This window comes from Miniopterus schreibersii (assembly GCF_964146895.1).
Source record: "Miniopterus schreibersii genome assembly, chromosome: X".
Taxonomy (NCBI): Eukaryota; Metazoa; Chordata; class Mammalia; order Chiroptera; family Miniopteridae; genus Miniopterus; species Miniopterus schreibersii.
The window spans coordinates 97,209,894-97,786,609 of NC_138104.1; the positions used below are offsets into that span (position 1 = coordinate 97,209,894).

Sequence of the window (576,716 nt, forward strand, 5' to 3'; positions counted from 1 at the left end):
ATTTCAGAGGGAGGAAGGGAGAGGGAGAGAGAGAGAAACATCAATGATGAGAGAGTCATTGATCAGCTGCCTCCTGCATGCCCCCTAGGGATTGAGCCTGCAACCCAGGCATATGCCCTGACCCGGAATCAAACCGTGATCTCCTGGATCATAGGTTAATGTTCAACTGCTGAGACACACTGGCCGGGCTCACTTGCAATTTTAAAAGTTAACTAGTAGCCTTCCTTCTTGGTTTTATCCCTGAATTCCAAGCTTACATGATAATACGCACTGAAACATAGATCAAAGCCTAAGAATGTAGGCTGGCTATACACCAAAAAGGGTGTATGTGTGTATGCCATAATTTACAAATAATAAGATCAGGAAACTGAAAATGTTTCTATACTGGATGGAAATGCTAGGTAATAAGCAAAGGTCTTCAGTTATTTCCCCCATGACTGCAAAATGGGCTCTCGAAGAAGCATTCAATGTGAACAAAAGTAGTAATGAAAAGAAGCAATGATCCCAGCTTTTAGATGCAGAATACATGAAAGTTCTAGCAAGAGTACAGATTTAGATTCCAAAGGAGATTTAATGGTGATAACTTAATGCCTAGCTTTATTTACCTCTAGAACATAGCAAAATCTGCATGGAAACACATCACATGAATTACTGCATAATTTAAGAAAGTTACCCAGACTGCTAAGTTAGAAAACAAACAGTATGTGAGATGATGAGGGGTTTGGTGCTTTAGTTCAGTGGCACAGATTTATGTTATGGAATTTTTTAATGAACTTGATTAGGGACCATACATAGGGGGATGCAGCTGAGCGGACTGATTTTCATTCATTCTCATTCATTCATTCATTCATTCAACATTAATCAAGCTATAACTACATTCTCAACACTATGCCAGACATGGTAGGAAATACCAAGATGGTTTCCGTAAATAACTTACAATCCAGTTAGAAAAACATGCTGCACATGAAAATAATTACAATGAGGCCATACATTATTGTCAAATGATGATGAAAACACCTATGACTTATGAAGTACTTTTCTATGACCCAGGCATGGTGCTAAGTGCTTTATGTTCATCCTCTTAATCTTCATAGTCACTCTAGGAGGTAGTTGCTATTATTACCCCCATTTTACAGATGAGAAGAGTCTATATGAAACCGCTAAAACAGCATGCCTAAGCTCACACCACTTGTGAATGGCAGATCTGGAATTCTAAGTCAGTTTGAATTCACTGCAAGACCTAAGCTCATAGTAAAGAAAGTGTTATGGGAATTCAGAGAGGGCTAACAGGAGGAGCTGTGGGCACAGTTAAAGGAAAGGTAGGCTTCAGACAGGCAAGGAGGAAGAGGAAGGGCCTGTTGGGCGAAGAAGCACACAGTAAATGTATGGAGACTAGCAGTGGGCGTGTGTAAACAACCACTCCATTAGAGGAGCTGTCCAGTGGAATCCATCCGGGGACAGATTTTGGTGGAAATGAATACTGGGCCGAAGACTGCGAGATACAGGTAATTATAGGCCCTAGAAACTCATCTAAGTTTCAGCTTGTAGGCCTACAGATGAACTGCAGGGTGACTGGGAGTGGGGCCGGGAGCGCTAGGGACCCTGTCCAGGCTACCCCCCTTTCTCTTCCCTACTGGACTCCACTACTCAACTTCCGCTCGGTCCGAGACCAGCCCGCGCAAGGGCTTCGGGGAGGACGCAGTGGGCGGGTCCATTTCTCCCGCCTCTGGCGAGGTTGGCGCTCAACCCCCAGCCTCCTCCAGGCTGCTGCTTGCCCCGCCGGGAGCCCGTCCTCCACCCCCACCCCATTGAAAGGTTCCGCACCGCTGTGCGGGGGGGGGGGGGGGGGGGGGGGGGGGGGGTGGGGGGTGGGGGGGTGGAGGACGGGACTGGGGGCGGAACCAGGGGCCCGACTGTGAGCTCGCCTGGGACGGGCGGGGCCGTAGGCGCCCGAGGGAGTTTGGGGCGTCCCGGGCCCCTAGCGGAGCCCTGACCTACCTTGCTCGGCCGGTTCCGCTCCGCGCGGGGGGCGGGGCCGGAGGCGGGGCCACGGGCGGGGCCCAGGCCGACTCGGGGCGTCGAGGTGTCCGCTGCAGGCGGGTTGGTTTCCCCAGCCTCCGCTGCAGCGGGCAGCGGGCGGGGAGGTGCGGGGCTGCGGAAGGGAGCCGAGGGAGCCGGAGGGAGCCGGTTGCCGGCTACTCGCGCGGACCACCCCCTTCTCCACCCCCTCAGGCCGCGGCCCGGACTGTTCCGCTCCCGGGCGGGGGCGGGGCCGGGGCGGAGCAGCGGTGGGCCCCGGCAGTCGGGTAGGATCGGGCCTGGGGGTCCTCCCCCTGGCCACCGCACCACTGACCTTGAACGCAAAAGGCTCGGCGGGGGTGTTGCCACCCACGCCCGAAACCCAGTTCCTCGCTTCTCCCGCGGGGCTGCCAGAGCGCCAGCCCCGTTCCCGCCCCCGCGCCTTCCAGCCGCATGAAACTCTGGATGTTTTCCAGTCATACTTTGATTCTATCATTTTTGTAAGATCGGACCTACGACCGCCGGGCTCCATCCCAAGAACTGACGGAGACTGTGAGTGCTTGGGAACCAGGCCCGTTTGGCAGCCGCAGCCCGGGCGTCCCACCTCCTCGTAGCAGGTTGAGCGCCGCGGCCCCGGGAGCGTCGCCGAGATGAGGAGCAGGAGCAATTCCGGGGTGCGCTTGGACGGTTACGCGAGGCTGGTTCAGCAAACCATCCTGTGTTACCAGGTAAGGAGAGAATCATCCCCAGCCCCCTCTCGCGTCCGGAGGTTTTGCAGTTAAGAAGTTTCCTCTTTAAATTCAGTCCTGCTGGCCCATGATTACTGCCCCCTCCCCACTCCCACCCCATCTTCTACGAGTCAGGACCAAAAGACTGTGTGGCTATTCTTCACATAATTTTTTGCCCACTGTTTGGAATCAAAAACAGAAAGAGCCCCCTGGGTGCCCTGGGTACAAAATGCGCCTCTTGGCATTGACTCTGCTTCTTTTGCATGAGAGAGGAGGTGTGTATAGTTTGGACAGAGCCCACTGAGGACTTTGAACTCTGGACTTCGAGGACAGTAGACAGGACTGAAGAAGCTCCTGAGGTTTGCATCCCACTCTGGAGTGTGGGCGACTGCTGCTGTCCCTCTGTGGATCACCTTGTTAGAGACCCACCTGGGAGGGTGGGAGGGCTTACTCTGGTTGCTATTTTACAGATGAGAAAACTGCAGGCCAAAAAGGTTACTCCATATACTAGGGTCAGACCCAAAAATGGGTCTGCTCCCAAGTTCCAGGGGACCTCTGAAGCTGTCCATGTGGCCTAAAGTATGAGTATGCCTGCTGTTTTGTATTACTGGGCTAAAGTTATATGTGGACCCATCATATAAGACAACTGGACTATTTTTATTCCTAGTGAAGACAGCATCTATGTTGCTTGCCCTCAATCAACAGCAGCTATTTATAGGACCTCCTATCCCTGAAGGAAGTGGCATTCCATGGTTAGATGCCTGGCCTGCAAGTTGAGAGCCATGGTCACTCTCAAGCCACTAACCATTTCCCTTCTTAGCCAATTTCTCAGCCTTGTTTCCTCATTCTGGAAATATTTTATTGTCTACCTATTACATGCAAGGCACTCTGTCAGGTGCTGGGCCCACACGAAAGAATAAATTATTGTAGTGCAGTGAGATTTATGTATAGAGTATAGGTCCAGAATCCATTGTCTGAAATCCCTGGGGCCAGATGTAGTTTTCAAGTCAGAAATATTTGGATTTTTAGAAAGTTAATATGCATCTATTATATATTCTTTAATAATTGCAGTGGAGTCTGGGCAGCACCCCTTAATCAAACCCACTATTATTTCCACATCAGAATATGAATATTCACACTGAGTAGGAAAGTAAAGACTGAAAATAGTTTCACATCAGTTCAGGTCATCTTTTGCCACTAATTGCACTTGCTGCAAACTTACGAAAACACTTGAAATTTTCAGAGCTTATTGGCTTTTGAAATTGCACATGAAGAACTGTAGCTCTTGTCTTGGGAGGTTAGCCCTGTTTGGGGACCAGGGGAGGAGTCCTGGAAGAGATGATGTTCAAGTTCAGAACTGAAGAAGGAGTAAGCAGGTGAATAGTTAGTTTTTGCCTTCCTTTTTGGGATATATTATCATTACATCTACAACGTGTTTTAAAATCCCAGTTGAAAGGCTCTTCTCTTCATTACTGTGATGGAAGGGGCTATAAGGTGAACTGATACGGGTTGGTTCTTGTGTCACACCTGGATTTAAATCCCTAGCTCCACTTTGAATGGACGACACGTACTTGACCTGAGTCCATGCCCTCATCTGTAAAATGGGAATAACGCCTGCCTCCGTTGAGGTATTATGAAGAAAAAGTAGTGCCCAGTCTGTTGCCTGGCATCATAGTAGGCAATCAGTAAATAGTGAGTGCTACTGGTGGTGTTAAGACTTTGATATAAGCCACACATACCCAGGCCAGATGTCCTTGCCTCACCACCCTGGCCCATGATGCTCCCTTTCCTAAAGGCCCTGATCCAGCTACTAATTCTTTCTGGCCTTTGAATATAGTTATGTCTTCCATTGATGTGAGATCCTTAAGCATAGAGACCTCATTAGTTTTGTTCCTTTGCATCAAGCAGTGCTCCACATAAATGAAAGTTACCCTTAAGTCCTTGGTGATAAAATACTTCCTGCAGGCTCTGAGCTACCCTAATGAACCAGCTATTGATCCAGGTTTACGGTCCCTCAGACAGTAAGAACTATCTTCTTGTTAAAGCAAATCTGCAGCATTGGACTTTCCTCTCTAACATTTTAATGATTAAAAAGTTGTCTGAGCCCTTTGTTGTATTTATTTTGGGGGTAGTTGGTGAGAAGCCTTCATGTTTGCCCTCTTTTCCCCTCCCTGGCTTGCACTGTCAAGCTCTGCTGACTAACAGAATACTCCAAGTATGGTTCTCCTGGGAAATACCATGAGCCTGCACATGTAGAATCCTTCTCCTTCCCACCTTCCCCCATCCCACACCCATCCTCCCCCAACAACTAGTCTTTCCAGGTGTAGAACCCTAACCTATTTAGCGGTTTGTCTTTTTTTCTGAGTGATCTTAGGTACGTCACTTAACTACTCTGTAAAAATGAATGAGCAATTTTTTGTTACATATATTTTACCACAATAAAAAAGATAAATTAACGGTTTCTAAAGTTTATGCTATATCTCCCGATCTACGGTAGATATGTGCAGATGTTTATGAGGCATTTTTCAGTGTCAGCTGGTACAAGCTCTGAACTCTGTTTCTGATTTGCTTTTTAAATCAAGATGAACTTATATTGATTTCACTTGTTAGAAATCATTCAGTGTTACTATGTCAAACTCATAAACATTTTTCTGTTAGAGGCAATGGTTTGTTCATATCAGCTAACATGTCAACCAGTTCCTTTTTCTGTGTCTATGAAAGAGAATTTTTTCCATTAGTCATTTGCCAAGTATACTTGCTGCTAAATATTATTTGAATCTTCAAGCAAAGAAGGAAAGAGCTATGTTTATTAAAAAGGTCCTTATGCAGGTTTGATTTTATATGTTGAGAGAATATAAATATGTACTCTAGGAAGTATCTTCAAATATTTGTTGACTTAAAAAAAAAGAAATTCTTAGATTTATTTTGGCCCAGGTAAGAAATACTAACTTTGTACATTTCTTCAATTCAGCTCTGTTTGAAGGCTCATTTGTAAAAGTGTTCAGTACAAAGTGGTGATAAGAGAACATGGATCAGAAAGAAAAATGATGATCAAGGCAGTGTTCCCTGTAACTTGATTATTTGGTATAAAAAGCAGATAATTAAGAGACCAAGACAGTAACTAAATAATGCTATCTAGCCGCAATGGAATTTAAAGTGAGAAGAATGGAATGACTAAAACATGGAGTAATGGAAAAATAGTAATAATTTTAAAAAGATATAATTAAATACTGGAAAGTAATAACATGGCAGAAGAACGGGAGGAGACTGGAGTTAAAGTATTCTAAGGCCCTTATCACATTAAGGAGGAGCATAGAGGTATTATATATTTTAAGTAAGGAGTTCACATTTAAGCATTAGCATTAAAGTAGTATAAGTGGAATATATAACTTTCTGAAAAATATATATCTTTATTGATTTCAGAGAGAGGAACGGAGAGGGAGAGAGAGAGCTGAAATATCAATGATGACAAAGTCGTCATTGACTGGCTGCTTCCTGCCTGCCCCCAACTGGGGATGGAGCCCGCAACCCGGGCATGTGCCCTGACCGGGAACCAAACTGCGATCTCCTGGATCCTAGGTTAGTGCTCAACTGCTGAGCCACCCTGGCTCGGCAAATATATAACTTTTAAAACAATGGAGGAACAAAGAAAATTTGATAACTCCACGAGACGGAAGGAAAAAATGCTCGGGGAGAATAGGAAGTAAAAAAAAACAGACATAGTAAACGTAAAGGACAAAAGAAGAGTGCAAATAAGTCCAACTATATTACTAATCACAATAAATGTAAATTTTTAGATTAGCCAGAAAATAGAAATTATTTTTTAAAAATTTTAAAGATACATGTGGTTTATAAGAGACAAAACCTAAGACAAAGGATACTGAAAGGTTGAAAGTAATTTAGTGGGACAAGATACTAGGCAAATGCTAACCAAAAAGAAGTTGTTGTAATTATACCAATATCAAACAGTAGATTTTGAAATTTTTAAAATATATATTATTAGGGATAAAAATGTTAATACTAAATGATAAAGGAATAATTCACCAAGAAAATAAAGCAATTTTAAACCCACAGAATACTAACAACATAGATTCAAAATATATAAAGCAAAACTTGACCTAATTATAGAAGTTAAATCCATAATCATAGTGGAAGTTTTTAAACTTCCCTCTCTCAGATACTAATAGATCAAGCAGAGAAATATTAGGACATAGAAAATTTGAGCACCATAAGAAACAAACTTGATCAAGTGTGCATACACAGGATTCTGTGCTCCACCAATAGAAAATAGTAATTTTTCAACCTTGCAAAGTATATTTTTTTAAAAATTGATGACAAATTGTTGTATAAAGAAAGTATCAAATATAGTGAAAAATCAACTTCATGCATACCACTTTTTTTTTTTTTTGCCAAAATGCAAGAAAATTAGAGAGCAATAATAAACAATTGCTAAAGCTCTCCCAAGTATGTCTGGAATCTTACTAAGCCCATTTCTAAATATATCTAAATAGGTCATGGATATACATGTCATGAATATATACATGTTTCATGGATCTAAGAAGAAATTAAAATGGTAATTATAAAATATCTACCAACATAAATTTATGGAATATGGCTAAAGTGGGATTTGAAGAGAAATTTATATCCTGAAATGTATATATTAGAAAAGAAGATTTAAAAATTAATGAACTCAAGATTGAGAAAAGGTCAACAGAATGCACCCAAGAAAAAAAAGGAAATAAGATAGAAGCAATAATGTAATATAAAGCAAATAATAAATATTGACAAAACCAAAAGCTGTTTTTTAGAAAAGACTAATGGGTAAACTGTAGGGCAATAGGAAAGGAGGGACAAATAAACAATATAGGAGATAATGAAAAAATACTATGAATAATTTTTGGCAATAAACTTGAAAATGTAAATGGACAGTTTTCTAGATAAATGTTACCAACATTAACTCAAGAAAAAATGAAATCTTAATTAGACCTATAACCATTAAAGAAATTGAATGAGTCAAAAAGTCCTAGTCCAAGATGGATTTACAGACTAGGACCACGGAACATGGTTTATTTATTCACTTATCTTTGAGAGTGAAGGAATTTGGCTGTTATTCTGAGTGGGAAGGAAAGCCATGAGAGAGTCTGAATATTGCTTGAGAAGAATCACTTGTGGAGAGGGGGGGAAAATCCCCTTTCCCTCTTCTGGTTATTTTTGGGTTACCAAAATCAAATCAACAGGAGGCAGATTGACAAGAGAAAATCAAATTTAAGTTTGTGCCCACGGGAACCCCACATACACGAGAGTGTCAGAGACCCTGAGTATATGAGAGGTTCAGAGATAGAAAGGGGGATCGAGGTGTATAAAACAACCTCAGCTAGGGATGAGGGTAAGGTGTACTGGGGGCTTCAAAAGGTCATTGCAGGATGATAAGAAGAATAAAAAACAGTAAATTAGTAAATTGCCCTATAGATAGATCAAAAGAAGTTATGCCTGATAATCTCTATGGGCAAGGCCTGTAATTCAAATTCTTCTGGGGACCTGAGGTGGGCAGAAGTTTCTCTTGAACTTGAAGCTAAAATTGCCTTTGGCTCAAGGTAATCTGCATAACACTGAAGTACATTTTGAGGCGGCTTATTCTGAACTTTCACATACTCCATCAGCTGCATGGAACATTGACCGTAAGGGGCCAAGGAGCAAAGCAGGGTGACCAATTAGGAAGTTCTTCAATTGGAGCGTGATGGCTCAGACAAGGGTGATTGCAGTGGAGACAGCTGAGAGTGGTGGAATTTGGGAGAAATTTTGAAGATAATCACCAGGATTTACTGATGAATTGGGTGTAAGGTGTGTGGGAAAAAGCGAAGTCAAGAATGACTCCAGGATTTTGGGCTTGAGCAACTGGTAGGATGGAATTGCTATTTACTGGGATAGGGAAATTTGTAGAGAAGCAAGTTTGGGGAGGAAGAGAAAGAGTTTAGTGGAGTTTGAGGTGACTATTAGGCATCCAAGTTGAAATAGTAAGTAGGCAGTTGAATATATGAGTCTAGAAGTCAAGGAAGAGGTCTGAGCTGGAGATAAAAACCTGGGAGTTATTGGTACATATGTGGTGTTTAAAAAACTATGAGGCTGGATGAGATCACAGGAGTGAGTGTAGACAGAAAAGAGATGATATTCACAGAGGAGCTTTCCCAAAATGGAGAGATCCAGAAGTTGGGGAGAAACCACCAAGGGGGACTGAGGAGAAGCAGAGTGAGAATTACTGGAGCAAAGCCCTTGAGTGAGTGAGAGGGGATGGAGTGTAGCGTATATGTGGTAGGTGACCTTAGAGAGGAGCACAGATAGTTTATCCATCAAAACAAGAGGGATGGCAGGGTACATAGGCACCATGTTCTCTTTCAATTGTTTCTACTTTCTCAGCGAAACACAAGGCAGGGTCATCAGCCTAGAGTGAAGATATGGAGGAGTTATCAGAGAGAAGGAGGGAATGATGGACCGGGGATTTCTAGTATGATTGGTGGACAGCATGGGGGGGGTCATTCATTTCGAGTTCAGTCAGTATGGCTGAGTGTTTTTCTCCATTCAGCTCCACAGGTGCACCCCCAGAGCAGGCAAAGAGTCAGGTTTAACCAGAGCAGGGGCTTGGCCCCATGAGTAGAATGGAGTGGGGGGTTGGGGGGTAAGGGATTAACAGATAACTCCTATCTTAAATAAATTGTTTCAGATAAAAGATAAATGGGAATAATTCCCAACTCCTTTTACATGGCCACTATCCCAATATAACATAATCAAACAACATAATGAGAAACAATATTTGTGGAAGAAATTAACTTACGAATATCAATGCAGAAATACATAGTAAAATAGTAATAAAATTAACCCAACAGTGTATAAAAATGTACATTATGATCAAGTGGAGTTTACCCAGGAATACAGGGAACTTTACTATAAGAAAATCTACTAATGTAATTTGAATTAGTAAATTCAAAGAGAAAACGGTGTGATCATCTCAATAGTAGTAGAAAAGCATGTGATAAAATTCAGCATCTATAAATGATTTTTAAAAAGCACCTCTTAGCAAACTAGGCAGTCAAAGGAATTTTATTATCCTGATAAAGGATAATGTTAAAATCTACAAACATTATAACTAATCTGATGGTGAAAGATTAGAAACAATATCTTTAAAGCCAGGAACATCAGGGATCCCCATTATCACTCTGTCTATTCACCATTGTAATTGCTACCCATGCAACTGACATGAAAAAGAGATGAGAGGTGCCCGGCTGGTGTGGCTCAGAGGTTGAGCATCCACCTGTGATCCAGGAGATCGAGGTTTGATTCCCAGGCAGGGCACATGCCGGGTTGCAGGCTCGATCCCCAGTAGGGGGCGTGCAGGAGGCAGCAGATAATGACCCTTTCATTATTGGTATTTCTTTTTTTTTTTTAATATATCTTTATTGATTTCAGAGAGAGGAAAGGAGAGGAAGAAAGAGAGTTAGAAACATCAATGATGAGAGAGTCATTGATCCGCTGCCTCCTGCACGCCCCCGACTGGGGATCGAGCCAGCAACCCAGGCATGTGCCCTGACCAGGAATCAAACCTGATCGCCTGGATCCTAGGTCGACGCTCAACCTCTGAGCCACGCCCGGCCAGGCCATTATTGATATTTATATCTCTCCCTCTCCTTTCCTCTCTCTGAAATCAATATACTTTAAAAAAAAAAAAAAAGCAAGAAAGAAATGAGAGGTAGGCATAGAAATGTCTTTTCCTAGATTGCTGCTTATTAGATTTTTCCCTCCAGGTTTACAAATAATGCACAAGCTGCAGGCTGCCCTGGTCCTAAACATTTGTACCATCTCATGTGACTGCCTGACAGTTTAGAGGGAAATGAACTGAGTAGGTAGCCAAGCACTGCAGGCATTTACTTCATTCCAGCTTTGTTTCAGGTCCTAGTGCTCAACTTACCCAAAGTTTCAAAACTCACAGAAACCAGTCTCGGCCCCTTGTGTGCAAATGGCTTCACCACTCTTAAGAAATTTTAATTCTTTGCCTCTCACCAATTCCTATACAGTAAGGTGAGGTATATCTGAGATGTCAATCCTAGCCTGGTGTAGTGGAAACTTACAGAACACATTCAAATGCAGTGGGGCCTTCTCTAAACACCCATCTTCCTCTGTTCCCATGAGACATGGCTTTTTAGCCTCTTCATAGCCCTGATCCACCCTCTGGGTACTTTGCAGAAGATGAATGTCCCTTTTAAAACATGGTGCTTGTCAGTGACAAAGTACACCAGATGTGCTCTGCCAGGCTGGCAGTTCATTGAAACTCCCTTCCCTTATTCTGAAAGCTCTACTTCCATTAACACAGCATTGGCTTTCGGTATCTGCTGACATGCTCTTGGTAGGTTGCTGTTAAAACTTGCAGTCAGTATTGTACAGTTGAAGTTTCTTGTATCTAAGTATTGGGGCAAGATGTGGCTGGGCCACAGTGTAACTGCGGGGGTGGAAGAGGGGGCCTGATTTGGAAAAGAGAGGAGAGGTTCTGTTTAAAGATTTGTTAGAGCCCTGGGGCTGGGAGTGTATGTGCACAAGGAGCTGAGTCAACTCAAAAGTGTGGGAGTGAGGGCTTATAAAATTAGTACAGCAGACATTTATTAACCATGTGAGCCCAATAAATAAATTCTTGTTGAATTCTGTCTAGTTTGTTTTGACCTATTGTTCAAGTCCAAAAGCATTCTGCTGTTCTTGTATTGGCTCAGCATCCACTTTGTGGCCCATGCATGCCCCTTCCTTTACATGCACACACCCTCTAAGGAGCAGTCGATCTCATCATTTCAGCATCTCTGCCCTCTTCTGTTGTTAAAATCTGCCCCACCCCTTGCTTGTTCTGAGATTCATCTTTGTATTGCCTCCAGCCAAAAAGATTGTGTAAGTGGTTTCTTGAGCTTGTATGATGAAGACTTTAGCTTTTAAAAAAAGTTTCAAGGAGATAATAATAATGTTGAATATGTTTTTAAACCACACACACCACCCTAGGGAGTCATGTACCCTATCCTCTCAGTTCACCCTCCATCACTGTACCCCTAACCCCCATGAAGTTCACTGCCCCGCCTTCTGCCTTCTCAAACTTCAACTCTGTCCTGTGAGGTTACTATTCTCTCTGTCACCCATCTCTTCTCTTTGTCTAGCAATAAGTCATTTCCTGTGTTTGAAGCAACTCCGTTTTATTCGTGTTTCTACTTTTAAAGCAAAAATGAGGCTTTATCTCCTGTTTGAATCATTCCCAAGGTTCTTGCTGTACATGCCTGATTCGCTTCCTCAGGGTTTCCTGAAGAAAGATTGAACAGAAGAATGTGCAGAAAAATAAAACAAGCATTCATAAAGGGAGAATGACTTGTATTAGGTATGCATAATACAAATGTAGATAGATAATATCTCCACTTGTAGTATTTTTGAAAAGATATTTCAGGCTATAAATCAGTAATAACATAACCCTTATTTGTTCATTTATCTATTTAGCACCTAACTAAGCCAGGACCTTGGGTTACAGTGGTAAACCAAAAGGCAGACTTTGCCCTTAGGAAGCTTAAAACATGGAAACAGTACTTAAGATTGTGCCAGAAAGATATTCCATATTTTTTATTGATTTTTTTTAGAGAGGAAGGAATATATATATATATATATATATATATATATATATATATATATATATATAGAGAGAGAGAGAGAGAGAGAGAGAGAGAGAGAGAGGGAGGGAGGGAGGGAGGGAGGGAGGGAGGGAGGGAGGGGGAAACATCTATGTGAGAGAAACATTGATCAGTTGCCTCCCACACACATCCTACCGGGGGATCAAACCCACAATCTGCATATGTGCCCTGACCCAGAATCAAACCTGCCACCTTCTGGTGTATGGGATGATGCTCCAACCAACTGAGGCACACTGGCCAAGGCAAGATATCCCATATTCATGGATCAGAAATCTTAATATGGTTGAGATGGTATTACTCCCCAAACTGATCTACAGATTCAACACAATCCTATCAAGAGCCCAGCTGCCTTTTTGCAGAAATTGACAAGCTGGTCCTAAAATTCCTATAGAAATGCAAGGGACCCAGAATGGTTAAAACAATCTTGAAAAAGAATAAAGTTGGAGGACTCACACTTCGTAACTCACTTCCCTTGCAGCAGGGGCACTGTTCAGGCCTCGGCTCAGGCCTGTGCTATCTTAACATGGCATTGGGCCACTACCATTGACTCTTTGTAGCTCTCATAGGTGCTGTTGACTGAGATCTGCCCCATCCTTTTCCTTTATGACCCCACACCTGTCACCTTAGGAAATAGTTATCAAGTGGTAGAGTGGCTCTTATTACAAAATTTGTCACTGATATTAATTTATTTTTTCAGGCAAAGTACACAGAGAGTTTAGTAAAAGAAAACAGAAAGGGATGATTTATCTAAGTGAGCAAAACACATGCCTGAAGAAGGGGAAAGGCAAAGAGCTGGGGGTAGAGAGGATGCAGAGTTGCCAGGGTTTTTGTTTCAACCATATCAATGGGACAAAATTTATCCACTAGCAGTATTAGCAATAAAAATAGAAGAGGACGCCCAGGCATTGTTTTTTCCTAATAAAAATAATGATGGTTACATTGAGCTAACTCGTAGGTTCTTCCCCTAACCATGTATCTTCATCTGATTTCCTGAAATAATCATATGAAAAAGAAATAATGTGAATGAAATCTGTTCAAATAGGTCAATAATATTAATATAGTTTGCAGTTATTGAGCGCCAATTTGTGCTGCTAGACACAGTCCAAAATGCTTAATACAAATTAATTTCTTTAATCCTCACAAACAACCCCATGAGTTCCAGACACTAGTCTAATCCCCATTTGATAGATGGAGAGACAGTGAAATAATTTGTTCAGGGTCACAGCTGGATTGTCGTAGAGCTTTGAGCACAGGCAGTCTGTTTCCAGAGGCTGGGCTCTTAAGCACAATACATTGAAGGTTATGTGTGGGTATAGGTGAAATTAAATTATATTTTTAGGAGACTGGAAAGCAGCATATGGCTAAAATAACATATCTGAAGCCATAGGCTTAGCCTGGACAAATATACCTACCTTCCTCTTGTCTGCAATTTGCCTGTTTGTGTTTAGCTTGTAAAATTGCATCAGATATGGAGGCCTTTTGTTCCCCTTCCACTGAGATAACTAATATAAGCAGAAGAGCCCAGAGCTCTAAAGAGACAGACCTGTTAGGTGGTTCACAAAAATCAGTGAGCTTGAATGCAGGTGATACAGCACAATGCACCTCTAACTAGGGGAGTAACTCAAAGACAAATCTACTGGGTCCTTCTTATAAGAAGGGAGAGCAGACCGGGGATCGCAAAGTATCTCCCAGTCTATGGTTATTTCTGCTTTTATGAGTCACATCAAAATGGAACTTCCCACATCTTCCAACACAATACGTTATTTTTTTTTTATAGACTTAGAGAAGTAAGTCCTAGTCAGCTTGGGCTGCTCTAATGAAATACCACAGACGGAGTGACTTAAACAGCAGAAATTTATTTCTCATGGTTCTGGAGGCTGGGAAGTCTGACATTAGGGCAACAGCACGGTTGGGTTCTGGTGAGATCCCTCTTCTGGGTTGCAGACAGCTGATTTCTTGATGCATTCTCACATCAGAAGGAGAGCAAGTGGGCCCTCTGGCCTCTTCTTATGAGGGCACCAGTTCCATTCATGAAGGCTCTGCCTTCATGACCTGATCACTTCCCAAAGGCATCACCTCCAAACACTATCACATTAGGAATTAGATTTCAATGTATGAGTTTGGGGGAGACATAAAGTATTCATGACATAAGTATTCCTTTTGCTGGGTACAGTAGCACCCCAGTTTAGCATGGCTTGTGTATGCAGTTTTGAATGTGGAATCGCCAAAACACTAGACTGCTACTTTGTAGTAGAACAAGGGGTTCAGACAGTCTAGTTTTGGGTGGGGATGAACTAATCCACTTCAACAGTTAAGCCCAAACTAAAGAATAAAAGAGGTGACTTTCAGTTAGCAGGACAGTAACATTTCATAATCCAAACCACACTTGGCTCTGTGTGCAAGCAGTCACTGCTGTGTCATCAGAAGGCCGTTTGTCTCTCTGGACTCAGGGTTGATGGGTACACCAGGAAGGGGCTGAGTCCTTTCCCTGCATTCCTGATCACGTCCTGTCCTGGATTAGCCAACTGGCCTCAGAACAGATAAAGATGCTTATGTTATACATTGTTGGTGCATAGCAATTTTTTAAAAATAACTCCAGAAGTCCACTATTGGAATAGACTTGTACTTTCACTCAGCCATCCCTAGACTTCAGTTCTAATTGACTTTAAAATCATTGATTTGTAGTTGTTCGCTGTAGAACTGTCAATACACTGAATGCTGTTGCCCCTGAGGGCAGCATCAGTTGAGTTTTAGATGTTTTTGAAGAGAGCATAGATTAAAGGAGAGAGTCGAATATTTAATTCCTTAGGTAGGACCATTTGAAACTCTGCCAATGTTTCTTTACCTGATAATCTTGAAAGTACCTAACAGAGTTTTTTCATGAACCCTCTTGTAAATAATTTAGTGCCCCTTTTTTAAGCTGACAAGGCTCTGATTGTTATAATGTATTTTTATTAGATACATATTTTTTGCATATTTTCAGAAAAAGTCAACAGAAGCTTTATGATTCCTCCTATCTTATCTATTTTATTTCTAGGAAGAGAGTTTATTAGGACTGACTTTTGAAAAATAATAGCTTTATTGAGATATAATTTACTTACCATGTAATTCATCTAAAGTGTACAATTTAATGGTTCTAATATATTCACTACAATCAACTTTAAAACATTTTCATCACTGAGAGAAAGGGAAAAACACCTGCTAGCCATCACTCACTCCCCATTTCCTCCCACTCCTCCCCTACCTCCAACCCTAGACAACTACTAATCTACTTTCTATCTCAATAAATTTTCCTATTTTCGACATTTCATATAAATGAAATCATACAATATGTGATCCTTTGTGACTGGCTTCTTTCACTTAGCATCATGTCTTCAAGGTTCATCCATGTTGTAGTGTGTGTAATTCATTCCTTTTTGTTGCTGAATAATATTTCATTGTTTGTATAGAACACATTTTGTTTATCTATCAGTTAATGGACATTTGGGTTGTTTCTTCTTTTAGGCTATTATGAATAATGCTGTTATAAACATTGTGTATACTTTTTGCGCGTGAAGGTCTGGCTTTTTGGTGACTTGGCTGGCCTTGAAAATACTGGTGATATCATAGCTAAATAGGAACCCCAATGTCCTCTTGCTCAGCCTCCTTTTTAGGGACATAAAATGTCTGGATTACAGATGAGGCAGCTGAGGCCCAGACAGGGTAGGCAGCTTCCCTGGGGAAAAAAGAGATAGAGTGACGGAGTGGGGCCCCACTCCCAAGTTCAGTGCTTCACCAATTCATGTGGAAACATGAAGGCAGAAGACCTAAAGCCCACAGTGCACGTATTTGTAAAAGTCTTGCAGGCTTTCCTGTTTGCTCTTTCTTCTGTTTGTTATTTCCAGTGGTGTGATCTGGTCTGAAAGCAAAAGAACAAGAACTTCAAAGTGAGAATGTTCTTAGAGCTCTTCTTAGTGATGTCCCTCTAGCCCAAGATCACACTTCCGGTGGCAGAGCAAGGACTGGAACTCCTGTCTCTTCACTTGTCATCCTGACCCTCATTGTGCCCCCTGTGGGCAAGTATTCCTCGTCCAGGAGCTGGGTGAAGGGTGTTGCTGAGTCATTTTGTGTCTCTTCTCTAAAAGAATCCTGTCACAGGGCTGCTGTCCGCCAGTCATGAGCAGAAGGATGCCTGGGTGCGGGATAACATCTACAGCATCCTGGCCGTGTGGGGCCTGGGCATGGCCTACCGCAAGAATGCCGACCGTGACGAGGACAAGGCCAAGGCCTACGAGTTGGAGCAGGTAATGCTGACTGGCAGCCGTGTCTTGGTCACTCAGCACCTTTTCCCTAAACTGGAAAGCCTACAAGGAAGTAGTTTAATGTGTAAAGCAGTTTGGTGCAGACATTGGCTCCATTTCTGCTATAGAATGTTTGGGGGAGGCACTTAAGTGGTCTCAACCTCTTGTTTGTCCTTCCCTTTGAGATTTTTCCTTCCAAAAAATAATCACGCCGAATAGGAAAATAAAGCATTCAAATTTCTAACTAGCTCCATTTCTCTCACACATGTTCTGTCAATTTTATGTATGCTTATATAAGAGGTTATATAAACTTATATGATTGTTTTTTAAAAGTCAGTACGCCAGAACTACACATTCCAAAGAGTATACTCCTTTCAGAGTAGTCGTGTTGAATGCATACTTATCCAGACAGTATTGCCATTGTTTAAAACATGTTTGGAATTTCCCTTAAAAATGCCTTTCTTGTTCGAGCCATTCCAAAGCAGTCTTATTAATTTATAGTCACCCTCTAACTTTGACCCACATTGGTGTTATCCAAGTTTTGTTCCTATGTTACCATATAGCACAATGAAGTCCTTTTATTGTTTTCCAAAATCAGAAACCAAGATACCCACCAAAGGAAAGATTTACCATCATTGAATATGTGAGAAAATTATCTGTCCCTCAGCACAGGAGGTATTTTCAGAATGTTTTGAGTGATAGCATTGAAGTAGGGAGCATTAACACATAAAAGAATAGTTTTCTTGGCATGAGAGCCTTTGGGATTTATCTTTGATTCATACATTCCTCATTGTCCCTTACAGCCAGTGGACCATCAAGTCCAGGGAGAGTTCTTGTGGCCCAACTGGTGCTTGTTTATAGCAACCAAAGTGGGCATGAGTGGCAGGCAGCCTTAACAGCAGTAGGGAGGCTAAGAGAGGAGGCCTGTCTATGGGAGCAAGAGAAGTACAGTTTGGATTTGACTAACATGCTGAGTGTGAGGTGATAAAATCACCTGGTCTTGGAGGTAAGGCAAGAATGGGTAGTTTTTTAAAATGTGTACAGCAAGCACTGAATGTTCTTCCAAGAAGTTGGATGGCTATTAAGTAAACGAATCATTCAGTTAACAGTATTATAATTTGATGTCCATGTCCTCCAAACTTCCCATCCTCCTTTGAGACATGATCAAAGTAAAGCCATGCCTGTCTACACACACACACACACACACCCCTCTCTACCTCTCCTCTATAAACAATTTCTGATCCAGGTTAGAGGTGACTGGATTTGCTGTTCCATAACTGACAACAGCAAAGTACAAACAGGCCACATTGTTTGATTTGTTGAGTGTGGTTAATAACTGAAGGAGACATCTCCTTTGATTATGGAAAGTAACACGGGATCTCCCAGTGATCCTCAACAGGGATGCTATGGCATTTGGGGCTTAGGGAACATACTTATTGTGTGAGACTGCCCTTGCTTTGCAGGAAACTTAGGGTCCTTGGTCCTTACTCACTAAATGCCAGTAGCCCCACCTCCATGATGACAAAAATGGCTCTACCCCCACATTTCCAGATGCTCACCCACTCCCAGGGGATGGTAATGTCACCCCCAGTTGGGAACCACTCTGCTTCTTCATAATGGAAAAATAACTTTTCTTTATTTAAGGGGAAGTGAAATTGATAAATGTTTATGCTATACATTGTAGGAAATGTTAATTATTACAATGTTAATTATACCTTATATTTATGAGAGAACATTTTCTTCCTCAAAAGAGTATATGACATAAAGTGAGATTATATTTTAGAATCCTAGGATTTTAGAGGCAGAAGGATCAGAAAGATGATCCTCTCCAGACTTTTATCTGGTGATCGGCTTTTGTGGCCCTTCAGTACGCCCTCCCCTGCAAACCATGTACGTTCTGTAAGACAGGAGATGCTCGTGGCCCTGGGTGGGAGCTTCCTTCAGCCAGGCTACTTTGAACTATCCTATTCTCCAGCCACTTGTGAAGTAGTTTTATAGTGTTGTTAGTAGGACACATTAAGACCAGTCTTCTAATATTCACAATTAAGACCTGAATTGTGAAGGAAATGAGAGGCCACATAATGTATTGAACAAGAGCTCAAACTCTGGAGTCAGATGGCCTGGGCTCTGTCCTTGCTCTAACTGCTGCCAGCTGGGAGACTTTAGCAATGTTACTTCATCTTTCTCAGCCCCTGTTTCTTCATCTATAAAGTGAGGTAATAATAATACTTATAAGGTTGTTGCAAGAATTACAGAGAATCAGGTAAAGTGTTTTGCACAATGCCTGGACATAGTGTCTGATCACTGCTATTTATAATGATAATAAGAATTATAATTATTGATTACAATACATATTATTAAGAAACCTTGGCAGCTATGTGCAATTTTGTAAGAACTTTATTCAATAGTCCAGTAATGGTGACACAAATGGCTATTTTGGCACAAAGCAACATTACTTGGGACAGGCATGGTGCACTTAATTCATCCTTGCATAACAAAAATAAATTACTAAGAATTGTGCCATAGAGCTCCAGGGTACTAGGCTTCTACAATTGCCTTGCTAAAATATCAGTGAGTTGTCACTGGATTTCAGAGCCGGGAGGTGCCATCTGGTCCAACCCCTTTATTATAAGTCACTTTGTCAAGATTTTCTTTCTTTGTGATGCAGTGGAGCGATGGAAATAACTAAACAATGAGAATACTTGTATACGCTGGGGATCTGCCTTTTCAGGGAAGTCTCTGGGCAGTGCTGGCTTACTGGCCATGTGGTGAGGTTTTCATGGAGCAAAAGAAGCTGGCCTTGTTACTGATCCCACTTTATTTCTACAGAACGTGGTGAAACTCATGCGGGGTCTTCTCCAGTGCATGATGAGACAGGTAAGCAGAAAATGACAAATGTGTTTGTAGGTAGGTCATCTGAGTGGGCATTTTGTCATTTTCATGATGACAACTAACATTCTTAAAGCATTTTGAACTTTTCAAGATGGAGAAAAATTGAAAATATTTTACTTTCACCTTTTTTTATCTTTATTATTGAAAGTATTACAGATGTCCCCCTTTCTCCCCCATTGATCCCCTCCACTCAGCATCTGCCCCACCCCCAGGCCTTCTCCACACTATTGTCTGTGTCCATGGGCTATGCATTTATGCATGTAAGTTCTTTGATTAATCTCTCCCCATCTACTACCCCCCCACCTTCCCTCTGAAATTTATCAGTCTGTTCCATGCTTCTATATCTCTGAATCTATTTTGTTCATCAGTTTATTTTGTTCATTAGATTCCACATTTGAGTGAGATCATGTGATACTTGTCTTTCTCTGACTGCCTTATTTCACTTAGCATAATAACTCTCCAGTACTTTCAACTTTTAAAGTTATCTTCAATACTTGTATTATACTATACAACCACAGACTCAAAGGATGCTGTGTCACAGAATCTCTTTTGAAGAGTTACTTGTGTAAAAGGAGAACATTCTTTAAAAAAAAAAAAAAAAATGAGGAAGAAAACATTTTTAAAAGCTACTCCTAGAAAGTCACATACTATTATTTAGTCCATTGAGTTTATAAAAGGGTTTATTTTGAGTTGAAATGCTTGAATTTCTAAAACTTGACATTACTATTTACTGGTATTTTCAGTGAGGGGTAAATAAAACAACTCATTGAGCATATACTGTATATGGAACTTCATATTAGGATCTGCAACATATGCAAAGATGACTATGATACCATCCCAGCCCTTAATCAACATGTGCCTGCTGGTCTTCAAAGACAGTTACTCTTTTCCTTTTAACATAACAGGCCTTCTTCCTGCCCTCCTCCTCTCCCTCCTTCCCTCTCTCTCTCATTGAGTACCCACCATGTGTTAAGGCTCATGCTGGGGATATGCAGATATAGAAACCCCTTGGCTTGACCACTTGCCGCTGAAGAACTTGTTAAAATCCCACTGGGCTGAGACATTCCTAAAGATGGGCAGGAAGAATCCCACACACAGCCCCTCTTATGTGGTCCTTACTAGTGAAAATTCCCTGTTTTTCATCCCTCTGGCTCCCAGAGGTAGCAGATAAGAGGTCTGCATCCAGGAGATTGACCCTGGGTGTGGCCTCTGCCAGCCATGAATCCCTTAGCTATGCAGAACCAGCTTGCCTTCTCCCCCAGGTGGATAAAGTGGAGAAGTTCAAGCACACTCAGAGTACCAAGGACAGCCTGCATGCCAAGTACAACACTGCCACGTGCAGCACCGTCGTAGGCGACGACCAGTGGGGCCACCTCCAGGTGGATGCCACCTCCCTTTTCCTCCTGTTCCTGGCCCAGATGACTGCCTCAGGTGAGCCAGGGCCATTTGAGCCCATTGTATAGGGAGTGACAATCCAGAAAGGGACAGGGAGGGGCAGATATTGATCAGTATTCAAAATAACCTGTTTCTGTAAAGAAAAACCCTGCTTCTTTATAATATTATAAGCACAGACTCTGTGACATGCGAACAGTCTCCTGAGCACTTGCAGAATGAGGGCTGTTGAGCCAGTTCTATTAGCATCTCTGTAGTTGATCCCAAAGCTTCCTTTCTGTCACTGTCACCTAGTTACTGGAGCAACCTAGATCAGATCTACCTTCAACAGTTCAAATATCTGCAGTGTCATGCCCCTTCAAAGTTTTCTTCTCTAGGACTATATCAGTGGATATGCTACAATTAATTTAACTATTCCTTTATTCCTTTGCTTTTTGCCGTTATAACTAATGTTGCAAAACCAACTTTGATCCCATATCTATTTGCTTCCTTCCATTAGCTAGATATCATTCAAGGAGTACAGAAGACCCCACACCTCTTTCAATTCTTTCTGCTTGTAGGCACACACAAAAAATGGACCTTCCTTCCTCTTTGAGATTAGACATTGTGTTACAATTTACTTCAGACTTAGTTTTTGATGCTTAGTGAGAAAAATGAAAATGGGGTAAAAGGATTCATTTTCCTAGTGTGGTATCTGTAATTGGCAACTCTCTTTACAACATTACTTCATAATTTCATTGTTTTTCTTTACTAGGTTTACGTATTATTTTCACCCTCGATGAAGTGGCCTTTATACAGAATCTTGTTTTTTATATAGAAGCTGCATATAAAGTTGCTGTAAGTATAAACCCTGGTAGTATTTTCAGTTGTCAAAAAGAATAAAAATCATATGGTTCTTTGGGGCTGAGCAGAAAGTTAGCATGATTAGAGCTGTAAGATTATGTCACCTCCACACACAAGTGCACCTTTTTGTCCTGGGATGCAGTTGCAGAGTTCATGGTTTTGGAATACACCACATGCTCTGTTTGAATCCATGATTCTTATTTTAAATAAGACCTTAAAATGTCCTGTGGCATGTACACAGGCTGGCCTGAATCTGGATTAAGAGCAGCAGCAGCAGCGCCTTGGTGGGAGCTGCTGTGCTGTGGGGCTCACCCCAGGCAGCCCACAGGGGGCCCCAGCCGGATGTGTGCCCCAGATCAGATGTGTGTGGGTATAAATTTGTATAAACCCTAGCTCCTCCAGAGTTGGCTATAAGGGTGATAAAGAAAGGTAGAGTTTGGTTTGAAAAAGAAAGCCACTGTGGTCTAAAGCACGGGTGAACAAATTTTTTCTGTAAAGGGCCAGAGAGTAAATATTTTCAGCCTTATAGTCCCTACAGTCTCTTTTGCCGCAACTCAACTCTGCCATTGTAGCACCAAAGCAGCCATAGACAACACATAAACATGTGAGCATGGCTATGTCTCAAACAGGTTTTATTTACAAAATCAAGTGGCAAACTAGATTTGGTCCAAGGGCAGTAGTTTGCTGCCCCCAGGTCTAAAGTGGTGACTTTCAACCACGGGCAATCTTCCCCTCCCAGGGGACATTGGGCAATGTCTGGAAATGTTTTTGGTTGTCATACTAGGGAGGGTGCTACTTGCATCTAGAGGGTGGCCAGGGACTCTGCTGAGTATTTTACAATGCACAGGATAGCGCCCACCATAAAGAGTGACCCGGCCCCAAATGAGGTTGACAAACCCTGGTCTAAAGGAACTGGAGAAGTCTTTGTGGAAAAGGTGGGACTTTAGTTGGACTCTGGAGGATGAGTAGGGTTAGACAAGCAGATGGGAGGAAAAGGGGTGTTTGGGGTGAGGGAATAGCATGAGCAGTCAAAGAGGCAGGAATAGGCTCTGAGTGTATATGTGGGGGATGCCTGGGGAAAGGGGGTGCATGGTGAAGTAGACTTAGGGTCAAAGTTGAGTGTTGGACAATGGTAGAAAATAAAGTCCATTTGTGGGTGTGCAGGGGTGGAGGCCAAATAATGGAGTTACGGCCATCCAGAGAGAAAGATCTGAACAGCATCCACTAGGGTTGGATAAACAGTTTGTCACTTTAGACTCTTAAGCAGGGAGTGAGCTGATGAAAGCAATTTTTGAGTTGGAATGAAGATGGATTGGAATGTGGAAAGACCCAGATGTGAGGAATACTAAAGGAAGGAGTTCTGGGTCTTGGCTCCAAGGCAAAGAGTCTAAAGTTGCCCTAGTGTGTCTAAGTCAGAATTTTCACATTTTGAAAATGTTCATCTTCGGAGACCAAGTAACAGATACTGAAGTTTTGGCATTGGCCCTGTCCTTGTTGGGTTGTAATCTTTCAATAGTGCACATAGCATTATTTCAAAAACAGTATCCAGTGCTTGGCTTTCTTAAGAGAAAATATGAATTATAAAAGATAGATATGCATGTATCAATTTCTCTATATGGATACAGTGCTCTCAGCCAACTCATATTAATCAGTTTAAAATACCAGGGAGAGAGGAAACAAGATGGCGGCGTAGGTCACAGCTGCACCCGCCGCCTCCACAACGACATCAAAATTACAACTAAAATACAGAACCACCATCACTCAGAACCTCCTGAGATCTGGCTGCACAGAAGCCCCACAACCAGGGAGCTGAAGAAGCACGGAGACCGGGGGAGATGCGGGCGGGTCGGGGCTGAATCAGAGAGATGCGGCGGCGGGCCCACACCCTCTGCAGTTTAAACCCAAGAGGGAATCTCGGCGGCGGAGGTTTCCCAGAGGAGTGACAGGTCCCAGCCCCACAGCAGGCCCCAGCCCAAGGCTCCAGGGCCGGGAAGAGACGTCCCCACAACTTCAGGCTATAAAACCAACGGGGACTGTCCCTGAGAGTCCCAGAAGCGGCAGGAGCCCCAGCAGCTCCTCTTTAAGGGCTGCGCACAGACCCACTCAGACGCACCCCCTCTGAGCCCAGCGCCGGGCAGCAGCCTGAAAGGACCCGGGACACTCGGGGAGGGACTAACCTGCCTGGAATCCGGGCGACAGGCGGAGGGCGGCTTCCTCCCGGGCAGAAGGGCTGGCGGAGGCCATGGCTCACGGGGCGAGTCCTCCCAGCACACAACCAGGAAGCAGGCGCCATATTTGAATCGCCAGCACCTGACTCCCACCTTTGGCCCCGCCCCGTGATTCCCGGAGGCCCCGCCCCTCCCCACCTGCAGCTCATCCAGGCCCTTTCCAGGGGCTTTTCTGTTCAAGTGGCCTCTCGAGCCTCATGCTTAGGACTTTCCTAAAATCTCTCAAACAGGCAGGAGTGTGCCCCATATGGCTTGATAAGTGGCCCCAGGCCCTGCACTAGCGGCAGCTGCATTGGCTCATAGGTTGGCCTCTCCTGGGCACCTCCAAGCCCAGCACAAGGAGCAGCCAACTTCGGTTTGCTGAGTAGCTCATGCTGGGTGGCCCTGGGCAAGGCACTGGCACAGGCTGACTTTGCACCTCCCGGGAGGCCCCAGAGACAGCACCTGGTCATCAGACTCGACCACATCCACGAGTGACACTCAAGGGGCGCACTTGGTGAACACCAAAGCTCCACTGAAGTAAATCCTGCTCCATACCGGTGTCTCCAGCACAGCAGCTCTCTGGCTGTAGCTGCAGCTGGTCCTCACAGGTGATTGGCCTGGGGGTCAGTTCCTCCCAGGGACGCCAACAGCAACCAAGGCTCAACTACAACAGGACAGTGCACACAGCCCACACAGGGGAGCACCTGGAAGGCCCAGCTCAGGGGACTGGGGAGGCTGAGCCACTGGACCCTACAGGACACCTACTACACAAAGCCACTCTACAAATTCCAGGAGACATAGCAGCTCTACCTAATACATAGAAACAAACACCTGGAAGCAGCCAAAATGTGGAGGCAAAGAAACATGTCACAAAAGAAAGAACAGAAGAAATCTCTAGAACAGGAACTAAATTAAATAGATCCAAGCAAGCTAACAGATACAGAGTTCAGAATTTTGTTTATAAGGAGGCTCAACCATATTAGTAAGAGTTTTAAGAAAATAACTGAGAAAATTGACATAATAAAGGACCAATTTGAAATGAAGGCTACACGAACTGAAATGAAGAATAATTTACAGGGAATCAACAGTAGAGTAGAGGACGCTGAGAATCAAATCAGCAGTTTGGAACATGAGGAAACAAAAACACCCAACCAGAAGAGCAAAAAGAAAAAAGAATCCAGAAATATGAAGATAGCATAAGGAGCCTCTGGGACAACTTCAAAAGGCCCAACATTCATGTTATTGGGGTGCCAGAAGGAGAGGAAAGAGACCAAGAAATTGAAGACCTATTTGAAAAAATAATGACGGAAAACTTCCCCACCAAACCAGCAGTACAGGAAATGTTGAAGGGTCTTCTTTCAGAAGAAGCTAATGAACAAAAGAATCGGACGATCTAAATCAATCCAGAGACATTGACGCAGGCAACAGACGATCATATTTCAGAGGAAAGAGGGAAGGGGGGTGGAGGGTGGGAAGAGATTAAGCAAAGGAGTTATATGCATATATGCATAACCCATGGACACAGTCAATAACGGGGTGAAGGCCTGGGGAGAGGGTGGGAGTGAGGTGGAGGGGGTCACTTGGGGGGAAAAATGGGACACCTGTAATACTTTCAACAATAAAGATAAATAAAAAAGTAAAATTTTAAAAAAATAAAATAAAATACCAGGAAAGTTCAGTATTCTGTGCCTTGGTTTTGACTTGCGCTCCTGTTACTTGCTGAGCATTTTTCCCCCTGAGAGGTAATGCTAGAAAAAGATATTAAATTATTTTAAGTGGTTTGGTTGGCTTCAAGTATTTATTACCCATTTGTTAAAGTTTCTTTATTCCATCTTATAATTTAATATAAGTTCAAAGGAATCAGCTAAATTGAGGGGCAGCATTTGATTTTAAGATAAATAAAATACAGGGTGTCCCAAAAAATGTATAGACACACTTTGAATAATTATAAAGGCAGTGTTTATTAAAATACATTTCATTTTCAAAATTGAGCTATTAGCTTTAAAGTATGTATACATTTTTTGGGACACCCTGTATTTTCTTCTCTATAAATCAGGAGTTTCTTACAGATTAATAATTTTTAGGAATAAAAAAATTGAAAGCACTTTTGCATGCATTTTTGGTTCCACCTGAGTATTTAGTTCCAAAACTGCACAAAGGTAAAATGAACTGAAATTGAGAATGAATACTGCCTGAGTGTGTAAAACCATTTCGAGACGAGATGTTCATGTTCCATTATGCCTGCGGTAACATAAAGGAATCATTTTTCCATAGCACTCCTTGTGTTCCTCTTTCTCCTCTGATTCGTACCTTTTTCTCCTGCAGGATTATGGAATGTGGGAACGTGGCGACAAGACCAACCAGGGCATTCCAGAATTGAATGCAAGCTCTGTAGGAATGGCCAAGGTGACAGCACATCCTCTTTGTTTTTCCTTCTGTGCGTTTTTACTGCTTTGACTTGGTTCTCATTAGAAGTTTGGATTTAATCTAGTTAGTATATTTTTCAAAAGTCAACAGCAAGTATGAAATTGAAGGGGCGCATGCACCCCAGCCAACTGAAATTCTAGGTAAAGAATGTAGGTTTCCTACACTGAAATTTGAATGTGCTTGAAAATCAGTGCACTTCGTCCTCATTGTCCATTGTTATCATCCACGGGTCTAAGCTCTTGCTGTTGTTCAGGAAGCTGGGTGTAGACATCCAGTCTTCTATTCTGGGTCATAAAGAAGGCTGAAGAACATGACCGCTTTGTAGGGCAGGGCTCATAAGTTCAAAAGCCTATAGGATCAGGCAAGTAACATTTATTTATTTTTTAAATATGTCTTTATTGATTTCAGAGAAAGGAAGAGAGAGGGAGAGAGATAGAAACATTATGATGAGAGTCACTGATCAGCTGCCTCCTGCACGCCCCCTACTGGGGATCAAGCCTGCAACCCGGGCATGTGCCCTGACCAGGAATTGAATCTCAATATCCTGTATCATAGGTTTATGCTCAACCGCTGAGCCACACTGCAGGGTGGCAAGTAACATTTAAACAAGTGAAGTTGGCCAGATAAGAAAATATCGAGGAGTATTGGGGATATTGGGAACATTCTCTAAAGGTATTCCAATTCAAAATCATTTCTAAAACTTCTTTAGGCCAAACAAAACAGGCCTTTGGGGCAGATTCAGTCTACAGGCCACCAGTTTACATCTATTGCCCTAGACATTTAGCATGCCTCCCTCTCTTCCTCCTCAATACCAAAGTGTGCTTTTGGACAGCGTAAAGACTCCAGAGCTAGAATTATTAAAGCAACAATAAATATGCTGTTAAGAGAACAGATTGATGGTTGCCAGAAGGGAAGGCTGTTGGGGGACTGGGTGAAAAAGGTGAAGGGATTGAGAAGTACAGATTGGTAGTTACAAAATAGTCACAGAGACGTAAAGTGGAGCATAGGGAATATAGTGAGTAATATTACAATAACTATGTATGGTGCCAGGTGGGTACTGGAAATGTCAAGGGAACACTTTGTAAGGTATATGATTATCTAACCACTATGCTGTATACCTGAAACTAATATGAAATAACATTGAATGTAAACTGCAATTAAATTTTTTAATAATAAAGAAAAATAAATAAATAAAAACTATGTTCTGTTAAGGTCAACTGACAGGCAACATACTTAATACTAAAGGAATTAACTTTCTTAAGTGCCAAATATGCTAATGTTAGGAGTTAACCACTAAAATAGATGAAAGAAAAGCCAACCATGAATTTAGTGACCCCTGCACACACACATACACACACATTATTAACTTGTTAATATTTAATTTTTGGTAGAATAAATTCATTTTGGGAAATATTTTTCTATTTTCTCCTGCTTGTTCCTGCAATGAGCTGCAACATTCAGGAAAGCTCTGACTACTGAAAATAAGGATAGACCATGACCATAGGACTCTTTAGCTGATTTTAAGGATGTGTTTCATCACCTTTGGGAAAACATGTATGCTAGATTACTTAATGAAAAAGGAGTATCACGTATGGGAGTTCACTAGAAAGGAAAAGTAATTAAGACTTGTGTTTGTAGGCAGCACTTGAAGCAATTGATGAACTGGATCTTTTTGGAGCCCATGGAGGACGCAAGTCAGTGATCCATGTCCTGCCCGATGAGGTTGAACACTGCCAGGTAACAGCTCAGCGTCCCATGTGCCAGAGAGCTGGGGAGACTTGTGAAGGGAAGACCCCAGCTCCAGTTTTCCTCACCTTTGTAGCTTGGTGGTACTTGGCTTCTTTGAGCTTTAGTTCCCTCATCCATACAGTGGGCATATTGGGCCCTTCCCCTTCTGCTGCACAAGGTGGTCCTAAGGGTGAGTAAAATCAACTTAATTTGTCAGAGCACTTCGTAAGCTAGAAAATACCATGCAAACATAAGACTCAACAATGTTATATATATGGAGTCAGCAATCAAGACACCTTGTTTTGCTCAAATAAAATAAAATCTGTTCTTTTTGTTTTGAGCACATAGGCAGTTTTCTCTCAGGTTTATTTCACGATGCCCCCAAATTGAATGACTAGCAAGCACTAGTTCACCTGGAGAGGGGAGAGGGGATAAGCAGAATGGGTAATGGTGTAGAGATGAATGATAGAAATGGCAAATTAGTAGAACTTTCATGAAATACAAATGAGAGAAGGGAGTGATTTTGATGCAGATTAGGGAACTCCATTAAGTGGATAGTAGGTAACCAACCAAAGTCTCATTTAGTGAGGGCCCTAGTACACAGTGCTAGGGCTATGGGAGTCAGATACATAAAAACTTGTAAGCAGAGAGCTTCTAGTGGAAGTGTATGCTTCTGGACAGAAAGAGCCTAGTAAAGAGTAACTAGCTAAAGAACTAGGCTTGGTGTGCAGGGAGAGGTCAGTTGGATATAGAACATGAAGTTTTATTCTGAAGCTGAAGGGCCCCCCATTTTTATCTCACTCTCCAGCTCATTCCATTTTCCCCCATTAAACATTTATTAGTGGGGAATCTGCGATTTCTTGGGGTGTGGTTTAATAGAGTCAAGCTGGTGTGCGTCTCAATAGATGTGTAGTCTAGTGGAAATTATGTGAGCTTTGTAGCCAGCTGGGCCTGGGTGCGTATCCTAGATCTGTCGCATACTAGCTGCATTCCTTTAGGCCGAGTCTTTCTACTCAGAGTCTTAGAGTCTTCATATGTGAATTGGATATAGTACCTGAATTCCTTCTTCATATGGGAGATTTAATAAGCTTATGTTTGCAGGGGTCTAGCCCCATGTCTGTATATGTTAAATCTCAGGATTAGCTCCTTCCCTTCCCAAGCTTTTCCTTATAATCTCAACTTCCTTTAGTTTACAGTGCCTAATCCAACCGCCTTATAATTGAGGCGATATTATAGTGTACTAAGTAACCCATTCTCTCTGGGACTAAACTAATTCTACTGTTTACCATTTTGCCTGAGCATTCTTGTGGTCTTCTGGATTTGACTTTTTCTTTAAGTGGTTTCTCAGTTACCCAGTCCAACTGGCCACACTCCATAGAAGCCAGATATTTCTCTGTACTGGCTCTATATGTGTATTCTTCTCTGTCTTTCTTCACCATCAGGACATCCCAGCCTGCTGACACAGGTAGCCCTTAGTTCCTCCCCTGCATGTCCCGAAGGCCTAGCAAAGTCAACAGAAGGCATGGAGGAAGGGAGACAAGCAGTTCTCAGCACTGGCTCTAGGCAGTACCACGTTCTCCCTGACCCCTTATTCTCCCCCAAGGAACAGGGATCATTGGCTAGGTGGGCAAGTTCTCCCATCAGGGGTCATGTTGGTAGGACAAAGCTCTAACTATTCAGTTGTTTCTTTGGGGCTGAGGTTATGATCTCTAGATACTGTATGTAACTATTCGTGCTTCCCAGGATAAAGCCACCTCTATTTTTCATTCAGTCTATTCTGTTCTCCATGCTGCCAAGAGCATCGACATCTAAAGAGATTGACGCTGGACTTCTTTCTATTATTTCTTTCCCGGCCTTTGCAGTGGAAGATATGAACCTTGTGAATGTGACCAAAAATGAAATTATTTCCAAGCTCCAGGTAAGCACTGATCATGCTGGTTAAGTGCTCTGTGTTAAGTGCCATTTTCACACTGTGACTTGCAGCAGCCTTGGTTCTCCATGGAGTCAATGGCTTGATTTATCTAAGCGGGTTCATAGAGTAAGGTATCCAAAGCTGAGTCTACAGGTGACAAAACTAAGTCTCTTAGTGATCAACTAACTTGGTTGTCTTCCTAAGTAACAGAGCTTGAACTCAGGCCATCATCCTTGAACCCCAATTCATACCACTCCTGTACTTCTAAGGCAGAGCTTCTTAAGTCTTTAGAGATCACAGGCTCCTTTGAAAATGTATTAAAAGCTAGAGTCCCTGCCAGAAAAAAATGCACATGTTTCAATATCCTCAGACTTTACACACAATATTAGGAGACTTGGTGATCCCAAAGTTAAATTGAATTTTAAAAAAAAAAATCCCTGCTCTGAGTAACTATGTAACTGTGACACATTATATCAAAGTGAGAATGTTATTAAATATTCCAGCCAACTGAAGTTATCAGTAAAATTATCAAAGAATATGTTTCCTAAGCCAAAATCCACATGTTTATGATCTTACTTAGATTCAGTGAAAAATGCTTTTAGCCCTTGGAAACAAGAGGTTAAAGGGTCTCCAATCATATCCCCGAAAGAAGGTGGCTGTCTCAGTCAGGGTTCAGTGGAGGGAAAGGAGCCTCTTTAGGTAGTTGAAGCAGGCAGAGAATTAATGCAGGGAATGAAGTGTTTCTAGGGTAGCAGATTCGAGACTGGACCTCCCCAGGACTCCCAGAACCATCCCGGGGCTGGCCGCTAGGGGTGTGCTTGTCTCCACAGCCTGAGCTAGAGCAGCCCACACACACTTAAACTGGGAAATGGTCACCCAAAGCTGCTATCCAGGGACTAGGAAGGTAGATGAAGAGAGCAGTGCTACTGTCATTCTTTCCTGACACCCAGCTGGACAGGAACACTGGAGCCTGCAGCAGGAAACCCGCAGTAACAGCCCTAAGCCGCAGGATGCCCCACCTGCCTCCCTGTCAAACTTGCAGGATGCAGGCTCCTTTGCATCCAGAGCCCAACTGCAAGGAGTCTGGAATGTCCTTGTAGCTTTCCAGTCTTTCAACTAGAGGCAGTCCCATCCAAGTATCTGAATGGTGACTTCTCCAAGCAGTGAGGGGCCCTTGGCATCTTTGCATAATGTGGCAAATCAGAATGGAAGGCTGGTCATTCACTGAACTCTCAGTAATTACTCACACCTCTGACAGTCTAATGTAATGTTCTGGCATTTCCTTCCAAACACTCATCAAACTTGAATTTACTTTGCTCAGGACTTAAAACTAACTTTTTGTACTGATAGCAAAGAGCACTTGGTACACATTTCATTACTAAAAAATTCATGAGAAAGGGAGCAAAGAGTTGACTGGAAATTAAAATCAAAAGGCAAAGAAAATTTTCTGATTTCCTCAAATGTACTTATTTTTGTTTATCTTCTTAGGGGCGTTATGGATGCTGTCGCTTCCTTCGAGATGGTTATAAAACCCCAAGAGAGGTTGTATTTAAATAACGTTTCTTATGATTCCGTAACTGCTTCATATCTAAGTTGCCACTGTGGTGTTCTCCCTCTATTGATTATAATTGCATGTTAGAATGTTGGAAAGGGAAGTCTTAATTTTGGAGTCAGCAAGCCTGGGGCTAGACAATAGAATAGTAAGATCATCCGGAGGACAGCAAGCTGGTGGTTTAAAACCATCTTGTAGACAAGGACAAACAGTTCTGTGACTCACATGGTTTTTAAAATACCAACCGTGGCTGCCTCCTTGGGTTTCTTTGCCATAGTGACTGATATAATATCAATAAAACAGTCTGCCAAGCACTGTGAGAGACAAATTGCTATTTGTTAGAGATATAGGAAGCTTGATATAATAAATTGCCAAGGAGTGTTGTGTATATTTCTGATTTACTTTTCTGAAATTTTACCATGAAAAACTGCCCAAAATATCATCTCCCCATTATAGCAGAATCCTAATCCTCAAAGCTGTGTTGAAATAGACAAGCGAGGGAAACCCAGTGAGGTACAATGGTATTATGTATATAATCTGAAATCACCTTTTAGAAGGTTTACCTATTTGATTCCAGGACCCAAACCGATTGCATTATGACCCTGCTGAACTCAAGCTCTTTGAAAACATTGAATGTGAATGGCCTGTGTTCTGGACGTATTTCATAATTGATGGCGTCTTCAATGGTGACGCTGTTCAGGTGAGAAAATGCTGGGTGTTGTGTTGATAATCAGCATTTTTATTCCACTGGTGTACTGGTTGTTATTAGAACATAAGGTTATGCAAGAATTTAGGGCACCGTTTCAATGATCTCTTGCCACTTAACAAACTTTCCCAAAATTTAGTGAATTAAAACAATAACTATTTTATTTATTTGCTTGTGATTCTGCAGTTTGAGCAGGGCTCAGCGGGGACAGGTCATCTTTGCTTCACCTGATGTCAGGGGCTGGAGGATCTCCTCCTGAGATGGCTTCTCTCGAATGGCTGGCAGCTTGATGCTGCCTGTTGGCTGGGAGCTCAGCTGGGCTGTTGGCCTGGACCTTGGTCCTTCTCTGTGTGGCTAGTTTGCGCTTCTCACAGCATTGTGGTCTCTGGGGAGCTAGGCCTTTCACATGGTGGCGATCGTCTTCCACCAGAAAGCAAAAGCAGAAGCTGCCAAGCTTTCTGAAGGCTCAGGCCTAGAACTGGCAAAGTGTCACTTCTGTTGCATTCTGCTGTCTAAAGGGCCATCTCACATTTAAAGGGAGGGGACTACGCAAACACCTGAGTACTAGGAGGTGGGGTTCATCAGGGAGCACCAAATAGTCCACCACAGGTAGGTTTTGTTTTGGGGGCTGCAAGCTTGAAATGTTACTGTTTCCCTGTTGTTTATTCTTACTTTTATGCTTCAGTGATTATCTTGGGTCTTAAGTGTTCTGTCTTTTTATCCCAGAACCGAAAGATCTCAAAAGGACTGAGTTGGAATTTCAATTGTGAATAAGCTTGACAGTGATCAGAAACAAACAAACAAAAAACCTAAGGAGACAAAAAAGACTGTGCTTATACTTTATTTTCTAGGTCTCACAGAATTTACTACCCTTACACCTATGCTATCTCTTCTACTTGCTGCCCAATGACATTTAAAAAAATGAGATACTCCTGGTCATGCTTTGCTGTCCATAAATTTCAAAGAGAAGAAAATGAGACCTGGAAAGCATTTGACTGGGCTCTCCAAAGATGAAATGTGTTAAATAGCTGAGTAGCTGGTTAAGGCTTTTTTTCCTCTTTCTTCTTTTCCCTTTTAATACATAGGTTTTTATCAGTGCCTTTTTAATTTAATGGAAATGTTTACATCTACAGCTTTCATTATACTGAGTAGTACATCCTAAGAATAGGGGTACATAGATCATAGTACCTACACTTTCTTTTCCTCACATCAGATCCATTCAGCAAATGTTTCTTGAGCAGTAAATATTTGAATGAAGGCCTTTTAGTGGAAAACTACTGATAGGTAGAAATGGGATATACTACTTAAGATCTGGCCTGCACTCCAGTAAGCTTATAGTCTAGCTGGTGAGACTAAATTAATTAATTAATTTATTTATTTATTTTTAGAGCGGGAGGAAGGGGGAGAGATAGAGAGAGAAAAAAAAATCTATGTGAGAGAGATCCATCGATCTGTTGCTTCCTGTATGTGCCCCAACCAGGGATCGAATCCACAACCTAGGTATGTGCTCTGACCAGGAATCGAACCTATGACCTCCCGGTGCATGGGACGATGCTCCAACCAACTGAGCCACACCAACTAGGGTGAGACAAAATTTAAATATGTGAGAAGTTAAGAATGAAATATTTAACTTGTGGGTTAAAGACCACACAGAAGAGACCAGTTATGTTTAGCTCCTCCTAACACTTGCTGTCCACAAGAGTCCCAGTTTCTCCTGCACTCCTTGAGCTGAAGGTATTTGTGTGTTTCTTGGCCCTGTGTTCTACTCCTAATCTGTTTGTTGCCAAGATAGCTGTTTTTCTGTGTTGCACTGCTGTTACAGCATCCCATGGGGGATGGGACTGTTTTCCAGGTCCAAGAATACCGAGAGGCCCTGGAGGGAATATTAATCAGGGGCAAGAACGGGATACACCTGGTGCCAGAACTCTACGCCATCCCGCCTAACAAGGTAACCAGGCACTGCTTATCCAGAACAAAGTGACGTGGTGCTTGGCCTTTTCATATTTCCCATCCCCTTTCTATAACTTACACTTTTTCTCCAGGAGAAGTGGTTTGTAAAGCCTTCAGTAGTGTTCCTGTCTATCACAGGAGTTACGGCTTTGGAGCCATGCTTGGAAAGAGCTGCCCAAGTGAGGTATCAGTGGAGGACCTTCAGAGGCTACCTGTCCCTCACCTGAGTCCAAGGCCAAATGAGCCCCCAAATGCACAAAACACTGTTGGACACCATGCTCCCACACACATCCACAGAAGAAGACACCAGACAGAATCTCCCGGAGGAAAGGGGGGAGATGTTTAGAGATAACTGAGAATCTCTTCCTTTGAATCAAGCCATTCCAGAGCTTGAGCTCGAGTAATCACTTAGAAGACATTCTATATTAGGGAGAGAGAAATTGGCCAATTCCAAGAAGATGCCTAAAGAGTTTTTTTCCTATCCAGTTTCCTATATTGGGCCATGATGGACCTATATATATCTTGGTGGGAAGATTTCCCTATATGGGTCTCATGTTTAGAAGAAAAGAATTCTCGATTCAAGACTGTTTGTCCTTCAGATGGTCCTATTGCTTCAAACCTTCTTTATTGCATTTGCAGGAAGTAGAGACTTCAGGGAGCAGCATCTTCCCCCTAATTGACAGGGCCTACAGGAGACCGTAATCCAGCAGAGGTTGTCATGCCACAGATTGGGTTTAGGGGTTCTGTGGTTGAATCAGGCCCACAAGCAAATGGTCAGGGGACTGGCAGGGCCTCTGAAATTGTGTGCCTCCACCCAGAGAGGCTGTGGGACCTGTTAGGGCTTAGATAGTACTGGGCTTCTCCTGGGACCAGACCCCAGGGCCAGGGCCTCCCCACAACTCCACGCTGCCTCCTAATGTGTGGTACATTTCCAGGTGATGGAGAGTCCCTCACTATACAGATCAGGCCATGGAGCTACAAGGGCTCTTTTCTCTCTAAGTGTCAGACACCTAGGTATCCTGCAAATGTATTCATTTTACTATGTGTGATATGCATGTGCTGGTGGGGAGGGGCTGATCTTGGGGGCTGGGTAGTTATTTCCCAGCAACTACATATTCAGGTTGCCCCCTTTCCAGTACTGAGGCATTTAGCAGAACAAAATTAGTAATGGGAGGTCACTTTGAACCTGGAAGCAGAGCAAGTGGAAATAAATGACTTCAGGGGTATTTTATCTGGTTTATGGTAGAGAATAACCATCTATCTGTGTTCTATTAAAAGGTACATTTTCCTGACTGTAGTAAATGCTGGGTATTATAATTTATATTTTTCTTTCTGATGGACAGTACTGGCTACACATTGTAAAAAATTACTCTGCAACTTTTTTCTAAACTTTACACTGACCTTTAAGCGAGACACCTATTTTGAACACTATTTTATGTTGACCACAGTTTGTCTTGGCTGCTTCCAGAGGACACCTGGGAAGGTTCACCCATCATATCAGTGACATGTAGAAACCGCTGCAGACAGGGCCACCCAGACCCATATGCCACCTTTGTGCAAATTATAAAATAGGACCTCATCCTTGGAGTGGCCACAGCCCTAGGCCAAGGCGACATCCAGCCTGGATTTCAGCCTCACTCATTTCCTTAGCCAGACATGCTGTGCAGAGTGCCACCATCCATTGGACAGCTTGAGACTAATGCAGGTTTGCCCAGCAGATGTGTATCAAGCAGCTGCTCCGGGCCAGGCACCAGGCTAGGTCCTGGGGTACAAAATGGTTGCAACACTAGCCCTGCCTCTGCAGGCTTGCAGGCTAGTGAGTGTCGGAGGAGCTAGTCCCGGGATGGAGGGCAGACACAGGAGTGGGGGTGGCAAAGGTCTGCAAGTAGATCAGAAGGATTGGGGTGGAGAAGGGGGACAGGTGCGGCCACAGGGAGGCAGGAGCTGGCGCGTGGGTGGCAAGAGGGCAGAGCCAGGTGTCTTGTGATCTGGACACCTTGTCTGCCTGCTGTTCTTTGCATGGACTGTTTCTCATTCTAGATCTTTGCAGTCTTTCTGAACACTACTTAACATTTCAATAACTTTAATATACAGTGTGGTTGTAAAAGTAACCCTGCACACTGCAAAACGTCCAGGATTCTGTCAAAAGATGTAAATATCTCTAATCTTACTCCCCAAAGATAACCACTCTGACATTTTGGAGGATCTCCTTCCACACTATTATCCTACTTGATTATTTGATTACTGGCGATGTCTAATTCTGTTTAGTTTATGAGCTTAAGGTTTTCTTAATATTTACTACAGCAGATTTTAAAAGTTTTACTAAGTATGTTAATAACACCACTGATTAACCCACAAAGAATGAGTGCCCTCGCAGTGCGATTTTCCCCTTTGGAGAAGGATAAGTGTTTCCTACTTCCTTTGCTTGGCTGATGTTTTCTGGAGGAAAAAAGTGGTCACTGACATTACCTCCAACCAATGTGGTAATGAATAAAAGCCCAAAGGTCAGCATGGATTTTACAGCAGAGAAAGTTGTAGGCTAATTTTTACAGTGCGTAGCCAGCACTTTCCATCAGAAAGAGAACTGTAGCTTATTTAGATACATCAGAAGCCCCCAATGGATTCAGCTTTTTGAATCCCAGATGGAAAATTCATGATCTAATAGTACAATTATTTTTTTCTCAATAAACAGTGCCACCTTCTGGTAATTTCCTTGTGTGAGCACACAGAGTTTATGAACCCCTGGGGATGGCAAGATAGGAGAAGCCTTACTTAACATCCAGTGGTGCACTCCCAGGGCAGAAAGCTGATATTTTAGATCGCCGTGCCCGTAACACTGCCAGATGCAAGCGTGAGCTGTGATGCTTCCTATCGCCTGGAGCCTTCCAGTGCCTGTCTCTGCTTTTTACCATCAGTGTGCCTGTGGGAAGAGCACTGGCCTGGAACCAGGCCTAGATTTGAGTTCTGCCTCTGCTGCTTTTATTGTGACCCCGCTACCACCCACGCAAGGGTTCAGCCTCCTCAGCGCCCCAGTTCCAGCTCTCACGTGGAACTGGCCTGGAGGAGTGAATGAGTAGCATTTTGAAAATCCTCAGCGTGCTCCCCAGTGGACAGTGGCATTGGCCTTTTGATCCTCTGACATGCTGACTTTAGGATTTTCTCTCTTTGCCAGGTGGACGAAGAGTATAAAAATCCTCACACGGTGGACAGAGTTCCTCTGGGGAAGCTGCCCCATCTGTGGGGTCAGTCCTTGTACATCCTCAGCTCACTCTTGGCAGAGGTAGGGGGCTTGGGGGCTCCACGGGTGGGAAACTAGAAGAGCACAGGGGCTCTCTGCCCGGTGTGGCTGTGTCTCTGGCATCTTCATTGCTTTAAAGTCAGTTGCTCTGGAACTATCTGTTACCATTGTTCTTTTTACTTACACAAGATGATGGCCTATTTGACTAGCCCTGGAGGTGCTGAAAATGTAATACTTTTGTCGGTGGCTCTCTCAGTGGTTTACTGTGTTTCAGAGAAAATAAGCAGTGGACTTGAAATATCTAAAGGAGTAAATAATGTTTTGAGCCCCCAAATATTTTATTTTCAAATTTAGGTGAAATTTTAGCTAATCAGTATTTCATAGTGTTAATGCTCCTTTTTTCCTAGGGATTCCTTGCCACTGGGGAAATTGACCCCTTAAATAGAAGATTTTCCACTTCTGTCAAACCTGATGTCGTAGTACAAGGTTTGTGAGTGTGTTTACTATTTTTATTTAACTTTGTAAAAGCCATGTACTTTTTGCTTGAATTTTTTAATTGAATTTATTGGGGTAACATTGGTTAATAAAATTATATAGGTGTACAATTCTATAATACATCTCCTGTATATTGTATTGTGTGTTCACCATCCCAAGTCAAGTCTCCTTCCATCACCATTTATCTTCCTTTACCCTATTCCACCTCCCCCCACTCCCCTTTTCCTCTGGTAATCACCATACTATTGTTTGTGTCTATGAGGGTTTTTTTTCTTGATCTTTTCACCTTTTTCACCCAGCCCCCCAACTCCCCTCCCCTCTTACAGCTGTCAGCCTGTTCTCTTTATCTACGAGTCTGTCTCTATATTGCATGTTAGTTTATTTTGTTCATTAGATTCCATATGTGAGTGAGCTCATATGGTGCTTGTCTTTCTCTGACTGGCTTATTTCACTTAGCATAATACTCTCCTGGTTCATCCATGCTGATGCAAAAGGTAAGATTTCCTTCTTTTTTTGGCCGAGTGGTATTCCATTGTGTCAATGTTCCACGGCTTTTTCATCCACTCATTTACTGATGAACACTTAGGTTGCTTCCAAATCTTGGCTATTATAAACAATGCTGCAATGAACATAGGGGTGTGTATATTCTTTTGAATCAATGTTTTGGGTTTCCTGGATATATTCCCATGGAGCTGCCTTATGACCCAGTGATTCTACTTCTGGGAAAACCCATGTATTTTTAATGCAAATTTTCTCCCCTAATTTTCTATTTTATTTTTTAAAAGTGTGTATGTTTGTATGCTTTAGCATATATTAATTTGTAACATTGTAGCAGAACACATTACTCACTTGTTTGTGGTGATGCGGGTGGCATGTGCTAGCATGGGAGCCATGTCCTTTTGGAGCAGGGGCACAGGTTTCTCCTGGTTCCCCCATGCGGAGCTGTTTCTATTCCTGACCCCACATGAAAAGAACAGAAGACAGGTTTAGAATAAATGCAGATCCAGGGGAAGGCAAGGCATCATATGAAATGGGGTAATTTGGCTTGGGATCTGTTGAAGACCATTTCTAGAAATCTCTTATCAGACTGTCATGTACACTGTGAGCAGTTGATAAATAATGCATCGTGGGTGTTGAGGGGAGGCGAGGCCAGAGAGAACCAGGAAGAGCAGCAGTACAAGTGCTGTCATTTTCAAAGCCACCTAGTTCGTGGAGATCATGCTAATGTGTGTCTCATAGGCCAAAGAAGACATTAGTCAATGATGCATATATCCATGTAAGGAGACAAGGGTCCCAATATAATGCAGACTGTGTGTTCTTCTTGTTTGCAGTTACTGTTCTGGCAGAAAACAACTACATTAAGGACTTATTGAGGAAGCATGGGATAGACGTCCAGAGTATTGCTGACATTCACCCAATCCGAGTCCAACCAGGCCGGATCCTCAGTCACATATATGCCAAGCTTGGTAGGTTTGGGGAAATGGCGCATTTTTGGCCAGGAAGCATCTTGTTTCTAGGTTTTGAATCGGGGGGAGACTATGACATGTATAAATTCTAAAGAATTGGGTAAAGCATAAAGCAGGTGGTTTAACCGCTTCTATGCAGAGGAATGGCAAACAAGCACATTCTCCTCATTCCAGTTCAGTAAATGTCAGCACAGGTTGGCCATGTGATCTGCCAGATCTGTTGTACAATCTGCAGCCACTTTTGAAAATTCACAATTGGAACAGTCATTTGTGTCTTGATAATGTTTTAATTTTCATCTGTAATCTCAGAAAATGCTCATTTACCCATTAAAATAAGAAGGGGTTCTCTTTACTTTTTCTAAAATCTTTGTTTAATAAAAGTAAACATTAATAAAGACCTTTTAATAGTTTTATTCCATATAGGCGTTGAATCAAGTACTATTCATATACATGCATGAAATTCTTTGTCCCATCTAAAGAAATTTTAAATTCTTTGTCCCATTTAAAGATATTCAGGTGTTAGAAAAACCAAACTCCACAGTGGGTTGTTTGACATAAAAGTAAGTTCGGTCTTAGCCAAAGTCATTTGGATTAGATGTTACTGTATTTACTCTAACACAAAATTTCTTTTTGTTTTTCAACTAGGACGGAATAAGAATATGAAATTGAGTGGACGACCATATCGGCACATCGGCGTCCTTGGAACATCTAAACTATATGTGATTAGGAACCAAATATTTACTTTCACACCTCAGGTGAGAAGAGCAGGCCAGTAGTAAGCCAACAAGCATCTTTTCATTAAGCTCTTTTCTGGCTGGTGAGCCACTTTGATTGTGGCCGAATGTGCATGCATATGTTCAAATAGAGACATACAGGATGCCACCCATTACTCTAGTACAATTCTTTACTCACAGTAGGTGCTCAATTAATGTGGCTTGAATCGAATTGAGTTCGTCATCACTTCTAATCATGAGTAGTAGTGAAATTCATACCACTTTACAAATTTGTTAGTAATATGTCACTTGACTCATAGCCCTTGTGCCCCTAATCGAAAGAGTCCCTCACCCTTGCTTAAGTTGTCATTAGACCCTCTGTGTAACACAGAGCCAGTCTGATTTTCATGCCCCAACCCCCTTGATGGGATCCCGAATATATTGATTATAGAACTTTCCTTCAGAGTTTCTGTTTCCAAAGGAAACTTGTCCTCTGGAACCCAAACCAAACATTTTCCATCCATTTGGGCAGCTAGGAACACCAACTGTGGTGCCACTTTGTCAACAGCCCTCCACTACCTAGGCACACAGTCAGTCAGGGGTGAGTAGCCCCACGTTGCTCTTTTTCACCCTAACCCACACTGTTCACATAAATCTTGTGAGTTATTTCCTTTCGTAACAAATTTCAGACCAGAGCATGTACTGAGCATGGACTAGTCCAGAGGCCAGAAGAACAATCTGATTTTCATCGACATCAGGCCACAGTGCCTTTAGTTCACATTAACCAGGCCATCAATCAGGTAAACAGTCTCCACATCTCAGCTGCTCTCAGTTCCCTCGCTTGGAAAGCATCCCGAGCTCAGCAGCCCTGGAGGAGTAGGGATTAAGGAGTTATTGATTTCCTTTCGGAGACAGTGGTGTTGGGCCTGGTGCTCATATCCTCATCGGAGGAGTTGTAAATAGATCTAGCTGTGCACCTTTCCCTTCCATGGCTCCTGGGAAGGCGACAGGTCGATTTGTCTGATTGCGAGCAGAGCCCCATGATGGGCGGATTACAGCCAGGATTGAGCTGCTTCTCTGGGAACACAGCACAAGGATTAGTGCTGCCGTGAATGCCAGCTGGGGTCGTGTCCAGGGAAATGAAGGGCAGCCTCTCACTTGGCCTGTTCTGACTTGCAGTTCACTGACCAGCATCACTTCTACCTGGCCCTGGACAACGAGATGATCGTGGAGATGCTGAGGATCGAGCTGGCTTACCTGTGCACCTGCTGGCGGATGACGGGCAGACCCACGCTCACCTTCCCAATCACGCACACCATGCTCAGTAACTCCATGAACTTGATCTGCCTGATTCCCATCTCGCTATTGGTTTGGGCCCTTTTTACAATGTTTAAAATGGCTCCCATGGACAGAGCTAAGTATTGAAGGGGGTTCTCAGCAGTTCAGTTTCTTAGCTCAGGAATCTTCCATGACATACGTATTTTAATTAGGTCTTGTTGATGGAAACATTTCAGTGCATGTCCCCTCCCCTCGCAAAAAAAGTATTCCCAGATTAAGTAGAGTAATTCATCTTTTTCTTTTTTCCCTTAGCAAATGATGGCTCAGACATTCATCCTGCAGTTCTTTCTACAATTAGGAAACTAGAGGATGGATATTTTGGAGGAGCTAGGTAATTTATGATTTAAAAAAATTTGAAGTAGTGTTGCGGAACCAGAGACGTTCCCCTTACGGAAAGACCAAGCTGCACTCAGAGGCTCGGGGTTCAGGAGGTTTCTTTTCCGCCAGCGGGCCCAGAGGAGTGCAAGTCCAAAGTCTGAGCCCGGAGCACAATCGGGCAGGGAGTTATATACCGTCCATGCTTCCACCCACCTTGCGGTAGGAGGGTGGGGCTAACCTATCCAGTTTGGCTCCCGAGGGAAAGTGGTGGTGGGGGGGGGAGACTGTGGGTCATTTTAGACCGAGTTTTCCCTTATCATTAGCATTGACCTTTCTTAAAGTTTTTTGCTGCCCTTCTCCCATTTTTCATGTCAATTGCTGAACATAGAAGCATGGTGCTTTACAGTAAGAAGGAAGTTAAAACTTATTTAGTCCAGTGACCTGTTTCTAGTAAAAGGCACGGAGGAAAACACCCAGTGCCTAAGATCTAGCAGGTGCTCAATAAATGCTCCTTGAATTGACTTGAGTGTACTGTCACCTTAAGAATAATTCTCAGAACTTTACAAATTCCTTAGTAACCCTCAGAGGAGAGCACCTGAATGGGCCTGCCTAGACCACTGTCCCCTCATTTTCAGTGCAATGATACCCATTCTTTTGCAGGCCCATAGTAAGGCAGATGCTCCCAGGTATTATGGTTGAGTATCTTGAGTGATAGGGGACTCACCTCCCAGGAAAAGCCCTTTGGTTTTTGTACCCTCTGACTGTCACAAGGCAGAGGTTTTCTCTGTAGCATCTATGCCCTGATCTCTCTGAATTCCCTGGGATATGCCAGAGGGGCCTCAGGAGAATCTCACTGTGAAGCCAGCCCCTAGTGAGAAGTGGCCTTTCCTACGATCAGAGAGGCTTCCATTTGGTCCTTGATGGAGTACCAGTTGCTAAATTTGTTTGGGCCTTGAAATCAGCCCTTCTCTCACATCCTCCCACACTAGAGACCCTGCTGTCACAGCAATTTTTCTTAAATTGTGGTAAAATGCACATAACGTAAAATTGGCCATCTAACCATTTTAAAGTGTATAGTTCAGTAATGTTAAGTACATTCACGGTGTTGTGCAACCAATCTCCAGAACTCTGTGCCCGTTAAACAACTCTCCATTTTCCCCTGCCCTCAGCCTCTGGCGACCACCATTCTACTTGTGGTCTCTAGGTATCTCATCTAAGTGGACTCATCTCGTATTTGTCTTTTTGTGACTGGCTCATTTCACACAGCCTGATGTCTTCAAGGTTGAGCCACTGTATTTCTAAGTGCTGGGGTGGCACCTCTGCTCAGAGCTGGCTGCAGGTTTTGCTGTAGACTTGAGGTGACCCTCACTCTGAGCCTCCCCTGGCCTCCCGGTGAGACAGTCCCCAGCATTTGCCATCTACATTTCCAGCACTAGCATCATAACTGCAGTCAGCACCCACATTCAGACATTTTACCTCGAGTATGAATAAGTTGCCACCTGGTATACAACATCATAACTGAGAGAAAATGTCATACGCCCATAATTAACTGTTTTTCAAAATAAACTTTTTAACTGAAATATAATCATTGTCAAAGGGACACCGTCTGCAGCTAACTGAGTACTTGCAGTGTGTTCTTTGTTGCTTTGGATGCATGTCACATTTAGCCTTCACTTTGCCACCTGGGTGATATTCCCACTTTATGGAGGAGCTGTCACCTCAGAGAGCCAGTGCACAAGACAAATAGGTGCAGAAGCTCTGTGTAAATCCAAAACCAAGCTGTAACCCCATGTGGAGCTGGCTGAGGGCTTACTGGCATCAGGAGAGCCTCCCATTTACAGGGTTTGGCAGCGATTCAGAGAACCAGGGAACAAAACAGGAATGCCTAGGCTCCATCGGCTACCTTTCCTACTGAGTTCTTGATAGTGTCAATGTAAGAAGCATTCAAACCTGTAAAGAATTTTTGTGAGTTTATTTGAGCCAAACTGTCGACAATTGCCAAGAAGCAAAATCTCAAAGGATTGAGATAATGCTCCAGATAATGGCAGTTTTGCACCTTGCCTTATACATTACAATCAAAAGAGAAGATGTAAGTGGGTTACTTGAAATTTATTAGTGATAAATTAGGGAGGCAGGAGAAAGCAAAGTGGGAAAACCTCTGGGGTTGGATAAAAAGTAAAATGATACATCTTTTACGTAGTTGGGTACAGGATAGTTAACAGTCAACAGTTAACACAATAAAAATAACAATGAAAGGAATTGTAGTCTCTGGTGCATTGGTAGTGCCGTGAGGGGTCCAGGGAAAGGGAAGTCACCCTGACATTCCAAAGGTACAATATGGTAGAAGCAAACGACAGTAGACAGGCTCAGTTAAGGTAAAGATTGACCTTTGTCAGGGAAGATTCTAGCCTAGGACATGGCTACCTGCCATAAACTGCTTTTAGTTTAAAAAGTTTTAATTTCAGACCATCCTTTGTGGTTACTTTAGGTCTCTGAGTTTGCAAGGCCTCCACCCAGGCCTTCCCTGAGCTTGTCAGATTAGCACGAGTTATAATTGAATAATAGTTACAATTGAATCTCATTTTCCTTTAAGTCTGAGGCTTTTTAAAAAGCACTCACCCTAGATGCTCGTCTCAAGAGCATGGACCCAACCAACTTGGGTAGCCTGCTATCAAATTACTGCCTTTCCACCTTTGACCTGACTGACCCCTTTCAGCTTCATCAGAGGGAAGCTTTCCATTGTCTTTTTTCCTGGCTCCACCTTACCCACCCCAGTTTCTCAGCCTCGGGGCAAAACCATGACTAGGACTGACCCCAGGGCTCTAGGAGGGGAAGTTAATACGTTATGAAGGGAAGGCTTTTCTTGACCTCAGGCCTTGTTTATGATGTAGTCCACTTGCCCACTGAAGCTCAAGCACCTACAAATTAATTTGCAACAATGAATTCATTTGCATCAATGCTTTTATTTACTCCATAAATGGTTCTCTCAGTCATTTCAACTAAATCGTAATCTGATGCTGGTAGCTCCAAAGCATCCTATTGTTTTCTGCCTCCAGATCTAACATTTTCAGAAGCACACAGAGCAGGCTTTCTTTCCGTAGGGTGGACATCCCACCACACCCGGAACCTGGGGGTGGACCCACAGAACGTGGAGGCTGCTGCCTTTGCAGCAGGGCCCCGTGCTGCCAAACCCAGCTCCCAGTTTTCAGTGGAACTTTTCCTAGCCTGGTAATATACTAGGGAACCTGCTATATACTAGGGCATCAGGGTAATATATGCTGAGCATCTGCTCTGGTCTGGGGATGGCCCACCCTTCACATTCCTTCTAGACAGAACTTGGGCTCTGAGACGTGCCTACCTGCGCCTGTGTGACCCTGTTGCGTGGTAGGAATGCAAACAACAGCACAAGTACACCCAGAGAATCATTCCTTATTGTCCAGTCATTTTAGAGCAAAAATCTTTTAAAGGTTGGTCTGGTTAAAAGTGGTTCGCTCAATATGTTTTGTAAAACTTTGGTTGGTTCAGTAAAATAGATTTCTGTTCGTGTTGGGTTTGGGAGTAAGAAATTAGCGTGATTCGTTTTGGCTGTTAATATGCTGTGTGATTCCACTTTATACTCGCTATTGAATTTTCATTTTAATTTCTTGGCTGACTACTGCAGAGTGATATATTTATTGATACTGGCAGAAGTGCCACCTGGTTGTTGAAAAGTCTTTCCATGATTCATTAGTGAAAGTTTGTCCACATGCACCTATATCTCTAACATAGTGTCTCCTTGGCAGAGTAAAATTAGGGAGCCTTTCGGAATTTCTCACCACATCTTTCTACACGTATCTGACCTTCCTGGATCCAGACTGTGATGAGAAGTTGTTTGATGATGATGCCAGCGAAGGGAGCTTCAGTCCTGATAGCGATTCAGATTTGGGAGGATATTTGGAAGAGACCTACACTCGAGGAATAGGTAGGAATGCTTTTGCAGGTGGTTCACTGAATTTACTGACACCTTAGCATTGTGGTAAAATTACCCTAAGGCACAAGCACCAAAAATGACTAGTAATTAACATAACAAAAAAGGCTTTGGAGGGGGGGAAACAAGATGGCGGCGCAGGTCACAGCTGCACCCGCCGCCTCCCGCAACTGCATCAAAATCACAGCTAAACACAGAACCACCATCGCTCAGAGCCTCCTGAGATCCGGCTGCACAGAAGCCCCGCAACCAGGGAGCTGAGGCAGCACCGAGACCGGGAGGAGGGGGAGACGCGGGAGGGGCGGGGCTGAATCAAAGCCGGGGCGAGGGGCCCACACCCAGTGCCGCAGGTAAACCCAGGAGGGAATCTCGGAAGAGGAGGTTTCCCGGAGGAGGGAGGGTTCCAAGCCCCACAGCAGGCCCCAGCCCAGGGCTCCAGGGCCGGGAAGAGACGTCCCCACAACTCTGGGCTGTGAAACCAGCGGGGACTGTCCCTGAGGGTCGCGGAGGCTGCAGGAGCCCCAGCAGCTCCTCTTAAGGGCCCGGCACGAACTCACTCGGACGCTCCCTCTGAGCCCAGCGCCGGGCAGCAGCCTGAAAGGACCCGGGACACTCGGGGAGGGACTAACCTGCCTGAGATCCCGGCGACAGGGGGAGGGCGGCTTCCTCCCGGGCAGAAGGGCTGGCGGAGGCCATGGCTCCTGTGGCGAGTCCTCCCCGCACAGCCGGCAGGCAGGCGCCATGTTTGCATCGCCAGCGCCTGACCCACACCCTTGGCCCCGCCCCATGACTCCCGGAGGCCCCGCCCCTCCCCACCTGCAGCTCATCCGGGCCATTTCCAGGGGCTTTTCTGTGCAAGTGGCCTCTCGAGCCTCAGGCTTAGGACTCTCCTAAAATCTCTCAAACACCCAGCAGCTGCCCCATGCGGCGTAATAAGCAGCCCCAGGCCTGGCACTTGCGGCAGCTGCACTGGCTCATAGCTGGGCCTCTCCTGGGCACCTCCAAGCCCAGCACAAGGAGCAGCCAACTACGGTTTGCTGAGTAGCTCATGCTGGGTGGCCCTGGGCAAGGCATTGGCACAGGCTGACTTTGCACCTCCCGGGAGGCCCCAGGGATAGTGCACCTGGTGGTCAGACTCGACCACGCTGGATTACAGCCCTGCCACATCCACGAGTGACACATTCAAGGGGCGCCCCACCAAAGTAAATCCTGCTCCATACGGGTGTCTCCAGCACAGCAGCTCTCTGGCTGTAGTTGCAGCTGGTCCTCACAGCCGATTGGCCTGGGGGTCAGTTCCTCCCAGGGACGCCAACAGCAACCAAGGCCCAACTGCAACAGGACAGAGCACACAGCCCACACAGGGGAGCACCTAGAAGGCCCAGCTCAGGGGACTGGGGAGGCTGAGCCACTGGACCCTACAGGACACCTACTCCACAAAGCCACTCCACAAATTCCAGGAGACATAGCAGCTCTACCTAATACATAGAAACAGACACCTGGAAGCAGCAAAAATGTGGAGGCAAAGAAACATGTCACAAAAGAAAGAACAGAAGAAATCTCTAGAACAGGAACTAAATTAAATAGATCCAAACAAGCTAACAGATACAGAGTTCAGAATAATGGTTATAAGGATGCTCAACCATATTAGTAAGAGTATGACGAAAATAATTGAGAAAATCGATGACATGATAAAGGACCAATTTGAAATGAAGGCTACATGAACTGAAATGAAGAATAATTTACAGGGAATCAACAGTAGAGTAGAGGACGCTGAGAATGAAATCAGAAATTTGGAACATGAGGAAACAAAAAACACCCAACCACAAGAGCAAAAAGAAAAAAGAATCCAGAAATATGAAGATAGTATAAGGAGCCTCTGGGACAACTTCAAGAGGCCCAATATTTGTATTTTGGGGTGCCAGAAGGAGAGGAAAGAGACCAAGAAATTGAAAACCTATTTGAAAAAAATGGGGAAAGAAATAGACTTACAAGTCCAGGAAGCACAGAGGGTCCCAAACAAGAGGAACCCAAGTAGGCCCACAGCAAGACACATCATAATTAAAATGTCAAAGGTTAAAAAGCAAAGAGAGAATCTTAAAAGCAGCAAGAGGAAAACAGTTAGTTACCTACAAGGGAGCCCCCATACAACTGTAAGCTGATTTCTCAAGAGAAACCTTGCAGGCCAGAAGGGAGTGGCAAGAAATATTCAAAGTGATGAAAAACATGGAACTACAACCAAGACTGCTCTACCCAGCAAAGCTATCATTTAGAATTGAAGGTCAGATAAAGAGCTTCATAGGTAAGGAAAAGCTAAAGGAGTTCATCACCACCAGACCAGCACTACAGGAAATGTTGAAGGGTCTTCTTTAAGAAGAAGCTAATGAACAAAAGACTCTGATGAACTAAATAGATCCAGACACTGACACAGGCAACAGACGATCCTATTTCAGAGGGAAGAGGGAAGGGGGATGGAGGGTGGGAAGAGATTAACCAAAGAAGTTATATGCATATATGCGTAACCCATGGACACAGACAATGATGGGGTGAAGGCCTGGGGAGGGGGTGGGAGCAAGGTGGAGGGGGTCAATTGGGGGTGAAAATGGGACACCTATAATACTTTGAATAATAAAGATAAATGAAAAATAAATTAATTTTTTAAAAAAGGCTTTGGAAACTTGTAGGCATTAAAACAAATAAAATGCCACTTTAAAAACCTAAACTATATAAGTGAGGCTTTTTTAATCCTAGAGGGCAAAGAGTTTCAGGAATGAGGACTTTTCACAAAATATTTTTTAAAGACAGAAACACAGGGTTCGAATTTTCAAAAGAATGGTAGAATGATCTAGGTTTGGTTGGATAGGAGTCCTGAAATCCTATGTGCAGTGGTGCCTCGGTTTTCGAATGTGATCCGTTCCGGAGCCCGTTCGAGTTCTGAAACGTTGGAAACCGAGGGATCCACAGCCGACAGCTGGGCCCCATGACCTTGCCCTCAGCGGGAGCCGCAGGGATGTTCGGTTTATGAGGCGGGTTCGAAAACCGAAGCATTGCCTCCCGGGTTTACTGCGTTCATAAACTGAAATGTTCATCAACGGAGACGTTCGAAAACCGAAATACCACTGTATATAACATTTCCCAAACTGAACAGGATTTAGGGTTGAAGTGATCTGTTTTTCGCTTTGGGATAGTATTTGGGATTGGGGCTGGGGTTCCATAAGGCTTAGCTCACTCATGACAAATTCAAACAAAAGTATCAGATGTCAGCTGCCGGCCCTCAGATTGTTTTACACATTCAGTTCATGTTGGTATGCTGTGATATAAACACTATCTTGACCTGTATTTTCTTTTCCTAGGGTGAAATTTTCCCAAACAGTAGCTTTATAAACACATACATTATCTGCGTAAATCTCTTTACTCTCCAGGGGTGGGGTGGGGTGCAAATATCTATATCAAAATGTTGCCTTCCCCTAAAGCGACTCAGTGCCATGTGCTATGCATCACCACTGTTACGCCTTTAGAGTGTTTCTACAGCTTGTTTTCCTTGGCTCCTTTGCTTGCCTCTCCAGTTACAGAAAGCCAGGATGAACTTGACCAGTACATCAACCACCTCCTGCAAAGCACATCCTTGAAGTGCTACCTGCCCCCTCTCCGTAAGAAGACTGCAGAAGACAGCCATGTCTTCAGTGCCATCCACTCCACTCGGGATATACTTTCTGTGATGGCAAAAGCAAAGGGTTTGGAAATTCCCTGTATGTTATTAACTCTTTTCTGCCTGTTAAAATAACTTTTTGTTTTTATCAAAGTAATACATGAGCATAATTGAAAAGTCAAAGGATCTGAAAAGACAACCAAATGCAGATGTTTCCTGCCTCTCCTCTCCCCTCACTGCCCCCAGGCCTCCTTGGAGACAACCGCATTCAACTCGCAGTTGCTTCTTCTGGCATTTCCATGTTTCCACATTTCTAAAATAATGTGTGTATACTGTCTTTGGATGCATTGACTTTATTCAGTATCTGTTGACTTCCACTTACGTGGGGAAGATTTAGCTGTCAAATCACCACCCCTCTGCTTCACTTTCCCGAACCTGCCAATGTAGTTGTATTAAAGCTCAGTTAAATCAGTACTCACTCTTTGTATTATTGTGTGTATGCAAATGTTATTCCCAACTGAGCAACATAGTATACCATGATTATATTAGCTGCCCTATCTTTTAATTTGCCTTGCTTTGTTTTTATACCTTCCAGTGGCTTCTCAATACAAATTTCTACCAGGTCAATCATATCCAGGAATTTCCCAGTCTCACTGCTTTTTTTAGAATCCAGAATCTCTTCTATCTGGCTGATTGAGCCCTAGCCTGTTACATACTTGGGACTTCTCTCTACTGTAACCCTTGGGGTCTCCTTTGCTTATCTCTTCAGTTGGGTTCCCTGTTTCCTAAATCTGTCATGTTCCTCTTTCTCAATTTATTCCTTTGGTGGAGCACATTCTAGAATAGTTCCAGTAAGTTGAAAAAAAAATGATATAATGGAAGAGGGTATGGTGATGACAGCCCTCAACTTGTTTGTTTCTGAAGTTCACTGCCCCTTTGGCCTGGTTGCCCTCCACGTCCAGGATATAGATTTTATCCTGGGATCTCCCTTCACCATCACCTGGAGACTTCCTTGAGACTTCTTTGTCTCCTGTGTTGGCTCTCCTGTTTCTGTCTCAACTTTTCCTTTCTTAGCTTACTCTCTTATTTTGGTGGGGGACAACCAGTAGTTTCCTGAGAAACAGTGCACGGTGGGTGAAATTGTTGAGACTTTGAAAGTCTGAAAGTATCTACAAATACTTTATATCCATTTGAGAGTTTGGCTGGGTGTAGAATTCTAGACTGAAAATAAATTTTTATTCAGAATTTTAAAAGCATCGTTTCATTATCTTCTTTTATCAGTGTTGCTTTTAATAAACCTAAACTCATTCTGATTTTTGATCTTTCAAATATAAGCTGTTTTCTCTTTGAAAATTTTTAGGATCTTCTCTGTTCCCAGGTTCTGAAATTTCAGTGATGTGCCTTGATCTGGGCGTATTTTCCCCCACAGTGTTGGATACTCATTGGGCCTTTTCAATCTGGAAATTTATGTTTTTCAGCCCTGTAAAGTTTTTCTGAATAATTTCTTGACTCATTTCCTTTCCTACATTTTCTCTGTTCTCTCTTTCTGGTACTCTATGATTTCAGTGTTGACCTCCTGGAGAAGTCTTTATAGTTTCTCTTTTGTCTTCCATTTCTTTGTCTTTTGTTCTGTTCTGAGGGCAATTGCTTCAACTTTTTGTTCCACTTCCTCAATTGAGTTTTCTCACTTTTGTTATCGTGTTTTAAATATTTGTTCTCTGAATTGCATCAGTTCTTGTTTCATGCATACAATATAATTTCTTATTACTCTAAGAATGTTAATGACAGAGTTTTTGGTTTTGTTTGTTTTTTTTTACATTTTCTTCTCTCTAAATGGTTTCCATTTCCCCCAAGTCAATTTTTCTTGTTTGTTTTTGTTTCTATCTTCCACATTAGAGTCTTTCCTTCAGTGCAGGGTGCTCCTTAGTTATCTGCTCATGCATGAGACTCTCAAAGCGTGTAGGTGGGGCCTGTTGGGTTTATGGGTGTAGGCTGGGCACATTTCCCAGAGATACTGTGTTCTCCTCTTTGACAGGTAAGGATTTGATCCTTATTCCCCTGAAGAATATGCCCAGGCCTTCAGACATGCCAGTCAGCCCCCCACTCCAGGGACCCTCCCCTTTACCCTTCCCAAAAAGACCCTCTATTCTTCTGTGAGGGGGGACAAGGCAGTTGCCAAGCTGTGTGGAGTTGAGGAAGGCACCTAGGGAGCTTGCTGCTTCTCACACAGCAATTCTCCAGCCTTCCTTATTCTGGACCACCCCCTGTGGACACCCCCCCCCCCGTCCCCCAATTCCAGAGGTACATATGCAGCAAGCTCCTGAGACTTCTGAGGATCCTCTGATGTAAATCTGACTGGTTCTTGGTTTTTCCCATTGCAGACTTGGGCTTTGGTTGCCTAGTGTTGGCTAAATCAGTTATCTTTCATCCATCAGCTTTCCCACTCTAAAATGTTGTTACTATTATCTTCTCCCCTGCTTTATCTTATTCTTCAGGATTTGTCTTTTTTTAAACATATTTTTTCTGTAGTGTTAGTTGGGGTTTAAGGGGAAGTAAAATTAAAATGTATGTTTAATGCACTAGTGTAACCTGGAAGTCTATAGCTGCCTTTTAAATATGCTTCATCTTTACCTTGAAAACTTCCTATTTTCCCAAGATGATATGATATAGCCTGGAAGACACAGATGCTTAATGAACAAATATTGATAATGATAACATCCAAAGGTGGCTAAAAATAGAAGCCGTAATGCCCAGCAATGGCAAAGTGAAATGCATATTGGACAGGAAGCCTAGGCACCTAAATTATGAGAAGGCCAGTGACCTTGGACAAGTGGTCTACCCTCTCTGATCCTCAGTTTCCTCATCTGAAAGAAAAAGAGGTTGGGCTCAATCATTTCTAAGGCTCACACCAGTCCTAAAATGCTATGTAATTTTTTTCTGAATTCCAGGAGGGAAAAGTGAAATTTTACTCTTTAAAGCAAGATCCATGCCCTGCTCATGTGTTTCCAGCACATAATGTGGCTACATGATAAATTCTTGTTGAAGTTAATTAAACTAAAGAAGTAATCATTCCTTTAGTTGGTTTGTATTGAATAAGGAGTAACCACTGTACCTCTTTAAAGAAATATTTTCTCCTTTCTCCTGCTCAAAAGAATTCTCTTTGTTCTTTGCTTTTCCAGTTGTTCCCATGACTTTGCCAACTAAAGTTCTAAATACCCACCGTAAATCGCTGAATCTTGTTGATTCTCCTCAGCCACTCCTAAAACAGGTAAAATATTTACTCATTTTTTTAATAAGTGTAACATTCTTTGTTGCTGGCATAGCCTCAAGAAGTCTTTTAAATGGTTAAACTCAAAAGAAAGAGTGTATTTCCGTGTGAACCCACTCAGTCGTCTAGAATCTGCTTTGTGTCAGTCTGCACGCTGAGTTTGACGCAAACCTCTATGTCTGGCATGTAGGAAAAGTCCACTGACTTTTTGCACACTTATCAGAATCTGTGTCACACTGGAGGAAATAAGCTAGCTCACTACCTAGCCCTGTCCTGTTTGCCAGCCAAGGCCGGGCTACTTGCAGACTGGGGTACAAAACCAGAAAAGTTTCCTCAGGGGAATAAATCTCAGGGTGTTCCCCACTGGGTCCCATAATGTTGTTTTATCCAGAAATCTCCCTTGATTTTCTCCCACGTGAATAGAAAGATTCAGTGTCTAAAATATTGAAGAATATTTTAACCTAAGCTCAATTTTAGGTTGTTTAAAATTGACATACTTTTTGCATTTGTTTTTGTTTTAAAATATATTTTATTGAAGTATAATGTTTATAGAAAAGTGTATAGAGTGTAAGTATACAGCTCAATGAATGATTACCTAGCCAACAGAGGCGAGTAAATGACCAACCACCCCTGGTACCCCTCCCAGTCGCTTCCACCCCTCCACTCCAAAGATAACTGCTAGCATAAATTCTAACACCAGGGGTTAGTTCTGTTTTTGAACTTGGTATAAATAAAACTCATATGTATTTTAACATGTTCAGTCCAGTCTCTTGCAAACATTGACTAACACAGTGAATCACTGATAAAAAATAGTAAAGCACATAAATAAAAAACTACAAAAGATTCACTGAAAACCTGGAGCACAGCCACAGAGTTCCAAGACCAGGTCGATGAGTCACTTCTGATCTGAAGGTTCGCATGCTCAGCTCTTCTCCCCCGCTTTTTGACTTTTGTAGGGCCAGACCCCTGAGGATGACTTCCAGTGGCCCAGAGATGACCATGGTGATGTGGACTGCGAGAAGCTGGTTGAGCAGCTGAAAGACTGTTCGAACCTACAGGACCAGGCAGACATTCTGTACATTCTGTATGTAATAAAGTAAGTTTCTGGTCTTTACTAGGCCAAGCTTCCCCCGATCTCCTTGATTCTGTCCCAGTCTTCTTGGCCTTCCAGCAATCTGGGGCATGACTCTATCACCCAAATTACCCAGGATCACTACAAACAAACCTCCATGCCTTTTTCTGCCTGCTCATGCTGGCCTCTCAGGATGAGGAGGCTGGTGAGGCCAAGATCTCACCGTTTCCTGAGGTTAGGCTTCTGTTTCAAGTGGACAGAGGGATGCTTTGGTAAGACTCAACCCAATCCTGAGACGGAGGCAGTGGGAGGGCCCCAGCACTTGGCAGAGGACTGGCGGTGTATTCCCCTCCCTGCCAAGTGAGCTCTGCTGCATGAGAATCCAGCCTGCGAACATTCCTGGCCACACTTCTGGGGTTTTCTCTCTCAACAGGGGCCCCCGCTGGGACACAAATCTCTCAGGACAGCATGGGGTCACAGTTCAAAACCTCCTCAGTGAGCTCTACGGAAAAGCCGGCCTGAACCAGGAGTGGGGTTTGATTCGCTACATCTCTGGCCTGCTCAGGAAGAAAGTGGAGGTCCTGGCCGAGGTCAGAGCCACTGAGCTGGCTGTCCGTCTGTCTTTTCTAGCCCCATGCCCTCTTCTTGTTATGAAAACTGGAGACAAGCACCTCTTATTTGTGAAGAAAACCAGTTATTTAATTTATAGGTGGAGCTGGTCCTCCTTTCCTGACCTCCCACTGCTCTTGGAAGGCGAGCAGAAAAAATGAAAATGAAGTTGATTAGTTTTGTTCCTTCTTAGCTGCAGCAAATGGTTTACCAAGAAATAAAATGAAAACTCTCTGTGGCCTGGCACCCTCTTAAACAGAGCTCTCTCATTTCTGTACATCCACAGTATAATCATCATTAATATTTTTAACCCAATGGCCCTGCAAAATCAAGAACCACTTTCTAAGACATTAGAGTTCAGTGATATGGTAAGGGGATGGTATTTATTATATGTGAATAATGGGGAAACTGAAAATTTAGGATTTTAATATGGTTATTAACCCTTAGCATTGGTGTCTTAGGACTCACGATTGCCCATCCCCTTTGTGGTATATCAGGGAATCCACTGTGTTTGTTGCAGTGGATGGGCATTAAATACCCACTAACAGGCCCTGCAGAGCCAGGCCTGGAGCCACATGTTGAGAGCACAAAGATCATAGGGATGCAGCCCTGCCTGGGTTGCTCAGATTTTTCAAATAAATGGTAACATGGGTCATAAAGATTGTAAAGGTAAACTTATGACCTTATTGTCGGTACCCTTCCCCTTTGACTTTGCTCATCTCCTCCTCTCCCCCTCTCCCTCTCTCCCCCCTCCCCCTCTCTCCCTTTCCCTCCCCCCTCTCCCTCTCTCCTTCTCCCACTCCCTCCTTCTCTCCCTCATGCTTTCCCCTAAATGAGTAGGCCTGCACGGACCTGCTGTCACACCAGACGCAGCTCACAGTGGGCCTGCCACCAGAGCCCCGGGAGAAGATCATCTCTGCGTAAGTGCTCACCCGGGGGCCTCAGGGTGGTGGGGGCCCTGGAGAAAACATCAGTGCCGTCCACCGTTCAAGAAGAGGGTCTCTCGGGAGCTTCCAGCAGGAAAATAAGGATCTTCCGCGGAGGGCGAGGAGACACCTCTTCGGTATCTCTCATGGTGCTTGTGTCTTGATATCCCTTCCTAGGCCCCTTCCCCCGGAGGAGCTCACAAAGCTCATCTACGAGGCCAGCGGGCAGGACATTAGTATCGCCGTCCTCACACAGGTCAGCTGGCGGGGACAGGCGGGGCTGCGGCCTTCCGCGGGCTGCAGGGGCCTCCGCCTGCCCCGCTCTCTGAAACGCCGTCTCCGTGTCTGTGTCAGGAGATTGTGGTCTACTTGGCCATGTACGTCAGGGCGCAGCCCAGCCTCTTCGTGGAGATGCTCAGGCTCCGGATCGGACTGATCATCCAGGTGATGGCCACGGAGCTGGCGCGGAGCCTGAACTGTTCAGGTGCGAAGCGTGGTCGGCCCCAGGGGCCCCCCCAAGCGCTCTGGAACCCCGGCTCCTGTGCCTGTGCACGTGCTCCTGCGTCACCTGCTTCTCTAGTTTAGATGCACCTTCCAGCCGGGCCACCAGCACAGGCAGTTGAATTTCCTATGTCAGGGAATGAGGCCTCAGAATCTTCTGCCTCGCTCCTGACATCTCAGTTCCTTACTGCAGCTACTTGCGATGAGGGCATCGCCTATTTAGTAACACCCCTGCTGGGAGAAATCCTAACAACTGAAATATGCAAATCAACTGCAAGCCGCATCCTAATATCAGGATCATTACAGGGTGGAAAATATGCGTCTGAGAGTTAAGAAAATACACAACTTAAACAGTAGCATTTAGAATCACCAAGGATCAGTACATGTCAGCCCTGAAGCAGTGGGGAGGTAATCCTGAGCAGGGAGACCTGCCACAGCTTCCTTTGTCACCACCCCCAAGGCCCACCCAACTCTACCTTCACCTGCCAGCAGCCTTGTGTCTGGGACACTTACAAGATGCTTGTTTTTAGGAGAAGAAGCTTCTGAAAGTTTGATGAACCTCAGCCCTTTTGATATGAAAAACCTCCTGCACCATATTCTAAGTGGAAAGGAATTTGGCGTTGAAAGAAGCAGTAAGTAAATGCTCATTTTACCGCTGTGGGGAGGGGAGCAGAGGCCCCAATTGAGGCATCCAGTGTCGCCTGAAGCTGCTTCATTTATATACAAATCAACATCAGTAACTGCTGTTTGGAGCATTATGTATGAGGGTAAGGTTCCTACTTTACTGAGACAGACAGAGTCCCAGAGGCAAGGTTCCAGCTTGTTGGGCTTTGTGACCCCTTGTAGGCTTGCTGGGACAGCTGTGGTCCCACGTGGGTGTTGTGAGCACACCTCTGCACCTTGGCCTGCCACCTTCCTCCTTCCGCCAGGTCCAGGTACTGTCGCTGTGCACATGTGGGGGGGGGGGGCGGTTGAGGTAACCAGAGTGTCAGGACGAAAGGCTGTCTTTTCTGAACACCTGAGTGCCCCACCTTTGGTTTGGACAGAAGTGTCCTCAACCAGACCCCAGTTTCCTTTATGGGGCCAGGAGAAGAGCCCTCTGCAACATCACAATACCTTCCTGCTGAGTGAGTTTGCTTTGTCCCTGGGTAGCCCGTTCAGTTTTTATCTGTACCAGCACCCTATTTGCAGTGTTAGGAAATATAATCACCCAAGTCCTGGTAGAATACTGCTCTCAAATGCTCTCTAATCATAATTGAAGCAATTACCATTTCTCATCATAATACAGCAAAATGATTTGTAGACACATTTTTGCATTTATTTAATCAAGCCAAAGAAATGCAGTTTGGGCTGTCATTCTTTTTATTTAATAAGAAGGACATTGGGTACTTCATATTTTTCCCTAGAGTGTGGGCCAGCCGACTAACAAAGATGGCATGGTACCATCAGATGGGTTTTGGTGGTTTTTCTCCTTTCCTGAAGGAGGTGTGCTCGAGATCCTTTTCCAAAAGTAATTTTCAGTTCTTTCAAGTGCCCAATCCTTGAAATGTAAATATATAAAATAGATATTTAATGTGTTCTGCTCATGAAAATAATATACATGCTTTGACACAGATAACTACTAAAATTTTATCAGGTATAAAGCCATAGATGCTTATAAAACTAGGAACAGAGCAATGTCACTTGAAAGCCATAAATATGTCTAATCGCAAGCAAGGCCAGAAGAGGTCCTGTCTTTTGACATATAACATCATTTGTTAATTGTCTTTTGCAGTTGTTCAATTTTATAAATTAAGAAACTTGAATAGCCTTAGAATTTTGATTAAATCCTGAGATGTCTGAGATAAATATTACCAGCTAATGCTCACCCCATACAGGCCCCACTGTTGCCTCCCAGACCCTTTTGACTTCTTTCCTGGTGTCCCTCCTCCCTCTCAAGCTAATTATGATTTTCTTTGTGAGTTCCTCCCTCTCTGCTGTGCTTTAAATGTTGGTGCCCCTGGCTCCTTATTTGTCTCTATTCCCCTGGACAGTGTCCTCCACTGCGAGGCCTCAGGGGTAAGTTTGTTGTAGGGAAGGCGGGGCATGCAGGGAATGCTCCCTAAGGAAGTGACCTTTCAACTGGGCCTGCAGGAGAGGCTGTGCTGGGCAGTGAGGAGCAGGTAGGACTGGAGGGAGCAGCAAGTGCAAATGCCCAGCACCTTATGGACGACCTGGAGTGGAAAGCTAAGAGGAGCAGGTGGAGTTCAAGACTATAGGGCTTTGTGTGCTGCTGGGAGGATTGATTGGGTCGTACCCTGAAGACAGAGCTAAGCCTGGAAGGATTCTGAGTGGGCAGTGACATGATCACACTTGCCTTTTGGAGTGATCACTGTGACCACAGCGTGGAGAACCAGTGAGTAGGAGGCAGGGCTGCCGACAGGTATAAGTCCTGCGGCTGCTGCAGCAGGTTGGGAGTGAGATGATGGAGGCCTCCTGCCCCTTCTGGGATGGCCGCAATGCCCTGACCCTCGGGCATCCACATCTTCTCTGCCTCTAGCCCTTGGTCGGCTTGTTCTCCTAGGACTTCCCACTCCAGCCCCAAGGCCCTTAATCGAGTGGTCTGTTTTCTACAAGGAAGGTGTGCTTTCGGAGAAGTGAAGAAGTTATTTTTTTAAATATCCAATTCACGAAAGAATTTTATGACCTCCCAGTGTTTTCTGCATGCTCCTTGAGCGATGTTCACTCTCATCTATTCTCTCAAACACATACTGAGCCCAGGCTGTGTAGTAGGTATGGTTCCGGGTGCTGGAAACAACACTGACCAGGGCAGATGAGGCCTCCCCTAACGGAGTTTATGATCCAGGTGGGGAGAGAGATGCGGATAAAAATAAGCACATCGCATGTATTCCTTACTCAGGGTGAACGCTATATAGTTTCTAAGAACCCCGTGTGTCTCCCCTCCAGTGCGACCTATCCATTCCTCTACATCCAGCCCTGCCATCTCCATCCACGAGGTAGGACACACTGGAGTCACCAAAACCGAGAGGAGTGGCATTAACAGGCTGAGAAGTGAGATGAAACAGGTAAGAAGACCTCTCAGTGGCAACGGTGCCAGGAGACAAGTGGTTTTCCTACCCGGGCTCACCTCAGAAAGTGGCAGAAACCCAGGGCATGCAGGGCATGGCCTGCTCTTTGTAGAGAATGTGAGATCCCTTCTGTCCTGGAATCAGCACACCCCGTACCCAGATATCCCAGAGCTGCCTGCACGTGCTCAACCTTAACTTGAACGCGTTGTGTAGACATTACAGAAAATGCCCTTCCCCTTGTTTGCCTCTGTTGCCCAGAACCGCTCTTTTGAGTGTGCCACGGCCATTTAGAATGTAGAGTCACACAAAAAGTAACCACATCATCTCTCCATCAGATGTGCCCTTCAAATGAAATAACCAGAGGAATCTAGAAACGGAATGGAATGCTCGTGATACCTGTATTTTCCACCAGCCACAAATGTCTCTTTTCTTTGTTCACCTTTATTTAATTCACAATAAACTCCTTGTGAACTCACCCCACAAGACTACAGGTCAACAGCTTTTTAGTCCTAATGTTCTGGTACTGTGCTAGGACTTGCCCATGACCTACAGTAGGAAATAGTTACCTTCTGACCATGAAATGTGCTCAGATTCTCTTCTCCATTTCAAATGATGACCCACGAGATCCGGGAGACAGTAACGGGTCACAACCTGCACTTGGGCCAGTGCTTCCCTGGGTTGTCTAGAGGGTGATGGGAGTAGCAGGGCACCTTTGATTCGAAACTGATTTATTTCCTGATGTATTTTTACTTTCAGATGACTAGGCGATTTAGTACCGACGGACAGGTGAAACATCTTTGTTTTGTTTCGCCCTTTACCGTGCTTGCCTCATGTTCTTTCTGGCTTAAATGTGGAAAGCGAGGCTGTGAATACAGAGTGTGAATGTTCGGAGGACGGTTCTGCCCATGAAACAGGCTTGGGTGGAGGCGACTCCACAGCTGTGGCAGGCAGCCCTGGGAGCAGGCAGAGTGCTGGACTTGAAAGCAGGAGAAATAGCCTTAGCCAGGCCTTTAAACAAAGTCCATTTATTAAACTCTTGGGTTTTATAGGGTACTGTGTGAAAGAGATGGTCCCGGGCTTTGCCCCAGTGGGAGTTTCTGTTAAAAAAAAAAAAGGAGGGGGAAATAAAAAGTAAAATGTGGTCATTGGCTATATCAGTAGAAACCTGGATGGTTTACTCAGTGGTTAGAGCATCAGCCCTCGAACTAAAGGGTCCCGGATTCAATTCTAGCCACGGGCACGTACCTCGGTTGCAGGCTCGACCCCCAGTCAGGGCGAGTGCAGGAGGCAACCAATCGATGTGTCTCTCTCACGTCGATGTTTTTCTCTCTCTCCCACTCTCTCTGGAAAAAAAAAAAAAAGCAATGGAAAAACTGTCCTTGGGAGAGGATAATAAAAAAGAAGAAAGAAAGTATACCACTATTCCTAACCCTGGAAGGAAAAAAATGGAAGGATACTGTTCTTTTATATCACCTTGTTCCATGTTTCCTCCTCCTTCCTCCAGAAAATTGGAGTCATGTTCCTAATGATTTAATGTCTCCATGACTGAGAGAGTGTAGAGGAATCATATGATATCATGCAGGCTCTCTGTGTTGTCCCAGGGTAAGTAAGACACATGTGCTCTCTCATTCAAATTTATGTTTTCCAAGTAAGGAACGGACTTTCCAAAACATGTTCCTTTGCCAGCCACTCGGTGGCACTGTCCTGCTGGTTAATCATCCCCATGGCACCTTCCCTAGAATATGGGTTGTTTCTTCTGTCTTCATTTAATGTTGTCCTTGCCTATTTTGGGGACAAAATGATCACCTTTCTTCTTTGATGGCTTCGGTACAGTTAGCCAAGTACAAGTTTTCTACTTGGCCACTTCCATCAAAGAAACATCTTCTCTATCCGAAATTTAATAGATGCCATGGCATTTGAAATTTCTGTCCACTTTCGCAAGAACACCAAGCATGGGTGCACATGTGTATGACAGGCACTATTAAGGGTACAGTCTAGATTTTTAGATGAGGAAATACTTATTTGGCCAAAGGTCATCATTCTGATCTTATTCATTCATTTAACAAATATCTATTGAATGCCAGTAGGTGCCAGATGCTAAATACTGGTTGTGGATATCGTGTTGCTCTCTGTAGATTTTCACAGAGAATCTACCTAAAAGATTGGCATTTCATGGCCGTGACTTTGGAAAATAAATCGATTCTTCACTTGATGAGGAACGCTCCGCATCTGACTGGCATGTAGTACCGTTCCATACTGAGAGAAAGAGCGTTTCCCGGGCTCGCTGCCGGAGCCCAGAACTCTGCCTGCCTGGTCCCTGGGGCTGTTTGCCTGGCTGCTGAGTGTCCTCTGCATTTCTTTCTGCAGGTGTTTTCCACACTCTTCTGTGTTCCTCCTCTCTGCTTGCGTCCTTTGGTGTCACTGCACATGACTGAATGGACTCTCTTTGTCTTGTAGCTCTTTTCTGTGAGCCAGGCCGCACCCAGCAGTTCGCATTGCTCCAAGTCTATGGTAAACCATGCACCCCAACCCTTGTCCCACCGCTGCGCCTCCTTGTTTGTGGTGTCTCAGTCCTCTTGTAGCCCTTCTCATGCTCCTACCTCACCCCAAATTCCTGAAGATCTGAACAGCTCTAAGTGTTTTCATTTGACTGTCTTTATGAGGTGAATCTAGAAAGAAAGCTGAGAAGTTCTTGAACTGAGCCTTTTCTGTCCAGGAGCTTCTGGAACCTCTGGGGCAGTGGTTCTGGGCCTCTCGCTGGAGCTCTAGTGGTGAACCATTGCCTGCAGGTGCTCATGGGCACTGTGCACCCATAATGCCCAGCTTGGCATGAGGCCTCAGACAAAGTGGGGGACAAGGAAGTGTTGGAATCACTGAGGCAAGTCTGAATCTTTGTCCTGAAATGAAAAGGAGGAAACCAGCTGAGTCATTGATGAGTGCGGCTGTAATTACTTTTATTTGTATCTAATTGTTGCCGTATTTAAATGGCAATAATGAGCCCAATGGAATAACCCAGCCTAACAGCCTTTTCAAAAATAAGACCCGCTGAAGTCAAAATGAGTCCACAGAGAATACTCCTGCCTCGTGCCCTGGTAGCGTGCTTAACATTCGGATTTCATTTTCAAGCCTTTCCGCTTAATGTTGTGCACTGAGAAGTGAAAGTGCCCGATAGTCCAAAACAAAGGTAATGTGTAAGGATGTGGGTTATCCCTTCCCGGCCCGGAGACCATGCACTTAGGATCCGTCCACGGGAATAGGCAGGCCCAGAGCCTTGCTGCGGGGAGGGAGCACGGGATGGCTTCACCCCATCTGTTGCTGGGGGGTCCCCCACATTCAGGCCTGGTCTCAGAACAGAACTGCTGGCCCTACCCCAGCGCATCCCTGGAGGAGGCCACAGTAAGTCCAGCCTGAGGCAAGGAGGTGGGCAGGAGATGACGTCTCTCCCTCTGCTTCTGCAAAGCGTGTGTTCCTGGAGCAGAGGCAGCCATCGCCCCAAATTAGGATAAAGCCCTGTGCTGAGTACAGAGTAGAGAGCAGATTGAAAAGGCCAAGTGCATATACCATACTCCGAGGTCCTCACTACTAAATGGGGATCCCCAGCCTTTTCTTTTTGTTTTTGGCTCCAGAGCCTCCCCCAATGGCCCAACCCCCACCCCATGTTATGTGTTGCATTCTCTGTGGCACGTGCAGTATGGAGAGGTGACTGCCACTTCTGGGGCATTGCAAAAGTGGATACTTTGGCATTTGTCTCCCTGGGTTGCAGTGTCTCTGGGGTACTCGCCTGCTCCGAGAGCCCGGTGACTCTCTCTGGGCACTGTAGCAGCAATGCCAGAGGCCTTGGCAGTGACCACTGACCCGCATGGGCATTTACCACCAGCCAGGCGTTCTCTTGGGGTTTTCTGTATCTTCATTCAGTGAGTGCTGCCAGACAGTCCGATAAGGTCAAAACCTCGAGCCAGTGTCAGGGTCAGGGATTGCCGCAGCTGGTGCTGAGCTGGGTTCACAGCTGACCCCAGAGCCTGCACTCCCACCTGCTTGGCCTCACTGTCAGGTTGGGGTTCTTGCTGCTGCGTTATCTTGTGGGGCCAGACACAGTGCACCAAACAAGTTCAGGAACCAAACCAGTACAGGAAAGAGTTAATCCAGCTTCAAGGACCAGTCAGGCTCCAACCAAGGAAGCACATTCCTCTCTGGGCAGGTGGTGATCTGGTGTTTTGCCTGGTTCACTGAGCTATGCTGCAGCACGGACTGTGAGGTTTCTGAAGGCCATGCACTGTCTTGCAGAGGTCCAGCACCCCGTCCTCGCCCACCGGCACGTCGTCGTCAGACTCAGGCGGGCATCACATTGGCTGGGGGGAGCGGCAGGGCCAGTGGCTGCGCAGGAGACGGCTGGACGGCGCCATCAACCGGGTGCCTGTGGGATTCTACCAGAAGGTGTGGAAGATCCTTCAGAAGGTGAGCTTGGCCACTGTACTGAATTCTGCAGGCCCTGGGGCTGGGGAACACACAGTCCCAGGGAAATGAACTGAGCCTGCTCCCCACCCTATTCCCTTTGTGAGATATGGTGCAACCTACTGGTGTGATCAAGTAGCATGTGGTTGCAGAACAAGAGAACACACAGCCCCTGACCTTGGGTAGCTCACAGCCTAGAACGGGCTTTCTCTACCTTGGCACCGCTGACATTGGGGGCTGGGGAATTCTTTTTTGTTGGGGCTTCTCTGTGCATTGTGGAATATTAACCAACATCCCTGGCCCCCACCCACTAGATGCCAATAGCACTCCCTCCCCCAGTTCTGACAACCAAAAATGTCTCCAGACATTGCCAAGTGTTCCCTGGGCAGCAAATCACGCCTGGTTAAGTACTGCTGGCTGGAACCGCAGCAAGGTAGATGAGGTGACAGCCCAGGTTGTATGCGACCACCTTTGACATATTAGGAACATAGAAAAGTCAGAAGATAGATAAGAACCAGAGAAGGCAGGGAACGCTTTGGATGAAAACACCATGACATAGATTACCCAGAACTGCCCCATCCCTTAGCCTCCTGCACGATCAGACAGACATGGCATCCATGCCATTCAGCGACAGAATCTAGCAGTTCCCATCTGCAGGGCACCACGTCGGGTCCTGAGGGCTTCTAGGCTGACTCCAGGGGGTGGAGGGAGGTAGAAGAGGGTAAAGGGGGTATAAATGGTGATACATAGAAGCTTTTAACTGAGGACGATCCCCCCTTCCCTCTGGCAAGCACCATACTATTATCTGTGTCCAAGAGTCTTGCTTTGCTTAATCCCTTCACCCTTCTCACCCAGCACCCAGCCCCTCCCCTCTGACGGCTCTGAGTCTGTTTTCTATATCCATGAGTCTGTCTCCACTTTCTTGTTAATTAGATTCCACATATAAGTGAAATATTTTATTAACCAATGTCACCCCAATAAATTTAATTAATAAATACTAAAGCTTATGTGGCAAACCAGGAACAATGGGCATGACCAATTTTTCCCTAAGCTATTTTTGTTAGCTCATTTCAAGTAGGAGAGGAGAGGAAAGTCATCCCAAGCAAGCGCGTACAACAACCCCTTCCCAAAGCCACTGTCCCGCTCAGCTGTGCTATTTCTGTGGACCCTTAGGGAGCCTTTGGCCTCTGTGTGTGAGGATGGAGGTCTTCCTCACCGAGCTGGGCATGGGGAGGTCAGAGCAGTCCCTGTCCTCATGCAGCTGGTCTTCTGGTCCCCACGTGGGATCAGAGCCCTCAGAGCCCACAAAGGCCTCTAGTTCTCCATTCTCTGCGTCTTGTCAGGAGGCATGAGTGTTTGCAGCCGCTCTGTCCTCAGCCCTCTGGGACAGCGGTGGGCAGCTGCTGCCAGCCAGGACACTGGGATTTAGAAGGCGGCCAATTAGATTAGAACAAACTGTTCCTAGAAAATCTGCCCACTCTTCCTAGGGCATCATCCGGACTTCCACTGGCTCAATACCAAGACACTTTTATTATGAAAAAGCATTTTGTATTGAGTTGGCGCTTGATATTTATATACATGGGTGTGCGTGTGCGTGTCTGTGCATGTGCTCAAGTTTTTTGTGATTGCTGCTTATTATAGAAATCTCAAAAATAGATGCCTCACAAAGGCACAGAAGTATCACTTCACCAGCGGGAGCCATGAAAGTCTCCCTTTATATGGCACCAGTGGGGGCTTCTCAGGCAAGTGAATGCGGAGCTTCCACAGAGAAGGACCCGGCAGCTCCTGGGGCATTGTTCGTGCGAGATCTGAAACATGCCTGCTGGTTCCCTACAATTGTTCCACCGAAAACACAGCCTGTGGGCAGCAAGAACAGCTCTCTAAAAATAAATGACAGTCTGGCGTGTTCCAGCCCTCACGCAGGCTTCCAGGGCAGGGCAACTTGAGTGTGTGCGCATGTGCATGTGCACGTGTGCACACCTATCAATCACGCTCTGGACTCCGACTGAAATGTGATGTGTGTGTTCTTCCCACAGTGCCATGGTCTGTCCATCGATGGTTATGTGCTCCCATCCTCAACCACACGAGAGGTATGATGGGAAAAACCCAAACACCGGCCTACCATTTCCACCAAGTGCTATGTTTCACGGGCTCTGACCACTGATGCCTCGTTCAAGCTTCTTGCACACATAGGCAGGCCATCACACTTATTAGCACCACCTTTTCTCCTTCCTCTCAGAAACAACATTTCTGACTGTCACGGTCTTTAGATTTGAAACCCTATTAAGAGAAAAGAGCAAAGCCACATGCCACACTCATCTGACCCATGTGCAACCTCCTCTGACCCGTCTCTCTGCTGAGAGCAGTTGTCTTCCCTGGTTTCTTTTCCCCTACTCATTCTTTTAAAAACGGATTTTTTAGTTTTTACCCTGCCCAAGGCAGCATGCCATGTGCTGCAAGAATTATGATGAAGAATGAGAAATATGAAATGATCCCTGCCCCTGGGAAGTCAAAGTCCAGTGGGTTAGGTAAACAAAGCTAGGACAAGGCCAACTGCCTCCTCGCAGAGCAGAGCTTCGGCATCCTGCTCCAGAGGGTTCCTGCAGGCAGAACTAGGACAGTGACCAAAAAGGAGGCAGCATTTGAGCTGAGCCCCAGACCCAGTGGGTGCTGTGGTTAATGTTGGTGACAGGCTGTGCCTGTCCTGGCTCACTCCTCACCCCTTGGAGGGTCCCTTTGGCAGATGACTCCACAGGAGATCAAGTTTGCTGTCCACGTTGAGTCGGTGCTGAACCGTGTGCCCCAGCCCGAGTACCGGCAGCTGCTGGTGGAAGCCATCATGGTGCTGACACTGCTCTCAGACACGGAGATGAACAGCATCGGGGGCATCATCCACGTGGACCAGATCGTGCAGATGGCCAATCAGCTGTTCTTGCAGGACCAGGTGGGTGTGCCCAGGCCTGCCCAGTCACCCCACAGCTAAGGTGGGGACAGAGGAAGGGTGGCTAGTTTGGCTGGGATTTATCAAGGCTGAAGATTCTTAGTCCAATAGGAAAGAATGTTCTCAAACAAAGAAAATGTCATCATAGATGGTGAAATATGTCAACCATCTGGTTAGAAAATGGCACAGTGGCCACTTGGGAAATCTAAAGACCTTTAAAGATAGACAGGCTCTTTTCAGCATAGGTTTTAGTGCAAACACCATCCTTGCTCGTATATGGCCCTGGGTAGACAAAACCACTTATTGTGCATTAGGAGAAGCCATCCTCTCGTTAGAGTCAAGGATGCCCTATAAACCGGGGCATGTGGAAACCCAGTGCAGTGCCCGGAGCAGAGGCCCACATCCTCCCTGGGTGCTGTAGGTTCTCCTTCCCTAGACCCGGAGCTCCATGGGCTGTGGGCCTGCAGCACACAGACTCATCACAGGGCTGCAAGAGCAAACTGTGCTCATTCTTTCCTCTGCCTTTCCCTCTGCAGATGTCGATTGGCGCCATGGACACCCTGGAGAAAGACCAAGCCACAGGCATTTGCCACTTCTTTTATGACAGTGCTCCAAGTGGGGCTTATGGGACAATGACCTACCTAATGAAGGCAGTGGCTTCTCATTTGCAGGAATTGCTACCCAATTCAGGCTGCCAGATGCAATAGGCACTCTGAGTCTGTCACTTGTCCCCTAGCTTCATTGGGAACTTTCTTCTGTTGCCCAAGATCCCCTCTGCTGTCACAAAAGCATGTCCCATAAGAAACACTGGCAGGGCGGAGATGGCAGTGATCTGAAACCTGTATGTCCAAGACAAAGAAAGAGCTGAGGAATCCTGTGCTCCCCCAAGGAGTGGCATAGGATCATTGTCTAGATCCATTTTGCTGGAACGTTTTATAATAGCATCTGGTCTTCTGGAGCCTGAGGAGGAATTGGAAACTGGTCTCTTTTGAGTGCAGTGTGAACTAAAAAGACAGCTTAAATTGGCTCTCATAGAGAGTTACCGAAATAGGTTTGGTGAGCTAAAGCACGTCTTAAAGATCCTTCCAGTAGCAATAGCTAGACAGGCAGACCTTGACAAAGAGAACATCATAACAGGATGTAGTCTGTCTGGGGACCAAACTATTTACCAAATAGAACAACTTTATCTTTCTGGGGAAGTTTGTTTTTCTTGTGGCTTTCTTTCTTTCTTGACCTCTTGTTTTATTGGCATAGCTGCCTTCATTCATTTTTGGCTCATGGTCTTCAAGGATTTTATCCTGACTGCCCATGAGTTCGGGGCTTCTCCTGCCTTCTGAAAAATCCCACATTTTCCAGAATCTAGCAAAACAAAAAATTATGGCAGGGGAGGAGCGAACTGTGCTTATAGGTGGGCCAGCTATTGTTTCGAGGCTCATGGGAACAGGAAGTCCCTCTGGAAGGCCTATGCCCCCCACCCCCTCACTCTCCATCCCCGGCTGTACCTCCCCTTTGCTCTGGGGAAGCCAGGTGATGGGTATGCAGTACCAGACGCCATGGAAGTTGGTGGTGGTGTGCTCCCTCCAAAGCAATGCTTCCCTCTTATGATAAAGCCAGGCTGGGGGCTGGGGACTCGAGCCCTTCCCATCTTATTACTCTCCGGTAGGTGTGGTTGGTGGTCTTGATATTAGAGGAGCCAGGACAAATCCTGACTGGACAGGGCCTCGTCAACCTTTTGCCAATGTCCTGGGGGATGGAGTTTCTCTCCAGGCATTGTCTTCGGGGTTGGGGTGGGGACAACAGGCAAACAGTTTCTATAAATAATGGACTTAAAAGGACAGTCAACTGGTGGCCACATGGTGAGCTCTGGCTGGTTAAGTGTGATGGGTTGGATTTGCAATAACTCTGACTCTGAAATGGGGATGTGGTCATCAGATCTTTGCTTGGAAGTTTAAGTGACCGTGGAGAAAGCCAATGCTTTAGCTGCTTTGAGGGGACATCACTGTGCCTGACACCCCTCAGAGTCAAGATGCAGTACTGACAGTTCTGGAAGGAGAAGGAAGTTCCTGACACTCCCTGCTGAAGAGCCTCTCCTCAGTTCCAGCCAGATACTTTGCAGTCGCCCCTGGGAAAGACCATCCAGAGCACAAGTCCAGGTATACCTGCCTGGACTTAGTGGTATACAGGCACTGTCCATTTCTTCAAAGGCACAGAACTTTCCCGTATGAGGTACAGAGTAGTTACTGAAGGAAAAGGCCCCAGAATCTCTCAGCTTCTGCTCCCATGGACGTCCACGGTCACCGCTCCTCCTTCCTTCACCTTTCTCCCCCCCTGCCTCCCGCCCCCACCTTTCATGTCAGTATGTAAAACCATTCTCCTCAGATTACTAGATCCTTCCATCATTGATCAGCATGTGTTGATGATGTGGGAGTGTGCCGGTGTGGGAACACAAAGAGAAATGAGACGTGACCCAAGGAAGGCTGGTGTGAAAAGATGACCATGCTTTAGTGTGGTGGGGCCAGTGTTTGGAGAGTCAGACAAGGTGGGGCCTGCCCAGAACACTGGCACTGGTGGGGCAGATCCCAGCGACAGTGTGGGCACCGTGCTCCCCTCCCCCCAAGTTCCTGCAGTGCCCCACAGCCTTCTAGTTCATGCCTGGGCTCCTTTGGGAAACCTGTTTGATCCCGTTTGCCTCTGAGGTTCTGGGGGGGGGGGTCACAGCCACCCAGATTTCATAGCAGCATTTTCATAGCCTTTATTTTTCGTGTCCTTCACACACGCTTGCCAAAAACAGGGCTCATGTAATCTACCTGATAGATTCCTGGGTGGATCATTTCCAACACATAATATAGGAGAGGTACAAGCTGTGAACATTCCGCTTGCTTCTTGGAAGAAGGCTCAGGAAGAGTTACAGCCCTCCCAAATGATCCAGGTGCTAATTTAGAACAATCACCTGCCCTGGATGACGTGCGACAGCCACAGATGCTGTGTTGGGGCTCACCGACCGAGACACGGGCCGGGAGAAGAGCCATAATAAGCAATTCAGCCGAGCCGTCGATTCAGTCTTTTGAAACCTCTTTCAAATGAAATCCTGAAATAGTACTGCATTTCTACAGGCGTCAAGCTGTCAGCTTCAAAGAAGGGGAACAGGCTTCTGAGGCTTGATCCCTTTCACGAGCAGCTGAGGCCCACGCGGCAAAGAGGAACAGATGTTGGAGGGGGCTGGCGGACGCCCTGTCCCGGCCATCCTGTCCTGGCCTCCTGGTGTGGGTGGGCGGTGCGCTTTCCTATCTCCTTCCTCGGAGCAGAGAGGCCAGTTTCAACCTTTGCTGAGACTGGGGGCAGAACGTTCTGTCTCAGAGCCAAAAAAAAAATTGAACATCCTCAGTGAAAAGCCGCCAGCTGCCCCACCTGCTGCTCCCCCTGGCTTTGAGCCAGGTGAATCCAGCAGCAAGGAGGAAGGTTCTGTCTCTGAGTCCAACTAGCCTTCCACCCCAGCTCTGACCTGGGTGAGTTATTTAGCCTTTGTGTGCCTCAATTTACCCATCTGGAGAATGTGAAGAAGCCTACAGACTGGCACGGGAGTAAGCACAAGGGAATCACAGGACCCCCACTCCCTCACCTCTGGCAGTCGGGGCCCAGGGCCTTCCCATTCACAGGAAGCCAGCTATGCCTGATGGTGACCAGGGCCGGGCTCTGCGGGTCATGCCCGTGTCTCCCGAGTTGGCCGTCTGTCAGGAGGTCAGTTAGAGCTTCTGCAACTCTTGAGGCACGGTGAATGGAAGGAGAGACTGTTACCCATTAGCTGCCTGCATAGAGAGCATGTAAATGCTCTCTGTGTAAAGAAAGAAAAAGAAAAAAGACCAAAGATCAGGAGGCAAGAGAAACAGTTTGTCAAGTGATTGATGCCAGTTACTTCTGGACAAGAAGACAGGAGGCTCGGCCTCCCTTGATGTAAATTACAGCAGAACCATCTTTCAGTTCCATTGACTCGTGCACAAGTCTGGCAACTAGCTTTTGTCTTCTCTGTTTCCTTGTTGTCAGAGGGCACAAAAGTGTCCCACTCTCTCCCTTGGCGCCATCCTTCAAGGTGACTTATGCTTTTGAAGTCCCTGCCATCTGTTCTGTGTCTCAGCACTTTTCATGCTCCCAGAATTCCTTCTGTTCTCCCGGACTTGGCCACCAATAGCTCTGCTTGTGAGGGGAAACTAAAGCTACTGTCACCCTCTTAGAGCCCCCTTGTTCTCCTCAGAAAGCCATTTAGGAAAACCCATGTCCCTGAGTTACCAAAAGAGCTCTCTGAGGAATGAGAAGACCTGAAAAAAGCAAGAGAGACTGTTCTTGAGTCTAATGCATGGAGTGTTTGACTGATGGTCTGAGAGAGGGAAAAATTCCATCGGAAAAAAATTGTGTGTGTGTGTTTTTAAGGAACATATGTGCAATTTTGGCAAAAATGCCTTCTTAGAAAGACTGGAATAATTGGAACCAATGAACTTTGAAGTCATGTGACTCATCCCTCTGCCTTATTGCAATATGTCAACTATTCTGAAAAATGAATTGCTCAGAAAGCATTTATTGTGTGTTGCTCAGCATCAGAAACATAGAGTAGGGTGGTAGGAGATGAAAAAAAAATGGCTCTTTTGTTTGTGAAAACATCTAGGGAAGGACACTTCCCAGCCTCCTGTGGAAGCATTCCTAGCACTTGGCCTACCAGGATCTCCATGCCTCAAACCTAAATCCTGAGCAGCTTGGCCCCATCTCTCAGCGGGGTGGCCACAGATGCTTCCACCTCCAGCTGGTGTAACAGTTGCCAGGCTTTGCAAAGGGCACGGCTTTGGGTTGTCCACATGGGGCCAAGCTGCATCTGAATTGGGCACGGGGCACTGGTTGTGCCTTCCACGTCTCCTTTTCTGAAAGAGCTTTATAGATACAAACCCAGGACAGACACACCAAGAAGTTGCAGTCATTAGCTCACATCTTTCATGGCCTCAGTGTCACCCTTTGGCACTGTGTCAGAGTTCTTATTTGCAAATTACAGCAACTCTGGCTGGGTAGGAAATATGTTCCTTAAAGAATATTGGTAAGTCACATGGTCACCAGGCTTGGCACTTCCCGGCGTCACTCCTGGGAGCTCCCAGGCTCACACCCTGGGGCTTGCACCACAGGTGCCCCCACGCCTGCCACTATCACTAGGATCATTGCCTCTGCTCTTTTGGAAACTAAATATAGAGGCTGCCACCTGTCACCAGAGTGGATTTCACACAACCGCTAGCTGTCAATTCAGTCTCGGGCAGGTGTGTTGCATCAGCTGGTGGGGAGGGTACAGGTTGTTAGCTGAGGGGGAGGTTGGAAAAGCCAGTATCTTCTAGTTCCTCCTTCTAAAGTGGAGGCAGAGTTGGCTTCATAACATGGGGGATCCCCCAGACCCAGGAAGGAGTTCCATGCCGAGCATCCAAAACGAAGTGGCCACTTCAGCCAGGACTCTTGGCTTTTATTCCTTTGTCCAGAAAAGAAGGACCTGTGCCTCCCCCACTCAGTCTGCCCTGAGAATTGACCTAAGAGGAGTGAAGAGGTGTGTGCAGGGGACCGCCAGGCTTGTGCAGGTCATCCCAGTGCCCACTCGGATCAGCTAGGACAATTGCAGGTTCTCCCTTTGGGTAGAAATGTTACTAAGTCCATGTGGCTGGATCGCTGCTGCTGCCCAGACCGCCAAGCAGGCCACTGTCCAGGGCTCAGCTTCCAAGGAGCTATCTCAACCCTCTTGCTGGAGCCCTGGAGGAATTACCTGGTCTCACAGTTTTTCGTGACCACCAGCCCAGCCCCTTTAGCCTTTTTCTGGACCCTGAGTGACAGCCCTTCTGGGACAAGACACAAATGATCATTGCATCTTTCCTTCTAAGTCTTTACCCAGCTGGGGGATTTAAAAATAAAGAATTGGAATTGCTTGCAGATGTAAGCCTCCCTCCTGACATTGTGGATCATTTCCCTCAGCTGCCACTCGGGATGTATCCTGGAGTTCTCGCATGCATCCGAGTCACTCTCCTGGGCTCAAGGGAGCGCAGCCATCAAGGCGAGCTGCCTCTCTCTGCCGCTCCTCTCACTCTCCTGTGACAGCAGCACCAGCTCCCACAGCTGTTCTCTCTCCCTCCTTAACCACAAGAGATCTGGAGCTAGCCCTGGCCAGGTGACTCAGTTGGAGCGTTGTCCTGTACAACAAAAGGTTGCAGGTCTGCCCTAGCCAGTTTGGCTCAGTGGTTAGAGCATCGGCCTGTGGACTGAAGGGTCCCGGTGTTCGATTCCAGCCAAGGGCACAAGCCTCATGGGGTGTGGGAGGCAACCAAATGATGTGTCTCTCTCACATTAATGTTTCTCTCTCTTTCTCCCCCTTTTCCACTCTCTCTGAAAAGCAATGGAAAAAATATCCTCGGTTGAGAATTTTAAAAAAAGTTGCAGGTTCGATTCCTGGTCAGGGCATGTACAGGGAGCAGGGATGGGGGTCAGGGGGCATGTGGCAACTGATTTGTGTTTCTCTTTCCCCCTTCCTATCTCTCTAAAATCAATAAACATATCCTAGAATGAGCATTAAAAAAAAAGAGAGAGAGAGAGATCCAGAGCTAAAAGGGCCCAGGAGGCTCCAAGGTGGCTCTGAGAGGGCCTGGAACACACACACCGCTGGGAGGCAACTCTTTGTGCCGGGAGATGAAGGAACAGCTAAGTCTGCTCTTGCCATGAAGAGTGGGAGCTTGCGCTGACCCCAAAGCCTGCACCTCCAGCAGTGTCTGGGCTTCTCATCTCCCAAAACAGTGAGCTGCTGCGTGCTGTAGTGATCACACACACCCGCCATATGTGTTTCTGTCTCCGGTCCCCTGACTGGGACCGGAGACAGCTTTTGCACTGTCAGCACACATTGATGTGGTTTGCGCTATGCTTGGCAGTCTGCGGTGTAGACAGCTCCAGGCCTAGTAAGGGAAGAGACAAAATAAGCAAGTCAACAGGGAGAGACGGGTGAAATTAGAGCCCAGAGCCAAAGAAGGGTTACTCTGAGCACTGGGCCAGCAGAGGTTGGAACCAGGGCAGGGGCTAGGGGCTAGGGGCTAGGGGCTAGGGGCTAGGGGCTAGGGGCTAGGGGCTAGGGGCTAGCGGCCAGGAGAGGGGGGATTGGAGAGGCCGTAGCAGAGCCCTTTGTCACTAGATGGGATGCCAGGCACCAGTCTTCCACCAGGACAGGCCCTCTTTTCTCAGCAATGCAAGGAGGAAGAAGGAGAAGGCCGCACTGGTGCTGCTCTGGAAGGATTTGTATGGGAGGGAGCCTGTTGACTCCTCAAAACTCTCCCCTGGGTGTGATGCCCCCACCCCCAGCAGGTCAAGGATGACTAAACTACTCCCCTGCAAAACTGGGCCTCGGGCCACAAGCTTCTTAAAAATATAATCCATCGTATTGTACTTCGTCTTACTGATAGATGTCAAGGCGTGGTGCTGGCTACGCCAGCTGGGTGAGACCATCTCCAGATCTCCTTGTAGCTCAGGCAAGGAGGCTAAGAAACCAGCCCCTGACTCCTCCTCCCTCTCCCTGCCCAGACAGTAAGCAAAGGAGCAATCAGGTGTATGTGTCGGGATGACAAGAGCGATGGACAGGACAAGAATAATGTAGAGAAAGGGCAAGGAGGCCTATGAGTTGTGGGGTCTGTCATAAGGGATGATTAAAGAAAATCTCTGATAAGGCAGGATTTGGTCAGAGACCTTGAGGAGGTGAGGTACTGAGCCAGGCAATACGTAGGAGAATAGCATGCCAGGCAGAGGGAACAGCCAATGCAAAGGCCCGAGGCAGGAATGCATCTAATATGTTTGCAGAAGGGGAAGGAGGTCAGAGAGCAGAAGTGGAGTCATCAAAGGGAAGAACTTAGACTTTGGCTTTGTGGGGAGGGGGGGGCCAGTGGAATGATACAATTATTACCAATCCTTCCAGAGATATTTGTTTTACAAGGAAGAATGGAAGAGGGGAGAGGAGTTTCATTGTACAGCAGCTTTGGAAGCACTGCGTCGGGGGGGAGCAAGTGTCAAAGATGATTTAACTCCCTTCTGCTGCTTTGAGAAGCCCAGAAGCTCCTGGAGCAGCCTCTGCTTTGCTGCTGTTTAGGAGTGAGAGTCTGGTAGCTGGGAAGTAGAGGCGATGGAATGATTGGATGATGGGAATTATTCCTGTTCTCTTCCTTAACCCTCCTTCCCCATCTCAGGCCTAACCCCATGTGGTCCCCCGACCATTTTCAAGCAAACATGCACACTGTGTACCCAGCCATTGCCTGCCTCTGCCTGCCACACTTACAGCAATGGGGTTGCAATTCCTGTGCTATGAGGGTCTGCAGAGGAACACTGGCTGGGAATTTGGCCCCACTTCGCACCCTCAGGCCCAGCCTTGCGTGCCCTTGGAGAAATTTCTCTTCATCCGATCACAACCCAAGGGACTTCAGATCTCTCCTTTGCCATCTGCAAGCACCTGCCTGCCTTTCAAGTGGGGCGTTAGAAAGCACTAAAAAGACTGGGCTGAGGCCTTCCAGGCTCTAAAGGCTTCACATTCTGCAAGTCGTTCAAAGGCTGCTTCCTCTGCACTTTAAATAGATGTGCTGTGCTGAGTTTTAAATTTGACACATTTCTTTTTTTGAACTTAAAAAAAGCACAATGAAAATCAAGCAAGCAATGCAGTGAGTCATCCTTGGGAGGAAGGCAGCAGCTCCCCGCTGAAGGCGGTGGTCAGGGGAACATGCCAGGAGGCTGGCCGGGGTGTGCACCTTGAGGGTGGAGAGAGTGGGAGTGTGGATGGGAACGGTTGAGGCCAACAGTATTGGCCCTGGGGAGTCCCTGGAATTAGTGACTTTGTCTTTTGTGGGTCTCGTGTCTGGGCAGCTCTCAGGTGTGTTGGAAAGACGAAGGTGCAGAGGTTTAAACTGGGCATCTGGTCAGATATTGTTAGCACACTATTATCATGGTACATTTGCTTAGTTAGATGACTGTTGTTAGCTCAGAATTTTACAGATGAGGAAACCGAGGTTCAAGAGGGCTTGTGAATTTCATGAATTCTCCTGCATTCAATAAGAACTAAAGCCGGTGATTGGAGACTCCATGTTTACCCAGATCTGGGCAAAGAGTATTGCATTTCCCTTTCAAATTGACCTCAGAAGAGAGACTCTTATTTTCTTGGATCACGCAGAATTTGGATGGTAGATATGTAGAGAAATGTTGCAGGGGATGAGACTCTCAGTTTACTGTACAGGGATGGAAAAGCCCAGTATAGCCAATGATGATCCAAGTCCTGTTTGCAAATGGGCAGCTGGGTGCAGCACGAAGCACTCCGCCCAGCTGAAGACCCAGGCATGCCCAGGAGAGGTATCGTGGCGCCTGGGGTGTGCACAGAGCTCAGAGCTAGACCAACAATGCTCTGGGCTTTGGGCCTCAGTCCAAGGCCCGCACCTAAGTAGCCCTTAGACTCTCAGCTAAAGTGGGGAGGTCAGGTCCTGCTCTGCTCTCTCTAAAGGACTGTTTCAAATCAAAAGAAATGTGGTTAGTGCTTTGGAAACTCCACAGCTCTGAACAACTAGTGTATCTGTTATAATGTAGATATTGCCATCCGGTCAGCCTTTGGCAAAATTGGAATGGAGGCAGCATTTGACTTAAGGAGTGGCACCTCCATTTGAGCACCTCCTAGGCCCCCTGGCCCTTTATCCACCACATGCTCTGGGATCAGCTGCGCCTGAAGTCAGATCTCCACAATGCTGCTTAGAGCTGGGCACCCTTGGATTATGCATGGTCTCTTAGTGCCTCAGTTTCCTCCTCTGTGAAATGGAATGGTAAGTGTATAAACTGTTCTTATTGGGTGGTTCCAGAGATTAACAGATAATGTACTAACAACAAGGAATATATAATGTTATAATATATATAAGCTATTGTGCATGGCAGAGGCTCAGTGACAGTGGCTGCAGTCACACCCCACCCCACCCCATGGCACCCCACCTATATCTGCAGACTCCTAACCCCAGGGAGGCACCAAGAGTTACTCTGATTTTGCAGGACAAGAAGCGAAGGTTCCAAATGCTCAAGTCATTTGTCTAGGGTTTCACAGCCCCTTGGTGGCAGAGTTAGCCCCATGTAGCGTTGCCAGAGTGAGCAAATAAAAACAGGATGACCAGTTAAATTGGAATTTCAGGTAAACAACGAATACATTTTTACTACAGGCATGTCCCAACTAATATTTGGGACAAGCTTACACTACAAAATTATCTGGAAATCAAATTGAACTGAGTGCTTGTATTTTATTTATTTATTTCTTTTAAATGTCTTTATTGATTTCAGAGCGAGGAAGGGAGGAGAGAGATAGAAACATCAGTGAGAGAGTCATTGATCGGCTGCCTTCTGCACGCCCCCTACTGGGGACCGAGCCTGCACCCCGGGCATCAAACCACAACCTCCTGGTTGATGCTCAGCCGCTGAGCCGTGCCAGCCAGGCTGGGAGCCTATATCTTATATCCGGCAACCCTGAAGCTCAACAGAGGCCAGTTGGGTGTGCATTTTGCATAATGCCAGATATTAGGGGAACGTGCATCAGTTTCAATTGAAATGTACACTAATGCTTTCATGTGGGGTGGGGGGACTGGGATTACTGGTTTGGTCCCATCTCCACCTTTGTGAAATTAAACCCTTCAAATGCAGCAGCTCCAAGTATTCTCCCTGAAGGCGCAAAGCAATGAGGAGTGAGGAAGGCGCCGGTCCTTGCAGGCAGGCAGCCTGGGTTTCCCTCCACCCTCGACAGAGAGCTTTGACTGAATCCTGTTTCTCTCCCTCAGTCCGTCGCTGTAAACACCCACGCTCTGGTGCTCCGCGCATCTCAATCCAGCCTCTGCATGAAGGGAAGCGCAAGAGGCAGACACTGCAGTGGGCTTAGACCAACCATAAGGTTTTGTCAGCTTGTTTGAGGAGGCTGCCCTCCTTGTTGAGGTCCCCTCAAGAGCTGCCCACCACGCGTGATGTGACAAGTGGCACCTGCAGCAAACCATTTCCAGGGCCCTCTCTCACTCGCACTGGGAGGCACTTCAGCTGGTGCACCCTGGGGTAGTAAGGGCTGGGGCGCCCTCCCAAGGCTCACTGAGGCAGCAGTGCATCAGCTATAATTAAATCAGACTGTGAACATACTGTTCATGGGAACCTTAGCAGAGCATGAGTCATGACGGTGAAGTGAATCACCCTGCCACAGAATTTCTATTTATATTTGCTTCATTTGGGGTCTTTATACTTGGGCTCAAGATCCGGGGCCCTCTCTGCCCATATTTTTTCTCCCTCTTTGGGGAAAGCCTCAAGCCAGTGCATGGCTAAGGGCCCAACTGGGCAGCTAGGAAAGAGAGTGAGGTGAGAGTGGGGGGGCTGGTTGAATCATCTCACCAGCACCAAGGTGACGCCCCTGGGCCACTGGGATAGAAAAGGAGGGCAAATTTGGCCATTTTAACTATTGCTAGCATCCTCAAATTTTTTTAAAGTAAATTTTGGTAAAAGGGAAGAGGTTGAACTCCTGGTTAAAATGAAGTTTCCAGATCCTTATGTAGTTTTTGATGAACTCAGCTCCCAGGGTGGATACCAGACAGCACAGCCTTCTGACCACTCATAGCCCCAAGACTCATAGCCCTCTTCACACGCCAGCTGTAGGACCTCTGGCAGCTGGCTTAAGCTCTCTGTGTAAGTGAAATGGGAATGATGATAGTATTTACCTCCTAGGGTGGTTGTGAAGATGAATGAGTTAATATGCATGAAGTGCTTAAAAGAACGCTTGGCTTAGAGGAAATGCTATACGTGAACTTTTATCACCATCACCAACACCACTGCCATCATCAGACCTGCAGCGACAGTGCTGATGAATCCTGCCTGGACACCTGACAGGCAGGATTCACAGACTGTGGGAACTGCCAAGGGCCTTTCCTGAATCCTTTTTTTTTTTTTTTTTAGAATTTTTAAAAAGTATGTTTTTATTGATTTCAGAGAGAAGAAGGGAGAGGGAGAGAGAGAGAGAAACATCAATGATGAGTGTCATTGATTAGCTGCCTCTTGTATGCCTCCTACTGGGGATCGAGCCCGAAACCCAGGCAGGTGCCCTGACCTGGAATCGAACCATGACCTCCTGGTTCATAGGTTGAAGCTCAACCACTGAGCCATGCCAGCTGAGCCTGCCCTGTCATTTTTATTGCAGGTGAAGAAATGCAAGCTCCATCTCACACATTTTTAGCAACTGAGCAGGAGCACAGCTATCTTCTGTCACCACATCTGGTGCTCTCTGATGTGTTCCCTGGAGGTCATGTTGCACTGACATTCTTGGAGAGGGGAGCAATGTTACTTTGAGCCACACCAGGCTGTGTAGGCAAGGTCCCACAACCACGATGCAACCACCTTCACTACTCAGCATACATATTTAGGCAGCAGAAGTTCCAACAATGTCGTTTCATCTGCATCCTCACACCAATCCCAGGAGGTTAGCAGGGCAGAGGACCTGCCCCAATTGTGGATTTCCTGGGAGCTAGTTAATAAATACCTATTTAATCCAGTCAAGACCCCAACACGTAAATGGCCTCAGGGATCTACAACTTGTTTCCAACAAATTTTTTATCACCACATGTTTTCTATACTTTCAAAGATTTTTATCTACCAAGGTACCAAGTGATAAGTAAATTTGCTCTCCTATAACTTATTAATTGGAGACCAACATAATGGCCAAATGAAGTTTCTGTTCACCAAGAGATAAATGGTATTTGGAAGCTGAGGAGCTGGGATTCCTTCCAAAAACAAGGAGAGGTGACATTTTTGTTGGCTCGAGATGTCTTATTGGAGCTCCATGTACAGTCTCTGGAGGGCTTCATAAAATGACAACATCTCATGGACTCCTGTTAAGATGACTTCCCTCCCGGGAGGTTAAGGGGGGTGGCGGGGGCTAGTATTAGAAATTTTTTTAAGTTTCCTGGCTTAGGTTAACACATAGCAGATGCAACATGCAAAGAAAAGAAAACAGGTATACTCATTGTGAAAGAAGGTTGCCAGATAAAATACAGAACACCTAGTTAAATTTGAATTTCAAATGAACAATATATGTCCCATATATTGCATGAGACATATTCTAAAAACTTATTCAGTTTATCTGAAATTCATTTTTAACTGGGCATCCTGTATTTTTGTTTGCTATATCCAGCAACCCTGACAGAAGAGATGTAAATTAAAAACTTTTAGAATTAATAACAATATTTGATAAGGAGGCCGGATATCAGATACATAACAACAATAAGTAGCTTCTTTTTTTTTTTTTACTCTAACAAGGAGTACCTAGAAATACAAATGGGGATGTTTTGCATTTATAACAATGGCAAAAAAAAAAACTATAAAATATTTAGAAATAAATTTGAGAGCCATAAGACTAATAAAAGGAAACCTATAATACCTTATTAAAAGACAGAAAGTAATTTATGAACAAATAGTTCTCAATTAAAAACACTTAATATCATAAAAATATATAATTTCCCAAATGTCATATATAAATTAAATTCAATTTCAATCAGAATCTTAGCAGGGATTTTCTTGGAATTGTATAAAATTATCTTAAAGTTCATATAGAAAATAAATGTCTTAGAATGGCTAAGAAAACTACAAAAAAACAGTGGAGTGGGACTTGCCTTACCAGATAGGGAATTCTACAAAGACACAAAAATAAAATCAATATAATATTTGTATGAAAATAGACAAAAATTAATGGAAACATCTAGAAAAATCTAGAAATAAATAGTGGTGTGTTTGAGAAATTAGTGTATGACAAATATAGTCATTCAATTCAGTGGAAAAGCATGGACTACTCAATAAATGAGACTGGTACAACAGGGTATCTATATGGAAGAATATACAAATAAAACACATATAATAGTATATAAAAATAAACTCCTGGGTGTAAAGACTTAATGCAAAAAAATGAAAACCTTGCAAAAAAATCCAAAAGAGTAAATGTATCACCTAAAGAGCTTCTGTAAGTCCAGAAGTTATAGACTTTGGAAAGACCTTATTATAGTCCTTGGAAAGACCTTATAGCCATGGAAAGACCTTTTGCAAGTCCAGAAGTTATAGAAGCAAATATAGAGATATTTACTATTTAAAATATAACAACTTTTGTATGGCAAAGGTAACAAGAACAAAGTCAATTGACAACTGATGTGAATTAAAATTTGTAACACAAATGACAGAGGGTTAATTTGTAAACTATACAAAAATACCTTACAAATTGATACGAAAAAGATGAATAGCCCAACATAAAAATGACCAAAAATATCAATATACAATCCACAAAAAAGCAAGTCCAGACACATGAAAAGATGCTCAGATTCTCTAGTAGGCAGATCATATAAATTAAAGTACTTATGAGATGTTTTATACCCATCAAATTCACAAAGCATAGAACTATAATATCTAATGCTGGTAGAAATGAGGGAAAAGGGAATTTTCATAAATTGCTGATGGAAATGTCATTGCCAAAGATTTTTTGTAAGACAATAGAACAACAGCTCTTAATTTTAAAAGACAGTTACTATACTAACTAGCAACTGGACTTCTGGCTGACTATCCCATTAGTAGGAATGGATTGGTATCCCTATATAGGGACACATGTTCAATATTTATTGCTTTGCCTTAGTGGTCAAGAGCTGAAAACAAAGTAAACATCTATTAAAAGCAGAATGGCTGAATAAAGAGTGGCCTGACGTAGCACTGAATTATTATAAAGCTATTAAAAAGAATAAATTAATAAGCAAAAATGTTCATGGCAGCACTGTCCAATAATAACCCCAACAACTATCACTAGTAGAATGAATAAACAAATTCTGGTATATACACACAATAGGATATTATACAGTAACCAGAATGAACAAAGTGCAACTACTATGAATGTCATACATATAATGTTATATGAAAAAGTATATACTGAATGGTTCCATTTATATAAAGCACAAAATGGGATAAAAAAAATCTATGCTGTTAAAGTCAAGATGATGGTTACCCTTGAGTGGGGGCAGAGGGTGGGGTGTGGTACATGGAAGGTTCCATGATGGAGATGCTGGGACACTGGTAACGTTCTGTTTCTTGATCTGGGTGGTGATTACATGGTTGTATTCACTGTGGAAATTCACCAAGCAATACGCTCATAATTAGTGCATTCAAAAAAGAAAAAGAATTAGAGCCATTGCAGTTTGCAGGGATTTCAACTAGGTATTATTGGTTGAGAAACGCAGAGAGCAAAAAAGGATGTATAATATAATCCCATTTTTATACAGCTTACAACAACAAATCCATCCATCTTGAATATGTATTATTGTGTATGTAAAAATATACATATATGAGGATATATACATAGGCCTATATAGGTTTATATGGGACAGATAAAAATATGGAAGCGTGAGGGAGAAGGAACGATTAAGGCCATGCTTCTATTGGGGGAGGAAAGGAAAAAGGAAAAAAAAGCGTCCCTGTTAAAAAAACGTATATGATCCCATTTATGAAAAAAAAAAAACCCACAACATACAAGAGGAAAATTATTTAGAAATAAGTTCTACCAAAGTTTAAAAATTGAGACCCAGTAAATGACACATGTTGCATAATTCAAGCACCATGGCCTATTATGAACTTTCAATCCTTGTCCAGATAAAAATATGAATCCTTAAGATTATTAACAAATAGTAGTGAATACTAAAAGTCTATTTATCAGCTTCTAGAAGTTTAGTGGACTCAGACAACCTGAAAATCCTTTTACTATAATCACCTAGAAGTACTGGGTAAAATGTAACGTAATTATTTTAAGTACAGCTAGGCTCACAAATAATAAAAGCAAATCCCCAGGTGCCAGAAACAAATAGGGCTGTGACAAAACAGAGAGGTGAGTGCTTGAGCTAATGGGGGGGTGGTAGTATTTGTCTCCAGAACCTAGGGGTCTGGTGGCAATTCCCACACAGCAGTAGCAAATGAGGCTTTGGGAGGTAGGGACTTGGAGCTGAGAACTTTGCATAAAGCCAAGATCCTCAAAGGACTATTCTATTTATGAAAAGATTTAAAAATGAGAGACCACAGGACACAGGGCTTTGGGTGGGGAAAAAAGAAAAGCTCTCTGAGAATACTAAACTGCAGGACCACAATTCACATTGCTTTTACTCTACCCACATTTCAGAAACTCTAGACTAAAAAATAATGAAAGAATTATTCCTCAAGCAGTGACATTCCTGAGGCTCAATGCAGAAGCAAACAAAAACTTCTCTGAAGATGTGCTTCCACATCCCAAATATCATGGGATTTTCACACACAAAAATTACAAGCCCTGTTAATGATGAATTCACAATAAAAAATGACAAGGTACAAGAATGAATCCAACCTGATCAAGAGTCTGCTCATATGATAAACATACAATTACACCCCCACAAACTCCAAATACAGAGAGATAACCAGAATGAGATTATAAATGAAATACATATAAAATGACTGACGAGCACTAGATAATTTGGCTCAGGGGTTAGAGCGTCAGACCATGGACTGAAGGGTCTCGGGTTCCAATCGATGTGTCTCTCTCAAATCAATGTTTCTCTTTTTCTTTCTCCCTCTCCCCCTCCTTTCCACTCTCTCTGAAAAGCAATGGAAAAAATATCCCCTAGTGAGGATTAAAAAAAAAAAAAAGATTGAAGACTAGAAAGAAAATAACCCAATCATTAGAATTAAACCCTACGAAAAAAGAGCAAGCAGAATTTAAAAACAGAACCAAAAAAAACCCCATAATATGTTAGAATGAATCTTTTAAAAAATATTACAAGAATGATGAGAAATTCTTTATTAAAAGACATTAGCGAAGACTAAAATAATTGGAAAAATACACCATGTTCATGCATAGGAAAACTCAATATAGTAATGATGGAAATTCTGTCCAAATGAATCTTTAAATTTAATACAGTTTCCATAAAAATCCAACAGGGGATTTCACAGAATTGACAAGCTGATCCTAAAATGTGTACAGAGGATTAAAGGATCACAGAAATTTTGAAGGAGAATAAAGATGGTGAAGGACTCGTAATACCAAATATCAAGACTATTATAAGCGGAGGAAAACAAGATGGCGGCGTAGGTCACAGCTGCACCGCCGCCTCCCGCAACCACATCAAAATCACAACTAAACACAGAACCACCATCGCACAGAGCCTCCTGAGATCCGGCTGCACAGAAGCCCCGCAACCAGGGAGCTGAAGCAGCACTGAGACCGGGAGGAGGGGGAGACGCGGGCGGGGCGGGGCTGGATCCCGGAGACGCGGCCGGGCCCACACCCGGTGCCGCGGGGAAACCCAGGAGGGAATCTCAGCGGCGGGGGTTTCCCGGAGGAGGGAGGGGTCCCAGCCCCACAGCAGGCCCCAGCCCAGGGCTCCAGGCCGGGAAGAGACGTCCCCACACTCTGGGCTGTGAAACCAGCGGGGACTGTCCCTGAGGGTCGCGGAGGCCGCGGGAGCCCCAGCAGCTCCTCTCAAGGGCCCGGCGCGGACTCACTCGGACGCTCCCTCGGAGCCCAGCGCCGGGCGGCAGCCTGAAAGGACCCGGGACACTCGGGGAGGGACTAACCTGCCTGAGATCCGGGCGAGAGGCGGAGGGCGGCTTCCTCCCGGGCAGAAGGGCTGGCAGAGGCCATGGCTCCTGTGGCGAGTCCTCCCCGCACAGCCGGCAGGCAGGCGCCATGTTTGAATCGCCAGCACCTGACTCACCTTTGGCCCCGCCCCGTGATTCCCGGAGGCCCCGCCCCTCCCACCTGCAGCTCATCCGGGCCCTTTCCAGGGGCTTTTCTGTGCAAGTGGCCTCTCTGGCCTCAGGCTTAGGACTTTCCTAAAGTCTCTCAAACAGGCAGCAGCGTGGCCCCAGGCCTGGCACTAGCGGCAGCTGCACTGGCTCATAGCTTGTCCTCTCCTGGGCACCTCCAAGCCCAGCACAAGTAGCAGCCAACTACGGTTTGCTGAGTAGCTCATGCTTGGTGGCCCTGGGCAAGGCATTGGCACAGGCTGACTTTGCACTTCCCGGGAGGCTCCAGAGACAGTGCACCTGGTGGTCAGACTCGACCACCCTGGATTACAACCCTACCACATCCACGAGTGACACACTCAAGGGATGCACTTGGTGAACACCAAAGCCCCACTGAAGTAAATCCTGCTCCATAGGGGTGTCTCCAGCACAGCAGCTCTCTGGCTGTAGCTGCAGCTGGTCCTCACAGCTGATTGGTCTGGGGGTCAGTTCCTCCCAGGGACACCAACAGCAACCAAGGCTCAACTACAACAGGACAGTGCACACAGCCCACACAGGGGAGCACCTAGAAGGCCCAGCTCAGGGGACTGGGGAGGCTGAGCCACTGGACTCTACAGGACACCTACTACACAAAGCCACTCTACATATTCCAGGAGACATAGCAGCTCTATCTAATACATAGAAACAAACACCAGGAAGCAGCCAAAATGGGGAGGCAAAGAAACATGCCACAAAGGAAAGAACAGACGAAATCTCTAGAACAGGAACTAAATGAAATAGATCCAAGCAAGCTAACAGATACAGAGTTCAGAATAATTGTTATTAGGATGCTCAAGGATATTAGTAAGAGTATGATGAAAATAATTGAGAAAATTGATGACATAATAAAGGACCAATTTGAAATGAAGGCTACAGGAACTGAAATGAAGAATAATTTACAGGGAATCAACAGTAGAGTAGAGGACGCTGAGAATCAGATCAGCAATTTGGAACATGAAGAAACAAAAAACAACCAACCAGAAGAGCAAAAAAAAAAAAAAAAAAAAAGAATCTAGAAATATGAAGATAGTATAAGGAGCCTTTGGGACAACTTCAAGAGGCCCAACATTCATATTATTGGGGTACCAGAAGGAGAGGAAAGAGACCAGGAAATTGAAAACCTATTTGAAAAAATAATTACAGAAAACTTCCCCTACCTGGGGAAAGAAATAGACTTACAAGTCCAGGAAGCACAGAGGTTCCCAAACAAGAAGAACACAAAGAGGCCCACACCAAGACACATCATAATTAAAATGCCAAAGGTTGAAGACAAAGAGAGAATCTTAAAAGCAGCAAGAGAAAAGCAATTAGTTCCCTACAAGGGAGCACCCATACAACTGTAAGCTGATTTCTCAACAGAAACCTTGCAGGCCAGAAGGGAGTGGCAAGAAATATTCAAAGTGATGAAAAACATGGAACTACAACCAAGATTGCTCTACTCAGCAAAGCTATCATTTAGAATTGAAGGTCAGATAAAGAGCTTCTCAGATAAGGAAAAGCTAAAGGAGTTTATCACCACCAGACCAGCACTACAGGAAATGTTGAAGGGTCTTCTTTAAGAAGAAGCTAATGAACAAAAGAATCTGAGGAACTAAATAGATCCAGAGACATTGACGCATGTAACAGATGATCATATTTCAGAGGGAAGAGGGAAGGGGGGGTGGTAGGTGGGAAGAGATTAACCAAAGAAGTTATATGCATATATGCGTAACCCATGGACACAGACAATGACGGGGTGAAGGCCTGGGGAGGGAGTGGGAGGGAGGTGGCGGGGGTCAATTGGGGGGGATGGGACACCTGTAATACTTTCAACAATAAAGATAAATTTAAAAAAATAAATTAAAAAAAAAGACTATTATAAGCTGCAATATTTACACATGAGGTATTTGTGAGATGATAGACCAAGAGACCATTGGATCAGAAGAGAGAGAGCCTAGAAATAGAACTTACTATATGACAGAGGTGGCATTTCAAATTAGTGGGGAAAAATGAACAATTCAATAAATGCTGCTTCTACATCACCCCCTCCCCCAACTTTCCAGTGGATGGAAGAGCTAAATGGTCTTGAAAAGCTAAGTTTTTAAAACTTTTTGGAGAACATAGTTGATTCTCGTTACTTGCAATAGTTATGTTCTGTATAATCACTGTGACCACTGAATTTGCAAATTGTTCCTATGGAAAATACAGGGTTTGGTCCCTCTGAGCCTCTGGTCACATTTCTGTCAACCGATCAACAACATAACCTTGTTTAATGTGTGTTTCTGTTGAAAAACACCTCATTTAATATATATTGTTGATTTATTAACACTGAACTCAGGGCCAGCAACACTATAACTCACTCCTGAAGTTTATCTAACACATGTTATTTTCTTTGTAAGGCACCGCACCACTTTCTTGCACTTAGGGACACTAGACAGCACTTCAGCACTACATTTGGAGGCCATTATGAACCAAAATTACCAACAAAAAGCACAAAAATGCAAAAAAAACACCCCAAAACCAAAAATGTGGCACTAAATAGACTCTAAGGACGTTTGTTTACAGCATGAGAGCTGGAACAAGAAGGCAGGTCGTTGCTTTGTTCAACCTCAGCTGGAACATATGTGACTCAAAGTGTTCACTGCTTTGCACACGGCCACCATAAATACTGATCTTAGGTTATAAATAAATTTTAGGGAGTAGGTGAAGTTGCAAATACAAAATCTGTGAATAATAAGGATCGACTGTACCTTTATGATATTTCCATGGTTGGGAAGGATAGTTTCACTTTTTGAAAGGATGCAAAAAGTACGAATTATAAACAAAAAGACTGACAAACTGGATAAACTGAAATTTAAAAGTTCTGCTTGAAAAATATGTGTGAGAAAGAAAGTGAAAAATCAAGTCACAGACTGGGAGAAGATACCTGCTTCCCAAATAAAGAACAGTGGGCTAGCATCGGGAAGAGCTTTAAAGGCCCTGGAAGTCAGTAAGACAAAGACAAATAGCTACAGTATTATAATAAGCAAAGGATAAGAACCAGATTTTCTCAGAAGAAAACAGACTGACCAACAAACTAATAAGATGCTCAATCTCATTTGTAATAAAAAAATACAAATTAAAAGTGAGATATTTCACAACTCTCTATAAACACACACACACACACACACACAGATGGGGTGGTTAAAAGTAAGTTTACAGTTGTTCATATGGAAAATAATACAATAATTAAAAAATAATAATACAAGAATAAACTGGTTTGCATACTCACAACTGTAAACCTACTTTTGCCTACCCTTGTTTGTGTGTATATATATATATATATATATATATATATGCTTTGTAAAACTGAATTGTGATTAAGCACAGCTCATGTCAGGCAGAAGTTTTACAACATTAAATGACAATCTTTAATAAAATCGAAGTACATTTTTAGGTAAAATTTCCAACAAAGGTATATAATGAGTTACAGAGATAAGAAGCCCAAGGGAGAAAATGAGAGTTCCAGAAAGAACCTAAATAAGCAGATGATATTTAGGAAGGAACAATGAAAGACCCATCTGGTACTGCCAGAGATTGGACATTTCTTAAAACCACTCTCCTGGGATTCTCAGTGGATTTTCACGTGAGATAATGGGGCAGCTCTGTGCACATCCGGTTGTATGCATGCAGAGCACTCAGGTGGAGGCCTGGAGTGGGGAGTGGTATGGAGTAGAAAGCGTCAATGGGGTAAAAAGGGGACATCTGTAATATTCTGAACAATAAAAAAGAAAAGAAAAAAAAGATTCTGTTCTTCTGGAAGCACTCTCAGCGCCAAATTCTGTATCAATCAGGGTTCAACCAGAGCCAAAACTGTAGGCTATATATATGTACAACCAGTAGGAGAAGTGACTTATGCAAATGTGGAAGCTGGCTAAGCAGGCTCTACAAGGCTGTAGATACCATACCTGATGCCGGACCTTGAAGTCCATAGGGCAGGCAGTCAGGAGGGAAGATCAGAAGCAGGCTCAAACCCACAGGCACTAGCCCACTGCTACAGCCTCTGGCCTTGCTGATAAGGCCATTCTGCAGAAACCAGAGCCCTTTGTCACAGAACTAAACACACACACCTGGCCCAGGAGTCAGAGAAGCTGACAGGATCCAGGGCGACATAGAGCAATTGCAGGCCTAGCAGGGCTTCACAGCAACGAGGTGAATCGGCAGCTCAGCAACAGTGTGTAGGAGCTACACAACGGCTGTGCTTCCCTTTGCCTTCCAAATCTGTCAAGAATCTCCCTTGCAGCCTACCTTAACCAGAAACAAGGGAATTCTGAGAAATGTAGTTCAGCCTAGTCAAATTGACACATTACAAAGCCATCACATTCTTTAATGGTTATGTCTCTTCAGACCCTCCTTTTGTTCTTGAGTCAGCTTTAGTAAATTATATTTTTCCCTAGAAAATTGTCCATTCTCCAATTTTTTTAAATTATTGGGATAAAGTTATTCACAGTATTCTTGTTAACTATTTTTAGCAATTTCTGTTAGAGCTCCTTATATCCCCCTTTTCCTCATTAATACTGTTATCTTCTTCTATTGCTTCTAGTTTAACTGAATTATGATCAGAGAATATAGTATCTTTGTTATTGATTGCTTGGTATTTGAGATATTTTTTGTGGTCTAATAATGGGATTTTCAACCAGTGTGCCGCAAGAATTTTTAAGACTTGCAATACCTGACTATTCAGTAAGGGGCACTGATCTTTTTTCCCTTAGACTGTCAAATAAACAATGACAACAGCCAACCCAACAATAGCCTTCTGGTGTGAATGAATCAAAATTATACCTTTTTTTGTCAGATCAGCAAAAATGTATATTTTGGTGTGCTGCGGAATTTTAGTAATTAGTTTATGCGTGCCATGAGATGAAAAAGGTTGAAAATTGCCTGTCTAATAAATGATCAATTTTATAAATGTTCCACGTGTGCTTGAAAATAATATGTATTCTCTAAAATTGACTGCAGAGCATACACATACAGACACACACACAATCAGGAGAATTAATTGGGTTGTCCAATCTTCCATATACTAATTTTTAATTTACATGGTTAATTACTGATAGAGGTATATTCAAAATCTCCCTCTATTTCTTCTAGTAGTTATGTCAATTTTTGCATTACAAATTTTAAAGCTCTGTAATTAAATGAATATGTTTATAATTATTATATCTTCCTGGTGAATTGCTCCTTTTAGCATTCAGTAATGACCTTTTTTTTTTTTTATCCCTAATGATATTATTTGCCTTAAAGTCTATCCTGTCTAATGTTAATAGTGCTATTATTTTAATTATGCTCTTTTTTCCTGCCCAATAGGGGTTTCTTTTACTTTCCTAGGAGCTCAGTTATGCATTTAAAATATATTTGTTATATTTTATTCATTATTTTGGTGTATATAGCAGGTAGCGTTGAAGGATATCTACTGGCATATTGATAGATCTTGAAGTTCTCAAACTTAGAGGAAAATTAAAATATACTTGCCTTTAAACAGAAATCTCTTATTGTATTTGATATGTAATCAGAATAGCAGGATAAACTGCACAATGTATGCATAACCAAGGTGTCATCTTACCAATGAAGGTGTTAAACCATAGTCATTGCAGGGCTCAAACTTAAAGTATTCACTTTGTATCTCCAATAGACAACAGAATGTTTTTTCAAATAATACATTCCCACAGCTTACCCCAAGAATCTGATATGGCCCTCATCTCTGAAGGGTGGTTCTCCCACAATTAAGAATCACTGGTTTATGGTATTGCCAAAAAAGATTACAGTTGAAAGCTGGAAATATTTTATTATATTAATAGTTCAGTATTCCTCCTCCTATTCCTTGGCCACTCAACAGATGGTGTAGTTTTTTCTGTGTTCTATGCATTTCTTTCAGTATGTTTCCAAACTGCTCTGGTCTCCTAGTTAGTGAAGATCAGAGACCAGCACTAGGCTCAAACCCAGTTTCTATCTAGAAATGTGTGAGTCCTACCACTGGAACTGACATTTAACCTAGTCTTAACAAAACGCTTACTAGGCAATTCTAATACCCACATTATACATCTGCTCATGGCGGAAATTGGGGTCTACTTCTTTCTACTACTGGTTCTGCAAAAGATTGTATTAGTGACTGTGTTCATAAGGAGAGAAAGACCTACTTCTTGTTAAGCAAGCTGGGTTTTTGATTTGCTCGAGTTGTCTAATTTGTGTACTACATAGAAAGCCTTTAAAAACTCATTAAAGTCGATGCTTCCATCTTTGTTCAAGTCCATTCTTTCAGCAAGCTCATCAACTTGAGAATCATCAATATGAACGTGGTAGTGACTACTAAAAAGTTTCCACATGGAATGAAATTCTTCCATGGAGATCAGACCTAAAAGAATATAAGGGAAAGAAAGCTGTGAGTGTTCATTTTAAGACCCACTGAAGGAAGGCGTGTGGAAGCCACACTGATTGAATAGTCCCAATTAGAAGCTCACTAACATGCAGAGGGAAAAGATACCCTGGGACTCAATAAGAGCATTGCAAACGATGGCCCTGACATTTTTTATAGGCAGTAATTTACTTTTGTGTTTTGATTATTAATTTTTTTGGTGTTCAATGATTTCTTCAGTTAAAGATTATCTGATGATTTTTTTAAAGTTTGAAAATATGGGTAGTGGGCACATAATGCAATACACAGATGATACATCACAGAATTGTAAACCTACATAATTTTATTAACCAATGTCACCCCAATAAATTTAATGAAAAAAATAAAGTATATCTGCAAGCAAAAAAAAAAAAGTTTGAAAATAAGTAACTGTGTGCATCAAAGCTAGGCAGAAAATGAGTTTTCATAGCCCTCAGTCCCAAAAACAGAATCAGAACTCCAGGAGTAATTTTTATTGCCAGGAGTAACTATGATATTTAAGTGGACAGTGAATTATCTTTTCATCTGTGCTGGTGACTTAAAAAAGGAACTATTCTTGTCTGACTAACTATATAGGACCATATGGTCTTGAATACAGTTTGTAGCCAAACTAAAATAACAATAATATTAAAGATGAGTCCCCCCTACCCCACCCCGAGTTAAATCAAGTTTGGATAAAGAGTGCAATAGATGAAAACAGGGTTCTGGTTTCAGGGAAACAGATTAGCCTTTGCTTTCTACTGCTGGTGAACTAATCAAACTCATTTACCTGAGTGATCAGAGTCAATGACATTAAAGATTATTTGTAGGTCAGATCGGTATCTGTACAGAGTTTCAATTATAGCTGACTGAACCTAAAATAAAGATTTTCTAAGTGTTAATACATACAATTAATAACAGATCAATTTTAGTAAACATAACAAGCACAAAACATCATCACCAATTCAAAATAGGGGATTTAGATAGCCATTTCAAAACTGGCATGCCTTCCTTGGAGGCCCAACTCTCTTTAATCAGATAGAAGACCATGCTCTACGTTTAGTATGCACTCCTCAGGGGACAGGGCCAAAGGAATCAGGAAGCAGTAAATAACAATAGCCAACATTTACTGAGAACACCTTGTGGTGTACCAGGCTCTGCACTGATAGCTTTTCTGTGGGTTGTTTCATTCAGTCTTCAACACAGCCTCAAGGGACAAAACTATTATTATGTCCATCTTACAGATTAAAGAACAGAGAGGTAAGGTAAGTTTCCCCCAAGGTTCACATAGCTGACAGGCGGGATTTGAATCTCAGCTGCCTGAAGCCAAGGCCTGTGAGCTGTCACCATGGTAAACTGCCCCTTAAGTGAAGCCCAAAATCTCCTTCCTGTGGATATTTGAGGCTCCCACCTGCACTTTTACTTCCCTTCTCTGCTCTTGACTTCTCATCTCCCCTGCAAACAATCACCTCAGTACTAGTTCCCATCAGCTCACTTTGAGCCCAATGTTATAACTAATTGCTGACAAGTTGTTAATTAACAAGTACTGGGAAGTCTGACAACTCTCCCTGGGGTATTTCCATTTTAATAAAGGATTCTAAACTTTAAACTTTGAAAGTCCTTAGGGTATCAGTTGTCATGTCAGTAAGTCTATACACTCACAGTTTAATAGGGAATATGTTGAGTATTTTAAAGGGAGTGTTATATGAAAGAATGGATGTCACATCTGCATTTCTGGACAGCACTAAAAGAATCACATATTTGACATGGATCTGCTTGCAGAAGCTTTTTCTTCTTTTTGCCTATCCTTAGAATGCACATTTCCTGAACAGACCGCAATGCACCTGGGAGATCCCCCCTTAGGCTTTCCATAAGATTGCCACTCCCAACAATTAGATGATTCCACTCCCAACTTTTCAAAGGACTGAGCCACTCTTACAGGTTGCCCAAAGGGTGTTTCTCTCTAGCTAGGTTTTCACTGGGGCTGTTACACTTGCCTCTTTCACAGGTTTTTGAATGTGGATATCGTGGAAGCAGGACATGTAGTCAATATTCCCGTCTTGGTCTGTGATAACCAGATGTGAACTCAAGGATCTCCATGGTAAGTTCAGCCCCAAAACGTTCTCCATGGAAAAAGCCCATTGGCCAACAGAAATTTTTCCTAACAGTAACAACCGAAAATAAAAAAGAAAAGAAAGAAAAGAAAAGAAAAGAAAAGAAAAGCAAAGAAAAGAAAAGAAAAGAAAAGAAAAGAAAAGAAAAGAAAAGAGAAAAAGAGCCTATTAATTGGTTGATTTAAAAAATGTAACCTCCCCTGGGGAGCCAGGGGCAGCCTGGGGTTTCAAGGCCTGGGTGCCTCCTGTTCCCCTTTTCAATTTGTCCTACCGGGCCCCACAGCTCCAAGGGAGGAACAACTAAAGAAAGCCTTTGGTGTTCCACAGCTCTTCCTCTTACTTTTATGTGTAAGCCGTCAGACTTTGGGTGTTAGATTTCTTTCTCCTTTTTCTGATCAACAAAGTAAAGTATGTTTATAATAGGAGATTTGAAAATGCAAAAAGGATATAAAGAAAAATTATATAAAGGATAAAAGATTACTTCTATTTTTAACATTTTGGCATATTATTCACTTTTCATTTATCCAGGTAATACCTTTTTATCCCCTAATATTATATGTAGTTTTTCAAAATATAAATCTTTATATTTCCTGATTATTAAAGATATGCTCATTTGAAATGATTTTGAATAAACAGAAAACAAATAAAACAATCTTCACAATTCATATAACCTTTCTACTGCTGGTAGACACTGGATTATCTCTTGTTTGGAGCTATCACAAACAGTGCTGATAAGAACATTTCCGTGCATGCCCCTTTGGTACACTGAACCTACAGGTCAATTTGGGGAGAATTTATATCTTGACAACATCTGCCCTGGAACACAGTAATATCTACCCATTTATTTCAATTAGTTTTCACTTCTCTTAATAATATTTTAGAAATCTCATATATCATTCATTTGGTTTTTTCCTTGGTACCTGATTATCTGTTATGAATGCTATCTTTGAAGGTTTTCATTATCTAAAAGTTAATTGCTAGCTATACCGATTATCAATTTATTCCCACTCAGCTCCAAATGTACCCTTCTTTGTCCTGTTTTGTGATACTGGAACTGAACCCTGTACATATTTCTTTTTGGGGGGCAGCTGGTATAATGTTAGGCTTTGTCAGCAGAGGGTACAGGAAGAATGCTCTAAGACACAGCAGAAGAAATGGTTCGGGTATGCTTTGTTTCTTGTTTCTACAGTGTAGTATGGCTGCCAGAGGTGTGTGGGAAATATAGTAGCACCCACTCACTAGTGAATTTTACTGTCACTACAGTGGTGCCTCCCTTGCCAGCAGTGTGTGGAGACATAGTGGTGCAGAGCCCAAAGAGAGTTTCGCTGGCACCACAGTGGGTGGCTTCATCCTCTCCTGTCCAGGCCCTGTAGCTGCAGACCAACTCTGACCTGAGATACCTCAGTGAACTTCTACTCCATGCAGTGGGCCACAGTCACACCCTCTTCAATGAGGTTTGAATCTTAGCCTTGATAGGGAGTAGGGGACTCTTTCAAGTTTGTTCCTTCCTTAGGTGTCCTCTCTTAGCCTTAGAGATAGTAGCTGTTCCCTACACTTCCTATATTCTTTAGAGTTCTTTTTTAGTAATTAATCCCTTTTTACTAGTTAGTAATTCTTTATAATAAGTTTCAGTGTTTCTATCTCCTGAATTGGCTCTAATATATAGTAATATTTTTTCTTTCCAATACTTATGGTTTTATTTAACTTGTTTTATTGCACTGGCTAACATCCCTAGTAAAATGTTGAACAGAATCTTGACAGTGGGCATCTGTATTAGTTTCCTATAACTGTTATAACAAATTACCACAGACTTAGCGGCTTAAAATAATAGAAATTTATACTCTTAGATTTCTGGAGTTTAGAAGTCTAAAATCAGTTTCATGGAGAGAGGAGATGCAGCCTAGAGATTCATCATACTTACTGTGAGGCTGGTAAGTACCCTACAATTCTGTATCCTCTAAAAATGTAGCTGTTTCTAACAGGCAGGCCTTCCAGAGTGTCTAGTCTGACATATTACCAGAATAGAAGTCAAATTCAGGGTTGTTGTTGTTGTGTGTGTGTTTTTCAAGTTGAAAGAAGCTTACTGAAAAGGAGGAATATGCCTTTTTCCAAGCATACAGTGGATTATATTTTATTTTTATCTCTATCATTCCTCGGTAGTAAAAATAGAGAATTGAAATCTTAAGCAAAGAAAATGAAAACTGATCTGTATGTAACCTGGTACGTTAAGAAATGGTAAGCATTACATAATTTTCTTACCTGACTTATTGCGGTCTTGAAGTTGGAAAACACGAATGAGGTCAGTTTTTCGTGAAATCATTCTCTCTTTCAATATCCTGATAGCACTACTTTCGATGGTATTCACCCTATGTTAAGAAAACAATTACTAAGTGAAAGTTACATAAATTATCCTGTTCTGTTTCATTTTAATGTGCTGTGTACGACTCACCAGTTTCTACTTTAAATGAATTGCCTAACTTCACACATACCAAGTTACTAGGTGTTGCATATGTGTATATGTATACATGTATATGCATGTTTTGTGAAATTTTAAAAGGATTACCATTGGTGTTTTCTTTTTTACTTCAAGGTCACATGAACAATTATTGTCTGAGACTATCCAAGACAATTTTGAAAAGGAAGGGAAATAAAGAAGGACTTGCTATAGCAGATATTGAAATTTACCATAAAGTTACTAACATAAAACAGTAGTTATTGACACAAGAGAAGACAGATACATGAGTAGAATAGAAATTTCACAAATATAGTGAGCTATATATGAGAACAGTATATATGACAAAGGAGGTGTGACAATTCAGTAGAAAAGGACAATTTTTTTAAATGGTGCTAGCGCCCAGCCGGGCGTGGCTCAGGGGTTGAGCGTCCACCTGGGATCCAGACGATCAGGGTTCGATTCCCGGTCAGGGCACATGCCCAGGTTGTGGGCTCAATCAGTGACTCTCTCATCATTGATGTTTCTATCTCTCTCTCTCCCTCTCCTTTCCTCTCTCTGTAATCAATAAAGATATAAAAAAAATTTTTTTAAAATGGTGCTAGCATAGTTAACTAACTGAATGCTAAACTTCTACCTCAGACCATTTACAAAAATAAATTCAAAATAAAGGAGGAACAGAGAAACAAAGTAGTCATGAGTCATATACCACCCCCAAAAAAGCAAAATGGCAGATGTAAATCCAACCGTATCAATAATAACATCATATGTGAATGGACTGAATAAATTAAAAAAACACTGGTTATAAGACTAGTTTTCTTAAAAAAACAAGAATCAACTATATGTTTGTCTGTAGGACACACACTTTAGCTTCAAAGATAGAAAGAGTCAGACGTAGATGTACCATGCAAACAACAACTATAGAGAGTTAGGGTGGCTATACTTTTATCCATCAGCTTAGCAAAAATTAAGAATAGGGTAATAATATCTGAGACTAATGAGGATGTGAAGAAACTGGTATGTTGTTTTTCAGATCGTTAATTGTTACAACTCTTGGAGAATCTAGCAAAATTTTTAACATATAAATCCATAAACCTCATATTTTGAAATCTTACATAAAAGCAGCACTAAAACTTATGTATACACACACACAGAGAAATGTTTGTTATAGTATTGTTTTTTGTGGTTTTTTAAAAATATGTTTTTATTGATTTCAGAGAGAGGAAGGGAGAAGGAGACAGAAATAGAAACATTAATGATGAGAGAGTCATTGACTGGCTGCCTCCTGCATGCCCCCTACTGGGGATCGAGCCTGCAACCCAGGCATGTGCCCTGACCGGGAATCGAACCGTGACCTCCTGGTTCATAGGTCAGTGCTCAACCACTGAGCCACGGCAGTCGGGCTGTTATAGTATTGTATTTAAGTGCAAAACCCTGGATCCATTCTGGATAGCCATCATTTGAATAAGATTTAGTCACTTTGTAATTGTTATGGCATATGTACACTACAGAATATTATGTGTCCATTAAAAAGAATGAATCAGGTCTATATGTACTAACTTGGAGTGATGTTCATGATAGAATCTTTAGGGAAAACATTGCAGAATAGGTTGTGTAGTGTGATTCTATCTTTATTAAAAAAAAAAATGCATGTATGGTGTTTACTGACTTTCTCCTCCCACTGGAATATGCATTTGATGAGAGAAAGGACTGTTGCCTATTTTGGTTATTGCTATGTCACCTGTGCCTAAAACAGTACATAGTAGGTACTCAATTTGTTTTTTATTCAATGAATGAATAATTGCTTGCCTATTTTTGTAGGAGCAAGGGAAAGAGGGTGGAAGGTTCCACACCAGGCTATTAATTTCAGTTGCCTATGAGGAAAAGATTTATTGAAGAGTAGGGGAGAGGAGATCATTAACATTTTTTATACATCTTATTTTTGGTCTCACTTCTTTATTTATTATTTTCTATTACCTTTGTTGTTGAAAGTATTATAGATGCCCCCCTTTTCCCCCCCTTTGATCCCCTCCTCTCTGCTCCTGCCCCCTCCCCAGGCCTTCACAGCACTATTGTCTTTGTCCATGGGTTATGCATACATGCATATAAGTTCTTTGATTAATCTCTGCCATTTCTTAACAATAAATGTATTCTTTTTATAATGAAAAAATCTTAAAAATATAATGTTAAAGGGAGAAAATAAGACAAGCTATGAATGCCATCACACAGAAATGCATGCAACTCTTGTCATATACATTGCTGGATAGAGAAGAGACAAAGAAACAGGGAGGGGGAGCAGAGAAGGCTGTAGGTTATGGGGATGGGTGGGGATGGGGACCTTCTTTTCTTTATATTCACTTAAGGACTGTTTGTGGATGCTGACCACTTTATCCATCTAAAGGGATGTATGAATTTAAAAATTGCTCCTCTCGATGCCAAATATAAATGTATTCACTACTTGGTGTCTGGAACTATTTCCATTTTGTTTATACCAATGAGTAACCAATAAGTAGTTGTCTTAACTCTCTTGGCTGCTCTTAGTCACTCTGCATTGGTTCTACTTGGTCACCAGTACCAGTGTTCAGAATTCCCCTTAGAGTATACACACCTTTGGTGAAGAGGTCTTAAGCACGTTGCCTTTGTTACTTGGTACTGGAAAAATCGAAGGGCTGTACGAAAACCCACCTTGATGTAAGCTCCTCGATTACTGCCTTCTTCATAATAATTAGAAGCAGAAAAAACTGTAATAACCTAATTAAAGAAAAAGAGGGTCAGGTTCACACAGAGTTAGTTCTCAAAATGTCCTTCAATAAAGTCAGAAATAGCTCAAGTCTTACAAAAGAAAAAATCAAAGTTCAAAATCCATACAAATCATCCAAGATTGACAAGATTTCCTGCGATTCCATTGCAGAGAAACATGGCTTTTAAATCAGAGTCCCCACAAGTACTGACTTCTAGCCCTCATCTCCATAGTGTATGGCCTTGTAATCCTGTGTACAATTTCAGCTTTGTATCTTAAAATCCTCCTTAATGCTCGGTTTTGCAAATTCTAATTTTCCAAGGGGGTAAAGCATTTATTTTCTTTCCTTGTGATATTTGAACATTCAAAAGAAAACTTGTCTAGCATCACAGTCTTTTTCTTTTGCTTCAAATGGACAGATTTAGAAGACTCAGGGACCCCCACAAAAACAGTGCTTTAAGGGCAGAGAAATAGTGGCTAAAATAAGGGACCACAACCACTCTGTTAGCCTTGGGGCTGTGGTGGAAGATGGGAGGGTAACATCTGTCAGTGACAGGAAACCTGGCTTCGGCCAAGTTCTGACTTAATGAGCATGTCACTTGAGACAAGCCATTGCTATTTTCTCTCCATTTTCTTATTACGAAAAAATCCTAAATAATACTTGTCTTAACCACCTTGCAATTGCTAGTATAAGCTTCAAATGAACAAATAGAGTTAAGAAAAGTAAAAGTGTTGAAATAGAAGGAAACGCCATGCAAACTGGTATTCTTTTGTATTTATCACTGTTGAGTATTAGAAAGAGGGACATCCTAGGACAACTGGGGACAAGAAACCAGTTCCTCAGTCCTCACCTCTTCTAGCCTTATCACACACCACACTGCAGGAGCACAACACACTCCATTTTAGTGGCTGCAGCTGAACTGGCCCCAGCGAGTGACTTCCTAGGGACCACCTACTCAGTGAGTGGAAGGGAAGTGTGTTTTGTTGCTCCGTTCTGCACCGGGAACGTGCAAAGGTGCGCCAACTGGATTCACTGCTGCCTTTTATGTGCTCAGTGAGGATAAGTGCATTCTCAACCCCACTGTACCGGAGAGTTGCCTTGAGATTAGTAAAAGCCTTTCTGTGTGTGTACTTAGTGTCACACATCAGAGTTTCTATCTTTGGGTTAGGGAAGATTAGGGAAATAAACCAAATATCCCTTAGGGTAAGGGACAAAGAGGTCCCTTGCAACAACTTGCGTAAACCCTACAGTCTCCTATTTATGTCTACCAAAAGTGTGGCCTTCTCTTTCTGCACTAGGGAAGACATCTTTCCATGGGCCTCTAGGTGAGACACATCCTGTAAAGAAAGACTGTGCTTGGGGCAAGGGTGTCTGTGATGATGTCACCAACAATGTTAGCTTACCTTCCCTTCATGGCAGATTTCATACCCATCCGGCTTACATTCGTGAGACCTAATGAGCAGCTTCAAGTGGTTTTTACTAAGAAATGTGGAGGTAACATCTGGCCCAAAATAGCAGCCCCCTCCTCGACATGTGTTTGGATAACAGCCTCGTTTCCCTCTAGGATCACTCCACAGAATATCGATAACCTTGAAACAACAAACCAGATTAGGCTGCTACTTACAAGTGACAGTTTATCTTTCTAGATTTCAACTTCTTTTCCAGAAATACTAACCCATGTTATTCCAAATTCTATTTCTCATTCCTCCTTCAAAATTGTTTCATATTTTTCTCCTCCATGAATCTTTTCAAGAATAATTTTAATGCCAAAGCCACCCCAACCCCTTTCTGCTCATCCCCAATACCCAATGTTGCAATAATAGTAACTAATGTAGCAATACTTAGTAATCATGAAGAATCAGCTCTTGACTTTATTTTAAAAATCCATCACAAATGTTTCACAATTGCTGAATCTACAAAAGGTCTTTTCTCTTAAAAGAACCTCATTGTCATGTTCAAAAGAAAAAGTAGTTTCCCCACAATGAATACACATTAGGTGGTATTCTTAATATGTCCAAAGAGATAAGGCAGGTCTCTCAGTTGTGGCTTTGGCCCTGATGTTTGTACTGTTGAGTACATCATGTGAGGAAGCCTTTTTCCCATCACAAATATAGACAACTGCTTATCCAAGAATACCTCCTAAAGCATCCGCTTCACTTTATGCCCTCTTATAAGTACATCTCAGTTTCAACAATACATTTAGCCACTGACTGGTTTCCACAATGTGTTCTCCTGAATCCACAAGTATTTTATTAGCATAACATCTCCTTTTTGGGCTGAAATAAGTAAATGCAGGCTACATGATGCCCAGGACCAAAGTCCCAAGTTTCTAAGAATATTTTTAGTAGAAAATTAGGGGCTTCCTGTTTGTAGCTGCAATCTATGTATATGTTTTCCTTATTCAAATGTCTCCTATAGGAGCTTAAACAGTAGTGACAAAAACAAACTTTGTCACTAAAGATGTGCAACTGTGAGAAAACTCTCTGGGTCTCAGTTTCTAGATCTTTCAAATCAGGAGTTTAGGCCAGATAACTTGTAAAGTATCTCAAAGTTCTAACAAACTATGATTCTAAGAGTCTATATTTTCCATGTGTTTCTTTTGAGGGCATGAAAAAGCATGCATTTTAAGTTGTACAGTTACTCTAGTGGGTCTTAAGAAGATCAGAAGTGTTAGTCCTACTAAACATGACTGTATAGCTATTTATAGGTTTGGCATAGAAAGGGAGCTAGAAATCACTGAAGGAAAAGACAGTAGAGAAAAGAACAGAACTGGTTGGAGAACTGCTCTGGAATGAGAAGCACCTGATCAGAACTGGAGCAACCCTGCACCAGGCACATTCCAGACACTTTCAGAGTTTTTGATGATTGCTTAAAGTGAGATTAAAATCACCTAAAGAGAATTCTCCTTTCTCCCCTACTGAATTCCAACACTGGCATGACCCTACCCTACAAAGAAATACAATGGAACCCATTTACTTCGCTGGTGTTTATGATAAGAATAACACTTGCATTTTAAACTGAATCATATCTTGCTCTTACACCATAAATTCGTGTTTGGACGATATGATCTGCCATTTAGTATAATAAAGGAAAAAATATGGAACACAAAGTTATTTTTTATAAGGAGGGATTAAGATTTAAATTCCTACATGAGATACAAGTCATTTATAGCCAAAATTACCCCCAGAAAACCTCTTAAATTACCCTTAAAGCACAGTATATATGATTTGGTCTATACAACCCTATACAGCAACATGGATGTGTGATATATATATTTTTTAAATATATCTTTATTGATTTCAGAGAGTGGAAAGGAGAGGGAGAGAGAGAGATAGAAACATCAATGATGAGTCATTGATCGAGCCCGCAACCCGGGCATGTGCCCTGACCAGGAATCGAACCCCGATCACCTGGATCCCAGGTGGACGCTCAACCGCTGAGCCACGCCGGGTCAGGCTTTGTGTGATATTTTATATTAGATGAATAAATTGAAAAAGAAGTCACTTAGGATATAAATAATTAAATTTATTTTTAAACCTCTCTGGTCTCCTTATTTTTGCAAGTCTGTCCTAAAGGAAGAGTATCCCACTTGTCTCTCTATAATAACTTAGCTATGAATACATATATCCCCCAATTCTCAGTGAACATAAGGTAAGACAAATGATGTATGTGAATGTCAAGAATGATGTATTTCCTGAGAATAGAACACATAAAGAACCTATGATCTTTATTATAAAATAGCTAATTGTGAAATCTGTTTTTATCTGGAAATTTCAACTCTAGGAAACTAAAGTATACATGTCCACTATGTGCCAGGAACTGGGGAAAGAAAATTAAAGATACAACTGAAATTATTAAAATATTGAGAATGAGATTCTGGTCCATTTTATCCTGTGTCAACTACAGTCACATACAAGGAGTCTGTAAGATGCCTCATCTATATTGTTGGGGTGGGGGAAGGTTCTACTATAGAATAATGACCCCCAGTCTTCCCCCTCCCACTTCTTAAAGCTACCTCTCTCTATAATCCTAACTCATCTAGGTTTCCAGAGACCATGGTATTCTTTTTATGCAACTCTAATCTCTTTGGCATGCTCCTTCTTATTAACCATAATCCTAGCAGTGGTTATTCTAACCTTTGGTCTTTGGAATTTAGATGTCAAAATTTAAGGAGGCGTCCTTTCCTACTTGCTTAGACTTACTTGATTTCTAAATACTTTGGATGCACAAGCCAGTGACAAATTCTCTCTTATTAACCCTTTTCTTTCCCTATCTCTCCACCTCTCTTTCTCTCTTTCTCTTCATTGATTAGAGTATATTTTACATCAGAAATCATGTTTTAGTCAACATTTTCAGCAATCAAGGTAGGATACAGAATTAAGAAATAGAAGCTTCTTGGGGGTAAGCAATTAGAAGAAAGCTGGTAGTTCCATGATACTAGGAGTAAGAGTAGACCAGCTAGAAGTTTAACAGATAGAATCAGGGTATGGGACAGATGAGAGTAGCCCTCTTGGGGCCAGAATAAGTCTCAAAGATTGTCGACACCCTGCTCCTGCAAAGGAGTCTAACTTTAATGGGATCAGATTGTGGAGCCCCAGGGCACTGTTAAAAACAATAGCAATTAGAGTGAAGGCTAACAGCTGGGTTTGATGCAAATAGAGGCTGATGGGCCAAAGCTTAAAGGGGAAACCAGGAAAAGAGTCAGAGAGCCTACCTAAAACTACAACCATCCTTGGTAGTCAGGGAAACTGTGTGCATGCCCAAGGCAGCAGCACCCTGTGAGGAGTGACATCAGAGGTTACACACTGAACTAGTCCAGACAAGCCACTAAACAAATAAATGAGCAAACAAGCATACAACAACAAACCCCAGAATAGCATGGGAATATCTATGTAGAGTTACTATGATATATTACCTAAAATGTTCAGTTTTCAACAAAAAAATGACAAGACATGCAAAGAAAAAAATACACAGGGAAAAATAAGCAGGCAATAGAAGTTGCCTTTGGGAAGATTAGATGTTAACTTAGCAGACAAAAATTTCAAAGCAACTGTTATATATATGTTCAAAGTCAGATATATAAAATACTCCACTCAACAAGAACAGAATATATTTTCTTCTCAAGAGCACATGAAGCATTCTCCAAGACAGACCATATGCTAGGCCATAAAAAAGCCTCAATCGGGTTTAAAGGGATTTAAATCTCATGCAAAGTATGTTCTCCAACCACAATTAAATTCAAGTAGAAATCAATGAGAAGAAAATGAGAAATTCACAAATATGCAGAAATTAAACAACACAATCCTAAATAACATATGAATTAAAGAAGAAATTCCAAGAGAAATTAAAAATGCTTTGAGATGAGTAAAAATGAAAGCACAACATAGCAAAACTTATGGGATAGAGCTAAAGCAAAGCAGTATGTACAGGGAAATTTATAGCTTCATTAAAAAAGGAAAAAAATCTCAAATCAGTGACATTACTTTCACCTTAGGAAACTAGAAAAAGAAGAGCAAACTAAATCTAAAACAAGCAGAAGGAAAGAAATAATAAAGGTTAGAGCCAAAATAAATAAAGGAGAAAATAAAAAACACTAAAAACGCAATAAAACCAAGAAAACAAAAGACACTCAAATTACTTAAACCAGAAATGAAAGAGGGGACATCACTACTGACCATACAGAAATATATACAGTTGTTCATATGGAAAAATACAAATTAATAAATAATAATACAAGAATAAACTCTGTTTCATGTACTCAAACTATAAACCTACTTTTGCCCATATATATATATTTCAAATTTAGGCCAACAAATTAGATGAAATGGACAAATTTAAAGGAAGACACAAACTATCAAGACTACCGCCTGGCCGGGAGTGGCTCAGCGGTTAAGCGTCGACCTAGGATCCAGGAGATTGGGGTTCAATTCCCAGTCAGGGCACATGCCCGGGTTGCGTGCTCCATTCCCAGTCGGGGGCGTGCAGGAGGCAGCCGATCAATGACTCTCTCATCATTGATGTTTCTATCTCTCTCTCTCCCTCTCCTTTCTTTTCTCTGAAATCAATAAAGATATATTTAAAAACAAACAAAAAACTATCAATATACGAACTATTCAAGAAGAAAAAGAAAATCTGAATAGAACTATAACTGGCAATGGCTTCTTGGATACAGTATCAAAAGCACAAAGCAAAAGTACTTATTTTACTCTGACTGAGTAAAAGAAGCCAGATACAAGATTTCATGTATTGTAACATGTCTAGAAAAGGCAAACCTATAAAGCCCCAAAGTAGATTAATGGTTGCCTAAGGCTGAGGGGAGCAGGGGTAGGGGGGCTGGAAGAGTGAGGGGTGGGGAGGAAACTGAGAGTGACTGATAATAGGTGTGGAGTTTCTTTATTAGGTGATGAAAATGTTCTAAAATTAGATTGTGGTGATAACTGTACACCACTGTGGGAATATCAAAAACCACTGAATCATATACTTTAAATAAGTACATTATGTGGTATGTGGTATCAATAAAGCTGTTAAAAATATAGCAATGAATTCAGAGAAAAAGATATGATCTGCGTATAAAGGTAAGTCACTTTTTATCTCTATATTGTAAGGGACAACATCATCTATGCTGCGTCTGCTTCACCACTTTGGTGAACAGTTTGATTACCTACCTGTTCCCACTCGTGTTTTGTTAAATATTCAGAAGGGGATCCACTTAATCTGACTCCCCCAGACATATGTCCTTTACTTTTCTTCAAGTCAGTAGAACTTTCTTTATCTATTGGAACTGGTGGCATCAGCACAGATTTCATCTACAAAACAAATTCATGCTTTAGTCAAACACTATGAATATTAAAGTGTGCTGCATGCAGAAACTTCAGTACCAGTTGCTATTTCTGTCTATATTGTTGTGCCTCAACCCAGTGAAAAACACATGGTCAACTTTTCCATCTCACCTACTTCCTTTATCTTAGCGACCCACTGATCTCTAGAAAGTGGGCCTGTTCAATTCTGTTTGTACATTTTTCAAATAGAGACATTGCCCTACAGGGAGTTTCCCATTAGAGTTTCTAAAAGACCCTAGAGGCACAGCTGTCAGTGTTAGACGTGTTCTGAGGCATCATCATAGGAAATGGAAGATGCTAAGGGAAAACTGTCCCTCTCTGAGCCTTTATCTATACAGGGGGCTAAGAGAGAACCAATAGGCTTTGATTTCAGAAACATCTCAAGAATAGCTAACTTTCATTTTGTTGTGTTTTCCTGGAGAAATGAAAGTACATTTGTGTCCAGGAAAGTTCTCAAAGGGGACATAAGTTGAAAACTTTGGAAGCCCTTCAACTTAAATACAATACAATGTGGTCTCAATCTGACCCTGCCAGCAATTGGTGGTGTTCTCTAATTCTACTAACAAAAGTGATGCATTTCTTTGCAAAATAAAATGTCTTTCTGGTAGTATTACTATTATTATAATCCCTCCTACATTCCCTTACATAACTTGAGACTGTAATTTTACACTTGTTTTAGTGTGTTTTATACTTGTAGTACCCTACCCTTATACAAAACAATTTGAAACAATGCTTCTGTTATATTGGTGGCCTTAGTTCAGTGATAGACAATACTCTGTGGTAGGCCCTTAACTTCTTCTATAAACTAGGGTGTATATGAAATCTTACCTTTATTTTTCAAAAATAAAATTGACTCTTATTCTAAGGTCCTATCTCATTGAGATGGTTGGAAATTCAATCTCAGCTATTATTGGTAAGTTCACAACCTTCCCTCCCCATCTCCCCCCAGCAAATGTCCCCAGGTTTTAGGCAGAGAGGAATATTCTGGGAGGACAGTCTGGACTTGGGTCCACACAATTTCTGCTAAGCTCATTGGGCAAGGTCACATGGTCTCTTAAGTACTCATGGCTCTGCTGTTTTCAAGGCCACTCAGGATCAGGATACTTTGCCCCAGCCCCTTCCTAAGGCCCCACATCATCATTTTTTCCTAGAGGACCTACTAGCCATTCCTTCCCCCAACCACTGCCAGGGAGTTTGAAGAATACTAAACTAGAATCTTAATCTTATAGAATATTCCTTCTCTGTCCCTCTGCACTGACCCCTCTTCCCAACCTGCCCACCTCAAAAATTGCCTTTTATGAACCTAGAATGGAGGTTGTCTTCAGGTTTCCTCAACCCTCCCCCTCCCCTATTAACAGTTATACCACAACAAGTATAAACCAGGAAGCATGGTCACCCTACACTTGGAGGGTCCTAAGGGATGGAAAAGTAGGGGTAATAAAATTGGATTTGAGGCCCTGGCCAGGTAGCTCAGTTGGTTGGAGCATTGCCCCCATGTGCCAAGGTTGTGGGTCCTCTCTCCTTCCTTCCTTCCTTCCCTCCCTTCCTCCCTCTCTCTCTCAAATCAACTTTTTTAAATGAAAAATAAAGCCCGGCCAGGCGTGGCTCAGCGGTTGAGCGTCGACCTGGGATCCAGGAGATCACAGTTTGATTCCCGGTCAGGGCACATGCCCAGGTTGCGGGCTCGATCCCCAGTTGGGGGCCTGCAGGAGGCAGCTGATCAATGACAATTCTCTCATCATTGATGTTTCTATCACTCTCTCTCCCTCTCCCTTCCTCTCTCTGAAATCAATAAAGATATATTTAAAAAAAAGAAAAAGAAAGAAAAAGAAATAAGTAAATGAATGAATGAATAAATAAAATTGGACTTGAAAATCTACTTTCGTATCTCATCTGGTAGAGTTCCAAAGGCTTGAACCTACTACTTTTATTACAGTTCAAGTATATTTAATACAACTATGTGCTGCCAGTTCAACCTCATTCTACGAGGAGTAAAAGCTATAAAAAATATATAAGTCAAATTTCTATCTTTAAAACCTGTCTTAGGAGTAAGTGGAACAATGACCCTCAAAGGGTATGAAATTTGAGGTATCTCGGGAAAATTCCTGATCTACAAACTTCTCCCCAAGGTCTGTCTTCATGACTGAAATTCAAACCTTAGTCCAAAGTATCAGGAAAAAAAGGAGAGTTGGAGAAGAGAGCTCTATGTTCAGAGCTTACTCTATGATGTTTTCTTCATCTAAGTAATTATATTTAATCCTCCTAACAATTCAGTATGGTAGCTAACAATTCAATATTTTTAGCTTCAATGTATAGGTATGGAAACTGAGACCTAGACAACTTTGGCTTCTTGCCCAGTCACCCAGCCAGGAAGTGGCAGAAGCAGGATGTAAAGCTAGCTATACCTGTCTGATGTCAGAACCTCATGGTGTTTACTAAGTTAAGGTGGCTCTCAACTTAGGGTTTCCACAGAAATAGTATTGGGCATTCCAGATATATGATCTTAATATCTGAAAAAGCCCTAGAGAGGACTACCTATTCAGGCTAATCTCAAGGAAGGAAAATTTTTCTATCTGATCAATTCGTAGTGGCTGCCATGGCTAATCAGTGCTGTTGTCATAGGACAGGTGGTGGTGGAGTGCCCCTTCCTGCCATGTGCTCGCCAATGTCTGACTGACAAAAACATCATGTTCCCTTGCTCTTGGCTATAATCATACCTACTCAGTATGCTAACACTATCTCATGTTGGTCAAAACTTCTTATTGGCTTGACTATTTGCTGATACCATGATAAAGATGACTTAAACTTAGGGCAGCTTTAAAATTTATTGCAACTGAGATACTTTTGAGAGTAAAGGGAAGTGCTATTAACAACTACACCAAGACAACAGGCATAAATGAGGAAGTATGGTCCTCACTGGGTGAGGCTGGGGGGCGAGGCGGGCTATGCAAAATCACCACAGAATCAGAAAAAGGGTTGTAAAAATGTTTTTATCCAGTTTTGTCTTAGGTTTGCACTGCTTTGATCTTAAATCTCTTAGGACATATTCAATAAAAATTGATTAAGTATTTACTACATCTTAGATGCTGGGAATGCTGGGGTTTTATCAGTAAACTAGAGAAGAGGGGGAAGATAGTAAACAAACAGTACCACAGTTCTTTATTTAATTTTGCTAACTGTTATGAAGGATATATACAATGGCCTAAGAGCATGTAAAAGGGAACTTGATCTAGTCTGCACGTTGTGGAAACGCTATGCAGAGGAGTATATTTAAGCTGAAATTAAAAGGATGAGAGGTTAGCAACAATATTATCATTCATATGTATATAAAGGTATAAGGGCTCCAAAAACTCAAGGTGAATAGGAGTCACATTTCTGTCTACATCAAATTAAATTCCAGCTCTAGACCCCACTTGCCTAGATTGGTTGGAAGTAGGTTATCAGCCCTGAGGGGTAAGGGTTTGTGTTTTTCACTAGGACCATATATGATCATCTGGCTCCAGGGCTGCTATTGGTCCTCATGCCCATGAGGTACCCCCTAAGTCCCTGGTCTGGGGACCTGGCTGCTATAGGAGGAAGACAACTCCAGACATTCTGCAAAGCCCAGCCAAAGGAGCCTTTCACGAAGGGTGGGAGCTGCACAGACCCCACACAACCACTTCCCTCAGAGGTTTTATACATGTCCCTGGTCTGTTTCCATTGTTTTTAATACGATTACTTAGGTTTAAAAATATTTCCAAAAATATTACCCTGCGCCATTTGGAGTATATTATAAGGGAAATCATATCAATTCAGAAATCAAGTGCTGTATGGTTCCACTTATGTAAGGCACCTAGAGTAGTCAAATTCATAGAGACAAAAAGTAGAAGGGTAGTTGCCAGGGCCTGGGGAGAGGGAATGGGAAATTAGTGATAATGTGTATATAGTTTCAGTTTGAGAAGATAAAAAGTTTGGAAAATGAATGGTACTGATTTTGGTGATGGTTACAAAACAATGTGAACACCTTTAATGCCACTGAACTGTACACTTAAAATTGGTTAAAGTTGTAAGTTTATGTAATGTATATTTTACCACAATATTAGAGATTTTAATTTTTAAAAATCAGGATTTTTCACTTTTAGAAACTATATGAAATGCCAACATTTCCTTATTTTCCCACTTTCATCATGAATTTAAAATTTTCCCATATAGACCTGGCAGGTGTGGTTCAGTTGGCTGGAGCGTCATCCTGTGCACCAGAAGATGCCGGGTTCGATTCCTGGTCGGGGCATGTACCTAGGCTGCAGGTTTAATCCCCGGTTGGGGTGTGTACTGGAGGCAACCAATGGATGTGTTTCTCTCACATCTCTCTCTCTCTCTTTCTATCTCTCATTCTCTCTCCCTTCTTCCCTCTCTAAAATCAGTTTTATTTATTTATTTATTTATTTTTTAAATATATCTTTATTGATTTCAGAGACAGGAAAGGAGAGGGAGAGAGAGAGATAGAAACATCAATGATGAGAGAGTCAGTGATCGAGCCCACAACCTGGGCATGTGCCCTGATCGGGAATCGAACCGCGATCGCCTGGATCCTAGGTCGCAGCTCAACCACTGAGCCACGCCCGGCCGGGCTAAAATCAATTTTTTAAAATTTCCCATATAGAGAAGTTACCCATTTAGTTCCTTACCATACAATCATAGATTTTCTAAAATTTGTACCAATCTTTTCAGTTACAACAGCCACTCAAACACAAATGAGTACAAAATAATAAATGAAAAAAAGACGTATATGTCCCCTTATAAATCTCTGAGACAAGATTCATGTAAACAGCCTTCTTACTTTGTTTCTCTCTATATGATGTAGTAAATTCAAATCTGTGGACTCTGATATCCCACCGTGCATAATCAGGATTTCATCGTCAATAATTGTACCGAGTGGCAGCCAGGCAAAAACGTCTTCCAAGACTTGTAGGATTTTTTTTCCATGTATCTGTAAGTAAGAGCTTGAATGAGATTCGTTTTTCTGATGGGTTCAAGTTTATTGAATATTTTCAACGTAGGAACAAAAAGGAAAACTGTTTTCATGCCACCCAAAGGAAGTCAGCACAGGGTCACTAATGCACTAGCATGCATTAATCATGTCTTTCTTTTTATTCTGTATTTTTGAGACTGCCCCTTCCAGGGCTAGCTAATTCTCAAAGATAGTAAATGACTCGCCTTTCATAGGCAAGCCAACCAATTAAGAGCCCACACCCCCAAACACCTCCTTTATGGGGCTGAAATTACTCAAAATAGCTAATCCTAAACCTGCTTACACTGCCTTCCACAATCCTTCCCAGGGAAAACACAAGAAACAGGCTCTCCCTCTCACTGCCTCTGCCTTCTGCCCAACCGTGGTGCTTCACCATGTGGCCCCCCAATGTGGTGTGCTGTGCCTCCTGTTTCCTGGTAACTGTGAATAAAGCCTTTTCATTTAGGACAGCTATTTTCATATCTGCATGTTTCACCATACCTGAGTAAAACAAATCCCAGGTACCTTTAAAACAATGGAATATGTCTGTATCTATGCTGAAATTTATAAAAGTCACACTGAAAAAGCTTGTTTTAGTCCAGGAAGAAAATTAAGCCTCTACCATGGCCAGGGCTTCCTGCTGCGCTTTTATTGCTATGGATTCTGACTAGTTCACCCAACACCCTTCCTGAAGGCTCCTTTTTTACTTGTATGGATAGACAGCAAAGAGTTTTTTTTAAAAGTATGAGTCTTACCTTATATTTATTCAAGACTTCTTTTGTGAAGCCATACCTGGAGAAAAAAAAAGAGGGGGGGATTTAAGCTATTTAATTAAATGTTGATAACTGCTACTTGTGTGAGTCATGCAAAAACGGGAGGCCTTGACACCTCACTATCACAAATGTCAACAACTTAAGAAACTAGACTTTAGTTGGGACTGACTATTACTTACCCAAGTGTTTGCTAGACATGATGGGAAAGAACAAAAGCAGCCAATGACTTCACCCCTATCCTCAAGGAGCTTGTAGTATACTTGGCGAAAGAAGATAAATTTTTGTGAAACTATCACGAGACAACTTAAAAAATATGTGGTAAGCATAGGTGTGTTAGTGCTGCAAGTATTCAGAGAAGAATGTGGAAGCTAGGGGAAGCTGTGTGGGAAAATGCTTTTAGTTTACATAGAATTTCTCAGACAGCCTATATCTTATAGTAAATGAATGATATGGAGAGGAAAAAAGACTGAACAAAGACTAAGAAAAGCTTAGAAGATAAACAAGTTGGCTCTGTATAGTCTCTCTGATATAATTCATGTAATGGTATTGAAGATTTTAATAGAAAGTGTCAGGAATTTTAGAGCCTGAATAGCAGTCACTAAGGGAGATTTAATAATGGGAATTTTCTTCAATTACTTTTCCTTGCCTTAGCATAATAGTATATACCCTTAATACCCAACACAGTGAAGTTGGAACACAACATAGTCACTCCAGGTTTCTATGCAAATCATGATATGTCAGGCTTCTACAGTGTAACATTATGTTTTCTGAGATGATTTCAGTCTTGTACTCACCAAAGGTGTCCATGTTCTTAAATCCAATGGACACTTTATAGTCTTCATCTTTCTTGCTCTTTCTAAAACACTAAATACAACTGACTACACAGTCCTTCTGGGAAATTTTTCTTCTCTTGGATTGTGTGACAGTAAACTCTCCTGGTTTTCCTCCTACCTTTCTAGCTACTGTGAATTTCCTTTGCCAAGTTCTCCTCTACCTTGCCTTAAATGTTGGGAGTTCCTTCAGATTCTGTCCCAAGCCCTCTTCTCCCTTCCCTCTCTCCCTTGGACATCACATCCTTGCCCAGGGCCGCAGATACTATCTATATTCCAATACTCCAGGACAATGCTCCAGCCCACACTTCATTTCTGAGCTCTGGACATGTATACTCAACAGCGCCTCAAATCAGCTTTCCCCAAACTGAACTCATCATTCTCTCTCATCGTAACCTTCTCCTCTTTTCATGTTCCCAATATCTGTGAATGATGCTATGTACCCCCAAACTCAAGCCAAGAACCTAGAGATCATCCTTGATTCTCTCCTCTTTCAAGTCCTTCATACCATGTCACCAAGCCTTAAAATCATCATTGCCTAAACTCCTCTTCTGTCCACTTCTTTGCATCTCTATCCCCACCACCCTAGTCTAAGTGAGAATCCATCATGTACCTACTCTTCAACTACTTCTTAACTGGTCTCCCCATATACACTCTTGCCCCTCTCCAATTAACTCTCCTGCTGCATTTAAAACACAAATTTTATTATACTCTCCAATGACTTTCTGTTGTCCTCAGAAGAAAATCCAAATCCTTTTGCATGATCCAACCATTTCTTATGTCTCCAACCCTATCACACACCATCCTGTCCATCAATCTCTGCTCCTGCCCTCCTGAAGTTCTTTGAAGTCTAAAAAGTCTTGTCTTAAGCTTTGCATATGTTGTCCCCTCATTGTGAAACACCATGGCCTTCTCTTGATCGCCTAATTCATTTTTCAGGGCTCAGACTAACGCCATACTTCCTTGGGAGAACCTTCTGTCACCTCTCAGACAAATTGGATCCCCCACTTTACAAACTCACCACACTTGAAAAACCTGCTCAATATGTGTCTTGCCTGCTAGATGTAAATTCTATGAGGGCAGTGGCCATGTCTCTCTTTTTTTTTAAAAATATATCTTTATTGATTTCAGAGAGAGGAAAAGAGAGGGAAAGAGAGAGATAGAAACATCAATGATGAGACAGTCATTGATCGGCTGCCTCCTGCACGCCCCCCACTGGGGATCAAGCCCGCAACCTGGGCATGTGCCCTGACCAGGAATCGAACCCTGATCGCCTGAATCCTAGGTCGACGCTCAACTTCTGAGCCACGCCCGGCTGGGCAGCCATATCTCTTTCATTAACCATTGTAGGCACTAAATAAATATGATTGGCTAAATGAATAAATGAAAGGATAAATGTCATGCTCAAATAAAAGTATTGAGCTTTATTACATATAATGAGCCTTTAACAACAGTCTTGAAATTTTTTTCTTCAGTCTTGGCATTTGCTTCCATACCTAAGAATTAGAATTAAAATCCTGTACTCTGGCCAGGTACCAAAATGCCCAAAAGACAAAACTAATCAGTTGCTGAGTTTTGATCAAGGCACCCAAAAGCCCAGATCCAAAAACATGAAACGTGCCATGCCTTCTTACTGCCCTTGGGCAAACTGGTTCCTGTTTCTCATAAAACAAGCAACAAAAATAAAACAAAAAAGAAGAGGAGGAGGAGGAGGAGGAGGAAGGAAAGTGGTGAAAGAGGAGGAGGGAAGAGGAAGAAAAAGAAGAAAGAAGGGAAAGGGGAACATCTATTACCTATTGGACCTTCCAGTAAAAATTGGTAAACCATTTACCTAATCTGTATTCCTCAAATCTCCAGCGAGTCAGATAGTTGGAATGGCATGTTACAGCTGTTCTCCAATATGTGCATGAACAACTGTACCAGAAATGATTACCATGTCATAAAAAATATATACATCAGTGAATAACACAGTGACTAGTTTCAGAAACAACACATGAGACAAGGCAAAAGGGTAGCAACAGAATGATTCCGTCGAAGCCTGCTCATAGAACCTACCACACCTCCAAACCTGGCCTAGCACATCGACCCAGCACACAATCTGGACTGTGAAGGGTGGGCATGGGAGGGTAAGAAAGAACCTAACAGAAGGGGGAAGGATGAACAGAACTGGAAGAAAAGAACAATGTACACTCACTCAGTAGGAGACTAGGGGTTCTAACGGGTAAGAACTGAGATTATCCTCATCTCTGCTTCTCCACATTCACCTCTCTTTGCTAGGAACTAAATATGATAGAATTTTCCAGAATGGGAAACAAAAGAGGGAATCTAAAGGCCTAGGTTACCTCATATTCATCAAAAAATCTTCATGGTTCCCTCTGTTTAAGCACAGGTCATCGCCGTAGAGAAGAAAACTCACAAACAGGATCATTAAGATCTCGATGGAATATTTTCCTCGATCTACAAAATCACCATTGAAAACATATGGGTTGTACTGTGAGGGGAGGCCGTTCTGTGGAAGAAGAAGAAAGGGGAAAACAAGCAGTTACAGAAATGTACTTTTAAAGTAAGGCTTTGGACTTAATGTCCCTGTGAACATGGAGAAAGAAACTGAATCAGTTCTTCCATTGGGAAAAATCTGCTCAGTTGCTTGAGTCAGTTTTATGCTTCCAGGGCGGGCATCTCCTGCAAGGGACCTTGAAATTGAAGAATTAACTTGGTACAGGAAAATAATGGGGGCTGGGGGAGGGGTTACTCATTCTACCCACCACCCACTATGAGTTTTCTCTGAAAGGAGCTGATACTTGTCCTATAAAAAAATGTCTATTCTTTTTTCCTTTTCCCTGGAAAAGAGGGAAACTTCTAAGTGGCCCTATGTTTAACTTCTCTGGGCTGTGTGTGAGTCCTTCAAACTGCAAAAAGAGGATGACACTACACCCCACCCCCAGATCAAATGAGAATGGATAGGAAAGTCCCCAGGAACGTGTAAGAAAGGCACCGTGTAATTGGGAGCAGGGCTGAGATACCAGCAGTACACTCTGATACAATCACACTCAGTACTGATAGCTGGTATGTGCTCTCACTGCTCACTGACTAGGCCATATTAGTTGTTAAATATTTTGATTATCACTCCTGGGTATGAGATAATAATTTTAAACACAGTGTTAGCATGAAAAATAACTGGGATCAGGACAACGGTCTGGTGTTTATAAGAACTATTGATTCCTTTACTTCTGTGCTACTAAACTCTAAGACAAAACAAACATCTCATGCCTACCAGGCCTGATAGAGAAAAGGTTGAATGCATCTCTATTGCACAGTAAGATTAGTTTAAATGTTTAAAAAATACATTACAAAGAGAAAGTGAAAGTACTCATCTATCCAAATGTATGTCCTTTCAAAAGTTACCTTCAAGAAATAATACACATATTCTAGTCATATTAATCCTTTTACAAACTATTTTGAAATTCCTCTTTTGTTAGATTTCAAATTATGTAAGAAAATCTTACTACTTTACACTCACTGTCCTAGTGTTTATATACATTTGAATTATTCATATCAATATAATAAAAATAGTTGAAAAAATAATACCGGTTACAACATATAACTTAGGGATTCCAGAAATCATTACGCAATATGATTGAACATTATGCAATGTTCTGAAGGCAACTGAAAACAAACAAGCAATCAGTAGTACAGTGTTCTGGGTAAGAAATAAGAAGACTTATTCTCTAGTCCCGCTCCACTATTACCCATGTGTCCTTAGGCAAGTTATTTAATCTTTATGAGCTGTAGTTTCCTCATCTGTAAAATGGGGACGATAACTTCCATACTTACTATACAGGACTACTTTTGAATTCAAGTGAGGCTGTGTGGATAAAATTGCATAAAAACCATAAAGCATCGTATAAATTAAGAGATTCATTTTGTTATGAACTCCGTGTTATTTCTAATTTTAAGATCCCATTATTTTGCATTTTCTTATACATTAATTCAAGGAACTTTATTCACACTGGCCTTAGGTAGCATAAGCTAGTTGCAGAAATATAGGCTACTACTCATCAAAACTAAAGAAAAAGTGAAGGTTTCTCCATCTCTCATGCTCTTCCTTCCCCCAGCCTTCAGCTGTCTGGGATGAGGAAGCTGGAGGAGTCTGAGAAGTATTGGAGGCTAGAGACTCTGTTGGGGTATCCACCCCTGAAGAGGGCTAGAAGAGCAGCAGCAGAGAGCCCTGGGGTGAGAACATAGAAGAACTAGGCCTGAGGGGACCTGTGGGTCCCTTGATTAGGGGAGACTTTGACTCAGACCATGTATGTGGTCCTGGTTCGGGGATCTTACTAGAAAAAGCATAGAGGAACTTCTTCCATGTCTCTCAAGCTAAAAGAACACAAACACATTTAGGGACACCTAGGAACATAGAGACTTTCTCTTGATGCAGGAGTTGTACCTCCAACTATGGAGAGGCTTAACCTAGCTTAAGCAGAAAATAGAAAATGGAAATAACCTAGCGCTTAAGGATCCAGTAACCAGAAAGAGGCAGACCAACCTGACCTGCTAAAGTCCTGTCCCCTAATGAGACAGGGCTGCTGGAGAAGACTTTATTTAAAAATAAATAAGAGGAAAATAAAGAATAAAATGTTAATTATTGACATTAAAATGTGCTATTCAAATTTAAAATATCACTCAATTAGAGCTAAGTAAGAGAAAGAATGGTTGGAAAATACATTATTGGCCTTAAAGAGCAAGCAGATAAAAAATCTCTCACACAGAACAAAAAGGAAAATGATGAAAATCATGAGTAAGAGATTAGAATTCAGAGCCAAGAGAACTAAAATGCCAATAATAAGCATTCCAGAATCAGGAGAAAGGAACAGATGGAGAAAAGGCAATAATTACATAAACAAGAGGGGATTTTCTATGGTTAAAAACAGGCTTCAGCTTGGCCCACATGGCTCAGTGGTTGAGCAGCAACCTATGATCCAGGAGGTTGCAGTTCGATTCCTGGTCAGAGCACAAGCCGGGATTTCGGGCTCGATCCCCAGCAGGGGGCGTGTAGGAGGCAGCTGATCAATGACTCGCTCATCATTGATGTTTTTCTCTCTCTCCCTCTCCCTTCCTCTCTCTGAAATCAATAAAAATCTATTTAAAAAACAAACAAACAAACACAAAAAACAGACTTCAGCCTGAAGTTTGAAAGAGCTCATGACTCCTATGCACAACTGATGGGGGAAAATATCCTATTACCTGGTAAAAGTCTGAGAAGCTGCCAGACAGAAAGAACAAATTACACAGGGAAAAGGCTCATCCAGGCATCAGACTCCTTACCTGTAGTAGTGGGAGATAGAAGATAGTAGAATTAAAACTACAAATTAAAGGGAGAAAAGGACTATGAACCAACAATTCTATATTGGCTAAGACATCATTCATTTCTCATGGTGATAGAAAATACTTGCAGATATGTGAAATATCAAATGCCAACAACATAAATGTTCTTTGGGGTGGAAGAAAGACATGTGAATATGTAGTAATCTAATAACCACAAGAAATGAACATGTATTGCTTGCTTTTTATGTACTAGAGACAGTTTCAGGTGTTAGAAACACAGAAGTAAACAATACAAAGTCCCTGCATTCAGAGAATATAGCATCCACATGTCCTATAGAGGAAAACACTCAAGAAAATACTCTAACCAAATAACAGCAGTAACCATAAAAAGTCCTCAAGCCAGGAAAAGAGCAAAAGGAAAAAATACAGATGTGAACAATGACCCTTGCAATATATAATTAAATATAAATCAATAGTGATAGTGCAGGGACTTGCATTTAAGTACTAAGAAACAGAAAAGGCATACTATGAAGGAAAACCTAATAATGGTCAAGAACTAAAAATATGGCATGAGCAATTGCTAGTACTTGCAGGGAGCAGGGGTGAAGGGAGAAAAGTAAAACTCTCTACAAATCTCATCTGAATGTGGGACATATATGGGAAAGTGTGAAAAAAATACATTTATCTTATTGGAGGAGAGAGAAAATAATGGTGGGAAAATAAAGTTATAGCTATTTGAGAAACACACACACATTATTTACTAAAAATGTCAGGAATGGGAAGTTAACCAATGAATGGGAATTCCCATTCATTGAATGGGAAAGTGCAGTAAAACTGTCAAAGAAAACAACAATAAAAATAAAAAAACTTCACCAAAACAGCACAAAGGAAAAGAAGAGGATGAACCAAAGTGAAATAAATAGTAAACAAAGTAGAAAGAAGAAAGATTTTCAAAAATATCTGTTGCTATACTAAATGTGAGTGGATTAAAATTTTACCTTTAAACTAGTAAGATTACCAGACTACATTAAAACACAAAACTCAGGTATAGTTTGTGAGAAAAGAAAGTTGAAAACAGGGTAAATGCAACAAAGAAAAAGCAAAAATTCAAATATAAATACCAAAGTGGAATTTAAAGTGCTAAACAGTATCACAAAGTAACATTACATCACATTAAGAGGGACTTTATGAAAAATATGTAATTCATAAACTTGTATTAAATACAAAAAAGAACAAGTTTTTGCTTCATGTATTTGACTACTACAAATGCAAGAAGAAATTGTTTAAAAATACAAACAGTAAAATATTCAGATTGAACTATTGGTTTAAAATAATATCACAAATTCTTTGACACTCCCTTTAAAAGGTGAAGCCTGTGCAGCTGTAAAAAAGAAGGATCTCTTCTCTTTGAGGCAGCATGGAGGGAACTGGAGCATATTATGTTAAACGAAATAAGCCAGTCAAAGACAAATATCACATGATCTCACTCATATGTGGAATATAATGAACAAAATAGATCCAGAGACACAGAAGCATGGAACAGACTGATGAATCTCAGAGGGAAGGGGAGAGGGGAGGGGAAGAGATTAACCAAAGAACTTATACACATATATGCATAACCCACAGACACAAACAACAATGTGGTGAAGGCTTGGGGGGAGGGGCGCGAGGGGAGGGGGACAATGGAGAAAAAAAGGCAACATCTGTAATACTTTCAACAATAAAGATAATTTTTTAAAAAAAGAAGGCATGAATAAGCTAATAAAACCATCTCAGTTTTAAAAAAAAAAAAAAGGTGAAGCCTCATTTGCCATCTCTTGAATGTAGGCTGGACTTAGTGATTTGCTTCTAATAGGAAAAAAACCAGAAGTGATGGTGTACAACTTTGGAGACTAAGTTAAAAAAGACACTGCAACTTTCTGCCTGCTTTCTCTCTCTTAGATCACTCACTCTGGGGAAAGCCAGCTGCTATGTCATGAGAATACTCATGAACACTATGGAGAGGCCCATGTGGCTGTTCTGCCAATAGCCAGAAAAGAACTGAAATGCTGTGCCTACAGCCCTGTGAGTTAGCAATCTTGGAAATGGGTCTTCCAGCCCCATTCAACCTTTCAGATGACTATATCCCTGGCCAATAGTTTGACTGCTCCATTCATAAGAGACCTTATGCCAGAACCACCCAGCTAAGCTGCACTCAAATTTCTGACCCAAAGAAACTGTGAGGTACTAAATGTTTGTAGTTTTAAGCTGCTAAGTATTGAGGCAATTTATTACACAGCAATATTAAAGATCAGAAAACAAACACAAAGATTGAAGATATAAATAAAAGAATTATAAACAGGTAAAATATATAATTATCAACATCCATGGCAATGTACTTTCACAATCTAGAAAAATTGAGGATTTCCTTGAAAATTAGAAACTACTAAAACTGATTGAAAAGAAGTAGAAAACTTAAACAGTGCATTGGCTCCATGTGGCTTTATAGCAAAGCTCTCTCTCAATTTTCAAGAGCAAACAGTTTTTTATTTTTAATCCTCACCTGAGGATATGTTTTAAATTGGTTTTAGAGAGAGAGGAAGGGAGAGGGAGGGAAACAGTGATGTGAGAGAAACATTAATCAGTTGCTTCCCATATTCGCTCCAACCAGAGATTGAACCTGCAACCCAGATATGTGCCCTGACCAGAAATTGAACCCATAGCCTTTTTGGTGCACAGGATGAAGCTCAACCAACTGAGCCACCCCGCTGGGCAAGAGCAAATAGTTTCAATGTTATTTAAACCAATGGTTCCTTTCCTTGGTTGCACATTAAAATCACTTGGGGAGCTGTTTAACATACGCAGGTGTCCATCAGAATCTCTGGGAGTGGGACTCGGGTATCAATATTTTTTCCCCCAATTCCTTGAGTGATTCCAATGTATAGCCAAGTTTGAGAACTGGAGATTTAAGTTCCAAACTATAGAAAAAGATGGAAATCTCTCCAGTTCATTTCATAAAACCATAATATCAAAATTTGAGAGAAGCATTCAATAGTCTAAAATTATACTTATTATATTTGGATGGTAAACATGTTCTCAGTTGTGACGACAAATTTTCTTGTATTAGAACTTACTCATCTCCAGTTAAACCAAACTTTGTTTATAAGTATTTTATTTCTACTATGAGCAAAGAATAACGAATTTCTTTAGTCAAACCTAATTTTAAGCCAAAAATAATAATGGTCAACTGGGCCATCCATCTTATACAGCACGCTTGACACCCAATGAGTTTTAACCTTTTCAAAGTCACACACGTTGTCAAAAGACTGAGATTTGTGATAATGAAGATCATTCAATAGAATATATCGGTCTCTGAAAGTGATTCTAAAAGGAGTTCTAAATGTGTATACATGTTGAGCCTCTTACGTCAACTGCTCCCAAGAAAGCAAGACTCATTTGGATGTATAGATTTGCCCTGTTGGTTCAGGATTAGTCATATTACTTTATATAGTCTGAGTCAAATACGTTTTAGTCTTAGAACAATAAGGGAACTGGAAAACAGATAAAAGGGTGAGGAACTAAGTCTCCTGGGACATAAGTCTCTAGAATATTTAGGCTTCTGATTACTGAGATTTTCTGGGTTTCCTGCAAAGAAGCAAAAACTACTGCTATGCCCATTCTTCACTTAGTTCCAGAAAACCAAACTCTGGCTTATTCTGCAGCTGATAAACAATAAACCATCTATGACAATGGAAATGAGGTTGACAAATATTGAAAACCCAGGGTAACCACAACTCTGAACAGCATTCGGATGACCTGCCTGGCAAAAAACAGCAGACTACAATTAATTAACTTGAACAGAGACAAAACAAGATGTTTCCCTATATTGTCACCTATTTCCTACTGAAGCACTTTACAACAGACATCTAGAAGGTACCCCAATTTTTGTGGACATTTTTGCGCACATCATACAGTAACTTCTGGGCCTCAACTCCACATTATTTCAATTTTTATATCTTTTGCAAATCCTATTTTAGAGGTCTGTTCTTCTAATTGCAACATGCTACAGTTAATCTCCAAAGGAAAAGAATTGACTACTGTGGCAGAGTGAAGCATATCAGTGATAGAGAAAAAAGAAAATATTTAATGAGCTTCTCCACTGGAAAATCACAGGCATGGGGGGGGTGGTGAGGATAGTAGGGAAGACAAAAAGGAAAAAACAAACCAAGGTGGCACAGCTTCCAATGGACAGTGTCAATATGACACCGACAGGGATAAGAGTTCATTAGCTTCCCTCTGTCCATGTGCATCTCTTTTTCAGCTTCAGGAGGTCTCCATTCACAGCATGAATTTAACAAAATAATTTGCCAATACTTGATCTAAAATTTCAAGCTTTGTTTTCAGTGAGGAAAAATGTCTTACAATGTTAGCAAGGCTAAGGCTCTGAATGAAGTATTTCAAATTGGTCACTCCAATTAAGCAAAAGTGGCTGATTTAAATTAACTTGTTCAGAAAATAAAATCTAAAAATATGGCCTAACTAACGCTATGTAAATTGCTTCACTTGATGATACTGGAGCCATATAAAGCTCAGATGCCCTTTAGCACAGGTTTGACATGGTTAACAGTGTGGCACCCAGAGGAAAGAATTCTTTTCAAACCCAGATAGGATTGTGATCTGAAAATGTCTGGCTTAAGGTGCTAAATGACATAATTTTTAAGAACAACTAAATATTAAAGAAACCAAGATCTCAAAATAATCAAGAACAATCATTAGTGTGAATCTCATCATTTATTGCAGTGCATCACAAAAAGTAGATGGGAATAAAATCTTTTCCAATCCTTCAAAACTTTCCTTCATGATTTAGGCACTTACTAAATTACTAAAATTCTTTGATTGTCTTAAATGTCACCTCCTCCAGGAAGTCTCCCATGAGGTTAGATGCCCCTCCAATGTGCTCCCTTGGAGCCTCATGCTTATCCCAGTCATAACGTGTCCCATCCTGAACTGTCCTGTTGTTTTATTAGTCGACCTTCCTTCACTAAACTGTGATGTCTTTGGAGCCAAAAACTGTCATACAGTATCACCAACCCTTAGCAGAGTACCTCATTCATAATAGGTGTTTAATACATATACATAAAACAAATGAACTTCATATTCATCTTTGTATCATTCCACAGTTTATATAGTGCCTTGAACACTGTAGGGACCAGATAGAAGTTTACTGAAAGCATAAATTAGTGGACAGATTCCCTTTTACATATGACTTGGATAACAATAGAAGTCTTAAACCAAACCAACCACTTGAATGAAAAAATATGGCGAGGTGTCTCAGGGGGACCTTCCTTATAACTCTTCCTCTCAGGCTATGCCTTTGGTTGGCCTTGGGCCAGCCCCAGCCCTGCAGCCTACTCATCCTATACTGTATAAAAGAACTGATGAGGAAGAAATTGTCTAGCAAAACACCATCGTAAAGATGAATTACAATTTTGCCTGAATTCAAAGCCTGAGGTTTTCCTGGTTTCTATTTTGGGTTGATGGAGAAGAATCAGTCAGAGCATAATATAAACTGGGTCATTTATAGCTCCAAAAATCTCCAACAGGATGTAGTTTGCCAAACTATTCCCTGTCATTCAAGTGCAATCAGAACTTGAATAAACTAAAAATAATTTTCATAAATAAAATAAAGAGAAGTTGATAATGTTAATAAATAATAATAAATTTATTTAATTTTCAATAATAAATTAAATAAGGATCAGTTAAAGCATGGTCACTGGCTGCTTCTAAACAGAAGACAGCTAGCCCGTGGCTCACAGTGAGGCGATTCAATACTGTGTGCTCCAGAGGCGAGCACCACATGCAGGGCATTGCCGGTCACCGTGATGCAGCGCGTTGCTGATGCACTGAGTATCACAGCGAGAATCAGCCACCGGCACGGAAACGCGACCATTTCCTGAAGCAATCAAGTGATTGCTTGGGTCAGAGCACCTGTTGTAATCCTTGCACAGGCAACCTCTGTATCTGATGCCAAAAAGAGAAATCCACCCCTCCCCACCTTTCTCCTCATTTTAAGACGTTCTTCCTTTCCTCCTCATCTACTTTCCTGGCCCATTACTCTTATCTCAACTAATCTTTCTTTTTTTCCCCCGCTAAGACCCAATAATGATACTTGGTAATACTGTAAGCATTGCTGAAATGAATTTTCCAGATCACTGAAGCTTATTCCTTTAAAAGCTAGAATACGTTTTAAAATTACTTGAACCACTTTGGCTGTGAGTTTTTAAAAAGTGCCATTTGTTTCTTTACTTCTTAACAAAGTATACACCCTAGAACTTGAAACCATCTTGACCATGCAGGCACATCAACTAAGCATGCCCTCAGGCCCCTCTGAAAACTACAGATTCCTCTTCCCTATAAACACAACCCCAGATCCCTGAAGATTACTACTTCGTTTCCTGTCTCATTTTTAGAGTTCTAGATCTCCTGTCAGGAAGAGCTTTACTTTTCATCACTGTCACTGTATCTCACTTTCGTCTTTCCCTTCCCACTCCCTAACCTGGTAGGGGAGGTGGGCAGACTGGCAAACTTGCAGGAAACCTGTCAGATAAGGTTTCACTGATATTTGCTCACTGGTCTTTGAGTAAGGGCCTAGGGCCTCTCCTGTGAGTAAAGAGCACTGGATTTGTGACAAGAATTTCAAGAGCTTAGAGACCCTTTTTACTAAATTCTGGGTTTTTGTAGAAGTGATAAGTGAAGATAAAAAATAAGTAAAGTAGATGGGAGTTTGACCTCTGGACAGGTGGGGTATCACAGTCATCTCTGTATTCATGTAAAAACATTGTTTCCTGAACAGTTTGTATTCAAGGATTTAGGAAGTACTATCGCCTATACTCTGCCATCTATCATCATTCCTCATTTAAACTTCGGATTAAAAAAATGAGAAAGAAAAAAAGGCAAAATGCTGATTTTTACAAGTTAGAGATCATCAAATAGCATAGCTTCCTGAGACATCTCTGTCCAGCCCTTTTCTTTCTCAGTCTTTAACTTAGGACACTCATTGCCCGGAAGCTAAGTGACTCACCATCACAGTAAGCACACCAGGTCATTCTTCCTTCTCAGACACCATCTTTTCAGTTTCTTCAAGTGGAACCTGCTGTCATCCAGGCCTCTTCCCTCAATTTTCCCCTTTAAACCAGGCAATTTCAAGATTCTGGTGCATGTGGTTTATTCCACAACTAAGATGCATTTTACCTGCTTCTCAATCAAGCCTGTAAAATTCTAATTCATGGCTCTTGCAGACTTCTGCTTTCCAAACAACCTCACCCCCCCTACCCAAATCCATACCAAATAATAGTGCCCACTCTTTCATCACTGGGCTCCCCATCTCTACTTCCTGAACACTGTCATTGGTTAACTCAAAATATTTCTTGCTTTCATGTAAAAATTATGTTTTCACCTTTAGTTCTTTTTATAGTACTTCTTACCACCCACCTCCTCCTGTTCAATCTTTACATTAGCACCTTCCAGTTTTATATGTTCCATATAGTTTTACCAATGGAATTAAAGGAACATGTGGGAATTCTCTCTTTTCTCATATCTACTCCAGAGGCCTTTCCCTGATCACACCTTAATATCTTCAACTACCTCTTGAGAAATTTTCTTTTCTAAATGCCTTGGAAGTCACTTTCCCCATTTAATTTACTCAACTATTTTCTTTTTTATGTATTTCTCAAAACCACTAGAGAAACAATTACCAGGTTTTCTGTTGTGGTTATTCCCCACATATCTCTGCCCCCTCCACCCTCTGCAGACTGTAATTGTCAACAATAGCAGGACTGAACTTCTGAACATTTATATGGTGCTATGTAAAGTTACACAAATGCCATTCCCCAAACTGTGCAACTCCTTGGCGTCCTCTCACCAGTCTATCGTTTCTACCTCTACCCACAGCTTTCCAGTTTGGCCAGTAGAATCCCCATTTCATGGTAAGTAAACTCCCTTCTGCCTTCAACTCATTTGGAAAGACTTCCCTCTGGAAATCTGGGCCATCCTTAAAGACGCTGCTGGACTCCTGGCTCCTGCAGCCCTCTGGAAGGAAAGGACCCATTCTTCCACAGGGTGGATACCTCAGGGTCAGGTGTGGGGGAGGGTCTACTTGCTCCTTAGCACCACTCACATCACCACTTTGCCAGTCTCAGGTAAAAGCCTCTATTCCTTCCAGGCCCACCACCTGTGACTAACCTTCCTTCGCTTGCTCCCCATCTCTTGGTCCTGTCACAAACCCATTTAATACACCTGCTTTCCATGGGCTTGACCTCTTCATGTCTACTATTCTCTTTCATTCACTTCAGCTACCCACATTCTGGACCCCAGCTTGGACCCATTCATATCCCCTAGGATCACTCCCCTTGCAACTTCCCACCCATCCTGCTTTCTAAGGCCCTCACCCCAGTCAGCCTGCTCCCTGACCTCAGAGAACATGCCAATCCATCAATCCTCCCATTTTTCCATTGATTGGCCCATCCTGGCTTCTCTTCCTTCCCTGCCCAGCTTGGGTCTGGGGCTGATCTCTAGAACTGCTCTTTTACCTGCACCCTCAGCTCCCTACCAGCAAACCTTTGGCTGGACTTCCTGATACCAAGCCATTACCTGGGCAGCATCCTATTTCCTCTGACCCCACGCTCTGGCTATCATGCTCTAGAGCCTTGCTTAGCCCTCCCACAGTCTCAACTGAATTGCCTCCTAAGTGCCAGCTCCATTCATCTATTCCTGGCTTGGTCTACTCCATTCCTTCCAAGCTTCCATTCTGAACAAACAACATGGAAATCTTTCATTTCTATTATAACTTAGTACTTAAAAATGCTTTTGGATATTTATATTATTTTATTCACAAGACAATCTCTTATGAGGTGGAAACTCAAAAATATTGCAGCCAAAAGAAAAATGAAGGTTTATGAAGTTACGTGGCTTACTCAAGCTCTCAGTCTCCAAAGAGTAGAATTGATTAACCATCATAATAATCAGAATCTATTTTATTTCCATCCATCTGAGACACCTATGCTGTGCCTAATTATTCAACATGCTAGTTGTGGGGACGACACATTAATCAAAAAGAGATAAAGGGGTACCAATGTGAAGGCAGGGGTCACCACAGGATCGGTTTTTTACATGCATTCATTCCAGAAGCAAACATTCAGTTGATAACTGCTGGCTCAGAGAGAGAACTGACTCCAATCCAAGAGATGCAGAGAAACTCCATGCAGACCAAGCTGCTCTGTGCCCTCTGTGTGGGCTCCCACCACCAAAACCCAAGAAATGAAGAGGAGTCATGGCACTGGAAGACCAACTAAGCCCCACAATGGTAAATCAGGTAGAGAAGAGAGCAACATGGAACTTACTATGGGGGACTCCTTTCATACATAATTACTGTGCATTGGAAGAGAAGACTGGTATGTGATATGCTCACTTCTGAACAAAATAAAATAAAGCAGACTGCTTCCCTCCCCATCCTGTGCCATGTAGACATTTATGATGTAATAAAGACCATAAATACAATCAGGTACAAATCTTAAGGGCTATAGAAATAACAATAATATTGAACAAAGACCCAAATTAAGTTAAAAAATTTTTTATGAAATACATGTAAGAAAAACCCAAAGGATATACAAATCTTTCAGCCTCTTGAATAAAAATTATTATATTACATCTGTACTTGTATATATTCCTAATTAAACTAATATTGTTATCTGCCCTAGGATTGCCCTCCCCCAACAAAAACGCAAATATTTAGCAAAATAATCATTTACCTTGGAGAAGATCAAAAGGAGATCATCTAATTTTCCATGTAAATCCCCTAGAGTGCAAATGAAAAATCACTATTCAGTAGGAAACAAAATGCCCATTTCGTTACAGAATTTTAGAACTGAAATATTGCTAATATACTCCAAGCATTCTTGGAGCATTGGGTTTTTACCCTATGATGATATTAATTCAACAATTTGGTTCCATAGTACTCTATGGAAACTTTGTCCCCTTTTCTATAGGGGACAGTATCTAATATCACAATTATCTATTCACTCCAGCCATTTACTCAGTGCTTACCTTCCTCTGTGCCAAGAAGTACACTATGGGTTTGCATTAATTATCTTGTTCACTCCTTATAACCACTCTATGAGACGGATATTATTTTCATTATTTTCATTTTACAAATGAGGCTCAGAGTAGTTAAGTAACTTATGCAAAGTTACCCAGCTACCAAACATCAGAGCTGGAATTCAAACCCAATTTTATCTCACTTCAAAACTGAAGCTCTTAGCAATTATTCTAGAGCAGCAATAGTACCTATCTTGGCATTAAACCCCCAAGTGTTTCTTCTATACCCAGTGTATAGCAGGAACTCAATAAATACGTTTAATTGCTGAATACGTAGCTTTTTAATGCCATGTTTTAAATAATATGTTCCAGCAATAGCATGTGAAACAAAAATTATGAGTAGATAGCTTACGTTCTTTTAATGAGACAGTTATAGGAAATGAAAATGAAAGCATGGCGTTATAAAACTCAGCCAACTAAGGGAAACTATATGAAGATATGAAGCCATTAATTAAAAAACACGAGTGAATATATGAATATTCAAAATTCCTTGGATAACTTTTTCTCGGTAAATATTTGTCTTTCATAAGCTCTAATCATAAATATTTATTCTTTGTTTCCAACTTAATTACCAAATAGAATTTAATTTAGGAAAAATTTTCCTCAATTTGCTTAAAAACCCACAACCAAAATCAAGCAAATACATGCAACAAAAGACTCCAATTATAATGGCAATAATAAAATTCAACTACTTATCACCAGCACTTATTCATAAAATGACTATAATATTAATGTTAAGAGCAATTAATACTGCTGTATACTTAAATCTCATGCTTTCATATGGTCTCACTCTAAATCTAAAAAAATTAAAATAAAAGGACTTTTTTACTTATCAGTTAAATATATTTTTTTACTTATTTTATTTTCCTGATTGTCTTCAGGGTGACTCATCTTTTAAAGATTTGGGTAGACAGAACTGTTGTAGTTCTCATGCTAAAAAATGAATTGGTTTCAGCATATTAAGAGTGGAGGCTATAAAAATACTTTTAACTTCTACTTGGGCAGCAAATGATAACAGTCATATCATGGAAAGATAGCTACAGAATGATATTTCCACTGCAAACAAAAACATGAGTGCAGAACTGGTTATCATTTATAGTATAACTGTAGACTAAAATACGTCCTATATTTCTTTGTGTATGTGTGTTGTCCTTGCACGGGGGACATGCTAATCTTCTCTGTATCATTCCAATTTTAGTATATGTGCTGCCGAAGTGAGCACAAAACACCTCCTATATTTAATGTATGTTAAGAACCATGTAGCATGTTTAGATGTGCATAGAAAATATGCATTTGGAAATTAAAATAATGGTAAAGTTTCATCACAATTTCTTTCCCTTTCCTAATACTGCCTTAAACAGAAGAAGTTTTTGAAAATATGACCCTAATTTTAAATTTTATTTTAAATAATGGCCAAATTTTTCTAAGTTCCATGGGGCTATTAAAGACAGAAAATAATTCCTATGCTAAGGGAACCTACTGGCCTTGGCTTTTCCTTCCACCAATGGTGCTATGTGGGAAAAACCTGGAAATAAATGCCCAAGATGTGGGGATCCTGAAGTGAATGGAACTGTCCCATCAATCTATATTCCCTAATTTTTGTTTTATGATGGAAAATGAAACATCAGTCAGAGAAGTACATGATGTGGATTTAGGATAGCAGATATTCAGCTGGCTCTAACCAGAGGACCTGATTTTTAATCCTGACCCTGCCACCAACTAGCTGAGTGAGCTTGGGTAGAGGTGAGAGGTCATTACTACACAGAAATGCATGGAAGGTGGTACATTTTTCTCTCTGGGTCTCAATTTCATCTGTGCAAGCAAGTGATAGACAGGTGGTCTCTGTAAGAACTCCTCATTTCTTACACTATGTAATTTCAGGATTCCGTGCCCTCTAATTCATTTCTTCCAGATCCTTTTATCCAAAGCTAAGTCTACAATGGCAACTGAAAGTATACTGGAAACCTATGTTTGGCCAATTACATGCACTCTGATAGCAAATCTAGCCCTGGCTCCATGGGCTTCATGGACAGGCATGGCTTCCTGAGCCTCATGACTCCAAAACCTTTGTTTCCATGAAAAGTAAGAGCTGGTGAGGCCTTGAATAAAAGGCCCCCATTGCTGAGAAGTCTCATCTGCTAGGCAGAGATGTGGTGGCCTGATTAGGTTGGAATTAAACCATTAAAGACTTCAAAAATCTGAGTCAGGGCATGTCATGAAGTATGTGCTGTTACATCAAGTCCCTGTCACCACTATCAGATGCTAGAAATGGAAATGGTTTAATTAGATTGTCAAATCCATTTCTACCTGCCAGAGTAAAAGAAACATGGGCTAAAAATTGATTTGGAAAATAACAATCACTGTTTTGTAACCTAAAGGCTTAATTAGAAGTTAAGGGAGTTGCTGTTCCTTCCACGCACTCCATTCTCAGACAGTTGCAAGCATGCTGAGCACCAACTGTGTTGAATTTCAATGTGTACTGTTTCTTGGAGCAATATCCTGCCAGGCTGGCCTATAGGATAACAAAATCTCAATCTTGTTATTTAGAAGAACAAGGAACAGATTTCTGGGACATTCCCACTCTTCTAAAAGCTGCAGAGACCAGTTGGAAAAATCTAAAACAGCAGCCAAGGGCCGAGAAGAGTTTAATCTCCACCCTGCCTTGGGCTTTTCTCTTCCCAGCATAAGTGGCACGCAGAGGCCCACCTGGGAAAAGCAGCATGGAACAAAGATAATGAGAGCTAGACGGAGGGCAAAGAACACTCATTCCACCCATGGGTGGTTTTCCGTATTAAAATGCTGCCTGCCTTTATAAAAAGCTATGAGTTCTTTAATTTCTCACATAATTAATTCCTGCCAGCTGGTATGCAAAACAAAGACAAGATGGGGAACAGTATTATCATGATAGATAACTCTATATTAACACTTTTCCCTTAACACAGGCCAATTTATGCAGTTTTCAAGTTAGGCAAATGACGTGGAACCAAGAGGCTCCAAAATATTAATTTGGCAACTCTGCTCTGAAACTTACCACAGATTGTTATCTCTTTGGTGGGACAAGTTCTTATATGATTAAAATTTGGCATTTGCTTCAGGGCTTCCTTAGTTTCGAACAGTATCTCTAAGACATAATAGGCATGGAGTATCTGTAAGGGCAAAGCAGAGGAAATAGGTATGACGAACTAGGAAGAAAGGCATGGCTGCATAGAAAGCTATAAAGGTGGAGCACGTGAGCACATTTCAGGTAGCTGTATTTCAGGATCATCTCTAAATTATTCTCAAATGGATGATTCTAGCACAGTATCTGGCATATAATAACCCATCACTAGAGATTTGTAAATTGAATGAATGAATGGTTCCTAGGACATTTATAATCTCATGCTTTTAACTGACATCACCCATTCACAGAACATTTCTGATTAATATTGGTCAGTAAAGCCCAAGAGAAGTGATGGAGAAAATAGTAGACTCCCTTGCCCTAAGGAAGTGTGCAAATAAATATAAATAAATAAATAAGCAAATAAATAAATAAATAAGGAGGGTAAAGAGAGAGAATGAAAATGAGAAGTAGAGAGAGACTGTTGAGGAGGGGCTGCTTTGCATTTGTTTGGAACATTCCGCCACCTGGGATGGAAAGTAGGTGGTGGTACTGGGTTCTGAGAGATCTCAAAAGGAAGCCAGACAAGCCCTTAGAACTCCGGAGCCAGGCATTCCAGGTGTGGCTCAATTGTTGGTACACAGATTGTGAGAGTTTACAGAACAGCAAGAACATTTATATTGTACAAGTCTCAGTATGAAACATATACAAAACCCAAATAAACCATTTGGATTATCTCCTATTATGACCATTCATTCCATTGCTCTCCTCCTGTTAAATTCTTGATGACATCATTGTTTTGAACAGATTTACTGTTTTCTCCTTTGGGGGTTCTGTTTGTTTGTTTTAAATCCAGTGTGTTGTTCTCCCCTTTTTTAATTATAAAATATTCCAAAAGCATAAGCCAAAAAGTAATATAGCCAATGCAAATTTAACAGATATTAACACCACTTTATGGGTCAGGACTGTTGGTAGTCCTAATATAGTAGCCACTAGTCCCATGGGACTAGTTAAAATTGAGATATGCTGTAGGCGCAAAATACCAGATTTCAAAGACTTAATATGAAAAAAAAGTAAAATGCCTCATTAAAAACTTTTAATAGGATTACATATTGAAATGACAATTATATATGATGGATTAAATAAAATATGTTATTAAAATTAATTTCACCTGTTTTTTTTTTACTTTTTTAATGTGACTACTAGAAAATTTTAAAATACGTATGTGACTCACATTATATTTCTACTAGACAGCACTGATTTAGATTACTGAAAGCTGAGAGAGGGGTCATATCTACATATGGTTCAGTTACTGCTTTGGGTATGGGATTCAGGACAGATGGAACCCTTTGGAACAATCATGACTCATGGTGTCCCGAAATTTCCATTTTCCTAGCTATTAAAATAATAAAATTGTTTTCTATTCCAGACCCCAAACACATATGATTTAAATTTGGAGAATTTTCATTATTAATTTTTTTAAAAGACAGGAATCAAGATTTGAAGTAATATGAAAATTAGGAGGAAAGAGAAGGGCCCCTAGCTGTTGATTAGTGGGGAGAGACCCATCTTTCCTGTCTATCCAAGAACTAGCAGATTGCTAAGGATTTTCTCCACAAAAGCACTCTAAATCCTCAGTTTTCTTTTCTGAATCTTGTCCTTAGTTAATATTTGTATTAAGTTCTGGACATGGTATATGAAAACTTGGAGAAATAATTTGAGGCCTATTTTCTTCCAGAGAGGGTTTAAATTTTCTTTTGGCAAGTGGCTAGGAGCACTAGCTATCTAAAAGGATCTCAATTCAATCTCAGGAATTAGAGGATTAAAACCTTTGCTTCAATTCCTAGTCTACTTCTAGTTTACTCTTATTCGTAGGGTATGTTCTTAGGGTCCTCACCTGAGAATGAGGGTTTGGGGGTGGTCAGAGAAAATAATGGAGTAGGTAGCTCCAAGGCCCATCCCTTCACAGAAATACTTAAAAATAAAACAAAACAAAACAAAACAAAAACAAACAAAAAAACTGTCATAATCAACTGTCAGAGCTCTGGAAAAAAGTCAAAGTTTATAACTACCAAGCAAAGGCTAAATCAGAAAAAGGCAATTTAAAAATGGCTCAGTGCAAGCAGGAAGTAAAGGCTAAGACAAATTTGAAAACAGCCTGGCCAAGCAGTGAAGGGGTGTACCAACACAGAGCCAATCCACAAAGGCTGGGTTTTTCTTTTCTTTTTGCTTTGGTTTCTTTTTTTTTAAATAGCTCCTGGGGTTCAAGGAAATTCTGTCAAGATACTAGCTGAACACAAGCTAAAGGAACAGAAATATCAGAGACCTCACACACAACTATATCTAAAAGACATTTATGGAATGCTCCACCCAACAAATACAGACTACACATTTTTTACAAGTGCACATAGCACATTCTCCAGAATAGACCAGATGTTGGGCACAAAACAAGCTTCTATAGATTTTATTTTTTAATTGAATTTATTGGGGTGTCTTTCTTCATATCCTATAAATCTTTCACCTCAATAGATTTTAAAAGATTGGAATCATGCAAAGCATCTTCTCTGACTACAATGAAACTAAACAGAAAATTCACAAATATCTGGAAATTAAACAACATTCTCTTAAACAAATGATGAGTCAAAAAAAAAAGTCACAAGGGAAATTAGAAAATATTTTGATATTGCCCTGGCCAGGTAGGTGAGTTGGTTAGAGCATCCTTCCAATACACCAAGGTTGCAGATTCAATTCCCAGTCAGGGCACATACAAGAATCAACCAATGAATGCATAAATAAAGGGAACAACAAATCGATGTCTGTCTCTCTCAAATCAATAAATAAATTATAAAAAAAGAAAAGACTTTGAGATGAGTGAATAGGAAAACATAATATATCAAAACTTATGGGATAAAGCAAAAGTGATGCTCAGAGATAAATTTATAGCTATAAATACCTACATTAAGAAAGATCTCAAGTGAAAAGTCTCACTTAACACTAAGGAGCTAGAAAAATAAGAGCAAACTAACCCAAAAGCTAGCTAAACGAAGAAAATAAGGATTAGAGTACAGATAAATGAAGTAGAGAACAGAAAAATAGTAGGGAGAATCAACAAAACTAAAAACTGATTCTTTGTAAAGTTCAACAAAATTCAAAAACCTTTAGCTACATTGACTAAGAAAAAAGAGAGAGAAAATGAAAATAACTATAATCAGAAATGAAAGTGGGGACATCCCCACAGACCTTAAAGAAATAAAAAGAGCCCTGGCCGGTGTGACTCAGTTGGTCGGAGCGTTGTCCTATACACCTACAGGTCTCGGGTTCGATTCCCAGTCAGGGCACATACCTAGGTTACGGGTTTGATCCCTGGTTGGGGCAAGTACAGGAAGCCACTGATTGATGTTTCACTCTCACATCGATGTTTCCCTCTCTCCCTCTCCCTTCCTCTCTCTAAAATCAATAAAAGCATGTCCTTGGGTAAGGATTTTTAAAAAAATAAATAAATAAAAAGAATTATGAGACTATTATGAACAATTGTACACCAACAAATTAGATAACTAAGATGAAATGTACAAAATCTTAGAAACATACAAATTACCAAAACTGGCTCAAGAAGAAACAGAAAATCCAAACAGACCTAGAACAAGTAGAGACTGAATCATTAATCAAAAACTTCCTAACAAATAAAAATCCAAGACCAGAGAGCTTTATTGGTGAACTCTACTAAACATCTAAAGAATTAACACCAATCCTGCTCAAACTCTTGCAAAAAAATAGAAGAGGAAACAATTCCTAAATCATTCTATGAAGTCAGTACTACCCTGATACCAAAGCCAGATATAGACATCACAAGAAAAGAAAATTCATCTCAATATCACTTATGAATAAAATACAAATCCTCACAAAATACCAGCAAACCAAATCCAATAGAATTTTAAAAGAATTATACACCATGAACAAGTGGGATTTATTCCAGGAATACAAGGGTGATTCAACATAAGAAAATTAATCAATGTATACACCACAGTAATAGACAATGTGCTGTTGGCATAAGGATAGACACACCACAAGTGGAATCAAATTGGGAGTCCAGAAATAAATCCATACCATTAATGGATTTATTAATTTTGGCCTATTAATTTTTGACAAGGGTACCAAGACCATTCAATGGGGGGGCGGGAACAGACTCTTAAACAAAAGGTGCTGGGAAAACTACATATCCATATGCAAAGAATGAAGTTGAATAGAAATTAACTGAAAATAGTTCATAAACCTAAATGTAAGAGCTAAAGCTATAAAATTCTTAAAAGAAAACATAAGGGTAAATCTTCATGACCTTGGATTTGGCAACAGATTCTTAGATATGACACCAAACGCACAAGCAACCAAAGAAAAAAACAGATAAATTGGACTTCATCAAATTTAGAAACTTTTGTGAATCAAAGGACATTATCAAGAAAGTGAAAAGACAACCTACAAAATGGGAGAAAATATTTGCAAACCATGTATATGGTAAGGGATTTATATCCAGAATATATAAAGAACTCCTACAACTCAATAATAAATAGAGAAATAACCTGATTTTAAAGTAGGCAATGGATCTGAATAGATTTTCTCCAAAGAATGTGTACAAATGGCCAATAAACATGGAAAGATGCTCAACATCTTTAGTCATCAGGGAAATGCAAATCAAAACCACAAGGAGATACCACTTCACACACAACTAAGATGGCTATAATAAAAATAAAATTTAAAAGAAAACAGAAAATAATAAGTGTTGACAAAATAATTTGAGAAATTTGGAACCCTCATGCATTGCTGGTAGGAATGTAAAATGGTGCAGTTGTGGAAAATGGTTTGGATGCTCCTCAAGAAGTTAAACATAGAGTAACCACATGACTCAGCAATTCCACCCCTATGTATATACTCAAGAGAAATGAAAACATATGTTCATGCAAAAACTTGTACATGAATGCTCATAGCAGCATTGTTCATAATAGCCAAAAGGTAGAAAAAATCCAGAAGTCCATCTATTGATGAATTGATAAACAAAAATAGTATATCCATATAATAGACTATTAGCCATAGAAGAAGTAATAAAACATGCTGAGACATGAATGAACCTTAAAAACATTATGCTAAATGAAAGAAGTCAGACACAAAAAGCCACATATTATATGATTTCATTTGTATGAAATATCTGGAATAGACAAACCCATAGAGACAGAAAGTATAATAGTGGTTGCCAGGGGTGAAGGAGAAGGGAATGGTAATGGGTATGACACTTCTTTTCGGGGTGATGCAAATGTTCTGGAATTAGCTACTGGTGATGGTTGTACAATCCTGTGAATGTACTAAAAACCACTGAATCTTATACTTTAAATGATGAATTTTATGGTGAATTATATTTCAGAAAAAGAAAAAGGAAATGCCATAAGTTATAGATAGAGAAGAGGTTTCTGTTCACCTGAGGATACTTCTATTCAATGGGTTAAGAAAAGCAGAGGGTAGCTCATTCAATGTGAAGCTTTTCCCCAAGGGAATGCATTGCTGCTGCAGTATTTTCATTCACACATTCCACAAACAGTAATCGAACACATTATGTACAAGAATCAAGGCAGTATTCGCTTCCACTTACCTGCTGCTTCTTAAAGGCCTCAATCAGTACATGAAGAGAAGTAGAATTGAGTGGAAATTGCACCCGAGGACCACCATAGGAATCTGGGACCTCTATCAGCCCTATACAATCTTGCCTATCCCTGTCCTCCTGGAGGGCGCAACCAAATAGCCGATCTGCTAATGCTGGGAAAAAAACAGAAAGGGGGGCAAAAATCAACATTCCCATACTCAAATGCAATAAACACCTTCTTAAGTGTCTAGCTCATGTAAGGCACTGTGCTAAATGTTATGAATACTGTACTGAGATATCCCACATATAACCACGAGGAATGATTTGTTCTAAAACCAGTAGGTACACGCACATGAATCACCATCATCCCTTCCTGGGTGGACATTTTACCAAAGCACTGAGCTCACCAGTGGGGAATAGAGGGAGAAGCACAGAGAAAACTAGTCAGTCACGGTATTTTGATGCTCTGAAGTTCTAAGTCTACATTTTTTGCCCACTCTTACATTTCAGATTTTTACAAATGGGGTTGAAAACATAACAATGCATTGTATTTGGTTCAAACATTTGCTGCTATCCATGATCTACAGAAAATTAAACTGCAACATTTAATTTTCCCCCTATTAAACACTTCAAATTTTACTTAGCTATAATTGATTTGTCTCCCTCTTCATATAAATACAGTTTTTCTGACGTGATTTTCTTTTTCTTCTTGGTAACAAAGCAGATAAAGTTAGGTGACAAACCACCGGCAGAAATCCAAAGGACATCTCTCTGAGAGACACATCTCTATATAACATTGCCTGCACTGCCCATTTCAGTAGGTGCTGAGATCCAGAGTCCCTTTCTTGCTAGACTGCCCATGAAATGATCAGCCCAAGAACAGAAATCTGGCCAAATCAAGTGGAGAAAGATGAAAGGGGATGTGGCAGATTGATTGCAACAGTGACCCCAATTCCCTATCCCAAACTCTGACCATGTTCTTCTTAATGTGATTTTGAAGCTAGTCTCACCAAGAGTCTATTTCCCCAGCCCTTGAAGCTGGTCTGTGACTTGTATTGGCCTAAAAAGTGTGGTGGAAGTGTTACATACCAGTTCCAAGCCAAGACCTCACAAGGACTTGTTTGTTTCCATGCTCTCTCTTTTGAAACCATGCCACTACCGTGAAGCCCTGGCTAGCCTACTGAAAGCTCCAACACCATGTGGAGCAGAGCTGAGTCACCTTAGCCAAGGCCATCCTAGATCAGCCACCAGCCAACAGACCTCCAGACACATGAGTGAACTCCAGCTAAGACCCGAAAAACTGCCAAATCAAGCCTGCCAAGAGCAGCAGATGTGCCCAGCTAATCTGTAGACTTATGAGCAAAAAGAAATGTTTATGACATGCTAGTGAACTATTGTGGTTGTTTAATACACAGTATTATTACTTAAATGCAATAAATACCTTCTTGAATATCTAGCCCATGTTATTTAAGTAACAGATAACTGATACAGAGGACAATGACATACTCTTCAATGCATTAACACTAAATTGCTACTAAGGCCATTAATCAGAAGTTGTCTGTAAGCAGTTTCTATCATTTTGAATATTTAGAGTGGACATGTTTGGAAGGTATGATGTTAGAAGATGTAGACAGAATATGTTTTTTTCATGATTCACTTATTCTGAGAGATTACAGTTAAGAACTAAACTTGAAAATTTTTTCCAAAGCCATATTTGGTAATTTTAAAATGTTTTCTAAATTACTGTGTATCCAATATTTTTTTCCTAAGAAGTTGAATTTAGGAGTAATAATGTCTGTCTTCAGTGTGGTCCAGCAGGTTATTTTTCTTTTGGATTTGGTTTGAGATTTGACAATAGCTTACTTCATTTTATGTTTGAAAACAAGAAATGCAGAGCATCTTGGTAAATTTTATCTCAGATTCATTATGTAAGCAGTAAAGCCTAAATAATCTACTGAACTATCTTAATGATCAAGCCACTCATTTCTACTTGGTAGTCATTCTTAGAGATGCATCCTGCTCCAAGGGAAAACTTTCCTCTTCTTAACTCTACACACTGAAATATCAGGCTCCTCTTGGGAAAACAACAACAACAAACAAAACTAACACAACCCCAGCAGTTTCACTATATCATCTTACAATTGACTTACTGAGTATTCCCAACTCTGTGAGATATAAACAAGAAACAACTTTCTTTTCCTAATCCTTGCATTTGTCTATGATCTGTCAATTCTCCCTTTCTCATCAGCTGACACATCTAGTGATAAACATATGAAAAAGCACCATTTCCCTAAATCAATTCTTGGTCATAACTACTCAATATGTGGCTCAGTTGGCTGGAGCATCATCCCTGCACCAGAAGGTCCAAGGTTTGATTCCCAGTCAGGGCACATACCCAGGTTGTGTGTTTGATCCCTGGTGGGGGCAAGTGCGGGAAGCAACTGACAAATGTTTCTCTCTCACATCAATGTTTCTCTCTTTCTCTTCCTCTCCTTTCCTCTCTCTCTAAGAAAAAAAATCAATAAAAACATATCCTTGGGTGAGGATTAAAATAATAATAATAGAAAATAATTTTTTAATTTAAAAAGATGCTGCTATTTTAAAAAAACACAAAACAAACTACTCAATATGAAATATCAGTAAATATCAAATCATAATCCTTTTGCTGGTTTTTAACCACATATTAAAAGAATAACATAGATTCTCTTTCTAATGTATAGCTAATGTAGGTCATATAAAAAACAATTAAAAGCTTTAACATTTCAAATGCAAGCACTGTCTTTGTGGGCTATAACTATTATAACTAATAATAACAGTTTAATGAATGCCAACAATATATGAAGATTTGTGCAACATGTAATTAGAAATAATCCTTATATATTTGTTTTACAATTCTGTCAACATGAATCTAACCCAATTAAATATAATAAAATTTTGAATTATAACCAAGTAATATCTTTACAAGCTGTTCAAAAGAAAACACCTTAAAAATGCCCCCTATACAAAATCTTTTCTTTTACCTAATACAGACTCGAAATCTGGATAAGGGAAAAATTTAAGCCCATAATTTAAAAAAAACAACAACAAACAATTTCTGCCTCTACCACCCACATGTCACTTTGAAAACAAGCTCCAGATATTGCTGGAAAAGGAAAAGCACCAATTGAACTTCATTTATACTTATTTCATTTCTAAATTATGAATCTGAATTAACACAGTTGGGTGTCCATATAATAAACTCAATAGTTTACAAAATGACATTTCATAAAATTTAACACCTGTTCCTGATCTTTAAAAACTCAAAAAACTAGGAATGAAAGGATACCTCCTTAACATAATTTTTTAAATTTAAATCAACAATAATGGTTTTTCTATTAAATCATTAACAAAAGAAGGATGCCTACTTTCACTGTTTCATTTTAACAATTTAACAAAACATGAAGTCAAAATAAGAGGAGTGACTACTGGACACAAAGATACAAAAATAAAGTTACTTGTGGCGAGTGTGATTAAATATATACACTTGAGAAAATCCATTGAAAAACTCCCAGAGTTGATAGAATTAATATAATACAGAGGTTAAACATACGAGTTTGAATCACAGATTCACTGCTGATGAGATGAATAACCTTGGGAGGTTATCTTCTCAGCATCAGTATTCTCATCCACAAAAAGGGGATGATAATAATACTGATCTCACTGGTTTGTCATGAAGACTAAATGGAAAGATATATTTAAAGTACTTAAAGACATGGTATATGGCAAACATTTAATAAATACCAGCAATAATAATAGTTTCATTATTGTTATTCAATAATAGCACAATACAAAATAAGTAGATATAAATCAATAGCTTTCCTAAATACCACCAATAATCATTGAGGAGATACAATGGGGAAAATATCCTATTCATCAGAGCAACAAAAAATATAACACCTATCCTTAACAAACTATTCCAAATAATTCAAGAGGAGGGAAGGCTATCAAGCTCATTTTATGAGGTCAGCATTATCCTAATCCCAAAACCAGATAGATACTATAAAGAAAGAAAATTATAAGCCAATATCCCTGATGAACATAGATGCAAATTCCTCAACAAAATATTAGCAAACCAAATCCAACAATACTTTAAAAAGATTATACACCATGATCAAGTGGGATTTATTCCAGGGATGCAAGGTTGGTACAGAATCTGCAAGTCAATTACGTGATATACCACATAAACAAAATGAAGGATAAAAAAATCATATGATCATATCAATAGATGTAGAAAAGGCTTTTGACAATATCCAACACCCATTTATAATGAAAAACTCTCAGCAAAGTAGGAATAGAAGGAACACATCCCAACATAATAAAGGCCATATATGACAAACCTACAACAAATATCATACTCAACAGGAAAAAACTAAAAGCATTTCCTTAAGATCAGGAACAAGATAGGGATGTCTGCTTTCACCACTCTTATTCAACATAGTACTGGAAGTCCTTGCCACAGCAATCAGGCAAGAAGAAAAAATAAAAGGCATCCAAATTGGAAAAGAAGAACTAAAACTGTCATTATTTGCAGATGACATGATACTGTATATAGACAACCCTAAAGATTCTCCCAGGAAAATATTAGAGCTGATAAATGAACTCAGTAAAGTAGCAGAATACAAAATAAATATTCAGAAATCTGTTTCATTCTTATATACCAATAATAAACTATCATAAAGGGAAATTAAGAAAACAATCCCATTTACAATTGCATTAAAAAATACCTAGGAATAAAGTTAACCAAGAAAGTAAAAGACCTGTACTAAGAAAATTATAAGGTAATGAAGAAAGAAACTGAAGAACATACAAATAAATGAAAGCATATACTGTGTTCATGGATAGGAAGAATTAACATCATTAAAATGTCCATACTACCCAAAGCAATCTATAGATTAAATGCAAATCCTATCAAAATACCAATGGCATATTTCATAGAACTAGAACAAATCATCCAAAAATTTATATGGAACCACAAAACACCCTGAATAGCCACAGGAATCTTGAGAAAGAAGAATAAAGTTGTAGGAATCACACTATCTGGTATCAAACTATACTATAAGGCTATAGTAATCAAAACAGCATGGTACTTGCATAAAAACAGACACACAGATCAATGGAACAAAACAGAGAACCCAGACATAAACCCATGCCTATATGGTCACTTAATATTTGACAAAGGAGGCAAAAACATACAACGGGGTAAAGACAGTCTATTCAACAAATGGTGTTAGGAAAAAGGGACAGATACATGCAAAAAATAAAACTAGACAACCTTCTTACACCATATACAAGAATAAACTCGCCCAGCCGGGCATGGCTCAGTGGTTGAGCGTCGACTAGGATCCAGGTGATCGGGGTTCGATTCCCGGTCAGGGCACAGGCCCGGGTTGTGGGCTGCAGCCGATCAATGACTCTCTCATCATTGATGTTTCTATCTCTCCCTCTCCCTTCCTCTCTCTGAAATCAATAAAGATTTTTTTTTTTTAAAAGAATAAACTCAAAATGGGTTAAAGACTTAAATGTAAGACAACCATAAAAATCCTAAAGAAAACATAGGCAGTAAAATCTCTGATATTTCTTGTAGCAACATTTTTTCTGATATAACCCCTTGGGCAAGGCAAACAAAAGAAAAAATTAACAAATGGGACTACATGAAACTAAAAAGTTTTTGCACAGCGAAGGAAACCATCGACAAAACAAAAAGACAGCTTACTGAATGGGAGAACATATTTGCTGATACATCTGATAAGGGGGTAATATCCAAAATTTATAAAGAACTCAAACAACTCAACACCAAAAAAACAAACAACCCAATTTAAAAATGGACAGAGGACCTGAATAGACACTTCTCCAAAGAGGACATATATATGTTCAATAGACATATGAAAAGATGCTCAAGGTCACTAATCATCAGAAAAATGCAAATTAAAACCACAATGAGATACCACTTCACACCTGTCAGAATGGCCCCATCAACAAATCAACAAACAAGTGGTGAGGATGTGGAAAAAAGGGAACCCTTGTGCACTGTCGGTGAGAATGCAGATTGGTGCAGCCACTGTGGAAAACAGCATAAAGGGTCCCCCCCAAATTAAAAATGGAACTGCCTTATAATCCAGCAATTCTACTTCAAGGTATATAACTAAAGAAACACAAAACACCAACTTGAAAGACTAAATGCACCCCTATGTTCATTGCAGCATTATTTACAATAGCCAAGATATGGAAGCAACCCATGAATAGACGAGTGGATAAAAAGTGGTGGTACATATATACAATGGACTATTACTCAGCCATAAAAAAGAATGAAATCTTACCATCTGTGACAGCATGGATGTACGTAGAAGGTATTATTGCTAAGTGAGATAAGTCAGCCAGGGAGAGACAAATACCCTATGATTTCACTTACATGTGGACACTTATATTTGTTCTAAAGAACAAAATAAATGAACAAACAAAATTGCAACAGACTCACAGATACAGGACAGAGGGGAGGGGGGTTGGAGGACTGGGTGAAAAATGTGAAGGGATTAAGAAGTACAAGTTGGTAGTTACAAAATAGTCACAGGGATGTAAAGTACAGCATAGGGAATACAGTCAATAATATTATAACAACTATGTATGGTGCCAGGTGGGTACTGGAGATACTGGGGAGAATACTTTGTAAAATATACTGGGGTGGGCAAAAGTGGGTTTATAGTTGTTCATATGGAAAAATATATAATCCAAAAATAAATAATACTACAAGAATAAAACTACTCTGTGTTTCATGTATTCACAACTGTAAACCTACTTTGCCCATCCCTGTATGATTGTCTAACCACTATGCTATACACCTGAAACTAATACAAAATAAAATATATAGACACAGGCAATACTGTGGTGAAGGCCTGGGGTGGGGAGTGGGTGCAGGGTGGAAGGGGTCAATGGGGAAAAAAAGGACATCTGTATATTTTCAACAATATGGATAAATAAATATGCATATGTACACACACACACACACACACACACATACATACATATAAATAAAATACCTGGTCTGATAGAACATTTTGGCTAATGTGGGAAGCAAAAGGAAAAGTCAAAACAACACTTCCATACACTCTGTCCCACCCCCCACTTCCACCAGTTTCTGATTAAACCTATTGCTATGTATAGCAGCTTTGGCTATATACCTGTGGGAGGAGGCTGATATGGAAAAGCAGACTGGAATGGATGTGTAGAGTCTCTCCATCAAGCCCTATGAAATGCTTTTGAGCAACTAAAATAGTAGGACACAGAAAACATCTGCTTCCAGGTTACCTCTCACCTTTGGAACACCCAGAGGTCTCAAAATACTCTGTGCCTCAGATTAAAACCATTAATCTGGTCTGATATCTGCAAATGTGAAGTGTAGTTGTATCCCTAAATATACCTTGCTTAGGAGTCAGAGCACTTATGCCAAATAGGCCTAAGTGGAGGTTGTCTGGAACCTTCCTACCAAAGAGGGCCATCAGAAAGTAACCTACAGTAATGTACAACATGGTGACTCTAGTTAACAATACTCTAGTGTGTGTTTCCAAGTTGCTAAGAGAGTACATTTTAAAATTTCTCACCACACACACACAAAAATTGTAACTAAGTGAGGTGGTGTGGACGAGTTAACTAACTTTATGGTGGTAATCATTTAATAATAAATAGACAAATAAAATTATTACATTGTACACCTTACACTTATACAATATTATATGTCAATTATATTTCAATAAAGCTGGAAATAATTTTTAAATGAAATCGACCTACAGCAATAATCTGCAAATTTCTTTTTCTGCTCCACACAATAATTAAATCAACATGATTCTAGCATTCTATAATTGAGAGATGTGTAAGAGAATAGATGGCCCAGAAATATGACCTATTACACATTTTTAAATAAATGTATTATGGAGGCATTACAAATCATGGTGAAAAGATAAATTATGAATGTGTGGGAAAAATTGGTTAACTACTTTGAAATTTTCTTTGTAGTTATATTTTTTAATTGTTCTCAACCACCAGGCATCAAAATTTCCTTTTTTAGTTTAATATAAAAACATTCAAAATTTATGAAGTGTTAAATTTTTTATAAGTCAAACCATTAAAAATATAGAAATACAGGCATAGCAATCACATTTTAAATATTTCAGGGCCTCCTAAGTTTAAAAGCAGAAGGATTCACAAAGAAAAGGATACTAAGACTTGAAAGATATTTTAAATAATTAATGAATGAAAATTTTCTAAATCTGACAAAGAATATAAACTCAGATATCAAGAAGCTCAGCAAAACCCATGCAGGATAAGTAAAAATGAAACCTCATCAAGGTATGTTATGGTTAAAATGCTATTTTCCAATGTTACTTAGGTTAGTTTTTTCTTCCCCACTTCCTTCAGGTGATTATGTCATCATTTGTAATATAGTTGCGTTCATTTGTCATGGTGTGTATTCTATTTTGGCAACATACACACATATACACTGTCTGTTTTTATCTTGTTGGAGATTTGAAACATTATCATGGTTGTAAGAGTCAGAATTACAAAAAGGTATACTCAGAGAAGTGTCATTCTCCCCTCGCTCCTCTACCCAATCCTCATTCTCCCATCCTTTCTTCCCTGCTCCCACTCATCCCCCCAATACCCTGTCAGTAAACAATGTCATCAGTTTCTGGTTTATCCTGTAGGTTTATCCTGTATTTATTTTTGCACAAACAAGTGTGTATATATGTATATATGTGTGTTGTGTATATATATTTATATATGTATATATATATATATATAGATTTCTTAAACAGGATAAACAACCAATCATAAAGGAAAAAAACTGTACTACACTGAAATAAAAATGTATGTTCATCAAAAACACCTTTTAAAGACTGGGGGGTGGATAAAAGGCAAAGACTAAGAAAATATATTTGTAATACATTTATCTAACAAAGGTTCATATTCTTATCATTAGAATACTTATAAAACTCATACACATTGCTAAGGAAAAGACAGGCAAAAATTCGGAACAGGCACTTAACTAAGTAGTATGTGCACATGACTGATAAACATACAAAAAGGTGAGCAATTTCACTGCTCACCAGGTAAATGCAAACTAAAGCAGAAACGTGATACCAGTACATACTCGCCAAGTGGTTAAAATAAAAAGAAAGACAACTTTAAGTGTTGGTGAGGATATGGAACAATTGGAACTCTCATACACTGGTGGCAGTATCAGTTGGTACCATTTTGTAAAACTGTTTGTCAGTATCTAATAAAGCTGAACATATGCATGTCCTATAACCCAAAACTTCTACTCCTGGGTTATGGTACATCTTTATAATAATGGCCCCATTGAAACATACTTCCTTGTATCCATATCCCTTTATAATACACAATATAATGCTGCTGCTGCTCCCTGCAAGAGATGGAGCTTTCCTAACCCCTTTGAATCTGCAGCTGGGCCTTGTGATGTGCTTTGACAGAATGTAGCAGAACTGATTTTTGTGAGCTCTAGAGCATAGACCTTAAGAGGCCTTGCAGATTCTGCCTTTGCTCTCTTGGGATCCAGCTGCCATGTAAAGAAGTCCAGGATATCCTGCTGGACAGAGAAACTGCATGAGGAGAAGTAAGGTGCCCAAGTTCACAGCTAACACCAAAAAGTCCCAGACATGTAAGTAAAACCATTTGGACCTCCATGCCCCAGCCAGCTAGGATGAGTGAGCCCAACTGATACTATCTGAAACAAAGACAAGTCATCCCCACTGGCCCTGTTCAAATGCCTGACACCCACAGGGTCATAAAAAAATGGCTATTATTTTTAAGCCACTAAATTTTGAGGTGGTTTGTTATGTAGCAATAGATAACTGAAAATGAGTACACAGCAAAAGAAAAGAATACATATGTTCACCAAAATGGTCATGTACAAGACTATGCATAGCAGTGCCATTTAAATTACCGAAAGTGAAAACAACTCAAAAGTCCATTAACAGTAGAAGGAATAAATTTTGCTATATCCATAATATAGAATATTATTCAGCAATAAGAGTGACCAAATTACAACAACATGGATGACTCTCACAAATACTATGTTGTGTAAAAAAAGCCAGACTCAAAGCTCTATGCTTCCATTTATATAGTGAAGTTCAAAAACAAGCAAAATTAATCTGGGATATAGAAGTCAGAAAAGTAATGATAGGGGTAGGGGTGGATGGGTAGCAATTGGAGAGGGACAGGGGCGTTTCTGTGGCTCTAATAATGTTTTATTTCTTGTTCTGGGTGCAGGATACAAGGGTATGTTTACTTTGAGAAAAACTATTGAGTCATATAATTTGTGTGCTTTTCTGTAATGTAAAGTTTGCATAAGAAGATTAAGCCACTGTCCCTTCTTTGATAAAATTTTGAATATATTTTTTAATCACCTGCAGAATTTTTTAAATGTAGATTTTTTTAAAAAACATCAGAGACTGAGTAATTATCTCTGGGCTGGAACCCAGCCATCTGTGGCTATGAATCTCCATAAGTGATTCTGATGCACAGGCCAATTTGAAATATTAGGTCATCAGCAGAAAGAGTGCTGCTTCATTTCATCAATATTATATTCCCTCTCAGAAATATTTTTGCCAAAGAATATGAAACAACTCTCTTCAAATCGCAATTATCTAAAAGAAAGAAAATGGCAAAATACCTACTTCCACCCACTCCCACTCCTCAGGTTTGGCTATTCCACCATTCAAAAAGCTTCCACAGATCATTAAATGCTTTAATTAGTTTCACGCATATGTACTTAGCTCAAAGCATGCATTAAACCATCATTCTGCTGCCACTTCAAAGGGTGTTCACTAGATTATTTAAAATATGCTCTTAGATGCCATAAACATTTTTAATTAGAAAAAAAACAACACAAAAAATGGTTGCCCCAAATTAAGGAAAAAAGTTTTAAAGTCTAACATCTACCTTGAAGATAGCAGGCAAATCTTAATTTGCAGGAGAAATGTATGCCTTGTGAAAAACTATTATTTTAAAATCATTTTTGAACCACACCTATGTTGCCTGTCTCTAGATATCTATGCAGAAAACAGAAACCTGATGGAGCCAACTGTGTTTAATCCACCATTTCCCCAAGATTTATTTCATAAAATACTTAAGTTTCATGGACAAAAAATGAAACCCTCCTTACTAAGCTACTATTGTACATCAATAGATTGTGGCTCAGAGAAGGTATTCAACAAATTAACATTGAATGAGCCCATCAATAGATTGTGGTTCAGAGAAAATATTCAACAAATTAACACTGAATGGAATCATCAATAGATTGTGGTTCGGAGAAGGTATTCAACAAATTAACATTCAGTTTTTTGAAAGTGAAAGAATTAAGTGGTCAATTTAGTTGACACCCATCAGAGAAGACAAAAACCAGCTAAACTGATTCCACCAGTTGTTTGGTGTCACATAGACAAGACAGGTGGGCATCTTTTAAATTGTTTAGTGTTCTCCCTTGATGAGAACAATTCGATATTTAATGACTACTTTTCAAAAGACTAATTTTTACTTACTTGGATCTTTCTCTTGTATATGTGCGTAGTTTTCCAACATGAAGGAAAAGAAATTGGATAACTGGACAAAATAAAAACACATTAATCAATTAATGAACCCCAAGCAGCTACTGTGGTAAATGCTATTGGTTTTTGTGCAAGTCCCCTTTACTCTTCTAGGGCACTGATCTCCCAGCTGCAGTAGGGTCCCACCTCTACCTGCCCCCCTCCTCCCAAGGATTGCCCCCACAGATGAGCATGAGCAGTACCTTCCCGAGTTGCACAGGATATCATATATCTGTCCTCCTTGGGGGCTGCCCATAGAAAAGGACTGACTGAAGCAAGGGTATTATAGCTCAGCCCCACACGTTCCTTGCCACTGGGTGGGATAAACTGTGATGCATTTCACACTTCAGAGCTCCCAATGGGATCAGGCTGAGGTCAAGCTTCTCCAGAAACCGTATTTTTGCCTAATTTCTTCCCCTGTCCAATCCTGCTTTCCTCACTCCTTGTGGGTTTTTCCTGAGAACACTCTCTTAGGAAATCACTTGTACCAGAATCCCTGTCTCAGATTTTGCTTCTAGGAAACCAACCTAAGACAGCTACTAGATTTTGTTCATTAGGATCTCTTCTTTTCCTTTGGGTAGTGAGATGAAGAGTTAAGGGATACTCTTAAATGTCAAATATATTTGGGAAATGAAATAAGGAAGGAGAAAGAGAGGGAAATATGGAAATCCACCAGCATTCCAACCATCATCTAGATGCTGCCTCTATACCTACCAATTATCTGCAAAGACCTGCATTTATACAGCACAAATAACTTCTCCAAGCCCTGCCTCCCATAAAAAGTGAACACTAAGGAACCTTATCAACATGGGAGTGGGTCTGGGAGTTCAGGGAAGGAAGGCTTTCCACACAAATATCAAAATGTATAAGTTTAATACTGTTGATGGGTTTGTCAATTAAGAGTTAATAGAAACCACAGTGAAATACCACTGCACCCACACTAGGATGGCTATAATAAAAAAGACAGATAATAACAAATGTTGTCAAAGATGTGGCAAAATTGGACTCCTCATACACTGCTGGAGGGAATGTAAAATGGTGCTTCTGCTTTGGAAAACAATTTAGCAATTACTCAAAAAATTAAACACAGAGTTACCAGATGACCCAACAATTACACTTCTAGGTGTAAACCCAAGAGAACTGAAAACATATGTTTCCATAAAAACCTGCACACAAATATTCATAGCAGCATTATTTATAATAGCCAAAAAGTGGAATCAATTCAAATGATCCATACACTGAGAAATGAATAAACAAAACGTGCAATATCCATACAATGGGATATTATTCAGCCATAGAAAGGAATGAAGTACTGATACATGCCACAGCATGCATGAACATTGAAGACATTATGCTAAATGAAAGAAGTCAGACACAAAAGGATCACATTTTCTGTGATTCCATTTATATAAAATGGTGAGAAAAGGCAAATCCATAAAGACAAAACAGATTAGTGGTTGCTAGGGGATGGGAAGAGGGAGGAATGGGGAATGACTGCTCATGAGTATAACGTTTTTTGTGGGGGTGGTGAAAATGTTCTAAAATTTATTGTGGTGATGGTTACAATTTTGGGAATATACTAAAGGCCATTAAATTTTACACTTTAACTGAACTGTACCTCAATAAATCTGTTATAAAAAAAGAGTCCATATTAAAGACTGTACTAGTACTAGAATGTGTGCATCTAAAGCATACCAATTTGAGAGCTCACTCTACCTCTATACTCATCACTATATCCTACAGTGCTTAAAAGGCCAGCCCACACTGTGAGTTCCCAATTGGGGCAAAGGGAGAATCTCATTGAACCATAATATATCATTTTTATAGCTGCCAAGAATAAATCCAGCAATTTCTTTGATACTTTTTGAAATTTTCTTAATTATTTTTTAAAGATTATGTGATAAAGTTACATATAAATATGATTGTTGGAAACTACAAACAATACCAAATGAAAATGAGAATTCCTCTCCGACCCACCAATACCACTCCTGTCCCCAGAAATAACCACTGGAAATACTTCACTGCATAGCTTTTTCCAGACTTTTGCTGTACGTTTAGTTTTCTTTCATATATATTGTTCTACAACTTGATTTTCTTTTCATTAACAATTATATTGGAGATCTTTCTAAGACATTTTTAATATTAAAAAGTACTTTTTTCTATCAATAAGCACTAAAGCTTGATTTATATATCATTTTTTGCAAGCTTGAAAAAAGCCTTCCTCACTCATCTATATTTTCATCTAGAACTTTCATAGGTTTGTTTCCAGGAAATTCTTTCAGTTTTTTACTCCTTACAGTGTTTTTTTCTTCATAAAGTAAGAGCTTCGCTTCTTACTGGGACATGTCCCCAAAAATAGAATAAGACCATTTTTATTAGCTAACTGTACATCTGGCAGCCCTCTTAAAAATGTGAACTTCAGAACTGAAAATACCATTCCTCATCCCAAATCATACTCTAGCTAGTTCCAACACAATGTTACTATATCTTCCATTAAAGCCTTTCACCAAGGTTCCTCAGCTTAAAATTGCCCCAATGTGTCATTCTTTCAACAGCAAGGGGTAAAGAGAGGCATTTTACCAAAAGAAGAGACAAGCTTACAAAACAGACCTGTAATTGACCTTGTTCATCGGCATATTCAATGGACTGGAAGATGGTAAGAGCATAACGTTGTCTGGTCTTCAACCGAGCTCTGTAACCTCGGTACCAATTTTGGATGATCAGTGCGGCTTTTATTGCTGCAGACACACAGGATATAAAAGTCAGAGAAAAGCAGTTCTTATGCAGCTATGGGGGGAAGGGGGGGAAGAAGGTGCTTCAGAAAAAAAAATATCAGTCCACCTGGATTCCTTGGTTCTACAAACATAAAATCTACAAACAATGAGATTTACCTTCATGTTTTTGTAAAATGTCCTCAAGTCTCAAATAGTCATAGAAGAATGATGGCATAGACATTAAGAGTAGAATTTTTGGAGCAAGACTGCCTGAATTTGAATCCCAGCTCTGCTAATTACTTCTATGTGACTTTGGGTAAGTTATTAAAACTTTCAAAGCCTCAGTTCCCTTATCTGTAAAATGGGGATAATAGCACTCACCTATTGCATTACTTAAGCCTATAAAGTCTACATATGTCTTATGAAGTAGCAATTCCATTCTTCACTATATACCCCAAAGCAATTCTCACACAGTCCATAAAAGAGACATACGGAGATACAACACTGCTTTGTGGCAGTGGGAAGTTTGACACCAACACAGCCTGGCTGTCTATTGCTAGGAAGGAGAAAGTGTAACTGCGGTGGGTGCATACTATAGAGTATTATGCCACAAGTGGAAGCAATAGATTAAATAAAACCATAGCAACATGAATAGATCTTTAAAAAATTGTGCCTCAGTTAGAACAGTTATTAAAAAGTTAGAGACAGAATGAAATATAACATGATACTTTATATAAATTTAAAGTACACATACACAAAATCACAATATACATTTCATAAGAATATATACAAAGGAAAAAAGATAAACACTAGCCCTGGCTGGTTTGGCTCAGTGGTTAGAGTGTCGGCTCACACACCAAAGGGTCGCAGGTTCAATTACTGGTCAAGGGCATGTACCTCGGTTGTGGTTTTGATCCCCGGCCCTGGTCAGGGCTCGTGCAGGAGGCAACCAATCGATGTGTTTCTCTCACATTTATGTTTCTCGATTTTTCTCCCTCTCTCTCCCCCTCCTCCCTTCCACTCTAAAAAATTCAATGGAAAAAAATATCCTCTGGTGAGGATTAAAAAAAAAAAAAAAAAAAAAAGATACACACTAAACATAATAGATTGGTTATTTATGGGGGTGTGAATGAGCATCGGGTACATGGATAAAAGGGGATAAACAAGTTAATTAACACAAGAAAGTGTCTTGCACAGACCAATGACAACAATGCACAATGAATTGAGAAGTATGATTCACTCCACCTTTTGCACCTGAGATTCAATTAATAAGCGACAGATGGAAATGAACAAACCTCCCTCTTCATAGAGTTACTATAAGGACAAAGTGAGATACTGCAGGTAAAGAGTTTAGCCCAATGCCTGATGAAAGCACATGCTAAATAAGTGGCAACTATAGTGATAAGTATCGTCTTGTTTGTGGATTATTCAGGCATACTGACTCTTATAGTAGCCTTTGAACCATCCTGTAGCTTCAGTTTTGAAGAAAGAGATCAGGTGAAAGATGGGATTTAAAATATAGTCTCTTATGCCTTCCTCAAGTTTTAGAGTGAAGAGCAATCAACACCAGCTGGCTCCTTTTATTCATGCTATCATTTTTCCCAGTTAGCACATAAAAATTAAGAGTTGACTATAATGAGAACAATTTCAGTTTTGAAAGCAGGAAGCCAGCCTCCAGTCCCAGCATGCTTGGTTTAGTACTGCTGTGGTACACCGAGTAGACACTAATCATCTGAGGGTGTTTATTTATGAGCTCCCTCAAGGCTCTTGGGTTTCAGAAACTCGCATTTCATTATTCAGCTTTCAGAAAACCCCAGGAAACAGACATAAGGTCAAATATCAAAATCTTTATAGGGAAAAACCACAGGAAGAAGAAATCAAGTAAGTTGTTCAATATTGCAAAGCAAATAATTGGTAGTACCATGGCTGAAATCTCATGTTCTTATCATATCCTTATGGACAGTCCAGGCTCACCTTAAAGGTCTGTTCTGTGGAACAGTCACTGTCATGACCAACCAACCTACACCTCAGGGGTTTTCTGTTCACCAAGCACAATGCTCCAGTGCTATTTACTGAGGGTCAGGCAACAGATTCACTCCTGCAGTCCTTGCCACACTGTGAAGCTGAGAGAGACTAACTTACTTAAGGTCATTTAGCCAATAAGTGGAAATGGACAACAGGAATTGAATCAAAGTCTCACTAACCCCATAGCCCAAGCTCTTAACCTGCATAAAGCTATTGGCCTTTTTCTGCATCTCAGTTTCTTCATCTGCACAATGATGGAGTGAAATAAATGACCTCTAGTCTCTCCTATTTACTATTAGCAACATCAATAATAAATAATCATGCTTATTATTTCTACAATTGATTTTGAACAAAATAGCTGCCATATGTTAAGGGTCTACTACAAAACATTAGTCTCAAGTATTATCATCTCCATATTACACATAAGGAAACTTCAGGTTTAGAGAGGCAAGGATCTTGCTCAAGTCATTTACCTAGTATGGACTAGATCTTCTAAGTCCAAACCCTGGGCTCTCTCCACAATATATATAGCCAGTTACTTCCCCTAATCTACTTGCACCTTTCCTTCCTTTGAATAATAGCCACCTTTTATTGAGTGCCTACTATCTGCCTGGCACTAAGCCAGACACATTACATATACTACTATTTCTACTCCTCCCCCACAAGGGGAAAGACGCCATCTAAGTCTCCTCTCCCATCTCTGCCTTGCTGAGACCACAGCCTGCTCCTCAGGGGAGGAGTTACTATTTTGTTTGGTAAGCACACAGTACATTCACAGGCTACTTTTTACTAGCGGGTGTGGGTACTGGGCCTTGGAAGGTAGATAGCCATGCTCAGTTCCCTGACTCTTGCACTTCCTCTTCTACTCCAAAGTCAGTAAGCTGAGCCAGCCCTGGGCCCACTTGGGAATCCACCATCTCTGTTTAGGCTTGCATTCCTGTACCTGAGCCCCTACACCTGAGCATGAATGCCACTTACTAAGCTATCACCTCTCACTCCATGCTTCTCTACTCTAGTCGGCTTGCTGGTGCTGAAGGCTAGGACTCTGCAGGCCACATTTCCACTTTGCCAATTGTTCCATGTTGGCTCTCTCAATAGGGGCTTTTGAGGCTGGAGGAGGGACAGGGGACACACTCCTTCCTGTTCTAGTATAGCCTAACAAGTGCTCTTCGCCACCACCGCAGATTCTCCCTGTTGCAGCCATTGGATCCAGTCTGCAGTTTTCCCAGCACTTGCAAAGCCAGCTTCAGGGCAGCCCCTCAGAGACACTGGCACCATCTGAGCAGTCCCCCTTCCCCTTCTCAAAGGTCTGAGTTTCAGTTCTGCAGGACCCCTTCTCCAAGTTTCTAAAGTTTAACAATTCCAATCTTTTCCGTTTTTTCTCTCAGCCCTAGAGGTGGTAACTTTCGTGTAGTAACTTTCCATATACCTTAGAGTTCTTTTTCAGGGACCCTTTCAGTTACCTAGTAACAACTTGATTCCTAGTTGACAGTTCAATTCTCTATTCAAATCACTCTTGGCTTCTGCCTCCTTGACTAAACCCTGCCTGATGAGCTAGTCCCATGGGGGTGGGAAAAGGAGGCCCAGCTTAGGCCTCCAGCCTTTAGCTCCCTGGGTGCTCCAACTCAGGCCCTTACTAGAGTTCTACATTGCGATTTTGAGTACTTGGGCAGCAAGTGATAAAACAGACTTTGATCCTGAGCTTGAATGCCACTTACTAAGCTACTGTTGCTCCTTGGCCATAGAATTCTCACAGCACCCTCTCCAGGAGAGGGAAGGAGACTGGCAAAGCGGAAATGGGCATAGAAACATCAGACTTCTAAAACTTCACCACCACAGGGCACTCTAGCCAACTCAGGACCCTCCTCTGGATCAGAAACCTCCAAAATGCCAAAGGGCAGAGCCCAGATACAGACCCTACTCCAGAGGGGCCACTGCCTCCATAACTCCCAACTCTGCGCATAGAGGAAAAGATCTGTGCTGTCTAGTTCAGAACTCGTTAGACAGCTTAGATCTGCTTTGTCCAGTTCCGAACTTGTTAGACAGCTTAGATATGCTTCTGGTCCTGCTGCTTCATGGTGTAACAGGGCTTGTCTTCCCTGTCACATTAACTCCATGCAGAAAAAGCCAAAAGTAAAAGCTATTGCCTTATGTGTCGCAATGGTCTTCTATTTTTGTTTCTAGAAGGAAGCAACAGCATAGGTTTAATAAGTTACCTGGCCAATTTTCTATGTCCAGAACAGGTGGTTTCCCTATTGCCAAGCTGGCTTTTTTTGTTGTTATTTTTTAAAGGATTATTTCCATTGGTGGTGATCACTGTCATGGTATTTTGCAATAAACTAGATATCCATGTAGGGGGGGTCAATGAGCAAAACAAATGACAAATTCAGAGCATTTGCTTTGTGGTGACAGACACTGTCCTTGGTGCTTTATATGGATGATTTGATTTGATTAATCCAGCCAACAATCCTATGAAGTTATCCTCATTTTACAGATAAGGAAACTGAGGTCCAGAAATAACTTGTTTAGGGTCACATTGCTTATAAGTAGGAGAATGTAGAGTCATATCCATATGTCTGTAATTCCAGAAACTGGGCTCATAACCATTTTGCAATACAGCCCAGTCTGGCATTTGGAATTGGCCATGAAAAATAAGAGTATGTAGAATAATATCTCCCTCCTACACTGCCCCACCATGTTTCCTATACCTTTTGCCTGATCTCTTGTTCTCTGTAGCACTTTTTACCATCTGACATTCTATATAGTCACGTTTGTGCTTATTGTCTATCATCCCCTACTAGCTAAGCTACATGAGAATAGGGATTTTATTTTGTTCACTGCTATATCCCCAGCACCTGGGGAAAGGCCCTTCTAGGGCTATTATAATAATACATAATAATATATGAGTAACGTGTTAATATAAATATTAGTAATATATTAATTGATTAATTAATATAAAGTGCTTATGACATTCCCTGGCATACAGAAGTACTCGATAAATGATAGAATACTTTTTTTTAAAAAAGGAGTAACAGATAATAATTCTCTCCAGGCTAACAATTTCTAGTGCCCCCAAAGACTTTCTAATTAGACATGATATTTCATTAAATATGACGCTCAGTGGTTGAGTGCCAACCCATGAACCAGGAGGTCACGGTTTGATTCCTGGTCAGGGCAGGTGGCAGGTTGCAGGCTTGATCCCCAATAGGGGGTGTGCGGGAGGCGGGTGATGGATGATGTTCCTCTCTCATCGATGTTTCCATCTCTCTATCCCTCCCCCTTCCTCTCTGTCTAAAAAACTATTATGGACAAAACAGGTGACCATCTTAGAACCCTAGAACCAGGAGCAAGAAGAGGTGTGCCAATCACGACCCACAGGGCTCACTTCCTTAGAAAACATAGTCCTGGCTCAAGAGTCTTCTTCTCAGTAAGGCCTTTCCTGAGCACCCTTTAAAAAATGGCACCCCTCCCCCATTGCCTATCTCCTTCCTTATTTTCTCTCCACAGCACTTATCACCATCTGATATAGCATATATTTTACTCATTTGTTATTGTCTGTCTCCTTCCACTAGAATGTAATTCTCCATAAAGCCTGGGATTTTGGTCCATTGGGTAGCTGCTGTATCCCCTGTGTCTGGAACAGTCCCTGAAACATAGCAGATGCTCAATAAATATTTGTTAAATGAATGAAATTACTGTTTAGTTAAGACTTTCTGTCTTGTGTTTCTCCTCATGCTAACTGGTACAGCTTATGTTTGGTTTGGTTTGGTTTTTTAAACAAGAGTTTATTTAAAAGATAGTTCTTCAAATAAGAAGTTTGATATTCAAAATGATAAAGCATTTATACTCTGCTTTTTCAAATTCTGCTGGTAGAGGCCTCCTGAGAAGGCACCAGGATGAGCAAATATTTAATTTAACTTTAAGGAGTTGGACATCCAGTCAGGAAGAGAGAGAGGCACAAGTGTGATATAACTGATTAAAATGAACTAAAATGAACTGGAAAGAGAATGAACTGTCTAGTGACAAAGGCTTTAAACAAGGAGTAAAAGCATCTATTACCTCAGCTATTCAAAGCATGATGAGAATAGGACATGGCTCAACTCTGGGACCACGGTTTTCATTGTTGGTTTTGTTTACAGATATTCTACATCTGCTGGCTGCTAGAGTGTGTGATTGTCACAATGAGACTTTCAACTTCACTGGAAAAAGCTCAAAGCAGGAGATGGTCACAAAGCCTGCTTCTTGGGCAGCAAACAAGGCAAGGACCCCTATTGAGGCTCACTCATCCACAAACTGTGACATCCCTACCAAACAAGGGCACAGCACAGCCTCCTTGTCCCTGAAAAGCATTTTTCTTAAACAAGAGGTAAATGAGAGTAAAGCATGAGACCCAGGGTCCAAACAATGGCAGATAATTTGAACAAAACTATACACTTTCCCCAAATGACAAAAGAGATCATAGTTTTAAAATTCTTAGAAACTTCTGCGGTAAGAAAAATAAATTCTGGATTTGTAATCTGGAGACTTCCATTTTGGTCCTGACTCAACCAGGTGCCAACTCTGTAACCTCAGGTTAGTCACTTTACCTCTCTGGTCCTCAATTTCTCATGTGAACAATGAGAACCTAGGATTTTGTGATCTCTACAACGCTTTCCAGTTATAAAATACTCTAATTCATCCCTCTTTTTTAATGCCACAGCTGCAGCCTATTATTGCACATAGCGAAGTTGAAAATAACCATTCAAGGACGAAATAAGATGTGTAAATGTGAGCATTCAAATCAGAAGCTTCTGGACAAAGAAGACAAATTCTAAAGACTATTTAAAAAATCTGAATTATCCTTGTAGAAAAATCGAAGTCAAGTCACTAATATCCTTGATTTTCCCATTAAGGAATTGTAGCCAAACTTTGCTAGCAATTGGTCTAGGAACATTAAACATTTCGCCTATTACTTTTCCTTTATTACCTAAGATATGATTATTGTATATGATCTGTCAATTGGTTCAAGTGATAGCCAATAGAAAATAAGGAAAGATGGATGGGGGAAAAAAATGAAGACAAGATGGGGGTAGAAGACAGACACATGGGAAAGGTCTAAGGCCCAGAGGTTTCACTGAAGATCAAGAGATTAGAGAATGAAATAATAATCATAAAGATTGCAGAGGTGGAGCTAATCCAGGGGGCCACAGGGCCAGGAAATGGGAGTGAGCAGCTGAAATAGAGTGGAGGAGAGGCTCCAGGAGTTTAAGAGGTTGAGGAACTGGGATGCCAACATGTTTGAGATTATTCATGTGTACAGTGAAGATATTCAAGATGATGCCAAGACGTGGCCATGAGTCTGCAACGAATGAGGAAGTTGGTGGATGACAAAAACAAGGAAGGGCTAACAAACAGTACCCCCAAAGGGCATAAACCTAGGTTGCAGCCACTGCAGGACTGGCGTATCAGGAGGACACTCTAACCAACTGAGCTACCCAACCAGGGCTACAACTTACTTTCAGACAGAGAGGGAAATGGAGATGGAGAGAGGAATGGAAGAGAGAATGGTAAATTGCTAACAACTGGTGAATCTAGGTAAAAGGTATGTGGGTGTTCATTGTACTATTCTTTCATCTTCTCTGCAGGTATGCAATTTTTTAAAAGAAGTTGGGGGCAAACCTATATAGTTTTATTAACCAATGTCACACCAATAAATTCAATAAAAAAAGAAGTTGGGGGCAAAACAAAACAGAATGGCATAAGAAAAAATATATATATCCAAACCCCCCCCAAAAAAAAAAATTAGAGGAAAGGCACTTGAGCATGTTAAAGCTTAATGTGGAAAAAGCTGGGGGGGGGGGTAAGCATGAGAGGTAGAAGGAAAAAAATCAATGCCCCCCAACCCCACACATACACCTGCAGCTGTAGAGCATACTGGTAGTCTGTGAGTGACAAAAAGTTTAAAGAGTATCTTAGTTGATGTCCCATTTCTTTCAGGAGGAAAATGAGGAAGGTCCTAACACAGGGATTTCTGCCATGCCCCACAGTACCAATAAAGACTGCTTGATGGCAATTATAACTGAGAATCCTCCAACAACAACAACGAGAAGTATGGCAAGGGCCCCTCTAAACTTTCAGAAAATTCTTTAGAGAACAACAAAGATTTAGGAAACAATGTCAGTAAAGAACCTAACATTATTAAGAGGGAGGGGGTTGGGAGATATGGGGCTAGGAGTGGAGGGAGGGGATCTCTCAGGCAGTTCTGAATGGCTTGACTGTTAGATATTTAAACAACTAAATTAACTAGATGCTATTCCAAGAATTAAAGAAGTATGTGGTGGCAATTTAGTATTTATTTTCAAAATCTTAAGTAAAATTAGAGAACAAATATGTTTTTAAAGAACAATCTCTATTAGAGAAATTTTTCATTTGTCATGGCTTAAAACATCAAACTTCAAAGCCAAAAAATCTAGATAGCCTTTTTAGGCTCCTCAGCACTTAGAGACAATGAATAAATACATGTCTAAGTAGTCTCAAGTGAAGAAATAAAAGAAAATATATTAGAGTGCTCTCAAAGTGTTCCATGGGAAAAAGAAAAAGGTAATAGATTATTCATTCAAAACCCATCGATATAAAATTTTAAGTGTAAAGTGAAGTTCAGGAGAATGAAATAGCAATGTTTAATTTCTGCTTTTTGGATGAATTCCAATTTTACAAGTCAGGACAGTGTATCAAAAGGAGCATGAACTGGCTGAAAAAGGTGAAGTAATTAAGAAAAGGAAAACTCATGGACACAGACAACAGTATGGTGATTACCAGAGGGAAAGGGGGGTGGAGGTGTTATCGTAATTAGCTAGTTAATATTAATAAAGGAAAGAAAGCAAAGGGAAGTCAGACATTGTAAGCATGGCCACCTGGGAAGCTTCACCAAGAAGCTACAGCTTCACACAGCATTGTTCCTCCAAGGGGATTAACAGCCCTCCCGTCCCCCATACGGTACTGGACAGTTGTGGGGAAGAGGGGGTGCAGGAGAGGTGTTTGCCTGTCAGTCTAGCCTGGGAAACAATGGATTGGCTGGGGGATGGACTCCATCACAAACATGCGAAATCTTGCAAAGTTAATTGGTTAGTTTGAAAAAGCTCCTGGTTAAAATCCCCAGAGTTCTCTCTGTCTTCTTTGCTCTAGCTCTCTCTTGCTCTGCTATCTGCACTCACCCATGTGCTCCTCTGTTCTCTCTCTAGAGCCATATGGCCTTAAGCAGCAGTAGGGCTCATGGCTGTGCAGACCCCACAGGCAATGGACTGCAGCTGAGAACACAAGCTAAGCTAGCCAGATGCTGGACTGGACTGGACTTTAATATGGAGCAGAAATTCTGGGCAGTGGTCTTAATTTTTGGCTCTGCCAAAGACAAGATTGGACTTCTTCCATGGCGAGATGAACAGAGATGGGACCTTGGAGAGGAACCCCCTTATTTTACATCATCAATAAAGCTTTCCACAAAACCCTGTCCCCCTGTGGGGGCTTCAGGAAATTCATTTCCTCGCAGGACCCCAAGAACTCCACTTCTACCAATAACAGGAGGAAGTAGAAGAGGGTAAAAGGTGGATAAATGGTGACAGAAGGAGACTTGACTTGGGGTGGTAAACACAGAATACAATATACAGATGATGCATTATAGAATTGTACACCTGAAACCTATATAATTTTATTAACCAATGTCACCCCAATAAATACAATAAAAAAGTTTTTTAAAAAGTAGCATGGACTTTGGAATCTGTCAGAGCTGGTTTCAATTCAGGTTTAGCCGCCAACTAGTGCATGACTTTGGGCAGTTCTATAAGTCTCAGTTTCTTCATCTAGAAAAGAGACTAATCAAATCTTCCTCCAAGAATTTTGGTGAAAAATAGAAATAATGGATGTTGTAGGCACTCAGTAAATGATAGCTATTATTTTTCTCTTCCCCATTACACATCACAAAAGAAGTGAAATAACAACAATTATATAACATCAGTGCTACTTTACATGGCAGGTGGATAGCCCACAGGAAGGGGATAGCCTCAATTTTACATGTAGGCTACTCTTTCTCAAAAATGCCATGAGCCCAGCCAGTGTGGCTCAGTTGGTTGGAGTGCCATACCATGCACCGGAAGTCACTGGTTCAATTCCCAGTCAAGGCACATGCCCAGGCTTGGGGCTCAATCCCCAGTAGGGGGTGTGCAGAAGGCACCCAATCGATATCTCTCATCGATGTTTTTCTCTCCCCCTCTCCTTTCCTCTCTCTGAAATCAATAAAAACATATATTTTTTAAATTCCATGACATTCCAAAGGCAGAGTACTATGGTAGGGATGAATGACCAAGGAGGGGAAAAAAACCTTCACACTAGACAGACTATGAGAAACAGGAAACAAGCTCTGCTACTTACTAGCCATGTATTCTTGAGCAAATCCCCTTGCCTCTCAAAGCCTCAGTGTCCTTTTCCACAAATTGAGAACAAACTCTTCACAGGTTGTAAAGATCAAATGTATGTGAAAGGGCCTGGGCAACTATAAATGGTGATGAAAAAAAAAAAATTAAATTAAATTAAAATTTTAAAATAAAAAAAAGCACTATGCAAATAAAAGCTACTTTTTTCTTTTCTTTTCTTTTCTTTTTTTTTGCATTCTCAATTCCTGGCACATGAAAAGTGCTCAGTAAAAGATTTCCCAGGTGAGTGAGATGAGTGAGTGAGTGAACTCTCATCAAAAAAACTAAGAGGGCTATCTCATTTTTTGTGATTATAAAGAAAAGAGGTCTTCTTAGCTGTCCCAGGGTCCATAGGGCCTTTGCTGCTTAGCTGATGACCCTGAGCAATATTATGAGCTAGAACAACCAGTCTTTGATTGGAACCAAGCTAGTTGTTCTTTTGGTCATTTCTCATAAGATCATAAGATTACAAAATGTTTATAGCTGTAGGGTCGTTTTCTGATAAATAAAGAGCATTCCAGGAGTCTAACTTCCTACTGGATACTTTCCCTGGAATACCCCACAGGCAGCTCATAATAAACATGTCAACATCATCTTCCCCTCTCAGACCCCTCTTCCTTCTCCCCGTGTGCTCCTCCTCAGAACCACCCAGTAGGCTCAAGACAATAATCCAAACATACTCCTTGATTCTGATCTCTCTCTCCCCCTCTCTTTATATACTTTATACAAGTAAATTTAATAGTTAAATTGGGAGTTACCATAAAAGGGTGTGTAATGGTTGGCAGCAAAAAACACTGTAGTCAGCCCTAGCCAGTGTGGGTCAGCCGGTTGGAGTATCATCCCATGTATCAGAGGGTTTCGGGTTCAATTCCCGGTCAGGGCTCATGCCTAGGTTGCAGGTTCAGTCCTCAGTTGGGGCTTGTACTGGAGGCAACCAACTGATGTTTCTCTCTCTCTCTCTCTCTCTCTCCCTCTCCCTCCCTCCATCCTTCCCTCCCTCCCATCCATTCTCTCTGAAATACTACTCAGCCTTAAAAAGTAATCAAGTACTGATACATGCTACATGGATGAACCTCAAAAACATTCTAAGTGAAAGAAACCAGTCACAAAAGGTCATATTGAGAATTATTCCATCTACATGGCATGTCCAGAATAGATAAGTTCATAGAGACAGAAAACAGATTGGTAGTTGCCAGGGGTGGCAGAGAGAGAGATTGGGAGAAATTGCTTAAATAGATAAGGAGTTTTACTTTGAAGTGATGGAAGTGTTTTGGAACTAGCTAGAAGCAGTAGTTATACAACATTATGAAAGTACCAAATGCCACTGAATTATTCTCCATGAAATAGTTAATTTTATGTTAGTAAATTTCATCTCAATAAATTATTTTTTTAAAAAGCAATCCAAAAAATGTATGATATTTTAGATCTTTTGAAAGATTTATTTCATGATGTGCTTACAGATTTGAAAGAGTTAGTGCACCTCTCATGTCTCTGTTAGAGATCAGCTTGCTGACTCACCAGCACAATTCAACTAGGAGAGAGCGTAGCATTTGAAACCAAAAGTAAAACATCTCACACTAATTAGTATGGAACACTCGGCATCCTAAACTCTCCATACTAAGCCTGAATAAGCTTCCAAAACCAAGATGTGAAATAGAAATTGGGAAAATTATCTATACCTAGATAACAAAGGACTGGAGTTTAAGAGCAAATTATTCACATAATTGTCCCAGCTTGTTTTTATTTTAATTTGTTTGTAAAGACTATGTTTCTTAAACACTCAAGTGAGTTTCAACTAGTAGCTATGAGAAAGAATCTCAGTACAAAATAAAGAAAATATTTAAGCCTCTAATTATATGGCGGCAGTAGGGGGCATGTCATCAATTTAGAAACAACACCCTTTTGGAGAAGCAGATGATCTAGCATTTCCCAAATTCTACCTACAATATTCTAAAAACATGAGGCAAATCTCATAAAGTTCTGTGTTGAATAGCTATAAAAAATAATCTTATCACTGAGTTATAAAACCTAATAAAGATTCAATGATGTTACTAAATGTTACATACGTATGAATATAGCTATTTATAAGCATACTGAATAAACAGATATAAATTTACAGAGATTTTCTTGTTCCCTGCCACTGAGTTTTAAATTGAGATTTTATATTGGAACATTTCCAACTGAAATCAAATCAAACATAAAATATCTCTTAGATAATACTTTATGGCGCATCATGAATTCAAAGCTACATCTTCTTAACGGTAGCTTCCAATGTTAGCCCAAGACTTAACCTTCGGTTCAAGTGATGATGCCTTGTGCAAAATCACACAGGGCAGGCAGCGCCAGAACCAACCATGTGAGTAAATGAGAAAGGGGGACAGGTAATTGGCTCACTCTTCCCTTTTCATCAGGAAGACAGGCACATTCATAGCACTCACTTTTTGCAGATTTCTTGGCTTTAGGTGTTGAACTACCACAGCCCATGTCTTCTAGATGGTGTAAAATAGCTTCAACTTCTTATTCCCAGATGGTGTGGAGAGCTGTGAGGAGCCACTCCTTAGCTAAGCCACCTCAGTCGCAAACCCTGATGGGAAAAACACAGGAGGGAAGCAGCACCGTTAACAACAAGGTATCTAAGGACTGCAAGGCAGGATTCATTTTTTTCTTCTCAACTGCCACTCATCATGTGATGTGGAAAGTGATCAGACATAATCTAATCCTGGTTTATTTTCCACAACACAGCGGCAGCAACAGAGCAGCTATAGATTGCTTTTCTGCTACACATAAATTATATTTTCCTCATGTCTCAGTCAGATCAAGGTCTGCAGAAAATAAAGCATAAAAAACAAAAAGAAAAATGGAAATGTAAGAGTGTACAATTTTCTAATTGAAATACAGGGAATGGGATATGAAGGATCTGACATTATTTAACAGTTTTAGTTTTCAGCTCAAAATAATTAAATCTGGGCTTTGAAAAACACAAATTAGCCCAGCTGGGCGTGGCTCAGCGGTTGAGCATCGACCTAGGATCCAGGAGATCGGGGTTCGATTCCCGGTCAGGGCACATGCCCGGGTTGTGGGCTGCAGCTGATCAATGACTCTCTCATCATTGATGTTTCTACCTCTCTCTCCCTCTCCCTTCCTCTCTTTGAAATCAATAAAGATATATTTAAAAACAAAAAACAAATTGGACACTATGAGTTAAAAGCAGCATATTTAAACAACAATGCCAAAATTCAAATCAAAGTGAGTTCTTTGACAATATTTCTCAGAATCAGTTGGGGCACTTGTTTACAAAAAGGAGGCTCAAGGCCTCCCCATAAACTAAGGCATCAGAATCTGTTGGAGTGCCCTTTTTAATTAAACAAGCTCTCCCGGTGGTTCTGAGACTCCTCCAAGTCTACCCTCCGCTAGCTCACCAGCCTTTCTCTGAAGAGTTAGATGAAACTGCTAAAAGGATCTTCCACAATCACTTCCTGGGAGTTCTGGACAAAATTCCTTTCCTCATTGCTTTTTGGGGTGATGTTCCTGAAGGGCACCAGAAGTTTTGCCTTTTGGGATATTGATTTTTAAGTGGGATATTAAGAGAAACAAAAGACTCAGAAAGAACCTTTGACTCTCCCCCTTTCCTGCTAAGAGATTCAGATAGGAAAAAACCTGCTTCGGGAAGAGAACCTGAGCATAATCACCTTAGTATTAGACAGGAAGACTCCAAGCAGGTGCCTGTTTACTAGACTACCCGTGTCTCATTGTTTCTGGGCTGCCTAGCAAATGTATGTTCCCCTCTCCCTCCACTACCTGTAAATTGCCTACTCATTTGAAATTTCAGACCCCCTATCTCCTCTTTCTTCTTTGCCCAAAATGACATATATACCCAATTTTACTTTAGTCTTTGGGATTTCCATGCTTATATGAAGCCCTTGTGCACATGTATTAAAATTTGATTTCCTCCTGTTAATTTGTCTCTGTTGATGTGATTATTAGCCCATCTAGAAAAACCTAGAAGGTGGAAGGAAAATTAATTTCTTTTTTATCTCCCACGTTTCCTTTATTTTTTGATGCTCCAAACCAAACTGATCTTTTCTTAATAGGAACAAAGTCAGAGAACAACTAACTAACTAGGGATGCTAAGGGCATGTCTATTTTTCCATTAGCACTACACTGAAAGCTTCGAAATTTCAACTCAACTGAAGAAAGGCGAAAACTAAAATGAGCAAAATATTGGAAATATATATTTTTAAAATAATAACCTTAATAAACAAATATTATAATCAGAGCTAGGCCTAGTTATTTTATGTGTTGAATCAATCAACCCTCTTAAGCTCTGGGTTATTTGCAAATTTGATAGGCATTTCTTTCATATCTTTCTTAAATGTGAACAAGGTCAGCTCCAAAGGCAAAACAACCCTTGTGGCATTCCACTCCAAACCATTCTCCACAGCTCCATTACATTCATACCCTCTGAGGATATTTGTGCAGTTAGGTGATAAATTCACCCATCATAACTATCATCTTACTTATCTATGAGACGTCCTTGGAAATTTTGCTAAATATTTTAATGAAATTAAGATATATACTTTGACACCTTAACATTCCAGGCTATCCCGATATCAGAAGAAGAAAAAGAAGAGAAGTTGAAGGGGAAGAGAGGGAAAGAGGAAGGGAAAAAGGGGGGGGGAGGGAGCGTGGAAGGAGGAAAATCAGTTTGGCATGATTTTTAATAACAGAATTATAGATGTTTAAAGGTAGGAGAGACCTTTAAAATTACCTAGAATTGACAGAAAGTGCAAGGAAGTTAAGCAACTTGCATAATTGTCATATACAAAATATGGTTATCAAACTTTGTTGCATATTAGTTATCACCTGGGGAGCTTTAAAAACTCCCAATGATCAGACAGCACCTTATTAAATCAGAATCTCTGGGGGCTTAAAAAAACTGATGTCTGGGTTCCCTTGGGTGGGGCTGAGCATCTGGATATTTTAAAACTCCCCAGATGATTCTAATTGCAGCAAAGTTTGACAATCTCTAATAGAGACAATGTTTTAGCAAACCCATGATGATGCCTAGTGAACATCACATTCTCCTCTAAATGCTTTTTGACTTCATCTGTTTGGAACCAGATTTTTCCAAAGGTCATGTCAGGCTTATAAGGCTGTGGCTTCTGGCATCTACTCTTTTCTCATGTTTGAAATTGGGGCACTATTTACACATCGCCTGCCTTCTCTCCATACTCAGAAATTTCTCTGAGGTTATCTGCAGTGCCTATGAGAACACAACTGCTGTGGTCTTCATCAGCCTTGGAAGTAGTTCATCTAGTCTTGCTGACCTTATGCAAGTGCCTAGATTAGTGCTCTCCAACATGAGTACCACAAGACTTACCAGAGGAGATTATTAAAAATGCAGACTCCTAGGCTTTATTGCCAATACTGGATTCAAGCGGTCTGGGGGCCTGGGAATCTGCGATTAAGTGCACCTTTCAGGGGACTTTGATGCAGCCACTCCCTGTATCTCAGTTTGAGAAATACTGCTCCCTACATCTTCCTTGGGCTTCACTTCCATCTTCATGTTATCTTTTCTACCCTTTTTATGAATACATAAGAGTTGGGCATTGAATAGGCAACAAACACTGATTCAACATTAGGAAGTGATAAATAAAGCAATATCTCTCTTCAAAGGCATTTGGTTCTCAGCCATGCCTCAGTTAATTCGCTACACAACAAAAGTCCATATAAAAGATTCATCAGAAACTAAAAAGCATCATACATGAGTATATTTCTGCTAGATTGTAAGCTCCCAGGGTATCTTTCTTTCTAAACACTCCTTGAATCTCTGGTACCTACACAATGTCTTTAATATAGCAGGTATTTGATAAATGCTGAATGAATGAATGGATACTTCTAAGCCAGAATCCTTTAAAAAAATAACTAAAAATAATTATTAGTCCACCATTTTGTGCACAGATGCTGGCTATTTGATTATAAACCTTTTATTAAACCAGAAAATGGGTAGTACTTATACAACCCTTTTTAAAGAAAATTTTAAAATCATGATGGAAATGAAAATTGTTCTAGAATTCTTTGGTTATTAGAAAAAATAGTTTGTTATTTGAATTTTTACACTACTAAATATAATTATTAAGCAAGTTATTTTTAAAATGTTTCTCCCTCAGGTAACATGAAAGAAAGAGAGAGGGGAGGGGAGGGGAGGGGAGGGGAGGGGAGGGGAGGGGAGGGGAGGGGAGGGGAGGGGAGGGGAGGGGAGGGGAGGGGAGGGGAGGGGAGGGGAGGGGAGGGAAGGGAAGGGAAGGGAAGGGAAGGGAAGGGAAGGGAAGGGAAGGGAAGGGAAGGGAAGGGAAGGGAAGGGAAGGGAAGGGAAGGGAAGGGAAGGGAAGGGAAGGGAAGGGAAGGGAAGGGAAGGGAAGGGAAGGGAAGGGAAGGGAAGGGAGAATGGCCCTGGCCGGGCAGCTCAGTTAGTTAGAACTTTGTCCCAATACGCCAAGGTTGCATCCGAGCATATGCAAGAATCAACCAATGAATGCATAAATAAGTGGAACAACAAATCGATGTTTCTCTCTCTCTCTCTCTCTCAAGTAAATAAATATAAACTTAAAAAAAGAAAAAGAAAAAGAGAGTTCATTTTAATTTTCACAAAAACAAGCACCGCTTAAGGTCAGGTGCTGCTTCCTACTCCCACACACTGCCCAACCTAGACTATAATCATCCACTTAAAGGCAGAAAGGGAAGCAAATTTTTAAACAGCACATGTGCCTTTGAGGACACCTCTGCCTAGCTTTAAAGCTGATAAAAATGATGTGGGGATTTTCCATTATTCGGGAAAACCTAAGCTTCTTCCATTTCCGGCCCTCTGTCAGCATTAGAAAAGCATTTAGTGTGCTAAACAAGTCTCTGAAGAAACAGTTTCCTGGGGCCTGAAATGGGTTCTCCAGCTCAAGAAGTGGGGAGTGTCAGCAGCGTTCACACAGACCCAGGGACATGAACCAGTGAAAAGGTGGCTCTTGACCAAAAAACAGCTTGAAACTTGCCCAGTGCCACTGCCCCTACCAATATATATACCTAGGATGGTTTTTAAGCATAAACATAAAATAGTGACTCCTTTTGGTGCTCACTTATAATTTGCAAAAAAAAAAAGGTTTCTAAGGCTTCCGCTAAAAGGTTTTCACTGAGCGTGTGCGGAGGAGGGGTGAGGGGGGAGCAGTGGAGGGTTGAACTGTTTGATGTCCTTCAGTTCTTTTCACCCTAACCACTTTCATTTCCAAAGGTGAAAACACACAAAAAAAGAATAAAAGATGGCCCTTGGAGCCAAGCTAACCTCAGCTATCAAGTACCCTCCAAGCACTAGCCCAGTCTCCCCAAGTTGTTCTTATTCATGATTTTATTTTAGAGCGCATCCTTATTGAACCTTCACACCTTGACTTTGATTCCACCTCTGGAATTCTAGATGTGAACTGTGTGGTTTCCCAAGCTAGAAACTCAGCTTTTCCTAGAGAAAAGTCAGCTTTTGTGAGAAATTCCTACTCTAGCTCTGGCCCTGAGGAAGCCAAAACTAGAACCCATAGTCATTCAACTGTGGGCACCACTGATGGAGGACAGATACCGCTTCAGGCTCACCCTACTGCATGATCTTTGGCCTTTACCAAAACAGGGGTTCTGTAGCCTGATGCCTGTATCCTAAATATAACTAAGGGGCATAGAGCAGAGGAGTCCCTGGCATACCATGCTAGAGAGGCCCCTTCCACCGCTACCTTTCCAGTAAAACACTGTAGCATTTGCTTGTATCTGGGGTCCTAAATGAATAAGGGGAGATCTGTAGGAATGAACTACTGATTCTTCCTGGGTCTCATTAGATAAAAGGATAAGAAAGGGAGGAAACTATACTGGCCACCAGAAGGTTTCTGAGGGTATCTGTTATTTCAGGCAGGATTGTGATCAGGAGGCAGCTTGGCCTAGTGCCACGTTTTCCAAAGTGTGTTTGTGGAAGTGTAGTTCTACATGGTTTATAATTCTAGGAATAGGGCCAAAAAAAAAGTCCCACCATCAAATAAGTTCAGGAGAAGTAGGTTTACACAGGTTTCTTTACTACAGGACTCCTCAGAGCCTTCAATGCGTTAATGTGCACTGTGAATCTCTAAGAAGAGCTATAGCGTCCACTGTTTCCCAAACAGCCTAGCAGGGGGCCCTTTTCAGGGAAAGCATCTCAAAAACATCTATGGTTCCTAACTGCCTGATGCTGGCCCAGTGGGGCCTGCGGTTTAGAAGTCAGACAAACCAGAGTTTAAATTCTTCTCAGTCATTAATTCCTCTGCACCTCAATTTTCTCATAAGGAACTAAGGAGAGTAACATCCCTTACATACATACTTGTACTCAGGACTAGTGAGCAATTTTTTTTTTTTTTTTTTTTTGAGAGAAAGAAAGAGAAGCATCGATGATAGAGAAACATCAATCGGCCACCTCCTCCACGCCCCCTACTGGGGATTGAGCCGCAACCTAGGCATGTGCCCTGACCAGGAATTCAACCAGCGACCCCTCAGTGCATGGGACTACGCTCAACCAACTGAGGCACATGGGCCAGGGCAGGAGCAATTCTCAGCTGGTGAGTTAGGAGGGGCTATGCATGGGTGGGTACCCCCTGTGGCAGAAGTGTTCAAATGAAACTTATGTTTGCTCAAATCTCCTCCTTCCAAATGCATTGTCCGGAACCTTCAATAGAAATCCCTTGGGTGTCTAAAAGTTCTTCTATAATTGCTGATTCACAAGATATGGGCTCTTTTCCCCCGAGAGCACTAAGATCTGAAAGAATACTATACCAATAATAATAATAATAATAATAATAATAATAATAATGGCTAAAATCACCACTACTTATTAAGGGACTACTATTTACCCAGCACAATGGGTGCTTTGTTTTTCTATTATTACAGTTAATCTTCACAGCAACCTTCAAGACGGCATCATCACTCCCATTTTACAGATGAAGAAACTGAGACTCAGAAATTAAATACTGTACTCCATGGCACAGCTGATCAATGGCAGAACCGAAGATCCTCTATGTTTAATCTTAAAGAACAGAAATGTCTGTCCACTAAAAGGTTCGCTATGCCTTGGTTTCAGGATCCAATCTGATCAATCTATGTAAGCACTAAATCACTAAAGAGAATTCTTGAACGTTGCAAGGAATTTTGTTCCCCTTTCTTATAGACAGATGGAAACCCTGTGGTGCTGTGCAATAGCCAGAGGCCAAGGGAGCTAAAAAAAGACTTCTGAACATTCTGAACATGAAGTTGCACAATGGGGTTTGGGGAACACCCTGTGAAGAGCCTAAAAGAGTTTCTTAAAGTATCCCTTTCCCTCATTTTCTAGCTCTCACCCAAGTGACCACAGAGTTTTTCCAAATATCATGTTCATTTGAAATAGGCCACGACCCTTCAGGTTGCAAAGTCATTTTAAGATGATAGCAAGTGATTTGCAATCAGCATCTTTGAGAAAAATCAATCTGAGAAATTGCAAGGCAATAAAATAAACTCCAAAGAGTACACACTCCCTGTTCTGTTGCTACATAATATATATTTATAATGTAGACTTCTGCTTCCCCAAAATACCTAAGAACAAACAAACATATTACCTGGTTCTTTTGCTTGGCCAGTGCAGAGGTTTTTCCTCACCCCCCAAAAAAAACGTTCTCTATGAGGAATGCTGAGGTCTGAAAGAAAAAAGATAAAATTCAGCTCTCTCTGGAGCACCCCCTACATAGACACACGCACTCCACACATCTCACATCTCTGCAGCTCTCTGCAGGATGAGCTCCGGCTTAAATAAATCAAGAAATAAACACACACCCGCACACACAAAGAAATAACCCAAACAGGCCACGGCTGCTCTGCCTTTCAGCCTGGAATAGGAGCCCAGAGCCACAGATCCGGGAGAGGCTGGGCTCTGGCTAGGAGCCACAGCTTTCTGCCCCAACCCTGCCCTGTTCCGTGCTCGGAGATAAGGGATGTGCTCAAGTAATGGACTGCAGTCACATGACTGCTTCCAGGGGGACTGGGCTCTGTATGGGCAGGACCAGGCCGCAGTTTGCATAAATAAACTGCATCAGTACAAAGCATAAAAGAGAATTTTGGCAAATAAGGGCAGAAAAGCATTCAATGGCTGGCTCTTTAGGTCAATCAAGAATGATTTCTAGGAAACATTACAGTAACCTGGGTACGATTAAGAGAAGGAAGTGGAATCACTAAATGTTCCTCCTTAGGACTTGAAAAGGCATGGGTTAAGGGGGCAGCTGTTGGGTGCTGTGCTGCAAATTTATTTATATGACATTTTTATTCCTCCAGCTATTCAATTAGCTGCTTGTTGGAGAATCCATCTGTGAAAGAGATTCACCTCCCTCCATCAGCAGAAAACAAAAGGAAAGTTGAGTTGTAATTTTGCTGAGTTTGAGAAGGAAGAAGGAGGAAGACACACTTGAATAATCGAAGTGCGGATGTCAGTACTGGATGCCACTAGTCACTGTTCGGCTGTCTTTTGAGGCAATCAGGGGTGACCTGTTCCCAGAGTCTCACGCTGACTGCAGCTGCACTGACAGCAATTTTCCTCCCAAACTCTTCCTAGTTGGTTACACAGCGTAAGGCCTTAGCTTACTGGCCTTAGGCATCAAGAGTTAGGATTTAAAAGACTCCAGGCATAATTATTTCATAACCCCACCCAAGCTGCTCTTTAGCCAATTCCTTTCTGCAATTGGGGGCCACAGGAGATCCAGTAAAGCAGTTACCTAGCTTGCTATTTAATCTAATGGAGTCACTTTAGAAATAACTAGAAAGGCAGCTCTGGGCTTCTCTCCTCCTATTAGCATATTAAATATTATCAGAGGACCTCATTATCAGATAATGCAACTGTACAGGTTTCCATGGCAGGGACTCCAAGACCAGGACCTGATGAGGCTGCCATACACATTGTAAATGATAGCATAATTAGCCAGGCTCCCTAAAAAATAGTGGACAATGTCACTATATGGCTGAGTTTTCGGCCAAATGCCTATTCAATCCACAGTGATTAAATGATGGCTATGTCTAGTTACAGTTGTTCAAATGTCACCTCCTCTGTGTGAAGCCTTTCCTAAATCACCAAAGGGGACTTAGTCACTCTGTCTTCTGGCACTCAAAGCCATGTGTGTGGCCAATTATAGAACTTCCCAAAGTGCAGTGTAATTTTGTCCTTTTACATATGAAATCCTGAAGGGAAAGGATCTATTTCATGCCTCTTGGCATTCCCAGCACCAAATATTTGTTTAATCACAGAAAGAAAGAAAAGGAGGGAAAGAACTCATGATTTAGGTGATTATTTTAATGACCATTTTCTGGACCATGAATTGGATTGGCTGTGCCCTTTATGTGACTTGTCTAAAACTTAGAATATGCTTAAAATGAACTTCATCATATTTTTCCATTGTACAAAGAATGACAATGCTACTTTGAGCACCACAGAGAGTATTATGATCAGCATCCAATTATTAAATGAATGAGTGTTGGTGTATGTGAATAAATCACAATAACGATAGTACTTACCATGTTCTAGGCACCTACTAATTTTACATGTGTTAATCTTATTTAATCCACACACCATGGTATGAGGCATATACTATTATTATCCCTATTTATGCATTAGGAACTATAGCCCAAAGTCAAACAGCAAATCAGTGGCAGAGTTGGGATGTGAACCCAGGCACTTTGACTCTAGAATCTCTACTTATAATCATTACACTACACTGCCTCAGTCAGCACCTTGTATGTTCGTAAAATGCTGTTTCCAGCTTCTATTCAGTTGTTATCTGGCTTTCCTCCTGCTGAGGATGGATGTGTTGTCCTAGCCTGAAAAAAGGAAAAATAATGAGTCAATTTATCTCTCATACGAGAACAGCCAACAGAAAAGATGAGAGCTCATTTTCCCCCCAGAAAAGGCCATAGCAATACCAAATCATCCCTAACTAAGATGCCCTTGTGCTGTTTCATTCAATTCAACACATTTTTATTGAACACCTCCTATGTGGCAGGTACTGTGCTGAGGGATGAACATAAACAGTGAACAAAATGGAAATGATTAGGTGAGGCACACACATAGGTAAGTGAGAAATTAAAGCCTGTCTCCCCTATTGGAATATAAGCTCCAGGTACCTAAAACAGTGCCAGACACATATATTTATTACATGAATAAATGAAAGCAATACAGCGTGATAAGATCTCTAACAGGACAGATAGAGGATACAGAGAAAGAGCCCCATCCCAGAAAGGGGGATTAAGGAAGGCTTTCTAGAAGTGATACCCAGGCTGAGACCCGATGATTGAGCAGCCAGAATTAAGAGTTAGCCAGAAGAAGAGGTAAGGGAGAGATGAGGGTGTTCTTGGAGACATGTATAATTTACAGTTCTTACCGAGGATGTGAAATTGGAGAGGTGAAGTAAAAATCAGAATAAACTGTGGTCCTAATTATAATGCTGCAGTTAGACTTCCCACAGGCTAGAGAAAAGTGTCTGTCTATTACGATTGAAAAATGGCTGCTTCTCCACCTCTGTAGGCAAGATTTACTCTTTCTTGGCTGTCTTGGCTGTTTCTCTTTCCTTTCTCACTTCCCCACTCCCCTACTGGGTTTGCCTTCACCTTCCAAATAAACTCCTTGCTCTCAAATGCTTGTCTAAGGGTCTGCTGCTGAGGGAACCCAAACCAGCACCTTGGTTAGTCTACAGTAGTAGCAAACTATGGAAAGATAGAGGGGATGGAGAAGGCTGGTTACCTCACAAGGGAGAGACTGGGCATTGCAGGCCAACTTGTCCTATTTCTTTTTTAAAATATATATATATATATATATATATATATATATATCTTTATTGATTTCAGAAAGAGGAAGGGAGAGAGAGAGAGAGAGAGAGAGAGAGAGAGAGAAAGAAACATCAATGATGAGAGTCATTGATCGGCTGCCTCCTGCACGCCCCCCACTGGGGATCGAGCCCGAAACCCAGGCATGTGCCCTGACCGGGAATCAAACTGCGATCTCCTGGATCCTAGGTTGATGCTTAACCGCTGAGCCATGCCAGCCAGGCCAGCCTGTCCTATTTCACAAGCTTCCTAGAACTAGCCACAGTTCCATTTTCTACCAAGGAAAAGTAATTCTAATGAGTCATAATCCCATGGGGAGTATGCTAGAATCTAGACAAAGCATCTGGATTTGGGAGTAGACTGAGAAAACAACATGTGCAGATCTGTTTGGTAGTGAGTACTTAAGGTGTCTGTCCACTTGTGCTCCCTGATACCTCAATGCCCGATAGCACCAAAAGTGGGTAGCACAGATGGGGCTGGCCTCTCAGCAAGACTTCTGGTGCTGGGGCTAGTGGTGGGCAATCATACCCTCTCCCGGCTTCCTAGCACCTGGTAGTCTCCAAACTGAGGTACCTACCCCACAGCAGCAGCACAGATCTGTTGGAGAATAGAAAGCAAAACATTAGAATTTGTATTTTTATCTATTCTCTTATTCTTTTTGAATTTTCTATTTTTATGCATGCTTTGTAATATACACAATATATGAGTTCAGCAGTATTAGTTGCAAATAAATAAACAGACCTGTATTAGGCATCCATTCTCAGAAAGCTTTTACTGTGAGAGATTCACAATCAAAAACATTCGAAGAATCTTGATTTAAAGAACCTGTTCCCTTTTGAAGAGAGAGAAGGAATAGCAAGTAATATTACATTTAAATAAAGAGAAAGAATCACATATATTTTTAGGGATAAGTTCAGGGTATTGAAAAACCACTTTAAGTAGGAGAAAAGGGAAGCCAGATTTGGCAAGTAATTAGGAAGTCATTCAAAGAAATCAAAGGTGGGTTACAGCAACCTACCGATGTACACAACATGGATGAATCTCAAAGGCATTATGCTGAGTTAAAGAGGCAGGTTTAAAAGGTTGTGTACATTTATATGAGAGTTTCAAAAAAAAAGAAGAAACCAGCAGTGATGGAGCACTGATCAGTGGTTGCCAGGGTTGATGGGTAGGGGAGGGTGTGACTGCAAAGGGATAGCAGAGGGAGTTTTGGAGGGTGATGCTCGGTATCCTAATTACGATGGTGGTTACACTCATCTATCCATGTGTCCAAATTTACAGAACTGTACAGCAAGTCAATTTTACTGTACACTAATTTAAAAATAAATTTTTCAAAAAGCTTTAAAGAGCTGGCTCTGGTTTATTGCCTTGGGTCTGCAGATATTAAAGTCCCCATGGGCTGACTTTGACTGCCAAGGGCCCTTTCTAAGTCACATCCAGAAGCAGTGTTTTCAGCTGTAAACTATGAGCACTCAGGAAGACACTTGCCCTTGCCTCTGATTTTACTTTTAGCTCTCTAACCACGGGAAAAACTCAAAGAACAGAGCTTCCAACCAGAAAACACAGCCCATCCACTCTTTACTCAATGGATACTTACCGAGCATGTTCCAGCTATAAGGCAGGGACACAAAGATGAGCGAGCTGTACAGGTGTACAGTGTAATGAGGGACATGGGCCTGTCCACAAATAATTTCAAAACAGGAAGTGTAGGTCCAGAGATAAGCCACTTACTATTAGAGTCCAGAAGTATATCAGTTCAGTCAGGACAAGTCAGGAAATGTTTCAAAGAATATTAAAAGGTGGGAAAGGCATTCCAGGGAACATGGGAGCATGTTATATCTGAGTAATGTTTCCTGAGACTGGGGGCTAGAGGGCATATAGAGTGGAAGACGGGGACGTGAACCTGGAGAGGTAAGTTGGTGCCAACTGTGATCGTTCTTGTAAATCGTAACAAAGAATTCAGAGTTTAACTAGTCAGTCGGGGATTGCAATTACGAATGCTTACATGAGCTGGGGCAGATAATATAAATGAATAAAGCAGCCTAGATGGAAACAATGGGACATTCTAGAGAGTTTTGTCTAAATGAGGCAGCTGCTACTTACTGGTAGCTCCCTCTTAGGTTGCCATCTAGAAATCCTGGCCCAGTGTTGCCCGATATAATTTTTCAAGAGAAGCTGCACATATTTTTATGTAAAATCTCCCTATTTTTAAATGTGAGTATATCTACAAATTTAAGATGCCATCGATTATAAGGTGCATCACTATTTCATGTACCAATCAAAAGAAAAAAGCCGCCCGGGGCTCAGCGGTTGAGCATCGACCTAGGATCCAGGTGATCGGGGTTCGATTCCCGGTCAGGGCACATGCCCAGGTTGTGGGCTTGATCAGTGACTCTCTCCTCATTGATGTTTCTATCTCTCTCTCTCCCTCTTCCTTCCTCTCTCTGAAATCAATAAAGATATTTAAAAAAAAAAAAAAAAAGTGTTTTAAAAAAAAAAGAAAAAAGCCACCCATCAAACTATGACACTCTATTGATTTTAAGCACATTCCAATTTCAGAGGTGCTAAAATGTGAAAAAAATGTGCATCTTAGAATCAATGAAATACTGTAATTCTCATTTCCTCAAAACACTGTATAAACTCCATGGATTTAGAGTGAGGCTGCCAGATTGCAAATTCTGTTTGAGTGAAGGGGAGTCTGAGAGTAATCTGATTTGATTCAAACTTTAGGAAGATCACCCTGAGGGTCAGATGGTGATGAACTGGGAAAAAGCCAGCCATAAGATGACCAATGAGGAAGCTCCTGTCACAATCCAAGAGATAGATATAAGGGCAGAATTAAAGCCCTCGCAGTGGGGGTGGAGGGGAGAGGCCAACTATAAAAGCCTTTTAGGTACAAATTGGCACTGGTCCCAGACTAGGTATAGGGAGCAAAGGAGACGGAGATATCAGGAATGATTCCAGCCCTGGCCAGTGTGGCTCAGTTGGTTGGAGCATGGTCATGTGCACTGAAAGGATGCAGGTTCAACATCAGTTGGGGCACATACCCAGGCTGCCAGTTCTATCCCTGATCTGGGTGCTATGGGAGGCAACCCATCAATATTTCTCTCTCTCTCTCTCTCTCTCTCTCTCTCTCTCTCTCTCTCCCTTTCCCTCTCCCTTCCTCTCTCTCTAAAATGAATAAAAACATATCCTCAGGTGAGGATTAAAAAAAAAAAAGAATGATTCCAAGGTTTCTAGTTTGGAATAATAAATGGATTCATCACTTATTTAACACTACTTACTGAGTTTCTACCTTGTGCCAGGCACTATGCTGGGTGCTAGGGGTACAACAGTGGTCCCTTCTCTCTTGTAATTTATAGTCTTGGTGATGCCATTAATTACAGAAGAGTATTAACAGGTACAGGGGTAGGACATGAAGGGGGACAAGTGTGTTTATGGTGGAGAAAAATGACAAGCTGAAATATTCTATACACAGTAGAAGCCAATGTTTAGAGCCCAGGAAATAAATCAGGTCTGCAGATTCTGATTAAAGAGATCATCAGGGTACTGGTAACAGCTGAAGTGATTAGAGGAGATAAAATAGCCAGGGAGAGCTCGTAGAGTAGGAAGGGAATAGGAGCAAACACAGAACCCTGGGGAATAGAGAGACATTAAGGAGCGAACAAAGGAGCAATCTGGAAAGGAAGAGGCCCAGGAGAGAGGGATAGCTGCATACCAAGGGAAACAGGTATTATCAGATAATCCAACATATCTTCTCTAATTACTGCATAGAAGTAATTTACCTTGGCAACGTACAATTCAGATTTTCAGAGTTATGGGTGTTTTGTCTGAATTCCAAATCCACTTACCAGAGCTGCTTCTTATTTAGAGAGTTGTGATATTTTTAAATATTGCCACAATCTGTCCCTTTTGCTTGCATGTGCTCCTGTTTTGCAGTATCTCAGTTTGATACCTAGCATGAGTCAATGGCGGAACAATGGTAATTCTTCCTGATTTTCCTTTTGTGGGGGCTATAATCTGCCACCCCAAGACAAAAATAAAACAAAAAAATATATACATTTATGCAACAACTCCCTCTCATGTCAAAGCACTGGAAATTGGGCAAAACCATCTCGGCATAGATGGTGGAGTCCCTTTGCGAGACCACCATGAGGTTCTTGGCCCAGAGCTCCATAATAGGTGAGCCCATGATGTGGCAAGATACTATGGCCCTCTGGACTTGTTCAGAAAAGCCCTCCATTTTTTATTTATTTATTTTTTTGATCCGCACCAGAAGATATGCTTATTGATTTTAGAGAGGGGAAGGGAAGGGGGAGAGAGAAAGAGAGAGGAATCAAAGAACACTAGAGAACATCAATTGGATGCCTTCTGTACGTGCCCTGACCAAGGATCGAACCTGCAACCCAGGCATGTGCCCTGACTGGAAATCAAACCCGCAACCTTTCAGTATGCTCCAACCAACCAAGTCACACTGGCGAGGGCAAGCCCTCCATTTTATAGGAGAGGTTAGGTGGCTCCCAAATGTCACAGTCTTATGACTAGGTAGCCAGTACTCTTTCCATTACATCAAAGTTACCCAATTCCACCCTATAAAGATAGCTCCAATATAATATATATTAAAGTACAATAAACTCCATACACAAAACATAAAGTCCACAAGAGTTGGCCCAACAACTAAACACAGGAAGGTTAACTTTCAACCATATGTTTCCATGACTACCCAGATTTCATTACATTCATCTCCTTTAAGAGTTCTAACCCTTCCATGTTATATCAGTTCCACACTCCTAGATACTCACTTGGCTGGTTGGTAAGTCTTTCAGCCAGGGCTGGAGGCTCAGGACTCAATCCATCCTCACGCTCATGGGTGTTGCTTGAGGAGGACTGAGCCTCAACTGCAGTTTACCAGAGGCAGGTGATTATACTGTTCAATAGGTTGCCCTGGCAACCCCATGATGTCAGCTGCAATTATGACATCATCACCTGCCAACATAAGGTGAACACAACCTGCCTGCAAAAAATACTTCCTGCTTATTGGAAAGGCGGGTACAAGGTTCTTTCTTTTTGCCACAATTACCCTTGTCAACCATTTTTGTATTCATAAACATAGAAAACAAAGAATAGTTGGTTTGGAGAAATGTTGAAATTATTAGCTAAAACAAGGCCTGGGAAAGATCCATGGCTTTCTTTGCAAAACCCTTGCTACTATTGCCTCAGATGACTAACAGCTTATGGTGGAGCCTTTGGAAAAGTTTTAGGGAATTTTCTTTTTTTAAAAATTGATTTTAGAACTGGAAGAAGGGGGAAAGAAAGTGGGGGAGAGTGGGAGAGGGAGGGAGAGAGAGAGAGAAACATTGATGTGAGAGAGATACATAGATCAGTTGCATCCCGCTCCCAGCCTGACTGGGGATTGTACCTGAAATCTTCCGGTGCACCAGATGATGCTCCAACCAACTGAGCCACACTGGCCAGGGTTAGAGAATTTTATTTAAGAGCACTTATTCTTGTCTTGGTTTCATTCATATATTCATTCAAAAAATATTTGTCGAGCATGTATTGTGTGCCGGGCACTGTTCTAGACCCTGAGGACATACCAGGTAACAGAACTGACAAGATCTCTTGCCTCATGAAGTTTATAGCCTTGTGGGGGAAGGAAACATTCATCAAATAATTATAAAAATTGTAGAGAAGTAGGTGTATCATGAGAGTGAGTCAGGAGGTAAAGCAAAAAGGCTTCTCTGAGGAAGTAACTTTTGAACTGACATCTGCAAGATGAACACAGATTAATTAGGTAAAGGTGTTGATAGGGGGATAGAGTCAAGCATACACGTGAGTTAAGGCTTAGTGACCTGGAGCAGATAAGTGGATTCCATGATCTAGGCAGGGGTGGGGAACCTTTTTTCTGCCAAGGGACATTTGGATATTTATAACATCATTTGCAGGCCATACAAAATTATCAACTTAAAAATTAGTTATGAAAAAAGCTCCTAGATTTATTGAATTTCGAGTCCTGCCTGCAGTTGCCTTGGCAGGGTTAGACCAAATGACTTCTTGGGCCATAGCAGGCTGTAGGGGGCCATACGTTACCCACCCCTGATCTAGGGACTTTCAAAGGAGAATCCAGGGCTTCATATCTTAGTTTACTAACGCTGAAGTTAGTATTTTCACCAGTATTCCAAAGAGTACACAATCTGTGGTTCTTATTTCCATAAAACTCTCTAAGACAGTGCTTCTCAAACTTTAATGTGTTTATAAATCACCTTGGGGTCTTGTTAAAACAGATTCTTGGGCCCAGCCCCTTATAGGTTCTGATTCAGTAGGTCTAGAGTGGCGCTCATGAATCCGTATTTCTATTATACTTTGAGCAGCACTGCTCTATGACTCAGGATGATTTTTATTTGTTTAAATCTCTATTTCTTTTTCAACCCACCCTTTCATGACTTTTAAAGTCAAACTATATTCTACAACGTTCTTGTGATTTTGGGGGGTCAATTCAATAGTATCACCAGAACAAAAGAATGTTGTGATATATAAATAAAACAATGCCATAAGCTAATGATTTCAAATATTTGGAAATAATGAGAGAAATAACAATTATCAGCAAACTGAGGTATCGGTAGTGTAGTAAAACTTCACTAACCTATCCCAGTGAGGTGAACTGTCATTCTTACTTGTGAAAAGTCTGATTTACAGAGCAGTTTCAAGGGAACGTAATATAAATTAACCTGATGTAACTAAGGCCAGGAAATTTCTATATATTTAATGACTCTTTTACTTAAACAGGTAGATAAGAGCTATTTGTAATGAACACCTTCATATTATGAATGAAGCTCTGGATTTTATAGTGTATGAGATAAAAATAATCTCCCTTTGCCCTGGCTGGTGTGGCTCAGTTGGTTGGAGCTTCGTCCTGTACACCAAAAGGTCCCAGGTTCAATTCCTTGTCAGGGCACATACCTACGTTGCAGGTTTGATCCCCAGTTGGGGTGCACATGAAAGGCAACCAATCAATGTTTCTCACATTAATGTTTCTCTCTCTCTCTCTCTCCTTCCTCTCTCTAAAAACAAACAAACAAACAAAAAACTATCCTCAGGTGAGGATTTAAAAAATAATAATAATCTCCCATTTTAGGTTTCTGTTTCTTATTATAGAACACAATTCCTGCTGATCTGCCATGTTCCTGGTGGTGTGGCTAAGTGCAAAGGACACTGAAAATGAGTTGGTGAGAGACCCAAGATTTCTCTGGATTGCTTTCCCTGAGAAATTTTGAAGTTAATGTAAGGCCTAGAGCAAAATATTGTAATTTTTAAAAATTAAAAATGAAGTCTTCTGTGCTTGGAAGAGTAGGAGGATTGAGACAGGGGACCAGGAACAAGTTCTTGACATTTCAACAAAATGTCAGCTCTGCCTGCGACTCACAACCTAGGGAACTTGGGCAACTTACGTAATTTCTCTGAGCCTCAGTTTTCTCATTTAAGAACTGAGGATAATAATATATAAATGGAATACTCTAAGTGAAAAATTCTTCATAAACTATAAAGTGCTAAACAAATATTAACTACCATTTCTAGGAGAGGCCTACAATTTCCGAGTGGATACACATCCTAGAGAAGAAATGTGGTCTGGCCTGTGGGTCAGGATGTGCCTTGGGAGCATAACAGAATGTGGATCTAGAGTCACACTGCCTGGTGTCATATTCTAGCTCCATTGCTTAGCAGCTATGTGCGAGCTTGGGAAAATTACATAACCTGTCTGTGCCTGTTTCTTAGAAAACCAGGACAGTAATAGTACCTACCACACTGGGTTGATATAATAAATGAGTTAATACACATTGTGGCAGCCACTGATAGTTGCCTAACCAATATCCATTCTCCCTTTCTCCCTTACCAATAAAACACCAATTCTGTTGTAGGTGGCAATGGGTACAGCCAACAAAACTTGATTTGCTAGCTTCCCTTACAGTTAGGGCTAGTCATGTGGCACAGTTCTGGCCAATGAAATATAAGTAGAAATTTACTGGCTGAGGCTCCCAGAAAAGCTATTTTCCTGATAAAACAGACCAGACTCAGCTGTCATGAGCCCTTTCCTCTTTGCCCTTCCCCCATCCAGCCTGGAACAGGACACAAAGCCTGGAGTAGGAGCAGCCCTCTTGAGCACATTAGGAAGAGAGAGAATGATGTTACAGAAAGACGGGAGGAGCCTGAAACATGAATGACAATGTGAAGCTGCTTCTTTCCTAACTTCGTATCACATGAGATAAAAACCAACCCTCTGTGTTAAGTCTCTGCTATTTCATTTACCTTATTACCTGCAGCCAAACACATTCTCTAAAGCAGTTTGAGTGCCTGGACTCATAATAATTCAATAAATGTTAGCTGCTATTATTGTTATTATTTGCCCACCCTTCTGGTTCCTAACCAGGTGGCTAGCAAATATTCCCCTCGCCTCCTTGCAATAGTACCCCAATTTTCCTTTTTGAAATCAACTCTCTCCCTATTCTCAACCCTGTGGTTTCCATGAGATTGACACCACCCCCCACTCTAAGTGTGGGCCCTGATTGAATTAAGCCAATTAGCATAAGCCCACTTCCAAAGTAACAGTGACTGTCCAGGGATGGGCACACATAACTCAGGCCTAAGGCAGTTAGCACATCAACTTTCGGCAAAAGGGAGTGTTCCCGTGAGCACTGATCACACAGCTAAAGACAGGCAATACAAGTGAATTTCAAGGCTCTGGAGAGAGTACTGGGACACAAACTCACTCTTCTCCCCCAAAATGTGGGGCTCTAAGCAAGGCTGTCATCATGAGGAGAGTCAGTCTGAGGGGGTGCAGCTGATACACGGAGAAGGGCAAACCAAGAGAAAGGAAGGGAAACAGGGCTGGAGCTCTGCATTGTGAACCTCTGGATGAAATTTTACCTTTGGAATTTTCAAGTCAGTTTCATTTGAGACAGGTTTCGTTAACTGGGTTTGGATTGAATCTTCTGTGACTGGCAACCACAGATTCCTTCTGCTACTGTTAGCTGAAAAAAAAAAAAGAATTTAACGTAAAGTTTATATACCTAGAGGGGAACTTTCCAAACTCTGGTCTAGTGCATCTATTTAATCAACTCTATAGTCAAGTACGATATTAATTCACACCCAAATCACCTCTCCAAAGGAAAAGAACAGCAATAAAATCTGCAATTTGCAACTGTGTAAATTCATTCAAATATCTATTCCAAAAGAAAAAAGCCCAGCCAGTTGACAATGTTTTGTTTCTGTTTTTTGTAAACACGTCCAGGAGAACTCCTTTAAGAATAGATGTGCATCTGGGTTTTAGAATAAACGTTGGACCCAGAGTCAGACACTGGAAATCTATGACTAATACTGAAATAATATTCACAGACAGTTGTCATGGCAGCCTGCTCATTCTGTACAAAATAGAATCCACTTCGTTTTAACAAGATTTAGCAGAGGAAAGCTGCTAGCCCACAGACAGCCTCTGAGTTAACCTACTAATTAACTTTGTTTTTATTATTACATATAGCCTTCAGAATATACCCTAATTGTATCCCCAAAATCACAAATACTTAAAATCACTAATAAAAATACACTATATAATTTTTTGTTTAACACCTGCACCACTCCTGAAATCTTCCCATCAAGCTCAGAGGCAAGTCCCATTGTGTGCACAGTTGAATCCACTTGTAAATCTAAAGGAGACATTAAGTGTTGGGGAAGTGGAGGGAATAGCCAATTTCATTTCTGTCACCAATTACCACTTGCTAGATGCTGCTATCAGACATTTTCTTTTAAGTGGGGTTCTGTAGGAGTGGAGAGTAGCTAAATTGTTCTGTGCTCAGTTACCTAGTCCCAGAAGAGTGACTTTAAAAATTAGAGGCATCTCAAGACATATAAATAAGGGAGGGGGAGACAAAGCATTTTGAGCTGATCTCTTTCTCTCTTGAGTGGCTATCTCTATCAAATCTAAGCCGTTGAATGAGTTATGGGTGATTTGGTGGATTACAGATAGCTGGTATTGAGAGGCAATACCATATGAGGCTATCTTTACTATTAGACTAGTTTCTGCGTATTACCATGGCCCCCTCCCCTCTGCCGTCTCCACGTCTGAGTTTCTTCTTTAAGAGAAAGGAGACAGGACCTAATTAAAATCCATTAACATCCTAAGTTAGCAAAACTACATGAAACCATTATCATCCATTCACATCTTGGAACAAATTAGTCCTTTGGGTTAATTAATGTTCTTCAAACTCCTTGAAATGCAGCTATATCATACACTTCTTTGTAAAACTCCCACACTGCCCAACACTGTGCTTCTAGACATATTGAAGACATGTGATAATAAACTTAAATCAGGGGACTGGGACACCGGGCAGTTCCTCAGTAGCTGGTGGGCAGATTAAACACACCGTCAAAATGGTATGTGTGTTACATGCCATGGAGTCGCCTCCAACTCCCGCAGGAGCAGGTGGAGGGCTGGGTTTCGATAGGAATGCAGACAGTTCATCTAGGGTGGGATTTTTCAACCATGGCACTATCAACATTTGGGGCCAGATAATTCTTCGTGTGGGTGCTGCCCTGTGCAATACAGGATGTTCCCCAGCATCCCTGGTCTCTACCCTCTAGATGCCAGTAGCACCCCAACCCCTCCCCCGGTCATAACAACTAAAAGTGTCTACACACACTGTCAATAGCCCCCAAGATTTTTAGTCCCCCCAGGGGATATTATGGGTTGTCACAACTAAGGGAGGGATGCTGTGGGCATCCAGTGAGTAGAGGCCAGTGGTACTGTGAAATGTTCTATAGTACAAAGGACAGTTCCCCACAACCAAGAATTACCCAGTCCCAAATGTCAATAGGGCTATGGTCGAGAAGCCCAGATCTAGAGGAAGAGCCCCAGTCTAGATCTATGAGGGAACAGATATAGGTAGGTGGACAGATGTGGGGGGTACTTGTGGAAGCTCTCTTCTGATTGCTTCCATTTTTTCACTGAAATAGGAAGCAAGTTCATCAGCTATGAGGTTGTGGAAGGAGGTACAGGAAGTTTAGGGAGAGAAGATATGAAACTGTCCTTTAGGAAGGTGGACAATGAATGGACAGGGGAAGTGGACATGATTCTGGGCCGCATCACTTGAGGTAAGTAGTCAAGAATTTAATATGAAACCCATAAGCCTGAATGTGTGTCCTTGTACATTCAAGGGTGGAGTAGGGAGAGAACTGAATTTAGCAGATTGCAGTCTTGCCAAAGCAACAAAATAGGCAAACGAGTGATAAAAATGACCACAGAACTTGAGCAGGGTAAGATAGAGGGATTTAAGCAGCTATGAAAAGGTAGGTGGGCAAAAAGCTGCAAATATCCATTCCAATAGACTAGTTTGAAATGTTTTGAACATGATGAGCCGCAAAAGGGAAAAAATTAGATGAGCTCTATCGTACTAAGGTAACGACTCACTTTCCTTAGTAAATGCAGTACTTGAGTACTCACTGAAAGACATAGTACAATTGTTTCTAAATGAAACCAGGTCCACTGAGCTTCCTAACTCAGGTCAGTGTTTGGGACAGCAGTCTTTTTGGTTGAGTTACCCTCCATCAGTGAAGCCAAACACTGGGGAAGCCACACTGAACATGTGAGAAATCAGAGGACTCGAAAACCTTAAAGTGACTTCTAGTCTTTATTTACTAGTTTATGTATTTGTCTTATAGTTGTTGGGATGCTTATGGGCATTCCTGGGGCTGACAGGCCTCACAAATCCAACTGAACAGACTAAAGTGCCAGGCAAAACTGTGGCTATTTGAGGTACTATCCACTACTCTGGTGGTTTCCAGGTGAAAATCATCAACAGTTGTTTCCGTAGGTTCTTGGTTCCTTCTTTAGTGGATTTCATTTAAAAATTACAAAAGATAAAAAAAGAAAAAATATTCATTTCCTCACTGGCATGCATACAAAATATTACAAGAGACCATGATACTCTTAAAGGAAAAACATGTAGCCTTTGTAGACAGGGGCCTCCAGAAATCACTTAGGTTATCAGAAGACTGAGTATGAGCCCAGCCCTGCCACTCACCAGCAGAATGGTCTCAGGTAAGGCATTCAATATCTTCTGCTTCAACTTCTTCAGCTGAAAAACAGATAGTAATATTTACTATGGTTACCTCATAGGAATGCATGCGAAAGTGCTTTGTAAACCATACTGCACTTCACTAATTATCGAGACTGTGACTACACCTTGAGGGCAGTGGGGAGTGGAACAAGTCTCCCTCCCTGTCAAAATGGAGAAAAGCAAGAAGAGTATTTCACTAAATGCAGAACCCTGTGTTGCATGCATCAGAGGTGCACTAGCTTCTTTTCTACATGGAGTGTACGTGTGGGAACTTGACCAAAGCTTGCACTTGGTAAACCCACCCTTACAGCAAGGGCAGACAGAAAGCTGGAGGGAGAGCAAAGCATTCCCTAGAAACACAAACCAAAAACACAATTGGTGAGTATAATTTTAGGCCTGATTCTTGGCAGCCTTGTTTGAACTTACAGGGGTTTGGAAACAGGTGGGACATACTTATTACTGAGCATCCCGGAGTCATTATGGCTCACTGACTAGGAGGAAACATGGAGCTTTCATGAAATCATCCTCCGGCTGGTGGCTGTGCACTCACGGTCATCTCATGGCTTATGACCTAAGCACCAAGTGCTCAAGAGTCCTCTCAAAATATGTGAACAAGCCCTAGCCAGTTTGGTTCAGTGGTTAGAGTGTCGCCCCTCTGACTGAAGAGGCCCAGGTTTAATTTTGGCCAAGGGCATGTACCTCGGTTGCAGGTTCCATCCCCAGCCTCGGTCCGGGGGCTTGCATGTGGGAGGCAACCAATCGGTATGTCTCTCTCACATCGATGTTCCTATCTCTTTCTCCCTCCCACTCTCCGAAAAGCAATGAAAAAAATATCCTCAGGTGAGGATTAAATAAATAAATAAATAAATAAATAAATAAAATCTATCAACAAAAAGGCATTCTGGAAGGGGCCCCATGATGAATATTATAGGGCGCTAATTAGGACATAGGGAACCTGGTACAAGAGAACCCAAGCACTAACTGGAGGTCTGCCCCTATTTCTGTGCAAAAACTGACATGATCAAAACAAAACAAAAAAAAACCTGACATAGCAGATAACTACCTCCGTTTTCCCACCTGGAAAGTTGGGATAACATTTAGACCCAGAGGGAGGACACTAAGGCTTGGGAGGTGAACTGACTAGTTCAAGAATACACAGCTAGTGAATCACCAAGAGAGGACTAGAATCCTAATCATGCCCCCCAGATTAGTGCACCTTCCACACACCTATTTCTTTCAGGAGCCTTCCCAGGAAGACAGGAGTTGGCTGAAGGGGTTGCTTTCATACAACCAGTATCATTTCTCCATCATTCTGCTAGCTTCAGAGGAAGACTCCAGGAAAAAAGACAGCTGCAGCCTTCAGCAATGCCCCCCCACTCAGCACTTAAAGATCCCCCCCCCAGGCGGTTTTAAGTGGTTTTCAAGCTTGAGGATGGCGAGCAGTCCTAGGATGGTGACAAAGATCCACCCAGAGGCATGGAGGGGTGTGAGGGGGAGGGGAGTATGAACAAATGGTACTGACAATGAAAACTAAGAACGAAACTATACAGGCACCCTTTGTAATGGAGGGTCCCAGCACTTTTTAGGGACCACAGTCCTGGAAGCACAGTGCCAGGTTCATGGGTGTAGCGCTCTGAGGTCACCGTTTTGGAATTCTTAATAACTTATGAACAAAAGGCCTGGCACTTTTTATTTTTCACTGGGTAACTCAAATTTTGCATCCCTCACCCCAGCCATAAAGGGGGTGACTTGTGTTAGGTGGGCCAGGTACAGAAACTCACCAGGGAGGAAGCCCCGGATGCCTAGCAAGGGGTGAAACTGGGAAAACAAGAACTTTGTCCCCAGGGTAATCTATCCTGCCTTAGCACGTGGCTGGTCATGCAGTTTAGACCCCCTGAGGATTAGACCCCCTGAGCGTTCCTTCCTAAAGATAAAATCTAGGCCTCAGTTGTAGTTCAGCTCTAGGCCCAGATAAGCAGAGAAATCACACAAGTAGTGCCAAGGCTGACTGAGGACCAGATACATTGACTAATAACCCCCTGCCCTGGCACTGACCAATCCGCGGCCACGGAAACCCTGAAAGAGCGCACCTGGAAAGCTGATGACAATTCTATTAAGACACTCCCTTGAGACCGCCCCTAAGATTCCCGCCCACGCCCACCCGCAAGAAAGAGAAAAATAGGCTCAGGACAAAGGACCCAGTGGGCACTCCCCCAGGGGAGCACACCAGGGCCAAGCCATCTCCATCCCTTGTGAGGACCCTATGAGACTTGCAAGAGGAGTGCAAGAGGAGAGCAATGGGCAGCAGCAGCTCCTCCCGGGCTTACCCCCTGAACCTGTCTCCAAGGCCCCCTTCGCTCTCTTAGACTTCTCACTGAGCCAAAGCAGCCCACCCTGGGTTCTCTAGTTGCTTCTTCAAGGCTTTCTGGTTTCTCTGTCCCAAGTCTGCCATCATGGATTGAATACCCTTTGGCTAAGCGCTGTGTAGCCCTTCCCTTTGGACAGCCCCTCCCCTTTTAATAAATTTAATTTGTCCTGTCTGAGATGTCTATTTAGCCTGCCCGAGTACCCCCCCCCCCACGTTAACCTTTCATCTAAAAAGGGGAGGTCTCTAGGTGGTCTCTAGGTATGACTGGATTTCCTGGTATGTGTAATCCTGGAAATCTCCTTGAAGAAATTTGTCCCAGGCTAGGGCACAGATAAGAGAGTGAGCTTGTTCTTTAGTTAAATCTTTAAGTGACTCTGGAGGGTAGTTTTGAAGGTCCTGTAACAAAGAGTCGTAAAACTCTCCCGCCCTGGCTTCCATAAGGCCGATTAGTCAGGAGATTAGTTAGAAGAGCAGGTCTACACCATTACCCCAACCCCACCCCAGCCGAGAGCAAACAGGGCTGCAATATCGGGCCGCTCTCGGGAGAGTGCAGTGGAGTCGGTCAGGGGAGCACTAAGAGCCTACAGGGGCCTTTTCCAAGCCCGGAAAAATAAATGCCGATATAAAAATGACGCCCGCCCCCCAGCCCACCCCACGCCACACGCCGCCTCAATCTTCGGCTCCCAGGAGCGCTCCTGTCCGCCCTCCAAACCTCGAGAAGCGGCTCAGTGTGCCCGTGGGGAAAATGGGGGAAGTGCGGGCCCCAGTTGAGGGAAGCTGCCTGAGGGGCTGTGCCCCCGGGCACGGTCCGCTTCCACCCGCCGACACCGCCTCGCCAACACCGCAGCTGAGGGAAAGTTTGGGGACAGGTGACTAGCCGGGAGGCGCTCTAGGCCGGGGGACACCTGGTCGCAGGGAGAGCAATCGGGCGCGCAGAGAGGGCGAGCGGTCCACAGGCTGGAGCTTGAGCTCTGCTGGCGGCGAACATCGGATCTGGGGAGGGGGCGGGGCCACGGCGGGGGGTGGAGCTATGGCAGAGAGGCGGGGTTTCCGCGGGGGCGCTGTTTCTGACCGTAGACTATGAGTAAAAAAAAAATAAGAGCGCTCTACGTAGAGGTTCCATAGTGTAGTGGTTATCACGTCTGCTTTACACGCAGAAGGTCCTGGGTTCGAGCCCCAGTGGAACCACGGCTTTCACGTTTTCTTTTAAAACTGAGTTGTCCGGTGGAAAACTAGAAAGCAGAAACGACGTACCCTTCTTTATTTCTCCCTTTAAACAACATTTTATTGTAATTATTTTTTAGAACGCTTTTATCGCAGAAGCATCATGGCATAGCCGGCTCCTCCCATCCCGGCCGCCGTCGCCTCAACTGAAAAACAGCAGAGATCGGAGCCAGGACCGTCGTAGTCCCGCCCCCCACTTCCCTCACTCCCCCCCCACTCCCCCCCCCCCCCCGCCCGGCCCCTCCCCCCCTTTCCTCCGGTATTCCTGGGCGGCCTCAGAAAATCGGGAGCTCGGGGAAGCAAAACCACCCAGCACACCCTTTTCCCTGTAAGCCAGGTCAGGTCGGCCCTACAAAGCCTCCAAATAAAATATGGCAATACCACAGCTCTGATTGCTGTTCAATTATTAAAGGGTTATTACTTATTATTAATAATTATTATTTAAAGTTTTCATTAAAGTTTAAAATACAGAGCAGAGAAAAATAGTCCTTTTCTTAGTTAAAAAAATGATAAAACAGTTTTTTTCTTTTTAATACACCAGGCGAATGTGTTGAATACACCTTCGTGTGTTTAATGAATCCATACACAGTACAGAATAAATGTCAGGCTTGTAGACCCAATAAACGCTGATTAAACAGCGTTTCTCTAGTTCCTTTTTGTTCCTCTTTATTAGTTCATTACACTTGCACTTTGAGGGGTTATTTTTATCTTTTTAATAATGGCTTTTTTCTTCTTTGACAAGAGGAATGAAGGAAAGGCATCTAGGACCCTGAGGGCTGAGGTGGGATAGTGGTGGCCAAGAACTAAAAAGGCAAGGGGAGTGCAGTCTTTTTCTCTGCGTTTTCCCCACCTAGTTTTGCTCATACAGTGTATAAATTTGCATCCTTTCCTAACTCGAGAGTATGACATATGATTGCCCCTGTTATTACAATTGCTTCATTCACTTTTAACTTTATTTTTTTACCATCTTAACAATTTTTAAGTGTGCAGTTCAGTAATTGTTGTGAAAAAGATCTCCAGAACATTATATATGTTTGTGTATATATATCCATTTAAGTCTCAGACTAACTCTATGAAGTAGGCATTATCATTATCTTACGGATCAGAAAGTTGAAGCACAGAGACCTTAAGTAACTTGCCCAAGGTCACATAACACGTGGTTGAGCTGGGATTTGCATGCAGTCCGGCTTGAAAATCTGCTCTTAACCCTACCTGTTGCACTGAACCCCCTAACCTTGGCCATGTAGATTGTTTCCAATTTTTTTGTTATTATAAATAACATAGCAACGTACTTTAGTATTTTCCTGAGTGAATAGGTATGAACATGGAGTCAAGTTGCTTTCTAAGAGAGGAATCCATATCATTTTCATAGAAGTTGAGAATGTTAGTGCTTATTTGACAGGAAATTGCTCAAGGTCACCCACTAGGAGATGATGGCAGAGAAAGAATTAAAACCTGGGTCTTCTGATTCTAGTTTCCATTTCCCTCCACTGCTTTCCTTACATTTAAAGATAGATAGAATAAAACCAACATTTTCCTTTGCTAAACCAACCTCAGTTGACATTAGATTCTTCTCTAAGGCAACTATGTGGGTTAACTTGGTGGGGCTAAGCCAAAGCCCTAAGAACCAAATGGCATACGGTGCTTAATGAGGCTAGTGCTGAAGTTAAGCTCCTGATCCTGGGGAAGCTCTCCACTTGGATAAGGTAGAGCTGCGGCCAAGGACAAGGGGAGAATGCCACACAAGGTAGAAGTCTTCTTGTTTTTACTTCTGTTCGTCTATGAAGGTATGTGCTAGCCAACCATTAGCATTCCTTGAATACTTAATTTAATTGAATTAATAATATAGCTGATTAATAGAAATGCAACCTGAAAGATTAAAATATTATTAATTAGCAAAGCATGTTAATTAATATGTGTTATTAATGAACAACAGTTGTCTTTGTGTGGATGCAGTTATCTCTGTCTCACCACTGGCTTTCTGGCTCTGTGAGGAGCCTTCTGAAGTTCAAAGGATGCTTAAAATGGGTCAGAAAGAAGGGTCTCAGAAATTCTATAAAATAACTATAAATTCAGTGATTAGTAGGAAAGTGTGGCATGTTCTTGAAAATTTTTAGGAGTCAAAGTTAGAGTGATTGTAGAGTTTAACCTTCCAAACCAGGACACTACTGAGAGTAGAAGAGGTTGCTATTAATAATTCTGCTGGGATAACAGGTGTAAACCTGGACTGTCCCAGGCAAATCAGGACGTGAGGTCACCCGAGTTTAAATATGGATTAACATAACGTGCCGAGTACCACTGGACTCTAATAGAAAGAATAATCCAACTGACAGAAACGCCAAAGACTCGGTACACTCAATTACTTTTAAATTGTTAACTATGACCCCAGCAGGAGTGATACGCTTGAATAAGTAGAAATTAAACACAAATCTCTAAAATGTCATCCAATTCAACTTTAAACATTTCAGTCTTTGGAATAATACTCTTTCATGCCTCTCTCAGCTCTCAAGGACCCATCAGCTCAGAATTTCTTTTTAGGCTCATCCTGAACAAAATATCTTCTTTACGGTCGTTGGGTATTTATCTGTGTAACAGAAAATAAATAAGAAAGGGAGGAGGCGGCCTCTCCAGTCTGTGAATGGCCTGGTAGACAGGCATGACAAAACTCACACCAAGCAGACTCAGAATTCCTGGTGTAAATCATTCTCCTCTCTACCCTCTCATATTTTACTGGTCATATTTTACTGGTAGAGTACTTGCTTTCATGAGTCCCCAATCACATGGCTTTTGTTATTTAGCCACATCTCTCAGTATTTGAAAAGACTTGTAAAGACATAATTGCTACATCATTTTGCAAACCCAAATATAGGGTGTCCCAAAAAATGTAATTATAAAGGCAGTGTTTATTAAAATGCACTTCATTTTCAAAATTGAGCTATCAGCTGTTAAAGTGTGTATATATATATTTTTGGGACATCCTATATATTTCTAAGTAGAGATCATTCAGACTAATTGTCTGTCTTTTTCTGCTTGCAATTAAGAGTCAGCTACTTGTCCCAGTGAATTTTTTTTTTAAAGAATAGTTTATTGATTTTTTAGAAACAGAGAAAGGGAGAGGGAGAGAGAGAGTAACATCAATGTGTGAGCACAACATCGATAGACTGCCTCCTGCATACCCCCTACTGGGGACTGAGTGCACAATCTGGGCATGCGCCCTTGACTTGGAATCAACTGGCAACCTCCTGGTGCACAGGATGATGCCCTACCAGCTGAACCACACCAGCTAGGGCTGTCCCAGCAACTCTTAAAACTTTAAGATGCTTTTGCAGTTTTTTTGTTTTCCTTTTCCTCTTTGCCCTTTCCTCAGCAAGAAAACTGAAACAGTCTTTCAGATCTTAGATCCCAATACCTCTGGTTCTCATATGTCCGCAGGGCTCGCCCTCAGATTTCATTTGCCTGTTCACTCAAGAACCCATCCCTGAGTACCTGCTACGGGCCAAACACATGCTGAGTCTAACAACCCTGCTTTGTGACCACCCCCCCCCCCCCAAATGCAAAGAAACACTATAAAAGTTTACCAACCCATTTTTAAATTAGACATGCTCAATTGGGGAGTATCTACAATAAAAGACATGCTGTCAGGAGGCATAGAGCCCTGCATTCTTTTCTGTTCTACTGCTTGCCAATCTTTGTGCATGGCTAGGGAGCTCCAGAAATTTACAAATAGAGAATCCCATCTATCCAGGTGGAATGGAACATGGTCCAGTGGGTAGGTTTGAGAAGCTTAAATTCTCTTAGCCACCTAACCAAGGCCCCCCACCCTCACATGGTGTGGAAGGAAAGAAGCCAGCCGAAAGTGACCAGTGCTCTACCCTGAACTAGAGGGATGCTCCAGGAGGCAGAGAAAAAAATGCAGATTACAATTACTGCACTGGATGAGCTTGCAGTCCAGGTGGAGGAAGAAAGTACAAGGCACATAGGAAGGATGTATTCTACCGCACACTTGAAACCTGAAGACAAAGGTTCTTCGTCTAATTTACTCTTCGCTGTATCTATTCCACCGTGGCAGTGGCTCTTTACTACAGTGAAATAAGGTAAATGGATTGACTTCATTTATGCATTAGATAAAGGCTCACTTGGAAATGCACTAGTCATCAGAGTAAAGCACTACTTATGTCTTATAACTGAAGCTAGCTTCTATTTATCTTACATTGTACATTTTGGTTTCAAAGCCAACAAGGATTTTAAAAACATCCACCTGGAGAAACAAGATGGCGGCGTAGGTAACAGCTGCACCCGCCGCCTCCCACAACCACTTCAAAACCACAACTGGCCCGGCCCGGCGTGGCTCAGCAGCAGAGTATTGACCCGGGACCCAGGAGATCGCGGTTCGATTCCTGGTCAGGGCACATGCCAGGGTTGTGGGCTAGGCAGCCGATCAATGACTCTCATCACTGATGTTTCTATCTCTCTCTCCCTCTCCCATCCTCTCTCTGAAATCAATAAAGATATGTTAAAAAAAAATTACAACTAAAATACAGAACCGCCATCACTCAGAACCTCCTGAAATCTGACTGAACAGAAGCCCCACAACCAGGGAACTGAAGAAGCACCGAGACCGATAGGAGCGGTGGAGACAGGACTGAATCAGAGACTCGCAGCGGGCCCACACCCGGGGCCCCGGGGAAACCCGGGAGGGAATCTCGGCGGCAGGGGTTTCCTGAAGGAGCAGGGGTCCCAGCCCCACGGCACGCCCCAGCCCAGGGCTCCAGGGCCAGGAAGAGAGGTCCCCACAACTCCAGGCTGTGAAACCGGCGGGGACTGTCCCTGAGGGTCGCAGAGGCCGAGGGAGCCCCAGCAGCTCCTCTCAAGGGCCCGGCACGGACTCACTCGGACGCTCCCTCTGAGCCCAGCGCCGGGCAGCAGCCTGAAAGGACCCGGGACACTCGGGGAGGGACTAACCTGCCTGAGATCCGGGCGACAGGCGGAGGGCGGCTTCCTCCCGGGCAGAAGGGCTGGCGGAGGCCGTGGCTCCTGTGGCGAGTCCTCCCCGCACAGCCGGCAGGCAGGCGCCATGTTTGCATCGCCAGCACCTGACTCTCACCTTTGGCCCCGCCCCGTGATTCCCGGAGGCCCCGCCCCTCCCCACCTGCAGCTCATCCTGGCCATTTCCAGGGGCTTTTCTGTGCAAGTGGCCTCTCAGGCCTCAGGCTTAGGACTCTCCTAAAATCTCTCAAACAGGCAGGAGTGTGCCCCATACGGCTTGATAAGTGGCCCCAGGCCTGGCACTAGCGGCAGCTGCACTGGCTCATAGCTGGGCCTCTCCTGGGCTCCTCCAAGCCCAGCACAAGGAGCAGCCAACTACGGTTTGCTGTGTAGCTCATGCTGGGTGGCCCTGGGCAAGGCACTGGCACAAGCTGACTGTGCACCTCCCGGGAGGCCCCAGAGACAGTGCACCTGGTGGTCAGACACGACCACGCTGGATTACAACCCTACCACATCCATGAGTGACACTCAAGGGGCGCTTTGGTGAACACCAACGCCCCACTGAAGTAAATCCTGCTCCATAGGGGTGTCTCCAGCACAGCAGCTCTCTGGCTATAGCTGCAGCTGGTCCTCACAGCCGATTGGCCGGGGGTCAATTCACCCAGTGTCGCCAACAGCAACCAAGGCTCAACTACAACAGGACAGTGCACACAGCCCACACAGGGGAGCACCTAGAAGGCCCAGCTCAGGGGACTGGGGAGGCTGAGCCACTGCACCCTACAGGACACCTACTGCACAAAGACACTCTACAAATTCCAGGAGACATAGCAGCTCTACCTAATACATAGAAACAAACACCAGGAAGCAGCCAAAATGGGGAGGCAAAGAAACATGTCACAAAGGAAAGAACAGAATAAATCTCTAGAAGAGGAACTAAACGAAATAGATCCAAGCAAGCTAACAGATACAGAGTTCGGAATTTTGTTTATAAGAATGTTTAAGCAGACTATTAGGGAAATAACTGAGAAAATCGATAACATAATAAAGTAGCAATTTGAAATGAAGGCTACACAAACTGAAATGAAGAATAATTTACATGGAATCAACAGTAGAGTAGAGGACGCTGAGAATCAAATCAGCAATTTGGAACATGAGGAAACAAAAAACACCCAACCAGACGAGCAAAAAGAAAATAGAATCCAGAAATATGAAAATAGTATTAGGAGCCTCTGGGACAACTTCAAGAGGCCCAACATTCCTATTATTGGGATGCCAGAAGGGAAAGAAAGAGACCAAGAAATTGAAAACCTATTTGAAAAAATAATTACAGAAAACTTCCCCTACCTGGGGAAAGAAATAGACTTACAAGTCCAGGAAGCACAGAGGGTCCCAAACAAGAGGAACCCAAAGAGGCCCACAGCAAGACACATCATAATTAAAATACCAAAGGTTAAAGACAAAGAGAGAATCTTAATAGCAGCAAGAGAAAAGCAGTTAGTTACCTACAAGGGAGCCCCCATGCGACTGTCAGCTGATTTCTCAAGAGAAACCTTGCAGGCCAGAAGGGAGGGGCAAGAAATATTCAAAGTGATGAAAAACATGGAACTACAACCAAGATTGCTCTACCCAGCAAAGCTATCATTTAGAATTGAAGGTCAAATAAAGAGCTTCACAGATAAGAAAAAGCTAAAGGAGTTCATCACCACCAGACCAGCACTACAGGAAATGTTGAAGAGTCTTCTTTAAGAAGAAGCTAATGAACAAAAGAAGCTGATGAACTAAATAGATCCAGAGACATTGATCCAGGCAACAGACGATCATATTTCAGAGGGAAGAGGGAAGGGGGGTGGAGGGTGGGAAGAGATTAACCAAAGAAGTTATATGCATATATGCATATCCCATGGACACAGACAATGACAGGGTGAAGGCCTGGGGAAGGGGTGGGAGCGAAGTGGAGGGCGTCAACTGGGGGGAAAAAATGGGACACCTATAATACTCTTAACAATAAAGATAAATTAAATAAATAAATAAATAAATAAATAAATAAATAAATAAATAAATAAAAACATCCACCTTAGTAAATTATATCAGTCAATTACCTGGTCACGGTTATTATATAAAAACAAAAAAAAATTACCAAGCTTCATCTTACAAGTGAATGTGCTCTTTGCTGGTGTGTCAACCTTCCAGGGACAGCAGATTTTTTTTTTTTTAAGCAGCTTGCTTGAGATGTAATTTACATACCATTAAATTCACCCGTTTAAAGTGTGCAATTCAATGGTTTTTAGTATATTTACAGATCTGAGGAGCACACGATCTAATTTTAGAACATTTTCATCACTCCAAAAAGAACCTGGTAGACATCAAGCACTCACTCCCCATTCCCTCCTCCCCCCGTCCCCCCCAACCACTGATCTACTTTTTGTCTCTATGGATTTGACTATTTGGGACATTTCATTTAAATGGAATCATATAACATATGGTCTTTTGTCTGTCACACAGCATATGTTTTTTAGGTTCATCTGTGTTGAAGCAGGTACAGATAACCGATTTACCCATGAATATGTCTGTGGCCTAAAAGAGTAACACTCTCACATCAGAAGCAATTTCCTTCTTTCTTCTTCAGGGAGAGGGACATTATTTCAGCCTGCTGTTTCTCTCCCATGTCTTTTTCTTGTTTCTCAAGTAGATTGGAAGCTGGTTACAGTTTTATCATTCACAATTTTATGCTTTTCTCCTTGGCCTCATCTGTTTCCATGGGAAGGAAGTTCTGTATTTAGTGACATCCAATCAAAGAAACTAAAGGGGTCTTTCCTATGTGCATCTAATGCATACCTCTCCTCTTGGGCTTGCAAGGTACATTTGAGAAATAGCTATTCCTTGAATTTCCTTGCTGTGGTAACAAGGGTTTCCCCATGGAGTGGCCCTTTGGGCAAAAGAGCAGAATGACCCCGTACTGCATGACTCTAAAATTGGTGAGTGGCAGATATTTCAGTTCTAGCAGAAACTCATAACTTGTGGAGGAATCTCAAAAACCACTCCAGTAGGGAGAAAAATCCAAAGCCACATAATCTAAACCTTTTATTCTTTTTACCTTTAAAGGCTGGACTGTTTTCTTTTGCTTATTCCAAGAATGTTATTTTCTTTTTTAAATTTATTGATTTTTTTAGAGAGAGAGGGAAAAAACATCAACTTGTTCCACTTATTTATGCATTCATTGGTTGTTTCTTATATGTGCCCTGAGCAGGGATTGAATCTACAATCTTGGCGTATTGGGATGACACTCTAACCAAGTGAGCTACCCAGCTAGGGCAAAGTGTTGCTTAGCTTCTGGTATTAGAAGATGTTGTAGTCAAACATGCTTTTGCTTTTGTTTGCCAGCCTTTTTGATTAGTCATCTGGGGGACTACAGCAGCCACGTTGCTGCTTCCTTGCTGACAGCTCTTCCTGTAAACTGCTTGTTGTTCCTTCTCTCTGCTTATTTCTATAAAGATCTGGTAACTCAGAACCCCAGGCTACTTGCAGGCTAATGCTTTCTGGTGAGGAGCTGGGGAGATGGAAAACTCCAGAAATCTGCCCAACCTCTGAGTGAACACAGGAAGTGGCTCTGAAACCAGGCCTCCTCTTAGGTCTTCCTCTCCACAAGTAGACAGTGGCAAGACCTCCCCCACCTTTACTTTGTGCCTTCTGCTTTGTTTCTGCAGAACGTGGAGCCCCTCCAGGGTCCACCCAGGTAATGCAAAGGCAACTGGACAGGTCCTGAGCTTCATTTGAACTCTGGGTTTGCTCAGTTGCCGCTGCATAGACCCTCTTCAGTAACAGACACGGCCTCTGAGCCAAATTGGTATGTTTATTAAGGATATACTGTCAATGACCAGTCACCTCACCTTTGGTCCCCCCAAAAGAGGGTCTTGGCACAACTGATGTTTGCCCAACTGACAGGGCCTTTCTGCATTTTGGGCATCCCCAGCTTCTCTTGAAGATGGGGGGTGGAGCTGAGTGCCTCCTGGAAGAACAGTCCCCAGATCAACTAGATGCCAATTGCTCATTTACTGCACAGTTCTGGGGGAGCAGCTGCGGGACTGAGGCCATGGGCCCATGTACACATTAACTGTGAGGAACATAGGGCACCAACACCTTAGCTGGACTTTCCCCTGAGTTTCAGAAGCTTCCAGCCAGCTGCCCACTCAACCTCAACACTTGGGTGTCCCATTGGCCTCTCAAACAAAACATCTCCACCCCACTGCCCCCAAATCTCTGCTTCCCCTGGAACCTTCTCCTCCCCCAGTAAATGGTAGCTCTATTCACTCAGGCCTCAGGCAGTTCAACCTTTTACATCCATCCACATCATCTGACAGCAAATCCCATTGGCACCACCTTCCAAAGACAGTCGGAATCCAACCACTTCTCATTACCTCCGCTGCCCACCACCCTGGGCCACGCCGCCGTCATCTCTCCATCGGGAGATGTGCCCATCACCCACCCACCTCGGGCTCTTTCTAGCTCATTTGCTCATTCATTACTCCCCCACTTCCCCACATTAGACTGTAAATTCTATGAGGGCAGGTGTTTTTCCTGTTTTGTTTACTTATACCCCCAGCACCTAAAGCTGGGCCTGGAATATAGTAGATGCTCAATGAATATTAATAAATGAATGCTTTGGGACCAGTCATTATTAGCTATCTTTTATATCAATTTCTATAATTGTACAGGTGCTTAGATAAACCTATGGGCAAGAAAGAGGTGGGACACAAAGGCCAGAGCAAGGGGTCAATATTGCATGTGGGACAGAAAAAGTCCTCTTCAGAGAGAAGGGGATAAGCAGGCAGAAAAATTGGGAGGGGAGGGCATTTGAACCCAAGAAATCACATGGGCAAAGGCATGGAGGCAGGAAACAGCCCGACGCTTTCGATGAACTGCAGGTAGAACGGAGTGCAAAAGAGAAATCTGGAAAGGTGGGCAGGAGCTAGATCACAGTCCCCTTAAGGAGCACATTAATACACCTATTTTAAGAATGAGGAAATGGAGACGTGCAGTCATACAACTAAGAAATGTTGGAGGTGGAACTCAGACCCTGGCAGTGGGGACCCACCATAGGGTTTGGCAGGAAAGTGAGAAAATCGGGTTTGCATTCCACTCCGTTGGCATCATGAAGGATGGATGAGGCACGGTCTCTTTTTAGCAAGGAGAGGATCCCGGGGGAGAGGGTGGGGTCTAAGACGGGAAGCGGCAGGGGGAGAGGAAAGCAGTCCCCTAGCAGACGCTGGATGTGGCGGGTTAGGAAAAGAGGCGACCAGGGGGGTCCCAGGCTTCTGGATGGGGTAATAGGTAGACGGTGGGGCCATTCAGTAGGGTAAGAAATAGAGAAAGAACAATCTGAGGAAAGAGATAGAGTTTGGTTTCTTGTTTGTTTTTTTTAAAAACAACCTTTTTTATGTATAACCTACATACATTTATTTAAGTACAACAGACATACAAAAGAGTATAGGTAAGTATACAACTCAATGAATTTTCATTATGAAACACACCCAAGTAACTAGCATTCAAATTGAGTAACAGAATGTTACCAGACACCCTCTCTGAGCTTCCTACCTGCCACTCCCCACCCCAAGTGTGACCAGGACCCTATGTTTAGTGGCATGGATTACTTTAGCCTGTTTTTGTATATGTTAAATGTATTCATATGGTATGTCCAATTTAGCATCTGACTTTCCACTCACCATTGTGAGCTGCAGCATATTGTGGAGTTGTAGGTAATCCCTTTTCGTTGCAGTATAGTGTTCCACTGTGTGAACCTACCACGGGTATCCATTCTACTCTTGACGGGCATATGAATGTTTCCAGTTTGGAGTTTTTACAAATACTGCTGCTATGAATAATCTAGTACATGTTTTTGTTTGTTGGAGAACATATGTATGCATTCCTGGTGGGTAAATACTTGGGAGTGGAATTGCTGGTTCATAGGACACATATACGTCCAGCCTCGCTATAAATTGCCAAGCAGTTTTTCACAGAGGTTAGACCAACTTCCACCCCACCAGCGCCATATGAGAGTTCAGGCTGCTCCATGACCTTGCTCACACTTGCTTGGGCCAGTTTTACATAGCAAGAGACATTCACGTGGAGATGTCCAGTAAGGCATTCAATGCAAGCGTGGGAATCTTGGGTTTAGCGACATTTATGGAGGCAGGAGCAGGGTTCTCAAGAGAGACTGAGGAGGATTATACTGAGGAGAATGGCGGGAGAGCCAGGTGAGCAGCGTGACGGAAGCTAAGGGAAGATGGGAGGGACTGGCAGCACCCAACGTTGCACCACGAAGACAGAAGCTCAGTGTTGGAAGGAGTCCATCGAGTGTGGAAGTCAGGAGTCATTGGTAATTTCCTTTGCCAGCACAAGGCTTGGCCTCCTACCAAGCTGGTGCTCCCTAACTTCCATTCCTACCCGAGGGGGTCAATTCTGCCCGTGGTCTAAGAATGAGTAAGCGGTGGGCAAGGGCCCTGGGGAGACAGCAGTTTGCTGACTGCTGGGGAAGGGTGGCCCTGAATCTGCCCGGGCTAAAGGATACGTCCCCTTGACTCGCGCTGCGCCCGGCCATAGCCCAGCGGAGCGTTCCCCGCGCCCCACCCTGCCCTCGGTCTCCTGGGTCCTCAAGGCCTTGCGCGCAGACAGCGAGGCTTCCCCTGCAGAGTGGCCAGGCAAAGGGGGGTTGTGGAATGGGCAAATATGTATTATTTAAATAAAGGCACAATCTGAAGAAGAGTTTTATCTTTGTGATGAAAACCGTGAGACCATTCCTTTACTCTCTAAGGCAATCTGAAAGTGTTTGGGGGGGGGCATCAGATCTAATTTTTAGATAGGAAAGTGGCTAAGGCAGGACTTTTATTTCCTGCTGTCTGCACTCAGGTTTTGTTTGAGATTTTCATGTATAGGTATGTGTCGCTTTTACAATCAGAAAAGAAATGAAGGTGTTGTGTTGAAAGGGAGAAGCGGCGCTTGGGTGCTTTAAATCAGGGCTGTCTAATGGAGCCTCCTGCGGTGATGGAAGTGCTGTGGATCTGCGCTGTCCAGTGCAGTGGCCGCTAGTGACAAGTCCAGTAAGCGCTTGAAGTGTGGCCGGTGTGACTGAGGAATTGAATTTTGAATTTCGTCAATTGTAGATAAGTTCCATTCAAATAGCCACAAGGATAGTAGTTAGGGCACTGGACACAGCGCAGCTTTAAACAATCAGTTTATGCTAATATACACAAATTATTTTCCTATTCAAACTGTGCATTCATCCTTTTTATTCACCCTTCCATAAAAATAGTTTAGTTTTATGTTAAAATTTGCACACTTTCAATTTCCCCACCTCATTTATCTGGTATTTATACTGATTGTGCTTGGAGATTTCCTGTACTTAATAGACAAGCCTGAAAAGCATTTTGTAAACAATGTCCTAACCCTAAATAAGCGACCTAAGAGTGTCACAGAGGGGGGACTGAACCCCACTCCCGACTAGCACACCGGGCAGGCAGTAGGGGGAGGAGGGAGTCAGTAAGCGAGGGGAAAATCTCGCTCTGTTAGTGTCAAGTGGAAAAGGAATGGCAGGAACATTGGTAGATAGTAGGTTCTCAAACATGTTTTTTAAAGTATGCACAGAAAAAGATGGGAAAGATTTACACTTAGATGTTAATAGTATCGCCTTGGAGGTTAAAAAAATATATAGGTTCATTAATGTATTTTCCAAAATTCTATAATGAACAAAAATAATACCAATTATTCTTGTCTTTGTTTCACTGTCCTGTGCCTGGTTTCTCAGCATCTGTGGATGCTGACAGACCGCTACTTAGTCTGACTTCTTCCAGAAGGGGCTTTGTTAACTTTTATGTGACTTCATTTCACTTTTCCATGTAAAGAATCATTTTGTTGAATTTCTCTTTTTTCTAACTTGATTTTTCCTCTCTTGTCCTCTTGCTCAGCCACGCTGGGATTGTCGTCTACTGAGGTATGTTACAGTAAGAAGGCTGGGATTTACATGGATACTGTTTCGGGAGATTTTCCTAGCCAAAAATGATATATAGGGCTATGGCTTTTTAAAAAATGTCATTTTCGCCCGGCCGGTGTTGCTCAGTGGTGAGCGTCAACCCATTCTTGGTCAGGGCACAAGCCAGGCCTTTGGGTTGGATCCCCAGCAGGGGGCGTGCAGGAGGCAGCTGATTGATGTTTCTCTCTCATGGATGTTTCCATCTCTCCCTCTCCTTGCCTCTCTCCCTAAAATAAATAAAAACACATTTTTTAAAAATGTATTTGTAAAGATTATTTTTTTCTGGTGGTGGCAATAGCACATTATCTGAGCAAGTTCTGTGTTTCACTGACAGAATGCAAGTAAACCAGGTCTTAATTCAGATGGTGTAACCTTGAATCTTTTAAAACTAGATTTTAAAAAGAACCTCCTGGGGATGTAAGGAGCCTGACCTTGGACTAGGTCTCCTCCAAACCCTGAAGAAAAGTATAATGGGGTGAACACTGCCCCTTACATGGGTGTGTCTGTGAGATTATTAGCTGCTCGCCCACAGCGGCAGACACTTGTTTATCTAGACTCACAGATGAGCAGCAACTGTGCCTTAAGGCTGGGTAATGATTCAGTTGTGCTGTTGCGTGAAAGCAGCAGTAGCCAATAGTAATGAGCAAGCTTTCTGAGCACAAGCTTTTCCAGTAGTGTTGACCACAGTTACCTTTGACTGTGGCCTTTCTGACACTCCTGCCTCTCTTGCCTCCCACAGGATGAAGGTGAGGACCCCTGGTATCACAAAGTGTGCAAATGCGATTGCCAAGGAGGTGCCAATGCCCTGTGGTCTGCGGGCACCACCTCCTTAGACTGCATACCGGGTGAGTATCCCCTCTCCTTGGGGTGTCCTTAGGAACACATTGTTCCTCCTTTCTTTCAACCCAACTGAATTAATCCCCCAATGCCACGCTCTGGGTTTTCTCCGGTTAGCCTCTGAGCTTCAAATCTCACATGGCCACTGCTCCGCTAAACTGACCTCATGATGCCCTGGCCGGTTTGGCTCAGTGGTTAGAGTGTTGGCCCTTGGACTGAAGGGTCCCAGGTTTGATTCCGGCCAAGGGCACGTACCTCAGTTGCAGGTTCGATCCTTGGCCGTGGTTGGGGTGCGTGCAGAGGCAACCAATCGATGTGCTCCTCTCTTTCTCTCCCCCCCTTCCACTCTCTCTGAAAAGCAATGGAAAAAATATCTTCGGGTAAGGATTAAAAAAATAATAGTAAAATAAAAGAGGTTTTAAAAAAAACAGTAACAAGAGCACAAGAGAGTGAATACCTTTGTTTAGGGGGTTATGTACCCCAAATCTTCTTGCCCTTGCTCTTCTCGCCCTTGCAGTGGCCACATCCAATCCGGCCAACCCTCTCTGTCCCCAGTGTGAATGACAGCAAGCACCTTCCCTAGCCCACCCCCCCAACTTTACTGGGCACAAGCCTATCTTCCCTTTGTTGGACCCCTGGGGAGTGTTAAATTGTAGCTTCCTGGGGAAGCTGCCCAAATGACATGCCTAAAATATCTGGCCTTCTTTTTGCTCCTTTCCTATTATTAATAACTGGTTAATTATAACAGTATGGATACTACTGTACCTGGGTAGCCACTGCTCACCAAACAGCCACGTGCGTCCCTCCATCCCAGACCCCTCGCAGTCAAGGGGCTTCATCTGAGCACAGGGCTGCTGGTGCTCAGCTCTCCAGCTCTCCGTTTTCCTGCTTGAGAAAGTGGCTCTTCCCTCAGCCTGGTTGCCAGGGAAATGCCGTGGAGCAAAACCCCCTCCCGACCCACAGTGGCCAAGTCACCTGAGTGAAAAATAAACCTTTGTCGTGTTAAGCCTCTGAAATTTCCGGACGGTTTGTCCTGCAGCATAACATGGCCTGTCCTGACTAATGTGAATGCCTGCCTGCCTCTAAGGCAGCGGCCAGCAAATGTTGTCTGTAAAGGACCAGACAGTAAGTATTTGTGGCTTTGTGGGTCCTGTCTTGTCAACTTCTCAATTCTGCCATTGTTGCTCAAAAAGCAGCCACTGACATGTAAAAGCATGTGCACAGCTGTGTGCCAATAAAACTTTATTTACAAAGCAGGCCGTGGCAATATTTGGCCCGAAGGCCACAGTTCACGTACCTCTGATCCAAGGAGTTGTTATGGGGAATAAATCGGATGAGATATTAAAGCACGTTGTGCTGTACCTGGCAAATCGGAGCTCCTTTTCTTCCTGCCTCCTAAGAGCTCACACTCTGGCTTTCAGAGGCTGGAATGGCCCAAATTTTTGTTCTGCTCAGTCCTTTCCAGGCTCAGAGCCTCTTTGGCAGGAAACTGTCCTTGCCACCCCTCTCCAGAGTTAGGAGAGCTAGGTAACGTCATTCACTTTACATAATCGCCTAATAATAGCTCCGGGAGAGACAGGTTTTGTGAGTATGCCTGTGAGCTTCTCTTCATTATTTCATTAAATTTGCATTAAAATAGCAAATTGTGGGGGAGAGAAGGGGGGTAGTCTACAATGGCTTTTGCTGCCTCCGTTTTCCTATTTACTAAAGGAGTAGAAAGTCGTTTCTGAACCCTGTCTTACGGAAGGGAGCAGTGGGGTCCCCAGAGCCAGGAGAGCAGTGTGTACTGTGGAGCTCCGCGGGCTCTCCCGCTGCCCGGGGGTTCGTGCCGCGCTATGTGTTGGTCCGATCTGCCCAGTCAGTACTGAAGCACCCTCCTTAATAATCCACTTAGAATTCCACCCCCTTTTATCACGTGCCTATTATGTGCCAGACACCGATGGGGAGACAAAAATGAAGGCATTGTCTCCACCCTGGAGGGGTTTACCATTTAGTGAAAACAAATGTTCTCTTCACCAGAGGCAGGAGGCCTACTCGATTACATTCTGAGGAGGTTCTTTCTAAGGAGAAATTGAAAAGAGATTATTTATGCGGATTGGATTCATTGGCCCACTCATCTGTGAAGCCGAGGAGGGCCTTGTGTTTGAGGAACGTGAAGACGACCCGGGTCCCCCAAGCTATCTCCCTACACAGTTGCCGTGAACTGGAAGTTCTGAAATCAGAAATCCTTTAGCTTACCTGTTTTCCCCCAACCCGTTTTTGTTTGTTTGATTGATTTTGTTTTTATAACAATGTGGATATTGCCGAGAAGGAAAAAACACAGCCTTGGTGTTAAATGGTTGATTCATTGGTGTTAGTTGGCTTTTCCGTGAAAGGCGGGATTCAGGGCAGCAGGACTAGCCCCAGCCTTCCAGAAGTCACTTGCCCAGCAGTGCCTCAGATCCTTACTGGAACTTCAAGAAGGGTAGTCGGCGTTCCTGGCCCCTGTGACTCAAGGCTTCCGGCGGACTCTGATTTAGGTGGGAGGAAGAGCCTAGAAAGCACAGAAGGACACGGTCATTCATAGCTGCCAAAAAGCAGCTCCCAGGTGCACGCTGGCTCTTACTGCCCACACGGGAGGAGGCTAGGTGCATTACGGCCTCCTAGTCCTCACCTTAACACCATCACAAATATGAAAAGGTCTGTCTTTTCCACCATTAAGCCAAGATTACCTCTCGGCGCTCTGAGAGGTGGGAATAGGGTAGGGAAGGTATCCAAGTATAAGAAATCCACTGACTCAATGCTTTACTTTCATTCCAGATTCTATATTTCTACATTATATTCAAGTTTATATTCTATTCTTCTGTAAATATTATTCTATATTCTACTACATTGTCATAGATATTCAAGTCTAATACATGTGCATAATAATATTGATGTCTCTCTTGACAAGAACGTCCCTGAATTCTCTTTGTGGCCCCTGAGGTTAACATCTTTTATAAGCATGTCTGGCCTGCATGCCTACAAATTGAGAACTTACCTACTGAGTAAGAAAGGCTAGTATGTTAAGTAGCCATAGTCTGGATTAGCAGCACACTGTGAATATGCCCTTATCCAGCTAAGTATCAAAACACTGCTCACAAGAGCCACTTGTGCAACAGAAGACGCACGTTTCTCCTTAAGAGTAAAGTGAGTATGGACATAAGCCAGTGGGACTTCTCTGGGCCAGTCAACTTCTACTTTCTCCCTGAGCTCACTGCTTCCTCTTTCTGCTATTTTCTCTGCTTAACCCCAGCAGCCACCCAAGAGGGGGCGATGACGTTTGTTCACCCACCCATCCTTCATTCACGCGAGCAATACCTCCGCAGTGCCTACATGTGCAGGCATTCTGCAGGGCTCAGAGGACAGCATGGTGGGCAAGACAGACCAGGCTGCTGACAACGAAATAATCACAGGAGGAGGGACAAATGACAGGTGCAGGGTGCCTGGGAAGACAGCACCTGGAATCCTTTACCCGGCTCAGGGTGGGCAGAGATCTGAAGGATGAATAGAGGTGAAGGGGGAAAAGAGGGGACAGGAGTGTCACAGGCAGAGGGAACAGCCTCAAGGGAAGGCCTCCAGGCCTGCATGAGGACCTGAAGGCGTCTCAGCGGCGACAGTGGAAGGAGGAAGAACAGGGGAACGGAGTCAGGAGAAATAGTAAAGGAACTGGAGCACAGTTCACTTCACAGCACGCAGGGCACAAGGAATGTTACATTTTCTATTTTTCCAAGTTTAGACAACCCCAGTTTGAGTCCCACTTTGTCATGGCCTGTGAAGAGTGTAAAGACAGGATTGTGGAGGGTCGTTCCTCTCCCCTTTGCGCTACATGAACCTCCCAGGGGCCTGCAAGGGCTGCCTGGGGCAGGGCCTAGGCCCAGGCTGGGTTATAGGCTCTCGGCCCGGCCCACAGCCCCACTTGAAGGTCAACGCCTTCTCCCTCTGAACCAAACTCAGTCCTGGGGACCTTCCCAAGTTTCCTGAGAGTGTCCAGAGCTCAGGGCTCCCAGGACCCATCCTTGGTCCAGTCTCATCAGAGGAACCATTTCCTGGCTGAGCTCAGGCCCTTACCATGAGCCCCACCCCCAGCCCCACTTGGTAAGAATCAAAGCCCAGAGCCCTGGCCAGCTCGCCCTCTGGGACAATCAGCTGATTCCTTTTGAGGCCTAGACCTTCCAAATCCAAAAGCCTGGGAGATGCTATGTTGCAAACAGGCTTCTCTCTCAAGTCACACACACACACACAGAACAAGCATGCCAGACTCAAGAAGACATCACTCTATTCTCACAACTTCGCCCTGTTCTACCAATATGAGCTGCTGCTCTTTGGCCAGGCACTACAAGCTTTACACTCTACAAACGTTATTTCACGTAATCCCGCAGCAACTGTATGGAGGCAGGTTCGACTGTTGTGTTCCTGTCACAGATGAGGAAACTGAAGCACAGAGACGTTAGGCAGCTTGCCTAAACTCAGACAGAGAGCGGGATTCAACCCCAAGTTGCATTGCTCTAAGCCGGCAATCTTGACCGTGGCTGCCCATTACGGTGACCTGCAGCTCTACTCCATGCCCAGGTCCTGCCCCAGACCAATGACATGAAAATCTCTGGGGGTTTGACCCGAACATCAGCTCTTCTGCAACTCCCCAGGTAATGCCCAGGCCGAGACTCATCAGGGAGTCTCTGCTCTGTGCTATGGGCCAAGCCACAAGGTTTCTGGGTTAGCAGCTGGGTAACTAGAGGCGCCAATGCCTGAGGCAGGAGCACTGCACAGGGGCAGGCTTGGGGCTTGGATGCTGAAGGGTTCAGTTTTGGCTCTATGGGTATGAAGTATCTTTGGGTTACCCAGATGGAACTGTTCACCTAGAAAATACTCAGAGGGCCTGGGAGTCAGGCATGGGCTCCCAGATGCCTGCTGCAACCATGGGGATGGTGAGATCACTGCTTCCCCTGGAGAGTGTGGGCAAGACCCATGTCTGGACAAGCCCTCACAGGCCTCCAAGGCCATTGCCCCTGGCCAGGTTCCTGCATGTCTATAGCCCACACTTAATTGTTAGATGAGGTAATTGGGAAGAAATGGCAAGAGATATGAAGGGGAACAGAGAGACTGAAATGCCAAGAATAAAGTTGTTGGGAGAGGTGGCGATGGTTTTTCCTTCCCCTCTGCCCCCTCCCTCCAAGCTGGTGGCCCTGGAGCAAGAAAGGGAGATTATGGATAGAGGAGACTTAGAGATATTCACAGTTAGAATATAAGTGACCACCGAGGCCCAACTGAAACCCAGTTTTCTGACACTGGGACCTTGTCCCTCTATCTGGTGGCACAAGTTTGTCTTCCAGGTCAGAGCAAGGTAGAGGTGGTAGAAGAACCCCCAAGGCCATGGGCACTAGGCCCCTGAATCCACCAGCCAACAAAATGCCTTCCCTGGCAGGCTAAGGTTTCCACAACATACTTTGAAAGTGTGCTTGTTAAAAATTGACCACTCTGGGAGTGGAATCCTGGAAACTGCATTTTTAATAAGCCCCCTTGACGATTTGGCCACGCAAGGCAGGAGCACGTAGCCCATAAAGTGTTCCTGTTCCCTCTCCCAGGAATTGACATTTTAATGGGTACTTGATAAACTGCAAATGGGAGTTGGCCTATTTTTTTGGTGCTTTGGGTAGAAAGGCAGCTAAGCCCCCCTGGTCAGAGTTGTGAAGCTGTCCTTTTGTCTTTGGCTTCTGGGGACAGGACATGGCTGTCCCTGCAGGCATCCTGGAGCCTCATGATGGGGATCAAGCTTTTGCATGCTTCATTCAGTTTTACTGACTTCTAAAACTTAATCTCTAGAAGAACTCAGCTCTCATTTTACCGTGGAAGGTGATGATGTCCCAATAAATATGTTCAGCTCTTCAATATGAACCCAAATTTACACAAAGAAAAAAATAATTTGCTTTACCTACTTGAAGTTTATCATTCACAATCGGGAAACTAGGAGAATGTATTTACATAAGCTTATCATTTGTTTTCTATAGAAATTCAGGTAGAAACTGGGTTTGGCTATAAATAAGAGGTCCCCTAAATTGTGGCTTATTGAATTAGCTTTGTTTTTACTCACATGGTAAAAAGACTACGGGTAGGCATTTGCTTAAGGGTACCAGGGCTGAGGTCTCTGCAGTTCTCTTGGCCTTACCCCCATGGCGCAAGATAGCTACTGTTGCACCAGCCATTAGGTCTTGCTTCTGGCCAACAGTTAGAAAGAAAGGGAAAGCAAAACCTGATCAGAAATCCCCAGCAAACATCCTCTTATATCTCACTAGTCAGAAATTGTATCACATGACTTCTAACTACAAGAAAGTCTGGGAAGATTGTTTTTTTTCTTAGCTTGCTACATTGCTGCCCGCAACAAAATTAGGATTCTTTAGTCAAAGAGAAGGGGAGAATGGATACTGGGTTGGCAATTGGCAGTCTCTGACCAGGTAAACCAACACTAAATGTGAGAGGAAATATGAGAAGCAACAGACAATTAACATCTAAGAATGAGCTTTGGTTATTCTTGTTTGGGCAAAGCAGTTCCTTTCAACTGTTCTCTATTCAACAGTCACTCCGGCACATTTCACCTTTTTCTTTCATTAGACTTGTGAGAAAACTGCAATTTACAAGTGGGAAGTCAGTCTCAATATATAATTGCCCTTCTTGCCTCTTTCCATTGCTTTTTTCCTATAATTGCCACCAGATGCTGCCCAAAGACAATTAGGGACCCTGATGTCATCCTGCAGGATGGCTAACCCTGTGTTAATGAGAAAAATAAAGAGTATGGCATTTAAGGGTGACATTTCGCCGCAGACCTCTTGGGTTTTAGGTCTGTATGCTTGTGGAGGAGGTGAAGTGTTTCGCAAAACTACCCCCACCCACCGCTGGGCTCTTACGAATGTCCTGAGCGTCTACGCAATTCCTTTACTTCATCTTCTAATGGGATGGTTTGATTTGTCATTTCGATCATGTCATGGTTGTTGAGTATTGTGATGCAACCCAAGTGTTTTCATGAGCATTGTTTTTCCTTTCCCAGAATGCCCCTATCATAAGCCCCTGGGTTTCGAGTCCGGAGAGGTGACACCAGACCAGATCACCTGCTCCAACCCGGAGCAGTACGTGGGCTGGTATTCGTCGTGGACTGCCAACAAGGCCCGGCTCAACGGCCACGGCTTTGGGTGAGCAGGGCTGGCCGCTCGGCTGCTTCCTTATGCGAACCGAGAAAGCAGGCCTCGGGGACGAATGAGTGGCACGGAACGCATTTAGTTATTCGACAAACGTTGACTGGATGCCTTCCGTTTGCCAAGGTCGTGGGTACAGCCCTGAACAAGGTGGATGAGGTCGTGACCTTTAATAAGCACACAGTGGAGAGAGGGAGAGGCTTCTGAGCACATAATCATGCAACTGATCACTCAGTAAGTGTGATGGGTGCTGTGGAGACGGAGGAGAAAGGCCCGGTCCATTCGCAGCACCAGGGAAGGGCTTTCTAAGGAAAGGATCTTTAACCTGAGACTTACAGTTGGCCAGGTGAGGGGGTGGGCACAGGATACAGCAGGCGCAAAGGCCCGAGTAGGGAAGGCCCCTTAAGGGCATGGACGGGGACCATCAAGAAGGCCAGCAAGGTTAGAGCCCAGGTGAGGTCAAGCTGGAGAGGGAGTCAGAAGTCAGGTCATGCAGGGCCTTTGAAGTCATGCTAAGGATTGTGGTCCTCACTTTAGGGACAATGGAAGGACCCTGAAAGTGCATTAGTTAGAATATAGGCTTGTGCTGCTGTAAAAAGAACTCCAAAGCACAGAGATTTAATGTAGAGGTGTGTTTCCTGCTCATCTAAAAGTTTCATTAGGCAGCCTGGGGTCTTATGGCAGCTGGATGCTCTCAGGGGTCCAGCCTCTCCCTACCTTCTTCTTTCATCCTTAACATGGAGCTTCCGTCTTGGAACCCACATTCTAGTCAGTAGGGAGAAAAGCAGAGCAGAGCACACATACTTTTCCTTTAAGGATTCAGACATAATCCGACTGGCCACTTCTACCCATATCCCATTGAGCAGAATTTAGTCTGATGGCCCCGTCTAGCTGCAAGGAAGACTAGGAAATTAGATCTTAGCTCGGTGGCCATTTGCTCAGATAAAACTCAGCAGTTCTGTTACTAAAGGGGGATGGGAAGAGGCAACTGGGAGACAATTAGCAGACTCTGTCAGAGAAATATTTGAAGTTGGGGAGTATCACAATCAGATTTGTGTTAAGAGAAAAATCTGGCTCCTGTGGGGAGAGCTGTATAGTTGGGGGACAAAGGTAATCCAGAGAGACTACTTAAGCTATGGTGGCAGTCCAGGCGACAGCTGAGGACTAGAGTGGTGGCAGTGAAATGGAGAGAAGTAAATGACTTTGAGAAACACTTGGAGATGGAGCCAATAGATGGATTGGCTGTTTGAGGTGACAGAGAGGAAGGGGCCAAGGATGGCTGTCAGATTGCTGGCATGAAGACCTGGGAAGACAGGGGTCACATTCAGAGAGATGGGTAGCACTGAAAGAGGGTTGGGGTGGGGATAATTCGGAACTCACTTTTGGACTTGTTTCATCTAAGGCATCCAGGGGAAGTTGGCTAGCTAGCAATTAATTCTTGGGATTTGGAATTTAGAAAAGGTTTGGGATGGAAGTAGAAAGTCAGAGCCAACCAAGGAGCAAGTCTGGAATTAGAGGAGAAAGCAGCCAAGAACTGAGTTCTAAGAAACTAATACACACACACAAAAGTGGGGGAGCTAAAGGTCTCCACAATGTATGAGGAATATAGCTAAAAAACCAAATCAGTTCCATCAAGGTTGGTTAGCTTATAATTGTTAAAAGCCCTCTCAGAGCCACTCAGCTCCGTGTTCTACACACGGTAGACACTCCCTGAAAGCCACACATGACAGCACATGAAAGAGATGCAGATATGTATGAAGAGAGTGAAATTAAAGAAAGAAAAGATTCTCGGCGAAAGAAACATCAGGAGAGACTGATGAAAAGGGAAGGGGCCTGGTGGGTGCAATAGCGATGCATTGAAAAAAGACATGCTCAACCACGCCCCAAAGGTCATTTCAGCTGCACTCGAAGGCATTTCTTTGACAAATTAGTTGAACCTGACAATTTTTCCTCAGGAGGTGGAGGTACAGGAGAGAGAAAATGATGCGAATGTCACAGAGGCTGGGCACCTCTTGGAGACTGCAGCTCAGCCCAAGCTTAGTGGGGGCTCTTCAGGTGCTGACATCCCCTCAAATGTCAGCATGTCCAGGCTCTTCAGAGCACTCGCAGGGAGAGCAAGGCCTCTGCTGATTCACTGTGTCCCCGGCAGGTGTGCCTGGCTCTCCAAGTTCCAGGACAGCAACCAGTGGTTACAGATAGACCTGAAGGAGGTCAAGGTGATTTCGGGGATTCTCACCCAGGGTCGCTGTGACATTGATGAGTGGATGACCAAATACAGTGTGCAGTACAGGACTGATGAGAGCCTGAACTGGATTTACTATAAGGACCAGACCGGGAACAACCGGGTAAGTCAGGCCTACCCCAAACCACCTTAGCTCACACTCTCTGGGGCTCTCCTCCTGCCAGTGTCCCTGTGTTCCTGTCGCTGTCCTCTGTCAGAGCACTGACCGCAAGGCATGTGTCTTTCTTGTTGTATCCCTGGTGCCTAGATTTTTTGCGAATGAGTGCCACTCTTGCGTGCAAAAGAAATCTTTGTCTGAATTCTCATATCAGCATATAGTTGCTTGAATAGTCAAAGCCAACCATTTGCACCATTCCAAACTCATTGGATCGTTGAACACTTTGCGCCATAAGTCTGACTTGATCTATTACTGATGCAGGTAGGTCCTGGTCCATTGATGTAGATATGGCCCCTCCTCACTATTGATTGAGAGTGACAGCTGGGGAGCTCTAGACAACCCAATAGGTTAGCCACTAAAGTACAGACATGTTTAAAACATCTCCAGAAGTGCAGACACAGAGGCCCTTAAACTTTTATATGCCAGTAACCACTGAGCGCCAAGACCCAACTACTATTGTTCATCATAGACTGGACACAATAGACTCTCTTTCTCTCTCTCTCAATATCTATCTATCTATCATCTATCTATATCTATCTATCTATCTATCTATCTATCTATCTATCTATCTATCTATCATCTATCTATCTATCATCTATCTATCTATATCTATATATACATAGATGTATATAATGTATATTTATGATGAACTAAAAATTTACTAGCTAATTGGAAATATTAACTGTCCTTCACCTGAGATGACTTCCCCCAGCTAGTTAGAACATGTAATCAGGTTAAGTAGACAAGTGCAGCTGAAAATCAGAAGGCTTTATACTCTCTGATGCCAATTTGTATAGCAAGACATTCATGGGTTGAGATTTTAAGGAGTTTGAACACAATAGGTAAAGCCATCTTGATACTTGGACATTTTATTCCATTTTTGTTCTTACTGGCTTTTCAAAATGATATGAGGATTCTTTTCAAGCATTGTGTTTCCAAAGGCCCTGAGGTTCTTTGCAAAGTGCCTTTTGGGCACTTGTGTGCAATGTGGAAGAGCCTGTTCCATCTGCCCTCTTCACTTGGCTGCTGCCTTGAATAGGTTCAAGGGCAAATGGGGTAGAAAAGGGGGTGCAGGTTGTTAATAGGAAGAAAGGTAAGATCATGGCATATGAGGTCCTTCTTGTTTTGTGGATGGATGAGGCCAATTTTTTCCAAAGATAATACCAGAAGGGAATGAAATGTTTTGGTGTCATTGGGCAGAACACTATGACTCTGCAAAGATTGAAAAGAGCGATTTCTTTGGAAATACAGCCAAACATCTGCTGCACCTTTTATATTTCACCCACTGAATCATGCCATGTTATATCCTGAAAGCCACAAAATAAACCTTTTTCTCTCTTCTCTGGGCACTTCCCTCCTCCTTCCAGAATCTTCCCTCTAGTTTGTCTTTTTCCTTTAAAAAACATTTCCAAGTGTAGAAAGTACTTGCTATTTGTATCGATGTAGAGACACCCCATTAAGCTTTAGCTCACAACTCACGACTGCAGAGCTAGCTCACAAGCTTTTCCTTGAGCCCCACTTTGGACGCTTTTGGAACATGGGAACATTCCTCTTGTGTGATGTGATCCTTTTCAAAATTCTTGTCAAAATGAAAGAATTAAAGCACAAAATCAAGAGGCAATTTTTAAAATCAGAGCCATCCAAGCGGACTCTCTGCGATGATGGAAATGTTCGTATCTGCAGTGCCCAATGTGACCGCCACTAATCACATCAGCCATTGAGCACTTGAACCACGCATGGCACGGGTAGTGCGACTGAGGAAGGAAACCGTTATCTGATTTGAAGTCATTTAAGTTTAAATAGCCACATGTAGCTACTGGCTACCATACTGGACAGTGCAGTTCTAGGCGTCCACAGACTCAGAGAGGTCCGGCGAGTGTAGGCACCAACAATCACTCAAGGTCAGAGTTTGTGGGGCGTCTGCAAATTCTCTGTACTTTTTAATCACTTCCTGAGGCTTTCCATTGTCAAGTTGGGGCCAGCTCCAGACAGGAATTGGTCTTCCTTTTCTCTCCCCTGGTGTGACAGTGACAGGGTTTCACCTCTCTCCTTAGGTCTTCTACGGAAACTCGGACAGAACGTCCACCGTCCAGAACCTGCTGCGGCCCCCCATCATCTCCCGCTTCATCCGGCTCATCCCACTGGGCTGGCACGTCCGCATCGCCATCCGCATGGAGCTGCTGGAGTGCGCCAGCAAGTGTGCCTGACACCGCGCGGCTGGGCCTGCGGGGCCCTGGCACACCCGTGACAAATGGGGCTGCATTGTGCAAGCTCTTTTCAATGCATAGATGGGTAGAGAATATTTCTTTCCATTAAGATCTAGCTTCCAATTTAAATAAAAGGGAGGGAGGGAGGGAGGGAGGGAGGGAGGGAGGGAGGGAGGGGGGGGACATCTTCCCCATTCAGGGCAAAAGAAAATAAGAACAATAAAAATGTCCCTAAAAATAATCTTCATACAAAAGCCTAAGCAGCAGGGGTAATTTGCTGCTCTGTTTTGTTTTGTTTTGTTTTATCGCAGCGACACTATGAAAGGTGCAGTCCCAGGGGAACACAAAGCAGCCCTGATAATCTGAAGCTTCTTTTGCTTTACTATATTCAAAACAGGAACATGTTTCATAAAGCCTGGCTTTGCATGCTGGGTTTCCTTTCATTAAGTCATGGCCATTTAGGACTACAGAGCACCGGGGACACGGAGTGGAAGGGTGGGGGTGACTGGGCAGTGGACATGAGTCCGGTGGGTGTGAGCGCGTGTCCCAGTCTCCTGAGAGCCATACATGACCAAAGGTTCCAGGTAGGAGCGCCTCGCCTGCTGAGCTTTCACCCCCATGTTCACAGGGATTGGGGGGTTCCAGCACTCTCAGTACATGCAGCTCCATTCTGCAGGCCATTCAGGCAAATTCTCCCAGGCTGTGGTCACCATTTAGGTGACTTCACAGGACAGATTGCACGTGTAAGCAGGTTTCCCTATATTTAGGATCCCCAAATGACCAGAGCACACCTGAATTCCCCTTTATCTAGGGCTACTGTTTTCAACAAGCTTAACACATTGAAAACAGTTGGCCCAGGAGCTATCACTGGCCATGCGGAGGCCCATCAGCTCAGGACATTAGCTTTGTAGGAAGGGGTCAGGACCTACGTCCTAAGGGAGATGTGACTACACCCCGGTGAGCCCACCTTCCAACTTCTGCCTCCTTGCCTTGGCACACACAAAGCTGCCTGTCCCTGATGCTGCAACCTCCTTGGGAAGGAAAGGGCCGGGAACAGGCCTGGCCTTCGCCTTCTGGAGCTCATTAAGCAGGGAGCTTGGGAACAACAATCGAAGTCTCTCTTGTCATTTATAGCTCAGCCTGAGTTTTCGGGTCCTTCCCTGGGAAAGGTTAATGACATGGCGAGTGGGCAGGAGAGGATTTGAAAGTAGGAGATGAGAGGAGGTGGAATCAGAGGACGGGGGCCCTCCAACGAGACTGGGGAATTCAAGACTACCCTGGCCCTGAAGCAGCGCAGCCTTTGCTAGCAGCTCATTTCTCCGAGTTGTTTTCAAATGTCAAGCTGACTGACTGGACTCACACCGACACGATCCTGGACCTCACATTCACCTTCTCTGTGAGTGGGCAGCCTCCTAAAATCCCCAAATCTCTTTCCTGGTGTCGTTGGGCTTAGAGGAATTTCATATTTAACCCAGCTTCTTTCTACCCCCCACGCTGTATACTTGAACCTGGAAAAATGCTTTTCCCTGCTTCATCTGCTCTCAAATATAAAGAAATCAATTTAGAGTGGGGGGAAATTCTTCTCTGGTCTTAGAACACATGGACAAATGCATTTTGAAAAGAACGCCCGATTGGGTACCCTAACTGGGCAAATGGAATGAACTTTTATCTTGACGTGCATGGTCAGAGGAAAGCCTGAGAGTTCAGGTCCTCTACAACCTGTACTCCAGACCCAGGAGGGAGGTTGAATTAAGGGGAAAAAAGAATGAAATAGTACAAGGCAGGGATCAAAGTCTTCCAAATAATTGTTCAGGTTGGAAATTTTTGTTTTAACAGCTTTATTGAGATAAAGTCCACACACCATACAAATTTCACCCATTTAAAGTGTACAATTCAGTGACTTTTAGTAAAGAGTTGAGCAATTATTATCACAATCGATTTAAAAAATTTCATCACCCCAAAAAGAAAGCCCGCACCCATTAGCTATCATTCCACCAAGCCTCTTGCCCACCCAGCCTTAGGCAATTCTGTCTCTGTAGCCAATTCTGGACATTTCTTATAAATGGAATCATACGCCATGTGGTCTTTTCTGTCGGGTTTTGCTTAGCAGTGCTTTCAAGGTTCGTTCCCGGTGTAGCATGTACCAATACTTCACGCCTTTCTCTTTGGCAGAGTCGCATTCCACTGAATGGAGAGACCGCATTATGTTATCCATTCATCCGCTGACGGGCAATTGGATTATTTCCGCGTTTTTGACTATTATGAATAATGCTACTATGAACAATTATGTACAAGTTTTTGTGTAGACATATGTTTTATCTTGGGGATATATACCTAGGAGGGGAATTGCTGGGTCACATGGTAACTCTATGTTTAAACTTTTGAGGAACCGTCAGACGATTTTCCAAAGAGGCTGTACCATTCTGCACTCCTACCAGCAGTCTATTAGGTTCTAATTTCTCTACACTTGTTATTGTCTGTCTTCTTTATTATCGCCATCCTGGGGTGTATGGAGTAGTACCTCGTGGTTCTGATTTTCATTTCCCCTTGACTAATGATGCTAAGCATCTTTTCATGTGTTTGCCGGCCCTTTGTGCACCCCTTTGGAAAAATGTCTATTCAGATCCTTTGCCCATTTTAAATTCAGGCTGTCTTTTTATTAGAGTTGTAAGAGTTCTTTATTTTAGATACACTTCCCTTATCAGACATATGATCCACAAATATTTCCTACTCTGTGGGTTGTCTTTTTACTTTCTTGATGGAGTTCTTTGAAACACACATTTTAAAATTTTGATGAAGTCCAATTTATTTTTCTCTTTTGTTGCTTGTGCTTTTGGTGTCATATCTGGGAAATCATTGCCAATTCCACATCATAAAGATATACTGCTATATTTTCTTCCAAGAGTTTTATGGTTTTACTTCTTACATTTAGATCTTCGATCCATTTTGTGTTTTTATATATGGTACAAGGTTGGGCTCCAACTTCATTCTCTGCATGTGGCTATCCAGTTGTCCCAGCACGATTTGTTGAAAAAACTACCTTTCCCCATTGACTGGCCTTGGTATCCTTATTGAAAAAAAGCAACTGACATAAAAGTGAAGGTTTATTTCTGGACTCTCAATTCTATTGCACTGATCTATATGTCTATCCTTATGCCAGCACCACGCTGTTTTGATTATTGTAGCTTCAAAGTAAGTTTTGAAATTAGAATGTGTGAGTCCTCCAACTTTGTTCTTCAAGATTGTTTTGACTTTTGTGAGTCCCTTGAATTTCCATGTGAATTTTAGGATCAACTTGTTTTTTGCAAAGAAGTCACCTGAGATCTCACATTGGAAATTGCTTAATACTTCAAAATTTAATAAATGAGATACTGAAATCTGTAAAATGTTTACCTTCAAGTAATTTGTTTACAACAGCATATGAATTTTTTACTTCATTGAATTCATGACAGAATGTATAAAAAATAAAACTTTTATTGAGGGACACCTGAAGCCTAACAAAATTTTGCTATTAAAATATGAACTATGTTTGCAGTATTATTTCTTTTGTGGGGGAAACTTTCAATTAAAAAAATATATATGTACAGTGTAGCAAAAACTCATTCTCTTACCTAATGTTAACATGTTTACTTTTATTTTCAGAAATGCTAGAATGTGATTTACACTTGTTGGAGATTTTTTTAAATTGTGGTAAAATATACATAACATATTGTAGGAGATTTTAAAAGAGCTAAATTAAATGCTATGAACAAAAAAAGTAGCAGTAAGTGTTGCCAAGATAAAGAAAAAAAGGCTGAGCTGATTTGAGTATTTAGTGTGGGGGGAGGTTACTTGGATAAAGCAAAGGTATTTCATTATTATTGTTTGTTTCTTGTTGTTGTTAATCCTCACCTAAGAATATTTTTTTCCATTAATTTTTTTTTTAAGAGAGTGTAAAAGGGAGGGAGTGGGGTAGAGAGAGTGAAACATCGATGAGAGAGAGAGATTGAAATATCAATGTGAGAGAGACACATCCATCGGTTGCCTCCCACATGTGCCCCAACTGGGACGGGGATTGAACCTGCAACCCCAGTACGTTCCCTCGACCTGGAATTGAACCCGCGACCCTTCGGTGCAGGGGCCAACACTCCAACCACTGAGCCAAACTGGCCAGGGCACAAAGGTATTTCAAAATAAAGATGCCACTATGAATCCAGTGTCAGAACCTAGAAGATTGCACACCTAACGGGAGCCTTTGACCAGATGTGTAGAAGCCCATCTTTCTGTCTGCCTGCGATTGCTGAGGCCTGCTAACAGCTGTACAGCTGTAAAGGCTGTTGCTTCCCCTGTGATCCAGAGTAGCTCCAAGCTACAAGTAACTTTAAGTCACAATGGTTCTTAACCTGGACAATTTTACAGGGCTGATGTGAAGATCAAATAGGATAAATGTATCTAAAGTGCTTAACGAGCTCTCCATAGCTGGCAGTCAAAATTCAGTGACACTGCTTTTCAACTCCACAGGGCTGCCCACTGGGGCACAAATACTAGCAATAATGTTGTAATAGCTAATATTTACTGAGAATCTACCAAGTGCTTTGCAGGTTAGCATGTCATCAAATTGTCAAAACAACTTATGAGGCAGGTACCGTTATTATTATTTCCATTTAAAGATAAGGTAACTTGCCTAAAGCCACACAAATGTAGGATTCCACTCGGGCAAGCTGACTCCAGATCCTGTGCTTTTAACCACTTCACCAGTCTCTGGACCTCGAGTGACCTATTTCACTGAAATGTTCTGTTCTCAATCAAATCAATACCACCTGCTGGGAGATGGAAAGGTGGGAGAGGGAGCACCCATGTCATGAATCCCATGTCAGTTTCTGCACATGGAGACACAGCAACTGCACTGTTTAGTAGTGAAGGGCAGGCTTTACAGTGAACATACCCAGCTCCAAATCCTCGCTGGCCAACCTTGGGGAAATTAATGTGAAGTACACAGACCTCAGTTTTGTCAACTACAAAATGGGGTTACAAAACCCATGTCATTGTGCTATTGTGAAAAGCAAATGTACAATAAAACACTTGGCATTGTGCCCAGCCATAGTAAGTGCTATGAACATAAAACAAATTACAAAAGCATAACTGAAATCACTGGTTACCATGACTTAAGGTTAAACCTGAAGCAAAGAAGTGGGTGGCATAGTGCTTATAAGAATGCCAAGCGCTGGGTTTTAGTTGCTGTCCTTTGTTTAGAAAGATAAAGTTGGAGAATATTTAGATACGTTAGCTCAAAATTTAAGTTATTTCCTCCCTGATTGAGCATTTACTCAGTGGGACTTCTCATCGTTAAAGACAAAAGTGAAGGCCTAGAACAGGTTCGTAAATCCGGTGCCTGGCCTGTTTTTGTAAATAATTTTACTGGAACACAGACACACCCATCGTTTTCAAATGCTGGCTTAGCACAATGACAGCGGTGAGCAGTTGAAACGCGATGGTTCACAGAGCCTCAAATATTTACTATCTGGCCCTTTACAGAAGAAGTTTGCCAACCCCATGCTCTAAAACACAAAGAAATCCTTATTAAGCTGCCCATCTTTGCTTTCTCCATGGCACTGAACAGGAGGCCAGCATCTCTTTTCCATCTGCCCGACCCACCAAGTGAACGTGCAAAGCAGACAACACTCAAGTGTAAAAGAAACCAGTTTGCAAAATGCCAGAAGGGGAAAAAAGCTTTATAAATACAAAAAATTATCAACATCATTAAATAACAGGATTTGCCCTGCTTTACATTAATTTCGGTCCCTTAAACTGATTCCAACTTCAAAGGCCCATTACCCCTCATTTGAATTCCAACAAGTTCTTTACAAAGAAGGAACTGACTAGAGAGCTGCTTGCTATTCAAACTCCAGGGACAACAGTGCTCATAACTGGGATGGCCTGGCAATCACATCAGTCAGTGCAAAATCTGCATTTTATTAAAGACATTTGGGAAGATCCATTCAAAAATACATTGTGCTCAGTAAAAATTAACCATTTCATGCTGATAATTAAGGTTACCACGGAATAGATATTTGTATAATATTTACAGCAACCATAGAAATTTTACAGAAGTTTAGAATGGAATACATGCCAGAAAAAACTTGATAAGATGTACGAACACATGATACAAAGAGTTATAGAAACACTTTACAAATGGTTCATAATTAGCTTGTGAGGAATTTAAATATTCAACACTTTAAATTCAGTTTGGATTCAAAAATTAAAAAGATTACCACCACAGCACACCCTTGCCACAGTAAAAAGTATGGAATTACACTTTATGGATTTATAAAGTCTGTGCAATTAAGAATTTCCACTGATTCTTCAACTACCATAAATTTGGATATTACATCATTCTGGCTTATCCCTATTTTTGTTTTCATGCATGAGCAGGGTTCTCAAAGTCACCCCGCCCTGTGTCTTCCCAGATACCATCTTCAAACTTCCTAGAGATTGAAGAAGCTCGGAATAGTCTTCTAAGTATATACAGAATAACTACCTGAATTCAAAATGGCACACAAACAATCCTTGGAATAGGAATTAGGGGCCACTATTTTGTTTGGTTTAATTGTTTCTGTTAATCTATCCAAGTTTACAGTGAGAATTGACTTCTTGCAATCACAGCATTACCCCTCCAGCCTGACTCCATCAGTGACCAAAGGGGAAACAAGGAGAGGGAAATAGACTGAGAGGACTATATATAACCAATCGTACATCTCTAGTGAGAATGGATTTTATACAAACTTTGCTTTCCACTGTGGAAAACCTAAGCCATCTCGGAGAACTTCAGAGTTCTCCAGAAGGAAAAGCATATTTTTTTTTCTTGAACCTCTGAATGCTTTGCAACTGGAGCTTTTGACAACTCTGGCGATAAACACTTTAATCCCCCAACAGGGACAAAAGTCAAGGCATCTACCTTTTCTATTCCTGGGTTTCGTCTGATTGACCCTGAAGCAGAACATTAGGACAAGCTTCTGTGCCTGAAATGAATCACATCAGGCTTTTGGAAAAGTACAATCCCAAACCAAAGGAAGTCCTGAGGAATTCTTAGCAGTCTGTCAAAGCGGAGGGGATGGAGGAACAGATAAGGCTGCTTTCTCCCTGATACTCTGCGCTGGAAGAGTAACAAACAAGGCAACTTCTAACCTGCATACAACACGGAGACCGATTTTTTCAGATTCCAAAGGAGGAGGAAAATATGACCCAAGGATCAAATGGGGTTCAGAGAGCTGAACCTTGTCGGTAATGAAGGGCCTCAGAAGTGAAACCGGTTTCACTGAACGCAGCTCTCTGGCCCTAGAAATCCAACGTGCAACTATTACAAATTTTTTTCTGGCAAAACGAAGGAAAGACATACCTCCCTCAAATTTGGGAGTAAACAGTTAATGAATGAAAATACAAGGCAGGTCGTGATCATATTTAATAGCCTATAGGAAATACACAGAAAGGTGGGTCAGTGCCCGGAGTGAAAAAAGGTAGAGTCAGGACCAGGCCTAACGCTGATGAATTAACAAAGCACTATGGGAAACGAATATTCACGTAGTAACTGACTTCGCACAAAAGTCTATGATCTTTTATAGTACATTTGATTAAAAAAGAAGAAATACAATAGAATAGGGCAGCAGGCCCAGAGTTTCCTAGCCACCTTACCTTCACCACATTGTGTGTATACAGACAGACGAGGGACTCGTCCTGTCACATTTTCTTGTATTTACTCATGGTTTCTAAAACAGAATTTTTTACCCAGCTGAATCAGACCTCAAGATATTCTATATCTCAGCTGGTCAAGACGCAAAAGGAAAAATCAGAACCACTTACAAGTTTTTGCTTTGTAAGTTGGCCCTTTAAGTCTCTGAGAAAACCTTCTTGTGAGATTCTGGCCCTGGGGACTAGCGACAGGACACTTATAACATTTGTACTGTCCTTTCTGCTGCCCCCTTTAAAGAAACCATTTATTTTTAACTGTAAATAACTTTTCTCTGCCTACACACTTTATTAGTGATGAACTGAAGGAGGTAAGGAAATAATTCAGTATTTTCTGACTTGGTTCAGTGTATCACACCACATTCCCAGTTCATAAAAGGATGAGTCTGTGGATCTTAGTGCTCACGTGGAGCTCAATATCCCACTATAATGCAGGAAGTAACGAACTTCTAGATATAAAAGCAGTGCTCTCCAGAAAAAAAATGTTCTGATCAGGAGAGAATATGCAGATTTCTGAGTCCCAGCTGAGCTCTAGGAATAAGTCTTAATGAGTGATTGCCCTTGCTGAAAGTTGGTCACCACCAGGACCTAGGTGAACAGAAATAAACAGCGCCTTCTACACACTTGAAAAGTAATCCTCTGGCCTTTAAAAAAAGCTGTACACTTATGAGTCATTCTCAATACATAACTAGAAGAAAATAAATGGCTTTTTTCCTTATTTACTCTAAAAACTAGTTTAAGAAGTGAGGATACTATGATGTTAACTAAGAGGAGCTCGGACGGGAAAATGGGATAGCATTTCCTAGAGAAGTCCACTAATTTTCAGAATAGGAACATGCTAAACTGGCTAACTCTACAACCACAACATACTTTATAATACATGACGTGACTAGAAACTAACCAGCGTAGCTCTGAGCTTAGAGTGAAAGTACAACTGCATATGGTGAGTCTTAAAGCAGGTTTGAAAACGGATTTGATCAAAGCGTACAGCACAAATACTCCTCTAAGAGCCACATCACAACCACCAATACAGAATTTTTTGCTTCTAATCAGTCTGTCATATGTCGATATTTGTAAAGAGCTATTAAATGACCTAAATTAAAAACAAAGACACTTTCTTTTGGGAGACACAGCTAAAAGCCATGGATGCCTTTGAGCACTTGGTAAAAATCATGCCAATCTGCCAGGCTGCTGCTCACTTCTAATATGAGCATCATGGCTCTATGAAAGATTTTCTAAGGATGCTGACCTAGAATTTAAGTTTTTAAACACCTATAAAGTAACTGGTCTCCTCCCAAAGAATGCACCTTTCAGCAGGCCCAAGACAATGGAAATGAACAATAGGAATCTAGGGGTTAGAAATAGTGGTAGAAGATTCTGTAAGAGAATGGGATGCTGAAGAATTCATACCTGCATTTTCCTAGCTTGGAGAGACAAGGCCAGAACTGAGCTCCGCAGACAGATGGAATACGGTAGAGCAGGGTTCTCAACCTCAACACTACTGACATTTGGGGCCGGATCATTTTTTGTTTGTGGGGGTATCCTGTGCATGTAGGATGTGTAGCAGCATCCCTGGCCACTACTAACTACATACCAGTAGCACCCCACCACACCCAGTTGTAACAACCAAATATGTCTCCTGACATAGCCAAATGTTGCCGGGAGGCAAAACCAGCCCTGGCTGAGAACCCCTGCTGTAGAGACAGCTCTCTTGAGCCCCTTAGTATGGACTACTTTTGGTCTGGGGCTCTCGAGAGAGGCTAAACCTCAGATTGAGACCAAACAAGGTTCAGTGAAAGTTCATTTAGAACTTCTGAGAAGAAAAACGAGGATGGTGGCAAAGCAAAAGTAGAAAAACAGCAAAGCAGAGTTTCTTTTCAAAAGGAGATCAGTGATACTTTGATAAGACAAAGTAATTGATAGGCCTTCACTCAACCTTTTTATTCTTTAGGAAGTTAGGGCAGGTAACAGGACACAGATGTCATAAAAATTTCCCTTCCTAAAGAAAATGCCAGCTTTTGTGACTTTAAATCAAGTTCTTATCATGGATGGCATCTCTGTGAGGTCAATAATTCATCACAGAGGAAAATAACAGTTAGAAGCTAAGAGAGGACCCATTAGATTTGAGAGGAAATTTGACAATTCCCCTGTGCGAGTAGGAAAAGCATTATACATGCTAGAAATGCCAATTGTAGTTCACTTTACAGCTCACTGAGGCCAATGAAAAGTCAGAATGGACAAAAGCTGAGAAGAGGATAAGAGCTACCTCAAAAACACGAGTGGAAAACACTGTAGATATTTTCTGGCTCAAATCTGGGAATGTACGAAAAGTATGTATTGACTCTTCATCAGTTAGGTTTACTTTGCTCTAGGTAGAAGGCAATTATTCTAGCCCTTCTTTGAAGAACCATCAGGAATAGAAATGATCTGCAAACATCTGAGATCCCAGTGTTAGCAAGGATGAAAACATGGGAAACCAGCCGCTAGGTGACGACGAGCCTCAAGTGCCACAGCGTGGCAATGTGACTGCGCAGTTCCCAAGCGCACAGCACAGTGAGAAGTCTTTCCAGAGGAAAAAATGTAGTTTCTTGTTTGCAAGGGGGAATATAAGGTACAGCTCTAGTATGAAAAAGAAGAGTTATACACCCTTTTAGAGTCATTAGTATCCAGGCAAAAACTGCTAAGGGTCCACATCATTTATATAACTGAGCAGCTGCCTGGGAAAAGCCAGAATTCAGAGCTACTCGAACAGTACTGAACTGGTGAAAGAAACAAGATATAAAAAGAACCAAAGAGCATGCAAGCTATTGGTTTGAATGAAATTGTTTCAATGATAGTACCCAGTTGAGTTTCATTTTAGTGCCTATTACACTTATTAAATTAAATAAAAAGCACCTTAAAATGACCTCTATATATAATCAATACACATCATTATAGTAGTTATATAAAAATGCAATATGCACACATTTTAAGCTTCAAAGAAACTAACACTTTTTCTTTATAATCTTCATAATCATCAGAACTATGATTCTCAAAATCATGGGGGAGGGGAAACAGTAACAGCACATTTCAGTTACAGCTGACTTGATTCAGGGGCTGACGCTCTCAGAATCCTGGGACAAGTAATAAATACCAAGACATTACCTCTTTAAGGGGTGGGAGGGAACCCTTAAAAATATTATTGCTAAGAGACTACTTCCAAAAGTCTAATGCTCTTGATGGAAAATGGTGTTGAATGATCTCCATCAAGGGCGGCCCAGGGACATGGGGCTATAACCTTTGTTGGCCAAAGACCTCGATGACACTTGGGAGGAACTTGGGAGTTGGAGGAGATCAAGTAAGAGAAAGATAAGTCCTGTTCTGGCCGTGTATATGTGTATGTGTATGTATGTATGCATGTATGTATGTATGTGTGTGTGTGCGCACCCGCGCATGCACATAACTTTGTTATATGTAGACAGTCCCGGGAAGAAAAATTGAGTATAGCAATTTTCTCTACATCTAGAATTGCTTCAGGAGCCTTTTAAATATCTTGGAAACAGCAATAACAAAAGAAGTCTTTAGAAATAGAAATGCCACACATGTTTCTACCCTCCCCCCAAGAGTCTCTGGTACAGTGTATAGGATACAGGATTCAGGATTCAGGTTTTAGGAGCATAGAGCTGGTATGCCAGGTCTGCAGGCGGGCCTCTTACAAACTTACAACCAGGAATGTTCACTGGCAAATCTTTGGTCAACGCTCTACACTAATGCTAAGTAGAAGAGCACATTCTCTCTATAAAGACCCATGAGCAAGCCTGGATCTGTTCTCCCTCAGGTGCAAGGAATGTCCCTGGACATGAACAGGAGCCAACTGCGTGAGGATTGAGACGAGGCCTGCCGTAGTTCTCACTGGCCTAGCCCACTTTCTTCCCCTGTGGGTTTGCAAGGAGATGCAGCATCCTGTTTGCTACCAAGGAGCATGTCTAGAGGCTACTGCTGGGGCCTAAAAGTTGAGCAAGGTTCTTACTGTTACAGTCACATATATAGCCACAATTCAACTCCCTTGATTAGAAGTAGAATACTCACTTCATATTACAAATGTATAAAAATATGGCAGAGTGTCGTAACGATACTTTCTTTAAATGATTATATTTATAAAACAGACACATATTTATCATATATATATTTATATATAGAATAAAATACTCCTGATGCAATATATAAATGTTACTGTTCAGTTTTTATAGAAACTACTGTAGCTGTCCCACTGCTTCACAATGTTCCAAACAGCTCAAAATAACTTTACATTTAACATAAAAGGTATGGTTATAACAGTACAATATTAATTAATTATAAATAAATGTTACAAATCCTATCAAATATGGAAGTTTAGAAAACAATTTAAGACATACAGTTAGTTCATCTGCTAACCCTTCAAAGGGATACTCCTGGATTACAATAAACCCCACATTTAGTCTAGGCAGAAAAAAATCTGTGGTAAGGGCATCGGTCAACATGGTTTTTTCTTTCCCTTGCAGTGCCAGAACACGTCCTGGCTTTCCCAAGTTCAACAGGGATTGCACTACGGCTGAAATGTAAGGGGAGAAACTGGCAAGAATGTCTTCTTCCTCAATGGCACACTCTATCCATTCTCACACAAGACCCGTGGAGACTGGCGAACTCTAAGGAACTCCTGTGGCTCTAAGATCCCTGACTAGCATTTGTGGCCGTGAAGAGCCACATGGCTCCACACATACAATATTGCACACACCTTCATAAAGCTGAAAATACTGGTTTACCACCCTGGCCCAGCCCATTCCCCACCCCACCCACCAACCCCCTCCCCTGCCCTCCCAACTGGCTTGTTCCCCCCACTCCCACCCCAAGCACACATTACAAGGCCGTCTCTTTTAAATCATTCAGATTTGGCATTCGAGACCGATTTGTTCTGTTATAAGGGTGCCCATTTGGCCCACTCTTGGCTCCCAGCTGTTCAGAGTAAGAAGGCCCTTCTGTGGCACTCCGGGTCACAGAGGACACGTGCCAACCAGGGTCCATCTGACCTGGCAGCTGAAGGGCTGGCCTGCCCTTTGGTGTCGGCTCCTGCCGGATGTTACTGCTTCCGCCAGAAGCCTGGCCCAGGGAGTGAATCCGAATTTCTGAGAAGGCATTTTTGACTTGTTGAGCTGTTAAGGGCTGGAAGCGGGGGTCCGCCGGAGCCGGGTGATTGGAAGCTGAAGAGAGATGCAACAGCTTGCGCAGTGATTTTAATGGCTGGCTCTGGAAGACAAGAGGAGAGTGTGTAGGGTAGACTGGAAAGCTGGGAGGAAACAGATCTGAGAAGACGCCACAGAGCCAGGGATGGTGGGCCCTGGGGGGAAGGAGGGCCTAGTTCAGCCTTACCTGTTCTTTTGTTCTTTTCCAGACAAGATTGAAGTTATTTTTCTTTAATAAAAAAGTCTAGAAATCCAGATAAGAAATCTAGAGCTGGTGTGGTGGCTGATCAAAGGCTTAGGCCCCTTCTAACTGGCTGCTTCCCACCTTTCGAGAGGAGGAGGATCTCATGCTTAAACCAGCGGGAAGAAGCAAAAGAAGGGATATGACTCTCCCTTTTGAGAAGATTTCCCACCAGCGCCACCCACCGAAAGCTGCCACTTTCATTTCAGTGGCCAGGACTCAGCCATAAGACCATATCTAGCTGTAAAAGAAACTGAAAAAAGGTAATGTTTTAATTAGCGAGCAACACACACGGCTAAAATTTATATATCTCCCTCTGTTTTTTGTTTTGTTTCCTTTCTTAGCTTTTTATTATTTAAAAAAAATTTTCAATTATACTTTTTATTCAATATTATTTTGCATTGGCTTTAGGTGTAGAGCATAGTGGTTAGACAATCATATACTTTACAAAGTGTTCCCCGCTCTGTTCTTATCTTCCTGATTTTCCCTTTCCCCGAAAAGAGCTTTTTTGGCAAAAGAAGTGGTTATACAAAGAAGGTTCTGAAGCCCTATACTCTTCATTTTAAAATTGGGACTAGAACATCAGGCCCTCACTCAGAGCCTTGTGCTCTACATTTGGATACATATGCAATAACTTGGATATTTGGTTCTCTATACCCTTTCCACCCTCCAGCCTACATTAATTATGTTATAAGCAGAAAATATAAATTGTTGGGCAAATACACTCAAAATTTGGAGAACTCCTTCCAGCAACTCTAAGTAACAGCTTACAATTAAAGAGTAAACAGCAAACCTATAAAAATATGCACCCTCTTCCTCCAAATCACAAGTAATCCTAGAACCCCAACAGCTCATGTGGGTTGTCAGAAATTACAGTATAGAGGAATAATGGATGTGTAAAACATTGAATGTGATCACGAAACAAGTTAGATTATGTTACTATGCTCATTACAGGATACTGAAATGATACAATATTTTTAAATTTCCAATCAAAATAGTTGTTTAAAAGCAGATAAACCTCAGTTATCTGAAAAATTTACGGATTCGGTTTCTGCTTATTCCCCCATTATGACAGAGATGTGAGTGTACATGCCGTCTAATATGTACTTAGTATAGATTTCAAGAAAGCTTATTGCATCTTTCAAGGCCCAGTTCATATACTACCACCTTCAATGAAACCTTAAATCTTCCCACTACCTCTTCTCACCTTCCCCTACATTTTGTGGCATGCCTCACTTTTTACCACCAATTATGGTTACTTACGGATTTTGTCTCTCCTCGGCCACAGAGTATTGGTGGGCTGAGCCATGTCTTGTTCATCCCTTTAGCTCACCTGCACCCCTACCCCCATCTGGGTGAAGTCTAACAGAAGACCACTTTTTCCCTTAGTAACGCAAGATCCATCTGGACCGCCACGATGCACCTGGCTATTAGTGAGGGTATATTCCGGGGAGACTCTCAGCCTTGTTGTAACATTGAGAGGCTTATCTCTCAGCCCTGACCCATCCCCTTAGCAGAGATGATCACTGCAGTCTAAGAGTCTCAGAGTGATGCATGTGCCACTCACTGGAGTCTGTAGATCGGAGATCTTCTCAGGACGCCACTCCTTTGGTCTGCTGCTTGGGGTGTTAACAGAGTGAATGGCTTTCTGCAATGTCAGAAGATCGGGGCCTTCAGAATTGGGCACCTAGAGCAGGATATAGACAAGGATTCCATCAGGAGACCAATAAGCCTAATTAAGATATGCAACCACACCCAAGAGGAAAACAAAAGCAAATCAGACCAACCCAAAATTCAACCTCCCCAAGGACCCCCAAAACAACAACAAAAAAGGAAAAAAGAAAACCCCAAGGAAAAAAGAGACCCAAACTCTCCCAATGTTCACAATGCAAGTGATGCTAGTTAAATTCTGCTGCCCTCTTAATAATTTTCCCTGCATTAGGAAAAATTGGCAGATGTCATGCAGCTTTGTTAAAACCTCAACCCTCAAAGCATTCCCATGCTGTTAGTTTCAGTCGCTGTAAGAGAGAGCAGTTAAATTGGGCTGTACCAGGAATTGCTGTCGTATCCTCATTCCACATTGCAGTTAGGTTATGAACCAGTTCAATAAAACAAAAATTTGTTCCTGCTGGGAAAATGATCCAGACACTGTGTTTGGTGGTACTCAAAGAAGTCGAGCAGGTTTTCAAGGGTAGCAAAGTGCAAAAGTATGGTTTGAATCATAATCACAAGACACTGCCCAGTAAAGAATCTGGGTCTAGCATTATGCACGACGAGAATGCTGGAAATTTGTGCCACAAATTCCACACGAATGCAATTGGTCCGTTCACTGATTTTGGTGCACACAGTACAGTAATGCCAAAGGCCAAACAAGAGCCCTGGCTTTAAACCAAGTGACCAGCAAAGCTAGAGCCAGGCAAGATAAAAGCAAATCACCAACTAACGGAAGCTGTTTTTTCATGGAGCCGGCTAGCTCACTCAATTTGGTCAATTCAACTTGGTTTCAAAGAAACAAACTGCCAACCAAGTGTTAACAAATGTTGTGAGCCAAACAAAAAGACATTTGTGAATTACAAATGTTAATCAAATTCTTTACAGGAAATAAGGGGCTTTATGAATGCTGTCTAATCAGACAACCCAAACTAGCCTTTCACTAGTTTGTTTGCTCAATAGCCTTTTATACTTCAACCTCCTTAACTGATCCAGAAAATCCAGAATGGCAAAGAATTTATATCTCAGTGAATTTATGGAACTGGCTCAGGTACTTAACTAGCACAAAGAGAATATGACCCCATGAAAATAAAAGACATGCTGTTGTCATCAGTAAAACAAGTTTACTGGAGCAGTTTTCAGGGCTACCATACGTAAAAATGGGTACCATGGGTGGAGTGACTACAGGAAGCTTTTTCAAAGAAGAACTATGCTTTAAATGATTCTTTGAATTAAAAAGAGGAAAGAGGGATTTCTTGATGCTTGGATTCTCCCCGTTGGTGGAATCTGTCTGCAATATAAGATACAAATAAACTAATTGCAAAAGAAAAGAAAAAAAGGTGTTCTCACTGAAACTTCTAGCCCTCAGAAGCCCTCAAATTGTTAAATATTAACAGTCACTGAAAGAATGTCTGTGCTGTGTGTACATCTAGGGGGGGTACTGTGTCACTTCTCACCTGGACATAAAGAAGCCAACCATGTAATTTAACACATGCAAAAAACTTCTACATATATAGAAAACATGTGGTCATGATCAACACCTATAGAAGTAATGCCTAGAGGCCTACACACACCACTCACATTAAGCTTACAAAACACTGAAGACTTATTCATTATCAGAAATATAATTATTATAAAGAATTGTGTTTAAAGAGCTATTGATGAACTTCGATCTCTTTCTAACTGCTAGAGAAGACTTCAGCAACTAAATAACCTACCATCAATCTGCCTATTAGGGAAAAAAAAACAAAGATACTGCAGACCCTTTTGAACGTGGTCAACTCTTGAACCAGACACATCACTTGGAAGAGGAAGACCACTGTCACAGGATCCTATCGTCAAGGAAGAAGCCTGGTTCTAAGCTGTTGGAAATATTCACCCCATGGAAATAATCTGCCGCAAGTCAGAATATGGGATTTCAAAGTGAAGAAACAGAAAGTTCAGTCTTTAAATTGAAGCATGATTACCAGTTGAGGTAGATACTAACTCGGGTACAACTACCAAGTTGGCAGTCACCATATGCTCTTAAGGCTTATGTAACTCTCTGGATTTGGAACTGAAGCCAGATTTTCCCAGGCAGCTTCCAGATTTGCTTAAGTCAAAGCAGGCACCTTTACAACACACAATTATTTTTTGGCACCACTTTTCCCTGTTGTGGGGAATCTCAGTTCTCAGAAAAGAATGGTGAGGGTATTCCGACCATCTTTTATGGGTGCATGTATGAGAACATCTGAGTGAAACAGCCCATGAAGTTTCCTGTTTCCATGACTGGGTCCCAAGGAAGAGTTTAACTCGCATCACTATAGGGGCCACAAGAGAGCCCTCAGGAACAAGTGACCTAAGGCTCTCCACAGAGGTGGGTTGGTGGCAGGGACTGAGCCTGGGCCTGCTAGTCAGGAGAACCCACCTCTAGTTCTCTCAACTGATAGTGCGACTTCGGGCAGGTCACAACTTGCCTGGGTAGTTCCTATATCAGCGAAATAAAAGGGTTAAACTAGATATTTAGGACCCATTGAGGCTTTAAGATGTCCTGCTTCTCTAAGTGCCCTGGGCATCAGATTTCCCTCTAGAATCTTATGCAAATGCCACAAAGCTTTAAATCTTTTGAAGCTCAGTTACCTAGTTTCCTTTTACTGAGTTCTAGAAAGTGAAAAAAGCTAACTTTAATTCTATTTCTGCTCATTCGAGGCAGAGTTAAGGAAATGCCAGGCTTAGGAACCTGAAGTCTGGCAGGATATACTAAGTGCTCTTTGGAAATCTTACTCTAGATACCAAAGTCCTTAAAAACATTTTTTTTAACTAAAAATCCAGAGGTACAAAAAAACTTTTGGTTTGGAAGGCTTAACGCATTGTGGCCTGTACAGGTATTTTGCAGTTACTTTACATATCAAAAATGTAATGTATGAAAACCTTAAAAAAGGAAGTTCAAGTGGAGAGGATGTTAGAGAATAATACTTTTGCTATTTACCCTAACCTGTACTTTTTCAACATCTAAAATTTGAAACAGATCCTCAATAATAGTCAGTCAACATGTATATATATACTCGACTCAGGCCATGATGAGCCAGGGGCTTCAAGTTTAATGTTGGTCTAAGACAGACATCAGAAGCCAAATCTGCCCTGGCCAGTGTAGCTCAGTTGGTTGGGCATCATCCTGGGCACCAAAAGGTTGTCAGTTCGATTCCTGATCAGGGCACATGCCCCGGTTTCTGGCTCAATCTCTGGTAGTGAGCGTGCAGGAGGCAACTGATCAATGTTTCCCTTACATTGATGTTTATCTCTCTCTCTTCTCCCTTCCTCTCTCAAAACCAATTTAAAAGCTCTTTAAAAAAAAAAAAAAAAAAAAGCCAAATCTATACATAAAACACTTTCAGTCCCTTGGTTTCTGCCACTTTCTTCCACTTAACCACCCCACAAGTGGCTATAGACCTGCGGTTAAAAACAAACACATCAAAATAAGAGTGGTTAAGAGGCGGCAGTCTAAATTCAATGTTCATGATGGACAAATGTTCTATAGACAATGATAAAAGATTATTTTATTACCACTGTAAATATTTTGGGCTTTTCTACTTTAAATAAGGTTTGTTTTGTTCATCCAGTCTAAATAACAAATGTAGTAATATTTGGTTGAGTGACATTTTGACTTGAAATTCTGCTTTAAGTGGGTTTCAGTTAGAGATATAGGCAGTTTTTAAAAAATAAACACTTCAGGAATATCATACAGCCATTAAAATGAAGATAATAAAACTTGTGTAGTAACATACATGTTGTGTGTATTGATAAATATACTATTAAAAGCCAGAATACAAAATTGTACTAAAATGATTACTATTATTTAAAACAAACTAAAAAACCACCTTTCTGTCATAAACAGATGCATAGGCTAAAAAGCTAAGAGGAAATATACCAAAATCCTAATACTAGTTGTGATAGGGTGTTAAGATTAGAAATGATCATTTTTGTCTCAACTTCTCTGTAATGAGCTCATATTTATTTTATAATGAACTATATAAATTCAATAAACAAGCAAGCGAAGGAATAATCTAGAAAGGTAATCTAGAAGGATTAATAATACTTCTAGAACATCTGTGAAGTAAAAATCCTTATTTCGGCATCTCATCTTTACTAACCATTGAGTTATAACCCTAGAATCCTTTTTCCTTTTTAAATAAATGAGTCAATCACATGTGAAGTAAAAGTAGAAACAAAATCATATAAAATGGTCCACTCAACATTGTGTAGTCTGGAAGATGTCATAAAGCAAAGAGGAAGCAGGCCTCACATGGGTAAAGAAGTGTCTGCTGGCCTGGAGGCCTGGCTTCCCCATGTTTTCTCGTGTCACTAACCAGCAGAATCCTTGCTTGGGTAGTTCAGTGATGTGATATGCACGGTTCCATGGAGCTGGCCCTGGGTTCAGGCGGAGGGCTCCCAGGAGCTAGACTCATTGCATTTCACAGTTCAATCACAGGACAAACATGTCTTCCTACTAAAGCAAGCCCTGAAATGTCAAATACTAGTTCCTCTCTGTGACTGCAGTGCAGAAGGGCACTTGTCAACATGGGACTTGGATAACCAGCCAGGGGAGAATGAATGATGGTCAGTTATGATTTTTAAGAGTTAAACATAGAACAAAACCATTTACTAAGTTTTCACATATCTTTAACCCCCAGAGAGAAATAAATCCTGTAGCTTCATAGTTTTTACATGAATACAAATCCAAATAGATAAGACGTTTACTGAGAGAGGCTTGAAAAGTGTTCTCTCTCACCCAAATTAAATTCTTCTATTCCTGGAGATTCTGTTGAATCTAAAAAAGGCTCTGTGACAGGAGGATAGTTGTATAGAATTTGAGAAAAAAACATATACAGTGTATACATGGCAGGTCTCAATAAGGAAATAATTCACTGTGATTGCCAGGTACAAAATGCAAAGTACCCAAGGACTAACGTAGACTTGTTTGCCATTGTCCTACATATAGAAATTAGCCATCTACTTACTGTTTGAGATTTCTTCTTTTTCTTTTTCATTGACCTGAAAAAACCTTGTTTTTCCTTTTCCTTGAGCTGTTCGGCATGACTGATGTTTTCAGGACTTTTCCTAAAAGGGAAGACATTTTTATCACATTGATTTTTTAGTCACTCTCCTACCATTATATGACAAATATAATGAAGATGAAAATTTCATGACAGCAGGTTCAAACAGCCATGAAGATTCAAGTACACAGGTAAAGAGCATCTAAAAAGTACAGGAGGAACTGAATGTAATCAACCGTGGTCAAGGATTTGCCTCTGGCATGGACTCATTTGAACTAGCAATTTGAGCATTATTACAAATGACCTGTAACTCATGCTGTTGAAGACCTCAGAATTAGGAGTGTGAAAAGCACATGGTCTGAAGGATGCCTTTCTGCAACCCTCCGAAGGGAAGAGCAGAAACATTTTCATTATCTTCATTTTTCTATTTACCTTCTTAAAACCAGCTCAACAAGTTCATTAATAGCGGCTTGCCAAGGTACTGATCATAAAAAACAAATGAAAAATTCAATGCTGCTACAGGAATATCATAAATAAAAGTAAAAAATGCCTGAAGCTGGAAAATTCCTTTATAAAAATCTTATAGCCATATGTTAATACTAAAAAAAAAAAAATAGATAAGGGAAGAAAAAATGGACAGGAAAAAATGCTTAATACAAATGACTCTTCTGGAAAAAAAGCCTCTAATTGAAAATACTGACATTATGCTTCAGACCACCCACCCATTTTAATACAAATAGGAGATATTAAAAGACAGCAAACAAGACACCTTGGCCCCAACAAGTTGGCTATGTGTATGTTAACAGAGGCCATATATTACTTAATTTAACCTACAGTATTTAAAAAGCAACTCAACTGGTGTTATTTTTCAAAAAGGCACATTCCATGGGCTCTACTTTATATTTGAATATCTATAGAACTATGGGAAACAGCTTTCTCAAATGATTGGATTCCTACTGCTATTCCCTAAAATCAAGAGTAGAAAAATTAAAGGTGACAGAGTTTGTTCATATTTATGGTTTTAGGACACCTAACAGTGAATAAGTTACTAGAACATCTAAGAAAACATGAGCAAAGCAGCATCCTTTACTTGATTAAATATGTGTAAAGGCAGAAAACATCTCTATAAATGATTGCAGATTTGCACCATAGAAAACACCATGAAGCTATTAAAAATAAATCACATTGCCAAAGAATTTTCATTGATATGAAGGAATATTCAAACCACAGTACTAAGTAAAAATAGCAGGATTCAAAACTTTCTACATAATATGAGCCTAGCCATATTTTTAAAAAAGGAATATATGTGTACATATACATACATTTTTTAAAAGGCAGAAAGAAATAAAATAAAATCTTAATAGCTATCATTTCTGGGTAAGAGAATTATTTTGGTGATTTATAGTTCCTTCTTTTTAATTTCAACACCAACATGTACTGCACAGTGATAAAAAGGTTTTACAAACCACAAAAAAATTTATTTGAAAAGCTAAGAGCTCAAGATCAAAGACAACAAGGGAAGAGAGGGTGATGATGGTGCAGGGTAACAGAGAGAAAGAGAGTAAAAACCATGACTGTTTGAAGGAGCAATGATCATCTCTTCTGAAGTGTTTAGCCTAAAAGTTAATGGGAATCCCAAGGAAGTAAAAGCATGTACTGTAGGCCCATGTGTTCCTGAAACTCATCAGGACCTGCAATTTTAAACATCATCGAGAGAGTCCCAAGTTCTGAAGTGAAAGTTTTATAATACAACACAACCAATAAAATGACTAGTGTTGAAACTCTGAGTAATCCATTTACAGTTTTGAAAGACAGAAAGCTTCAGACATGATGGAATGAGTGAGAATGAAATAAGTGAAAAGTTGATTCTTTAAGTACAGTGCTGGGGAAAACATCCTTTCCCAATGACAGACCGGGCCTAGACCCTGAGAATTCGGTCAAACTTTCTTACGACAAGTACTCTTGAGATTAAGGAGATGAAACCCTCTTACATGAGGCCTAAAGACAGACTGCCCTAAACTCAGTTCCAGGTCGCAGCATTTAGTCCTGTGCGGGCTCTAGGACACGCAGCAGAATAGCATTGTTTGCTGGAACCACAAAAGCAGGACCCTTAGGATTGAAAGGAACCTCAGAGAGCATCTAGTCCAACTAGCAATGCTAGTTTTAATGTTCTGCAACTTCCAGAGGTTAAAAAATTATTTGCTTATGATATAGCCTGTGTCCTTCTATACTGGGGTCTGCACAGCACGGTATTCAGATGAACAGGTAGAAGCTTTTACCAATCAGAATGAAAGTCTAACAAAATCTCAGGTCTGTCGAGGGTAAGTAGTAAAGGTGCTTTCTGTCAATCCAGGAAATCTTTAAGGGGGACATGTTCATCAAGACTACAGCCCTAGGAAGGGAATGGGTGTTACTATAAGAATGTTAATGCTGGTGAGAGAGGAAATGAAGGCTTGAAACCCTGGTCCTAAGAGGAGCAGGATGTGAGACGGGCAGAGTTTACCTAATAAGATGAAAGTGAGAGGATGGAGGCAGAGGAGGGTAATGAAAGGGAAGGAGCAGGACAAAAAACCAGTGCTCACTGTTCCTATGACCCAAACACAGGGAAGATGAATCAAAGGCCTTCTGCAGTCTTTTCAGAGGCAGTGGGTAAACTAGAGCCTGGGGGGAGGGGGGACGGTGAGGAAAACATCTTCACACTGAAGCTGCACAGAGGTGGTGGGGCCAGGATCTAGGCAGGGAGAGATCCCAGAGGCCAAAACAGAAAATAAATTACCCTTGAACTAGAGGATGAAAGCCAGGAGTGAAGCGTGGGTGTGCATGCACAGAAGGAAGTCAGACAAAAGAGAGAGAGCGAAAATGGGGGGGGGGGACACAGAGAAAGAAAAAACAGAGGGAGAAACTACATTGAAACATACACATGCAGAGAATTAACAGAAAAACCAAAAGGAGAAAAGCCTGGGGGAGAGAAAGAGACAGACGGAGATGGAGAGAAGCTGCCTGGAACACAGGCCCCTGAAAAGCTATGTGTTGTACTAAGAATGAAGAGAGACTTGAACATTTACAACCAGTACTGCACACAGTAGGTAAGAGTGTGCCCCATAACACAGCAATAGACGGGTCCAAGAGCAGTAGCACAAGAGAAGGGTAGGTGCAAGATCACATCCATCTCAGGGACAGGAGCTGTAAGAAGGCCCACCCAGCTAGTCACCTGGCACATTACCCAGGGCTGATAAAAGGCGGGTGATGATGGTGCCGGGTAACAGTCCGCTTCGTGAACAGTCTCGGGACTCAAGCATCATCTCACAAAGAAGCTATTTCTCTAAGTGGTCAAGAGGAAAGAGAGAACTCAAAAGACTCACCTCAAAAAAGGGAAGGAATTAAAACCGCCTGAATCAAAGTCAACCAACATTTACAGAGTCCTTTGTATGCGCTTGGCTCTGCGTTAGGTGTTGAAAGTAGACAGAAAAATAAAACAAGGAGTGTGACTTCAAGCTGCTCACAGACTCAAGGCAGGAGCCCCGCAGGTTTGACAGAGGGTCAGACTTCGGGGGCTTTAGCCTAATTGTTCTGGGAGCAGTGTGAAGGTGAACTGAAGAGGAGAAGGGAATTAATTACTCTGTGACACTTTCCTTGCCACCTCCCCTCCTCCAGCAGAGTCACTAGGGTGCCAAGTAATGTTTGAGAAGAGAAAATCAGAGAATAATTTGTGACTTGGGTGGCAAGCAATAATGGATACCAATATATTAATAACTTTACGAGAAGAAAAAGCCTGGGATTGTGCAAATGAGTGACAGCAATTCTTCACTTAACTCCTGGGATTTCTAATTAATTTGGCTTACTGTTTAATGTCAATTTTTAGCCCAATTTTGACAGCAGCCTTTCTAAATATATTTATACATTTTGTCTTCTTAAGCAAAGCAAGAGCAGCCTATTTTTATAAATGTAGATTCTGGATAGCTGAGATGGCCAGAATAACCACTCTGGATAGTATACTACAATATCTATTTATCACTTTAAAATAAGACATAGTAGCTTGATTTTTTCATTACAAAAATGTATACACTGTAGAAATATCCTCTTCCCAAAAGAAATGTAAAGTACTACTGTCAAGGAGAAACAGAGTGCCCTTAGGAAAGTGATAATTTAGAAACAGCAATTCACTGTTACCATAGCAAGTCTTGTTCATGTTTTTGTAACAATTATCAAATTGCATTTCTCTCAAATATACACAGTATGGTGAAACAATGAGATTGCTTGTTTAAGAAAAAATATCAAGACAAGTCAAGCTTAATGAATGACTTAGCCTAAGTTACATGTGATGCACAAAGAAGCATCATAGCAGCACTATCAGGAGGGACCATGGGAACAAAAGAATATGGAAATTCATCACCGGTAATTCTGGAACTCTCTCAAGCCTCCTACCAGCAGCATCAGATTATAGATGATTCGATGGAGGCTGGTCTAATGTTTAACATCCTCTAATTTTAACTGTGCCTCTAATTTTTTTAGAACAACTGTTTTCAGGTTTCTACACACATACCCAGGTCTACTCAAACTGATTATCAAAAAGAAGCGGTACGTTGTGAACATCACCTACACCACATATGGACTCAGTTTTGATCTGACCTACCTAATTTTCACAGAACTCTGTTAGTTTGCAATTGACTTTTAAACTGTCACCACTTCATTAAGCAATGAACAAGAGGGAAAACAATTTCTTCTGTAATCCATATTCTCATAATTTAGACACTATTCTCATGGCTTGTTAAAGACACACCTGAAAACTGTCAATGCTGGTAACTAAAATACGTGGTACCTGTGCTCCCAGGTTAATGTATAAGAGATCCTGTCTACAGTCACATGGAGAGAGAATGCACCAAAGTTTATCAGCAAAGTAAGTGGAAGGGAGACACCTGACCAGTCATACCGAAGTTAGAGGACATGACCGGTAAACACTGCTAACATTAACAAGTCCTTGTTCTAGATGCTTTTGATGTTTTACCCCAGTTACTGATCACAGTAACCCTATGAGGGAGGTGCTTTTCCAAGCCCTATTTTACAGATGAGGAAACCAAGGCGCAAAGAGGTCAAAGTCACATGGCCAGAAGTGACATTAATCAAGATACCCTATTTCCAAAGTCTACCCTCTTAGTCACTAATGTTAACACTCTCATTTTATAATTAAGGCAATGGATGTAAAGTGTGCTTATAAAAGAAAAAGTATTTATAGCTTTAAAATAGTTTTTTAAATTGTTTTAAAATAATTATTTTCACCATTGGACACAGTAACAATGAAACCTTGATATAACCCTGCCAACAGGGTCCAAATTGTGAAACCACATAGAGTTGGGAGAACCAACCCAAGGCCCTCTGTGACTTCTGGCAACAAACCCCACAGATGGGCTCTCTGACAGGCTGGTCTTATTCTAAATTCAGTGTGTTACAGTGATGCACCATTTAATTCTACTGGTGGAGAACTTGGTAGGTAGTTCTATGAAGTACACATAAGTGCCCCTAACATCTGGATTCTGGGCAGTCTTTCTGGGCAGCTGAGAATACAAAGTCCACATTACTATTTTTAAAAAGTCCTTACTTTCAGACAGGTCTCCTAATAAGACTTGATATATGTTATAATTCTCCCCCTAAATTTTTATTACATATGACACAGAAAGATAAAAGGATTAGCAAAGTTGGCACATCCTTTTAATGTCTGGCTACCATTACACTTTTGAGGTAGCATAAAGAATTGTTCCTCCACTCCTATCTTTTCACCCTGAAAAAAGTAAGGTGGCACAGAGATGAAAAATATGAGCTGTGGAATCAGAATCCATGTAGGTCTAGATCTTGGCTCCTGTTACTGGCTGACCAGCACCAAACAAGCTCCTTACCTTTTCTAAGCTGCTGTTTTTTCATCTGTAGAATGGGAGCCACCCCTGCTTGAAAGGCTGTTTATGAAAACTGAGTGAGATAGCGCATATAATTGCTAAGCAAAGTGTCTGCTATGTGATTCAATAGCAACAAAAGAGGAGACAGGGAAAGACCTCAATCATGTCAGAAGAGTGCAATGGAAGACTTATGAGGTACCTCCTGATCTAGGGGATTTTTTTTTTTTTTACATATTTAATATAAATGCTGAACTTGAAAGAAACCATTACAAATAATGACAACTCATATTTTTCCTTATCAAACAATTTCTCTTGAGAAAGGTCTAGCAGGAGGAAGAATGCTCAATGTTTATCCAGAATTTCTCTGAAATATCAGATCTCCAGTTAGAAAAAATAAGAGTAAAAACAAACCAAAATACTTACCAAGTTTCAAATGCTGGTTGTCTTTTTGAGTGGTTGGTTCCAGAACTGCTGTCTGATGGCAGAGAAGAAACTCTGCTTGACACATTATTATCATGGAAAGAATTATCTGGGCGTGGAGATGGCACTAAATAAAAAAAGTCACTGATGTACTCTTTTGGTCAAAGCAGTTTTCAAGTTATTCTATTGCATTTTTTTCTGACATAAATAAAATATAAACAGATAAGTCAAAATCCTCATCTGCCCTCTAGATAACTTTTGTGTTTTCTGAGGGTGGAGGCATTCCAGGGAACATTCTCCCTACTCCCACTGCTTACAAGAGCAACTTGCGGGAGGGTCAGTTAACAACAGGAAATAGCCCGGCCGGGCGTGGCTCAGCGGTTGGGTGTGGACCTAGGATCCTGGAAATCGGGGTTTGATTCCCGGTCACAGCACATGCCCGGGTTGCAGGCTCGATCCCCAGCAGGAGGAGTACAGGAGGCAGCCGATCAATGACTCTCGTCATTGATGTTTCTATCTCTCTCTCTCCCTTCTTCTCTCTGAAATCAACAAAACTTATTAAAAAAACAAACAAAAACAAAACAACAACAGGCAATATATATCATATCACTGGGCAATATCAACTGACCTGTCAGCTGATAAACTGAAAAATATTGTTGGCTATTTAAAGGTATGAATATGACAGCCCTCCTTCACTGTTTTGGCATTCTTTGAAGTTGAAGCTTTTTTACATCATAGCCCCAACTATGCAAAACCTATTCTTAGTCTGAAGTGATTCTTTTTGTTTGTTTGTTTTTGTTTCTTTAAATCCTCATCCAAGGATATTTTTTCCATTGCTTTTCGGAGAGAGTGGGGAGGGCGGTGGAGAAAGAGACAGACACATACACACACACACATCGACTGGTTACCTCCTGCATTTAGTGATTCTTAACAGAATATGTGCTGGAACATACAAACTACCGTTTAAGCCTTGATACGTGGGAGGCAGCATCAATTTTATATTTTTTAAACTAAATCCCAAAGAAATTAGGTTACTTGCACCAGAATACAATTTTTTCTTTAAGTTCTCAATCCAGGAATAAACAGAAAGATAAACCAAATTGTATTTGAGTAAATACTGCTGATTTCTAGGTGAGGGTTACTATTTTTTTCTGTCAATTTCTAAGCTTGATCATATATCAAAATATATTGCAAATTTCATCACAAAAGGAATATGCAGGCTGTATATCAAGATAAATGACACCATTTCACTTGACTCATGACCAGTAGGACTGAAAAGGGAAAGTATTCTGGAAACATCTGTCATTTCAGTGATACCACTAAATCTTCATCCAGTTAGATTTAGTAGCATCATTGAAATGGCAGCTGTCTCCAGATGTTCACCTAGTCAAATCTTTTCTTTCTATTTGTAGACTTTCTAAACTAAAAATGTTCTGCCTGCCAAGCCCTGAAGTGGATTATCAGAAAGATAAGTGAGGGGCTTTGCTGATATTAACTGATTTAGTTTACTTACAATAAAAATAAAACTGTGGTCCTGGATTAATTAGAATTTTGTTAACATTCCACAGACAGACATCTATAGAAATAACATATGCATGGTCCATTTTAGGAGTAAAACTTATAGTGATAAAGAAAAAAAAGCTTTTGCTAACATATACTACAAGATTTTGTTTCAATTCACTTTAACGTGAATTAAAACTTTAGTTCCATAAGATTCTAAAGAATCATGGTATGAAAAAAAGGGCATTAAAAGGTATATTTCATGCCTTATGCTTTTTCTAAAGGTGGGGCTGGGAGGGAACAGAGTAGCCTAGTCATTCAATATACATTTAGTCCTGAATAACACTTGTATGTATTTATTTAGCTTGGGTTCCTGGTTAAAATGACCAAGCAGCTGTCCATTCCCCCCCACTCCCCAATTCCTGCCCCTTTCCAGCTGTCCTCTCAAATTAACACCATAGTGAGAAGCCAGGCAATGCGGTTGTGGGCACTGGTAGAAGGTTTTGAAAAGTTAAGCCTCCCAGACCCACGACCTTGCCCCACCCTGGTGGGCTTGCTATCTTTCTCCTTACTACAGGCTGGGGCTCCCCAGGGCTCCCAGCCACTCTGTTACTACACAGCTCCTCAAAGGGGATGCCTTTCTCTGTCAACATCTCCCAAATCCATATGGCTCCCAAAGCATCTGTTTTAGATGCCTATTAAATATCTAAGTACATTTTTAAGGCTGTGCAAGTACATTTGAAGGTTTTCTTTCATTCAATCAACAAATTTTAATGAAACTGCCAGGCTGTATGCTAGTAAATGAGGGTGAAAGAGGAAAAGGTAAAGGGCCGCACAGCCTTGTGAGAGAGACATGCAGACAAAGAATCAGTACCGTGTGCTCTGTGTCATGTCAGAGGAAAAAACAAAGAACCACGGGTGGAACAGGGGAGGAGACACTTCAATTTGTCTGAGTGAGCAGGGAAGACATCACACTGCAGAGGACCTCATAGTAGAACCTTAAAAGGGACAGAAACAAGCTATCCACGCAGGGGGAAGAGTGAGTTTCAGGCCAGGGGAAGGTGTGGCCTGTGTGAGTCCCACGGGCTGGACACCAGAGAGGAAGAGGAACAGCTAGAAAGGATGGCAGGACCAGAGCATGGAAAGTCTGGAATGCCATCCTAGGGAATTCAGATTTTGTCCTGATGCCAATGGGAAGCCGCCAGAGGACTCTCAGCAGGTGAGACATAGAGGACTATGGGTGAGGTGGTGGGAGGCAATGGGTTGCCTTGCTCTATTTTTCCCCCTGTAGCGTTTATTACCTTTTAATGCTCTATATAATTATTGCATTTAGTGCTGCTCTCTTCCCATGAGGATGTGAGCTCTGTGAGGTTAAAGACCTTCAACTGGCAATATTCACTGCCATGTTCTAAACTAGAACAGTGCCAGGCACACAGGGTGACCTCGATAAGTATTTTACTACTTAATTGAATCAATGAGTGGTGTGGTCAGAATACAGCTTCAGAAGGGTCATTCCAGACACTGTTTTGATGGTGACCTTGGAAATAGGAAGACTACTCAAAGAAGCCAAGTCAGAAGCCTCGAGGATCTGAAAACAGCAGGATCCGAAGCCGGGAGAAGCGCTGGAAGGTGACAGCACAGGTGAATCACACTGACGTGAAGCCAGGGCAGTAAAATGTAGTCAGGGGGTGTAGTGAGGGGCAGAGGAGAGAAGACCCTGTTGGGTGTCAGGGGCCAGGCTTACCTCGGTAGAAGCTGCCAACTCTCCTCGGAACGGGATCATTGTATAGATGTCTATTTTCTTTGGGGACAGTGCCATCATCAGAGTGGGGGTCATGATATGCTCCACCCTGAGAAAGGAAACAAGTTTATATAAAGTGAATAGCCTGTTAAATTAGAATAGTACCTCTTGATTTATAATTTACTCCAGGATCATTTAAAGAGAGAACTCAGAATTATGGCATGAGGAAAACTACTTTATAAGCCAGTTCAAATTATTTGTGGAGGATGGGTATGGATAAACTTTAAAAGATGGGCTGTAATGATGTTGAACAACCAATCTTTACAGACAGGTTTTATCATACAAGGCAGCAACTCTGGAGAACTCAGACCTCAGATTTCTGCCGTGTGTGGAAAGCAGAGGTGCCTTCTCTGGAGGGTTCTTTCACAGAAGATCTCGCCACAGTCATCTCTGGAGGGAGCTGTTCCCCAGGCTGAAAGTCAAATTGAAAAGCATTAATAGAAGTGTCCTTATAAATGATGAAAATCACCTAAATTGCCATGGGCTTTATTTGGTATAACTAGTACCTTAAATGACTAAAAGAAAAAATATTCGTTGGCTAAAACATAAATTGTCCTGTAAAACAGTGAGTCATCTGATGAATGTAAAATAAGTAAAACAACTGTCACACAGATGGAAAGTGAAATTCTCATTAAAGTTAAGGCAAGCAGGGAATGAATTACCCTGAAAATAGTTCAATTAATTATTAAAAACAAAGAAAATTGTCTTCCTAATATCTAGATGGCCGCGGTTCTGCGCAGCACTCTAATTAGAGATTCTATTAGTTAATCCAAAATTTCTCTAGCAGATTTTAGGCTGAGTTCTCCAAAAAGTACTGTATAGATCCAAAATTATTTTTCATGAAGGATTTATATGGCATATTCAGATGAAAACTCAAGTTCTTTGGATATATCAAGGAATAGAATCAGTACTCTTAAACATTTATCTTAAAATTCTCTACCTACTATAGTTTATATACTTAAGTTCTCTTCTGAATCTTCTCTAGGATAACAGTATTTATATTTCATGTATTTTCTTAAGCATAATTACGATGCTGCTCATCTCAGGAGACACTATCTGTTTCTCTCAAGGAAGTGATTCATGAGCTAAGAGCAGCGCTGGGCCACAGTGGTGTTCAATGAAGGGAAAAGCAGCATTTTCTACCCTCAGAAAAAAAGATTAAGGAACAAAATTAGCAAGCCATTAAGAGGAGTTAGCTGCATTGCATATTATCTTGAGCCTTATGTGATGTATCGAAAACATTTTATTTAAATTTTAAAATCTGAGTCTATCTGTCTTTTTCCTCCTCACTCCCCAAATGTACTATGAAAGGATTCTGGGCAGGAACTCATCCAATGTAGCCGTTCTTCTTTCTACTTTATGACAAGATCTCATGTGAATTTTAGCACCTGTATTGTTTACAAAGGCCTCTAAAACAGTATTTTAGAAAACAAATGATTTACATCTAACCTAAACTCTTAAATGACAGTGCCAGTCCAGGCCCCATACTCCTGAAGGCAGCCACGCCACTCTGCAAGAGAGCGAGTCCCCTCATTTATTCATGGATTTAGTTACTTGTCAAGCCGTCTGCTATCTCTGTGCCTTTAAACTTGTGCTGTCTTGCAGCTTGGCACTGTACATCCCGAACTGGACCTAACGTTCAGTAACAGTTGGATCTGTGCTTAGCCCACAGTAACTGTTTATAATTAGCTTATTTCTACCCTGTTCACAAAGTCTTTTTTCTGGAACTCTCAAAGAGCCAGTCCACTTGTCCTTTTCCCAAGTTCAAGCCTTTTGTTTTTCTTACTTCTGTTTACACTATGCTTAGTGCTAGCATACTTTACCTGGGTTTGACCTTAATGTCTATGGGTATCTGCCAGGCTGTAGAGATCTTTGTAGGTCCTAGAGGTTCTCTCCTCTCTAGAGGGACTCCTTGGGGACCCTTCCGACCACTGCTCTGACTCTAATCATGGCATCTCCTGCCCCTCCTCTCACCTGGGTGCTGGACGGTCGGTCGTTCCAACCTTGTGGAGAACGCCTCTGCTTAAGGGTCCAGGGCCACTTCAACCCCAACATGTCAGCATGATACAGTACAAAGAACGCTGGCTAGGGACCTGGACATTGCCTCAGATCCCAGCTCTGCCCTGAACTAGTAAACTTGGGCAACCCAGCCAACTTCTCCAAGCCTCAGCACGCTCATCTGTGAACTGAAGGGGTTGATTTCTGTGGCTCCAAAAGCTCTCTCATCTCTGAAAAGGTGCTCCTAGAAAAGCAGCCTTGAAGGCTTTCTTTTTCTCTATTCAGTGTTTCAATTCACAAGTCCTGTTGTTTCCACTTCTGAGGAGTCTTTAAGACCCACTCTCCGTTTTCCTATTGGCACTGACAGTCCAGAACATTTTCTCCTCACTTCATGATTGGATTATCGCAAAAGCCACCTGAAATCTTACATTTCCATTGCAGCAAGGTGGAATAAGCGGCAATCCCCACAGCACACCAAGCTACTGAACGTCTCTGACCTTCCTCTTAGCTCTTTTCGCCCTCCCTTAGAGCCCCTTTCCATTGTCTTCCCCTAGTTAAGTCCCAGAAGTCTCTGCTTAGATAACACCTTCCCTGGGGGACTCCCACAAGCCCCTGGCTGACTATGCTGCTCCTCTCCCTACCGCACATGGCCAAACACAGCCAAACGGTATTATAATGAGCTATATGTTGGCAGGTGTGCGACCCTCAGCCCAGCCCACACACTCCAAGAGGGCGGGGACCACATCTTTCATCTTTCTTGTCTAATTAGAGCGGATCACGGTGCCTCCCGCAGTTAACGCCTAATGCATTTTCATTCTCTAGCCTTCCAAAGTCTCTACGTCCTAGCTCAGAGCAAGACCTTCAGTCACCCCTAAACTCATTTCTGACTGCTCCTGCTCACAACGCTCTCTCCCTGTTCTCAACTCCTATTTATAGCCAGTGCCATAGGAATGTGGTTCCTAATTAGTCCATTGTTATCATGTATAATTTAAAATCTTCCCTGAGAGAAGTTTCTCAAGGGCAAGCACCCTAACTCAGACTCTTCTGAGTGCCTGAGAATACCCAGCACACGAAGCCGTCCCACGTCTCAAGAACGGCCCCCACCAGCAGCAACAACTAAAATCTGTTCAACACTTACTCTGTGCTGAGCACTGGCCATGGTGCTTCATACACTGTCTTTAATCCTCACAACAACACTCAGGTGAGGAATCTGAGGCACACAGAGATTGTATCACTTTCCCAAATTCATAGTTTGAAGCACATTGCAGAACTGGGATACAAACCTGGGTCTGCCTGGCTTCCCAGCGGAGCTCTTAGCTACTTTGCTACACCAATCCCCTCTCTCCAGCACTCATCTTGCTAAGCCTTCCATGACATTTTCCATCTGTATTTTCTGGAGTTCTTACACACGCTGATGAACCTATTTTCATAGCCTCGAAAAGGGGAGGACTTTCCCTACATGAAACTCTTCCCCTTCTGACAATGGCTTTTCTCCACCTTCATTTCTTTGATGCAGGTGAATGTTTAATATTACAAAACTAAAATTAAAAAAACACACACCCCAAACTGTGTTCTGTTGCAAGAATGCTGCTGCTTTTAAACAGGTCAGTGTCAGTTCTAGAGTCTGAAGATCAATAAGGTGGAGGAAGTATTATGCTAAAAACACTGCCTTGGGATTTAAAAACAATCCAAAGACTAAATATTAACATTTACCCTGGTCTCCTGTTAAATTTCTCTCTAGTTGTAGATAAATTTAAAACTTTTCAATTCAGTTAAGATACTGAATAAGGTCTTAGCAAAGGGTTGATTTAAGCAAAAAGTAGTTTGGAGGATTAGAGAAAAATCCCCATAAATTCTCACTGAATTTTGAAAAAATTAAAAATTAACCCATACAGCCAATTCTATACAAATCAAAATAGGATGCACTCAACAAAATATGCCAGAAAGAAACATTTACGGAAACAGGTTTCTGAAAACAAGCTTTTTGAGTTCTGAGTACTCAACAATTAGCTTAAATACTTCAATCATTTTGAACCGATTAGTCCTTCAAGTGTTGCTTCCCTAAATGCATCCTTTCAAGCAAATATAGCCTCTTCCAGTAAAGAAAATTGCAGACTGATCCTATTTTCCCCTGCACCACCTTCCCATGGTGAGCCAACAGATCGGGTCACCGCCCTCAGCTGTACCTGGGGTGACAAGAGCTGTAGGCTGTTGGCTCTGGCCGCCATCCCTTGCCCTACGCTCAAGCTTCCGTCCAAGCCTTTGGCTCTCACTTTGTCCCGGGTCACATACATGGAATGTCTATGTGGGCGCTGCTGGGAGGAAAAGGGGCTGGTGTAGCCCAGCCCATAAGAAAAGGATTCATGAGGTGCAGACAGCGAATGAGAATGGCTGCTGTCCACGTGCTCTGGCAACTTCAACTCATCCATCGTTTTTGAATGCCTGGCTGTGGTTCGGCGTGAGTCCAGAGTGCCCTCGCTTCGGTTATTTCTCCCCGAGGGGCTGAGCAAAGTTCTTGTGTCGCTGTGCCTGGTGGGAGTCGGGCTGGTCGGAGAGTTCAGGTCCAAGCAGCTGGATGGGAAGTACCTACTGGTATTGGACTCTGAAATTTGGGCTCTGGATTCAGAAAGGTTGCTCACAGACTTGGAGTCACTCAATGCCCCATGGCTTTTGGCCTTGGTCCGGTAGGACGGACTCCTAGAGGACTGGGGAATGGTGTCAATATAGCTGTGTCGACTCTGCTTTTCAGTGGGCTGCAGGGTCCCGGCTTTGCTCTGAGAGCTTTCCATAAACGAGTGGCGGTTCTGCTGGGATCTGCTGTTCGACTTGAGGTACTTCGTGCCCGGGCCTTCCGAAGGCTTTGGGTCAATGTTGAAATCAAACTCTGACTTTGACTTGGCTTCTTTTGGGCTGAGAAGGTGTGGTATGTTGTTGTTGGTAAGATCTTTGCTGGTAGAGCCGGGCTGGCTGCTTGCTTGGTAGGTTTTGGTGTGCATAGGACTAAGAGTAGCTCCAGCAAGGTTTCCGTTTAGGAAGCTTTCGTTGGCAGGTAGGCCTTCGTCAGCTCGAGGCAGACCCACACTTAGGTTCTGGATGTCCTTGCTGTTAGATCTGTGGTGAGACTGCAAAGCAGCACTTTTGCTGGCTTGGTTTCTATGTCAAAAACAATCCAAAAAAGAAGTATATCAGTTTTCCTCAATAGCAGACACACAAAAAGTATCATTTAAAAAAAAAAGAACGAATACCTAAAACACCTCAAAGACTAAAAACATTAAGTCTCTCAAACTAGGGTCAACAAACAACAAGTAACCATAAACAGTAAGTGCCTTAGATCAAGTCACTCCGCAACAGAGCGCTGGTCCTGATGAAATGATTTGGACATCCTTAAAAGCTCAGCTAACTGGCTGCCAATAGTTTCTAACTGATAATCTGGGAAAAATGCTTTTCTTATATTGCTGCTCACATGAGTGTTGCTTATAAAACACCTGCTAAGAAGAAGAGACTTAAGCTATAGATAAACTCTTTATGACTCTTTTGTCTGCTGAAATGTCAGAAGGCAACATTTACACTTGAAGGTCACTGTGCTCGGTGAACTTTGTTTTTATTTGTCAAACTCAAGGCCTGCCTCAGAGGGACATACTCAGAGCATAAACACACAGACACCAGTGTCTCTTTTGTCCTTAGCCTGTATCATCAAAGAATGAAAATTCTAGGAATCTACTCAATAAGAGAAAATGAGACTATAAAAAGAAATGTAGACTGCCTGGTGAGGTTTGTTGGTGAACATGATGACCAATGTTTATATTTCAGAGAAGTGGTAATCCTTGGGGTACATCAGATACCTCCCTGTACGTTCAACAGAAGTAACTGGACCACAGGGATCTAAAGAGTTTACATCTCTCCAAAAGGCATAATTTATTCTCTTCTTCATTTCACACGTCATTATTCCAAACTGACTGAGGCCGTCTTTTGGATTCAAAACTTCATTTCCTACTTGGTTTAAAATATAAAATATAACTCTAGAGGAAAACCTTGTCCTCTACTTGAAAGCTGAAACTGACATTGCAGCAAGATCAATTTGGTCTACTGTAATTATTTAAATGATGAAATTGTACTTTGAGATAGGTAAGAATGCTTTGAAGTAAAAAATAATTCCTGTTTTCCTGCCTTCAGAAAGCTTAGCTGCAAATATTGTTATTGCTAAAGATGGTTTGATTTGGGAGAGTTCGGTTCCCACACTAATTGGCAGGACTGTCACATTTTCCCCCCTGGAAATGGTAACCTGAAACCATGCCTTCCCATTTCCCTGAGAACCCACTTGCTCAGGCATCAAAGGTAAGGGTCCTTTTCCCCTCCCTCCCTTTCAGAGTGTTGGAGTATCTGGTATCAAGCAAGCCTGTACTAGTGTGGAAGGCCCCATTCCCTAAATGTACTCACTAATCTCTCACAGTCAGGTCACAAGAATTCCAGCATAAAATGTCACTTAAATACAAACTAACTAAATGGCAGATCCCAGACCTAGAAAGAAATTACAAAGAAAGGCAAGTTTCGCTTTCTGTTAAATAATGTCAACAGAGTTTATCCCCTGGTCAATAAGGGACAGTTCCCAGAGTCGTCTGTCAATTTATATTTCAGTAACTAGAGTATCTTAGCCACTTTTCAAAACCCCAAATGACGATAGACAGATAATCTCACCCATAAATGCATATGATTCAATGTGTTGGTTATTCTCCATCTGCCCAACTCTCAACCCATTCTCCACTCCTCTCTGCCCCGTCCTGGGCCTCAGGAGCGCAACGCTGTAGATTGTGTCACTCAGGCTCCCTTGCTGTCTAACTCCCAGGTGGACTTAGCAGTGCAAGGGCCTGGGGCCTGTCTTCCCTGCTCCTTTCCGGCATCAGCACCCTGACTCAGATCGTAGCTGTGTCCCTCCAGACTACAGCTCCCACAGGGTGGCTCCTTTCGCCTGGCTTCCCTGGGTTCTCACAACCCTATTTTCCTCCCCTTTCTCCTCCAGGCCTAGAAAGAGTAATAGCAGGTATAACACACACAGACAGCGTGAAATGTCTGAAGCTCCAGCCAGGAAAGGATAGAGAAAAGTGAAGAAGGCTGCTACAGTTTTGAAACTCTTGGAAATATTGCTTTCAATGTGGAGCATGAACCCACACTCGAGGAAGAACATACTGTTAACAATGTAAGATACAATTTCTAATGTGAAAATGGAGACTATAAAGTTAGTTAAGGTAGAAACATTTGTCAGAGTTAGGTTTACCATAAATGTACTAAGAGTCTAAACTGCTATCCTGAAAGTCTCTGCCTTGGTATGAATCTGAAGGCATTGAGCTTTGCACATAATTCCTATGCAGGAAGGGTATCAAACTGTCTTCATTGGAGCCCTGCCAAAGCACAACAATAAAAAAAAAAAAAACCTGCTCTGAAAATTCAATCTCTTTGATACACAATTGTAAGCAATCTGTGTTAAACTGCCAACCACTTAAGAGGATTTAAAATATAAACCCTTCTGAAATGACTGGAAGGATGGAAGGGAAGGGAAGGGAGAAGGGAGAAGGGAGAAGGGAGAAGGGAGAAGGGGAAAGGGGAAAGCGGAAAGGGGAAAGGGAGAAGGGGAAGGGGAAGGGGAAGGGGAAAGGGAGAAGGGGAAAGGAGAAAGGGGAAAGGGGAAAGGGGAAAGGGAGAAGGGGGAAGGGGGAAAGGGGAAAGGGGAAAGGGGGAAGGGGAAATGGGGAAAGGGGAAGGGGAGGGGGAGGGAAGAAAGGAGGAAGGGAAAGAGGGAGGGAGAGAGGAAGGACAGATGACCAGTTATTGGTTACAATAACTTTTCAAAGCAAACATCAAAGATGCAAAGCTACACTTTTATGAAGGAGGTTGGCTAGCAGGACTGGTGAGAGGGCAGTGACGGGCAAGCTGAAGTACCATCCCACCATGTCCAAGGTGAGCTGAACCACCAGAGAGTCTGAAGGAGACTTAGGCAGGAGCTAGGTAATGCAAGAGCCCACTTCGTCTCCTAGAGAGACATGAGTTAGGATGACAGAGGACAGGGTGTGTGTGTCTCAGGAACAAGGCAGGGGAGTGTGTAATTGGCAGCAAACATGATATGGTGCCATGAACATTTCTACAATGGTGCTGCAAAGTCCAAGGAAGTCATGGTCTGTGCAGAATTAGTGTCCTCAAAAAAGAAGGGCTTCTATGGAGAAAATATGGACCATAGACAAGTGTGGAGAAGACATTTCCAGATACATGAAAATTGAGCTAATATATTCAATACAGTGTCAAGATCTAAAAATGAGTTCTTCCAGAGATTTTTATTTACTTATAAATTCTATTCTCATCTGCTTCAAAAAGGGATTTGGGAGGATTCCTCAAAGACCTATATAAATGGTATCCTCATCACCACACACATCCTCCTCGACAGATCCCTAAAAGAGGGTTCCCAAGGCGAGTCTCAATCCCCACTGGGGACCTCTCTCAAGTGAGTCACTAGGGGACAAATATACATTTCATGGTATGGATTATACCACTAATCACTACAGCACGAATCAAAATTCGGTCTAATATATATATATTTTTAAATATATCTTTATTGATTTCAGAGAGAGGAAAGGAGAGGGGGAGAGAGAGAAACATCAATGATGAGTCACTGATTGAGCCCGCAACCCGGGCATGTGCCCTGACAGGGAATTGAACCCCGATCACCTGGATCCTAGGTCGACGCTCAACCGCTGAGCCACGCCCGGCCGGGCCAGTCTAATATTCTTTATATCATTAGGATTCTTTATCTTTGCAAATGTAACATAGAGGAGTCAAATGACCATTACAGCAGAAGGGAGACAAAAGCACCTGAACTGGGAGTGATCCCAGATAAGACAGGCATAATGTGAAGCTCCTCAATGCAGAGGAGCAACCAAATGATAAATACTATTCCTTGACTTAGTGTACTCAGATCTCATGCAAACAGAAAACAAAGTGAACACGAACTTGGTTAAACAGAATTTGAATTTGCTCCCAGGCTTTCAAACAAACAAACAAACAAACAAACAAAACAGGTAAGAATGGTTTCTAAGATGTAAGGGAAACAATACCAAAACCGATCATTTTAAAGAGAGTAAACAGCTATAAAAAAAAACAAAAACCCAAAATAACAAAAATCAAAAAACAGTCACACCATTGCAGTTAAGCAGACAAAATATAGGATAAGTGGTTATTGGTAATTTATGGATGCACTCACAGACCTAAAAAGTACCAGGTCTTGAGCTTTCAAAATTCTATTACATTAAGAATCATTGTTCTACATGGAGATAAAAATTGGGGGAAAAGAAGAGAAACTTATATTCAAAAATCTTCATAGTAAGACTTATTGTTTTTTATTTCTCTTCTAATAGTAGATGAGAGAGACTATTTCCTATCTCCCATAGTTTAAGCAACACTGGATGACAAAGCCAGCTTCTTGGGAGAGGAAGGAAGACGAGGAGCCCATGACAAGCACACTGCCCTCCTGTAAACGCAGCGAACAGAATCAGGGAACGGCAGTTCTGGAGAGGGAAGCTGATTGCAGGGTCCAATCCCTTGTGACAATCCCTGCCCCCCGGAAATAGAGGCTGTTTTTATTTTGTTTTTAAAGATTATGCTGCAAAAATTACATCTTAAAAAACACTAATTTTAATCACTATCTTCCAAACTGACTTTACTATTTCCACATTCTTACTCTTATGAAAAAAATAACTTCTCAAATCAAAACTTAAAGACAAGAGCAACAAATACAAGACCCTTCCATAGGGCCAGACCTATTTGGTTGAGTTGCAAAGATGGTCCTAGGTATCTTCCCACCCATCTGTGTTTGGTATCTTCTCCCTCTAGAAATCCCCTTGCCCTAACCTATCCTTCCCCAGGGATCACAGAATCTTCTGGGTACCATTTGCAAAGAATTTTCTAGCTCATGAGGCTAGAATCCTTCTTAGCCGCTAACCCATGCTAACTTTCCCAGGGAACACATAGGTTTCCATAATCTACTTGTTAAAGATAAGAAAATCTTTAAGACCCACACGACTCTTAAATTGTGGTTTTGAATCATGTAATAAGCATAAGGAAGATATTTTTGAATAAAGAGGGCTTTCCTTCTTTTCTCTAATTGCATCACTTAAGCACCCACCTCCTCCACCTACTTGTAAGACCAATACTGCATCTGTATTTCCTTAAAAGGGAATATTTACCTATTAGATAAAGTACTGCTTTCCACGTGGTAAGGTTTTCTTTTTGCTGACCTTGAAGGCGAGCGATCCAAAAGTCTCTGGGTTTGAAATGCAGGGTGATTCAAACACTGTTCTGTCAAGTATCTTTCAGCAGGGTCCAACTTCAGTAAATTCTTATGAAATAAAGTTAGGATTGGAAAGAAAATTACAACATGAAATTTAATGTCTTAAAAACCTTATCTCTTTTCTTATAAAAGAAATGCATGGTCATTGCAGAATATCTAGCAAATACAGTTTAGTCCAAAAAGTTTTTTTTTTAAGGGACTATCTAAATCACCCATAATCTTACCATTGTTGTCTGTAGATTTGCCCTCCAGCCCCTTTTTAAGTATCACATATCTTTTCTTTTACAAAATCTGGCTCAGATTGTACACTTAAGTTTTGTATCCTGCACTTTTCATTCACTAATCAAAACATTATTTACATCATCATTCTAACATTTTAAATATTTTTGGAATAAGTATATAATCACATGAGAGAATACACATTCTTCATCTTTCTCCTGTCCCCCTCCATGGAGGCAGCCCACGTTACCAGTTTCTTGTGCATCCGTACATATCTCTATCTGCTCTGTGCATGTCTCTATCTGCTCCTTTTATTTTACCCAAATAGCATACACACAATGGTCTGCACTTAGTTTTCTTTCAACTGGACATTAGATCTTACAAGATCATTTCATATCAGTAAAGAGCTTCAACTCTATGGATGTACTTTTGGGTGTTTTTAGCAATTCCCTAATGATAAACATTTCAGTTTCCCTTCTTTTATTAGTATGAGCAATATTGCAACAAAAAACTTTATGACATGCTCTTAAATGACTATATAGAAGTTTGTGGTACGCATATAGCACAATTAATTAACCATGCTCCCACTGTTGGACACTTACATGGCTGTCACTTTTCACAGTTATAATTAATACTGTGATGAACACCTGAAATCTTTGCATATATCCACGATCCCTTTCAAAGGATAAACTAGAGATGGAACCGGTAGGTATGCAAACTTTTAAAGATTATTTTCTATGTGTTGCCAAATTACTCCCTAGGAAGTTTGTCTCAAACGATACTCCTCTCAGCAATTGAGAGTCTACCAATTTTCTGGCACTCACATCAACAGGCAGTATTGCTCTTTTTAGTACTTGTAAATTAGGTATTTTAAAAATAGCATCTCATAGCTCTTTTATTTTTTAATTTTATTTTATTTTACTTTTAATATATCTTTATTGATTTCAGAGAGAGGAAAGGAGAGGGAGGGAGAGAGAGAGAAACATCAATGATGAGAGAGTCATTGATCAAGCCCGAAACCGGGCATTCTCATAGCTATTTTAATTCATATCTTTGATGACTAGTGAGGTTGAATACTTTTATGTTTATTAGTTACTTATATCCTTTCTTTTCTTATTTTTCTGTGTATCTATTCTAACTTATGTGTTCTTTATTCTTTAAGGTACTAACCCTTTTACTTTGCACATATTCATTTCTTTTACAAATAAAATGTTCTCCTCTGATAATATTTATCTTAGTAATTGGACAAGATTTTAAAAGGTGAGTCATTATTAAAACTAGTTGGTTTTATTGATGAATTAAATAAATATATATAAAAACATAACCTACATAACCTAACACAACTCAATAGAGCACAGTGAACTTTGCTCTGAGTGACGGGCATTGTCCTTCAGAGAAAGGAAAAAGGGTAAAGTTCCAGCATTCCCAAATCCATCTCTAGATCCCTTTCATTGGTTTTGCCAACAGTAATCTCTTTGTGATCCACTCTCGAACACTGAGAGTAAATCTAGATTTGCTCCCAATAAGCCAGAATTCAATTTTAGACAACCACCTTTAACCTAGCATCACAGAAAGTTTGAGATGTGATCCTATCATATACTGAAACCTTCACTTTGGGCCAGAATCTGGAAACCCAAGCCATTGCTTACATGCAAGTGGATTTACATTCATGTTGACCCAGATACAACTCTAAAATTATCTCAATTCTTTCTTCTTCCTTATTAGAAAACAAAAACTGTAGAGGTATGTAACATGATTGTGGTCTCACTGGCAGTTAAAACAGTGAACATCAAAATGGTTTCAACGGCAGGATACTAATTAAAACAAAGGAAAGTCAGCCTCTGAGTAGTATTTTAAATTAGAAATACATTGAGATCTTTCAGAAGCCAAATATCTACTGGCATGAAGGTGCTGCTTTAATTTAAGATTATGAACAGTAGAAATTACTACATACATGCAAAGAACTATTTTTATATTTATGAATATAGCTGTTAATTTCCAAATTACCTGGAAGGATGAGGTCATTATGAGGAAAGCATAAAACAACATAATTTTTAAAAAACTAAAATAGAACCCATATAATTATGTAGCTATTCTTTAAGTTATCAGGGGCTTGGGTTAATTCTGGAGACTTGTATCCCCGCTAAAATGGCTGACATGTATAAACAGATGCAGAATGGCATGGCCACTTTAGGGACTTATATATGGGCAAAATTATCAAATCTACTTTAGGGAAAAGGCACAGAGAATACATTTCTCATGAAAAGGTAGATGGTAATGTTTATGTTTCAAATTCATTTTCAAAAATAATTAAAAGACAAAAGGAATAATTCTATTTATATTACTATTCAATAATAACAAGGCAATATTAATCTTTGGTGATAGAAATCACAATTGTGGTTTCCAGGAGTAGGGAGGGGTGGAGTGTAAAGTCTGAGAGAGGGTCATGAGGGGGTTTCTGGTATGTCAATAATTTTCTGTATCTCAATTTGGGTGGGGTTACACAGATATGCTTACGTTACAAAAATTAACTGAGATGTACACATAATTTGTATACCTTAGGAATATATTTTTCAATAAAATGGTTCTTTAATGTTCAGGAAATTCAAGGGTAAATATATTAAATAAATAGGAATCAGATTGTTTAACTCCCAAACTGATATAATTGCAGAGATTCAGGTTATCATTGTACTTTTATCTGTGCTAGATTTTACCAGGTACCATACACTGATGCTTGGTAATTACATTTGGTAATGATTTAACAAGGAAAGTTCAATTATTTTTAACTATAAAAAGACAAAAGGCAGAAAACATGAAATTGCATTTAACTCAGTTCTTCTACTGTATTCTATTACATTTTTAACATTACCAAATAATTAAGATCCTGATAAATAAATATTGATTGCATGAAAGAACATATTGACAAAACCCAACTGATTTAAGAGATAATTTATGCCTAATTAACTTGAAAGAGCCTTGAGGGTTCTTTTTTTAATAGCATCTCTCAATCTGTGTTCAGAAGAACACTAGTGCTGTGGAGTTTTATTTAAAAATGAAAAAGTATTCGGTATTTAATTAAATTTGGGAGATACTGGGTGAGAGAGAAATGCTTCTTTGCAGTGGGATTTCTGAAAGCCTTTATAGGTTAATGAATATGGTATGTGGCCTTTTCCAAAAGCTACACCCCCTCCTCCACGCTATTTAGTGTTCCTTGGCACAGATTAACATAGTCTAAAGCACAGCAAAGTTCTGAGAGCACTGCTCAGCAATTTCCAACTGTGCTAAGTATGCCTTTAAAGGCTATGCACAGTGTAACCACCTCTGATTTTGATGGTTGTCTGGGCATAAAACAAACGCGATCCATTAACAACTGTTTTTTAAAGGTCTACTATCAGCCCAGCCAGTGTTGCTTAGTGGTTCAGTGTCAACCTATGAACCAAGAGGTCACTGGTTCAATTCCCGGTCAGAGTGTGTGCCTGGATTGGTGGGGGGCTTGTGGGGGGCAGCTGATTGATGTTTCTCTTTAATTGATGTTTCTATCTCTCTATCTCTCTCCTTTCCTCTCTCTCTAAAAATAAAAAAAATAGCACTGCTTATGCACTGGCTGGCTGTAATGAAAGCTGGAGAAATATGAAAAAAATAGTTCTCACTCAAGGGGCTGACTGTCTACCAGGGAAGAAAAACATGAATAAGAACTGTGAGAACGTTTTCAGTAGTCCAGAGCAGGAAGACCTTCTGGACAGGGGCACCAGCGACAGGAGGAACACTCAGGCCCAGTACAAGCAGTGCTGTCAATTATATGTGTCAAAAGAATAGCCAGAAAGAGCCAAGTCTGGGAGAGAAGAGGCCAAGTTAGAAAAAGAACAGAATTAGGCTCACTGGTAAAATAATCTTATGGGAGGCTTTAAATATCATGTAAAAAATTGAGAATCTCTTTTCTTTCAACATTCATTTAAAGATTTGTTTTAAAACCTTATGCCTGAGCAGCTCTTGAGTGCTAAATCAATTTAATTATTTCTTTATATTTAGATTGTCATTATTCTGCCCATTTTTGGAATATAATTTAGGTATCTCACAGTCCTGTCTAGATGGGATGTTATAATACCAGATACTGCTGCAATTTTAAATAATTTCCATGCCTTTTAACATGATATAGTCCCCCATTATTCAGCATTATACATCTATTAACAAGATATTTAATTCATAAAAGCAGGCTACGGTCACAATTAAGACACAAGAGAACCCACAAACCAAAAGGCATTTCATACAGACAACACCAACTTGTCCCACCTTCATTAAGTCGAGTAAAACGCTGTTTAAAATTCCAAGGTATCTTCTCTCCAATGACTGAGGATGGTTAACAGCTGGAAACTAGAAGAACATGACACGGGTGTTAGCACAGGGGAAGGGGATGTGTGTGTACGTACTGTCCTTGCTAGAAAAGCAGTTACTGCCCTAGTGCCAATCAAAGTCACACTGATTTCACATGTTTATTACTTTTGCCATCTATGTATCTGAAGTATGGAGTCATAGAATTGGGTGTTAAATAACAGGAAAACTCACAGGTAAAAGATACTGACAATACTGAAGCACCCACAACAAACCAAAGTATAAAAATTTGAAACTGTATTTATCTAGTATTGTCTGCTTATATAGAGAATTCAGTTATGGTAGTTTATACAGAATTTCCCTGCTTATACAGACAATTCTTGTCTTTTTCACAACAAGATATCATTTACTTCTGAAAATTAGACAAGTAAAAAAAGAGAAAAAGAGAGGCCAGTTCCTCAAAGGCCACAGAAGTAGAAATAGTGAATTCAGGCACGCACTGTTATTGTTTTTAATATACTCTTTTCATGACCTGTTTTCAATCCCTTCCTCTATGTAAACTGGCACAGAAGGCACACAGGCTCCTAAATTAACAAATGTATTTTTAAGTAAAATGAGGGCAAGAGGGCAAGTTTATTTAGATGTTCTGCCCTTCCCTGCGCCAACTCACATTTCACAATGTCTAAGTGACGGCAAAGTGTTCGAGCCCAATTCCACGAACTCCCTCCCAGTGGGGGGGCTACTTCGCTTTTAATATACATTTCCTTTATACCAACATAAGAACATTTCAAAGTACCGAAATCCCTAAACATGCTAAATGAGCGGATGGGAGGACAGGGCATACGGGAAAATTCAAACGAGGCCTTTAGGAGTGACTGTGATCTCATGCCCACTCCGCCGGCAGGGCGGGAGAGAGGGTGGCTGAGGCCTAGCCCCTCACGCAAGCGCTCCCAGTCACGCGGGAAAGCAGTTAGCGCTGCACTGCGCAGCCATAAATTAAATGCCACGTGGAGCCCACAGAAAGGGGAGACCCAGGTGGTTTGCAGCTGTACAAGAAAGAATCCATAGCTAATATTTGAGCTAGGTTTTGAAAGACAAGAAAAATGTGAAGATAGAGAAAAGTAGGACGGCATCTTCTACACAGAGTAAGTAGAAGAAATGCCACGAGCTTAATTAACGCAGACACAAAGGCAAAGATCTTACACTGATTTCTGAGGGAAGTCATGCTACATGAGGTATTTTAGCAATTATCAGAGTTCTTATTTTAGAAACGAGGAAGGTGACGATCAAAAAGTTCAAATAAATTGTTCAAGGCAAGTCACACAATGAACAAGAAGCTGAACTAGTTTGCCCCCAAGTCTACGGTCCAAGCCACACTCCTTCCAAACCTAGACGCCTCTCCTCAGGGAGGTACAGAGGATCCTTTGGATGTTGTCAGAGCATTAATTACCAGCCAGCCCAAAGAGAGAGAGATGCCCGTCTTGCTGTGATAAAAGACTGTACTGGTACATCTTACTGAATATTTTGCTTATGAAGTCTGTCTTATGTTACCAGATACCCCTTCCTTTTTATTCCTCAGACTAACATTTCCTTGATATTAAATGCTGAAAGTCAAAAGGTATTAGAAATATTATGATAAAAAATGACCAAGCAAACTCCTAACTTAAAAAATGTATGGGCTTTTGAAAGAAAGCTACCATTCGAATTTGAGGTAATTCAACAAATAACCAAAACTCAAGCATAGAAGTTTAAAGCATCCCACTCAACAAGCCTTCCTTCCTTCCTTCCTTCCTTCCTTCCTTCCTTCCTTCCTTCCTTCCTTCCTTCCTTCCTTCCTTCCTCCCTCCCTCCCTCCCTCCCTCCCTCCCTCCCTCCCTTCTCTCCCCTTCCCTCCCTTCCCTCCCTTCCCTCCCTTTCCTTCCTCCCTCCGCCAAAGCAATGCAATGAGAGCACCTCCTTACTGAGCATTTGCTATGTTTCAGACACTGGTCTGCACATCTTTCATATAACATTTAACCTTCACAACAACCCCATTAGGTGGAACTTCTGTTATAATCATTTTACAAGGAAGGAACAGAGGCCCAAGAAACTTGCCTAGGGCCATTCAAGTAGTAAACATGGAGCCAGGCTTTGATCCCCACAGTCTAACTGCAGAGAGTATGCCCTATACTATGGGAGAGCAACTGTTACTCTTTCAAAATAATGCACACACCATTAGAGCAACATCTTGTTCATTTGCCAATCTCTACACAACTAAATCAAAATGCAGATAACATAAACTGGTTACTGGTGAGTCCATGTTTCGTATCAGTTGCAGGTCACACACCCTATGAGCTTAGCTGTCTGCTGCAGTCAGTCTCAAGTAAAATGATAAAGGAAGGCTGTCCCTCAAAAGATGTTAAACCTCTAAAAAGATTAAAGTGCTTTAGCTAAAACACCACACTTTCACACTAAAATGTGAAACTCTTAAGGTCTATAAAAATCAAAGTGTCATGAAAGTAGCAATTTCTCTGAAGGATATTTATAAGCAGTGTCGTAATGTGCTCTCTGGCATTTTATAGATAATACTGTTCAGTGAGGAAGTCTGTGAACAAATAGGACCACAGACAAATGAGTGTGGCCTACCTAATCCAAATGCTACTTGTTCTTCAATATCTATTTCAAACTTCCAGTTATCTAGAAATCATTGTTTAGTGAATCTAGTCAACTATGATTTCTAACTTTCCAGAATGTTTCACACTCCCATGGTCTCAACCATCTTGAGATGTATTAAAAAACAGTACAATGTAGTAAAGAATGTGGTACTTTATTATATACCATGCTTGATTATAAATTATAGTGTTTTCTAATTATTTCATGCACAAGCATTTTAACTCTTCAGCCAGTTTTGTAAGTTATTAAGGCCAGGTACCATGACAGATCTGTTTATACTCTCTTCAGAGAATCCAGCATAGAGCCTCCTCAACTAGGCAAAGAACAAGCAGCCAGTAGGCAAAATCTTGTGCTCTAGAAGTTAGTGTTAAAATCCCGAAGTCAAATATTCAATCATTTAATACTATTCCATCTAGTAGGCACTATTCTAGGTGTGCTGCGAATATAATGGAGAACATGATAATTCACTTCCTCGAGGACTTATTTAAAAGTAACTGCAGTGAGTGCGTGCTGCAAGAGAAATGACCGAAGTGCTGCAGGAGCACAGAAGGGAGAGTCATCAATTCCCTTGGAGGAGTCTAGAAGGGCTTTACTGGGGGCGGGGGGGGGGGGGGCGGGGGGGGCGGGCGGGTGGCAGCAGTGGCACATCTGGCATGAGTCGAGGAGGAGGGAGGAGGAAGAGCTTTCCAGGAAGTGAGGTGAGTGTTGGGAGCATTATAGAAATGAAAAATAGCACTATAGCCCAGCCGGTGTAGCATAGCAGTTGAGCACTGATCTAGGATCCAGGAGACCGCAGTTCGATTCCCAGTCAGGGCACATGCCCGGGTTTCGGGTTCGATCCCCAGCAGGGGGCATGCAGGAGGCAGCCAATCAATGAATGACTCATCGTTGATGTTTCTATCTCTCTCTCCCTCTCCCTTCCTCTCTCTGAAATCAATAAAGATATTTTTAAAAAACAAAACAAAATACAGCACTATAGAAGCAATGTGTCAAGGAAATGGTGAGGAGGTCAATGTGGCTGCAGAGCAGGGACAAGGGTCGATGAAAGGGTAGGAGACGACGTTAGGGGGCTAGGAGCAAGGGGTTCTTACTGCTACCCTAAGGGAGCTTAAACTTAATCAGCTATCCTGTAGGGGCTTTTAAACACAAAGATGAAATTAAACTTATGGTTTGAGGGAAGAGCATTCTACAGGCAATGTGAAAAGACTGAAGTGAAGAGAGAAAGTTGGAGTGATGAGTTTGGAAGCAGCTGTCAACAGGGCAGGTAAACGGTGTAAGAGTGAAAGCAGCATTAGAGTAGGAGAGAAGGGAAACAGAGTTGAACCTGAGTGCTGACAACACAGATTGGTTCAAGGGGTCATTCAAATACTTACTGAGTCCCACTAGATGTGCTGAGCTGTTAGGTGTTGGAAGTAGAGTGATAAAACAGATGATTTCTGCCCTTAGGGAGCTTATATTCTAGTGGTTGAGAACCAGTCAATTAATCGTTAACAAGTAAACAAAAAATACATATCATGATAAGTGCTATTATGGGGAAAAAGGGTGCTATGGAAGATAATAGAAAGGAGCTGGGGCGGCATGTTGAGGGGGCATTCTTGAAGCTGAGATTTATAAAATGAGAAGGGGTTACACAAGGGAAGTGCCTTTACTGGAAGGAGGCACAAGTCTCAAGTCCATGAAGTTGGAAAAACCTTGGAATGTTTATGAAAGCCAAAGAAAAAGAAAGGCAATGTGGTGAGAGTTTGGAGAAGGAAGGGAATGGAGAGCGGTATGAACTGAGGTCAGGGAGCTAGAAGGGCCTGGATCAGGCAAGGTGTCATAGGCTATGGGAAGGACTTTAGATGTATCCTCAGCAAAACAGGAATTCATAAATTATGAATAACTTTATGTATGAATAGATTTCCCTTTCTGCTAGACTGAGGGTGAGTCCTACCTATTGTCACATCTTTAGCATCTAGTATGATAAATGCTTAATAACTGTTAAACTCTGTACACCCTAATTTATGGTCACAATTTGGCTAATTTTGGGCTTACAAAAGCAAAAATAAAAGGAGAAAAGAGAAACTTGCTGGAGGTAACTCAGATTTGGAAGAGAGAGAAAAAACTGGAAGGAGATAAGAAACTATGCACTTCTGTTCACTCCTTTCTTTCGCATTCAGGAGTGGGTACTGTGTTGGAAACTCATGGGTGAGGAGGGGTGCTCTTCAAAGGGAAAAGAACTGAGGTCCAGAAAATCAAAGGATGAAACAAAGTGCTCTGCAAATGTCAAGAAAACATGGTTTGAGCATTATGCACAATGGCCACCACCAATTGGCATGCGGGCCCAAACTGGGTAGATGACAACTAAAAACGTAGTTTTGGGGGTAGATGGAAGAGAGAAGCAGCCTAAAGCTGGCCACTCCCATAAGGTGCGTCTGCAAGCTGGTTGTCCCTCATTTGGGGAAAGTTTATACTTTAAGACCTTTTTTAGTATATTCTCTGAGAAGTTTTATACAATGTTAGTCTAGAAAACGCTGCCAAGACCATATACGAATTTGAAAAGAAGACTTGATGTTTCACTGTCAACAGACAAACAAGAATTAGCCACAGGAACAGCACCCTTAAATCTGCAGAATGTTAAGTGTTCATAATCTTCCTCGAATCACTACAATGTGTTTGCTCAAGTAAGCAACAGCCATTTGTACAATTGTATGTCTTTTGGGGATGCTTAATATTTTGGATAAAGAAACATTCAGAGGTAACCAAAGTTTAGAATATAATAATACCCACACTAGAAAAGACTGAAAAATTGGAACATACAAATTTGGAAAAACATAACCTGTTCCCACTTTCAAATTCAGACCACTTTTGAAAATTCACAAATACTGTATATGATTCAAAAATAAAATGTTATAACGGGGATTATAAACATTGTAATGAGAAAGGGAATAGCTAAGCATTCCATTGTGTAATGAACAATGATTTAAATACTGCTGTGCTGGTTCCATTTTGGGTTTTCGCAAAACCTCTTACCCGGAGCCCATGGAATCGAGGATTACTGTAGAAGAGCTTCATCTGCTCAGATGGAAGTGGTCCTAGCACCTTCTGAATAGTAAAAAGTTGGTCAATTTCACTTTCTCCGGGAAATAAAGGCTGTCCATCACTAAGCTCCCCAAGAATACAGCCCACTGACCACATATCTACAGATTTTCCATAGGGAGCTCTGAAAAGCAAAGGGAGACATTATCTTGGCAACTGAAGACATACATTTTAATAATTTTCAAATTATTCTGAACAAATTCATGATTTAAAACACGTATATGTACTTGAAGAATTAAAAAGTGTTATGTGGAAAAAGGGAAGGCTAAGAAAAGGAATTATGGATATCCAAGTAAAAATTCAGAACACAAGTGAATAAATCTATGCTAACAAAACCATCAGTTTAATAACAATTTAGAAAGTATACATTAAGTTGAAATCTATTCACATCTGGGTGTATTTGGAACATGAATGGCTTAATAAACCTTAATACAGTGCACACGTCTGATAATACCTCACTTGGGGAATGAAATGTTACCAAGAAATTTATGTTCTATTTTCAACCTTTTTCATCTCATGGAACACATAAACTAATCACTAAATATATGACAAAACAATAGGTATAATTTTGATTGATTTACAAAAAATAATAATTACCTGCCCTCTTTGCTCCAAAGTGACTTTCATTAAGATGCAACTCTATTACACGACCTATATATTTATGGTTCAAGAGCATTCATACCACACAGCTATTGTTGTGTTGGCTGTTGTCATTTTTTTATTTGACAATCTAAGGGAAAAGAGGCTAGTGCCCCTGAATAAATAGTCAGGTACTGCGTGTTTTAAAAATTCTTGCAGCACACCCGTGTGCCATGGTACACCGGGTGAAAATCGCTGTTCTAGGTAATTATCCTTTAGCTCTCTAAATGTCAAAAAGTTACATCCTATCCATTTTTTGAGTTCAGTCTATTAAAATGTACTACTGAATTATGTGTCTTCTTTTTTTTACTATAATTGATTTTATTTTTTTAAATTTATTTTTATTGTTGACACTATTACAGATGTCCCCTATTCCCCCCTTTGCCCACCTCTTCCCAGCCCCTTTCCCCCTTCTTAAACAACAAGCACTGAATATTATTTAACCTCTGACTACATGGTCATAATTTCTAATAGCAAAGATTGTGCTAAGTTCTATTGTATTATTTACTTGAATCTATTTTTATTCTATAATGGGGCCTTATGATAGCTATTACCCTTAAAGCATTTTCCATTACTTAGGGGTTTAGCTCTCTTCTAGGATATGAGTTTACCAAAGGGCTTTAGGAGTGTTACTGTTATTAATAAATAGAGGATATACACAAAAATCTAGGCATCACCAAAACAGCATTATATGTATACCCCAATATCGAATGCCTTAAGTCAAATTATATATGGCAGATTAAGTAAGAAATCATATTTTCCTTAGTTTCAAACATAAATAATCTATGCTTTAAGAAGGGAAAGCCAAAATACAGTATCTCAAAAAAATGGAATAAAATTCTAGAATACCATAATGATATAGTAGTAATACAAAACTTTTAACAAATACTCTACATTAAAGCACTGTTAACACTGTACAGAATACGTTTCTAGGACAATAAATCACTGAACAATAAGTCAATATTTTATTTATCTCATTTCCTTCCCACAAAAACCTAAGAACCATCCTAGAAAACTTCATGTAGATTTTTTTTAGTAGCTTGTTCGAGAAGGAAAGATACTGATTTTTCTGTAATACCTATGACAGAGTAAATTGTGCTAGATGGAGAAACCTATGAAAAATCTCCACATACCCAGAAAGATTCCACATAACCACTACATATTATTTTTCTTCTGTCAACTGATTTGAATAATTTATACAGCTGAAACTATTTTGAATGTCAAAGACAAAGTCTTATGAATATACAAAAATGCAAATTCTTAATCTTAACCAAATATCAACTGATATCAATGGAATTTTTACACAAATAATATGGTTCTTCTACTACTACTTGCAATTATTAATTAGTGATATTCAAGTTGGATCAAATAAGTTGGAGTCCCTATCTACTTTTGGTAGCTTCCACATACAACCACAGTTTTCTGATAGGTATTATTAGGAGGCAAATACTCCCTGAAGTTTTGCAACAAGGCTGTCCTCAGAATTATCTTGTTGGGGCCATCTTATAGACAAAACCATATTATAAGGAGTCTCTCTACCATATTTGAATCCTCAGGTGGGGTTCTATGAATGATCTAATTTATACTCATTTCTTCTCTGGCAAACACTGTCCAGTAAATTCAAATTACAATCTGTCCCAAAAGAAAATGGACTATGCATCCCAGTGCATCCAGAGGTACACAGAAGAAACAGATGAAAACAACCTCTGTGGGCATCCACATTCTTAATGTAAAAGATTATTAATGAAGATGGTGGCAATAATTCCCCCCATTTCCGTACATCTCCCACTTTGTAATGTGACCCTGCCACTCCTCGCATCAACAGCTGGAATTTATTTCTTGATCCCTTGAATCAGGTCTTGACCATGCAATGTGCTTTGGCCAATGAGGCAAAAACCATGCAAACAGAGGCTTGAAAACGACTTTTGTTTTGGGGCTTGCCCTAATGCTGCAGGAAGTTCTGTTATCACACAAAGAAACTTGAACTACACTAATGGAGGATGAGTTCCCATGGGACAGAGATGGTCTGTCTCAGCTGAGGCCCCATAAACCAACCAGCCTCCAGATCACCCACAGACTGACTGTAGCTATATCAGGAACTCCCCACTGAGATCAGCAGAAGAACCATCCAGCTGAACTCAAATTGCTGAATCCCCCAAATCAGTGCCACTCAGAATGGTGAACAAATAAAATGGTGTTGTGTTTTATGCCATTAAGTTTTGGGGTGGTTTGTTACACTGGAATAGGCAACTGGTATTTAATTAACTGACGTTATTTTCCATAGATGATCCCAGAGCTAATGATATAGGATCAGAAGATATGCAGATGTCATTCAATTTGGGAAGGTAACTCACCCAAGTAAGAGTTCTGGGGACCGATACCACCTGGTGGCCACATACTCTGTATAATTAGCATTATTGCCTTCTGATAGATTCCGAGCAAAACCTGAAAGATAGCAAAGCCCAAAGGTGTAACTGAAAAATAAATAATAATTTCATGCTGGCAAAATATGTCAGTGCTAGCAATATTTTATAGGAACATCAAAAGAACATAATGACTGGTATTAATGGGCTGTTTATTAATAGCGTCCTTGTTACTTTAAAAGGTTAGTCCACTGTTTATATGTCAATTAAAAATATATATTCACTAAAAAAACTAGTCTCTCCCTCTGATAAAAAAATCCAAATTTTCAAAATCATCCCATGTTTTAATAAGCATTCACAGTATATTTTTAAAATAGTTCTCCCAATAAATACAAAACTTAAGAACAAAATTAAGTCTCACAAAAGCCAGAAGTCAAAGCTAAACTAGCATATCACAGATAGTCATTATATTTTGCAATGTGGAACATTCGTGGTATTTGTATAACTACTGTTGCTGATCAGTTCCAGCCATTATATAAACAAGTAATGGTTGGCGATGGAAACAAAGCAGGCCAAAATTATTTTCATCTCCAAATGTGACTGAGAAGCATATTAGAGGTATCTTAATTACCTTGTAGACTCTATTACTATTTCCCCCCAAAACCCTTTCAAGAGGTTTTAGGGTCACAAAATAAACCAGCAGGTAAGTTAATTATACATCTAACTCACCAAAAGCAATATGGATTCATTGTGACTAGCTATAGAGAACCAGAACATTAAAATTAGGGGTAAAAATTAAGGTGTATATCAGTTTTGCAAAATAGTATTTCTTAAAATGCAACAGTAAAAAATAAAAACCACCACCACCACCAAAACAAAAATACCCCTAACTTCAGTTAATCAATACTTCTTTGTAAGATACAGTTTGAAGAAATATTCGCATTTTTGAATGGGGTTGTTCCAGCTAAACAAAGGAGCTACATGCTCCGGGAGGGAAGGCAATTAGGAAGTCCTCACAGGGGATGCCCAGAGCACAGTGGTGCTGCCGTGCAGAACTTCTGGACCATTTCAAATGGTCTTTTCTTTAAATGACGCTAGACCAGGGATACTCTTTTCCTATTACTAACCATTCTACAGGCATCTTTTATAACTTGGTTAACAAATTTCAGTAACTCTGGAGTTTAAGCAGGTCACCAACTCCATAGTTCGTGGACACACAGTAAAGGGTCTATGAGGTGCACAAAGTCTCAGTACTCGGTGGTTACCACAATTATGGATAGGAAGTCAAAAAGAGATATTATTTCTGAAAATCATAATGCTAAGGAAATGCTAAAAATGCCATGATCAAAATCTTTTCAACATAGTGTTCAGTATTTTCTTTCTATTCTGCTAAGCACTTCTTAAAATGTTTAGGATACAGCAGGACTCTTCTCTGCAATATTCCTTATCATAAAGCATGAAGAAAATTAAGTTCTTCAAGCAAGCAGGTTCAAAATATTCAAATTATTTGAAAACATTGGGTAAAAACAGCTACACATGCTCCCATTGCTACACTGGACAAAATCGGTCATTCTGAAGTGAATTCTTGGAATGTTTCCATGTCTCGCTTGAGTGCTCCATCTCCTAAGTACTGATCTAACTTTTGTTTACAAAAAGAAGTGTCTTCTCATTTATATGGAGGTTTACATTGTATGTGATTATATTTGAATATCTGAAAAAATAACATTTAAAAAAAGTCAAGTTATTTTTCAACATATGGATTAGACAAAAGCACAATTTACAAAAGTGACTCATGACTTAACCTATATTTTTAAAACTTTTCTGAGTTATTTTAATTTAAATCTTTAATAGTATTTAATACAGAGTTTTATACATGGGAAACAATACAGAATTTTTTGCTAGAAAACTTGAAAACTTCCTTATACACTCAACCAGGAGCTGGAGTATTACAAATCAATTACTAATCTCATTCACTGAACATTTAAAGAGAATAGAATTGTTCTTAACTGTCTTTTGAACTTACAGATATAAAACTTTCATATTTACACCATACACAAGTGTGTATTTACATAGGCATATTTTCAGTGTTTATGATTATGCCTAAAACAATTTCTATCAGCACTGAAAAGACTTTTAAAAATTTTTTTATCCTACTCAAACCAGAAGGCTACAGTGGTATTTCCTAGAAAACTCCTTCTGGGGTCACTAAGTGTTGGACTTATGAATATATGCACATGCATGTATTTGTTTTGAATTTTCATTAAATAACTACCGCATGATTAATTTTTAAAAAGAGTAGACAATACTATGTAGAGCAAAGAGAGTACAGTACTCTTCCTGAAATAAAATTTTCAACATACGACCCAATGGAATGTTCCTTTGCTACTTTAAGTCAAAACATAAAAAATACTTTTAATATGCCTGTAATAACTACCTAGGTGTTATATTAACTTAATTCTGTACAGTAGTACCCCCACATTCCAAGACACACACCCCCAGGGGATGCCTGAAACCACAGATAATTCCGAACCCTATATGTGCTGTTTCTTCCTCGACATACATACTTTTCACTTAAAAGCTTTTTACAGCTTCTCTTGTGCATTGGGGCCATTATTAAGTAAAATAAGGGTTACTTGAACACAAGCACAGGTGTACTGAGATAGTCGATCTGATAACTGAGACAGACACTGTGATTCACATCCCAGGAGAGATAGAGCAGGAAAGCGTGAGATTTCATCACACTACTAAGAACGACACACAATTTAAAACTTATGCATTCGTTATTTCTGGCATTTTCCATTTAATATTTTCAGGCCTCAGCTGACCCTGGGTAACTGAAACCACAGGAAGTGAAAATGCAGATAAGGGAGAACTACTATACTTCAAGGACTCAATTTCTTTTCAACTTACCGAAGTCACACAGCTTCAAAACATCATTGTGGCTGATTAAGAGATTTTCTGGCTTTATATCTGGAGCATTAAGATTAAAAAACAATTATTTAAAAATGTCCCATGTACTGCTGATTGACACCATTAGATCACTATAACAGCAGCTAACTAGAAATATCCAGTGATTTGAATAGAAACCTACGGCAGTGAAAACAGAGTAACACATTTTATGTTGGTACATAAAAGTTTTCATTAACTTCTCTTCTTGAGGAGCATGCAGACCACAATTTCAAAAATATTTCCCCCCTCAAATCTTAAAGGCATTAAATTGCATTTCTGAAAGGAATTTAAGAATGATTGAATCTAGGCCACCACATTTTAAGGAACTATTTTTGCTTTATAAAATACTAATAATACAAATTTTCAGAGACAGAATATAAAATGCTTACACCCACAAGATACCTGAAAAACCCACATGAGAGCAAGTACCTAGTATTATATTTACTAGAGGAAAAATACATATAAGATACATTTTCTGTTATGATTTTCTATGTAATTTCTATATTTACATATCTCTTTAGCTTTTCTATGTGGTTCACAGTTATAAATCTCTAGTGCTGAGGCTATATTGAATGAGTCAAGTTAAGATTTCTCATTTTTTCCATGGATCTTTTGAAAATGTGGTGGGAGTTGAGGAGTAGAAATAAGTAACATAGAAAATGCAGTTTAATTCCTCCCTTGGGAGGCATCTCACAATTGCATTTTTAGAGTACACATCATCTATATCACATGGTAGAGATGAAAATGGAGAAAGGGAAGGGGTAGAAATGAAATCTGTAGATTTCAGAATCATGGTTTCTATTGCTAATTCCCAACCATTGATTCACTATACATTTAACCAAATCACTGTATCACTATGGAAATGAAGCTAAATCAGTTCCTTATTAATACCCTCAAACTATATAGTATAGACTGTTATTTTACCCTAGACACTAGATTTCCAGCTGACTTGGAAATCTATCCATGCCACCCTTGACAAGTAACTGCTATGAAAGTCAAATGCAAGAGAATTATCAACTGTCTCTAAAAATAATAGGCGTTGGCATTCTTCATAAGGTATTCTTAAAGTGAGACAATCTTTAAAGTGATATCCTTGTGTGTCTATATAAGTCAATTAAAACTTAGCATTCACTTATTTGATAATTCAAAGACAAGAAGTGGATATAGCACACATCTTTTAGCTTCACTGTTATATCAACTTGTGTCCCATTATTATAAAACTCTGGAATGCAAGTGAAATTATCAGAAGATGAATGGTGTGGAGTTAAAGACGGTGCTGAGAAAGTAATTTCCCTTTTCATGGCAATAAAGGACAAAACAGGTTATGGAAGTATAATCATGGCCTTTATGTGAGGTTAATCATGCGTGCAACTTGCAACAATGGGCACTTTTCAGTAACAGGTAGAGGAAATTAGGAGGTGAAGGTACAGACTGGAGATCTTGGTCTCCAGGGGAGTGAGCAACGACTGGGGGGGGTGGGGGGGTCAGTGACTTAGGGATTATCTCTAAAGCCTGATTGGGGTTTAACATTACCTGGTCTACCTGAAGGACCAAAGGCAATGGAGAGCCCCCCTCCCAGTAAGCTCCGAAGTTCACTTCTGTTGAGTTCTTTATAACACTGCGTGTTTCTACAGTTGAGAGTTAATACAGTTATACAAACACAAACATCTCACCATACTATCCAAGCAAATTTGCCGTGCATCCTTTTTGTGATACAAAAGGAGACTTGGAAGGCAAACAAAATACTTTCAAAATGTATTCAATTTAAATGCAATGTCAGTGTCTATGGAAATATTATTATGATAGTAATATGTGAAATATTTTATTGTTAACTTTATTTGATGTTTTCTTTAATATGTTCTATTTCAAAAATTCCATACTTACCCCTATGAACAATATCATTCTTATGGCACCAGTGAATAGCTTTGATTAGCTGATAGATATAACTTTTTACTTTTTCGGGTGGAACTCCATTTGGCATTTCTTCCAGCAATTCAAGCATATTCTAAAAATCAAATAGGGAGCCATTAATCTCCAAAATTAGGTAGGCCCATAAATCATATATTAACAGTTTTAAAAAGCACCTTGGATGATAACTCATCCAATACACAGCTTGCATTTAAAAATTTTTCTGCTTTTCATCTATAACCTTTTTCATGAAGCAGGATATTATATTAAATCAAGGTTCTTTTTAAAGAGAATTTCCTACTCCCCAGTATTGTCCCAAATAATAACCCTGTGCACTTTTCACTCTCCCTAAAACCTTTCGGGCATCATTTTACCAGTTTTCAAAGGAAACAATACAAAGTAGAGATAAGACAATCTAATGTATAAAGCGGGGGGGGGGGGAGGTCATTTTAATAGTGCATTGTGCATCTTTAATATAACTTTGCAATAAAATCAAGCCTTGAAAATATTCCTGGGAGACCTTGAGAACAGTCTTAAAAGAAATAATCCCTAAGATTAGCAGTGATCAATACAATCAGTATAAAAATTAAAACAGGCTAGAAAATACTGCTGAAATAAAAATTCACAGACTCCAAAAAATCAGTCTTGAAAAATCTCAGTCTGGAGTGACCATTCGAAAATTTATGGAAATTTTTTATTAAGTACAAACTCCAGTTAACCAGCCTCACTAAATTCCCAGATTAACCAAACATTCTCCATTCCCTCTGTAAAGCACAAGGCTAAGGCTCACAGCACTGTTCAAGTTTACTGTTTGTAGATGACCATCTAGGACAATAGTTCTCAAAGTGTGACCTGTGGTTCTCTGGCGGTGGTCTCAGACATTGCAGAGGGCTCATGAAGTCAAAACTATAGTCATAATAACACTCAGCCTTTTCCACTATGCTGGCATTTACACTTATGGCACAAAGCAACGATGCGTAAGTTGGTGGGTAGCATGAATGAAGGCTTTGGATTCTTCAATGCCACACCCATGCAGTTAAAATAAAAACAAGCCAGTTTTCATTAAGGATGTCGGTGATGAAACAGTAAAAATTACCACTTTTATTATATTTCAATTCTCGAGTACATGTCTTTTTAGGGATCTACATGATAAAGTGAGGAATACACATAAAGCACATCAAAGTGTGATGGTCGTCTTGAGGAAAAGCACTTGGGCAATTGAGCTGCAAACTGAACAAGCCACTTTTCTTGTGGAACACCATTTTTTACTTGAAATGACTGACACTCAAACGTATCTATGTTATTTAAATGAGTTCATAAATCGTTTTCTATTGTTCAGTCTGACTTCTAATATGAGAAATATTAATATATAAAACTCACATAAATAAAATGCTCTTAGGGTTCCCAACAATGTTTAGAAGTGTAAAGGAGTCCAAAGACCAAAAAGTTAGAAAACCGCTCTTCCCATACAACATACAATTTTGTTCTCACCAGTCAAGTCGTGTACATATAAACAGTCAGCTTTTGTTTACAACACAGCCATACCTATTTATAACAGATGCATTTGTTATTTTAATATAACTAAATATCATATAAACCAATGAAATAATGTTTTAAGGAAAGAGAGTTGCTATTTATAAGAAAATTAAGTTTCATACTTTGGAAAGACTTAGTAAGGAAAGCCAACAAACATACTAGCCTCTAATCAAATGTGAATGCAACAATCATGAAACACTGGCAAGGATGGGGTGAGGTGGCGCTCAGGAGTCTGCACTGATCTTGCTTGGTGATGTTTTGAAGCTTTTGCTTCACTTTAAAGAAGCTGGCACAGGATATTGTAGTAGATGCATCATGGGTATGATGTATGCAAGAAAGACCCATCAGAACACCAATCAGAAGATTAGTACTCAAAAGGCCTTGACCCTACCTCTGAAGGTGGGAAATCTATATTTATTTATTTTAAGTTCAAGGAAAATGTTTAAAGTACATATACACCATTTTTTAAATGACTCTCCACTTGAATTGCCTTTTTCAATTAACAAATGCATAGGAGGTCCCAAAGGCACAGGAGGACTAGAAGGGCTTTGTAATAGAGAAAATAAATTGTCTCATTTCAGAGTCAACACTAAATCCCTCCGTGGCAGAGAGGAATTCACTCTTCTCTCACTCCACAGTAATACAATTTGTAAGCAGATGTATAGGTGGCCAGAATGAAGAGTAAGTACATTGCCCCTCTGCCTTGCAGCTAATGTGGCCATGCAACTAAGTCCTGGCCAGTGGGATGTGATAGCTGGAGCTCTATCATGACTGTGAGGACAAGGGCCCATCTCAGGGGTGGTGAGCAGGAGGCAGAAGCAACCGGGGACTCCTGCGGCTGCCGAGTTACCATACCAGCCCTGTACTGCCCACCTTTGCACTTGTATGTGAGAAAAAAATTTGTTTCGTTTCAGCGCCTGTGATCCTGCATCTGTTACAACCCCCTACCCTTAGAGCATCTTGCTCCTTGCCCTTTTGAGAGTCATCAATCCTTAGGCACTGCCACTGACGGGACTGAGTGATGGTCACCTTCCACTGAAAAAACACAGGGCCAGGGCAAGAATCCCAGACCTGGGGGTCAGAGGACTGGAGTTCTGATAGCAGCTCTGCCTCGTACCAGCAGACAAGTCTTAGATATAACAGACTGTCTGAAACAAAGAGATGATTTCTGCATTTGTTCTTACTAAATGTTATCAATCATGAACAATCATGAGTAGAAGAGAAATAAAAAGGATAAACTGAAATAGCTGTCAGAATTTTATTATTTGGCAGTGAACACTGCAAAGGGCATGATTATTTTTGACAACTGAAAAATAATTTAAACAGCATCTGAGTTTACAGCAGTCCTTTTTTTATAACTTTAAAAAAATATAAAATTTCAGTTTTATTTTGGGAAGGTCCCTTAGGAAAATACCTAAATTGACACAGAAAAAGAGACCTTAAAATAAATTTTAGGGGGAAAATCCTCATAGAACAGTGTTTACAACAACAAAGAGCCTTGTAAGTTTTCAACTTTTGCTTGTAATGAAGCTACTGTATATTTTTTTCATTAGAAAAAGAGTGTGTAAAGGCTGAATTAATTTGGAAGCCACATTACTGGTCAGCCATCCTAGCAGCACTGCTTCCCATTTCAGGACGATGACAGTGGTGGTGGTGATGCTGTCATTTATGCCATAGAAAGCACCTGGGACTGACCTGGAGCAAGCATAAACTTCTCCAGTCTCAATCTTCTTTAGGTAATAGCAGGAAATCAGCAGAGCCACCCATTTAATGATCAAGGTAACCTTTAAAGGCCCATCTGGCTCCAGTTTATTTTCCTCTTGTTAAGGCACAGATTTAAGTCCTTGACAATAACCAACTGCTGTAGGTCAGCTGCTGTCCAAGAAAATCATAGGCACATAAAAAGGACTCCTGCAGTGTACGTTTGCCCTTAGGTCCCATCATTAAAGCTGTCACTAACAGTTAACAATTTTTAAAAAGTATACTAAAGCCAAGTACACAGACAACCCTAATGTGTGATTTTCTTCTTTTCTCTCATGCTTCCCATTCCGTTACCTGTGGTCTCACCTGCCTACCTCCTCAAGCCTCTCCTTATGCCTCCTGGCACACCTTCCCTCAAATACAGCCAAAGCACTGGCAACTCACAAAGGCTGCTCATGAGCCCACCCATTCACCGCCATCAGTCTGATTCAGCCACTCATCCTATGCTTGTGAGGTGTCTCACGAGTACCTCTACCATCCTGTACCATCACTGCCCATTTATTTGTCTCTCCCTCAGTGGCCTTGCTTAGGCTTAATTAAAATAAACCAAGTCTAAAAATTATTTGCTGAACACAGATTCTCAGGCTTCAGGAGCCAAGTCTATACACTGTTTAAACTTAACATTAGATCTATACAGTTAAATTGCATAAAACCCGTCAGTATATTTCAGGACTCCTCTAATGATTATGGGTAATGCTTTCTATTTTGAAAGTCCTCAGATTGTGAGAACATTGACAAATCATACTAGATAATACTTCCTTGCCTGGGTCAGAAACAGCCCTAAATAGAAGACCCAGGCAAATCTCCACAGCATCAATGAGTGACTTACTTTTTCAACATACTCGAACACCAAGTATAATTTCCCCCTCCGACGAAAAGCTTCTTTCAGCTCCACGATGTTTTCCTGTTTGAGAGTGCGAAGCATTTTAAGCTCTCGTAAAGTCGTTTCCTTGACCTCTTCATTTTCTAGAATGTAAACAACGGTGAATAGAGTAAATTAAACCTTTCAAACTACTGTTCAAAAGAATTCTAAGAACTCTGAAAACATACTAATTTCCCTTTCCAATTTGAGCACTTCTGCGTAAGAAGTCTAAGGATGACATTTTAAATGTCACCTTTTCTTCTTCAAAGGATCAAGAGTAAGAAGCGTCAAGAAAAGGCTTACTTGACCAGCATGAACTTAATTTCCTGCTTGAATGTGCTTAACCTCCTTATTGTGAAGTGCATGTGTAAAACAGAGACTTCCAGGTACCACAGATGAACACGTTGTCAGTTTAACTGTACTAGTACACTCTGAGGAAGGAGTTTAAAAGGGTAAAAAGGAATCAACCATATCAGTGTACAGAGGTGCCTCTATGCAGCACCTGTAGCGGTTGATGTTATTGAGTTTGGCCTGAAACTTTGGCTTAAAAGAGCATTTCATTTCTCAGGCTGCATGTGAGTCACCTCAGTGAGCAGAGGCCCAGTGCCAGGCATCCACAATGCAGTGCACAGTCAAGTTGCAGGGAATTCTAAGCGTGTCTGATCTTCTCTCAGAACAGCAGCTACTGGAGGTTCCTGCCATCCTCCTGTGGCAGGTCCATCTGTCCATCCCAGATGGTGTAGCTGTACTGGGGTGGAGAACTTATGCTGAACCAACATCCCTTCCATGTCATCAACGTCACTCATGATAACCCCCACAGACATGGAGGAAGGACGGAAGTCACATTAACCTGAATGGATTCATGAACAGGGCTCCAGAGAGGGGAAGGTAATATTTCGTTTTAAATGAGTTTTTATGATTAAGCCAGGGAAATTCTAACGACCATGCTTACGTACATGTACACAAAGATACAGTTTCATAATCCCTTATCAGTCTAAAAACTGAACACTTTTTCTAAGTTTATGGCAAATCTCTTTAAAGGCAAAACTTAACCGACATGAGACCACTTGTAGTCTTTGTGTATGCATCCCACTTAGTGTGAATATTCTTATGCTGTGCTTTAGAAGCAGTACCTGATTACAGCGTGCCAAAGTAACATGCCACGTTTTCATTCTAAAATCCCAAACTTATAAATTCTGAAACACATCTGGCCCCCACAGTTTTGGGTAAGGGTCAGAATCCTAGCTTGGGAGTCTAAGTTGTGCAACCCTCAGGTTCAGGCATGCCTGGGAGGGGGGAGAGAAAATGGAGTTTGGGGCTAGAAGTGACAAAGATTAAGGTGCCTACTAGGAAGAAATACTTCCTAAGCAAGATACACAGGAGGAAAAAGCCTGAAGGGGCCAAAGGGGGAGGGGAGATCCAAATGCAGTACCAGGAGTACTTTTCAGATTATTTTCTATCCCAACTCCCGGTCAAATTGAGTTTAAAGAAAGGAGAATGGTTACACAAATGAAAAGATTCTCCCACTTCAGCAAGAAAACTGGTGGAGAAGGCTGGAACTCAGATTAGGAGAGGGCAGAGAGAGACACTGCCTATCAGAAAGAAGGCAAGAACTAGCAGTAGTTAAGGCCAAGAGTGGGCTTAGGCATCGAAGCAGCCCAGCCCACGTCAGGGGTGCTCACAGAGCCCACATCAGTGGAAAAGAGCATGACACAGTGGGGCCACCACCTGGCAGTAGGGAGGAACCATGTGTGATGTGATCCGAGGACTTCCCAAAGCAGCTTAGAGGGTGGGGCAGGGGGTGGGGGATAGGGCACAAAGGTCCAGGTGTTCTGCTAGTTGGGGCTGAGCCAGAGAAGTGGTGTCTTGTGACTGTTAGAACTGCTAAAGCCTAGGGAACCTTAAAAGCCTTCAGTCTTATGAAGAAGGCTAAATCTGCTTCTCTGCTATCCCATCTGAGTTACTCTCCAGGTTGGGGTAATCAAACAAAAATTCACCTACCTTTAAGACATAGAAAGCCGCACAGATCTCAGTAAGAAGCAACTGGTCTTGATTTAGCAACTAGTAAATATATTGATGACTCATGACCTGGTCCCTGCCTACTTTTCTATCCTCACCTCATGCCCCCCTTCCCCTGTCCCTCTCCCATTAGTCTTTCAGTTCCCCAAACAGCCTCAAACTTTATTTTTCTACCTTCGGGCCTTTGAACTTGTTCCCTCTGCCTAGAATTCTCCTTCTACTCCAGCAATGGCTCCTGCGTTTTAGCTTAAATGTCACTCCTTACGAGCCGTGCACAGAGCACTAAACCAAAGCCGGCCTGCATCCCCATTAGTCCTTTTCACAGAACGCTGAAAGTTTCTTTGGGACCTTCACAGGATCTTTTTACTTATGTACAAGTATTTGTTTGCTTACTGGTTTACCATCTGTGTGGCCAACCCTGCAAACCGAGAGCTCTAGGACAGGCCTTCGTTCTTCTGTTCAACCATATGCACCCAACAACCTAGGACTGTACCTGTCACAAAGAGGGGACAATAGGTCCTTCCTACAGGAATGCTTCCACTGGTGCCATGAGGAAATCTGCTCATATGTGGCTTGCTCCTATTCCCTTAAGACATAGGAAGCAGAAATGCGAGCGCTAGATTTCCTATGCTTTTAACCAACTAACACTGTGATGTGACTTTCGGCAAGCCACTTCACTTCTCATTCATAAAATAAATAAATGGGCATCCGCCACACACAACCTAAAAAAACCCCGTGGCCTTTTCTAAATCTAATAATCTATGATTTCTTTTTATTAAAATCTCATTGATTATGAGCCTATAAGGTTCATTGAATGTTGGTTCGTTGTTATATATACATCCATTCAAATCTATGCTAACTCTACTTAAGAATGGTTGTAGAGCAAGGAGAAAGGAAACTGCAAAAAGCAGCTCACAAAATCACTTAATATGTAGTGCCCAACCCACATCATCGAGCAGCCTATCTGTGTCAGGAAATGAAGGCTTCTCTAATTTGTGCCACTCAGAGGTATTAAAAGTTGAAGCAAGCATTTCAGCACTGAGATTGTAATAAATAGGAATGGCCAAGGAATGGAATTATTAATTTCCTAAGTGCAAGCAAATTGCACACTCTTCATTACTGGGTACATCCTATCGTTTTTGTTTCTCGGAGTATTTGTAAGGTTCCTGGCCAGCTCTGGAGTTTAGGATGGAAACTGGGGCACTAAACAGTCAGATGATGGGGAAAAGAAAAGCGCATTCCATTGACCTGTGCTTCTCTCCCCAGGGGTGCAGGAAGTAGCCATGCTCTTCGGTGACACCGTTTTTTAAAGGTGGTAGCGGCGCCCACTGAAGTGAGCACGAAAATCCCTACCTTACTTGACAGAGCCCCATGGATTCTTTACTTAGGCCAGGCTCCTCCAACTTACAAATGAAGAAACCAAGTTGAGAAAGAAGAACTTCCTCAGGGCAAGTGAAGAGAATGTCACACTGAGTGGAACACAGGGACATAGGCAACATGGGGGAAGGCAGGGAGCGAGCTATGGAGAGTGAATTGAACAGCCAGGTTCAGGTCTAGACTCTGCTACTGCTCAGCTGAGTGGCAAAGCAGCATGCTATGGCTGGAAGAAACACTAAATGAAGACCCTGTGGTCTGCGTCTTAGTCTCAGTTAACCACATACTAACTGTGTAGCTTTGGGCCTTTGGATCCTCGGATGTCAATTGGGGTTGGGGTTCTACTAGGTGATTCAGAAGGTCCTTCCAGCTCTCAGAGCTGGTACTTCCCTGCGATTCCTGCTGCTGTGCACCCTGATGGACTCGGTCATCAGTCATCACTGAGGGGGTTGAGCTTAGTACAGACAGCAACTTGGACAAAGTTGTATAAATTCTGGGTAGTAACTAAATGGCAGCGTAGAAAAAGGACATTAATTTAAAAAACAAACAAAACCCAAAACTACTTCTAAGCTTGCAAGAAGGAGAGTTAAAGTTGACACCCCTAAAAATCAAGACGAGAGATCCACTAAAGTAAAAGAAAACAATTTTTAAGAAGATCATAGGAGCAAAAGAAATGCAAAGGTAAGTGATGAAAAGAGAAAAATCTAAAGATGAGCTGAATCTCTATTGTAACTCTATTTTTAAAGAACTGTGGGCTTGGAAAAGAAATCCAGAAATAGCTGTAACCTACTTTTTGAAATCTCAACCCTGACATTCTTGTATAGCCAAAGAGGCCCCCCAAAATGGAACTTTAAACAGGTACACTGGAGGGGGGGGTGTCAATTCATCCTTGTATAAAACCCAAAGGATACCATGTTTGAGTCTAGTTGCCCTGACTGAAGAAGGAACATCAATAGGAGGGCAATTAACATGGCGAGGACGGTTGGAGAGTGGCGCTGTCATAAATACCAAAAAAGATGAGAACCTTTAAATCTTCAGAGAGGAAGGCATGGTAAAGCACAATAGAAGTTTATTAAATCAGGAAAGGTACAAAATGTTCACCAAATCCTAGAAGAATCCCTGAAGTTTGAAAGAGATCTATTTTGAACATTAAAAGCAAGTGTGGTGAAATCATGACTAGCAGGATGTTCAAGCTTAGTTAACTGAATTCTCTGTTTAACCAGAGTTTGGAATGTTAGTTTCAAGGCCTCTCTTAGAAATCAAGTTCTTGAATTTAAGGACCAAAGATTATAAACTCTTAGTTTATACCATTATACAAAATAAGATTCCAGAGTTCCTCCATCCAGAGGCCAGGATAGAGCTTTCTAGTGTCTGGCTAAAAATAAGAATAAAATAAATTGGAAGGAAAAAATGGATGATCAATTAAACATTTTTTCATGATTAAGAAGAATAAATATGTCCATTCCAAGAGAAAAAATATTTGGCTACAGGAAACAAAAGCAACAGCAGGATATGAATGCAAGTAATTGTATCTGATATCAAAGCAGAAACACAGCCTAAATTCCATCTTAATTGAAGACTGCAACACGTCCCCCTGAGAGTCAGTCTCCTTGCTATGTGACAAGTGGAGAGGATCCCCCATCACTCCATTACCTGTACATTCAGAGAAAGACTGAAAAGTCCAAAGCAAAACGTGTTGTCACATCAGAAGATCCAAATGTATATTTCGAAAATAAATTCTAGACCACAGGATGTCCTCAAGTAAAGGCTGAACAGGCAATGTTTTTAATTCTTGTTGGTCCAAAGCTACCTAGTCTAAATCAGTGCTCTTGGATTATTTAATAAATCAACGACAGCAGACACATATACGTGTGTGCGTGAGAATGACAATCCAATAGTGATAGAGGATTATCATCTGAACATCAAATATCATTGTACAAGACTGGGCTGACAGGAAGGGTAGGAGAATTAGGCTAATTTTAACCTTATACATAGTCTTAAAAGTATCTTTTAACTAAATAATCTCTGGTATCTTTTTGGTTTGTGGTCATTTTTCTCTTCTAAGAAAATCCAAATACTGAGCAGAACAAATTCTGTGGAGACTTCTGATTGGTTAGGTGTCTATTACCTAATGCTTCTCCGTGGAAACTTACATTAATTGACAAATTTATAATACCATCATTCAGGGTATGATTAAGAATTCATTATCTGAGACTCCACATTTATGATAATGTATAAGGAAGCAAATATCATCAAAACAAGAAAATATTAACTAATGAAGTGATCTCAGATAAAAATGCCATCAATCAAACATTAGTCCCTTTTAACAGGAGTTTTTGTCGTCGTCCCCCCTGCCCCCCGTGTGTCCAAGTCTTTCAGGGAAAATCATAGGCAAAGGCAACTGATAAATGACCTGACAGAGTTACAGCAGGAAAAAAACACCTGACAAGGATGAAGACAAAAAAACGGACATACAAAAATGAAGAGAAAACTGAGAAAGCCTTTTGTGTATATTTTTAATGACTCTCTTTTCATTGTGAAAGCCATTCATTGGCCTAGCCTACAATTTTACTGTAAAAATTGCCCCTCCCCCCAAAAAGAGAACATTTGATTCTTTCTTCTAAGAAACAGCACAGAGTTGCTATTATAACTTAAATTGTGTTAACTATAAGTAAACTTATTTTTGTAATTTTAATGTGTTTTTCCCAATCTAACCTTTTATTTATGATGAAATTTTGGTTCCCATTTAAAATAATGATCTATTGCCCGGCTGGGCGTGGCTCAGCGGTTGAGCATTGACCTAGGATCCAGGCGATCGGGGTTCGATTCCCAGTCACGGCACATGCCCGGGTTGTGGGCTCCATCCCCGGTCAGGGGCGTGCGGGAGGCAGCCGACCAATGACTTGCTCATCATTGATGTTTCAATCTCTCCCTCTCCCTCCCCTTTCCTCTCTCTGAAATTAATAAAGATTTTTTTTTTTTTAAAAAGGTAATGCATAAATTTAAAATATTTAAAATAATAATATAATGATCTATTATCCCAGGATAATAAGGACCTCTTGAACTAAATAGTGGTCTACCTTAAAATGTAGTTTCAAAACATTTTAGACAAATTTATGGATACACAGATATTTAACAAGAAAACAGGACATAGTCATAATCCCTTTATTTTTAATCCTTACCTGAGGATATGTTTTTATTGATTTTAGAGAGAGGAAGGGAGGGAGGGAGAGAGAAACACTGATGTGAGAAACACTGGTCAGTTGCTTCCCACATGTGCCCCAACTGAGGATGGAACCTGACCAGGGATTGGACCTGCAAACTTTTGGTGTATGAGACGACGTTCCAAACATCCGAGCCACCGGACCAGGGCCATAATCATAAACTTTTAAAACTAACAGAAGATAATATATACTCTCATATAATATCCCTTGATTGTCATTAGCGTGAGAATACTTAATAGGCTTGAACATGGGTCAGATCCAGTTCAGATCCTATTATGGTTTAACAATGTTTTTACAGGGTTATTTCATTATGTTCACAAAGATTTAAATATTGGATTTAGAAAAGTCACTATCGTAATATCAAGAGAATATCTCAGAGTAATAATAAAAGAGACTAATGAGAGCTATATGACAATAAGGGCAATATTATGAAACTCTTTTTATTAAAATTGATCTGACTAAAATTTATGACAAACCGTTTCAGAATAAAGTGGTTTACAGAGGGGCTAAATGGACATCCTCATCTATGTACACTTCATACTCCAAAAATGTTCACCACACATTCCCCCACTTTCCATCAAGCAAGATACTACTCTGGCAGGAGGAAAAGGGTGAGGACAGAAGAGAGTATGAGAGCTCCCAGAGAGCTGGAAACAGTAGGAAAGTGTACCTAAAATACGGCTGAACTAAAAAGTTATGAATAACTGGATGTCTTCAGGTTCTACCCTAGAAATGTTTAGGAAGTATCCCTCTAGAAGTATGTATAGGTGTGCCTACAAAGGTGTCCATCTGCAAAGTGGGTGGGTGTACAGAGCAAGAGCAGAGCAGACTCGCTGGACACCATGGACAATCCAACATGGAGTCAGTGAGTCCTGACAGTCAAGTGCCATGCCAAGGCTGAGGTGACGGGGTGTAACGGGCATGCCTTTGGGAGGGCCCAGGATGCCCCACATCCCAAGTCTGGGCACCGGGATAAGGACTCCATCTGGACCCATATGAATGGCTCCTCCACCCCTGGTGGGCTGCAGGAGCTCAGAGCTCCAGCCACCCGACGCTCGAGCCCGGCTGCACCCCGGGTCACCCAGAGCCCCGCCGGACTGCAGCTCCACGGGGCGCACGCTGCCACCGCCACCGCCACCGCCACCGCCCGGCTCGGGACTGCCGCCGCCTCTCCCTGCAGGCGCCACCAGCGACCAGGACTGCGCTCTGGGCACTTGCTTGGCTCGCTTCCCCTCTCTGCGTGCAACCCGCGTGAGACTCTACTGGCTTACTGGGGGGGGGGGGGGGGGGTGTCTCCCTAATAAACCTGGTATTGTGGAAAGACACAGCCGTGTAACTCCTTTTGAGGGTGCTCCCTTGCTCATGACAGTGGTTGATAAGGCTGCACGCCTGATAATGGCTCCACAGTGATGAAGGCAGAGTTGGATTCATGTGTTGTCAGCTCAGTGAAATAAGGGCTGATCAGATGTTTCCTATGTCTACACTATTCATGCACTCCCAGGACACTACAGCTAGAAACAATCTCACCTCAAAATTATACAAATTCGTTCAGACACTGACTGCTTTTTACTCTATTTTTTGATTGTTTGTTTGTTAATTCTCACCCGAGGATATTTTTCCATTGATTTTTAGACAGACTGTGGGGGAGGGCGACATTGATGTAAGAGAGACACATCGATTGGTTGCCTCCTGCGCTTGCCCTGAACGGGCCAGAGATCAAACCTGAAACCCAAGTACATGCTCTTGACCGGGAATTGAACCTGAGACCCTTCAGTGCGCGTGCCGATGCTCTAACCACTGAACCACACAGGCCAGGGTGCTTTTTACTCTATTTTACTGCTATTTAGTTACAAGTCTTAATTCTACTAATAGGTTATAAGCTTCTTGACAGCATCTGCATCTGATTTACCTTCATAGCTCTTACAGCACCTCGTTCAATGCTCAATGAATTTCAACAGATAAACCACTGATTGCCACTCTGAAGATATAACACAGGTACAAATACATCGTTTAACTGAAGCTAAGAATTGGTATGCAGAAGATAGAGGTTATAAAAAACATGGTACTTAGTTTTTTTAAAAAGCAATAGCATACATGTCCTAGATTGTACTGCTTTTCAAAAATTTGATGACAAATATTATTTTTGGTGGTAACTGATGCTTGATGATGTGCCTTAAAAGATGAATGTGCAGCCAGAAGCCTTTACTCTCATGTGAAGGTTATGCTTGATCTACTGTTGCAACCACTCTTTTTAGTAGATCATCATTGTCCCTTGGCCACCTGTGGTTAGCCCAAAGCCACAGCTCAAAGAGCTCATTTCCAATGGTCTCAGAGTGGGTTGGCCTGGGCTATTATTTCCTGTTCAACCACAGGTACATCATTTAAAGCAGTTTCTTTTTTTTTTCTTTTTTTTTTTTAGAATAAGCTAAAAGCATTTTTTTATTGCTTCTCTTCAAGGCTGCCAGGACAATGGCTGCTCAAGTTCCTGGCTGGTGTACATGTGCTCCAACAACCAGCACATCAGAGGCGGGTTACATCATATCCCACTGACTAGATGCAGCAGGACTCTGTCACTGAGCCCTTTTTGTTCTTTACCATTTGCTAAGTCTCTAAGGTAAGGGTGATGAAACTGTTCACAAACATAGAGACTGCTGTCTACAGTAGTCAGTTAATGTGTGCTGATGAAGGTAGGCTGTGACTGCTATTGTCATACTTCTAATTAGATATGAAGGTTGATGCTATGCTGGTGACTCTCATGCCTAGAGCACAATTTTTCAAATGGCAAGTTGTGACTCATTAGTGGTGAAATCAATGTATGTGATGCCACAATAAGCATCTACATGAATTTATATGAGCAGGAAAGAACAGAAAATGGAGAACCTCACATTAGTAAACTAAAGCAGTTTTGTGACACTTTTGCTTCAGTTATATATAGGATGTTATGTATGCTGATACTGGGTTAGAATGTAAAAAATACTCCACTATGGGTCTCTGTAAAAAAAAAAAAAATTAGAGAAATGCTGCCTAGAGTTGCTCAAACACCATGTGTGCCTTTATGGTCAGTTTTTCTACTTAAGGATATCTTTAAATGGCCAAAAGTCTACATTCAAAACCCAATAAACTACGGAAATGCTTTATTTTTTGACACATTACCATTTTTTGTACTTTTTTTAAAAAGGGTTTATTATAACCTTTCTCACCCAGCATGGGATAGTACTCTATTTGAAATGGTCTAGACATGTGACCAAGCCCTCCAAATACAGTATTTCCCCTTGAAAAGCTTTTATTCACCCAATAACTTTTATAAAATCATTCCCTTGATACCATCTACATACCACTTATTTTTGTATTTCTGACTGACTAGAAACCAGAAATCACAGTACTTGCTACTTGTGTGAACCCACAGAAATATTTACTTCAAATCAGTTTTCCATTTTAATATTTGGAAAAAACGTAAATAGCATTCCTTCTATCCAGCATATGAAACAACTTTTCCAATGTTGACTGTACCTTAAAATACAAATGTTTTCTAATATGAAATTTGAAAAGATTTGCACAGAAGGAACTAAAATTTTCAAAGCAAAGCATGATAATAAATAAGCTATATTTACTTTCTAAGACTGAAACTTTATAATTTCAGGAAAACAGTCTAATCAGCTCAATCCCATCTCTTCCACATTCTATTAACAGAAACTAAAATATATATATATATATAGGAAAATATATATACCTTCACTATCCTTGAATTTCTTGATTGCCACAATTTCATGTGTTTCCTGCAAAGGAAAAGAGGCAGAAAGAAAGTCATTCTCCCATGTTTTTCAAACTGGGAATCCCAATTGCCTGGGGGGAGGTATATTCTGGAACAGAGTAGCAAGAACCCAGAGAGTAAAAAATAGATCTTCCTCCTCCCAGTCCCTCACTTCTCGGTTCCAAATTTCTTTCTTACCACCCTGCAGACATTGTCAGGAAAGGAAAGGAGAAGGGGAAGCTAGGGAGGGAGTAGAGAGCAGAGACAGTGAGAGAACATGGATGAGCTAGAAATGTCAATGTGTTGAGGTTAAATAAAAGTGCCAAGATGACTGACACTAGACCACCAACTGTACTGCCCTCTGAAACCCAGGGACACATTTTAATTGGGCTTCTAATACCAGAGACTACAATACTTGGCAGTTGCTGGTAGCAGAATGCCTCCTCCGAATCTCCTCCTTCACTTACCTTTTCCTAACGAACCTATCTAGTTGCTCACCAGCTCTTCCCTATGGGTGGTAATTTCAAATCCAAAGTGGGACAAACATTTGTCACCAAATACCAATCACGCCCCCCCCCCTTTATTTAGCTCTCCTGAACCAACAGTAATTTGTAAGCAGAACCGTGTTTTAAACTGAAACATTGCAAATCTTTTTTTCTTTTTCCTTTTTCAGTTGGAAGAGAAGAATCTAAGGGCTGGAAAGGAAATGGAAATGCTAAGCACTAAGTACTACTAGGCTAAATAACTCAGGTCTAATTCAGGTCTATAAAAAGCTATTGGTAAAGTAAAATACAGAGTCCTCAATGCAAACACGTCATACAGAAAGGTCTTCTGAATGACTCAGGCCTGCTTTTAACTCTGAGGACACTTTCGAATCTGTAGGATCACATTTTTTAATAAAACATTGTCCCGACATTGAACTAAAGGCTTCAAAAAGGGACACAATACCAGGCAATAACCAACAGAGTACAAATCATTAACATTAAAAATATGTGCTTTTCACCTAAGTTTCTTACAAAAGCAAGAGGAATCATGAAGGGGCGCCGGGGGAGGAAAAGTGACCATTTTAATCACTATGCTGAAAGATGTACCCTGAGTTATAACTATGTGTGTAAATCAAACCTATTTCTTGGTTGCCCATTGAAAAAAGAAAATACCAGCTTTCATATTTGTCTTACAGGGGGGAAATTACCTGAAAGTGTCATAGGCTACTGAGGAGAAAGATTCTTAAGGGTATTACATTTTTGTTTTTAATGGAGGAACAGAGTTGTAAAGGAACAGGCACTTTCTGATACCGTAAATCTCACTATTGAGGAGTAACTGCAAAGTCAACGGAATACGGGAAATGGTGGGCTAGAATATATTAGTATAGGTCACAGCAGGTGACTCTTCTAGGTGTGGTACTCTCAGTACACTCAGTACACTATGGCACAAGGGAAAGAGCAAACCCTGGCAGGAAACTGCTCGCAGCACAAACTAAGGGGCCGCGTGACATGCATCCAGGAAGAGGGTAAGGCTGCTCACACCTCAAGAGGTTCTGGGCAGTGCTTCATGCTATGTTGCACTCTATACTCGGAGCTCCACATACATTTTGTTTATCGCATCCTAAGTGTTAAAATCTTACCTGATTTTATAAAAGGTCTTGCTTGGTTCAAAATTGTCCACTGATATGACTACAAGTTCAAATTTAAAACTAGTACATTTATACCATCTTGAATAAAGAAATTCATTAGCTTTTCCCCCTAACATCTCATAAATGGAATTTATTGTATATAACAGTTGTGTAAAAGGGGGTCAAATAAAATGAAATGTTTATTATTTTATTTATCCTTTCACCAATACCATGGAAATGTTCTCTCCTCAACACACACACACACACACACACACACACACACACACTACAGTTTCTAAATTTACTTAAAAAATGAAGCCAAATATAGACAGTTTTCTACATAAAATCAATTCAGTGTTTGGTGGAAAACACATGTAATTAATGGCAGAAGATGATGCTGGAAAGAAGGTAACATTTCACTTTCATTCAAACTGCTTGTGAAAAGATACGAACTCATTACAGAAAACAGAAAAGACTATGAAGGGTATAAAAAGAGCATAAAAGGAGTATAAAGAAGAAATAAAAAACCATTTATATAACCCTTGTTAACATTTTGGTATATTTTCTTCCAGTAAGTTTTTCTCAAATTAGAATAGTAATATTGTATATTGTTACATGTTGCTTTTATTTCACTTAGTATTGTATAAGGTACATTTATCTGTCATTAAATAATTTTGAAAAACACCATCTATAATGGATGGCTATTTAACCACTCTACCAATGAACAAACTTCAATATCTGCATCTTTATTTCCATAAAGTAAATTCTGTAAGTGATATAACTGGGTCAAAGAGTATAAAACAGTAAAACAGTATCTGGAGGGGCTATAGTTCTCAAGATGTCCACTGATAAAAATCATGCCTCAATCACTGTACAACTATACTGGACAGAGACTTATAACCAAACCTCACTCCTGCCACTGACTATGTAAAGCTCCTAAATGCTTGGTTTATTCCCAGAATCAACTGTCCTTTCTTAAGATGTTGGCAAACTAACTAACTGGTATTAACAATCATAAAATTTACTGTTATTTAAAATGCACTTACATTATTTGATTATGCTCTGGAACAGTGAATTCTCTAAACGGATCATTCACTGTATATGGAAATAGCAGGGGTCACTGTTTTAAATGTTTTGCCCTGTAATTCTAAATATCCAACATACATTATAAACAGAAAAAGATATTGATTTTACTTTACTATTCATGGATTAAACCAATGCAAAGGTTATACTCTACAATTCATTCTCTAACTACTCTCTGAGAAGGCCCTTCATTGAGAGAAATTCTTTATTTCTTCATCCAAATAGCAGGGAATATTTTAAAGTATATTAAAATATTTCAATCCACATTTTGAATGCAAACATCCCAACAGTCTGCCTTCACACACTGCTCATATCATACATCTAAGAAGTAATAGAGCCACATATAGTAGTTTTATTATTGAAAAGGATATATTTTGAAATACACACACACACACACACACACACACACACACACTGGGGGAGGCAACATTACTTCTCTTCCGTGTTTTTCTCAAAAGTACATATTAGCACCAACAAAAATTTCCAAATAGTTTTCTAAAAATGTCTGTTATAATATTTTATACCTAAAAGTATGTGCAAATTTCAATGTTTACATCTTTATCTTTATTCTGACTTTTTGCACAGGAACCTAAAACAACTTAGACAAATTAAGTTACTTTAACATTATGAGCAAAATTATAAAATGGGAGTAAATTCAAGCACAGGATGCATTCCATGGTAGGTAGATACAATGGAGCGAATATGTGTTTGCCAAGCACCACAGAAATACAAAACATTATCCAGGACATGCAATGATAAAAACTAGGCTGTGTTCCAAGAAATCCCTTAGATCTTGACTTGACTTGTATTATTTCTTACTTGTAAACTACCATAGTTTGCCATTCCTAATAGTCAAATCAACTATTAAATTGAAGTACTTCAGACAAAATCAGGAAGGAAACAATCTATAGCAAAGAAGAAGAGCCTTTCGGTCAGCCAGCTAAGAATTGTCCACTGGGCCCCTGCTTTATGAGGTTGTACGTGACATCCGAGCTTTGACATAAGTAAATGAAGCACCTCATATATACAGATGCTTACACACTGGTGTTGTAATAATGCAAGACATTAAGTTACGACTTAGGACAAAAGTTAAAAAAGTACAACAAACGTTATGATACACCACAGGAGTTTAAAACAAATGGATCATGTAAATATACAGAAAAAATGTACACCTCTTTCAGATTTAAGTTGAGAATATGTTGGTTTATTTGCTTCTGATTTCTCTTTTTGAAATGTAAAATGTCATAAATAGACCTTCGCTCATCCCCATTTCTTTTCTCCCAGAGGTAACTTCTATCCTGAAGATGGTATGTACCATTCCCATGAAGATTTTTATTTCTACAAATGACTTTACCCATAAGCAATTTTACTACTATTTTGTACAGTGAAAATCATGTTAACTAGCATGTTATTGTATGCAACAGCTTTTTTTTTCTCTTTTAAGAACGACACTGTGTATCTGAGATTTAAACATAAATCTACTTCAGTGGAACTCAACTGGGGACAACTGTGCTTCCCCCCGCCCCACCCCCAGGGACATCTGGCAATGTCTGGAGACGTTTTTTGGTTGTTACAATGGGGTGGGGTGGGGGACTACTGGCATCTAATAGGTAGAGGCCAGGAATGCTGCTGAACATCCTACAGTGCACAGGACAGCTCCCACAACAAAGAATGACCCAGCTCCAAATGTCGAAAGTCATGCTGATGTTGAAAAACCTTGGTGTAGTTTATTCATTTTGACGGTTTTGTGGTACTCCACCACAAACACTCCCCCTTAAAAGAGAGACTGACCACTTGCTGAGCAGATCAGGTAGAGCTTTTGCAAAGACTAATATACTGTGAAAAGATATTTTGGTTGCAAACGTGATGATTAAAAGATTAAATTTTCAAAAATTATTAAAGCTATTAATCATGGCACTGAAATGTCTATACTCATCTCATTATCATAAGACAGCAATTACTTCCATAATCACTTCTGTAATATAGCTCCTTCAAAATATTATAGTGAAATATACCCAAAAATATATTAAAAACATTATTTACTTTAAAAAAAAAAAAATCCATCAAATTTGGCCAAAAACAATTTAGCAGAGTCAAACAAAGTCTACATCAATATCTAGCAAAACTGCCACAAAGGTTCACATTTTCGGGATATTGTCACAGGAATATTGGTGTCAACTCTGAAGTGTTCGTAACATGTATGGCTAACAGTACTTCTAGAAAACTCTTACATTTTCCTTACATTACAAGGAAAACCCATAACGCATTTACTTCATACTCAGCCTCTAAAAAGAAGATAGACTTACAAAAATATTAATACATTGTCAAGAACATGAGAGAGCATGGAGCCAAAAAAGGAAGATGTAGGAAGTGGGATCTTACAAAGACAAAATCATGCAGAAAACAACTGCCTCCAAGCTCAGTCAGTAATAAAATTCCTATGTAACAAAATCTATTTTCTCATTTATTTCCATTAGCACATCAAATCCCTTCTACTCCCTCTGGGCTAAATTCGCTCTCCACAAATTTTTATTGTGATATAAAAGAGTAAAAGAGTGTAAGATATTTAGATAGAATGCCTAACCATTTCCTCATCTTAGCCCTCTGAACTTGGTCTTGTCTCCTGTCCCCAAACCCACGAAGTCTATCACCAAGAGCTGTTGATTTCTGCCTCTTAAATCTCTTTCAATGTGGCCCACTGCTCTCTACCCAAACACTACCAATCCCACATAGAGCCCTTGGCATTCCCACCTGGAATACTGCCTGGCCTCTTAACCCTTCTAATTAACTGATTTCAGTGCCCCATTTTTCCCTTTAAAGCTCTCCCCAAACTCCCCTGCCCTGAGGATTACATCAAAGCCCCTTCATGTAGGCAGCAAGGTCTGTCCCAGGGGCCACTGCTACGCTCTCCAGCCTCCTCTCCCCAGGTCTCCCTTGCTTGCTGAGCCCCCACCATCCTCACCTCTCTTGCCACACAACTGTTCCCTTTTCTCCTAAAAGCTTTGCCCTCCCTTGCTCCATTCAACCCTACATTACCCCTCAGGTCTTGGCTCAATCCTCACTTCCTGAAGAGGGCCTTCCCACAGTCCCGAGTCTAGGTCTGAAGCCCCATATGTTCTCTTAGCAAATACCTCCTCTTTATAACTTTTATTAAAACAACACCTTTACATATTTTTATGACCACTTGATAAAGGTTTGATTCTACCACTGGACTGCAAGCTAGTGGGTAAGAAATAAATGCGTGACTGGTCCAAAGTGAGCTGAGCGAGAGAGAGAGGAAGATCCAGTGCCTATGTCTCAAGGTGCTGCACCACCAATTCAAGACTTACACCCTGCTAGCCGGGGTCAACCTTCTTTTAGGACATCATTTACTAATTCCACTACAGCTTAACAGAGAAACACCTTTTCCTACCACAATTTTAAAAAGGAAAAAAAGACAGGAATTTTAAAAAAGGAATTAAAAAAAAACAAGAACATAATACAAATATACACATTTAAGTTTTTTTAAGGACCGTATATCATTAGGAGGCACATTAAAATAGATGTTTACTTCTTTTTTAGAAAGTTTCAAAAAAAATGAAGATAATGAAAGAAACATAAGATCCTTCAAAACTTCATCTGGCCCTCTCCAGAAGTTCTCTAGTAGGGAGCAATTTGAATAAGCTCTTAAAGTTCAGAAGGAATTATACTGTCTTGATTAAATACCTCTTTTGCTACTTGGCTACTCTGGCCTCCTGTAGATCCTAAAAAATGCACTGTAAAATCAATATTGCTTTCTTTCTGTTAACATTTTCTTCCATAGCATTACTATAAAATGGTTGCAGTTACTAAGTCGCCAATATTTATCAAGTTATATCAGAAGGCTTACTAACTTAAAAAATTATTACGTATTGATTTATTTCTCCACCTGGAACAATAAGGACTATTCTTCACCATCACCTCTATTCCATTCTGTGACAAAACTAGTAAGCTTTCCTCTAGTTTGACAAAATATGAAACAGAGACGTCACATAACTACTAATATCTAACATTTGTGTGATATGAGACATTCTCAGTGACAGAAATAGTTACAACCTAATGCTTATGATGCTTACAGTGCGGCCACATGATCACTGAATCCTCAGTACAGGCATGCTACAAACATGCAGGCATCCTGTATGAGTAGCACTTTGGGGAAATGAAGGAAAGGGGGTAAAGTTTGGGCTAATGTGGAACAGAAAGAAGGGAAGATCCACTAGAGGTGAGTTGTAAGAACATGAATTTGGTGGGAAGAGAAAAATCAAAAGGAGAGGCTCTCTTGAAAATGGAAGCTACATTCTTCTTTTTTTTTTAATCCCCACCTGAGGACATGCTTAGAGAGAAGAAGGGAGAGAAACATCAATTGGTTGCCTTCTGTACATGCCCCAACCAGGGATCGAACTGCAACCCAGACATGTGCCCTGCATCAAATTGGCAATCTTCTGGTACACAGGAGAATGCTCAACCAACTGAGGCACTCTGGCCAGGCTCTTTTTTTTTTTAGTAAGCTACATTTTTAAGGAGACCACTGGAATGCCCAGAGACTTAACTTGAATTATTTTTATTTGAATATTTGAACATTAAAAGTGAACACATCCAGTAAGACTGTGAGACTTTGGGGCAGATGGATGGCTGACTTCTGAATGCCACAAATATAAGAATAAAAAGTGTAAATGTCTAGGGCCATTCAGTTGATAATGCAAACAAGCCACACACCCAGAAAGCCTTTGTAAGTACTTCTAATATGGCCCAGCATAACTGTTAGTGGATCAATACCTACCTGAAAGGAAATTGGCTGAAAATGTCAAAGAATGTAACAGTGATGAACTGAGGAAACTAGTTTCATAGAGAACTGTACACTTAAAATGGGTACATCTTATTGTATATAAGTACATTCTTGTATGTAGATTATACATTATACCTCAATAAATTTATAAATTACTACCCTATATTAATATTATAGGTTAGGGAACTAATAAAATGTTCAAAAAATAAAATGTAGTTATCACAATGAAAAATGAGGCACCCAAAGAAAAATTTTCACTAATCCTCCCTGGTAGAGCAAATTGCAACTCTTTTCAACAGAGACAGGTGAACTTAAAAAACAATTTAGTTCCATATTTATAGATCATATAAAGTTGACATCTACTTGACTTTCATATAACCCACACTTTCGGACACTATATACAAATGCTCGCAAACCACCCAACTCAGACTATAGTGTCAGCAAATAACTGGATGTTTCGAAGAGTACATGGTAATGATGTCTGCCAGACAGCATTTCATTTTAGTAATATTAACCATCACGTCATGTAGTTATCGTGTAATTGTGTCAAAATTTTATTTCATTTTGCCCTTACTTTATAACAATGAGAAAATGAAAATTCTACTTCTAGTGATCAAGTAATTGAGACAAAATAGCATTAATTAGGCATGCCAAATGCAGGCAATCAACAACCACAATCAGACAATCATTGGACTTAAAATGTATTCGATAGTGAACAAAGAATACAAAATTTAAATTTAAACACTGACAATACATCCTCAAACACTAACTCAAAGATGTGCCAATAAAATATAGCTTTAGCTTTTAAATTTCCTATAATTAATTTAGCATTGCTTTTTAACAAAGAATGTATTTAAACAGGCATGGATGATAAATCAACATAACTTGAAAACGATATGTGCTTCAGATAAATCACAGTGGGTAAGTGCCTGTGGAAATTTAAGAACCAACGGTAAAAGCCTATTAATTTTATTAACCAATGTCACTCCAATAAATTTAATTTAAAAAGAAGAGCCAATGGGAGAAAAAATACCAATTAATAGTTGACTTTGAGAGAAATTATACATTATTCTCTAACAAAACATGGCAAAAATTTTCTATTCAACACTGTTTATAAGGAATAGAACAAATTGTTAAGAGTATACTACCAAGTACATAGAATATGTATGTAAATGAAATTTGATTCCACATTTTAAACAAATAAAAAAATGTAAACATTTTCACTGAAAAGGCACGGAAAATGGCAGCATGAATTTTTTCTGAACAGAGGAACTTGGCTACGTTATAACTGCCTCACAATAAGCCCCTAAAGTAGGATTTAAGTCTAATGGCATGAATAATATTTACATAATGACTATAAATCGTGTCCTCCTAGTTATTCTACCTGTATTTGAAAAAAAAAGGGGGGGGGCACCTAAAGCAATAGAAAATATCACAAATGTATAAAGAAATGTGACAGAAAAATGTGTATAATAAAAATAATCTGGTTAAATTTTCTCTCAAGCCCTAAACAACTGAACAAAAAGGCAGGAATTTCTAACAAAATTATTATTTCCTAGTTTCAGAAACAAATAAGAAAATCTGGTTATTAAAAGACTATACTCCAAATAATTTAAAATATAAGATATGAACTGGTTAAGTCATTTTTCACATTCCTGTTACCAGAACTATGTTTTCATAAGAAAGAAAACAAAGTGTTTCTAATTAGAAGCATTCTGCAATTACATTTAATTTTGCGATACCTTTTAGAAGCCAAGAAGCACTTCTTTCAGACTCAATCTTGATTTCAAACAAATAACAATAAAGCAAAGTGAAACTCAAAGGTTGTTACACATCCATAAGAAGGGTAAGAACTTCAGATCTAGAGCCAAACTGCCTGGATTTGAATCCTGGCTCCACCACTACTAGTTGCATAATCTTAGGCAAGTAACCTTCTTTTCTGAAAATTGAGTCTAGTAATATCACTCATTCCTGAGGTTGCTATTAGGATTGAAATGAGAAGATACAAGTAAAATGCTCAATATTATTGCCCTTATTACTACCATCAGGGAGAAAGCTCAACAAGTTCTACTTTGGGGCATTCCCAAATCACCAACAAGTTTCCAGGGAACTCTCAGAGCACGGGATTTGTCCCTGAGGGGCTTCCTCTGCCCTTGGGGAGAACTAACAGTCCTTACTAGTATAAAGCCCAGACTCACCGAAGCTGCAGAGCTGAATATCTTGACCAACAGGCTAACGTCAAGGAGAGCTGATGGTTTTCCAGGACTGGCGGATCGTCCAGGACTGGGAGGATCAGGGGACTGCGGCTTCTGCATGATGCAGAGCGGTGTCCAGAACTCTGGACAGAGGTGGTCCTTCAAGAGATTCTTCCAGTCTGATCATTAAGCTCCACAGCCTAGTGAGCTGGGGCCAGAAAAACAAAAACCACTGGAGGGGAGCTCCTGGCAAAGGTTTAATGGTAACCTGAGTAACAAGCAACGGTAACCATGGTAACAACAAAGGCTTTGTTACCTCATTTGCCTGATACCTCATAAAGCAATGAGGCTTATGAGTCAATGGCAGGCGAAGGAGCTTTAATACCACAACCAGGTGTTGTGGAGCTGGATTTAGTTTTATTTCTAAAATAAAGAATTGTGTTTTCTACCTGAGTGTCATAGGGCAAATAAAAATCTATTTCCCAACAACAATCAGAAAGAACTTATGCACCCCTATACTCATAGCAGTGCAATTTACAATAGCTAAGATCTAGAAACAGCCCAAGTGTCCATTAGTAGATGAGTGGATAAAAAAGCTATGGGACATTTACACCATGGAATGCTATGCAGCTGTAAAAAAGAAGGCTCTCTTACCCTTTGGGACAGCATGAGTGGACCTGGAGAGTATTATGCTAAGCAAAATTAGCCAGTTAGAGGAAGACAGGTATCACACGATCTCACTGTGTAGAATACAATGAACAAAATAAACTGATGAACAAAACAGATCCAGAGACATAGAAGCATGGAACAAACTGAGGAATCTCAGAGGGAAGGTAGGGGTGGGGGAGTGAGTGGGGAGAGATTAACCAAAGAATTTATACGCATAAATGCATAAACCATGGACACAGACAACAGTATGGGGAAGGCCTGGGGGTGGGGTGGGAGTGGGGTGGAGGGGATCAATAGGGGGGGAAAGGGGACATCTGTAATACTTTCAACAATAAAGATAAATTTTTTAAAAAAAATCTATTTCTGCTCAGCCAAGCGTGGCTCAGCGGTTGAGCGTCAACCTAGGATCCAGGCGATCGGGGTTCGACTCCCGGTCAGGGCACATGCCCGGGTTGTGGGCTCGATCAATGACTCTCATCATTGATGTTTCTATCTCTCTCTCCCCCTCCTTTCCTCTCTCTGAAATCAATAAAGAAAGATTTTTTTAAAAAATAAAAAATCTATTTCCCAGGTCTTTGACCTCTACAAAACTGTGAGGTCTTTGAAGGTAAGGACTATGTCTCAATCCTATCTATAGTCCCTGGGGTCAATCACAGTGCCTGATATGTAGTATATATGAAGAATGAACTGATGATTTTATCATATAAATGGTTGTTTACAGAATTTTCACACACACATGGAAACTTCCAGTTTTGGCAAAGATGGAGTAGCCCTATTCTTCCCAGACCCTTCCTCTTAAAACTAAAAATCCCTGTATATAACACACAAACAAGAACAGGAAGACGACTGCCTAGGGACACTGGGACTTGAGGGAGGCCATGGCAGTGAGTTCCTCAAGTTTCTTCACTGTCTCCCATGTATTCCTGATAGAGTTGCTACAGAAGCCCTAACCTGGAACTGACAAGAGACAAGTATAAAAAAGTGCCAAGAAAAGCCTGTTTCCAACAGCCAAAAGGCCAGGAAAAAGATGGGCTAACAAAAAAACCTTTTTTTTTTTTTAAATCCTCACCCCTGGATATTTTTTCCATTGCTTTTCAGAGAGAGTGGAAGGGGGAGGGGGAGGGAGGGAGGGAGAGAGAGGGAGAGAGAGAGACAGAGAGAGACATAGAGAGAGAAACATCGATGTGAGAGAGACACATCAATTGGTTGCCTCCTGCTCTTACCCCGACTGGGGCAGAGCCTGCAACCAAGGTACATGCCCTTGGCCAAAATCGAATCTGGGACCCTTCAGTCCTCGGGCTGATGCTCTAACTACTGATCCAAAACAACTAGGGCAACAAAAATCTTTTAGGCAACACACTACTCCAGGCAAACATCAACAGAAAAACTATACCACCACCCCACTGAGGTTTCAGTGGGTAGACACTCTTATTCTGTTACTCTCTCTGTCTCTCTTGGTCTCTCCTCTCAGAGGAAGCAGGCAGCAGCTCCAACTCCCCTGCCTGTTGGTGGGGCTGAACAGGGAGCTAATCTTCCAGTCCCTGCCTGGCAGAAGCAGGCAGTGCACCCAATCCCAGCCTGTGATGTTGGCAGATCAGTCAGCTCATCTTCCATGTCCCTCTCCTCCCATCCCCGGCAGCAGGGAATAGTACTCTGGCCCCTCTGCCAGTGTGGTGTCTGCAGGATGAAGCAGAGGCAACAAGACAGTGTGAATTTGTGGTCCACTTTCACTGGGAAGGTGTTAGCAGGGCCAAGTGAGGAGCTGAACATCCATATCACCCGTCTACAAGAAGGCAGTGGGAGTAAGAACAAAACTTCTGTGGAGGTGCTGTCAGGGGGACCAAGCAGGAGGCTAAGCGTACATGTCCTCCTGGCCCTCAACAGGGCGGCTGCCTGGTAAACAAAAAAGTCTCATAATATCCAGAAGGACCAAGATACAATAAACAATCACTCCTTATGCTAAGAACCATGAAAGTCACAGCTTGGATGAAAAAAACAAGGGACATTAACACCAAGATGAGTCAGGTTGGAATTATCTGACAAGGGTTTTAAAGCAACTCTAATAAAACTACTTCAACAAATACCCCTAGGCACAAAGTAGCCCCAACCAAAGCCTGCTCTCTCAAGTTAAAGGACCAGGAAAGAGCAGTATAACAAGACGGAAAACTTTTAGACGATAACCACTCCACTCCAGCCAAAGGAAACAATGCAAACTGTGGCTCCACTCATACCAGTAAAGGCGGAGCGAGGAGTATGTGCAAACCCCTGCCAGGGTAGTTTCAGTGGAGGCCACTGGAGAGCAGTAACAAGGCACTCGTGACCCTCCTAGCCGGGGTGGTCAGCAGCGGCCAAGTGGGGAACCAAACTCCAACCCACACCAGTAACAAGGAGCTGCTCCCCAGTGGTGTCAAGGGAGGTGGAATGAGGAAACTGAATTACCATCCCCAGCTGGCACCACCTCTCTTACCAGAGCACTGTCAAAGGAGACAAATAAAACAGAAGATTAAATAAGATCCAAAGTTTATTGACATAATATCTAAAACGTCCAGATTTCAGTAGAAAACCACATCATACGAAGAACCAAGAAAACCTCAACATGAGTGAGAAAAGACTATCAAGAGAGGTTGATACAGAGATGTCAGAATTATCTGACAAGGATTTCAAAGCAGCCATCATACAAAGAGGAAGTCTCAAAGGAAATTTTAATTTCACAGAACTTAATGAAAATACATTATACCAAAATATGTGGGATGCAGCTAAAGCAGTACTGAGAGACATTTATAACACTAAATGTATCCATTAGAAAAGAGGTAAGGTCTCAAATCAATAATCTAAATTCTTACTTCAACACTAGAAAAAAAATAAACCAAAGCAGAAAGGAAGGAAGGAAACATAAAAGCAGAAATCAATGAAATTTCAAACAGGAAAACAATTGAGAAAATCAATGAAGCAAAAGCTCGTTCTGCAAAAAAGATTGATAAAATTCATAACCTCTAGCAATACTGATAAAGCTAAAAAAAGAAAGGACAAAAATCATTAATATCAGAAATGAAACAGGAGAGACCCTTACAATCTTGTAGCCAATAAAAAAATATGAAAATATTACAAACTTTACACTCATAAATTTGACAACTTAGAAGGGATGGATCAATTCCTTGAAAACTACCCAAACTTAACCAAGATGAAATAAACAACTTAGTCATATAATTATTAAGTAAATTGAATTTGCAATTTAAAAGTTTCCAATAAAAGAAGGCTTCAGGTTCAGACGAGTTCACTGGAGACTTCTACCAAACACTTATATCAAAACCAGACAAAGACAGCACAAAAAAACACAAACTATATATATATAGACTGACATTTCTCATGAACTCGGACACAAAAATTCTCAAGAAAATATTAGCAAATCAAACCCAGTGATATATAAAGAATAACCATGTATCATGACCAAGATGGATTTATTCCGGATATGCAAAGCTGATTCAACATCTGAAAACTATATCCACAAGAAGGAAAATCATATGATCATATCAGTTGATGCAGTAGAAGAATTGGACAAAATTCTTCATTTGTGATTTTAAACTCTCTGGAAAACAAAGTATAGAAGGGAATTTCTTAAACTTGCATGTAAATAGATAATTATCTCAAGATAAAAATTTTAAAGAAAATGAAGCGAGCAACATGTGAAAATGAATGTGAAAAAGGAAGTGAGGACTTGAGAGGATATCTGAAAGACTTCACTGAACCAGGAGACTGGGTTTTTCAAATGACACTGTATAAACTGTCAGAGCAGGATGCTGTGGATTGACAGGTTTAATGTTTAAGCTGTCCCCGTCTTCTCTTTCCCCTAGTGCCCTGTGGAGTGGGAGGGAGCTTCTGATGAAGAGTAGATCAATTAAAAGAAAAAAGAAGCTACTTTTGCACATCTGGAAGTAGTGGGTATATCTGTCACCCTGCTACATGTAATGAAAGATGCCAATACTAAAACCTTCTATAATGTAGTCACAATTCCATTTCTACAAATCCAATTCTAGTGTATTTTGCTTAGATTAAGATGTACCAAGGAAGAGGTCAAAAGACTAGGAAAGACCAGTGCAGTCAGAAGCTCTCAGAGGAGGCAGACGTGTGGGTGCTCTCTTAAAATTTCACTGAATAAAGAACACTCTCTAGAATATATGATGGACTAGGTCTACACTGCCTGCAATAAAGCTGAACATGACAGTAGCTTACTGTGAAATTTTTAATTAGTATTTCTCATTGTAAAAAACTGCTTGTGTAGCTCTCACGCCATAACAAAGTATTAAGCTTGGGATTTTCACCAATCATCTGTGAAGAGCTTTAAAAAAGGCATATGGAGAAATGGTTAGATTTCTTTAGTGTAATTTCAAACAAATTAGTTACATGGGTAATACTCAAATCTCTTTCAATCTATCTTGCATTCCAAATAAAATCTTATTAAAAACATCAAAAATGTTGATCACCCCAAAACACAGACTACAAAATCTGAAATACTGTTTAAGTAAGGTTTATTACGTAGGATAATGCCAAGATCAGTCACTGGAAAATTCATGGGAGAACATTTAATAGTACAGCTCTAAGTATTTCTTTTAAGTTTCTCACATTAATGAGTGCTGTTTACTGTGCTAAATTCTATCATTCAAGCATCAATGATTACATTTCAGAAAAGGAAATCATTCAGGACATCTTTCGACAAAACAGAACAAGTCATAATGAACAGAACCAGGATCCATAATAGGAGACACTGAAGGGGGAGGGTTAGGAAAAGGAGTGCTTTACTTTTTTCACAATAGGAATTATGTAACAGAAACATCATATGGGCCCACACCACAAAATCTATGAGAAAGGCTCAAATTTGAACACTGTGTGTGCACTATTTTATCTATGTTCATGAGTTTATACTGTATCTGTTTGCACCAATACATGGCAAGTATATAACACTTTCACCTACACTGAACCATTCTAAGGGAGCAGGGGAAAGAAAAAGGCCTTATTATGCATCACCTAGTCTACGTTTTATTTAGAATGTAAATTCTTTGAGTCAACCACTTTAAAAACCAACATGTACCTTGGTTAATCATTCTCTCCACCCTCCTACTCCAGGAGCCCCAGAAGAACCCTGGTAGTCTAATGGCTTTATGTCTGCTAAGCCTAGCAAATGAGCTTGTTGAGCACCACCTCCACTGCAACAAAAGTACACTCACTCTCTACTGCACCTTCCTTTTCTTTAACAATTGAGCAGAATCCGAATGCTTTCAAGCGTGGGTCTAAATCTCTCGGTCATTACACTGCTGCTGGCATGACTGCTGGCTCTGCAGAATGGCTGCTGGTCTACAATGGCTATGCCCAGTAGCTAGGGTTTTTTTTTTTAAGAATTCTGCTTCTCGTGAGAGAAATCAAAAGGCTGTGCACGCCTGAGTTAGAGATGGTGCTTCCTGCCTTCCCTATTCAATCTTGCTATGTGCTGTAATTAGCACTATTTTGCTCATTTCTTTGTTGTAACTGCGGCAGGAAGAACTGTTTCTGTTCCCAGAAATCAGATGTCCCTGGGAGTGGACGTGGTACAGAAAGGGAGAGTTGGTGAGTAGCCGCTGGAGGGGCCTGGCTTACCAGAAGTATCATGGTAAGGGCTCACTCTCCAGATCCTTCACATGGTCTTTAATGACCTTGAATAAGAGAGAATAGTTCGATGACGTTCAAATCAAGAGACACCAAGGACACCACCAGCGTGAAAAGGACAAAGATGCTTTTCTCTGTGGGGTGAGCAAGGAAGCAGTCCACCTGCCGCAGGCGAGGGTCTCATTTGCAAGTGTAAACCTCATTCAGGCTGAACCCATGGGTCAGCAGGAAGGCCACCTTCAAGACAGACTTAAAGAAGGTACTAATTGTATAGATTCACAGCAGGCCTCCTCTCATTTCCACCTTGCCTTGTTCTTCAATGCCATGCTTGAACTTTTTTTTTTTTAATCCTCACCGGAGGATGTGTTTTCATTGATTTTTAGAGAGAGAGGAAGGGGAACAAGGAGACAGGGGGACAGAGGAAGGGAAGGGGGGGGGGACATCCATGTGAGAAACAGTGATCAGTTACCTCCCATACCTGCCCTGACCAGAGACTGAACCCACAACCTAAGTCCGTGCTCTGACCATGAATTGAACCCTCAACCCTTTGGTATACAGGACCACACTACAACCAACTAAGCCACTTGGCTAGGGCCATACTTGAATTTTTTTATTTCCTTTACCTGCAAGCGCATCTCAACAATGACACCTTCGGTTTGGGCAACTTGGAGTCCCTCCTCTTTCTTGCTCAACTTCTCTTTCTTTCACATCACAGAGAACACCTGCACTAGGTACAAGAGTGTGGTGACAGACACAAATGTGATCTGCAAGACCCAGAAGTGCACGAGACATTGGGAAGGACTTTCACGGCGGACGCTTTCACAATGAGGCTGTCGAGTGTTACAACAAAAGGTAAAATCCTCAGCCCAGGCTTATTCAACCACTGTCCTCAGTAACAGGATTCAAAAAATGAAAAGACCTGAGAGCCACACTTTCTCTGCAGCAGTGGAGTAACCCTGAATCCTGTCCAGGAGTTGGCCTAAGGAGCTCCAATCACTCCCGTTGCCTGTTGCCGTCCTTTCACCTGAAAGAAGTGAGGTAGGCAGGCCAGCGGCTGCCCTCCTTGGAGGGTGAAGTAAAGTGAAAACGGGAGCTCAGGCACTCAAAACTGTGCCAGGCTTAGAGGTCTGCTATTCTTTGGTACCCTTCTTCATTCTTCCTCCTAATGAAAGACAGTTGCTGACACCCGATAAAAGCTTAAGTGGGTTCATTTTCATACATGGTGAGTAAATACTCTTAAATAAGGATGTACATATACTGATAATGGCACAAGTGACGCAAATGGGGGAGCAAAACAGACACATCTAGAAGTCCCTTTCGGAGTACTGAATAAAAATATCTCCAAAGACAAGGACTCAAACACAGAAACTGAATTAAACAGCTCACATGCATATATTGACTGATTCATCTTCAGGTGTATTAGGGTCATCATCTCCCAAACAGATGATGATACTCATTCAAGCATTTTTTATTCAGTGCCTACCTAGGTGCCCGGTACTGTACTGGGCACTGGTTCTTACTGTTGAGTAAAACCCAATTCCCGCGGAACTCATAATGGACTTGGGGAAATAGAACTTAAAATGCAGTATTTCATTAAATCTAAGGCACAACGCACTGTAAGATAAACCATTATTTTACTTACCATTCAAAAAGCAATCCAAGCATCCAGTATAACATGTGCCCCAATTTCAGAAATGGGGGGGGGGGGCTATACATCTTAGAATTAATAAAAAAGGCTGAGTAAGTGAATATACAATTGCAAATTTAAATAAGTCCCAAGAAGGAAACAAATAGGCACCGACAAGAGATTAATACAAAGAAACCAAGATCAGTCTGTACAGAGTCAGCCAGGTGGAGTGTAAAACCGCCGCATGTGAAGAAAGCAGCATGGGCAAAAAATTGAAGAGGGAAGAAATCACTGTACTCAAGGAGCCCAAAGGCTGGCAGCACAGTTACAGGTTGAGGGCAGAGGTAGCAGACTGGTGCCAGAGGGAGCTATGTTAGGCACCCACTTGGCAGCAGCAGAGAAGCCCAGAGGCAAACTGTGAGGCTGGGGCAGGACTGAGACCAAGGCCATGGAGAAATGGCTGATGGCAGTTGGAGGCTCTAGGGAACAGGATGCGATTCAGGAATGTACAGAGCAGTGCAGGGATGAGGATTCTACGTTAATGTGCAGCCAGTGAGTTTTGGTGGTGACAAAATGTAAAAGAGGATGTCAAGAATCATGGGACTGGTCCTGAGAGTCTCTGGAGAGGGAACAGATGATCAATGCTGGTGCTGTGGTCCTGAATGCTGTCGTGAATGAAGGAGCACTTTGCAAGGGTAGCTGCCATCCTCCTTAGCAGGAAGTAGCAAGATCAGAGTGTAAAAAGAGGAGCTGTGGCTCCTTTTACTCTGGCAATTCGAAGTCAGGTCCCTACCAACAGGAGCCTCAACTTAAATGCATATTTACTGAATGTGGGCCATTATCTTTAGTTGTATTGTTAGCACATGGAGGCTTTATGGTTAAGAATAAAATATTGATATACTGTGTTCATTCTTGTAGGTTTCTTCTAGAATATTATTAAAATATACCTAGAGCTTTTTTTTTTTTTTTTTTTTAATTTCAGTAGGAGCAACACTGATACCACCCACCAAGCTGTTGAGGGTGGGTAGAACCTGGCACAACACATAACTGTCATTACTGAAGATCTGCTCTTCTTTCTTTCTTTCGTCCCAACAGCCCTATTTCTTTATAAGAAATGTTTCTAAGCAAAAGCCAAGAGAAAGCTTTCTACCTCAAATTCACATTATGCTAGACAAATGGATCTTACCTTAAAATGAACTGCAGCTAACTGATTACATGGCAAAAAAACACACACACTAATTACTTTCAACCAAGTCCTTCAATACAGCACCAACCCATCCCTTTTTAAAACAAATTTTATTTAGTATACTAAGATATTCATAATACTTAATATTTTAATTCTCCCTCTTTAAAGTAATCTTTAATTCCCAAAGACATTCATTTTAAACAATTAGAAAAATTAAAACAGGAAAATATTTATTAAAATAAAGATAACATGAATTTGCCAACTAATAAGCAATCTTAAATATCATGCAGCTAATTTGTTTCTTGCTCTAATGGCTGTTCCTCACAGTTGATTCAGTGAGAAAAAATAAAACTTAAAATGAAACATCAACAGGGGCAAGGTTAATGTAATTTAAAATGCCTCCATCTCCCGAGGTTGGTTACAACTGTTCTCCAAGGATAAGAACTGAAGTCTCTCCAACAGCAATTTTTTAGTAAGTAATCAAATTATAATGCTATAAAGTGCACAGTCTTTCTCGGTTGCTTTAGTAACACAGTTGAGTCAAATTGTCCTCTATCACACAGATTCTGAAAGTAATATTGTTAAGCTAAAGTCACCAAGATCCATAGTTGATAATTACTATATTCTTCAAGGTTAATTGCAAATAAATTGTTGGCAGCATAAGATTTAGGCATTTATTTTCATTAGTTTTTCCAATTTAAACAGTGGTTAGTCTCAGAGGTTTCAAAGCCCCTTAGAAAACTGAGTTACTTCTTCAGAAATATGTGGGGTAAAATAATAAGTGAAGGTTAAAGAAAATAACCCACGAAACTTCTTTAGCATGGTTTATAGACAGTATCTGATAAAACAAAAAATAGTGTTGGGGTGAGGGAAGAAAATCAATAATTCTAGATAATTTAGGATCGTTATTAGCACTTTATAGATCTACATAAAGTTCTTAAGTTTTTCATATATTTTGTTCGAAAAAGTTCTTACTGAGCACTTTGAAAATATACAGATCTGAGATTCAAAGGGATGAAAATAACTGAGAATGACTCATCTCAGCTAAGCAAATGGTTCATGGAAACTTAAAAGTCTCTTGCTGAACACTATTTTTAAACTGGACAAGATAGTCCCAATTTTAAATTATAAATGTAAGACTTCAGGTTTCAGCTCCAACATGTAAAGTGCTTACATATCGCCACTCCTGTCCTTACAACAACAAAAAATCCCTGAACAAACTGAAAACCCACAACTTTTCCTAGGCCTGTCAGAGAATTGAGGGCATAGGGCAACTGAACTCCTGAAATCTGGAGAGAGCAAATATAGACTCACATCCAAGATCAGCTTACCTGGAGCAGAAGGTGCTAGAGTAATCACTGGGAAGAAAACTTAAATGGTAATTTTGACAAAGGCCTGTGAGTAAGAACTCCTGGGGGCCCAGTCTCAGGAGGGCCTCCACACTCTTGTGGCTTTACCTCCAGGAACCTCACCAGATTCTGACTGTAAAGATCCAAGAATGATCTCCACCCCTTTAGGAAAAGAAAAGTAACAATTTTGAATGCACCCAGGGTGAAGATGTAATAAAAATTTTCTCCCTTTTGGGTAAGGGGAAATGGTAAGTAACCATTTTGAAGTATGCCCAGGGGAAAAACAACAGCTTTGAAATAAGCCCAGAATGTTATCCATAACAAAGGCCAACACTCCAAAGTAAAATTTACCAGAGCCTTGTATGTTGTCCTGGGAGGGAAAATTAGCCAACTACAGCCCCGTATAGCCTTCTTGTTTCACCTAAAAGCAAGGGGGTGAGGAGAGGAAGACTAAGAAATTAAGGTCACAGTCCAGGACTCAGGCCCACCAAAAGACTAAGATTTGGTCCTAGGATTACAGAAGATGTCCCCAGCCCCACACTCTACCACCACGTCACCAGGGTCCTAGTACAGTAATAGTGGATTACAAGTGAAAAAGTTGCAAGAAACAAACTTTATTTAAAAAGGAGTTCTTAGGGAAACCCAAAGACAACAGGAAGAAAATAAAGAAAAAAATATATAGACACTAAAGGAAACTGAAACCTCTGGCACCTACACCCACAACAATCACTGAACATAGCCCAGCTCCTAGCCAAGTTAACATAAAATCTTACACTGAAGGCCTATTTACCTTAGGTCCTATCAGCCAAAAGATCCTATCTGGCTTGTAAAAAACATTAAAAAGCATGGTAAAAGGCAAGAAAAAGACAAAGAGAGCATCAGAACCAGACTCAGATATGGCACAGACCTGGGGATAATCCAGGATGATTTCAGGTAAGAAATTTAAAATAACTAAGATTACTATGTTAAGAGCTCTACTGGAAAAAGTAGACAACATACAGGATCAGATGGGTAATGTAAGCATCTACAACTCTAATGAAGAATTAAAAGAAAATGTTAGGAATCAAAAGCACTATAACAAAAAAATAATAATACCTTTAATGAACTCATCAGTAGATTGGACATAGCCAAGGAAGGAATTGGTAAATTAAAGATATGTCAATAGAAATTCCCAAGCTAAAATGAAAAGAGAAAAAAGAACTTTTCAAAAGCAGAAGAGAATATCCAAGATCTGTGGGACAATTACGAAAGATGTAACTAGAATACCAGGAGGAGAGTGAGGAAACCAGGGAGCAGCAGTATTTGAAGGCATAATGGCAGAGAATCTTCCAAAATTAATGACAGGCACCAAACCACACATCCTCAAGATAAACACCAAAATATCTTCATGTAGCCCGGCCGGGCGTGGCTCAGTGGTTAAACGTCGACCTAGGATCCAGGCGATCAGGGTTCGATTCCCGGTCAGGGCACATGCCCAGGTTGCGGGCTGCAGCCGATCAATGACTCTCTCATCATTGATGTTTCTATCTCTCTCTCTCCCTCTCCTTTCCTCTCTCTGAAATCAATAAAGATATTATTTTAAAAACAAAAAATTAAAAAAAAAAAAATCTTCATGTAAACACATTACATTCAAACTGCAGACAGCCAAACAAAAGAGAAAATCATGAAAGCCAGAGGGAAAAACAACTTATTTATAGAGAACAAGGATAAGGAGTACATTTGACTTTTCTTTTTTTTTTTAGTATGTCTTTATTGATTTCAGAGAGAGGAAGGGAAAGGGGGAGAGAGAGACACATCAATGATGGGAGAGTCATTGATCGGCTGCCTCCTGCACGTCCCCTGCTGAGGATCGAGCCCGCAACCCGGGCATGCGTCCTGGCCAAGAATCAAACTGTGATCTCCTGGATCCTAGGTCAACGCTCAACCACTGCACCAGGCCAGCTGGGCACATCTGACTTCTTTGTCAGAAGCCATGAATTGAAATATTTAATGTTGAAAGAAAAAAAACAACCAACCTAGAAGTATCCAGTAAAATTATCCTTCCAAAATGAAGGAAAAAGACATTCTCAGATAAGCAAAAACTGAGAAAGAATCTGTCACCAGTAGACCTGCATAGTAAAAACTGTTTTTAAAACTTCTTCAGAGAGAAGGAAAATTATATTCATCAGAAAGTCCGATCTACTCAAATAAAAAAATTGCACTGGAGAAGGAATAAAGGTAAAATAAAATCTATCTTTCCTATTCTTAATTAATAGATAATTGTTCAAAGTAATAATAGTAACAATGTATTTGCTGATTACAGCATATGGATAAATGAAATGAATGACATCAATGTTATAAGGGATGAGAGGAAGAAATTGGGAAAATTCTGGTATAAGGTACCTATATTACTTGAGAAGCACAATAGAGTTATCTGAAAGTGGACTTAGATAAGTTGTAAATGTATATTGCAAACTCTAGGACAACAATTGAAACTTTTTTTAAAAGAAGTATAATAGACATGCTAAGACGGGACAGAAAATAGAATCATATAAAAATGGTCAATTAAAATCAGAGAAGGCAGAAAAAGAGTGAACTTTTTGTTTAAAAGTAAGAAATATAATAAATACAGAAGTTACAAACACAGATGATATTAATCCAAATATATTAATAATCACTTCAAATGTGATTTAAATATCACATTTGATATACCAAATATCATTTTAAATATGCCAATTAAAAGAGAATATCAGAGTGAATTTAAAAAACACTTTAAATAGAAAGCTACAGATAGGTTAAAAGCAAAGGGATGAAGAAAGATATACCCTGTGAAACACTACCCAAAAGGAAGCTGCAGTAGCTGTATCACTTTTAGACAAAGCAGATTTCAGAACAAGAAAAAGCATCAGGGATAAAAAGGGGCATTACAAATTGATACATTTTTCCAAGAAAACATAACAATCCATAATATGTACGCACCAAACAAGAAAGCATCAAAATACAGGAGGCACATAATGATAGGACTGAAAAGAGAAACAGACAAATCCAATATAATTGGAGGCTTCAACACCCCCCTATTAGTAACTGACAGATCCATAAGGCAAACAAATAAGTATGGATATAGGTGATTGAACAGCACCATCAATCAACAAGATCTACTTGAGATTTATATATTATTTCATCCAACACCAGTAGAATACATATTCTCTCCTCAAGCTCACATGACATATTCATCAAGGTAGGCCAAATTCTGAGCCCTTAAACAAACAACAAAATTTAAAGAATAAAAATCATATACAGTATATTCTCACACCACAATGGAATTGAAATCAGATATCAGTAACAAAAAGAAAGCTGAAAAATCTCAAAGTATATAGAGATTAAAAAACACACTTCTAAATAATGTAGGTCAAAGACAAAATCAAGAGGAATTTAAAAATATTCTGAACTAAATGAAAATACAAATCAAAATCTGTGTAATGCAGCAAAAGCAGTGCTTAGAGAAAAGTTTATAGCCCTGAATGCATATATTAGAAAAGAAAACAGACCTAAAAATCAGTAACCTAAGCTTCTATGTTAGGAAATAGACAAAGAAGGACAACTTAAGCCTAAAGCAAGGAGAAAGAAAGAATAATAAAAATTATAGCATTAACTGATGAAATTGAAAAAGGGAGCTCAGAAGTAAAAATGAATGAAAACAAAAACAGGTTATTTAAAAGATAAATAAAACAGATAAACCTCCAGCCAGGCTAACCAAGAAAAAAAAAGAGAAGACACAAATTATTATCATCGGAAATTAAAAGAGTCATCACTACCACCACATGACATTAAAAGGATAATAAAGGAATATTATGAACAAATCTAACTTAAATAGACCAATTCCTTGAAGATGTAAACTACCAAAATGTACACAAAGAATAACAGATAATCTGAATAGGCCTACAAATATGGAAGAAACTCAATCAATAATTAATAACCTTTAAAAAGTCCCATACCCAAATGGTTTCACTGGTGAATTTTACCAAACAAGGAAGAAATTATACCCATTCTCTATAATCTCTGCCAGACAACAGAAGCAGAGGAACACTTCTTAACTCAATCTATGAGGCCAGTATTACCCTAATACCAAAACCAGGTACAGACATTAAAAGAAAGGCAAACTACAGACAAATATCTCTCATGAACATAGATGTAGAAATCCTCAACAAATATTAACAAATCAAATCCAGCAATGTATAAAAATAATTATATACAATGACCAAATGGGATTTATTCCAGATGTACAAGGCTGGTTCAACATTCTAAAATCAATTCATATAATCTACCATCATCAGCAGACTAAAATAGAAACATCACATGATCATATCAATTGATACAGTATAGCATATGACAAAATTCAACACCCATTTGTGATAAAAACTCTCAGCAATCTAGGAATAGAGAGAACTTACTCAACTTGATAAATAACATCTACAAAAACCTACAGCTAACATCATACTTAATGATGAGAAACGATATGCCTTCCCACTAAGCTCAGGAACAAGACAAGGATGTCTCCCTCTCACCACCTGTACTCAATATTGTGTTAGAGGTCATAAATATAATAAGGCAAGAAAAGGAAATAAAAGGTATACAGATTGGGAAAGAAGAAATAAAGCTATTTTGTTCATAGATGACATGATTATCTATGAAGAAAATTCCCCAAAACCTACAAAACAAAAACTCCTGAAACTAATAACCGATTCTAGCAAGATCACACAATACAAGGTTAATATACAAAAGTCAATTGCTTCCTATATACCAGCAATGAACAATTAGAATTTAAAATTAAAAACATAATACCATTTACATTATCACTAAAATAAAAAGAAGTACTTAAGTATAAATCTAACAAAATAATTGCAAGATCTGTATGCAAAAAACTACGTAACTTTTGAAAAAAAGCAGAGATCTAAATAAATGGAGAAATATTGCATGCTCATGGGTTGGAAGACACAATATTATTAAGATGTCGATTCTCCTCAACTTGAGCTACAGATTCAATGTGATCCCAAGTCCAGTAAGCTATTTTGTGGATATCAACACACTGATTTTAAAGATAATCTGGAAAGGCATTTTTCTTTATTAGTGATATGAGTTTGTTTCTAAGAAGGCTTTAGTGGAAAATTCATTTAAAAAATGGGAAAAAGTTTCACACTATGATTTCAACTACAATCTTTTCTCAGATTTCTCTCTCCCAAGCTATATTTTAAGCTTCCTGACAAACAAAACATGATCTTATATTTGTTCATTTATACATGCTAGACTATATTTCTCAAAAATAGAAATTACATCTTATTGATTTTTGCAGAGCCAGTGCCTACCACACTGCCTGACATTTTGTAGACACTCAATAGATTTTTCTTCAACAGGTATTTGTTTGAATTTTATTTTATAAGGTTATGCCTATAACACAGTGCTATTAAGTATAAGAGGTAGAAAAAAATTTTTAATTTTTAAAATTAAAATGCTTTAACTTATAAAACAAACCTTTAAATTAAGAAGTAGTAAAGCTCAAAAGCATTGTATAGCTTCTAATAGTATTTCAGAGTTGGGTTCCTTTTTTGTAGAAATAGATCACCATGCACTACATTCCAGTCACTGATTTCAACAATGCATAGGAGCGCCCACTATATGGGCATTTGTTGATCAGCTCCTTTTCTTATATTATCAGTGAATAAGGGTGGGCAACAGTAGGTTTCTAGGTGTGAGTATGCAAGTTTGTTCTTGTATTATTATTTATTAATTATTGTATTATTTTCCACCTGAACTGTAAACCTGCTTTTATCCACTCCTTTATATATTTCAGGCCTGTATAGAAAAATGATTCATACTAATTTTTGCTCCTGAAGTTTTGGGGGGAAAAAATCACATTAAAAAGCCAATATAAATCTCAAGCACAGACTTCATCAGAGACTAATGAAATTACTCATGTTAAGATGGTGTAGGAAGAATGCTCTCTTCTTTGAACTAATTATTTTTTACGATTAGCAGAAAAGGGGGCTTTAAAGTCCATCTAGTACCCCAGACAACTCATCCTCCAGATTGGGTGGTGGGTGGTGGGTGGGGCCGTGATCATTTAGGAACCGAGAACAGTCACTGTAAGAAGGGTGAATGAGGTCAAGTCTTTGTGTAGACAATGCATGCAGAACTAACTGGCTAGTTCTAATATGACCATTCCCTTATCGCATTTACTAAAAAACAAACAACAAAACAAATCCAGATTAGGATGATGAGGATAAAGGCAACCAGGACGCCTGCAAAACCCCCAAAATCTTCTAGTTCCCTAAAGAAGTAACTCTCCTGGAAATTGACACACGAGCCATTATGTCTTTTACTGATAACAAGACAACAGAAACATAGGTCGTTTTTCCTATATCAACAGACTGGCAGAATTGAAAACACAAAATACAATACAAAAAGGACGGTTTTAGTGAGACTCTTGTAGTGTTCCAGAGACTGTTCCACGATTAATTGGATCGGCAACAAAAACCAGGTCAAGAAAGGAAATTACACAGAAATATGGTTCTATGAGTGCCTGTGTAAGAGCTAACGGAAGGTGTTTTCCCCCATGAATGATTCCTACTATCTTTGTTCCTGACCTGAAGTCCAGTTTAACATTGGCATCTCATTAATCTCTACAACCTGCAGTAAATTAATGCCATTTAGGAGAGAGTAATTACTTCAAAAATGACAAAATAATCAATACTGAAATATTTCCGGCTTCTAACAATCTTTATGAAAAACCCTGTCTCTCTTTAATTTTCTTCAAATGCTAAAAATTTTGCACACAAAAAGCAAAAGAAAAAAATCACACTTCTTACTTAAATAACGATGAAAGTAATGACAAAGTAAATAATATAATTAATCCCATATATTCAGTTTCTCATTGCTGACTGTCTTTAAGCTTTGTTTTAAAAACTCAATTCACAAGTAAAACGTAAAACTAAAAATTAAACAAAAACATTAGTTTTATTTACCGTAGGAAAAAAACTGAAAAAGTAAAAGTTTTAATAGAAACTTTGTTTTAATAGAAAATAACTGTGTGGTTTGAGGTGGCAGACTATAAATAATAGGTTAAATTGGTGATGGTTCATTGACTTTTCCTCAAATATCTTCTTAGTTTGAAAAATAAAAAGTAACCAAATCATCATTTAGCTTTTTGGTGGAAAAACAAAATTAATCTGAAAAAGAGGAATCACTAATTCAAAATGTATAATACTTGCTAAAAAGGAAGCTTCAGAGCAAAAGACAAATTGTGAATATTAAGTAATAGCAAATAGCCAAAGAATGCCTTTTAGTAGGGAGAGGTAAGGGCATTTCTAACTAGGGAATATTTCATCAAATCTACTCTTCTTCCTACTCTTATCTCAATCTCTTAAATCTCAAAGGGGAGAAATGGCATAGTCCAGATTTTATTCATGTTTTCTCTCACTAACCTCTTGCATTTGGCATTCAATGTACCATTTCACTTCAAGAGGCCACTAACAAATGGCACTGTTAAATGAAACTGATCTATCTAGTCACCCCTCAACATCACAGATCTTTTTATGGATTTTTACACTATTGATGAATACCACTTTTAAAAACCTTTCTTCCTTGCTTTCCAGAGGTCAGCCTCCCTCTCCTTTCAGTCTGACCATTTTAAGCATGCCCTTCACTCTGCTCCGCACTCCCTCTTGGAAGGTTCCTATCATTTCACAGTTCCACCTCAGGCTCGAGTTAGCTATTTCCAGAGTCAGATCAAAGCCAGTTTACCAGCTGTGTAATCTTGGCCCTGTTATATAACCTCTCTATGACTTGGTTTCCTCACCTGGAAAATGGAAATAAGAGTAGGGTTGTTGTGGGGTTAAATGTAAAACATCTACTGGAGTGTCTAGCACATGGTAAATGCTCAATATGTGGTATTTATTAATATCAGGTTCAGTATTCTGAGGCCATTTTATTCTTTATTATGAGAGCCAAGTTCATTATTTCTCCCCTCAAACTTATACACCCTTTATAAGTTTTTCAGTCAAATAAATGATACCAATGGTTTTCCAGTTTGCCACAAATCTTTGGGATTGTCTTTAATCCCTCCATAGGGACCTACTACTCTGCACCAGCTCTCTGCAGTGTCCTTCACTTTTGGTTCTGTAGTTTAAGTCAACTTTATTATTAATTGAATACTTATAGGCTATACCTTAACACTGGATAGTTCATGGCGTTGCATAACTCACTATCTCAAGAGCATATGGCACCTATTACTTCACAACAAACAGAAACTTCTCATAAGTCAACTCCAGCCACAGGAAACGAACTATATGAACCAGCACTTCCCTGTCCTGGGCTCAGCTGCATCACTCTCCTGCCTCTATGTGGCTGCACAACCCTCTTCCTCTAATCTCATCTCCATTCCATTCTCCCTACTTTGTAGTGAGGATGACCTTTGGGCTTCTACAGAGAAAAAGTATGCTGTAAAACATGCCTCCCCTTTCACAGGCACTTCAAAGCAGACATGCAAATTAAAAAAAGAAATCAGCAATAGATATCTTCAGGGTAAAGGTCTAAATCAGAAGGTCTTCCAAATGCGAGTAGTCATAAAGCGCCATAAAGAGCTGGACAGTCGTTGCTAAGAGTTTTCACATACATGCCAATGTGTGTATATATATATAAAACAATTAAACAGAATCCATCAAAAAGAGAGTACCGTTTCATTCTTCTCTTTTAATTGGGCAGCATTTATTTCAGTAAACTAAGAAGTACGGTCTTTGACTGGCCTTTGGTGAACACAACATTTACTGTGTTCACAAAAGACAAGATATATCTTTTTTATAAACATGACATCGAAATTTCTTGCAATGGTACACAAATTAAGAATGTAACTTTCTTTCAGTCTTGCTCAAATATACAATATGTTAGGAATTATTTAATTATATATACACCCAGAGTGAGCCCTTTCAAAAAGAGAACAAATTTATGCATAAGTGATCACGACGCCCACCTACGCATAAATAATCATACATTTTTATAAGCATTTTGTTAAATTTTTAAAAGGTATGCGAAATACATGGGCATGATTATTCTATATATAATGATACAATAGAAAGGACTATATCTATTTTTAACTATAACATGAGATTTCGTGGTAACCCATTTGTTTGATCCTGAAGCATAAATCTTACCAAAAGCATCAAATTCTCTATTTTGGGGTAAAGGTGTAAAGATTTGAAGGTCTGATTCTAGCTGAAAAAAGAATATACTATAACAGGTCTAATGACTAAACAGCTGCAGATTCTAAAAAGAGTTTTTATTACTCTGAGTGAGGCACTAATTTATGTTTTAAATTTTCCATCCAGCGATAACTTTTTAGATGCATGAAAGGAAAAAATAATAAAGAGCTGGCCTGTGAGTCCCTCACTTAGTGAAGGGCAGTAAAAAGAGATTTTTAGATGCAACCTCATTTTTTAAAGTATCTCTTCAGACAAACTGTAAGCCATACAAGGTTAAGAAAACTATGTTTTACTCATGTTTGTAACTCAAAGTGCCCTACATATAGCCACTAGGAATCAACGTTCACATTTAGAGTTGGTTTCCCAAGAGCAGAGATGCCTGTTCTCATCCATCCCTTCACTCTGGGCCCATCTTGCCAGCACTGACAGTGTGCAGTGTGAACCACTTCTTACTACAGGTAACACACATACTTGAACAAACAAGTAAACCAAGTATATGGAAAGATAAAAACAATATATTCAACTAATAAACTTTTTTTTACATAAAAGGCAGAAGGAGAGCTTAGATAAGGTCAAAATTTCTTATCGCCTCAACTCTTGCCATATTTTTTAAATGGAGGTATAATTGACATTCAACATTACACTACTTTCAGGTGTACAACATAATAATTCAATATTAGAATACTTACCATCTAAAAGTCAGTCTCTGAGTAAAACATGCTCACCACTGAGCAACAGCTATGGAAATTTGAAATAACTTACCTAAATAAATGCTGATTATTATCATAGTCAAATAATGTATATAACACGATTCATTTCAAGGCTGTTCAAGGGTGACCAACTAGAACCAATAATCATAACCATACACTATTATCCCAAGCCCTATTTTATAATCAAATACCTATCCACTATATCCTTCAAAGTCTAGATTCAGATCCATCAAGCATTCTAAATTATTGAGTCTACATGAAAAATACTGACTGAATGAAATTCTTCATTGTTCTTAAGTAAGTGAACATAAATTCATCACTGCTTTGATTTCTTCCCTACCACCTCTTCTCTTCCCATTAGGCAGCTTTGCACCTATACATAGGTCAGCTGAAAAAATAGCAGAAGATTGTAAAGAACTAATGACTACCTAATCATGATAAAACTTGTCCCAAAGTAGTCTCCTTTCTCTGGGTTCACATATTAATTCTACTCAACAAGCAGCATCATTATAGCCAGACAGTTTTAACGATATGCCCACATGCACAGTACACTGCATTAGGTTCAAAACAGTAAAACACATAAAATATTTTCTTCTTATACTTGCCTTGTGTCTGCATTTAAGTACAACTCCATAGGCTCCTTTAATAAAAAGAAGTAAATAGTTAGCAGCAGTATACCAATTATAGCTCTTGTAGAAATCGAAGTTCTATTATGTTTACATTGGTTATCAGTATGTGTTATAATAAGGATTCCTAAAATGACAATATTCTGCAGTGATAATGCAATGAGCTACATACAAAGAGAGCATGGATAATTACTATATATTTTTTTTATAAACCAAGTATAAGCAACACATTTCTTCAACATGTATTTTTAAAGGTTTCTCTTTTGAAAGAAAATTTCACTTGAGACATTTTTAAATTGAAGCTTAAAATATTCTGGAGACAAGATTTGGGCACAAGAACTTTAACACTAAATGAAAATCAACTGAAGAGGTTCTTGGAAACTTAAAATTTAAGAGTAGTGATTTCCTAATAGTAAGCTCAAACATGGAGCCTACCAAATATGTTATGTAACCTAGCAGACATTTAAATCCTCTTCCAGGACACTGGAATGTCTTTCCTGATTGGCAAAATAGTATGGACCTCAGCATTCCAATTAATAACTAGTAGGAGTTGATATATTTTTGCCATAAATACTCATTTCAAGGGCACAGGCCACAAACAGTCCAAGAATCTCTGGCCAATTATAGCCACCCACTCCCACTTTGTTTGGTATAAAAGTAGTTGATGAGATTCAACTACTTCCTTAGAGGTAGAGCACAGAGTTGACAGCAAGGTACCCAGGAAACTGAGGTTAAAGTTTTATTGTAAAAATCTAATTAGGAGAATCAAAAGGTAATGTATGATAGATAACTGAGAAATGTCAAGAACACTGACATTAACAGACAGGCAAAGCCTCATGCATCTATGAGAAGGGGATTTTAGAGACATGAAATTGGGAACTGTGTCTCCAACAGAGTCTAGGGGAACACAAGTCTCCCCCACTTTAGTGGAGATGGATGAATGTTATTATCACAGTTAGGATGGGACCAGCCGTTACAGGCATCCAACTTAGCTTCACAATCATAGGCAATCATCCAGTCCTCATGCCAGTTTTTCAGTGGGGTAAAAATGCACTGACTAGGCTACAGGAATTTAGAGTTGGCTTGACGGTTTTTAATTTCCTTAATATATGTGTGTACTTCTTAGTCAAAAAGCATCTGAGGTAGTTTACAAAGAAAAAAAACATATAGCAGTGATGGTTCTGACTACAACTTAAACTGACATAATCTGACTTATACAACAGTCTGGTAGTTTTAGTTCATCTGAGCCAATCCCTGAGAAGATAATCACTTAAAGGTACAAAAAGAAAAACAAGGTTATGATCCAGAAAACTTAGGACCAGAATCTGGAACATTCCAGCCGTGTTATACTCTACGAAGTGACATTCTCCAGTCAGTAGTTTATTGCCTAAGTCTCTAATTGTAATACTTTTGGAAAACAACAACAACTAAACAAAATGGCAGCTATTATAAAACAGATAGTAGGTAAGATAAGGAGAATAAATTTTATTTACATAATTAATATTAATGAAGAGAAGGAAAAGGAGTTGACTAGTGAAGGAAGAAGGATCCATTCCCCTAACATGGTTTTGACTTCAGACCTTGAAGCAAGTACCCAATGATTAAACTGTGTTTCAATCCTTTTTATTTATTTGAAAAGGATTTGACAACTTAATATTAAAATCTAAAACAGCTTTACTCTTCACACTGGTAAATTTTTAAAACTTCTTTTGAAATTTAAAATTTATTTGAAAATTCTGAAATATGAAATTTCTCTAACATTTACTTTAAAGATATAAATGCTAAGAAACCGTAAGTAGAGTCACTTATCCCATTAACAGAATCATTTATCAAAATCTCCATAAAGTTATCTTTAAGTCAAGAGCAAAAATTACTAAGAATAAAAAATCAGAAAGACTTACGAAAAATGAATTACCATATTTCATCTAACCAATGATGCCAATTAAACCATGACAAGCTACTGATTATAACATACATCTAATTTCAAAGATATTACAATATGACTAAATTGTGTGCCTCAGAATTTATAAAATGTGGTTTGTCATTCCCAAAGACAAATAGAAGTTATTTATTTATTTACCATGCAGTAAGTAAAATTTAACTTATATAAATAAATTTTAAGTTATTCACAATAAGCCTAGCTGATATAAAAATAAAATGTAGCCAAAAAATTATTGACTAAAGAAACCATGATTCCTAATGAAAAGAATTAAATGAAGGCAGCCTCAAGAAATCCCTGATTTATTAAATTTTAAGGGGTTTTAAAATGTTATTAACTTTCAATTGGAGAATAAGACCAAAGAGTTGAGAGTAATTTTATTTTTAATATCTTACTCTTAGGCCCATGTCTAAATTGATGCCAATTAAATTAAAAGGACCTGAATTATTAACTTTTTTAGTGGTAGGTATAATTGTACATTGCTCAAAAACTCAAGGAATGCTAAACTTACCTTCACCTACAACCCCAAGGATCTCAAATTTATTCATCACATTACCAATGTTAGGAATCTTCATGAAGACAAACTCCTCTTTTGATGCGAGCCACAGGACATGGCATCAGAAAGGAACTTCTGAGGAAGTTGCCCAGTAAGTAGAACAAAAAACGGCCGAAGGAAGAAATTCTCACAGGTTCGCAGGAAATTTCACATATTTCTTCTAATAGGAAGTATTAGATGATTCCCTAAAAGAACAAACAATTAAAAGCCATAAGTTTTATATCTCAGTAATCAAATAACCTGGCCTATCTTTTTACACAGTTCTTTTAAAACCATGTTAATGTTTCACATACTAAAAAAAAGAATAATCATAGGAGGGAAGAACCCAAAATGGAACACAAATGTACTTAACTGTACTTGAAATGAGTATCGTAAATGCACCGAAGGGGGCCGGGGCGGGGGGGGGGAGATTAACCCTAGGTAAGTTGAAAATAGTATTTCAACAACATACTCTCCTCGAACTAAGACAAAAAATAATATAATCACATATTATACTCTACTTAGATATTTGTTTTACACAGAGATATGAAATTTCTTTATGTGTATTCTAGGATTGAGCAAATAAGTATATACAGTAGGCAAAAGTAGGTTTACAGTTGTGAGTACACAAAATAGTTTATTATTGCATTATTATTTATTAATTATTATTTTCACACAAACAACCATAAACCTACTTTTGCCCACCCCTGTATATTATGGATAATGAGAGTTTGGTCCCTTATTCCCATAACAGCAAGTTACAAATATGAAAAGGCGGAAGGAAGGCTTGGAATTAGAGTTAACTATATAAGCTCAGTTCTTAATATAGAGAGATACAGAAACAGATATGTGTGTGTAAATATGCAAAAAATATACATACACACATATATTCCTTAGCTCCGTCCGGGGGGCCTGGAAGCAATGACACTCCAGTAGCCAAGAGCACAGCTAATGCGCCAGTAAAAGGAACCAGGGTTCCTGGAAGAAATGGCTGATTTCCAGGCTACAGCTGAAAGTAAGGAAATGCTCAAAGAATAATGGGGCATGTCTAAAGGGCACCGGAGTCAGCTTGAAGAGATTCCCACTGATCAAATGAGGAACATTTGAGCAACAAAATAAAAATAGTAGCAGATGCCCAGCTGGCATGGCTCAGCGGCTGAGCATCAACCTATGATCCAGGAGATCCAGGAGATGGAGGTTTGATTCCTGGTCAGGGCACGTGCCCCGTTTTGGGCACGATCCCCAGTAGGGGGCATGCAGGAGGCAGCCGATCAATGACTCATCTTGATGTTTCTATCTCTCTCCCTCTCCCTTCCTCTCTGAAATCAATAAAATATATGTATATTAAAAATAAAATAAAAAATAGTAACAGATTATAATCCATAGAATAATAAAAAAAATACACACCCAGTCCTTACTGATATAAATAAGTGGAGGAGAAGAAAAATCTTTTTCTTAGAGTATAATTGCAAATAATAAATTTGGTGAAGAAATTAGAAAAAAATCCACCATTTGGCAACTACCCTGGCTATAATTATTTCAGGCAAGAATCATCAATACATGATAAAACTAGTGGTTGAAAGTTTGATGGAAAACAGGATATTATCTAGTCTCAAAGTAGCTACCTATAAGATACCTATCAATTACCAAGGGAAAAATAGTAATTTCATAGTGAAGAATCCCGCCAGACACTACCTTAAGTGATCAAGGTTAACACTGTTAGTAATAGGACAAGCGAACACCATATGTCTCCTGATAGGATGCATCACAACATACTCCTGTGTCATTCCTTCTGAAAAGGGAAAGCCTGAATCTAACCAGAGACAAGCCCAAGCTAAGGACATTCTACTAAATAACTGGCCTGTATTCTTTAAAAATGTCTGTCATGAAAGACAAAGAATGACTAACTGTTCCAGAAAAGAAAATTAAGAGTCATGAAAACTAAACATAATGCATGATCCTGGACTGGATTCTGGACAAGAAAAAAAAATATTTTTTGCTATAAAGGGTAACCGATAAAATTTCAATATCTAGAGATTATATAATAATAATGTATCAATGATAATTTTATTTTGATAATAGTATGGTGGTTATATAAAACAATGCTCTTGCTTTAAGAAATGACAAAATGGGTGAAGGTGGTCAAAAGGTACAAACTTCTAGTTAAAAAAATAAATAAGTCCTAGGGACATAATGTACAGCATGGTGCCTATAGCTAGTACATTGATGGTAGGAATGTACACTGCGACAAGCTTTCTAAAGAGAAATATGTCCAGAATTAAATGCTTTTAAAATGTTCATATCCTAGATAAAAGTATGTGAAAAAAGCTACATCATTCTTAAATGTAAAATATTAGACACAGTCCCTTTAAAAATTAAAAACCTGACAAGATATCCTACAATTAATACTTATTAACATTATTATTAAACATTATCCTGGTGGGTTCTAGCCAGCTCAGTAAAATAAGAAAAAAATAAATGAATAAAATATATAGGATTAGAAAGAGGGAAACAAAATAGTATTTACAAATATTATTATCTACATAGAAAATTCAGAGGGATTTACAAATTATTAGAATTATAAGTGTTGGCGAGGTAGTTGAACATAAATTTAATATATAAATATCAACTGCATTTGTGAACATCAACAAGAAACAAAATATAATTTTTAAAAATCACATTTACAACAAAAAAGTGGCTTAGGATTTAACATGATGTTCAAGGCCTCTATTCAAATTTATATATACATATATATATATATATATGTATATATAAAGATGACCTAAATAAATGGAGTTATCCCAATTTTAAGCTAGGAAGAATCAATAGTCTCCATATTAACCTATATAGTCAATGCAATCCCAATCAAAATCCCAGGGTTTTCTGAGGAATTAAGAGAAGCTGATTCTAAAATATACGTGAAACACCAGAGTTCTAAGTATAGTCCACACCCCCCTGAATAAAAAAAGGAAGAGGGCTTAGCCTTGAGGGTAGGATCTGGAAGTGTGCCCTACCAAATATATTGAGGGTTACAACTGAGCTATAGAAATTAAGACGGGATGCTCCTGGCACAGATATAGACAAATTAGCCAGTGGAACTGATGTGAGAGCGCAGCAGCAGACCATACTTACTTAAATATCCCTACAGCTCCACTCTCACCTCCCCTTGAACTCAGCCTGTTCTTTACACAGAAGTCTTCAGGAGAAGTCAGATCATGTCACTTCTCTGCTCAAAACTCTCCAATGGCCTCCCTTATCATTAAGAGTGAAAGTCCAAGTCCATATAAGCCACAAGGTCTTAACTTGCCCTCCTCTGACATCATCTCTGACTAGTCTCTCTCTTGGCTTGCTTTACTCCAGCCACACTAACCTCGTTTCACTTCAATATATAACAAGAAAGTCACAGTTGTCCCTAATCCTAAATATTTCTTTGTCACTCTAACATTTACTTTAGGTCAGATTCTTATTAACTGACTTTTCATCCAACATTTACAAACAATGTTTTTGAAAAAAGGCAAGAGAAAGCAGACACTATATTTTAGAAAACTTTAATGAAATCACAGATTTTAAAAGGTGACTGTGACATTTAGAGAAAATACTGTCACAACTTCAGAAAAAGTTAATAAATATTTATTTTATTCATTTATTAAAGTATTACTGACTGCCTAACATGTTTGAGGAAATGGACAAATAAGACACATAAGGCAGTGGTGAACAACAATATAGGCAAGGTCCTTGCCCTCATGGAGCTTTACATTTTGCTGAAGGAGGAAAAAATACAAGATTATTATCAGATACCGATGCACATTACGAAGGGAGAAAAGGACTGATTACTCAGAAAGGTGTCTCTAAAAACGTGGCATCTGAGGTGCAATATCAGTAACAAGGAGCCACCATATGAAAATCTAAGTCAGTCACATTCCAAGTAAAAGATGCTCAGAGTGCTTAAGGATGAATCATTCTTTCGTTTTCTATGACTGATCTGGAAGAACACCCAGGAAACGTAAATATTCCACTCTCTGTCAGTAATGGTATATGGCTCATTTCAAAGGAAACTAGAGATGAAAATTAAATCATTCCCACTAAGAAGACTCAGCACCCCAAAAGTTCTGTATGTAAGTATATGTAAGGAACATTTACTCCCAATTCTCTGTGGAAATCAAATGCAACCTGGGAATTAGATTTTAAATGTGTGAGTAAATACACAATATAGGTGTCAAGAACAGTCTTTTAACTACTAGTATTCACACTGAGGGGGGGAAATTATGCCAAATTAAATTTAACTATATAAACAAAAAGGAGGCAACTTAGTAGAGCCGACAAGCTCAGGGAGCTACTTGGAAGGCTGACAAGCTCTGTGACCAAAAGTCATCCCAGGCCCATAGCTTACTTAGCAAAGGTCACCCTTTCCCTTCAGTGAGCCCCGCCCATTGTTCTTAAGCATCTAGGATAACACACCTTTGGAGTATCAGAGTAATTTTCTTTTCCAGACCCCGGGCAGGCACAACTGCTGGCACCACAGCACAAGACCACAAGACTCCTCGTTGTTACATACTATCTGTATTTACTGTAAATATTAAATGTTAACTGTCCTGTACCCACCAATATGAAAGAAATATGTGTTTCTCCATTTTACTTTTTATCCAATCCCAGGGATTTCCCTGCTTTGCTTACTCCCACCTCAATCTACCACCGATGGATTCCATGTAACCTTCCTTACATTTTCTCCTTTGATTCTAATGTATAAAATGAGCTGCAACAACTGCCATTCTCTAGAGCATTTTCTCAATCCCTTGAGATCTTGCTTCTGAGCATGTCCTCAAAATTTTGGCTCAAATAACTCATATAATATTTTTTTTATAGATTTGGACACTCTTACATCAACAACTACAATTTTATGTGAATAACACTAATCTTTAAGGCATAAAAACTCAGACATTTTAGCTTCAAATATCTAAATAATTTGGATGAAATGTCCCTTTGAGGACAAATATAAATTCTGGAGGGAATACTTTTAAAAACAGCCCCAAAATCCCAAAGACTTAACAAGATTGTGAAGAATTATCTGGCTGAAATAAAGGCAAAAGAATAGAACCCAGAAAGGTAATCCAAACCACCCAAAGTGGTTTTAACTTTCTGGCACTTGAAGGTCCAGGGAAAAAAAGGGGGAACAGCTTGCTCTTGAAACCCTTACAAATCCATGGGCAAAAAAGTCAAAGGCAAGAGCCTTTTAAAAGGAGGAAGTTTAGCCCGGCCGGGTGTGGCTCAGTGGTTGAGCATCAACCTGGGATCCAGGCGATCAGGGTTAGATTCCCAGTCAGGGCACATGCCTGGGTTGTGGGCTCGATCATTGACTCTCATCATTGATGTTTCTATCTCTCGCTCTCCCTCTCTTTTCCTCCCTCTGAAATCAATAATTTTTTTTTTTTTTTAAAGGAAGTTTGATAAGCCACCACTCATTTGAAGCAGAAATCCTAAAGAGCTATACTCCCAGGATAGAGGAAACCAGAAAGAAATCACCCCTTGGACAGACTGAATTATAGCTTTATGTCATCTGTGTGACCTAAATAAACCTCTAACTGTACGTTGGATTGAGGTGGTCCCACATTCAGATTGGTGGTGCCACCAGCTAGCTGTCTGATTGAAGCTAGTGGGTAGGGTGGGGGTGAGGGTGAAAAAAAAGCAAGTCTCTACAGAAGATACCATCAATCTAATCTAGGCCTTAGAGATAATTTCTCCTTTACATTATGCAGTACATAATAGCCAGATACACAAGGTAATAAAACACCACTAACAAGAACCAATATAAATGACTAAAGCAGAAAACAACCCAGAAAGACGTAATATTAGAATTATCAGGAACAGCTGATAAAACTATAAGGTTGAATTAATAAAAACTCCAGGGTTGAACGTTTTGACAGGACTTGAAGATCTAAAAGGTAAAAGAACACATTTGAAAAAATAAATTAGAATTATAGAACTGAAAGATAGAATAACAGCAAAGGAATTCAGCAATTTAAAAGAGAAAAAAGCCCAGCCGGGCGTGGCTCAGCGGTTGAGCATCAACCTGGGATCCAGGCGACCGGGATTCAATTCCCGGTCAGGGAACATGCCCGGGTTTCGGGCTCGATCAATGACTCTCTCATCATTGATGTTTCTGTCTCTCTCTCCCCCTCTCCTTTCCTTTCTCTGAAATCAATAAAGATATATTTAAAATAAAAATAAAAATGAAAAAATATCAGAATATAGATGATTTTTAAAACTTGACCAAATAAACATAAAACTGTAGCAAAGAACTGCAGAATATTTTTTTTTCCTCCAAGGACATGCAGAACATTTACAAAGACTAATATTGTGCTAGCCCATAATGCAATCCAAAACAAATGACAAAGACTAAAGTGCAAGGATATTCTCTCTCCACAATGCAAGTATGCAAAAAAAACAATCACAAAAGAAATAATTAAAAATATTCATGTTTGGAAATTAGTACATTCTTAAAATAATCCATAAGTCAGTCAAAGAAGAAATCATAAAAGGCATTTAAAAATATAAATTTATGGGAAGAAGCTAAAACAATGCTTGGGGGGAACTGAGAGCCTTATATATGCACATATCAGAAAATATTTTTTAGAAAGTTAATAAACAAAGCATGAATCTCAAGAGTTAAAAAAAAAGAACAGAAAAATAAATGCAAGGACAAGATAAAGAAAGAATATAACAGCAGAAATTAATGAAATGAAAAACACATGAAAGAGTTCAGAACATGCATCCCCAAGATGTGCTACTTTGGCCTATGGGTTATTTTGAGCTGAAGGCAATAGAGACCCCACAGGCTCACAAGAAGCTTTTACCTCTCTCTTAAATAATTTAAATTGGGGGCCTTGCCCATAATAAGACTTATCACCAGAAATAAATTTTCATGACCTATCTATAGGGCAGGGCAAACTTCTCATTACTGAACATCTGCTCTTCTTATAGTCCTGCAAATGACCCTCCTCTCCTCTGAAACCCCAAGGTATCTTATCTCATTCCTTGACTCAGGATGCCATATACAGGGTGTCCCCAAAAAATGTATACACACTTTGAATAATTTATTAATTCCAATGGGTCAAATCTGAAAAGAAACAAACATCAACTGAGCTATCAGCTGTTCAAGTGTGCATACATTTTTGGGGGACACCCTGTATGCCTCATTTTACCTTTCTGTCTCAGAACCTTTCATGTATGTGAGGTCTTTGACTCTCTCACAATGTATGTGGGGTTCCCATACATACATATATAATTAAATTTGTTTATTTTCTCTTGTTAATCTATCTCATGTCAATTTAATTACTAGACCAGGCGAAAAAACCCAGAAGAGTAGAGGAAAAATTCTTCCTTCCCCCCACAAACAATAAAGATATCAAAAGAGCAAAGAGCTGGATCTTAGAAATCAACTTTGGAACTAATCAAAGAAAAAAAGAGAACTCAGCCCAGCCAACATGTTTATTTCAGGCTTATGATATCCTGAGCAGAGAAACCCAGCCACTCCATGACATACAGAAGTGTGGGCTATGTCTGGGTGCTGTCTTAAACTGCTAAGCTAGTGGTAATTCATCACAAAGCAACAGAAAACTAACACAGTATCAGTGAATTTATATAGTTTTAAAACAGGCAAAGCTGAACTACATTTTTAGGGATGCATATGTAAGTGATAAATCCATAAAAAAAATAAATGACCAAGAAAGTGTTTCTTCTAAAAATCAGGATATTAATTACTTCCAGGGAGGAGTTGAGATTGAGAAGAGATATATAACGAGATTGGGTATGTGGCAAAACAGCTGCAACCGATAAAAGCTACAAGCGCTGTCAAGAAGGAAGACCATCAGCCACCAGACTTATGACTTAAAACAGGCAGTAACCAGCTCAATCCAACATGGCAACTAATTTCACCTAAATGTAACCCCTAGTTTCATTATACACTCATTGTAATACATTAGCATGCTAAATGGACACCCATGCCACCAGATCTGAAACAGAAAGTCCATATAAGGACATAAAATGGCCAACAGATCTCCTCTGAAAAATCTCCACCCCTTTCAAGGGAAGATCCTGAATATTCCTCCCCTTTATTGAATACCCTACCCCCACCCAATTAAGTAAATCTCAATAAAGGAAGCAAATTCTGCTAAGGGGGGGGGGGGTGCCTCCATCTGTGGAGTGGCCCACTCTCTGTCTCACTGCTTCACTAATAAACTCACTTTCACTTTCAACTCCATGCTAGCTCAAGTTTGAATTCTTTCCTTCGTGAAGCCAAGAACCCAGAATGGGTTGTGGACTCCTGGGTCCCTGGACCCTGGGTCTCCAGACCCCTGGAACACCTGCATCAATAAAAGGGCTTTCTGGGACCATGATAATGCTCTATTTCTTAACTTGAGTGATAGATAAATAGGAATTAATTACAGTGTATATTTATATTTTATGTATTTCTACACTGTTATATTCTACAACAAAACAAGTTTTTAAGAATTCAAACAGTAATACTGACAATGACATCATATATAAATAGTTCCTTGGTCATTTATATGGAGGCAAAAGATAATTTTTATCAAAGAAAAACATTGACCAAAAAAGTTTAACTATTTCTCTCTAAGGCTCAGACTCCACAAAATGTACAGTGTCTAGTGCTGGGTATCAACAACAAAACCAAGAACTCCCTGTGATGGATAATTGGATGCTGACCATGCCCATCCATGCCACCAGGTAAGGAGCTGGTGAGGAAACTGGAAGAGCTGGGCCTCAGTAAGAGATGACTGACATCCAAGTGTCTGAAGACTCTTTGCAAAAGAGGGAGTAAAACAGGTCATTTGAATTATTTCAGAGGGAAGAACTAAGATCAGTGGTAGAAGTGAAAGGAAATAGGTTTCAGCTCAGTAGTGACTGGGCAACGATGAACCATTAATGGTTACTCATTCATTTTATAAATATGTCAGATACCTACAGTGGACCAGTCTACTTACAGATGCTTTGGAATACAGCAATGAACAACACAGATATGGCCCCAGTTCTCATGGAGCCTACTGAGGGAAGACAGGCAAACAAGATCATTCCAGACAGTGAGGAGACTTGATACCCCAAAATATGCCTCTAGCAAAAGGATTATTTTGAGCTAAAGGCAATCAAAACCCAACAGATTCAGGAAAAGCTCTTCACCTCCCCCCTGAACTGCCTAAATTTACACTGAAAGTGGGGCCTGTAACAGGAAAAGAGCTATTACCAGACACCTTTTATCTACATAACAAAGCAACCTTTGTTTTCTAAAAATCTCCTCTGGAGTTTCCATAAAACACCTTCCTCCCCTTTGTATGCCAGACCCCTACCCCTTAGCTCATGAAGTTATATAAGCTTCATTCAGTTACCTGGCTGCTCTTTGTATCTTAGTATATTCTTATGAAGCCCCATACCTATAAAATTAAATTTGTTTTTCTTCTGTTAATCTGTCTTATGTAAATGTAATTACTTAGACCAGCAAAGAACCTAGAAGGGAAAATTTTTCCACCCCTACAACAGTGACATGAGTTATAAAGGGGGGAAAAGACACAGTCTTATGATAGAGTTATGGCAATTGAGGAGGAGTCCTTTAGATAGGATGGTCTGGGAAGAGATAAGATTTGAGTGAAATGTGTTTAATATAAAGAAGTGAGCCATGGGAACAAGGATGTGAAAAGAGCACTGGAGGCAGTACAAAGAGCCTTACAGAACTTGAATTCAAAGCCAGTGAAGATCTGTAATCTGAAGGATAGCTGACAAGGGGACCAAGAGGGGGCAGGAAGAGACCACTGGAAGCAGTTTGGACTTGGTAGAAAAGAGTTCTATACTAAACTAGATATGCTCTAAGGTCCCTTCCAAAACAAAGATTTAAGAATCTGAAAAATCATTTGAGTTTTTGATTACTAACCATTAATTTCATAACAACAGAATGCATTTTAAAGCGAATTTGTCTTGCACTAAGAAACACACCTAGAAACACACCTAGAATTAAGTAATCTTGTCTCTGCATTGGCAAGTAAGCAGGTATCTACCTACAAGAACTGACAAAAACGTAAAGCTTATAATTTATTTCATATATTATTAGCACTAAATTTAAGAGCTGCCTGGGCCTTGAATATTTCCTTTGTTGCTGAAATTATAATCTTCATCTCAAAGGACCTTTTCTTCTTCCAGAAGAGAGTACAAAATCAGTTGAGTTTTGTTTTTGTTTCTGGTATTGTTTTATACATACAAATGAGAGAACCATTTTGTCACTGAAAAGTGCAAAGGAATGAATTTGGTACATGACAATTTCTGTTATAATAAGCGAGTTCAAATGGCTTGAAAGTATCTTAAAACTTGTGATCCATGTATGGAAGGAAATAATTTCTATGGAAAGCACAGCCCTGTGGAAAAATACATCCTCATTACACTCTTGCAGAGAACACTCCATGTTGAATCTAAGCGAGGAGATAATGCACTCTCACTTGTTTCTGTGTTTTTTTTAATCTTCAGCCAAGGACATGCTTATTGATTTTAGAGAAAGGAGAAGAGAGAGAGAAAGAAGAAGAGAGTGAGTGAGTGAGTGAGTGAGTGAGTGAGTGAGTGAGTGAGAGTGTGTGAGAAAGAGAGAGAGGGAGGGGAGGGGAGAGAGGGAGAGGGAGGGAGGGAGGGAGAGAGAGAGAGAGAGAGAGAGAAACATCTACACAAGAGAGAAACATGGATCGGCTGCCTCGCTTACTCTTCCTGACCAGGGATGGAACCACAACCCAGGCATGTGCCCTGACCAAGAATTGAACCTGCAACCTTTTGGTGTACTGGACAATGCTCCAACCAACTGAGTCACACTAGCCAGGGCTATACTTGTTTTCTTCCTAGATGGGACCACCTGACCAATAATTAATAGGATCTTCATTATGCTGTATTCCTCAAATAGTGGTGAATCATTTGATTCATACACGCATTTTCTATAATTCAGTTCCCATCATTAAATCAAACTGATATTTTAACTATCATGTGTAACATACAGTTTAATAGCATAAAAATTTCAAACTACCAAACATGTAGATTGCCTTCCCACCCTTTTCCTTTGGACTTCCTTAACACCAATTCAATGTATCTCCTATCCAGCTACTTAATATTTTTCCCAGCACTGCCAACCCTATTCAACTCCCAGCCCTTCCTGAGAATCTGAGGGACTCAGGGTTCAGACTGGAAAAAAGATCTGTGAGTGCTAAAAAAAATAATTTTCCTTCCATCTTCTAAGTTCTCCTAGCTGGTTTAATAATCAAATTAACAGAGGTAGATTTTTTTTTTATTTTATACAGATGCACATTCTGGAGTGCCATAATGAGACCCCCCGAGAGATTGGGCAGTTGAGGCTCATATGTTATTCTGGAGCTAAGGAGAAGGGGAGGAAGGGTAGCGGTTTGGGGAGGAAGGCAACTCACATGGACATGGAAAAGCAAATTGTTTCGTAAATAAATGTTTGCTGAGCCATCTTAAACAATGAGACACTGAGAAGACTTGGAACAAATGGACCTCCCTGTCTGTCACACATTAGTTTATATTAAACTAGTAATCTGATGCTATCTCCCTTCCTGGTGCAGGTCCTCTGTCTAAATTCCTCTTAGGCAGTTAGAGAAGAGGTCAAAGTTTTTTCCTGATTCTTCTGTTCTTTAATAACTAGCTTAAAATCAGTATCCCGAAAGACATAGTTTGGAGTGTCAGACTCTGCTTCTCTTCAGGGCTAAGTTGGGATCAGAGAAATTCAAGATTCATACTAATACTGTATCATTTAAGACACACTATTGGTTTAAAGGGTTTTGAAAGCACCCGCACGGTGCTCGCTTCGGCAGCACATATACTGAAAGCACCTGCATGAAAATGTAAGTATCAACTTTTTCATGGTTTCTATGGGATAATTTGTTCTGATCTCCAAATTCTAAATAACTAAATTTAAAATAAATTTAACAGAAGTTGCGGACCACCTAAGATTTTGCTGGGTTGATGTGGGTAAGAATATGTGGTCTAGCCCAGCCGGGCGTGGCTCAGGGGTTGAGCATTGACCTAGGATCCAGGAGATCAGGGTTCGATTCCCGGTCAGGGCACATGCCTGAGTTGCAGCCAATCAATGATTCTCATCATTGATGTTTTTCCCTCTCCCTCTCTCTTCCTCTCTCTGAAATCAATAAAGATATATATATATATATATATATATATATATATATAAAAGAATATGTGGTCTAAGTTATTATCCTTTATTCCAAATAAAATATTCTTCAGATGAAAAAGGACAGAAAGAACTAAAGTCCGAGACCATCTGCAGACCACTTTGTGGCTCATACGAGGTGGCCCCAGGCAGGGCATAGTCAGTGGCTGACTTATAGCTGGCAGGTCACACCACAGAAGACCAAATCAATTTCTTCAAGTCCATATATGGGAAAGAAGCTGGAATTGAACCACTAGCATGAAGCCAAGAGACCAAAGCAATAAGGAAAACCCAAGTCTTTACTCTACACATAAAAGGTTTCTACTGCTCAATAAGAGGGGCAGAAATCCAATTTTTAAAATGGACAAAGTGATATGAACAAATAGTTCACAGAAAAGGAAATACAAATGGCTTTTAAAAATTTTTATTTATTGATCTGAGAGAGAGACATCGATTTGTTGTTCTACTTATTTATGTATCATTGGTTGATTCTTGTATGTGCCCTGCCTAGGGATCAAACCCCCAACCTTGGCAGACTGGGACTATACTTTAACCAACTGAGTTACCCAGCCAGGGCCCCAAATGGCTCTTAAACATATAAAAAGTTACTCAATTTTACATATAATAAAAACTGAAGATTAAAACTACACTTAGAACAATTTTTCAAATTAGCAAAGACCAAAATTAACATACCATGTTGATGAAAGCATGAGAGAATTAAGCTTGCTCACACACTGCTGGTGACAATGTATACTGATAGAATTTTTTGGAGGCCAATTTGATAACATCTTTCAAAACTAAAAGCAAACATATTCTAATGACACAGCAATTAAATTTCTAGGAATTTATCCACACACGCGCACGCGCGCACGCACACACACACACGCAGTGAGCAAATATTCACTGTAGCATTGTGTATAAAAGCAAAAGAATAGAAACCACCTAAATACACATCAAAAGGGGCCTGATTAAATGAATTGTGGTATATCTATTCAGTTGTTTTAAGCTAGATTTGGAAGTGAAATATGTATATACTCTAATAAAGCATTTCACAAATGTAAGTTTTCTCACTAATTTATTTTCCAATAAATCAAAATTCTACTTAAAACTGCATTCTAATTTAATATCATTTGTACCTGTTTTGTACACTGAGGTTTATTGTGTAATTCACTAATTGAGAAGTATAAAAGTACATGGTAGAGTTTATTGGTCCTGAAGACATCAAGAGATTTCAAACACTGTTAATAATCTGGAAAAGTCACAAAGGCTGCTTGCTTCCAGGCTAAACCATGTTAATGCTGCCACAAATTGAGTTTCTTATCATGTCTCTAGATTTACATCAGAGAGATTCTGAAACTTAGGTTTCTTTCACCAAGCCAGAGTATCAGATTTATGGCTGACCTTGACAACTTTCATTTCCTCAGTTAGAAATAAGCTCCTCTGTTGGATGATCTCTGAGGTCCCTTCTAGCTTTCAAGTCCCACAATTTCATTTCTAAACACCCATAGCCACTCAAACTGAAATAAGTGTCAAAATCCTCAATTAATAAAGGTCAATTCATAGGGGACCAGTATAAAATATACTCTACCCTCTCTCTTTTCATTATGGTCCCAAATCACTTACCAAGGGAAGTTTCAAGAACAATTGAGTAAAATCATCTTAGACCAAGGGAAGGAATGGAGTTATTACCTTTTAGCCTATTTCAGAAAAACTGAAAAACCAGAATAAGACAAATACTGCTGGCCAAACATCTGGTGATCAAGCTATTCCTGGGAGGATCACTTATGTTAAAGGGAAAAAAAACAACAACCCACGAATAGTAATAATGACTAGACAGCAGCAACCTTGCAAGGCATGAAGAGGAAGTCTGGGATATTTTCCAAATGGGTTGGGAGAAAGTTATTTTTATTTACAGAGATATTTGTGTCCTACTTAAAATATAGAAGGAACTGAAGAAAATCAAGCTAAAGAACTTACACTTTCTCAGCTGTTTGTCCGGCTGTTTAGAAGGGTAAGTAACATTATTTTAATTAAATAAATGCAGTCAAAATTACAAGCAATTTCATCAAGGCCATTAATTGATGAAAGAGTTCAATTAAGTTCAAAAGAAATTTGAACACATGACTAATAAATAATAAAAATGTATTATGTTAAAAGATAGACAGGTTCTTTCCCCATCTGATGGGAGGGGTGACAACCCAAGATATGGTTAAGAGGATTTTTGAGTTACAGCTCTTCCACATACTAACTTAATGTTGAGCTGAGCAGTCTCCTGAAGATTTGGTTTGTTTCCATTTGTACACTGGGGTTAAGTGTCCTTGACACCAAATACACGGCCTCTTTTCCAACACTAATTCTCTGACACCAACTGGGTGTCCTACAATCTATTCTAACACTAACGACCCAGAAATAACATCAAATTTCACAGGTTTAAGGGCTCAGTCCCACAAGACTTCACTCACTTTAGAGGCCAATCACAAGTACTGGGTCACCAGGCCGCCTGCACTTCTGTCTGACTTGGCTAAAAAAGTAGGAGTTCCCACAACCCCTTCCTCAAGTTTGATTAATTCCTTAGAATGACTCACAGAACTCAGGAAAATGCTTTACTTACCATTATCGGTTTATTGGAAGAGATGCACAGGGTGAGGTAGGGGAACAAAGGGTGCAAAGCCTCCATGCCCTCTTAGAGTACACCACCCTCCTAGCACCTCCCAGGACCTCAATGTGTTCACCAACCCAGAAGCTCCCCAAACCCTGCCACACAGGGATTTTTATGGAGGTTTTATTATGCAGGCATGATTGATTAAATCATTAGCCACTGGTGACTGAACTCAAACTCCAGTCCCTCCCCAGAGGTAGGGGTGGGAGGAGAGAACTGGCAGATCTAACCTAATCCTGGCTTGATCCTTCTGGTGGCCAGGGCCTAACCTGAAGTTATCTAGGAGCCTCTTCCAGGAGTCATCTTATTAGCATACAAAAGACACTCTTATCACTCAGGAGACTCAGGTGACTTTCTTTTTTTCTTTTTTTAAAATTTATTTTATGTTTTATTTTATTTTTTCCATCACCATTTATCCCCTCTATCCCCTCTTCCGCCTCCACTGCTGCCACCCCCGCCCTCCCAGCAATATCACCACACTGTTGTCCTTGTCAATGAGTTCTCTCTCTCTTTTTTTCCTCAATCCCTCCACCTCCTCCCAACCGGCCCACCACCACCACCAGAGCGGTCTGCCTGCTCTCTCTCAGTCAGGTGACTTTCTTGAAGCCAGAACTAAATAGTTATTCTAGGAAATGTCTGTGCAAAAATAGGCCCAAAAACAAAAACAAAACAAAACAAGGAGTGTTTGTAGAACTCAAGTCATTCAGCTTCTCTAAAATCCAGGGAACAGGGCCAGAAATAGCAAGAAATGAGACAGGGACTAAACGAGAAAGGGACTTGCATGCCATGGCACAGGTATGTTTCCCCTGTATTTGAAGAAAGGGTTAAACTGCTTTATAAGAAGTATGAAGGATACTGCCATACACAACAGTAAATCAAGAGAAGCTTTTTAGGTGAGTAATTATGAGTGTTATGCTTCAGAAAAATCACCATGGAGGCAGGAAGAGGGTTAAGGCAGAGACATTAATCAGAAAGTTACTGACTGATAGAGGCCAAGTACAAATGATAAAAATCTGAAAGCAGCAGCAGTGAGAACAGAGAAAGGCAGAGAGATTTGAGATATTTAGGAGTACTCCTCAAAAGACACAGTGACAAATTAAAAATAGTTGACAAATGTGAAATGGAGAAGTCTAGATGACTACAAAATGCCTGCCTTGATTCTTGGGTGTATCAGGGCACTGCTGACTGACAGTAAGGAGATGGAGGAGCTCTGCTCTGACTTGACTGAAGGGCCCTCTCCTCTCTCCCAACACCACCTACCCCCTTTCACAACAGAGAAAGTAGGGACACTAGATAGCTTCCTGGTGACCATGTACCTGCTTCTCAGCAATGGTATTATCACTTTCCTTAAAATAACTCCCAGTTTACCCAATCATAGACACAGTATTCAATATTCTAAATAAACCCACACACATTCCAAATTAAAATATTGTCTATTACCTGCTATTCTGAATTAATCAAATAGGTTTGTCTATGTTAACATAGACTAACATATCCTAACATTTTAAAAATCCAAAGTAAATGTTCTTCTATCTTTTACACTTTAATATGTCCTCCTCAGAAGATGAAAATCATTACTTCAACAATCTAAGACCAATTAGGATGGTGTCAACAATCAGACCCAGTACACTGCTTGTTGGCACAAACCCTTCCTTTACCTGAACCCCTCTTTCTATTCAAAAAGGCTCAAAGTATTACAAATGATGTACATAATATTTGAAAGGAAAAAAGGAGGGATGCTATATTTCAATTATCATTTTCTTAAAATGTTATTTAAAACTTACAAGGTTTAAAATATATAAAAACTCAACACATCGTGGAAAAATTGTGTTTCAATATATATTTCTTATTCAACTTCTTTAGACAAGTTTGGTCAACAGGTTCTCTAAAACTCATGCAATATCTTAGGTTCATTCCAATACTAACTTTGGAAAAGTCAACACCTAAGCCCTGAACTGCCTATCTGCCTGAACTGCCTTTCCACTAAGTAGGTCCCTAGGAGCAGGGATCCCATTTTCACAGTTCTGTACTTCTTTCTTCTGTGCAGCAAAACATACTTCACCTTTACCTTCCTCTGCTACTAACTCTGTGACCTTGAGCAAGTCACTTCAACAATTTAATTAATATTCTGTAAAAGGGCCTTGACTGTAATACTATAGTGTGTACATTTTAATTTTTAGGCATTATACATTATTGAAGGTTTCTAAGCTTAGTGACATCACTAAACTTATAAATCAGAAAGCACTGTTGCAGGGCATAGGGAAGCAGGGTTGAAAAGGTAGAAACTTGAAGACTAGCAAAACAATTAGGATATTATTTTAAAAGGCCTGGTGAAAGATATATAGGCCTTAATTAATTAAGGTCACAGCAGCAGAGATGAAGATGGGATAGTCGGGAAAATAATTAACACATAACAATTTTTCTGTTACCAAGCTAGACTATGAGGTGAATAATCACTGCCAGGAATGCTTATAAAATGGGCACAATCTAGACTGGTGCTAACGAGAGAACAAAAAAATATCATTTAAATTTGTAGAGATTTTACTATTTCATTAGAATCAAAGTTCCCTTGATAGCCTACCTTTCCTACACCATCCCTCCCCCCACCCCAAGTCTTTAAAAATACCATAATTCTTAAATTTAACTAAAAGTAGATGTCAGAGATTAAATTGTACTTCTTCCCTAATTTAAATTGTTTTAAACAAAGAATCTTTATGGTCAATCAGAAGTAAAAGGATTAGTTTCATACGTCTCACTTCTAACTTGGATATTTCTGGAGCACTAATGAAAGATAACAAAATGAAATGGTGTAAATTCTGAGGGAGGCAGGGAGGAGAGGAAGAAAAAAAAGAACAAAAACCATAGAAATTTTGCGTGAAGCCATTACCTTTTGTATAGTATCTTATCTTACTTTCTTCTTTGAGGCAATATCAGACACCTTCACAGTGACTACGCAAGGGTCCCGGCTGCCTCAAGAACTTTTGTTTTAAAAGTATATAATTCACAATAATTTCCTGCCTCACATATTCTAGTAAAACGAAACAAACTCCTTACCTTTCCATTTGTATCATCACCTTTCCTATCTTGTCAAATAACAGAAATTACACTTTGCAAATTACATGGTATACATTAGTATTCATGGACTTACATGATATTGTTGTACATTCTCATGAGCAATGTCAGCATTTTATTTTAGGACTTATGACCTAACCTACACTAAGAGGTCTCCTGAAATATCTCAAATCTTTTACTTTTTCAAATGTTATTAAAATTAAGGAGCCACTTGAACAGTAGAGGAAGGTATTACATTTCAAAAAACCTCGTTGGTCTAAGTTTTTGTCCATACAAAATGCCAATCATTTTCTCCCAGCTATAGTCCTTTCTTTTAAAAGTAAAATAAAACAAAAAGATTCCACTCATGGTCCAGAAGCCAATCATACATACCATGCAACACTGCCCCTTGGTCATAGCTTACTGGACTAGAGAAAAAACCCTGACCAAAGCTGTACCAATCATATTCTCCTTTCTGGGAAATGGGAATTCAACTAAGAGCCCAAAACAGTAATACCCTACAGAGAGAGCTGATTAGAAGGTCCTGTAAACTCAGAGGCTTAGGCTGCTATTTTGAGGCAGCCATAACATATTACCTGCAAGAGAATGAGTGAGAAATTTGAAAATGACTTGGAGAGAAGCAATTCTAAGACAAGAGGCAAGAAAAGCAACTGCCTAATTATTTCCTGCAATTGAGTCCAGGAGATATACCAGGTTCTTACAATAAAACCTCATTTTACTCATGGTTTGTTAAGCAAGTTTCTATTCCTTAAGATACTGCCTAATTATAATATGAAGTATACCACATTAATATATTAATGTATGTATTAGGTAATCAATTTGGTTCCTCTAACAGAGAGTTTATTTCTCTCATGTAAAAGTCTGGATAAGTGTATCTGCTTCAGCTCTCACCATTTTGCATGCATCCTAGCTGCAGAGAAGAAGAAAAAGTGGGTACAGGGAGAGCAAAACTCCTTTCCTTTAGGGTATAACAGAGAAGATGTACCCGTCATTTTCATTCATATCCTGTTGGCCAAGATTTAATCCTGTACCCAAAACCTGGCTGCAAAGGAGACTGGGAAATGTAGTCTTGATCTGGGTGGCAAGCACCTACGTAAATAAAAACTCAATTGCTATACTAAAAAGTGAACAGATACTGGAAGCCAACTTAGAACATATTAAATACTCAAAGACTACATCTAACTCTCCAGAGTATTTCAGTCACTATCAGTGAATGTTCTTGAAATTAGAAGAGATTCTCCAACCCAAGAAAAAAAATAAATGGGAAAGAGACAAATGAACCCCCCATACGGACTGCAGGAAGGAGATAAATGAAAACTATTTTCAGCACTTTCTATCCTTCATCATGCCCTTAATTCCCCAACCCTGTCAGATCATCCATTAAAAAAAAAATCAAGAACTAGCAGGCATGTTACTCGTGCACTGCAGAAGACAGAAGGCAGATGTGGAGCACAAAGGATGTAGTGAGTCTGAGAGTAGCAGACCACTTAATTTTGCTGACTGAATGCATCAACGTAGGTAACAACATTTTGAGGTTCTGTATTTCAAAGAACCTAGAAGTCCTCACATTAAAATCTCCTGCAAAAGGTCATCTCCTTTTATTTACCATTAGTGCCATTCATACTCCAGAAAGTCGGCATAAAGTCCTATGGCAGGCTTGGTTTTTTAAACCCCAAATGCACCAAAGATTATGCAGAAATATTCATATTTAAATTTTGTATCTGTTTTCCTCTTCAAAATTTGCATATTTTCTGACCTGGAATTCATTTATGGGATTGTAAAACTTTAATAACAAGAAAAATCAATACATAAGATATAGAGAAATTATATAGAAATCATACATTAGGAAAAGGCCATGGTGTTAATAAGAAAAAGAAATCTTACCCAAAGTAAAGCATTTAAAATTCTCAGATGATGATAGCATATGCACATTTCTTCAGTAAGTACATAAAGAAATGGAAATCTCGAAGTTCAAAATATTTTAACATTCCCACCATCTACTGATGAGATGAGGCCAAAAGAGATACCCAAAATGGGAAGCTCAATATATTCGATCTTTCTATTGTGAATTTGGTCCATCTGAGGACTGTGTCTCCCATAATTGCCTTCCCTGTATGGTACACCAAGTTAGAAAGAGATGCCCAAACTCTTGGAAGCGCTTGACGATTATACAAGGTGAGGACAGATACAGAGGTGCCTGGCAGGTTTCAGCTTGTCCTCACTCTACACTGGTCCCCTCTGTGTCCAGCTCTTCTTTCTCACCTGACCAACAGTAGTCCAAGACCCATCAATAGACGTTTGGCTGTGGGCTGTGGATCCACAGAAGCAGTAGATACAGAGGCCAGAGCCTCTCATACATCTCTCCACGATCATCCTCTTTGCATTTCCACTTTAATATCAATACACACTTAGCTTCTTAAAATTTTCCCAGTAAGCTCTGACTTACCCACCTGTACCAGTGATTCAGGAGGATCTATTAGGAACTATTTTTCTGACCCTTCCCCCTCCTGATTTTCACACACCCAGTGAAAAGTTAAGGTTGGTGGTACATGGGCAGGCACAATAGCCATCTCCAACAGTGGGTAAAGAGGGATGGAGATATCCAAAGGGAAGGGCTACACAGCACTGAGTCAAGGGTATTGGGTCCATGATGGCGGAAAAACATACTTGGGACAGTGAAACAAGAGTGAGCATAGAAGAAGCAACAGAAGAACCTAGGCTGGGCTGCTCTGGCTCACTGAGAAATCAGAGAGAAGGGGGCCTTGGAGACAGGTTCAGGGCGTAAGCCCAGGACGAGCTGCCACTGCCCACTGCTCCCCTGGTTGCAAGTCTCATGGGGTTCCCTCAGAGGGAAGAAGGGGGAAGAAAATGGCACTGTCATGCTCCCATGGGGGAGAGAATGGGCTGGGTCCTTTGTCCTGAGTGTATTTATCTTTCTTGAAGGTGGAAATCTTAGGGGAGGTTTCAGGGGAGTGTCTCAGTCCAATAGTCATCAACTTTCCAGGTGCACTCTTTCAGGGCCATGGTCTCCACTGATTGGTCGGTGCCAGGGCAGGGGGTCATTAGTCAAGGCAGCTGGTCCTGAGGCAGCCAGGGTGCTACTTGTCTGGTTTTGCTGCTTTTCTGGGCCTGGAGCTGAAATACAACTGAGGCCTAGATGTTATCTTTAGGGAGGAACACTCAGGAGATCTAAGTGGCATGACCAGCGATATGCTGGGGGAGGATAGTTTACCCTGGGGACAAGGTTCTTGTTTTCTAAGTTTTGCCCCTTGCTATGCATCTGGGGCTTCCTGCCCTGGTGAGTTTCTGTACCTGAGTTTCTGTACCTGGCCCATCTAAACACCAACTCTTCCTACAATTGTTACAGTCTGATCACTATTATAAATCCCTCTTCCCATAACATTCACAGTGGTTCTATTACTCAGACTGAATCCTGACTAATATACTCAAAATTCAGCAATTTGCAATCCAGCAATACTGACAGAATGGGTTTAATTACTAAAAGTCATGTCTCTTACTATGAAGCTGAATTTTTTGTGAGATAACCAGGCTCACTTAATCCACTTATTACTATATATGAGAAATGTTCACTGCTTTCTATCAAGTGATTCGTAAAAAAAAGACTCCTCCGCTACTTTTATCTTTAACTATTTCCCTACATATAGCACATAAAAATACGTATTAAATAATCCAAATTATAGTATTTGTTTATTCTAAGGCGTTTTAATAAGAATAATGTGTTAATATTTTAGTTTTTAAAGCACTGTTTTAATCTATTTGTCATTGGGGACTTGCTAAGACAAAAGACAAATGACTAAAAACTAGCAATTTTTAAGGAATCTCTGAAGTGGGCCCATGTATTCTAATTTTAAAATTATAAAAATGTTATGAACATACTGTGGTAACCATTTCACAATATATGGAAATCAAACCATCATGCTGTACGCCTTACACTTATAACAGTGATGTATGTTGATTATTCCTCAATAAAACTGGGGGAGAAAATTATAAAATGCAAAAGTAGTCATTAGAAACAGCTTCCCCTCGCCCCCAAAGAAATGAATATATAGTAAGCACTCAAGTCCTGAATTAGACACTAGCAGGTCAGATTCAATTTTTTTTTTTTTTAAAGGCAGCTGTTCTAAAGATTCCCCAGGCTATACTTGGAACTTAGCAACCTTTACAGCCTAACATACATTCTTACACAGCTTTTATAAATTACCAACTATTTCTTTCATGACTGTGACATTAAGATATCCAATAGGTAGCTTGCCATATTCAAGTGCATAAAAATTCACAACTGAAAAAACATTATGCCATAAGTAAGAACCACAATTAAATATCAGACTCAGGTACAAATCTCTAAAACACTATTTGTGACTGAGAAAATTTATTATATGTATATAAAAACTCAGCCCTCTAAGTAGCCAGAATATGTATGGAGGAAGAGGGGAAGATTAGGAAATATTCATGCTAATTAATGAACCTTTGTTCTACAAAAAGATTCACCTTATGATTTATTTGAAATAAAGGTTCATAAAGTGTTTAAAATTACTCTATCTAGAAAAGCTGAGAAATAGTCTATTTTACAAGATAGTGTTATTCTACAAAAACATATATAATTGTAAAAGCTGGCATTTTTCATTACTAAAGATGCACCATTGGACACCTATCCACAAAATGGTACAGAGTTTATATTTTGGGTGGAAAGGATATTTTTAGCCCCTGCATAAATTCCCAAATCAAGAAAGGCACATGCAACTAATAAAATGATTCAGTAAAACACCACTGAATAAGTAGTACTTAATTCTATATGGCTTCCTATAGAATCCTAAAACATTTGCTATAAAGATAAATTTTACTTACAATGTCAACACATTTTAAAAGAATACAGAACTTTCTGAATTAACTTAAGGTCACAGTTTTTAACTTAAATCAGTCTTACATCCCATTCATTTGCTGATAATTATAGCTTTTTTTCTTTAACTAGAAAACTGAAGATTGAACTCAAATATATCATGCTCCAAAATTAGAATAAGATTTTCCTCTAAACTTGATCTTTTAAAAATTTTAACCTAAAGGGACAATAAAATTATTTAACCTGCTAGATTGGTTAAAGATACTAATCAGTTTTTTAAAAAAATATATGTTTTTATTGATTTCAGAGAGAGGAAGGGAGAGGGAGAGAGACAGAAACATCAGTGATGAGAGTCACTGATCAGCTGCCTCCTGCACACCCCCCACTGGGAATTAAGCCTGCAACCTGGGAATGTGCCTTGCTCCAGAATCAAACTGTGACCTCCTGGTTCAAAGATCAACGTTCAACCACTAAGCCACGCCAGTCGGGCACTAATCATTTTTTAATAAGCATATTTGACTTTACTTGCAGCAGTTTCTAAAAAATTTTCCAAAGTCTTTATGATGATTCACAAACATATGTCATTAACTGAACACCTATCATGTGTAAAGCACTGTGAGAAACAAAAGGTGGGGAGAAGAAAAATTATTTTCATCCCCCAATGCTAATTACTGTTGCAGCTTTTGTTCTGCCCACTTCCATAATTCCCAAAATAGTCAATACAGCCCTTGTTCTTTATAAGTGCCTTTTGCTGTTCCATCTATAGCTCCATCATGTTAGTTGAAATTCCACAACCAAGATGGCTCAGACTCCCCCATGGAGATGAACCAGCAGGGGTTGCCTGTTTTAAGCTGCAATTATTTTCCTGACACTGCTCAACATCTGTTGACTCCCTTGATGACAGAAATCCAGACTCTTCCAGCTCATAGGCGCATGCATGACATTGCCAGAGGACAAGCTGTGACAAGACTCTGATTCCTCAGATACAACCCACCAAGTTACTAGACAAGTTGGAATTTCCCTCTGTGAAACACTATGGGATCCTTGCCCACACTGACACTCATATGCCCCATGCAGTTTCCAGAGTTCTCCCTGCAGTTCATCTCTACCAGTACCACATGGCATTACCCAGGAAGCCAACACCCTCTGCAAAGTGGACAGCTCCCTGGGCTACCTCCAAGAGAAGACTTCTAAGAATGATGCTTAAGGAAAATTAGTACATCAGAAGTGCCTTGTGGCTAATGACTCTACCACTTTGCAGATTTCTTTAAACTACTGATAAACTTTCATACATAAGTCCTTGGGAGACACATTAAGAGTTCTCACCATCAAAATTAAATTTTAAACATTTAAAATAAAGATTTCATAAGATCTGTTTATATAGCCTTTAGGAACACTTATGATGTCTAAAAAGGTACTATTATCTTTCACTGGGCCTCATTGCTGTTGAGGTACACAGAGATTTGGGTTTAAACTCAAAGATAATTCAGAAATGAGAATGGGATACAGTTTTAATTTTCCATTTAGGAAGAATTTCTGCTTCCAATAATGCTCACTAGGTAATCTTCCACTGCAAACAAATAGAAAGCTGGACAAAAATATGACAACTGGAAGTGAAGGAAAAAACTATCATTATTCACACACTGTACATACAGAAAATCCAAAATAAACTATCAGAAAAGGTGAGTTTATCAAAGCTGACGGATACAAAAGTTAATATCCAAAAAAGAATTGTTTTTCTATATGCCAGCAATAAAGTTAGAAAATAAATTTTAGTATCATTTACAATACCATCAAAAACATCAAATTCCTAACAATAAACAAAAAAAGTAGAAAACCTCTATACAGAAAGCTATAGAAAAGAGTATTTTAAAAAAATTAAAGGAGACCTAATAAGGGAAGGGATAGGCCATGTTCCTGAGATTTAACATTGTAAAGATGTCAATTCTATCCAAATTGATCTAGAGACCCAATACAACCCCAATCAATCCTAACAAGTGTTGTATGGAAATTTATTGGCTGATTCAAAAATAAAGAAATGCAAACAACCAAGGAAAACAAGACACACTTGAAGAAGAAAAGACTTTCTCTCCAGATATCAGGACTTATTACAAAGCAATCATTAGGACAGTATATTAGACAAACTGATAAAAGGAAAGCAGCACAAAAATAGATCATACATGAAATGGATGCTGACTCAAAAAAGTTAGCCCTGCAGATCAGAGAGGAAAGTTTGATCTTTGCAATAAATGGTGCTAAGTCATTTGAATATACATAAGGGAACAAAATTTAACTTGACCTCTAATTCGTACCATACATATACATAAATTTCAGGTGGATTATCTATCACAATAATAAAAGCCAAAACAATAAAGCTCCTAAAAGATAAGGTAGAAGAATATCTCTGTGGATACAACAAGCATCAAAAGAAAGACACATAAACTGGACTATATTAAAATTATTTTCTATTCATCAAAGAGAGTGACCAGGTAAGCCACAAAGTAGATATTACAAATACAGAAAGATACATTTTTTAACTGGTCAATCCATGGTGATAATAAAAAGCAGACCAACTTTTAGTCAATTGTTTCACTGATTTTAAATTCTCTATAGAAAATGTATGGTTATTGTCTGAACCTGGGGCAGACCACACTCATCACTCCCAGCCCTTGATACACCACTAACTTTTGGGGGTTTGCAATGTTTTATGTCTTCACTTGAGTCAAGTTACATTGTGTTGGTTTTCTGACAATTTAATGCAAGTGGTTTACCGATGTCTTAAGTGTATATCATGCTTCACTATGAAACAGTTTTAAAAGGCAATGAGGGAGTGTTAGATGGGCCAGGTACAGAAACTCAAGTACAGAAACTCATCAGGGCAGGAAGCCCCAGATGCATAGCAAAGGGCAAAACTTAGAAAACAAGAACCTTGTCCCCAGGGTAAAACTATCCTCCCCTGCCATTTAGATCGCCTGAGTGTTCCTCCCTAAAGATAACATCTAGGCCTCAGTTGTATTTCAGCTCCAGGCCCAGAGAAGCAGCAAAACCAGACTGGTGGTGCAAGGGGCTGACTGGAGACCGGATACACTGACTAATGACCCCTGAAAAAGCGCACCTGGAAAGCTGATGACTTTTCTATTGAAACACTGAGACCTCCCCTAAGATTTCCACCTTCAAGAAAGATAAACACACTCAGGACAAAGGGCCCAGCCCATTCTCTCCCCCATGGGAGCACGACAGTGCCATTCCCTTCCCCCTTCTTCTCTCTGAGGGGACCCCATGAGACTTGCAACCAGGGGAGCAATGGACAACATCAGCTCGTCCCAGGCTTACCCCCTGAACCTGACTTCAAGGCCCCTTCTCTCTCTGATTTCTCAGTGAGCCAAAGCAGCCCAGCCTGGGTTCTCCTTCTTCTATGCTCTTCCTCGCTTCACTGTCCCAAATAGCTGCCATCATGGACCCAATACCCTTTGACTCAGTGCTGTGTAACCCTTCCCCCCTCAGAATATTCCCATCCCCCACCCCCTTTCCTAAAATAAATTCAATTTATCTTTATCCACTGTTGGAGATGGCCCTACCAATCTTAACCTTTCAGGGAGTATGTAAACTTCTTGATTTACAAAATAATAAATGAAACAAAGGTTGAATATATTTAATATGTTAGTATGATATGACATATAGTAAGAAATATACATATATTTGGTCTTTGTTCCAGTTTCTGGCACAGAGCTCCTAAAACCCTTGGAATTTCTTAAGTGAGGAGAGCAACAAAGGTGTCTCTTGTTATGTTAATAAGTGACTTTAGGAAAGCCCCTAGGTAACCTAAGGATGGGGGCCGGTTGCCAGTGGAGACTACCAAGGATTAGAGGGTTGAAACTTTCAGCCCCCACCCCAACCTCATCTCCAGGAGGGGAGAGGGGTTTTTGACTGGGTTCATTCACAAGTGGTGGATGATTTAATCAATCATGCCTGTGTAATGAAACCTTCATAAAAACCCAAAAAGACAGTATTCGGAGAGCTTCAGGGTGGTGGTTCAGGGAGAACGGTCTGCCTGGAGAGGGCATGGAAGCTCCAAGGCCTTTCTCCACACTACTATTAAAATTATTTAACCCAAGAGAAATGAAAGCATCTGCCCACCAAAAAACAAGCTGTTTTATTTGTCTTAGCCCAAAACAAGAAACAATCTAAATATTCATTAGTAAGAGAATGAATAAATTGTGTTTTACCAGACAATAAAATGGAAACAAGAAAAAGATTCAGGAAACTTTTGCTCTAATCATTGCAAACCACACTCACTAAAAGAGAAATCCATGGGAGTGAATAGTTCATGTAAATATTTTATATCCAAGTATATCTTCCCTGAAAAATTACATGTTGTACTGTGAATATCAAATTTGGAAGCAGAAAATTTCATTGTGGTGCATCCCACCAAGCTGTAGAATCCCACTTGATAAGTGATAAGAACCTATGTAAAAGTTCTTAAATTTTTAGTGACAAAATATGCTTTAAAAACCCTCTTTAGTTTCTCAAAAAATTAAAAATAGAACTGCCATATGATCCAGCAATTACACTTCTGGGTTATCCTAAGGAAGCAAAGTCAGTATCTCAAAGGGATATGTGCCCTCCCAGGGTTCACTGCAGCATTACTCACAATAGCCAAAATATAGAAACCCAAATGTCCACTGATGGATGAATGAATAAAGAAAATGGGGGAAATGTTTAAAATGGAATACTGCTCAGCTATATTTAATAAATAAATAAATTCTGCCATTTGCAACAACATGAATAAACCTGAGAGCATTATGCTAAGTAAAATAAACCAGAAAAAGACAAATCTTGTATGGTATCACTTACATGTGGAATTTAAAAAGTGAAACTCGCAGAAACAGTAGAATGCTATTTGCCAGGGGATGGGGGAAATGGGCAGGTATTGGTCAAAGGGTGTAAACTTTCAGTTATAAGTTCTGAAGATCCAATGTACAACATGATGACTATAGTTAACTCGAAGTTTGCTAAGAGAGTAAATCTTAAGTGTTCTCACTAAAAAAAAAAAAAGGTAATTATGTGAGGTGATGGATGTGTTAATTAACTTGATTGTGGTAATCATTCCACAATGTACATGTGTATCAAATCATCACATTGTACACTTTAAATATACACAATCTTACTTGTCAATTATACCTCAAGTTGGGAGTAAAAAGGCATGACTCTGCTTAAAAAAGAAACCCCCTTTAAAAAAAGATAGCAGGATACATATTGAATAAAACCAGCTAAGCTACCTTCCCAGTTTGAAAATGCAGAGCCTTTGCCCCTTTTATCCAAACTCTAACACCCCAGTTTTTTCTGGGTACCTACTACTTACTGTCCCAGGCCCTAGGGTAAAACCAAAAACACCAACAAAAGATAATTTCTCTGACCTCCTTGAAGGAAAAAATACAGCTAACAGTATTGCCAGAAAGCAAATGACAATGACTAAATCTTTTCCAACTCTCACGTTCTACACCAATGCTGTCCAACAGAACATTCTGTAATGATGGAAATGTCCTATATCTGCACTGTCCAATACGGTAACCTCTAGTGAAATTACTGGGTACTTGAATTGCGGCTAATACACTGAGGAACTTAATCTTTTCATTTTATTTAATTTGAATTAATTTAACCTTAAATCTCATCAAGGTAATGTCTGATTAAGTAGCCATGTGGGGCTAGAAACTATCATATTTGACAGTGCAATTCTATACATACTTCTACCATAATACCATTAATATATGCTACAGTTCCCCCAATGAGAAGGTTCTTCTAGTTGTAAGTATCAGCAATTTAATATTCTTGAAGAGGGAATAAAAAAAACTATATTAAACATACATGGCAGGGTTAAGCCACATCTGGATTTTAGAAATGCTAAAGCATGGGGAGGAAAATATACCTTAGAATGAAGGAGATCCAGTAGCTATGTTTTCTAGGCGTCTCCCTTCAGAGGTGAGCAGCCTGTGGAAAAGGACTCTATAATACATCTGTGCCTACAATAGCACTCAACACAGAGAAGGCATTCAATAAACATTTGCTCAATAAAATGCCAAACAAGTCTCTCTCTCTCCTACTGGTATTCTAAGAGCAAGGGACTAGATCTGCAATATTTGTATTCCCAGCACTTAAACAGTGCTTAGAATATAATATGCAATCAATATTTGTTTTTTTTTTAATTGGCATGCAATGATGAAAGTGGGAACAATGGTGTGGCTACAAATAACACTTGAAAGGCAGAAGCAGCAGAACTTGTTGACCAGAATGTGGAGTGAAAGGGAGAATTCCAGCACTGTGAAAGAAAAAGGAAAGTCTGGAAGAGGAACTAAGTTTGGCCAAAGAAGTTAAATTTAAGAGAATGGTATGTGATACCTACTATTTACAAAACTATATACTGGATACTTTAAGAACTACAAAGATGCAATTTACTCTCAAAGAAGTTACAGTCCAGTAGAGGTATGTAAGCTCAGGGTTAGGGTTAAAACAATAAAGCATTATGCCAAGGGCAGAAACAGGGAAAAGATAGCCAAAGGCAGATTGTGAAAGAAAACAAAAATACTTCAGGGGAAAGGGCTAGAAATGGAAGTAGGAAGACTGGGAGTACATGACAGAAAAGAAGGGAAGAGAGCTCCAGGGAGATCCAGACTATATAAAATGCCATAAAGCAGTAAACATGTGCTGAAAAGCCCTAATTGTTGTTACCACTCACAATCCAGTTCAGGTCCAAAACTGCACAGATTCCTCCAGGCTCTAATTAATCTTATCTCCCCATATATTCCCATTGTACAATTAGAATACAGGTCCACAGACAAGGGCCATGTATTATTAAACTCAGTACTTTGTAGATACAATACAGTATCTAGGACATATGGAATATAATACACTTGAGTATAAGTATACTGAAATATTTTCTGAACTGAATTATAGATAATAATGGCTTATTTTCTTATGGCACATCAATGAAAACTATATCTCAGCAAGACTGGGTTGTGTCATCAGTTTAAGTGGACAAGACTTTTCTTTCAATTTCTTGGGCACCAACTATGGATCAGACATTGTATACAAAAGCTTCTCAGAGGAAGAGCTCACAGAAGAGGTGAACATGTGAATTAACTACACGTGAGAAGTGCAAAAAAAGGTCTACACAAGGTATTTTACATGCTCAGCAGATGTAGAAACCACCTATTTCTGGGAGAAGGGGAAATTCTACTGGGGAAAAAGGCTTCACAACTATCTTATTTGAACAGAGTGATTTTCTCCAGGCACTCAATTCATTTATCTCTGTTATATTATAAAAAGGCATGTTATTCATAGCAAATGGACTTTTTGAAAAGTATAAAATGCATTTGTAAAAGTCCATTTGCACTGTGCACTCAAGCCATACTGGCCCTCCAGCATGTCTCTTAACAGGCCAACTCATTACCTCTGTAAAACAGACCAGCTGCTGCCAAAAGTAAAATTGTTTTTTTTGGATAATAGGTAACTAGTTCAACTTCACACTTCTGCTCCCTTCAATTGAGTTGCACACATAGCATCCAAAAGTTACTTGCATTTCTTCCCAAAAACTATTTGTCAACTCCTCTTGTAACAGACATCACATGGTTTTTCAACTAAAGACTACATAAACCAATTAAAAGAAAGTTGCAGTTTCTGTGAAAATTATGTAGGATATGCTTTGGCAGGATTCAATGAAGGTGATGAATCACTTTAAAAATGTGGCTATCACCCGGCGGGCATGGCTCAGTGGTTGAGCATCAACCTATGATCTAGGAGATCGAGGTTCATTCCGTCAGGCCACATGCCCGGGTTTCAGGCTTGATCCCCAGCAGGGGCCCTGCAGGAGGCAGCCGATCAATGATTCTCTCTCATCATGGATGTTTCTAGTTCTCTCCCTCTCCCTTCCTCTCTCTGAAATCAATAAAAATATTTTTTAAAATGTGGCTATCAATTAGATATGGGTTAGATAGCATTAAAATACAGAACACTGTAAAAATCTACAATTCTGCACTAGATGGCTTCATAAGTTGTCTATATTATTGTTCCACTTTCAAGAAATCAAAACTGGACCTACTGGACAGATAAGATGGATTACGAGTATGGTTCATATAAGGATGACACTGAACTTCAGCCAGCTGATCCACACTCGGAAAGAAAGGCCTTGGCCCTACATCAAAAGACTGGCAAAGAAACATATGCTTTACAGCAAAATATTTGTTATTTGTGTATTCTTATGAATTACTTAGGGCTTTACCAATTTTTAAAATTAACTTTCTAATTACTGACTTCAATCCATCAAATAAGGGGCTCCCACCAGAAACAGCCTGCTAACACTTATTCCTTCAGGTTTCTGCACAAAGGCCGCCTCCTTCAGAAAGCCCCAAGAGCCTCTTCAAAAAACTCTCAACTGGTGCTAGACTGCGGCTATGGGTTTTATCCTCAAACCACTTTGAAAAAACAAATTCATTACGAATAACAAAAATTCTATTAATATTTTCTTCTTTTGATCTTGATGCACTACAAGTAAAACAAAATGACCTCAATAAATCACTGCAGAGATAGATGTTACAAAGACAGCATACAGAAGAAATAGTAGTTGTCCTAAAAGGATCTGTGAAAATCCAAGGTAAGCAATTTAAGGAAATATAGTATTTGTGTCTTGGTGGAGGAGAAATGAGTAGGAAATAAATCAACATATCTGAAAACAAACTAAAGAAAGAAAGAAAACATAAATGTGAACCAATTCTTTTTAAAAATCCAGACATACAGACAAATGCTAGGCTGGTTCTAATAAGGAAGTTATATTTGCAATTCGATTTTAACATTAATGATACGTCAACTAATTACCGACTGCCACATTTTATTTGGTATAAAGAATCATTCATGAAACCAAGAAGCACACATCATATTCTTTATTCATAAAGTAATGTTAATTAAACAAGGAGACCATGAGACTGAGGTGGCTCTAATGCCCAAAGGCAAACCAAAACTAGGCCTCAAGCTATAGCCAATCAAATAATTTCCTTTCTCTGCTACCAGACTTGCTCTATATGTCTTTCCCCTGGCTCCTATTAACGGAGTGCTCCTAATCACTTCCAATTTGATGCTGCCCAATTCAAATTCATTTTTTCCTCAAACTCTCAAAATTTTTTATACCACTGTTTATCTTCCAACAGTAACTTACAATTCAACAGTGAAACTGAAATTAATACATGAAAACTTTGTGCCCAGAGGACTAGGACAATATAGGTGTTCAATCAATATTTACTGGTTTCATGAAGAATTAGACATTTCAAGATTGTAGTTAATATATCAAGACAACAGGCAAGATGAGACGATTCAGATTCCTGATTACCAAATGAACTATACAAAACGAACTATATAAAGCACAATGGCTATAAATGTTCAAAGAAAAGAGTGCTCATTTTAGACTGAGGAGGTTATCTTTTTACACAGCAAAGAGGATTTGAACTAGGTCTGGAAAAATGGGTGGAATTACAGCTAAAGTGTGTGAGCAAAAAAGAAGAGGGTACATTCCAGCAAAATTTGTTTCAAAACACTTGAGAATTATTATAAATAATGATAATAATGATATTATATAATTTGCAAAGCGCTTTCATGTTTACCATTTCACTGGAAATCGCAACAACCCAGTGAATTAATTCACAACACAGGGAATCATACACTTGAAATACAGAAAGGATATCTGGTCAACTGCACATTCTAAAAGAGAAGAAACCTGGGTACGGTTAGATTCAATAGATTTGTTAATGCAAAGCTAAGAATCTTGAATTTCAGCCTGTAAACTTGGGAATTTATTGCAAGTTTTGTTACAGATTTTTTTTTTACAGTGACATGACAATGAAAAAAACTACTTGAATTACAGTACTGCTAAACACAATTCAAGGTAAATGGAACATTCATCATTCATTCATTCACAAATATTTACTGAATAAGTACTCTATGCCAGTCACTACAGCAGATGTTACCAATACAATAGTGAACAAAACAGAGCAGACCCTGGCCTCGTGGAGCTTAAAATCTTAAGAGATGCAAAAAATTCCAGTAGAACAAAATATTTCAAATAAAAAATCTGGTGACATACCAGATTTTCAAATGTAATAAAATAATTTGCGGCTAAAATATATAGATAGCACTTTGTGCTAAGCACTGGCCTAGCTGCTTTATTTATATTAATTTATTTAATCCTCACAAAAACCTTACATGGTCCTTTACTACCAACAAGGAGACAAAGAGAGAAATTAGCCACATAGCCAACAAAGTGGCAGAACTGGAATTCAAATCCAGGCAGTCAGGGTCCAGAAACCCCATACTTCGCCACTATGCTGTATCCTTAACAGATAAGCCACCTGGCTGAAGATAATGCTACTGGAGCACTTCCATACAGAGCGCATGATGCTGAGTATTTTTACATACATTATCATATTTCATCCTAACACTTTAAGAAGATAAGAAACCAGTCCCAGAGTCATTAAATACCTCGTCACTGGTCACACAGCCAGGAAGTATCAAGGCCAGAACCAAATCAAGGTTTTTTCCACCTCCAAAGGCCTATTTTTAACTATACCATTATTTTACAAGACAGTTATTTTACAAGACAATTATTTTTAAGTCTCGCTTAATGCATCCCAAGTAGAAAACTGACCTAGGAAAAACCAAAAGTGTGATGAAGAGATCTCTCTATTTAGAAAATTTTTAAAAAGTGAATTTAGCAAGTTTAAGACAAAATGGCTTGCTCCGTGTGCAGAGGGCACTAGACCCATGGATATCCCACCACCGATGCTATGTGGGGTCTTACAAATTTTTAGGAAGAGCCCTTATTTCACTAGGACACCAACCAACTACAAAAAGCTTAAATACAGAGCTAACTCTGAGATGTTAATCACTTACTCCATTAAAGTATGTATATTTGCTAGTTCATCCATTAAAATGTTTTCCCCTCAAATCTCCAGAGCCTAACTATGATTGCTAATTTTTTCCTACTTTGCTAAAGATTAAATGAAAAACCTGACTATTAACAGCAGGGGCATCCTTAAGAGTGCAACAAACTGGGCCATTTACCCTGGCCCCAAACTTGGGAAGCCCGTTGCAGCTATTACAGGAACCACAAAGGTAGCCTTGCAAAAAAGTAGCACCAGAGCAAAAAATTTAATCAGCAAAAACAATCAGTATCAGCATAAAAATCTTCCTTTTTTCATTATGACTAAAGCAGTGTAGCGTATCTTCCAACTTCCAAAGTCTTTTCTACCAACCACTGAATTTGAAAGCTATTTTAACTACTTCAGCAGCATAAAATATAAAGGAAGAGAGAAAAACAGTAAGAAGTAGAGATGTGATTTAGAAATGGGCTTAACATACCATTTAATAAAAGATGATTCATTCTTGCAACAAATATTTATTCAGCACCTACTGAGGCTGGAAGTACAATGGTTAGCATCCCACTATATCCTATTTTTACCCTAGCCAGAAGGTGGGCAGATTACCCTTCAGGGTCCCCACCTAGAAAGCAGAGCTAATAACTATTCTCATAGAAATGTAATGGTTATATGTGGCATACCAACCTTTAAAGTGTTCTGCGCTCAAATAAAATAACACTCTTTTAAAGATTGAAAGGTTTTCAGAACAGCCTAGACAGGTAAATACACACACACACACACACACAGTAAGCTAATGTTTATCCCTGGAAAGGGAGCAGCCTTAAACATCTCTGTATCCCTCAGGGTGTTTGCCATACTGCCCCTCATTTAACAAGGGTTCAGTAAGTACATGTCATGGGAGTATGGAGTGCTGTCGTTACTTTAACAATCTGGCAAAGGAGAAAGAATGTAGAAAAGAACTAATATTTACTGCCGCCTATTATGTACCAAGTACTGTGCTGGGAACTTCATTTATGCTATTTCATTTAATTTTCACAGCCACCTTGTGAGGTATGTATTAATAATCACAAAACCAGGAGTGGATTTTCATTTTCCAAGCATCAGATAATAAATCTAAACTTAAAAAATGAGCGATGGACCTGATATTTAACAGAGTTTGCTTATTTCATGTTAAAAGGAAAGAATCATGGGAACCCTACAAGAGTATTAAAAACAAAAAACAGGAAAAAACAAAAAACCTGTGTTGACATGAAAAGATAATGTACAAAGGGAAGTACAAATGGCTAATAAATAAATTTCGTAAATGTTCAGTCTTACAACTAATTCTTAAAAATCTAACAAAAAACAATAATGTTGACCAGACTGGCCAAAATAATAAACATTTTTTAACTGCTAACCTTTCCTTTAGTTGAATCAACATGTTTCCTCTACACCCTCCATAGGTATAGCACAATCCCTCCCATTAGTGTCATGTATTGTCACCCCTAGTGATTTCCAAGGGGCATATAAGATAGTGTTCTAAGAAAATTATCAAAAAGTTTCACAAGGATTCACGTTAAAGGACAGTCTTTGCCATGATGTCTACAATAGGGAAAAAAGAGAAACCACATGAGGTACAGGGCACTGGAGTTCTGCTTTAAAATGGCTGAACGTGTTTACCTTTCTTTCCATATTAAAACCCACCGAAATAAGCAAAAGAAATATGAGTCCAGACCAGCCCTGGCAATGTAGATGCTCCAGCAGATAGATCAGTGAGGAATCCCAAGGAGTTATGAAGGTTAAGACAGACTAGATGGCAAAACCCAACAGAGCCAAAGAAGGCACAACTTCATGTAGGGAAATAAAAAGCTCTCCCATGAAAGATATATTTTTTCCAGAAGAACTCCTGAAAGATAATAAAAGTATAGGTAGTAGGAACTAAGAAAAAAATGGCTAACAATAAACCATGTAATTGAAGAGCTGTAAAACAACTTTACCTATGTCCACTGCCTACCCTTTTTCAGCAGGACTAATGCCAGCATTTAATCCAGACCTGACTCTCTAAAACGATAATTTGGACAAAGGACACTAATCAACAACATTTCTCCAAAGAAGTGGAAAAAGGTGTTAATTAACTGTGGCTTCCATGAGAAATAAGGAGTCCCGCTAGAGAGCTAATGATCTACACACCCTACAGAAAAACACTGCATTCAGAGCAAGGAGATAGCATAAGACATCAAATTTGAAACAATTTTATGGGGAACTCCACATGCTAGAGCCTAGTGTTTGAGACAAACAGAGAAAGGATGTGAGGCTGGAGAGGTAGGTAAGCAGAGAACATACCAGAGAGCTTGACAGGCCATATAAGGCCATTCAAACTTACTTCTGTCAGCTTGAAAGCACCACTGCAGGCTTTTACGCAAGTCAGTGAGAAGTTCAAAATCAGATTTTAAATCACACTAGAAACTGTTGATAATATATCTAAGTTGGATAATACCTAACTATGTACCTAAGGAGCCAGGGTGGGTGGTAGAAACACTGAGACATTTTTTTTTAAATTGAGGAGGAGGAGGAGCATGTTAGAGGAAACTATGCTGTGCTTCACATTACATATGCTGGTGTAAGGCACCTGCAAAATATTCAGGTGTGTGCCCTGGCCAGCATGGCTCTATGGGTAGAGTATCGACCCATGCACCAAGGGGTCGCAAGTTCCATTCCCAGTCAAGGGCATGTACCTTGGTTGTAGGTTCAATCCCCGGCCCAGGTCGGGGCACACATCAGTGTTTCTCTCTCCCTCTTCCTTTCTCTTCCTCCCTCCCTCCCATTCTCTCTCTCTCTAAGAAAAAAAAAAAAAAAAAAATCAATGGAAAAAATATCCTCCAGTGAGAATTAACAAAAATATAATAATAAAATAAAATATTCAGGTGTAGATTTCCAGCAGGTTATTAAGAATAAGTCGGAAGCTTATAGGGAAAAGGAGAAGAAGAATTTAGAAATTTAGAAAAACATCTGCATTAAGTAGAACTGACACTCTGGGCACAATTGAGACAATGACCTAAGATAACAGATGGCCGACCAAGAAGTCAAACCCAGGTCAACAGCAGTGGGTAAGGAGTAAGTGGATCAAGATGAGCCCAAGGAGGATGCAGAGAAAGAAATGTAAAAGATGGACATGGACAACCAGGATGCTAAGGGAACACACTACTTCAAGGAGACAGTGATTAATAGTGTCAGGTGCAACAGCAAAATCAAGTAAAATTAGGACTGACTGAAGTCACTAGATGCAGCACACAAGAGAGCAAAAGCTAAAGTCTGAGGAGAAATGGATAGACTATATATAAACTACTCCTGCAGAAGTTTAGATAAGAAGGAGAGGTGAAGGTTAGGGAGCTAGGAGAGGAATGAACAAGTGGCTCAGGGAAGGTTTTCTAGGATGAGGGCCTTAAGAATAAAATAATGGGCAGAGAAGAACAAAGGAGTCACAGCAAGGCTCTAACAATGCAGCAAGGTTACTGAACCTCAGCACTACTGACATTTTGGACCAGGTAATTCTTTGCTGTGGGTTTGTGCTGTGCTTTGAAGGATGTTTAGCAGCATCCCTAGCCTCTACTCACCAGATGCCATAGTACATACACCATCACTATTATCATCACCACCATCACTATTATCATCACCACCATCACCACCCCAGTTGTGACGACAAAAAATGTCTCCAGATATTGCCAAATGCCCCATAGGGAGCAAAATCGTCCCCAGTTGAAGACCACTGGGATACACAGTGGGGAGGGAGAGAGGGAGTAACTGATAGAAAAAGATGCCAAAGCAGCAGCACTGAGGCTGAGGGTACTGGGCAAGGGCCTGGCCTCAAACGGCAGTAGAAGCACCTCATCCTCTGAGATAGGAGGAAAGAACAGCTCTGGTAATAGAGGAACTGATAAATTTGTACATGGAACCAGAACCTGCAGAAAATCAGCCAGAAGGCCTTCAGTGTTCTCAGTGGAGTAGAGGTAAGGCTGTGTGCTAAGTATGAGTGGTGATAATTCAGTGACAGGTTTGAGAACAGTGGCTAGGGTTTGTAACAATAACAAGGACTGGTCGCTGGCAGGTCACACCACAGAAGACCAACTGAGGTTGGAAACCACCATACTCCCTTTTCTTACTGAGAATGTTATAAAGTACCTCCCCATAGAAATCACCTTCTTCATACTAATTACAGTCCCAGAGTCTATATGAATTTCAACTACATAATGGATTCCTATGGTTACCTGGGAAACTAACCTATTTTTTAAATAACATAGTTCCTATCAGATAATATGAACTGTTTCACACAATTAATGTCTAAATGAACTTTTGGTAAGTAATCTGTTCAAGTTAGAAGATGCCTGTGGTTACAACAACTTCCTGGTTCTTAACTGGATGAACTACTTCCTGACCAACAGTCAGGAAAACTAGAATAGGAAGGAGTGGCTGTAAAGACAAGAAGCTTATTAAATGAGATTCTTCACAGACCAAAGACCTGCTTACTCCTGCTGTCTAAACCAAGGGCTGCAAACTCAGATAATTATGGGACCAGGAAACCAAGTCAACTGCCTCAAGTCCATGCATGGGAAAGAAGCTGGAATTGAACCACCAGCATGAAGCCAAGAGATACAAAGGGCTATCCTTGGGTAAATAAGGAAAAAAAAAAAAATGCTACACAGCAGCCCAGAGCTGTGCATAGGAGTAACCAAAGCAAAAGGGAAAAGTCTTTGCTCTATCACAGATATGGAGTCCAAATTCACACCACCCTCCAGATGTCAGAAACCCATCTGAGAACAGATCAGAAACACTCCAGAGCAGTGAGCCGAAAGGGTCCCATCAGAGGTAAATGCAAAGCCATCCAAAGGAACATTCCACAAGCCAGGCACAGGCAAATAATTCCCATATTGTCAGATATTGCAAACCACAAAAGAAACAAGCAAAATATGGAGGAAGGGAGGGAGAAGAGAGAATGGGAGATTTCATTCCTCAAGAACTACAGCTAAGAATATAATCCAAACATAACTCTATTTTTTAAATGTTCACAGAAAATGCCCTTATGAAAATTAAAAAGCAGTTTTGGGGGGAAAAAATGCACTGAAATTTTTACATTTAAAAATATAGTCAAATGTTTTTAGTGAGAATTCTCAATAAATGGATTATACAATAGACTAGATACAGCTAAACAGAAATTAGTGAATTGTAAGATGAGTATCAGGAAATCACCCAGAAGTAAAAATAGAAAATATTAAAGAAAATGTAAGCAATATGGAAGATACAATGAAAAACTCCAATACATATCTAAATAATGGTTCCAGATACAGAAAATGGAGAAGCATTATTTTAAAAGATAATGAGCAAGATATTTTTCTACAACCGAAGATATTATGAGTCTTCAGACTGATGGGAGTACACCAAATAAAAGCAGCGTAAGTAAAAACAAATCCACATCTAGAGATATTGCAAAGAAACTGCAGAAGATAAAAAAACAAGGAAAACATCTTAAATGTAGCACAAGAGAAAAGATAATTACCTATGTACAAAGAAATTACACCTGCATTGACTAAAGACTTCTCAACAAGGCTTGTCAAAGTGTTATTAGCAAAAAATAAGGGAGCTAGACTGGCTAGGCCTGATTAAGTCTGAAAGTTATACTCCACCCCACCCCACCCAACCCCACCCCAGGGAGGAAAGACCAGGTTTCCGATCTCCCCAGGAAACCAAGGGTCTGTTTCCCACAGTTGGTCTGTTCCCCACAGATTACCAGGGGAAGGAGGGATGGGGAAGAACCAGTAAAGGGGAAATTCCTCTGCTGGGCTCAGGCGCACTAGGAGCCAAGATGGTGCAGGGGGAGGTCCTTCTACTTTGAGGCATGCACCTACGAGCCAAGATGATGACCATAAAGGGGAGGTATCTAACCTGGGAAAGAAGACCAGATTGGATAGAAAGGATCCAACACAAGTCAACAAAGAGCCAGGAGAGAGATTGGTTAATTTGAAAGAAAGCTTGCCCCTTCCCAAACCAGAGGTAATATAATCAAAGCTTAATAAAGGCCTGTCTGGGTAGCCCAAGGTCACCCACTCATTCACCTGTTTGCACATACTCTCTCTCCACAGCAGCTGTGCAGCTCCAAATGCGGGTCTGCTGTAGCCGTGTAGGCTGGCAGCCACATGGGTCCAAGCTTGGGCAGGCTCCAAGGGAGGGCCTTGGTGCAGCAGCACAGCACAGGCAGAGCATAACCAGGAACAGAGACTAAGCTAGCTGGATGGGAACAGAGGTTGAACTGGACTAAGCTTTGGCATGGACTCAACTGAACTACGAAAGCTTCTCCAATGCCCTACCAATACCAGGTAACGGCACAATATCTCTGGACCCTGGCCCTTCTTCTGGCCTTGGTGAAGACAAGGCTGGACTTCTTCCACAGTGGGATGAAGCTGAGCCACCTGGTCGCAATGAGACATGGGGCACCTGGGGACAATCCTTTATGTCTACTCCAATAAATCTTACCACTGCACTTCATCCTCCCATGTATGGGTCCCCAAAATGCTTTCCTTGTGACTCTATGGAAGAACCCCATTTCCACTGGCAACAAAAACACAAGAATAGAGAAAATAATTGTCACTGTAAAATTCTGTACCCAGCTCAACATCAAGAGAAAAAGTGAAAGACTCAAAAAGGCCAAGGCCAAGTTTACTAACATGCATTTAGTTAAAGAACTACTTAAGAACATTCTTTATAAAGAAAGAAACTGAAACCAAAAGTTTAGAAATGGGGTAAAAGAAGAATGGCTTGCAAAGAAATTTGAAAAACATGTTGAGTAAATATTCACTATTTTTATAGGCTTAAGGTGGCTTATACAAGGCAAAACTAAAGCACAAATAACTAACATGGATGAGGAGATGAGGGTTAAAAGATGAACCATTCCAAAATCTCTGTCTTATTCAGGAGGGTGGGAATAATAATTAAGCTTAGACTAAGTTAAATGTACCTGTTAAAATTTTAAGAGTATCATAGCACTCAGCAAGAGAAAGACAAACAACCCAATTAAGAAATGGGCAAAGGTCTTAAATAGACACTTCTCCAAAGAGGACATACGGATGGCCAAGAGACACATGAGAAAATGCTCGATGTCGCTAATCACCAGAGAGATGCAAATTAAAACCACAATGAGGTATCACTTCACACCTGTCAGAATGGCTCCATCAACAAATCAACAAACAACATGTGCTGGCGAGGGTGTGGAGAAAGGGGAACCCTGGTACACTGTTGGTGGGAATGCAGACTGGTGCAGCCACTATGGAAAACAGTATGGAGGTTCCTCAAAAAATTAAAAATGGAGCTGCCGTTTGACCCAGTGATTCCGCTCCTAGGAATGTATCCTAAGAATCCTGAAACATTCATCAGAAAGGATATATGTACCCCGATGTTCATAGCAGCACAGTTTACAATAGCTAAGATCTGGAAACAGCCCAAGTGCCCATCAGTAGATGAGTGGATAAGAAGCTGTGGGACATTTACACCATGGAATACTACGCAGCTGTAAAGAAGAAGAATCTCGTACCCTTTGGGACAGTATGGATGGTCCTGGAGAATATTATGCTAAGTGAAATAAGCCAGGCAGCAAAAGAAAAATATCACATGATCTCGCTTATACGTGGAATCTAAAGAACTTAATAAATTGACGAGCAGAATAGATTCAATGACATGGAAGCATAGTTGAGACTGACCAAAGGTCAGAGGGATGGAGGGGGGCGGGGGGATGGAGGGGGAGAGAGTAACCAAAGAATTTATGTGCATATATACACAACCCAAGGACACGGACAATGGTGGGGAGAGTGACTGGGGAGGGGGAAGGAACGGGGGGGGGGGGGAATGGGTCATTGGGGAGAAAAATGGACATCTGTAATACTTCAAACAAAAATAAAAATTAAAAAAAATAATAAAAAAAATTTTAAGAGTAACCAAACTTCTGTCTTTCACCCTGAAATAAGAAAACTGGAAGAAATATAGCAGCTCCTCTTCCAATGAAAAAGAGCTGGATTAATTTCAAATTCATGACTTTCTTTAAACTAAACACATAGAACCAATTGGCTCAAAATCTTAAGAGAGGCAGGACCTTCAAAAGGAGAGGAAACAACCATGTGCTCACCTGGAGTAGACTGCAACTGGACCGATAAGAGGAATTCAGCTACAATAATTGGCAAATTGATAAAAATCTGATGTGGCTTGTTGAAGGTGTTGTAGGCAGTTAGACAGACGTGAGCAGAGCAAGGAGGATGGGCCAGGTACAGAAGGTCACCGGGGTGGAGAGCCCTGGGTGCCTAGCAAAAGACAATTGTAGGGTGGGATCTCACCCTCACGGTGACCTTTTCTCCCCTAGCATTTCACTGGTAATTCAGTTTGGACTCCCTGACCTTTCCTCCCAAGAAATAACATCTAGGCATCAGTTCTATTTCAGCTCCAGGCCCAGAAAAGCAACAAAACCAGACCAGCAACCCCATGGCTGACCTCAGGACGAGCTGCACTAGATAATGAACCCCTGCCCTTGGGGTGACCAATCAGTCAGTGAAGACCTAGACCCTGAAAGCACACCAGGAGAACTGCTGAATATTCTATTGAGATCTTGTCCTGGGACCTCCCCTAAGATCTACATGCTTAGCTTAAAATCCTTAGGACGGACCCAGTGCACTCTCCCAGAGCACGCTGGCGGCACTTTTCCCTTTCCCTTTCCCTTTCCCTTCCCTTCTCCCTCCCCCTCCCCAGGCACGTTACCATTAGCTTCCTCGCTCCTAAGCTCCAAAGGCCCTTCCTTTGCCTCTATAACTTGTTTCCTAAGCCCATTTCTTCTAGGATTACTTCTTCTACCTCTGTGATTTAACAAATAAATGTTCTCTTATAGTTTGAGTCTTGGTTCTGAATTCTTTCCTAGCCAGAACCCAAGTACCGAGGCTGCTGAGCCCAGGTCCAGTCTGACCCAAAAGGAGAACAACATGCAAAACCAGATGGATAATTCAGCAGAGAGATGGAAACTCTAAGAAAGAATAAAATGAAAGTACTAAAAATGAAAAACATAGTTAAGAGAAATGAGAGTGCCTTCAATGGTCCCTTCCTAGACTCAACTCAGCCAAGAAGAGAAGACAGGTCAATAGAAATGACCCCAACCAAAACAATGAGTGAAAACAATAAAACAGAATAGAACATTCAAGACCTGTGGGACAAGATAAAAGGTTCTAATATACTGGTAACTGGAATCACAGAAATAAGAGAGAGAATGGAACAAAAATATTTGGTATTGGCTGAAAATATTCCAAAATTATAAGACATCTAACCACAAATCCCAGTGATCAGAGAATAGGAAGACAGATATAAAAAAAAAAAAAGTATTGCCACCACTCAGCACCAATACCACTTGAGACGGAATTCCATAAGCTCTGCCACTGCCATGCCTTAAAAACCAAACACACCTGTCAATATGATCACCAGGTCATCAATTCAGTTACACATGATGGCTACCTCACAATGCTCATCTGTACATACAAGTCTCACTCTGTGTAAATGACTGGTCAAACCTACATCACAAGCCTTTATCCTGGCTGTAAAAGAGACTGCGGATGTGAGTTTTCTGGGAAAGTGGGACCCATAATATGAGAAATTACCAAAATGTAGAGGGTATTTAAAAGTCTACTACCCATGCTAAAAAACAAATAAACAAATAAGCGAACAAACCCTCCATGTAACTAACCAGCTATTATTGTACAGTGAATTCTCTAGTGAAGACGCTGCATGCCCAGGGGACCTTTCTGTAAGACAAATATGCTAACACCCATAAAAGCAGCTTCCCAGTCTGAGGGACATAAGCAGTAATCTGCGGTGTGTAAAGCCACATGATAAATAAGCAAACATCTTCACAGAACGTCATTTTTGCTTAATGGGAAGTAATGTACAATGCAGATATGTCCCAACACACATATGCACCCACATACAAGTGTTTATTATTGAATAGATCTCAGTACTTCAATAAATTCATGCAATAAATCATGAAAAAACTCAAAGCAATCTCACTCTTATAGGTGTCAACTTTGGCCTCTACCTCATCTGCCATACTGTAAATGTTGGTAGAAGTTTCAGGAGCCCCATGGTGAGCCATTAGCACCTTTGTATGCTTAGCACAGTCATACAGTAATGTGGATCCAATTATAACACAGTTATGCCTGATGACTAGATATGGGACAAGCATGTGTAGAAGGTGAGTAGAGAAGAAGATCCACTAGGTAGGTACCTGACAGAGAAGAGAAGCCACTGAACAAGGAAGAAGGCACTGACATGAGGAGATGGAAAGGGGGCAAAAAGGAGAAGCCTTTCAAAAGAGAAACATTTATTGAGCATTTCCTAAGTGCCAGGCAATGCGCTGGATGCTGAGGCAACAACAGTCAACACTCCATGCCTCCATGGAGCTTGCAGTAGAAAACCATTACCATCTGCTTAACCATTTTTCCAGAGGCCCATCCCCTATTTAAATCCCTGGTCTTAGTATTTCCTTCCTATACTCTCAGGTAAAAGTGAAAATGGACAGGAAAAAAAGCCAAAAGATGGCCATGAAGAAAATCAGGACCCTGGGATGTAGCTGAGGCAAAAGCATCAAAGCAAGGCATACAATACACAAATCCACATTATTTTTTGCTATTCTCCTAGCTTTATATGCTCATTCTAAGATCTATGTCTGTAAATACACCATCTACCAGAAAACCTTTCCCTCCACCTGACATTCTAGGCCTCCTTTAAGACTCTTCACAAACACTCAGGAATCACTGCCTTTCCCAGTCCCCTTAAGTCTGCGTTAAGTGCACCTCTTCTTGCCTAGAGAACCAGCACCCTGTATTTCCGTCTAAATGAGCATATCATCCTGTACTTTAGTCATTGTTTTCTGCCTCTTCTGCTGGATTACAAACGCCATTAAGGGCACAGCACCACAGCTTGGCTCTGTATCTTCATCACTTACCATCATGCGGACACCCTTTCAGTTGCCTGAACTCACTTGACACCAAGACACCCAAATTGTTACCCTATCACAAAGTCAGCCAAAGAAAGGCAAATGTGGCCTTCCTTTACCAATCCTGCACAGAGGGACAGACTTGAAAGCACAACTCAAAATCAAGGGCAGTCGTTTTGAATGATAAGAGAAAAAACTAGCACAAAAACATCAGTTTCAAAGTCTAAAATCTGAAATGAGGCAACTCTTTTAAAATAAATGTCCTGGGCTGGATAGAAAGTGAAAAAAGTAATGACAAAAACGACTGCGAACTCTTCAAGTTATCAGCACCAGGAAAAGAAAGGAAAAGATTAAAGCAACAATACAGAGCAGGTATAGAATAGTTCAGAAAAGTCTCAGAACTCAAGGCCATACATAGTGAGCTAAGTTAGAGGCTGCATCAAAATGTAGACTTCAAAGGAACTATTTGAAGGAGGTGATGCTGTGGATATTCTTGTATATGCGGAGGGGAAAACTGGCAACAGCGCTCCATGCAGGCACAGACTGACAACTTATACCGAGGAAGCCCTGAATGACTGTTCAATCAACAAGACAAGCAAAAGTTTAGCATGGCTAAAGATTTCCAAGAAAGAACTAAGCATGTAGGGGCAGCACTTACTGTAGAAGGAGGAAAAAAAATAGTACATTTACAGTATTTTTTTTTTAATATATCTTTATTAATTTCAGAGAGAGTAAAGGAGAGGGAGAGAGAGACAGAAACATCAGTGATGAGAGAGTCACTGATCGAGCCCGCAAGCCGGGCATGTGCCCTGACCGGGAATAGAACCCTGATCGCCTGGATCCCAGGAAGACGCTCAACCGCTGAGCCACGCCTGGCCGGGCTACAGTATTGTTATATATATATATATATATATATATATATATATATATATAATCTCACTTGAACATAAGAAGCTCAGCAGAGACCAGTTTAATATAAAAGATGATATGGTCACAGAATGTGAAACAGATTTGAAAATGGTACTCTTGCTAATTAGTAATCTTAAACAATATTAATAAAATTCTCTAACAATATTGTAGGTGCTCAAAATGAGATCTGATTAACTATGAAAAACAGAAATGCTGAAAAATAATAAACTAGACCTAAGACATTATATTTGGGCAGGTAATAAAGTAAATTTAATGTTGATATTTAATGAAACATTTTATTATAACATTAAATACCTTGAGCAGATTAAAGGTATGAGGGGGAGCCCAGCAGAGTTTTAAGTTTAAATACAGAAGAGAGCTAAACCTGTTAGAAAAAGATATTTAATTCAGTTATAAATAGAAATGGCGCTACTATATAAGGTTAACAACATGGTGAAGAATAACAGAAAAGGAGGAGCCTTCAGAAAAATTAAAGGTAATTCCTAAAAAAACAATGAAAAGAGTATCACAGATGACAATCCATCAAGGAAGCAGTTGCAGAAATTTTATTTTAATGAGATTCGAGAAGAATATTTTACCTTGCAGAGATTTGACCTTTTCGGTAAATTATCAAGGTTCCCATTGAGCTAAAACTCTTGTTTTTTGTGGCATTTCATTTCATGTCACATTCCTGCTTAAAACCTTCAATAGCTTCCCAGGAGACTTAGGACAAGTTCAAAAACCCAGCAGCTGGCCTTTACTGAGCCTTTTCAAGACCTGGCCCCTGACTACTTCTGCTTCACCACCTGCTTCTCCACTTTCCAGCCATTTTGGATTTCTTCAGTTCTTTAAAAGGCTGTTTTTCAAAAGCCTCTCCCTCTCTCTTACCTTGCCTAAGGGCATTTGTACCTTCTGCCAGGACAACTTATTTCCTTAACTAGACCACGCTCTTCTCATTCTTTAAGTCTCACTTAAATGTCACGTCCTCAGTATGGTCTTCCTACCTGCTCCCCCCAGGACAGATACCCCATCACTACCCTGTTATGTAGTCCCACAGTGCCTTGCACTTCTCCACCTCCACCTCGACTGTAAATTAGCCCTGGCCAGCTGGTTAGAGCATCATCCCATGCACCAAGGGGTCATGGGTTCAATTCCTGGTCAGGACACATACCCAGGTTTGGGGGTTCAATCACCAGTCGGGGCACGTACGGGAGGCAACCTATCAATGTTTCTCCCTCCCCCTCTCCTTTCCTCTCTCTCGGGAATCAATGAAAAACATATCCTCAGATGAGGATTTTTAAAAAGGGGGGAAAAAACCTGTAAATTAGTTGAGGGCAGGACCTACTTCCCTTTTATGTATCATTCCATCCAGCCTCTATCACAGTCTGGTACATAGTAGACACTTAATATTTGCTAAATGAAGGACAGATCCTCAGGATCTAGGACAAGTTATTTTAGAAAGAAATAATTGATAAAGTATGAAACACCGATTTGAACAAAACTAGCTTTTGTCTCTCTCAACTATTTTCAATGATTAACAATTAAAACTTTTTCTTTTCCTTTGCAATGCTAATCTTACATTTTAGTGGTAATAATATTAATCATAATTACTAGCAATTAAAGTTAATACGTCCCACAAGACGCTGACAAACCAGGGTGGCTTGTGTGGATACATTCTAGGATATGTCACACTTGAATCGGCTTTTGTAATTTCTGAAGGATTCTATTCATCAGGAAGCTAGTTTCTACTCTTGGCCAATATCGGGTAACTGAGCAAATCCAAGTCAGTAAATTTTTCTTCAACTATTACTTATCACCATTTTTTATCTGCCCTATCTTCCTTGAATGAGTGTGTGTGTGCTTAATATTATTATATTATAATCTTATGCTGCCAAGGACCTAAACTTTAGGCATAATACAGAGATCTAAAATTGCAACTTACCTAAAATAACTTAAGACAGTATTTAAAAAAATACTCCGAAACCATAATGTATTCATCCATATGTTTTGTTAACTTCCAGAAACCAAGTTGTTACTTTCAAAAATAACTATTTCCCTTTAAGTCAAAAAATTACACTGTCAGAAAGCACTTCATATGTTACTATTTGATATTAGGACCTTCTCTTACAAAGGATACAAAGTAACAACAGAATCACACAGCCATAGCTCTTAAACAGTTAAAAAAAAAAAAAAGTAACCTTTTTCAAACCAGTTATGATTGAATTTACAGTAAACTATTAGTGGTACTATGTCCAATCTGTTTGTTATTAAAAATCTAGACACAAACTACCACTACTATCAAGGAGTTATTGATTTACCTGCCTGGCACTAGTAAGAACCTCTTTCCATCCAGAAATGTTCATCTAAAAGCAATGAAGTTAGACAGTTTCCAAAACACTTTACTTCCAACCAAATGATTGTATTCCTTTGTTATGCATACCCCAAAATTAACGTCCCTAAGCTATCTTATCAGCAGTGTTCATTTACACACACAGTATGCTTTGCAAAGGAGAGCACCTGTGAATTGGTGGGCATCAGCCCATCCTGTAAGCCTGTTAGCTTTACTTCCCCACCCCACCCACCACTGAGGGTAACTGAAAAGAAAATGATGCAGGCAGGAAAAAGCAGCTACAATACCTCGCAGGTTAAGCCATTTCCAGTCTGAAGCAATGCAGAAAGCAGACAATGTGTTTAAATACCTGAATTTAATTAAGCCCGCTCCATGGCATGAATCTCTCAAAGGGGATTAGAGTTCAAACAATACAATGCACAATATTATTACTGGCTTAAAAAAATTATTTTGTCCATGCTCTTAAAGGAATTTTTTCTTGTCCCATAGTTATTTTACTTTTACCTTGATTTTGCCCCGGTATTTCCAAGATATCATTAAGAACATTATATTTTATTTGCTGGTTTAAAAAGACTAAAACAATGCCAGGCCGGGCATGGCTCAGCGGTTGAGCATCGACCTGGGATCCAGGCGATCAGGGTTCGATTCCCGGTCAGGGCACATGCCCGGGTTGTGGGCTCGATCAGTGACTTTCTCATCATTGATGTTTCTATCTCTCTCCCTCTCCTTTCCTCTCTCTGAAATCAATAAAGATATATTTAAAAAGACCAAGACAAAATCCAATCAAACCACAAAGACAAGGTAATTTATACCACTGCAGCACTGTCTGAAAGGTTAGGGTCAGTGGTGCATGGGCAGGTTAAATAGGCATCTTAGATGGTGAGTAAAGAAAAATCGTATTTAAGGAAAAGGGAATGGGGGGATGGTGATATCCAAAGGGAAGGGCTACACAGCACTGAGTCAAAGAGTATTGAGTCCATGATGACAGCAAAAACATACTTGGGACAGTGAAACAAGGAAGAGCATAGAAGAAGCAACAGGAGAGCCTAGGCTGGGCTGCTCCATGCTCATTGAGAAATCAGAGAGAAGGGGGCCTTAGAGACAGATTCAGGGGGTAAGCCCAGGACAGGCGAGCTGCTGCTGCCCATTGCTCTACTGGTTGCAAGTCTCCTGGGGTCCTCTGGGGGAGGAGAAGGGGGATGGAGATGGTGCTGGTGTGCTCCCCTGTTGAGGAGCATGCACTGGGTCCTTTGTTCTGAGCCTATTTAGCTCTCTCTTGCAGGTGGAAATCTTAGGGGAGGCCTCAGGGAAGTGTCTCAATATTCATCAGCTTTCCAGGTGCGCTCTTTCAGGGCCATGGTCTCCACTGATTGGTCGGTGCCAGGGCAGGGGGTCATTAGTCAATGCAGCTGGTCCTGAGGCTGGTCCTGGAGCCACTAGTCTGCTTTTGCTATTTTTCTGGGCCTGGAGCTGAAATACAACTGAGGCTTAGATGTTATCTTTAGGGAGGAACACTCAAGGAATCTAAACGGCATGACTAGCGATATGCTGGAGGAGGATAGTTTACCCTGGGGACAAGGTTCTTGTTTTCCCAGTTTTGCCCCTTGCTAGGCATCCAGGGCTTCCTGCCCTGGTGAGTTTCTGTACCCGGGTTTCTGTACCTGGCCCATCTAACACTGTCCTTTATATTCTACTATGTATTATGTTTAGATGAAAACTTTTGAAAACACAAAAAATACTAAGAAATTGTAATATGTATAAGGTATTTTTAAAAGATATCTCTTAAGATCTCCATGATTTCATCTATCAGTGTCTGATGTTAAAGCGATCTAGGTGGAAGCAAGTAAATAAGGTTAAAAAAAATGCATACTGGCAGGGGATCGTTTTAGGGTAATGGAAATGTTCTAAAATTGGATTATAGTGATGGTTATACAACTGTATAAATTTACCCTAAAAAAATCATTGAATGCTATACTTAAAACAGGTGAATTTTATGGTATGTCAAGTACACCTCAATAAAGCTCTGAAAAATGCATATTGAAAACCCACATTTGGTAAAGAAATCCAAGAGAACTATGTATAGGTCCCACCTTGGTAGAATAACTGTCCTGCTTTGACCAAGATGATTTCCTGCCCTGAGGTCCTATGATATTCATCACTCCTTTTTAACTCTAGTAAGAGACAAAAGTGATCCTCATCAATTACAGAATAGGATATTAAGCCCTCTTCCTCTCTAACAGGGATCTCTGAGTGTTTCTTTGGGCTAAGCAACCGTTTAGCTCTCTTAGTGATAGGTCTTGTTTAAACACATACATACACACACACACACAAATCACAAGAGGCTTGAAGTAGAAAAATTTTTGTCAGAGTCCAACTTCTATGCATTAAGAATCAACAATAATGTATCTCTGCAGAATTCACCTCCAGATTTTACTTCACTTAGGTCATTACGTTTGCAGAAGAGAGGCCATCTGCAAGGTGTAATGGCTGCCATTTTATTTCAAGAGTGCATCAAACCACAAAATTGAATTCAAGAAATATCTTCATAGCCTTTATTAGTGTAGCAAATTTAATCAAAGTCAGTCAAAAGTTATAATGGAACATGCAGAAACATGAAATACCAAGTGGTTAATTAGAAACAGCTACTCATTTGGGGTGTAAATAATTGGGTACAACCTTCATTTATGAAGAAACAGAACTAACAGAACTAATGACCCTGTTAGAAAAGCCTGCACTTCCAGTTGTCCAATCCGGCAGTACTGATGGATCTGAGTCCAGCCTCCCATGTGACTAAAGGTTAGGCGGCCTCGCCAATGTAGCCTGTGAACTCCAGGAGGCATATTGATATCTCCAGCACCACCCCAGGAGTGGAATCAGATTCTAAGGAGAAGCAGAAAGCATGGTTCTGAAGAGCACAGGTTCAAGTCAGACCGGTTTGGATGGGAGTTTTGCCTCTGATGAGGACTACCTGGGTAATCTGGGCAAATAAATTATTTTCTCTCTCTCAGCCCATTTGGTCACGTATATATAGGATATAAAAAATAAGAGATGGGCCAGGCCGGGCATGGCTCAGTGGTTGAGCATCGACCTAGGATCTAGGAGGTCGCAGTTCAATTCCCGGTCAGGGAACATGCCAGGGTTGTGTGCTCAGTCCCCAGTGGGGGGTGTGCAGGAGGCAGCCGATCAATGACTCTCTCATCATTGATGTTTCTATCTCTCTCTCCCTCTCCTCTCCTCTCTCTGAAATCAATAGATATATTTTTTAAAAAACAAAAAGATGTGCAAACATACATACACACATACATTCACTCAAATAATTATTTGCCATAGTACCTGTTATTCAGTAAGGCTCAATAAATAGAATATTATAACTTAATTATTATAGAAGACTGCCCAAAAGAGAGACCATACCCAAAACTTGACCCCAATTAGAACTATCTCAAACACAAATACATAAAGGGCTTAATTCAAAATGTTGACAATTTCAGAGACCTGAATGGGCTAGGTCCTTTTAACCTAATAAATAATTTCCTGTTAGTACCCAAATCTGAATTGTCTAAATGTTATAAGGCTCTTTAGGTAGAAGGTCCTCACTCTCGACTTCCATACCTGCCAACAGATCTCAGTATTAAGAAGTATACAAACTCAAATGAGAAATGAGGGCAGACCTTTGTGCAATCCAGTCATTCATGTACTGCTGTATATAAAGGAAACAGTTTAGAAACTATCAAGAATTTGAAACCAGCCCTGGCTGAGTTTGCTCAGTGGTTAGAGCACTGGCCCTTAGACTGAAGGATCTCAGGTTTGATTCCCAGTCAAGGGCACGTACCTCGGTTGCAGGTTCAACTCCCAGCCCCAGTTGGGGCACATGCTGGAGGCAACCAGTCAGTGTGTGTCTCTCACATCTATGTCTCTGTCTGTCTCTGCCCCCTTCCTTCTCCTTCCTTTTCACTCTCTCTAAAGATCAATGGAAAAAATATCCTCAGGTGAGGATTTAAAAAAAAAAAAGACTTTGAAACCAAATATTAAAGGATGCATTGCCAACAAAAATTTCTAACCTTGAGGTTAAGAGTGAAAGTAAACTGGAAAAGCTTCCCAAACAGAAAGTTAAAATGCAGTCTTTTAATTTCATTATTTTCATAAGGTGAAATATGGGAGCCAACTGACACTATCAGATGATAAACGACCTTTGAGATTCTTTCTCCTCCTCTAGCAAGAAATTTGATGCTGCCAAAAAATAAAACTTCAGAATCTAAAATGATCAAATCCTAAGTAAACAGCCTTTTCTACTTAGAAAGCAACTTAACTTCAAATGTTGCTGATATTAACTTCAAATGTTTTTTTGTTTTTTGTTTTTTTTAATGTCTTTATTGATTTCAGAGAGTAAGGGAGAGGGAGAGAGAGAAATAGAAACATCGATGATGGGAGAGTCATTGATTGGCTGCCTCCTGCACACCCCCCACTGGGGGTCAAGCCCACAACCAGAGCATGTGCCCTGACCAGGAATCGAAAGGCAATACTCAACCACTGGGCCACAATGGCCAGGCCAAATGTTGCTGTTCTTGTATCAAAGTTAAGGGTTACCTAAAGGATTTCGTTTGCATTTTGGATCTATGCATGTGAATTCATTTGTTCTTAAGTGCCTTGTTATTATTTGACATCAATTTATTACATGAAAAAGTCATATCTCTGCACTAACTGCCAAAAATAAAGTACTATATTAGCATACCTTCTAATATCTAGAAAAAATAAAGCAGATAATCACCGAAGTTATTAAAATGGAAGGGGAAGAAGGTAAACTTTCAAAAGACACAATGAAGGCTTATTTTCTCTGCTCACTTCCTTAAAATTTCCTACATATTCTCAGATATAGCTGAATTTTCTATCACAAAGTAAACTGAAACATAAATCACAATGAAAGGTTAAATTCCTGCAACAGAAGCCACTGTCATTTCCAACAATGCAACTATTGTTGAAAGAGTCTCTCACAGATTCTTGGACACAGTGGTGAAGCAAGGCTGGGGGGGTGGTAAAAAGCATACTTGAATTTCTCCACCTCTGTATTTCAGTTTGTAATGTAACAACACTGCACCTTCAAAGTAGAAATACCACGCAAAATTTGGTTCTCATTAAATGAGACTGCCTTAGCCCCATGCAGCATATTTGGAACAGAATACATCTGATTCGAAATCAGTCAACCTTCTATTACTCATCTATGTGAGATGGCCCTGCAATTTCCCTCAATGGGAGCCTTTTCTTTTAAAACCCCAGGGCACACTGTAGATGCCACACTCTGGTTTAAATAACTCCAAGAAAATTACAATGAAAATAATGGCAGATTTAGCCCAGGGAACTTGCATAAGTAAAAATCAAAAAACTGAGATAAAGGGGTCAAAAAATCCCTACCCCAAGTCCCTAAATCATGAATAAATTATAAAACTGAGCAGGAAAAAAAAGAAATCCTCTCCAAGAATATTTCTAATTATTTTTTAAAAGATATCAAGTTTTATTTTTAAAACAATTAGGCTTAGGAAACATACTAAATAAGCAAAATTAAAATATTAAATTGTTACATATATATATAATTAATCATATCAAATTAATCGTTGCATTATGTTAAAAAGGCAAGACAATTCAAAGGGATTTGATGCTCTTCCCAACTGAAGACCCTCCAACTCCTCTGAAATGGTTGATTATTTAACAGTCTTGGAATAATTAACTTTATTCAGCATGCATCTTTTGGAGTTCTATTATTTAATACAACCAAACTGAATTTTTTTTTACCCTAATTAGGTTTCCTTGTACTTGTGAAATGCTCAGCATACACTGTACTGACAGCTTTAGTCCTAGAGCATCTATCTTCTGGATCCCTCCCCCTTCACCCCCCAGCCTTCTAACCCCCCCGCCCCCCGAAAAAATAGATTTCCTTCCCAAATGTTCTCTCCTCTGCATTTGTCAACAGAAACACCCACTGGTGGTGTCAAACTGGTAATACTGCTGCAGGCTTCCTTACTCCTGTTCCAGTGTCAACGCCAAAAATGCTCAAACCTAAAATAGTACTTTTAATAAAGAAAAGGATTGCTAAGGTACTCAACTATCCTGTTCTCAAAAACACACACACCTTTTAAAAAAATGTATTAATAAACCCTAGTTGGGTTGTTATAAATATAAGATTATACTACCCGCCCTTCAACACTAGACATAGAGACAAGTAAACAGAGCTTCTTCACATTTTATGAATAAAATATTTTAAAACTCTTACAGGAATTAAAAACAAATTTACATCTAAATGTCATGCACATATAATTCCGAATAGCCTCGGTAAATATGTCTCTTTTTGAAACCCTACAGCAAGAAAGGAACAGCTGGAAATGTTCCAGCAGATGTTACCTAAAACGAGAACCCAATTCTATACATATTTATGTCTCCGGTTTCAGTCCAATGCTCTCAGACAAATTAATCTGTGTAATCTTTCACATTAACTACATAACCATTACGTCCCAACAAACCTAATTCAGATGCACAGAAAGAAATTATTCTGTGTCTGCGAGACTTTCTAAATTCAGCTTACATTTCAGCCAATTAAAATAGATTGTGTTAAACAGAACACGGATCTGCAACTACTTAAATATCACAGCATCCCTCTAATCTAAGATACTAAGGTCAGGTTTTTCTTATTCCGGCATCTGTGCTTTAACACTCAAGTGAAGCGAAAAACAAAACCCTCAAGGAAGATCTGCCTTTACACCGAAATATGTTCAGGTTATTTTTTTCCCCAACGTGGGCACAAGACAAGTCGAAGCGAGCAGGACTTGTTCGTTCTGCGAGATGATTCCAAGCCCTAAGATTTCGTTTCTAAGAGGGTACAAAGGGTACGAAGGTCTGGGAAAGAGCCAATTTTGCTTCCCCCCACCCCCACCACTATGCCAGTCGTGAACTTCACAGCAACGCCTGAAACTTGTTCGGGGGAGGCTGGAGGAGACGCGGGGCAGGCGGTGGGTCTCTCGCCCACCCTTCCGGGCAGCCAAGGTCAGCGGGTCCCGGGCTGCCTCCGAACTCGGTCGGGGGCCCGGGGGCGCCGGCTCTTCCGCGGCGCCCGCGGGAAGGGGCTTCCCTCGCCGCAAGCCCGAGGGAGCAGGCGTCGCGGGGGCGGCAGGGACGCCGCAGACCCGCCGCGAGGGGAGCCCCGGGAGGCGGCCTCGACCCGCCGCCCCTCCTCATACCCACCCGTCTCCTCACACCCCCAAATCCAGCCCAGACCCCCGGCGGGGAGTCTCTTTGCGGCGGTGCAATGAGGTGCTGGGATGGGGCCATTCCAGACTGGGGCGCCCTCGCCGCGTCGCCGGGTTCCGGGGGTCCCCGCGCCACCGCCCCTTCTCCTGTCTGCCCGGGGGGACCGGGTGGGTCCCCTCTCTAGGGAGAAGCTGGGTGGGCGCGGGGCCCATGTGTGGACACCGAGGCCAGGCGGGCGGGTAGCGCCGCGACTACTCACCCGGCGAGTCCCGCACCTCCGGCCGGGGACCCCGCAGCTCCCGAGGCCGTCGTCGCCGCTTTACCTTCCCCAGTGGCAGCGACAACTAATCGAAACCTCCGGCCCCGCCCTCTGGCAGGAGCGAACTCGCGGTCTAATTCGCTAAGCGCCCCGCCCAGGCCGCGCGTTCGGGCAAATGGGGGAGCTCCTCAGACACCGCCAGGTCCCGCCTCAGCCCTCGCCTACTTCTAGTGGGAGCCAATGCGGAGAGCGCGCTCGTGCCCGCACTCGGGCTCGCGCGCCCCGCCCGCTCCGCTCGTGCTCGGGTCTCGGAGCCAAAGACCGTCGGTCCCTTGTATGAGCTCGCCTGCGCGTGCACGCGCGCGCCGCGCCTCCTCGCGCGCAAGTTGCGTCGCCCCGCCGGGCCCTAGCAACCTGGGCGGGGTGGCTGCGAGGGGCGGGGCCCGAGCCGGAGCTGTCGGTGGGGAGGGAGGGACGCGGTGGGTGGGGGGGGGAGATCGTGACTGGGAAAGGGGCGGCTGCGGGGGTGGGGGGCCGAGGAGGCCCGGGAATCCGCCTGTCACTGCGGAAAAAAAGGGGAATCCTGCCTGCAACGCAGCTATCCTGGCCTCCCTCCGGAGGGACACGTGCTGGCGGGCCTGGGGTCCGGGAAGAGCAGGGAGAGTACATTTGGAGAGGGAACCGAGGCACTGCTTGGAAATAAAGGATGAAAGACGGTTTATCCCAGTCGTTGGTAAAAAAAAAAATATCGAAGTCCATTGCTGCTGTTGTCCAACTGTTGCAGCGACGCGTAAACACACATGCACAGATACACACATTCACACATACACTCGTCCATCAGCCTGCGGTCCCTTGGGTGAATTTGGAGCAAAGAACGAGTAGCCTGAGGATTCCTTACACAGCAGCTGGATGCATGCAAAGGGCTGTTGCAGCAGCAGCAGCAGCAGCAGCAGCAACTCGGCTCCGCTTCGGTCCAATGCTCCGCCACACAGATTCCCCAGCTGGCATGAAAGCAATGAAGTCATCGCCCAACCAGTAGAAATGTAAAGATCTTAATACCTACCATGGATCAGCTTTCCAATGAGGATGAAGAGGTGATGAAATGGAAGGAGAAACACTTCCAATGCCACTTTTTGAAAATAATAATAATTTTAAAAAGACATTGTGGGCAAATCTATGTAAAGCTACATAATAATTTCCACTTTAAAAAACAAAGAGACATATAGTGGGTTTTGTGTTTTGTTTTTTTTTTTTTTTTTCAGAAAAGCACAGAAAATAAGCAGTGTATGAGGTCATAGCAACCACCAAATTAGAAATATGCAGTACTGTACTGCAATAGGAAATAGATATCGTGAATAAAATTCGCTTAGTCTATTCCTGTCATGAATCTGGTAACAATATGTAACAATATGCTGGGTTTGGCCACTCTTCACCAAACCAAGAGGCTTTTCTTTTTCATAACACGGTGAATATTTGATGAGGAAATAAAGGTGCCTGCTTTCTCTTCAGCTTTTCAGGAAGCATATTGGAAAATTTTACAGGTAGGAACACTGAATTAGCAGTGAGGGAAAATGGAGTCAGAGGCAACAGCAAGCTTTGCAGTCTCCTGCCTCCTCCAGATGCAAAGTAAGGGTGCTGTGACCTCAAGCTTCACCCACGTGGAGCCAGAATTCCTAGGGCAATCACTCCATTTTCATCCCTGTATGTTAATTGAAGAATAGTTTATCTGTATAGAATCAGAACAAGATAAGGAAAAAACAATAACTGAATATCTATTGATATAGGTTCAATTTATTTTTAAGAGGTAATATTAGATGCTCTATAATGTGCCATCCCAGATATACAAACATAACCTTCCACTTAGGGACGTTAGCTTTGATTTGGTTTTGAATATCTGTGAAGGTTTCTTGGCGCCACATCCAGGTCAGTTAACTGCAATTTTGATCAAAATTATAAATTTTCTTGCCCTAGCCAGTTTGGCTTAGTGGTTAGAGAGTCGGCCCACAGACTAAAGGGTCCTGGGTTCAATTCTGGCCAAGGGCACCTACCTTGGTTGTAGGCTCAGGGTGCATGCAGGAGGCAACCAATCGATGTGTCTCTCTCACATCAATGTTTTTTTTCTCTCCCTCTCTCTCTCCCTCCCTTCCACTTTCTCTGAAAAGCAATGGAAAAAATATTCTCAGATGAGAATTTTTAAAAAATTATATCTTTTCTAGAAGGTTAGTAAGAGTTAAGGAGTACTGTGACACCATTTATTTGAGCTCTTTTCTTATATAGAAGGAACACTAATACTTACCACTGAATGAATACCTGCTATGTGCCAAGAACATTACATACATTTAGTGTTGCCAGATAAAATACAGGAGGCCCATTAAATTTGAATTTCAGATAAACAATGAATAAATTTTTAGTATAAGTATATATTTTTATCCTGGATACATGTGGGAGAAGGGGAAAATACTAAATATGCTTTCTAATCATTATAGAAAAAGTTTTTTTTAAATGCCCTTCTGGGTCCAGACCTCATAATGCAATCAGGATCTAGGAGAAAAGCTTAAGACCCAAATCAATGTGTAAATTTCTAGTGTTTGTAGAAAGAGGTATACATACTTATACTAAAAATTATTTGCTGTTTATCTGAAATTCAAATTTTACTGGGCATCCTCTATATTTATACCCTAAATTTGGCGACCCTACACATTGGCTGAGCCTCATGATTTTCTGCAGGATTCCCTGTTAGATCACAATTTCCCAGATGAGGAAACAGTTTCAGAGCCTCCCCACCATCTATTTCTTCCTTCCTCCTTCTAATAGAACCAAAACTGTGTTCACACTTCCAGAGTGGTAGGTGCTAGCTAAATAGTCTTAGTTAATCTATGTGTGACCTAATTAAACTAAAAGAAAGGACTTAACATCCTATAGATTGAAAGGCTTACCCTGTCTATCCTGTTAGATAAAAAAGGAAGCAAGTACCTCCGGGTTGCCACTGGCAGCCATTTTGTGACTAGGAGGAAAACCAGCCTTAGGTCAAAGCCTAAACACTAAGTAAGGCAGAGTTGCAAAATGAAAGAAAGAGAGAAAGAGAGAGAGAGAGAGAGAGAGAGAGAGAGAGAGAGAGAGAGAGAGAGAGAGAAAGAGGAAAGAGGAAAGAAGGGAGGGAGGGAGGGACGGAGGGAGGGACGGAGGGACGGAGGGAGGGACGGAGGGACGGAGGGACGGAGGGAAGGAGGAAAGAAAAAAGCTGAGTTCTTGATGACACCACTGAGTTGTTTAATTAAACAAATTCTGCCTTTTCCTTGGGTTTAAAACCATCTAAGTTTCTATTAGATGCCTCAGAAGCATCCTGCTACAGATGTCAGAGTTCATGCCTTCTACTCATTAGGGGTCTCAATGATAAAGAAACAGGTGGGCATGAAGATGTAAGACCTTTTTATCCTGAAGATATGTGAGACTAGTCTAGAAAACTAAATAAGCCTTCTAATCAGTGTCAAAAAGCATTTATGCAATGCTCATCTGTGCCTAGACCTCAAAATGCAATCAAGACCTAGGAGAAAGGCTTAAGAATTAAGTCATTGTGTAAATCTGTAGTGTTTGTAGGAAAAGGTGAGCATTAGTTATTCCTTGACCCTGCTCAGAGCTTAAGTCAAACTGACAGATTTTACATGTTTTCATTAAAGTTCATACCATTTGGGAAAATGTCATTTGAGAATGTTAAGTCCAGTACCTCATTTTAAACTATTAAAACCTCTATCCCTGTCCTCCAGGCACTGTGTTTAACCACAAACAGTGTAGAAATAACAGAAATGTCAGCTCAAAAGACCCGAAAGGGAAAGCCACGCCAGAATAAAATGCCATATGAAAGTGGATGGTTGGCAAGGCAGTACAGCTTAGTGGCTAAAACCATAGACTCAGGAGCCAGATCACCTACAGCCAAATGCCAGCTCTAGTTATGTCCTTTGGGAAATTGCTCGGCCTCTCCTCTGTAAAATGGTGGTAATAATAGTGCTCGCCTCATAGGTCTAGGTGAGTGACTATTTTTGAAATGCTTAGCAGAGTACCTAGCCCATGGAAGGACTTTACAAGGATTAGCTGTTATTAAGCAGGCTCAGTTCCATGGGCTATAAATTGAGACAGTTTATTTTTCTTCAATCACTACTTTGAACCATATTTTTATGGCAAATTTGCCTTTCGTGTCCCTTCACATCTTGGACAATTTTAACAACTCTTAGTTGGGCCTTTTTCAACTATTAAAAATCAATCCAGTTTAAAACTTGAATGTTGTGTTTGATTTGAATCCCATCCCCTCCTACTACCACCCTCCCCACTATCATCATCTGCCAAGCTTGTGACTCAAGGCACCTGAAATGAGCATTTTCAATCCTCCAGGGTAACTGTGGACTCACTGGTCTTCCCTAGTCTAGCATGCCCAGATCATCTGAGATCAGTGGGATCCAGGGAGCTGGAGTGTGACAGTGCTAATGAATGCTGTTACTGATGTAGAAGGGCTTTTTATTTCAAGAGGAATATCTAATAAGATAATGGAGATGTGTTGTCTTTGGCTTTGTAAGAAACAAACCAGCTAATTTTATAGGTAACACCAGGAAAATAGCAGTGAGAATTTGGCACATAATGGAGAGTAATTCTAGCATCTTTCCATCTGCCCTAAATAATTTAATAGTTCTGGACACCCTGGCCTGATGATTTTAGGTATAAAGGCAGTACTAACATCCAGTTCCCCTTCCTCCCCAACACTCTACACAATAAATTCTAAAAAAAAGGCTTAAAGCCAGGGAGTATGTCAGAAATACTTGTTGCTTCAGATACCTGTTTCAACTGAATGTTCATAATTCTACAAAAATTTTAAATACCAATAAATTAGTTTTTTATGTATTAATGTCTTAATCCAGATGAAACCAACTTCCCTAGGTAAACAGCAGTCTATCGATCTTTCTTTAGAAATAATATTAATCAACATTTGTTGGATGCTTACTGTGTGCCAGGCATTATGTTGAACAATTTTGCATGGATTATCTCATTTAATCCTTGCAATACCCCTATGAAGTCACATAGTGGTTTTAAGATATCCCCACAAAAATTCCCCCCTCCTTCTTCCTTCAAAAGGTAGCTAAATTCCCCTCCCCTTGAGTGTGAGCTACACTTAGTGATTCACTTCTAACAAATAATATATGGCAGAAGCGATGGTCATAGGTGGACATGACCTGAGACTAGGTCATGAAAGGTGTTGCGGCTTCCTCTTTGCTCTCTCTCTTGAATCATTCACTACAGGAGAAGCCAGCTACCTGTTGTGGGGACACTCTCAAAGCACCCTATGGAGAGACCAGGGGGTGAGGAACTGAAGCATCCTGTCAACAGCCAGCAGGGAACTGCCCACAGCCATGGGAGTGCAGATCCTCCAGCCCCAGTCAAGCCTTCAGGTGACTGCAGCCCTGGCTGACATCCCGAATACAATCTCATGAGGGATCCTGAGCCAGAACCACCCAGCTAAGCCACTCCTGAATTTCTGGCCCACAGAAACTATGAGATAACAAAAGTCTGTTGTTTTACACCGCAAAGTTTGAAAGTGATTTTTTGTGCAGCAATGGGTAATTAATGCAAGTGGAGTCTAGCTCCATTTTACGGGCGAGGTTGGAGTTACTTACCCAAGCTCACCCAGGCAGCAGGTGGTGGAACCAGGATGCACACCCAGGTGACTGGCTCCAGAAGCCTAATCCTTAACCTCTAAGCTATACCTTCCAGCAATAGAAAGCACTTATGCAACAGTGCTGTACGCCAGGAACTTTCCTTACACTGCCTCACTTATTCCCATAACAGCTCTGCAAGGAGGGCTTTTTTCTGCCTTCCAAAGCCATCGAAGTACAGTTACTATCTTCTCATGAGAATCGACGCTAATGATGTGCATAAAGGTATAGGAGTGAAGAAGCACTGCTGTCCATTTCATTTTTGTCCTTTGCTTACTTGTTTAGCTCAAGTGTGAGGTGACTTGATAAGCACCTTGCTAATATCCTTCCCTCAAAAGGTTTTGAAATTTCTAAATGGCCCCAAATGATGCCCTCCCCTTGAAAATATGCATAGACTGAGATATAGCAAATAATGTATACTACCTTACCTCAAGATTTTAATTAAAAATGGAAAAATTAAAAACACACACAGCATTTAATTTGTAAAGGAAACAAATGAGTTCATAGAATCTAAGTACTAAAAAGTAATAAAATGGCTGTAGCTCTCATTTTCTAGGTTTAATTCAGACCTGATTCAATACAATTTTACAGACTATTTATAAGGCACCTTGGAATTCTGAGTTAGTTATGTATAAACAAACATAGTAGAAAACATATTGATCTTGCTTCTTCTCAAATCCAGAAAACAATTCTTGCTCTTTTAAAATGTTCTAATATAATAATGAGTCATTAGTGTAACATTGGTCTTCCGTGTTTGTTCCTATTTGGTCTCTACACAACATAAAGCAGAGATCTGGTAAAAAGCAATAGTTACTGTCGTTGGAAGAGTGGGGGAAATATTTTTTAACAGGCTTCAATTGTCCAGTTTTGTCATCTGTATTGATCAATGTACCATAGCAATCACTTTGCATTGAAAAGAAAGATTATGTCTTATTTTTGTTTTCCCCATGCCTAGCACAGGGCCTGACACTCAATAAGCATTTGCTGAAAGAGTGAATGAATCAATGAACTGATCAATGAGTCTCCACATTATTTTGTGCTGTGTTGATACACAGTAGAGGAAAATTAAAGATTCAGACAACCACCTGAAGAATATACATTTTTAAAAAAGAAGGAGAAAAGAAAGATGAATGCAAAGTGACTAGATAAATTGAGGCTATACCATTTGGAAGAGGTAGGTTGGAGTAAAAATGTATGGGTGCTGTGGAGTGAACCTGATCTACCTGTACAATTGCCTTGAGTCTTGATTTCATTTCTCTAAAAGAAATTCTTGACCAGCTTTACAGAAAAAAAATCCAATTTGGCTTCCAACATACTTAAGGAAATGAAAAGGTACAATGCCTATTTTATTCATTTGTCAGCCTTTTTACTATCAAGGGACACAACTATTCAGTTTTAAATGTATAAGTTTTTATTACATTCTCAAGCGAAGACAAAGATTTGATCTGAAGCACATTAAATAATATGCATCACAGAGCACAATCTGTACATTTTGTTTCCCCAGCAACTTCTCCACCAAATTCCCATAGATTTCATTTTTAATATACTGACAAAAGATCAAGTCCACCAGATTTCATATATTTGTCAAATATGATTTTTACAAGATAGACTGAAAAAAGAAAAAAGTGTCCACATTTTTAAACAGAACTCAAAGCATGCTACTTTGTGTACAGATGACCGTAAGTTATTTTGAAGTATAAAAAAACCAAGATGGGTTGCCGATGGGTAGAGGGAGGGAGGGATGGGTAGATGTATGATGAAGGAAATAGAGTAAAATGTTAACTGTAGAATCTGGGTGGCAGGTATATATAGATGCTCACTGTGAGAGTCTTTAAACTTTTAGTATTTTGAAAATTTTAATTAAAATGTCAGGGAAAATGCTACTTTGATAGAAATAGATATGTTGCTTTATGATTTCAAATTCAGGATTTCACACAAAGTCATGACCAAAGCACTGCTAGCCAGCCTCAACATTCCAACTTTAACTAAGACCAAGTACAGATACACACATGCGCACACATACACATACACACACAACATAAATCATTTACTTGCATTGCCATGATAATCCCAAAATAGAGATACTTATTATTCTACACATGTCTGTAAGATTTTCTACTGAATCCATCCATTACCTGCACCATAAAGCCTTCCAAAAATTGGCTTAAAGCTGCCCCAGGCCACATATATAGTTGTAGTTATAGTTATATATAGTTCCTCATTTCTTTTATTTCTTATATTTAGGGCTATGCCTATATGTGTGTTATTCTCTTCTCCAAACCAGATAGAGGTAAGAATTATATAGAAGAATACATCCAGCTGGACACGTTCCTAGCCTAGAAAGATGCTCGGTGGATGCCTTCAGTGTACCAGGACAATCTTCCACACATAAATTATTATTTTTTAATATGTTTTATTGACTTCAGAGAGGGGAAAGGAAAAAGAGAGAGAGATAGAAATATCAATGATGAGAGAGTCATTGCTTGGCTGCCTCCTGCACGCCCCCCACTGGGGATCAAACCCGAAACCCGGGCCTGTGCCTTGACCGGGAATCGAACCTTTACCTCCTGGTTCACTGTTACCTCCAGGGTTGATGCTCAACCACTGACCCACACCAGCTGGGCCACCCACAAATTATTTTAAAGAATATTAGCTCCTGAGATATAATAGCTACCAATTTTAGAGAAGGCAGTTGATAAAAAAAATGATCATAAAGACAAATTTTTAAAAATCTTTATACTTGGGAAATTGGGTGTGTGAAAAAGAATCATAAATAACCCCAATGACAAACTGTATTTTCCAAAGATTATCACTATGATACTCTTCTCATCCCCCGTTCTTCTTCCAGTGTGACTTGGTCACTCCTCCCATCCAGATGTGGGGGTCTTTAGTTCCCTCCCCTTGAATCTGGGCTGGCTTGTGAATATGGTGAAAGTGACATTGTGTGATTTTCAAGGCTAAGTCATAGAAGGCAAGATAGCTTCTGCTTGGTTATTTTGGGATGCTCATTGTTCTTACCCAGCCATTCTGTTGTGAGGAAGCCCAAGCCACCCTACAGAGAGGTCACCATGGAGAGGAACCAACAGCCATGTGTGTGAGTGAGTCACTTTGGGAAGTGTACCCTCCAGCTCCAAAAGGGCTGATGCCGCCTGGAATAGAGACATCCTGTCCTTGCCAAACCTTGCTCAAATTGAGATTCTTAATCAAAGCAAATAATTGGAAGCCACTGCATTTGGGGGTAGTTTACCATGCAGCCATAGATAATTGATATAGTACCTAAGACAAAAACCATGTGACTCTACAGACACTGGCTTCCAAAATCAAGAGAGCAACTGTATTACTATACCAGTAAGAGACAGAGATTTTGCAACCATTGGCATCTGTCAATAACCCAACTATTTCCCTTAAAACAATTTTGTTGGTCTTTCACATATGAAACTTGTTTACATGAGAATTGCTAGTAAATGGCCAGGTTGGCATGAGTTCGTCCATCCAACAAAGATTAATGAGGGCCTACAATATAGAAAACATTGTACTTATTACAACCCCCTGCGACAGAATGCATTCCTTGGGCAATGTCTTCTTAGCTGACCTAAAACTTTTGAAAAGTCTTCAGTTATGTTACAAACCAAGCAAAGCAAAGCAAGGAAACAATCATTGTGTCCTTCAAGAAAAGGAAATGTTGTTATAAAATACATGGTAAAGTAATTTATGGGTGCCTGCTGCTTTCAAAAGCCAGTTGGCACTGTAGGACTTTGGGGAAGGGGAATGGAGGGTGACTACTAATGAGTACCGTGTTCCTGTTGCAGGCAATAAAAATGTTCTGGAATTAGATAGTGGTGATCAATGTGCAACTTTGTGAATATACTAAAAACCACTGAATTGTACAATTTAAAAGGGTGAACATTATGGTGTATGAATTACTGTATGTTTCAATAAAGTTGGTATTTTAAAAAGCCAGTGAGACAAGCAGGAGAAGCATTTTGTAAAGCTGGTTATAGTACTTTGCACTGCCTAGAAATTCCACTTTATCTATATCAGGGATTCTCAACCTCAGCACTATTCACGTTTGGAGCTGAATCATTCTTTGTGGGGGCTGCCCTGTGCACAGTAGGATGTTTAGCATCATCCCTGGCCTCCACCCACTACATGCCAGTAGCACCCCCTCCCAAGCTGTGAAAACTAAAACTGCCCCCAGACAAGGCAGCCATTGCCAAATGTCCCCTGGGACACTAAATGAGAACCACAGACTAAAACATAGTTGGCCCCACCTTTATGATAAGGAAGCTTCTCCTTAAAATTGTCTAATTCCCTAGGTTTGAGAAAATTTCCTCTGGTTCTTTTCTTAGTGGAGATGATAAATAAGTGGTCAGATTCTTAGAACAACCTTTCAGGTGCCTAAATCTTTTATTTATTGATGGCCTTCAGCCTTTTGCCCGTTCACTTTTGCAACTTTTCCTCATCTGCCTCATTTTTCAAGTCTTGAATTCTTTTTACGACTATCCAGTTGACCTTTATCTATTTCTTAGAGTTGCTTTTAAAATGGGGAACCAAAATGGAACATAACAGTTGTCTCCATCAGGTCCAAGCAGGAAAACAAAACTCACCCTAGATATAGCAAACAGAAAGAACTCATTGGGAGGAGCTGCTTACAAAAGAGGTGGAAGGGCTGAAAAAGTGAAAGGGGGAAGATGAGGTTATCCAGAGATGACTGACTCAGGAAGCCCTACTACTCTTCACACTGAAAAGCAAACGGGCAAATGAGGTTCTCCTGAACCCACAAGGGCTGTGCTGCTGGAGTTGCTGGAGTTCTAAAGACTGTGTTCCTTCAGGAAGCCAAGCACCCGTATTCCCACTAATGTTGCAGGAACCCAGTGGTGACCCCAACAAAGGGGGTTTTTATGACATGGGCAAACTACGACATAATATTCAGTGAAAAATGGCAAGACTTATGTGATGATGATAATTGCCATTTTTGAGCAATTACTACATGCAGGCATTTTATATACATTATCTCATTTAACAAGATAATAATGCTCATGGAAATGCTGAGGGGTAGGTATTATCATCTCCACTTTATAGGTGAGAAAGTGGAGACTTTAAAGAAAGGTTAAATTTCCATTAACATCTGAGGTCATGAAGGAAATGCTTTATCTCTTCTTCACCTTCATATTCCCAGTGCTACATAATAGTTATTTTTTGAATGAATGAATGAATGAATGAATGAATGAATGAAAGTTTCACCATGAATAAGTGGCAGGGACAGAATTCATACCATATCTTTCTGCCTTCAGAGTTCATGTTCTTAATTATGGCACACTGCTGCCTCCCATTAGTCTAGCATGATGAGCTCCACTATGGAGGGAAAATATATATATCAGAGAAGATTAAGAAAAATATGCAAAAATGTTAACAATGATTCTCTGATTACTTCCAATGGATGGGATTATGGGTGATTTTTTTTTTTCCTGCTCTTATGCCTTTTCATACTATGCATATTTTTTTTTACAGGTGCTTTTATAGTCAGGATCAATAAATGAACTCACTTCGCATCTTAAAAATAAATGTTGAAGAGAGGCAGGCTTTTCTGTGTCCTGATTGTTGTGGTGTGTCTGCTGGAGGTTGCCATGGCAGAAATGAAGAGGTCTTGGTCTCATCCCAGCATCTGTGCTCAGCCACAGGTGGGTGAACCTGCTGGCCCTTGGATTGCAGTCTGTTGCTCCTCCTGTTGGATGAACCGGTGCAAATGGAAACAGCCGTTTAAGCAGGTGTGCTATTTTATTTTACACTCTAAATTCCTAGTTATCATCCATTTCCATTCTGAGTATCGAAATAGACACCTTGGTTCACCACCGGAGCCCCTTCAGCAAAGGCCTCGTAGCTCTGGCAACTGGGAGTGTTACTGGGAGTGTTATCGGCAGGCAGCCTCGAGCATTCCTCCACTTAAGCAGGTGCCTCAGCTATAGAAAGCCACCCGATCCAGGTGGCCTGCATCCAATGAGTTATGGATACAAGGTTAAAATTGCCTAGCCGTCTTGGCCCAACCCAGAACAAAACTCCAGATTGTCCGTGTGGGCTGTGGTTGGGCCGGTATGACAGATGGACTTCTCCCTCTGCCCAGCCCTGCTTCCCACCCCTCTCTTCCACAGGGGTTGAGCTCAAGGGCACTTCCTAATAGACATCCTGTGTGGATCTTAGAGTCTGCTTTCGACGGAACCCAACCTGTGACAAGTCTCAATTCTTATTTTATTTTTTAACTAAAATTTCATCTCATATTCAGTAGAGAAAGTGAAACATTATAGGAGGAAATGAGGAATGGAAGGGCATTTTATAATTTAGCAAGATATCAGTACAGAGAGCTGGCTTTTCCATTAACCCAAAAACTCCATTATCACTAGGCAGCTCTGGCTGATAACATCTAAAGTATCATGACTCAGAGCAATCTGCAAATGGAAAGGCCTTCCTAACCTGCAGGTTCCCTAAAAAAGAAAGGTAATCAATTGGGGATATTTTGGGACTATTGGCCCTTCTGTGCTACTCAAATCTTCCTCAGGGGACATGTACTACTCACAGTGATGTCCTCATTTCTCACCTATCTCCCTACCCAGCGGTCCCCAGGCTTTATCCAACTTGTCATCAGAAGGAGTCTTTATAGCTCTTAAGATAAAATGCAAGCACAGCCAAAGTCTGACCATTCTTCTAACATAGACTCGGTTTCTACAATGTGAAATGTTTGCTTCAGGGACAAAAGAAAAAACGTGGAGGCCAAGTGCTGTTCCAGATGAATCAGGAAAGAAAGTTATTAGAGACATGGGTTGGTAGTAGTAGGAAGGGAAGTGGGAATGGCCATTGCTGGGTCCAACTAAAGGACCAAGATAGGGTTGGGGAGCATCCCAGGCCCCATAAAGTACCCTGTTACAACTCCCCACTGTCCCCCAGGGGCCTCGGGCTGCTCTCAGTCCCATCTATCAGCCCATCCCTGACCACATACCATATGGCACACCGAAGCTCCTGGGCACCGAAGCTTCCATCTGTACCTGGTGTTAGGGGAGTGACCTGTGGGTGGGGAGGGGAGGGGAGGAGAGGAGGCCCCACAGGGCCATAAGTCCCTGGCATTTCAAGTCAGAATCTTAAACACATTTTCCACAGAAACGCTTTGTCATAAAATGGGGTTTGGGCTCTATGATGCCACTGTGCCTCTGGCACTTCAATTAAATGTACTTTTCCAACCTGACCTGGGCTCTTAATCAACCTCTAAAACCCTGTTTCTGAGATAAAATGCCATTAATTTAAAAATCAACTTTTGGAGCAAAATTTCTTTGTGTTGAAGCCTCTCTCCTCCTCTGCCTCCTCCCCTTCCTTTTCCTCTTCCTCCTTCTTCCTCTCTTCCTCTTCACACATATACATGTGTGTGTGTGTATATATATATATATATATATCAAGCATTAACCAAAGGTGACAACTTTTACAACTTGCCAAATATATGAGTTTCAGATAATGTGCATTAAGTTCCTCCATTCATTAAGCTGTGGCAAATTTCTATGGACGGAGAGAACATATAAGGAAGGAAAGGTGGGTGCAAGTCCACCCCTGCAATACCACACTCACCTTACACATGCACCTCCTCAGAGAGCTCACAGGCAGGGTGACCCTGGACAGGCAACTTCCCTCTTTAGGTCTTGGTTTCCTCCTAATTGTACTTAGATTAGTTAGAGCTCATAAAGTAATAGGTTTTACTACCATAATGTGACTCCAACTGAAACTACTGCAACCAGGCCTATATTTACTCAGCAACCCTAAGGTTTCCTTGCCTCTATTTCAGATTAAAAATGGTTCCAGTAGGTTTCTTTCAAAATGTCAAATTAGGGAAAAGAATTAGTCATAGTTAAACAATTTGAGGGAGCAGTGGTGCCAAATTGACACCATCTGGGAAATCCTCTGTCTATATTTAATGTTTCAGCTACTGACTTTTTTTTTTTTGGTCCTGTTGGAAGCATCTAGTTGTAGTGATGTCTGTTATTCAGGTACCTGAGTCAAAAATGTGCAAATCATGGGCAAAACCCTGATCACACCCTCTTTCCTGATTTGTGCACTTGGCTTCTTTGGTAACCCACATAAAGGTCAGTGCCCCACGTAATTCAGTTTACATAGTGATTGGTATTCAAAGCAGCACAGCACAATCCCCACCAGTAACTGAACTTCACTGGGGTCCCTGAGAGAGGGCCAAGGCAGGCCCAATCAGCAACTCCCACAATATTTATAACCCACTTTTCCCTTTCCTCTCACTTGCAATATCTTTCCCTTCATGGAAGTGCCATGAATTTCTCAATCCTTCATTCTCCACTTACAATATTAAAAAATCTCTCCACCACAGCTAACTTATATGATGTCTCCCTTTTTGACTGGTCCTCCTATTCAATCTTCTCCCTGCTGGCAGCTCTTGTTTTCTTTTCCAAAGTAATATTAAACCAGCCGTGTGCCTAGCAATTCTCCAGCTCTTTCTCTTCATTACAGAGACAGCCACAGTGTGTTTCAATGGAGGTATCGTGGAAGGAATTGTGATACCCCTGAATTCATATATTGGATCCCTGACCCCCAGTATAACTGTATTTGGAGATAGAGCCTTTAAAGAGGTCATTAAGGTTAAATGAGGCCATTAGGGTAGGTTCTAATGCAATATGACTGGTGTCTTTATAAGAAGAGAAAGAGGCAACAGGGATGTGCACACACAGAGGCAAGGCCATGTGAGGACAGAGGGAGTAGGCGACTGTCTGCAAGCCAAGGAGAGAGGCCTCAGGAAGCTTGAGACCTTGCTGACACCTTGACCTTGAACTTTCCAGAGCCATGAGAAAACAAACTTTTCTGATTAAGCCACCCAGTCTGTGGTATGTTGTTATGGCATCCCTACTGGACTAATACAAAGGGCTTAGGACAACGAATTAGTCTAGGCAATCTCCCCTAAAGGCTGTATGTTTGCATCAACACACTGTTTTTATTTAGACTGTGTATTTATTTAAGGTAGTTTTCATGAAGGTGAGAGCTGAAGAGATTATTTGTGGCATTCAAGCCCCCTTCCCACAAGGCCCCTCTTTCCATGAGCAAATCTATCTGGACCCCATCTCATTCCTTTTTGTTTGTTTGTTTGTTTAAATCCTCACCCAAGGAGTGAGAATATTTTTTCCATTGATTTTAGAAAGAGTGGAAGGGGGACAGAGAGAGGAGAGAGAGAAACATTGATCTGAGAGAGATACATAGATTGGTTGCCTCCCACACATGCCCCAACCAGGAGTGGGGATTGAAGCTGCAACCGAAGTACATGCCCTTGACCTGGAATCGAACCTGCAACTCTCTAGTGCACAGGCTGATGCTCTAACCACGGAACCATGCTGGCCAGGGCCTCATCTCATTTCCTTTGAGCTATTTGAGCATCCCACTCTACTCTGCAACCTAATTTCTCATCATTTCCCAGTTCTGAAGTCTGCTCAATCCTATCCAAGCAAACCTACCTCTTTTCCTTTTAAAAAAAAATTTTTTTTTTAGAGAGAGAGGAAGGGAGAGGGAGAGAGAGAGACACATCGATGTGAGAGTGCAATGCTGATCAGCTGCCTCCTGCACACCCCCTACCAGGATCAAGCCTGAAACTGGGGCATCCAATGATTCCCTATCATTAAAAAAAAAATTTCCAGAACAAATTTTTACCCTAAGATCCATGGATTATTTGGGGGGGGGGGTGTCTATGGTTCCTCCAAATTACATGCAAAATGTGGGTTGTGTGTGTGCACAACCTTATGCCTTTCTTAGGAGATGGTCCATATTTTTCATCAGATTTTCAGATGCCATGCCTACCAAGATTTACAACCTCCATTTGGAATACTAAAAGGCTCGTGTCCAGCAGAGCTGACCACACAGTAACCACGAACACCTTCTCGAACCCAAGCAGCACTGCACTGGGCTGATGCCTCCCCAGATCACCTGTATCTTTTCTTGGGAATAGCGTTCTCCAGGTCGGCTTTCCTTGCCTGTCATCTCTAAGTCTGCTTTCATCCCTGACTTCACTTCACTCAGCCAGTCTTACCCCTCTCATCCCTGAGGTGGTTCCATGATGCCTGATACACCTCCACTTCTTTGTGGGCCAATCCTCTTGCATTCTAAACCTAATTATTTGCTCTCTCCCTACCTTCATCTCCCAGCCTCAGCTGAAAACTAAGTCTGCCTGGATACCAACTTCCCAGATCTCCAAATCTTCCCTTTATCAGACATCAGAGAGTATCATGGTGGGTCAAGAGTGTGATCTTAAGCTGCTATGCACTTGGGTACCCCCAATGGGAGTTTAGCTGAACCAAGGTGGACAGTAAAGGGTGGAGCCTTCAGAGGCTGGGCGTAAAAAAGAGCAAGCAGATTTAGACCTAGGACCTGGCCCAGGTCCCTGTTTGGGGAATGTGGGCTATGGAGAGCCAGAGGGACATATCTAGTCAAAGTCATTGGAACAGAATATTTCTATTCCAAAGAAATAAAAAAGATATATTTTTAATCTAAAAAAAAGGGAAACTCCTTTCTTGGTGCTCATGATTTAAATCCTTCCTGCCCTCTTCCCAGTTATCGTCCCTACAAGATTCTTTCCCTTTCCAGCTCTCAAACCTACATCAGTTCTTTCCTCCTTCAATTACACTCAGATCTTCCTAATCCTGGAAAAGCCTTTCACTGCTTCCTCTAGTTACCACCCCATTTCTCTCTGTTCTTTACTACTCTATCTCTTGAATACATGGTCAATATTCCCTGCTTTTCTGCTGAAAATATCATGGTGTGGACAGAATGAAAATACGGAGACACAGTGGGAGTGACATGTGGAGTCAGGCGTTTTACAATCTGATTGAACTCAATAACTACTAACTGCATTAGTCACACTGTGTTAGGCCCCCGGTGTACAAACTGAATCCAACACGGCAGGTTCAGTAATTGGCTCAAGGTTTCAGGTAGTAATTGGTGGAGCCCAGATTTAAACCCAGGCACATAACCCTCTTCCCACCCACTATACAGATCCCAGTCAGCATTAAGACCCCATTCCATTCCCACTCTTCCATGAAGTTTTCCCAGGATCTTCCTGATGTCCCTTCTTTCTTCTGGACATCTCTAAAGCAGTCTATTTCTAATACCACTCATTTGAGCATCAATCCTCTACTGCCATTGCTAGATTTCTTGCACTGGCATGTTGAATTGCCAGTTTTCTCTACATCTTTGCATGGTCAGCGCCAAGGAAGCACTACACATAAAATAAAATGTTATATTTAATGACTATCTGCATGATAATTAACATTATTACATTTTTAAATATTTCAAGCACGCAGAAGAGTAAAGACACCAGTATAACAGACAACCATGCTACCAACATCCAGATTTAACAGATGCTAATAATGAAGAAAATTTCCTCCAGAAATCTTTAAAAATAAAGAAAATTAAAACATTACAGAGAACAGTTAAAGCTCATCTTCCTCCCCAAACCCCTATACATATACTTATTATTCCCCTTTCTCTCATGAACATCTGTACTTTTAATAATATAAGTCTAGTTTCATAAATAATAATATTTGTAATTGCGTACCTTAAAATTTTACACAAATATCATATTGTATTTAAAAACAAATTTTTTTTAATCCTCACCCGAGGATATTTTTTTCCATTGATGTTTTTAGAGAGAGTGGAAGGGAGGGGGAGAGACAGAAAGAGAGAAACATTGATGTGAGAGAGACACATCGGTTAGTTGTCTTCCGCATGCGCCCCATCTGGGGCTGGGGATCAAGCCTGCAACCGAGGGACATGCTTTTAGCTGGAATCGAACCCGAGACTCTTCAGTCCCCAGGCCAGTGCTCTAACCACTGAGAAAACCTGCCAGGGCTTATCTATCTCTTTTGATGTTGCCTTTTTTTCACCCAAGGTTATGTTTGAGCTTTATTCATGTTGATACCTTTATCACTGCGCCAGCCAGTCATTGTTATAGTTGAATCAGTCAGTCCCTATGAGAAAGAGTTGACATACCCGAAAGATTTAACTGGAGAGAGTCCACTGAAGGGACTTAGGGTTAAGGGAACCAACAGGGATAGTGAAGCCCCAGGGACCAGCAGTGTCAGGGAGCTTTTGTGCTGATTATCTCAGTTCCAGATGCCTCCTTCATTGCCAGCTCTGTGACAATGGATCTGAATCCTTTAAATATCTTGCCTTGGCCAGCTGGCATGATGTCAATAGAGGGTAAGGAAGTGACACTACTGGAGGAGGGGTTTTGCTCCTTGCTCGCCAGCTCCTGAAGTGCACAGTTCCTGCAGCACCCACAGCTTCTGCAGTGTCCCGCAGCCAGCAGTGGGGTTGCTGTCTCTAGTCAGTCGCCTCCCTGTGAGCAGCTTTGCTTGGTGCCCTAGAGGGACAATTCCCAGCAAGTTCCAGAGCACAGATTTCCAGTAAGTTCCACCAGTACAGACCACATTGATGTCTCATAGCTGTTTAGTGAGCTATGGCTATGCCTTCTTATTAGGTTTGGGGCAGGGAAGGGAGAGGCTCTTCTTTGGGTGCTCTATGGCAGCTATAGGGGCAGTGGCTGCTCTCATGTCAGCTACACCTATATTCTCCAAAGTTCTCTTTAGTAAGCCAACCTCTCCTTGCTCCAATCCCTTGTTATATGAACCATTCTTTAAATTTTTTAAATTGGTTGATTTTAGAGAGAGAGAGGGAGAAACATCTATTTGCTGTTCCACTTATTGATGCAATCATTGATTCCCTCTTACATATGCCCTGACTGGAGATCGAACCTGCAACCTTGGCATATCGGGACGATGATACTCTAACCAACTGAGCAACCCGGCCAGGGCCGTGAATCATTCTTTATATTAAACTTTCTCTGTTTAAAATACTCTGTGACTCCTCCCTCCTGACTGGCCCCAAACTATGCACAGTCTCCACTTCTAAGCCTGAAGGGCCCAGGGCAGGAGGCAGTTACTGAAACGAGTGAGAAACCAAGTTACGGGTGCATGGCTGCCTCATTAGGAGAATGGATGCATAAATGGACATTTATTCATATAGTATAACAGTTATGCTGGGTAGTCTCCATTTTCCCTTCCACACACATTCTTAAAGCTTCTCCATCCTGCTCTGTGCCTTGGAAACTGACAATGAGTGCTGGTGAGTGGTTAACACAAGCACTATGGGGGAAAAATTACCCTGATTTTGTAGCGTCTGTTGATTTTCATGGAGTAAATACTTCCACCATAGTCAATTTCAACTTACGGATGTGACGTCACTGAACATGGATTTGAGAGGAGATGCTCACAGTTGACCCCAACACAGCCCTGGAGGCTGACCTCTAAAGACTTGCTTGCCCTCTGGCTTTCCAGTGGGCATTGCCAATGGGAGACACAGCAGAAGAGAGGTGAGATGAGAGAGCCCTCTTTCCCTTGCTCCCTCCAATAGCCTGTAATTTGGGGGTGACTTTCTCTTCTCATAAGAGGCCTAGTTAGGTTGTTTCTGCTTTCTCTCTATTACACGGCAAGACTGTGGTGAGCATCACTGTCCATGTGTCCTTGATCTGTATGTGAGAATTTCTCCAGTGGTTTGGTTGCCAGGTCAAATACAGGATGCCCAGTTAAATCTGAATTTCAGAAAAACACCACATAATTTTTAAATATAAGTTTGTCTTAAATAGTTCATGAGACATATTTATATACTGAAAAATTATTCATTGTTTATCTGGAAATAAATGTAACTAGGAGTCCTGTTTTGTTTTGTTTTTGCTAAATCTGGCAATTCTACCTAGGGAGACTCCTAACAGTAGAGTTTCTGTGAAAGTATTACTCTTCCTAAAATAATGTCTCAAACATGGTTTGGGTTCTGTAAATTATATATGAATTATATATGAATTAGTTTATATTCTTCAGATGTCCCTCAATCTAGTTTTCAGTCACCTATAACCCCATATTGGGTCTCCCTTTAATAAGGCTTGATGGTGAGGCCATGGCCACATGATGACAAAGACCCAGGGCTTTCAGGTGTGATTGAGCAAGACCAGCATGGGGCCTGTCCCCAGAGGAGGCTGAGGAGCATGCTCCTGTCTCAGACTCTGGGTGTCTCGGCTCCACCTCCCCTTGCCCTCCACCCCCACTGGCAAATGCCTCTGGAGAGGCCAGTGGGAGTTCGTATTTGGAGCCCAGGTCCCTTCCTTTCCCAGGGCCCAGAGGCCTGACTCTGAGGTTCCACCCAAGATTATACAGGCCTAGTTATACAGGGTGGGGCAAAAGTAGGTTTACAGTTAAGACTACATGCAACACACAGAGTTTATTCTTGTAATACTGTTTATTAATTATTGCATTATTTTCCATATGAACAACTGTCAACCTACTTTTGCCCCACCCTATACCCTTGAGCATATACTTAATCTTCTCCCGGTCTCCCTGACAAGTCTTGCCTGTGTGTGGGGAGTTTGTTTTCTGCCAGGGAGTGACCGTTATTACAAAGCAAGGTGACAAATGAATGCCCAGAAAGGCATTAGTAATGGTGAAATGTGCTGCTGCCTCCTAGAAGCATTTGTATTTTAAGCAGAAATTCAAAGGGCTGGAGTTCTAACAAGGATCTTAAGAGACAGTTTGAGAGGACCTTTCTGACACTTAACACATATAAATGTGACTTCTTTCTCCCCTTGCAGGGGAAAGTCCTTGTCTTCTTTTCACCTGCCTCCACAAGCTTATTTTATTTTCCCTCATCTAGAAGAGTTCCTAATCTTCTGAGCTTGGAGATGTAGATTTTAAATAGGTCCAGATCTAGGAAAGACCAGTGTCTTGGATCCTGTCTGTTTCCTGGGCTTCCATCTGAGTCACAGGAAAAACGGTGGCTTTAGAGTTATCCCACAGTGCCATCTGCTGCCTAAGAGCAGCAGGCACCGGGAGTTCTTTTTAGCGAGTATTTTACAAGAGCAGTTTTTTTCTTAAAGGGGAAGGGAGTATTTCGGGTCGCTCTGGTTTGGTTTGGTTTGTTTGCAACACTGAGGGACATTTGTGCGCCTGCATAATTAAAGATATTTCAAACATTTTTGCTCAGCTAAGAAGACATTGCCCGAGGAAAGGATTCTGTCGTGGGGGATGCAGGAGGGGGGGTCTGGGTCTGAGATTGTGCATTTCTGAGAAGCTCTCAGGCGATGCTCCTGCCACTAGTCCGAGGACCACATTTGAGTAGGGAGGGGATAGATCACAATAGCACACGTGCCTGGGCAGGGGGCTTTTATAGACAACCCCTTTTGGAGATAGAGATTTTAAATAGGTTCGGATCCGGCAAAGGATTGCCATGATGATTCTGTCTCCCCGGCTTCCTTCTAGCTACATTGCTTTATAGTTATCTCACAGTGCCATCTGCTGTCTGGAAATGGCAGGCTTTCACCCCATCAATATTTTTGGAACATCTATAGAGGCAAAGCTCTGTGTCTGCATCTTTGCAGGGACTCATATATAATGAGAGCTCCCCAGGGATGGGACTAGAACAGTAAAAAATGGGGGAGGGGGGCACCAGAGAGCTTCTGGAGGGCCGAGCAGGAAGAGAGAAAGCTCAGAGGGTCTTCTTGGTGCCGTGTGGGGAAAGATGTCAGAGAGAAGACATCTCTCTCGCCCTCCTGGGTCTGGAAAGTAATCAGCTCTCGCATGAACATTTACAGGCCACACTCAGCATCAGGGCACCAGCCAGAAAGCCCTCTCACCATAGCATCAGCTGCGGTTTTGGGCCAGGCTTCTCCAGTCTGCAAAGCCCTCACTGTGTTTTGTGCCTCTGCCAAAAGAACACTTCTCCCTCCTCTTGGTGTGAACTGTTGTCACGAGGGCACAAATTTGGGATTGTTTTTGCCCCAAACTCCTACAGAGTTTATGATGAAACCATTTTCCCACTTTTTAAAAAACCCTCCTCCTTTACCTATAGAGCTTAGGCCTTGTTCTAAGGAAGTGAGGACATGAGCAAAATTTGAGTGACCAGTTCCTTTCTGGGGGTTACTCCTCACATAGCCAAGCCTCTGTCACTGCACCAAGTTTGATTCTCTATTCCTGCAGGATGATTCTCTATTCCTGAGTCCAGGCCCTATCAGTTGCAAGAGTCAAAAACCCAAATCAACTGGCTTAAGCACAAAAGGAGAAATGTATTGGCTTGTGTTACTAGGAAATCCACGTGTGAACTTCAAGCATGGAAGGAACCAGAGGCCCACAAGGTGTTAGCAAGACTTTACTTCCAACTCTTAGCTCTGCTTCTTCCTCTGCTTGGCTTCATTCTCTCCCACTTTATAAGGGCTTCCTCTATGTGATTGAGAACATGACCAGCAAAACCTTCAGGCCTATACCACAGCAGCTTGAGATCTAAGGAAAATGAGAGTGGCTCTCACTTCTGGCACCCATATATGTGATTCTCAGAAATACACTCTGAAGGACCTCATTTGATACATATGCCCATTTCTTGAACAAATCAGTGGCCAAGGGGGTAGGGTAGTATATTCAAGTGCTGCAGTAGCTTGCCTCCAAGATGGCTCCCAATGATCTCTGGCCTCCTGGTATTAATGCCCTTGCATAATGTCTCCCCACATTGTATCATGCTGCTGACCAGGAGCAAAATACATGACACGTGGATCACTTTGAGCTGATGGCAATCAGTACCCAGAAAATTCAAGAAAAATGTTTCCTCTCCCTTAACTGCCTAAAAGCATTTAGATAGGGGGCCTGACCCAGAAGGAGAGCTATTACCAGAAATAACTTTTGTTTGAATGACCTACATGTATGGTAGGAAAAACATCTAAATACCAAACATCTGCTCTTATTGTCCCATAAATTGCCCTCTTCACTTTTTTTTTTTTTTACTTTTCAAATTTATCTTTATTGTTGAGAGTATTACAGGTATACCATTTCCCCCCCCCCAATTGATCCCCTCCACTTCCCTCCCACCCCCTTCCCAGGCCTTCACCCCGTTATTAACTGTGTCCATGGGTTATACATATAACTTCTTTGGTTAATCTCTTCCCACCCTCCACCCCCCTTCCCTCTTTCCTCTGAAATATGATCGTCTGTTACATGGGTCAATGTCTCTGGATCTATTTAGATCATCAGATTCTGTTGTTCATTAGCTTTTTCTTAAAGAAGACCCTTCAACATTTCCCGTAGTGCTGGTCTGGTGGTGATGAACTCCTTTAGCTTTTCCTTGTCTGAGAAACTCTTTATCTGACCTTCAATTCTAAATGATAGCTTTGCTGGGTAGAGCAATCTTGGTTATAGTTCTATGTTTTTCATCACTTTGAATATTTCTTGCCCCTCCCTTCTGGCCTGCAAGGTTTCTGTTGAGAACTCAGCTGACAGTTGTATGGGGGCTCCCTTGTAGGTAACTAACTGTTTTTCTCTTTTGCTGCTTTTAAGATTCTTTGTCCTTAACCTTTGGCATTTTAATTATGATGTGTCTTGCTGTGGGCCTCTTTGGGTTCCTCTTGTTTGGGACCCTCTGTGCTCCGTGGACTTGTAAGTCGATTTCTTTCCCCAGATAGGGGAAGTTTTCTGTAATTATTTTTTCAAATAGGTTTTCAATTCTTTGGTCTCTTTCTTCCCCTTCTGGCACCCCAATAATATGAAGTTGTCCCAGAGGCTCCTTATACTACTTTCATATTTCTGGATTCTTTTTGCTCTTCTGGTTGGGTGTTTTTTGTTTCCTCATGTTCCAAATTGCTGATTTGATTCTCAGCGTCCTCTACTCTGCTGTTGATTCCCTGTAAATTATTCTTCATTTCAGTTCCTGTAGCCTTCATTTCAAATTGGTACTTTATTATGCTATCGATTTTCTCAGTTATTTCCCTAACAGTCTGCTTAAACATCCTTATAAACAAAATTCTGAACTCTTTATATGTTAGCTTGCTTGGATTTATTTCATTTAGTTCCTCTTCTAGAGATTTCTTCTGTTCTTTCCTTTGTGACATCTTTCTTTGCCTCCGCATTTTCGCTGCTTTCAGGTGTTTGTTTCTATGTATTAGGTAGAGCTCCTATGTCTCCTGGAATTGGTAGAGTGGCTTTGTGTAGTAGGTGTCCTGTAGGGTCCAGTGGCTCACCCTCCCCAGTCACCTGAGCTTGGCCATCTAGGTGCTCCCCTGTGTGGACTGTGTGCACTGTCCTGTTGTAGTTGAGCCTTGGTTGCTGTTGGCGTCCCTGGGAGGAACTGACCCCCAGGCCAATCACTTGTGAGGACCAGCTGCAGCTACAGCCAGAGAGCTGCTGTGCTGGAGACACCCCTATGGAGCAGGATTTACTTCAGTGGAGCTTTGGTGTTCACCAAGTGCACCCCTTGAGTGTCACTCATGGATGTGGTAGGGTTGTAATCCAGCGTGGTCGAGTCTGACCACCGGGTGGACTGTCTCTGGGGCCTCCCGGGAGGTGCACAGTCAGCCTGTGCCAGTGCCTTGCCCAGGGCCACCCAGCATGAGCTACACAGCAAACCGTAGCTGGCTGCTCCTTGTGCTGGGCTTGGAGGTGTCCAGGAGAGGCCAACCTATGAGCTAATGCAGCTGCAGCTAGTGCCAGGCCTGGGGCCACTTATCAAGCTGTATGGGGCCTGCTGCTGCTTGTTTGAGAGATTTTAGGAAAGTCCTAAGCATGGGGCTTGAGAGGCCACTTGCATAGAAAAGCCCCTGGAAAGGGCCCGGATGAGCTGCAGGTGGGGAGGGGCGGGGCCTCCGGGAATCACGGGGCGGGGCCAAAGGTGGGAGTCAGGTGCTGGCGATTCAAATATGGCGCCTGCGGGCTGTGCGGGGAGGACTCGCCACAGGAGCCATGGCCTCCGCCAGCCCTTCTGCCCGGGAGGAAACCGCCCCTCCACCTGTCGCCCGGATCTCAGGCAGGTTAGTTCCTCCCCGAGTGTCCCGGGTCCTTTCAGGCTGCTGCCCGGCGCTGGGCTCAGAGGGAGCGTCCGAGTGAGTCCGTGCGCGGCCCTTTAGAGGAGCTGCTGGGGCTCCCGTGGCCTCCGCGACCCTCAGGGACAGTCCCCGCTGGTTTCACAGCCCTGAGTTGTGGGGACGTCTCTTCCCGGCCTGGAGCCCTGGGCTGGGGCCTGCTGTGGGGCTGGGACCCCTGCTCCTCCGGGAAACCCCCGCCGCCGAGATTCCCTCCCGGGTTTACCCGCGGCACCGGGTGTGGGCCTGCGGCATGTCTCCTTGATTCAGCCCCGATCCTCCTGCGTCTCCCCCTCCTCCTGGTCTCTATGCTCCTTCAGTTCCCTGGTTGCGGGGCTTCTGTGCAGCCAGATTTCAGGACGCTCAGAGTGATGGTGGTTCTGTATTTTAGTTGTAATTTTGATGTGGTTGCGGGAGGCGGCGGGTGCAGCTGTTACCTACGCCGCCATCTTGTTGTTCCTTGATCTACTTTCTCGCCCTCCTCACTTTTGAAGCATCAGGCCCCAGCTTCATTCCTTAGCTCAGGATAGCAAATAAGCCCCAAGGCCCGCCCCACTTGTCCTTGAGTCCCATATATATGGTGACCCCATTTATATGTAAATTTGTTTTTTCCTCCCGTTAACCTGTTTTATGTTAATTTGATTGTTAGACCAGCCAAAGAACCTACAAAGGTAGAAAATTTCTTTTCTCCTCTGCAGTGGTCTGTGTAATCAATATGAAAAGGCAGATCTGGCCCAGCCGGGAGTGCCTCAGTGGGGTTGAGCGTCGGCCTAGGATCCAGGAGATCGGGGTTCGATTCCCAGTCAGGGCACATGCCCGGGTTGCGGGCTGCAGCCGATCAATGACTCTCTCATCACTGATGTTTCTATCTCTGTCTCTTCCTCTCCCTTCCTCTCTCTGAAATCAATAAAGATATATTTAAAAAAAAAAAAAGGCAGATCTGATGGTATGTGACTACTGACACCAGGTTATGAAAGGCCCTTCAAGCTTCCTCTTGGTCTTTCTCTTAGATCATTCCCTTGGGGAAAAGCCAGCTGCATGTCTTTTTTTCTTTTTCTTTTTTAAATATATCTTTATTAATTTCAGAGGGAGGAAGGGAGAGGGAGAGAAACAAAGATAGAAACATCATTGATGAGAGAGTACTCACTGATCAGCTGCCTCTTGCATGCCCCCAACTGGGGATTGAGCCCACAACCCGGGCATGTGTTCTGACAGGGAATCAAACCGCGATCTCCTGGATCCTAGGTTGATGCTCAACCACTGAGCCATGCCCAGTGGGGCCAGCTGCATGTCCTGAGGAGAGGCCCACATGGTGAGAAACTAAGGCCTCTGGCCAGCAGTCAATGAGAGACTAAGGCCTAACAGCCATGAGAGTGAAATTGGCAACAGATCCTCTAGCCCCATTCAAGTCTTCAGATGACTGGAGGCCTGGCTAACATCTGGATTGCCACCTCATGAGACACCCTGGAATGATGCTGCCATGAGCCAAGGAATGCCGGCAGCCACTAGAAGGAGGAAGAGGCAAGGAACAGATTCTCCTCTAGAGCCTCCAAAGGAAACGTGGCCCTGTCAGCACCTTGACTTCGGCCCAGTGAAACTGATTTCAAACTTCTGGCCTCCAGAACTATAAGAGAATAAATTTTTATTGTTTTAAGCCACTAAATTTGTTCCAATTTGTTACAACAGCCATAGGAAATGAATACAGTAATATTATCTAAAAAGCCCCCTGCAGCTGTCAAGACTATGGCAGGCAATATAAAAGAAATGGGAATGGTTTAGAAATTAGTTAGACTCCTTTACTCTTCCTGACCTTTCCTATGAAATGTATAGAAATATCTTACATTACAGAAATGCAGATATTTACTTTTACTTTGAAAGCTAAAGAGATAAAAAGAGCTTGACAGAAAATTTGACCTGAAAGTTATAAAGCGGGAAAAAGAGATTAAAAAATGATACTTTTGCTTTTTTCCTACCAATGACATAAACTTCTGTGATGCTTAGTCTCCTAAAAAAAACTTTAAATTGTATTAACACATTAGTTTTGGATCTCTTTCTGACAATCCTCTTTAGAATGCTTTTTTTTTAAAAAAAATATGTTTTTATTGATTTCAGAGAGAGGAAGGGAGAGGGAGAGAGAGAGATAGAAACATCAATGATGAGGGAGAATCATCGATTGGCTGCCTCTTGCACGCCCTGCACTGGGGATGGAGCCCATCACCTGGGCATATGCCCTGACAGGGAATTGAACTGGTGATTCATGGGTGGATGCTCAACCACTGAGCTACACCAGCCAGGCTAGACTGCTTTTTTACCAGCTTGTTCTCGCCTTCCAATTTTGGTAGACTGAGAATATTGCTAGTAAAATTTGTCAGTGGAGCAAAGATTTATCTAAGCCATCTATTCAAATCCTGTTTGCAGGCTTCTATTTCAAGAGTGTAATTAAAATCACCTACAGCAGCTCGAATTCTCACTGGATGTAATCTCCTCTGGCCAATCTCTTTTGTGGTTTTCATTTCAATTTGATATTAATTGCAAGTTTCATCTAATTAAAACTCCTGCTTCATGGTCCTCCCCCTACCCTGTATACCTTGATATTCCTAAGATGGGCCTGGCAGTAATTGCTCCATATTAATTGTGCTTATATGTTCTGCAGTGTAGAAAATTAGAGTTTGTGCCTTAAAATATATGTTGTCTGGGGGGGGGAGACTATATCCAGACAATGTTGCCCCCATTGATGGGAGACCTGTAGCTCTAATATCTTGGTTCTTACCAAGCTGTCTTTCAAACTGCTCTCTTCTGGGTGCTAGGGCAAAGTATGTTAGAACTGCAGGGCACAGATGCTGGAGTGATATGCAGACACTCAGATGGCACAGCCACAGAGACAAGAGCTCCTGCTGCTCACTGATTTAATTGTTGTGTGTGGATACCAAAAATATAAGCAGATTCTACCTCTCCTTTCCTGGCTTCCCATTAATGCTATAGTGATGGAGCAAATGTCAAAACTTCCAGAGCTTCAAAATCCTGATTTCACAGTAATTGCATTCCTTTAAACTTGTCATGATCATGTGACACAATGACAAAGGGGGTGGTTGTGAGAGGCACAAACCTAGCAGAACAGCAGCAGACAAAAGAGAGAGTACTGCAGCCCATATGCCCAATACGTAGATTCCAATCATGGTAGGTGACTAGGCTAAGGCTCACATGCGCAAGGGGATCTGAATGTGAGATCTATTAAAGATCAAATTATACACCATGATTTTCAGTGTTTGGAGTGCCGTTATCTCATGGACGCTGAAGCTTCATCGTGACTTTTCATCTGTGGCCAAACGCATGCTATTTATCGTCTGTGGCCGACTCTGCTTTGGGTTCATGTTTAGTTTGTTCTAAACTGAAAATAAAATTACATTTAAAAATACCTGCTCAAGGGAGAATACTTTGTAAAGTATATGATTGTCTAACCATCATGCTGTACACCTGAAACTAATACAAAATAATATTGAATGTAAACTGTAATTTAAAAAAATTTTAATTAAAAAAGAAAGAAAGACAACTGCTCAAGGTCAGAGACTTGGTGGATAGTAGGGGGATGAGAAGTCCCTGAAGCCAACCAGATCCTTCCACTACACCACACTGCTTGCCCAAGAGGTGGGACACAGATTTATTCATGTAACGCATTACTCATTAGAAAATTCAGAGGCAATACAGGGAGGCAGGTTGTCGGTTACAGCGATATAATAATATTTTCTCAAATGATCATTGTAGCTGCTACCACATCTAATAATTACAGTTTAACTTCCTTAATGACTATACCAGTAACATTGACTTTGTGGTAGAGATGAAGTGTATCGTTGAATTTTCTATAATGAAAAGTCTGTTAAACAAATTAATTGTGCAGACAAGTCTATTGAGTGGAGAGGCTGTATTCAATCCCTTTAGAGGCAACCATTTATGTACAACATGTAAACACTTGATATGCTAAATATAAGCACTAAATCAGTATGCTGATGACAAAAATTGTTATCTGTTTGCTAAAATTGGTTTCCTGGGCAATGCATTATTACTCCAATTACAGATGCTATACATTCTTGAAAGCATGAAAACTTGATTTGCTTTAGATCAAAATATTCCTCCTGTTCTCTAAAAGACTATGTTGTTCTTACTTCAATGTAATTATTGTTTGACTATTTCTAAAGTAATAGAAGTCTAACCTAATCCTCTCATTTTTATGAGTTAGTAAACTGTGTCCCAATAGCTTCAATAAAGGAAATATACACCATCTTGTGACAATCAGGTTATTGTCATAGACTTGAGCAGTTTTTTTAATGAGTACAAAGAAGGTTCAAAGTCACTGGCACTTTCCTGCTGCTGCTGCCACTGTAAGATTCTACTTCTGCCATTTATTCCTCCGCCACCAGTTTGTTGATATGGCTGATTGCACTTGGCGTGCATTTCAATCTCCTTGTGCGTATGCTGTACCACAGGGGCTAAAACTACTTTTCCCAGGTGGAAGTGAGGTGGAAGCCATCTTCCTGCTGCTTCAGTGTTACTACTGGAAAGTGCAATCCTGAAGATATGGGGGTTTATGTGCACAAGACCTGGGGTCTAGTCAGCCTGATGGGTGTCAAGAGGCCATTGCAGCTATGGAAACTAGATTTTAGTAGTGCATCCAATCATTACAGCAGCAGCTCCTGCTCTTTATTGTTTCCTTCATTGCACTATGCTGTCTGGCCTCCCAGGCAAAAAAGTGGCCAAGGACTTCCTGTCTTCCCCCTTTAGCTACTTTTGGCTGCTCTGGGGCAGCTGGAGGACCCAGGGCTCTATGCCCACCTTGTCACCTGCACTCCCTGCAGATGAAAGCTGGTGGAGAGCCCTGGGAGATTTAATTATTTTCTTACAAAACAAAGAAACAAACAAACAAACAAACAAACAAACAAAAAACTATACATTATTTCTGGAGGAAAAAAATCTACCTTCCTCAGAATAGATAGATAGATAGCATAGGAAAAAAATACGGAGGCATTTGAATACTATTGTACTTGCTTCTGAAAGAAACGAGGAGTAATTAAATGTTTTAACCACTGTGACAGTGGTGTTTTAGAAAGATAAGTCTAGCAAGAAGGAGGTATCAGGTAAGCTATCTAGGAGGCCATTTTTGTAGAGCATTTATTAATTTATTAGACAGGTGCTTATCAAGTTATTACTCCCCAGGTGTTGCACCAGATACTGAGGATACAACTGAAGCAAGACTAACCCTGTCTTTGAGAAGCTTACAGTAATTAAATGAGAAATGAAAACCTGGCACAGTAAATGCTACATAGAGGACAATCTAAAAAACACAGGGACAACTAGAGAAAGCAGCATTTTAGCTGATAACTGAAGGACAAGTCAGGAGTGACTCTATTGAAGGATGAGGTGAGGTGGTGGGAAGAGCCATCCAGGCAGAGTGCAGAACACATTCAAAGGCTCAGAAGTGAGCAAAGAGCTTCTTTGAGGAACTGAAAGAAGTTCAGTATGTCTAGAGTCTCTGAGTTGGAGGGTGGGGAAGAGGGGAAGAGGGAAATGGAGAGAGATGATGTTGGAGAGAGAAGGAAGGCTCGGAGGGCTTTCCAAGCCTGTTAAGGAGTTCAGGATTTCTCTAAGGAGCAACAGGCAGCCACTTAAGCAGTGACATGATTACATTTGCATTGTAAAAATTCATTCTGGCTGCCATATGGAAAATGGACCACAGAGGAGGAAACTGGAGGTTGAGAGGCCAACTGAAAGACAGCTGCCATAGGCCAGGGATGAGACAATGATGGCCTAGATTAGAGCAGTGACAGATGGCAAGGGAAAGGACCCAAAACACCTTTCAAAGAGAGACCTTCAGGACATCCTTTTGTAGAATTTTTCCATAAAAATAATTTTAGTTTTTCAAATAGTATAAGTAGAATTGTGGGCTTTGATACACCTCTTACTTGCCCACATTGGAGTAGCCTAACCAATGGACACTTATTAACAGGCACAGTTATGATCAATGGCAGCTGCTGAAATGAATGGCTTAGGACCACAAAGAATATAACCAATTCCTATAGGTAGTCTTGCAAAATCAAATCGATTCTGTGATGCCAAATGTCTCTCACTTGTTTCTTCAACTGAATTTTTAGTTTCTTAAAGGCAAGGCTTGTGGTGTGAGATTGCCTTAGAGAGAAAGGAAGGGGCCGCCTCATGGAGGACCTTATATACTACAGTAAGAATTTCTGTTTTTATCAGAAGAACAATGGGAAACCATGCAGGGATTCTTGGTAGAGAACTGATAGAGTCAGACATGCAATTTTACTGTATATTAAAAAAACTTTTTAAACTAAAAATTTCAACACACTCACAAGTATAGAAAATAAGTATAAAAACCACCTTATACCCATCACCCAATTTTAATAGCTGTTAACATTTACCACACTTGACTCCTCTCTTTCTTCTTTCTTTCTCTCTTTTTAAAATTGAAAGATTTTAAAATAAACCCCAGACATTATGACAGTTTACCTCTATGCATTTCATACTGATCACATAGAAAGGCATATAATGTCCATCTTCCCCCTTTTAGATTGAGCAGTAGGTTCAGATGATGACAGTCTGATCCATCCATTGTAAAGATGTTTGTTCTTTTCAAACACTGGGTAATTAGTGGGGTGATACTTTGGCATGTGGATAGTGTCTGGTTCCGGGGCAGCCTTTTCTCTAATGGTTTTAGCGTCCTTGATATGATTTGTGTCAGTTACTTCATTAGGAGCGTTCAAAGTGGCGATTTTATATTCTTATCCCTCTTGTGCTTATTGGTTGGAATTCTGTGAAGAACTTTTTCCCATTATCTAGGGCTACTTGACAATCCTAAAACAGGATTATGCTTAATAAAGGCTAATCCTTTCCCCTCACTACCAATTTTCAAAATAAGGTGTTGATGATCTAATGACTTCCAATGGCAACCAATAAATCTTTTTGTTTTTGCATTCTCTTTTTATATGATCAGTTTCAATCCATGGATTTTTATATACTCAATGAATGTGTTTTAACCCATTCTGTCATTATTTTTTATGCCCAAATTGCCCCATTTTAAAGGTGGTTCCTGTTTCTTTCTTTCTTTTTTTTTAAAATATATCTTTATTGATTTCACATAGAGGAAAGGAGAGGGAGAGAGAGAGAAACATCAATAATGAGTCATTGATCTGTTCCACAACCCAGGAATGTGACCAGGAATCAAACCCCAATTGCCTGGATCCTAGGTCGACACTCAACCGCTGAGCCATGCCCGGCTGGGCTCTTTTTAACACAACTTAAAGTAGTTTTTGATAGCTTCCTTGCTCCCTGGCAGCAAAAGGGTCATCTCATGCTCCAGAACCAGAATTAACCACTTCTCAAAGCAGCCAGGGGTTCTTTTAATGGAAATTAGCATTTAAAGACCACAGCCTGACAGCTAAGAGGAGATTTGCTTTTGAATAGATCACTTAGACTACAGTGAAAACATAATATAAAACTACAGAGTAGGAAGCTAGAGCAGTAGCCCTGGCCAGGTGGCTTGGATAAGGGAGGTAGTGATGGAGATGGGGTGAAGTGGATGGATTTAAGAGCTGTTAGACAGGACTTGGTGGAGGACTGCAAATGATAGATGACAGAGAGGGAGATGAAATTGGTAGATTGATTTCTGGTGAAGAATTGATAGAATTGATTCCCAGGTCACTGGTAGAATCAATTGATTCAGTTAATTGAAAAAATAAAAATGGTAGATTGGTGAGTTTTTTTTGTTTTTTTTTTCACAGAGAAAAAAGAATGTTGGAGAGGACTGAATATGTTTAGGAAGATCATAAATTCAGTTTGGGGCTTGATGAGTTGGAAGAGCCTTTAAGTCATCCAAGAGATGTCAATTAGAGGGTGAATACAAATGGCTGGCACTCACAGGAGAGGCCTGGAATGAGGATAAAAGTTTGCGTGTAAGTACTCTCTGCTTAAGTGGCTGTTTCTGTTTTTTTTCTTAATAATCTCTGGTTCTTTATATATTATGGATATTAATTCTTTGACTACAATATATTTTACAAATATTTTCTACTAGTCTGCTGCCTGTTTTTAAACTTGTGTCTCACCCTGGCCAGTGTGGCTCAGTTGGTTGGGCATCATCAGGTGCGCCAAAAGTTTGCTGGTTCTATTTCTAGTCAGGGCACATGCCCAGGTGGCAGGTTCGATTCCCGGTAGGGGATGTGCAGGAAGCAGCTAATTGATGTTATGCTCTCACATCGATGTTTCTCTCTCTCTCTCCCTCCCTCTTCCTTCCTCTTTAAAAAATCAATAAACTATTAAAAATAATAAAATAAACAAGTGTCTTTTAAAATGAGACAGAATATTTTAATATTCACTTAGTAAAAGTTATTAATATTTCCCTTGATGGTTTGTAAACTTTTTTCTTACTCAGGATGACTGACTCTGCATCAAGTTTATAAACACATTCCCTTATATATTCTTCTAATATATTTAGAGGCTTTCTGTTTTACAGTTATAACTTTGATCCATCTGGAATTCCTTTTTGTTTATCCTGTGAAGTATGGTGTGTTTTTCCCCCCTAATGGATAGTCAGTTGTTTCAGCACTTCTAACTGGCCAGGCTGTCCTTTGCCCACTGATATGAAATACCACATTTATCATATGCTAATTTCTCATATACTGTATGAGTCTATTTCCAAACTCCCTATTATGTTGCATCGATTTGATTTCTTTATCAGTACCATACTGTTTTCTTTATATAGTTTCAAAGGACATTTTGATATCTGGTGAAGTCTTATCTCTAATAGGGTATTATTAAGTTTTAGTTCTGAATTCGTTCCTCTTTTCTTGTTAAAGAATCCATAAGGTCCACTCTGTTTAGCTGCATTTGTCATTACAAAATATCTATGTACATGTTATAGTTTCCAAGTTTCCTGGAAATTTTCATTTACACTTTGGGTTGAGAAAAGATTGTAATCTTAGCATCAGTCTGCCTTAAAATCGCACCATGCTGGTGGATCCTGGGACACTTTCTGTCAGCCAGCCCTCTCCATGGGGTCTAGATTCTGGTAAATTTCTAATAGTATTTATTTCTTTTTGATCTTGGGTCTAGATTTGTGTGTCTTTTCATGTTAATTTTGACTAATCTCTAGCCTTCCATAAGTACCTCTGTTACTGTAGTTAGCTATATATTAATGAAGGAAAGGAAGCAAAAGGGAGTTTGGACACTGAGCCTGTTTGCTTAACCAGGAAGCTATGGCCTCACACTCCCCCAAGGGAACCACTAGTCCATTCCCCCCAGATCACTATGAGAAGGAATAGAACAAAGGAGAGATAAGAACATGCTCAATAAAGTAAAAATGGCACAGGAGGGGTGTTTAACCACAGAGGCCAGTCAGTCTAATCCTGGTAAAAGATCATTGGTTAGGGGGTGGACCCCAATTCAAGTCCACAAAAGTTTGGGAGGCTGATTGATTATTTTGAAAAAGCTTCTGGTTCCTCCTAAGCCTGAGAATTCATAATTCCAGGTGAACAAAGAGTTTCTCTCTCTCTTGCTTGTGACCGACACTTGCCCCATTCGTTCGTGTTCTCTCCCACCCAGGAGCACGTGACCATGTGGGCCTAGTGTCCACCTGAGACCCGGGGAAGGCCATGCAGGCTCCAAAGGACTATGAGGCAGAAACTCTGAGCACTGGCCCTGCTGGAGATAGGGTTGGACTTTTTCCATGGTGGGATGAGAGAGATGGTACAGTGGAAAGCCAAGAGGAGAACACTTTTGATATTGTATCAGAAATAAATCATGCCATATCACAATCTCCCGTGAGTGGATCCTTGAAATGCTTTTCTCGAAATCTGGTGGAAGAGCCTGTTACCCAGCAACAACACTTCCATTAGACTAGGGAAATGAGGTATCTCAGACTTTTTGTATTTAATAGAATGCCGTGAAATATTAGCTTTGTGTTTATTGTGATAGGTGGGTAAACTCTTCCTCACTATTAGAATTTAAGCAGCAAAACAACACAGAGGAGAAAGTCTGACTTTTAAGCAACTTTTAGAAAATTATTTTTTTTGACCCCCCAGACCATTAAGAAAGTGTCTATACAAGTAAAAGTTTTATGTGAAGCTAATTTTGTAGCTAGGAAAGGAGGGGTGGCTTGATTGCTATGACCTTGTGAAAAGGTTCTGTGGACCCAATTCCAATGTGTGTGTGTTTGTGTGTGTGTGTAGGCTAGACTTCCCCACACTAACAAACAATTCTCAGATACTAGCAGTGTCCAAGAACTCAAGTCAATTCTGACACTACCCAGAGATAGAATCAGATTCCACAGGTAAAGGGCTTCACAAGACCACCCTCCACTTCAGATGCCAGTCCCAGGCCCACGATGTTGCCTTTGCTTCTGACCAACTGGCTATAAATCAGAGGTTCCCACGACCTCCTCCTCAGGTTCGATTACTTTGCTAGAACAGTTCACAGAACTCAGGAAAACCCATTTACTCACTAGATTACAAATTTATTACAAAGGATATTAAAAGAACAGCCAGATGAAGAGATACAAAGGGCAAGGTTCTGAATGAAGTTTTTATCCTCATGGAGCTTGGGGCTCAATACAGTGGAACATGCAAGTGTTCTGGTTCCCTAACAGGGAAGCTCTCCAAAAATGGACCGCTGGCAACCAATCTCCACCCTTGGGTGGAGTACAAAAATTACCTTATTAACCTAAAAGAGATACCATAGTTGCTCTCATCACTTAGGAAATTCCAAGGGGTTTGGGAGTTCTGTGCCAGAAATAGGGACAAAGATTTCTTGTTATAAATCACAACATCACCACTTGCCTAATGCATTTTTTACACTGGAAAAATGAAATATAATATCTTTTAACTTGAAAAAAATAACATTAATCTGATCAAGATGCAATTATTAAAAGTTTTCACCATTCATCAAAATCCTTATCGTTTAAGCTATTATAAGGATTTTTTTAATGAGAAAAAATGCACCAGAAATTAGTAATAAAAAATGGCCTTTGTAAGAAATCCTTCAAGCCTGAAGTCTGCCACAAGTACAGAATTTGGAAACCATCCTTTTTAAAACAGGACATTTTTGCCCGGCCGGGCGTGGCTCAGCGGTTGAGCATCGACCTAGGATCCAGGTTGATCGGGGTTCGATTCCCGGTCAGGGCACATGCCCGGGTTGTGGGCTCCATCAATGACTCTCTCATCATTGATGTTTCTGTCTCTCTCCCCCTCCTTTCCTCTCTCTGAAATCAATAAAGACCTATTTAAAAAAAACCAAAACTTTAAAACAGTACATTTTTTCACAAAAAGGACTCATTTACATACTAATGAGACAAGTCATTTGCATGTTAATGGATTGTCTCACAAATCTCCAAACTCACCTTGCCCTCCCTTACAAAAATCTCTGATAGTCTTATTTTTCCCCCTTAGTCCTTTATAGGGGCTATAGTGATTTCTTTGACTTGTTAAAAAGAAAACAACATGCCCCACATGGCATCACATGTGCTCAAGTCCATGATACTTAAACTTAATACCTGACCTCACTGTAGTTTTGACTTCACCAGAAATGTAATCTTAATCAACCAGTCTGAAATTTTCTGCCTAAGAACCAGTAAATTAGTCTGTCATGTGGGCCGTCTCCATCCCTCAAAGGAAGAAGAGGCAATCTCATGATAAAACCCTTGTTATTCCCCCCTCTCCAACAAAAAATATGTCCTGGCCAAAAAATAATTTTCTTTTGCTAATAGATCCCTTGCCCCACCCTTCTTAGAAAAATCTTCCATTTTGTACAACCCCTTAGAGTGCCTTTGTAGTTGCTAGATGCTATGCTGCCCAATTCATGAATGACTTAATAAAGCCAATTAGATATTTAAATTTATTCAGTTGAATTTTATTTTTTGACAGTCTCTTGCCTGAAATTTTCTCACCTGAAAACTCCAGTTCCTCTATCAAGATCGAGTTCAAATGTCACCTCCTCTGAGAAGTCCACTTTTATTTTCCCAGGCAGAATGAGTCACTTTCTCATAGTAGACTGTTCTTACCTCTGTATGTATCAATTTATTAGCTCACCTTCCTTTCAAAACTCTGAGTTCCTCAGCACCAAACAATATTCTACAATAATTATCTTCAATATATTCAATGAAGGAAAAAATATTAAAAGCTGAGATTTTCTTACCTTTCACTTCTTGATATTCCAATCCTTATTCTTTTCCTTAATATGCTCTCAGCATTTTTTCAATAATAACAATGTCTTGCCCTGGCCAGGTAGCTCAGTTGTTTAGAGCATTATCCCGATACTCCAAGGTTGTGGATTAAATCCCCTGTTAGGGCACATATAAGAATCAACCAATGAATACATATATATGTGGAACAAGAACTCGGTCTCTCTCCTCCCTCCCTCTCTCTCTAAAACCAATAAAAATTTAAAAAATAATAACAATGTATTTTTCATTGTATTTTGCATTTCCTTAAGTAGTTTGATTTTTCTGTTTATTTTCAGACTTTCAACTATCTTTTGAAAGGCAGGTAGATTCATCATCTTTGCCATTTTTATCAATGAGGAACAGACACTCAGAAATGCCAAGTGCCATAAGATTGCCCAATTAGCAAGAGAATCAGAAATGGACCCTAGACTTTCTGACAACTAGTCAAATTTTTTCCCCTATGATGTGACCCTTTGTTTATAATATCCTTTATTCTCCAGAGACTTAGTTGAGCTAAACTACAACAACAAATTCGAGGGAGAACCTATTTGCCAATGATAAATCTGATAAGGAGCTAATTTCCAAAATATATAAAGAACTTATACAACTCAACACCAGGAAGACAAACATCCCAATTTAAAAATGGCCAAGCACCTGAATAGACACTTCTCTAAAGAGGACATACGGATTGCCAATAGACATTTGAAAAAATGCTCAAAGTCACTAATCATCAGAGATGCAAATTAAAACCACAATGAGATACCACCTCACACCTGTCTGAATGGCTACCATGAATAAATGTTGCAGAGAAGATATGGAGAAAAGAGAACCCTCTGGCACTGTTGGTGGGAATGCAGACTGGTGCAGCCATTGTGGAAAGCAGTATGGGGTTTCCTCAAAAAATTAAAAATAGAACTGCCATTTGACCCAGCGATCCCACTTCTGGGAATATATCCTAAGAAATCTGAAACACTAATTTGAAAGAATACGTGCACCCCTATGTTCACTGCAGTGCTATTTACAACAGCCAAGATCTGGAAACAGCCCAAATGCTCATCAGTAAATGAATGGATAAAAAAGCCATAAAAAGAAGGAAATCTTATCTTTTTCAACAGTCTGGATGTACCTGGAGATTATTATGCTAAGAGAAATAAGCCAGTCACAGAAAGACAAACACCATATGATCTCACTTATATGTGGAATCTAATGAACAAAATAAATTGAAGAACAAAATAGAAACAGAGGCATGGGTACATGGAAAAGACTGCCAGCTGTCAGAAGGGAGAGGTGTTCGGGGCCTGGATGAAAGAAGTTCAAGGGCTTAACCAAAAAACATATATATGTAACACATAGACAGAGACAACAGTGTGGTGAGAGCCAAAGGGAAAGGGTGGTGGTGGGATAGGTGGAGGTGGGCAAATGAGGATGAAAAGAGACTTTGCTTGGGGTGATGGGCACACAATGCAGTGTGCAGATGATGTTTTATTGAGTTGTAGAAAAACAAATTCAAAGCAAATAGCATCTTAATGTGAAACTTTGAAAATGTTCCTTTGAATAGAGGAAAAATAAAAATGACCATTCTTACCAATTCTAATTCATCATTCTTCAATGTCTTAAATATTGCACAATTTACAATTTATTAAAAGAATAGTTTAAAGAAAATCTACTCTTAAAACTCTAGCTTTGTATTTTCTTTAATTCCTGCTCTAAAAAATAGTATTTGTTTTAATCTAAAAAAATATTTATTCATTTATTTTTCCTGGTACTCTAAAATACATACAAAAATTACACTGGCATGCTTCATACATTTTTGGATGAACTATGTTCCTTTTGTAATATCTACTTGAAAATTTTTATAAATTACATAAAGAGAGAAAGCAGTACCAGAATGTTATTGATTATTAACTATTTCTTGAACTGGTACATGAATGTTCCAAAATTATTCATCTATTGATTTGGAACTTGGCATATATTGTTCCACATAATTAGTGTTCCCAAAATTTCTTTTGTTGTTCCTCTTTTTTTTCCTTCAACTATGTGTTTTCCAGAATTTCAAATAATTTATGTAGATACTCCACCCTCAAGGAGGTGGAGCTTAACACACACACCTTTTTTTTTTAAGTTCTTTTTTAAAATATATCTTTATTGATTTGAGAGAGAGGAAGGGAGAGGGAGAGAGATAGAAACATCAATGATGAGAGAGTCATTGATTGGCTGCCTCCTGCACCCCCGCCCCCCCCCCCTCCCACTGGGGATCCAGCCCGAAATCCAGGCATGTGCCCTGACCGGGAATCCAACCTTGATATCCTGGATCATAGGTCGACGCTCAACCAATGAGCCATGTTGGCCGTAGCACACACACCTATTGAGTGTGGGCTGTATTTAGTGACTTCTTTCCAAAAAGTATTGTGGGGGATTAGGGATAAAGGAAATAACTACAGTAGAAAAACATGGCAAATACTATCTCAGCAGGTGATCAAGGTCAACATCACCAGTGATAAATTATATTGATAGCATGTTCCCTTAATATGATGTCACAATAATGGCACTTCACCTTTGTGGTCTTCTTCACAAAAATGCATAACCCTTGTCTAATCATGAGAAAAACACTAGACAAATTCTAATACAGGGACATTCTACAAAATCCTTGACCAGTCCTCTTCAAAACTGTCAAGGTTATAAAAAACATGAGCAGTTTGAGAAATTGGTACAGCCAAGAGGAGCCTAAGGAGACATGATGACTAAATGTGATATGGTATCCTGGATGGGATCTTGAGACAGGAAGAAGACATTGGGTAAAAACTAAGGGAATCTGGATAAACTATGGGCTTCAGTTAATAATAATGTATCACTATTGGTTTATTAGTTGTGACAAATGTACCACACCAATGTAAGGTGTTAACAATAGGTAAAACTAGGTGTGGGGTATATGGGATCTCTCTGTACTATATTGCAACTTTTATGTAGATCTGAAAGTATTCTAAACATTTTAAAAATTTTATTTAACTTTTTTAAAAAGGAAAAAAACCCCAAACCCTCTCCTGCTATCTGTTATCTACAGGAATTATTAACATTTGAAAACCCTTTCCAATCTGGCTCCATCTACTTCAGACTAATTTTCTGCCACTTTCTATATATCCAATGCTCCGCCCCCAATGAAGTTTCTCTGTTCTCCAAATGTACCAGGTTTCAGCATATTCCTTTGGGTCAATGATTAGCTCTGCCCACAAAGTCCTGTTTAACCAAAATACACATGATGTGTTGATCATACTCATTCTAACAGACATTAGGTATTCTAAGCTTCTGGAAAGAGCACAGTAAACTGCCTTCTCCAGTACCTCGCCAATTGCCCAGACAACCTCCTATACAATGTCCTGCCTCTACCACTATAGGGCATTGGTCTTTCAAAGAATTCCAGTAAGATCAGGGCAAAATATTATTAAAGTGAAAAAACAGTTTTGATCTCAGTTTTAGAAGTTTTGTAGTATAATCTGTTTTGAAAAAACCCCCACACACAACAAAAAGGATATTTATGCCCAAGAAAAGAGAAAAAGAACAAAAAGGAAATCCATTAAAATATAAACTATGTGTATTCCCAAATGGTGGATTACAGACAATATTTCTCTCGTTTGTGTTTTCCCATACTTACTTTTAAAAAATTATGAAATATAACCTAGATGCAAAAATGTATATCAAACACGTACTTTTTATTTTAAAGCTAAAAACAAAAACAAATATGGTGTGTCATCCATGTCAATAAAACAGAACCTTACAGAAGTTCTCCACATGCAACCCCCTTGACCATGACCCTCAACCTCCTCCCCAGAGATAACTCCTAAGTCCTTATAATCTAGTCCTTGTTTTTCATATTTTGTTGTTTTTGTTTTAACCCTACGTATGCATTCTGGATTTGAGTATTGTCTGAATGGAACCATACCCTTTGGATTCTCTTTCTCTCTCTCTCTCTCTCTCTGTCACTCTTACTCTCTCTTCTTTTGCTTAACATTAAGTTTTTGAGATTTCATCCATGTCACACTGTGTAGCTGTGTATTACCATTGCTATAGAGTATTCATTCCATTGAATGACTATGCCACAATATATATTCCCATTTTACTAAAAGTGGACTTGTGGTTTTAGTATTGGGGGTTATTACAAATCATGTTGCCATGAACATTATTAAATGTTTATCTTTTTACAATGTGCATGAACAAGATTTTCCAGGGCATACACATAGCAGGACTGCTGGCCCATTGGCTATGTTACCTTCAACTTTATTAGATAACACCAAGCTGTGTTTTCTAAAGCATTTGTACCAATTTATACTCCCACCAGCAGTATATGAGAGTTCCCGTGCTCCACATTATTATCAAAACCTGATATTGTCAGTACTTTTAAACACCTTTTAATTGGTGTATAATTGACATTCTTTTAAAAGACTGCAAATTACATTTTTGCCAATCTGCTGGGTTTGTAGTGGTATCCTGCTGTGGCTTTAATTTGCATTCCCTTGATTGATAATGAGGTTAATGGCTGTTTAATATGTTTATATTTTAAAACAAAACCAGAAAGTGAAATTTAAGTAAATATGCCATTTACAACACCAATAAAAATATGACCTACTTTTTTCTTTTTCCTGGAAATGCATAGACCTTAGGGCACTTTTACTTTACTTACTCACCTCCCAATTTATATTCTGAGTGATTATATACACCAGTTTGCCCAGCAAAGTCCTGTTTTATGCCTGTTGTCCCTGTGTACCTATTAATATCTCCCCCTTTCACTCTCAAACTATCCAGGATTATATATAAAATAATATGGTCATCGTGCTTACATGTCATTATTTTATATTTTTTATTCTCTATTTCTCTGTTTCTCTCCCTCCCCCCCCCCAACCTACTTCTCCCCTACCCTGTATAAACTGAATGTTTTGTGTCCACCCCAAATTCACCTATTGAAGCCCTGACCCCCAGTGTGGTGGTATTAGGAGATGAGACCTTTGGGAGGTAATTAGGTTTAGATGAGGTCATAAGGTTGGAGCTTCCATGATATGTAATTAGTACCCTTTTAAGAAGAGAAAGAGACACCAGAGATTTCTCTCTCCACCATGTGAGCACACAGCAAGAAGACAGCCATCTGCAAGCCTGGAAAAGAGCCTGTTGTGCCAGAGACTATGTCAACTATAGTGGTTGCTAAGGGTCAGGGCGGTTCACTCTAGATCTGGGGACAGTCCAAAGAAGACCATAGAGCTGAAGGAGGATGAGACACTTAACTTTATTCAGCTAACAGCCAGGCTGATGTACAGAGAAACAGTTTTCCAGGTGGCTGCCAGCCAGGCATACACCGGGGGACACACCGCACCCTGGGGGGACAAACCCGCCTAGGAGGAACAATTCACAAACAGCACCTCTGAAAGTCCTGGGCCAATCTTTGTTTTTTTTTTAAAAATATATCTTTATTGATTTCAGAGAGAGGAAAGGAGAGGGAGAGAGAGAGAGATAGAAACATCAATGATGAGAGAGTCATTGATCAGCTGCCCGCAAACTCGGGCATGTGCCCTGATGGGGAATCAAATCCCTATCGCCTGGATCCCAGGTCGATGCTCAACCACTGAGCCACGCCTGGCTGGGCATGGGCCAGTCTTATAGGACCCAAGACAATAGTGGCTCTCAGCCAACAATGGGTCAGACATTAGTCAACTAACACAGCATTTGTTATGACTATGCTATATCATGTTTACATAACTGGAACCTTGGCCTGGAGAAGGTGGCCAGGAAGCCTAAGTGTTTTCACTTTCCCTACAGAGCCCTAACCAGAACCAACTATGCTAGCATCCTGATTTCAGAGATCCAGCCTCCAGAATTGTGAGAAATAAATTTCTGTATTTTAAGTCACTCAATCTATGTTATTTTATTATGGCAGCCCAAACTGACTGAAATGAATATATATATCTCGCAAGACATTATTATGTTGTCTCATGCAGTCATATTCGTTTAGATTTACCCATCTATTTACCATTTGTTAGCCTTCAATCCTTTTTGTATCTCTGATTTTCCCTCTGGAATCACTTTTCTTCTGTCTGAAGAATTCATTTTAGTACATATTTACTTAGTTCAGGTCTTCGACGAGGAATATTTTCAGTGGATATAGAATTTTAAGTTTGCAGTTATGTTATTTCAGCACATTGAAAATCTCTGCCTCCCAGGTTTTTGTTTGTTTCTATGTTGAAAAGTCATCTGTCAATCTAGCCATTACTTCTTTGAAATGAACTGTCTTCTGTGGCTGCTTTTCAGATTTTCTCTTTGTCTTTGGATTTTTGGAGTTTTGTTATGATGTGACTGCAATGAATTTCTTCTTATTTATCCTGCTATGAGTCACTGAGCTTTTAGAATCTGGGTTGTTATTTTTCACCAGGTCTGAAAGATTTTCAGCCAACACGTATCTCTTTACCCCACTCTCTCCTCTCTTAGAGCTATAATTATGTATGTGTTGGATCTTCTTATGCTACCCTCCACTTCCCAAACTTTATTCCGTATTTTCCATCTTTTTGTGCTAAATTCTGGATAAATTCTTCTGATGTTTATTCATTTGAAGGGAATTGGCAAACTTTTCTGTAAAGGGTCAAATGCTAAATGTTTTAGGCTTTATGAGCATGCAGTGTCTGTCACAACTTCTTAACTCTGTCATTTTAGCACCAAAGTGACCATACACTATAAGTAAAGGAATGGGCATGATTGTGTTACAATAAAACTCTTATTTACAAAAACAGGCAGGGGGGCAGATTTTGCCCATAGGTCATCGTTTGCCAACCCTTGTTCTATCCAATAAATCTTTCTTCCACTGTGTTCAATTACTGTCTAATTTGAGCTTTTAATTTCAATTCTTATATTTTCAGTTTCCAGAGGCTCTTTTTATTATCTCCTTTGCCAGTTCCAAAAATAATGACCTTTTTTCTGGAGGTAATTTCAAATTCATCTGAGATTTATTTAAAGAAAGAGCATGTTTTGTTTTATTTTGTTTTGTTTTAAAATATATAATATACACCAGATGACCACAACATCTGAAGTCTGTTTCTGCTGTTTTTTGTTCATGGTGCTCTATTTCCTGTGTGCTTTGTTATCTTTGGGCACTGGTTGGTGCCCCATAACTTTTATTTGTGAGGATTCCCTGATGGTCTAAGATGAAGGCAACTTCCTCCAATGAGGATTTGTTTTTATTTTGCCTGGAGCTTAAGGGGGCTAGGAGTCTAGTATCTGATGGCACTACTATATTCATGACTCGAGGTCTTTGTAGACAGTCCAGTGATGTGAGTTTGGGTTGCAATCCACTGCATGGCTCAACCTGTGGCTGAAACTTCTTTATCAAGTTTTGTATTCTTTTCCCCAACTGATCTTTCTGAGTCAAGGAAAACATTCCTGCAGGCTCCTGGAGGTAAAAGCAGTGGCAGATTTACTTCTGGTTCACTCTTGTCCCAGTTTAATGTGGCTAGGGTCTCCCATTGGCCTCCCACCTTTGGCTTTCAAAACAAAAGCCTTGTTTTGCAACTTAGTTTAATGATTTGTAGAATGCTTGTAAGGCAAAAGCAGAAAAAAGGACCCTGCTTACCTCCCTGGTTTTTAAATTTCTCTTATATATTCACCTGGTTCTTACAATCTTGTCAACGTTTTCCTGCTTTGATGAAGTTTTAAATGTAATATTTTATTTAGAATTTGTAGTTGTTTTCATAAGAATTGTTCCAAATAATACTGCCTATAACAGCAGAAACTAGAAGTCCTCTTTATTTTCCAAATTTTCTCAGGGGAGGTAAAAAATTATCTTCTAAATTTAGAAACAAATGTTATTTACAAAATAACTTTTAAAGAATTGAGACATAACATAAGTACCATCAAGTGCACAAATCTTAAGTGCACAGCTTGATTAATTTTTACTTATGTGTACACCTGTGTTACCACAACCCAGATCAACATATAGGATGTTTCGGCACCTCAGAAGTCCCTCTTATATCCCCAGTCATTATCCCAAAGATAACTATTATTCTGAGTGCTGGAAGAATAGATTAACTTTGTCTAAAAAAACTAAAAAGGAAAACCCAGATGTCTCTGATAACCTCTGAGTTACCTGAACACAGTGTTTTCTTAGGCTTTCATTGGTGGCCAATGTCTCCTACTGCAAATCTAGATATATTCTGTTTTCTGTCTAGCTTCCCCTTTTCCCATTTTATAAGTTTAAATGAATACCAATGCCCCAGCTATTAATTTATTAACTTCTGGCTCTAAACCTACCCTTCTTTATCCCAACTTTGTAATACATACTGGAGAGGATCTCTGCAAACCACATTTTCTCCTTTGGCAGTTGGGCTAAGGTCAGGCTCTGTCCTTAGGGGGCGCCAGAGGACTTTTCTGCTTTGTGTTTGCTTATTTGTTTCTCCCCTTGCTGCTGTTTGCTTGATTGGCTCTGTGGGCAACTGGTCCCTGTGGCTTTCTCTTTGCGGTGGGCTGCTGGTACATTTCTGCCATGCTGCCTCCAGTTTCCTGTTCACTCCGGTGAGGGGCGATGGATGATGTGTTCCTGTAGCAGCTGCACCATCTCTTCAGACGTCTGGATCTCAGCTCTGCAAAGGTGGAGGTGGGGGGCCTCCTGGAATTTTCTAAGTTCCTGCTTTGTTCATGTTCCCCACAGCCCTGGAAGTGAAGTGGCAGCCAGTTTCTCCAGTAGTTCCACTCTTTGCAATTCTTTATATTTAATTTCCCCTGTTCAAATCACTGGTGTGGTTCCCGTTTCCTGACTGGTCCCTGATTCTGAATTAGATCTTCTCCCCTCCCTTTTAAATCTCCCCCAAATCCATGATTTTCAATTTTATATCTCCATCTGTACCTTTCTCTCAGATAACAGTTTGACATGATCAATTGTAAGCTGGCTGTTTTCTTCCACCTCCTCCTTCTCCTGCTGCGGATAACTGTGATTTATAATAAGAAATATATATTTGGACTTCAACCCATTCCTGGCACAGAGCTCTTTAAAACCCTTGAAATATCCTGTGATAAGAGCCATAAAGGTGTCTTTTGTTATGTTACTGGTGACTTTTGGACAGCGCTGAAGGGTGGGAGCGGATTACAGGGGAACCAACCCTGTGCTTAGAGGTTTGGAGCTTTCAGCAGCACATCTAAACCTCCAGGGAGAGGAGGGGCTGGAGATTCAATCACCAGTGGCCAATGATTTAATCAATCATGCCTATGTAATGAAGCCTCCATATAAAAACTAAAAGGGTTTTGGAGAGCTTCTGGGTGGTGAACACTTGAAGATTCAGGAAGAATGGCACTCCTGGAGCGGGCATGGAAACTCTGTGCTCTTTCCTCACACCTTGCCCTATGCATCTCTTCCATCTGACTGTTCCTCGGTTATATCCTTTTATAATAAACCAGTAATCTAGTAAGTAACATATTTCTCTGAGTTCAGTGAGTCATTCTAGAAAATTAATTGAATCCAAGAAGGGGCTGTGGGAACCTCTGATTTAAAGCCAGCCCGTTATCAGAAGTACAGGTGACAACTTGGAATCAGCATCCTGAGTGAACTCTTTCTTTCTTTCTTTCTTTCTTTCTTTCTTTCTTTCTTTCTTTCTTTCTTTCTTTCTTTCTTTCTTTCTTTCTTTCCTTTTCTTTCTTTCTCTTTCTTTTTTATTCAAAATATTACAGATGTCCCCTTTTTCCCCTATTGACCCCTTCTACCCCACACTCACTCGCCTCCCCAGGCCTTCACCACACTATTGTCTGTGTCCATGGGTTATGGATATATACATATAGATTCTTTGGTTAATCTCTCCCCTCCCACTCACCCCCACCTTCCCTCTGAGATTTGTCAGTCTGATTCATACTTCAATGTCACTGAATATATTTTGTTCAGTTAATATGTTCTTTAGATTCCACATATAAGTGAGATCATGTGATATTTGTCTTTCGCTGCCTGGCTTATTTCACTTAGCATAATATTCTCCAGGTCCATCCATACTGTCCCAAAGGGTAAGAGATCCTTCTTCTTTATAGCTGCATAGTATTCCATGGTGTAAATGTCCCACAGTTTTTTTTAACCACTCATCTACTGATGGGCATTTGGGTTGTTTCCATATCTTAGCTATTGTAAATTGTGCTGCTATGAACATAGGGGTGTATATTCTTTCTGATTAGTGTTTTAGGATTCTTAGGATATACTCCTAGAAGTGGGATCACTGGATCAAAAGACAGTTCCATTTTTAATTTTTTGTGGAACCTCCATACTGTTTTCCATAGTGGTTGCAGCAGTCTGCATTGCCACCAGCAGTGTACCACGGTTCCCCTTTCTACACATCCTCGCCAGCACTTGTCATTTGTTGATTTGTTGATGGCAGCCATTCTGACAGGTGTGAGGTGATACCTCATTGTGGTTTTAATTTGCATCTCTCTGATGATTAGTGACTTTGAGCATTTTTTCATATGTGTCTTGGCCATCTGTATGTCCTCTTTGGAGAAGTGTCTATTCAGGTCCTTTGCCCGTTTTTCAGTTGTATTGTTTGTCTTCCTCTTGCTGAGTAGTATGAGTTCTTTGTACACTTTGGAAATTAGCCTCTTATCAGATGCATCCTTGGCAAATATGTTCTCCCATACCATGGGGTTCCTTTGTATTTTGAGGCTGATTTCTTTTGCTGTGCAGAAGCTTTTTAGTTTAATGTAGTCCCATTTGTTTATTTTTCCTTTTGTTTCTCTTGCCCTAGGAGATGTTTCAGTGAAAATTCTAGCATGTGAGATGTCTGTGACTTTACTGCCTATGTTTTCTTCCAGGATTTTTATGGTTTCACGACTTGCATTTAAGTCTTTCATCCATTTTGAATTTATCCTTGTGTATGGAGTAAGTTGGTGATCTAGTTTCATTGTTCTGCATGTACCTATCCAATTTTCCCACCACCATTTCTTGAAGAGATGGTCTTTACTCCATTGTATGCTCTTGCCTACTTTGACAAATATTAACTGACCATAATGGCGTGGCTCTGTTTCTGGGGTCTCTGTCCTGTTCCGTTGATCTGTATGTCTATTGTTGTACCAATACCAGATTGTTTTGATTACAATGGCTTTATAGTATAGTTTGATACCCTATAAAGTCACCCCTCCAACTCTGTTCTTCTTTCTCAAGATTGCTATGGCTATTTGGGGTCTTTTTTGATTCCATATAAATTTTTGGAATATTTACCCTAGCTCTGTGAAATATGCTGCTGGTATTTTAATAAGCATTGCATTTAATCTATATCCATGAACATGGTATATCCTTCCACTTGCTCCTATCTTCCTCTATTTCTTTTTTCAGTGTCCTATAGTTTTCCAAGTACAGGTCTTTTACATCCTTGGTTAAGTTTATTCCTAGATATCTTATTTTTTTACTTGCAATGGTAAATGTTATTGCTTTTTTAGCTACTCTTTCTGAGAGGTCATTGTTGGTGTATAAAAATGCTGTCGATTTCCAGATGTTAATTTTATATCCAGCTACCTTGCTGAATTCATTTATCAAATCTAGTAGTACTTTGATGGAGTCTTTAGGGTTTTTTATGTACAATATCATGTCATCTGCAAATAATGACAGTTTTATTTCCTCCATTCCAATTTGGATACCTTTTATGTTTTCTTCCTCTCTGATGGTTGTGGCAAGGACTTCTAGTACTATGCTGAATAAGAGTGGTGAAAGCGGACAACCCTGTCTTGTTTCTGTTTTTAAGGGAAACCGTTTTAGTTTTTGTCCATTGAGTATGACGTTGGCTGTAGATTTGTCATATATGGCCTTTATTATGTTGTATGTTCCCTCTATTCCCACTTTGCTGAGAGTTTTTATCAAAAATGGGTGCTGGATTTTGTCGAATGCTTTTCCTGCATCTATTGATATGATCATATGATTTTTGACCTTCATTTTGTTTATGTGATGTATCACATCTATTGACTTGTGGATATTATACCAGCCTTGCATCCCTGGAATAAATCCCACTTGGTCATGAGATATGATCTTTTTAATGTATTGTTGAATCTGGTTTGCTAGTATTTTGTTGAGTATTTTATCATGTATGTTCATCAGGGATATTGGTCTGTAATTTTCTTTCTTTGTAGTGTCTTTATCTGGCTTTGGGGTTGGGATGATGTTAGCCTCATAAAAAGAGCTTGGGAATTTTCCCTCCTCTTGAATTTTCTGGAATAGTTTGAGGAGAATAGGTGTTAATTCTTTGAATGTTTGGTACAACTCACCTGTAAATCCATCTGGTCCTGCACTTTTTTTTTTTTTTTTAAATATATCTTTATTGATTTCAGAGAGAGGAAAGGAGAGGCAGAAAGAGAGATAGAAACATCAATGATGAGAGAGTCATTGATCAAGCCTGCAACCCGGGCATGTGCCCTGACCGGGAATTGAACGCTGATCGCCTGGATCCTAGGTCAACGCTCAACCGCTGAGCCACGCCCGGCTGGGCAGGTCCAGCATTTTTGTTTGCTGGGAGTTTTTGGATTACTGCTTCAATTTCATTAGTTGCTATTAGCCTATTCAGGTTTTCTGATTCTTCCTGATTCAGCTTTGGAAGATTGTATGTTTCTAGGAATTTGTCCATTTCACCCAGGTTGTCCAGTTTGGTGGCATATAGTTGCTCACAGTATTTTTTTATGATCCTTTGTATTTCTGTTGGGTCAGTTGTTATATTGCCTCTTTCATTTCTGATTTTATTTATTTGGGTCCTCTCTCTTTCTTTCTTGGTGAGTCTGGCTAAAGGTTCATCAATTTTATTTATTTTTTCAAAGCTCTGGGTTTCATTTATCTCTTGTAATTTTTTTTAGTCTCTATGTCATTAATTTCTGCTCTGATGTTTATTATTTCCTTCCTTCTACTTCCTCTGGGCTTTTCCTGCTTTTCTCTTTCTAAGTCTTTTAGCTGTTGTGCTAGATGGTTCAGTAGAGCTTTTTCTTGTTTCTTGAAATAGGCCTGTAATGCTATGAACTTTCCTCTCAGGACTACTTTCTCTGTGTTCCATAGATTTTGGATTGTTGTCTGTTCATTTTTGTTTTTTTTCCAGGAAGTTTTGATTTCTTCATTGATCTCATTGGTAATCCATTCATTGTTTAATAACATGCTATTTTGCTTTCATGTGTTTGAATGTTTTTGAGGTGGTTTTTTTTTATAGTGATTACTTTCTAGTTTCATGGCATTCTGATCTGAGAAGACTCTTGATATGATTTCAGTCTCCTTGAACTTTTAGAGACTTGCTTTGTGCCCTACAATGTGGTTTCTTTTTGAGAATGTTCCATGTGCACTTGAGAAGAATGTGTTTTCTGCTGCTTTGGGATGAAATGTTCTAGAAATGTCAATTAAATCCATTAGATCTAGTGTGTCATTTAAGGTCTCTGTTTCCCTGTTGATTTTTTGTTTTGATGATCTGTCCAGGGATGACAAATGGGTGTTAAAATCCCCCACTATGATTGTGTTGCTGTCAGTCTCCCCCTTAAAGTCCAGAAAGAAAATTTTAATATATTTAGGTGCTTCTATATTGAGTACATATACATTTATAAGGGTTATTTCCTTCTGTTGGATCAATCCCTTTAGTATTATATAGTGACATTATTTGTCTCCTGTTATGGTCTTTATTTTGAAGTTTATTTTGTCAGAAATAAGTATTGCTACTCCACTTTTTTTTTCCCATTTCCAGTTGCAAGGAATATTTTTCCCATCCCTTCAATTTCATCCTGTGTAAATCTTTTGCTCTCAGGTTGGTCTCTTGCAGACAGTTTATATACGGGTCATGTTTTCTTATCTGTTCAGTTACCCTGTGTCTCTTGTTTGGAGCATTTAATCTGTTTACATTTAAGGCTATTATTTATATATACTTATTTAATGCCACTTTACCCCTTTATGCTGATGTACCTTTCTCTCAATATTCCTTCTTCTTCTTAAAGCAGTCCTTTTAGCATTTCTTGCAATGCTGGTTTGGTGGCACTGAACTCCTTTAAGCTTTCTGTGGTCTGGGAAGCTCTTTATTTCACCTTCAATTTAATTTAATTTAATTTAATTTAATTTTATTTTATTTTATTTTATATTATTATTATTATTTTAAAAATATATCTTTATTGATTTCAGATAGAGGAAAGGAGAGGGAGAGAGAGAGATAGAAACATTAATGATGAGAGAGTCATTGATCGGCTGCCTCCTGCATGCCCCTGACTGGGGATTGATCCTGCAACCTGGGCATGTGCCTTGACTGGGAATCGAACCCCGATCGCCTGGATCCTAGGTCGACGCTCAACTGCTGAGCCACACCCGGCCGGGAGAGCTATGGATTTAAATAGCATAATTCTGACCCCAAATACCTGCACAGGCAATGAGATGAGATGCAAAGCCAAGACCAGAGAAGTGTGAGCCAGATGACAGGCTGGAATAGGGTAAGCTGAGTTGAGGGAATGGAAACCTTACTCTGGCAAAGCTGGGAGAGAAGGGGAGTTGTGGGGGGTCCCCTGGGTAGCTATTTGTAGGAAGGAGATTGTATATAGAGAGAGAATGAGAGGGAGAAAGAGTTTAGAAAGTTGATGAAAGTGGAAACTAACTCAATGCATAAATTATGAAATAATTATATGCATGGCACAATGGGTATTTACATTATAGAAAGATTTGTTATGGGTTGCCATTAAACGCAAAAATAACAACAAAAGACAAGGTCTAGTGAGACATTGGAAATATGATTTCATTCCACTGGTGAAATGAAATTTGTGTAAGGTTTTCCAGAAATATATCCATAAGTTCAAGGGAGTATGTGCTCTTTTATTTTTTGTTTTCTTTAATTATGAAATATTTGATAGGTAACATGTTGTTAATGGACCTTAGGTGCACAGATTTGGATTAATTATAATCCTTGGCTCAGGACTACTCTCATCATTAGTTCATTCATGACCTTTTCTAACTACTGCATCTGTTTTCTATCTATCTATCTATCTATCTATCTATCTATCTATCTATCTATCTATCTATCCATCCATCTATCTATCTATCATCTATCTATCTATCTATCTATCTATCTATCTATCTATCTATCATCTATCTATCATCTATCTATCTATCATCTATCTATCTATCTATCTATCTATCTATCTATCTATCTATCTATCTATCTATCTATCTATCTACCTATCTATCATCTATCTATCTATCTATCTATCTATCTATCTATCTATCTATCTATATCTATCTATCATCATCATCATCTATCATTTATCTATCCATCTATCTGATTAAATTTACAAATAAATAAGCACCAGTGAACCTAACACCTAACATGAAAGCTAGACTTGTACAACACTGTGCATCCAGCTATGTGGCCTTAGCCATTTCGTCATTCTGCTTCTCCCAAGCTAAGATAACCATCTGAATCCTGTGTTAGTCATTCCCTTGCTTTCTTTGATATCAACTATATTCAGACCTAAAAGTCCATTTTAAATTTTAGTTGTTTTTAACTTTTGAAAAGGATATCAAGTTGTATGGAATATTTGCAGCCTTACTCTTTTCACTTAATATTATATTGCTAAGATTTGTTCTTGTTGGTATGTGTTGTAGTTTATTCATTTTTATTGGCTATAATATTCTGAGATGTGCTGAAGCTGCTGGTCACTCTTTGAGTAGTAAGGATATAGAACAATTCTGTTCAATAGGAGTTTCTTTGAGATGGAAATGCTCTGCAGCATCTAGTTCAATATTCACTAGCCACACTTGAAATGAGGCTAGTATGACTGAGAGGCTGAATTTTTAATTTAATTTAATTTTTATTGATTTAAATTTAAATTTAGATTAGGTACATGTGGCTAGTGGCTACCATATCAGAAGCCAGATTTAGAACACCCATCCTTCAGGATCACTTGCTGAAAGAACTCTAGAATTATTTCAGATTAGTAGGTTATGCTGGTTTCTCAAACCTTTGATTTAGAAATCTGCTTTCTCATATAGTAAAAACTGTGGGTCTATATTTTCCTGGAAGCCTCAATGGAGTCCTGTTGTCTTTATAAGTATGTTTTCTAGGAAATTTTTATTTATCTCAACCTCTGCAATTTGGCTACTAAAGTTTGTTTCTCATTTATGAAGTTTCCCAAAGTCATCAACATTTAAGCAAGGGAATTAGGATAACTCATTTATTAAAATATTTCTTCTTGAAAAAACTCCCCCTAAAATAGTCCTGAATGTCCAATTCAGAAATAGTAAAACATATTTGGGACTGTTGGCAACTTTATTTACCAAGGATTTAAAATACTTAAGGCTGTTCACACCAAAAAACTTTGCAGTCATTTCCTTAGAGAGACTGCCAGAAAGCTGGCCCATTCTGTGCTGCCCAAATGTTTTATGAAAATTTAGAACTTGCCTGTTATTTGTGGAAACTGCTGGCAAATTGGTAGATGACAAGGACCTGATTGTTCATGGCACTAAGCCTTTTAATATGTTGTGTTGTGCTTTGGAAGTTTGCAGACTTAGGCTTGGTATATTTTTCTTCTTTCTGAGTGGATGCTATATAATAAAAAAAGGTTTGCACACTGTGGGTTTACACAAAGTATCCCACGAAACCACAACTTTCCAACTTCTTTTCTTAGGCACCTAGGTTGAGGTCTCCAGTATTAGAGGGGAGAAGAGAGGCCATTGAGAGTACTATGCTATCCAAAGCCTGCTGGATTCCAGGCTTTAGACAATGTGGTTGACTGACTCCCTCCCTCTAGATGCCTAGAGTCAAGGTTTGGAATGACAACTTGCTGGGAATATGTGAAGGAGAATTTGGTGGAAATTTCCAAAAACCGGGAGCTAAAGGAAGTCTTTAAGAAAAGGAGGAAAATATTCTGAATGAATTTTATGTTAGCTTATCTAATTTCACTATGTCCTATATTCAAAGTTTACAGGATTTTGCATGAAGGGTTACTTTTATTCATTTATGTAAAAATGTAAGAGTCCATTTGCTCAACAAGTGAATATACCTATTGCTGCCTATAATCAATGTGTTAATTTCATTGATAACCTTTACCATTAAGGTCACTTGTTTATTTGTCTGCAGACTGTATGCATCTAGCACAGGACCTGTGTGGTAGGCTCAGTAAATACTTCTTGCCTGAATAAGGAGTGAGTGTGCAGAGTGTCATGCAGGTGCATTCCAATACCGGATGCTACCTTAGGCAGATTGTCTGGACTAGCTCTAGAGGAGCTTATGTCTGGCTGGTGGGGTTGCTTTCCATTACTTTAAATCAGTCCCAGTCCTAGGAAGGAGCAGAGCCAAATATCACCAGGTCCCCTGACTCCCCTTCCTTTCTCTATTACTCTCACGATAGCCCCTCTTCAGAATCCATGTATGTTAAAAATAAAGGTACTGCTATAAAACCCATACAGAATGCTGGAATTGTGGTTATAGCTTTCTGTCCTCAAACTGTTGAATGCCGAAGTGGCCCGAGCATTGCCAGTAATCTCTGCATCCACTTGTTCATTAACTCAACATTGCTGTTATTGTTCTTTTAATCCTTCCCAAACCTTGATGGACAATTGCTAGGATTCTAAAGCATTCTTAACTTATCCTGTTATTCCAAAGAATTTAAAATATTTTAAAAGGGTAAGCCTTTGTTTTGTTTTTATTGTTTGAGTCTATTACTGATGTCCCCCATTTTCCCTCCCTTTGCCTCCCTCCCTCCTCCTCCCACCCCTCCTAGGACTTCGGCACATTATTGTCTATGTCCACGGGCTATGCATATATGCATATATATTCTTTGGTTGATCTCTTCCTGTCTTTTGTTTTTGAGTTTCTCTAATGTGTGTTTTGTTTTGATTTTTTTAAGTGGGTTTAAACCAGGGTTTCTCAATCTTTTTCTATTCCATTTTTAAAATTTGAGGTATAATTGACATGTAGCATTATATTAGTTTCAGGTGTCTAACATAAAGATTTGATATCTATATATATTTCAAAATGATCACCACAATAAGTCTAGTTAACATCCATCATCACACATAGTTACACTTTTTTTTCTTATGATGAGAACTGTTAAGACCTACTCTCTTAGCAACTTTCAAATATGCAACACAGTATTATTATTATTATTATTTTAAATTTTATTATTGTTTAAAATATTACAGATGTCCCTTTTTCTCCTGAATGACCCATTCCACCCTGTTCCTTCCCCCTCCCCAGTCCCTCTCCCCACCATTGTCCATGTCCTTGGGTTGTGTATATATGCACATAAATTCTTTGGTTACTCTCTCCCCCTTCACCCACCCGCCCTCCTCCATCCTGCTGACATTCATCAGTCTCATCTATGCTTCCATGTCATTGAATCTATTCTGTTCATCAGTTTATTAAGTTCTTTAGATTCCACGTATAAGCGAGATCATGTGATGTTTGTCTTTCTCTGCCTGGCTTATTTCACTCAGCATAATATTCTCCAGGTCCATCCGTACTGTCCCAAAGGGTACGAGATTCTTCTTCTTTACAGCTGCATAGTATTCCATGGCGTAAATGTCCCACAGCTTTTTTATCCGCTCATCTACGGATGGGCACTTGGGCTGTTTCCAGATCTTAGCTATTGTAAACTGTGCTGCTATGAACATCGGGGTACATATATCCTTTCTGATGAATGTTTTAGGATTCTTAGGATACATTCCTAGGAGTGGAATCACTGGGTCAAACGGCAGCTCCATTTTTAATTTTTTGAGGAACCTCCATACTGTTTTCCATAGTGGTTGCAGCAGTCTGCATTCCCACCAGCAGTGTACTAGGGTCCCCTTTCTCCACACCCTCGCCAGCACATGTTGTTTGTTGATCTGTTGATGGCAGCCATTCTGGCAGGTGGCAACACAGTATTATTAACTATAGTCACCATGCTGTCCATTATGTTCCCAGGACTTGTTTATTCTATAACTGGAAGTTTGTATCTTTTGGCCACCTCCACCCATTTTGCCCATCCCCTCACCCCCATGTCCCACCGCCTCTGGCAACCAACAATCTGTTCTATCTATGAGTTCAGTTTTCCTAATGTGTTTTTCAATGAAGCAGTGTTGATTCCATCCCTATTTATATCTTTTCAATGCCTCACCTAAAAACATGTTTGCTCCTCTAGCTGCCTCTTTTGAGCATGGTCTTACTTTATTTTGGAGATTTTTCTTACTTTATTTTGCCCAAATCCTTTTAAGTTAATGTCAATCTTAAAATATCAATATTGGGCAACCATGATGAATTAACAGTGGGGATTCCCAAACTTTAAGCTGCATTACCATCCCCTAGAGGACTTGTTAAAGCACTGGGCCCCACCTCAGTGCTTCTGATTCAGTGGGTCTGGGATGAGGCCCGAGACTGCATTTCTGACAAATTCCCGGGTAAGGCAGATGCTGTTCGTCTGAGGACCACACTTTGAGAACTGCTGACCTAACGGATTTAGGCATTGCCCATCAACAGCTGCTGACATCATAAAGTGAGAGACAGCCAGGCATTATGTGCCTTCTGATGTAAGAACACACTACCTACTACCCAGGAAGCAGTCTTTCAGGAAAAAAAAGAAAGAACTTAAAACTTACCAAGTTGTAAGTTATCAATTTGTAGGAAATATAGGGGACAGAGTAACATATCAAACCATGGGGATACAATTAGCATAATCCAGACCATGGGAAACCAAGATTTTTCAATTAACAAATTGCAAGGGGGGATAAAAAGAGAGATGAAAGAGGAACCTATAGATTAAAAGAGACTTTCAAAGGCCCTGGCCAGGTGGCTCAGTTGGTTGTCCGTCCGTTGCAGGTTTGATTCCCAGTTAGGGCATGTGCCTAGGTTTTGGGTTTGATCCCCAATCCGGGTGCATACAGGCGCATACAGGAGGCCAACCAACTCTGACTCACTCTCTCTCTCTCTCTCTCTCTCTCTCTCTCATCAGTGAAACATATCTTCCGGTGAGGATTAAAAAAAAAGAGACTTTCAAAGGCAATGTGTGGACCTTACTTGGATTCCTTTTTTTCTAAAGCTGTAAAAAGAAAGGTATGATATTTTATGGGACAATTGGAAATAGTTTCTAATTGTTTAGGTGGTATTATGGTTATGTTTCTGTAACTAGACAGGATAATGCCTTTCCCAAAAGATGCCACATCCTAATTCCTGGAACCTGTGAATATGTGGCAAAGAAATAAACAAACAAAACACCAAAACTTTGCAGGTGTGATTTAGTTAAGAATCTTGTATAGGGAAGTTATTTTGGATTATCTGCCTGCGCCCAAGGTAATTACAGGGTTCTTATGAAGGAAAGAGGGGGTGGGCAAGAGAGTCAGAGTTGGAGAAGGTGGTGATGGAAGCAGAGGTCAGGGTGAGTGAGAGAGAGAGAGAGAAAGAGAGAGAGAGAGAGAGAGAGAGAGAGAGGGAGAGATTTGAAGTTGAAAAAGCAAGGAAACTGATTCTCCTCTAGAGCCTCCAAAAAGAACACAGTCCTGTCTACCCATTTTGAACTTCTGACCTCTGGAACTATAAGATAATAAACTTCTATTGTTTTAAACCACTAAGTTTGTGGTAATTTCTTATAGCAGCATTAGAACACTAATACAGTTATGTTATAAAAACAGTCATCTTTTAGAGATACATAATGAAGTATTTACAAAATAAATGATATGATGTCTAGAGTTTGTTTCAGAATAATAGGGGGTGGGGGAGATTGAAGAGGGGTATGGATGAGAGGATTGCCATAATTTTAGGGGCTGAGTAATGGGTGCATAGGGGCCATTATACTTTCAGTATTTAAAAAATTAAATACATACACAGACAAGAAAAAAAAGTTAAGTCTAACTGTTATGACCTAAAAGACTTCCAAAGACCTTGATTGGTGAAGTTGGATTCACCTAGGGGTGGTAACACAGCCAGTGTAAAAGTATCATCAGGACCAGAAGTGAGAGGGGCCATTCATCAAGCTGTCATTGGGACAGGAGAAGACATAAGAACGCCAGCCCAGGAAAGACAGGGACTGGGAGGGAAACCAATGGTGTGAGAGGCCCCAGGGAAGTGGAAGAGGTAAACCAGCAAAAACATTGATATGTACAAGGGAACTTAACTAGTCAAGGAGCAAAGAACATTCTGGGCTTCACAGGTCAAAAAATGCTGTGTGCTATCTCTTAGGCTGCTGGTCACCTTGGCCTGCAAAGGTAGGCAGGTAACCACTTCTATCCAATATTTTCCCAGTTTTATTGACCCCCATCCTCCACTAATTATACTCTTCATTTTTTCAGATACTGTTGCCTGCTATTTCCATTATTGCCTATGTTAGCTTGCCTTTATACCTTTCCAATCAATTTCTCTTGGTTGTTTGCTTTATTTTTTGCTTGTTTGTTTTTGTCAAGGCAGAGGCAAGCAACAAACAAAACCCAATTGCCCAAATCTATGGAATATATGGAATGCAAAGGGCCTTTAACTGTTCATCTTTCCAGCCACCATGATGGTTTACAAATCTGTATTTAGACAGAGGACACAAAATGAAAGAAGGATCAATAGTTTACCTACACAGTACTCTGCAGATATGTGAAGTGAAACCTGCCCTTGACTTTGAATAAAGTTTTCATTATCAAGATAACTCAGGTTTAATATAATTGGAGGCCAAATTACTGCCATAATTAAAGAGAATTCATTATAAGAAGGAGAAAATAATTGAAAGACAACTTACAGTAGCTTTAACAAACAAAACCAAAACAAAATAAAACAAACCCCCACAGCTTGTGGGACACGGGGAGAGCAAAGTTGTCTGCAACACTTGCTAAGAGTGAGTGTGATGCTTCAACAATAGGGATGAATCTTGGCGACATAATGTTAAGCAAAAGAAGCCAGACACAAAAGAGGACATACTGTATAAATTCATTGAAAAGATACCAAAGAACAGGCAAATCTAATCTACAGTGACAGAAGTCAGAATAATTGTGTTCTTGACTGGGAGGAGTCATAAGATTTTCTGGAGTGCTGACAATGTCTATACTTTGCTCTGGTCCTCACACCGTCCCTGTGACTATCAAACCCTAACTGCTCTGATTGTTCCCAGCCTTTGCTCATTCCAACCCATATTCTCCAGGGCTGCTACAGCTCCAAGGAGGGCTCTGCTCACCTCTCCTAATGGAAGCCTTAGCTGTTGGAGAGAAGCCTGAGATGGGGCGAGTACTGGCAGGAGGCCACTGGTTGAGCTGGGTGGTGATGAAGGATCTTGAAGGTTGTCATAGGTTTTGGCTGAGTTAGGAGGACTATAGTAGTAAATCGACAGAAGCAAATCTGAGGCTTGAAAAATAGTCATGAAAACTTGGATTTTATCAGCATTAGTTCTTATTCTTTCAGTTTAAATAGCTTCTTTATTTCCAGGTTTAACAGGCAAAATTAATTGAACATCATAATAGGAGGTATTCATTTATCCATTCATCCATTCACTTATTCAACAAATATTTACCAAATTCCTACTGTGTGCAAGGCACTTTCATATAATGTAAAAGAAACAGTTATGTTCCGACCTATGCTAACATCATTAAGAAGCAGTCTCAAGTTTATTTTGGCAAAGGGGAAAAAGGAAAAGCAGGGTGTAAGTAAATAAAATAATAATTTTTAAATGTTTATATACATAGTCTATGATGAAAGCATATGTTTGATGAGGTGGTGGAAAGGATAGTTAGGAAAGATTCGAATATAAGTTCAGAAGCTGATTCTTTCACTTATTTGCTATGCAATAGTCAAATTCCTCATCTGTAAAATGGTAATAAGAGTATCTACCTCATAGGAACTTTGTGAAAGAACATTATGAATATTGAAAATTATATATCTAAAGAGGCTAGCATGAGTCTTAGCACACTGTAGGTACTCAATAGATTGTAGCAATTATCAATAACTCATTTAATATAACAGAGTCACACTTCTATAAATGCTTTGGTGAACATAATCATTAAGAAGATGTTCTAGTATAGATAATGCGAATTACATTTTTAGAGTAAGGACTTCAGTAATTTCATGTTAAAAACAAATATGGGACATAGATGAGGCATCTGTGAGCCTGGCAATTTAACAATCAAAATATTTCTACAACTTAAAAAGGGGTCCATACATGTGAAAGAGGCATAAATGAAGATTTTACCTGCACCTGCCCCGAACGATTGGTTCTCCACACGCTTGGCATCCAGTGAGACTCGCAGTGCACTGACGGAGGGGACGTGGGCAGAGCCATGGTAGCCAGGCTCGGACTGGGGCTGCAGCTTCTGGCGCTGCTCTTATACATGCAGGTTTATTCAAATCAAACAGCTGCTGTAACACCTGCAAGTAACCCCTCCCACAATACTTCCACTACCCCAAGTCCAACAAATGCCACCACCAGGGCAAGTGGCAGTATTCTGCAGCCCACAGACAGCCTCTTCATGATCTCATTCTCTCTTCTGCATCTCTGTTAAAAGACTCGGGCCAAGACACATCTGTGCTTCTCACCTTCTAAACCCAATCCAAATGGCATCTAGACATTCAGTGCGACAAGGAAAAAACAGGTCTTCATTGAATCTGCTAATTCCACACTTAATTTTATTGACACAGAAAATGTTGAGGATCCCGTATTAGATTGGTTTGAAGAGCATGTGCAGGGTTTGACTAGATGATGAATGCCAATATTAAATCTGTTGGACTTTCATGTACAAGATGAAGAGAGACACATCCAAAATTAATTCAGAGGTGATTTTCTTAAGTGTGGGTTAAGAAGTATGGGCACATACAACTCTACCTAGAAAATGAATAGATGTTATCTAGAGACAAAGGATGGAATTTGGAACAGAGTCAGTTTTCATTTGGTTCATTAAAGTTATAAGGCCATAAAACAATTAGGAAATGCAAAAAGCTATGGGTCTATTTATAGGTACATTAGAAGGAACTTCCAGGTGTTCCTGTAAATCCTCGATGTATTATTTCACAGAACTAATTTAATGCCGATGTAACTCTAGATGAAGTTTTACATTGTTAAGCTATCACAGTTCTCATGGGAAATGAACTCTTCTGAGGCTTTGGATTTGACATAGCATTTGACTTTTTGTGTAGTAATTGATATGTTTCAGGGCAATGATGGATTGGAATCTACCCCAAATCCAAGCATAATGAGTAAAATTTGCTGATATTCAACAAGAGCGCCAAATTCATTTAGCTAAACTAATTCCAAAGAGTAGAAGTACATTGACCTCAGCTAATTTCAAAATGCTTTTTACTTCTGCATATGTTGAATACTTTTTACAATTTAAAAAGTGATTGGTTTTGAAGGTAAAATTGACAAATATTAAAACTGAAAAGGCAAATATATGAAGGAGCCAAAACTGTAAATTAGGTATCTGGGAAGTGAAGACCGAAAGCTTACATTAAATTCAGAAAAACTTTTATACTCTTTCTACACATACTTTAAAAAAACTATGAATCAAAATAGCCACATTTGGAATACTTTCTGTTATTGGTCATTATTTTTAGATAGAACCTAATCCAAAGCCTAATGTGGGCTTAATTCTGGAAAATAAATCTTTTTACAACTCTCCTGATGCTCAGAACCTTTTTAAAAATAGACACTCCCTGAAGTTTTTTGCTCTAATGGTTACACACTGATGCTTAGAGGTTCCAGTATCTAATATGGCTACAGTAGTTTTGATAACCAAAGTCACTTCTTTCCATCTTTAGAAACCTACCTAGGAACAGCATAAGCAGCAGATCTCAAGCTACTCTGTGTGTGAATGAACATTCCCTTTTGTTTCATACTTGAATGCTGTACATCTATTTTGGATTGTATATTGTGTTTGTGTATTTATGCTTTGATTCGTTTTATGGAATTGATTTGTATTGAACACAAACTGTAAATAAAAAGAAATGGCTGAACACCCCTCCCCCCCTCCATAGCCCAAGCTAAGGGTTTGCTTAAATTAAACCTGTTTAATTTCTTTCTGTTATTCTGGCTTTTGGAAACATTTTTGAACCTTCATCATTTCAACATATTCTCCAATGTGATATGTTTCACAATTGATGTCACCAAATCTCTCTTTAATTAATTTGCATATCAGTGGCCTACTTTTTCTATTTTCATCTTAAAGTTTTCTTGAATTTTGCATTAACATTTATTTATTCATTTTCTTTATTTTTTATTTGTTTATTTTTAGAGAGAAGGGGGAAAGGAAGGAGAGAGAGAGAGAGAGAGAGAGAGGGAGGGAGGGAGGGAGGGAGATATTTGTTGTTCCATCCATTTATGCATTCATTGGTTGATTTTTGTATATGCGCTAACCAGAATGGAACCCGAAACCTTGGCTGTGGGGACGATGCTCTAACTAACTGAGCCTCTTGGTCAGGGCTATTTATTTATTTTGAAAGAATTCCAGAACAATCAGAGCAATTTGATTTTGTTCCATTTGCCAACATTTAGATACAATAAAAACCACGCTAATTTGGCTCTTGCTTAACGTTGCAAAAGTTGCGTATGAAAACAATTTTTTTATGCATTGTATTAAATGAATATATTGTGCGGGATTTAAAAAAGTTTTAGGCTCTGATTTCCAAACTGTGATTTAAAAAATACATCGTGCCCTCTATACTATGTTTAGGAGACCAGGGACGCAAAAGCAACATCCAGCTATTCAAAGGGTTAGAGAAGTCCTGCCAATAGTTTACTCTCGGCTAACACAGCACATTGTGTTATTTTTTAAACAGAAAGTTTCAAATCTGCTCATAGCCAACCTCACGAGGGATGGGATAGCTGTCTCCGGTTTTCCACGTTTTTGCCGCACTTTGCGCGCAGCGATTGGCGGGCTGTTTTACCGCGATTTTTAAGCCCGCCCCCTCCTCTTAGGTAGACCTGCACCTGCACCACAGCTCAGAGCCCGGCGAGGCGGGAGGAGAGGAGACCCTAAAACGCGCCTAGAGGACCGTCCCGAACTCCTTCTGGTCAGTGAGCACGTTGTGTCCCCCTTGGGTTAATGCATTTCCCGTTAGCTCAAGCTGGGGTTTAGAGGAGCAACTAAATCCGGAATGTGGAACTGGAGGGGATGCCTGGCAAAACCCCTTTGTGTGTGTGGGAGGGCGGGCGGGGGGGTTGTTTTAAGGAATACGCTGCGACTCGCGAAGGGGTGGTTTTGCTCAAGCTGCGCAAACTGGATGCTTTCTCCTTGCTCCTGGAACTTGCTCGAGTCCCCAGGGAAGCGCCTGCCTTTTGAGCTTGTGGTCAGGGTGAGTGGTGGCCGGGAGTCGAAGGCGAAGGTGCAGGGGAGCGAGTTCCCGGGATGGAACTTGACGCACACTCTAGGGTCCCAGTTAGGGGACCCCCACTGTCTCGGGTGCAGGGGCTGCGACTGGCTTAGTTTTTGGCGGGAGAGCAGATTGTGGAGGAGACTAAGGGAAAGCTGCCGAAGGCTTTCGCAGTGGCTGCGCGCGGGCTCCCGGCCGAGCCCCCAGCTCGGGCCCCGCACGCGGCTGTGGTCAAAGGGCGAGCTCGCGGCAACCGCGGGGCACGCGGGCAGGGGGGCGGGGCGCCAGCGGCGGTTGCGGGGCATGCGCGGCTCCGCGCGCGGCTTCTCAAACATGGCGGCAGCGGTGTGAAGACCGGAGCCTGCTCGCGGGAATCGGTGACCAGTGCGACCGAATTTTGCTCCTTTTGCTGACGAGACCCGAGGTGGGTGGCGATTCCAGGCCGCTGGAGGACCGGAGAGGCGGGGCCTCGGCGTCCGGGAGCGAGTCGGTGCCCACGGGCGGGTGGGCGGGAGCCCTGGGTGGCTGGTCCCGCGCGAGGAACGCCCCCTCAGCCGTCCCGCGGGTCGGGCCTCAGCTGGGCCCCGCACCCCTGGCGCCCACTCCTGGCTGCCTCAGCCCCCGAGACAAGGGATCCCATTGCCCCACTAGTGCCCTCAGCCTCGGTCGTGCCGCCCCTCACACTGCCCTGGAATCCCGTAGCCGGGCCGCCCTCCTCACGCGGCCCCGGGTCCGAGGCGCGGACAGCACCATCAGGAGCATCCTCCGCGGAGGGTGGGGCCGATCGGGGCCCCGGGTCGCGCGGGTGGGCGGCGGGGCTGAGTTTGCGTGTTCGGGGCTGACTTTGACTTTGCGCGGTCGGGGCTGAAACTCGCGCGGTTGCCCTCCGTGGACGTGTGGAGTAACTTGTGGAGTTTGCGAGTGAAATGCTGGCTCGGAAGGATGCGCCGGGGGCGGAGCGCGGGCTTGGGGACTGATGCTAGGTGCCTGTGGGACTCGCGCCGGGGCTGCTGGCGGCGGAGCGTGGGGAGCGGAGGAGCAGGGGCTGAGGAGGAGCAGGAGGGGGAGGAGCAGGAGGGGGCCGGTCCTGGGGGGTTGGAGCTGCCGGGAGGCACTGCCAGCTCTCGGGTCACGGGGGTGGGGTGCGGAGAGCGCAGCTCCAGCTCTCCTGGCAGCGGCGAGGCGGCCGCAGAGCTTTCGCGGCCAGAGGGGCTGGGGACCTTCGCTACCTTGGTTTGGAGACGGCGGTCTCACTTTTCCCACCTGGTTAGTGGTTGTGCCGCGTCCTGAATCGCCAGAGGGAGAGCAGGTAGGCGAATTTAATAGGTTTTGTGCCTTGAGGTTCTATGGAGCTCTGAGGGCTGAACTGAATGTTTTGACAGCACAGGTATTTAGGGACAAGTTTGTAAAACATTTGTTGTTCTTTATAAAGTGTGATTACAATTTGAAATTGGCCTCTACTTTGAAGAATTAGATTAGCATTTATGACTTAACTGTAGGGTGACTTTGGGACATCTCTAGAAAGGGAATTGATCGGTTAGTAGGGGAAACTGGGGCAGAGAAAGTGAGTACTTCATTATGATCATATGCTTTACAAAACTAAAGTTTTCTTTCCCCAAACCACTGCAGATACTGCTGCATTTGTAATGATCCTAGAGCTATTTATAAGTATTTCTATTTGGGGGAAAGAATATTATAAGATGTATAACATTTATGGAGTGCAGCTTCCTATGGCAAGCAATTGTATAACAATAGTTCATAGACATATATTTAATTTTTTAAAATGTAGAATATTTTTTTATTATTAACTTTATTGGGGTGACAATGGTTAATACATATTTAATTTTTATCAATAACAGTGCTTGGGAATGTTCTTCAATAATGACAATTTTGCCTTTCTTGCCATTCTTTTTCTTAATTACTCATTAAATAATGTATTTCCAAAGGTGAATGTTCTTTTACTCTGTGATTTTGTCTATTTAATGGGAGGAATATGAAAATAAGCTTTTGGAAGTTAGTCTAATTGGGATTTCAAGAAAGGAGTGACTTTATGAGCACTGACCTCATGCCTTGTGTTTGTTTGGCTGTAGCTTTACCCATAGTCTTCAGAACAATCTGATAGCATTTTTTAAAAAACATAATCAAACACCATTTAAAATGGCTTTGGAATTTTTGAATAAATTTCATATATATCACACAACCATATAAGCTTTCCTAAGAGAATCTGATTTGTTTTGAAATTGATAGTTTGGGGGGAAAAAGGGTTAATATAACTGAATACATTATGGGTGAGGATGCTTTAAAGTTAAGGGTGTCATAATATGTACAAAAAACATTGGAGCCAGTCTTAAAGTGGTATCAATTTTTCTCGTGAGGCAGTTGATCAGTCGTTTTGGTTTATCCTTCAATCCATACCTCTTTACTAAGTGCCTATGCTGTCTGTATGGAGTTCGGTGCAATGTGTATTTACTCATAGGCTGCTATGTGTGCTGGTTTCTGAGTGTTTAAACCTTCCCATCAGTAGTTTATTCCTGAAAAGGTCAAGGTTATAGCTAAGAAAATTGGTATGAATGTAGAACAAGTAATCCTTTTACTTTGAGGGCAAATTCAGGGATTTTGGTTATAATTTTCTGAATGAAATTCTGGGTGTAACTGAATTTTCTGACTTGTGTGATGTTAGCTTTATAACTCTTGTTCTGATTCTATAGAAGTATACATTTTTAAATGAGAGATTACTTTCTGAGTCAAACAGATAACATTTAAGTGGAAAAATGAATGCCTGGTATAAATTGAAATCAGAATGTGCTTTGGAGATTGGGTATTTTTAATGCTAAAAAACTTTACTTCTATGATCAAGTAGTTTAGGCTGTTAACTAGATATTAACTAACTGATCATTTAGAGCACTTTATTTTTTTCAAAATCTAGCTCAGCTCAAAAATTACAAAAAAGGGTTATGATGGTCAGCTAGAAGCCAGATGTGACTCCCATTTTCTTTTGGGTTTGTTCCTTTTTAGCTGCCTCCCTGTTCCTCCCAGATGCTTCCTATTGCCCCTCTTCCTGCCCCTGTTCCCTTTGCTGTTGGTGTCTGTTTCCGCATCATTGAAATGGTGAGGGTAATCCTGCGCTGCCTCTCTGAGAAATAATTGATGATATAGTGAAGTGCCTTGAAAAAGCTGAGTAAATACCAAGTCTTTTGAATGAAAGTGACATAGCCCCTTGTTCCATTTAAGGAAGATCCAAATCACAATTTTAGTTTGAGATCTTGTAGGGTGGAAGAGAGTGGAAGGAGGAGGAAAATTTCACTTGAATATTTTACTGCCCCCTTCCTTGGGTTAATAGAAATCACTTGTAAGTTTAGTAACTGGAACACTGGCAGATGCAAGGGATCTTCTGCTATTTGAATTATTAGTCAACTCTAGTCCTTTTTTTTTTTTTTTTTGACGGGTTACCCGATCTGTAACTTCTTTCCCCTCTATTCTCATTCCAGTTGTGAATGGAAATCTGGTCATCTCCTCTATTAGCTCCTCTCCCTGGGAATCTCATTGTCTTCTCATAGTCATTTCTAGTTTTTAGAATATACAAGATACGAACAAAGTGAGTTCTGCCACAGTCATCAATGTTAGAGCCATGAGGCTATGGTGTAAACATTGGTTGGCATTGCCAGGTGTTTTGTAGTTTGGAGTGAACAAATCAAGCACCCTTAAGAATTTTAGGAACATTATTAGTGCCTGAAAATTACTACATAATATCTTAGCATTTGAAGTGATTGTTGGTTGATTTCAGGGGCCAAAAAAATTGAAATTTTGAAAATGTCAAATTTTGGTGATTTTTGAAAGAAAAAGTTTCTTCTTCTTTGGCTTGGTGTCTTAATATTTATGATCCTTTTACCTTGGGGAAATAGATGAAAGGAACCACTGCTGTTTATCTTAGATTAAAATGGGTTGGTATAATTTAGTGGTAAGTTTTCCAGCCTCTAAACTAGTTTGGGCTTTGGTTACTCTAAGCATAGAAATGCCTTTCTTGTAGTGATAACATCTCATTTTTAAAAAGATAGCAGAGTTGGTGGTTCTGAAAGCTGGGTAAGTTGAGAATATTCCAGAAACTATCTAGGATTTGAAATGTGCATATGTTCTTTGGTTTTTCATGAGTAAGGCATTTTTGCTTATTTTGTGTTTATGTTGTCTAATATAACTAAACTTTGGCCACCTTAGAAATAGTAATACTAGAGGTTTCGTGCTAAGTGATTTCTACTAAACATGTATCCCTAGATCTTTCTCTTACTTTCATTTTTTGGACATGTGATGGGAAGGTTTTAGTGTAGGAAATAGGAATATTTTACTGTGTTTAAAGTGAAAGATTTGAGGTTCCTATAAGCCGTTTATATGATGTAATTTCATACTCATCTGACCTAGGCTAGATGAATTCCTTATTCAACCAAGGAGTTAAAAAAGAATAAGCTTTGGTATAAGTAAAGAGCTGGGAAACATTTGAAAATGGAGAGCATTTGATCACCTACTACTTGTGATCTGTGTTTATGGCTGTGGCTCTGCCCCTTCCTAAGTTTATAGGAGCAAATTGTTGTAAGAGCGGAAAGAGAGTGCCCACCTTTTGTGGTAACATACCATTGTAAACTTCAGAAGGGACGGATATATTGCAATTCGAGGGCATACCTTGAGGATGCTTTCTTTTCTGAGGGAAAAGTTGGTGAGACTCTCTTTGCTTTTTGTCTTGAGAATACATATTTGAATTATCTCAACCTCTGTTTCTCCAGACAGAAACAGCTTCATTTGCTTAGCACATGTATTGACAAGGGTTTTTTTGGTGTTTTTTTTTTAAACATTTGGTCACTTTTCCCACCTTTCATCATTTTTAGCTGGTTTAAGATTTTGATTATATATTTAGTTTTAAATTAAGCAGTGAGTGAATTAACTGTGTTTCTTCTCCAGTTCTCTTGCCTCTTAATACACTTGTAAACATATGCCCTTTGCTATGAATGGGTCTTTTTATTCTTTTGATAGATTTAAAGTATTATTTGGATTCTTTTCAATATACCTTAAAGTTATTTGAAATGTAATGATCAATATTATTTTTATTTTTAATTAACTTGGTAGTTTAATAAATCTTCAAATAAACACATTGTGTTTGATGGTTATTAAAAGAAAATATAGAGGGTAGGTGGGGAGAGATTAACCAAATAATTTATATGCATATATGCATAACGCATGAGCACAGACAATAGTGTGGCGAAGGCCTGGGAGGAGAGTGGGTGCGGGGTGGAAGGGGTCAGTGGGGAAAAAAGTGGACATCTGTAATATTTTGAAAAATTAAAAAAAAGCAAAAAAAGAAAATATAGTACTCAATAATGATAAACGCATTTATATATTGCTTGGTTTAGACTAGAAACTCTGATTTGAGATTTTTTTTGAGGTTGTGGAAATACTTAAATGGGTAATTTACTGACACCTGCCTCATGTTTGAAGCATTGTCAGGGATGTTTAGTTTTCTGGTCACTTCAGATTGTGTTTTAGTGCATGCTTTTCTGTAGTCTGTTGTCTAGCAGGAATTGTTGTTGTCATCATTTCCATTATTTCTTGTAGGGCCGGTGTTAGAAACCATAAATCTAGACTACTGTGATAATAGGAACAGGCTGTAACCTGACCCAGTTCCTTTGTCAAAATGTCGCATGGAGAACTGCCTTTAGTAAATTGACATGCCCTGCTATTAAGTCCAGTCCTCTGCAAATGTTGGTGGGCAACAAGGTCTTTGGACAATTACCCTGTGGCTGTGCTTTAAAACTTCAGGAATTTACAACTATAAACTGGGATTTTGGCAACCCTTGACTTGTCTTTCATTTATCTGTTTTCTGATACAACATACTTCTTAACTAAATGAATAGCTTTCACATAAATTATTTTAAAATTGTAAGAATTATTTTAACTTGTAGGCTATAATTTTTTAGCTAAATTAAAAATTCTTGAAAATAGTTGTTTTTTTTCTTGGGCTTGTTTTGACACAGAAAAAGATTAATTTCTAATTTGTTGCAGTTGATTTTAGTAAAGCATAATTAAAATTGCTCCTCTAGAAACCTTAATTTCCTCCAGAAGGCTTGATTTGATAAATACTACCAAAAATGTTCATCCTTAATACTGATTATTCACAATTCAGAGATGAAAATTTATTTTTAAAGGTAATCACAACATTAAAATTTAGGTTTTTTTCTGATTATACGTATATCAGAAAATGGGAAATTTGATTTTTTACTTGAGTGGATTGAGTAGATACTTGTAAAACCTTAAAGTGATGAAACATGTCCAATTTAACAAATTATGTATGGCTGTACAATGGACATATATACTTTTTCTATACTGTATTAGGATAATCACCATTACCAGAAGCAAAATTTTAGTTAAAAGAGCCAGCTTCTCTTTGTGAAAGGAAAATAAATAGCTGTAATGCATTTGAATTAAATCAATATGTATTTTTGCATTTAGGTATAAATGTGAAGTACTCTTTTTGTTGTTGTTAATCCTCACATGAGGGTATTTTTTCCATTGCTTTTCAGAAAAAGTGGAAGGGGTGGGGGAGAGAGAAACAAACATCCATGTGAGAGAGAGACATCGACTGGTTGCCTCCAGTAGGCACCCAGACCAGGGGTAGGGAGTGAACCCTGCAGTATAGGTACCTGACCTTGACCGGGAATGGAACCTGCAACCCTTGGTTGTGGGCTGACACCACTGAGCCACACCAACCAGGGTGTGTACTCTTGAAACCAAAGTTTCAAATCAAAATAAACTATTTTCCAGTCAAAATGAAAAACCTAAAGATGTTGTTTTATGCAGTTAACTCAGACCTGTCTATCATTCTTTTGCACATTGGATAATAAAGAGCTGTTTTGCCTGTTACTCAAGTTTGAAAGCAGTGTCTGTATAATGAGGTAGACTAAAAAAATAAAAAAAAATCTACTTGTGCTATTTCATGAATAGTCTCTGGTGAGTTTTATGCATGTACTATAATTTCCATCACTTATTACAACATTTTCTTTAAAACTACCAGCAAACATATTTATGAACCTCTCTTAGCCTTGACACTTTTATATTATTGATATATTCAAGGGGATAGAATGAAATATTGCAGATTATTTTTTGTGTAGGGACTGTTTTTTTCCCTTTTTTGTTTAAATATAGGTTTAAGCACATATTTTGGTTCCAACTGTCATGTAATTAGAATTTGTAAATGAATTCTGGTATAACATATGTTCCTAGTTTTTCTTCTCCCTGAAAAAAAAACACCTGTAATACTAACCCATTTATGCTGGGGCCTATCTTTTTGAGACCTCAAGCATCCTAGAAATAAAATTCAGAGTAAAAACATAAAAGTCTGGCAGATGTTGGAAAAGAAAGATATGGGGAGTGAGGGACTGTCTCAGATCTCAAAGAATTTTCTCCTTGGCCTGTTGACCTAGAGTTGTATGTAAATTATGACAGCAGATTAGACATTGGAAAAAGGAACAGAGAAAACAACAATGACAGCCAAAAGAAAAATCTCACCAAGTTTTTTAAAACCACAATGTTCTGGTACTTTATAATTTAGGTATAAGTAGCCTGTAGCACAGCAGATTTTATTTACTTGTTTAGCAAATGTTTTGGGGGCCATATTATGTGATAGACACTGGAGAATACAAAGATGAGCCAAACTTGATATTGTCCCCAAAAGCTCATAGTCTAGCAGGGGAGATAAGGCATGTACACAAATACAACAGAAGCAATTTTAGCATAATGGTTAAGCATTCATGGACTAGGTTCAAATCTAGTTGGGTGATCTTGTACAGGTCTTTGAGCCTCAATATCCTTAACTTTCAAATGGACAGTAATAATAGTATCAATTAATAACAGGCTCTTAATAGGCTTTAGATAAGAAAAAAATGTATTAAAAGGCCCTAGTAGGGTACCAGACATTTAGCAAGAGCTCAATAAGTGACAGCTCTTAGTATTTATTATTACCACTGCCAACACCACCATCAGACCCCAGGGACTGTAATCTTTATTTTCTTCTGTCCTCATGGATCCATTCTGTACAGGGTGCATGGTGTGTCTTTTTGCTTCTCCCTTTCAAAGCACGTACAGTGTATTGGAACCCTGTCTTTTGGTGTCTGACAAACCTAGGTTTGAATTAATCTTTTTTTACTACTAGCTTTCTGATTTTCAAGAATCAACAGAACTTGGTAACTGATAAGATATAGGACAAAGTAGGAGGGGAATTAAAGATGACTTCTAATTCAGAACAATTGGGAGTTCATAGTGTCTATTAAAATAGGAAGCAGAGGAAGAGGAGCACATTTTGGAGGGCAAAAGAGTTTGATTTTTAAAATATGTAGTGTTTGAGATAGGTGTGAGACATTCAAACTGATGTTCAATTGGCTAGACTAGATATTTTGGAGAGAGATTGGGACTAGAGATGCTGATATAGGAGTCATTCACATAGGAGTGTTACGCCAGTCATGGAATAGAAAGAGATTAAACTCTAAAATTTCTAGAATCTAGAGGAACAGACTGAGTGACTAGGGAAGATCAATGGCTAGGGCAGAAAGAGGGGTAATAGAGGTAGGACAACCAAGGAATAACACATGCCTGAGGCTCAAAGAAGAGAGGTGTCAGGAATGAGGGGTGACCTAACAGAGGGCTCCTGAAGTGTCAGGGGCAATGACTGAAACACTGAAATGGGGATTGATGTCTGGGAGGTAATTGAAGCTTTGCAAACAGATATAGGAGAAGGGGGAAGGTAGAGGCCAGATTGCAGAAAGTAAGGTATCACAATAACTCCTTGTATTATGGGTGTTATATTTATTGCCAAAACCCTGGTGATCATCAGGAAAAGATTTGTCTGGTAAATATATAATATAGTTGAGAATATTTTCTACACTAATAAAATTGATGTTATCTCAATTTAAGGTCACTTTACTCTTTCAAATACGTGGGTTTTGCTATCTGCCAAATGGGAGGTTCAGTGAATAAGTCTAATAATGAATGTTTAAGTTTGGACATTATTCCCACCTTTGGGACTTCTCTCTGAGAAATATGGCAGCAAACCTTGCTGTTGGTGTGGGAACAAATTAATTTTTTTCAGCTGAACATCTGCATTGAGTTTATTTTTATGCTCTTTCAGGTTGAGATGCTATAATTTCATCTATTTTATAACATGTGAAATACAAAGGGCTTTGGGAGACCTCTTGCTTGTCAAGCTTTTTTTAGTTCCTGTCCTTGTCACCCTTATTGACTCTTCAGGTAGCAGTCTCTAATTAGAGACTCAAGGTATATTACCTTATCTTCAAAACAAAACAAAAAAGGGAGGGCAAAACAAAAACAAAACCCCCAAGCAAACAAATAATGGAAAGATTCTGTAATCTTAGAATTATAGACTCATTAACTTGCTAAATAGTCCTTTAAAACTTTCTTAAACTAGAATTTTCTCTAGAATCAGAAAAGCGCAATGGGAGTTTGAAGTTTAATAATTCCACTGTTAATTTACTGTTTACATTGTTTAATTGTATTGAGAAAATGGTTTAAAACAATGCAAAGCTTTTCAAAGCATTTAAAAAATGTATGTTGTTGAGAGTATTACAGATCTGCCCTTCCCCCCCATTAACCCCCTCCACCCCTTTCCCACAACCCCCTCAGGCCTTCACCACACTATTGACTGAGAAATTTGAGGAAAGGGGGGAGGGGGAGCGGGAAGAGATTAACCAAAGAACCTATATGCATATATTCATAACCCATGAATAAAGCATTTTTTGATCTCTTAGTTCTTAAATCTATGACAAGATACAATGGGCAAAACATGTGGTTTTGTAAAATATCCCAGGCTATCTATGCTTGGTCAAAGCCTGCTAGATTTAGTGTAACTGTGCTTTTGGTAAAGGAAATTTAAATATCAGACATTATAAAATAGTGCTAACCTAATACCTTTTTAATTTTTAATTTTTTTTAATATATCTTTATTGATTTCAGAGAGAGGAAAGGAGAGGGAGAGAGAGAGATAGAAACATCAATGATGAGAGAGTCATTGATCAAGCCCGCAACCGGGCATGTGCCCTGACCGGGAATCGAACCCCGATTGCCTAGGATCCTAGGTCAACGCTCAACCACTGAGCCACGCCCGGCCAGGCCCTAATACCTTTTTTAAAGCTTATTTATATTTAAGTGTTTTTTGTTTTTTTTTAAATATATCTTTATTGATTTCATACAGATGAAAGGAGAGGGAGAGAGAGAGATAGAAACACCAATGATGAGAGAGTCATTGATCGGCTGCCTCCTGCATGCCCCTGACTGGGGATCCAGCCCGCAACCCGGGCATGTGCCCTGACCGGAAATCGAACCCCGATCTCCTGGATCCTGGGTCGACGCTCAACCGCTGAGCCACACCCGGCCGGGCTGTTTTGTTTTTTAATGCAGTGAAGTTGCTCCTTATATGCATTTAGTGAAGCAACTTTCCTTTATGGTGGTAAAAAAACCCAAAGCTTTTAAACTTTTTTCTCACCAAAATTTTTCTGCCTTGTAACACTGAACACGACTTTGGGGGTTTTACTTGAGTCTTAAAGTGCTGAAGCAGTTCAAAGGATATTGAGAGCAAAGTTAAGCTTTTTCTACAGTTTTCTCTGGGGCTGAACTTTGCACGAGCTTTTAAAAGGCATTTACTATTGTCCAATTTTCATTTTAACTAAAAATGTTGGCTTTACAAATTTATAATATAGGCAGAATTTGATTTGAAGATTATGATGTATGGAATTTGGAAAGTATATTATTAAGAGTGGTTCTCCCTGGCCAGCGTCACTCAGTGATTAGTGTCTGCCCACACACCAAAGGGTCTAGGGTTCGATTCCTGGTCAAGGGCATGTGCCTGCATTGCAGGTTTGATCCGTGGCCCTGGTTGGGGTGAGTGCGGGAGGCAACCAATTGATGTGTCTCTCTTACATCAATGTTTCTCTTTCTCTCCCTCCCTCCCTCCCTCCCTCCCTCCCTCCCTCCCTCCCTCCCTCCCTCCCTCCCTCCCTCCCTCCCTCCCTCCCTCCCTCCCTTTCACTCTCTCTAAAAAATATCCTTGGGTGAGGATTAACAAACAAACAAAAAGAGTGGTTCAAATGTGTATTATGTATGGATTTATATATGTGATTTTTTAAAATTGAAAGGATATAACACCAGATAGTTAACAGCAGGTATTATTGTTTGATGGTAGGATTATAGGTGAATTTTCCCCGTTTTACTTAATTGTATTCTAATTTTTTTGGGGGGGGTGATGAATATGTAAAAAAGAAGAAAAAAACCCCTTCCTAGTTACTAGGAGTCCGCAAAGGCTTTTTTGGTTCACAAAGGGCCAATATCTATTTTCAGTATTCACCAACCCTAAAGGAAATAATATATTCATGAATAATTATACCTCAAAGTCATACAACACAGGATGATATCAAGTATCTTTTGGCTTTTGCTAGAATATATGTTTTCTGATAATGCTGGTTAGTAGATGGTGGCTGCTTTCTTTGGTAATTACATGTCTGGGCATTACAAATATATATATATGTATATATGTACATATGTATATTTATTGCTGCTTAATTTAATAGTTACTTAAACTTAGCATTTCTGTTTCTTTTTTTTAATCTTTATTGTTGAGAGTATTACAGATGTCCTCCCCTTTTTCCCCCCTTGCCCCCCACCTCCGGGTTCCAGCCCCACTCCAGGCCTTTATCACCCTATTGACTGTATCCATGGGCAATGTACATATGCATATAAATTCTTTCATTAGTCTCTTCCCACCTCTCCTCCCTTCTTCCTTCTGAGATTCCTCAGCCTGTTCCATGTTCCCATGCCTCTGGTCCTATTTTATTCATCATTTTATTGTGTTCATTAGATTCCACATATAAGTGAGACCATGTGATATTTGTCTTTCTTTGACTAGCTTATTTTGCTTGGCATAATCATCTACAGGTCCCTCCATGCTGTCTCAAAGGGTAAGAGATCCTTCTTTTTTACAGCTGCATAGTATTCCATTGTGTAAATGTACCACAGCATTTTTATCTATCCATCTAAATGTATTGGGGTAACATTGGTTAATAATATTATATAAGTTTCAGGTGTACAACATTATCGTACAATGTCTGTATACTCAGTTGTGTGCTTACCAGCTTACCACCTGAAATCTAGTTTACTTCTGTTACCATGTATTTCAAGGATTTATGTTTTCTTTAAACACCTTTTTGGTCCATACTTTGAAAGAATAATTAAGATATGGTCAGGGATCAAAATAGGAATATAGTTTTATTTTACAACATAATGTTAAGTGCTAAAGCTGAAACTCACTCTTCTCAGGGAGTTTTAATTAGGGCATATGGGGTATGATAGAAAACAGTCTTTGAGCTTCCACTTATACATGATACTATGCTCTACCTATACTATCTTACTTTAATTCTCATGACTACACTATGAAGTGTAGACGGAATTAGTTTTAATTTACATATGGGAAAACCAAGACTCAGAGAGATGGAGTAACTTGTAATGGCTTTAATCACTTGAAATAATATTTACATGTAATTGATATAATAGCCACCAGCAATCATCACAGTATAAATTTTTTCTTTAAGAATATGTATAATTTGTTAAGTGTGACAGACCAGCATTGCATATATAGAGCTTCTTAATAATATAACAAAATTTAGGGATTATTAAACTATCAGGGCACTCCCTTCCCCCATGAAAATAACTTTCTCTGATTATTTAATAGATACCATTGTAAAGAATTCAGATAATACATAAAAATAAAGGAAGAAAATAATGGTCACTAAAATCTCACCACCTGCGATGCAAAAAAAGGAGGATCACCAAAATATTTTTGCATTACTTTATGAAAACTTACAATTTTATACATATAGGATTATATTACACAGGAAATGTTTATAAAATACCATCTCTCTCACTTCTCCCTCACCCCCCTGTCAGTACACACCATCATCTTTACCATCCCAGGTAAGCCTTATTCACAAGCTAGTATGTGTCCTATGTTTCTCTCCATGCTTAAATAACCTTTTACTCGTATAATCCTATACAGACCTATATATGCACTTACATTGAATTCTAGTCACAATTAGTTACTATCAGTGAACATTCGAGTGCTTTTTAAGTGCAAGGCTTTGTGCTAGCTGTGGGACAGCTACAAGGGAGAGTAATGTATGGCCTGTATTCTCAGTTACTTTACAATCTGTGAGGAGAGGTGAGCAGGTAAACAACTTGTATTATACAAGACTTGCTTTGATATCTGCTGTTGGGTAGAAATGTTGGGTGGAAACACAGCCTGGGAAGCCCTGCAGGGGAGCTCCCAGACGGCAGAGGCCTTGCCTTTTTGATTTTTGTGGGCATAAACCCTTGACACATGGGATTATGCCCAGTGTCTGTAAGTAAGTAAATGTCTATAAATAAAGTCAAGTGTTCAAGTGAAACACAAAAGATTATTCTGTTGACTGGTTTAAGTGGATTAGCTCTTGTCGTTTGAGAGCCCAATAGAGGAGTTTGTATTTTCGTTAATGTTTAGGCATTTTGTAATAAGGAGGAGGCTGTAATATTTTGCTGTACAGTTTTGTCTGTATAGTGCATGGCAGTTTGAAATTTAACATAGTGTAAGTAGTGATACTTTCTAGCACAGAAATCCTTATTTGCTCACAAGTAAGCTTAAACATTCACTTTGATCTTAGATCTAATGCCTAGATTGAATGAGAATTTACATATTTGCATATGCCAAATATAAAACGTGTATAGCAAGAATATTGGAGAGAGGAGAGAAAACAAATTTCCAACGAAATGTATGAGAGTGTTTAGGGCAAGTGATGTTGATTTTATCGTAACCCTGAAAGAATTCTTTTTTTTTTTTTTTTTTAATTTTATTATTGTTTAAAATATTACAGATGTCTCTTTTTCTCCCCAATGACCTGTTCTACCCCGTTCCTTCCCTCTCCCCAGTCCCTCTCCCAACCATTGTCCATGTCCTTGGGTTGTGTATATATGCATATAAATTCTTTGGTTACTCTCTCCCCCTCCACCCACCCACCCTCCTCCATCCCGCTGACATTCATCAGTCTCATCTGTGCTTCCATGTCATTGAATCTATTCTGTTCATCAGTTTATAAAGTTCTTTAGATTCCACGAATAAGCGAGATCATGTGATATTTGTCTTTCGCTGACTGGCTTATTTCACTTAGCATAATATTCTCCAGGTCCATCCGTACTGTCCCAAAGGGTACGAGATTCTTCTTCTTTACAGCTGCGTAGTATTCCATGGTGTAAATGTCCCACAGCTTTTTTATCCGCTCATCTACGGATGGGCACTTGGGCTGTTTCCAGATCTTAGCTATTGTAAACTGTGCTGCTATGAACATCGGGGTACATATATCCTTTCTGATGAATGTTTCAGGATTCTTAGGATACATTCCTAGGAGTGGAATCACTGGGTCAAACGGCAGCTCCATTTTTAATTTTTTGAGGAACCTCCATACTGTTTTCCATAGTGGTTGCAGCAGTCTGCATTCCCACCAGCAGTGTACTAGGGTTCCCCTTTCTCTATACCCTCGCCAGCACATGTTGTTTGTTGATTTGTTGATGGAGCCATTCTGACGGGTGTGAAGTGATACCTCATTGTGGTTTTAATTTGCATCTCTCTGATGATTAGCGACGTTGAGCATTTTCTCATGTGTCTCCTGGCCATCCGTATGTCCTCTTTGGGGAAGTGTCTATTTAAGTCCTTTGCCTGTTTCTTAATTGGGTTGTTTGTCTTTCTCTTGCTGAGTGCTATGAGTTCTTTGTACACTTTGGAAATTAGCCCCTTATCAGATTCATCCTTGGCAAATATGTTTTCCCACTGAAAGAATTCTTAAATTACCACAGTGGACGCAAGCTCACTTTTGATGGTGTCTTCAAACAACTCACTGGTTTGCTTTTAACTCTAAGAAAGTTCTGTTTTTATAGAAATAGTTGTTTTATATTCCCACCAGCAATGCATGAGAGGTCTAGTTCCACATCCTCATCAACATTTAGTATTGTCAGTCTCTTTAGTTTTAGCCATTTATGCAGTGGTGTCTCACTGTGGTTTTATTTTGTGCTTCCCTGAATACTAATGATGTTGAGCATATTTTCCCTTGCCCATTGTCCATTTGTGTATCTTTAGCAAAGTGATTGTTGAAATCTTTTGCCAATTATGTTTTTATTGGGTTGTTTGCCTTTTAAAAATTGAGTTGTAAGAGTTCTTTATATATTCTGTATACAGATTTTGTTGTTGTTATGAGATATGTGTTTTTATCCTTTTCTTTTCTTTTATTTTCTTATCGGTGTCATTTGAAGAGCAGTTGTTAGTTTTGATGAAATCCAGTTTATCAATTTTTCTTTTAAGCGTTGTACTTTTTTGTGTAATATCTAAGAAATCATTGCCTAATTCAGTGACAAGGTCTCTATGTTCTCCTCTAGAAACTGTATAATTGTAGGCTTTACATTTAGATTTATGATCTATTTAAAGGTAATTTTTTGTTCTTCATAGGCTTGTTTTAAATAACAAATTATTCTCCATTATGCACATTAGCTTCTGACTACAGGCACACAGAGTAATTGGAAGTAGCTGTCCTTATGCCATATTAAGTATTTCAGTGTACATACCTCTTATAGCACATTCTGTTTTGTTCACATGCTTATTTCTGACTAGATGGAGCTGTTGGGAGGGCAAGGACAGTGTTTTATTTATCTTTGTTGTAGAGTAACTACATGTTATATCGAGGACATGCAGGAAAAGTTTAGATTAATGAATGAATTAGTGGCTTCAAGATACACAGGCCTTCTAACAAGTCATTGTCTTGTTAGACTTGACTCTTGCAGTTCTTACAAGTTTCACCAACACAATAATGTTTCTTTCACATCTCAGTAAAATGTGCATAAATGGGCTTTTGGGGTAGGCCTCAGTTTGAATCCCAGCCTTACCAACCTATCATCTGCTTTTTTTATTATTCATTTAACCATAAAATTCATTCTTTTAAAATGCACAATTCAGTGTTTTTTAGTGTATTCACAAGTTTGTGCATCCATCGCCACTATCTAATTCCAGAACATTTCCATTACCTCAAAAAAGAAATCCCTTACTCATACCCATAGCCATTAGCAGTCACTCCCCTGTCCCTCTTCCCCCAGCCCTTAGCAACTACTAAGATGTATCATTTTTATTCAAAGGAAAGAGATTAAAATAATCTAACTCTATAACCAATTTCTAAGAATATCACCCTTTAAAAATGTGCTGAAAGGAGGCATTAATTGATTTTTCTCTTTGTAGGAAAGAATACCAGAAAGGGATACCATGGGGCGAACAGCAAGGGGAGGTAAAATTTACTTATCTAAAAATGAAAATATTTTTTGTTATTCATTTGGAATGAGTATCTTTTGGTAGACTGAACTTTTGTAAAAGCCTTTTTAAAAATAAAAGTTATGGGCGATGTTAGGTGCTTAGAATTGGAATTTTAGAACTGAAGAGCTATTAAAGGTAATCTTGTCTTCCCCTCCTAGTTTTATAAATGAGAATATCGACACTCAGGGAGGTTAAGTGAACAGGTCATACAACAATTTGTAACAATGTCAAATTCAGAATCCAAATCTTCTAACTCTAATATGAGTGATTAAAAACACTTCATCCTGCCTTGCTCTAATGAGAAGGCTGCTCATTGTCTTATGCATATGCCACACTCCTTTGCACTCTGTTTTGAGTTGTATTTTCTTTCACATAATACATACTTCACATTTTTGCCATCCTAAATCCTGTTTTTCCTTCAAGACCCAATTCAAGTCCTGTACCTCATGACTTTTTCTCTGGCTGAATACTTAATGCTATCCTCTGCTGTTCACAATTTATCAAGTGTATTAGTTTAGTGTAGTCTCTGTAACTAGATTTTTAGCTTCTCTAGAGCAGGAACCATGCCTTTAGTTTTACTTTCTTTCCTATTAGAAAATATTATGGAGAGCTATTTAGTAAATATAAATATGTACTTTTTTACTAGCCAAATTATTTAAATAGAAAGCATCCCATATATCCCCCTCAAGTGTTCATATATCTTGAAGAGTTACTCAGTTATAACCAGAAAGTAGATCTGTTACCCTAAATGATACACCTGGCATCACTCATAGGTCCTTCTTTAAGAAGCTTGTCATTTGACAGTTCAACCATCAATAAGGGTAAAACAGCCTGGCCGGCGTGGCTCAGCAATTGAGCATCAACCTATGATCCAGGAGATCGAAGTTTGATTCCCGGTCAGGGCACATGCCCGGGTTGCAGGCTTGATCCCCAGTGGGGGCGTGCAGGAGTCAGCTGATCATTTACTCATCATTGATGTTTCTACCTCTCTCTCTCCCTCTCCTTTCCTCTCTCTGAAATCAATAAAGACATTTAAAAAAGGGTAAAACAGCAATAGATGGAAACATATCAAGTATGGTTAAATCCATGAGTTCATAATGATATTAAAAAAGAAAACTTATTGGTCATTTGTGGGGAATGCTAGGGATCCAACTCATTATTTTGAAAACTAAAAGTAAAGAAAATAAAGCATTGATTGTGACTTCTCTATATGATCTGTACCTTAGGGTAACTGGTCAAAGAAAGGAGGTTTCTCTCTATAGAATTTTTCTGGTTAATAAAGACAGGATGATAAAATTAGAATACCTCTATTTTGCAACCACTAATGAACTAATGCATATACACAATAGCCATCCACAACTGGTCAGATCACATAAGAGAGAAAGAACTAGATATAAATTAGGAACCTCCTGTGAGAAGTACACACATCACGTATGAAGCCATCTTCTGTCTCCCCCCCCAAGCCAAATCTGAATCTCATTAAGCTCTTGATCAAAATATTAATACCAATTTAGAGAAAATATAAGGACCAGAAGAATTCAGTACCATGAGGAAGTAGTCGGCAAAATCCAGGTTGGAAAACTCTAAACTGGTATCATCAGCAAAAAAATTGCTAGGGGAAGGGGAACAAAGAAAAAAAGGAGCATATGGATCAAAAGACTTAAGAGACATATCAACCATTGTTATGTATGGACTTTATTCGTGTTCTGATTCAAATCGACACACAAAATAATTAAGACAATTGGGGAAGTATGAACACTGACTGCTTATTTGATGATATTAAGGAATTATGCTTAATTTTTCAGCATAATAGCAGTATAATGATTAATTCTTTAAAATTATCTTTAATAGATGTATACTGTAATATATGTAGACAAAATAATATAATATCTTAGATTTGGTGAAATCACAAGTGCCAACACTGTTTGAGCTCCTCAGTTTGGCACAGAACTCTGCCTAGTCCATTGAATTACATTATATTCTAGCTTCCTTGTTATGTTTTAAACTCTCAAAAACATCCACTTTATTTCTAGGACGTGTTAATTTAAATATTGTAAGGATCAGCTCAGCTTGTTTTGGTTTATTTATTCGTTCATTTAACAAATCCTTAAGGGTGTTATTGCATGCCAGGTCCTGTTCTAGGCACTGAGAATACAGCAGTGAGCAAAATGGACAAAAAATAGATAAATAATTCCCTGCCTTTTTGGAGTTTACATTTGAGTGAGATATAAAATGAACAAAATAACGGAGCAAATTAGGTACATAGTATGTTAGAAAGTGAAATCCTGTGCAAAAACCAAGAATATTATAAAATTGAAACTGGCTCCTATCAGAAAACAGTTTTAGTTTATAGTTTTTCTAAGTGCCTTTTCAGACTGTTGCTGTGGTCTTCTGGAATTGCTTACTGTTTTGTTTTCTTTAGATTCAATGAATGTGAAGAAGGAGAATCAAGAGAAAACTTCTCAATCGGGCACAGCTGTGCAAGGTGGTAGGTTTTAAAGTAGTTTGATGCAACAAATTTTTTTCCTCAGTGTTGATATGAACTCTTACTGCTTTTGATGTAGTCTCTGTACAGCAAACTCTTGTAAATATAAAATCTAAGCAATAAGAAAGGTCAAAAAATAGTTTTTTATTTTGAAAATTTTACTTTGGTTTTACTTAGAGATAAATTGGTATGGGATTAAGTAAAAATATAACCATGTATTTCAATGTAAATTTTGCCAAATTAAAGATATCTAGTTATTAATTACAATGTATTACCAATTTAAAATAACTTGATTACTAATAAAAACCCTTTTAACATTAGAGTCAATGTGAAAGTCCGTTTTTGATGGTCAAAAGACAGTTGATAAAAGTGGATAAAAACTTAGGGATTGATAGGTCTGACAGACCTGTTTTAGAATCTTGGCCTCATTCTTTTTTTTTTTTTTTTTAATCCTCACCTGAGGATATGTTTTTATTGATTTTAGAGAGAGGAAGGGAGAGAGAGAAACATTGATTAGTTGTCTCCTGTATGTGACCTGACCGGGGATCGAATCTGCAGGCTAGGTGTATACCCTGACCAGGAACTGAACCCACAACCTTTTGTTGTATGAGATGACACTCCAACCAACTGAACCACCAGGCCAGGGCTGACCTCATTCTTTTTTTTTTTTTTTTAAATATGTTTATTGATTCTATGATTCTAGAGAGAAAGGATGGGAGAGGGAGAGGGAGAGAAACATCTCTGAGAGAGAGAAATATTGATCAGCTGTTTCCCATATGCCCTCCACTGGGTATTGAGCCCGCAACCTGGGCAAGTGCCCAGACTGGGAACCGAACCGGTGATCTCTTGGTGAGTGTGTCGACACTCAAGCATTGAGCAACACTGGCCGGGCTGGCCTCATTCTTTACTGGCTTTGTGACCTTGGGCAAATTACTCAACGTTCTTTTTTTTTCTCTGAAGCACAGGGATAATACTACTCACCTCATTGGATTATTGGAATTTAAGTTTAAAAAAATGAATATGCAGTACCTAGTATAATTCCTAGGTATTGTATATGTTCAGTAAATGTTAATTTTGTTTATTAACACTGAATTAATTTCTTATTGTAAACAGCATGTGTATAGCACTGCATCAGAGGCACTGGAGGTACATCTGACTCATTGTGCGTGCTCTTAAGGAAAATGAGAAAATAAGTCATATGCCCACAAAAGTCTGAATAAAAAAATAGCAAACTTATTGTGTTTACCAGATTACCAGGCAAAGCTCTTGCCCTTTCCTTTGTCTTTCTGTTGTACCTACCTTGCCAGCCCCACTCTTGTAGTAGTTCATATATGCCTTTCTGTTCCTACAGGAAGATTGCCTATAGAGGTAATCCCACCGGAATCATTCGCTTTCAATGCTGGGCCCTTAATGCTTCCTTATTTTTCCTATTGGCCTTACTTGTCCTTCAGTTCTTCCCTTCAACCTCTAAAATCCTCCAAGGAAATGGAGGCCATTAGGTTAGAATGTTCTTCCTCATCTCTACAAATTCCTCTCCAACCATTTAAAAAATATAACAGTTTTGTTTAGATGTAATTTACATACCATACAATTCACCCATTTAAAGTATACAATTCAGTGGTTTTCAGTATATTTACAGAGTTGTGCAACCATCATCACAGACAATTTTAGAACATTTTTATCACCCTAAAAAGAAATCCTGTATCTAGTTAGCAATTACTTTCCATTTTCTCCCAATGCCTCTCCCCTCCCCAGCTCTAGGCAACCACTTATCTACTTTTTGTCTCTGTAGATTTGCCTATTCTGAGAATTTCATTAAAGTAAATTTAAAAAATATATTCTTGAAGGTTGAAACTAGTAACTTTTTAAAATTCTCAAACTTTTGATTTAAACAATGAGATTACTTAAATTGACAGACATCTGCAGATATTTCTTAGGGCTCTGATCTTAACATCTTGTTTTAGAAATCAGTGAGTGACTACTAGAAGGTAAGCTGTAAGAGAGCCAGGATTTTTGTCTGTTTTATTAACTGCTGTATCTCTAGTACCTAGGACAGTGCCTGGCGCGTACTATGGGAATCCAGTGATGAATGAGACAGACATGATTCCTGCCTTCTTTGAGTTTAGGAAGCAAGATAGACATTAAATAAGTGCCCAACTTCATTTGTGATAAGTGCTGTGAAGTAACGGGTGCTGTGATCATTCAGCGGAGAAGCTTCTAACTCCAGATGTTTTGCCCATCTTTACTAGACTCTGAACCCCAGCCTCACACTAGAAAACAATGTGATTCTGATTTACTCTGAAGAAGAGCAGGGGGCTCATATAGATTGTGTTCAGTTTGCCAAAAGGTTTTTGGACAAATAATGGACTAGAATAGAGTACAAGTCAAACAAGAAGGAACCATGGGCATGTGCCATTAACAATCAGAGCACAAAGTTAGGTTTCTCTTGAACAAACCTATCAGTTCCCAGGCTTCTTTTCTGAGAGAATCCCCTCCACCTCGTCCCAGTTTGTCAGTGAGGATAAGATGTAGAGGCAGACTGGGACCTCAGACTTGACTAAGACTTTCTGACTATTTTGGCTCTTGGTCAGGAATTCCAGCTGTGGTATTGCAGATGTGTAAAATCTAAATTAGTAAAACCTGTTGCTATGTATGTTTCCCCTAAGTTAATGGGAGAGTCTGAGTACAGGGGCAGCCAAGATGAACAGTTTTGCAGACTAAAATTTTGCCTTATGAATAAAAAAATTAAGACTCCAATGATTAAATCCTACATATGGTCATTAGCTAGTGATACAATAGAAAATGATCATATTATGATCATATTATACAGTGCACTAGTATAAAGGATTTGCTAGCTCAAATTAAAGCCCATTCAGACACAGATGGTGATAGAGTATTAAAAAATTGTGTTAGAGATATGGATTAAGTATTTTCAAATGTCATGGAAAAATTTTACAAATATAACTGGTTTATGGAAGAGTTCTTTGAGGTATAATTGTGAAATGGTTTTAGTTTCCCAGTCATTATTTTCAGCTTACACTCTTTTCTTCCTGGGATATCAGCTCCTTAACGTCATCCTAGCCACCCCCCTCCCCCCAAATTCATGTTTCATTTTGTTCTTTTTTAAAAAAATACTCTCCAAGACCATATGTTGGTAGAGCTTCAGTTGGAATCTTGTGTCTCCTGATTGTCGGGCTAGTGCTTAGGAGGTCACTGAAATATCCTGGTCAGTTTAATTTTGGAGCCATGGATCTCAGTTTTCACTTTTTGAAAAAGCCATCCAGTATTCATAAATTTAGGCACAACTATGACATTTAGTTTTATAATTATAACGTACTATTTATTGAGTCACTTACGTGTATGCTACTTCACTTAATTCTCAAAATACCTTGTACCATACTTATTACATTCCCCATTTTATAGAAGAAGGAACTGAGGTTGAGAAAGTGAGATGACTTTGTCAGGGTCACATAGCTAGAAAGAGTCAGAGCCTGACTGGAAGGAGGCAGGTTTGACTCCAGAGCCCATATTCTCAACATTCTGCTGTATACCTTTAAGCAGTGTGGTAGCACTCACTTTACATCATCTGAAGTGGCCTTAAACACAGTATTTTTTTTAATGGAACAATCTCTTAAATTTATTGTTAAGTTAAAAAAGCAGGGTGTACAGTGTTAGGTATGACATATAATATTTGTACATACACATATAAATGTACACACATTTATCGATGGTATGCTGAAGCTGGTTCACACCAGCTTGGGAGAGCCATTTGTGCATATCTCTTTCCAGTTTTGTAGTTAGTGACTTCACCTTGGCACCTTGCAGTCAGCTATGGTGGTAGTATTTACATCGCAGAAGTTTGCAAACACTACCAGTCAGGCTTTTTGTTTGTATTTTCTGGAAAGCTGGCTGTTAAACATTTATGAGCACTTGGTTTCTGTGTGTGTGTTTCAGTGCGTTATATCCTTTAAAGGATCTATAAGAGGTTAGTAATGTAAATTCCCCCAGAAAGGGGAAATGTCAAAACCAATATTTTTATAGTAACAAAATTAAATTGAGAGTATAGAAAAATCTCATGGTTGATGAGAATTAAACTTTGTATGAATTAATAGTACCTTTAATACAGCTATCAAATATTTCTCTCAGTGTCTTTGGCATCTGACGGGCACAGTGAATTGAAGTGTTTAAGCCAGGCAAAGTACTGCTTTCTGAGCTTTTCCTGAAGACTAAGTAGAGAAAGCACAGCAGGAGTGTATAGAACATGTAGACCATTAAAACAATCCATATCAGTGACTGTACCAATGACTGGTTTACTGCTTTTTTCTGTCACCATATTCTTGATACCTGGATGGAGGTTGACTAGTCAGTTGAGAAACAATTGTAGTTCTCAGATTTTTTCTTTCCATAAAATTCTGTTAGACCATACACCTAAACATCTTTAGTTCCCCATGAAAAACAAAGAAGCACCATCACATTAATGGGATGAGATGTTTAAAATACGTCTTGAGTACATTTATATTAGAGACAGATGAGTAAAATTTGCTATTACTCTATAGTTGTTTCTTGAATCCACATTTTTAGAATCACTGCTATAGTCCTCATTACATTGAGAAGATCTGGCTTGTAATTTGTACCAGAGCCATTATTATCAGGAAGTTGTTTTATTTTTTATTTCTATGCTGGTAATCAAATATAGATCAGGAAGTTTGAATCTGCTCTTAGGAAGTATTTTTTTTTAACGAGATATGGAACTTAAACCCATTTTATTCTTGAAAATTAGTATACATATTGTATATATTAAAAATTATTTTATATATTTATTTCCAGATGATTTCCATTGGGACAGTTACTTGAAAGAGACTGGATCTTTAAGTGCTCCTGCAGATTGTTTCAGACAGGTATGCCAAAATTCTATAGATGTTGAATATATATATATTTAAATATATTTTTATTGATTTTCAGAGAGAGGAAGGGAGAGGGGGAGAGAGAGATAGAAACATCAATGATGAGCGAGTCATTGATGAGCCGCCTCCTGCACGGCCCCCAGTGGGGACTGAGCCCACAACCTGGGCATGTGCCCTGACTGGGAATCGAAACACGATCTTCTGGATCATAGGTTGATGCTCAACCACTGAGCCACATAGGCCAGGCAGATATTGAATACATTAATGTAAGCTATTAACTTGTTGAAGGGTGATTGTTAGGTTCAGGTGGTGAGGAGATGGTGGAATTATGGCAGTGCCATTTAAGAGCCAGATGGTCTCTTTGCACTTCATTCATTAAGAATTTCCTTAGTGTCAGGTATACGAAAGCCCTTACAACTGCCCATCTGGAGGGAAAGACAGATGTAAATAAATAATTATGAGAGAAGTGTGATAACTCTATATTGGGAAGGCTAACAAAAGAGGTGCTATCTGAGATGGTTGGAATGAGGAGAAGAATATTCCAGGTAGAGAGAACATCCAAAACGAAGGCACATGGGTATAAAAGAACCCAAGTGTGAGGGATGGCATGGGGTGGCTGGAGCACAAAGTGGGTAGAGGCGATAGTGTAGGAATGAGGTTAAAGGTGTGGGGGTTTTTATACTGTACTGAGCACTTGGACTTTTATCTTAAGCAGTGGTGAGCTACCAGTTGGCTTATTTCAAGGGGAGTGGCCTTAACAGATTCCTATTTTAGAAGCCACTCGGTGCATTTTAGAGGCCGTATTTGGGTTGCCTGGAAGTCTGCAAATGAGTAAAACCTGCAGTTGTGTTTTTATGCTGCATGTCAAGTCAAGGGGAGGGTTTGAACATCTTTTTCTTGACTCTTATAGTTCTTAACTTTGTTCACCATCTGCTGTGACTGTTACTTAAATGCTCTTCAAGTATTCTGGTAACATAACTGACCATTTGTTTTTCTTATAATTGATGCATTTTAACAAAATTGTATTTGTGTGTGTGTGTGTGTGTGTGTGTGTGTGTGTGCGCGCGCAGTCCAAGATTCCACCAACTAATGAATTCAAAGTTGGTATGAAATTGGAAGCCCATGACCCTCGCAATACGACTTCAACATGTATTGCCACAATTATCGGAGTTACTGGTGCCAGGTTACGTTTACGCCTTGATGGTAGTGATGATAAAAATGATTTTTGGAGACTTGTCGATTCTTCAGACATACAGCCCGTTGGGACATGTGAACAGCAAGGGGACTTACTTCAGCCTCCACTAGGTAAGGATAAACAGTTTTTAAAATAACATATTCTTATTAATGTAATATTCAGTAGAAATAGTTATAATGGCCTTTTAAAAATCTCTTCTAGACATTCTTGCAATTAGATGGTCAGGTGATTAATGTGAAGAATGTATGAGAGAGGAACTCATCAGTATCATATGTTAGAGAGTTTCACTAAGTATATATTTGCTTTATGTGTGCTAAAGGTTTCCCACTCCAGGGAAAGACTCATGCTGTCTTCAAACTTGAAATATCAAAAGCTGCTCTACTAGATTTAGAAGCTCATGCAGATTCAGAAGCCCTTTTGGGGGAGTAGTCTGTAGCATTTGATACAAGTCACTTCCTCCCTCAATATTGTCCACTGAGCCATTCAGCATTTTCAGTATAGAGGTGAGCATAGGGGATTCCACATCCAGGTTCCAGATACAAACTTGGAAATTCCATTTCATCTATAGTGGGAAGAAATCCCAGTGAGACAGGTAGGAGTCAGTAAATTTAGGTCTTTGAAAAGGAGGAAATGGATGGAACTTACTGGAAAAGGTTTTTAAGTACAAAGTTCTCCATTTTGACCAACTTTTTAATAGGTAAAAAGTGTGTGACTCTAATTTTGGGCAAAATTTTTCTTTTACTACTTAGGCGTACCATGATATTCTATAGAAAATAAGTGATTTTGCATATTCTGTATTCTGAGTGAATGGTGGGTTACAGAATTAAGAAAAATGTTAAACTGAGAAAAATCGTGGTATATGATGCAATAGGATAAGATAGGGGTTAAGAGAAAGGCATAAGGACCAGAGACTGATTTTCAGTCAATATTCTGAACACAGTGTGGAAAATCTATGCTGTGGGTAACTTTAGTAGATATCACTAATAATATTGACTTATTATAAGGGAGTAACAAATCCCCCCCATTTTTCCTAGCAACAATTATTTCCCTAATCATATTAGGGGGTTTTGATACAGGATTATAATAGGATGACTTTCTGTCTGAACTTTTTTGCATGTTTTATCCTACTGATGGACCTGTTGCCAGTGATTCATGTGCCTCCCTATCTTAATGCATGTATCCATCAAGGATGCATGACAAGTTCTCTCCAATTCTGGCATCAAGGCAGGCAAGTGTTGCCTGAAACAGAAGTTTTACTGCCCCCAGGAAGCAGTAAAACTAGCAGACCTCTGTTCCCAGATGCTGTCACCATTAATTGTAAGATCTCTAGAAAAGATACCTATTGAGTCTATTTTGATAGCATCTGATACATATTCCAAGAGAAGATCATGTTTAGTGTGTGTAAAGATTGCTAAAGTGAGAGGTGGATTTTTCTCTAAAATATTGTATGAAAAATTTCAAACATACAAGGTGAAAGAATTTTACAGTGAATACCTATCTACCTACTACCTAGGTTCTGCTATTATCATTTTATTATATTTGCTTTATCACTTATCTACCCATCTGCCTTTCTATCAATTTATCAATTCATTTTATTTTTAAATATATTTCAGAGTAAGTAATTGACATCAGTACATTTCCCTTGAATACTTTAGCATGCATATCATTAATTAAAGTTGTGTTTATTTACATTTTTAGGTGAAATTTACATCAAATGAAATGCACCATTGTTAGTGTACGTTTGTTGAGTTGGACAGAAAACTGTCTTTTTCTGAAAGGAAATCAGGCAGGGGAAAAAGAGGGTCTGGAAGTCTTTTGCAGCCTTCGCCCAGCTTGTGAGGCTGTTGGTGGGAAATGGAAGCTCTCTTGGGTTCTGGCTTGGAACACCCGAGTGTTGTGGTCCACTCCCAACGTATACATGTATGTTGGTGAACTCTAGTTAGTGGCTTCTATAAGCCACTACCTAGTGGCTTCTACCTCCACTGTAGCATTGTTGCCAAATAATACAGTGGGTACAGTAGAACTGATTGGAGAGTGCAGCTACTCCTCTTGCCCATTTCCTGACTTCCTCAATAAGAAAGACATTCTCTGGAGAATAGTAAATGAAAGCTATTTTTAATACCAACTTGCTGTAATATCATAGGGAGGCTTTTTCATGATATCTGATTTAATTTTTAAAATAGGGTACCAGATGAGTACATCATCTTGGCCGATGTTCCTTTTGCGAACACTGGATGGATCCGAAATGGCACCTGCTACATTCTTCAAGGAGGTAGGAAAGAATTTATAAAGGGCTTCCATTAGCTGGGCTGTGGTTTCATTCATTCATTCATTCATTTATTCATTTATTTATTTATTTTAAAGTATATCTTTATTGATTTCAGAGAGAGGACGAGAGAGGCAGAGAGAGAGATAGAAACATCGATGATGAGAGAGTCATTGATTGGCTGCCTCCTGCATGCCCCCGACTGCGGATCGAGCCCACAACCCGGGCATGTGCCCTGACCGGGGATTGAACCGCAATCTCCTGGATCCTAGGGTGATGCTTAACTGCTGAGCCACGCTGGCCGGGCTGTGGTTTTATTTTTTTAATGGGGTACTTAAATAGTTTGTCTTCTCTAACATGAAAAAGCAAAAATGCTTTTTAAATTACTGGGTTGGCAAGTGTATTAGTCTGCTAGGGCTGCCAAACTACCACAGACCCAATGGCTTAAGCAAAAGAAATTTAATTTTTCACAGTTCTGGAGGCCAGAAGTGCAAAATTAAAGTGCCATCAGGGTTGATTTCTGGTGAGTCCTCTCAGCTTATAAATGGCTGCCTTTCCACTGTGTTTTCACATGGCCTCTTCTCTGTACATGCACAGAGAGAGAGGAATCTCTGGTATCTTTTCCTCCTCTTATAAGGACGACAGTTCTGTTGGATTAAGGCCCACCCTTATGACCTCTTGTAACCTTTATTACCTTTATAAAAAGGCCCTATCCCTAAATAGTCATATTTTGGGTTAGGGCTTCAATTTATGAATTTTGTTGAGGACACAATAAGCCCATAACAGTATCTTAAACCTCATAAATTTATTTTCTCAAAGCTCCAGAGGCTAAAAGTTTGAGGTCAAGGTGTCATCAGTCTTGCTTTTTTTGAGGCCTCTCTTCTTGGCTTGTAGTTGATGGGAGCACACAATTCAGCCCCAAACAGCAAGTCAATTATAATAATCCACTAGTCAAAATGAATTAGTACCCTTTTTCTTGACTTTAGATATGAAAGGGGTGCTCTACTGGAAGCAGATGTTTGTTGCTAATTTTTATTTACCTTCAGAAGTGAAGCTTCCCCTCACTTAGCTATGTTAGTCATCCCTTTGATATTGGAGAAAATGATGATGGACCAAAAAAACCACTTGAAGGTTACTTGGAGAGATTTGTTTTCAGAAGTAAAAGAATGTTAAAAACAGTCATCAGAATGAATTTTTTATAAGGAAATACTTGTTAAATAACAAAGGGAAAATTCCAAAAATAGTTTGTACTCAAGAAATTGTCGAAAGAGTACACTATGTTAATAAACAATGAATAAAAGCCAAGTTTTAGTTAAATTATGGGTCAAATATTTCTTTCTCACCTGTTGTCCTAATTGTTTTCTCAGTCGCTTAAATTTTATTACAACTCTTCATATCAGGAATGATAAACATTGATTGTAGTTTTTAAAAACTTTTTTTTGAAGAAGATGATTAAGGATTTAAGGATGTGACGTATCAATTAATATGACTTCTGTGCCCTGGCCAGTGTGGTTCAGTTGATTGGGCATCATCTCGTGCACTGGGAGGTTGCTGGTTCCATTCCCCATCAAGGGCACATGTCTGGGTTTTGGGGCACGATCCCCTGTAGGGGGCATGCAGGAGGCAGCCAGTTGATGTTGAGCTCTCACGTCGATGTTTCTCTCTCTCCCTTCCTCTCTCTCTAAAAAATCAATAAACTATTCTTTAAAAAAATATGACTCATGCACTGCAAAATAAAATTATTTGAGTGCAGCTTTGAGCAGCATGGGTGCCAAAAGTGGGCTGCCCTATAAGCAAAGAACACGAGCAAATGCAAGCCCTTTGGGCAGTGGGTAAAGCATATGTGAGAATAGCTAATAACAGGGAGATATTTAGTAGTATTTTGTTGTTGTTGTTGTTATTAATCCTCACCAGAGCATATTTTTTCCATTGATTTTTTTTTAAGAGAGAGTGGAAGGGAAGGGTGGGGAGAGAGAGAGGGAGAGAGAGAAAGCATTAATGTGAGAGAGACACATCAATTGGTTGCCTCCTGCATGCACTCCAACTGGGGCCAGGGATTGTACCTGCAACCCAGGTAGGTACCCTTGACTGGGAATTGAACATGTGACCCTGTGGTGAGCAGGCTGATGCTAACCACTGAGCCACACCGACCAGGACTAGCAGTAGTTTTTATTAAACGCTTATTAGCTTGGGCTTTGCCTTTAGAAAAGCCATTGAATCTATTTACTTATCAAATTGTTTTATCAGCTAGTCACAAGCCTCATGTCCTACACATTATGTTTTTCATTTTTTAAATTATAAAAGTAGTTCATGTTTCCGTGGGGGGTAGAAAATCAAACCATACATTTAGCTAGAGTAAAAAATGAGTATTCTTTATCCCGCCCATTCTTCTATTTCACTCTTCTCTCCAAATTGGTTTTATTTGTGTTCTTCCAGACCTTTTTCTGTGCATTCACAAACATATATATGGGCTTTTCTTTTCTTTTTTTAACATAAATTGGAATATATTGTATATATTCTGTAATTTAGTTTTTCCCCTAAATTATATATATATTTTGGAAATCTTTCCATTTCATTTCATATATACTTCAGGTAATCTTCTGTGGTATGGATTACCACAATTGATTTCATCTCTGCCTAAGGATGGATGTTTAGATTCTCTCCATATTCTCCGTATTGTTTATCATCTACAGTAAGCATTCTTGCACAGAGCTTTTTATATAAGTGTGAATAGCTGCTATGTTCTTAGAAGTAGAATTGCTGGTTCAAGGGGAATGTATGCTTTAGGTGTTGATATATACTGTTAAATTGCATTCCAAAAGGGTGTTCCAAGCTATGCTCTACTACTAGTGTATAGGTATGTTTGTATTCCCAGACATTCACTAACATTGAATATTACCAATCTTTTAAAATTTTGTGAATCTTTTTTGGGAGTTGGGAATAGGGATGGTAAATCTTTGTTATAGTGTTCATTGAGCTTTTAAAATGTATTTAATGGCCTTTTATTTTTCTGTGAATTGCATGATTATTGCCTTTTCCTTTTTCTATTGAATTTCTTTTCTTACTCTTACTGATTTGTGAGTGCTCCTTTCAGCCAAACTTGAAACTTGATCAGGAGCTATTTTAAATCCTCACTCCTCCATGACCCTGGCTGGCCTCTGGATAGCCAATTAATTATAAAGGCCCACCCACTTAGCTTCCTAATTATTTCTTTGTTGTGTCTCTTCTTTCTAACCTTACCACCATTGCCCCTCATACAGGCTTTCCTCTTGCTTGGACTGTTTAGTCATAACTGCCTCTGATCTTCACCTTTCCACACAACTGCTAGAAATACTTGACACAGAAGTCTTACTACATCATTCCCTTGCTTGAAACTCTTTTGAGAGTTTCAGGATGAAATATAAGCTTGTTAACATGGCCTTTAAGGTACCGTATGATCTGGTTTATGGCTGCCACTTCTTGCTTTGGATTTTACATTCTAAGTTGCTTGTAATAGCCTGCTGATACCACGTTTCTTTTCAGAGCTGGTCATCTCTGATTAACTCCCCCCTTTTTTAAGATTCAGGTCAGGTATTAAATCCTTCAAGATACCTTCTCTAATTCCCCCTCTCCATTTTTATTCTTCTGTAGCACTTTGTGCATATCTCAATGTTTGTAGGTATTGGGCTACATCATTGTTTTCACTCTCTTGCTTCCTAGACTGAGTTCCTTTTGAATAGTTAACATGACTTTGTATTCTTAGTGCCTCTCATTGGTCGTAGTACATACTTATTTGTTAAATGAATGAAGAAAGTTGGGAAGTACAGAAAAATGAGTACATATAGAGGGAGAAGATGAGTTTTTGTTTTGGACATTTTGGGATGCCTCTGGGAAATTTTTGGAAGGATGGCTACCAACAGACTGTTAGAAGTAAAGTATTTAGAGCTTAGAAACAAGGTTTTGCTTGGGTACATGGATTTGGGAGCTTTTAGTTTAAATGGTAGTGATGGAAGCCTTGAGCATGAATGAGCTAGTTCAGAATATATAGGAGAAGAAAGGAGTGTCAATGTTAAAACCTTGAGAAATACCCACTCACCTTTATAATGTATAAGTACTCATATTAGGTACTTAATAGAGGTCAGTTAAGGGGAAAGTTGATTCTTTACTATTTGGTGGATAGGAAGTTCATCAGTTACATTAGGAAGAACTAAAGGCCAGGTGAACAATGCCCTTAGATATAGTTAAATTTGTAACTGTGGGAGCGGAATATTGATAGAGCTCATTGCTGATGGCCTCAGTTTATTACTGCATGAAATAAGAAACTGACAAAGGCTGGAGGAGAGGATTCATACATAGACTGAATGACTGCTGTGTTCTAACACTGAGGTGGAGAGCTTATTCTCTGTTTGGGGAGAATGTCAGTTAACAAAATAATAAACATACAGTGAGGATACATTATCAGTCTTAACGTGAATAGTAAAGGTTTGGAATAGCTTCTGTATGGGATGGGAGAGATAACAGCCTAGGGACACAGGACTATTTTGGAGCGTTCAGCTAAAGATGAAGACTAAATATGTGTGGCACTATGTGTTACACGCATGTGGGACTTTTCTCCAGCAGTGCTCAGCAACTAAGTATTTATAGGTAAAGTGGATTATGATATTGAACTAAGATTTGGAGATAGCAGAACAAGCACAAAGGGGTAAGTTGCTTTTGGGTGCTGAGAAGAAAGTGGTGACATAATGCTCTGTAACCTGGAATTGAAAAGGTATGGTAGAATGTTAGGGTTTGGTCCTCTTCTTTATCTGTATCAGTGATTCTCAACTGGGAAGGGGAGCAATTTGCCCTCAAGGGACATTGGCAATGTCTGGGGACAGTTTTGGTTGTTATAACTTTGTATGAGGGTGCTACCTACAGTTAGTGGGTAGAGACCAGGGATGCTGCTAAATATCCTACAATGCATAGGACAGCCCCCACAACAGAATGTTCTGGCCCCAAATGGCCATAGTGCCAAGGTTGAGAAACTCTGATCTTTATTAATTTCTTGGTGATCTCATCTAATTCCTGTCTTTAAATACACTTTATATGCAGATGACTTTCAAATTTGTGTTTCCAGTCCAGACCTTTTGCTCCCAACTCAGACTGTATATCCAGCCTACCTACTTGACATCCCCACTTGAATGTCTAATAGACATCTCAAACTGCTCCTCTTGCAGCCTTTCCCATCTCAGGGAGTAGCAACTATCCTTCTAGTTCTTGGACCAGAAACCTTGGTGACTCTTTCATACACTATATCCAGTACATATCCTATTGGCTCTACCTTCAAGATAGGGTAAGAATATTCCAGGCAGAGGGGTAATGCAGGTAATGCTGAGATTGGCTTCAGAGTTGGTGGGGTTTGAGAAGAAATATCCTTTAAGGAGAACCATATTGTAGGTCAGCGAGGAAGGAGGTTAAAAGAGCATTCTTTACTAGCCACTTTCTTGAACAGAATCATTTCTTTCTCACAGTAAAAGACAATGATCCCTTGTTTATTTTACTATTGCTTTTGCAAATTACATCTTTATGTTTAGAAAGTCATTCAAGAACTGATGTTGACAAAACATATTCTTTAAAAACATTTTAAAGCAACTGAAGTTGCTTTGATATAAATGATATATCTTTTGATATATGCTTTGTGATATAAATATCATTACCTTTTGTGGACAGCAGAGGGAACTATTTTGCCAATTATCTAAATCTGGAGGTACCTTATTTTGAGATAAAGCCCTTTCATTTACTATGCTATACAAAAAAGAGAGAGGTTTCTTTCTTTCTTCCTTTTTTCATAAATAAAGATTTGTGCTCTGGCTGGTGTGGCTCAGTTGGTTGGGCATCGTCCCATGCACCAAAAGATTGCTGGTTCGATTCCTGGTCAGGGCACATGCCTGGGTTGTGGGGCTTGATCCCTGGTGGGGGACATGCAGGAGGCAGCCAATTGCTGTTCACTCTCACACTGATGCTTTTTTCCTCTCTCTCCCTCTCCCTTTCTCTCTAAAAATCAATAAAAATAAATCTTTAAAAAAATAAAGATTTGTTTTCTTTTGGAGTCTCTGTTAATATTTCTTTGTATGGGTATACTGATGTAAGTAAATTAAATAAGTAAATTCATGACAGAAGAATTAATAAACAGTATGAAAGTCTTCAGAGAGTAAGTAGCAGAAAAGCGTGTATAGCCATTTGAACTTGGTTTGCTTTGCTACAGAAAGTCTTACTCTGTCATATGACAGTTTAAGGTCCTGGGATCCTTATTTGTGCCTTGAATGTTTTCTGCATTCTGTGAATGTCCAGCACAGATTTATCAACTACCAAGGTCATCCTTTGTTAAAGATTTCTCCCCATTTCCCTATATGTGGCAACAGACAATTGATCTTTAGTGGCAGTATGTAGCTCTTGTTTCTTACCAGCTGTTTAGTTTTTAAATACTTTGATATCTGATCAAGCTAACTTTTGTTTTGCTGACGTTCAGAGTGGTTTTAAAGAATCAAATTAAGAATATATAATTAAAAGGACTTTGAGGGCTAATAATTAAGGAACTTTCAGATTGCAAGGGTGTGAAGGATAAAGTGGGAAAATATGGGATGAGATGGGTTTAAAGGGGGCATTTACAAAAGGGACCAATTTACCAAAGATATTTCTTAAATTATATCTTGGTGAAAGAATTAGTTGAGAGCTTGTTTCTTGTTTTTCAGGTGATTCCTTGGTACATTGAGGTTTTTTTTGTTTGTTTGTTTTTGTTTTTTTTTTTTAGCTGCTTGCTATTGAGTCCTGTGCTAGAAATAATGTGAAGAATAAGATGTAGTACCTGCTTTTGAGAATCTGTTCTTCTCATAGAGGAGTGAACACATTCCAACGATAGTTTCACAATTGAAGGCAAGAGTGCCTCTGTTTAAGGTGGGCCTAGGAGTGGGCAGGAGTTGGTCAGGGAAGCCTTAAGAGGCCAAGAGAGCTGGGATTTGGAAGTGAACAAGTTCGAGTTGGCCAGGCAGATGATGGGTAGGGTGTTCCAAGGAGTTGGTTGCCTAGGCTTAAAATCTAGTTCTGATATTATGGTGTATTCTTAGGCAGTTGTGCATAAATTTTATCATCTGTAAAATGGGGGTAATAAGTTCACTGACTTCATAGGGTGTTGTGAGAATTAAATTTATGTATGGAAAACAGTGCCTGGCATATACTAATTAATTGAAGGTTAGCTTGTAATGTTATTTTTGTAGAGATCTAGGGGGTAGAATTGGCAGGTTGTGGTCTTTGAATGTGAGTATTAAGGGAAAAGTATGCCTTCAGGGCAGTGGTTCTGTCTTGGATGCACATTAGAATCACCTGGGAAATTAAAAAGGTGCTGATGCCTGGGCCCCACCATGGACCAGTTTAATACTTTTTCATGCCCTCAGGTGAGACTAATGTTTAGTTGAGCTGAGAACCACTGGTGTAGGACTATTTCCAGGCTTCTGGTTCGGATGACTGGGTTGCTAATGTTTCCATTTACTAGGATAAAATGCAGATTGAAAGAAAAGATGTTGCTTTCAACATAGCATTTGGGCTTTCCAAGAATCCTATTAGCATTTGCATGCTTTAACTTTTGAAACCAAGGAATACTTTTTTAAGTATTCTGGATTGGATATCATAAATGACCTCAGACTGTATATATGACTTTCATGCTCTTGTGTCCGCATTTTATACTCAAGTTTAATTTTGCATATTATTTGTTATTGTTTCTTCTCTTTGGACTTAACAGCTTTCAACATACCCTATAATTTTCAAATTTATTGGTTTATTTGACTCCCTCTTTTAAAATTTCTTGTTGATTTCTTCTCTCTCTTGCCCACACTCAGCCCCCAACCCTATTACCAGCACCACCAGAATGTAAGCTCTACCAGAGTAGGGGTCTTTGATATTTTTGTTTACCAATGAATCCTGAATTCTTGGTATATAGTATGTAATACATATTTCTTGAATGAATGAATGGCTGAATTACTGTCAGGCTGGTTTTGTTTCCTTCCAGGTTCTTGGCTCTGCTCCAGAGTAAGTGAGATGTTATAGAGCAGAGTTTCAGAGAGATCTGTAAGAACTGTTTTCTTCTTGTATTTAATTGATATACATGGAGCTCAGTTTTTGGTTGCTAAAAGTTGTAAGAGTACAATTGAGCAAATGCTTCTTAATGCACCTAAAGAATGAAAACGTTTTAAATGTTTTGATAGGAACCACCAAAGCCAGCTCTAAATAATTTTAAAGTGGGGATGAAACTAGAAGCTGTAGACAAAAAGAACCCGGATATGATATGCCCGGCAACTATTGGAGGCGTTAGAGGAGATGAAGTTCATATCACATTCGATGGTTGGAGTGGAGCTTTTGATTATTGGTGCAAATACTATTGCCGAGATATTTTCCCAGTTGGGTGGTGTCGTCTGGCTGGAGATGTATTACAACCACCAGGAACTAATGGTAAGATAATAAGTAACTACATCTTCTTTTATTTTACTGAAATTATATCTAACTGCTATTGGTATTCGTGCCCACTGGAGCCAGAGGCAGAACAGTGAGGGCACTGTTTAGGCTAGAGAACTAGAGATAAAAGAAGACTGTGATTAGAATTCTTGAGGACCAGCACAGTATTGTAGTCTGAATTGACAGTCCACAATGGAGATATGGGTAAAGCTGGAGGCCATACTTGGACCTTTGAAGCCTTGCTGCTATAAGCACTTTGGGTTACTCAGCTTCCTTTATAGTTGATGTTTAATTTAAAATTACTTATGGTATTCCATTATTTATATCTAGAAGATAGATTTTAAAAGGTTGGGCATAACTATGTTTTACATTATTTTGGTCATTTTACAAGTTAAATTCATGCTTTGATAGTCTTAAGTAAAATCTACACATCAATGAACATTTTGACCTGATGGAAGGCATCGTAGATTAATGTTGTTTTAGTCATGGATTTATCAGTTGTGATCCTGTATTTCATAAGTTGAATACTATGATTTTCAGATATTTTCTTTCAGAGAAAAGTCATCAAAACTTTGGACTTCTTTGGTGACTCTTCCAAGGGCTTAGACATGCCTAACCTGATTTTCTGTGATGGAATAGCTGCTGAGATTTAAGAGGGGTCCATGCACATAACCCATTCATTGGCCTAAGTTAAATATAAACTTATTAGTGGAATCAAATGTAAACATACTTAAAATTTACCTTACTAAATTTATTTATACCAGAAAAAAGAAAAATGGATGTAGAAAATTAGTAGGTAAGTTGTGTGAAGGAGGGCGGTAGAGGTAAGTGCATATAACCATATTACAGTAGTCCTTTCTTATCTACCTGGGATATGTTCCAAAACCCCCAGTGGTTATCTAAAACCTTGGAGAGTAGAGTGCTGAACCCTATATAGACTGTGTTTTTTCCTGTACATACATATACTTTACAGCTTCTCTTTGACATACCCAAATTGCCAGCATCACTACTCTTGCACTTTGGGGCATTATTAAGTAAAATAAGGGTGACTTGAACAGGAGCACTGTGATACCATGGCAGTCGATCTTATAACTGAGATGGTTACTAAGTGACTAATGGGTAGATAGCACATGCAGCATGGAGATGCTGGACAAAGGTATGATTCATGTCCTGGGTGTGTAGGAGCAGGATGGCGTGAGATTTTATCATGCTACTTAGAACGGCACGTGATTTATAACTTACGAATTGTTTATGTCTGGAATTTTCTGTTTAATATTTTTGGACTGGGGTTGACGTTGTGCAGTTGAAGCTATGGAAAGCAAAACCACAGGTAAGGGCGGACTGCTATATTCTTGTAACTGCTGTTAGAATTTTTTGTAATTTGGGACTTTAATACATCTCATACTACAATACTACATATCATGATGTTCTTTTTATTAGGTACCTCTTACCATTTCCTTACTGCCATAATTTTAGGAAGCAGACATTAATGATTGATTTTTGTAAAATTTAGTATGATACAGATCTATATGCACATGATACTAAGATAAATGAGGCATAGTCTCTGCCCTCAAGAAGTTTGCTTTCTATTGGGAGAGGGATGAATGGAGGGATAGATTTTAAAAAATATGATACAGAATTAACAATGTAAAAATAGAGATATATGTTAGATATGATGGTGGGTCAAAGACATTCAGTCTGTTTAGGCTGGAGGGAAATGTGGTTGGGTAAAGGAAAGCTTTCCAAAGAGACACATGATTTAACTACTAAGAGAGGAGAAGGAGTTTATCAGGCAGAATAGGGTAGAGTGGACATATCACAAAGGTTAAAATTACACAGTTTATGCTGAAAACTGATGAGTTCAGTTTGGGACACAGTGACTTTGGAATGTGTGGTCAAGAATGCTGTTGTCTTCCAGTATCTGGTCTCTCTTTTTTTCTTAGTAATACAATTTGGCTGCATAACATAAAGACTACATTTATAGCCTCTCTAGCAGTTAGATGTGGTCATGAGACTTAAGTCCTGGTCAATGGAATAAAAGTACAGGTAGTGTGTTCTACTTCCAGGAGGTGTATTCCAGAGAGATGAAGGTACCCATCTCTTCCTTTCTCCTGTTTCTATCCTTCTGCTAGGAATGTGGTTGTTTTGGGTGGAGCTCTATCTTGGACCATGAAATAGGAACCATATTCTAAGCATAGTGGAGTGTAAAGTAGAAAGGAGCCGGAGTCCCTGTGAACTTTGTGGACTAACAATTTCAGATTAGCCTGTTCCAGACTGTTATTTGAGAGAAATAAACTTCTATGTTACATAAACCACTCTTCTTTTAGATTTTTCTGTTATTGTTGGCTGAACTGAATCCTGATTGATTCAGGGCAGCTTTAGTACATCCAGGTGGACATGTCCATTGGAGAACTGCACATGCAAATATGGAGCCTAAAACCGATAGGTCTTGGTTGACGAAGCAGGTTTGAGAGTCACCATGTTCATCAAACAAATATTCTTTGTGTCAGGTGTGATTGTAGGTCCTGGCAGGGGGATGGGTGGGCAGCTTATAAATCCTCTTGAAAGCAATAAATAGTGGAAGTTTGGGATGTGGTTTTAATTGTGCATGTGTAACAGGTGGAGGTAGAAGAGGACCAATGACAGGACCTCTGGGTCAACATTGAAAACAATAATTCTCACACTTTCATCATCCCGGGGAGCTTGTTACAAGGCTCATGCCCTGGAACTCAAATCCATGGATTCTGAATCAGTAGGTCTGGAGTGGAGCTCAGGTGTTTCTGTTGCACATAGTTGGAGCCCCAAACTTTGAGAAACACAAAAATGAGGGATGATTAGAAGATAGAAGTCAATTTAGGACACTGAGAAAAGTATACATAAATGTAAGATAGTAGGTTGGTTCTCCCAACAGGAGTGGAAAGATTTTAAGGGGTAAGTATTCAAATGCAGCATAAAAGTCAAGAGGAGAGCTCATTAGTGGTCTTAAGTACAATTGTGGTTACTAGACTTCTTTGAAAAACCAGATTTTAGAGAGTTGAGGAGTAAATAGGAGATACAAAGTGTTTTTTTAATGTGGCTCTCTTCTTCGCTCCACTGGACATTTCACCAGTTAAAGTGAAATTTAGAAACCTTACCTTGATTTATGTCCCTTTGCCCTCCACCGTCTATAATATAATTGTCCTGAATATTTTCTCTACATTTATTTAGAACAGCGGCATTTAGGCAATGTTATATTTGGTTCAACCATTAAACACAAGTTAGAAAACTCAAGAGGAGAAGGAAAGTATATTGTATTTATCTACATTTTTGCCCTTTCAGTTTTTTCTTCCTTCCTAATTTTCAAAGACTCCTTTTATCATTTTCTTTCTGTTAGGGAGCTTTTAGTAGTCATTCTTTTAGGGTAGGTCAGCTGGGAGCAAATTCTTAGTTTTCCTTCATCCAATGAAAACTTTCCCATAATTCTTGAGGGATAGTTGCTGGAGATAGAATTCTAAATTGACAGTTCTTTTCTTTGAGTACTTGAAAACTGTTGTGCAACTTCCTTCTGGCCTCCATGGTTTCTGTTGAGAATTTTGCTGTTACTTGAACTGTTTTCCCTCTATAGGTTCCATTATGATTATGGTCTGTTTTTCCTTATAGTTCTTGCAGTGCTTACTTTATATTTTATCTGTTTTATGGCTACATTATCAGATGTGTACAAATTTTGAACTGTTATAACTTCCTGGTCAGTTGAATCTTCTGTAGTAATTCTCTTTATGGTAATTTTAAAAATATACTTTAAAGTCTACTTTATCTTATATTGGTATAGCTATACAGTGGTACCTCAGTTTTCGAATGTAATCCATATTGAAAGGCCATTTGAGTTCTGAAATGTTAGAAAACCGAGGGATCCACAGCTGACAGCTAGGCCTCAGGATCTTGCCCTCAGCAGAAGCCGTGAGGCATGTTCAACTTTCAAGGCGTGTTCGAAAACCGAAGCATTTCCTTCCGGGTTTACGACATTCATAACCTGAAATGTTTGTCCACAGAGATGTTAAAAAACCGAGGCACCGCTGTATCAGTTTTTGTTTAGTTGGTGTTCTCTCTCTTTCTCTCTTTTTCTAATGTTCAACCTTTATCCTTATATAAAAAGATGCATTTCTTGCAAATAGTTGTATTTTGTCTTTTTTTGGCCAGTCAGCCAGCCCTCTTTTAACTGGAACTTTTAATCTATTTATATTTATTGTAATTACCATTATATTTGATTTTCAATAAGGCACTTTATTTTGTGCTTTTTATTTGCCCTGCTTTTTCTTTATTTTCCTTTTTTGGATTATTTTTTTTCTCATTCCATTTCTACCCCTTCTTCTTGTCTGGAAGGCCACTAATGAGCTCTCCTCTTAACTTTTATGCTGCATTTGATAGTGTTGAAAACTTACTCCTTAAAATCTTTCCTCTCCTGTTGTTGAGGGAACCAACCTAGTGATCCTCCTACATTTATGTATACTTTTCTCAGTGTCCTAAATTGACTTCTATTGTCTACCCATCCTTCAGTATATTTTCTGTTCTTTTAATATGCTAGGAATGCTTTCTTAACTTAATGGAAGTTTGAAATTAATATCTTTATTTTGCACTGAGGCAATAAAAGAAACTCAGAATACTCTACCCATTTACTCCTTTCCAATTCATGTTGTTACTGTTATATATTTTAATTGTTTTTGTAATTGTATAGGCTGTTATTGTTGTTTATATAGTTGGTATTTGTTGAGATTCAGAAACATATTCAACATGTTCTTTGCTCTTTATTCCTTCATAGCATCTCAAACCTTTCATCTGGGATTTATTTTCTTCTGAGTTGGATGCTTCAGAATTTCCTTTAGTGAGAGTCTGCTAGTGGCACACTCTGTCATTATTTTAACTCCTTCCTGAAAGCCATTTTCTCTGGGTGTAGAATTCTAGGTTGACAACTATTTTCTTTCAGCACATTGAAGATATTCTTTTGCCTTTTGGTGTTTCCATTGCTGTTGAGAATTCAGCTGTCAGTCTATTTTTTCTCTGACTGTAATCCATTGTTTATTTTTTTCTCCAGCTACTCTAATTTTTTATGTCATCTCTGATACTTCTATGTGTGGGTTCCTTTGAATCTTGATATCTTAGCAAAACCACACATATACCTCAAATGATATGTTGTGTACTTTCAATGTAAAAAATTCATATGTTTGCTATTATATTCTGACTTTTATTACCATTAAAAATTTGAAATGGCTGAAGTAATTTGATGTTGTCAAGCACTTGTTATAACTACTTTTTGAGTACAAATAATGCAAACCATGTTAAAGTAGGATTTGGAAGCTGTAGAGTAGAAACAAAGATGTGCCCACTGGTACCACCTTCTGTTCCGTAAAGATTCCCAGAAGTCCCAAGAAGAACCTTAGGATTCTGGGGAAAGTATGGTTAAAAACAGTTAGGTGATAATCACCCAAATACATTAAATATAAGATTCATTTTGATTTTTAAGCATTGCTTATTAATTACAGATAGATAAATAGGGTTAGTAGTGTACTTGCACAAGGTGAAATACTCTCTGAATTGAGAAAACATTTACTTTAGCCAATACATTATTCATTAAAAGACAGATATATAAAAGTATCATATCTTAGATATAATGTGGTATATTCTTGAAAGCAAAATATTATAAAATTTATTATTTTAATATAACAATTTTTCTCTAATAAGAAAACTAGTAAGTGCTCAGAGCAAAATAAATGAGAAAAGCATACAGAGATAACCATGGCAAACAGTTTGATCTATATTTGGCTTTATACTACTTTTTTTCTTTTTGTCTTACACATATACCTTTAGAACACAAACACAGCCAAATCAGTATAGAAATGTTGAAATAAGTTATGGTATAGTGATATTTTAGAATAATATAGAACAGTTTAGAAGAATGAAATTGTTCCTGTTACTAAGAAAGAAAGCTCTCCAAGATATATTAAGTGAAAAAACAATCTCCCCAAGTACATAGAATATACCATTAACTCAAAAGAAAACAAATATGTATTTCTGTATGTAACTCTAGATGTATGTATATAAATACATAGAAAAGATCCAAAAGGCTATATATATATATATATATATATATATATATATATATATATATATATCTCAAATGTGTAATATTGATTATTTCTGGAAAGGGGTGTAAGGTGATAAAGGAAGTGGTAATGGGAACTTTTGCTTTCATTTGTGACTCTTCAAGGAAAAAAAACTATGTTACGTTTGTATTTTAAAATAAATTAATAATTTTAGTTTGAAACAGAATTATCCTGCATATTCTTTCTTGTCTACTTTCACATAATATATTGTGACTGTATTCCCATGTAAAATATATCCCTACAAATTCAATTTTATTTCTATGTATTCTGTGATATGGCTATACCATAATTTATTTAACCAAACCTCTATTTTGTTTGACATTTAGAATATTTCTAGATTTATGCTGTTAAACTAGACGATATGATAAATACATATTGGCATACCTCTCTATTTCCATAGGGTAAGTTTGCTGAGTCAGGGCATATGTTTCTAAAGCTGACAAATTGTTTTTCAGAAGGTATATCCATTTCCACTCCCCTCAAAGGTGGGTGGAAGTGTTTTTTTCCTTCTCTCCTCAACTTTGGGCATTATCTTGTTATTTTTGCTAATTGAAAATGCTAATTGAAAAATTTTATTTCTTAGATTACTAGTGAGGTTGAATCTTTTTCTTTCCATGTATTTTGGCAATTAAAATTCCTTTATACTTTCCTTGCTAATATCTTTTCCCACTTATTTCTTAGAGTGTTCCTTTCCTTGTTGATTTGAGTACTTTGTTTATTACACAAATCAGCCCTTTGTCATAAAAGTAAAAAATATTTTCTGTCATTTGCTTTTTAATGTTACTTATGGCCTTTAAAAATGTACAGAAATATTAAATTTATTGACTTGAGTATTAAATAATTTAAGGGCCTTAGAGTTAATTTCAAAAGGTATAAACAGTAAATTAATTACATTTCATAAACTAAAAAGCATCTATTTTTGTTAATTTTGAGTATTCTTAAACACACTAGAAATGTTTGTTTTCAACCTTTATATAATTGCTTTTTTAAAAAAAGATTATATATATTTTTTAATATGTCTTTATTGATTTCAGAGAGAGGAAGGGAGAGGGAGTGAGAGAAATAGAAACATCAAATAATGAGAGATTCATTGATTGGCTGCTTCCTGCACACCCCCTACTGGGGATCGAGCCTGCAACCCGGGCATGTGCCCTGACGAGTTATCGAACCGTGATCTCCTGGATCATAGGTGGATGTTCAGTCACTGAGCCATGCTGGCTGGGCTATAATTGCTTTTTCAACATTAGTTTTAGGATATGTCATTTAAAACTTTTTAAAATAATTAATGACTAAAGACAATTCATTCACTTACATGGTTTCTCTAAATGTAGTGAGGCATCAATGAATGCCACTTGATTTGACCTCACATTAAAAAATTACTTATTTAAGCTTTACTGGTTTTCTTTTTAAGAATAGTAATAAAGTTTAATTTACTTTAAAACTTTTTTAAACAAAATTTTCCCTCCCTGTGTTAACACTTCTATAATCAGAAACAGCCAAGTTCTATCAGGCTCTAATCATTGGTAGAAAAATCCACTGGGAAACATACCTTGGAGAGAAAATTCAGCAAGCTGTGTGGCTCCCCCCCCCCCCCCTTGTTTATTTAGGTTTTCCTTTCTTGGTTCTTGTTACGACCCTACAATCTTTCAAAGCCCTTTGCTTCTGGTTGCTGCTGTCACAGCTCATCAGATTTATTCTGGAGACCTATACAGGGTGTCTGGTGAGAAAGAGGAAAGAAGTATGCCGCTGTGTCCTTGGCAACTTAAAGAAGGCTGAGTTGAGTAAACTAAAACAAGTCCCATTGTAGATTTTCTTTGTGGGGAATTTAGTTGATCTTGCTGTTTTGTGTTTCAACTTGTCTGCCCCCTCCTTGGTATCTTATATCTTAGTTCTCTCTAAAAAATGATATTTAGGAATGCCCTGTAACCCTTCTTTTGTCTCCAGCATATACAGTTATGGGAATTTACAGACAGTCATCTCATTTTAAGTCCAAATATTTAATATATGAAGTAGCAAAACTTAAAATCCAGTAGCTTAGAATCAGAACTGGGACTAACATAATTTCAAAGGTGATGTGTGATTTAAAAAAAAAATAATTCTTTTTTTTCCTGTCTTTATTTGGGAAAGTTTAATAAATAAGTTACCATTATGTTTCTATAATTTTATTTATTTATTGTTCTTTTTTGTTATTTATTTTTTGTTTTAGTTTGTTTCCTTTAAAATTTTTTCTATAATTTTATTTATGAACATTTATGACTAAATATAGGTTTTGCATCTTTTGAGAAATTGGAGAAATTCAGAAGCAGAGGATGTTTTTTATTGTTGACTCTATTACAGATGTCCCCCATTTCACCCCCTTTGCCTCCCTCCACCCTGCCCCCACTCCCCCTAGGCCTTCACCACATTATTGTCTGTGTCCATGTGCTATGAGGAGCAGAAGACTTTTTAAAAAAACTGCTCCAGTATTAATTTTTTTCTAATATTGTGGGATATTAACATTAAAAAAAATTGCTACACTTTAAACCATTCTGCCCTGCTTTAAAGGTACTTAAATGCTTTTAAAGTTAAGTATATAAATTAAACTTTGAGCTTATTGGTTTTATTTAACTTAGTTTCAGATTTATGTATCATTGATTGTGAATTAATGACCCACACTGATGTGAAGTGTCTGTCATCTTGTAGCTTAATTCTTTAAACAATTATGACCATACAGACCAGGAAGGAGGGCAGCAAACTTCCAGATGCTTTGAGTATAAAGTTGCAGAATCCCATGAGTATACAGGAATTCTTCTGGTCCAAAGGGAGCTGTGGAGGAGGGGAAAATCTACAATCAGGAAGGTGTAGCCAAGCATTCCTGCGTAGTGGCACCATAGGCCATCAGTGACCATCTTAACTTTTTTCTTGATTAAATCCTTTGTTTTAGTAGGTCCCCTCGCTAACCCCCCTTGCCTCTCACAGAAACAGCCTATATTTACAAGTGGAACTCAATAGTAACATGGCATTTCCTTTACAACTTTGTAAAACATTTCTGATAATGAATATTTGATAGAACTGGCATATTAGATTTATTTTGTTGTGCTAATTCAGACATACATTTTATGAATAGGAACTTTCTTCAAAAAAAATTAAATATATTTTAAATGTAATTATCTTGGGCACTGTTAGCTTCTTTGAATGCTGGTTTATTTTATGTTATGCGTGTGTGTGTGTGTATGGTTCATTTTTTTCTTAAAATTTTAAGGGAGTGGGTTTTAAATTCTAAACTTTTCATCTTTTTTAAAAGTTAACTAGTAGTCTTATTTTGTAATGCCCTTCCTATGTAACATTTTTTTGAACTGTTTCAAAGTTAGTCTTTTGAGAAATATTTCAAAGCCTCCATTGAACAAACAAGAAGGACTACTACCCACCCCCACTTCATTCTCATTAAAAAAGCCACACAAAAAAACAAATTATGGCTGTTGTTACTTGTTCAGCTTTGTGCAGAGGAGTATGTGATTTCTGTATCTTGTACTTCACCTCTCTCTAAATTTTAAAATTATGATTTTATAGTTTTTAGGACATAGCTTTACTAATTTTTCCCCTTTTTAAAATATGATTGTATATGTTCAGTAAAACTTACATACAGAGGCACTTTTCTTTCTTGTTATAGTGGGATAAAAGTAACAGAAGTACATGTAAGTAAGGCTGTAAAAAGCTCAAGGTGTGTCAGCCCCACCAGAAAGCTTCTGAATAAACACTCAAGTATGTGTTTAGATTTTTGCTCTTAATGTGGCTTATAATAAAATACAGACTAATATACTTAGCTTATTTAGTACTCTTCTTGTTTGGTATAAATGAAACAGTTAGAAATGCTATCAACCCAAATTATTCTTTCAAGAGCCATGAAATTTAAAACAGCTGATATTTTCTTTTTCATACAAACAGCTTGGAACAAATGTTTTGCTTGTGCAAATGAGACAGCTATTATGATGCAAAGGAGTATCTCAAAAACAAAACAAAAGAAATGCCCTTTCTCTGTTTTAAGTGTTTCAGCTAAATATTGCAATAATTGCAAGCAGAACCTAGAACTTCTTTCTTGTTTCTGTTCTTTGATATGTTTTAGCAACGTCTCTTGAGACAATTAAAATGTCTTAGTTTTTAGGACATGTGGTCCAGCGGGGATAACTTTGTCTATATATGCAGTGGATTGGGAGTTAGATTTTGCATGTCTTCTCATTTCTTTCCACATTCTCTGACCCAGGGTAACCTTTGGTTCTTCTCTGAAGGCAGGAGTGAAGGAAGTTTGAACAGGTGACTGATGATCACTGTCTATAGGGCCCACAGACAATACTCGAATTACTTTAGCAGTCCTCTTAGTCCCCTCCTCCCACCCCCACCCCCTTAAACCAACAAATGCAAATAGCTTCATCCCCATTTGCTGGAAATTCTGGCTTGCTCAGGCAACATGGGCTTTGTTGTTGACGTGCTTTCTTCAGAAAGGCAGTTTTATTCCTGGTAAAGGAGAGGGCTGTTGAGTGGAACCTAAATCACCTTAATGGTAAATGCAGCAACAGTTTGTTTCTCTGGAATATTTCCAAAGGTAGGATTACTCCCAAAGTTTCTTTATACTGTAGTTGAAGTGTAGTTAAAGAAATTCATTGTCTGCTTTGTTAGCTTTTGTATACTAAACATCCCAGTCATTTCTGTTATCTTAAAAATCCTGTTTCATTCTAAATATTATTTAACTGAAATTGTTAGCACTATTATTTGATTAGTCACTTCTAAAAATTGTTTTATGATACAAGGGAAAAGACAGTTTTTTATTATTTCTACCATAAAAAGAGTTTAAATAAAAAAGGAGCAACCCTATTGTAAGTTAGACTTGATCATTTAAATCTACAGTTTGTGATGAAAAGTGTTGCCAATTTTTTTTCTGTAGCTTTGAGGAGTATAACATAATTTTCACTGGTATTACATGAGACTTAGTAAAAGTATTTTTATGATACAGTAATGTGGATAACATTTTACTAATTAAAAATTGTGTCAATACATTTAATATGTTTTGTGGAAATTATAGCAGTGACTGCTATGATTGTTTTTAATAGCATAATGGAAGTCACTCTATAGAAGCCATTCAATAAGGAAAAATGCTATGCTTTAAAAATTGAATGGCTTTTAAAGCCTTAGTATTGTTAAGTTGTTAGGTGATATGAATTGACATGAAACAACTGAAGTTACTTCTTTTCATGTGAACATTTTTCTGAAAATATTAAAGGTTTTGGAAATGGTCATCTTCTTTAATAATATTATTGTGACCAAAATCTTGGTTCTTTTGAAGTGAGCAGTTATGAGGAATTGGGGGGGGAAGGTCTTTACGGGAAGGACCCCCATAAAGCTGAAGGGAGTAGTGTGCAAAGCATGTATGATTGGAAGGTATAAAACAAGTATATTTTAAAAACACTCTTAAATTAAAGCCTTTCTAAATTCTGTGATTTCTAGCTTGTTTTTCATTCTTACGATTTCCTTTCTAAGCTGAATACTTATGAGATAGAATTATATAACAGGGTAGGAAAGCCATGTAACTTCTACTAAATTAGATTTTCTTATTTGAATTTAGCATGTATGCCAAGAAAAGAGGCACTGTCATTTAAGTACGGGGATAAACAACTTAACTGGACTTTAGTATTTTAAGTTTGAGAGCTTAAAGACTTTAGGTTAAAGACCTTTCCATTGTTTTGGGGTATTTCTTTCCAGTAACATTTTTACAACTTTTTAATAACCTTAAGATAGAATATTCTGTGCAAATTAAGGTATGTTTTATAAGGTGTATGAAGAGTTTTTCCCCTCTAATCTGTTTATTTTAGCTTTCCAAGCCCTGTTTTGAAAAGGGGGAGAGGGGAGTGGATTGAAGCTTCAGATCCTTTCAGTATGTTTGGTTTTGGTTCAGTTGTCCAGACATTTTTTAAAAGCCGCTGGAAAAGACATAGCACCACCACCCCAAAAGCAGATCTTTACTTTTTCAAGTGAATGATTTATTTCTGTGTGGGAGTTACCCTTCATTATATGTTTAAGGTATTGTTAATACTGTAAAACTGTGGTTCTTGGTATTAAGAGGGAAACCTACATGGGTCATCAAGGAGACTCAGGAAGGATGATGGAGGAGCTCAGGCAACAGGGCTGGACTTGTTCACGCTATTGGACTCTGACCATGCTGACCAAACTATTTCTGCTTGGTAAATGAGCAAGGAACTGGGCAGGTTAGAATAAGTAACTTGGTGCAAGGTCCCGGAGGGTTCAAAGATGAAAAGGCAGGTCTCATTTCCGTAAAAACTGGGACAGCTACTGCTAAAAATTAGAGACCTTGTTTTCCTTTGTAACTTTACCAATGTTTTTCATTCTTTCCCTTGTAGTAGGTAGTTGTAAAACAAATAAATCTTTTTAAATGAAGGGGGACTTACAGAGGACATTTATGCTTGTTTTGGGCACAGTAGGAAAGTGAGAAGGTGAAAAAGCAGTAGGGTAAAGAAGTTTTTAAGTGATGATAAAAGGAAGAGCGATAGGCAGAGACTTGTGTGAGTCAGGATTGAGGTGTGGGCAGTGTCTGACCAGGACAGAGAGTGCCCCTGCTGCTATGAATGGAATACTGTGTGTCTCTGACAGTCAACTGCTTGTGCCGGAGAGATGCTTTTATGATTACATTCTGCTCAGTCAGCTTGGACCAGAACTGTGGAGATGAATAGATTGTCAGGAGGTAGAGATTTATATGGATTTAGTAACTAGGAAGGGGCCATTAGTGACCTTGGAAAGAATTTCTTTAAAATATGTTTGGGAGAAGAAACAGTTATTGCAGGGGGCTAAGGAAACACATAACAACAAGGAAATTGAAGCATCAATTATAGGCGATTCTTCTTGGTATTTTGGTCATAAGTAGAAGGAGGGTTCATGCAAGGGCTTAAAGTATACCAGAAACTAGAGGAGGTAACTTCAAAATACCAGATGTGTGAGTGTTAAATGAGAGAGCAAGGAGTTGGGGCTCAAGTAATTGAATACCATGAAGAGAGAGGAGATAACTGAAACCTTAATGTCCATGAGGAACCAAAGAACATAGTTGTTAGGACATAAGTAAAAGGGGATCTGACTTAGAAGAGTAGAGAGAAAACTTTTCATTTGATACAAGGGGAAGAGATGAGAATGAATGAAAATAAAAGTACTTTAAGGTGGAGAAATGGGATGGTTATGGTCACTCCCAAAAGATAGCCTTTAATCTTCTCATGCAGTAGAAGGTAAGGTCATTTGCTGAATGGAATAAGGTGAGAGGGAAATGGAAACTTAAACAGGGAAAATCATTCTGCCATGGAAGCATACTTGGAATCAGTAAGTTGCCACAGTGACACCCCACTTGAAGTTAGCGTGGATTTTATAGCCATCCATAATATTCTAATGTTCTATAGTAGAAGTTGGCAAACTACAACCCAAGTGCCACTTCTAGCCCATGTAACCTGTGAGCTAAGAATGTTTTTTTGTATTCATAAAGGGTTTAAAAAGACAAGCAAAGACACACAAAAGAGTACGTGACAGACTGTATATGGCCTTTATAGCCTGAAATATTTACTACCTGGTACTTTACAGAAAAAGATTGCTGACCTTGTTCTGTAGCTCAGAACCAGAGAAAACAAATGCTAGTGTGATTTAGAGGTGGGAGCTAACATGCTGGACATGGTCAAAGATCAAGGGGTAATAAAGTAAGTGATACTAGTTAGAAGGTTGTTGGTGGAGGCGGACAATTGGGTGCAGGTTGATAGGGAGTAAAGTAAAGCCAGGGAAAATGTATTCTTCCTTGAAGGTCGGTCAGACCTACACAGAGTATGGGAGGAGTGAAGTGGTAGATTGGTTTCAAGTTGTAAAATGAAGCTTTCAGAATGAAAGTAATTGAGTTTTACATAGATGTATAAATGTTTTACTTGTACAGATCATCCTATAAAGAATTTTTGTTTGACATTAATACTACTTATGTATAAAATTCATTTTTGGAATGAAGATATTAGGGTATTAATACTAAAAGTATATATTTAATTGTGAACAGAGAATAAAGTAATGTGGCAGGTAATTGTCATTTGAAATATTAAAACTGGATTGGGCTACCAAGAAGCTATTAGATATAAATCACCTGGGCTTGATAGTGGTCCTTCTATAACAATGTTAATGTAGAGTCTATATTATAATATATGAAGCTTTGTTATTAGACATACATATAAGAACATAATGTGCCTTAGCCATTAAAAATCAAGTGTAGGGGACTCCCCTGGCCTCTGAAAGATGAAGCAGGAGCCATCAGTAGCTGCTTTGTGTTCTTCTGTATTGATGGGCAAAGTGATTCCTGCATATGGCATAATTGGATAGTATTTTCTGAAGGAGAAACTCCTCTGTGCTAAGGGTTAAAAATGTGAGAAGCAGACAAAAGGTAAATAGGTTATAAATTTTCACTGTGCTAAATTTAAAGTTACTGGCTCCTCTTATAAAAAGCCTCTTTATTTTTTCTGGAGAATTAGATTATTTCCTGACAATAAGAAATCTTAAATACCTAAAGCTTCATTTTAAATGATACCTTTATTTTAAGTGGTTTTCAATAAATAACTTTTGGAATATTTTTAAAGATTGATTTAAATTTATTTTGAGTCATAAGAAAACAATACCTTAATTATGTAATTTACTTTAATTTTATTTTTGTGTTGTGTTTTTTTCCACTCAGTTCCCATTACAAAGAATACAGCAAAAAGACAGTCTTCCCTTTCCAAAGCAACCCAACAGTCAATGCAGTCTGCAAAGAAAACTACTGTAGCATCACCAACACAGAAGACCAAGAAACCAGGACGGGCTAAACCAACTGGACGTACTCCAGGCCCCAAGAAGCAAAGTTCTGCTAAAACTGTCACACCAAGGAAAAAACCCCCCAAAAAGGTTCGTTGTATCTTGTACTAATTTGTATTATAGGTCTCTGTAGTGCCTTATTATTTATAGCATATCGTTTAGGATTTACTAAGAGCATGATGAAGCCCTTTAGGAATTTACTAAGAGTGTATACATATACTCTTAGTAAAAAAATATATATAGCTCTTTAAGGCCTACATAGCCATTGAGATTGGTGTTTCTTTCCGTGGGTAAATTTAAAACTTTGAATAGTGTTTGACTTCTTCAAAACCACATTGAGATCTGGCATGGCAGCTGCGAGTCCAGCGGAGAGTGGAGTGCCTGCCAGAGATGCCTGATGTTGTGTTCTGAGGAGAGGCCAGTGGTGCGATGGGGTGGGCCAGGGACTGCTTACACTGAGATGGACTATGGAACAGCATGTACCAGAGGTGGAAGTCCAAATCAAACATAGGAGGACAGCCTCACTGAGCAACCAAGAGTGTCAGCTGTACCTGAGGCGATCTCAGCAGCAACAAGTACCTGTGGCAGGCATTCTTAGCTGACGCACCAGGAGGTGGTTAAAGCAGTCTTGAAACATCCCAGGTAGCTGATTCCAAGCAAAAAACCAGGTTCCACTTACTATTTGAAGCTTCTGCCCCAGCTTGCATTGTTTGTAGCAGAACCCACATCATAGCTTTATCTGTAGCCTTCCCTTTGGTCTTAAGGATCCTGAAACTTTACTATAGACACTGGATTTGGTGGAATAGCAATCATGGCTGTGGGAGAGCAGCAAGATGCTGCAGAACATCAACTATAGAATGAGGTGTATCCTTCAAGATGGCCAGATCTTCATTGTCACCTTTAAGGCTTTAGACAAACATGAATTTGATCCTCTGTGATTGTGGTGAATTCAGGAAGGTCAAGCCAAAAAATGTGAAGCAGCCAGAGCGTGAAGAAAAGTGGGTTTTGGGTCTGGTGTTGCTACATGGGGAGAACTTGGTTTCCATGAGTGAGGAGGTACCTCCCTCAAAGATGATGGCATTGCTTGAGTACCACTTGCTGGAGCTGCAGGAGGCCCTGGGGTTAGCAGGGCCACTGGCAGAGTACCAGCTAGTGTTCCAGTTCCCCAGACTCCTGCTGGATTAGCAGGCCCTGTCTAAAGGGTTGGGGGACCATCCCAGCAGGTAATGATGCCACAGGGAAGAGGCACTGAAGCAACTGCTGCAGTTTCAGCCACTGTCAGCATTGCTGGAGCCCCAACTCAGTACCCACCAAGTCAGGGGACTCCCCCACATCTGTGGGCCAAGCAACCCCATCTCCATGCATTATTGCTCCTCCACTTGGTATGAGACCACCCATGGGATCACCAGTTGGGCTTCCCCCTGCTTGAGGGATGCCAATAGGCATGCCCCCTCCAGAAATGAGACCCCCTCCACTAGGAATAAGAAGTTCATCTCCCCCAGGAATGAGTCCAAGACCCTAGGATACTGTTGATCCTTAGTCACCTTTTTCCTGCACTGTGTCTTGTGAAACTGTGTAGAGTATTTGTGAGCTTTTGTCCCCTCTTTGCTGCATTAATATTCACTAATAAATGCATAGAGGAATTAAACTGTGGGAAAGAACCCCCCAACCACTTTGAAAATACTGCATGGGTGTATTTATGTTCAGAACAGTTTATTTTTTTAATTTTAAAATATATCTTTATTGATTTCAGAGAGAGGAAAGGAGAGAGAGAGAGAGAGAGAGAGAGAGAGAGAGAAACATCAATGATGAGTCACTGATCGAGCCCACAACCAGGGCATGTACCCTGACAGGGAATCGAACCCCGATCACCTGGATCCTAGGTCGACGCTCAACCACTGAGCCACGCCCGGCTGGGCCAGGACAGTTTATTTAAAACTTAGTATACTTTACAAATCAGTGTTAGGTGAATTTTACTGTGCGTAAGTTATACCTCTATAAACTGGGGGGATTGAGGAAATCAGTGTAGTCAATTTAATGATGCTGGAGCTATATTCTTTTTAACTGACTCTCTCAATGAAAGCAACTCTAAAACCTGGAAAATAATAGAAAAAACAGCTACCTGAAGACACTGGAGAGTGAATGGAAACTGACAGACTCTGGGTGGGGGGGGGGATATACATAGGAGGAGGAGTGTTATACAAAATTCTGTATCTGGCAGAAATATCCTTTAAGAATGAAGGATGAAGGGAAACTAAAGGATTACATTTTTAGATAAAGCATACTTAGAGAATTCATCACTGGCAAACAAGCACTATAAGAAATGCTGAAGGAAGTTTATCTCTGGCTAAATGTGCAAATGACTTTCTTTTTGACATTTTTCTTCATAGTTTCTTTATAATAATGTGACTATTTAAAGCAATTATAGTCTTGTGGGGTTATAACATACATAGATGTAAAACATATATAAAAAGTATTGGGTTGGGGGACATGGATTTGTATCAATACAAGGCTTCAACATTTTATGTTAAGTAGTACAGGATTAACTTTATATGGATTGGACATTGTAATCCCCAGGGTATATTGTAAAAACACAAATGCAAGAAGCATAGCTAAAAAGCCATTGGGAAAATTAAAATGGAATTCTAAGGCATATTAAAGAAAAAGATAAGGAGGAATAGAGGAGCAAAACACAGAGGAGACAAATAGAAAACAGTAGACCCAGACATAAACATATTAATAATTACTTTAAAAGTTAGTGGACTAAACTCTCTAATGAAAAGACAGAGCTTAAGAAGGTGAAGGGATTAAGCATAACAGCATTATAGATATATTATATAATGAATGAGTGTTATCCTATTTTTTCCTCTTTTGTTCCTACCCTTTAAATACCTTCTATTACTACCTTTTCTAGGCACAAGAGCCTTGTCTCTGATATTGGAGAGCTGTGTTTGAAATAGCTCCAAGAAAACCTCAAGAGTTGATATAAAATAAAGCATTAGTGATGTTTAATAATGCCCAGAGTACATTTGGTTCTTACATACAATAGTCATAATTTTGGATACAAGCCACTTTTAATATCATAACTATAATATGTAATATGGAGAAATGCAGACTAGATACAGTAAAAATCAGATGAGTGACTGCTTTCTAAAGACAGCTCTGTCATCTGTCTTGTTGAGGTCCCTCACCCTCATTGGATGTATTATTGCTGGATTAGATTGACAGACTTTTATTTAGCAGCATGAAAAAACTTGTCTTATAGGGAACCTCAAAAAATAAAACAATTTTACAGAGTGAACTATTTTGGCTAAATTGGACCGGGGATAGCACAGGGAATCTCAGTTTCTTGGTCTCTTTCTCGCCCACCTGATCATGGGCCCCTCTGAGGAGCACAATGTGGAAAGTACTGTAGTTTGTGACACACACACAGGAGTTTCCAACCCTGAGAACTTCTGGCAACTGATCATTTGTGGACCAGTTATGTCAATTTTCTGACCTTACCTAGGAATGTTTTAAAGCATAATGTATACTTGTGTTTTTTGATGTTATTGATTTTTTTTAACAGGAAAAATCTATTCCTGTTATGTGTTCTACATCTACAACTTCTGTAAAGATGCTGACCAGAGGCCGTGGTGTTGAATATAAAGATCCCAGTCCTGGGTCATCTAAAATAATGATGTCTACAGGTAAATTAGTATTTTAAAAGACTATAAAATTACTAATCTTTTATTCTGTATTATTTCCAGTATCTTTGAAGTCCTGGAAGTAAAACAATAAGAAAAAAGATGATAATAAACATTTCTTTAAGCATTTTTCATATGTATTTTGAAATTCTGATTGTTCATTTTGATGTTAAGGAAAAAGAGCCTGTTTAAATGCACGAGTCACTCAATACCCTTAAAAGTTTTTTATCCATCTTAGTAAGATTTATAAAATTTACATCATCAAATTATTTTTGTTTTTCCTGTCTCTCATTTCACAGTTTGTCTTATTGTCTACATGTATTTTTTAAAGCTACCTCAAACTTTTTTTTAGTGCCTTTCAAAATCTTGACAGATCATTGCCTGTTAAGGGGCATGATGACTTTGAATTGTTCTCTGCTTTTCAACAATAAAGATTAAGAAAAAGAAGAAAAAAACAGAACAAAATTGGAGTCATTCTACTCAAATCCTGCCACTGCTTTATCAACTAAGTTTATATATTCTAAATATTTTGTTGTAATTTCAACAATCTTCACAGCATCTTCATGAGCAGAGAATTCCATCTCAAGAGAAACCTCTTTCTTTGTTCATCCATAAGAAGTCATTTTTCATTTATTAAAATTTTATGAGACTGCAGCAATTCAGTCACATCTTCTGGTTCTGCTTTTAATTTTATTTCTCATTTCCGTTGCTATTTCCAACACTTCTGCAGTTACTTCCTCTACTGAAGTCTTGCAAAGTCGTCCATTAGGGTTGGAATAAATTTCTTCCAAACTCCTATAAAAAAAAATTGTTCTCTGCTTTTGTGAACAGTATGAGATGCCCAGACCCAGATTAATCAGTTCCTTTTGTTTGTCATCTGTATCGGCAAAAATATTGCTACGAGAGATGTCTGAGATTTTACTGTCTATGTTTTCTTCTAGGATTTTTATGGTTTCTGGACCTACATTTAAGTCCTTTATCTATTTTGAGTTTATTCTTGTGTGTGGTGTAAATTGGTGGTCTAGTGTCATTTCTTGCATGTACTTGTCCAATGTGTTATGTCTTTTTGATATAGTGCCCCCTTATCATTATAAAATGCCCATCTTTGTTTCTTTTTACCTTTTGTCAGATATAAGTATGGCTATACCTGCTTTTCTGTGGATGCTATATATTTGCTTGGAGAATAATTTTCCACCATTTCACTTTGAGCCTATCTTTGTCTTTATAGCTTAGATGTGTCTCCTAAAAGCAGCATATGGTTGGGTTTTGTTTTTTGATCCAGTCTGCTACTCTGTGCCTTTTTATTGGTGAATTCAGTCAATTTACATTTAGGGTAATTATTGATGTCTGAGGATTTCCTATAACTATTTAGTCTTCTGTTTTCTGGTAGCTCTGTGCCTCCATTTGTTCTTTTCTTTCGTGTTTCTGTCTGTTGTTTTTGTTTGGTAATATTCCATACTTTTTTCTCTGTTTGCTCTTTTTTTAAGTTTATATATCTCAGTTTTTTTGTGTGTGTCTGGTTACCATTAGGTTTATGAAAAAGCAAGTTTAATATATACAGTAGTTATTTTTCTTTTGACTGCATCTAATCTCCATCCTCCTTTGCAAATTCAGACCTTTTACACCCTCCTCTTTTCTGTTTTTGTTGTCACAAACTATCTCTACTTACTCTGTACATTTTTTGGTGATCTTACTCATAGTTTTTTGACTTTTTGCTTTTTGTTTTAGGTAGAATAACCTCATTGAGTGTTTCCTACAGTGGAGGTCTTTTGGTGATGAATTCCCTCAGCTTCTGTATGTCTGGAAAATTCTTTATTTTTCCTTCATATCTAAAAGATAACTTTGCTGGATATATTATTTTTGGCTGGTAATTTCTCTCTTTCAGTAGTTTGAATATTTGGTTCTACTCTCTTCTGGCTTATAGAGTTTCTACTGAGAAGTCTGATGATAACCTAATGGACTTTTCTTTATAGGTTACTTTCTCCCCCCCCCCCCCCCCCCCGGCTGCCTTGAGAATTCTTTCTTTGTCATTAATTTTTGACAGTTTTAACACAATCTGCCTTTGAGAAGGCCTTTTTGGATTGAGGTTATTAGGTGTTCTGTTTGCTTCATGGGTTTGAAGGTCTAGCTCTTCCCATAGGTTTTGGGAAGTTCTCAACTATTTGTTTGAATTGACTCTCTGTTCCCTTACCCTCTCTTCTTGTATGCCTGTTGTTCATATATTGTTCTTTCTGACTGAGTCATATAGTTCCATAGAGTTCTTTTATTATTTTTTATGCTCAAATCTCTGCATCATTTCTAGATTTCTATTTTTGATATCACTAATTCTTTGCTCCATCTGGCCAGCTCTATTTCCTGCGCTTGCTAGTTCATTCTTTATCTCTCTTATTGAGTTCTTCATCTCCAGAATTTCTGTTTGGTTCTTTTTTTTAAAAAAATATCTTTATTGATTTTAGAGAGAGGAAGGATTTGGTTCTTTTTAAAAGTTTCCATCTTTTTGGTAATGTACTTGTTTTGTTTGTTGATTTTGTTTTTAAGTTCATTAAATTGCCTCTCTGTGTTTTCTTGCATCATGTTGAGTTCTTTCAGAACTGCAGTATTTTTTTATTGAGGTTTTTAAATTGATTTTAGAGAGAGGAAGGGGAGGAGACAGAGAGGAGAGAGAAACATCGATGTGAGACAGAAACATCGATTGGTTGCCTCCCTGAAGGTGCCCCTACTGGGGATTGAACCCACAACCTGGGTATGTGCCCTGACTGGGAATTGAACCTATCACCTTTCCGTGTATGGGACTATGCTCCAGCCACCTGAGCCACACCAGTCAGGACCAGAATGGCAATGTTAAATTCTCTGTCGTTTAAATCACATATTTCCATGTCTTTAAGTTTATTTTCTGGAGATATATTATTTTCTATCTGAGCTGCCTCCTTACCTTGTTTATTCATGGTATTTGATGTATTCCTTCTCTGTCTAGGCATCTATGTTGAGTGGTACTTCTTTAGTACAGCAGCTTTCAACTGGTAGGCCATGACAGGCACACTGGTGTGCCACAAGAATTTTAAAAACATGCAATACCTGACTATTTAGTCAGCGGCCACTGACCACTTTCCCCTTAGATTGTCAAATAAAAAAATGACAACAGCCAACACAAGAATAGCCAACTCGTGTGAATGAATCAAAATTATACCTATTTTTTTTTTGGTCAGATTGGCAAAAAAATGTATTTTTTGGTATGCCACAGAATTTTAGTAATCAGTTTGTGCCACGAGATGAAAACGGTTGAAAATCGCTGCTCTAGTATATTGATAAGGAGAAGCCTTTCTATTTTTTTTTTTTTTTTTTAGTAGGTGGCGCTGAATCACAAGTTTTTTAATTTCTCTTGCACTTCTCTGGTGTTTCAGATCTCTGCCAGTTGGTGGAAAATGGCTTGTATTCCCTGGGAAGGTCTGTGCCTCCCTTGTGATCTGGTTGCCCCAGTCTCAGGGGGCCAACCCCTCAGGGGAATGCGGAGGGCAGTGAATTTGGTGAAATACCAGTGCTGCCCCTGCAGCCAGTCGCCATTAGCAGTGCAGTCTCTGATGTATGAGAGTGGAGTGAGTGATCTGGGGGAACCTGGCCACCTCCTTTGTTCCTTTGCCCTCCCAGTAATGGCAACCAGTATACTCTGCAGTGTCCCTCCGGACCTTCCACTCAACCCTGGGATTAGTCACAGTCACAGAGTGCACCCTTCACTCAGGGAAAAGTGTTTCTGTAATACCGTTTCTTGGGTTTGCAGATAATGTCCTCTGCAACTTGACATGAAGGGTGAGCAGAGGTGATCTCTGGGAGGTTAAGGGAAGGTGACCAGGCTCTGTGACTTTTTTCTCTGTCTGGAATGCCAATTGCCAGACAACTTTGGCCACACCTTTGTTCTTCATCCCTGCCCAGTCACTGGGCTCAGCAGCAGCTTGTACTGCCCACTCCTGCCGGAATGTTAACTATATCTCTTTGCTCCTCCTGGCTGAAGGGAGTGCCAGCCACAACCTGATTTCTCCCCTTTCCAGGCTGAGCCCTGCAGTGAGCTCCCAGCTCCCCTGGCTCTTCTCCCTTCTCACCTCCCTGGTTTGTTTTCACCTGCCCAGCTTCAGATGTTTCAATGCACAGATCTCTCAGACGTGTTTGTGCATTGAGCAGGGAATCCTCTGTTGAATTATAGCTATTCAAATTGTTGAAATTTCAGGGAGAGAGACCAAGGAGGTCTCTTATGCTTTCATTCCTTTGATATCACTCTGTATAAGTTCTTTATAAATTTTGGATATTAACCTGTTATCGGATGTGTCATTGGCGAATATCTTCTCTCATTCGGTAGGATGTCTTTTGCTGTGCAAAAACTTTTTACTTTGCTTGGCCAGGCGTGGCTCAGCAGTTGAGCATTGATCTAGGATCCAGGAGATTGCCATTTGATTCCTGGTCAGGCACATGCCCGGGTTGCGGGCTCGATCCCCAGTTGGGGGCGTGCAGGAGGCAGCCGATGAACGATGATTCTCTGTTCATTGATGTTTCTATCTCTCCTTCCCTCTCTTTTCCTCTATGAAATCATTAAAGATATATTTTTTAAAAGAACAAACAACTTTTTAATTTGATGTAGGCCTATTTGTTTATTTTTTTCTTTTGTTTCCCTTGTCTAAGGAGATATAGCAGAAAAAATATTACTAAGAGCAGTGTCAGAGAGTTTACTGCCTATGTTTTCTTCTAGGAGTTTTATGACTTTGTGTCTTATATTTAAGTCTTTAATCCATTTTAGTTTATTCTTGTATATGGTGTAAGAAAGTGGTCTAGTTTCATTTTTTTGCATTGCCGAGCTTTCTCAACACCATTTATTAAACAGTCTTTAGCACATTGTATATTCTTGCCTCCTTTGTCATAGATTAATTGATCATATTAGGCATGGGTTTATTTCTGGGCTCTCTATTCTAACATGACCAATCTTTAAAAAAGTTCCTATACTGTGTGTACAGCTAAAAGGTGAAAATACTCATTTATCTTTATATCATGTTATATAATGTGGGAATGTATGATTAATTGTTTTGTAGCTTTTATAATCAGTTTGGGAGCAATTCTAGAAAATTGCATAAGTATTTGGATTATTTCTTTCTAGGTTTAAAATCTTTACACAAATGTAAAGATATATTTAGATACATATTTTTAGGTAGAATAAAGGATCATTGATAATTATATTTAGGTTCTCTTGAGTGAATTGTGGCTTGTGGGATATTGTAATTGAATACATATTTATGTTTTTATAACCAATTTCATTGTTATATCTGTATACACATTTTTCCCCTCAAGTCTGTGTCTATATAAATAAACATGGAGACTGTGGCCCTTACCTGGATCAGAACAAAATCCAGCAGTTGCCTGACCACTTTGGCCCGGGCCCTGTGAATGTGGTGCTCCGGCGGACTGTGCAGGCCTGTGTAGATTGTGGCATTGAAAGTAAGACTGTTTTTGGATTCCTTAAGCCAGATAATCGTGGAGGAGAAATGATAACGGGTATGCTCATCTAATTATTTATTCATATTTTTTTCCTAATTTGATTTTCAGTTTTTAGAAGGCAAACATGTTATAATATGTATATTATTTTATAATATTTCTATTCTATTAACTTTAAAATATTGGAATATTTATTATATTGATATAATAGAATATTTATAATAGTTATATGTTTATAGACTTTTAACCCTGTTTGGAAAGCTTAATTTTACTTTTAAAATACACAAAGTATAATACTGTAACTTGAGATAAAAGGTACAGATGTTTTTCTTTTACATGCTTTGTTAAGTTCACTGTATACAAAGTACCTAGGTTGATAATAAATTTTAATTTTTTTAGAAAACAGACTGATTTATAAGAAGCTCTAAATAAAAATGTGGCTGAAGAAGTGATTAAGAGATAAATTATACAGCTTTCATGATTTTGTGCTCAGATACTACAACATTTGTCCCCATGGAATATTTGAAGTAGAGTGTTGTTAGAGATCAATGGGTTTCTGTTGTTTACTTTATGAATATTTTAAAATGAGAATTATTTTACTAATGCAGGCTGTTGTGTTGTGTTTTTTTAAATTTAATCTTTATTTTTTTATTATTTTATTTTATTTTTATTTTTTTAAAATTTTATTTTTGTTTAAAATATTACAGATGTCCCTTTTTCTCCCCAATGACCCATCCCTTCCCCCTCCGCAGTCCCTCTCCCCACCATTGTCCGTGTCCTTGGGTTGTGCACATATGCATATAAATTCTTTGGTTACTCTCTCCCCCTCCACCCACCCGCCCTCCTCCATCCCTCTGACATTCGTCAGTCTCATCTATGCTTCCATGTCATTGAATCTATGCTGTTTATTAAGTTCTTTAGATTCCACGAATAAGCGAGATCATGTGATATTTGTCTTTCGCTGCCTGGCTTATTTCACTTAGCATATTATTCTCCAGGTCCATCCATACTGTTGTGTTTTAATGAGAGGAATTTTTGTAATTTACGATTATTCCTTTGTAAATTACAAAAACTCACAAATTAGAGATATATTACATTTCCTAAATTGATGGCTTTTTAAAATAATTACTGTAGTTCTCATCTTTCTGTTATGTAACTCTGACATCTTTTTTTTCTTTCAATAGCCTTCTTTGATGGGGAAACTCATTCCATCCAGCTCCCTCCAGTGAACAGTGCGTCATTTGCTCTTCGCTTTCTTGAAAACTTCTGCCACAGCCTGCAATGTGATAACCTTCTGAGTAGTCAGCCTTTTAGTGCTTACAGAGGTAATACTCCTAGTACTGCAGAGGATGATCAAAATAATCCAGGTAAGAAAAAATGTAAAATTTAATACTGTGCTTCTGTTTTATATTACAGTTTATAATTAACTCAAGAATCTTGTTTAATGCAGTTCTCCCTTGTGTCCTCAGAGTAAACATTTTATCTACTATGATAATTAGACATGCATAATATATAGTTGTTTTTGTTCAAAGTCAGAAAGTAATTTCTTGTTGTATTCATAATGAACTGGAGAATCAAAACCTGAAAGGTATTTCATTGTGATTTGATTTGCATGTTGAGCATCTTTTCAAGTTCTTATTCGCTATTCGTATATTTTCTTTGGAGAAATACCTATTCAAATCCTTCACCCATTTTTAATTGGGTTCTCTATTTTTTATTATATAGATATATATTTATAATTATTATATATGTATATATTAGATATTGTATCTTTATACTTGTTATATGTAAGTATAATACACGAAGAATTCTTTATATATCCCATGTACAAGTTCCGTATCAGATACATGGCTTGCATATATTGGGAGAGGGAAAAAGTAGATTTACAGTTCATATGGAAAATAATATAATAATTAATAAATAATACTAAAAGAATATACTCTGTGTTTTGCATACTCAGAACTGTAAACCTACTTTTGGCCCACCCTGAATTTTCTCCCATTCTGTAGGTTGTCTTTTTACTTTCTTGATGGTGTCCTTTGAAGCACAAAAGTATTTAATTTTGATGAAGTCCAGTTTATCTATTTTTCTTTTTTTTCTTGTACTTTTGGTGTCACATCTAAGAAAACATTGCTTTAATACACGTTCACAAAGATTTACTTCTTTGTTGTCTCCTACGAATTTTATAGCTGCTCTATTTAGGTCATTGATCTATTTTGAATTAATTTTTGTTTTTGTTTTGACACAACAGATGTTTTGCTTTATACAGTAGTTGAAGGTATCATTACTTATATATGATTTTATAAATTATCAATACAGTCTCCTTATCCAGGGTTCAGTTACCCATGGTCTACTTCAGTCCAAAATTTTTAAATGGAAAATTCCAGAAATAAACAATTCTTACATTTGAAATTGCACACCATTCTGTGTAGCATGATGAAGTCTCACTCTGCCTTGCCTGGGATGCAAATCATCTCTTTGTCCAGTGTGACCACACTGTGTATAGTACCTGCTCAGTAGCCACTTAGTAGCCGTCTTAGTTATTAGATCTACTTTTGTGGTATCACAGTGCTTGTGTGTGTTCAATTAACTCTTATAGTAGCCTAATGCTACATCACAGTGCCTACGTCATTCAGCTCACTTCACCTCATCACATAGGCATTGTATCATCTTACATCATCACAAGAAGAAGGGTGAGTACAGTACAATAAGGTATTTTGAGAGAAAGATAACATTCATATAACTTTTATTATAGTATGTTATAATTGTTCTATTTTATTATGTTACTGTTGTTAATCTCTTACTGAACCTAATTCATAGATTAAACTTTATCATAAGTATGTATGTATAGGAAAAATCATAGTATATATAGGGTTTGATACAGTTCATGGTTTCAGGCATCCACTGGGAGTCTTGGAACATATTTCCCTGGGTAAGGAGGGACTTTTGTACTGTCTAGTGCCCTTTATTTTTTTATTATTATTATTTTAAAATATATCTTTATTGATTTCAGAGAGAGGAAAGGAGAGGGGGAGAGAGAGATAGAAACATCAATGATGAGAGAGTCATTGATCAAGCCCACAACCCGGGCATGTGCCCTGACCTGGAATCGAACACCCGGTCGCCTGGATCCTAGGTCAACGCTCAACCGCTGAGCCATGCCCAGCTGGGCTGTCTAGTGCCCTTTAATTTCAACTTGAAGAAGTCCCTTTAGTATTTCTTGTAGGGTATCTCTGCAACTGAGGAATTCTCTCAGTTTTTAAAAAATTTTATTAGCGTTTATTTGATGCTGAATTTACTCCTGGGCCACAAGTTTTGTTTCTTCAGTTTCTTCTGGAATATCTTTTTCTTCTTTGCAACCTCCTCTTCTGGTTTAGGAACAGTTTGCTCTTTTTCAGTAAGGATCATCTCCATGTGGCAGGGAGAGCTCATGTATGGGTTAATCTGGACATGAGGTCTGTAAGTTCTGGGCTGCATTTTGGGAGATTTGTTCACCTGGATGTGCTCAGTGACCAGAGAATCTAGAGCTAAACCCTTAAGTAAAGCAAAATTTTTTGCATTTTTAAGCATGTGCAGCAAAAATTCAACACTCTTTTTGAGCCAGGGATCCTGTGTCCAGCCCCATTGTTTGGCCTGGGCACACCTACCAACTCCACCATTGTAACAATAGAATGGGACACATTGCTTCTTGTAAAGTTACATACTTCAGATACTTGGTGAATTTTTGGATATGTGTACTCTTGATGACCTGAGCAGTTTCATCAGGGTTCTTAAAGTAAACATAAAGATTTGAACCCTTTAATTGGCATGATTTTGTGGGGTTTTCTGTGTCACGACAATAGCAAAACATTTTCAGAGCTCATCTAAGACTCTTAAGGGAATAGTCTCAGTTTTTGTTTATGGAAAATTTTTTATTTTCCCCTTCATTTTTTAAAGGTTAGTTTTGCTGAATATAGAATTCTTGCTTGACTATCTTTTTGTTTCAGTGATTTGCGTATGTCATCCCACTTCCTTCAGTAGTTTGTAGTTAGCTGCTAATCTTATTGAGGATTCTTTGTATGATTTGCTTTTTCTTGTACAAAATTCATTTTGCTTTTGCTTTAGACAGTTTGTGTTTTTCTAGGTGTGAATATCTTTGAATTTATTTTTGTTGGATATTGTTGAGCTTTTTGAATATGCCAGTTAATGTTTTTCATCAAATTTGGGAAGTTTTTAGCCATTATTTCTTCCTGAAATTTGTATTTATTGATTTAGAGAGCAAAAGAGGAAGGTAAGCAAGCAGGGAAAGTGGGAGGGGGGAGAAAGAGAGGGACACTGACTTATTGTTCCACATATTTATGCATTTATAGGTTGATTCTTACTTGTGCCCTGACCGGGGATCAAACCTATAACCTTGGCGTATGGAGATAACATTCCAACCAATTGAGCTACATGACCAGGGCCTATTATTTCTTAAAATATTCTTTCTGCCCTTTTCTCTCCTTTCCTGGGACTCTCTCATTATGTGTCTTTTGTTATGCTTGATAGTGGACCACAGGTCTCTGATATCTGTTCATTTGTCCTCATTCTTTTATGTTTTTAATATGTCTTTATTGATTTGAGAGAGAGGAAGGGAAAGGGGGAGAGAAAGAAAAATCAATGATGAAAGAGTCATTGATCAGCTGTCTCGTGCATGCCCCTACTTGGGATGGAGGCCACAACCGGGACATGTGCCCTGACCAGGAATCGAACTATGATCTCCGGGATCATAAGAAGATACCCAAACACTGAGCCATGCTGGTGGGGTTCTTTTTCGTTTAACTATATCATGTCAATTGATCTGTCTTTAAATATGTTGATTCTTTCTTCTATTACATCAGATCTGCTATTGAGTCTGTCTTGGGAATTTTTCATTTCATTTAATATATTTAAAAAAAATTCTCAAATTCATATTACATTCTTTGTTACTGCTTTATTGACAGTCTCTGTTTGGTGAGACATTCCTCTCATACCTTTCTTTAATTATTTACACAAAATTATTAAAAAGCCTTCTCAACATACATAAAATAGCATGCTTGAAGTCAGCCAAGAAAGTCCAGTGTCTGGGCTTGCTCAGAGGCGTTTTATATTGATATTTGTTTTCCCCTGTGTATTCGCCATACTTTTCTGTTTCTTTGCATGTTTCCTTATGTTTCAGTTGAAAACTGTGCCTGTTTAACTGACATAATGCAGTAACTCTCATCATTAGATTTCCTCCCCATCTGCAGAATTTGTTGTTGCTGGTGCTGTTTGTTTAGTGCAATTCCGAGTCTAATTTGATCAATTTTGCTGGGCTAATTGTGCCTTCTATGACTACCGAAGTCTTCTCCAGTACGACAGTGGCCAGGTAGTGATTGGACAGGGATTTCCTTCAACACCTGGGAGTGGTGTGTCTCCCTGCCTTTGCCAGGAGTCTTGTGTGTGTGTGTGTGTGTGTCTGTGTGTTGGGAGTCACCTTCAAAACTCCAGCAGGCAGTTTACAAGTCTGCTTTGTGCAGAGTATGAAGGTCGTCAAGTAAATGAGAGATGAGGGCCACCACTACGTTGCTGAGCATGCATAAGACCGTCTAGATTGCCAGGAATATCTCAGTGCTTTTCACCCGAATGGATATCTATTCTCCAGGTTTTCCTTTCAGGCTTTTTGGATAGCTTCTTTTGGGCCCCAACTGGTACTGCCACCTCAGGCAGCTGCAAGGTCAGAGGATTGCCAGTAGCTGCTCAGAGAGAGCCGGTTCTGATTCAGGTGAAATAAAACAAGGCCTGATATCACAGATTGTCAGTTATCTGCAAGATTGCTCAAATTGTCATCGTTTCCCAGTGTGGGGCTGTTGGACAGCTCCAGACCCATCGTGTCCTGTCCAGTGATGGCTAGGCTGCTGGTTTTCATAGCTAGTATACTTGCAAAGGTGTTTGTTTGCAAGTGTGCTCCCAAAAGTAGGGTGAAGGGCATGGCAGTGGGGACGCTAAAATGCCTCAGACTTTGCTATTCTTTCTTGCGTTGTCACTTTTTGCTGAACAAATGATTTTTGGATTGTTGTAATCTTTTAATCAATATCCAGAGTTTTGGACAAGTGGATTTTGCCAGTTTTTCATTATTTGGATGAAGGCGTGTATTTTCAGAAGTCCTCGGCGTGTATTTTCAGAAGTGCTTAATCAGTTGCCCTGCAAGTGCCTCTGTATGATGACTTTTTATATGGGCGTTTTAAAATAATCTAGAGTTTTCTACTTATCTCAGCAGGAACAGTTTTAAACTGCAGCGTACTATAATATTCAGAAGCCGAAATAAAGAGTCAACGTTATGCTTGAGGCAGCACCAGATAGATAGTAGATAATACACCACTTTCATAAACTTGTCATAAAGAAAGCATTACAAGTGAAAGAGAACTAAAGACTTTTTGTAATCTTGCTAAGATGCTAAGGAAGACAAATATGTATGGAGAAGTATACTTGCATAGTGAAATTTTCTGTATCATTAATGGGTATGAAAAAGTCAATGCTTTCTTTTCTTCTAATTTAATTGTTGCAATTTTTGAAGTATTTGTCATTCAGGAAAATATGTTTTGCCCCTTAGTTTTATAGTCAATGATTCAAAATAAAATCAAGTAGTAATAACTCTCTTAGATTTGTCAGTAGTCAGTCAATAAGTGGATGGCTAAAGGTTGCTCGTGACATGACTTGGAGAGACGTGCCTTGGCCCCCAACCATTTAGAACCAGGTGAAGATTGACCTTGGTTGTTCTCACTTAAAGTCTATTCTCAGACTTTGAAGAGTTCTATTGTACATACCTTTTCCTTAGATTTTGAGTGTGAATCAAGATATTGATGAATATTTAGAGTGTAATTGATCATTCGAGCTGTCTTTCCTTGTAGGATCATGCCTTAAAGAGTGGTCTTTCAGGTAGAAATGCATTTGGTTGAAAGATAAGTAAGCAGTTGAGTGGTAGTAATGGCAGCCCTAGGCCAGCGTTGTTGCCTGTGAAATGGGCTGTTAATTATACCAGTACTGCCCCTGCTCGTGGGAACAATTATTAGACACATTATAATTGGTTACCTCCCTGCATCTTGAGATGTTTGCAGATTCGTGATGGCCCTAGAATAAGTTAAACCCAGACCTAGTGCTTTAAACTCTGCAATATGATGTCACTGAAATAGTTTATAGGATGAAATGAACGTGTTGTTCATACATAATCTAATAATTCATGAACTGTTGTTGAAGTTTTAGTCGAAAAATGATTTAGAAACATGTGTTTCATGCTGATGGTATGAAAATTCTATAATATCTTATGAGAACACAATCTCTTTTTGACAACAGTTGAGGAGGACCTAACTGAAAAACAAACCACCAAGAGACCTTCTGAGCAACCTCTGTCTGATGTTGCTCCTCTACCTCCTAAGCTCCTCAAAACAGAGATGCATGCCTCTCAAGGTAAATAGTATTTACATGTCCCTGGATTGAGAAGAAAAGTTATAGTGTATTACTTATATGTACTCTAATATTTTAAAAATTTTGTGAAAGTATATAAAATAGCCTATGCAAAGACATTGTCCACTAAGTTCAGTGTCTGGGCTTCCTCAGAGGCAATTTATATTGACATAGGTTTTGTCCTGTGTATGCTCCATCCTTTTCTGTTACTTTACATGTCTTTCTATATTTCAGTTGACAACTCGGCCTTTTTAAGTGATATAATGCAAAAACTCTTATCATTAGATTTCATTCCAATCTCCAGAGCTTGTTGTTGCTGGAGTTGCTTCTTCAGTGACATTCTGAGTCTAATTTGATCAGGCTTCTCGGGCTAAATTTGTCTTCTATGACTACTGAAGTCCTCTCAGTTATCTAGTGGACAGCTAGTGATTGGAGAGGGATTTCCTTCAACGCCTGGAAGTGGTGTGTCTCACCGCCTTTGCCAGGAGTCTTGTGTGTGTGTGTGTGTTGGGAGTCACCTTCAAAACTCCAGCAGGCAGTTTACAAGTCTGCTTTGTGCAGAGTATGAAGGTCGTCAAGTAAATGAGAGATGAGGGCCACCACTACGTTGCTGAGCATGCATAAGACCGTCTAGATTGCCAGGAATATCTCAGTGCTTTTCACCCGAATGGATATCTATTCTCTAGATTTTCCTTTCAGGCTTTTTGGATAGCTTCTTTTGGGCCCCAACTGGTACTGCTGCCTCAGGCAGCTGCAAGGTCAGAGGATTGCCAATAACTGCTCAGAGAGAGCCGGTTCTGATTCAGGTGAAATAAAACAAGGCCTGATATCACAGATTGTCAGTTATCTGCAAGATTGCTCAAATTGTCATCGTTTCCCAGTGTGGGGCTGTTGGACAGCTCCAGACCCATCGTGTCCTGTCCAGTGATGGCTAGGCTGCTGGTTTTCATAGCTAGTATATTGCAAAGGTGTTTGTTTGCAAGTGTGCTCCCAAAGTAGGGTGAAGGGCATGGCAGTGGGGATGCTAAAATGCCTCAGACTTTGCTATTCTTTCTTGCATTGTCACTTTTTGCTGAACAAATGATTTTTGGATTGTTGTAATCTTTTAATCAATATCCAGAGTTTTGGACAAGTGGATTTTGCCAGTTTTTCATTATTTGGATGAAGGCGTGTATTTTCAGAAGTCCTCGGCGTGTATTTTCAGAAGTGCTTAATCAGTTGCCCTGCAAGTGCCTCTGTATGATGACTTTTTATACGGGCGTTTTAAAATAATCTAGAGTTTTCTACTTATCTCAGCAGGAACAGTTTTAAACTGCAGCGTACTACAATACTCAGAAGCCGAAATAAAGAGTCAATGTTTGCTTGAGGCAGCACCAGATAGATAGTAGATAATACACCACTTTCATAAACTTGTCATAAAGAAAGCATTACAAGTGAAAGAGAACTAAAGACTTTTTGTAATCTTGCTAAGATGCTAAGGAAGACAAATATGTATGGAGAAGTATACTTGCATAGTGAAATTTTCTGTATCATTAATGGGTATGAAAAAGTCAATGCTTTCTTTTCTTCTAATTTAATTGTTGCAATTTTTGAAGTATTTGTCATTCAGGAAAATATGTTTTGCCCCTTAGTTTTATAGTCAATGATTCAAAATAAAATCAAGTAGTAATAACTCTCTTAGATTTGTCAGTAGTCAGTCAATAAGTGGATGGCTAAAGGTTGCTCGTGACATGACTTGGAGAGACGTGCCTTGGCCCCCAACCATTTAGAACCAGGTGAAGATTGACCTTGGTTGTTCTCACTTAAAGTCTATTCTCAGACTTTGAAGAGTTCTATTGTACATACCTTTTCCTTAGATTTTGAGTGTGAATCAAGATATTGATGAATATTTAGAGTGTAATTGATCATTCGAGCTGTCTTTCCTTGTAGGATCATGCCTTAAAGAGTGGTCTTTCAGGTAGAAATGCATTTGGTTGAAAGATAAGTAAGCAGTTGAGTGGTAGTAATGGCAGCCCTAGGCCAGCGTTGTTGCCTGTGAAATGGGCTGTTAATTATACCAGTACTGCCCCTGCTCGTGGGAACAATTATTAGACACATTATAATTGGTTACCTCCCTGCATCTTGAGATGTTTGCAGATTCGTGATGGCCCTAGAATAAGTTAAACCCAGACCTAGTGCTTTAAACTCTGCAATATGATGTCACTGAAATAGTTTATAGGATGAAATGAACATGTTGTTCATACATAATCCAATAATTCATGAACTGTTGTTGAAATTTTAGTCGAAAAATGATTTAGAAACATGTGTTTTATGCTGATGGTATGAAAATTCTATAATATCTTATGAGAACACAATCTCTTTTTGACAACAGTTGAGGAGGACCTAACTGAAAAACAAACCACCAAGAGACCTTCTGAGCAACCTCTGTCTGATGTTGCTCCTCTACCTCCTAAGCTCCTCAAAACAGAGATGCATGCCTCTCAAGGTAAATAGTATTTACATGTCCCTGGATTGAGAAGAAAAGTTATAGTGTATTACTTATATGTACTCTAATATTTTAAAAATTTTGTGAAAGTATATAAAATAGCCTATGCAAAGACATTGTCCACTAAGTTCAGTGTCTGGGCTTCCTCAGAGGCAATTTGTATTGACATAGGTTTTGCCCTGTGTATGCTCCATCCTTTTCTGTTACTTTACATGTCTTTCTATATTTCAGTTGACAACTCGGGCTTTTTAAGTGATATAATGCAAAAACTCTTATCATTAGATTTCTTTCCAATCTGCAGAGCTTGTTGTTCCTGGAGTTGCTTCTTCAGTGACATTCTGAGTCTAATCTGATCAGGCTTCTTGGGCTAAATTTGTCTTCTATGACTACTGAAGTCCTCTCAGTTATCTAGCGGCCAGCTAGTGATTGGAGAGGGATTTCCTTCAACGCCTGGAAGTGGTGTGTCTCCCCGCCTTTGCAAGGAGTCTTGTGTGTGTGTGTGTGTGTGTGTGTGCGCGCGTGTGTGTTGGGAGTCACCTTCAAAACTCCAGCAGGCAGTTTACAAGTCTGCTTTGTGCAGAGTATGAAGGTCGTCAAGTAAATGAGAGATGAGGGCCACCACTACGTTGCTGAGCATGCATAAGACCGTCTGGATTGCCACGATATCTCAGTGCTTTTCACCCGAATGGATATCTATTCTCCAGGTTTTCCTTTCAGGTTTTTGGATAGCATCTTTTGGGCCCCAACTGGTACTGCCACCTCAGGCAGCTGCAAGGTCAGAGGATTGCCAATAGCTGCTCAGAGAGAGCCGGTTCTGATTCAGGTGAAATAAAACAAGGCCTGATATCACAGATTGTCGGTTATCTGCAACGTCGCTCAAATTGTCATTGTTTCCCAGTGTGGGGCTGTTGGACAGCTCCAGACCCATCGTGTCCTGTCCAGTGATGGCTAGGCTGCTGGTTTTCATAGCTAGTATATTGAAAAGGTGTTTGTTTGCAAGTGTGCTCCCAAAGTAGGGTGAAGGGCATGGTAGTGGGGATGCTAAAATGCCTCAGACTTTGCTATTCTTTCTTGCGTTAAGTCACTTTATGCTGAACAAATGATTTTTGGATTGTTGTAATCTTTTAGTCAGCATCCAGAGCTTTGGAAAAGTGGATTTTGCCAGTGTTTTTGTTATTTGGGGCAGGCGTGGATTTTCAGAAGTCCTCAGTCAGTTGCCCTGGCAGTGCCTCTCTATGATGACTTTTCAAGTGGGAGTTTGAAAATAATCTGGAGTTTTCTAGTTGTCTCAGCAGCAACAGCTTTAAGCTGCAGCGTAGTATAATACCTAGAAGCAGAAATCAAGAGTCAACATTATGCTTGTAGCAGCACCAGATAGATAGCAGACCATACACCAGTTTCATAAACGTTTCTTGGAGAAAGTGTTATAAGAGAATCAAAGACTTTTTGTAATTTTGCTAAGATTCTGAGGACGGCAAAGATGTATGGAGAACTGTATGTGTATAGCCAAATTTTCTGTATCATTAATGGGTATGAGAAAGTCAATGCTTTCTTTTCTTCTAATTTAAATGTTGCAATTTTCGAAGTTATTTGTCATTGACGAAAATAGGTTTTGCCCCTTGGTTTTATAGTCGATGGTTGAAAATAAAATCAAGTAGTAATAACTCTCTTAGATTTGTCAGTAGTCAGTCGACAAGTGGATGGCTAAAGGTTGCTCGTGACATGACTTGGAGAGACGTGCCTTGGCCCCCAACCATTTAGAACCAGGTGAAGATTGACCTTGGTTGTTCTCACTTAAAGTCTATTCTCAGACTTTGAAGAGTTCTATTGTACATACCTTTTCCTTAGATTTTGAGTGTGAATCAAGATATTGATGAATATTTAGAGTGTAATTGATCATTCGAGCTGTCTTTCCTTGTAGGATCATGCCTTAAAGAGTGGTCTTTCAGGTAGAAATGCATTTGGTTGTAAGATAAGTAAGCAGTTGAGTGGTAGTAATGGCAGCCCTAGGCCAGCGTTGTTGCCTGTGAAATGGGCTGTTAATTATACCAGTACTGCCCCTGCTCGTGGGAACAATTATTAGACACATTATAATTGGTTACCTCCCTGCATCTTGAGATGTTTGCAGATTCGTGATGGCCCTAGAATAAGTTAAACCCAGACCTACTACTTTAAACTCTGGAATATGATGTCACTGAAATAGTTTATAGGATGAAATGAACATGTTGTTCATACATAATCTAATAATTCATGAACTGTTGTTGAAGTTTTAGTCGAAAAATGATTTAGAAACATGTGTTTCATGCTGATGGTATGAAAATTCTATAATATCTTATGAGAACACAATCTCTTTTTGACAACAGTTGAGGAGGACCTAACTGAAAAACAAACCACCAAGAGACCTTCTGAGCAACCTCTGTCTGATGTTGCTCCTCTACCTCCTAAGCTCCTCAAAACAGAGATGCATGCCTCTCAAGGTAAATAGTATTTACATGTCCCTGGATTGAGAAGAAAAGTTATAGTGTATTACTTATATGTACTCTAATATTTTAAAAATTTTGTGAAAGTATATAAAATAGCCTATGCAAAGACATTGTCCACTAAGTTCAGTGTCTGGGCTTCCTCAGAGGCAATTTGTATTGACATAGGTTTTGCCCTGTGTATGCTCCATCCTTTTCTGTTACTTTACATGTCTTTCTATATTTCAGTTGACAACTCGGCCTTTTTAAGTGATATAATGCAAAAACACTTATCATTACATTTCATTCCAATCTCCAGAGCTTGTTGTTCCTGGAGTTGCTTCTTCAGTGACATTCTGAGTCTAATTTGATCAGGCTTCTTAGGCTAAATTTGTTTTCTGTGACTACTGAAGTCCTCTCAGTTATCTAGTGGTCAGCTAGTGATTGGAAAGGGATTTCCTTCAACGCCTGGAAGTGGTGTGTCCCCCTGCCTTTGCCAGAAGACGTGTGTGTGTGTGTGTGTAGGTAGTCACCTTCAAAACTCCAGCAGGCAGTTTACAAATCTGCTTTGTGCAGAGTATGAAGGTCGTCAAGTAAATGAGAGATGAGGGCCACCACTACGTTGCTGAGCATGCATAAGACCGTCTAGATTGCCAGGAATATCTCAGTGCTTTTCACCCGAATGGATATCTATTCTCCAGGTTTTCCATTCAGGCTTTTTGGATAGCTTCTTTTGGGCCCCAACTGGTACTGCCGCCTCAGGCAGCTGCAAGGTCAGAGGATTGCCAATAGCTGCTCAGAGAGAGCCGGTTCTGATTGAGGTGAAATAAAACAAGGCCTGATATCACAGATTGTCGGTTATCTGCAAGGTCGCTCAAATTGTCATCGTTTCCCAGTGTGGGGCTGATGGACAGCTCCAGACCCATTGTGTCCTGTCCAGTGATGGATAGGCTGCTGGTTTTCATAGCTAGTATATTGCAAAGGTGTTTGTTTGCAAGTGTGCTCCCAAAGTAGGGTGAAGGGCATGGCAGTGGGGACGCTAAAATGCCTCAGACTTTCCTATTCTTTCTTGCGTTAAGTCAGTTTTTGCTGAACAAATGATTTTTGGATTGTTGTGATCCTTTAGTCAGCATCCAAAGCTTTGGAAAAGTGGATTTTGCCCGTGTTTTTGTTATTTGGGTGCAGGCGTGGATTTTCAGAAGCCCTTAGTCAGTTGCCCTGGCAGTGCCTCTCTATGATGACTTTTCAAAGTGGGAGTTTGAAAATAATCTGGAGTTTTCTAGTTGTCTCAGCAGCAACAGCTTTAAGCTGCAGCGTAGTATAATACCCAGCAGCAGAAATCAAGAGTCAACATCATGCTTGTAGCAGCACCAGATAGATAGCAGACCATACACCAGTTTCATAAACGTTTCTTGGAGAAAGCGTTACAAGGAAAAGAGAACCAAAGACTTTTTGTAATCTTGCTAAGATTCTGCGGACGGCAAAGATGTATGGAGAAGTGTGCTTGTATAGCCAAATTTTCTGTATCACTAATGGGTACGAGAAAGTCAATGCTTTCTTTTCTTCTAATTTAAATGTTGCAATTTTCGAAGTTATTTGTCATTGACGAAAATAGGTTTTGCCCCTTGGTTTTATAGTCGATGGTTCAAAATAAAATCAAGTAGTAATAACTCTCTTAGATTTGTCAATAGCCAGTCGACAAGTGGATGGCTAAAGGTTGCTCGTGACATGACTTGGAGAGACATGCCTTGGCCCCCAACCATTTAGGACCAGGTGAAGATTGACCTTGGTTGTTCTCGCTTGAAGTCTATTATTAGACTTTGAAGACTTCTGTCGTACTTCCTATCTCCTTAGAGTTTGAGGTTAAGTCAAGATATCGATGAATATTTAGAGGGTAGTTGATCATTCGAGCTGTCTTTGCTTGTAGGATCACGCCTTAAAGAGTGGTCCTTCAGCTAGAAATGCCTTTGTCTGAAAGATAAGTAAGCAGTCGGGTGGTTGTAATGGCAGCCCTAGGCCAGGGTTGTTGCCTGTGAGGTGGGCTGTTCATTTTACCGTTACTTCCTTCGCCCTAACTCCACTGAATTCTGAACTTTTCTTGCTGGTGGGAATAATTTTTAGACACATTATAATTGGTTGCCTCCCTGCCTCCTGAGATGTTTGCAGATACGTGATGGCAGTAGAATAAATTAACCCACACCTAGTGCTTTAAACTCTGGAATATGATGCCACTGAAATATTTTATAGAATGAAATGAACGTGTGGGTGATACACAAGCAAATGATTCGTAAACTGTTGATGAAGTCATAGTAGAAAAATGATTTAGAAACATGTGTTTTATGCCGACGATATGAAAATGCTAAACTATGTCAGTTATAACCGACACTTTTTTTGATAACAGTTGAGGAGGACATAGCTGGAAAACAAACCACCGAGGGACCGTCTGAGCAAAATCTATCTGATGTTGCTCCTCTCTCTCCTAAGCTCCCCAAAACAGAGATGCATGCCTCTCAAGGTAAATAGTGTTTACATGTCCCAGGATTGGGAAGAAATATTCCTTCTATGCCACTTACATATGCTCCTGTGGTTTTAAAACATTTTCTGAACGTATTTGAAATAGCTCGTTAAAAGTCTTAGTCCAGTAAGTCCAGTGTTTGGGCTGCCTCAGAGGCGGTTTGTATTGACATTTGTTTTTCCCTGTGTAGGGGCCATACTTTTCCGTATCGCTGAAAGTCTCCTTACGTTTCAGTGGAAAACTGGGCCTTTTAAAATGGTATAATGCAGTAACTGCCATCATTAGATTTCCTCCCCTTCTGCAGGGCGTATTGTTGCTGGTGCTGTTTGGTTAGTGATTTTCCTAGGCTAGTGGAATGACTTTTCCTGGGCAACTTTTGCCATGCGTGTCCACTGAAGTCTTCTCAGTTGTCTTAGTGGCCAGCTAGTGATTGGACAGGAATTTCCTTCAACGCCTGGGAGTGGTGTGTGTCCCCGCCTGTGCCAGGAGTCGTGTGTATGTGTGTGTGTGTGTGTGTGTCTGTGTGCTGGGAGTCACCTTCAAAACTCCAGCAGGCAGTTTACAAGTCTGCTTTGTGCAGAGTATGAAGGTCGTCAAGTAAATGAGAGATGAGGGCCACCACTACGTTGCTGAGCATGCATAAGACCGTCTAGATTGCCAGGAATATCTCAGTGCTTTTCACCCGAATGGATATCTATTCTCCAGGTTTTCCTTTCAGGCTTTTTGGATAGCTTCTTTTGGGCCCCAACTGGTACTGCCGCCTCAGGCAGCTGCAAGGTCAGAGGATTGCCAATAGCTGCTCAGAGAGAGCCAGTTCTGATTCAGGTGAAATAAAACAAGGCCTGATATCACAGATTGTCGGTTATCTGCAAGGTCGCTCAAATTGTCATCGTTTCCCAGTGTGGGGCTGTTGGACAGCTCCAGACCCATCGTGTCCTGTCCAGTGATGGCTAGGCTGCTGGTTTTCATAGCTAGTATATTGCAAAGGTGTTTGTTTGCAAGTGTGCTCCCAAAGTAGGGTGAAGGGCATGGCAGTGGGGACGCTAAAATGCCTCAGACTTTGCTATTCTTTCTTGCGTTAAGTCACTTTTTGCTGAACAAATGATTTTCGGATTGTTGTGATCTTTTAGGCAGCATCCAGAGCTTTGGAAAAGTGGATTTTGTCAGTGTTTTTGTTATTTGGGTGCAGGCGTGGATTTTCAGAAGCCCTCAGTCAGTTGCCCTGGCAGTGCCTCTCTATGATGACTTTTCAAAGTGGGAGTTTGAAAATAATCTGGAGTTTTCTAGTTGTCTCAGCAGCAACAGCTTTAAGCTGCAGCGTAGTATAATACCCAGCAGCAGAAATCAAGAGTCAACATCATGCTTGTAGCAGCACCAGATAGATAGCAGACCATACACCAGTTTCATAAACGTTCCTTGGAGAAAGCGTTACAAGGAAAAGAGAACCAAAGACTTTTTGTAATCTTGCTAAGATTCTGCGGACGGCAAAGATGTATGGAGAAGTGTGCTTGTATAGCCAAATTTTCTGTATCACTAATGGGTACGAGAAAGTCAGTGCTTTCTTTTCTTCTAATTTAAATGTTGCAATTTTCGAAGTTATTTGTCATTGACGAAAATAGGTTTTGCCCCTTGGTTTTATAGTCGATGGTTCAAAATAAAATCAAGTAGTAATAACTCTCTTAGATTTGTCAGTAGCCAGTCGACAAGAGGATGGCTAAAGGTTGCTCGTGACATGACTTGGAGAGACATGCCTTGGCCCCCAACCATTTAGGACCAGGTGAAGATTGACCTTGGTTGTTCTCGCTTGAAGTCTATTATCAGACTTTGAAGAGTTCTGTCGTACTTCCTTTCTCCTTAGAGTTTGAGGTTAAGTCAAGATATCGATGAATGTTTAGAGGGTAGTTGATCATTCGAGCTGTCTTTGCTTGTAGGATCACGCCTTAAAGAGTGGTCCTTCAGCTAGAAATGTCTTTGTCTGAAAGATAAGTAAGCAGTCGGGTGGTTGTAATGGTAGCCCTAGGCCAGGGTTGTTGCCTGTGAGGTGGGCTGTTCATTTTACCGTTACTTCCTTCGCCCTAACTCCACTGAATTCTGAACTTTTCTTGCTGGTGGGAATAATTTTTAGACACATTATAATTGGTTGCCTCCCTGCCTCTTGAGATGTTTGCAGATACGTGATGGCAGTAGAATAAATTAAACCCACACCTAGTGCTTTAAACTCTGGAATATGATGCCACTGAAATATTTTATAGAATGAAATGAACGTGTGGGTGATACACAAGCAAATGATTCGTAATCTGTTGATGAAGTCATAGTAGAAAAATGATTTAGAAACATGTGTTTTATGCCGATGATATGAAAATGCTAGACTATGTCAGTTATAACCGACACTTTTTTTGATAACAGTTGAGGAGGACATAGCTGGAAAACAAACCACCGAGGGACCTTCTGAGCAAACTGATGTTGCTCCTCTCTCTCCTAAGCTCCCCAAAACAGAGATGCATGCCTCTCAAGGTAAATAGTGTTTACATGTCCCAGGATTGGGAAGAAATATTCCTTCTATGCCACTTACATATGCTCCTGTGGTTTTAAAACATTTTCTGAACGTATTTGAAATAGCTCGTTAAAAGTCTTAGTCCAGTAAGTCCAGTGTTTGGGCTCCCTCAGAGGCGGTTTGTATTGACATTTGTTTTTCCCTGTGTAGGGGCCATACTTTTCCGTATCGCTGAAAGTCTCCTTACGTTTCAGTGGAAAACTGGGCCTTTTAAAATGGTATAATGCAGTAACTGCCATCATTAGATTTCCTCCCCTTCTGCAGGGCGTATTGTTGCTGGTGCTGTTTGGTTAGTGATTTTCCTAGACTAGTGGAATGACTTTTCCTGGGCAACTTTTGCCATGCGTGTCCACTGAAGTCTTCTCAGTTGTCTTAGTGGCCAGCTAGTGATTGGACAGGGATTTCCTTCAACGCCTGGGAGTGGTGTGTGTCCCCGCCTGTGCCAGGAGTCTTGTGTGTGTGTGTGTGTGTGTGTGTGTGTGTGTGTTGGGAGTGACCTTCAAAACCCCAGCAGGCAGTTTACAAGTCTGCTTTGTGCAGAGTATGAAGGTCGTCAAGTAAATGAGAGATGAGGGCCACCACTACATTGCTGAGCATGCATAAGACCGTCTAGATTGCCAGGAATATCTCAGTGCTTTTCACCCGAATGGATATCTATTCTCCAGGTTTTCCTTTCAGGCTTTTTGGATAGCTTCTTTTGGGCCCCAACTGGTACTGCCGCCTCAGGCAGCTGCAAGGTCAGAGGATTGCCAATAGCTGCTCAGAGAGAGCCGGTTCTGATTCAGGTGAAATAAAACAAGGCCTGATATCACAGATTGTCGGTTATCTGCAAGGTCGCTCAAATTGTCATCGTTTCCCAGTGTGGGGCTGCTGGACAGCTCCAGACCCATCGTGTCCTGTCCAGTGATGGCTAGGCTGCTGGTTTTCATAGCTAGTATATTGCAAAGGTGTTTGTTTGCAAGTGTGCTCCCAAAGTAGGGTGAAGGGCATGGCAGTGGGGACGCTAAAATGCCTCAGACTTTGCTATTCTTTCTTGCGTTAAGTCACTTTTTGCTGAACAAATGATTTTCGGATTGTTGTGATCTTTTAGGCAGCATCCAGAGCTTTGGAAAAGTGGATTTTGCCCGTGTTTTTGTTATTTGGGTGCAGGCGTGGATTTTCAGAAGCCCTCAGTCAGTTGCCCTGGCAGTGCCTCTCTATGATGACTTTTCAAAGTGGGAGTTTGAAAATAATCTGGAGTTTTCTAGTTGTCTCAGCAGCAACAGCTTTAAGCTGCAGCGTAGTATAATACCCAGCAGCAGAAATCAAGAGTCAACATCATGCTTGTAGCAGCACCAGATAGATAGCAGACCATACACCAGTTTCATAAACGTTCCTTGGAGAAAGCGTTACAAGGAAAAGAGAACCAAAGACTTTTTGTAATCTTGCTAAGATTCTGTGGACGGCAAAGATGTATGGAGAAGTGTGCTTGTATAGCCAAATTTTCTGTATCACTAATGGGTACGAGAAAGTCAATGCTTTCTTTTCTTCTAATTTAAATGTTGCAATTTTCGAAGTTATTTGTCATTGACGAAAATAGGTTTTGCCCCTTGGTTTTATAGTCGATGGTTCAAAATAAAATCAAGTAGTAATAACTCTCTTAGATTTGTCAGTAGCCAGTCGACAAGTGGATGGCTAAAGGTTGCTCGTGACATGACTTGGAGAGACATGCCTTGGCCCCCAACCATTTAGGACCAGGTGAAGATTGACCTTGGTTGTTCTCGCTTGAAGTCTATTATCAGACTTTGAAGAGTTCTGTCGTACTTCCTTTCTCCTTAGAGTTTGAGGTTAAGTCAAGATATCGATGAATATTTAGAGGGTAGTTGATCATTCGAGCTGTCTTTGCTTGTAGGATCACGCCTTAAAGAGTGGTCCTTCAGCTAGAAATGCCTTTGTCTGAAAGATAAGTAAGCAGTCGGGTGGTTGTAATGGCAGCCCTAGGCCAGGGTTGTTGCCTGTGAGGTGGGCTGTTCATTTTACCGTTACTTCCTTCGCCCTAACTCCACTGAATTCTGAACTTTTCTTGCTGGTGGGAATAATTTTTAGACACATTATAATTGGTTGCCTCCCTGCCTCCTGAGATGTTTGCAGATACGTGATGGCAGTAGAATAAATTAAACCCACACCTAGTGCTTTAAACTCTGGAATATGATGCCACTGAAATATTTTATAGAATGAAATGAACGTGTGGGTGATACACAAGCAAATGATTCGTAAACTGTTGATGAAGTCATAGTAGAAAAATGATTTAGAAACATGTGTTTTATGCCGATGATATGAAAATGCTAGACTATGTCAGTTATAACCGACACTTTTTTTGATAACAGTTGAGGAGGACATAGCTGGAAAACAAACCACCGAGGGACCTTCTGAGCAAAATCTATCTGATGTTGCTCCTCTCTCTCCTAAGCTCCCCAAAACAGAGATGCATGCCTCTCAAGGTAAATAGTGTTTACATGTCCCAGGATTGGGAAGAAATATTCCTTCTATGCCACTTACATATGCTCCTGTGGTTTTAAAACATTTTCTGAACGTATTTGAAATAGCTCGTTAAAAGTCTTAGTCCAGTAAGTCCAGTGTTTGGGCTCCCTCAGAGGCGGTTTGTATTGACATTTGTTTTTCCCTGTGTAGGGGCCATACTTTTCCGTATCGCTGAAAGTCTCCTTACGTTTCAGTGGAAAACTGGGCCTTTTAAAATGGTATAATGCAGTAACTGTCATCATTAGATTTCCTCCCCTTCTGCAGGGCGTATTGTTGCTGGTGCTGTTTGGTTAGTGATTTTCCTAGACTAGTGGAATGACTTTTCCTGGGCAACTTTTGCCATGCGTGTCCACTGAAGTCTTCTCAGTTGTCTTAGTGGCCAGCTAGTGATTGGACAGGGATTTCCTTCAACGCCTGGGAGTGTTGTGTGTCCCTGCCTGTGCCAGGAGTCTTGTGTGTGTGTGTGTGTGTGTGTGTGTGTGTGTGTGTCTGTGTGCTGGGAGTCACCTTCAAAACTCCAGCAGGCAGTTTACAAGTCTGCTTTGTGCAGAGTATGAAGGTCGTCAAGTAAATGAGAGATGAGGGCCACCACTACGTTGCTGAGCATGCATAAGACCGTCTAGATTGCCAGGAATATCTCAGTGCTTTTCACCCGAATGGATATCTATTCTCCAGGTTTTCCTTTCAGGCTTTTTGGATAGCTTCTTTTGGGCCCCAACTGGTACTGCCGCCTCAGGCAGCTGCAAGGTCAGAGGATTGCCAATAGCTGCTCAGAGAGAGCCGGTTCTGATTCAGGTGAAATAAAACAAGGCCTGATATCACAGATTGTCGGTTATCTGCAAGGTCGCTCAAATTGTCATCGTTTCCCAGTGTGGGGCTGCTGGACAGCTCCAGACCCATCGTGTCCTGTCCAGTGATGGCTAGGCTGCTGGTTTTCATAGCTAGTATATTGCAAAGGTGTTTGTTTGCAAGTGTGCTCCCAAAGTAGGGTGAAGGGCATGGCAGTGGGGACGCTAAAATGCCTCAGACTTTGCTATTCTTTCTTGCGTTAAGTCACTTTTTGCTGAACAAATGATTTTCGGATTGTTGTGATCTTTTAGGCAGCATCCAGAGCTTTGGAAAAGTGGATTTTGCCCGTGTTTTTGTTATTTGGGTGCAGGCGTGGATTTTCAGAAGCCCTCAGTCAGTTGCCCTGGCAGTGCCTCTCTATGATGACTTTTCAAAGTGGGAGTTTGAAAATAATCTGGAGTTTTCTAGTTGTCTCAGCAGCAACAGCTTTAAGCTGCAGCGTAGTATAATACCCAGCAGCAGAAATCAAGAGTCAACATCATGCTTGTAGCAGCACCAGATAGATAGCAGACCATACACCAGTTTCATAAACGTTCCTTGGAGAAAGCGTTACAAGGAAAAGAGAACCAAAGACTTTTTGTAATCTTGCTAAGATTCTGCGGACGGCAAAGATGTATGGAGAAGTGTGCTTGTATAGCCAAATTTTCTGTATCACTAATGGGTACGAGAAAGTCAATGCTTTCTTTTCTTCTAATTTAAATGTTGCAATTTTCGAAGTTATTTGTCATTGACGAAAATAGGTTTTGCCCCTTGGTTTTATAGTCGATGGTTCAAAATAAAATCAAGTAGTAATAACTCTCTTAGATTTGTCAGTAGCCAGTCGACAAGTGGATGGCTAAAGGTTGCTCGTGACATGACTTGGAGAGACATGCCTTGGCCCCCAACCATTTAGGACCAGGTGAAGATTGACCTTGGTTGTTCTCGCTTGAAGTCTATTATCAGACTTTGAAGAGTTCTGTCGTACTTCCTTTCTCCTTAGAGTTTGAGGTTAAGTCAAGATATCGATGAATATTTAGAGGGTAGTTGATCATTCGAGCTGTCTTTGCTTGTAGGATCACGCCTTAAAGAGTGGTCCTTCAGCTAGAAATGCCTTTGTCTGAAAGATAAGTAAGCAGTCGGGTGGTTGTAATGGCAGCCCTAGGCCAGGGTTGTTGCCTGTGAGGTGGGCTGTTCATTTTACCGTTACTTCCTTCGCCCTAACTCCACTGAATTCTGAACTTTTCTTGCTGGTGGGAATAATTTTTAGACACATTATAATTGGTTGCCTCCCTGCCTCCTGAGATGTTTGCAGATACGTGATGGCAGTAGAATAAATTAAACCCACACCTAGTGCTTTAAACTCTGGAATATGATGCCACTGAAATATTTTATAGAATGAAATGAACGTGTGGGTGATACACAAGCAAATGATTCGTAAACTGTTGATGAAGTCATAGTAGAAAAATGATTTAGAAACATGTGTTTTATGCCGATGATATGAAAATGCTAGACTATGTCAGTTATAACCGACACTTTTTTTGATAACAGTTGAGGAGGACATAGCTGGAAAACAAACCACCGAGGGACCTTCTGAGCAAACTGATGTTGCTCCTCTCTCTCCTAAGCTCCCCAAAACAGAGATGCATGCCTCTCAAGGTAAATAGTGTTTACATGTCCCAGGATTGGGAAGAAATATTCCTTCTATGCCACTTACATATGCTCCTGTGGTTTTAAAACATTTTCTGAACGTATTTGAAATAGCTCGTTAAAAGTCTTAGTCCAGTAAGTCCAGTGTTTGGGCTCCCTCAGAGGCGGTTTGTATTGACATTTGTTTTTCCCTGTGTAGGGGCCATACTTTTCCGTATCGCTGAAAGTCTCCTTACGTTTCAGTGGAAAACTGGGCCTTTTAAAATGGTATAATGCAGTAACTGCCATCATTAGATTTCCTCCCCTTCTGCAGGGCGTATTGTTGCTGGTGCTGTTTGGTTAGTGATTTTCCTAGACTAGTGGAATGACTTTTCCTGGGCAACTTTTGCCATGCGTGTCCACTGAAGTCTTCTCAGTTGTCTTAGTGGCCAGCTAGTGATTGGACAGGGATTTCCTTCAACGCCTGGGAGTGGTGTGTGTCCCCGCCTGTGCCAGGAGTCTTGTGTGTGTGTGTGTGTGTGTGTGTGTGTGTGTGTCTGTGTGCTGGGAGTCACCTTCAAAACTCCAGCAGGCAGTTTACAAGTCTGCTTTGTGCAGAGTATGAAGGTCGTCAAGTAAATGAGAGATGAGGGCCACCACTACGTTGCTGAGCATGCATAAGACCGTCTAGATTGCCAGGAATATCTCAGTGCTTTTCACCCGAATGGATATCTATTCTCCAGGTTTTCCTTTCAGGCTTTTTGGATAGCTTCTTTTGGGCCCCAACTGGTACTGCCGCCTCAGGCAGCTGCAAGGTCAGAGGATTGCCAATAGCTGCTCAGAGAGAGCCGGTTCTGATTCAGGTGAAATAAAACAAGGCCTGATATCACAGATTGTCGGTTATCTGCAAGGTCGCTCAAATTGTCATCGTTTCCCAGTGTGGGGCTGTTGGACAGCTCCAGACCCATCGTGTCCTGTCCAGTGATGGCTAGGCTGCTGGTTTTCATAGCTAGTATATTGCAAAGGTGTTTGTTTGCAAGTGTGCTCCCAAAGTAGGGTGAAGGGCATGGCAGTGGGGACGCTAAAATGCCTCAGACTTTGCTATTCTTTCTTGCGTTAAGTCACTTTTTGCTGAACAAATGATTTTCGGATTGTTGTGATCTTTTAGGCAGCATCCAGAGCTTTGGAAAAGTGGATTTTGCCCGTGTTTTTGTTATTTGGGTGCAGGCGTGGATTTTCAGAAGCCCTCAGTCAGTTGCCCTGGCAGTGCCTCTCTATGATGACTTTTCAAAGTGGGAGTTTGAAAATAATCTGGAGTTTTCTAGTTGTCTCAGCAGCAACAGCTTTAAGCTGCAGCGTAGTATAATACCCAGCAGCAGAAATCAAGAGTCAACATCATGCTTGTAGCAGCACCAGATAGATAGCAGACCATACACCAGTTTCATAAACGTTTCTTGGAGAAAGCGTTACAAGGAAAAGAGAACCAAAGACTTTTTGTAATCTTGCTAAGATTCTGCGGACGGCAAAGATGTATGGAGAAGTGTGCTTGTATAGCCAAATTTTCTGTATCACTAATGGGTACGAGAAAGTCAATGCTTTCTTTTCTTCTAATTTAAATGTTGCAATTTTCGAAGTTATTTGTCATTGACGAAAATAGGTTTTGCCCCTTGGTTTTATAGTCGATGGTTCAAAATAAAATCAAGTAGTAATAACTCTCTTAGATTTGTCAGTAGCCAGTCGACAAGTGGATGGCTAAAGGTTGCTCGTGACATGACTTGGAGAGACATGCCTTGGCCCCCAACCATTTAGGACCAGGTGAAGATTGACCTTGGTTGTTCTCGCTTGAAGTCTATTATCAGACTTTGAAGAGTTCTGTCGTACTTCCTTTCTCCTTAGAGTTTGAGGTTAAGTCAAGATATCGATGAATATTTAGAGGGTAGTTGATCATTCGAGCTGTCTTTGCTTGTAGGATCACGCCTTAAAGAGTGGTCCTTCAGCTAGAAATGCCTTTGTCTGAAAGATAAGTAAGCAGTCGGGTGGTTGTAATGGCAGCCCTAGGCCAGGGTTGTTGCCTGTGAGGTGGGCTGTTCATTTTACCGTTACTTCCTTCGCCCTAACTCCACTGAATTCTGAACTTTTCTTGCTGGTGGGAATAATTTTTAGACACATTATAATTGGTTGCCTCCCTGCCTCCTGAGATGTTTGCAGATACGTGATGGCAGTAGAATAAATTAAACCCACACCTAGTGCTTTAAACTCTGGAATATGATGCCACTGAAATATTTTATAGAATGAAATGAACGTGTGGGTGATACACAAGCAAATGATTCGTAAACTGTTGATGAAGTCATAGTAGAAAAATGATTTAGAAACATGTGTTTTATGCCGATGATATGAAAATGCTAGACTATGTCAGTTATAACCGACACTTTTTTTGATAACAGTTGAGGAGGACATAGCTGGAAAACAAACCACCGAGGGACCTTCTGAGCAAACTGATGTTGCTCCTCTCTCTCCTAAGCTCCCCAAAACAGAGATGCATGCCTCTCAAGGTAAATAGTGTTTACATGTCCCAGGATTGGGAAGAAATATTCCTTCTATGCCACTTAGATATGCTCCTGTGGTTTTAAAACATTTTCTGAACGTATTTGAAATAGCTCGTTAAAAGTCTTAGTCCAGTAAGTCCAGTGTTTGGGCTCCCTCAGAGGCGGTTTGTATTGACATTTGTTTTTCCCTGTGTAGGGGCCATACTTTTCCGTATCGCTGAAAGTCTCCTTACGTTTCAGTGGAAAACTGGGCCTTTTAAAATGGTATAATGCAGTAACTGCCATCATTAGATTTCCTCCCCTTCTGCAGGGCGTATTGTTGCTGGTGCTGTTTGGTTAGTGATTTTCCTAGACTAGTGGAATGACTTTTCCTGGGCAACTTTTGCCATGCGTGTCCACTGAAGTCTTCTCAGTTGTCTTAGTGGCCAGCTAGTGATTGGACAGGGATTTCCTTCAACGCCTGGGAGTGGTGTGTGTCCCCGCCTGTGCCAGGAGTCTTGTGTGTGTGTGTGTGTGTGTGTGTGTGTGTGTCTGTGTGTTGGGAGTCACCTTCAAAACTCCAGCAGGCAGTTTACAAGTCTGCTTTGTGCAGAGTATGAAGGTCGTCAAGTAAATGAGAGATGAGGGCCACCACTACGTTGCTGAGCATGCATAAGACCGTCTAGATTGCCAGGAATATCTCAGTGCTTTTCACCCGAATGGATATCTATTCTCCAGGTTTTCCTTTCAGGCATTTTGGATAGCTTCTTTTGGGCCCCAACTGGTACTGCCGCCTCAGGCAGCTGCAAGGTCAGAGGATTGCCAATAGCTGCTCAGAGAGAGCCGGTTCTGATTCAGGTGAAATAAAACAAGGCCTGATATCACAGATTGTCGGTTATCTGCAAGGTCGCTCAAATTGTCATCGTTTCCCAGTGTGGGGCTGTTGGACAGCTCCAGACCCATCGTGTCCTGTCCAGTGATGGCTAGGCTGCTGGTTTTCATAGCTAGTATATTGCAAAGGTGTTTGTTTGCAAGTGTGCTCCCAAAGTAGGGTGAAGGGCATGGCAGTGGGGACGCTAAAATGCCTCAGACTTTGCTATTCTTTCTTGCGTTAAGTCACTTTTTGCTGAACAAATGATTTTCGGATTGTTGTGATCTTTTAGGCAGCATCCAGAGCTTTGGAAAAGTGGATTTTGCCCGTGTTTTTGTTATTTGGGTGCAGGCGTGGATTTTCAGAAGCCCTCAGTCAGTTGCCCTGGCAGTGCCTCTCTATGATGACTTTTCAAAGTGGGAGTTTGAAAATAATCTGGAGTTTTCTAGTTGTCTCAGCAGCAACAGCTTTAAGCTGCAGCGTAGTATAATACCCAGCAGCAGAAATCAAGAGTCAACATCATGCTTGTAGCAGCACCAGATAGATAGCAGACCATACACCAGTTTCATAAACGTTTCTTGGAGAAAGCGTTACAAGGAAAAGAGAACCAAAGACTTTTTGTAATCTTGCTAAGATTCTGCGGACGGCAAAGATGTATGGAGAAGTGTGCTTGTATAGCCAAATTTTCTGTATCACTAATGGGTACGAGAAAGTCAATGCTTTCTTTTCTTCTAATTTAAATGTTGCAATTTTCGAAGTTATTTGTCATTGACGAAAATAGGTTTTGCCCCTTGGTTTTATAGTCGATGGTTCAAAATAAAATCAAGTAGTAATAACTCTCTTAGATTTGTCAGTAGCCAGTCGACAAGTGGATGGCTAAAGGTTGCTCGTGACATGACTTGGAGAGACATGCCTTGGCCCCCAACCATTTAGGACCAGGTGAAGATTGACCTTGGTTGTTCTCGCTTGAAGTCTATTATCAGACTTTGAAGAGTTCTGTCGTACTTCCTTTCTCCTTAGAGTTTGAGGTTAAGTCAAGATATCGATGAATATTTAGAGGGTAGTTGATCATTCGAGCTGTCTTTGCTTGTAGGATCACGCCTTAAAGAGTGGTCCTTCAGCTAGAAATGCCTTTGTCTGAAAGATAAGTAAGCAGTCGGGTGGTTGTAATGGCAGCCCTAGGCCAGGGTTGTTGCCTGTGAGGTGGGCTGTTCATTTTACCGTTACTTCCTTCGCCCTAACTCCACTGAATTCTGAACTTTTCTTGCTGGTGGGAATAATTTTTAGACACATTATAATTGGTTGCCTCCCTGCCTCCTGAGATGTTTGCAGATACGTGATGGCAGTAGAATAAATTAAACCCACACCTAGTGCTTTAAACTCTGGAATATGATGCCACTGAAATATTTTATAGAATGAAATGAACGTGTGGGTGATACACAAGCAAATGATTCGTAAACTGTTGATGAAGTCATAGTAGAAAAATGATTTAGAAACATGTGTTTTATGCCGATGATATGAAAATGCTAGACTATGTCAGTTATAACCGACACTTTTTTTGATAACAGTTGAGGAGGACATAGCTGGAAAACAAACCACCGAGGGACCTTCTGAGCAAACTGATGTTGCTCCTCTCTCTCCTAAGCTCCCCAAAACAGAGATGCATGCCTCTCAAGGTAAATAGTGTTTACATGTCCCAGGATTGGGAAGAAATATTCCTTCTATGCCACTTAGATATGCTCCTGTGGTTTTAAAACATTTTCTGAACGTATTTGAAATAGCTCGTTAAAAGTCTTAGTCCAGTAAGTCCAGTGTTTGGGCTCCCTCAGAGGCGGTTTGTATTGACATTTGTTTTTCCCTGTGTAGGGGCCATACTTTTCCGTATCGCTGAAAGTCTCCTTACGTTTCAGTGGAAAACTGGGCCTTTTAAAATGGTATAATGCAGTAACTGCCATCATTAGATTTCCTCCCCTTCTGCAGGGCGTATTGTTGCTGGTGCTGTTTGGTTAGTGATTTTCCTAGACTAGTGGAATGACTTTTCCTGGGCAACTTTTGCCATGCGTGTCCACTGAAGTCTTCTCAGTTGTCTTAGTGGCCAGCTAGTGATTGGACAGGGATTTCCTTCAACGCCTGGGAGTGGTGTGTGTCCCCGCCTGTGCCAGGAGTCTTGTGTGTGTGTGTGTGTCTGTGTGTTGGGAGTCACCTTCAAAACTCCAGCAGGCAGTTTACAAGTCTGCTTTGTGCAGAGTATGAAGGTCGTCAAGTAAATGAGAGATGAGGGCCACCACTACGTTGCTGAGCATGCTTAAGACCATCTAGATTGCCAGGAATATCTCAGTGCTTTTCACCCGAATGGATATCTATTCTCCAGGTTTTCCTTTCAGGCTTTTTGGATAGCTTCTTTTGGGCCCCAACTGGTACTGCCGCCTCAGGCAGCTGCAAGGTCAGAGGATTGCCAATAGCCGCTCAGAGAGAGCCGGTTCTGATTCAGGTGAAATAAAACAAGGCCTGATATCACAGATTGTCGGTTATCTGCAAGGTCGCTCAAATTGTCATCGTTTCCCAGTGTGGGGCTGCTGGACAGCTCCAGACCCATCGTGTCCTGTCCAGTGATGGCTAGGCTGCTGGTTTTCATAGCTAGTATATTGCAAAGGTGTTTGTTTGCAAGTGTGCTCCCAAAGTAGGGTGAAGGGCATGGCAGTGGGGACGCTAAAATGCCTCAGACTTTGCTATTCTTTCTTGCGTTAAGTCACTTTTTGCTGAACAAATGATTTTCGGATTGTTGTGATCTTTTAGGCAGCATCCAGAGCTTTGGAAAAGTGGACTTTGCCCGTGTTTTTGTTATTTGGGTGCAGGCGTGGATTTTCAGAAGCCCTCAGTCAGTTGCCCTGGCAGTGCCTCTCTATGATGACTTTTCAAAGTGGGAGTTTGAAAATAATCTGGAGTTTTCTAGTTGTCTCAGCAGCAACAGCTTTAAGCTGCAGCGTAGTATAATACCCAGCAGCAGAAATCAAGAGTCAACATCATGCTTGTAGCAGCACCAGATAGATAGCAGACCATACACCAGTTTCATAAACGTTCCTTGGAGAAAGCGTTACAAGGAAAAGAGAACCAAAGACTTTTTGTAATCTTGCTAAGATTCTGCGGACGGCAAAGATGTATGGAGAAGTGTGCTTGTATAGCCAAATTTTCTGTATCACTAATGGGTACGAGAAAGTCAATGCTTTCTTTTCTTCTAATTTAAATGTTGCAATTTTCGAAGTTATTTGTCATTGACGAAAATAGGTTTTGCCCCTTGGTTTTATAGTCGATGGTTCAAAATAAAATCAAGTAGTAATAACTCTCTTAGATTTGTCAGTAGCCAGTCGACAAGTGGATGGCTAAAGGTTGCTCGTGACATGACTTGGAGAGACATGCCTTGGCCCCCAACCATTTAGGACCAGGTGAAGATTGACCTTGGTTGTTCTCGCTTGAAGTCTATTATCAGACTTTGAAGAGTTCTGTCGTACTTCCTTTCTCCTTAGAGTTTGAGGTTAAGTCAAGATATCGATGAATATTTGGAGGGTAGTTGATCATTCGAGCTGTCTTTGCTTGTAGGATCACGCCTTAAAGAGTGGTCCTTCAGCTAGAAATGCCTTTGTCTGAAAGATAAGTAAGCAGTTGGGTGGTTGTAATGGCATCTTTAGGCCAGGGTTGTTGCCTGTGAGGTGGGCTGTTCATTTTACCGTTACTTCCTTCGCCCTAACTCCACTGAATTCTGAACTTTTCTTGCTGGTGGGAATAATTTTTAGACACATTATAATTGGTGCCTCCCTGCCTCTTGAGATGTTGCAGATACGTGATGGCAGTAGAATAAATTAAACCCACACCTAGTGCTTTAAACTCTGGAATATGATGCCACTGAAATATTTTATAGAATGAAATGAACGTGTGGGTGATACACAAGCAAATGATTCGTAAACTGTTGATGAAGTCATAGTAGAAAAATGATTTAGAAACATGTGTTTTATGCCGATGATATGAAAATGCTAGACTATGTCAGTTATAACCGACACTTTTTTTGATAACAGTTGAGGAGGACATAGCTGGAAAACAAACCACCGAGGGACCTTCTGAGCAAACTGATGTTGCTCCTCTCTCTCCTAAGCTCCCCAAAACAGAGATGCATGCCTCTCAAGGTAAATAGTGTTTACATGTCCCAGGATTGGGAAGAAATATTCCTTCTATGCCACTTACATATGCTCCTGTGGTTTTAAAACATTTTCTGAACGTATTTGAAATAGCTCGTTAAAAGTCTTAGTCCAGTAAGTCCAGTGTTTGGGCTCCCTCAGAGGCGGTTTGTATTGACATTTGTTTTTCCCTGTGTAGGGGCCATACTTTTCCGTATCGCTGAAAGTCTCCTTACGTTTCAGTGGAAAACTGGGCCTTTTAAAATGGTATAATGCAGTAACTGCCATCATTAGATTTCCTCCCCTTCTGCAGGGCGTATTGTTGCTGGTGCTGTTTGGTTAGTGATTTTCCTAGACTAGTGGAATGACTTTTCCTGGGCAACTTTTGCCATGCGTGTCCACTGAAGTCTTCTCAGTTGTCTTAGTGGCCAGCTAGTGATTGGACAGGGATTTCCTTCAACGCCTGGGAGTGTTGTGTGTCCCCGCCTTTACCAGGAGTCTTGTGTGTGTGTGTGTGTCTGTGTGCTGGGAGTCACCTTCAAAACTCCAGCAGGCAGTTTACAAGTCTGCTTTGTGCAGAGTATGAAGGTCGTCAAGTAAATGAGAGATGAGGGCCACCACTACGTTGCTGAGCATGCTTAAGACCGTCTAGATTGCCAGGAATATCTCAGTGCTTTTCACCCAAATGGATATCTATTCTTCAGGTTTTCCTTTCAGGCTTTTTGGATAGCTTCTTTTGGGCCCCAACTGGTACTGCCGCCTAAGGCAGCTGCAAGGTCAGAGGATTGCCAATAGCTGCTCAGAGAGAGCCGGTTCTGATTCAGGTGAAATGAAACAAGGCCTGATATCACAGATTGTTGGTTATCTGCAAGATTGCTGAAATTGTGATACCTTTTTGTGGTGCGTTGTTGGAGAACTCCAAACCCATCCTGTCCTCTCCAGTCGTGGCTAGGCTTTTGGTTTTCATAGCCAGTATACTTGCCAAGGTATTTGTTTTCAAGTGTGCTGTATAGCTCGGATGAAGGGCGTGGTATTAGGGAAGCCTAAATTCCACAGAATTACTATAGTTTCTGATGTTAAACCTTTTTTTCCTGAATAAATTCTGTTTGTATTGTTTTAATCTTTATTTACTACCCACAGTTTTGTCAACGTGGATTTTGTCAATGTTTTTATTATTTTGATAAACCCATGAATTTTCTGCAATGCTTAATCCATTTCCCTGGAAGTGCCTCTCTATGACGACTTTTTAAATGGGAGTTTGAAAATAATGTTGAGTTTTCTAGTTATCTCTGCAGCAACATATTTAAGCTGTAACGTATTATAAAACCCAGAAGCAGAAATCAAGAGTCAACCTTATGTTTGTATCAGCACCGGATAGTAGACTATACACCAGTTTCATAAACTTTGCATACGGAAAACATTACAAGTGAAAGAAAGGCCTTTTTGTAATTTTGCTAAGATTCTGAGGAAACAAATATATATACATAATTCTCTATTCAAAATTTCTATATCATTAAATGGGTATGAAAATGTCAATTATTTCTTTTATTTGAAATAATCTAGTAGTAGAAATATGTGTCATTAAAGAAAATATGTTTTGTCCGTTGGTTCTATTTTTAGTCGATAAAAATAAAATCAAGTGGTAATAGCTGTCTTAGATTTGTTAGAAGTCATTCAATAATTGCATGGCTACAGGTTGCTCATTAGGTGATTTTGAGAGGCATGCCTTGGCCCCGAACCATTTAGAAAGAGGTGAAGTTTGACTTTGCTTGTTCACTTCAGACTTTGAAGATTTCTCTCATACTTTCTTTTACCTTAGGGTTTGAGGTAAAATCAAGATATCGATGAATATTTAGAGTGTAATTGATCATTCGAATTGTCTTTGCTTGTAGGATCATGCCTTAAAGAGTGGTCCTTCAGCTAGAAATGCATTTGGTTGAATGAGAAATAACCAGTAGAATGGTCATAATGGTAGCCTTAAGCCAAGATTTTTGCCTATTGAATGGGCTGTTGTTTTTATCCTGTCTTCTCCTTAACTCCTCCGAATTCTGAACTTTTCTTACTCATGGGAACAATTTTGAGGCACATTATAATTGGTTGCCTCCCTGCGTCCTGCGACCTCTACAAATATGTAATTGCCTTAGAATATATAAAACCCTGACATAAAGCTTTTAACTCTTGCATATGTTGTCACTGAAATAATTAAGGTGAAATGAGCCCGTTGTTTATACAAGATGAAATAATTTATAAATAGTTGATGAAATCACAGATAAAAAATGCGTTAGAAATAGCTGTGTTATTCCAATGGTATGAAAATTCTGTATATATTTTTTTTATAACTGACACTTTTTTGACAACAGTTGAAGAGGACATAGCCAAAAAACAAACCACCAAGCGACCTTCTGAGCAACCTCTATCTGATGTTGCTCCTCTCTCTCCTAAACTCCCCCGAACAGAGATGCATGCCTCTCAAGGTAAATAGTATTTACATGTCCCAGGAATGGGAAGAAATATTCATTCCATACCACTTACATGCTCTTGTATTTTTAAAAATTTTGTGAATGTACATAAAATAGCTTATTTAACATCTTAGTCTAGTCTAGTAAGTTCAGTGTCTGGGCTTCCTCAGAGGCTGTTTGTATTGACATTTGTTTTTCCCTGTGTATGCTGTATTCCTTTCTGTTTCTTTGCTTATGTCCCTATGTTTCAGTTGAAGTCTTGGAATTTTAAAATGATGTAATGCAGTAACTCTGATCATTAGATTTCTTCCCCATCTGCAGGGCGTATTGTTGTTGGTTCTGTTTGTTTAGTGACATTCTGTGTCTTATTTTTGACTTTTCCTAGGCTAATTTTGTCTTCTATGACTACTGAAGTCTTCTCAGTTGTCTTAGTGGCCAGTTAATGATTGGAGAGGGATTTCTTTAAATGCCAGCTATTGCTATGTCCCCCCTCCCTGCCAAGGTGTCTTATGTGTCTGTGTGTTGGCAGTTATCTTCAGTACTCTAGGAGGCAGTTTATAAGTCTCATTTGAATAGTCTGAAAGTTTTCAAGAAAATGAAAGATGAAGGCCTTCTCTACTTTTCTGAGCATGCATAAGGCCATCTAGATTCCCAGGAATATTTCAGTGTTTTTCACCCTAATAAACATCTCATTTTCTAGGTTTTCCTTTTAAGCTTTTTGGCTTACTTCTTATGTGCCCCAACTGGTATTGCTGTCTCAGGTGCTGCATTGTTAAGCAATTGCCAATAGCTGTTCAGACAGATCCAGTTCTGATTCAGGTGAAATAAAATGAGCCCTGAGATCAAGAGATTTTCAGTTATCTGTAAGATTGCTCAAATTGAGATAGTTCTCTGGGGTTGTGGCTGTTGGAGAGCTCCTAACTCATCCTGTCCTCTCCAGTGATGGCTAGGCTGCTGGTTTTCATAGCTAGTATACTTGCAAAGGTGTTTGTTTGCAAGTCTATTCCAAAACTTAGATGAAGGGCAGGGTATTAGGGATATTAAAATGCCATTGACTTTCCCATTTTTAAAAAAAAAATATATCTTTATTGATTTCAGAGAGAGGAAAGGAAAGGAAGAGAGAGAGAGACAGATACATCAATGATGAGAAAGTCATTGATCAAGCCTGCAACCCGGGCATGTGCCCTGACCGGGAATCGAACCCTGATCGCCTGGATCCTAGGTTGACGCTCAACCGCTGAGCCACGCCCAGCTGGGCCCCAGTCTTTCTTGACTCTAGTCACTTTTTGCTGAATAAATGATTTTTGGATTGCTGTAATCCTTTAGTTAATTTCCAGAGTTTTGGAAAAGCAGATTTTTTTAGTGTTTTCATTATTTTGATGAAAGCCAGGATTTTAATAATTTCTTAATCAGTCGCCTTGGAAGTCCCTCTCCATGATGGCTTTTTAAATGGTAATTTAAAAGATTATCTGGACCTTTCTAGTTATCTCTGCAGGGACAGTTTTCAGCTTGAGGTTGTTGTAATACCCAGTTGCAAAAATCAAGAGTCAATGTTATGTTTGTAGCAGCACCAGATAGTAGACCATACACCAGTTTCATAAACTTTTCATACAGAAAGTATTACAAGTAAAAGAGAACTAAAGACTTTTTCTAATCTTGCTAAGATTCTGAGGAAAATAAATACCTATGCAGAACTCTACTTGTATTCAAATTTTCTGTGTCATTAAATGGGTATGAGAATGTCAATTATTAATTTTCTTCTCATTTAAATGTTGTAATTTTGGAAATATTTTTCATTTACTAAAATATGTTTTGCCCCTTGGTTTTATAGTCCATGATTCAAAATAAAATCAAGTAGTAATAACTTTCTTAGATTTGTCAGTAGTCAGTCAATGACTAGATGGCTAAAGGTGGTTTATGAGATGATTTTGAGAGGCATACCTTCGCCCCCAACCATTTAGAACCAAGTGAAATTTGACCTTGGTTGTTCTCACTTAAGGTCTATTATCAGACTTTGAAGATTTCTATCATAGTGTCTTTTTCCTTTGAGTTTTAGATTAAATCAAGATATGGATTAATATTTAGAATGTAATTGATAATTTGAGTTGTCTTTTCTTTTAGGATCATGCCTTAAAGAGTGGTCCTTCAGCTAGAAATGCATTTGGTTGAATGATAGGTAACCAGTAGAGTGGTTGTAATGGCAGCTCTAGGCCAGCGATGTTGCCTGTGAAATGGGCTGTTCATTGTACCCTATCTTTTGCTTAACTCCTCTGAATTCTGAACTTTTCTTGCTCATGGGAACACATTTTAGACACATTATTATTGGTTGCCTTCCTGCCTCCTGAGATCTTTACAGATATGCCATGGCCCTAGAATAAATAAACCCAAGACATAATGATTTCAGCTCTTGAACATGATTTAACTAAAATATTTAATAAAATGAAATGCACGTGTTTTTCTTACACTATTATATAATTTATAAATTGTTATGAAGTCATAGATTAAAAATGCCTTAGAAATAAGTGCTTTATGCCGATGATATCACAATGTAGAATATCTTAGTTATAACCAACACTTTTTTTTAAACAACAGTTGAGGAAGAGGTAACCAAAAAACAAACTACTAAGCGACCTTCTCATCAACTTCTCTCTGATGCTGCTCCTCTCTCTCCTAAGTTCCGCAAAACAGAGATGCATGCCTCTCAAGGTAAATAGTGTTTCCATGCCTCAGGACAGAGAAGAAAAGTAATTCTATACCACCATAATCTATAAATGATTATGCTCTTGGATTGTGGTGTTGAGGGTAGGGTGTATATTTTCGTAATTTATTTGGCAAGTAAGCTATTTTTTTCACAGCTTTGTTGAGGACTTGATTCCCTTCTGAAAGACACAGTTGTTTTTTCCACTTATATTAAAAACAAACAGTTGCTGTAAAATTTTCATTCAGCTTTAACTGCTAAAAGCTGATAGAAAGAGGAATAGAACCTTGTACCTTTCTCCAGTGAAAGTTTTTTTAATTGAATTTATTGGGGTGACATTGATTTATAAAGTATACAGGTGTCAGTTATACAATTCTGTAATAGTTCTTCTGTATATTGTATTATATGTTTACCACCCCAGATCAATTCTTCTTACATGACCGTTCATACCCCCTTTTCCTTCTACCTCCTGCTACCCTTCTTCCCTGTGGAAGTCACCATGCGTGTTTTTTTTAAAGTTCTCCAATCCTGCAACTTTACAGAATTTGTCGATTAGTTCTTTTTTGGGGGGTTTAAGTCTCTTTTTTTTATTTGACACTATTACAGATGTCCCCCATTCCACCCCCCTTTCCTCTTCTCCATCCACCCCCTGCTCCTCCAGCCTTCTTCCAGTCCTCCCACCCCTCTTCCTTTTGAGATCTGTCTTCCTCTCCAGTGAAAGTTTTAAGTGCCCAAGTAGTAAGCGAATTTTAGAAACCAATTGTGTGATCATATTATAACAAATAGTTTGATGATTAGTTGTGTGAATACTTTAGTGAGGAGTTAACAGCTTTGGTGGAAGGTCTGGTAAGGGATTGTTGCCGTGAGAATTGTAGGTGATGTCATAGAATAAATTTTGGTATCAGGACAGTGTCCATTACTATAAATACCAAGGAAGGTATGACCATATATTTTGTAGTAAAGATTTGTGGTTCATTATAGCATGGGTTAAGTGCACTGTTATTGGAGATTAGGAGATTTTTGACCTCTTAATAGTATTTGAACTGTAAGTCTTTTGAAGATAATCACATTTGTCTTTTTTCTTATAGAAGAACGTTTGTCTTCTGAGGGAAAAGGCATTACCAAGGACTCACCACTAAATCCAGACAATTCTTTGAATCCTGCCAGTGGAGATCCTATAATCACTGATACCGCAGTCTCCAAGAATTTTCCTGATGGTGTGCCAGTCTCCTCAGGTTCAGCACTAGTGGATACATCATCTCCCCAGAGCGGTCCCCATGAATTCCAAATGCAGAAAAACAGTGAAGGTATATTTAAAAACAGTGATTTTAAATCAGTGTGTTTCTCTTTCCCCTTAAGTTTTCCATGTTCAGTAACAGCCCCTGAGAGTATCACATTGGAGAAAGTGCCAAGTTGAGGAAGTTGAGTCATGACTGTCAGGGCTAAGCCACTACAGATGCTAAAGATTTCCTCTGTGTAGATTGCCTCTGCTTTTAGAGTGACATTGTTTGCAGAGAATCGGAAGATAGATGTTTATTCTATAAAGAGGTAGTGTACCCTTAATTTTTAGGAATTTTCACAGAATATGAGCTTTCAGAGACAGGCCTTCTTAGTAAAAGGCTCTGAAAGGTTGCCTCTAATGCTGAATAGTTTACTTCCAAATGTGTTCCTAACACTACCATGCCAAAATAGCCTGTATTTGGGCTTGAGAAGGCTATTTGCTGATCTTTCTAGGAGCAGAAAGACTAATAGTAGTAACATTACTTTACTAGTAGATACTTAATAGTAATAAAAATCTTCAGTATCTTCATCACTATCTGATATTATGTGCCAGGCACATATGTTTTGCATAGCCTTATACATTACATCTTTATAATAATTTTTTGAGATGTAGGGTGCTGGTGAAAAATCTGAGTATTCACTTAACTAAAGTGAAAGTAGCTGGGCCAGTGTTGACCCCAGGCACTCTGGCTCCAAGTTCATACTCTTAACTGCTGTGCTGCTCATATCTCCAGAGAATAAGTAAGCATTTCACGTGGAAACTGTCTAGAGGTGTCATTACTATTCTTTTCTTTAAGGTATTGGAACTGTTACTTAAAGCTGAATCTACCCCTGATTGCTGGTGATGCTCACACAAACTCCTGCCCTGCCCCATTGTTTGAATGAAATAGTTGATTTTTATTATAGGAAAGAAATTCAGTAACATTGTTGAGGATAAAATCAAATCACTTTCACTTTATTTCAGAAATATTTACTGATATCCTAGTATATGCAAGACAAAGCTATTCAGAAAAAAAAACATGGCTGGACTTTTTTTTTTTTTTTTACATAATTAGTTTGTTTCACATAATTATTTAAATAACACTAATGTAATGTTTGCAACCTTTTCTGATTCTTTCAAAGATACAGGCCTAAGTGAATTATTTTTCCATAATAGATTAAAAACAGATGCTCTTATAGATGTTCTGTTTTAATATAATATTACAGTTTTATACCAGAAATCATATCTTTACTTATAGTTTATCTGTAGTAATCTGTAAAACTAGCTACATGTTATTCAAGTTTACATATATACAATGGAATATTACTCAGTCATAAAAAAAAAAATGTAATCTTACCATCTGCAATAACATGGATGGACCTGGATGGTATTGTGCTAAGTGAAACAAGTCAGACAGAGAAAGACAAAAACCATATGATTTCACTTACATGTGGAATATAAAAAAAAAAAATAAATGAACAAACAAAACAGAAATGGACAACAACAACAAAAAATACATAACTGTATTCCCCCTGTGAATTACTGGATTGCTTGGTTGGAAAACTGCCTCACATTACCAATAGACTGAAAAACTACACCAGTAATCTGATTCAGTTTAGACATTTGTTCAGTATATCATAAGTCCATCTTTTGTCCCATTCATCATGTAAGATCACTGAAACTCCCTTATCACTCTAAAACACTGGAAGTGCTAGTAAATTGAAAATGGAAAAAAAGAAACAAGACATAACTATATCAGATTCTGTGACAGAAACTAGAGATACCACAAAATGTAAGTTAATTTGGTGGTATGAGTCACCTTGCCAATACATGTATGTTAAATTGAATCTTTCTTGAGTTAAAGACTTTTCTGTCTAAATTATGAGAATTCCTTAGGCATGACATGGTCTGCACCATCATCATTTTTACCTCAGTTGATTCAGCTCAGTAGCATTTCTTGGTAGGTATGACCAACATTTTTATCTCTGACAAGTGGAAGAGGAAGATATATTTTAGTAAAGAGATTTTATTTCATATCAAAGTTGTGATATTGAAAAAGAAAGTAAATAAAATTCTAAGCCACATACAGAAAATTAACCATTGTAAGTTCTTTTATCTTCTGTTTTCTTTGCCGTTGCCATAAGTAAATACTCAAAATGTCCCTGAAGTGGCCAGAGTCCAGATAATAGAAAAAAAAAAAGGTACGCCTTTGGCTAATTCATGCAAAAAAGGTCAAATTTGTATTGACAGTTTGTGATTAGAGACACAATATAAATCTTCCTAGCAAATTATACAATATACAGATGATGTATTGTAGAATTGTATATCCAAAACCTATATAATTTTATTAACCAATGTAACCCCAATAAATTCAATTAAAAAAAATAAAAACCCACTTCTGTTATTGCACACTATAGAGAGTTGAGTGCTCTGGTTGAGAAAATGAACACTTGTCTAGTCACAGAAATTTCAGTATGACTTAGTGAACATCACAGCTAAAACTTTTTGAGGTATGAGCATTTCAATTGTTTCATGTCTCAGTTACATATTTTTTCAACATAAAAACCTTCAACCAAAATATCTGTTACTATGCATTTAAACTTGAAAGAGGTATTCAATATTAAATACCTCAATATAATATTAAAGTTACTTCTGACCTAGCTAAGCAGAAAATAATCTTGTTTTCTTCAAAATTCAGATAAGCATTTGAGCTTTGTGAGACAGGAGTTTAAAGAATAAAGTAATGCTAAAAATGTTTATATTGGCATGTCCACATGGCAGAGATTTAGCAAAAGAACTAATTCAGTTCTTTTCAAAGATAGCGGGTTTTTTGAAATTCATTGGTTAAAGTGAATAAATTTAAGCAATTATAAATTTGGGGAATTTCCATTGTATTTAACTAGTAAAATAAACTCAATCTAGACAGACCAACAAGAGGAATTCATTGAAATACTTAAAGAGAGTAATAGATTAGCTTAGTTTAACCCAATTTAACCCAAATAACAGATCTTTTGCTGTATTTGCCTGTGACCAAAGGGACCTTGGATTGCTCAGTCTGTTTTATGAGCTTTGAAGCTTTACAGTAACTTCTGAAGCTGCTGCTGTCATTCGTGGGCAGTCAGATGGGACACTCATGGGTACCCATACTCATGTCATCTTTATCTAAGCTTTCACTGAATTTTACACTTGGAGTCCTGGGTCCTTCCTGGGGTACCTAACAGATGGTTCCAGGAATGAGATCATTACTCCCTACTTAACATCTCTTCTTTCAGGAAAATGATCAGGTCAAGTATGATTTGTCTTTTTTCCCCCCATTGAAGCTCCAAGTTATATAGCTGTACCTGACCCCAGTGTCCTGAAGCAAGGCTTCTCTAAAGACCCTTCAACCTGGTGTGTGGATGAAGTGATACAGTTTATGAAACATAAAGATCCTCAGATATCAGGCCCCCTCGCCGACCTCTTCAGGCAACATGTAATGTATCTTTTGATCCGGTTTTCCTGCCTTTGAATGACCTCTGTGGAGGCTCTTCAGTTGGATGCTGATTAGTGTGGATGGTGGGGAACCCTATCAACTGATTTTTCTATATGTGAGAAAGGTTACCTTGCTCAAAGTTAGATCCTTAAGTGATAGAGGCTGGATCTGTGCTTTAAATATGTACTCGAGTACCTAAAATACTACAAATCTTCAAATTCTCAAGAGAAGATGATTCAGCACGGTCACTCACTCTTAGGTGTCTTTTCCATTGTAACGACAGCTACAAGGATCCTCCTCCCCACCTGCTCCCTGCTCAGCCCCAGGACCATGAGTAGGAGGGGGTGACCACAAGCTGTAACAGGGTGTCCATCTTGTTATGATGCCCAGTGAATTCAGCAACTGTATAAGATTAAGTGCAGCTTTATTTTAGGAATACCAAATAATATGCTTCTGTGACATAAGTTGGTTAATTAAGAAAATAAGGAATTTTAGGAGGATGCCTTATGTCTATTAAATAATGTTTATAATAATTTCTAATAAATCATATTTGTGACCAAATTTCTCATGTATCCTTTTCAATATTGTAAGAAAATTACTGATTACAGTGAACTGATTAGCTTTCAAAATAAATACAACACTGTATACCACATTTACAGTTTGTGTTGATGTTGACATACTAATTTCCCAGCCTTTCTAAGCAAATTAACAACTGTCTGAAATTCATTTCTACCACTTACAGGTTTTTGCCCTTTGTCACAGATAATGTAGTATTTTATTCAACACACAGTATTTAAAATTAGATAGTTTGATGCTTAGACCATTTTTTTAAGATACTGGGTTAAATTTCCTTTTTCTTAAAATTTGAAGTGAATTTAAAAATTATCAAATGATACTTTACTATATATTAGATTTTAAATAGTTCCCAGGGAATAAATGTGTATTTAGAGAATATATATTGGGATTGTACAGCTACTCTCTTTTACATGTTCTTATATATAAATAACTTGACAAAATATGAAAGCATTATTAATTATTATAATTTCTTTCTCTCTGTAGGAAATTGATGGGAAGGCTCTGCTACTACTCAAAAGTGATCTTGTAATGAAGTATATGGGGCTGAAGTTGGGGCCAGCTCTAAAGTTATGTTACTACATTGAAAAACTTAAAGAAGGGAAACACAATTTTAAAAATGTATAAGTTTAGATTAGCCATAATTCTCAGTTGTCCTGATAATTTATTAACCTAAAAATATTTTTATTCTCTTAGCAGTTTTAGTTTTCTAGACAGTGCCTAAAAAGATTGTTATATGCAGAATTGCAGAGCTACATTACAGTCCAGTCTGTTTCTTTAAATACCATTTTATGTGTTAGTATTAGCATATTCAAATTGGCAACTTCTTTATGTCTTTTTATTATTTGATAGTTTATTATTTTATCATACAGTTTACATGTATACTTCTTGTAGGAAACAGAAACACCTTTGATTTCAGTTAATGTTTATGTATAGAACTAAAACAGCTAAATCCCAAAGGAGAAAGTATCAGGGATTAACAAGTTCTCTAATGAAACCCATGAGAGGTTTTCCTTAGAAGAGAATTTAAAGATACAACTGCAGACATCATCTCTTTCTCAAATACTTTTTGTCTGTTATAGCAGTGTTCTGTATTCTGTTATAGCAGTGTTCTGTTTGTGTTCTACCCATTTCCAGAAACGGAATAGCCATATAAATTATTTTCATTTTGTTATTCTTTCTCTGTATGTTGTATTTCTTCATATTTAAAGGTAAAAGTAACTTTATAAGCTTTCATAAAGTGTTCTTACCAGTTTTTGATAAATTTCAAACAATTATAGGCTAGATAGAATAGTTGTTTTATGCAGGAGATATACTACAAGGGTGGCTTGGATGGAATCTGGTTAAATTTTTTTAATGGAATACCTGTTATTTTAAAACTTAACATAAGTAGGCATTCATTTCTCACATCTCTATTTGAAGACAACTGTGCCCAAAATTTTAAAAGATATATATTTTATTGTCTGTGTTTATTCCTCATATGGATACTATACAATATTTATATATTATTCTATACCTGTAGGTATACAAAGAAGTAAATCTGTTCTTTTTGTATCTTAATATGGCACTTTACACTGCCACAGAGGTAATGATAAACTATTTATATAATTAGACGTTTTTATTCTGTAAAAAAATATGTTCATTGTTTGCTATCACTAGTACCTCTCAGCTTAGTCTTCAGGGGATAAGAAACAATTCATAGATTGGTTTCCATACAGGGAAGTTCTCCGTCCTATGCAATGTTTCTAATTAATTTGCTTAGTTCTGAGCCATTTATTCTGCTAAATTTTGGAAGATGAATTAATTCTGACTTACCATTTGTGCTTTAATTTTAAAGTAGAAATTTCAGGGGGAAGTGGTGCTATATGTTTATTCTTATTACTTTGTATAACTTTGGAGTAATGTTTATAAACTATGAGAATTTGTGCTAAACGTATTAGCCACTTGTTGAAAATGCCAATGAAATATGTACCAGGGGCAAGAATGTACATTTTATTTTTTTAGAAAACCAAATGTACTTTATTCCAGAATGCAGCTATTTAAAAGGTGGTTTCACCTATGTTATTTCTTTTGTGTTATAAGATAAAATTCTAATTTAAACTTAGTCTTCTCTCAAATTGTTTGAGTGAAAGTGCTGTGTCCAGCTGAACAGTCCTCAGGTGTTTATACAAATACTATGTTTTACAGTTCTCAAAATTTAAAATATAATAAAGTTAAATAACTACAAAAACTAGTGTCAGTGCCTCAGTTGTGATTTGCTTTCACCTCATTCCATTTATGTATGAATTGATTATATTGAAAAAGCGCTCTAGTAAGTTTGTGGTTTTTTATGTCCAAATATTCAAGTTTTAACAGTCGACCTCATTCTATGGGTGAACAGATTTCTAGGGGAAAAGGGCTGGTCTCTTGTAGGGGCCTTAAACGAGAACCCAGGGGAACAGTCAGAAGTTAAATCAGTGAGCTCTGTGTGCAAACCCTTTGTTATTTGCAATGTTATTGATGAAGTGAGTTTGCTAGAAAATGCCAAGGCCCCCAGATTGTCCCACCTGAGTACAGTCTGGCTGGCGATTCTGGCTGCTCCTTCACCACCAGGGCCAGAAACCATACTGCCTCTCTGCCTTCAGCTCTCCCAGCTTACGTGCTGGGAAGGCCTTAGAGGCTCAGGGTTGTGGTTAAATTGCCTTCAGCATCTGACTCCTCAGCCCACCCACCCCAGGAGCTGCTGCTCAGTGCCTGGGCTGTTGCTTCTTGACAGCCTGTCCTGTAGTTGCTGGAGGCAACAGAGCCATAACAGGCTCCAGGGGTGATGCTCAAGTGACTAGAATGGGACATCCGTTTGCTGTCTGAGACGGGTGATTCAGAACCATTTTCTGGTTTGTAAATTATTAGTGCAGAGAATAGCATGTTGTGTTAGCCTCCTGCAAACTTGCCAGGCTTTTAAAATAATCTTTTCTCTAGTTTTGCCTCTCAGTCCACCTTGGACACTGTGTCTGTGGCCAGAATTTTGCAACTAGAGCTCTGAAGCGCTCTGGGCACATTGAGCATTTGCTTTCGTCTGCGTGATTTCTGATGGTTGGAGTATCTTACAGGACATATTCCAGAGAAGGATTTCCCAGACTTTTAAATCCGGCCACCTCTGTAAGCATGAAAAAGTCATGCCCTTCTGTAATATTATTAGAAATTAAAAATTCAACACCACAACTGGGAACAATGTAATTGGGAGGAAAAGCGCTGCTTTTTCAGTCTGCAGAAGGGATTGTACTCAGTTGGCTGAGGAAATGAAGTGCATTTACATTTTGGGGCCTGTTTCTACACTGTCATGCTGGGACCTGCTTTGTATCCATAAGTCCAGGGAATGACAGGGGCCTCTAGGGGAGGGAAACCAAACCAGGGCCCACCTTCAGAATGCATGGCAGACAGTGTTCCACTCCCTCCCAATGTTCCCCCTCTTGTCCAGCAGCTTGATGGGATTGATCCTTGAAAGCACCTCTCCCCAGTGAGTGCAGACTCAGCTCGAGCTTGCCCACGTTTCCTGATACACACGAGACAACTCTGGTGTTACGGGACCACCTTCCCTAGCTTTAGGGGCAATATCATCACTGAGGGGAGATCCTTCAGACATAAGGGGCCGAGCTCCTCCCCTCAAGCTGCCTAGAACATCATTGAGGGAATTCAACATTCATGGAAAGGAGAGCCTCAGGCTGCTTATGATACAGCATGTGAGCGAGCCCCAAGTGGCTGTGAGTGGTGTCATAATACTTCAGTTACTCTGTGTCTTGCTCTTCAGCTGAAGGACTAAAGCGCTTAATTAAGCACAGTCATTTGGAGAAATAACCCCTCAGAGGCAAGGGGGCGGCCAGGGCAGGGTTATGGCCTCTGCAGGCCCTGCTTCACCTTTGACCTCCCCTCTTCACCTGACTGGGCAGGCGTGGACTGCTCAAGTCCCTTGATGGGTAGGGGGTGGAGGATGGGGGGTGGGGTGAGGGAATCGTATTCCACCAGGCACCCTCTTCCAAGTTTTCTTGTTGAAGTGCTGCAAATAAAGTATCTGCCAGGTAAGTGTGTTTAGGAAGGTATTGTGATATCTTAGGATACTAGGCTGCTGGCACTAATAGTCCCAAAATGTATTATGTCTCCAATGCAATAGCAGCTTATTTGTTGCTCACAATCCCACTTGCCTGTGTTGATTTGGGAACCCAGGTTCCTTCCATCAGGTGGCTCCATCTTCTTCTGGGGCCTTGGGGTCCTTGATTCCAGGTGGTAGGGGACATACCTCACTTCTCTTCCCATTCCTTTGACAGGCTCGGCTTTGTGGCCACACCAGACTACAACGCTGACCAGAAAAGTCTGTGTGCCCAGGAAGATGGGTAAGTGGATATTTGGTAAATAGCCAGCAGTCTTGATCATCCATTGTGATCCTAATAACAAAACATAACACTATTACTTCTTTGAAAGTTGTCAATGTCCCTGTTACACTTCCTACCCCATTACACTCATACACCTGGCTCTTCTAGTCCATTCTCCCTGCTTTATGTTCTCCATAGTACTTAAACTTGGAGTTGCTTGTATTACTGTTCCCAGGCCTTGACTCTGCCCTTCTCTCTAAGAGGATCTTGCATCCCTTCCATTGCCATGGGACTGGCATTCCTCCCTGAAGGCAAAATCTAGTGCCCACCCCACTGTTGGCCCTGAATGCTGCTGCTTCGGCCCATGGGAGGTAAGTGGACCTGAAGCACATCAGGTGCCAGTAGCAGCTTCACAATGGCTTCTTGGTCATCTCTCTCATCCATTGCCCTCCGCTATGAGCACAGTGTATGCCAAATAAAGGCTGCTCCTTCAGACTGGATTCTGGGGCAAGAAGGCACGTGGGGCTGGGCCAAGCCATCCCATTCCATCGTTTCTTACAGAATGTGTGGTTGTAACTTCCTAGGTTTTGGGGACTTAGTACCATAGCTCAAAAATATGGTGAAATATAGCTGATGCACTTCCTGACATTGTGCTTATTTGTACATTAGATGTCTTCCCCACTAGAATGAACTCTTCTTAAGGGCAGTGAGTCTCTCTAGCTTGTTTCCTGCTGTCCCCTGTCTCCATATTGGCACCTAGTACAAGGTAAGGCCCAATAATTTGTTGACTGAGTCATATTCCTGGGAATCCAATTTAACTAGATTTTTTTTACCCAATTCATCCCAAGCCTTTCCACAAGTATGAGAGTTAGTGCCACAATTTGCCATTTGGCTTTAGATAATCTTCTGGTTGGCTTAACATACGAACTGCCAAGCACTGAAACTATAGGAAGGAAGAGTGAATTATTGGAGACTGTGTGACTCTGAAAAGAAGCAAAAACTGTAAAGTTCCCAACTGGTCATCTGGTTTAATATGACATCTTGCTAGTGGGAGCCTAGAGACTGTCAATGGCATGGAGGAAGGAGGGAGAGTGGGCCTGGGGGAGCATGGGGAGGAGCTGGTCATCACAGAGTCTGCAGAGCAGGATCTGTGACCCTTCTGGCAAGCAGCACGGAAGCCAAGTTGTCCGCCCCACCCCAGAAGTCTTGTCAGGATTGTGGATTTTCCATCTACTGCTGCAAATTATCAGGATACCTGCTTGAGCCCCAAGCTGCCTGTGTTAACCCTCTTACTTTTACAATGGCCTAGGACAGTGATTTTCAACCCTTTTCATCTCATGGCACACGTAACTAATTACTATAATTCTGAGGCACATCAAAAACTGTATTTTTTGCCCATTTGACAAAAAAAATGGGTATAATTTTGATTCATTCACACCAGACCGCTATTCTTATGTTGGCTGTTGTCATTTTTTTAAATTTGATAATCTAAGGGAGAAGAAGTCAGTGCCCCTGACTAGTCAGGTATTGCAGGTTTTAAACATTCTTGTGGGCTAAGATGATTAAAAAAACCTGGAGGGATAGGATCTCAAGGAAGGAAAGCACTGAGTGGTAAATAGCCTCCCTCTTCTCTCCTTCACTTGTTTTTGTAGGAGTTAGAATGTGGGTTTGGGTACTCTAACAAAGAGACCCCCCATTCCAGCAGCTTCACTAAGATAGAGAATTTCTCTCTTGTTGCCATGTTGATAGCAGAGGGCATTCCACATTATGAGGGATCCACCCTCCTCCATCTTGTTCTGCTTTCCTAGGCATGTGGCTTCTGTCTCTTGGCCCAGGGTGGCTGCTCTGATACCTGCCATTACGTTCACATTCACATACAGCCACTCCTGGCCTCTGCGGAGTTCTTACCTAGGAGGCCCTATGCCCAGCCCAAAGGCTCTTAATCTCAAAACCAGAGACCTGATTTTGTAGAAAACCAGCATTCTCTGTCCCACACATATATTTCATCACCATTCACGTAAAGATGATAGTTGAAGCTTAAGTGAAAACTGTAAGGTAGAAAATGTGGCAAGGATGAGTTTTTTCAGTAGGTTCATAGCACGGGAGGCTGGCCTTGGGTAGACTGGGCTGAGAGCTGTAAAGGACAGGAACCTTTAGAAGTGTTGCCAGGAATTTGTTATTCGTGCCCCTTAACGTAAAGACAACTGAATTTTAGAGTTTGCTTTCAATTATTTTTGGTTACTGACCTGTTTCTTTTTCTCTCTCTTTCATTTTTTTCTCCCAATGTGTGAGTCGCCATTAATAGGGCCACCTGCAGGAAGCAGATTGAGCCAATTTTTCGAAACCACATGCTCTGGCACTAAAGCCTCCCCACCCTCCCCATTGTGCAGCCTCCAGTCCCCACCCCACCCCTGCCCCTGCCCCTGCCCCTGGCCCCCATCCTGCCCCACACCCTGCAATGCTGCTGTACCCCTCCCCGCTGCCCCCCCCGCAGTTGCCCCCCACTGCTCTGCCTCCCGCCCATGAGCCTCTGCCATCCCCCCAACTACCCAGCCCAGATTGACTCTTGCTCCACACTGCGTTGGGCCTCCACCCTCCTTCCAGCCCCCTCCATGTGCTGCCCGCCCCCCAGCGGAGACCTCCTCCCTCTGCCCCCTCCCCAGAGCAGGGTTTGGGGGTGGTTGGGGGGGGTGAGGTAGGAGTGGGACTGTGGGGGAGGGTTGAAAGACAGCGCCCTTGACCTATTTCTTTGAAAGCCTCTCCAGGTTGGATTGGACGTAATTTTGTGTTTCAAAATTAGAATGAGAATTGCACAGTGACAGAGAGAGAATCTTGTGGGTAATTATGATATTTCAGGAGTGACTCTAGCAGATGTGTGAGTGGAGTACAGAAGGGGTGAGAGACACATGAGAATCACACTGTCACAACTTTCCTCCATCCATCTGAATCTTCTGGTTGCCAAAGAACAACCACACGGAAAAGGGTGCAGTCAGCCTTCAGCCATGGGTTTTGTTCTCTTTTGGGGTAGGTTGGCCCTCTCTTGAGTTCTAGTCAGGGGAACGGGACTGGGGTTTCTGGTGTGTAGACAGAGGGCTTGGTCTCAGGCTCAAGGAGCCCTTGACTCCCTCTCTCTCTTTTTTTCCTATCGTATTTTACTGGTTACAAGAAATATGCCTATCTATTTCTTGTTACTGGAGATAACTTGTATTTTCTTTGAAATGGTCACTTTATCCTTGATGGTCTGAAATTTCATTTTATTTTATTTATTTTTAAATTGATTTAATTTGGGTGACATTGGTTAATACAATTATATAGGTTTCAGGGGTGTAATTCTATAATACATCATCTGTATATTATATTGTATGCTCGCCACCACAAGTCAGGTCAAGAAGTCCTTCCGTTTATACCAGCAACTTTCAACTTTCTTAATGTCATGGCACGCAAGCTAGTTATTAAAATCCTGCCACACAAAAAATATGTATTATTTATTTATTTTTATTTTTTGTTAATCCTCACCCAAGGATATTTTTTCCATTGATTTTTAGAGAGTGTAGAAGGGAGGGAGGGAGTGAGAGAGAGAAACATCAATATGAGAGAGACACACTGATTGCCTCCCGCATGCACCCTGACTGGGCTGGAGATCAAACCTGCAACCCAGGCACATGCCCTTGACCAGGAAACAAACCCGTGACCCTTGGGTGCCTGGGCCAACGCTCTAACCACTTAGCAACACCGGCCAGTGCCCAAAAAAGTATATTTTGCTGATCTGACATAAAAAATAGGTATAATTTTGAATCATTCACAATGGACCACTATTGTGTTGGCTGTTGTCATTTTTTAATTTGACAATCTAAATGAAAGAGGTCAGTGCCCCTGACTAGTCAGGTATTATGTTTTAAAAATTCTTGTGGCACACCAGTTGAAAATGACTGCTTTACACCAGCAGGAAAGAAGAGGAACCGGGCTGGAGTGGTGTTCAGAGGACAACTTGCCCAGGGGGAGATTAGAGGCAGAGGACTGGCTTCAATGGACTTCACTTGTGCCGGCTTTAGGCTCAATAGAAGAAGGCTGGATCTGCTCGGTGAGGGTCCAGTGGTCATCAGACTCTCTTTGCAATGGGATGAGTCCTGGAGCTGGACGGGATGTTTTGGAGGCTTCTGGAGCCATCCTGGGCACACACAGGTAATGGGGCAGCAGCCAGTGGAGTTCAGCTCTGGGAAGCCACGGAAGAGGAATCTAGGGTGCAAGGCCAGTACACAAACTTAAAATTGCTGCACAATCTGGAGTTAATGGTAGAGGATGACATTAAATAGAAGGTGACCTTCTAAGCTCCATGGCGGGGTCCCTGGCTTGGGGATCTGAGCAGGCCACTGGCTGTGCTGGGGCCCCATGTCCTCAGGCTAGGCGCCTCCTGAGCCACCCTGGCCACTTTCCTTGTCTCTCTTTTTGGAGCAACTCCTGGGCACAAGAGCATCAGAGTCTTTTCAGGTATGTTACAAAGAGGTCTGAGATAGAAAGATATAGCCAAGAGACCCGGCTGAGAGACATGCACCCCACGGGCCAGTTTCTGTCTGTGTGACTGGTCCCATTGCTTTAGCTCTCAGAGTCGAGGATCACCCATTCCCCTAGTGGTGTGGTAATTCAGGGAGATGCTGCTGAGAAAGCAGCTTGACAGGGCCTGGGCTGAAAGTGTGCGCTCCTTTATTCCTGCCTTGCCCTCCCCTCAGACCCTGCTGCTCCCTTTTCCACATCCTGTTCACAGCTCACCCCACTGTACTGGAGCCCAGGAAGGCAGTTGTGTGGCTTGATATTAAAGAAGACTTTCAGTGTGTTCTTCAGATGAATTTCAGCATGGGTTCTGGAGTCCCTAGTAGTTCACTAGCTGTGCAGTCTTGGTCCCTGTTTCCCTTTCTGTGGAGGATCACAGCCATCAGTATGGATGGCTTCACAGTGTCCTGGGGTAGATCATCACTTTTTCCTTACAGTGAAGGCAGCTTCATTATTGGCCTCTGTCCCTATTTCATTCACTCCATCCCTGGGGAAGCAGGGATTTTTCTAATCAGTGATTTTGGGAAGAATAACTGGCTACATTCTACCAGCTCTGTCTTTTTTCTCTTGGGTAAAAGAGCGCTGGCAGGCTGGGATTTCTGGGTGGATGAGTCCAGTTAATGCTGGAATCCACCTGCAGGCTCCTTGGCCTTTCACACTGAGCTGTGTCTTCCAACTTAGCTCTAGTAAGAGGAAGATGTTATTTAGCTTCCACCTTCATTCTTTTATTTCTCAACATTTCAGAACCTGGGAGCAGGGGAAAGAGGAATGATGTTTACTGGAGTCCCTTTGAACATCTGAACATGCAGCATAAAGTAGGTATCAAATCTCTTCCCCCCCCTTTCTCTTTCTAGACACACACACACACACACACACACAAATACACACACTGACACACACACACACACACACACATCGACACAGTTATCAGGTTTCGTCACTTCCTTCTCCATCACATAGTTGATTTTGACAATCCCTTTTGGCATCATCTCTTTCTACATTATTTTATAGATACTAGTTACCTGTGCTCATGGTCAATAATTCCTGTCTTCTCCAGGATATTATGGACCATGACTCTAAAATAAATTTTTATGTTGACTGACTGAATACATATTCAAAATTGTGCCCCTCAGAATTCTAATATGATTCTCCCATATCTGGGTAATCTCATTTTTCAATGCCCTGGCCCACATACTTCATACCAGCCAAGCCTTCTGTACTCAGGCCTTACCTATACTCAGGCCTTTCTCTCACCTCATTAAACTCATAAACCCCATTAGCAATATTTAAAGCAGCTCTTTTCTCTTCACTAGTGAAGATGTCCCCATGAGCCCTGTTTTTTGGTATCCATACCCTTGTGTATTTTTCCATTGAGTTTGGGCTGGACTTAAAAACTGCTTTCTAATGAACAGACTACAGGAGAAGTGATGAAATGTCACTTCTGAGATCAGATTGGAAAGACTGTGGCTTCTGTCTTAGGCACCGTCTCAGGAAAGCAGCTGCCATATCATGTGGCATCCCTTGAAAGGTCTCCTGTGTGAGGTCTAAGGGCTGCCAACAACTTTGTGAGTGAGCTGGGAAGCGAATTCCCACTCCACCACACATTGAGCCTTCAGTTGAGATCACAGCCCCACCTGACAGCTTGACTGGAACCTCAGGAGAGACCTTGAGAGAGAGGAAACCCACCAAGTCACCCCTAAGTTCCTGACCCACAGAAAATGTGAGATAACAAATGTTTGTTGTTATACTGCGATTTCTAACTAAAACAATGGTTTCTGCTCTATTTTTAACTAAAGGCAATAAGTTCTGCTTGACTACTATTCTGTTCCCCCAATCTCACTGCCAATCCATTTTCCTCCTGGTGCCCTCCACACAGAGAACAACCACAAAGCCTGTGAAAAGCTGTCTGTTGCCCTAGGAAATGCTTGTTACCTGTTTTCTGTTTAAAGTCCTGATCTCTCAAGTCTGAACTGTGAACAGCTTTGCCCAAAGTCCCAGTGACATTTTGAAGGAGTGAAGTCTCTTCCTTGAAAAGAGAAACATGCAAAGTTTCTTCTTGGTATATGAAGTTTTTGATATGTACAGCCTGCTCTGGTGGTTTTTTTAGATCTTCTCTCTGATGGAGTGTCTGGGTCTTGTTTTCACTTGTCCTTCAATGCTTTTGTATGACTGAATTAGGTCAGCTCCCAGGAAGCATAAGAGTTCCTACAGAACCTTTACGGGGAAGTTCTGTTTGCACATGGGGATTTATTTCTTCCTTTTCTTGTTTCCCTTTTATTAATTTAAAAATATTTTGTTGTCGTTTGCTTCTATATGGACATATATCTGTAATGTATAATCAGTATATGAGTGTCAGCTTTTAGAAGTAGTCATTGAGTCCTGAACAGTGTTAGTGAGTCAGCCTGCACATCGAAGGGTAGAAGGTTTGATTCCTGGTCAAGGGCATGTTTCTGGGTTTCAGGTTTGATCCCCGGCCCTGGTCAGGGCATGTGCAAGAGGCAACCAATTGATGTGTCTCTCTCACATAGATGTCTCTCTCTCTTTCCTCTCTCTCCCTGCCTTCCACTCTCTCAAATTCTGTGGAAAAAAATGTCCTTGAATGAGGATTAACAACAACAATAGCAAAGTAGAAATATTCATTGAGTGAGGGTTACTGGTTTGTAATGTTGCATCTTGCTTATTAATTTAGGTATCAATATATTCTAAAAGTTACCATGGATGCTGGCAAAATCAACAACAATGCTTCTGTTAGAAAAAGTGCAGGTACACAAGAAATGACCCTGGTAGGAAAACAGTGCCCTGATAGAATCCCTTCCTGAAATGCCTGAGTTAGTCAGTGACACATGAGCCTCCCTCCATCAGGGGACTGTAGAGAAGCTCTGGCCAGCATGGGGAATGGAGGAATGGTGGCAATCAGCACTGAGTTCCACTCCAGACATTGTCAAATGTTTGTATTACCCGCTAAATGTATACACTCATGACAATTATGCAACGAATTGAAGCTTTATTATTACATGATAAGTAAACTGCCTGACTAGGATGTGGTTTTGGTCGCTGTGCTTGTATTGATCAGGATAAACTATGCTTTGCTGCATAACATAGAAACCTTGAAACCTCACTGGCTTTGCTTTTCTCCCAGGTAAAATCTGATTCTTCATAGCTGCTGCTGCTTTTGTGTGGCCCGGCCCATGTAACACATGGCCTCCAAGACTCTTTTTGTTGCCTCAGCCCAGAGGTGACCTGTGGCACTTCTACTCAGGCCACTGGTAGAACTAGTCATGTGGCCTCACTTAAGTACAGGAGTTAGGTGGAGTGGTTTTCCCAAGAAGAGGAGGAGGAAATGGAAGATTTGGTGAACACATCGCATTATTTCTACCACAAGGCTTTAAACATTATTTTCCAGCGAAAATGATTACAGATATGCTTTGGGGCTGGGCCAAGTTGGTGGCCTAACTGAGAAACTGGCTGAGTGTAGTACATAGATGTGTACAGGTGACTGGAGGGGGCCATGTCTGGCTGGAGTCCACCTGTTGCTCCTAAGGAGGGTAGTAATCCTTACATTTGTTGCCCTTCAAGATTTTGAGTCTTATGTTATGGGTCTTCCAACTTTTCAGAAGTAGAAATGTAGATTTTTTAAAAAAATTTATTTATTGATGAGAGAGAGAGAGAGAGAGAGAGGGAAATATTGACTTGTTGCACTTATTTATGTACTCATTGGTTGCTTCTTGTATGTGCCCTGATAGGGGATCAAACACGCAATCTTGGCATATTGGGAAGACACTCTAACCAAGTGAGCTACTCAGCCAGGGATAGAAATGCAGATATCAATGTAAAATTTCCCAATTTTAAAATGTAGGCTTAAGTATATGACAACATAATCCAAACAAAATATGCTTGTAGGCTTAATTTAACCTCTGTGCTGTCAGCATATGAGCTCAGCTCTTTGGCCTAGGAATTGGGGTCTTGAATGGCCCTTTATTTTCTGTGTGGTAGAGCTAATTCCAAAATTCTAAGGAGAATCTTGGCTCTGCCTGTGAGCATTCCCTCAAGTCCACCTTGGTTCAGGTTCAAATCCTTCATCCTGGCACTACTCCTTGCTCCACTGAACCCTGGAGCACTTGGGACCACACATCCAGGACAACAGATTCCCTACATTCCAGGCCACTGCCAAGCTGAGTGCCCTTGAGGCATTTGAAACCACACGGTGTTGAGGGCTAGTGAAATACGGGATAAGGGTTGGGCACTCATGAACTTGGAGAGTTGAACAAGGCCTGGAACAGGAAGGGCCTGTCAACTTTGGATGGGCCCCCAAAGGCTGTGGGAAGCAATGAAAGGATTATAAGTGGGGTTGGAGGGTTCACACAGCAGATCTGCATCCTGGACAGATCATTCCGGCAGCCGCTGGGGGTGGGGAGGAGAGCTCTCAGCAAACAGCACCCGTCATCCCTTGGCACAGTGCCCTCCATGTCATCCCATCCAGGTATTTCCCTTGGGGCCGACTCCAGTGATTTTGTTCTACCTTTTTCTGGGTTGTTTTCAGAAGAGCAGATGAACCTCTGAGGGTGGCCCAGGTTGTTGGCTAAATTACAGTGAGCAAACAGTCAAGTGCAACCACCCTTCTTTTTCAAATGGTAGAAGCAGCTACTTTAAAGATTGCCCGAGGTCCAGGAAGCCCAGCTTTTTGCAGGGGGCTTAGACGAACTTTGAGACAGAGCCCATTAGTGACTGTCTCTCTCATTTGCTTTCTTAGTATTAAAATGTCAGGTTAAGAACACGGAGAGGCAACCAGAAGCCTGGACTGCCTGCGATCTAGATTCCAGACTGCAGACCCCTATGCCCCACACTCAGGGGCAGAATGTTCTGGGCCTGGTGGGGAAGGCCTTGTGCCCTGTGGACACTCCTTCAGGTGTGAACAGTGATGGGGTGTTGACAGGTCCCCCCACCCAACCCAGGCTTCCAGGTGCCAGGCACCACAGCCAGAAAATGATAGGGGATTCACGTCACCACTACAAAGAAGGTAAATGAAGAGAGGTCCCCAGTTTTGCCCCTGAGTATGGTCATCCACTGGTGTGGGACTAGGTGTAAGCCTGGGGCACACTCATTGCGACCTGCTCCCAGATCTGGGCCGCCCACCCTCCCTGGCTCCCTTTGCCTCCACAGGCCTGGATTTGGCCTGGGAGACAGACTAGCCTCTGTCAGAGTCAGAGATACCTCTCTGAGGCGATCTATTTGTTGTAGTCACCTAACAATGGGGAGGTGGATGCTTTTATTTACTTGTCTCCCTCCCAGTTTCCTTCTTGTTCTGGCCACCATCGCAGCCCCATCTTCCCCTCAGTTTCTGTTTCTGTCTCTCACATTCTCTCTCACTCTCTTACATGCACACACATACACAGAGACACACACATGTATGCATACCTCTCTGGGTGTTAATGAGCCCATGGGATCCAGTCTCACCATGCCTAGGATGCTGCCTCTTCTGGGGCTTTCCCTGTCTTACAAAGAAAACGTGTTCCTCAAACTTACTTCTGCGTTCTCGGCCCCTTCCCTGAGATGTGTTCTTAAGGCCTTGAGCCAACAAGCTCATTGTGGCTTCTGGGTGGTGGTGGGGGGACAGCAAGAATACAGGTCTTAGTCAACTGTGGGCTTCACACCTGGGTTCTGCAGCCCCCAGCATTTCACATGGGCACTGGTGGTTAGCGGTGCCTTGTGAAATGCAGTCCCTGGGTTTCGCTAGATTTAATGGAGTCAAACGTAGACCAGAGAGTGCGGCATGCAGGAGGGTTGATGCTGTTTTGTGAGAAGGTTGTGTCCATCCTGTATCTGGTGGGCAGTGGGGGGATATGCTATAGGTGCATTAAAGTCCCTTCACATGCTCTTCATGCCTACACCAGAGACCCGGCCTGCTCACTTCCGCTGCACACAAATCAGCTCGGTAACATGATCCTGCCCGGGTGCTGTGAGCATGAAGTGTAACGATCCTGTGTCGGACCGATGCTGCATGATGTACAGAGCAGTGTGCTTCAGCCTGAAGCCCACGAGAATCCTCTGGAACTTTTCAAGTCCAGCACCCACCCCCGACCAGTGATATGGGAGTTTCTGGGGCCCAGTCCTAAGCACCAGGAGTTTTTGCAGCTTCCCTGATGATTCCGGTTGCAGCCAAGGTTGGGGAACAGGCATCTAGAAGAGTGACCAATGCTAGTCATAACACAGCCGGGCCCCTTGCCTGCCCTCCATTGGAGGCAGTGGCTGAGTCTGGGCCCTGTGCTCCCCAGTCCCTCCACCACTCTTCCAGCTCCCTTGGGGACTACATCTTCTGTCTTTCCCTCTGTTCCACTCCAAGAGCCCCACCAACCTTTCCCTGCTCTGTTTTTCTTGTCCCCTCCAAACTGAGGTTGTCGCTTCAGTTGCATACACTGCAGCATGTGGCATCCTCCAGCTTGTGTCTTAGCCTGTAAGGGAAGCTGGAAAGGCCTGGGCCCAGAGCCTGTCTTGCAGGCTTTGCTGGAACAGAGTTTTCTGTTACTAAAGGGCATGGAGGCTCCTTTCTGAACACCTGGGCCCTTGAGGATTTTCAACCTGGATCTTTCCCAATATGTATGATGCTCACAGGCTAGCTTTCAACAGAGACCAAGGTCACCAGCAGGTGCCCGTGTCAGGACCACTATGTGTGGGAGTGCCCTGTGGTTGTGTGGGTAGGGGTGTGGTGGGGGCAGCAGAGGGCTCCGTCCTCCCAACATAAAGATGCTTGTATTGCTTCTTTCTCCAACTGTCTTATATTCTCCTACACCTGGTTATATTTCACCTCTTATATTCTATTTAATTTTTTTGGTAGAAATAACTTGTTATCTTCACAGGAAAGAATTTTTGTTCTTATGCCAGGTACCTGGGAGTGCTAAATAAATCCGTGAATGATATGAGACTGAACTAAGTCTATGTGGTTAATGGATCACTTTTTCTGAAAGGATGACTTTATGTGATCCCTCTCCAAGGTAGGGGATATTTTCCAAGCTCCCCTCCTTTGGTAGGCCCAGGGTACCGACTTCTGTACCTCAGTCCCACAAAGCCAGTGGAAGTACATCCTGATGACCTCTTTCAGCTGTTTCTAGATCAGTAAATGTTTTAGAGTAAAGGCAAATCAAAATCAGTCCTCTCAGCTTTTCACACCTGTGTGCATTTCTGGCCTTTTCCAGCTCTTAGCTCAGTAGTTGCTCATTGTTTTGTTAACTTTTTGATATTCTTGAGACTATTTTAGAACATTTCATTCAGCTTTTTTAGCTGTCTTTTGGGGAACACCTGCTGTGCATCGCCCAGTCCACTGTTACAGGAAACAGAAGTCCTGGTTCCCATGGCTGCACAGGTGTTGACAGAAATACTGAGTCTGTCCGCAGCCTCTGTGGCTCAGCTCTCACCTAAGGACAGGTAGATGACACTACCAGCATCTCCTTCTGCTTTCCTTAGTGCTGCAAGACACTATTTTCTGCCCTACTCAGGTTGACGCGGCTTACGGTCACCAGGAGAACAATAGCTAGCCTTAAGAGTTACAGTAAGAAAGTGTTTCCTCCTTCCAGTTGGAATCCCGCTATGGAGAAGATGGGTCAAGTGAATAGACAGAGAGGACTGACTGGAAATGAAAGTAAAGGGTTATCAAACATTTGTTGGATGTTCAGTTAAATTCCAGGAACAGACATTGTATACCTATTGAGTACTAGGTGCTGGAAGGAGACCCAAAAAGGTGAGTGCATTAGTCTAGGTACAAGATGAAGAGAAAAACCACACAGTAATTTGAACAGAGAAAATTAAATGTAAAGAATTATTAGGCATAACGGAGGATTGGCATAATGAAGGTTTAGCTAGTAAAAAAATAAATAAAATTCTAAACAGTATAGGAATAACAGCTGTAAGGAACAGCTACTACCTCTAGGGCTGAGGTAGTACACCAAAGAGGCACAACTATGACTCAGTGAATAAGTCGCTGGTGTTGCACTGGTGGAACTTGCTATAAATCAACCTTCTGGAACTTGCTGGAAATTTGCCTTGTAGGGTGTGTGTGTGTGTGTGTGTGTGTGTCTGCTGCACTCTGCAGCAGCTTGCGTAGAGAGCAAATGGGAACAAGAAAGCAAAACTAATTTCTCCTTCATCCTCTCTCTAGCATATCCTACTGAAAACGACAACAACAAAACAACAAACTTTAATTGTGCTACTGGCAAAGGGTAAAAAGTTGTGCTACTAGCAAAGGGATAAAATATAATCATTTTCACAGAGCAGGCAAAGGAGTGAATTTGGAGTTGAGAAGCAATACACGGATCACCAGCACAGTGCATTGTTCTACTACTCAGCTCCCCCATGCACCCTCTACACATATTTACACTCCCACACAGCAGCAAAGCAGCTCTGCATTTCTATATAACAAGATACATCTTTACTTTGTGCTGGAGAAGAAACTCTCACCCTCCCCCCGAAATGAGGACACACATAGTGCCAAGAGCCATTGTACAACTGACACTGAAAAGGGACCAAAATTCCAGGCACTGTGCTGGGTTCTGTATATTTTGTAACATTTACTTCTTAGAACCTTGTGAGGGAAGAGCTATTTTAAATGTAAATAAGATGTAGTGCTGTTCTCCGGGACCTTAGAAGGAGGGAGGCATGCTGACAAAGATTTCTAATATCAAGAAAAGTGATTTAAGCGCTAAAAGGAGGTGAAGGTAACCTGCCACAGAATCCTAGAGAAGGAGCTACTCATTCTTACCAGGGAGCTGTAAGAAAGTGTCTTGGTGCAGGTATTATTAGAACAGATGGCCCACTGGAACAAGCTTTGAAGGATGTGAAAAATTTCCAGAGGCAATTGAGTGGGGGGTAGAAAAACATAGGGGAGGTAGAATAACATAAAGAATGGGAGGAGGTGATATATGTGTTCAAGTCATAGCTCTGTTACTAGCCTTGTGGCTTTGAGCAAATTAAACCCTCTAAGCCTCAGTGTTCTCATCTCTAAAATGGGACAATAATACCAACTTTTTGCAGCATTGAGGATCACATAAGGTCAGACATGTTAAGTGGCTGGCTTGTGGCGAGCACTGGGTAAATCGTAGCTATTATTTTATGGAGGAATGAAACACATGGCTGTTTGGAAAATGGCAAGTAGCACTGCAGCTGAAGGGCAGGGTGACATGGGTTGAGTGGGCCTTATTGGGGGCACATTTTAAAAGCTGAATTATTTTCAGATTTACTCCCAAAGCTGGCATTGGACAAGAATATGCAACCTTGAAAACGTTAGAAAGTCTGAATTCAAATCTCTTACATTCTACGCTTTTTCTATCATGTGTTATGTATGAAGAGCATTTGGGGAAGGGTGGGTGGCTACCGATTCATATTTTTTGAAAGGCCCTGGCTGGTTTGGTGCGCCTGCCCTCGGACCCAAGGGTCCTGTGTTCAATTCCCAGTCAAGGGGGCGTACCTCAGATCTCTCGAGTCAATGTTTCTTTTCTCCCCCCCCCCCCCCAAAGATCAGTGGAAAAATATCCTCGGGTGAGGATTAAAAAACAAAAAAGTACACTTAAAAATATATGAATATAGGTATAAGGTTACGTAGGCAAGGCGCCACACTTGGGGTCGTCACTGCCCCCCTCTCTCCATCCGGGTGAGCACCGGCTAGGTGCTACTGCGCAGCCGCAAACTGCCTCTTAGGATACAAGTGTTGCACTTCCAACGTTTGGCGCCTTAGTCGACCACACTCGCCTGGAGTGCACAGCCGCTCTCAGGCCGCAGCACAGACGCCTAGCTTGAGGCGCTCCGAGCAAGCGGATTCCGGCCTCAAAATGGCTGAGGAACAAGGTAAGGTGATCTCCTTGAAGCTACCCCACTAGCTTTTACCTCTTTCCTCACAACTCCGAGGAAAGGTTCCCACAGTATTCACACCAAGGATTGGACAGGCCTGGGTGGGATTGGCCAGCCATCGGCCAAGGCCTATGGCCGCTGTCACCCAAGGGGTCAGTGCACATGTGGGAACTCAGGTGTGGGGGGCAGAGTTGGCCATGGGCCTAGAGCTTCTGAGGGGCTCGTGGAATCTTCGTGGTTCATGACGTCTGAGGGGCTCATGGAATGTTCGCGGCCCAGGGCGTTTGAGGGTCTGGTGTAATGATCCCGGCCCAGAGTCTCTGAGGGGCTCGTGGGTTGTTTTCAGTCAAGGCCATCTGAGGGGCTCTCGGCATTTTCGAGGCCCAGGGCATCTGAGGAGCTCATGGAATGTTTGTCGTTCCTCGTGTCTGAGGGGCCCGCGGCAGCTTCGCGGTTCCTCGTGTCTGAGGGGCTCGAGATGATCCTGGGGCTCTCGGCATCCACCGGGTTTATGGTGTCCCTTGGTTTGAGGTGATCTGGGGCTCTCAGCATTTCCGGGGCTCAGGGTGTCCCAAGGCAATGAGGTGATCCGGGGTTTGGGCATTTCTGGGGTTCAGGGTGTTCTAGGACCTTAAGGTGATATGGGGCTCTTGAAATTTCCGGGGGTTATCTGGGTTTTGTGGCATTTCTGGGATTCAGGGTGCCCTGGGGGTTCATGGCATTTCCGGGGTTCAGGGTGTCCCAGAGGGGCTTGCAGGGTCCCCAGGGTTTATGGTATCCCAGGGGCTTGAGGTGAACCTGGGGCTAATGGCGTCCCAGGGCTTCGAGGAGACACAGCCTGTGGAGCCAGCAGGTGGAGAAGTGGGGCCTGGATTCCAGCACGAGGGCCAGGATTCTTTCCAGGACCCCTAGTGGCCATAAAACAATTTCGGCCATTTGGGCTCTGGAGACTGGGTCACGACGATCTATTTCTAGTGCCCTCCAGAGGGCCATGCCAGAGCTGGTCTACACCGTGGCACTTTTTCCTTAAACTTTTTTTCAAGGTCTCATGGGCACGTGCCACCAGCCGCTGCTCAGCACAGCCTATTGGGGGAAGTCTGCACTTTGCAGCCTCAAATTTCAGCAGAGCTGTGGTGGCCCTGTTTTGGAATGACTCCCAAAGCCCTCCCCTGAGGCCAGCGAGAGTGAGCTATTTGGGGCAGTGTATTGAATACTGGGTAATGACTTTCTTGGACTGAGTTGATCCTTTACTCTTTATCTTTACCTGTTGGAGCAGGTAGGATTCCAGGAAGGACGAAGGCAGACTATATATATAATTTTGAGTTTAAAGAATTGGTAAACTAGCAAGTTGATTTGTTATAACATCTTTTGAGATCGAGACATTGATTTTGAGGCTTGATGGTAGCTCCGTTTGAGCAAAGCTAGTGCAGCCTCGCTGTTTTATTATAAATATTTAAACAAGGAAAAAGAAAAAAATAAAGATGTAAGTGTGGAGAAGTCCCTGCATGTAGAGCCTGATGCAGGAGTCAGAGAATACTGCAAAATGTGAGGACTCCTGTAAAGCAGGGGGTCCTTCCATGCCTGCTCCAGGGCCCATCCTGCCTGCTGCCTTTTCATTTGATAGAAAAGGCTCTAACATTTCTGTTGGGGTTTGCTTCCTTCCCCCCTCTACCGGGTCTCCCTGAATTGGAACTGCTCTAGGGTTTTATAACATGAAGTGGTAAACTGGTTTAAGGTTTACAAGTAGTGAGTTTACATGAACCTTTTCTGCAGGGTGTTTTATAAAGCTCAGAACAGGCTCTAGTCAGTTTCCACCCAGGCTGCAGCAAGCGCTGGGTTATAGGATAGTTTGGGCAGCATTATTGACATTTTGGCTGACTCGTTTTCTCTAAAGTTTGATATGGACAACTGGAGGGCTGCTTTAGAGAGCCCTGTCAGGAGATTTAGAAAGTTATTGCTCAGTGTATTGACACACAATTTTGCTAAAAAAATTTGGAGAGGTTTTGGCCATTGTAATCTGCTGTTTTGCTGATTTTTCTTTTTTTTCTTGACCTGTTGAGTTTTTATTTTATTATTTTATTTTTTTACTTTATTGTTGAAAATATTACAGATGTTCTCCTTTTTCCTCCTTGACCCTTTCCACCCCGTACCCACTCCGCCCCCTCCCCGGGCCTTCACCACACTATTGTCTGTGTCCATGGGTTATGCATATATGCATACAGATTCTTTGGGTAATCTCTCCCCACCCACCCACCCACCCCCACTTTCCCTCTGAGATTTGTCATTCTGATCCATGCTTCTACGTCACTGAAACTATTTTGTTCATCAGTTTACTATGTTCTTTAGATTCCATACATAAGTGAGATCATATGATATTTGTCTTTCTCTGACTGGCTTATTTCGCTTAGCATAATATTCTCCAGATCTATCCATACTGTCCCAAAGGGTAAGGGATCCTTTTTTTTTTTTTTTAATTTTAATTTTTTTACAGCTCCATAGTATTCCATGGTGTAAATGTCCCACAGCTTTTTTATCCACTCATCTACTGATGGGCACTTGGGCTGTTTCCAGATCTTAGCTTTTATAAATTGTGCTGCTATGAACATAGGGGTGCATATATTCTTTCTGATTAGTGTTCAGGATTCTTAGGATATAGTCCTAGAAGTGGGATCACTGGGTCAAAAGGCAGCTCCATTTTTAATTTTTTGAGGAACCTCCATACTGTTTTCCATAGTGGCTGCACCAGTCTGCATTCCCACTGCTGGTTATCCTTGCTGAGGTCCTCCTGTGGAACTCTGGTTTCAGCCCTCACCATTGTGAACTAAGCCTTATCTGATAAATTCATGGCAACTTAGTTCCTTGCACCTTGGGAGCATAATCTTCAAAAACTTATAAAAATTATAGTATCTTTAAAATGTTATATATATACCTAAAGGAATTAATTGGAATTTTACAAATTTACTGAGAAACTTTAGTGGAGTTGTCAATAGCTTCACTAGCTCTAGTTTGAAAAATCTGTTTATATACAAAAGCTTATCTTAAAAATAAGATTTCAATTACCTTTGTTATTTTCTCCTGATTATAAAGTCTAAAGTTTATTGTAGAGAATCTTAACCAATACAGAGTACTCTAATGAAGATAATTTTGCACCCAGAGATAGTGATATAGAGATAACCATTGGTATGCTTCCTCTTACTCTCAAAGTTTGGATTGTAGTGTATTTTTCTGCTTTGAATCTGTTTTCCCCCTTAAACATTATTTTATAAGTTCTTTTTGTTGTTGTTGTTGATCCTCAACTGAGGATATTTTTTTCCATTGATTTTTAGAGAGGGTGGAAGGGAGGGAGGGAAGGTGAGAGAGAGAGAAACATTGATGTGAGAGAGACACATCAATTGATTGCCTCCTGAACACACCCCAAATGGGGTCAGGGATTGAACCTGTAACCCAGGTATGTGCTCTTGATTGAGAATTGAACCCGAGACCCTTTGGTGTGTGGGTGGATGCTCTAACCACTGAGCACATGGGCCAGGGCTCATAGCATTTTTAATATTAATAAATGTTCTTTGAGAATGTGCTTATTATTGTCTATGTACTACTCTATCATATGGAAATACCATAATTTATTTAGCCTATTATCTTTTGTTTGGCAAATTAGGTAGTTTCTAATGTTCTATTTTTTTCCATGAAGACTGTTAAGTAGAGTTCACAGCAATTCTCTAAAACCAGCTCCATGTTTTATGGATGTTAAAACAGAGGCAAAAGAGTATATGTATCTGGTGAAAGGTCGTATTTCTGGTTGGCTCTAGAGCCTGAATTGGAACCTACATAATCTGATTTCCAGTTTAGTACCATTTTCACACCACTACACCCCCTCACACTAGCTAATTACTTTATTCTAATGTTTTGGTCTATTTCAAATAAATGTATTGAATTGAAGTATATGCAACTTAGTACTTCAAGATTAAACGTGTTCTTTTTTTTAGGATAACTTTTTTTAGGATAACTTTAACAAATAAAGCCCATTTAAATAACATATTTTGTATAATGTGTATTTTTCATATTCATTAAAATGGTTTACCCAGTTGATATTTCACACCTAGTTTATTTGTGGCCATGTCTTTAACATTTTGTGAGATTCAATTTTAATTTAATTTGTTTCATAACAATATTTACTTTTATACTTCATTTCTGCATTATTTATTATAAAGATTAATATTAATTTTTAGAGAACAATTTGGAAATTCATGGTCACCACAAAGTCTGGCTATGTAACATCAGTTGTATCATTTAAAAGTTAAAAACATTTCATTGAACATGTAATAACATGGGCCAGGTGGTCATGTTTCTTAAATGAAAAGAAATTTAATTCCTCTGTAACAGCAATTTTCAACTGGTGTGCCGCAAGAATTTTTAAAACATGCAATACCTGACTATTTAGTCAGAGGCACTAACCTCTTTTCCCGTATATTGTCAAATAAAAAATGACAACAGCCAACACAACAATAGTCATCTGGTGTAAATGAATCAAAATTATACCTATTTTTTTTTGTCAGATAGGCAAAAAAATGTAATATATTTTTTGGTGTGCCACAGAATTTTAGTAATTAGTTTATGTAAACCATGAGATGAAAAAGGTTGAAAATTGCTGCTCTATAAGTTGGAAGTACTAAAAATAATACTATATGTCTCCGTATATATACAGATAAACATACATAGATGTATCTCAAAGCTTCATACTAAGCAATTGGTTTCTTAGCTAGCTTGCAATGATTGGAGACATGAAACCATTAAATGTAATTTTGCAGCTAAACATGGTTTTTAAACACTCCATAATTTTATAAGGTGGTTTCCTCTAGAAACTGTTTACTTAATGTGGTATCTAAACAAACTTTCTCTTTGCTTATTCTTAGAGTATATTATTATAACTGTTGGTGATGACAACGATGTTTTGCTAGTAGAAAATCCTGAAACAGAGTGTACTGAGAACGCAGTTTCCACTGATGGCGTGTTGCCCATACAACCAAATTTTCAAGGTGGCAATGATAATTCTCAGCTACCATTCCAAACCTCAAATGGTAATTTTGTTAAACTTTTTCCTGTGCAAAATTTTGCTACTGGTATCCTTTTCCAGTAAATTGCTTAAATATTCTTATATCTTTTACATTAATTAGTTATTATCAGAGGGCCAAGCTTCATTGTAATATCACAGTTTTTACTTGTGCTTACATTTCCCCTTTATTTAAGCTTTGTCATGTGTCTTTTTCCATTTTTGCTCTACAAGAGGTAGGGAAGTAGGCTCAGAAAGTATTGGGGAGAATATATTATCTGTTTCTGAAAAAATATTTATGTCTGGCAACTATAACTATAACTGTTGGGTGGCAAAACAAAAATTGCACTTATGGGAAAAATAGCTAGGGTCAAGAGTCCATGGAAGAGATGACATTATTGTCTCTGTAGAAGATCTCAAAGAATAAACAAAAATACTCCTGGAACTAGTACACGTTTATAGCAAGATTATAGGGTACAAAAGTCAATCTCTTTCTGATATACCAGAAATAAACAATTGGAACTTGAAATTAAAAAAACAGCACCATTTACATTTGCACCCGAAAAAAGAGTCCATGGAAAGTAGAGTCTTGCTTCCAGAACTGCTGTAGCTACTTGTCCTTCCAATGGTTGCTTCTCAACCATGGTGATGAAGGAAACGTGAGGCCATTCACCTCCTCATATATAGAAAGAGACAACCCCTTGGAACATTTCTTCAGTAGCTATATGACAATTTGTTCTTTGCCTTTTGCTTAGAGAATTGGGTTTCCTACTCCTTAAAAATTGAAGTGCTATTGCTTAGATTGGAGGTCGGCAAACTTTTTGTAAAGAACCAGATAGTAAATATTTTAGGCTTTGCAGCCATAAGGGCTCTGTCACAACTATTCCAATCTTCTGTTGAAGCATGCAAACAACCAGTATATACATAGACAAGTGTGGCTGTGTTCCAGTAAAGCTTTATGGCCATTGAAATTTGGATTTCCTATAATTTTTCCATTTCATGAAATATTCATTTTTTGTTTTTGTTTTTTAATCATTTAAAAATGTAAAAAAAGATTCTTAGTTTAGGGGCTATACAAAAACACAGCAGCCACAGCAGAATTTGGTTCTCAGGCTGTAGTTTGCCAACCCCTGATCTAACTGATGCCAAAAACTCATTTATAGCACTTGTTATTTGTTCTGGTTTTAAAAATATATGCAGGACCAGCAGGATACTTCCTTAGTGTGTTTTAGAACATCTGGCTGACTCCATCAGCCTCCCTTAGTGGGAATGAACTAGAGAAGAATTTTCAAAAGTGGATACCCTTTGATTTATCATTTCTACTTCTAAGAATTTATACCAAAGAACTACTTGCAGGAGTGCAAGACTGTTCAGCAGTGTTCTTTGCAAGAGCAAAGCTTTATAAGTAACTTGAATATCCCTAAGTCAGGGACTAGTTAAATAAATCATGGCCTGTCTGCATGACAGGAAATTAAGAAGCTATTAAAGTGATTGCAGTATCTAAAGGTATTAGTTTGGAAAGGCCAACACATGTTTAGTGAAAAACGGAGGTTGTAGAGTAGTATTTATAGTCTGATCCCTTTTATTTATCTGACAGAAAGATTCAGAATAGGAGATTTCGGTAAAGGTGGTCAGTTACATTTTCTATTGTGGTAAAATATGGATACATAATATTTTTCATTTTAACCATTTGTAAGTGTACAAGTTAGTAGCATTAAGCAGCATAGTAGCTCTGGCTAGAATTTTCAGTACAATGTTTATAGCAGTGGTGAAAGCTATCCTTGTCTTGTTCTTAATCTTAGGGGGAAAGCTTTTAGTCATTCACCATTGAGTATGATGTTAGTGTAGGTTTTCATAAATACCTTTTATCTGGTTGTGGAATTTTCCCTCTGTTCCAAGTTTTCTGAGAATTTTTATAATGAAATGGTGTTGGATTTTGTCAAATGCCTTTTCTACACTAATTGAGATGATCATGTCGATTTTTCCCCCTTTGTTCTATTAATGTGATGTGTTACATTGATGGGTTTTCTTATGTTGAACCACCCTTGCATTCCTGGGATAAATCCCACACGGTCATGGTGAATAATTCTTTTAATATGATACAAAACATTAGCCATTCTAATCCAATAACAGCAATTTTAAACCTTTTTCATGTCACAGCACACATGAACTAATTACTAAAATTCTTAACAAAAAAATATTAGCCAATCTAATCCAACAACACATCAATTTGCAACCAGTGTGCTGCACGAATTTTTAAAACATGCAATACCTGACTATTTTGTCAGAGGCACTAACCTCTTTTCCCTTAGATTGTCAAATAAAAAAATGACAACAGCCAACACAATAGCTATCTGGTGTGAATGAATCAAAATTATACCTATTTTAAAAAAATACACTTTTATTGATTTTTAGAGAAAGGAAGAGAGAGGGATAGAGAGATAGAAACATTAATGAGAGAGAAACATCATCAATTGGCTGCCTCCTGCATAACCCCTACTGGGTATTGAGCCTGCAACCTGGGCATGTGCCTTGACTGGAATCGAATCAGTGACCTCTTGGTTCTTGGGTTGATGCTCAATCGCTGAGCCACACCAGCTGGGCTATACCTAATTTTTTTTCAGATTGGCCAAAATATATATTTTTTGGTGTGCCTCAGAATTTTAGTAATTGGTTCAGGTGTGCCATGACATGAAAAAGATTGAAAATCGCTGTGCTATTGGATTAGATTGGCTAATAATTTGTTGAGGATTTTTTCATCTATGTTTATAAGGGATATTGGGCCCAGCCGGGCATGGCTCAGCGGTTGAGCGTCGACTTAGGATCCAGGAGATCGGGGTTCGATTCCCGGTCAGGGCACATGCCCGGGTTGTGGGCTGCAGCCGATCAATGACTCTCTCATCATTGATGTTTCTATCTCTCTCTCTTCCTCTCCCTTCCTCTCTCTGAAATCAATAAAGATATATTTAAAAAATATATATAAGGGATATTGGTCTGTAATTTTCTTTTGGTGTCGTCTTTATCTAACTTTGGTAACAGCGTAATTCTGGCGTCATAGAATGAATTAGGAAGTATTCCCTCTTCTTTAGTTTTTTGGAAGAGTTTGAGAAGCATTGATATTTAAAAGTTTGGTAGAATCTACCAGTGAAGCCCTCTGGTCCAGACCTTTTTTTATTTGTTGGTTTGTTTTGCTGGGAAGTTTGTGATGACTGATTCAATCACTGTACTTGTTATAGGTCTGTTGAGATATTCTATTTTCCCTTCAGTCAGTTTAGATAATTAATTTTTTAAATTGTAAGAACAGATAATTTTCTCTCAAATTCAGCTAGGACTCCAATTCGAGTTGGCATTGTGAGAACATATCCATATTAAATTTATTAAGGTAGTAAGTGTGTGAAGTAATTTTTTTTTATGTGTTGCTTTTTAGGAGTTGAAGGTTTAGCAGGGCTAGGTGACCAACCGGTTTCACAAATGAACCGTCCAGCAAATTTAAGAAGATGTTACCCCGACTCAGCGGAAGTGGAGTTTATCCCATTGCACAAAAAAGGACGATCATCTGTGTCAATGCAGGATAATATGGTTTGTATATTAAAGTGAAAAATCTTCATATTTTCCTTCTGCTTTATTATTATTTTTTTAAAATTGATTTTAATTTCATGCAGTGAAATACACAGATCTTAAGTGTATAGTTCATTGAGTTTTGTCAAATATATATACCCATCCTCCACCCCATCAAGATAAAGAACATTTTAATCATTCCAGAAAGTTCCTCTTGCCTCTTCCCAGTGAGTCTCCATTCTCCCAAACCTTGGAGAGATACCATTCTGATGGTTTTTCCATCATAGATTAGTTTTGCCTGTTCTAGAACTTCATATAAATAGAATTATTCAGTGTGTACTTTTGGTGTCATAGTCTCATTTCCTTAGAATAATGTTTTGGAGATTCATCTGGTTGTAACAATATTTCATACCCTTTTATTGTTGAGTAATATTCCATTGTAGGTATATCCATAATTTGTTTATCCATTCTCCTTTTGATGGAAATTTTGGGTTGTTTCCAGTTTCTGGCTATTATAAGTAAAGTGACTATGAAATTATTATGAAAGTCTCTTTGTGAAAAAATTATTTATTTGAGTGAATACTTAGGAGTAGAAATACTGGGTCACAGGATAGATGAAAGTTTATAAGAAACTGCCAAACAGTTTTCTGAAGTGGTTGTACTGTCTTATATTTTCATCAAATCCTGCTGTGCTTCTTCACCTCTGAAGATAAATAAAAGTTTATTCAACTATATATAATTTAGCTGAACAGAAAATGAATTTATTTACTTACATAAGATTGAGGATAGTAATACCACCTAAGTAGTATAGGCAATTCTCTTAAAATTCTGTCAGCTCCAATATTTTCATCTTTGGGGATCATGTTAATTGCCTATGAGGAGTCATGGTTTCTGGCATAATTATGTGAGAACACTTTGAACAGCATTAAGCACAAGGGTAAGATGGCAATATTGTTTTTATAATTACTAATTTATATTGTAATTCCATATAATTTTTGGTAATAAGTTTGTAATGCTGGGCTAATTTAGATAAATGTTTATAACAAAGATACTGATAGCTACTTGGTATGTTTGTATTAAAAGTATTCATATAGTCTGCAATTCATCCTTAGAACAAAGAATTATTATAGTTCAATGTAATGGTTATTTTCTATTTAGTTATTTATACCCTGTTTTATTCCCAAAAAAGATTTAAGGTGCTTTAGAGATTATTAAGAAAAAAAAAAAGGTGCTAAGTGTTTCCTGTTTTGTCCACAAAGTGTCACTGTTGGATTATTTGAAAATTGAAAGCCATGCATTTGGTTCTTTGTTTGTAGTTAGAAGTATTTGCTTTTAATGAAGTTTTAGTGCTAGATTACCAGAAAACTAGTCTGTCTACCCTGAAGTGCATAAGGGATTAAGCCTGATGGACAGTGGTGCCTTAAGCGTAGTTGGGTTAATGAAGAAACAGTTTTTCAAGTATATATTTTCTTGTAGTCATAGTATTTATTTATAGTGGACAAAGTCCTTTAGACCTTTGGTGCTTCTTGAAAGTGAAATTCAAGTCCTGACTTTTCTTTCATTTCTTTCATGTTTCCTTTTGGTTTATTAATAAATCTCCTCTAGACAAGAACATGAATACTTGATTGTGAAGAAGGTGGAAGTGTCATTAATGAATATATATCAGACTGAATATATAATATCAATTGCTAATTGCCAAATATGTTTATACTTACTATCATAAAGAAAAGGATTTAAATTTCTTTTTAGTTTTTATATACTTTATATACTTTTTAGCCTTTATGTATTACTCTGAAGTCGTGAGCTTGAGAAGTATTTCTCTCTCATGAATTTATATGCTTCCTTAACAATGAGCACCTAACAAGACAATGAGCACTTAACCATTTTATTTCCTCCTTTTCCTTGTCTAATAGGAAATTCAAAGTAGTTTTTACCATTTCAATATATTTTCTAATTTTTGAAATAATTTTAGATTTATGGAAGGGTTGCAAAAATATTACAGAGGGTTCTCGTGTATACACTTCACACAATTTCCCTTAATGTTAACTTACCTGTATAACTTAAAATTATGGTAATTGTATAACACCAGTGCAATTTTCAAAACCAGGATATTAACATTGGTACAGTTCTGTTAGCTAAACTGCAGTCTTTGTTTGAATTTCACCATTGTTCCTCCCCCATTTCCTTTTCCTGTTAAGCATTTAATCCAGTATGGCACATTGAATTTAGTTGTTTCTTCCAGTTGGTGACAGTTCCTCATTCTTTCCTTGTCTTTCATGACCGTGATTTTTTTTTTTTAATCCTCACCTGAGGATGTTTTTATTGACTTTAGAGAGAGGAAGGGAGAGAGAGAGGAGAAAGAGAGAGAGAGAAACATGGATCAGTTGCTTCCTGTACATCTCCAACTGGAGATTGAACCCGCATCCTAGGTATGTGCCCTGACCCGATTTCAAATCCACAACCTTTTGGTATATGAAACAATGCTCCTGCTAACTGAGCCACCCAGCTAGGGCTCATCACCTTGACATTTTTGATAAGTGTACTGATCAAGTTATTTTGTAAAGTGTCTCTCAAATTTGGTATGTCTGGTATTTTCTCTTGAATGGGTTGAGATTATGCATTTTTGGCAAGAACCACCACACAAATGATGTTGTCTCCTCATTGAAGCATATTAGGAATACATGGTGTCCATATATCTTTTTACTGGTGATGCTAACATTGATCACTTTGTTAACTTAGTGTCTTCTGGATTTTTTAACTCTAAGGTTACTATTTCCTCCTTGTTAATAATATCTTGGGTGGCAGAGTATTTTGAGACTATACTAATATCCTGTTTGTCCTCAATTTTTTGCCCACTGAGTTGAGTTAGCTCATGGATTAAACCTGTAACATTCACTACTGTAGTGTTTTCCTAATGGTGACTCTCCATTTCCCTCATTCCTTTGTAGTTATTAATTAGAACTCATTTATAAGGAATAGTTGTCCTTTCTCCCCTATTTATTTATTTAATATCAGTATGGTGCCTTGGCTGGTGTTGCTTAGTGGTTAGAGTTTTGGTCCACGCACTAAAGGGTCACATGTTCGATTCTGGGTCAAGGGCATGTACCTAGGTTGCAGGTTAGATCCATAGCCCTGGTTGGGGTGTGTGTGGGAGGCAACCGATCTATGTGTCTCTCTCACATCGATGTTTCTCCTTCTCTCTCTCCTCTCCTCCCTCCCTTTCACTCTCTCTAAAAGTTAATGGAACAAATATCCTCTGGTGAGGTAGACCAAAAAAATAAAAATAATAATATTAGTATGGGCTCATGGCATTTATTGTATTTCATGAGTAATAGTCCAATATTATCATTATTTTATTGATCAAATTTTCTAGCTTTGGCTATTGGAAGCTCCTTGCAGTTGGCTCCTGTGCCTTTTGTCATGACCCCACTTTTTTTTGAGCACTTTATTTTCTGATATCATCAAGTGTTCTAGGCTCATTTATACTTTCCCTGCCCCAGCCGTAGAATTCACCTCTCTCCAAGGAGCCCTGGTTCCTTTTATTCGAGGGTGGTATTTAGAAATCAAGATCTAGACACTAGATGTCTTCATTGCTACTCTTGATCTTAGGCCCTCTCAGTGGACAGAGCTAGGAAATAAATGTATGTATCCTAATCCATGCATACACATAAGTCTATTTCTATAGTTGTCTCTCTATATACTGATGTTCAGTAGCTTTTCTTAAACCTAGGTTCTTATATAATGGCTTCTTTCTTTACTCCTCTGTTTAATCAGCTCTTAATCTTTTTCATTCTCATATGAATGTGGATTTTGGCTTTAATTGATCTCTGCTTTACATTATAAGACTTCTGAAATCCTTTTGGAATGTAAGTGAAAAAGAAAAACAATTAAAATAGATAAATATATAACGTATTATTTTTCGAGTGCTTAATTTGGCTCCTAGTACTATTAAGCATTGAATATTTATTTTCATAATTTTAATAGGCAAGAAATGCATCTGAAGTTTTTGATAAAGAAAAACATGGAAACCAACTTGTGGAACTGCAACACTGTTGTGAGGTATCAAAGTTTCGTATCTTAAATGTAGTTTTCCAAGATACTGAACTAAAATTTTCTTTACCTCATTTAATATCATTATATTTTTAATAGAAATTTTGCTATTGCAAGCTCTGTATGATTGTCACTCCACTGTGACATATTAAAAGCATTTCTAGTTAGAATAGCAACCCTAGGTGATACAAATATGATATAAAAATATGGCTTTTGTAGCTAAAAAAAACAACTCATAACTGGTCAAATGTTAAGTCTCTTCATTTAGGTTGTTCAATATTTAATTTCTCCAACATACTCTTTTTTTTTTGTTTACCCTCACCTGAGGATATTTTCTCCATTGATTTTTAGAGAGATTGGAAGGGAGGGAGGGGGAAAAGGAGCGGGGGAAAGAGAGACAGAGAGGAAGAGAGAGAGAAACATAGATGTGAGGGAGACACATCAATTGGTTGCCTCCGGCACATGTTTCCACCGGCGCTGGGTTTCGAACCCACAACCCAGGAACATGCCCTTGATTGAGAATCGAACCCACGACCCTTCAGTGCACAGGTCGATGCTCTAACCACCGAGTCACATGGAGCAGGGCTCCAATATACTCTTTTTAAGGAAATTAGCTGATTTGGATGAAATTTAGTATGTGCCTAAATGCATTTCAAAATATCTTAATTGAAACAAAATGGCAGACTGCGTATTTTTACAAGAGTGTATCTTACATAGTTTTGAAGGAATTTTGTAAAAATCAGCATGTTGATAGAGGTTCATAGATGTATGTAATTATCAAGGATTTTGTGAGCTTCATACCCTAGAGGTAATGAACATTTATAAAAAATAAATGTTTCTTAAGGTATTGTCTTGAATAAAATGAGCTAACATACTTTGAAAATTAAAGAATTTTTATGTGAGCCTTTATTATTTTTATTACTGAGAACAGAAGTGGAATGCTTAAAGGGGACATATCAAGTCTTCTGGGGAAGCTATACAGAGGGTGGGCCATAGTGGGAAGGAGAGGGTTCTGATTTTGAGCAGTGCTATCCCTGGCCTGCCTTACATAAGCATCCATGATGACCTAGGTGGACACTGCTCTGCCAGGGCATTCTGAGCAGTTGTGCAGGATGTGGTGGGATGTAGCACCTAGGATATATAAGAAATGCTCAGGTCCCAAAGTCATAGCTCTGGAATGGGCCATAAGGGATCCACTCTGTTTCTCCTAGTGTGCCAGCTCTCTCCTTTCTTCAACTCCTCTTACCTTTCTAGACCCTGTGGTGCAGCACTTTCATCTCTTCTTTTTTTCCCTTGCCCAGCATCCTCTTTAGTAAAACCCCAGCCCTGTGCCTGCTGGGAAGCAGAGGGGAGGACCTCTGCTGGAACCTGTACACTCACTGCCTGATAATCCTTCAGCAGCTCTCTAGACGGCTCCTTCTCCCATCCCCCCACAAGCTCCAGGCACCTCAATCCTGGCCTCTTGTTTAATGGAGAAAATGGAGGGTGTGGAGCAGAAATCCCTTCCAAGCCCTAATTCCTCTCCCCACAGCCAACAAACTTGCTTGGGATCCATTCCTCTTCTGGTGTCTTCCTCTCTGTAAGGCTAACACCTCTGCTGGTTTCTGTACCTGACCTTCTTTCCCTGTGCTCAGACACCTGCCTTCATGCGTCATCCCTCTCTCTCCTGTACCTTCAGCCTCTGTGTCTATCACTCTCAGCATATTCTCCCACAGTTTAAAAAATGACTTCTTTAGCCTCCCATCCCTCTTTCACTGTCATCCTTCCTCCCTCCTTCCCTTAATAACCCAGCTCTTTGAATATCAGTTATGTTCACTATCTAAACATCTGACTTCCTGTTTTCTCTCTGGGTATTTTTGAGTACACTATTCCTTCTGCCCTGTGTGTCCTTCCATACAACTTTACTAAGTGAACATGTCCTCATCTTTTAATTCTCAATGTAGACATTTGCCTGTCTGAAACCACCTGCCAATCTGGGTTAGGTCTTGCTCTTCTGTGTTCACTTAGCCTCCTGTTCTTACCTGTGCCACAATAGTAATAATAGTAATATTAATATTAATAGATGATTGAGCGTTGTTGGACCAATCATCATGTAGTATTGTTATGTTAATATGAACATAATACCATAGCACCTTGCTTTGTTCTCAAGAGAACTCAAAGAGCTTTTTATCCTGGTTCTATACATGAGGAAATTGAAACAGAAAAGTTAAGTAACTTCACCAAGGTCACAGAGCTAATAAATGGCAGAACTCTAGTATTTAAACCCAATCTTTCTCCCCTAGACATAGAGCCAGCACTGTTTACCTCAGTGCTATAGGCCAATCAGTGGGTTTCACACTTGATTGGGCATCAGAATCACCTGGAGGGCTTGTGAAAACACAGATTGCTGCCCTGACTCTGAGTTCCCAATTCACTGGGTCTGGGATAGAGCATTTTGCATTTTCAGCAAGAGTATTGATGGTGCTGGTCCATGGTCCACACATTAAGAACCATTGCTCCAGGCTGCAACTCACTTTCTCTGTTGAAAACATCTCTTTATTTGTCTCTCTCTCCAGCTAAAATGGGTGGTCCTTAGGACAGGAGCTGTTTATTTTTGTTTGTTTGCTTGCTTTTAATCCCTACCCGAGGATATTTTTTCCATTGCTTTTCAGAAAGAGTGCAAGGGAGACACACACACACACACACACACACACACACACACACACACACACACACACACACACACTCTGATTGGTTGCCTCCCGCACATGCCTTGACTGGAGCCGTGGATCGAGCCTGCAACGGAGGTACGTGCCCTTGGCTGAAATCAAACCCAGGACCCTTCAGTCCATGGGCCGACACTCTAACCACTGAGCCCAACAGGCTAGGGCTGGTTTGTTTTTTCTTAATGTCCATGTTTCCAGCATCTAGCAAACTAGTTCTGACAGGTGGTAGGCGCCCAATAGATGTTTATTAGAATGAGTGAATGAGGAAATGGCTCTGGACTATTATTTAAGTATGTTTTTTGCCTGAATGAAATTTTTGTGTATTCAAGAATTCTCAGGTTCTGTCAGTCACATACCTGATTGGCATATAGGCAATGTGTACTCAAAGATTTTATGGCTTTAATTGTTAATTGCATAATTTTAAAATGTTTTGAAGCCAAAAGTCACATCTGATATATTTGGCTCACTGTTCTTTCCAGACTGGAATGCTCACTGCCTATTAGTTTATGTCATCATTACATGGAAAGAGGTTCTTTGACTTTTCAGCAAATTTAAAAATTTCTTCATTGATGTAAAATGACTCCATCATAAATGTGATGTATTATAGGAATTTGTTGTATATTTACTTTCCAGAATTAAAGCTTCTTAAAATGCCTGTATGACATGGAGTGGTTGTGTAGGAGGTTGGCACTCCTTATGTCAGCCAGCTGGGCTCTGTGTCACCAACAACCAGGCATCAAGTCGGAAGCAAGACATTTCTGATGGCTTGAGAACTTTTTTCTTAGCAGTCAAAATTTGACTTAATGGTATTTTCTTATATGTTACTTTATTTTGAAATAGGAACTACTAAAATACCTTTTCATTATACTAGGGTTTGCAAGACCTTATTGAAAACACGAATAAGCAGGTTACTCAGCTATGTGGAATCATTTCAAAAATGCAAAATACTAAGGAAAAATCCTCCCTAAACAGGGTAAGTGTTATAAAAACAATTTTACTACTTTGATAAACCTCTAGTTTCTAAAGAAACCAGTTAGTTAGACGTGAAAGAGAACTAACTGTGAGATTAGCAAGTTTGATCTATACTTACTTTAGCAGCAGATGGGAGACTAAACCTCTGTTGAAAGAATGGTGCAGTTTAGTTTTGAGAAATTATGAAACTGAATATTTTTATGTTTGTTACCAGACTATGCGAAACACAATTAAAATGTAGGATTGAATAGGAATAAAAACCATATAATAAAAATTCAGTATTCAAGGAAAATAGGTTTTAATGCTTTTACGAACTTTTTCATGTTCATTTTTACTCATATCTGGACTTACTCAAAAAATTTTTGATTGTATACCTCATGGAGAAAGTAAAGTCCCAGAACCAAAGAAAAGAGCTTAACTTATTCTGTTCTCTTACCCTGGACAGAGAAGATTGTAGCCCATCTTTACCAGTGGAAATGCAGGAAATCTATGCCAGGGCTACCCTGTAGGAACATTCCTTCAGTCAGCAGCACTCCTTGAACTGTAGCAGCTGGTTCTCAGGGAGAGAGTCCACCACTTCCCAAAATTGTCTCCACACATTCATTATAGCCTCATTACACATCAGACAGGTGATTTCCTGGTTTTGCTCTCTTATCCTGCTTTAGTAGCAAAGGTGCTGAAAGTACCAACAGTGTTATCTCATCTGCCCAGGCTTCTCCAGTAGTACCTACAGCAGGAGAACCCAGTCTTGCGAATACCCCTGAGAAGATGGGAAATCATAGCATGGGCCCAGACACTGCCTCGTCATCTGTCCACATCCCTCCCAATTTTGGTGAGTTTGAAATGACACATATTATAAATAGCATCCTTCAGTCTAGATTTAAAAAGCACTCAGCATTATTCATGGTGGCCAAGACATGGAAGCAACCAAAGGGGACTGGATAAAGATGTGGTACATGTACACAATAGAATACTACTCAGCCATAAAAAAGGATGAAATACTTCCATTTCCAACAACATGCATGGACCTTGAGAATATTATGCTAAGTGAACTAAGTCAGTCAGAAAAAGCCAAGAACCATATGATTTCATTCATATGTGAGATATAAAACTGAAACCTGTGGACAGAAACAGCAGTGTGGTGGTTGCCAGATGGAAGGGTTTGGGGAGTGAAGAGCGTCCTAATATATGGTGATGGGAGAAGATTTGACTTTGAGTGGTGGGCACACAGTGCAACATACAGATCTTGTAACATAGAAACCCACACCTGAAACCTGTATGTTCATATTAACCAATTTCACCTCAATAAATTTAATAAATAAAATAAAAAAGTACTCTTAATGCAGGTTAGTGATAGCTATTTTTTTCAATTAGAAGTTTTATATTGAGATAATTGTAGATTCACAGGTAGTTGTAAGAAATAATACAGAGTGATACCCTTTACCTAATTTCCTTCAATGGTAACATTCTGTAAAACTACACTAAAATATTACAACTGGGATACTGATGTTGATATAATGCACGGATCTTAATCAGTTTGACTTGTATTCATTTGTATATCTCTCATCTGCCCAAGCTTCTCCTATGCAATTTTATCATGTGAGAAGATTTGTACATCTACCACCATAGTAAGGGCACTGAACATTTCATTGTCACAAGGATCATTTTGTGTTACCCTTTTATAACCACACCCATTACCCTCTGGTGGCCCTGCCCTTTTCATTCTCCAATCTCTAACTCTTGGCAACCACTGATCTATTCTCCACCTCTAGAACTTTATCCCTTCAGAATTGTTATACAGGAGTGGGCAAAAGTAGGTTTAGAGTTGGGAATACATGAAACACAGAATTTATTCTTGTATTATTATTTATTAATTATTGTATTATTTTCCATATGAACAACTGTAAAGCTACTTTTGCCTGCCCCTGTATAGTTGGATGCATACAGTATGTAACCTTTTGAGACTGGCTTTTTTTCACTCAACTTAAGTTCTTGGAGGTTAAACCAAGTTGTTGTGTGTATCACTAGTTCCTTCTTTTTTATTGCTGAGAGGTATTCCATGGTATAGATCTTCCATGGTTTAACTGTTCATCCACTGAAGAATATTTTGGTGTTTTTCCCCCCAGTTTTTGACGAATAGGAGTAAGAGTGCCATGAATATTCATGTGCAGGTTTTTGTGTAAACAAGTTTTCATTTCTCTGACATGAATACTCAAGAGTGTAATATCTGGTTATATGTTAATTACATGTTTATTTTTATGAGAAACTACCTGTTTTCCATGTGGCTGTACCATTTTACATTCCTGCCAGCTATGTATGAGTGATCCATTTTCTCCATATCCATATTTCTGCTCTTTCCATTGCTCTTTCTTCCCTCTGATGCTTCGTGATTTCTTCTTTTATCATATTCTTACTGATAGAAGCTTTCCTTTAATACTTCTTTAAGAATAAGTCTTCTGGGGTCAAAATTTTTTAGTTTTTCCTTTCTGTGAG

The 576,716-nt window shown here is 40.3% G+C and overlaps 5 protein-coding genes, 1 long non-coding RNA gene and 3 pseudogenes across 16 annotated transcripts; 5 read left to right on the top strand and 4 right to left on the bottom strand.

Moving 5' to 3' along the window:
* Positions 1–1,665: 1,665 nt before the first annotated feature.
* PHKA2 (phosphorylase kinase regulatory subunit alpha 2) lies at positions 1,666–67,555 on the top strand. Of its 6 annotated transcripts, none has more exons than XM_081126588.1 (34): positions 1,695–1,815; positions 2,525–2,747; positions 16,573–16,731; positions 19,558–19,605; positions 20,883–21,051; positions 21,767–21,849; positions 26,391–26,471; positions 28,131–28,229; positions 29,992–30,138; positions 31,621–31,674; positions 32,262–32,384; positions 34,243–34,338; positions 37,513–37,620; positions 37,986–38,064; positions 39,405–39,539; positions 40,185–40,294; positions 41,432–41,576; positions 41,843–41,921; positions 45,691–45,869; positions 49,439–49,621; positions 52,701–52,789; positions 53,746–53,885; positions 54,295–54,451; positions 55,311–55,390; positions 55,574–55,652; positions 55,751–55,880; positions 56,428–56,529; positions 58,844–58,962; positions 59,722–59,751; positions 61,423–61,476; positions 63,250–63,420; positions 65,454–65,507; positions 66,161–66,361; positions 66,895–67,555. In XM_081126588.1, exons 2-34 carry the CDS (start codon positions 2,670–2,672, stop codon positions 67,063–67,065), a joined length of 3,732 nt encoding a protein of 1,243 aa, XP_080982714.1. In that variant the 5' UTR covers positions 1,695–1,815; positions 2,525–2,669; the 3' UTR covers positions 67,066–67,555. The 6 variants fall into 6 exon arrangements, with proteins under 6 accessions (XP_080982717.1, XP_080982714.1, XP_080982716.1 ...); XM_081126587.1 differs by lacking the exon at positions 1,695–1,815 and adding an exon at positions 2,051–2,100; XM_081126591.1 differs by lacking the exon at positions 61,423–61,476 and having other exon boundaries at positions 1,666–1,815.
* A 20,028-nt stretch (positions 67,556–87,583) lies between these two features.
* Positions 87,584–170,334, bottom strand: PPEF1 (protein phosphatase with EF-hand domain 1). Of its 2 annotated transcripts, XM_081126181.1 has the most exons (19): positions 170,192–170,334; positions 169,978–170,055; positions 162,775–162,920; positions 160,296–160,416; positions 149,764–149,891; positions 147,109–147,169; positions 135,527–135,690; positions 129,826–129,940; positions 126,449–126,495; positions 113,684–113,850; positions 110,494–110,530; positions 109,568–109,717; positions 104,575–104,715; positions 99,313–99,498; positions 97,777–97,919; positions 94,976–95,082; positions 92,600–92,763; positions 91,393–91,477; positions 87,584–90,584 (listed from the first exon to the last, which is right to left on the bottom strand). In XM_081126181.1, the coding sequence occupies exons 4-19, from the start codon at positions 160,300–160,302 to the stop codon at positions 90,376–90,378; spliced, it is 1,911 nt and encodes a 636-aa protein (XP_080982307.1). In that variant the 5' UTR covers positions 160,303–160,416; positions 162,775–162,920; positions 169,978–170,055; positions 170,192–170,334; the 3' UTR covers positions 87,584–90,375. The 2 variants fall into 2 exon arrangements, with proteins under 2 accessions (XP_080982307.1, XP_080982306.1); XM_081126180.1 differs by lacking the exon at positions 160,296–160,416.
* A 1,798-nt stretch (positions 170,335–172,132) lies between these two features.
* Positions 172,133–182,231, bottom strand: LOC308551568. Its single transcript, XR_013998056.1, has 3 exons — positions 182,144–182,231; positions 173,799–173,818; positions 172,133–172,219 (listed from the first exon to the last, which is right to left on the bottom strand). It is a non-coding gene; the product is annotated as an uncharacterized lncRNA (long non-coding RNA).
* An 8,424-nt stretch (positions 182,232–190,655) lies between these two features.
* RS1 (retinoschisin 1) lies at positions 190,656–214,577 on the top strand (the record flags this gene model as incomplete). Its single annotated transcript, XM_081126621.1, has 6 exons — positions 190,656–190,707; positions 201,865–201,890; positions 202,669–202,774; positions 209,827–209,968; positions 212,121–212,316; positions 214,425–214,577. 6 exons carry the CDS (start codon positions 190,656–190,658, stop codon positions 214,575–214,577), a joined length of 675 nt encoding a protein of 224 aa, XP_080982747.1.
* Positions 214,578–227,168: 12,591 nt separating this feature from the next.
* CDKL5 (cyclin dependent kinase like 5) lies at positions 227,169–375,864 on the bottom strand. 2 transcript variants are annotated; one of them, XM_081126619.1, is made up of 19 exons: positions 375,753–375,864; positions 320,263–320,492; positions 317,792–317,826; positions 287,064–287,109; positions 276,684–276,820; positions 272,534–272,654; positions 270,611–270,670; positions 267,692–267,782; positions 264,633–264,822; positions 258,930–259,010; positions 254,317–254,468; positions 248,275–249,241; positions 244,401–244,502; positions 244,034–244,139; positions 240,793–240,916; positions 234,446–234,545; positions 230,617–230,739; positions 229,306–229,425; positions 227,169–227,561 (listed from the first exon to the last, which is right to left on the bottom strand). In XM_081126619.1, exons 2-19 carry the CDS (start codon positions 320,324–320,326, stop codon positions 227,175–227,177), a joined length of 3,006 nt encoding a protein of 1,001 aa, XP_080982745.1. In that variant the 5' UTR covers positions 320,327–320,492; positions 375,753–375,864; the 3' UTR covers positions 227,169–227,174. The 2 variants fall into 2 exon arrangements, with proteins under 2 accessions (XP_080982745.1, XP_080982746.1); XM_081126620.1 differs by lacking the exon at positions 230,617–230,739.
* A 63,273-nt stretch (positions 375,865–439,137) lies between these two features.
* Positions 439,138–541,382, top strand: SCML2 (Scm polycomb group protein like 2). Its single transcript, XM_081125876.1, has 16 exons — positions 439,138–439,257; positions 455,182–455,227; positions 457,676–457,741; positions 462,566–462,636; positions 463,713–463,947; positions 466,021–466,109; positions 474,320–474,563; positions 489,432–489,640; positions 493,119–493,239; positions 498,565–498,768; positions 499,893–500,075; positions 531,061–531,174; positions 533,752–533,865; positions 534,946–535,164; positions 538,439–538,590; positions 539,650–541,382. The coding sequence occupies exons 2-16, from the start codon at positions 455,206–455,208 to the stop codon at positions 539,788–539,790; spliced, it is 2,184 nt and encodes a 727-aa protein (XP_080982002.1). The 5' UTR covers positions 439,138–439,257; positions 455,182–455,205; the 3' UTR covers positions 539,791–541,382.
* On the top strand, positions 489,727–490,152 carry LOC308551676 (SNRPN upstream reading frame protein pseudogene; annotated as a pseudogene). The gene is made up of 2 exons: positions 489,727–489,758; positions 489,963–490,152. The product of its transcript is annotated as an SNRPN upstream reading frame protein pseudogene (transcript).
* Positions 490,384–491,072, top strand: LOC308551370 (small nuclear ribonucleoprotein-associated protein N pseudogene; annotated as a pseudogene). Its single transcript has one exon. The product of its transcript is annotated as a small nuclear ribonucleoprotein-associated protein N pseudogene (transcript).
* LOC308551677 (large ribosomal subunit protein uL22 pseudogene) lies at positions 501,988–502,558 on the bottom strand (annotated as a pseudogene). The gene has a single exon. The product of its transcript is annotated as a large ribosomal subunit protein uL22 pseudogene (transcript).
* Positions 541,383–576,716: the final 35,334 nt, after the last annotated feature.

What these genes read in the sequence shown, in the direction of transcription:
- SCML2 (XM_081125876.1), top strand. Translation starts at nt 455,206, where the DNA reads ATGGGGCGAACAGCAAGGGGAG. An exon ending in GGGGCGAACAGCAAGGGGAG is followed by an intron (nt 455,228 to 457,675) that starts GTAAAATTTACT and finishes TGTTTTCTTTAG; the next exon opens with ATTCAATGAATGTGAAGAAG. An exon ending in CTGCAGATTGTTTCAGACAG is followed by an intron (nt 462,637 to 463,712) that starts GTATGCCAAAAT and finishes GTGCGCGCGCAG; the next exon opens with TCCAAGATTCCACCAACTAA.
- PPEF1 (XM_081126180.1), bottom strand. Translation starts at nt 162,820, where the DNA reads ATGGGCTGTGGTAGTTCAACACCTAAAGCCAAGAAATCTGCAAAAA. An exon ending in ATGAACAAGGTCAATTACAG is followed by an intron (nt 147,170 to 149,763) that starts GTCTGTTTTGTA and finishes TATTTTGTCCAG; the next exon opens with TTATCCAATTTCTTTTCCTT. An exon ending in AAATCTGCCATGAAGGGAAG is followed by an intron (nt 97,920 to 99,312) that starts GTAAGCTAACAT and finishes TTCTTTAATTAG; the next exon opens with GTTATTACAGTTTTTTCTGC.
- CDKL5 (XM_081126619.1), bottom strand. Translation starts at nt 320,326, where the DNA reads ATGAAGATTCCTAACATTGGTAATGTGATGAATAAATTTGAGATCCTT. An exon ending in CCTTGGGGTTGTAGGTGAAG is followed by an intron (nt 317,827 to 320,262) that starts GTAAGTTTAGCA and finishes TTTTTATTAAAG; the next exon opens with GAGCCTATGGAGTTGTACTT. An exon ending in ACACACGGCAGAAATCTGAG is followed by an intron (nt 244,140 to 244,400) that starts GTCTGAGTTCTC and finishes TTCCTTTCTCAG; the next exon opens with GGTGGAGCATATCATGACCC.
- PHKA2 (XM_081126588.1), top strand. Translation starts at nt 2,670, where the DNA reads ATGAGGAGCAGGAGCAATTCCGGGGTGCGCTTGGACGGTTACGCGAGG. An exon ending in ATGAGGTTGAACACTGCCAG is followed by an intron (nt 28,230 to 29,991) that starts GTAACAGCTCAG and finishes TTTTTCATTCAG; the next exon opens with TCTATTCTGTTCTCCATGCT. An exon ending in ATTTGGCGTTGAAAGAAGCA is followed by an intron (nt 56,530 to 58,843) that starts GTAAGTAAATGC and finishes TCTCCCCTCCAG; the next exon opens with TGCGACCTATCCATTCCTCT.